Here is a 576,716-nt window from a genome sequence, read left to right on the forward strand (position 1 = left end):
AGGCAGAAAAGGCTTTTAAGGAATTGAAAGTGGCCTTCACTAAGGCCCCAGTATGAAGACACCCAAACACGGAGAATCCTTTTCAGGTGGAGACTGATGCCAGTAATATTGCCATAGGAGCCATATTATCACAGAAGGATGAGGCAGGGGTGTGGCATCCGGTGGCTTTCTTTTCAAGGAAATTAACTGGTTGTGAGCAAAATTATTCAATCACAGACAAAGAATTGTTAGCTAGCCGGGCAGCATTCTTAGAATGGAGACATTATTTACTGGGAGCGAGACATCAGGTGGTCGTGGTAACTGATCATAAAAACTTACAGTATTTCAAAACTGTGCACACCTTGAGTCAAAGACAGCTCCGATGGTCCCAGTACTTTAATGAATTTGATTTTGTGCTGACATTCAGACCAGGGAGTAAGAACGGAAAGGCAGATGCATTATCCCGGCAACAAAATATAGACAATCCCATAGGAGAAGTCAAGACCATTATTTCTCCGGAGAAAGTCATTGGGATGGTTACAAAACAACTAATTGACCAAATAAAGAAAGCTGTCCCCGCCCTGCAATTGCAACATTGGAAAGACAGACACCCGGCACGTACCATGCGAGAAGGGTTACCATACCACCAGGGTCATTTGTATTTGCGCACTACAAAATTGCAAGAAAAGGCTTTATTTTGGTGCCATAAATCCCCTTTGGCAGGACATGCAGGTCTGAGAAAGATGCAAAAGATGTTGGGGAAGTATTTTTGGTGGCCTACCTTGAGACAGGATGCGGAAAGATATCTGTTACAATGTGAAAATTGTGTACGTAACAAGGCAGATCATGTTAAGAAGAGAGGTTATTTACAGCCATTGCCTACACCAGAAAGAGTTTGGACTCATATTTCAATGGATTTCATTACTGATCTGCCTCCTGATAACCAGTTTGACACCATTTGGGTGGTGATGGATTTCTTGTCTAAACAGGCTCTTTTTGTTCCATGCATTGGTATTCCTGGGGCCGGCAAGCTGGCTGAGTTGTTCTTACAACATGTTGTTATGTTGCATGGGTTACCAAAGTGTAAGGCCTCGGATAGAGGCTCACAGTTTACATCCAGGTTTTGGCGTGCTTTCTGTCAGATGCTGGGAATCAAGTGTGCTCTGTCCACTAGCTATCATCCCCAAACTGATTGACAGACAGAGAGTTAATCAGACTTTGGAACAATATTTGAGAGGTTATCTGGGAGATGGCAGGGACTCCTGGGTACAGGCACTCTGGTTGGCGGAATTTACCTACAATAATACCTTCCACAGTTCATTGGGAATGGCACCTAATGAATGTTTGTATGGGCACGAACAAAACATGATCCCGGAGCAACTACCAGTGATTGAAACTATGCCGGTGCTACAAGACCGGAACAGTTGCTTCTTGCATTCAGGCAGAGAGCACGCACAAATCTGGAAAGAGCCAAGAAAGCCTATAAGAAACAAGCTGATAAGCATAGGCAAGAGAGTCAGTGTTACAAGATTGGGGATCGGGTTTGGCTTTCAACTCAGAACTTATCATTGGTAGGATCTAGGAAATGTATGCCTAGATTTATTGGTCCATGTGACATCGTTAAGTGTGTATCTGATACGGCAGTGAAAGTGAAATTGCCAAAGACTTTGCCGGTACATCCGGTATTTCATGTATCTCTGCTTAAACCTGCAGCTCCAGAAATAAAGACTAAACAACCTCCTCCTATGATGAGAGAAGGACATCTGGCGTATGAGGTGAAACGCATTTTGGATGCCAAGAAGAAAAAGCAAAAGTTATGGTACTTGATTCAGTGGGAGGGCTATGGACTGGAAGACTGTTCATGGGAGCTGGCGGAAGCAGTGCATGCGCCTCGATTAGTGAAACTCTTTCATCAGAGACATCCGCAAAAACCTGGGCCTAGGAAGAGGCCTGGGAGAGGAGGTAATGTGAGGAATAGGGGCTGAAAACACACTGGAGTAACAAGCGTCACATCTTAAAACTCCTACGGCACGTAGGGAGATAAAACTGGAATTCCCAGCAGGCCATGGGAGGTTGTAGTTCAGGACAAGGACACGAGCGTATGGTCACGTGTGCGTTGCCAGCGGCAGTGATGCAAGCAGCATAAAAGTACAACGGCGCGTGAACCAGGTGTGGCTTATTAACTTCTGGGTGCGTTTGGTGTGAGGAGCAGGACGGCGGGACGCGGAATGAATTACGGACGGCGGAGCTCTGGCCATCGGTACTCGGAAGTCACAGCGAAGCTCTGCCCGTCTCACAGCTGAAGCCGCGGACGTTTGCTTGCATCGCGCAGAGCGGGCGGACCGGCGGTTGATTACGGCAGATACCTTCACTCCGAGGAGTCCCGCGGGGCCCTCGTAGCTCAGATAAGTGCTGGTGACATTGCGGGGTGGGGCACCGATACATATGTACATTCACCTGCATTCTGAATCGTGGTCTGGCAATCTCTTATGGCCAGAGTTGGTTACTGCAGTTTATTTAGTTATTAACCTAAGAGAACTCACAAATTTATGTTGGCAGGATTTCTATGATGAGTGCTTGGTATTCACTCATGTTTACCAGGTTACAGGTTCTGTGATTTGTAGCATCCCTTTCGCTTGCCTGATTAGACTCTAGAGACATGAATCTACATGTTTATGTGTTGCTAAAAGCTTGCCCTATGGGCCATGTGTTTTGTACTTCATCCATGGGGAATTACCCCTTGTCTTGTGTTCATACCGCTTGCTACTACATGTGAATGCAATATCCTCTGTGTTTGTTACTGAGTTCTGTACACACGTATTAAGGTGTGTATTGGTAGGTGTTCCAGAGGTTAGGTATCAGGAAACAGGTATCAGGTAGCAAGGGTTTTATTCCCTGGTGCTTCTCCTTCCCTACCCAACTTAGGTGTTGGCACTAACCCTTTTTCCGGTTTCTCTAATTCCCCCACCCCATCCACAACCTCTCCCTAACTCCTCTTCCCCCCATTGGCTGCCACGTGGTGTCCTGTGTACTACTTCAGGCACCTGTGACAACCACGGTGGGAGGGTCGAATTCATTCGGCTTCTGTGGTTCGGGGGAGAGTGTCGATTCCTCTCCTCCATTATTGTAAGGTTTGACAGAGATGGAGAAACCCCACACTTGGGATCTGCTGGAGCTCACACACTGCAGACCCCACACTTGGGATCTGCTGGAGCTGACACACCCAGAATCTAGTGGTGCTACACCAATGTTGAGCACTGGATCCCACACCTATGAGATGTAGTGAACTCCGTACTTGGGAACTGGTGGATAACACACACAGGAGATCCAGTGGATTCTTCAATAGGGTTTTCCAGTGGACCCACGATAACGTTGCACATTGATCCCACACCCATTAGATGGACTGAAGCCATACGCGGATCTGGTGGAGAATACAGCAACGGGATCTGGTGGATCCACACAAACGTTGAACACTGGATCCCACACCCGTGAGCCCTCTCCTCTACTACCATGAGAAGGAATGAACTCCACACTCGGGATCTGGAGGAGAGCACACTCAGGGGATCTGTTGGATCCCTCCGCAAGATGTTCCAGCTGACTCAGGCCAATGCTGTACAGGGGACCCGGGACTCATGCAGTGAAGGGATCCAGTGGGCCACACCCTCGGGTGATGTCGCTGCCCTCCTCCGCTCAGTGCTGCTCACATGTGCCCGGCTGAGCAGGATCCGGGGGGCGCTGTGAGTGACGTGGTAAATGAGTAGCCCTCTCAGTCGCCACAAGGCAGAGACGATGGCGCGGAAGACGTCACTGCGGCCTCACACGGCCGCCTGCCTCCAGAGACCTTCCATAAATGCACACGCGCCGCCATATTAATAGCTCAGAGGGTGCAGGCCAAGGCCACGCTCAGCCCCGCATCCTCTGTGGGACCCGTCTCCTAGGCAACAGCATCACACGCAGCCAACTCATCCACAGCCCTGCTGGCGGGAGGGAATTAGCTCCATGGCATGAAGCCTTGTGAAGCCAAAATGCAGGTCACCTTCTCCACTGCCTTTCGGATCCCACCAGCGACCACCCACCGTGAGGGGGGCTTCGGTGTCAGGTCTGTCTGATAGTGAGCAGAGGTGCTCCTGCAGGGAGGCCATGACTGACAGAGAGGTGCCCCTGCACAGAGGCCATGACTGACAGCGAGAGGTGCTCCTGCAGAGACAATGAGGCCCACTGGGGGAGGCACCACTGCAGAGGCCATGAATGTCAGAGAGAGGTGCTCCTGCGGGGAGGCCATGACTGACAGAGAGGTGCCCCTGCAGGGAGGCCATGACTGAAAGAGAGGTGCTCCTGCAGAGAGGCCATGCCTGAAAGAGAGAGGTGCTCCTGCAGGGAGGCCATGACTGACAGAGGTGCTCCTGCAGAGAAGCCATGCCTGACAGAGAGGTGCCCCTGCAGAGACAATGAGGCCCACTGGGGGAGGCGCCACTGCAGAGAGGCCATGACTGGCAGAGAGGTGCCCCTGCAGAGAGGCCATGACTGACAGAGAGAGGTGCCCCTGCACAGAGGCCATGGCTGACAGAGAGAGGTGTCCCTGCACAGAGGCCATGGCTGACAGAGAGAGGTGCCCCTGCATAGAGGCCATGGCTGACAGAGAGAGGTGCCCCTGCATAGAGGCCATGGCTGACAGAGATGTGCTCCTGCAGAGAGGCCATGCCTGACAGAGAGGCGCCCCTGCAGAGACAATGAGGCCCACTGGGGGAGGTGCTCCTGCAGAGAGGCCATGACTGACAGAGAGGTGCTCCTGCAAGGAGGCCATGGCTGAAAGGGAGGTGCTCCTGCAGAGAGGCCATGCCTGACAGAGAGAGGTGCTCCTGCAGGGAGGCCATGACTGACAGAGAGGTGCTCCTGCAGAGAAGCCATGCCTGACAGAGAGGTGCCCCTGCAGAGACAATGAGGCCCACTGGGGGAGGCGCCACTGCAGAGAGGCCATGACTGGCAGAGAGGAGCCCCTGCACAGAGGCCATGACTGACAGAGAGAGGTGCCCCTGCACAGAGGCCATGGCTGACAGAGAGAGGTGCCCCTGCACAGAGGTCAAGGCTGACAGAGAGGTGCTCCTGCAGGGAGGCCATGACTGACAGAGAGGTGCCGCTGCAGAGAGGTCATGACTGACAGAGAGAGGTGCTACTGCAGAGACAATGAGGCCCACTGGGGGAGGCGCCACTGTAGGGAGGCCATGGCTGACAGAGAGGTGCTCCTGCAGAGAGGCCATGCCTGACAGAGAGGTGCCCCTGCAGAGACAATGAGGCCCACTGGGGGAGGTGCTCCTGCAGAGAGGCCATGACTGACAGAGAGGTGCTCCTGCACAGATGCCATGACTGACAGAGAGGTGCTCCTGCAAGGAGGCCATGGCTGAAAGGGAGGTGCTCCTGCAGAGAGGCCATGCCTGACAGAGAGAGGTGCTCCTGCAGAGAAGCCATGCCTGACAGAGAGGTGCCCCTGCAGAGACAATGAGGCCCACTGGGGGAGGCGCCACTGCAGAGAGGCCATGATGGACAGAGAGAGGTGCCCCTGCACAGAGGCCATGACTAACAGAGAGCGGTGCCCCTGTAGAGAGGCCATGACTGACAGAGAGAGGTGCTCCTGCAGAGACAATGAGGCCCACTGGGGGAGGCGCCACTGTAGAGAGGCCATGACTGACAGAGAGGTGCTCCTGCAGAGAGGCCATGCCTGACAGAGAGGTGCCCCTGCAGAGACAATGAGGCCCACTGGGGGAGGCGCCACTGCAGAGAGGCCATGACTGGCGGAGAGGTGCCCCTGCACAGAGGCCATGACTGACAGAGAGAGGTGCCCCTGCACAGAGGCCATGACTGACAGAGAGAGGTGCCCCTGCACAGAGGCCATGACTGACAGAGAGAGGTGCCCCTGCACAGAGGCCATGGCTGACAGAGAGAGGTGCCCCTGCACAGAGGCCATGACTAACAGAGAGGTGCCCCTGTAGAGAGGCCATGACTGACAGAGAGGTGCCGCTGCAGAGAGGCCATGACTGACAGAGAGAGGTGCTCCTGCAGAGACAATGAGGACAACTGGAGGAGGCGCCACTGTAGAGAGGCCATGACTGACAGAGAGGTGCTCCTGCAGAGAGGCCATGCCTGACAGAGAGGTGCCCTTACAGAGACAATGAGGCCCACTGGGGGAGGTGCTCCTGCAGAGAGGCCATGACTGACAGAGAGGTGCTCCTGCACAGATGCCATGACTGACAGAGAGGTGCTCCTGCAGGGAGGCCATGACTGAAAGAGAGGTGCTCCTGCAGAGAGGCCATGCCTGACAGAGAGAGGTGCTCCTGCAGGGAGGCCATGACTGACAGAGGTGCTCCTGCAGAGAAGCCATGCCTGACAGAGAGGTGCCCCTGCAGAGACAATGAGGCCCACTGGGGGAGGCGCCACTGCAGAGAGGCCATGACTGGCAGAGAGGTGCCCCTGCACAGAGGCCATGACTGACAGAGAGAGGTGCCCCTGCACAGAGGCCATGGCTGACAGAGAGAGGTGCCCCTGCACAGAGGACATGACTGACAGAGAGAAGTGCCCCTGCACAGAGGCCATGACTGACAGAGAGAGGTGCCCCTGCACAGAGGCCATGGCTGACAGAGAGAGGTACCCCTGCACAGAGGCCATGGCTGACAGAGAGAGGTGCCCCAGCACAGAGGCCATGGCTGACAGAGAGGTGCTCCTTTAGGGAGGCCATGATTGACAGAGAGAGGTGCCCCTGCACAGAGGCCATGGCTGACAGAGAGGTGCTCCTGCAGGGAGGCCATGACTGACAGAGAGAGGTGCTCCTGCAGAGACAATGAGGCCCACCGGGGGAGGCGCCACTGTAGGGAGGCCATGGCTGACAGAGAGGTGCTCCTGCAGAGAGGCCATGCCTGACAGAGAGGTGCCCCTGCAGAGACAATGAGGCCCACTGGGGGAGGTGCTCCTGCAGAGAGGCCATGACTGACAGAGAGGTGCTCCTGCAAGGAGGCCATGGCTGAAAGGGAGGTGCTCCTGCAGAGAGGCCATGTCTGACAGAGAGAGGTGCTCCTGCAGAGAAGCCATGCCTGACAGAGAGGTGCCCCTGCAGAGACAATGAGGCCCACTGGGGGAGGCGCCACTGCAGAGAGGCCATGACTGGCAGAGAGGTGCCCCTGCAGAGAGGCCATGACTGACAGAGAGAGGTGCCCCTGCACAGAGGACATGACTGACAGAGAGAGGTGCCCCTGCACAGAGGCCATGGCTGACAGAGAGAGGTGCCCTGCACAGAGGCCATGGCTGACAGAGAGAGGTGCCCCTGCAGAGAGGCCATGATGGACAGAGAGAGGTGCCCCTGCACAGAGGCCATGACTAACAGAGAGAGGTGCCCCTGTAGAGAGGCCATGACTGACAGAGAGGTGCCGCTGCAGAGAGGCCATGACTGACAGAGAGAGGTGCTCCTGCAGAGACAATGAGGCCCACTGGGGGAGGCGCCACTGTAGAGAGGCCATGACTGACAGAGAGGTGCTCCTGCAGAGAGGCCATGCCTGACAGAGAGGTGCCCCTGCAGAGACAATGAGGCCCACTGGGGGAGGTGCTCCTGCAGAGAGGCCATGACTGACAGAGAGGTGCTCCTGCACAGATGCCATGACTGACAGAGAGGTGCTCCTGCAGGGAGGCCATGACTGAAAGAGAGGTGCTCCTGCAGAGAGGCCATGCCTGACAGAGAGAGGTGCTCCTGCAGAGAAGCCATGCCTGACAGAGAGGTGCCCCTGCAGAGACAATGAGGCTCACTGGGGGAGGCACCACTGCAGAGAGGCCATGACTGGCAGAGAGGTGCTCCTGCAGGGAGGCCATGACTGAAAGAGAGGTGCTCCTGCACAGAGGCCATGACTGACAGAGAGAGGTGCCCCTGCACAGAGGCTATGACTGACAGAGAGAGGTGCCCCTGCACAGAGGCCATGGCTGCCAGAGAGAGGTGCCCCTGCACAGAGGCCATGGCTGACAGAGAGAGATGCCCCTGCACAGAGGCCATGGCCGACAGAGAGAGGTGCCCCTGCACAGAGGCCATGATGGACAGAGAGAGGTGCCGCTGCACAGAGGCCATGACTAACAGAGAGAGGTGCCCCTGTAGAGAGGGCATGACTGACAGAGAGGTGCTACCGCAGAGAGGCCATGACAGAGAGAGGTGCTCCTGCACAGAGGCCGTGATGGACAGAGAGAGGTGCCCCTGCACAGAGGCCATGGCTGACAGGGAGAGGTGCCCCTGCAGGGACAATGCAACCTACTGGGGAGGTGCTCCTGCCGAGAGGCCAAGAACTGACAGCGAGGTGATCCTGCAGAGAGGCCATGGCTGACAGAGAGGTGCTCCTGCAGAGAGGCCATGACTGACAGAGAGGTGCCCCTGCAGAGAGGCCATAACTGACAGAGAGAGGTGCCCCTGCACAGAGGCCATTACTGACAGAGAAAGGTGCTCCTGCAGAGAGAATGCAACCTACGGGGGAGGTGCTCCTGCAGAGGCAATGCAACCTTCTGGGGAGGTGCTCCTGCAGAGAGGCCATGACTGACAGAGAGGTGCTCCATGCAGAGAGGCCATGACTGACAGAGAGAGGTGCTCCTGCAGAGAGGCCATTACTGACAGAGAAAGGTGCTCCTGCAGAGAGAATGCAGCCCACTGGGAAAGTGCTCCTGCAGAGAGAATGCGGCCCAATGGGGCAGGTGCTCCTGCAGAGAGGCCATGTCTGACAGAGAGGTGCTCCTGCAGAGAAGCCATGCCTGAAAGAGAGGTGCCCCTGCAGAGACAATGAGGTCCACTGGGGGAGGCGCCACTGCAGAGAGGCCATGACTGGCAGAGAGGTGCCCCTGCACAGAGGCCATGACTGACAGAGAGAGGTGCCCCTGCACAGAGGCCATGACTGACAGAGAGAGGTGCTCTGCAGAGAGGCCATGACTGACAGAGAGAGGTGCCCCTGCACAGAGGCCATGACTGACAGATAGAGGTGCTCCTGCAGAGGCCATGGCTGACAAAGAGAGGTGCCCCTGCACAGAGGACATGACTGACAGAGAGAGGTGCCCCTACACAGAGGCCATGGCTGACAGAGAGAGGTGCCCCTGCACAGAGGCCATGGATGACAGAGAGAGGTGCACCTGCAGAGAAGCCATGCCTAAAAGAGAGGTGCCCCTGCAGAGACAATGAGGCCCACTGGGGGAGGCGCCACTGTAGAGAGGCCATGACTGGCAGAGAGGTGCCCCTGCACAGAGGCCATGACGGACAGAGAGAGATGCCCCTGCACAGAGGCCATGGCTGACAGAGAGAGGTGCCCCTGCACAGAGGCCATGGCTGACAGAGAGAGGTGCCCCTGCACAGAGCCCATGACTGACAGGGAGAGGTGCTCCTGCAGAGGCAATGCGACCTTCTGGGGAGGTGCTCCTGCAGAGAGAATGCGGCCCACTGGGAAGGTGCCACTGCAGAGAGACCATGACTGGCAGAGAGAGGTGCCCCTGCACAGAGGCCATGACTGACAGAGAGAGGTGCTTCTGCAGAGGCAATGCGACCTTCTGGGAGGTGCTCCTGCAGAGAGAAGGCGGCCCACTGGGGAGGTGCTCCTGCAGAGAGAATGCGGTTTACTGCGGGAGGTGCTCCTGCAGAGAGAATGCGGCCCAATGGGGGAGGTGTTCCTGCATAGAGGCCATTACTAACAGCGAGGTGCTCCTGCACAGAGAATGCGGCCCAATAGGGGAGACGCTTCTACATAGGGGATGGGATGGAGGGAGGTGCTCCTGCAGAGAGGCCATGGCTGACAGAGAGAGGTGCTCCTGCAGAGACAAAGTAGCCCACTGGGGGAGGTGCACCTACATAGAGGATATGACTGAGGGAGGCGCTCCTGCACGGAGGCCATTACTGAAAGAGAGAGGGGCTCCTGCGGAGAGGCCATGAATGTCAGCAAGAGGTGCTGCTGCAGAGAGGCCATTACTGACAGAGACGGGTGCTCCTGCAGAGACAATGCGGCCGACTGCCTACTGGGGAGGTGCTCCTGCAGAGAGGCCATTACTGACAGAGAGGGGTGCTCCTGCATAGAGAATGTGGCCTACTGGGGGAGGTGCTCCTGCAGAGAGGCAATTACTGACAGAGAGGTGCTCCTGCATAGACAATGCAGCCAACTGGGGGAGGTGGTCCCGCATAGAGGCCATGGCTGGCAGAGAGGTGCCTCTGCAGAGACAATGTGATCCACTGGGCAGGTGCTCCTGCAGAGAAGCCATGGCTGGCAGAGAGAAGTGCTCCTGCATGAACAATGTGGCCTACTGGGGGAGGCGCTCCTGCAGAGAGGATGGGACTGTGGGAGGGAGGCGCTGCGCCACAAAGGCCACTACTGACGAGAGAGGTGCTCCTGCAGAGAGAATGCGGCCTGTGGGAGAGAGGTACTACTGCAGACAGACAATGACTGACTGTGTGAGGTGCTCCTGAGGAGGGGGTGTGACTGACTGGGACAGAAGATAGAGCTGAGAGGCAGCGATTGACTGGAAGAGGTGCTGCTGCAGAGAGGATGGGACTAAGGGAGGGAGGTGCTCCTGCAGAGAGAATGCGTCCCACTGGGGAGGTGCTCCTGCAGAGAGAATGCGTCCCACTGGGGAGGTGCTCCTGCAGAGAGAATGCGGCCCACTGGGGAGGTGCTCCTGCAGAGAGAATGCGGCCTGCTGAGGGAGGTGCTACTTCAGAGAAACAATGACTGACTGGGTGAGGTGCTGCTGCAGAGGGGGTGGGACTGTAACTGACTGGGAGAGTTGCACAATGATACAGGACTATCCTACACCCATTATCACTCTGAACCAATGGACATCTTTTCATGATCCAGCAGTGTGCAATTAAATCTTTCATCACCAGGGACAATAGTGTGTATTGGAGGGATTCTTAACTGCTTCCCCTGTTAGAAACTATTACATTTCTCATGACAATGGTTCAAGACCATTGCTAGTTACCAGCACGGATGGGCCCGCTATTCCAAAGCACTGTGCCAGCTCTACAGCCTGGTCGTGGGCTCTCTCCAGAGGCGCCCCCCTCGAGCCTTTTGTTGTGCTCTTTAGACAATGAACTTCTCACGCTTCGGGCGTCCTCCATCCATCGCCAATCCGCACAAGCCTCGTCATTTCTCAGGTGCCCTCCAAGGCCCCGTGCGCGTCACAGATTGCAATGCCAGTGCCCACCTACCTTCCCCAGATCACCCTCTGCCGTGGGCTCCTAATGGCCATCGGTTGCATTCTGCCTGATTCCTGCACACGGAGGTCCAGTTGCCGCCCACTGCAGCTGTGCAATACACAGCTGGCTGCGAGCTGTGCTTCTGGAGTCCCAGAGCAGCAGTGAGTGGCTGCGGCCGGAAGTTAGGGGCCACCTGGCACACCTCTCACCCCTAACCACGGCAGGGCTTGGGCTGTGCAGTGGCCACGGCAGGCAGCTGGACTGTGAGGTGGTCGCGATATGATATGCTAAGCCTTGAGTTGTATTGCAGTAAGTGTAGGGTTGTTTGAATACATAACTTGCACAGGTCACGTGCATTTTGAAGTGACTTAAAGCCGTTGTTGGCTGCTGCACACTGTGTGGTGCATCTGAGTGCAATCAGAAAGCGACCCACATTCTGCTCTCTTGGTACACACGTGCAGAGCCATGTGTGTGCACTTGCACATCTCCTGGTGCAAAAGGTCAAAACAGCGTAGGTGGGTGTGTGTAGTTTGGCAGACATCCCAGTGTATGCGGCATTGTGAAGCGCTTCTCCAATGTACTTTTTTTTTTTTTAACTTTATTTAACCCGAAGTTTTTTAAATGTTTTGTGTTTCGTTGCCTATCATGTCCATTGAACCTTAGTCGGTTTTTTCTTTATCTGTGGTTGCCAGGATCAAATCCAGAATTTTCACTGTGGCAGTTACCCAGGTGGTTCGTCCACCCCCAATTAATCTTGAGCACCAGACGTCTTCGTCAAAAATGTGGGCTGTGGCCAAGACTGGCTTCAAGTATGGTTCCCTGATGGATTCGACTCCCGGACATGTCAAGAGGAGGGTCCTCACTGTTTCCATTGCGGCTGGGTCTTTACAGAATCCGCACTTGTTTGAAGGAGCCAAGCCGCGTATCTTCAGGATTTCATTTGTGTGTAACAGGTTGAAGCGTGCTCTTAAAAAAGTACTCCTCATCTTCCGGTTTGGATATTTTTCAACAAATGGTTGGAGAACGTGGAGTTTGTAGTGCATGTGCTGCAGATGAAGAGCCAACTTGTATGATGCAGCTTTATCACAGGTGGAAGCCCAATCCAGTTCATTTAGCTTTATGTGGATTTTCATCGGATTCTCCATTAGCTCTTTCTTGGAGCACATGATCAGTTCCAGTTTTAGTTCCTGTTCCTCATACCACTGATTTAGGGCAAGACATCGGCCTCCCTCAACCTCATTGTTTACCGCTTCAAGTAGCTTTGGGTGGTTCTCCACCAGGAGCTTCCTAAACAGCATCATTGAGTTTCTCTCCACTATGGCTAATAGTGATGAGAGTTGGCTCCGTTCTCGTCTTATTAGGACGATTGGCGTGGTACTGGCTAGATTCAGCACTTCTCTCCAGTAGTGACTTTCCAGCTTAAGCCAAGTTTTTTTTGGTATCCCTGGCATGGCTTCAGCACCATAAACCAGCGACGGAACGACTTTGGCTTTGTAGAAGTCCACGATGGGAGTTAGAGAAAAACGAGCGAACTTCCTGCCTATCGCTTTTGCCTGCGAGGTTAGGCTCTTTACTTTGATCAACAGCTGTTTTTGCATGGCGTCTTCATGTTCGCTTCTCCAATGGAAGCTTGGAAGTTGCTCCCGAGGCCTTCACACCTGATTCTGTGCAGCCCCCACCGGACTGGCCAGTCCCCCTTTCAGCAGAATAGGGCAGGGGGGACTTCAGGGTGCATTTTTAGCTTCATCGCAGACCTCGTCCTTCTTTGGGACCATGAAAGACAGTGATACCACTCTGGGTTCCTTTCCCCTTGCGGCGCCTTCTCCAGCAGTGAGAACCTCTCCTGCTAGAGTAGTGGGCCCAGAGCAAAGGGGGGCTTGAGGGAGGGGGCACACCATAGAAAAGGCAGGCAGTGCCCCTGGGGGCCCACCTGTCGAGCCCGTGCGTCTTTCTGAGGAAGGGTGACCGAGATGTCCCGCTGCCGCAGCCGGACAAGAGAAGCTATCCCAGCAGCCTTGACGCTGCTGCTGTCCTAGAGGTGACTAAAGCAGGGGTGCGCTGGGGGTGTGTCGCCTCCTCTTCCCCTGGACGGGCAGTACTAGATGTGACTAAAGCAGGGGTGAGCTGGGGGTGTTTCGCCTCCTCTTCCCCTGGACAGTCAGTCCTAGAGGTGACTAAAGCAGGGGTGTGCCAGGGGTGTGTCACCCCCTCCTCCCCACGGTCAGTCCCAGAGGTGACTAAAGCAGGGGTGCGCCAGGGGTGTGTCACCCCCTCCTCCCTTGGATGGTCAGTCCTAGAGGTGACTAAAGCAGGGGTGGGCTAGGGGTATTTTGCCTCCTCTTCCCCTGGACAGTCAGTCCTAGAGGTGACTAAAGCAGGGGTGTGCCGGGGTGTGTCACCCCCTCCTCCCCTGGACAGTCAGTCCTAGAGGTGACTAAAACAGGGGTGTGCTGGGGGTGTGTCGCCTCCTCTTCCCCTGGACGGTCAGTCCTAGAGGCGACTAAAGCAGGGGTGTGCTGGGGGTGTGTCACCCCTCCTCCCCTGGACGGTCAGTACTAGAGGTGACTAAAGCAGGGGTGCACTGGTGGTGTTTTGCCTCCTCTTCCCTTGGACGGTCAGTCCTAGAGGTGACTAAAGCAGGGGTGCGCTGGGGGTGTGTCGCCTCCTCTTCCCCTGGACGGTCAGTACTAGAGGTGACTAAAGCAGGGGTGCGCCAGGGGTGTTTCACCTCCTCTTCCCTGGACGGTCAGTACTAGAGGTGACTAAAGCAGGTGTGTGCCCAGGGTGTTTCGGCCTCCTCTTCCCCTGGACGGTCAGTACTAGAGGTGACTAAAGCAGGTGTGTGCCCGGGGTGTTTCTGCCTCCTCTTCCCCTGGACGGTCAGTACTAGAGGTGACTAAAGCAGGGGTGGGCTGGGGGTGTTTCGCCTCCTCTTCTGTAAGAACGAGAAAATATCGAGGCTGAATACCACAAAAGGAAATACACCAATCACGGGCTGAAAAGATTCACGGATCTTTTATTCTGCACAGTTACAAAGAAACACAGATAGCTATCTGGCTCTCAACACCCAGCAATGAGTACCAGCCCGTCAAAGAGAGGAGAGAGAGTGCTGGACATTAGAAACATTCGTGCTTTTATACAATTCTGAGTAATATTGTCCAGCCTCTCTACATGTTAATTCGTGGTCTAGAGTTCGTGCCTAGTTCACATACAGCTTATACAATAATATGCAAAGGATTACATAGGTTTGCATTTCCATGAAGACACAATGACGATGTATGTTCTCAAATCCTGCAGCAAGCACTGTTTGTTGTCTCCTCACAATTGCATTCAGCTTGTGTCCACGCTTAAGGTTTGCTTTACATTGTCCCAATGTTTATACAAGGATGAAGATTGTGTGCGCAGACAATACTTAGATGACAGTTCATATGGAGCACAAGGTCTCTTTACCCAGACTAAACAGTCGGCTCTTGGACAGCCTAAACATTAACAGAACTCAAAGGTTGCAAGCTGAAAACATAGTCCACCATTTTAGAACGAAGAACACACAAGTAGAAATCGAAATGGCGGCTGAATCTTAAAATGGCGGCGAAGTTAACCCAAAAATTGGAACTTTGCAACGCGGTTTTCCATGTAAAGCGATTGGATTTAGGCCAATATAAATACTAAGGAGGCGCTATATAATTACCATTTGACACTTCCCCTGGACGGTGTTACCACATCACTTACCTGGGGTAGGGGCGCTCCACTTCACTTACCTGGGGTAGGGGGCGCACCTATGGGTCCCGGCGCGCCCCATCCTGGCGCTTCTATCCCCGATACCGGCTGGGGGGACCACGGTCTTCTGCGGCACTCGCGCTTCTGGGTTTCCCGTGTCTCGGGATTCGCGCATGAGCGGAAGGCCGCGTTTTGTCCTTCGCGCATGCGCGGTCCATGAGACGCTTGGGAAGTCACAAGCTTGCTTCCCAAGCCTCGTTCTGGGCTCGGTAGCACCCGGGGACAGCACGGCTTGCGTTCCAAGCCTCCTGGGTGCTGCCGGCCCTATTTAAGGGACTGAGTCTTGAAACTCACCGCATCTCAATGCGGTTTGTTTCTGGATCGCGTTCCTCGCTCCCGCAGCTTCCCGCAGCTTACCGCTGCCTTTCCATCTTCCTTGTTTGGTTCCTTGTTCCTTCCAGTATTCCCTCCTGCTCCCTTGGGTCTTGGTCCTTCTCTCCCTTGGGTTTTCCCTTAGGCTGCCTTGGGTCCTGTCCTTCCCTCTCAGCCATTGCTTCTGGACCAGCCTTTTGCCTGCTGCCATCTACTGGAGCCCTTCTGCTCTCTGCTGTGGACAATCATCCTCAGGCTAGTCTTTGCCAGCTGCCTCTTCCTGGAGCCTTGAAGCTCTCAGCTGTGGACAATCATCCTCAGACTAGTCTTTGCCTGCTGCCTCTTCCTGGAGCCTTGCAGCTACTGCTGTGGACTATCATCCCTGCTCAACCATTGGCCCACAGCCATTTCTTGGAACATTGCAGTCCTCAATTGTGGACAATAGCCTTCAATCTCAGCCTACTTTTGGAGTTATCTCAGAAGTAGTTCATCTGCGGACAGTCTACAAGAACCGCCTTCCCTGACAGTGCTTGCACTGTCCCGGCGTCACGAAAATCAGGGAAGTGCGCATTCGTGGCATTGGGAGCTGGTTCACCCCTGGCCCTGTTGATACCAGGGAGAGGGTTGCACCAGTTTCTCGCGTTACACCTTCTGCATTCATCAGTCGGACAGCCTGGCGACCTCACCACGATCAACTACCGGAAGTTCAGGTATTCAGCGCCCACGAGATGCTTTCCTTAATAGACGGTCACTACTAGAGGTAACTAAAGCAGGGCAGGGCTGCGCTGGGGGTGTGTGCCTCCTCTTCCCCTGGACGGTCAGTCCTAGAGGCGACTAAAGCTGGGGTGCGCTGGGGGTGTTTCGCCTCCTCTTCCCCTGGACGGTCAGTCCTAGAGGTGACTAAAGCAGGGGTGTTTCCCATCCTCTTCCCCTGGATGTTTCTTGGCCCTGTCTGGCAGCCGGCTGTTTGCCTCTTTGGAGATCATCCTAACTGCATGTGATGAATCCAGGGAATCTGCCCCTTCTCCCCAAGTGTGAGCCACCCCCTTTGGTACTAGGGAGGCAAGCCAGCTACAGGGAAGCAGGATCCTACTAGGGGCGACTCCCCCTTCGAGCACAAGGAATCCCCAGAGAGGTATTTTATTCATCCTCCCTCACATGCAGAGCCCCATGTGTTTGTTGGCTGCATGGGGTTTGACCAGGACGATTGTGTTTAAGGCCCTTGAGAAATGGATGGTGTGGTTTCTGAACCTTTAATAATCCCATCATTACTTGAACCACAGAATCAATGAGGGCATACAGGCGACACCAGAGGAGGAGGAAATCCTGCAAAGCCAACCACAAGAGGAGACATCCTCCTGGAAGGCATGGACAGGAAGCAGTCTGACATGGATGGCGTGTTATGCAGAGTAGCAGAGAAGCGCGCGAAATCCCCTGAGACGGTCCAGAGCAAGCAAGACTCGACTGAACGAGAGAAGTTCCGACCAGCACCTGCAGTTCACTGCGCCGACAAACCACTGAGCAGTGGCAGGAAGTAGCAGAACTGCTGAACAGACGCAAAGAACTGAGAGGGATCTCAAATTGTGGGTCTGCACCAGCCGAGTAGACGGCCTCTCCTGAGGCACGCTGCTACAATGAACAAGGTAAGCGGCTGTTCTGTGGAACAGAGAGAATGACAGAGAGACCCGGTCAGACCCCAAGGTGGGGTGAGAGACCAGAGACTCCAAGGCAGGGTGCAAGACAAGAGACCCCAAGGTGGATTGTGAAATGAGATATGCCAAAGCAGAGTGAGAAACCAGAGACCCCAAGGTGGGGTGTGACACAAGATACCTCAAGGGGGTGTGAGAGACCAAAGCCCCCATGGCAGGATGCAAGACAAGAGACCCCAATGCAGGGTGTGAAGCAAGATGCCCCAAGCGGAGTCGAAAACCACAGATCCGCAAGGCAAGGCGATTAATATAATACCCCAAGGTGGGGCAGGAGTATTAGGCCCAAAGGCGGGTGGACGAAGCAGAACTCCAAGGCAAGGTGTGAGACGCACGATCCCAGGGCAGGAAGAAAGACACCCAACTCCAGTGCAGGATACGAGAAACCGTATTTCAGGGCTGAGTGGCCGCTGCCCGACTGCAATAATCAAAGACTATTACACTAAAAGAAAAGGAAGACGAAAGAGACATTTTTCAAACCTGAACACTGTACAACCAGGCAGGTGACCCTTGAGAAACACACAGAGGCATTTAGGTGGCGTCAGAAGCCAGCCACCACTTCATAGGTTGAGAAGGAATCCCTTTCCAGACCTTTTCTGGTTGAGTTTATGTTGAATCCATTGTTAGTGGTAGGGACAGAACTTAGGTTAGATCAAATTTGGACAGAGAAATGTGCTATTTTTGGGAGACATCCAAACAAAAACCAGTTTATTTTATTTAGGTGGAGAAAGAACTCAGAGGTACCGAGAGGATAGTCCGTATCCTCCTTGATTCAAGAAACCTCAAGTTTTAACATGCCCCCTTGTCTGTCTCCCGAGTCTGATTTACCATGTGTAGTAGTGCAAGGGCTTTCCTGTCCATTGGGGATGTAGGTCGGGTGCTGTCCATTGGGATGTGGGACTGGACCCGTCCATTGGGATGTGGGTCGGGTCCCGTCCATTGGGATGTGGGTCGGGTCCCGAACATTGGGATGTGGGTCAGGACGGTTGATGCACAGCCACTCCCAGTGATTTGGCTGTTGACTTGGGACTTGTAATTTCTCCAGCCCCTCATCTGCTTTGAGATAGGCAAACCTCTCTGAAATGGAGCGTGAAACCACTGCTCTGGCAAAGCTGTGTGCTGTGTCTGGATCGAATTGAAGTGCTTGGCATATGGCTTCTTTGCCAACGCTCACAGTAGTAAGGAACACGTCCCGCATCTCCCCCTCTAGTGCACGACCTGCCACCTCTGATATCACTGCCCATGAGGTGTGGGTGTATTTGCTCAGGGCACATGTTGCATTAATGGCTTGGAGAACCACACTGCCTGCAGCAAAGATTTTCTTAGAGCGCCGTACCTTTTGTCATCCCTGTCAAGAGGCAAAGCCGCAGCTTGAACCGACAGGATATGATGAGTGGGGTGTCTTGAAGAAAGTCTGGGTCAGAAGATACAGGTTTATATTTTTTTTACAGTGCCCTTGGGCACTGCTGGCACCGAGCAGGGTTCTTCCCATAGCTCTAAGGATCTTTGATGGCAACATAGAAAGGAAGCACAGGTGCCACCCGTGTCACCCCGGTCAAGGATGTCTGTAAGATCATACTCTGCTGTCTTCTTGGCAGGGGCCCCCAGCCCAAAGCATCCATGACGTTTGCCATCATTTGCCTGCAGGCCACATGCGGATGGGCATTAGGGTCAGGCTGCCAGAATTCCACCTCCGGATGCTGAATAAACCGGCTAGCTGCACTCTCCCCTACCGCAAGGTTTTTGGAAGGATTCCTGTCAGATAGACCGATCCACGATTGGGCGATCCAACTTATTGGAAAGACCAGTCCTTTTTTACATTGAGCCTAGAAATGGGGCTCTTCGGTTATTCAAAGGATTAAATCTTCATTTATATCTAAATATCAAGTTAACTTACGATACGGCTATGAATCATTATACCTATAAAGGAAATTGAGTGTGTCTGAACAGCTCAATGAACTGCTTTGCTATACACAAACATTTCCTCCCAATTCCTCCTGATGAGCCATCATTCTTTTTTGTTGGTGAAACACGTGTAGAGGATTCAGAAATCAAGAAATCAAGGATTTATACTTTACCTCTCTCCTTTTAAAAGAATAGTGCGCTCAAAAATATTATTGTCTCGAGGGTTCGGGCATGTGGTTTTAAGCAATAAGTGACCGATCGTAAAAACATTTCCTATGCACCGTACCTTAGTTTTCCTCCTTTTACACATGCGAAATCAGGCAGCAGGGTGCAGCCATCTTGAGCTATTCTTATCCGTTTCCGCATCGCCCTAAGGTGAACTGCCCTCGCGGCAATAAATCATATCCCCCGCCCTTGAAGCTGACATCAGTAGACGCGTACGGCCCATTTCACAATGCAAATGCACGTCTCATGTCAACATTCTCTGTGCGCCAGCTAATGTCGTGTCTCCATGGAAATGGCAGGACGCCTCTTTCCTCAATAAGTATAAACAGAGTGCTTCTCAGACAACATCAGAGTTGCTTTTTTAATCGTTTCACTGTCTTTTTTTGTGTATCCTGTGACTCGTTTCTGCTCTATTCAGCTCTCTTTGTTGCTCGTAGCTCGTGGGAACAGATACTAGTACTAGCATTACTACCGATTTTTATTTTTTCGTATAATGGCAACGATACAGCCCTACCAGTATGAGCCGGAGTATTCTGAGGCAGAATTAGTTGAAAGAGAAAGATGCGGAAACGATGGGGCACCGGACGACAGTTGGGAGGACGAATGACCGGATCATGAGCCTGAGCCTAGTCGCATGGAAGACGTTTCCACCTGGTGTACGTGAAATCGGTGCAAGGTCATGCCAACCGAGGAGGAGAACTGCTGCTGCAGAGAAAACTCTGGATGCTTGTCCTGCATATCGGTAGAAGAGACACCGCCAGTATGCATTACCGAGCTGAATGAGTTCAGGGCAGTCTGCCTCACAAGGTCCGTGTTGAGGATTATGACGGTTCTTATGCACAAACTTTGCGCAACACTTCACCCTCGCAATCCAAGTAACGAGTAAGTGTACTCTAGATGTCATGTCACTTAGGCCACTAACATTTCAAGTTTGTCTCCTATATTGTCGTAACTTTGATCTATCAGTGCCAAATGAATGTAGTCTGGCAATTCAATACATCTCTCGTGATTTGGGGAAATCATAGTTGTCATCTTATGTGTCTTTCACGTACAAACAAGAAACTATTTTTCTCTGTCCCCCACACGTTATGGATTGAATGGGTGTTCACTTGTGTAATGTGTGTACACTTCAAAGCCCAAGTTCATTGATCCACGAAGTAACTTTTGTACGGGCAACTATGCCATAGGATACAGGGTGCATTTTCAAGTAAGGTTTGTACACTTATCAGGTTCATTTAAATACAGTTTGTATGTTTCTCTTCCACAGGTGGTTTAGGCTGGTGGCCTACCGTGCGTTTACATGGTGGCTTCATGGGAGGCTTGGATACCGCATTAGACGAGTAATACCCACCTGTGTCGTTTGTGCCATTCAAGCCAAAATCAGTGACAGCGTCAGTACAGGGGATTTTCCCACACTGTGTGGCAACTCAAAGTATACAATTTGTAGTACATCAGCAACAAAATAAAATACAAATCAACTTTTATGAATAGAGTTTTTAAATTTTTCAGTGAATCAAGGACACGCTCACTTGTCCTGGCAGGACTGGCAGGGTGGGAACGGTCAAGGTGCCAAACACCATGTACACTTCAAAGATATCTGTCACACAGGGGCCATTGTTCACATGGCCTCCCCAGACCCGTTGTTTCCTGGTTCCCTTGATTCAGACCGCGCCCCTGCAATCCACATAAGTGTCTCCATTCAGCAGTGTTTTCTGCACCCTTTTCTGCATGCCTCCTGCCCATCCATCCCCCCACCAGTATCAATGGCAGTTTGCACCTGTGGGCGTGCCCTCCCAAGGGGGCTGGCAGGGTGGGAATGGCCAAGGTGCCAAACACCATGTACACTTCAAAGGTATCTTCCACACAGGGGCCATTGTTCACATGGCCGCCTCAGACCCAGTGTCTCCTGGCTCCCTTGATTCAGACCGCACCCCTGCAATCCACATAAGTGTGTCTCCATTCAGCAGTGTTTTCTGTGTCTTTTTCTGCATGCCTCTCGCCCCTCAATCCCCTGCTCCAGTATCAATGGCAGTTCACAGCAGTGGTCGTGCCCTCCCAAGGTGTTAAACGGGAAATCATATTGCGCCTCCTTCTGATATATATTGGCCTAAGACTAGTCACTCTGCGAAGAAAACCATGTTGCAAAGTTCCGATTTTAGATCGACTTCGCCGCCATTTTAGGATCATCCGCCATTTTGATTTCTGTTCATGTGTGATTCTGTGTTCTAAAATGGTGGACTGTGTTTCCAACTTGTAGCCGAGCCTTCCCGATCTTTGTGCCTAGTTAATGGTTAGACTGTCCGAGGGCCGAATGTTTAGACTAGGTAATGAGACCCTGTCCCGAACATGACTTGTGGTCTAAGGATTGTCTCCACTAACAAGCCTCATCCACGAATATACATCGAGGACAGTACTATATACATGTCAAGCGTGGACACTGGCAGAACTACATTGTAAAGGGATATGTGCTAAGGCTTACTGCTAAATTCCAGGAATACACTCTGCCATTGTAACTTGTTGGAAACACATACCTATGTAATCCATGTGCATATTATTGTCTGAGCTATATGTGAACTCGGCATGAACTCTAGACCACAGATTATTAACCTGTAGAGGGGCCGGACAATATTACTGAAATGTATAAAAAGCTGAATGTCTAGATGTCCAGCATCTCTCTCCTCACTCTGATGGGCTGGTACTCATTGTGATGTATTGCGAGCCAGATAGCTATCTGTATTTCTGTTTCTTTGTAACTGTACAGTAGATTAAAGATATGTGAATCTTTATAGCCCGTGTTTGGTGTATTTCCTTTTGTGGTACTCAGCCTCGATATTTCCTTGCTTTTACAGATGGCGCCCAATAGGGACCCTCAAGATTGATGCCATCTCGTTGAAGGGTTGATGCGGCTATCGGACCGGGATCGGACGGTGAAAAAGGGGGCCCCTTTCTTGGATGAGACGTGATACCTCAACAGTACTGCACAACCCGATCCTTGGATGGTGAGCCTGTGGTTCGAGACAGCATCTTGATGAGGGTCCATATATCGAGGCGGGCAGTTTTGCCGAAATCCCCAACCACAAGGGTCCTTAGTTGTCCTTAATTATCCGATCGGACCTCCTTTAGTTCTATGATCAGTATGATGTATTACAAAATTGGAAGAAAGAATCTTTGCAGCAACTTAAAAGTAGAGAGAAACATGCACACCGTCATATGTCCAACGCCGAAAAAGCGTTGTTGTATGATCAAATTAAAGAATCAGAGTCAGTTAGAAATATGGATAGAGCTTTTCAACTTGGTATTCAGAAAATATATCCGTCTAAAGATTTTCATGTGTCTGATGATTTAATTGACAAACTTCTAAATGAACGAAGGCCTGGTGCAACTGCGCCACCTCCGTATGTACCAATTCCTGTTGTTTTACCTCTTCCTGCTGTCAGTCCTCCTCCTGTAGTGATTCCTGCTCCTCCCATCGTTCCTCTTATTGCTCCTCTTCCTCCGGTTGTTGTTCCTTCTCCTATCGTTGCTCCTCCACCTGTACCTCCGCCTTTGCCTACTGTTACGGGTCTGGTAGATTTGTCTCCTGCACCAGTGATGGCACCTCTGTTACCGATTGTACAAGATTTGCCTACTTTTCCTCTTCCGAGTGATTCTGTCCCACTTGTAGTTGATAAGGGAACGGAATCAAAGATTGTAACTCGTAATACTGTGTCTAAAGAGAGAAAGCACGATTTGACTGCATGGGCTAGACAGTGCTTGGAGAAGAGTGAACAATCTGATGTTTTTGCCACACTCTCTAATCTAGAAAGTTTTCCTGAGAAAAATGTTTTTATCGAAAGGCTGGGGATTCATTTATCTGTAATGTGGAACAGACTGGATGATGTAGATCTCCCACAAGGGTTGAGGGATCTGAATGTTTTAGCATATTCAAGAGATACTGCGGAGAAAGTATATGAGCACGTCGAGAGGGTTTTTGAGTATAGAAGGGAGTTAGAAAGGTTACAGAATCAAGAAATTGATGGTGATAGTTTGAATGCTATTTTTGTGCAGAAACAGTTCCTTCCTCGTTGTAAGTTGATGAGTGAGGAAACACGAATTTGCACAAAAGATGCGATTAGATGGATTTCAGACATGTCGATATCTGCCGTACAAGTATATGACACGTATAGTCAGTATACGCCAGAAATGCAGAGGAAAGTGATACAGGTTATGGTAGAACACCTGCAGGATGAATGTATAAAGAGAAAGATTTGTTGCCCCGCAGAATTATTGAATATTTATAAGAGAGCCTTTTCATCTGACACTCCTTCAGCTGCTTTCACGCTCGATTTAGCTCTGTTGCTCAGTAAGCGTTCATAGTTTCCTATCTCTCAGTTCCCTATGAGAGAGGTTCTGCCGACATTTGTCCCAAAAGTTGAGGTTCCAGCTAATGCCGCAGCAGGTACAGCTGTTTATGACATTCCTGCACATTATGTATCACAGTTTGTTCACGTCCCGTTCTCAAGACAGGAAGTGAACACCATCAGACAATCCATCACAGATAGTAGGAAGAATCCGACAGGGTTCTACAAAGAGATAGAATCTGTCTTGCAGTTGTCAGTATTTACTCTGAGCGATATAGATTTGTTATTTCCCGTGCTCCTACCCATTGATTTGTGGAAACAAATTAGGACTGTAGACGATGCAGCAGGGTTAGGGGACACATCGGATAATATAGTTAGACAAGTTAGAGACAGAACAGCTGGCGAGAGACCACCACAGGTAATACTGACTTTGCCTGATAGAATAGGGACGAAACTAAAAGCCATAATTCCTGAGAGAAGGATTGTTTGGGACAAACTTACTGCTTGTGTCCAAGGGAAGTCTGAGGGTGCTACCAAATTCTTTAATCGGTTTGAACAAGTGTTTTCAGATTTCAGTGGACAAGACTTGAGCACAGAGTCTGGAAAACGATTATTTGTAGACAAATTTGTGCGTGGATTGTTACCTGACATTGAGTCGTAAATTATGTCTTCTGAGAGCGCTTGGCAGGCTAAGTTTCAGTCTGAAGTATTGTATTATGAAAACTGAGTCAATAATAAAAAAGAGAGAATTGAAAAGAGAAAGGGAGACCAGAAAACTAAAGTTCTATTGCAACAGATTGTTAGAGGCCCCAGACGGGGTAATACACGGTCTAGGGGGCAGTATGCTCCACAGGGTAATGTGCCGTTGGGTCCTGTCAACGCGACCAATGTGCTTATTGCAGACAAGAGGGTCATTGGCGAGCACAATGCCTATCCTCCAGCAGAGGTCGAATAACACATTTGGTACCATGGGTAGACGATCCAGAGGCCGCCCTGGGGCAGGGGATTCTGGTAGAAACCAGTTTTCTCAGAATTTGCAATCTTTTTCACTGGACAATCAGTCACCGAGTGTGGATAATAGGAACTTTTTTGATAATCCCTCTACTGCATATCTCTCTGAAGACCTTCCTTTTGATGACATTTTGTTTCGCTAGGATTGCCCGAAGCAGGGTTTGGAACCGACGCCTATTCCCGTTAATCAGAAATGTCCCTACGTTGAAATGATAGTGGGAAATAGGAAACATCTATTCTTGATAGATACAGGAGCACAGAAGTATTCCATTGACCATTCACGGGTTCCAAACATTCCACTGTCAGGGCAAACCAATGTTTCTGTAGGGTTTTCTGGTACGCCAGTAGTTTGTCTGGTTTCTTCACTTGTACTGATTACACTGGGTCCATTCATGGATCACTGTCCATTTCTTTTGACAACGAACTGTGGAGAGAATTTGTTGGGGTTGAATCTGTTGAAAGAATTAAATGAGGTAATTCATTGTTTTTTGGATGGAGTGCATTTGACGATTTCACGACAGTAACTTTCTGTCTCTCAGTTCTTGACTAGACCTTTGCCGCCGGAATTTAGTGATGTTCCGGAGTGTTTATAGCCGATTGATGACAATGATGTTGGTGTTCTACAAATTTAGCCTGTTAAAATTATTTTGAAACAAGGAGTAAAGTTGCCATGTATTCCTCAGTATAAGATTTTGGTTGATGGTGAGCAAGCTTTGAAATGTATAGTTTCTGATTTTGTACATCGTGGGGTAATTGAGGAAATTGCAGGTAGTTTGTGCAATAGTCCGATTTTGCCTGTGTACAAGAAAGGTGATAATGCAATTCCTTTTCGTTTCATCATTGAAAGCAGGATGCTCCTGAAAGCATTTGAACGAGCATCCTGTCTCGCACCCCGCTGGAGAGGCCCGCACCAGGTTCTCCTGGCCACACAGACTGCGATCACGGTGGAAGGGAAAAAGCACTGGATTCATGCATCGCATGTCAAGAGGATTCCCTTCCCTTTGCCAAACGATACAGAAGATACGGAAGATCTTACCTGCTCTGCTCCCAACGATCACTCAGCATTGAGCAGTACTGAGAGTGCTCCGGAGACACTCCATGAGCCCGTGGGGCCTGAGGAAACAGCTGCTTTATCTCCAAACTCTCCTACAGATCCTTTTGCACCACTGTAAGGTTCTGTTGCAAGTTCACCACTTCCATCACGAAGCAACAACACTTCGTTCGCAGATCACGCCGTACCAGGAGTCACAAGGTACAATCTGCGTCCACGGAGCTAGACTTACTGCACGGTTCGGCTGTGCCACCGGGAAAATCACCATAGGGCTTGTCTTTTGGCCCTGTTCCTTTGCATACAAAGATAATTGTTGGCTAGGGATAGAAGGACTAAGAAAACGCGCAATCAGGAGATCGTCAGCAAATGAACTCTGGAGTTTTTCGTTTTGAAGAAACAATGCCTGCTACCGCCTATACCTGTAGGGAACAAACAAGTGATAGTGTGGCCAGTATAGACAATGGACAGTCAAATACATGGTCTCTTAAAACATATTGTTTTCTTGTAAGCAAACCGGTTTCACAATAGTAATTGCTTTGGGGTTTTGGTACATGGAAGAAGTACGTCCTCTTGAAACTCTTTTGCCCACCGAAAATGTACCCACTGTATCTACACCTTTCGTGCATCTGCACACTCTATCTCCTAGAGACTCTCAGCACAGACAGAGTTGCCATAATAACACACTACTGCTTATAATGAATGCAACACATGCCATTTTGAACAGGTCTAATTGCTGGGTCTGCTCTCATTTACCGCAACATGGAGACAAGGGGTTGCACTGGCATATTCATCCTTTGCCTCTGACTACTGCCTGTTATGCTTCTTTTAGGGCACTATTCTTTGGGCGATGGAATGATAGCATCTCGGGGAACTTTGATGGAACAAATTTGAATGAGTTTGAAAGACGAGTTCTAACGCCCCTGGATGCTCACTTTTTGCAAATAGGAGCAAGCTTAATGTTGCTTCCATTAGGCCTTCTGATAGACTGTCTCGACCTTTTCAATCTCTGATCTCTTTAAAGATGGCTCCTATAGGCAATAGGGATGCCACGCCACCTTCCTACACTGTTAACCATAGTCCCGACTCAGTTTCTTTCTGCATACAGAGGAATGGTACTCAGTCAATGGGTGATTTCAAGGGTTGCACCAACATTGCAAACCTGACCAGTGAGGACAGACCTTTGTATGTAGGCAAACCTGTCTACTTCATTTGCGGTAATGAAACTTTCCCATGGTTAGCTAGGGATTGGCAGGGAACCTGTTATTTAGGAATTCTGTTACCAGGGGTATTCATAGCAAGTACTATAGAAATCTGTAAGGCTCGTCCAAGGCGGGATGAGAATGGTGATACTTCATCACAAGTTCTGGGTGACGTAGCGAAATCCTTTGTACCATTTTGGGGGCAAATACTAAACTCTGAGGATATCAGAAGACTAGCGAGAGTACTGGAGAAAACTATGAACCGGACCACTGACATACTCTATAACATGACTTTAGAACAGAAAGCGATAAGGTTAGTGGCACTACAGAACCGGATGGCATTAGACGTCATCCTGGCTGAGCGTGGTGGAGTATGTAAATTAGTGGGGTCCGCTTGTTGCGTTTTCGTTCCAGATTCCTCCCCAACCATCTTTAAGGCTATACAGAATCTGCACGTCCTTAGTCCAGAAGTGCACCTTCCCGAGGGAAATTGGGATCTTAGCGCTTGGTTATGGGACTTCTTACGATCTTGGGGATGGAAGCTACTTTCGGTCTTATTGATTATTCTGGGTATTCTGTTGTTCTGCTGTTGCTGTATATAATGTCTTCCTGTCATATGTTCAGTGTTAGGAGGATGCTGTGCACAGACTATGGGAACATTAGGACAAAAGGTACGTGCACCAGAAAGAATGACCAATGAATTTGTGTTGAAGGAAATTTCTGTCACAGACCTTATGGCGATCGATATCTCTAATGATTGTGATTCAGGTTGTATGGACATTGAGACGTGGAGTTACTCGTAAAGTGACTAAAAGTAGTTTAGCGCTTGGCTTAGGCCAAAAGGAGGGTTTGGTAAATGTGAAATCATATTGTGCCTCCTTCTGATATATATTGGCCTAAGCCTAGTCGCTCTGCGAAGAAAACCGCGTTGCAAAGTTCCGATTTTAGATCGACTTCACCGCCATTTTAGGATCATCCGCCATTTTGATTTCTGTTCATATGTGATTCTGTGTTCTAAAATGGTGGACTGTGTTTCCAACTTGTAACCGAGCCTTCCCGACCTTTGTGCCTAGTTAATGGTTAGACTGTCCGAGGGCTGAATGTTTAGACTTGGTAATGAACCTTGTCCCGAACATGACTTGTGGTCTAAGGATTGTCTGCACTAACAAGCCTCATCCACGAACACACATTGAGGACAATGTAATGTAAATGTCAAGCGTGGACACTGGCAGAACTGCATTGTGAAGGGATATGTGCTAAGGCTTACTGCTAAATGTTATGTTACGTTACTTTGCATTAATATATCGCCATATGTACCATTGGTATGGTCTCAAGGCGCTGTTAGGTTGAACGCCCTCGGGAACCGAAGTTCAAGTCAATAGAGAGAGTAGAGAGAGTCAAAGGTGCGTGGGCGCACCGGATATGTGTGCAGCTGGTGTGGCATTCGTGTGATAGCTGCTTCTTAGCGGTAGGTGTGGTGGTTGGGAGATCAAGAGTATGTGTTTGTTCTGGTAGGTATTATCCAGACCGATTCTGGCTGTGTTAGGCCTGCGGAGAACGCCTAGGCTGGAGGGTGTGTAACCAGCAGTGTTTAGGCAGGGTGATGGGGAGTATGAGGCAGATGATGGTATGAGAACAGCTATACCGAATGGTGTCATAGTATCGCTGTTTTCTAGTTGAGTGGTGGTGTAAAGAAGCGTGGAGATGTTATATGGTGGTTTACCTTAGGTGTTTGAGATCAGGCTCACTCCAATAGTTCCATGTACCCCATCCGTTCCATGTACTCTAAGATCAAGCTCAGCCGGCATTACCACCGTTTCAAGCACTCAAACCCGTTCTTTTCATGCTCTCTCAATCATTCTATGCACTCCAATCCATTACATGCACTCCATTCTGTTCCATTCATTCCAGTCCGTTCCATGCACTCCAATCCGTTCAATCCACTCCAATCCATTCCATGCACTTCAATCCATTCCATGCACTCCAATCCATTCCATGTACTCCAATCCTTCCACGCACTCGAAACTGTTCCATGTACTACTAGCCATTTTATGCACTCTAACCATTTTGTGGACATCCACTTCACTGGTTCCACCCATATCACACGTTCCATCCACTTCACCCGTTCCACCCACTTCACCGGTTCCACCCACTTCACCCGTTCACCCACCTACTTCATCCGTTTTACCATTTCACCCGTTCCACCACTTCACCCATTCTGCACCCGTTCATCCATTCCATCGACATACTTCACCTGTTCCTTCGACATATTTCACCCGTTCCTTCCACATATTTCATCCGTTCCTTCCACATATTTCACCCGTTCCTTCCACATACTTCACCCGTTCCATCCACATACTTCACCCATTCCATCCACGTACTTCACCCGTTCCATTCATGTACTTCACCAGTTCTGACACCCTACATTGGCTCAACACCCCACATCTGCTCAACACCATCACGCCCTACATCTGCTCAACACCCTAAATCTGCTCAACACTCTACATCCGCTCCACTCTATTACCCACTCAGACAACCTACATCTGTACCACAACCTACATCTGCGCCATGCTCTTATCTGCTCCACGCTCTCATCCGCTCTATGCCCCATTAATTTTGCGCTCTCATCTGCTCTACACACTCAACCGCTCTACGCACACACCCGCTCTACGCATACGTCCGCACTTCGCATTCATCTGCTCTGCGCACCCATCCGCTCTGCACACCCATCCACTCTGCGCACTCATCAGCTCTACGCACTCATCAGCTCTACGCACTCATCCGTTCTTACGCACTCATCCGCTCTGCGCACTCATCCACTCTACGCACTCATCCACTCTACGCACCATCCGCTCTACACACTCATCCGCTCTACACACTCATCTGCTCAACGCACCCATTTACTCAATGCACACATCTGCTCTATGCGCTTCATCCACTCAAACGACTTCATCCGCTCCACTCACTTCGTTCATTCATCCTGCATTATCGTTCAGCCCATGTCACTTGTCGTACGCACTCGATCCATTCTGTGCTCTCCATCTGTCCCATACACTACACCCGTCTCATGTACTAGAATCGTCTATTCTGTACTTTCCGTATGTACCATGCACTCATACATTCCATGCCATCTGACTGTGTACTCATCCGTCTCCTGTATTCATCTTTCCATCCTCTTCATTTCGTCCATTTTGTTCCTTTCGTCCATTGCAATCATTGCATCCATTTCATTGATTTCAACCGCTTTACTGCTTCCGTACAATTCATTCTTTTTATCCACTTCACTGCTTTGGTCTACTTTACTCATTCTATTCTGTTTGTCCTTTTAGTTTACATTAGAGGTTATTAGTTGTCGATTTCTCACTTGGATCTTGATGCTGTATTGTTACTTGTTTTATTGTTATTTAAGATTTAGTAGTTTGGGTTAGTTGAGTTGTTGTTATCCACTTTATTCCTCAGGTCCACATTGATCCTCTTGTCCATTACATTTATTTTGTCATTGAGATGCAGTTATCCAGTTTGAGTTGGTTTGTGGTCAACTGCAGTATCCAGTTTGAGTTGGTTTGTGGTCAACTGCAGTTATCTAGTTTGAGTTGGTTTGAGTTTTGGGTCGGTTTTAGGGGAAGAGCCAAGTTTTCAGTAATTTGCAGAAAGACATGAGGTCTTTAGTGAGTCGGATGTGGGGTGGGAGTGCGTTCCACAGCGTGGGGGCCAAGGCTGAGGATGATGATCCTCCTAACCTGACTGAGTTTGTTTTAGGTATGACTAGGAGGCCGGCTGAGCTTGATCTTAGAGAACATGGAGGGTGATATGGTTTTAGTTTGTCTTGAAGATATTGAGGTCCGGTTTTATGGAGTGCTCGGTGGGAAATGCATAAGGTTTTGAAGGTCAACCTTCGGGCAACCGGAAGCCAGTGCAGAGTTTTGAGGGCTGGGGAGATGTGGTCTCTCGGGCCGAGCGCTAGTAGCAGTTTGGCTGTGGCATTTTGTGCTCTTTGTAGTTTAGTCAATTGGTATGCGTGGACTCCGAGGTAGTGGGGGTTAGCGTAGTCCAGTCTTGATATAACAATTGATTGGACCGCGCAGAGTCTGTTGGGAATAGAGAGGTATGGAAAAATGTGCCTAAGAGTTTTAAGGTGGTAGTGGCAGGACTTTGAGACGTTGTTGACTTGGCGCGAGAGTGTTAGGTCAGAGTCTAGGGTGCATCCAAGGTTTTTTACTGAATTAGAGGGAGTCGGTGAGTTGCAGATGGCAGATGGCCAGGGTAGTGGATGTGGAAGAAGTTCGGAGTTGCTACATACCATGATTTCGGTTTTGGAGGGGTTTAGCAAGAGGTGGTTTGTGGTCATCCAGAGCTCTATGTCGAGGAGGCAGGAAGCGAGGTCAGATCGGCAGTTGGGTTTTGAGTTCAGGAGTTTTAGAATTAGTTGAGTGTCATCAGTGTAATTGTAAATCAGGATGTTGTGTGAACGAATTAGTCGTGGGAGGGTGGCCATGTAGAGATTGAACAGGAGGGTTGATAGGCATGCTCCTTGTGGAACTCCAGTGTCGACTGGTCAGGCTTGGGAGGAATAGGTGGAGAGTAGGGTTATTTGGTTCCTGTTTCTGAGGAAGGATGCTATCCATTTGAGAGCGGTTCCACGAATTCCTAGGGAGTGGAGGCGGTCAAGGAGGATTGAGTGATTGATTGTGTCGAAGGCGGCGGATAGGTCAAGAAGGATTTATGCAGCGCATCCCGCAGAGTCAGCCGTATTTTTACGGTCATCCCAGATTGAGGTTAGGGTGGTTTCAGTTCTGTGTCGGGCTCTGAAACCTGATTGTGCGGGGTCTAGGAGATTGTTGGCTTCGACAAAGGCATTTAGTTGGGAGTAGGCGGTTCGGTCGATGAGTTTGGCAAGGAACCTGGTGTTTGAGATGGGGCGGTAGTTTTTGAGCTCGAGAGGGTCGAGGGAAGGTTTTTTTATTAGAGGTTTGACATGAACCGTTTTGAATGCGTCTGGAAAAATTCCAGAGGAAAGGGAGTCATTTATGATGGATCTTGCATGTTCTCCTGTGCAGGTAGAAGCAAAAATGTCTTTGAGGGTTGTAGCTGAGCAAGGGTCTAGCGGAGAGCCGGATGGTTTGCGGGTAGATAGAGGTTTTAGAAATTGGTCAGTGATATTGGACTAAAGGAGTCGAACGTTGGTTGGGTAGTGGTCGCAGGCGGTGGGTTGGCCGGTATGGGGGGGTGCGTTGCTTGGTGGGTGTAAGAGAGCATTTGTTCTTTCGAGAGCTGTGGTGTAAAGGTGGAGAGAGAGTGAGTCGCACAGCGATTGTGAGCGGGTCGGGACGGTGGTGGTGCATGATGGTTTGGTGAATTCGGTGATGATTTTGTGAAGTTCTTTGCTGGGGTTTTTACAGTTTAGGATTCAGGAGTTGTAATGAGCTTTTTTTGCTTTCCGGATTTTGGCCTTGTACTGATAGAGGTGCCGGGCCAAGGTGGATCTGCTCAGGGGAGTTTTGTCTTTCCGCCATTTGCGTTCTAGGTATTTATTTAGTTGTTTACTGGTCTTCAATTCATGTGTGCACCATCTAGGGAAAAGGCCATGATGGGCTGATGGTTTGCAAGAGGGTGTGAGCCGCATTAGTGAGGTGTTGAGCCATGAGTCAAAAGTGTCAGGGGTTAGTTGATTATTGGGTAGGCAGATAGGCGGAGGAGACTGGAGGAGTGTGTTGGCTAGGTCAGGAAGGATTATTAGTTTCTTCCAGCATTTGCGTAGATTCGGAGGTTCAGGTTTTGGGTACGGGAAGCGGGTCGGGTGAGCGAACGGTGAAAGAAACAATGAAGTGCTCAGACCAGATAATAGGGGTGGGGGGGGGTTTAGATGTATCCGGTTGTGGGAGCTGAATATGGCATCAAGAGTGTGTCCTCTATAGTGAGTCGGGCCATTTATGTGGGTTTGGAGGTTAATCGCGTCTAGACCGTCAACCAGAGAGTGTCATAGGGTTGGTGGGAATGTCGAGCCATATGTTGAAATCTCCTAGAAGGGTGAGGTTAAGATGGTTTAGTTGAAGGGTGGCTATAGAGTCGCAGAGGTTTTTTGATAATTGTCTATCGTAGTCAGGGGGTCTGTAGATTATTAGGAAGCTGTGTGAGAACGAAGGGGAAAGGAATAGTTTAACGAGGAGTGATTTGCAGGAAGGAATGGAAGGTTGGTTGTCGATGATTGAGACGTGAAAGTGAGACTTGAAGGCAAATGCTATTCCTCCTCCTCTAGAGGAACGGTTTAGTGGGATGAGGGAGTAGTCGGGGGAAGGCTTCATTGGCGATAGGGGCGAAGTCGTCAGAGAACCAGGTTTCGGTGATGAAGACCAGGTCTGGTTTGTCAGAGGCGAGGAGGTCAAAGATGCTGTGTCTGTTTTTTGCTACAGATCGGGCATTAAATAGGATGCAATTCACTTCAGTAGATGAGGTTGGTGTCGGAGCTGCAGAGATGGGGGGTTGGGGGAGAGGGTGGAAACTGGAGAGCGAGAGGGGTGGTGTGGATGATGGTCGATGGGAAGAGTGGGCGAGCAGAAAAGTTGGTGGGTTTCGGGTGGGAGTGGATGGACGCGTGTGTTAGTGTGATTGGGTTTGGCATGGGGGATTTGAAGGTGGCGGCGTGTGGGTGGTTAGGAGTTTCAGTTGTGGTCAGTGAGAAATCGAGGTAGAGGGGTTTCAGGCTCGGTGAGGCGTGGGGGGAGGGTGGTGATTGGGGGGATGAGGTGGTGGATCGAGACAGGGGAGGCAATGAGTGCTGAGAGATTGAGGGGGTCCAGGTATGTTTCCCCTTTAGTGTCTTTGTTGCGATTGGTGTGTGCGAGAGGGTAGGGGGGTCAGAGGGGGAGAGGGATGAGGCTTTGATTCTTGCTAGGGCTAGGCGTGCAGTTTTTCGGGAGGAGAAGAGGTGTGGTCGCAGGGGATGATGGTGGGGGTTGATGGGAAAAACGGGGGGTGCATGATTGCTGGGCAGGAGGTGCCTGGGAGGCTAGTGAGGGGCGCGGGTATGATCACAGTAGGCTGATCGGTGGAGGGGTTCGGAGGAGCAGTGGTTTTAGGGTGGTTTGCTCGCCATCGTGCCCCTCTGGCTTGGTGTTTGGAAAGGGGATCTGGTGGAGGGTGGGATGATTTGGAGAGGGGGGACAGCAGGCAGGGCTGGCAGGAGGGCGGGGCGGTGCATGGTGGTCGTTTCCGGCAGACCTTGGTGGGTTGGGTGCACTCATGGTTAGTAACTGTGATATAGATGGGTTGGAAGATTTTGTTCACACCATCCCACTTTAGCTATAACACTGGATGTTAATTGTTCACTCTTTCTGTGATTAACAGTATCACGGCAGTACCTGCTATTAGGTACAGTTTCAGATGCAAATTACACTTTATATTTGGACTTTGTAAGTTCAGCTATACCACTGGGTGAGATTATTCACGGTTTCTGGCGTTCAACTAAGCAGGGTGATATTATTCGCTTATTCTAAGTTTTAATGTACTAATTGCAAACTAGGCTGCAGATATGCCTTTCGGCGGTTTTGAAGTGTGGCAGACCTCAGAATATGCTATTAGGCGGCCTATCCAGTTGCAACTACAGCCCAGTTACGCTGTTGGGTAGACTTTCTTTGAGCTAGCTGCGCTACAGATATGCTATTAGGGAGAGTTTTGAATGTAACAACGCCGCAGATATGCTTTTAGGTGGACTTTTAAGTGTAATTTAGGAGGACTTTCTAAATGCTGTTATGATACAGATACGCTATAGGGCAGACGTTGTAAATGCAATTATGCCACAGATATGCTATAGGGCAGACTTTCTAAATGCAATGACACAGATAAGCTATAGGGCAGCCTTTCTAGACTTTGGCACAGTGACACTATTAGGGACACTGTCTAAATTCTGCTATGCCAAAGTGATGTTATATACATTTCTAAATTCAACTTTTGCACAGAGAGGATATTAGGCACACTTCTAAATTCAACTTTGCACAGAGAGGCTATTTAGGCAACCAAATACAATTTTGCACGGAGAATATATTAGGCACACTTCCAAATTCAACTTTGCACAGAGAGACTATTAGGCTCACTTCTATGTTCAAGCAAGGTACGCTATTAGGCACACTACTAAATTCAACTTTGCACAGAGAGGATATTGGGCACACTTCTAAATGAAACTTTGCGCAGAGAGGGTATTAGGCACACTTCTAGATTCAAGCAACCTTCCAAATTCAACTTTGCACAGAGAGGATATAAGACACACTTCTATGTTCAAACAAGGATATTAGGCACACTTCTACGGATAACTAGGGCACGCTATTAGGCACACCTCTAAAATCAACTAGGGCGCGCTATTAGGCACACTTCTAAAATCAACTAGGGCATGCTATTACTTCCAAATTCTATTTTGCTTGCCGAGGATATTAGGCACACTTCTAAATTCAACTTAGCACAGATAGGATATTGGCAACACTTCTAAAATTAACTAGGGAACGCTATTAGGCACACTTCTAAAATCAACTAGGGCACGCTGTTAGGCACACTTCTAAAATCAAGTAGGGCACGCTATTAGTCACACCTCTAAAATCAACTAGGGCACGCTATTAGGCACACTTCTAAAATCAACTAGGGCACGCTATTAGGCACACCTCTAAAATCAACTAGGGCACACTATTAGGCACACTTCTAAAATCAACTAGGGCACGCTATTAGGCACACCTCTAAAATCAACTAGGGCACACTATTAGGCACACCTCTAAAATCATCTAGGACATGCTATTAGGCACTTCTAAATTCAATTTTGTTTAGAGAGGATATAAGGCACACTTCTAAATTCAACTTTGCACGGAGAGGATATTGGGCACACTTCTAAAATTAACTAGGGCACGCTATTAGGCACACTTCTAAAATCAATTTTGCCTAGAGAGGATATTAGGCACACTTCTAAATTCAACTTTGCACAGGGAGGATATTAGGCACACTTCTAAATTCAACTTTGCACAGAGAGGGTATTAGGCACACTTCTAAAATTAACTAGGGCAAGCTATTGGGCACACTTCTAAAATCAACTAGGGCACGCTATTAGGCACACCTCTAAAATCAACTAGGGCACACTATTAGGCACACTTCTAAAATCAACTAGAGCACGCTATTAGGCACTTCTAAATTAAATTTTGTTTAGAGAGGGTATTAGGCACACTTCTAAATTCAACTTTGCACAGAGATGATATTGGGCACACTTCTAAAATTAACTAGGGCCACGCTATTAGGCACACTTCTAAAATCAACTAGGGAACGCTATTAGGCACACTTCTAAAATCAATTTTGCTTAGAGAGGATATTAGGCACACTTCTAAATTCAACTTTGCACAGAGAGGATATTAGGCACACTTCTAAATTCAACTTTGCACAGAGAGGGTATTAGGCACACTCCTATGTTCAAGCAAGGGTATTAGGCACACTTCTAAAATCAACTAGGGCACGCTATTAGGCACTTCTAAATTAAATTTTGCACAGAGAGGATATTGGGCACACTTCTAAATTCAACTTTGCACAGAGAGGATATTGGGCACACTTCTAAAATCAACTAGAGCGCGCTATTAGGCACTTCTAAATTCAATTTTGCACAGAGAGGATATTGGGCACACTTCTAAATTCAGCTTTGAACAGAGAGGATATTAGGCACACTTCTAAATTCTACTTTGCACAGAGAGGATATTTAGGCAACCAAATACAATTTTGCACAGGGAGGATATTAGGCACACTTCTAAATTCAACTTTGCACAGAGAGGATATTTAGGCAACCAAATACAATTTTGCACAGAGAGGCTGTTAGGCTCACTTCTAAATTCAACTTTGCACAGAGAGGATATTAGGCACACTTCTAAATTCAACTTTGCATAGAGAGGATATTTAGGCAACCAAATACACTTTTGCACAGAGAGGGTATTAGGCACACTTCTATGTTCAAGCAAGGATATTAGGCACCCTTCTAAGATCAACTAGGGCATGCTATTAGGCACTTCTAAATTCCATTTTGAACAGGGGGGATATTGGGCACACTTCTAAAGTCAGGCGGATTTTCTAACCACAGATATGCTATTAGCGGGGACTTTCCAAATGCAATTATACCACAGAATGCTATTAGGAACACTTTCTAAGTATAGACTACACCACAGGTGGGAAAAGTAGTTTCTATGGGTGGAGTGGTAGGGTAGTATGGCATGAACTATTTGCTTCAGTCCCCGCCGTTGCCACACTTACTTATTGTTGGCTTCTTGCTTCTCCTGCGGATACCTGCAGATACGTTCTGGAGCCGTCACCATTGGAGTCGTCCTTTGCCTTGGGGTCCTTAGCCGAGGGGCTGCACGGGCAGAGGGCTGCCCTAGGAAGGTCGGTAATGGCCTGGGTAAAATGGTCCAGGGGACCAATCCGGGATGGTGGGTGGGTCGGGAGGCGGGAGGGAAGCGAACCAGGAAGCGGATGTGGGGAGAGAAGGGGAACTGGCTAAAGGGCCTGGGAGCCGCTACAGATGATATAATAGGCACAGATGGGGATCTCTACTCACTGTGCTTCCACAAGGATGTGTGTATTTGTGGACAGGCACCACACTCCATGTGTGTATCTGTGGCCCGGCACCACACTCTCACCATGTGTGTATTTGTGGACAGGCATCACACTCTTCATGCGTGCATTTGTGGACAGGCACCACACTGTCTACATGTGTGTATTTTTGGACAGGCACCACACTCTCGCCATGTGTGTATTTGTGGACAGGCACCACCCTCTCTCCATGTGTGTATTTGTGGACCGGCACCACACTGTCTCCATGTGTGTATTTGTGGCCAGGCACCACACTCACTCCATGTGTGTATTTGTGGACAGGCACCACAGTCTCGCCATGTGTGTATTTGTGGACAGCCACCACACTGTCTCCGTGTGTGTATTTGTGGACAGGCACCAAACTCTCCATGTGTGTATTTGTGAACTGGCACCACACTGTCTCCATGTGTGTATTTGTGGACAGGCACCAAACTCTCCATGTGTGTATTTGTGCACTGTCACCACACTGTCTCCATGTGTGTATTTGTGGACAGGCACCCCACTCTCTCCATGTGTGTATTTGTGGACAGGCACCCCACTCTCGCCATGTTTGTATTTGTGGACAGCCACCACACTGTCTCCATGTGTGTATTTCTGGCCAGGCACCACTCTCATTCCATGTGTGTATTTGTGGACAGGCACCACACTATCTCCATGTGTGTATTTGTGGACAGGCACCACCCTCTCTCCATGTGTGTATTTGTGGACAGGCACCACACTCTCGCCATGTGTGACTTTGTGGACAGGCACCACACTCTCGCCACTTGTGTATTTGTGGACAGGCACCACACTCTCTCCATGTGTGTATTTGTGGACTGGCACCAAACTCTTCATGTGTGTATTTGTGGACTGGCACCACACTGTCTCCATGTGTGTATTTGTAGACAGGCACCACACTCTCTCCATGTGTGTATTTGTGGACAGGCACCACACTCTCCATGTGTGTATTTGTGGACTGGCACCAAACTCTCCATGTGTGTATTTGTGGACAGGCACCACACTCTCTCCATGTGTGTATTTGTGGACAGGCACCACACTCTCCATGTGTGTATTTGTGGACTGGCACCACAGTCTCTCCATGTGTATTTGTGGACAGGCACTACACTCTCTCCATGTGTGTATTTGTGGACAGGCACTACACTCTCTCCATGTGTGTATTTGTGGACAGGCACCACCCTCTCTCCATGTGTGACTTTTTGGATAGGCACCACCCTCTCTCCATGTGTGTATTTGTGGATAGGCACCACACTCTCACCATGTGTGTATTTGTGGACAGGCACCACACTCTCGCCATGTGTGACTTTGTGGACAGGCACCACACTCTCGCCACTTGTGTATTTGTGGACAGGCACCACCCTCTCTCCATGTGTGTATTTGTGGACAGGCACCACACTCTCGCCATGTGTGTATTTGCGGATAGTAGTGCTGTTGAGTCAGAGAACGAGCCTTGTGCCTGCACTCCATCCTTCTCGTCTCTCAGGATTGAGTTTCTTGGCGCCACTTACTTTTATCTCGGTCGTGCCCACGTATTGATTATCTCCATTCAGGGGGATTTTGCTTGTGAAGAGGTTTTGCTTCTTTGCTGGAAAGTCATACACAGTAATTTCAACGTCAATGGGGCTGTTCTGGTTGAAGGCTTCCACGGCGACTGTCTCCGGGCTCTCCACTCGCAGGACGTTGGGCAGGATCACAACGCATTGTGTCTGGCCCTGCACCAGGGCAGCCAGGCAGAGCCAGGCAGAGCTGGAGCAGTAGCAGGAGAAGTGCTGGTCCCCCCATGCTGCCGTGTGGAGGGGATGCAGGCATCCAGGAATACACTCTGCCATTGTAACTTGTTGTAAATGCAAACCTATGTAATCCATGTGCATATTATTTTTTGAGCTATATGTGAACTCGGCACGAACTCTAGACCACAGATTATTAACCTGTAGAGGGACCGGACAATATTACTGAAATGATTAAAAAGCTGAATGTCTAGATGTCCAGCATCTCTCTCCTCACTCTGATGGGTTGGTACTCATTGTGATGTATTGAGAGCCAGATAGCTATCTGTATTTCTGTTTCTTTGTAACTGTACAGTAGATTAAAGATCTGTGAATCTTTATAGCCCGTGTTTGGTGTATTTCCTTTTGTGGTACTCAGCCTCGATATTTCCTTGCTTTTACAAAGGGAGCCGGCAGGGTGGGAACCGCGAAGGTGTCAAACACCATGTACACTTCAAAGGTATCTTCCGCACATGGGCCATAGTTCACACGGCCTAGTTAGACCCAGTGTCTCCAGGCAGGCTCCCCTGAAGCAGATCACGCCAGAAACATGTCACTCATTAACATACACACCCACTTTTCTAATTCTTTATAAACCCCTTGATATTAATCATGAGAACATCTGTGAGCACTGCAAGTCAACTCTTCATCGCGCTACCTGTTCTCCTGCTACTAACTACCCTGCTTGCTGAATCTAATTGTTTGTTAATCAAGGTAAGGGCAGGTCACCTAATCATCTCTCTGATCTCAAAATGTCTATCTATTTCGAACGAATGTACCCAGTAGTGTAATGTTCATTCATCTCATTGACTTTGAACTGGAGGCTTCCAGCCCTTTAAGATGAGTAGCGGTACCCTGGAGATAGATGGGGATGCAGATTTCATTCATACATCAATAATCAAGATGACACAAATAGTTAGGCAAAGTTTGTCTGTTTTAATGTCAAATATCTTAAAACAGGGAGTACAATGAACATCAGCAATCGCTCGATACTCTGACTCTAGCTACTTTATTAAAAAGTTGGACTCTTATACCCATAATTGGTCATAGCTGATGTGTTGACTTGCGTCATTACCAACGTCATCTTATGTGGCAAACTATTAAAAACCTATCGGGAAGCGGGATTGGGTCTAAGTGAGTAACTAAGCATAGGTTCTATTTCTGTATAGAGTAACATAAAGAGGAAATTGAATAGTCAACATCAGGTGGGGCGACTAAGCCCTCCCTTCAAAATGGCCACTATTAATGTCACTAAATGTACGACGTCCCATTGGCTACACATACTATAGGACCCCCAACTACGTGGTCCCCTACAATTGGTTGGCACTAACCCCCGTCAGTAATTTTCCTACCTACGTTGGCAGCACGCAGACTGACAACCAGGTGCGGATAAGCTCGTCTTGATACCAGCTTCCCACCAATTAAAATATCATCCATCTCCACCTCAATAGTCCAGTGTCAATTAGTACTTTGAAGTTGGCCTTGAGTTTGTACAGTGTTCTGAGAATTTTTAAGGAGTATGGGCACTATCTGGCTTCCGTGCGTAGGTGTGATCATCTCACTCGTCCAACTTCCCTCTATCACATGACTGGACACCATGAATTTGAGCCTTTTCGTATATTTTATTTTATTCTCAATAGTCCTCGGACGTCTTTTGTTTTTGCTTGACTTTCTTGAACAGGAGCGTCTGTTCTTTCACGTTAATTGTATCCAATGTCAGCCAATTCCAGTTTGATAAAACCTTGGCTTTCTTGGCTCAGTCAACTCCTTAGCTGAGCTTTTATTCTGTTTAATTCAATTGCTTTTCTTAACTGTGACACTGAATGAGGCCTTCCTCATTGTTCAGTACTGCTTTATACGTAGGGGAAACATCGATCCTTTACTTGTCCATATGCATCTATGAGATATATATGTATATGTTGGCTCTTGCCGCAGTCTAATCTATTTAAAAGCATGTTGCTAGCTTCATGATTACTTTGGTGCTTGCATTCCATTGCATCTGTATACGTTTAAAATAACTACGTTTCTTCATCAGGTCTGTGGCATAAGTTTCGTCATCTTTATCCCAAGATATCACGTATCCTTAGTACTTCTTTGTTCTTTATAAATCGTCTGCCTCTCTGGTCTGGTTATCTTTTATATGGGTGTCGATTCAGCTTTGTATGATGTCACAATTCATCCTGGTCATTTAGCTTCTTTGTTTCATCAGGAATCTCCTTCAAATGGCCACCATATTGTCTTGGATGCAAGTATGGTTTCCTCAATGGGTACTTTGCCTCCCATATTCTCTTAGGTATAGGTATTATTATGGGTACTGCACAGACCCACGCTCTTCTCTTTGCTGGTTTAACTGTTCAGTATATGTCAAATACTTTGGTTCATACGTTTCAAATTATTTAGGCGGGGGAGGTGGAGTGGGGGTACTTGGCTCCTCCTCTACAACTTTACCATTGTTGTTTAAAGTGTTCTGACCTCGATATATAGCAAATTTCATCAGTGTTAATTGTGATAGAATTGCATCTTTCTCGGACCATGTCTATAAGCATGTTTCCTTTTGATGCATGAAAGTACATTCAACGGACGAGTAACATGTTACAAATTCCATCGCATTAATCAATTCTGTAGGAAAGTTATCCCAGTGTATATTCGACTACGCTACACAGGTTTAGCTTTTTCGACCAAAACAAACATTGCATAGAAAACTTTCATATAATTCCATCAATCTCATGCATTCAGTAGAATTTTTTTGTAATTATGTGTACTTTTTTAATACAGATTTTTCAAGAATGCCTGCTTGTATGGTTTTTGGTTGCCGTTCTAAGAGCCAGGTCAAATGTAAGGGCACAATAATGCATACATTCCCAAGGAATATTGATTTAATAAGAGAATGGGTTCGATATTGTGGATTTCCGATGGACAAGCTTGAAAGTAGAGCCCAGGATGTGTTGGGGAACTTCACAGCCAATTGAATCAGCATCTGCAGCCTGCACTTTTCCCCGGATATGTACGACCAATCGCAGTACACAAAAAAGCATCGACTCAGAACGTCTTGTAAAATGCTTCCAAACGCAATTCCAACTCTATCCATGCACAAGCTGCCTCAGGTGAGTCCCTGATGATGTATTAGCTGTAGGTGGTGGGGTACTGAACAGGTAACTACATGAAAGGATTGGTGCTTCCAGTGTAAATGTGTCTTACTAAAGTGTGCATATTTACCAGGTTGTGTTACTTTTTAACTATAACACATTTGACTACACATCTGTCCCTGGTTTATGGAGCATCATAGAAAGTAATTAGAAAACAATGCCATAGAACCCTTCAAAAGAAACAATCTTTTCGTAATCGGTTGCTAGATATGTCCATTTTTTTTGTAGAGCATACTGACGGAAGCACAGACCCTCGCAAGTGATGACACCACCGACACGTCCACTATACCACTAGTGAGCCCTACTGACTTGCTGAAGTTCATATTATCAAGAGTTGGATCTTCCCACATATCTAATGCAAATCTAATATTCCCTTTTACCACTTTGTGACAATGCACTGAAAATGAAGGAGCAAGATTCTGCATCCATTTTTTTTTTGAGTCAACAACAACTTTGAGCGCCTATCAGGAAGTTTCATTTCACTTTTCAATTACAAGAATGTATTATGCTTGGAATTTAAAATAATATGAAATTGTTTATGTATCCTGTCAGTTGTTCACACTATGTGTTATTTATAAGTTTCTCTTATGTGCCATATCTGAAACTTGGCTACATGCCGCATCCGGCCCCTCACTGACCCTTGCCTTACCACCCGACTACGGTATCATGCGTTGCGACCGCACCACTACCCAGGCCAGAGGTGGTGGCGTGGCCATCATCCATAAAAACACTCTCGATCTAAGAGTGTCGACCAACTCCAAACTTGAGTCAGATGAATTACTCTCAGTCAAACTCTCACTAACGCCCAATCAGACAGCCACCCTCCACCTTATCTACAGGCCCCCAGGCCCTGCACCTACCTTTGTCGGCGACTTTAATCTGGGACTTGGCGACCCTAAAGATCATATTGCACTGGACCTGGAGAACGCTCTAACCAACTTTGGTTTCACCCTGCACACTCAAGAGCCTACTCATACAAAAGGCAGGACCCTTGACTGGTTAGCCGGCTCCAACTGCAATATCAATGTCCTTGCCAACACCCCCTGCCTATGGTCCGACCACCACATCATCACCTTTAATATTGAAGCCACCCCCCATGTCCTGACTTTGATAGCACCAGCCCTCCCCACTAGAAATAAAAGAGACATAACTAAGGAGAAACTTATCCCTCTGCTACTCCCATCTCTTAATGCTGCACTAACTCCTGTAAGGATCCCACCGCCCTAGCAGACATCTACAACTGTAGTTTGCTTACCGCTATAGACTCCATCGCCCCTATCAAACTCAGGAAGGCTAAACCACGTGCACACCTGAACTCCTGGTTCACACCACAGTTAAGAGTGCTCCGCAAAGCTAAACGCTGTTCTGAAAATCGCTGGAAAAGTCACCCTTCTGATAAGCACAAAGGCGGCTTCTTCCTTGCATCGCTCACATACAAAGAAGCCATTATCGGTGCCAAAAAAGACTCCCTCAATAACTGTATCCTGCAAGCTGACTCCAATATTAAGGAACTCGTTAAGATCCTAATGGCTTCAGGAAATGTGGAACATGCACCATTTGCAAACATGCACTTGAAAAAACTGATTGTTTCAAGAGCAGCAACAATAAGACTATAAAAATCGAGCAACCTATAAATTGTAGGACGAAATATGTGGTTTACGCGATTATATGTGTATGCAAATTAGTTTACATTGGGAGCACCATCAGGGAACTCAGGACTAGGGTACATGAACATCTTGCTAAAATTGGAAGCCAGGACTCTAGACTTCCTCTTGCTTGTCATTGGCAAGAGAAACATCAATTGGATAATAAAGCTGACATTAAGTTCATTGGCCTTCAAAAAGTAACCCTCGGAAGACGTGGAGGTGACAGAGAAAAGAGACTGAGACAAACTGAGGCGAAAATAATCTGCAAACTCAACTCCACAGTTCTTGGACTTAACACTGATAATGAAATGGTGTCCTTTTTATAGCAATAATTAAGTTGTAACTATAGTGTTTAGAAAGATGTTTACCATCTCATTCACACTATCATATACTAAGGCCTTTCAGACTATGATATATTAATACAGAAGCATCTCTCTTCAATTCTGCTTTTCTGACATTTTTAATACATTAACATTAAAAGTCCTTGATGTGCAGAATTTTGTTTCAATACTCACAACTTCACTTTATGTGACTCACCATATATCTTTATGGTATGTTCACTCCATTACAATATGGCCACCAGTGAACACGCGACTAAACATGGAGAAAGGACAGACTGTGATATCTGCTACCTTAGCAACAGATATAATAACAGAGAGGACGCATAATGGCGCCCCCTCGAGACTTGTAGCAACTTTGCGATCGCACGCGCTTATTCTGAACAGCAGCTAAGAGAGCGTCTGACTTTTCACGTATCCGAAGATTCATGCGATTTTCGCGCACGCGAAAGTACGTTTGTTACTTGCATAGACTCACTTTAATGCTTTAATATGTAATATCGCGCACGCGAATGTGCGCCTCCAGTATAGAATACGTGCCAATCCACCACTACGATTTCACAGGAAGATTCATGCTTTTTTCGCGCACGCGAATGTGCGTTTGTTACCTGCATAGACTCACTTTAACGCTTTAACATGCAATATCGCGCACGCGACTGTGCGCCTCCAGTATAGAATACGTGTTAATCCACCACTACGATTTCACACGTTTAAACATTCACGCGTTTAGCTAAGATGCGACCATCTATTGTCATCCACTAGTTTGTGCACACGTACGAGCGCTTATTACTTACCGGTTGCTTTAACGTATTAGGATCCCGTTATTGTAATGATTACATACTTTTCCCACGCGTATGTGCGTGTCTTTCACGGATCAGACCATCACTACATTTATGCGTGTATTTTTTCACGCGAAATTACATTGCGAGTATTCGTACGTGTAATACGCTTTTCCACGTATAATTTCATATGCGAAAGTGCACCTTGAGTTATTAGGAGTGCGAGCACTTTTTTACGTGTAGTTTTGTCAGGATTCGTAATTCAGGGAAGCATACTGGCAGTCTTTCCCTTCCTACTCGCTTACCTTCCTCACCTGGTTTTTTTCCGCTTTTGTCACAGAGACGCTGGTTCAGGACCGGAAGTTTGCTCACCCAGTTCGTTCTGTCTCATTTAAGCAGCGCTGGGCGTTACCATGGAAACGCAGTCACTCTGCGTACTTGAGGTCACGTGTCTTTGCACGTTGTTAGACACTCACGTGACTTTTTGGTTTTCGTTCTTATGCCCCGCCTCCCCGCTACTCGCTGCTTCTGAAATTGTTATTTCTCTTGCCGGTACGTACCTTGCTTTGCTTCTGTTGGATTAGTTTTGACCCGGATCGCCTACTGGACTCCTGCTGGTTTTCCCTTGTTTTGTGCCTCTTGTTGGTTTGCCATGACCCTTGGAACTGCCATTGGAATTGTTACGGATCACGGATGTCTGCTTGATTTTTGGTTTTCGATTCTTGGAACTTTTCACAGATTTTTTCTTGTCTTCAAATTTCGGCTTGTGCTGCCATTTACGTCCTCCACTTTGCTGCTACTGGAACTTTCTACAGACTTGTGGATACAGACTTCCTCATTGTCCCATGGAACTGGAGACTCTCTAGTCTACTAGGCGTCCGCGTGCCGTCGGTTTCAGGTGGACATTGTTGCTTACCGGATTCTTGGTTTAGGCGTCCTCGTGCCGGCGGTGGGTAGGTGGATTTACACTCCTGCTTTGCGTATCGCTCCTGCTCTTCATTTCACCTTCTGGATGTTGAACTTCCTTGGAAACTCTCAACTGGTAAGACTGCTCCTATATTTCTAATTCAAGTTTCGGTCCTTGTTTTGGTTCCGGTGAATTACTGTTTAATTTTTTGCCCTCTTAGAAATTCTGATGCCAATCTTCCTATTCTGAAATTGCCATTCAGTCAACTACAGTCAATTTTCAGGTACTAAGAGTTTGGGTTGTCTGTTCATTGCTATTCAGGTTGTCTTCTGTCACTAATGTATGGTTCCTTTGCAGGTTGACCGGTTCCTGTGACGTCCTCTCATCTTTAGGTCAATTGACCATTCAGAGAATTTCTTCTACCTCTCTGTTTGGTACATTGACAAAAAGAACTCGTCCTCTACACGACGAGTTCAAAATCTTGAAGTCAGGATTCTGGTTACCTTGTCCTGGAATATACCCTGACTTAACAAGTTTTCACTTAACTAACTTTGATATTTAAGAATACGTGCTATTTTGGCACACTTCATATGCAGGTTGCAGTTATTTTTGCAGTTGGAAACCGAATATTAAGTGCATTTTTCACTATTTAGTTTTCATATTAGGATAAGAAAAGAGTTTGTTCATGATATGATTTTTTACTTAGAGGGATTTACCCCTTTGACATATGGAAGCTCATTTTTCACATTATGTGACAGGGGCATCTTACATGACTACAAGGTAACACGCTTCTACATATATTCTGTGACATGAAAGAATATGAATTACCATAACAATGTTTTTATTTGTAAATGCATTATGTATCATAACTAACAAAGACTTTGCATCTATTTTTCTCCGAATCTCCCCCCTGCTTTCTCCAACCCGTATTCACCATCCATTTATTGTCTGGCTTTTTATTTCTAACATCCATGCACTTTTTTGTTTATGTATTTTATCCCCAAAAAATTATTTTTCTTTCAATGCATACTTAATCTTAATATCTATATCATCACTTTATTTTTGGATATATTCACATGTCTACCAATGTGACTATTTGCTTATGTTTTCATTTTTTGTCTTTTTTATGACTATATGATGTTAAGACTAATCAATAGCCCTGATTTGAAAAAGGTCCTTGTAGGACCGAAACACGTGTCATCAACTTTAAGGGCAATTTTCTGAAAAATAAAAAGAATTTGCAAAAATCAGGCGCAGTCTCTTTCCAGGTTACTTATACCGTACACAAGATTAAAGACAAACAAGTTAATCTGAAATTGGACAATCGCCCTCCCACCCCTGTAGGGGCCTTCTCTCCCGACTTCCCCAATTTTAAACCTTTTGCCTTTTCACCACTCACTACTGCTGAGGTGGAAAACATCATCCCGAGGATCAAACCGTCTAATTGCCAAGGTGATCCGTACCCCGCTCCCATCTATAAGGAATCTGCCCACAATTTGGCACCATTCATTACGGCCTTCATCAACTCCTCCTTTAAAACAGGTATTGTCCCTGACAACCTTAAGGATGCATGGGTGATCACATTGCTAAAAAAACCTTCCTTAGACCCAAGCATACATACTAACTTCAGACCCATAACTACCGTCCCGTTCCTGCTCAAAATCTTAGACCGTGCAGCATACCTGCAGATCCAAGAGCATTTGGAATCTAATAATCTTTTAGGTCTCAGACAATCTGGATTCCGTCCCAGACACGGGACAGAGACGGCTCTGATAGATCTCAAAACACAAATTGTAGTCTTGAAGGACAAGGGTAAACTATCCATGTTACTCCTCCTCGACCTCTCTGCGGCATTCAATCTGGTCAATCACCAAATCTTATGCAGGCACCTCCACTCTGTCGCCCACTTCTCTCCGTCACCCACAGCCTGGATTAAATCCTTTCTGAGTAATAGATCTATGCGGGTCTTTTCTCAGTCTGCAGCTGCAGATCCTTCCCCAATTCACTGTGGCGTCCCTCAGGGTTCTTGCGTGTCACCCACACTCTATAATGTTTTTACTAAACCTCTCTTTAATGGGTATCAGGTAATATTATCCCCATATATATATATATGGTCGCCGTAAATAATATTGCCGGGAAAAGGTTGTGGCGATATTATATGGGTGACCATATATATGGGGACTGGGGCCAAAAAAAAAAAAAAATAAATAAATAAATAAAATTGGGGGTTGCGGGGGTGTCCCGCTCATGTTCCATGCAATAATGTCGCCACAAAAAACTGCCATTTATCGGCGATGTTTTTGCATGGCGAGATTTTTGTGGCGACATTATTACATGGAACCTCTTTGATGTATTTGACTATCTGGGTGTCTCCTACACAAATTACGCCCACGACACTCAGATACTCATTCCCATCACTGGAGACTACTCAGCTGACACCAAGGCCCCGAATGACATCTACCTGGTCATCCAAGCCTGGATGGCAAAACACCAGCTTTGCCTCAATGACGACAAGACGGGGCTTCTCATCCTGGGCACTACGCAACGCCTCAGCAAACTTGAGCCGTCCTACCAGTCGTTCATCATTGATGGCAATACCATCTACGTTTCAAAAGACACAAAAACCTTAGGCTTTTACCTTGACGCCACTTTATCCTTATCTCGACAAACAAATGCAGTCAGATCTGCCTCGGCATACACCTGCAAACTCATCGCAGCTTGCAGGCCATTTCTGACCTCCCCGAATAATGTCACACGAGCCAGAACCCTCATTAGGTCCAAAATTGACTATGGCAGTGCCCTCTACTTAGAGACTAGCCAAGAGAACCTGAAAAATTACAAATCACCCAGAATAACGCTATCAGAGCTGCCTTAAACATCCCTCGCAACCACCACATCTCTGAATCTAGAACTAACCTACAGTGGCTACCCATCAAACAGAGAATCTCGCTGAAATCTCTAGCCCTCACGCACAAATGTTTGGCCAACAAGGCCCCCCCGTACCTCTGCAGTCGGCTATCCCGCCATGCGCCTACCCGGCCTCAAAGAACTGCCCAGACCTACTGTTTATCGATCCCTAGGTTCAAACTTCAAAAAGCGGGTGGCACAAGCTTCCCTGTCCTTGCCTCCAAGCTATGAAATGCCCTTCCCATCTCCATCAGATCTGAAGACACTTTCAACGTATTCAAGTCTAAAACGAAATCATGGCTTTTCAATCAGCATTGAAACATGCTCTGCACACCACTGAGCATCAGCCTACGTATCGCCTGCGGTACACTTTGTCTCTATGCCTCATGTAAAATATTTGATCTGTAAATTATGCATATTGATATACTCGTTGATTACTATGTTTGTACATTCGCCCTGTGTTTATAATGCTGGATATTATATGCTCTGTATGTAACTCCACACAAGTTGCGCCCTGATGCATCCGGGCCTGATGGTGCGCGTTACAAATAAAACAAATACAAAATACAAATCATCCTTTGGCGCTGGTCCAGGGTATGAGGTATGCGTACTGACAGTTCCCTTGAATGAAAGAAAGTAGATCCTACATAGGATACTATTAGACAGTGACGTTCATATAAACGTGCAGTGTTTCAAACTTTTATCATTTCAGTTCTAACGTTACAATTTCTATCCTAATGCAGAATACATTGCAAAATGTTTGAGGGCAACATTACAATCAGTATGTTTTGCACGGTGATCTCTGATCGAGTACACTTGCCATCAATCAGGTGAAATTCGAAATGTATATTTTGACTAAATGACGGACACTGTTTAAGAGGGTATGTATGTAAGCGAAGTATGTGATGAAAGATTTTAATTGCAAATACTTTTGACTTGTGTTTTTTCTATTCAAGGAATGTATAGAGGGTCGGGCCCTAGAAGAGGAGGTACATGGATCCGAGGTGGTGGACCAGCTTGCTGGTGCAGTCATTACAGAGAAGACCAAGGTTTCACAGAAAATTAAGAAAACAAGGGTAACTAACAAACAATTTAAGTTAATAAAAGTATTTTGGGCTGGTGTTTTCTTCATAACATGTTTTTTTAATCTAAAGTGCTATCTACTGTATGAGTGCTATACATTGAACATGTTTTTACAAGCCATCTGCTAGAGGCCCAGAAGGAAAAGAAGTATAAAGACACAGACAACAAATGAAACCAAAGATGCTGCTTGCCAAATAGATTTCACCATGGAGCAACTACTATTTGAGGCGCAGCATGGTCCAGTCAATAAGCAGACTTGAGATGCTTATGCCCAATGGCCAGAAAATGAATTGAATGTGACCGGCGAAGCAAGCAAAATGTTGTTGGACCATTGCTACAATGTGAGAACTCAACAAGAAGAAGATGAAACTGAATATAATGAAGATGCTTTTGAATTAATCGCTGACCACTTGACACAATCTACACCCGCAAAAAAAGGTCCACCCAATAAACAATCAACGTTGATGGTTTCTCCCAATTCGTGTGCAAATAACACAAGCTGAACTAACAGAGACTGAAGCCTCAAGACAATTGGCCGAGGAACTTGCCAAAGATCTCGACTACAGTTTGTCTAGTTTTTGCAATTTGTCCACTACAGTTGAGTCACAAACCACAATCATGCAGGATGATTGGCTAATCAAGGAGCCTGAATACATTGTATTCGACAGCTGCCTCGAAGAGATTATACTGATGCTGAAATGTGTCCATCCAGTGAGGGGGGGAAAATATGCGGGGAGCCATTGGTGAACGTGACTGGTGTATTACAAGGCACTAACCTGAAAATCTAAGCCACCTGTGCCCACCTCCATGCTACGTTTTCATGGTCCACTCAACCGAGGCTGGGCAAAGTGCCAGCGGGAAATCTACCGTGTTCCGCAGCTTTACTTTTCAGTGGCTCTACTTTTAGTAAGTTATCCAGCTTCTGTCAATTTGTGGGACTTGAATTCCTTGCTAAAACGCAGTACTACAAATATCAAAGAGAATTTTTATTCCCTGCTATTAATCAGGCTGGGAAAATAGAACAAATGTCAGTTGAAAGGACATTCTCTGGCAAACGGTTCAGGCTAGCCGGCGATAGACAGTGTGATAGCCCCGAATTTTCAGCAAGTACTGCACATACCACTTTCAGGACATGGAAACTAAAAAAATGGTGAGTTCGGAGGTCGTGCAGGTGTCCCAATGTACATCCTCAGTGGCCATGGAGAAACAAGGTTTCATAAAATCCCCCGAACATCTTCAATCAAGGGGAATTCAAATAGCCCTCATAGCCACTGACAGACATGTTTCAATAGCCAAGGCCATGCGAGAGCAGGTTCCAAACATGCCCCATCAATTTGATGTATGGTATGTAGCCAAATCAATCAATAATCGATCAATAAAAAAAAAAATCACAGCTGCAGGTAAAAAAAAAAAAAAAAAAAGAGTTCTGAAAATATTTTACAGTGGTTCCAGTCTTTCAGCAACCACCTTTGGTGGAGCTCCAAAACTTGTGATGGGTCTGTGGAAAATCTACTTGAAAAATGGCGCTCATTGATGCAACACTGTTTCAACGTCCACTCATGGACAGAAAACCAACATTTTCACCAATGTGCACATGGACCTTTATCGGAGGAACAGGAACGCAAGAAGAAGTGGTTGGTGCCATCTTCACCTCCACACAAAGCTCTTGAGAAGATCGGGTTTCATAAAACTCTTTCAAGGGACCTGAAGAGGCTCACAGAGTTCTGTCACACCAGATTTTTGGAGGTGTTCCACAATATGTGCCTAAAGTACAGGCCCAAGAGGTTGCATTTCGGCATAGACGGTACGCAATCTCGAACATTACTACCCGTATTAGCGCATAACGAGAATCTTGGCCGAGAACAATCGAAAACTGCAGGAAACTTTGGAATGCTTCATTACACAATGGCCTTTGTCAAAACGAAGCAAAAAATGGGTTGCCAAGCCGATATACCAGGAAATGGAATTCGATTTTGTGAACGATCTCACTTTGACTGTGTTGGCCATGCATACTCATGGAATCGATCCTGATTTTGTTCCTAGGACACATACATTGCCACAAAACACTGCAAACGAGCCGGTCCAGCAAAAGTGGAACTTGAACAGTTGACTTCCCTGTATGTTCCACAATGTTTGTACATTGTACATGACCAATGGAAATCTATTTAACTTTCATTTCAAAGCTATTAAAAGTATTAAGTGCCCAAATTGTCTTTTCAAATATATCCTCTTTGTCCAATTTATTTTTGCAAGAAGAGCCTGTTGGAGGATGCCATACATTGTAACTCGGTTTTACACCTTGCCGCTTTTGGACAGCTCTTGTGGGTCCTTCACTGATCAGGGCACGGTAGGTTCAGATGGATATCAGCATGAAAGCAACTGCGTGTTCTGCAGTTGCCTTAGCATGCACTTGTCCAAATAGACAGAATAAATACGTGTCCCACTAGGGAAAGAGACCGAAGGTAAATAACAAACTTGGCACACAAGAACTAATGACTGCAAGCAAAACACTGCATGAAAGGGGACTGTTGGTGTGAAATAGGTGCATTCTGAACTATATTTTTATGGGGGCATGTGTAAGTGGTCGTTCCTTTTAGATACCTCATCAGAAGGGAAGATCTTTGATTTGCTGCCTTTGGAGTTTTACGATTTCAAACACAGTGGGGATAGATGTTAGTGTTACCAAAATATATGACCACTCTATAATAGGTATATGGTAGGTGAATTGGAGGTGGTGCAGGGTAGGGTCCGGTGAACATATGCGTTCAAAGGGAATAGGGGCATGGGTTCAGGGGACCGTGGCCTGGCAGGGAGTGGGTGGAGATGCATGAGTCGGCCAGCAGAGATGGAGGGGGAACAAAGGTTGGAGCAGGCCTTGGTCTCACATTCTTGGATGAGCACATTTTGGCTGGGCTCCATACTCGCAAAAATTAATAGCTGCATTTCCTTGAGAACAGGGTATGCGCTGAGCTGACAGAGGACGGAGGTGGTGGGCGCTGGCTGTGTGCGGCGCTGGGAGAGATACAGTGAACATTTTGCGAGAATGGTCAAGGGGGCGGGATCCAACATTTGCTTGTGCATGGGAAGTTCAGTGGAGATGGAAGGGCACTTGGATTTATGAGTTGTCATTGTCTCACGTTATCCACAGAGCACATTTGTCCACGAGAACAGGGCACACGCAGATGTGACAATGGGGACGACTCTAACTGGAACTGTTGCCCTAAAATAACTAAATCACTATTAATATAGATGAGCAAAAAAGTATTCACAATAGCATGGTATTGGTGGATGCCAGCAAACAATTTGTTTATTTTTTAACATAGTTTGAATGACACGTTGGACTGCAGGGCTAATCGCTCCCATTGATTGAAGGTCACTCACTGCGTCTGATGTTGCATGTGGACTGTTCAGACCGAGGCATCCTGTACAGTATGTTTTTGATATGTGGCTTTCCTTCACCGGAAACTTAGCATACGTGCTCCTAAGAAGGCTCAATTGTTGTTCGTCCTTGGAAGAAAGGGAGGATTCGTTATGGATTGAAGGACAGGAGGCGTGTAATACCCGCAAAAAGGATAAGGTTCACCATTTTAAAACTGGACAAAGGAACATGTAATTTCATTTCATGAAAACTGTTGATCTGAGCAGACACTCTGTTTTACGCCAAGAGAACGAAAATACCAAATATAATGCAAGTTTTACTGAAGTTGGGGGACATTGGTTGGGGCATATTGTTACGACATGCAAACACAACATGTATGTATTTGTCTTTGTCCCAGGCACATGGGCAGTCCAGCACCGAAATGCATGGAGTCCACATATGGGTTCCCCCAGGTTCCACCAATGCCTAGTTCGTTGCTAATATTCCATTATAATGCCGTCTATGTGTTGTTCGAATTCTTCTGTCAGCTTCCGCATCCACATCCCAGGGCGAGCTAAACCTACTCCACAGCACTAACCTCTCAAGCACATCGTAGACTCCAACTTTCCGCAAGGTTTTCTCTGTGTTTCCATTGTTTCTGGTTTGTGTTTATTATTAGGTTTCACCCGGTGCAGAATTAAAGGGTAAATGGCTAAATTTGAATAAAGAACAGCTACTGAAATATATTTCTGTTATGTTTTCTACACAGCTACACCCTTCCTTTCTGCGAATGTCATTGATTCCAGATACCCAGTGATGGCTTCTTTGACAGGCAATGGCAGATGAACCTAAAAGGCTGGATCGCAATTACTCTTTTGTAGGACGATCCCCCGGGACCGATATGCCCTTTGGCGGTACCAGCAACTAGAAGCAACCTGACATAATTTATATGGTCTAGCAAGAAGCCGATGCCGAAGCCTTGCGATTCCAGGTGCGTCCAATGCGCTTCTTCTACCGAAAGGAACACTGTGTGCCTCATGATAAAGATTTAATGTTCAAACACAATGAAAAAAAAATTGGTTGAAAATGGAAATTGGCGGATGTTCTCAGAGTGTTTATTGTGTAATAAAAGCACATTATAAATTGCACAGTATTGGTGTTTCCTTTAAAAATAGTTTTTTTCTATTCTGATTTGGAACGTGCTGTGCTGTGAGAGGATGTGTGTGTTGATATTCTGAGTTCTGCATCAACTAACTTTAAGACTTAGGTGATGACTGGGCGCGTTTGGCTATGCTGCATACCAACGTCATGAAAATAGGTTGAGAATATCACTAGGAATAGAGATGTCAGCCTCAAGGGCAGAGGATATAATTTAGTGCCATGAGAGCAGTTCAACCGGGGGCGATGCAGCAACGGATAAGATTAGCACAAGATGGCCGCGCCCTGCTGCCTGATTTTGCATGTGTAAAAGTGAAGAAAACTAAGGTAAGGTGCATAGGAAATGTTTTTACGATCAATTACAGTTTGCTTAAAACCACATGGCCGAACGCTCGGGACAATCATATTTTTGAGCGCACTATTCCTTTAAGGATTCAGTGGGCCTCATTATCACCCTGGTGGTAGCCATGCCGGTCATGAATTTACTGGAACCCGGCAATGGGGACTTACCGGGGCATTACATCCCCGGCAGACCCGGTAAATCCTCATTGCCGGGTGCCGGTAATCATTACTCTCAATTCCCATTTGAGTCCATTGGACTCAATGGGAAAGGGGAGGACGGATGCACCGCCACCATTCATGAATGGTGCCGGTGCATCCTTCGAGTTCTGGGAGCGGGTGCCGGTCAACCCACCAGGTCAGACCTGGCGGGCTGAAAAGCACCCGCTTGCAGACTCATAGTTTGCCAGTCTGGAAACAACAGTACTGGCAAGCTTACCGGTACCATTTTTTCCGGACCGGCAAACTCGTAATGAGGCCCAATGTATGAAGAATACGATTAAACAAATAAATCATAAAAACAAGTGACTCAACTGTTATTATTCTTCACACGGCCAAATACCCAAACAAGGTTATAATTTACAGTTGGCACGAAAACTGTGCTCCTTTTCTCTGCATCACCTCTGGAGTGGTGTCTAGCCCACTAACATCCTTAAGATTCAGTGCTAATTCAGCTAGCCTGTCCTCTTCATGGTGGAGCTTCTCAGGGACTCGAATCAGTCCTAACAGCTCTAATCTAAATGGAACTGGGTCGTCGTCCTCGTCAATGATGCGTCCGAATAAGCCTATGAAATCCTTCCTGGATTTCGGAAAAAACACTGACATCGAGGATTGTGCCTCCATCGACGTGGAGGGCCTTTAGAAGTCCGCACTGGCACAACCTGCAAGAACACAGCAGCCGATGGGGTTCCCGACAGCGTCAAGGTTTTAAACATCCCTGGGCTTCTGGCCGCGCGGGAAGGGTGGGCCTCAAAGATTCCGTCAGCATTGTTAAGTGCTGGAGGCTTGGTGGTCCTCAGTTTTTTTTTACCTAAGGACGAAGCGAAGCGTCTCAATATTTGAAGTCGGAACTCTTCCCACTTTTCCACTGAGGCAGTTTGAGGGAAACGCGCTTGTCTGTCAGGCGAGGAGTCAGAAGACGAGTGCTTCCGTCTCCTCTTCTCAGACGAAGAAGATGACAGATCCCATTAGGCTGAGTAGTGTGGGTTCACTTTGCTGCTCTTACCAGATCCCTACCTAAATAATAAATTACAGACAACTTGTGTGTATGGAAAAATTGTAGGCCGTAGGCATTTTATTTTCTTACAGAAAATCCAACATAACAAATAATTACATAGACATATGCTTTTGGGCACATTGTGTCCAGTTCCGAAGCAGCTCAAGGCTCCTTCTGAGTCCTTGTTATCCCTGAGCCTTCGTTCCTGGGCACATGCCGCCACACCTGAGGGGGTGTCCCTTACGCCCGCTCAGGTCCCCCCAAAAGCCCCCTACCTACAGCCTCTTGCCTGAAGTGCCCTAAAAATGTTGTCGGAAAAAAATCCCATCCCAACCTTTGATAGGTGCACTCCATCTTGGTGAAACATGTCCGGCCTGTTCCGGTGTAAGCCATGTCTTATGAAATGCAGTCCTGTACTCTTGCAGTACTTCTCTACTGATTTATTTAGCTTCTTTCTCGCTATCTCAATCGCGTGTCTCTTTTGTGCCCTGTGCCAGATCCTTCTGGGTATTATTTCTGAAATAAAAATCTCTGTCTTCCACCAGCTGCGGGCTATGCTATGTAGTGACTCACAGATCTTTCTTTGCAATTTGTCCCTGTTTGTGCTCACCAGATCGTTCCCCCCTAAATGTATCACCAGGTACTCGGGGGGTTCCCTGAAACCTATTAGGTCCGATAGCCTGTCGTGGATGTCCACCCAGTGCATCCCCGGGAGGCCCCAACATGACGTAATTGTGTTCCTGAAATGTAATCCTTGGTTCACCTCTTCCAGCCACCTGCCTGCCCGGGTCACAAAAGAGTGCCCCACTATCCAGGCCAATTTGTAGGGTCCGACCTCTGTGGAAATGGGGGAGATAAATATCATATCAGTTCCTCCCTTATGTATCTCTTAAAACATTGCGACTTCCATCCCCCAATTTGTTTCACCCCCTTCGTTCCCAGGCCCCCCGCCCACGCAGAGGTTGCTGCCCCTATCCTGAAAGAGTGTGTCCCAAACTCGGCTGGATCCCATCCCGCCTTCGCCACCGCTTGCTTCAATACCGCCTGAAACTGGTACCTGCTGAGCGCGCTGCCGTCCCTACGTATCAATAACTGCCCGTCGATTTCTGGTCGCAGATCTAAAAATTCCCTGGTGATGCATCTGGGACAGTGGTCCTTCTCTTTGATGCAATTGAGATCTATCACTCTCCCTCTCCCCGTTTGGTCTGTCTTAGATTTCCTTAGCATTATCGACATCCCTTTGTTGCCCATACTGATGTCTTTCCTTGCCAGGCCGTCTCCTGCCACCGTATTCCTGGCCACCAGTTCCCCTATTCTGAAAGCCCCATAATACGCTAGCGCAAATGCTGCCATGAACAGCGCAATTTCGTATGTGCTGCTGCATGTATTTGGCAGCACTTCCAGTAAAATTATCAACTTCCCAAAATTGACCGGCCTTCTGCTATCTGGCTTCTTCCCCTCTAGCTTCGCATATCCCCTCATCGCATATTTTATCTTATCGCTGTCAGTCGGGTCCGGTATGCCCGCCACTTTTGTGGTGTACGCCACTGCCGCCAGGTGCGCTGCTGCCCAGCTTTTCTTTTTACCTTTGGCAAATGCCCCTTCCAGAAATTCACAGATTTTTTCCGTTGATATTTTTTCCACCACTTTTACACCTGTTTCCAACAACACATCTTTTACATTCTTTGCGTACTGCTTACCCGTCTTGTATGTCAGGGCATTCCTGGTCAGCTTGTCGATGACCCTTTCCTTTTTCCGCTCTTCTTCCACCACTTTTGAGTCGACCTTGAGGCCAACCGTGCTTTCCTTTCTAGTGCCTCCAATGGGACCCATGCCTTCCGCGGCGTGGGCGGTTTTTCCTTGTCGGCGTCCGGTCTCTGCTCCCTGAATCTCTCCCACTGAAAACGAGAGATTGCATCAGCCACCATATTTTCCTCCCCTGCAATACGCCTCGCCTTTATGCATGTATTTCATTTTAGGCTTTCCAGTGTGATTGCCCTCATTAATTCCAACACTATACTGCATGATGCACTTCCCTTGTTTAACACATGCACTACTGCCATGTTATCCGACCATACCGCCAACTCCTTGTTGCCTAGCTCCTTCCCCCATGCGCATAACGGGACCCATATCGGGAAGAGCTCCAGTAGCGTTATGTTCTTTGTCCATTCCGCCACTTGCCATGATTCAGGCCACTTATCTGCACACCATTTTCTCCCCAGTATTGCTCCAAAACCAAAGCCACCGGCTGCGTCAGTGAACAACACTCTTTTACCTTCCTCGTTCACTGGCGAGCGCCATATCACTGTTCCCCTGAGGTTTTCTAAAACATCTGCCCAGACTTCTAGGTCTCTCCTGATTCCCCCTCCTAGCCTGACCCTGTGGTGCCCTTTGATAGCACACCTTGTCTTCAGCTCGATCCTTCTCTGGAACACCTTTCCCTGCGGTATGACTCTTCCTGCGAAGTTCAGTTTCCCTGCCAGCGCTTGCAATTCCTTCACGGTTGCCTTGGTTCTTCCTCGTAGCTCCTGTATTGTCTTGAGTAGCTTCGTCACTTTGTCCTCTGGGATCCGACAAATAAAAAATCGTCCAGGTAATGTACCATCATCGACTCCCTCATCTACTGTGTTACTGCCCATTGTAGAAATGAACTCACCCTCTCGAAATATGCGCATGAGATGGCACACCCCATTGGGAGGCACTTGTCGATGAAGTATTCCCCCTCCCAATGCATACATAGCCATTTTTGTGATCCGCTGTTGACTGGCAACAGGAGAAATGCCGATTTAATGTCTGCTTTCGCCATCCATGCCCCTTCCCCTGCTTTTCTGACCAATTCCACTGCTTCTTCGAAATCTGAATATGTTACTGTTGCTTCGCTCTGAGCGATGCCGTCATTCACCGAGGCCCCCGGAGGGTAGGGCAGGTGGTGCATCAACCTGTATTCCCCCTCCTCTTTTTTCGGCACCAGCCCTAGCGGAGAGCACAAGAATTCTTCGAAGGGTAGGGCCATGAATGGGCCCTCCACCCTCCCCAGTTCTACCTCCTTCCTGATCTTATTGGTCACTATCTTCCTGTTTTCGGATGCTGATTTCAGATTCCTAGGAATGTCTTGCGCTCCTTGCCCGGTGAACGGGATGTTAAAACCCTCCTTAAAGCCTCGCCTAATCTGCTCTGCCGCTTCTTGATCGGGGTATTTTCGGAGCCACCTTTCCATTCTCTCGATCTTTACCGGCCCCTTTCCTGCCCCAGTTCTTATTTCTGTGTCTCGTCTCTTCTGCCGCTCGGAGCTGCGGCCCTTGTGCACTTGGAGCTGCTGTGGTCACCTTTGCATTTCTCGCACTTGTGGCTGAATTTGCACTTCCAACCCCAGCTGCATGGTACCCCTTTTTCAAAGCTCCTGCATTGCCCTGGTTCTGTTCGAGCTGTTCCCGGGCTCCCACTGCCCCCACCTAGTGTTGTCGGGCGCAGGCTGCTCTGCCATCCTCTCTGTGGCCCGTAATTTCTGCTCCGAAAGCTCTGTTCCCTATACCTGTCGTAACTGGAATCGTATCTTCTGCTACTAGCTCTATAATCTGTCTTGTAGTCGCTCTGCCAGTACTGCCTTCTCTGCTGTCCCCCTGTGTTCCGCTCCTTGGAATCCCATTTTTCTTTCAGCACATTAAAAATGTAGAGGTTAAAGTTTTCCTCGTCCCAGCCCATATCCGGAAAGCAGTCCATCTCCTTTCTGAACTCATAGTCGTACTCCAGCCATGCGTCCCCCCCAAAAGCTGCGTGGACCTTCAGCACCCTCTGTTGATAAGCAACTAACGCTACCCCGTCTTCCGGAAATTTCTGTAATATGATTGTCGACATTATGGTGGAGGCCGACATCCAATTATCGAAGTTCCTAACTACTGGCCCCTTTTTGAGTAAACTCTTTTCGTCCTCTTTCATGTCTTCGACTGCTACATTCATCCCCTTTTTTGGCAATATAATAATGTAAATATATCGATCAACTCCTTTCTCCAAATTTTCTCCTTTACTTTGTCATTTATGTACCAGACCATCGCTTTCATTGACCTGCCCTGTGCGTCTTTACCCATGGTTGGCCTGCCATATTTTGTCATGAGTGGTGCCTCATTTTCTACCGCTGCCACCGGTGGTGTGGCCCCTGCCCCTATGTTTGGACCTACAGTCGCGCTTTGCAGCGTCGCTACAATTGGCGCTCCTTGGGGCACCGGGACTACTGGTGTCCCTTGCGGCGTCGGGACCGGAACTTCCTTGGGCTCATCTGGTGCCCCCTGTGGGGTAGGGACCGGGGCCTCTCTGGGTTCTATCTCTGTCCCCTCTACCCCACTCCGCTTTTCCTTGCTCACCACTCCTCTCCACTTTACCCAAGCCTTTAGATGATCCCTTTCTTCATCCTCACTGCTGGATTCTTCTGAAGAATTTCCCAACCATTCTTCCCTGCTTTTTTTCCCCCGTCTGCTATTCATGTCGTTGGTTCTGGACGACTTACCCGAAACCGTGACGCAATTTTTTAACATCTTTACTATTTTATTCCCAACATTATTATTCACAGTACCTTTCTTTTTATCTTTCCTCTTTCTCTTGATCGTCGTCTCCGTCTCTTCCTCTGTTCTCCCTGATTCTGCTCTCCCCCTCTTCTGTCCTTGTGGCACTTCGTCCTCGTCTTCGCTGCTGCTGTGTTCGATGAACAGTAGGGGGGGATGTTGCCTTCGCTCTTTCTTCTTTCTGCATTACTTCCAGCACCCATTGGGCTCCATACTCCTTCTCTGCCTTTCTTGCCCATTCTGAGAATTCTCGGGCCCTCTTCGCTCTCCCATCCGCCATCCTTCTTGTCTGAATTCTGTCGGTCACGCTTCCGTTTGGCAACTGCAACAACTATCCCTCTCGCTCACTCCGGTGCCGTTTCGGTTGCCGCGGTAGTCTCAAGCGTCTAACGCTGTATAAAATGCGTGAACCCGCAAGAGGTCCGCTTATTGAAGGGTTGAAAGCGCGTGAGCCTGCAAGAGCAAACGTTTTTCCTTTCCCTTCTCCAGGTACCAAGAGCCTACCCGAGAGAGGTGAGCTCTTACCTGGTTTGTGCCGCCTCTCCTTTTCCCAGGCTTACTTATACCCCCCCGGCCTTTTGTTCCTTCCTGGGGGTGGCCGGGTTACCCCCTGACCTCTTGTTGTTATATTTCGCACCTTCCCAGGTGCCGTTTCCTGCCCTTCCTGGGCCTTTGTTTCTTGTGGCGCCATTCGGACGCGCCTCCCTACGCTTTCGCGCCGTTTTCCCCCCACCCCGCGCCTAAACTCCCAGACCCTCTATCGTCCCGCATTTCATGCGGCCCGGGGCCTGGGTCAGATTCGCTCTCTGAATGGGACCACTTTGCTTGGGGTTTTTTTGGTCCTCTTTTTAGATTTTTTCAATGACTTTTCAATGGCAGAGCTTTTTCCTTCATCGAATCTTTGTTTTGAAGGAGTTGTACTGGGTAACTTTGAAGGTGAGATCTGATTTCGATACCCTCCCCTTCAAAGCCCTAGGCCTCGTGTTCTGGCATGACCCACAATCGGCGACAGCTTGATCGCTACCTTGAGGGTTGGTTAGTGACATTTTTGTGACGCACTCTCAATTCTTTTTGAAACAAAGGGTTTTGGAGTCGACATAATCACTGATAAATGTAATCAATCTTAAACGCCTCCAAAACAATCTTTTGAGGTATTGACGAATAGTTCCCGAAAGACGTGCTGAGTAGGCAGAAAAAAGGAACTGAGTGCACCCCGATACCAAGGCTGGTACTAGCATCACAGTGCACCCCGATGCCAGGGCTGGTGCAAGCATCACAGTGCACCCCAATACCAGGGCTGATGGTGATATCCCAGTGCACCCCGATACCAGGGCTGGTGGTGGTATCCCAGTGCACCCCAACACCAGGGCTGCTGGTGATATCCCAGTGCACCCCGATGCCAGGGCTGGTGCTAGATACCAAGATACCCCGATACCAAGGCTGGTGCTAGCATCACAGTGCACCCCGATACCAGGGCTGATGGTGATATCCCAGTGCACCCCGATACCAGGACAGCTGCTGATATCCCAATGCACCCCAATACCAGGCTGCTGGTGGTATCCCAGTGCACCCCAACACCAGGGCTGCTGGTGATATCCCAGTGCAACCCTATACCAAGGCTGGGGCTCGCATGCCAGTGCACCCCGATACCAGGGCTGGTGCTAGCATCACATAGCACCCCGATACCAGTGCTGCTGGCGGTATGCCAGTGCACCCGATACCAAAACCAGTGCTAGCATCACAGTGCACCCCAATACCAGGCTGGTGGTGATATCCCAGTGCACCCCAATACCAGGGCTGGTGCTAGCGTCAGTGCACCCCAATACCAGGCTGCTGGTGGTATCGCAGTGAACCCCAACACCAGGGCAGCTGGTGATATTCCAGTGCACCCCGATACCAGGGCTGGTGCTAGCATCACAGTGCACCCCGATACCAGGGCTGGTGATATAATCCCAGTGCACCCAGATAAATGCAAAGTCTTGCAAACAATAGGTATTGAGAAGGAATTCACTTGTAAAAATGACTCTCCAGAATAGTCTATGCCTTGCATCTTTCGCCCCCTCTCCCCCTCATTACATAACAGCCCTCCCCCCCCCGGCCCTCCCCAGCATCTGCCTCCTCTCTCTTTCCCGCGCTTGGCACCGCTCCCGGGCTTCGGGGCGTTAATCCCTCCGGCTCTGCCTGGAAACTCAGCGGGGACCCCTGTCACTCGGATCATGGCCTGGGGTCTCTGGGGTCTCTGAGGCACAGATGCCACTGCAGCCTGGATACCCTCCCCCGTGGAGGCGCTCAGAGCCCCACTCGAGTGGATTTCAACTAGGAAAGGGGGTGATGCGGGATTTGAGGGGGGAGGGGTAGGGGGACCAGATTTAAAAAAAAAAAAGAATGCAAAACAGAACAGGCCATAGACATAGAAGGAGTAAAGTAAACACAAATAAAACTGTAGTCGTACTTCTATGTAGCTGGGGGGGGCAAGGGGGAGGAAATGTGGGCGTGAAAAGCATTAACGCCCCCATTCACGTGCAGTCTCGCCGGGCCTGATTTTGGGATTTCGAAATCTGGTCCTGGAAAAAACCGGGACCGTAGCCACCCACCTTCCAACCCAGAGGCGGTGTTTATGAAATTAAAATACTCCCGGGGGGCGAGGGCGACTTCCCGGGTCACCCTGGGGAGGGTTTGATGGCCTGCATCGTGATAGTGGGGCGGCGCTTTAAACACCCCTAGTAAAAAAAGAAATCCACTTTTTGGATTGCTTTGGGATTGCTTCTGGCTTGTTTTTAAACTGCAGATTTTTTTTGGATTGATTTTGGATTTTTTTTGGATTTTTCCAAGCAAGGATTTATTTGGCTTGGGTTGGAGGATTTATTTTGGATTTTTACTGACTTGTTTCTCAGTAAAAAACAATCCACTAACACTAATTGGCAGGCACGTATATTTACAGGATTTATTTTGGATTTTTACTGACTTGTTTTTCGGTAAAAACAATCCACTAACACTAATTGGCAGGCACCCATTTTTACAGGATTTTTTTTGGATTTTTACTGAATTGTTTCTCAGTAAAAACAATCCACTAACACTAATTGGCAGTCATACATTTTGACTGGATTTATTTTGGATTTTCTGACAAGCAAGGATTGTTTGGTCTTAAAGTGGAGGATTATTTTGGGATTTTTTTCAATTTGTTTCTCAATAAAACCAATCCAGCAACACTACACATTTTATTGCATTTATTTTGGATTCTTTTACAAGCAAGGGTACATTGTATCTCTGTAAAAACAATCCAGTAACATAGGCCCACATTTTTACTGCATTTAAATGTTGGAAAAATAATGTCAAACTAGTTTCAACGTTGGTTGCAGTTATTTAGCATTTTAATCTGGTTAAACATTTCGCAGAGTTTAGGTTTTATTTATTTTGCATTTTATTGGTGCAAATTACATGTCCAACTGCACTTAACACATTTTTACAGTAAATAATGCCTAGTCGCAAGCGTTCAGGGTATACCAATTTGCAGCAATGCGTAGAAGAAATGGCTAACACCTCGCCCATCCCATCTCCCATCGCTCCACCTGACTCGCTGGACGGTGGCCACCTGTCTCCTGCATGCCACCCAATACAGCTGTACCCCTCCTCTGTGCCACTCTGTATACCACCCCCGGCTGTATATCTGTCCTTTTCCTTGCCTCTTCCTGGAGCAGAAGACGGTGCCCACCTTCCATCAGGGCACAGAGCCTGAGCCAGCCAACATCCATATGGTTCAGAATGGCCTCAGACGTGTTGAAGATGGCCACCAGCTTCGTACCCTTGCCTGGCCTCTTGCAGGTCTCCACACCATGCAGCCTGCTGATTGTCTGCAATATTCATCAAATCTGCAGTCCAGAAGGAGCAGGGTGGCGAAGCCTGGCCTATTTGAAAGGGCTGTGTGCAAGGGCCCTGCCTTTCCCTGTCAACACTGGTTCGCCCTAAGGTAAGAGTAATGGCAGTTGTATACCCCTCTCCCGCCTCTGTGAGAAACACTTAAGTTCCTTCCTCACGTCACTCTGTCCCTCACCTACGTCCCCTTTACTTTGCTTCTGACCTGCACACCGCCAGCATCTTGCGGAACGAAGGCACCTAAGCTTTGCACTTGAGCTCTTTCATCCTTGCGCCTATCCGGACTTAACCTCCATCTTATTTGCGTAAGTCCCCCGTAACGTGAGGTGTGGCGCGTGGCTTGTAATGTATGTGTTGCTCCTGCCAGTTTTTTCCTCCATTTCTTAACTAGCCCAGTGTAACTCGAGGCATGGCTCTCTATTGTATGTTACCACCGTTTTGAACTTGCATCTATTAAGTTAAGCCCCCCGTAACATGAGGCGGGGCTTGTAATGTGTTGCTCCTACCTGAATGACTGTATTGTGCTGCTCCTACCAATTCTACCTGCATCTATTGCATTAAGCCCCCTGTAACATGAGGTGTGGCTTGTAATGTGTTGCTCCTACCTGATTGATTGTACCTAACTGTACTTTACGCTAAGCACTTTTGCAACCAAGTAAGCATTCTGTAACAGCGCCACGATGCCGCAGGGCTGTTTGTGATCTTACTCTACATAAAGCAACCCCCCGCCCCGACAAATGACCAAAAGGGGTCAACCGTTTGAATGGAAGATATGGAGGGGAACTGGAAGGCATCATTTAACATCTGTATCCTGTTCTGTCCGGCAACGTCTGTGTAGGTCAGCCATGTTGAGTCAACATAGTCCAAAATCTAGTGGGAGGGACGTGGGGGGGGGGGCTGAAGCCCGGTCAGTACAATGGTGTTGCACCACTGCGTGGGCTTGTCTTGTAAAAAGTATTTTGCCTGAATAGGCTTGCTAAGCACACGTGCAAAGCATAAACTTGTGGGACAGGTAAAGCAAGGTAGCAACTACATAACAGAATATCGAGAACAGGAGAAGATCAAAGACGGACCTTTCTTTATAAATGCCTAACAGTGAAAGCTATTCACTTTAGCGTTTGGAAGAATGCTGACCAGACGCGTTTCAACACGCTGCATGAAGGGTCTCTTTTTCTTATGTTGTGTCTCACTTGTTTCTCAATGCCGTGACTCTGCTCTAAATCGTGCCTTCACTATACCCTCATGATGCTGGCAGTCAGGTGGCCGGAATACAGGCAGACAAGAGCGTCTTTTTTTCCTTTTAAATTGAAGGTGTGGGCGAGTACCCGGTGGGGCTCATGGCTGGCCCCTGCTTCTGGCAGGCAATGGGCCACGATGGGGGGATAGGCCAGAGTCCTAGGCGAGGCTCGGGCTGGTCTGAGCTCTGCCGGGATCTCCCAGCTCTAGTATCCCCACTTAATAAAACACTCCTTTTGGCTTTACCTTCAAAAATGCCATACCACATTGAGAAAACATGTCCAAACTGGATGCACAATGTAGGGCAGTCTTATCAGGCCTGGCTGAAGAGGTATGGGGGCCTAATTAAACATGATGGTTGGGGTACCCTTTTCTTAAAGTGGAAAACAGTCTGAGGCACCTGTGGGGTGCATACATTATAATGGAGAGAAAGAAATACAGCCATGGGTTAATAGGCGCCGATTTTCCCATTGCACTTGCACGATTTGAATGCAACGTGCCTGAAGATCCTCCGTTTGTTCTCCCTTGTCTTCTCCTGTTCATTGCACTGGTAAAACGGCAGAATCGCTGTCAGGCCTATTTGCTGTGTCTGAACTGTTATATGTGGATTACGCACTTACTCTGCCTGTGCAGACTATTATCGTCTCAGAATTTCAAGGGCTCTGGTACCAGCAGTCAGTGCAGTGCACAGCCCCACCAATTATTTATAAAGAAATACTACATCAATAGCCCCCCCGCCCCAAATCATCTATAAGCCTGACCAGTCATTAATGAGTCCAAACGGCCTGCCATGAATCACGCCGCACCTGACCTTTCCAGAAAGACTCAGCACCAATGGGGGCTTAGAAATCACCCCCACCAATGCCCAGCGCAAGCCCCCCATAAAAACTCCACACATCACTAACATGCAGCAGCCCCCCTGGCGACCTTCATGAACCCCCCCCCCACTCCTCAGCCTTCATCAATGACCAATACTCCTGGCCTGCTACATGCATAGCCACTCCTGGCCCTTCATGAATTACCCCTACTCCACAGCCTTCATCAATCACCACCACTCCTGACCTGTTAAGTGCATAACCACTCCTGGCCCTTCATGAATTACCCCTGCTCCTCACCCTTCATCAATCACCACCACTCCTGACCTGTTAAGTGCATAGCCACTCCTGGCCCTTCATGAATTACCCTACTTCTGATCCTTCATCAGTCACCACCACTCCTTCTCATCCTTCATCAGTCACCACCACTCCTGACCTGTTAAGTGCATAGCCACTCCTGGCCCTTCATGAATTACCCCTGCTCCTCACCCTTCATCAGTCACCATCACTCTTGACCTGTTAAGTGCATAACCCCCTCCTGACGCTTCATTAACCAGGTACGGTCAATGTGAACACCAATTATACTGCGCTGAGCTCAATATTATTTTTTCAAACTTAATATTCAAGTCTCATTACAGTTTTCCAGTGCTCCCAAAATCATGGAGTATCATGACATAAGCCGACACGCGTTTCGACCATACAGTCTTTTTCAAGGCTAATCGGTATCTTGTTAAACCATCAGGTGTGCTTCAGCTGTCCTAAATTAACTCCATTTGGACATTAGTTGGTGGCACGATGTGTTTAGTGCTAAGTAAGTGTTTTGTAGAATACAATTTAAAGTAGTTTTCAGGAAGTATTCGTTTTTCAATGATTGGAGCAAGTTTTTAGTATCTTGTAATTGAAAAATCAGGGTGCCCTGTGTGGTTCATCCAGCTGCGATCAGCTGATCCTATGTAAATCACCCCCATTCTTCCCCTTCATGAATCATCCCACATCTGACCCTACATGAGTAACTACTACTCCGGACCCATTTTACATATAACCACCGTAATTGACACCTGTAGGAGTCACAGCCATTCCTGACCCTTCATATGCTACTACCATAATGGCACGCACATTACTCACCATTACTATGACTTTTCATAAATGACCCCACTTCTCACACTAAACGAATCACCCCATTCTTGAACTTTCATTATTCACCCCACTCCTGACCCTTCTTATAAGATCACCAGATTCGACAGCTGCATAACTCAGCCCCAGGATGCCCCACTAGAAATACCTCTATATCTGAGCCTAAATGAATCACCCCGCTGAGGACCGTAACAAGTCTGTGGATGTCGTCCCCTTTTCACTCGGGGGTGCCCCTTTTCATCAGAACTCAGTCCCTTTTAAAAGTACTGGGACGAGGAAGAATGGGAGTCTCCCAAGTGGAGATTGACGAGGAAGATCCCCAGTGACTTACATGGGAGTGAAAGGATCAGTACTGTGATGAGGGAGAAATGTGGAGGAATATAGATTACCTGCAAGAACCACATTCAGCAGTTTAGTGTTTTCCCAAGTCCTATTGGCCAGAGCCAGTATACAAGGGAAGACAGACTCAGGAAGTGTGAGAGAAGCCCTCCCTACAGGAGTAAGGAGCAGGAATGCTGTGCTGAAGGAAGTAGAAGCAGAAGAAGCTGTGGACCAGAGGCTCTGTGAGAAGGAGGGGGATCCTTTTGCGCGCTGGCGAAGTGCTGAAGACTCTGGAGCACCCAGGAGAAGCCCTTGCCAAAGGACCTGACAGGAAGCCTAACCCTCCCAGGGGGAACCGCATGCTGCTGAGATGTGCAGCACACCAGAGAAGTAGGGAAGACTGCAGAAGCCCAAAACCGAAGAAGAAAAACCCCAAGACCGACCCAGGACTACCAGGAGAGACCCCAAAGGCCAAGAGGTGATCGTGACTGTTGGCAGGGAAAGAAGGGAACAGTGGGATACCCGGACCCAGCTAAACAGGGGAAGAAGGGAAGACGGGGAAGCAAAGTAACCTTCCCGAGCCCCCAAGAAAGAAAGCAAGGAAGATGGCCCTGGGACCCACGCACAATGAAGATTACCATTGTAAACCATCTTCATAGTCGCAGTACTTGGCAGGGTAGTGAACCAGGTCTGCAACGCTATCACAAAATAACCTTTTGGTTTTGAGACCCGTGCCCCAGAGACTAGAAAACAAGGCAAAACAAGCTGAGAGAAGAAGAGACCTGGGGAAGGGAAACATCCTCCCTGATGCTGTGAAGAGGCGGCCATGGTAAGGGAAACATCCTCCCTGATGCTGGGAAGAAGAGGCCATGATAAGGGAAACATCCTCCCTGATGCTGTGAAGAAGAGGCCATGGTAAGGGAAACATCCTCCCTGATGCTGGGAAGAAAAGGCCATTGTAAGGGAAACATCCTCCCTGATGCTGTGAAGAAGAGACCAGGGGAAGGGAAACATCCTCCCTTGTGCTGTGAAGAGGCGGTCATGGTAAGGGAACATCCTCCCTGATGTTGGGAAGAAGAGGCCATGGTAAGGGAAACATCCTACCTGATGCTGGGAAGAAGAGGCCATGTTAAGGGAAACATCCTCCCTGATGCTGTGAAGAAGAGACCAGGGGAAGGGAAACATCCTCCCTTATGCTGTGAAGAGGCGGCCATGGTAAGGGAAACATCCTCCCTGTTGCTGTGAAGTAGAGACCAGGGGAAGGGAAACATCCTCCCTTATGCTGTGAAGAGGCGGCCATGGTAAGGGAAACATCCTCCATATGCTGTGAAGAAGAGACTAGGGGAAGGGAAACATCCTCCCTTATGCTGTGAAGAGGCAGCCATGGTAAGGGAAACATCCTCCCTGATGCTGGGAAGAAGAGGCCATGGTAAGGGAAACATCCTCCCTGATGCTGTGAAGAGACCAGGGGAAGGGAAACATCCTCCCTTATGCTGTGAAGAGGCGGCCATGGTAAGGGAAACATCCTCCCTGATGCTGGAAAGAAGAGGCCATGGTAAGGGAAACGTCCTCCCTGATGCTGTGAAGAAGAGGCCATGGTAAGGGAAACATCCTCCCTGATGCTGGGAAGAAGAGGCCATGGTAAAGGAAACATCCTCCCTGACGCTGTGAAGAAGAGACCAGGGGAAGGGAAACATCCTCCCTTATGCTGTGAAGAGGCGGCCATGGTAAGGGAAACATCCTCCCTGATGCTGGTAAGAAGAGGCCATGGTAAGGGAAACATCCTACCTGATGTTGGGAAGAAGAGACCAGGGGAAGGGAAACATCCTCCCTGATGGTGGGAAGAAGAGACCAGGGGAAGGGAAACATCCTCCCTGATGCTGTGAAGAGGCGGCCATGGTAAGGGAAACATCCTCCCTTATGCTGTGAAGAGGCGGCCATGGTAAGGGAAACATCCTCCCTGATGCTGGAAAGAAGAGGCCATGGTAAGGGAAACATCCTCCCTGATGCTGTGAAGAAGAGACCAGGGGAAGGAAGACATCCTCCCTTATGCTGTGAAGAGGAGGCCATGGTAAGGGAAACATCCTCCCTGATGCTGTGAAGAAGAGACCAGGGGAAGGGAAACATCCTCCCTTATGCTGTGAAGAGGCGGCCATGGTAAGGGAAACATCCTCCCTGATGCTGTGAAGAAGAGACCAGGAGAAGGGAACCATCCTCCCTTATGCTGTGAAGAGGCAGCCATGGTAAGGGAAACATTCTCCCTGATGCTGTGAAGAAGAGACCATGGTATGGGAAACATCCTCCCTGATGCTGTGAAGAGGCGGCCATGGTAAGGGAAACATCCTCCCTGATGCTGTGAAGAAGAGACCAGGGGAAGGGAAATATCCTCCCTTATGCTGTGAAGAGGCAGTCATGGTAAGGGAAACATCCTCCCTGATGCTGGGAAGAAGAGGCCATGGTAAGGGAAACATCCTCCCTGATGCTGTGAAGAAGAGACCAGGGGAAGGGAAACATCCTTCCTTATGCTGTGAAGAGGCGGCCAGTGTAAGGGAAACATCCTTCCTGATGCTGGGAAGAAGAGGCCATGGTAAGGGAAACCTCCTCCCTGATGCTGTGAAGAAGAGACCAGGGGAAGGGAAACATCCTCCCTTATGCTGTGAAGAGGCGGCCATGGTAAGGGAAACATTCTCCCTGATGCTGTGAAGAAGAGACCATGGTATGGGAAACATACTCCCTGATGCTGTGAAGAGGCGGCCATGGTAAGGGAAACATCCTCCCTGATGCTGTGAAGAGGCGGCCATGGTAAGGGAAACATCCTCCCTGATGCTGGGAAGAAGAGGCCATGGGAAGGGAAACATCCTCCCTTATGCTGTGAAGAAGGGACCAGGGGAAGGGAAACATCCTCCCTTATGCTGTGAAGAGGCGGCCATGGTAAGGGAAACATCCTCCCTGGTGCTGTGAAGAAGAGACCAGGAGAAGGGAAACATCCTCCCTTATGCTGTGAAGAGGCGGCCATGGTAAGGGAAACATCCTCCCTGATGCTGTGAAGAAGAGACCAGGAGAAGGGAAACATCCTCCCTTATGCTGTGAAGAGGCGGCCATGGTAAGGGAAACATCCTCCCTGATGCTGTGAAGAAGAGACCAGGAGAAGGGAAACATCCTCCCTTATGCTGTTAAGAGGCGGCCATGGTAAGGGAAACATCCTCCCTGATGCTGGGAAGAAGAGGCCATGGTAAGGGGAACATCCTCCCTGATGCTGTGAAGAAGAGACCAGGAGAAGGGAACCATCCTCCCTTATGCTGTGAAGAGGCGGCCATGGTAAGGGAAACATCCTCCCTGATGCTGTGAAGAAGACACCAGGAGAAGGGAACCATCCTCCCTTATGCTGTGAAGAGGCAGCCATGGTAAGAGAAACATCCTCCCTGATGCTGAGAAGAAGAGGCCATGGTAAGGGAAACGTCCTCCCTGATACTGTGAAGAAGAGACCAGGGGAAGGGAAACATCCTCCCTTATGCTGTGAAGAGGTGGCCATGGTAAGGGAAACATCCTCCCTTATGCTGTGAAGAAGAGACCAGGGGAAGGGAAACATCCTCCCTTATGCTGTCAAGAAGATACCTGGGGAAGGGAAACATCCTCCCTTATGCTGTGAAGAGGCGGCCATGGTAAGGAAAACATCCTCCCTGATGCTGGGAAGAACAGGCCATGGTAAGGGAAACATCCTCCCTGATGCTGTGAAGAAGAGACCAGGGGAAGGGAAACATCCTCCCTTATGCTGTGAAGAGGCAGCCATGGTAAGGGAAACATCCTCCCTGATGCTGTGAAGAAGAGATCAGGAGAAGGGAACCATCCTCCCTTATGCTGTGAATAGGCAGCCATGGTAAGGGAAACATCCTCCCTTATGCTGTGAAGAAGAGACCAGGGGAAGGGAAACATCCTCCCTTATGCTGTCAAGAAGATACCTGGGGAAGGGAAACCTCCTCCCTTATGCTGTGAAGAGGCGGCCATGGTAAGGAAAACATCCTCCGTGATGCTGGGAAAAAGAGGCCATGGTAAGAGAAACATCCTCCCTGATGCTGGGAAGAAGAGGCCATGGTAAGGGAAACGTCCTCCCCGATACTGTGAAGAAGAGACCAGGGGAAGGGAAACATCCTCCCTTATGCTGTCAAGAAGATACCTGGGGAAGGGAAACATCCTCCCTTATGCTGTGAAGAGGCAGCCATGGTAAGGAAAACATCCTCCCTGATGCTGGGAAGAAGAGGCCATGGTAAGGGAAACATCCTCCCTGATGCTGTGAAGAAGAGACCAGGGGAAGGGAAACATCCTCCCTTATGCTGTGAAGAGGCGGTCATGGTAAGGGAAACATCTTCCCTGATGCCCGGGAAGAAGAGGACATGGTAAGGGAAACATCCTCGCTGATGCTGTGAAGAAGAGACCAGGGGAAGGGAAATATCCTCCCTTATGCTGTGAAGAAGAGACCAGGGGAAGGGAACCATCCTCCCTTATGCTGTGAAGAAGAGGCCATGGTAAGGGAAACATCCTCCCTGATACTGGGAAGAGACCAGGGGAAGGGAAGTATCCCATAACTGCACTGCCCTGGCTGCACTTACTCAGAGCAATTGTTCCCCTGATTGCAGTCTTGTCCTCCCTCTGTCCTTCCCTAACTTGTCTTGACTCGTCTTGAAAGACTTGTGTATAGGCATGTTATAAATGACATCATATCCTCTCTGGTGTTGTGAGAACTGCATGGAAGAAAGCCAGGGAAAATGAGACGTTCCCCTGGTGTTTGTAACCACGGTGAGAAACGTGAGTGATACCAAGAGAAGGGAGCCATTCTCTTGGCGTGAACATTTTGAGTTAGAACTTCGCTTTCCCTTTGAGGCAGAGAATTTTGCTGCTGTGGAAATTTGTTTGTTTTGCATCGTTTGGGACTGTGTTTTGGTACACCCTGGAACTTTTTTTTCCCCAAGTTGGAACTCTAATTCTGCCGTCTGGATCAAGAAGATCCCCAGCCTTTCTAGTTTAGCTGATAAGAGAAGGCGCACAAATAGGTTTTGGACACAGGATGGTGGACTATGTACGTTTTTTGTACATCCTGACATAGTCTTTAGTGTTTGGTTTGAGGCAGGGAAACCCCTCTTAGTAATAGGGCCAGATAGGTTTTTCCATTATTTACTTTTGAATAAAAGTTTATGCCAAGTAACTTACCACTCCTGTGTCTGTCTCCTACCTCCGTACCCTCACAGGACCCTTCATAAATCCCTGCACCGAGGACCTTTCATGAATCACCCCACTGAGGAACCTTCATGAATCACCCCACCTAGGACCCTTTGAGAATAACCCCACCTAAGGACCCTTCACAAATCACTGCACTGATGACCCTTCATGAGTCACCCCACTGAGGACCCTTCATGAATCACCCACTGAGGACCCTTCATGAATCACCTCACTGAGGTCCCTTCATGAATCACCACATGGAGGACCCTTCACAAATCACCCCTTCTAGGACCCTTCACAAACCACTGCACCGAGGACCTTTCATGAATCACCCCACCTAGGACCCTTCGAGAATAACCCCACTGAGGACCCTTCACAAATCACTGCAATGAGGACCTTTCATAAATCACCCCATTGAGGTCCCTTCATGAGTCACCCCACTGAGGACCCTCATGAATCACCCACTGAGGACCCTTCATGAATCACCCCACTGAGGTCCCTTCATGAATCACCACATGGAGGACCCTTCACAAACCACTGCACCGAGGACCTTTCATGAATCACCCCACCTAGGACCCTTCGAGAATAACCCCACTGAGGACCCTTCACAAATCACTGCAATGAGGACCTTTCATAAATCACCCCATTGAGGTCCCTTCATGAGTCACCCCACTGAGGACCCTCATGAATCACCCACTGAGGACCCTTCATGAATCACCCCACTGAGGTCCCTTCATGAATCACCACATGGAGGACCCTTCACAAATCACCCCATCTAGGACCCTTCACAAATCACTGCACTGAGGACCTTTCATAAATCACCCCACTGAGGTCCCTTCACGAATCACTGCACTGAAAACCCTTCAGAAATCATCCACCAAGGACCCTTCAGGAATCACTCCACTGAGGAACATTCATAAATCACCCATTTCTGACCCTGTATGCACCATCATGCATCTGACATTTCATGAATCACCCCACTGAGGAACCTTCAGGAAACACTCCACTGAGGAGCCTTCAGGAATCACCCCAACGAGAACCCTTCAGGAATCACTCCACTGAGGTGCCTTCAGGAATCACCCCACTAAGGAGCCTTCAGAACCACCCCACCGATGCCCCTTCAAGAATCACTCCACTGAGGACCCTTCATGAATCACCCCACTGAGGACCCTTCAGGAATCACTCCACTGAGGAGCCTTCATAAAATCCCCCCACTGAGGAGCCTTCAGGAATCACTCCACTGAGGACCCTTCAGTAATTACCCCACTGAGGACCCTTCAGGAATCACTCCACTGAGGAGCCTTCATAAAATCCCCCCACTGAGGAGCCTTCAGGAATAAATCCACTGAGGTCCCTTGAGGAATCACCCCACTGAGGAGCCTTCAGGAATCACCCCAACGAGGAGACTTCAGGAATCACCCCACTAAGGAGCCTTCAGGAATCACCCCACCGAGGCCCCTTCAAGAATCACTCCACTGAGGACCCTTCATAAAATCCCCCCACTGAGGAGCCTTCAAGAATAAATCCACTGAGGACCCTTGAGGAATCCCCCCACTGAGGAGCCTTCATGTATATCAACCACTTCTGACCCTGTATGCACCATCATGCATCTGACATTTCATGAATCACCCCACTGAGGACCCTTGATGAATCACATCCACAAGACCGTTCAGGAATCACCCCCCCCCTGCTCCCCGAGAACCCTTCAGGAATCACCTCACTGCAGAACCTTCAGGAATCATTCCACTAAGGAGGCTTCAGGAATCACTCCACTGAGGAGCCTTCATGATTCACCCCATTGAGGACCCTTCGGGAATCACTCCACTGAGGAGCCTTCACTAAACCCCCAGTGAAACAGAGGATGAATATAGGCAGGACTGTTCCGTTAATTACTATATTGGCAGACAAGGGAGACAAGGAGAAATTACAGTATTGCCAGAAAGAGGTGTTGTACATAGGTCAGTTAATTTCAGATGAAGGAAAGAAAGTGACACCTGAGAGAACTGAAGCTATTATGAAAACACCAAAAACCAAACACAGTGAGCCAAATGCAGCAATTTCTGGCCGTATGCAATTATTGCAGGGCATTGGTGTTCGACTAACACACATATACAAAACCGCTTTTGCAAGCACATAAGAAAGCACAAGTTGGTAAGGAAAAGATTAAATGGACTGAAGAAATGAAGGAAGGATTTAAGGAATTAAAAAGAGCAATCTGTAAAGCTCTAGTTTTAGGAATTATCAATTATAATGAAGAATTGTATTAGTTTTCTCACACCAATGGTTTAGTAATGATAGCAGTACTCACACAAAGAACAAGGTTAGGGTATAAACCTTTGGCGTATTACAGTGGGATTTTAGATCCAGTCATTTTCCATGCAAACAATCTTTGGCTGCTGCCGCATTTGCGATTGTGAAGTTCACAAGTATTATCATGGGCTGTGCCATGACGCTACACATGGAGTACGCCTTAATTGCCTTTTTAGAGAAACCCAAAGGTACATTGATGTCACAAAGAGCATCTACGTACGAAGGAATGATTTCTAATCCAGCGATTAAAATTGTGAGGTGTAAAATAGTGAACCCACCCATGTTTGTAGCTGCACCTGTAGAAGAATGTGATCATGTGCACAATTGCTCTAATTATGTTGATCTTTATGATGATATACCCTGTGTGAAAGAAAATGCTTTAGCGGGAGGGGACATTCTCTTTATTGATGATTCTTCAAAAATCAACCAAATTTGTGGGGAAACGCATTCAGTATCATCAGTTATAAGACACAGATTAAATGGTGAATTTGAGGTAGTGGTGAGTGTAAGAATACAGTCCCATTTTTCAGCACAGGCAGCAGAATTGGTAGCACTTATTGTTGCGCTCAAGAATTAAAAGGTCAGGAAGTGACGGTGCACAGTGACTCCACCTATGTGACATCAACCGTACGCAATCCTGTCACACTGGAAAAAGAGGGGTTATTTCCGCGCAGACGGCACTCCAGTGCAAAATGCGATTCTGTTGGACAGGCTTATTAAGGCACTACAACTCTCAGTAGCCACAGTGGTCGTAAAATGCTCAGTGCATTCTAAACAGACCATCTCTTGCAGAAACAAAGCCGCAGACTTCGAAGCCAAAAGGGTTGCATATTTCTCAGAAATTTGAAGTTTCAAAACTGAAAATGTAAAAAAAAAAAGTATCGAATAGAAGCATGCTGGTACGAGAGGGGTTTAATATGCTGTCAATTGGGCAACTAATAGTGATACAAGGTAGAGCCCCACAGGAAGAGCAGGCGCTATGGAGATGTAGGGGGTGTTCATTATCCCCACGGAAGCACTATGGAGACAGGAAAGCACTGGAAAGCCAGTGATGACCGCAGCATTACTAAAAGTCGCACTTGAGCAGCTGCATTACCCCGCGCATATAACCTGGGAAAGTCTTGCTGACACCATTGCAGAAGACTTGTTTGTTCCCAATTGATTGGACCATGTTGCACAGGTCATTGTGAATTGCATCGTGTGTCAGAAGTTTACAGCTGGGCATACACTAAGAACAATCAGAGCAGTAATACCCCGTCCGAGCATTTGCATATTGATTAAGTCGATATGCTGCAGACATGTAATGGATATAGGTATCTATTAGTGGTGTTGTGTCCCTTTTCTTGATGGATAGAGGCAGGTCCTTGTACACATCCTGATGCCACCTGCGCAGCAAAGCTTCTAGTGCGCAAAGTATTTCCAAGATTGGTTGTGTGCGAAGCATTGAGGTTAGATAATGAGCCACACTTTAATGAGCCGTTTTAACTAATGGGGCTTTTATTGAGCATAAAGCATATGTTTTCTTCTGCTTATCATCCACAAGCAAACGCGCTATGTGAGAGGCTCAATGGGCTCCTTAAGGAAAGGATAGCAAAGGTCAGATTAACTTTGAAAAAGGGATGGCTATATTGCCTACCCCTAGCCTTGTATGCCATTCGAAGTCAGCCAAGTTCATATCATCATCTTACGCCCCATGAACTACTAACAAGGCGCTGCATGAGAATGCCCCTTACGCCCACATCTGGAGTCAGCAGTGATGTCCAGAGAATAGCACAGACTCTAGGTAATGCACAATCATTTGACATGTATGACTACCAGTGTTTCTATCATTTCAGATCAAGTCAAGCAGTAACCAATTCAAGCAAATTATTACCACCACCAAAGTTATATGTTGGTGATCAAGTACTTATTAAAAATGTTACCCGTAGGTGGCACGAGCCAAGGTTTGATGGACCTTTTCATGTAGAAGAAGTTTCACCTACTGCAGTTAGGGTGTCTGGAAGAAGAGCTTGGTTACATTTCGGCGACCTAAAGATCTACAAAGGGGAGACACTCGCTCTAGTACCTGCTGACCAGGAAGCAAGACAAGAATAAGAACTGCCGCATTTGCAGACTCAATCGATGACCAGGAAGGACGACGATAAAACAGTGTGCGATTGAAAAATATTCCTGTCCAAAAAGAAATATTTTCAATCACACAATTTTCATTGGACATGCCTCAAAAATTTAGCAGTAAGTGCATGGACTTGCAGAGAATTCCAGAGCTTAAACTTACTTTTTAGAGATTCTTTGAAAAAATAAAATCCTATCGACACTATGCCCAAGCGCCAATTCATTATTACAATTTGGAAGAGAGCTCTATACTGATTCATTTTTGGGAGCATTTCTATTTTAAGAATAACCCATGACACCAGCCGATCTGACACACATAGGCTTGTAGTTGCAGTTTTTGTGTTCATACTTCAATTGTACCCTACCCTCGTTAGGAGAGATGTTAATATTCTCCAGTTTCTTCATGATCCAAAGAATGGCCCAGTTATAAAAAGGCTTTTAATGGCAATAATTGAGCAGATTTTGCAACTATGAATGTGATTGGAGCACCTGTATTGGAAATGATTCCGGATGAAGAAAATGCAGTTGCTGGTAAACTAGCAATTCAAAGTGAAATGGCGTGGTGTGCAGTCATAATGTCGACATCAATAATGTCGACAGTCAAAATGTCGACAAATTAATGTCGAAAAACAATAATGTCGACAAACAAAAATGTCGACATTTTTCGATATTTTTTCGAAATTTAATTTAGTGTATGCATAAATAAATAAATATATATATGATGTGTTGAGTATGAGGGGTGGTTAGGGGGGTGTGGGGGGGGTGGCAGTGGGGTGTTGGGTGAGGGGGGGTTGGGGGGGGACCCCCCCATAGTAAATACAATTTTTATTTATTTAATTATTGAATAAATAAATAAATAATTGGTATGTGTTGAGTATGAGGGGTGAAAGGGTGGTTGGGGGGGTGGGGGGGTGTGGGGGGGTGGCAGGGGGGTGTTGGGTGAGGGGGGGTTGGGGGGGGGACCCCCCCATAGTAAATGATCCTTTTTTAGGTTATTTATTTATTGAATAAATAAATAAATAAATAATTGGTATGTGTTGAGTATGAGGGTTTAAAGGGTGGTTGGGGGGTGTGGGGGGGGGGGTGGCAGGGGGGTGTTGGGTGAGGTGTTGATAGTTTTAAGGGTTTATAGTCATAATGTCAAAAAAAAAAATGTCGACATTTTTTTTTCGAAAAAATGACTTTTTACATTATAAGTATAGGATGTCGACATTATTATTTTCGACATTTTTTTTCGACATTATGACTATAAACCAAATGGCGTAGCACACAAAACGTTTTCCTAGACTCATATGCATGATATACATATGCATGTGCTTTCTCTTTTTCTTTCTTTCTGTATCTTACATTTCAAAGTCTTTATCACGCTAATGGTTCAATTGAAAACATGACATGTGATTTTACCCAGTATAAGTACAAATTATGATAATTTCTTAGACCTATTTGGGCAGAAGAAGATAACCAGCGGATAAATACCTATCTTGATAATTCATCTCACCTGGGGAATAATGTGGTACCAGCATATGAAAAGGTGGGGAAGAACGCATCTGATGAGAGCTGCTATGTCTGCTCTGTCATCCCCTATGCCATGAGTACAGTAAGAACATTAATTTCAAGAGAGAAGCCGGCACATGATGCAAATTACCTCAGCCGCATGTACTACCAGAGGACAGTTCCAAGGGAGCTGGGCAACCCTGCGATGGAGATCAAGACAGTCATTTCCATACCAGGATGATTATATCAAGACAACACAAATGGAAAAGAGCATGCATGGACAGACAAGATGCTCATGTATCCTTCTGCAGGACAAGACAAAGTGATAATCGATGAAATGAAGAGGATGAATTGCTCAGACAAAACTGAAAAAACTGGGATGCACGGATGCTGGGAGTGTTGTAACTGTTAATCTAGGGACGAGTGATTACGAATAAAGAATGGGATGATGTCCTGTGCAGCTCATTTACTAAGGAAGGAACCAGTGCATGAGGGGCAGAAGGTGAATGAGTGCCTAAAGTCATGGGCCAAGAACTCTAAACCGCTGACATGGGTGGATAACAAATCAGGGTCAATGCTGTGGTCCCATTAATTAATGCAACAATGTGCTTTCAAAGCACAGATAAAGTTTGAGTTGGCGAGAATAAAGGGTGCCAGAACATAATTGATGTCCCAGGAATGAGGAAAGGGACTGTTGTCCAATAGATCAATATTGGCCTGTGGATCCAGAGCATATATGAAGTTGCCCAGGAACTGGGAAGGAGTCTGTTCCACTGTACTCATCCATGTTCCAGCCTTGGTGATTGGTCAGAGCGACCTGAAGATCGAGGGATTTCCACAAGTGGATGAGCACTGGAGAAAAAGAAGGTCACTTGCACTCCGGTGGATGAAATGAGAAAATTATTTCTCATCAAATTCAATAAAGGGTATGAAGACATTGCTGATGAGCGCAAGTTGTTCAGCAAGACTGCTATGATAATTACATCTATATTTATGCCTGGACTTCAAACAGTAGTGAATGCCAAATGGCTGCAGATTACCCGATGGGAGCTGTTACAGACAATCAATGACAATAAAAAAGGATTGGGAATAATTGAATCCCCAACAAAACTTGTGGGCTTGGCTTCCGAAAGCCCTGGCTCTTAAAAGAAAGTATCAATTCAAGCACGTCCAGAACTTAACCGAAGACCCGACAAGACCTACATCCGACTCTATTGTGAAGCTGGGCTTGTGGAACACTCGAGGATCCGCTCATTTGACTGTACCAAGCGATGTCGACCTGGCTCTCTATGACATTCTGTGTCTCCAGGAGACATGGCTAACTACCAAGCCCGTGTTGGATGGGAATGAAATTGTGCTTGCCCCGGCAAAAAAAGGTCCAAAAGGTAGACCAGCTTAGGGACTACTAATAGCAAACCGAATTGGAAAGGGGCTCAAACTGACAAAAATGTTAACAACATCCCTATTCATGCTAACAGTCGAGGTTAAACAGACTTACTGGAACGAGGCATTGGAGAAAACAGTGACAACCTCAGCTATTATCATCAACGTCTACTGGAATCCAGACGCCATTTCAGATCAAGACTTTCTGGACATGCTAGAGCAGGAAATCGACAAAGCTTACATTGTCCACTCTGAAACCTGCCTATACATTTGTGGTGACTTAAATGCAGTTTGCGCTATGAAGGCCTGCAACCCAGTAAAAACCAAGGCGGAATTGCGGGGCGAAAAATGGTCCGCCTTGATGAACTTGAAAGAGCTTGCCAATCTGGACACTATCTTTCCAAGCACAAACCGTATCCCAACTTGGGAAGGTCACACCTCATCGGCAACAATAGACTACATCTTTGTTTCATCGGTCCTGCTGATGACGATCACATCCTTTACAGTCATCAAAACCACTGCATAACCTTTTGTGCACAACATGGCCAGCCACCCTATCGAAAAGGCAATGTTCAAACCAAACGTAGAAGTAAATCTGAAAAGCAATCGCCTGTCCTTGACTTTAAAAAATGTCAATACTCTAACACGCAAATACGTTCAGCTTGAGAATCAAGGAGAGGATTGCAACCTACCCGACTATGGCGCCCTCCTCAGCATCTTCAAAAAACACAGCTGGAACTGTGCAACATCTATGGGAAAACAGGTCCATAACTACGATCTGGCTCTGGTTGCTAGAAGACGCACTCTCAGGAAACTTCAGAGAGAATTCAAAAGAGACAGCTCTGAGGAAAAACTAGCATGGCTCCTCGAGAAGACGAACTACAAGTCGTGGCTAAAAGATCATCGCCTCTCCCTGTATCAAAGAGACTCGGAGGAAATGTGGAGGATTGTGTGTGGTAAAAACTCCCGCAAATTTTGGGCACTGATCAATTCAACAGAAAGAACTACCACAGATTTACTAATTAACGGTATTGGAGAAAATACTTGGACAACCCACTTCAAAAAGCTCTTTTACGATCCAACCGTACCCCCTACCAGCATACAGGACCACACTGCCAGGCCCTGGATTGAGCTTCATGATCAGGAAGACATCGTGGACATCCTGAAAAAACTGAAAAAATCAAGGGCCCGGGTCCGGACAGCCTGACAAACATGCACCTAAAACAGCATCCTGAAGCACGGGTGAGATTTATTAGTGAAGTTTTTCGTGGATCAACAGTAGCAAAGGCTCTACCTACATCCTGGAACACCGCGGTAGTAGTGCCGATCTACAAGAGAGAAAAGAGAGACGACCCTATGAATTTTCGACCGATAGCTCTCTTAAATGTGATAGGCAAAGTCTACGGATCTCTCCTTCTCCGTCATTTACAAAGTTGGGCGAGTGGGGCACCCTGTAACGACCCGTTCCAATCAGGCTTTAAAAAAAACATGGGGATCAACATCTTAACACTGAGTGTCCTGAAAAGCAAGTCACAAGCAGGGGGGCCCAGAACATAAATGGCCTTTATCGACTTAAGTCAAGCCTTTGACCAAGTAGGCAAAGACTCTGGAATAAGCTGAGAAAGTGGAATTGCCCAGCGGCCTTATTACAGCCACTCATCGCCCTCCATATGAATACCAGAATACAAATGAGGCTTGACCATCAAGGAACCCTATCTGAAGAGATCACAACAAATCACGGGGTCAAGCAAGGATGCCCATTGGCCGTGGCGCTTTTTCTGAGCTTTATAGCAGACTACAAGGACAGCAAGCACCTGGTTAGAGCTTTTCCGCCTCATCTGGGAAATACTAAAATGTCTAGAATCCTGTATGCAGATAACGTAATCCTTGTTGATCAAACAGCAATAGGGCTGTTTGATCAACAAGCTTAACAACTTTGCTAAATTCATCTCAGAAAACTGCCTGGAAATCAACAAGGCCAAAACTAAAATCTTATTCTTTGGAACGGGGAGAGAAAAACGCGATAATTATGCCTGGAACTTTGGAGCTGAACATATTGAGAAGGTTGCCGAGTTCAAATACTTAGGCATAATGATCGACAATACTAAACATGAAGACGCCATGCAAAAACAGCTGTTGATCAAAGTAAAGAGCCTAACCTCGCAGGCAAAAGCGATAGACAGGAAGTTTGGTTGTTTTTCTCTAACTCCCATCGTGGACTTCTACAAAGCCAAAGTCGTTCTGTCGCTGGTTTATGGTGCTGAAGCCATGCTAGGGTTACCAAAAAAAAAACTTGGCTCAAGTTGGAAAGTCACTACTGGAGAGAAGTGCTGAATTTACCCAGTACCACGCCAATCGTCCTAATAAGACGAGAACTGAGCCAACTCTCACTATTAGCCATAGTGGAGAGAAACTCAATGATGCTGTTTAGGAAGCTCCTGTTAGAGACCCACCCAAAGCTACTTGAAGCGGTAAACAATGAGGTTGAGGGAGGCAGATGTCTTGCCCTAAATCAGTGGTATGAGGAACAGGAACTAAAACTGGAACTGATCATGTGCTCCAAGAAAGAGCTAATGGAGAATCCAATGAAAATCCACAGAAAGCTAAATGAACTGGATTGGGCTTCCACCTGTGATAAAGCTGTATCATACAAGTTGGCTGTTCATCTGCCGCCCATGCATTACAAACTCCACGTTCTCCAACCATTTGTTGAAAAATACCCAAACCGGAAGATGAGGAATACTTTAAGAGCTCGCCTCAACCTCCTACACACAAATGAAATCATGAAGATACGCTGCTTGGCACCTTCAAACAAATGCAGATTCTGTAAATATCCAGCCGCAATTGAAACAGTGAGGCAACTTCTCTTATGCCCGGGAGTAGACTCCATCAGAAAACCATATTTGAAGCCAGTCTTGGCCACAGCCCACATTTTCGACGAAGACGTCTGGTGGTCAAGATTAATTGGGGGTGGACGAACCACCTGGATAACTGCCACAGCAAAAATTCTGGATTTGATTCTGGCAACCACAGATAAAGAGAAAACAGCCTAGGATCATTGGACACAATAGACAATAAAACACAAAAACATTTAAAAACCTTCGGTTTAAACAACGTATAAAAAAAAACTGAAATAAAAAGGATTTAACGCCATAAAAGAAGAATTGAGGGCCATAAGGTTAATGACCCTACAGATGTCCTTGACTCGATTACAGAAATAGAAGGAGGTGTTTGCGCCAAGGTTGGGCCTTCTTGCTGTACTATAATACCATCTCATGACAGTGAGAATATGACTCTGACTGATGTTATAACCATGTTGACAGAATTGTACATGAAAATGGAGGAGGAGACAGAGGCCATTGGAGATGACGATTGGTTCTCATACCTCTTTTCATGCATTCCTGACTGAATGGCGCATATATTCAAGTTCCTTAGAGCAATATTGGTGATGATAATGTTTGGATTCTGTGTAATAAGGATAATAATTGGACAATGCCAGAAAACAGCAAAGAAAGCAGTAAGAATTAAGATCATGATTGATGTGAAGGATGAAACAGGAGACATCGGTCAGACTGAAAGTGCCATCAGAGACTGCGTAAAAGCAAGTATTCTGGCACCTGACGAAATGAAGTTCCTACATCCGAGAGATCCTAAGAATTACGTGGAACATTGTTCCTTCTGTGCCCCAAGTGGAGAATGCAATAACATGAGCTGGAGTGTGAACAAACCCATTAAAAATGCGGGCACCCTGAGGGGTGTGACGAAGATATGGATACCAAAGAAACCTTTCTTCAAGAGAACATTCAAAGAAGCAGGAAAACCTGTGGAGGTGAGCGAGAACTCGACCAGAGAGGGGAATGTAGAGGAGCAGACATACATATCCGCAGGATATCCTACCCCCTACCTCTCCTGTTTTGGAGCCATGAGACTGTGCCCCAATACCAGCTGTTGTACTAATACCGCAGTGAGTCTATGGAATTAGGTATCCATTAAGACAACATATTGATGTACCCTCGACTTCATGACACCCTACAGGAGGAACTCCCTGAAGGAATATAAGAAAGAGCTAAGAAAATGAACTGATGTCATAAAAAGTGTGCACAACGTCCTGAGATACTGAATGAAAATGATGTACGGATCCTAGAGGAGGAATAGCGAAGTAAAGACTCAAGTGAACGTTAAAGTGTAAAAGAAGAAGATTACACAGTAAAAAGTGCTGCAGAAAACCAAAGTATAAAGAATGTCTATACGCTGAAACGCAAGATATAGGCAAGTCATCGTATAGGCTAGCTACAAGTAGTGAATAGAATGCAGGCGAAGCTGCCATTGTACAGAAACTGGACATTGCTATCATGAAATAATAAGCCAAAGAATCAAGAAAGAATGAAAGGCTGTGTCGCAGTAGAATAGCAGGTTATTGGAGCTGCGTTGGGGGGGCTGTGTGGCCTAAAGTCAAGAACTGAGACGTCGAGGTCAGCCATCTTTGCTGAAGAGGAACATGCGTGCGGAGGATGAATCCTCTCACATTAAGGCGCAAGAAAGAACACAAAGGATGCCAAGTCTAGGCATTTAAAAGTTTGCAGAATTAACAGAATCATGGTCTATGGTCACGTGAGTAGAGGATGGAAATCGGGGTTGAACTTGGAGTTCCAGACGCAATAGAGAGTGCCCTCACTCCAGTTGCAGTCCCAGGACAAGAATACTCAGCAAGGCCAAGTACAAAGAGAATTTCATGGCAGAAAACATGCTGATGAGAGATTCTGGGCTAATTGGTTGGTAGGGCAGCCTCATATCCTATCTACTTGCACCTGGGTCTTGGCTTACGTGCTGCTAATTTAGACAAATGTTCCAAACATGGCACAAGCATGCCAAACCAACTGTATTAGTCCATATAACAAAGGACCTTATAGCTTGGGAAACCAATGAAACTCTGTAACTGATATGTCTTGAAATGACATGTTTGAAGAGGTAGTGATGAGTTGTCCACCTGATATCGTACAGCCAATAACAAACCTAGCTCCTATGATTGTATATCTAGATGAGTCCCGTAACCAATTCCAACCCTGAATAGGTTTTTCACTATTACCACGTAGCATAACGTCATTCTGACGCATAAAGAAGTATATCATTGTATTTTTTGTGGAAATCGCTGAGACAGTGAGTGTACGTTCGTTGTAACCTCCCCGTTTTAGAGAATTGTTAATAAAACAGCAACTTGCCATCTTCTTGAGTTTGTCTGGTTATTTGGACTCCGAATTATCCTGGTGTAATCTCATCCACCTCTCTTGTTGTCCGTCATCATCAGGACATTCTTTCCCCGTACAGAGGGAAAAAAAGGCTTTCAGCGCAAGTCTGATAGCCCTCGGCTCCAAAAGATTGATGTGTAGTTTTGAATTCGATGGAGACCAATGACCACTAACTGTCAGATCGTTGGCATGGGCTCTCCATCACGTGAGTGAGGCATCCGTCACTACTGTCAACTCCGGCCATGATTGCCAAAAGGGTTCTTCCTTCAAGCCCACCACTGAAGATCCTGTGCGACTCTGCTCGGAACCTGAAGAAGGTCCGACATCTTGCCTGAGAATTGGGACCATTGAGTCCTGAAAGCCAATTGGAGGGATCTCATTCTCAGGCGAGCCTCTTGCACCAGGAAAATGCAGGATGCCATGAGGCCGAGCAACCTCAAAAATTCAAAGGCCGGAAGATGCGGGGCACTCTGGAATTTGGTGACCACCTGCAGAATGTGTTGAGCCCTTGGGTAGCGAGGCTTTTCAAGAGGATGCATCCAGGACCGCTACAATGAATTGGAGCCTTTGATATGGCATCATGTAGGACTTCTTGTAATTGAGGGAGAAGCCCAGTCTGTGGAGAGAGTGGCAGGTTATGCTGAGATGTTCCAGGGTCTGTTCAGGAGAACAAGCCCTGATCAGCCAATCGTCCAGGTAGGGATATATGGAAATCCTCCCTCTCCTGAGATGAGCTGCAACCACTGCCATTGACTTGGTGAAGACCCTTGTGGTGGAGGTCAGCCCAAAAGGCAGAACTCAAACCTGATAATGAGAACCAACAACAGCAAACCTTAGGTTCTTGCTGTACTTGTGATGGATTGGCACATGAAAATAAGCATCTGACGGTCCAATGATACCATCCAGTCCCGATACTGAAGGGCCTGAAGGATCCGAGAAATGGTAACCATTTTGATGTATCATCTTTCGAAAAATTAGACAGGCAATAGCAATGGAAGCCTACTCCCGGGTCCTAAAGCCAACCTTCGAAAAATTAGACAGGCAATAGCAATGGAAGCCTACTCCCGGGTCCTAATGCCACTATGACATCACAGATCATACTCAGCATAAATAGACTTCTCCACGATGGCAGCGGCAGAATGACTGAGCGGAACACTGCCGTCTTCCAGAAGATACACACTGTATTCACATCTCTTTTTGGAGGTAAGACTTTGCCCCCTTGCTTTTCGTTCAATTCTCAATCTAAAATCACATTTTTGGGACATTGACCAGGTATTGGTTAGAGCCACGCAAGCCTATTGGCGTTGACATTGACCCCTGACATTTGTCTCCCATAGAAACCTGAAACACAGACCCACCTTAACCCAGGAGGCATACTGTTACCCACCTGTTGAACTAACAGGAGTACCTTGCTTACAGCTACACAGAGGACTCCCTAGGAGATACCATGAATGTATTGTGTTAGTTTATATAGGTAATTATGGTCACTTTTGGGCACTGATCACACAACGATTCACACTACTTCAATGTGATCATTCAAACTGGCCTCTTTATTTTCTCACAGGAATACGCTCAATCTTATCCCACACGGGGTAAGAGCGGCACTGCACTTAGCTCTAGCACTGGAATGCTTATTTACAGGATGAAACATTCAATCTAAGGTAAACCCTGTTCCGCATCCACCGGCACACGGTAGCTACAAATAAGTCACCTGAACCACCTAACACAGCAACTACCACAATCACAATTGCTCATACCATGAACCCTGCCACTCCAACTCCACCACCTCCCTCAGGCAGTCTGTGCCAACCATTACTTAATCCACACTATCCACCTGCGCACTCGCAATGGCAGCCCTCACTACTGTAGACACACAAACCTGTACCATAGACAACCTTCCCCTCTTCACTATGTATGCAGTGTAAATATGCATGTAAAGCACAACAGCCCGTCACACCGTGAAATAACTTTTACTACTAAGCATAGCGGTGTGTAATATCAATTACTTAAATCTAACCACACCCTCAAATGAAACCATGCTTTCTTCTCATGCTGGACAATTTTCCTTCCCTCTCTCATCCTTACAGACCAAAAGACTCTGAGTGTTCTATAATTAAAATTTCTAATCATTGAATATTTTTTTTTACTGTATGTTATAATGAAACTGCAAGCAACCAAAAGATACCACAACTGAATATCAGGAATTGACCTGGCTAGAGAGCCAGATATTGTGTAGCTAACCTAGAGGAAGCCACCGTTTGGCAAAACACGAGGCACATGCACCAAGAGGTTATTGTTGGCCGTTTCTTACTGCACTGTATGCAATGGGCGATTATGATTGCACAAATACACATCTGATAATTATGATGTAACCTTCTCATAGCAAGTTACTGGATTAAAGAAGCACTTCTAGTAAAACTAACAAGGAACAATCTTTTTTTGAAGGACTGATCACAGGCATTGGGCGCACAAGTGTGATGGGTCACCCTTTTATTTCTTGACTGGGGACCAGATTTACTTTCTCGTTGATGGAGAACCCCAGGCTGAAAAGAAAATGTCTTTTGGGTGTTCTCCAGACACGCCTGGTGTGAGTCTCCAGTTATGAGCCAGTAGTCGAGATAAGGGTACACTGAAATGGAATGCCTGCACAGGTGAGCTGCCGCCACTGCCAGTACCTTGGTAAACAACCTCAGGGTTGAGACAGTGCTGAAGGGGAGTACTTTGAACTGATAGTGAGTGTTCTCCAACTTGAACCGGAGGTACTTTCTGTGCACTGGCAATATTGAAATATGAAAGTATGCATCTTGCATATCCAAGGTGGCCATGTAATCCCCTTGCTTTAGCAACAGGATTACTTCCTGCAGCATTGTCATCCTGAACTTTTGAGGTTTCACTTTTCCCTACGAAAGCGAGGCGAGTGTAGCAACTTGAATTGGGCTTGTGAGCTTCTTTGCCTCCATATTTTGTGCCAATATTTTCGGGCTCCTTGTCTCCGTGATCCCCTGTGCCCTCCTCCCCCATTCCGGCTCCCGCTTCCTGAATCGAATCCCCTCCCTCCTCCTGACCCACCCAACCCTCCCGATTGGTCATATCACTGACCTCCCAGGGCAGCCCTCTGCCCGGCAGCCCCTTCGACTAAGGACCTTCAGGCAAAGGGCGGCTCCTAGAGAGGCGACCCCAGATCATATCTGCAGGTATCCGCAGGAGAAGCATGAAGCCAGTAGCCTGCCAACCAGCACCAACCAAAAAGTACTGCCAACCAGCACCAACCAAAAAGTAAGTGTGGCAAGGGTGGGCCCTGAAGCAATCACTTCACGCCAGAAAGCCCTACCACTCACCTAAAATTCCCTAAAAGTATTACTGTTTTACATTGTACAGCCACATATTAAGGACTAACGTACCCTAATAGCATAACTAAACTGAACCCTGCATGCAGACTGTGCTCCCAACATCGAGTGTCCCCCAATAGCGTCTCTGTTAGAGTGGAATTTAGAAAGTGTGCCTGATTAGCATCACTGTGCTAGGGTTGAATCTAGAAAGTGTGCCTAATTAGCGTCACTGTGCTAAAGTTTGAATCTAGAAAGTGTGCCTAGTAGCGTCACTGTGGTATAGTTGAATCTAGAAAGTGTGCCTAATATCATGTTATCTGTATCACATGTTTACCCTATCCATCCTGTCGCTTTATATACGTATGGCGCTATGTACGCACCCTGTCCTGCTCTTGTGCATGGCCGCAGGCGCTTTACTGATAACCACCATATCACACTACTACGCTAACTCTCTCCTATACACCATCATTCAACTAGAACACAGCTATGCTATGAAACATTCGGCCTAGCTGTTCTCATACTAACATGACCCCACAAACACCTCATCATCCTAATAAAACACAGCTAGCTGAGCACATAGCGGCTAACTTAGGCATCTTCTCCGGACTAACGCAGCCAGAACTCAGACTGGGTGTCCACCCTCCAGGCTGAACACATCCAACTGATTTCCTCAGCACCACACCTACTGCTAAAAAGCAGCTATCATGCAACAACCACACCAGCTGCGCACACATCCGGTGCGCCCACGCACCATACGACACTCTCTCTCTCTACTGACGAACTGCGGTTCCCGAGGGCGTTCAACCTACCAACGCTTTGAGGTCATACCAATGATACATTAGGCGCTATATAAATGCCAAGTAACATAACATACCTGTACACAGGATACCTCTAATACAGGGCGTATGGTTAGATCCTTTTTGGGCACAAGGAAGAATATCGAATAAATACCATTGTTTATCTGACGATCTGGGACTACCTCAATCACTTCCTTTTGCAGCTGGGTCTGTACTACTTACAGGAGGATGTGGAGATGTTCTGGAGATAGTCGTCTGCTTTTCGGCGGGTAGCATCGGGGTGGATGGAGAACCTCAATACAATAGCCCCTGCTTGCGTTGGTGAAGCATGTTAATCATCTTCCAACTGGGAAAGCATGGGAGATGACCTGAATCACTGAGTCATTTGCTGGCACGGGCAGTGGAGCCCCTGGCTGCTGCCTTTCTCCCCCTACCTTTGCCCTGCCTGGTCTGAAAGTGGCTCAGTGTTCCCTGGCTGGAATACCAGGGAGATCTTCCTGTCCCATAGGCTCCTTGAGCTGAGCGGGGAAAGGACTGCCCGCAAAAGGAACAGCAGTATTGAAGACCCCACTCTGTACATATGGCTTGGCCGAGATCTGGTTAAGAGACTTCAAAGTCTCGTATTCCTTTGCAGTTTCAAGGGCTTCGTCCACTGCTTTTCCCAAAAAGGGCAGAGTCCTCAACTGGTTTATTAATGAGTGAGGCCTGTGTTCTGAGCTTGAATCCAGAATTTTTTTTTTGACAACTTTAAAGATTTATCAAAAGAAATACATATCATTCCAAAACAACAATTATGATAACAAGAAAACGACAAATAAAACGAAAAAAGCATTATACAAGTTGATACAAATAGTACAGAATAAATAAGAAAAACCTATCAATTATCTCTACTAATCGCAACAAACCTAATTTGAAATGATAACTAGCCAAAAATCAGAGGAAAACAAGAGAAAAAAAAAAAAAAACACAAACACCCAACCACACAACACAAGACAAACACAATAAAAAGAACACAATAGTAAATTAACCGCTCTGAAACAAAAACCATCGCCCATCAGCACTTAATTCACACACAGAGTTCATTAAAAGCCTCCCACTGTTCCTTATAAAATTCTTCTTTATGTAAAGCATAATACTTAATCCTCTCAAATCTTGAGAGCAACTGCACCTGCGATAACCATTCATCAATACTTGGTTTCTTTCTCGTCTTCCAGAGGCGTAAAATTTGACGAGTCGCCACCAAAAACACCTCATTAGCCCAACACAGAGTCGCATAGCTAAAGTGACGAGTGCCCACTGGTGATTTCAAAAGAACTGATGATGGTGTCCTTGGAAAAGAGATGTTCCCGACCAAATCAACTCTATCCAAAACCTCACTCCAAAAACCTTTAACCCTCAAACAATTCCATAACATGTGAAGCAAAGTGCCTTCCTCCGTAGAACAACTCCAACACATGCTATCCTCCCTTAAGCCAAATCTGTGCATTTTAACTGGAGTCCAAAACAGACGCCCCGAAATCCTCTGTTGAATATATCGTAAATTTAGATCAATTTTCATCCTAACTGGAACCTTCCATAGAACCTCCCAATCCTGCATAGAAATATCTCCACCCAGTTCAGCACACCACATAAGTCGAAGAGCATTCCATGAAGATCTAAATTTCTCTTCTACCGGGAACAACCTCAAATAACTAGACACTGCACGAGGCGCAACTACAATAAAACTACCCCTTTCTGGTCTTTGTAACAAAGGGTCAGTAAGCATTAATACTCTCTCAGAAATCAAATCTCTCAACAATCTATATCTCCCCATTTCCCTATTATGTAGCATAAACTTCTGCTTCAGAGACTCAAAAGATATCATACCGTCATCATCCCATATGTCTCTAATAAGTAATATACCCTTGTTCATCCAACTCCTCCAGCATAGCATCTTATTATTGATCTGCAACCCCGGATTCTGCCAAATGGAGGCCTCCCCACAGAAATGAAGTCCCTGCCCTCCACTTACAATCAATGATGTGACTGCATCTTTGGAAGCATGGACAGCCTGCAATGTACTGACCGATTTAGGTAACTTTCCAAGAGAGTACAGTGATTCAATTCGGAAGGGTCTCATCTTAAACTCTTCTATCTGAGCCCAAACTGGAATGTCTGATTCATTCAATGAGAAATAGGATACACATTTTTTAATCAAAAAACTTTTGTAGTCATTTTCAATGTTAGGATAACCAAAACCCCCCTCATGTACACTCCTAACCATTAAATACCTGGGTATCCTTGGTTTCCTTGAAACTCCCCATAGAAACTCCTGAAAGACCCGATCCACACGGCCCAAAACTTTTTTCGTAAACCTTAAAGGTAGCGATTGAATAATGTACAGAACCTTAGGTAGGAGTACCATTTTAATAGCATTAACCTTTGCCCAGATGGATAAAGAGAGTCTACTCCACCTACGGAGCATAGTCCTCATGCTTTCCAGAACTTAATCTATATTGAACTCCGCCATACCTTTCACATCTCTAGACAAAAAGACACCTAAATACTTCACCCTACAGTTTTCCCATTTACAATTCCAATCTAATAAACGTCTACACACCCGAGCGTCTCGAGCTGGAAACACAACCGTCTTCTCCCAATTAACTTTATAACCTGAGAGCCCACCAAACTCAGAAATCATATTCTTCAAGATGCTACCCCCTTCATCAGGATTACTAAGAACAATAACTATATCATCAGCATACGCTAAAACCTTAACCTCAACTTCACCAACTATAAAACCGGATAGGCAACCCGACTGCCGAATATATGACAAAAATGGCTTAAGAGCCAAATTAAAAAGGTAAGGTGATAGTGGACATCCTTGACGTGTGCCTTTAAATAATCTAAAAGAAGATGAAAGTACCCCATTCACCCAGACCTTTGCACTAATACCCGACTGTAATGCCCCAACAGCATTTATAAATAGGGGACCAAAACCCATCTTAACCAAAGTAAAATTTAAAAAAGCCCAAGCCACATTATCAAATGCCTTCTCAGCGTCAAGAAATATGAAAATCAAATCATCAATTCCTGAGGATGACAAATTCAAAATATCCAAGAGAGTCCTAATATTATCGTATCCATGACGTTGCTTCATAAAACCCACTTGAGACCTACCAATTAACAAACCCATATATTTATCCAACCTGGAAGTCAACATTTTCGTAAATAATTTTGCATCCACATTCAAAAGTGAAATGGGGCGATAATTACAACAATTCAATGCATCTTTCCCCTCCTTGGGGATTACCGTAATCACTGCCTCCCTCATTGAAGGACATAAAACACCCTCCATAAGAAACCGATTATAGAGTTCACATAATTCTGGAGCTAGCTGCTCAGCAAAAGATTGGTAAAACTCAGTCGGCAGTCCATCTGGGCCAGGTGACTTACCAGATTTCATTTTAATAATGGCCTCTATCACCTCTTCCACTAAAATAGGAGCATCCAGAAAATCTCTGGCCTCATCAGACAGAAAGGAACTTCAATCTTATCAAAGAACTCCACCAGATCACTTTCTAACAGCACATGCTCTTCAGAGTATAACAATTCATAATAATTGCGAAAACTACCAGACTCATCTTTTATTTTCTGGACAAAAGACCTCTTGCACAAACACTTCAACCTATTCGCAAGCAATTTACCCCCAGAATCCTCTCTCTCCCAGAAGCGTTGTTTAGAATAAAAAGTCCCACGGTCTGCTTGAATCTCAGACTCCAGACGCAACTGCTCATACAACCTTTCCATCTTTAAACGATCCCTCACTGATCCAGTACGAGCATAAGCCGATTGTGATTTACCCAGATCCAGCTCAAGATCTCTCATTTTTGCCTCCCCTTCCTTCCTCACTCTAGATGTCCAAGTAATCAATTCACACCTAGCTGAGGCTTTAAACGCATCCCAAACCATTAAACTATCAGCCAAACCCTTATTTACAGCAAAATAGTCTGACACAAAACCAGAAAGCGATTGTAATGCTTTTTCCTCTTTCAGAACAAATGGTTTTAGCCTCCACCTAGCAGAATCCGGAGAGTGCGGAGCAAGACACAATCTAACCAAAACTAGAGAATGATCCGAAAGATGCCGCTCACACATTCTAGCTTCGATTATCGTCTCAGCCAATTTAACACTTTGCAGAGTCAAGGGAATTTTTAAATTGGTTTTGTGTCACTTGACGCTGTTTGTGCACCAGTGCCAGAAGCTGTGATCTAGTAGGCTCTGGTACATTCCTGCCTTTGTGCACTAGTCCCCGTTTGACATTATTATAGCTAGCAAGGAGTGTTGTGTTATTAGCTATGCGGGAACTGTAAGCAGCCGACGAAGTGATGCACTTGCCAAGGGCATAAAGCTTCTTGCACTCCTTGTCGGGGGGAGATTCAGACAAAGACAGTGGACCCCGAGGACATTTCCTGGTCGTGGTAACGACAAAGGAGTCAGGTATGGAATATCCTCTGCTGTATAGTGGATCAGAAGGCACGGGGCAAAACATCTTCTCGACCCGCGGACTGACGGCTCGACTAAGGGACGCCATGAGCAAGAAGGGTGCAATGCACTTTTTGACAGTACAGAAGCGGCATTGGCCTTGCTGGCAGGGACTCTCTCCTTGAGGATATCCTCAACAAAATCTGAATCAGGAAGTTTCCTGCGTCAAAATTTTAAAGTGGTCCTCTGCCTTCCTTAGGAGGGTACTGAACAGCATTTGATCATCTATTGGGGAAGCCTCCCGGGGTTGAGAATAGATCTGGTTCAGCCTCATGGAAGGGGTAGTGGGCCAATTGCCCCGGTCATCTGCAGTGGTCCAGGCATCTAGATGCTGAGAAGCTGGGTCCTGCGAGCCATCATCTGGATCCGGGTCATTATAAATCCTTGTCTTGGTCATACTGATCCTCCTGAAATATATTGTTATGGCAGGTGATGCCGTGGGTTAGGGGGAAATCAGGTAATCAATATCTAGAAGAGAAAGAAAGAGCCTTAGGAAAGTGAAGCCTAGAGGACTTCAATTGCCTTGGACATTCATCCATAGGACGCAGTCTTCTAACGAGGTTGTCAAATTTCCCAGAAAAGTCAATTGACATTTTGTTCATGCAGCCCTCAAATCTTTCTCTAATCCAGGCAGAGGAAGAGAAATCTTCTGGAAGAGGGAAAGCGTTGTCAGAAGAAAGAGGGTCCTTCTGTAGGACCTGTGACAGTGGAGGGGAGGCCGGGGAATACCCCCAAACGCAAAGAGGCTGTGTGGGGGCCTGATCCATGTGTAGGGGTCTGTGAAAGCTTGCCCTGTAGTTTTGGATGGGTCTTCACAAGGAAGCACATTTCGGCACATCTTTCGACGCCTCCGAAACATGTCCTGAAACATTAGGGACGGAACCCTGTGAGACCGAAGCCTTAGGACCCTGGGCCAGCCGCGATGACCTGAACCGGGAGGTTCAACAGGCCTCGCTGAAGGTTTCAGAAGGCATACGAGCACCAATGGCATTTTCGAGGAATCTGAAGGAGGCCGGGAGGTTGTGTATTTGGCCTTAGGAACAGACTGTGTACCTTTGACACCAGGGTGTGAATTTACCATTGTACTGCCGCCAATGGCATGCTTAGCGGAGCTGGGGACGGGCAGGCGGGAGTCGACAGACTCCATGGCAATATCTTCAGACTCCTAAACTGAGCCACAACTGCTTATGGACCCCTCGTCCGGGGCAACGGGAGGGGAATGATTCTCGGCCTGCATAGCGAAGGCCACCTATGTCAAGGGGCAACACTTAGGACTATGTGTTATGGACCTTGCTGGGGACCATGGCCTAGTAGCAACAAGTAAAAAACATGCAGGAAGCAAAAGGATCTGGATCCAGCCTTATAGGAGGCTTTTGTGCCCTTCTTGAAGGAAAGCATCCCTGTGGACTACACTACCCAGACATCCCTGGGCCAAGGACTACTTGAAAAAGCCCACGTGGGGCGGGACACGCACTCGCGTGTGCGCAAGAACATCCACAGCACAGGGCTTGTGCTTGGACGCTCGACTGGAGAAGACCTGTTCTGGAGAGCTCCATGCAAAGGAGGGGCCACGCCCCCGAAATCTTCCACCCAGACCCCTCGCCTAAGACAGATAAGTAGCGCCCGCATTGGGGGAATACAGACAGCACAGGGGAGAGCGTGCAACTCAACGAGAGAAGACCAACAAACTCACAGAAGGCAGCCAGGGGCACACGCAGGGGGCACCGCCCAGAGTCCTAATGTCCCCCCTGCTCCAAAGAAGCTAAGTCTATCCGCTAATCCCCCAGCACCAGAGCACCCGCCAGGGCGAACCGCATGCATAACCCGTTCAGCATGGCATGAACGCGAGAGCAGTGCATGTATTTTGCATACTAATTAGCCACGTGGAGAGGCTTACATGGCAGACGCAAACAGTACAGTGTGGCTTGGACAGCCGCAACCCGTCACATGCGACAAACCGCACAAATCATAGCCCAAGAGGAGCAAGACCGTCCAAGGGTCCCCGACCTCGCGAATAGAGCAGATACGGCGCAGAGCCACGAGCAGCCTTAAAGCCGCATGTGTTTGGCTCAAACTCAGACAATTGCATGCGCATTAACCTGGAGTGTACCACACTGCTTTAGGGCACGCAGAGGGGTGTGATTAACCATTTGCATGCTCAGCAGCTGTTAATTTCCATGTGTGTGAAGAAACACACAGATTAGTAACTCCTACTCTCTTTACAGCAGTAATACGCTTCAGATACCGGACCAGAGAGTGCGCAGCCAGGAGGCCAGCACTCACCCCAGAGATAAGGCTCTTTCTGGCTCTTAAACTTGTTGTGGAATGTACTACATGTGAGGTGTAATGAATATGTTCTATTGCGTTATCCTATGTCCCCTTGCCTATCCGCCTCCCCTCTCCTAACCCTCTTACCGGTTACCCTAATTAGCTGTACCCATCCAACCATCGAGTTCCTAACCCTCTTTCCCCGCTGGGGTCTCGGTGGCTTGTATAAGATTCATCTTGCAACCACCCAGACTGCAGAGGGCATGGTTGGTTTGTGCTACTCCTGAGCCTGTCCTTCAGCATCTTAGGCCTGAAGAGTTTACAGGCCTTGAAACGCTGTTCGTCGTGGTCACGAAGGAGACAAAGGGTACACTTCTTGTGAGTGTTCTTCTACAGAAATTAGCCATTACGTGAAGGGCAAAACTCAAAACGAGTTCTCTCCATAACAGCGTGATAAAAAGCCAGACGAGAAAAGGATGAGGAGCAGGGAAAGAAAACAATAGGTATTCTCAAAAGAGAAGTGTCTAGATAAAACAGGGCCCAACTCTCCCTATTGTAAGGCTGAAGCTTGAAGGCCAAGGTCAGGAACAGCCGTAGAGACACCAGAGGCAGCAAAGCAAAAGCCGTAGAGGTTCGTAGAGCAGTCAAAGAAGTCTGTTGACAAATGCGCCAATGACGCAGGTAATAGCAATAAGTTCTCGAAACACAACCAGAATGGGGAAAAAAAAAAAAACAAAACAAAACAATCTGGAGGGACTTCGACGCATGAAGGATCTTGGGTACACTAACCGTCAAGTTAGTTATAGTGTTACAGTCACGTCCATGTTGACGTCCCTTTTCGATCTTCGAAAAAAGATGCAATACTTCACGATTAACACTAGATATCAGACTATATATGCACAGTATGTGATACTAAGCAGATTCACATGCATCAGAACATTAATTATTTGCATCGTCATGCCTGTAGAAACCCCCTTAGCCCCTCTTCAGTAGCTAAGTAAGGAGAATATTTTCGGGTGTAGGATTGTTTAAGTTGACGGCCCACCCAGGGATGCCAAATGACGCGATTGTTACCTCACAGAGCCTTTCCTGCACTCTTAAGGGGAGTGCTCTAGAACCACTCTGTAGGAGCTATGGTAGGACTGCAGGTAGAGAAAAGAATATACCTGTCACTATGCATCAGAAGAGTGGGCAACAAACCCTTACAGTGGGTTAGTGTTAGGAAAGATTTCCATGTATGGGTTATTTTCACTCCAGTTGTGTACCCCATAACTTTTTGCTGTTGTCTGACCATCCTAGCTTGACTTTTGCCAGTGGAGCCCAGTCTTCTGCTGTACTCCGCGGGGCTTTTGCTCATTTTGTTATGGGGAAACCGACATGTCCTTAAGACAGTCAGTACTGGGAGACTTTGTTTCCCTTAGTCTTTCACTTTGTTGCTATCCTTTAGTAACATTTTATCAGTGCGCAAAGTACCTTACAGTACAGTGTTATGGGGTCCCTTTTTCATTTTTAAGGCCTTAGACACCCTTGAAGGAATTTTGGTAAAGTACAAGTGTGCCTTGGACAGAGCTGGTAGCAGCTGTTACTTTTTACACGGTTTCAACTCCTTTCAATGGTCCAAACTGTGTTTACCGTGTTTGGCCCAGGACAGTGGCCAGTGCCTAAAATGGCCATGCCACAAGGTGCTTTGTTGTGTCGTTTGGCCATCTTGTCCCTTTGCCTTCCCCAGGTCGAGCAGGGAAATTCCTTATTTGGTCATGCAGACCCCCGCGCAAACCGAAGCTTTCGCTGGCTTCTGCATGCCTTGTGTGTGTGCCTCTGTCTAGTTCCAATACACATCCTGGGTGCCAGGATGTCTGGTGTGCTGGGATGGCTGGGACCACTGTGGTTCGTGATTGGTCCATGTCTGGTATTGCTGTATGTGAGCAGATCTATTGGTTTCTCTTCATTTCGGAGAAAAGGAGATTTTGAATAAGAGAAGGCACCTTACACCCATTCCAGGTCGATCTTATGAGTTCACACCGAACTTAGTAAAGGAGCCAAGTATCCTGAATCAACAAAGCAGATCTGTGTAACTGCTGGTGACCGGCTGGATGGTTTGGCACCCTGAGCACGCTGTTGTGCTGTCAGAACCCGTTTCTGATCAAACCTAGAAGGCCTGCAAGGATGCTTCGACCCATTGGAATAGTGGGACCAACTATCCTCGGCACCTCCAACTTAACCTGTAAGCAAGCCTTTTCGGAAGTGTTCCTGGACCGGCTAGTGAACTGACCAGCTTGCATGGGACCTTTGCCCTGGAGCCGCTGCTGTCTCGAGTTGACACTTGAGACTTTGGAGACTGTAAGCTCTGGGTAAGACACTCTCCTGCGGAGTTTCGTACACCTGACATTCCTAGGTCTGAAATTAGGAGAGTACGCCTGAACCCAAGCATACACAGTCACTGTCACCCAGCTGTGGTGACAAACTTCGTGCCCCCTGTGCTGCAGATGAACTGGCATGATCCCTTCATCAGGAGAGGAGAAATCGCCACTGTCCCGCCACAGAATCATTCCTGGAACGCAGCCCCTGAAAGCTGCAGAGCTGCGCAACTGCAGGATTTGAACCTGCGACCGAAGTGGACTCGACTGCCGAAGTTTGGTCCGGAGTGCGCTGAGGGTCGGTGAGTACTTGCAACCCTTACTGGTGGCCCCTGGCGCATCCATCCATTTTTACGCCCTGCCCCTGAGTCACTCTTCTTTATTGAGGTAGCCTGTGCTACCAAGCTATTCCCAATTCTTGGATCCTGTTCTGCCCTCTTGGGAGACCCTCCTCGAATAATGGGAACTTGTTCTTCACTGCCTCAGCCACCTTCCTGAGACGCTACAGCTCCTGTAAGAGACCCCATTTTGACTTAACTGCACGATCGCGTGCACCAGTACCGAATGTACTTTTGAGCTCAAGGCTCCGCTCATCTTAAGAACTGGACTGCCTCTCAAGTTAGGGTTTGAATTGTGAAGAACTGCCACAGAGATATTCACACTGTATAACCCCTTTCTTTACAGGTTATGTAACTGTACTAAGTAATATCGCTGTTGGCCATTTGTTGATGTATATGTTTGCTGAATTAGTTTTTGTGTTGGTTTTGTTATTACTGCTGAATATTTACTTTGTGTTTTACTTAAAAGGCCTTTAATAAATGTATATATATATATATATTTAATATACACCTGACAGTGTCATTTGTGGTATTGTTTGCTGTGTGTGCTCATTGTGGGCTTTTCATCACCTCCACCCCTCCCGAGACCTAGTCTTGACCACCGCCAATGCTACCGTTATTGGTCTCGTTTGTCCAGAAGGGTACGCTGCTCCAAGAAACTAGGCTGGCCTTCGGAACCTTTGCCCACCAGGTCAGAGTTCAGAAATCCGTCTCAACATTCAGCCCCCCTTTACTCATCCAGACAGGACTGATTTACTAATGTCATGTATTTTATTGATGGTCCTCTGTTCAAACCTTCTACTAATTATCACAACACGCACAATATGCAGTACTTCAAATATTTGCACCACACTTCAAACATGTGCTCAAATGCTTCTCGATCCTCAATGAATGCTCAATAAATGCTCGCACACTCTCCTGTATAGATATTCATTTTTATTATCAGAAATAAGGAATAAAGAAACATTGCTACTATTATTGTAACTACACCCAACACACTCAATATGCAAAAAGTTATAACTGAATATGCAGCTATCACCTTCTTTGCCTCCATGTCTACTCAAGACCAGTCAACCATCTCAGAGACCCAATAGCTACTTTAAAAGTAACCGACAACCTCATTAATTCTCACTACCTCATGAAATTAACTGTCTTCTCAGTCCTTCTCCTCTTTCCCAATGTGATATTAAGATGGGCAAAACAGGCCTTCATACTCACTACTGTCTTTTGAGGTCAGGGAGAAGAGAGCTGAAGGCTGAATGCAGGATTGTGGCCTGCAAAATCCAATTGGAAAAACCACAAATCAAAATCACCATGCTCTCATAGCAGAAATCTGCAAACAAAAGCTACAAATGCCTCTAAAGACTGTCAATTGGAATGTACCATGATGCCAAACACGATCCAATTATGAATACACTATGTCCATGGGTGGTGAGCTGATTGCTATAGGTAGGGTTGCTCCTCTATGCAGCCCAGTAAAACAGTCCTAAAAAAAGAAACAAGAAAAGAAATTTCTGTCTCTGAAGACCAAAAAGGCTATTTCAGAGGCTTCAAAATCCAAGCAGAAAAAGGGAGGGACGATTCCCCCTCCTCCAGTCTCCATGGGATTTCATGGGGAGAGTGGTTCCAGCCTGCTCCCGGGTCCTGCAGCTTTGTCTGCCTCCAGCTTGGCCTTGTCCAGATTCATGAACAGCTCCGACTGCCCCCCTACCAGAAGCCAGCCTTTTATAGCTTCAGACCCGTTTACCCAAGCCGAATCCTCCCCAGCTGCACTATGCTAAAGGCATGAGGCCGAATTATCTATGTAGGTTGAAGCTGAATTATAACTAAACCCCATCGGTCAACAATCTCCTTCACAACCTGCTTAGCCCAGAAGACTTGTAGTCCATTGTAGTCAGTATTTGCTTATCCCAGACCACTGAAGTGTAGCCCAGAAATAATGTTATTGTAGAGTACCAGTGTGTTCCAAAACAACTGATTAGTCTGGTTCAAAGCACAGACATTCAAACTGAACAGGGACATCTGTTCATAGCTTAATATATGCTCACTGTCTGAATATAGTTCAATGCATTTTACTATGTATGTGCCATCATGTCTACGGACTACACAGCTTGAGCTATTGCTCTACCCTAAGCATGGCTAAAAAACAGAACACCATCAGCTACAAGAAGAGCTCATCCTATATGTAGAGATAAGTCACTGGACAGGCCCACCATTCTACGTGGATATTAGCTACAAGAAAAGCCCATTTTAGGTAGAGATGGGCCATGAGACAGGTTCACCATTCTATGTGAACAGCCATCAGAAAAGCTCATCTTATTCAAAGATGGGCCACCAGACAAGCCCACTGTTCTATGTGGGGATCAGCCACCAGAGAAGCTCATCCTATGCAGAGTTGGGCCACCGGACAGGCCCACCATTCTATGTGGAGATCAACCACCAGAAAAGCTCATCCTATGGAGCGATGGTCCGCTAGAAAGGCTCACCATTCTATGCAGGCATCAACCACCAGAAAAGCTCATCCTATTCAGAGATGGTCCACTAGACTATGTAGCGTTGAGCCACCAGAACATATTTATCTATGTGGAGATGGGCCATTTGACAGGTGCATCCCTATATGCAGAGATGAGTCAACAGACAGACCCATCATTTTTGGTGGCAGTCCCTTTTAACCTAGCAGATCTAATGCCTGGTTGGTGGCTGCTTCAGATTTTGATGTCAAACATTCGGCTATACCTAGGGATGTGGCTTAGACCGCCTATTAAAATCGAGCAAGTCCCAACACAGAGGCCCTTTTCCATAAGAAAATAGTTGTAGAATATTAAGCTCTCCACCTTGCTCTACAAATCTAGTCCTATGCCTATACGCATCTACCACTATTGGCGACGCAAACAGACTGCACAGATACTGTGTCAAGATAACTAGTGTCATGAGTAGGGAGGAACCACTGCAAAATATAAAGGGTTTGCATAGAAACTTGTATTTTGGAGTTTCAAGGACAAAAAGTAAAGTGAATATCAAGATGCCATAAGAGGACCTATTTGTTAATGGGCTTCCAGAGCCCCAAAGATATTTATTTTTTCATTTGTAAAGCGCCTCAGCCCAGGGGTATCAGGGCGTACTCTGAGTAATCAACAAACCCAAAAAGCTCTTCCATCACAGGCAGTCTCGTGTTCTTCCACAGGCCAGGAATCACATCGTGGGCAGGACAACGGCCGTTAGGATGGCATACAACTCATGACGAGACATGTATACAAAAGGAAAGCGTTCCAACAAGAAGTCTGTAAAAAGTGCCCCTTCTAAAGGAGCAGAGATTGATAGACCAGGGATACAGTCGTCACCTCAGGGCGGAGTGACCAACAGTCTCAGAGTTTAGTGTGCCTGCACACTTTTTCCTAAGTCTGGTATCATTGTCGGGCCATGGGGTTGGTCGTAGTCCAGGTTGGTGTCTTAGTCCTGGAAGGAAGAGGTAACAGCCTTTGATAACCTACCTGGGTAATGCCAATCACCACACCTCATACCCGTGGGGTCTCATGGTAATCAATATAGGTAGGTATTCTCCCCCCTAGCAAATCCAGGTGGCAGGGAGGAGGGGCGTTATGGCCTTTTTCCTATCTTGATCCCAGGCAAAAGCAAGATTTTCTTATTTGATGGTGGCCTTGTTACTCCCACCAAACATATAGGCTTTCAGAAAGGTTTCTTTAGATGGGCTGGTGGTCCCGCTAATCACACCATGCTCTGGATAACGGCTACTAACAAGTTCTTGGTCCCAACACTCCAAGGACCGCTCCATAATCAATCAAATCAGAAAAGCCATTGGATCATCCAAACCAAATCAGGCATACACCTTTGGGGGTCTTCATTCATTGCGCAGTGTGTTGCATGGAATGCATGAGTTTCATGCATACGTTTGCAGTGGCTGCTAAAGGATCTCTGCCAAGCTCCCGCCCGGAGACCATACTGTAGCTCGCACACCCGGTGTGCGCAGATTTTACACACCATCTCCATGTATGGACCAGCGGTCGTGGCTCGCTGACTGTACAAAAGGACTTGCTAATGGTCACAATGGAAAATCTGTGTTCTTGAGGCCAACGCTCTTAGGTTTTTATTGCCTGGAGGAAGTAGTAGATCTGTGGCGATATGACAGCAGCCTCATTCTGCCCCTGCATGAAGCATGTACCCCCTCTATCTGCCTGCGGACACTTCCCCACTTTAGACGCTACCTGTACCCCTGGGCCAATGGAGATATGGGGGAACCTTCACTTACCGCTTCTAGAGAGCACCATGGAGTAGGTGGATCCCCTCACCCGCTGAGTTCCTCAACCTCCTGTTAAAGGCAATGGATACATGACCACATCAGATTAGGCACACAAACACAAAACCTTTGCGTATGCAACCATCAAAGAACCAAAAGGTGGCCGGCTTAGAGAGCGAGATGTCTGCTCTCTGAGGCCTGTGGGCATGATGCGTGCTTGACAGTGATACAGTACCACACTTCCCTGTAACCAGAAGGTTCCCACTGCCGCCAACTGCCAAGGGACCATGGTTATAGTAATGGCCACTGTGCCTCTAATAGGCGAATGATTGAGGAAGGCAGAGCCGTGGAGCTGGGAGGAAGGGCAGAGCTGTGCTGCCAGAAGGAAAGGAAAAATAGAGTAAGGAGGAAGGGCAGAGCAACGCATTGCCCAGGGCAACAGAGCCGTGCTGGGCCCAGGAGAAAAAGCAGAGCGGGAAGGGGGGGTTAGGCAAGGCCGAGAGGAAGAACAGGGCAGGAGCTGGGTCAGAGCACTGTTGGGAAACAAGCAGGTCCAGTGCAAGGCAGCTGGCCGGTGCAGGGTAGAAGCGGGAGCTAGAGCGGGGCCACGGCTGGGAGCTAGAGCTGGGCAAGGACTGGGCATTAGAGCTGGGCCAGAGCTGCACGCTTGAGCTGGGCCAGGAGCACAAGCATAGGAGGCCAGGACCAGGAGCATAAAGCTGAGCTGAGAGGAGAGACAGCAGGTAGAGCATAGAATGGAGCACAGCCAGTAGGAAGCAGGGAGGGGGCAAGAGGAAGAGCAGAGCATGACTAGGAAGCAGCTCAGTGGGACAGGAAGACGAGAAGAGCTGGGTTGGTAAGAACCACAGAACAGAGGCAGCCGTAAAGAAGAGCAGAGCAAGGTGTGGCCACACTGGGTGAAAGAACAGTGCATTTGGGTGCAAGGAGGAGCAGTGCCAAACGGGCTGGACGGAAGGGCAGAGCATAGCAGGGAGAAAATGTTACGAAAATGGCAAAGCTGGAGGAAGACCAAAGTGGGCACAGAAGAAAGGGAAGAGTAGGGCAGTGTTGGGAGGAGGAGCAGAACTGCGCTAGACCAGGAAAAAGGGTAGAGCCGGATGTTAAGGAAGCAAAGAAAGAGCAGATCCGGATTGGGGGAGAGAAGAGGAACGAATTCCATTTAAGGAAGAAGCATAGTCAGAGTGAGTGAAGTCAGGAACAGCAGAGTGTCAGATAAGAGTAGAGCAGTGGGAATATACACGACTGGTAAGAGTGAGTTGAGAAGAATGCAGTGTGGCGAGAGCAAGGGGTTTGCTAAGTTAGGGAATGCGGATTGCAGCGTTACAGTGGGGTAGAGAAGAACAAGTTACTTCTTACCTTGTAATGTTCTTTCGACGGGATGTTCCTCCGACGTATTCCTTATCTTAGATATCTCCTTCCAGCTCTGCTGGCCTCAGAAAATTTTTCTCTAGAGGGCGCTGCGCGTCGACGTCCCCCGAGTCGATGTCCCTCGACAGCCGCCATATCGATGTCATCCTGCCTATAAAGGCCGCGCGCAGCGTCTGTTGCTCAGTTCCGTTTTGTAGCCCACAGAATTTCTGTCTGGACTAGACTAATCACCCTGAAGGAGCGTAAGCTGCAACAACAAGGGAAGTAGAACTGCGGGGATGGATGGGAGGGTCGATCAGGAATACGTCGGAGGAACATCCCGTCGAAAGAACGTTACATGGTAAGAAGTAACTTGTTCTTCGAAGGGATTGTGTCCTCCGACGTATTCCTCATCTTAGATAGGCTCCCATAGCAGTATTCTATTATTGGAGGAGGGAGTATTGACTTCACGCTGCCTTCTATTGATGAATAGAGTGCAGTACAGCCCTTCCAAACCTAGTCTCTTGACTGGAGGAGGAATCCAAGTTGTAAAATCGTGTAAAGGTATGGACAGACGACCATGTAGCGGCCGCACAGATGTTTTTAACCGGCACACCTCTTTTGAGGGCCGATGAAGCTGCAATACCTCTGGTCGAAAGAGCCCTAAGGTTTTGAGGGGGCTCTTTCCCTGCCAGTTTATAACATTCCAAAATGGCTAGAATGATCCATCTGGAAATGGTCTGCTTAGTTATTGGTAACCCCAGCTTGTGACCTGTGTAACCTACAAACAGCTGGTCTGCCTGTCTTATCCTGGCTAGTCTACTGATGTAAAAACTTAAAGCCCTTCTAGGGTCCAGCCTGTGTAACCTCTCTTCCTCTTTCCCCGGATGAGGAGGAGGATAGAAAGATGGTAGGGTAATCTTCTGAGTGATATGGAATTCAGAAACCACCTTTGGGAGGAAATTAGGCTTCACTTGCAGGACAACTTTGTCTTAGTGAAAGATTGTATGAGGGGGGTTACAAGAAAGAGCTTGTAATTCGCTCACCCTTCTAACAGATGTAAGTGCTATTAATAAAACAGTTTTAAGGGTAAGGAATCTTAACGAACAAGAATGGAGTGGTTCGAAAGGTGTGCCCATCAGGAAAGTTAGGACTAAGTTTAAATCCCATAGGGGAACTTGGAATGGTCTTGGGGGATAAACATTGGTTAACCCCTTTAGAAACTGTATTACCAAGGGTAACTTGAAATAGGATGGTTCTTCCGCAGTGCGCTTAAAGATGGATAGCGCTGCGAGATAGCCCTTAATGGTGCCAACTTGAAGGCCTGAATTCGCCAAATAGAGTAGGAAGGACAAAACCATTGGTGTACCACATGAAAAGGGGTCGATATTCTGTTCTCTACACCAGCTGCAAAATCTGTTCCAACGGCAGCGGTATAAAGACTTTGTTGCTGGCCTCCTTGCCGAAAGCAACACCTCCATAACATCATCAGGGAGGTCCCAATCCTTGTACCTCAGCCTTTCAGAAGCTAAGCGTGAAGGTTGAGGGTTTTGATGTCTGGATGGAGAACCTGACCTCCCTTCTGTGAGAGTAGGTTCTCTCCGAGTGGAAGTCGAATTGGAGGGCAGATGGACAAGTCTAGAAGGTCCGGGTACCACGTTCTCCTGGACCAATCCGGGGCAATTAGGATCATGGTTCTCCGGAATCTTCTCAACCTCCTGATCATTTGAGGAATGACAGGGACCGGTGGGAACGCGTACAGAAGCGGAAACTCCCAGTCCACTATGAATGCATCTCCCAGAGCTCCTCTCGGGGGAAATTCCCTTGAGCAGAACAGATCGCATTTCCTGTTGACGCTGGTGGCGAACAGATCCACCTGAGGGGTTCCCCAAAGGGCGAAGATCTCTTGAAGGACTTGCTGAGCTAGTTCCCACTCGTGGGAGACTGTACTCTGCCTGCTCAGAGCGTCCACTGTCAAGTTCTTCTCTCCGGCTAGGTGAACTGCCGATAGAGAGATTCCTTCTTGGATTGCCCAAAACCAGAGCTGCATCGCCTCTCTGCACAGGGGTAGTGATCCTACGCCTCCTCTTTTGTTGAGGTAATGCATGGCCACCGTGTTGTCCGTCATTATCAGGACATTTTTCCCTTGTACAGCTGGCAGGAACGCCTTCAGCGCAAGTCTGATGGCTCTCAGCTCTAACAGGTTGATATGTAGTCTGGACTCCGATGGAGACCAACGACCGCTGATGGTCAAGTCGTTGGCGTGGGCTCCCCACCCCGTGAGTGAGGCATCCGTGACTACTGTTATCTCCGGCCAGGGTTGCCAAAACTGTTCTCCTTTCAGAATGCTCTCCCGACAGGCCCAGCACTGAAGGTCTCGAGCCACCCTGTCAGGAACCTGAAGAAGATCTGTCATTCTCGCTGAGAATTGTGACCACTGAGTCCTCAGTGTCCACTGGAGGGATCTCATTCTCAGGCGAGCCTCTGGCACTAGGAAAATGCATGATGCCATGAGGCCTAGCAACCTCAAAAAGTCGAAGGCTGGGAGACGTTGGGCATCTTAGAACTTGGTAACCATCTGTAGAATATCTTGAGCCCTCAACTCTGGTGCCGAGGCTTTTCCCAGGGAAGTGTCCAGGATCGTTCCTATGAACTGGAGTCTCTGCGATGGTATCATTTGTGACTTCTTTAAATTGAGGGAGAAGCCCAGTCTGTGAAGGGAGTGGCAAACGTGATTTAGCTGGATCTGAGCTTGTTCCGAAGATACAGCCCTGATCAACCAATCGTCCAGGTAGGGGTAGACGTGAATCCCTTCCCTCCTTAGACTTGCCGCCACTACCGACATTAACTTGGTGAAGACCCTCGGGGCGGAGGTCAGCCCAAATGGCAGCACTCGAAATTGATAATGAGAGTTGCCAATTGCGAACCTCAGGCATTTCCTGTGTTTGAGATGGATAGGCACATGGAAATAAGCATCCTGAAGGTCCAGAGATACCAACCAGTCCTGGAACTGAAGGGCCTGAAGGATCTGAGAAAGAGTGACCATCTTGAATTTGTCTTTCCTGAGGAATTTGTTAAATTCTCGCAAGTCCAAGATGGGTCTCAGTCCTCTGTCTTTCTTTGGAATGAGAAAGTAAGGGGAGTACCAGCCCTTGTTCCTCTCCGCTACAGGTACCGGTTCTATGGCACCTTTCTCTAGCAGGTCCAAAATTTCCTGCAAGAGGAGGGGATCCGGAGCTTTCTGAGAGCTAATCCCCGGTGGATGACTCTGAGGTATGTGTAGGAAAGGCAGGCAGTAACCTTGGGCAACTGTTTCCAATGCCCTAGCATCTGATGTGATAGCCTGCCATTCCGCCAGATGTTGAGTCAACCTGCCTCCTACAGGTGTCCTGTGAGGGAAGTCCTCAGAGTGGTTTTGGGGCGGCTGATGCAGATGCAGATGGTAAAGAGGCACCTGCTGTTGCTGCGGCTTTTGAATATCTACCCCGTCCACCTCGGGTAGTTCTTCTTTGTCCCCTTTGAGCCGGTCGTCCTCTACCTCTTCCGAATGCGGAGTAGAAGCGAAAGGAGTTGCCGCTCGCAGAGGTTCCTGTCGGACGAAAAGGTGTCTGACGGATTGCAGCGCCTAGGGATTTTGCTGCTGCTTTTGAAGTTTGCAGTTTCTCTAAACTGTCATCCGCCTTTTTCCCGAACAAAGAAGAGCCATCGAATGGCATGTTCAAGAGCCTGGCTTGAACATCTGGAGCAAAACCAGACTTTCTCAACCAAGCGAATCTCCTGGTTGTTGTACTTGCCGCCATTGCTCTGCTGATACTGTCAGCCGAATCAATGCCCGTCTGGAGGGATTCGCACATAGCGTCTTTACCGTCCTGTATGATATTCAGGAACGCCTCCCTTTCTTCTCCCTCCAGGATGCAGTCAGCCGCTGTAGAAGCACACTCCCAAAGTGTATGGCTGAATCTAGCAAGGGTGCAAGTAGCATTAACAGATTTTAACGCCATGCTACATGCCGAAAAAACTTTCTTTGCCTTAGTATCATATTTTTTATCGTCCCTGTCCTGTGGGACGGTAGGGTAAGTAGTCTTGACATTAGTAGAAGATGCTGCCTGTACCACCAGACTTTCTGGGGATGGGTGTTTTGACAAAAACTCCGGGTCTGCAGAAGGTACCCTGTATTTTGTAGACAGTTTTTTATTTACAGCCGGGACCACATCTGGGGTTTCCCAGTTCGTCATAATCTTCCTCTGAAGAGCTTTATGAAAGGGCACTACAGGATCCTCCTGTGGGCCTTTGTCAAGAAAATCTGTGAGGTCATCTTGTTGGAAAGACTGGGAAGGTGCAGACCACCCCATAAACTCTGTGATCCTGGCCATTAAGGCTCTATAGGGGGTTTCAGCATGCTCCCCTGGGTCTGGCCTAGCAAACTCCACCTCAGGGGAAGTGTCTAACCCACTTGCCTCATGTAAGGAATCATGAAGATCCTTTAACCTGCGTTCTTCAGAGGATAACTCCTCTCTAACTGGGGTTGCAGGTCCCTGCAACTCAAATGTGTCTTCCTGTTCAGACAATTCACCCTCTTCCATAATTGAGGACATAGTTCTCAATTGTTCTGAACTCATAAAGGGTGTAAACCCCATCTCCAAGGCAGAGGGTGCCAAACTTGTCATAATCGGCCTCGAAAACGTCAATGTCGTCGACGCCGAAGGCTTCGGGCGTGGCGTCGAAAACAAAGGCGGAGGCCTCGATGACCTCGACAGAATTGGGATTCTGCTCAAGGAAGTCGACAATCTCGACGCCATCGTCATCGAGGACCTGGGGATAGCCACTTGGTGTGTCGTAACCGTGACTTTTCTTGGCGTCAACGTCGGTGTCGAAGATAGCGTCGAGTCGACAGACCCGTGTGTCGAAGGTCCCTTCGACAACAGCGTCGAAGACACCGACCTCGGCGTCGACGGAACCTTCGTCGACGGCGTCGACGGAACCTTCGAAGAAGGTTTCGAGGTCATAGCTTTACTCGAGGGTTCGTGACGCGCTCGAGAAGCTTCCTTCACCGGGTACTGCGACTCGCAGCGTTTTTGACCTTCGGGTCTTTCGACCAGAGCATCGCTCTCGGCAGTCTTCGAGGGGGTCGAGGCCGCTTTCTCGAAGACGCTCATCATATTTTTGCGGAATTCCTCCCATTCAGCCCGGGAACTATGTTTCGTGGGGCAAGGGATTCTCTTAGGAGAAACAGAGGAAGAGGAGGACGGAGAAGGGGATCTTCGACGTCTCCTCTTCGAGTGCTTCGATCTCGAGGAGTGATGGGACCCACTCCGAGACCTGGAGCGCGAATGGTGACGAGGAGACGAATGTCTCAACTTCGTCGAGGAAGAAGCTTTTGAAGTCTTACCTTTCTCCAGCTTCCCCCTACGCTCCTTCAGGGCCTTAGCTGTCATGGACATAAAGTCCTTGCACTCCGAAAAATGGTGTTCAGCTCCCAAACACCACAGACAAACTCTGAGGGTCAGTCAGCGACATCTTTTTCCCACAGTCTCGGCATTTTTTGAAGCCAGACCGAGGGGTCGTCGGTTCCGACGAGGAAGCCATCGAGTATGGATCGAATATCTCGAGGTAAATAGGATAAATTCTCTACGAAACTGAGCAACGATATTCCGAGGCACTGAGTAAGCGCGGAAAAACGGAACTGAGCAAGGGACACTGAGTGCGGCCTTTATAGGCAGGATGACGTCGATACGGCGGCTGTCGAGGGACATAGACTCAGAGGACGTTGACGCGCAGCGCCCACTAGAGAAACATTTTCCGAGGCCAGCAGAGCTGGAAGGAGATATCTAAGATAAGGAATACGTCGGAGTACACAATCCCTTCGAAGAGGAGGTTTGGAAGAGTACAGGGCTAGAACGAAAAACAGGACAGGGTGGGGTGGGCAAGAGAATGGAGTCAGATGCGAGAGAGTGGAAAGGGGGAATCAAACAGGGAAGTTTAATGCGCATGAAAGAGCACAAAGCTGGATGAGTACATGGAGGTAAAAAAAAAACAAATGACGAGGACAGGGCAGATAGGAAGGAGTAAAGTGAAGAGTAGGAGAGGATTAAGCCTGGAGAAATGAGTGCAGTTTGGACTAGCCCTGAACCTCAGGCTCCCCTTCTGCACTAGTGAGGTGGGGTGAGAAAGCCATGGCCACTTTCACTCGTCATTAGTGTTTATATACTCTGAAGATTCTCCTGTGACAGGTAGAGATAATGCCCAGTAGCCTGATTTTCATGCACTGTTGGTTAGACAGATCGGGAGATTTGTGCTCTCCCTTTAATGCAATCACTACTCACAGATACATTAAAAACCCAGAACTTTTAATAGACTCAAGGAATGCCGACGTTACATACAAGAATATACTAAAAGGGAGGGCAGCCCATCACGGTATTCAACTTTCTCTCCAGGTTAAGTGTTAGCTTCTGCAAAATGGATGAATGTTCCATATCCTGGTGTGGGTGACGGCTTAAGCCGACAGCACTTGGAAGCTTACTCCTCAACGTCATCGAAAGTGCAGTAAAATAAGTAAGCCTAGACTCGCCCAATCCATAGGCTGCTCTCTGTCCAACTGGCCTTGGCTCTGCTTCCCAATGCAGGGCTTCATGTAGGAAATCTGAGCTGCTACTGCAGCAGTTCCTCCCAGGAAATTGGCTTGGAGAACACCTCTCTCTCCAGCCACAAGTCATAGTTCATCTGGAAGTCCTCTGGGAGCTCCACCCGCTGACCCAACACACTCTGCAGACAGTTGTCCACTGGCAGGAAGTCCGGATTGCTTTGAGCACGGTCATATCTCCTGGAGTTGAATCGCTCAATGTTGGCTCGAAGTGCACATTCCTCAGCTTGGAAATCCCACGGACGAGCGTCCAGATCTAGATCAGGGGATGAAGGTGAAAGGATCAAAGACTGGGAAGGTCAACAAACAAAAAATACCCACCACCATATTTGAGCAATTCCTCCTCATCAACCAACACTCATTGGACAGCCTCAGAACCAGCCAACAAATACACTGTCCTTGACTTGAACCAAATACCCTTAACACAACTGTTTAATGCGACTCAAACCCAATCACCTCATAATCAGTCTCTCTGGCTGAAATACACCCAATCCATACAACCAGTTTCCTCCTACCATACATCCATGCAGTGCGCCTTCCTTTTTCCATTTAGCCCATCTTGGATTCCTCTTCCAGAGTATCTCGGATTAAATAACTAGTCCCTTTCGGCTTCTCATTCTCCTTGCTACCTTCAACATCGCAGGGGAACGTCTCTGGGGCCCATAAATGATCGGGACCTTCTTTCTGTCAGCTTGCTTTCTGCAGCATCAACTTCTTGTGACTCTCTCGCTATCTATGCGTCTTGATACCGCTATGGGTACGCAGACCGTTTGTGGATTCTTCCCTGGGGTGGTGTGGCGTCGTTGGATTGGCAAGCTGCCCACCTCGATTGCTTTGTGGACACGCCACCAATGAGTTTTGCACCCGGGCCATTTCGGTTTCTCGCTTCTGGCATACGCTGGGTTTCCAGCATCTCCTTCTCCTGTTCAGAGGAGTTCTGAACCTCGCAGGCTCCGTGGCTCGCTTCAGCCCTGCCTCCTTCAGGTATACTGCTTCCAAGCAGGCCTCCCCTGTCTGCCTTCATCTCTCTATCTCTCCATCCCGCTCTCTCTTCCCCGTTATCCTTCTCACACCCGTTTGGCATGTCCTCTCTTCAACCTACTCGTCGTTATGCAGGATTTTCATATCAATGATAAATCTTTCTGACCTGTGTCAACCCCAGAACATTTTGCATTGACTAGTTAACTATTTTACCTTGTCCCTAGACGAAGGGGAATCTTTCTCCTATCTCACCTAGTCTTTTACTCTTTTATGGGCAACTTTTTTATGTCTTTCCATAGTGTATGGTTGAAGTTATAGTTTCATACAACTTTTGGGATTAGGCTTGTTTGCCCCTATGGGCTTTCCTGTTAATTTATGTTTCATGTACTTGGGTGAGCTACAGTTCCCAAGTAGTAAAGAGAGATTTTTATATAGTGAGCCAGCACACCCCACCTCATGTGGAGTGCTGGGGGGACACAATGTATCCCCTTGCTTACTTACCTGTAACATTGTTACAATTGCGAGTTTTACATGAATGGCTTGTGGCAGTTTTACCTTTATGACTTTTAGCCTTTATTACTCGCAGGCTGTTAATTCAGCCTCAGTAAATGTTAGGCGATCCTCTGCACACCAGGCCACGACACATCAGAACACTGCCCACATTCCCCCAACATCTCCTCCCAAGCTTCGAGGCTCAAGTGATTCGGTGAACCCACAGAACCGAAAACTCCGTACCAGTGTACGGGCTCGATTGCAACCCTTTCTGCATTGGCAACTGCCTTGGAGAACGTATAGCAGAAAGGGCGGCCTTACGTCTTCACGCCAGTCACGTGATACACTACGGCGTTCCCCATGTGATCTTGGTGGACGTCACATGATCCAGAGAAGTCAAATGACCCAGGGGCGATCAGTATAAAGTTCTGAGAGACAGAACGCTCATTGCTTCTCAGCTGGCTTCGGACACTGTTTGGCGTTACAACTTGCTCCTTGTTACCTTGATCACGGAACCCTATCTCGGACTCCCTCGGACACCCCTTGGTACTTTTGCTTGGAACTGTTTACCTGTTGCCGGATATTTGGACTGCACCTCGACTTGTCTTTGGATCATCCCTTGGTACCTTGCTGATCTTCTACGCCTTTTCCCTACTGGGGATTCAAGTCAAGCCCCGACTCCCACAGGTGGCTACTCTTCATCCACGCTGAACCTGCGGTTCTACCATTCCAGGGATCGCCGCATCTAATGAGCCTCGAACCTCCCTACTAGGTTACCTGGGTCTCCATTACACCAGATAGGTAAGACACTTTAGTTACTTGTTTACCTCATTGTATTGTGCTTGCCTGGTACTTAACCTCATTCCCTCTTGACAGCAGCATCGGTGTTCCAAGAGGCTCCGTGGATCTGAGAAGACATCTCTCACCTGTGGCCTCAAGGGTCGTACAGCGGGTTTCTATTTAGTTCCCCTGTGCGTCACTTGGGGACGGAGGTCTCATCGGTCTACACGACACTCAAGTCAGAACAGACTGAGAAGCCGTACAGTCGTGTTAGACGATGCAGGGATCCACGGATGAACCCATAGCTGCTTTGGTTCAGGCAATTACAATATTAAGGGCAGATATGCCCGCCGCAAACACTGTGATCCATCAAAGGTTAGATTCCATACAAAGTGTTCAACATTCCCTTCCTGCAGACCCTGAGTTTGGCGATACCGGCTCCTCAACCACACCCTCTCCCGTTACTGCTCCTGTAGTCCCAACTCCGATGATACTCCCAACCCCTTCCCCCTTAGCTGCTCCTGAACGCTATCAAGGGGATCCCAAGAAGTTCAGAACCTTTATTAATCAGTGCAAGTTACATTTCCTATGCAGACCTTTGGCTTTTCCCACAACCACTGCTAAAGCTGCCTTCGCCCTTTCCCATTTGGCCGGAACAGCAGCTGCTTGGGCTAATCCCCTGTTAGAGAACAATAGCCCAGTTCTTTATGACTTTGATTTGTTGGTCCTGGAAATGGCCCGAGTATTCGATACCCGACACAAGGTACAGTCTAGGGATTTGGAGTTGTTGGAATTGACTCAGGGTAAAAGGTCTCTGATAGATTACATCACCCGATTCAATCAGCTAGTTGCGGAAACATCATGGCCAGAAAACAAGAGGGCGGTGGTTTTCTATAGGGGGTTGAGTAACACCATGAAAGATGCATTAGCAGTGATCCCTTCTATGCCTACTCAGTATCAGGAATTGGTTGATCTGGTCTTGCAGGTAGATGCACGACGATCGGAGCGTAGAGCTGAATTGGGGGCCTCTTCCTCTCCCACTCTTGTTGGCACTCCTGCTTCCAGTCCTGAAGAACCTATGCAAGTGGGAGGGTTACGTAGTCCTATTACAACATCTGAGAGAGAACGTAGAAGGGTGGATAATGCATGCTTTTATTGTGGTACCACTGGACATTTCGTGAAAGAGTGTCCTCGACGGCCCAGGAAGAGTCAGGTTTTTCGGACGGCTCGACCTTAGAACCGGAGAACAGGTCGAGTGTTCCGTCATCTTCTCCGGGTACCTCCCTTGCCTTTACTCGGGTTCAACCCATTTCTGTAAAGGCTACCCTATGTCCCTCTACAGGCCTTCTTCATGCAGTCAATATCATTATTGATTCAGGTGCCACTGGTAATTACATAGATATTGATTTGGCCCATTCCCTCAACCTACCTTTAGTGGTAAAAACACGACCGGAACATGTCCAAGCCGTAGACGGCTCTGCACTGGTATCTGGTCCTGTCAGACATCAAACTGCACCTCTCTTGTTAAACATACAAGAAGTACACACCGAAACCCTGAGTTTTGATTTGATCACCACACCCCAATTCGGCATCATATTAGGGATTCCATGGTTACATGAACATAATCCATTGATCAATTGGCAGTCAGGTACTGTAGTCTTTGAGTCTGATATCTGTCAGAATTATTGTCTTCCGGTCCATCAAGCCCCTGACACACCTTCTCGGGCCTTGGGGGCCTTAGCCCAACTCACACTGACTGTCGACGATCCAGAGCTTGTGCATACACATACTGTTGGGGGGTTGGTATCTGGGATTCCGCCAGAATACAGAGAATTCGAATCAGTGTTCGACCGGGGCTCGTCTGAGGTACTCCCTCCACACAGACCATATGACTGCCCAATCGAACTGCTTCCCGATTCCAATATTCCTTCGGGCAGGATCTATTCTTTGTCCCCTTCGGAGGAACTGGCGTTGAAAGACTATGTACAGAACGCCCTACGATTAGGACACATCCGCCCCTCCACTTCACCCGCGGCAAGTCCTATCTTCTTTGTACCCAAGAAGGAGGGGGATTTACGCCCTTGTGTAGATTATCGGCGTCTTAACGCTATCACTAAAAAGGATAGGTATCCCATCCTGTTAATCACTCCACTTCTAGACCATTTAACACATGCTTCCATTTTCACTAAGCTTGACCCACGCGGCGCATACAACTTAGTACGCGTCCGCGAGGGAGACGAGTGGAAGACCGCTTTCTGCACTCGGTATGGCTTGTACGAATATCTGGTCATGCCCTTTGGCCTATGTAACGCCCCGGCCACATTCCAACGATTCATGAACGACATATTCAGGGATATACTGGATGTTTATATGGTTGTGTACTTGGACGATATCCTAATCTTTTCTCGTGATCTTGATGAACACGTGAATCATGTCCGAGAAATATTGACCCGTTTGAGAGAACATTCCTTGTTTGCCAAACCTGAGAAATGTCAGTTCCATAAAACAACTGTTGAGTTTCTGGGTTTTCACATCACCCCTGGGGCGTTATCCATGAATGAATCTAAGGTCAAAGCAGTATTAGATTGGCCAGTACCTCAAACACTCAAATCCTTGCAGGCTTTTTTAGGGTTCGCCAACTTTTACAGACGTTTAATTTCTTCCTTTTCCACAATTGTAGCCCCGCTTACGGCCCTGACTAGTCCTCAGGTATCTTATCAATGGCAGAGAGAACAGCAGGAGGCTTTTGAGGCTTTGAAAACCGCCTTTACTACCGCACCGGTACTCCAACATCCAAATCCTGATCTTCCGTTCATAGTAGAGGTGGATGCCTCTTCCTTTGCCCTCGGTGCGGTATTATCACAAACATGTCCAAATACAGGCAAATTACATCCAGTTGCATATCATTCCCGTAAGTTTTCCAGTACTGAGTCTCATTATACCGTTACGGAGAAAGAACTCTTGGCTGTCATGGATGCTTTCCGTGTCTGGCGTCATCATCTTCTGGGGGCTAGACATCCCATCACGGTATACTCAGATCAGCGGAACCTACAGGATCTGGCTTCTTTGAAATGCATCAATAGCAGACAGGTCCGATGGCATCTTTTCTTTTCCGCTTTTGATTTCCATATCATGCACCGTCCTGGCACTTCACATGGGAAGGCGGATGCCTTGTCACGTTCCCCGGGAGGGGTCCAGTTGCCTACATTCCCCGACACTGTTCTCGGTAAGAGCCATGTGATTTGTCTCTGTACACCCTCATTGTCACTATTAGATTCGGTCCGGTCCTGGACTAGCAATCATTCTGACCAGTTACGAGAATGGGATCCAGTATATTCTGATGGTTTACCTTTCGTACATGAACGCCTGTTCCTTCCTACACCTGATACACGTAATCTAGCCCTTGAGTGGTCTCATGACGCTCCCTTTAATGCCCATCCCGGACAAGAGCGCACTTTAGATCTTCTCAAGCGTTGGTGTTGGTGGCCTTCTATGAAGCGCGATGTGGAGTGTTATGTCAGATCTTGTGCGGTATGTGCTCAGGCTAAACATCAAAGGGGTCGACCGGTTGGATTGTTGCTTCCGCTTCCGGTACCTCCCAGGCCCTGGCATACGTTGACAATGGATTTCGTTACCGATCTCCCCAAGTCAAAAGGCTTTGACACTGTCTGGGTAGTGGTGGACACGTTCACTAAAATGGCCCGTTTTGTTCCTTGTAGGGGTATCCCTTCGGCCCCTGTCTTGGCGGACTTGTTTTTTGAACATGTGTTTATGCTATTCGGCCTCCCTTCGGTCATTGTTTCCGATCGAGGTTCACAGTTCACCTCTCGGTTTTGGAGGTCCTTGACGAAACTATTGGGCATTGATACGAGGTATTCTTCGGCCTATCATCCGGAGACCGATGGTCAGACCGAAAGGACGAATCAATCGATGGAACAATACCTTCGTTGCCTCATATTGCAACATCAGTCCTCTTGGTTGGCCGTTTTGCGGCTTGCGGAGTTCGCGTATAACAACGCGGCTCATTCAGCTACTGGTTATTCTCCTTTTTACGCCCTCTATGGTCAACATCCCAAGGTTTTGCCGGTCCCTGATGCCTCTGGTTCTTTGAATCCTGCGGCCACGACATGTCTTAGGGATCTTTCTGCTATTCATGCGAGTACAGTGGTTCATCTCACTGAAGCAAAGGCCTCTATGAAGGCCCGTGTGGATGGCAAACGTCGTGCTGCTCCCCCTCTGGTGGTGGGTTCTAGGGTCTGGTTATCTTCCCGACATCTTCGCCTAGTGGGTTGCCGGAAGTTGCTGCCTCGCTTTATCGGGCCGTATGTGATCTCACAGGTTGTTAATCCGGTGGCTTTCCGTCTAGTACTCCCCAGCTCTTGGCGTATCCATCCTGTGTTTCATGTCTCCCTCCTCAAACCCTGTCCTGACTCAGTCCGTCTTCGTACCCCTGTTGCGCCGGTGTCCTTGACCTCTCCTGATGTTTTTGAGGTGTCGGCCATTTTGGGTTCTAGATGGTTTAGGGGTAGGCTCCAGTATCTGGTGGATTGGACGGGTTACGGCCCGGAGGAGCGTTCGTGGGTTTCCGCATCTGATTTGAACGCCCCGCGGTTGGTAGCCCGCTTCCATAGGGATCATCCGTCCTGCCCACGGGGTCGTGGGCCGTTGGGGGGGGGGGCTATGTTAGGCGATCCTCTGCACACCAGGCCACGACACATCAGAACACTGCCCACATTCCCCCAACATCTCCTCCCAAGCTTCGAGGCTCAAGTGATTCGGTGAACCCACAGAACCGAAAACTCCGTACCAGTGTACGGGCTCGATTGCAACCCTTTCTGCATTGGCAACTGCCTTGGAGAACGTATAGCAGAAAGGGCGGCCTTACGTCTTCACGCCAGTCACGTGATACACTACGGCGTTCCCCATGTGATCTTGGTGGACGTCACATGATCCAGAGAAGTCACATGACCCAGGGGCGATCAGTATAAAGTTCTGAGAGACAGAACGCTCATTGCTTCTCAGCTGGCTTCGGACACTGTTTGGCGTTACAACTTGCTCCTTGTTACCTTGATCACGGAACCCTATCTCGGACTCCCTCGGACACCCCTTGGTACTTTTGCTTGGAACTGTTTACCTGTTGCCGGATATTTGGACTGCACCTCGACTTGTCTTTGGATCATCCCTTGGTACCTTGCTGATCTTCTACGCCTTTTCCCTACTGGGGATTCAAGTCAAGCCCTGACTCCCACAGGTGGCTACTCTTCATCCACGCTGAACCTGCGGTTCTACCATTCCAGGGATCGCCGCATCTAATGAGCCTCGAACCTCCCTACTAGGTTACCTGGGTCTCCATTACACCAGATAGGTAAGACACTTTAGTTACTTGTTTACCTCATTGTATTGTGCTTGCCTGGTACTTAACCTCATTCCCTCTTGACAGCAGCATCGGTGTTCCAAGAGGCTCCGTGGATCTGAGAAGACATCTCTCACCTGTGGCCTCAAGGGTCGTACAGCGGGTTTCTATTTAGTTCCCCTGTGCGTCACTTGGGGACGGAGGTATCATCGGTCTACACGACACTCAAGTCAGAACAGTAAAGCACGGAAGAAGCATTTTTCTAAAATTATGGCCTTGTTTGTTCGCCATTTCTCGTGTTATTGCTGTCTGAGGTCTTCCTCTGCCGCCTCAGTGGAACGACCTCAGTGGCGGTTTTGTCTTTGGCGGGAATCCTGTCTATTCTCCGCCCAGGCTCCAGAGTGTCTGGAAAGGCAGGAAGCAAGGGAGGAGTCGTACTCACCAGCCCTTTGTCTTTCACCTTGCCTGAAAGGGAACAACTCCCAGCGAGGGGCCGGCTGTCCTGATTGGACAGCCCGACTGCCCCGATTGGACAGCCCGACTGCCCCATGCTGTAAAAAGCAAGGAGCGAATGCAGAGGTTGGGCTGTAGTTCCTGATAAAAACTCTGAACCTGGAAGCTGCTGACAAGTCGACCACTGGAACTGAAACAGAAGAGGAAGATTAAGAAACGAAGGCTGTAACGATTTCCAGAGACAGGAGAACCTGCTGTGTAACCAGAGCCTGCTGTAACCCTTCCTTCCAATGGACCTGGGGATCCCGAAACGGATGACCCTGATCTAGAGCCTGGTAGGACCCACTAGATTCAAGAGCGAGGGCCTGCATTTTGAGCCATCCCATGTCGGGCTGTGACCTTACGAGGCTGCAATACCCAAAAACTCTGGGACCTTGAGCTATTGTGTGGTGCACGGTCTTCCGAATCATAGCGGAAACTTTAGTGGCATCCTGCTGGAACTTGAGACACGCGATTTGAGTCCTAAAAGTCTCCTCACCAGAGTGCTGGACCTTGCAAACGACGGGTGATATTCAGTCTTCATCTGGCTCCTGAAAAGGGCGCCAAAACCACAGAGCCACATCCAGCCATGAGTAAACTCTTGCCTGGAGCCTTTACAGTTGATCCCTGCTGCAAATTCCCTTCCAAAGTCCTGTCTTCCATCTTCATGAGAAAGGAATCCATCGACCAGGGTTTTAGCTACAGATCCTGAAGTCTTCCTGCTGCAACTCTTCTTCTGTGCTGAGGTACTGTGTTGGCTGGGGTATTTACTTACCTTAAACCTGTGTGATTTCTGTGAAGCCTTTGGGGTGTTTTCATTGATTGGGAGTCCTCTCGTCCAGTTCACCAGCCCCTGCTGGAATCCTGCTAGGGTGTCTTCTCTGAAGTCTCTGGACCCTCAACTAACTTTGAAAGTGAACTACTTACTTGTTTGTACAGTCTTCCACAGGAACTCTGACTTTGCCTTGACTGGGTCCAAAATGCCTTCAACTATCCCTCCTTAGATACCTCCCCTCTCGAGCCCTTCTCTCCTTTACTTCTAACTCCCTCTGGGTTAGTCGTTTTGCAAAGAAACGAGTTGTGGGCAGATTTCTGTCTTCGGCTGGGGCCTCCCTTTGGAACAGCCTCCCGACCACCTTGAAACTTGGAGAACCATCTCCGGTTCAGGAAGCACCTCAAGACATTCCTGTTTGCCTCTGACTTTGCCCCCTTCGCCCCTGCTGATCTGTTCTCTCTTGGCATCGTGACCTGGCCACCCTCTTGTCATTCGGGCCCAGGTACCTGCTCATCCTGCCACCCTCTTGCACTGCCTCCGGGCAACTCTTTGCAATGGGGTTCTGTATCTGTACCCATACAGTCCTCCTCCCACTTCTCTTCTGCACTTATCAGATATACACTGAGTAATCTATCACCCGCCACTTGCACTACAACGGCTTAGCACCATTATTTATTATTTTTTGTATTTATTCTGCTGTACTCTGTTCCACAATTTCCACTACACTCACTCCCCCGCCCCCCTTTTACTTTCCCATGCACTTGCACTTTATTAATGTCACTGGGCCTAGTAGGATCGCCGTTTTTTTTTGTGTGTTTCTCCCGTTCCCCTCCCTTTGCCTGGTCACGCTCTGAAACACTTGTGTACGAGCACAATATAAATAAATATACATAAATAGGTATGACTTACCTAGAAATACGGTTCATTTTCTAAATAAGGTCTGTGCTTTGGTCTGTGTCCTTTAAAGCATAGTGTTGTGTTTTATAATGTTTTTATATGATGTGCGATAGCACTTATTTCCCCCAAGATTTATCTGGGCCTACTTGTATTTAAATAAACCATTTATTTTTACAATACATATTGTTTCAGTGTTTCTTTGGACCATATGTGTATTACAATTTCTTTGTACTGATTCTACAGCCCTCTCTCCCTCCAAAGATCAGCCTGGCTGCTCTGTCTACGCTACCATATACTTGGGTGGTACAGTCTTATACTAAGAGTGGAGTCTTGTACCGCCTCAGTTGAATGGTTTTACTAAGGCCTTAGTTGGACTTCAATAAAATTGTTCTAACAGTTGTTGCGGTAAATTGGACATTTTTATTTAAAAAGACAACTTCTCTTTCTTCCTGGTAATCGCAAGTTAATTTTCTCTTGAAACAGGAATTGGAACTTGCAAATATTTTGTGTATTAGATCGTCTCATATATGTCATGACATGGAGTGGGGTAGGGAGTTCCTTGCAGGAACGGGCATCTAGGGAGGCTGTTGTGGAGCGGGCACACCTCCCTAACCTCATAGGGGGGGGCTCACCCTTGGGGAAAAGCTACAAATTCCCTCGATTTGTCACTCTCTCCAAATGAACACCATGTTAAGCAAAGGTATAGACTGAATGTAACCCGGGGAAGGGGGCAAGGGGTTGCGGTGTACCGGTTTGATGTACCATCAGAACACCGGGGTCTGGGTGTGTACGTGCTGTGCTGTCCTGTTGATGTTTTTCTGACTGCCATTGAATACACTTACTAACCCTCCATCTATTGGGTCATTGCTGGACTGAGAATGGTCCCTGAGAACAAGCCCCTCGTCTGCCTGCACGTCCTGCTAGCATATGGCTTCTATTCAACCTGCCTGCCCCGACTCCCTCCTTGAATATCAAATTGTGGGTGGTCCCTCGACACTTATAAGTGCTGTTCTATAAGGTTCCTTTCCTCTGCATTCACACACAATATGTTCATTAGATTGTATGGGATACATTACTCCCTGTAATCATATTTCTGAAAATTGTGGATCTTCTAAGATTCACATGCTCTGAATAGTCTGACATCTAGTGGAAGTCGCAGAGTATTACAAGATTTGTTTTCGAACTCAAAAAAGTACGTCGACAGGGCGTGATTAGTAATACTATCCCTAGTGTGACGTGCACTGTACCCATGGTCCTTCACGCGTCGAGGTCCCTGAGATTGTTTTAGGCCCCTCAATACAATCTAATGGTTCCCATGTACTATTCCAGAAAGACCATGGCTCTCCCTGCATGCCCATTCCCAGCTTGTCTCTTCCCCGTAACCATGGCTCTGCCTTGTACAGTCCCCGCACGGCTGCCTCCTCACAGACACCCTCCACCACCAGCATGCCTGATCTTTGCATGCTCTGTGCCCACACGCTCGCCTGACTTTTACCGTTCCCATATGCCCAGTCGTCATTCAGCCGGTGCCGCACTTTCTGGTATATTGCGGACATGGTTTTCATGTTACTTTTCCTCCACTGGCGGCCGAGGTACTTGGTCTGGACCTTGAGCAGTTTCAGAACGTAGAGCTGCATCATGGCCTGCTTCACCTTCAATGCGCGCTTCAGGATAGGCGCCGACTTGAACACCACCAACATCTGTGAAAACACACAGGGCCTTGTGAGCCATGGGCACTAGGGAGGCACCCGTCGATGCACATCCACATGAGAAAGGTGAGTGGATGGCAGTGGAGTGTGAGTGGGACGGTGAGGCAATAGGAATATCTATATAGAACCAATTGATGGTGTTGGTGGAAAGCTCGCCAATGAAGCAAGTGCCTTAGATCTATTGGCTGACTTAGCCTCCATCCTTTCTCCTTCTGTAATCTATGAAACAAGAACCATTAAACAGGTCAATAACCCCAATTATACAGAGCTTAGAAGTGGGAGGACTCTGACATGAAGTGCTATATAAATATAAGAAAAATGATTACTGTTCTTAACAGACGTACAGGTCTAGCGGTTTGTCTAATGAGCAGAACTGAAGCAAGTGACGAGCAGGAAAATCCCAGACATACAAACCCACGCCTACAGTTGCAGCACTATTCTTGCTCACCATTGTGCGCGAATGCTTCCATTTTGTCAACTTGTTTAATATCCTCAGGAGATTGATGCAGGAAAAGAGGTTCCTCCAACAGAACTGGTTGTTATCGCCAGCTTCCTGTAAATTCACAAGTCCATAAAGATAAAGGTTAGGGGCATGGTCATGAAACGGCATCAGAGACACAGCAATTAAGAGAACGCAGGGGCAAGACCATCCTGAGCAGGAGGCCATGGGAGCAAGCGCACCAGCGTACAGGAGCTTCTCACCAGACTTTCCGCGGTCAGCTCCGGCAGTTCATGCACAACACAGTAGGGATAATCCAAGACAGAAATACTGTCAAGAGAAATGGAAACCATCTGTTAGAACAGCCATGCTTAGGGTACATCATGATCCTTATACCACCATGGACTCTGCTTTGCTGTTTCCATTCAATCCCTCTCCCACACAGAGCTAGGGTCATGTGTTCCCAGGACTGAAGCGCCGCATATTCCAAGAACTGGGAAGTCCACTTTACGAATGTTTCCTTTGAATCTGAGCATTCCCTGTGGTGAACGCAGTACACGAGCATATACGACCCATCTCCTCGTCTGAAGCACCTCTCCTGCAGCACCACTCCAAGCACTCCACTGTCTGGATGCAATAGATTACTTATTCTTTATAATGCCACACATCACTACAGCCACTAGCACATGCTCACATCTTCTTGACCATACAGCTATGGATTCTGCTTTTGGTAGTCTATCCAGCCACTAACACATGCGCATGTCTTCTTGACCATACAGCTATGGATTCTGCTTTTGGTAGTCTACCCAGACATTAACATATGCTCACGTCTTACTGACCATACAGCTATGGATTCTGCTTTTGGGAGTCTGCCCAGCCACTAACACATGCGCATGTCTTCTTGACCATACAGCTATGGATTCTGCTTTTGGTAGTCTACCCAGCCATTAACATATGCTCACGTCTTACTGACCATACAGCTATGGATTCTGCTTTTGGGAGTCTACCCAGCCACTAACACATGCTCACGTCTTACTGACCATACAGCTATGGATTCTGCTTTTGGTAGTCTACCCAGCCACTAACACGACTATACTTGCTACACCTTGCCACCTCCCGTCGTGTATCACCTGTTTTTGGCCGTGATGTAGGACATGATGTTTTGATTGAAGAATTTCAGTATTAAGGGGATGCAGTTCGCAAACACCAGATGCTGAGCTGTGTATTCAAACTAATGGGAGAAAGAAAAGAGACATACAATGTCAGTGTGCGCTAGGGAGGCTACATCCATCACAATGCCTGGGTACCGAGAACCTGTTGCTGCAACACAAGAGCCCAAACATTACGTACTGTTCAGGGACCCTCACAGCATTCACAGGACACTGATGAGTGGCCCGACAAGCTCCCTGGGGGAGCCTGCACACACCAAATAAAGCAAGCACCTTTCACTGTATACAGTAAAAACATCATCTATGGCAGAGGTAGCAAAGGGATTGCACCAGTTCCAGGGCCCACATGAGATTGCACATGTTGCAGCACCCCAAGACCTTGAAACAGTCACAGCAAAAGGGCAGACTACTCATAGCACAGTATTCAGAAATGTAGCAGCGCCTGAGAGACTGCACACATTAGAGCTATAGGGAGAGACTGCGCATTCTAAAGCAAGAGGGAGAGACTGAACTTGTGGCAGGAAAGCACACCAAGCAAGTCACGGATGGGGGAGGTGGGAAAGGCAGCAGATGAGGGGGCAATCCATGGTGGGAGGGCACACTCGCACCCCCAGAGTCTCTGCTTTACCTGATAGACATGGTTGAGCTTAAAGTGCTTGAGGAGCAAGAGGAGAACGGCTGAAATGGCTTTCACAATAATTTCTTTGTGTCGATTTACATCCACCCCGAGCTTCATGCTCTGTAGCACCGTAGTACTGAAAAATAAAGAAACCAAGTAACGAACATGGCATTCAAACAAAGTCATGAAAAAATAAAACGCTCAAAATATGTTCTTAAAAAAGAAAACAATAATTTGACACACTAGTCGAGTACTGTAAAAACACACGCTCAGCAACAGCCAGACATAACTAGGCTGCATTCCCAGGACTTACATAACCACCACCGTTTCAAACCTGAAAGTACCTAGGTAGCACTCCTTATTACCACCTATGCTCCCCCAGAGAGCAGCTCTGGGGCAAACAGGTTTGACTTTTTATCCCCCTTTAGGTCAGACATCCGGAGTCACTATAACTCACAAGACAAGGGTAGAAATATTCCACTCACTACCACCGTCCACCTAATCTAACCTCCCAGACAAGACCTTCCCTTACGGCATCTCCTCTGGAAGCACATCAGCCAGGATGTTAATGGAATCAGTCTTTGCTTTCGAGGTGGGGGCCGCAGCAAGAAGGATCTTCAACAAGGCGATCTGTAATGATAGAAAGGGTGAGAAAAGGGATAAGTGTTCCAAAGGGTACGGTAACATGAGCCAGGGAGGGGCCAGGCCAGGGGACCGGTTGCCCGAGGAGCCAGGGGCCTGTCTGTGCGAGGAGCTGTCAGGGTCCCACAGTGCATGGTCAGGTTCCCTCATTACTGTACACACCTTAAAGACTCATTTGGGCTTCCACACTTTGGCATTTTACTTAAACATTTTAACTGGAGGTGTAGGAGTTATGATTAGTAGTTATCCTGAGTCCGAGTTGGGAAATGGGTTTTAGTTTTGAATGATCTTAGGTTTGGCTGGTGAGATAATCCTCCTTAATGAGACTTTCAGGAAGCCTTTGTTTCCCCAGGGCAAGATGGAGGTCATGATCAGCAGCAGGGATTGGCTATGCTTGATTGTGGGGTAGTTTGGAATTCTGCAAGGAGTTCTAAACCGCCTTTCATTCTAGTGGCTCATGGAGCAGGTTGCAGTTTCAAAGCTCTGTAAATAAGTTTTATGAAATCCCCAGAGAATCTAACTTTTCAGAAGTAGAACTAAAGTGAAACCACTGAAAACCCATCTGAGGAGTGCAAGTTGTTCAAGGAACCAGAAACAGAGACCACAGATGAAGAAAGCTAAGTCTTTTATTGAAAACTAAAGTAACCTTGTAAATTGCTTTGAAGTAACAGTTTTGTTGTGTTCAACTGTATATAAAGAGTTACTCGTTTACTGTCAGCGCGACATAGAAAATGCAGAGAGACTGAAGTTTGAGCAGCAAACAGTCAGCTGGCGTATGTGCGCGTGTGTGCAAGTGTGAGAGATAAGGCGATGGACTTCACTTTGCTACGCCGGGTCTAATTAACTAACTAATTGCGCGATCCGCGGTTCTTGCGCATTTGCCAAATGTTTCCTTGTACTAATCTTTTGAGTTACTAATACCGTTTGTGAGTTCCTGTACAATTCAATCCTCTACGCTTATCCCGTCGGACAGCATAAAGGAAAGGACCTAACTGCATAACGTGCGTGCCACGCGTCACAAGTTTTTTCAACAGAACATTCTCAACTGAAAGCAGTCTTCTCAGTGAAGCGCCGACGCAGTCTGTTTTTAAAGTTTGATCAAGTGGATCACAGCACAGCGATTTGCACGCGGCAAGTGAAACACGTGACAATTGAAAGAAACCGGCAGAGAGATTGAGAAACAGTATCTGCAAGTAAGGTCACAATGTGAATAATTAATTGAAGATAATATAAATACTAAATGAAAGGAAAAGCTTCAGAACTCCGAATTCAAGCAACAGCATAGATAGTAAAGTAAAAGAAGAGACTTCTGAACACTATGTTCAAACAGCAACAGTTATTCTAGTAACTCTAGAAAAGAGTTGAAAGCAAACAGTACTTAGGAGGCAGTCAGAACTCAGGAAGCTTGCTGGAAGTTGAGAGAAGAGGCTTAGTAATTCCAGCAGAAGAAGAAAATAGGTTTAACGATTGATTAAGGCGATTAAAGACTTTAAAGTTTGCTAAAGCAGATTTACAAGAGCCTATCAGCCATTGTGCATAGGCAGCAGGTATAGAGGTAAGATATGTTAGATTACTGGGAAGTTAGTAGAGTTAAGCTGTGGGGGTGGTAACCAGCTGTTATTTTTTAGATTGTTCTCAGTCATCACGACTTCCAGTCCGGTCGTGAAGGCGTCAGAGGTGCCACAGAAGATGTGCATTTTTTATTTTCTCCATTTCCCTTTCCCCTTGAGTTTGCCGGCTAGGTAGCTATATCAATATTAAGGCTGTTTGGCAGGCAGACTTGGGGAGGGGGCAGGGGGGGTCTGGTGGGCCAGCATCACTCCTGCAGGAAGATGCAACTGGATCCGACAGGAGCCAGGGGACCCAGGGAGGAGCATGTGCGAGAAGCCAGGGAAGAGCCGGCACAAGGAGGAACCAGGTCCTGGGGAGGAGCCAGGAGGAGGATCCAGGGTGCAGCGAGGAGCTGGGAGGCGCAGGCCCGGCAATGAGCCTGTAGGACGAGCCAGGGAAGTGCCGGGATGAGGAGCCCGTGCGAGAAGCCAGCGCGAGGAGAAGCCAGCGCGAGGAGGAGCCAGGGCCATGGCGAGGAGCCAGCACAAGCAGCCAGTGGCCCGGTGAGGAGCTTGCAAAAGGAGGACCGGTGCACGGGGCCTGGTGTGGAGCTGGCATAAGACGCTGGGACGCGGCGAGGACCCAACGTGAGAAGCCAGGGGCCCAGCAAGGAGCAATCCACTGAGGTCGTAGAGGTACAAGTAAAAGGGACTGAGGGCCTGAGAGAACAAATAACAGTGCCCAAGACCTGAAAGGAACAACTAACAGTGAATGAGCCCCGGGAATAAGAAGTAAAAGGGATTAAGTCCTGGGAGGAATAGGAAGAGGCTGAGGTTAGAGAGGGAAAAGGACAAGGGGCGCATCAGGCACTGAGGTGTAAGAGGGAATACCTGTCGGGACTATAGCTTGAGAGGAACAAGTAACAGGAGCTTTGGCCTGAGGGTAAGAAGTGCTAGGGAAGTATCAGAGATTGTGGCCCGAGGTGAATACGTTGCACAAAGCGCCCTATAAAGAAAGAGGAAAATAGCAAGAGGGGCCTGCCCTTCAAAAGGGGTGGTTGCCTGCAGCCAGCAGGGTCGGGGAGCACGACACTGCCATGGTGGGCCATCAACCCGTGCTGCATTGGGCTCAAGCAGGCATTCTCTGTGGTTATGGAAAAGGCACAACAAAACCACTACTACCAAATTAAAAAAATGGACGGTTTAGCAAATAAGATAGAAAAACAGATCACAATGTAACCTCTTTTTTTCCGAATGCCAGCACCATGAATGAATTGGTGCAGCATGGTGCAGTGCCATCCCTTGGGAAGCCCTTTCTTTACCCGTAGCTGGGCCGCGAGGAATTAAACATGTCACAGTGTATAGAACCCTTGATGTCATAAGGCGTCATGTTGGCTCTTTGAAACGCCACTGGTTGCATTTTGAAAAAGCACCTTATGAACAGAGAAACATCTATGACGTTCCGTTATCCCAGCCTCGTCCAGTTCTGGTTTATAGTGGGTCTTGCTAATGTTCTGCTGGCTGCTCTCCAACATATTGGTATTATCGGATTGCATAGGGAGAAATGGCCCAAATAGTTGGAATTCGTTTTGGGGACATCCAATCAGGACACCTTTCACTCTAGAACTGACCACAGCCTCTGGGTATCAGGAATGGGGATATAAATAAAGGCAGTAAACTGCAATCTACCAGGGGCGCACTGACCACTCAATGTCAGACTGATCGGCTTTCAGTCCCAGGGGTGCAGTAGGAGAATATTATCAAATGAAACCATTACAATCTGGGAATTGCTTTTGATATCAAGTCCCTTTCAAGCGCTGCTTTTGATTCATGCAACATCTTAAGATCCTTATTGTTTCAAATAAAGCTTGATGGGTATATTATTATACTCAAAATTCTACCTAATTTTCTTTGGTGGAGAATATTGTAGTTTCCAATAAAACATCAAAACTACCGTTTTCTTTGGTTGTTTGTTAGGGCTTTTGTAGCCGAGTGAGTTATTGAACTTCATTCCAAGAGCTTGCATAGTCTCCATGTTATAGAACACATTTTAATGCATGCAAGTGTCTGAAACATAAGTGCAAAGAATGTGTTTCTACAAACGAAAAGATTTAGTTCTCCCATAAAATAGGTGGGCCCAAAAGCTAGGGTCTAGACACTCCTGCACCCAAACATTGCTGTCTTCCATGTTACCCACTCTGCACCTCTTTCTTCCCCCATCACAGTTTCTTGTTGCGAGTAATAACCAGCGAACCACGTGCACAATCAGCGGAGATGGGCCTCCAGACCGCACCATGCTGCACTAGACAGGCTGAATAATGCAGACCCATCTGCCCTCAGCAGAGCGGTCCTTTCAGGCCCTGATACTAGCATCATTTCTGAAAAAGGCAGTCTTTAGTGGGAGGGGTACAGCCTGGATAACAGGACAAAACATTTAAACAGGCTGTAGACATGGGTTCAAGAAAAGTGGAACTCTACTGGAGTAATGCCTGGGCAGCTAAAACATGAAAACCTTTCCCTTCCTGCGGGTGTATTTAATCACCAATCTTGTGTCCTAGTCTTGAAAGTAAGAGAGTGCAGGTGCGACAAGAATCAGATATCCATGACCGACAGCAGTCCATAATCTGGCAGAAGCCCCCCCGGAGGCCAAAAAACTACAGCCCATTACTCCTTGTGTGCACCTCTGCCTCGACATTAAAGGTCAAATTAAAGGTATGTGCAAAATCTACCATGTCAAATGGAGAAATTAATTCATCCCAAGTACCAACTTCTCATCATAAAGCAGCGTATTCTGCTCAAATGCTGAAAGGAGCCTAGCTCAACCACAATTAGGGCTGCAACGATGCAGAGGTTGCTTGTTAATATTTCAGACTTTTCTTTTTTCCTGTTCTTCACTGGAGATTATCCATTGTTATTTAATCTTAACCAGGATGTACTTTCTAGCCCTTTAGTTTTCATTTGTCCTACATTATGACATGCATTACTCACCGACATGGACGTGACCAACAATATCCCCAACGTGACGTGTAATGTACCCGAAACCTGTCATACGTTGAGCTCCCTCCGATTGTGTTTTTTCTGCCGTGAGGGAACCTTATGTCAAGCGCGAGTTGGATACAGAAAAGAGTAGGTGTAAGATGTCCATGTTCCTTCTACTCCATGAGGGGAGAAAGGGTGGGAGCATGTGAATCTAAGCAGATACAATCATCAGAAATGCTATTGCGGTGAGTAATGCATGTCTTCTGATGCTTGTTAATCTGTTTAGAATCACTTGCTGTGCATAGACTAGCGAGCAGTACCCACAGATGGTGGTGGGATGTGAGAAGGAACAGTAGCAAAGAGATGTCTTAGCACTGCTTATTCCACCTGAGAATCAGACCTAGAATGAGGGTCTAGGCAACAGTGTTGTGTAAAGGTGTGTACAGAACTCCAGGTTGCTGCTTTACAAATGGACTCAAGAGGAACATTTGCAATGAATGCTATGGCATCCCCTGGGCCCTGAGTAGAGTGTGCTCTAGGCATGAAGGGCAGATCTCTCTTGGCAAGAGTGCAGCACAGTGTGATGCAGTTTATGATCCACTTTGAAATCGCTGATTTAGAGACAAGGTCCCCTTCTCTACCAGCTGCCACAAACGGAAAACTGTTTTGTCTTTCTTAGTGGTCTTGTCTTTTCCAGATAATAGATCACTGTTATCCTTACACTTAGTGTGTGGAGGCTTCTTTCTGCCACGTTAGTGGGGTTGTGGAAAAAGGTGGGTAGTTCTATGAATTGATTCACATGTAACTGATATAAATGTAGGCGCAAACCGTGGCTGAGTGCGCAGGACCACCTTATCCTTGTGAATTGTGACGAATGGGTCTTGAACTGAAAGGGCCTGCAGTTCACCAACTCTCTTTATTGATGTGATCACCACCAGGAAGGCGGTCTTGTAGGCGAGTGCTTTAAGGCTAGCCTTGTGCATAGCTACAAAGGGAGGCCCCATTAGTCTGGTAAGAACAATATTCAGGTCCCACTTGGGTGCTGGGTTGGAAATCGGGGGATTAATTATTTTTACACCCTCCATAAATGGCTTTATTACTGGAATTTCCCACCACGTGTTGTATGCTGAAAGTGCAGCTAAGTGGACCTATAAGGACTTGAAAACCAGGCCGGAGTCTAGCATTTGATTTAGGTACAGGACAATGTGTGCAGAACAATCGGATTGATGCTTTGTTTCTAGGTTCTTTCATCGGCAGGCATTTCAAAGCCTGCATTCTAAAAACCTGTATAATATAACGAAGAAGTTCATTGAAATCTAACCCTAACACCCCCCCACATATTTTCAACTATACCCGACCCCCCAACCCCTTATCTGCCCCCAAACCTTTTTTAGATTAACTCTTTCGTTATATTACACACTTTTAAAATGCACGCTTTTAAATGCCTGCCAATAAAAGGACATTGTACTGATGCTTTTGCCATTACACCAGATGACAAAGCGTTTCCATTTGCTGGAGTAACAATGTCTAGTATTGGGTTTACATGCTTCCCTGAGTATGTCCATACATCTTTGAGGACGTTGGATGTGCCCAAACTCTATGACCTCATGAGCCAGGCTAGTAAGTTGAGAGTTTGAGGGCAAGGATGCGACAGCATGTTGTAAGGGCATGGTAGCTTCCGGGGGTGTTGGGAGGGAATGGGGGGGGGGGGGCAGGGAGACTGACATTGCCATGAGGTGAGAGAACAAAGGTTGGCAGGCCCACACCGGGGCCAGCTAAATTATCCTGGCTGGTTCCTGGTGCATCTTGTGCACTATCCTGTTGAGAATGGGAGTTGGGGAAGGGGGGTGGAGACCGTTCCCCTGGGCATTGTGCCTTCTCCAGAGTTGCGAATAAGTCAATCTCTGGGAAGGCCCAATCTGCGAAGACGTTGAGAACAATGTCTTTGTGTAATTGCCACTCGTACTCTATGGGTAATGGGAAGTCTCTGCCGAGTACGTCCGCCAGAAGGTTGAGTTCCCCTGGAACGTGTTGGGACAGGAGGAACTGTTAAAGAGAATTCTCAGAAATGTGCTAATTCCCTCCACCTTAGAGACCCCCAGCAACTTTGCTGGATTTTGAGGACTTGATTTTTTTAACCCGGAGAGTGTGACCCTTTTTCCCCACTCTCTCGTGTATTTTAATGTGATTTTTACCTCCGTTTCTATTTTGGTTGTGGAGTCTGACAAACTCCATAGGCATTTTTTTACATCGTGTCACACAGCACCTTCAGTGCAGTGGCGCAGGGAAGTCTCTCAGATTTCCCAAAGGTTTAAATACCTTCTCTGGGATTAACTACTATTTCCCAGGGCAGTAAAGTGAAATTGACTTTACTTACCATTGTAACTTTCTAGACCCAGCACTCCCTATAGAGTGCTGAAGGGGTTACCTAGTATCCCCTTTGTCTAGTTTCTCATGTAACATTTTCTATGTTAACCTTTTCTCATTGAATGGCTGGTGGCAGTGGTTTCGTTTTAACTACCATGTGCCTTTATCACGGGCTTCGTTCGCAGCTACAGTAAAGCATACATGGGAGCCATATTTGTCAAAATGGCGCCCGGCCTTCTTTTTTCCCCTATTTCTTTGTAGAAAGGTCCTTCTTGAGATTTGCTTTGCGTTACAAACCAGGTCTTTTGTTCATTTCGCCTTTGGTGGGGGTTACGAATGAAACACGCCTCTGGCTCCAGAGTGTCTGGGGTAGTGAGGGAGGTGCCCAAAACTCCCCGTGATTAGTCTCCTAGGAGTCCCAAATGCACTCTTTGGTGATTGGCTGCCTGACTGTCCGGCAAGGACAGCCACCCTGCTGGGTGATTGACAGCTAGGCTGGAATGAATGGGAGAGAACTGAATAAAAGGCGAGTCCTTTGGCTTGGAAGGCAGTCGACCACTGGACGAAGGAACCGAAGAAGAACTTGAAAAGGACGCCTGCTGCAACTCCTGGACTGTTGGTTTTCCCAGTGAAGCCCTGCTGCAGTGCCGAAACGCCAAGTTCGCATTGACAGAGAAGGCCCTGCAAGGACGACGTCTCCCCTTGAGTTGGTGGGACCAATCAACTCCAAAGTAAGCCACCTGGACATCCAATTCAGAGCTGGTTGAATTTCCACAGAGTTGCTCCTGGAAACCGTATAGCCAGGGAGAGGAACACCAGATTGTGTGTATTGCTTTTAAGCTGACCTAGAGCTTTGGGAAGATCCTCCGGACTCCCAAGAAGCAGTACTGACCAAGCCTGAGCCCCCTCAACAGAGTGGGGGACCCCAGAAGCAAGGAAAGTCCATCTCGACAGCCAGGAACCGCAGTGTTGCTATTTGCGGTAGACACAAAGGAGCTGAAACACTGAACAGCCACTGAAAGTGAAGTTTGCCGGTTGCATGCTTTGACCGTCCCAGTGCATTGCAGGAGTCTCCCGACGTCCTCCCTCTTGTCCCCACGATTGATGCCCAGGAACAGTGAGATCTGCAGAGCTGCACAGGAAAAGAAGTAATCAGCTGCATCTTTTCTTCATTTCTAAGGTAATGTAAAACACGTCCAAAAGAACTTACCTCTTACTGTAGAGTTGCTTGACACTTCTACAACTCACAAGTCTAATCAGCTTGTGGCCCTACATTTGATTCTTCTTTTCAACAAAGACTCCTAAGAACTTGTGCAAAGACTTTTCAATCTACTTACCAGAAGTGCTTCATCCTATACAAGACTTTTGCTCATTGACTTTGGCTTAGCCTATTGAATTGTAGGACTCTTCTTGGAGGATGTAAAGGTATTTGTCTGCTTAAGAATAATTGTGATCTCTTGTTGTTCTAATAACCTTTGCCTTTTACCAACTTTTAAGAGTATTCTGAATGCCAACAGCAAGATATTAATGTCCCCACCACCCCAGCTAATGAAGTCACCTGTGGGTGTAGGTTGTGTCTGTGGGCCATCCCAAAAGGGTCTTTACTGATTCAGAAACTAGTGTACAGTATTGAAGTGTATTTGTGTGTTACTATTCTATTGCTCCTTTATAAAGAAGGCTTTATAACTGACTGATAAATTAATAATTCTTTTATGGAAGAAACCTTGCGTGTAAGAGTTTATTTGAATACCTGTAACTGTGAACCTTTGTGTAACTCCACTACAGCTCACATTTCCCCTCTTGACAGAAGCCTGGCTGCGCATCACGCTACCAAAACTGTGTAGTATAAGCTTATAGCAAAGGTTAGGTTGCCTATACCTGTAGTCATAGTTGTGTGTAGTGGTCCCAGAGGGTACTGCATACAGACTTTGCCTAACAGGAGCATTTTGTGTTTGAGAGCCCATTTCTATATGTTCTGACACAGTTTGGATAGCACCGGAGAGTGAGTGCCCCCTTGTTTGTTTAGGTAATACATGGCCGTAGTACTGTCCGTGAGGACTAGGACGGTCTTCCCCTGGAGGTGTGTCTGGAAAGCCTTCAGGGCCTTGAACACTGCTATCAGTTCCAACAGGTTTATGTAGTTGGATACTACCGCTGGGGACCACACGCCATGCACCGTCTGATGAAGGAAGGAGGTAGGTTCCCCCCACCCCATCAGAGATGCGTCCGTGGTGAGTGGCTTCTACTGTGTGGGGTGTTTATTTATTTATTTATTGCATGTATATAGCGCGCAGACAGCCCGGGGGCATTGTGGCACTGTTACTTGTAAGGAAAACTTAGTTACAATGGGTACAGGTTGTGCCTTGGGTTAACAGTGAGGCAGTGACCTGTGATCAGATATAGGTGGTGTCATACCACGTAATGCATCATACATGAACATTCATGAAAGGCTAGGCATATGTTTGTTAGGTGAACAGGGTCGTTTTCAAGGCTTTCCGAAAGGCGGCCAGTGAGGGTTCAGAGCGCAAGGAGCTAGGCAGGGTGTTCCAGTGTACGGCAGCGAGGTACGGGAAGCTAGAGCCCCCTGCTCTGGCTCTTTTTACCCTGGGTACTGAGAGCATGCTGGCATAGGGTGACCTGGTGGGTCTTGCGGAGGAGACCGGGTGGATCCTCTGGGAAAGGTACATTGGGGTGGCAAGATGGACGCATTTGTGGGTGATGTAGACCTTTGAATAAGATCCTTTCCTTTATGGGGAGCCAGTGGGATGCTTTTCTGGCAGCGGTGATGTGCTCTCTCTTGGCAATGCCTTGTGCAGCACGCAGGGCATTGTTCTGTATTACTTGGAGCTTCTCAAGGTTTTTGTTGGAGGTCCCTAGGAAGAGAATATTGCAATAATCAAGCCGCGAGCCAGTTATGGCCCTGGCTATGTTAGTGCATGTTTCTTTTGACAGATAAAGTCTGATTGCGTTAAGGAGTTTTGCATGGTAAGCAGCAGAGGAGGCAATGGCGTTTACTCGTCTGGTCATGGACAGGTCGGAGTCTAAGTAGACGCCTAGTGTTTTTACTGTGTCTAGTACTGGGATCCTGATTGAATCAATAGTGAAGCGACTACACTGTGCGTCAAGTTTTTTGATGGTGTCAGGGGAGCCTACGAGTAGCAGCTCAGTTTTGTCGGAGTTAAGGCAGAGGCCGTTGATAGCCATCCACATTTGGATTGTGTTGTAGATGTTGGTGAGGGTGGGAGAGTCCGTGTCATAGTCTCCTGTCAGGGTGAGAAGGATCTGTGTATCGTCGGCATAGTTGGTGTAAGAGATGCCCATGGCGTCAAGGATGAGGAAGAGGGGGCGGGTGAAGATGTTATAGAGGGTGGGGGAGAGGCAGGAGCCTTGGGGCACCCCACATAGCATGATGGAGGGTGATGCCGTGGCTAGGTCAGAGAAGACCTGCATGGTCCTGCCTTGGAGGAAGGAGGTGATCCATGTGGTGGCTTCTTGAGAGAAGTTGGCTGTGGAGGAGAGGTGGTGGTAGAGGATGTCCTGGGATACAAGATCAAAGGCTGCCGACAGGTCCAGGAGAAGGAGCAAGACAAGTTTGCCTTGGTCCCTTGCGTCGTCCATTTGGTTTTTGAGGTCGAGTAGGGCAGTCTCTGTCCCGTGCCTGGGGCGAAAGCCGGATTGTCTCAGTCCAAGGAGGTTCTGTTCTTCAAGGAAGTGCTGGACCTGCAGGTAGGCTGCTTTGTCTAGAATCTTGAGGAGGAAAGGGACAGCGGTGATGGGGCGGTAGTTATTAGGGGAGGTGGGGTCAAGTGTGGGTTTCTTTATGAGGGGTCGGACCCATGCTTCCTTGAGGCATGCAGGGACTTTCCCTGTGGTGAAGGAGGCGTTGACGAAGGCTGTTAGGAAGGGCGCCAGGGTGTCTGCGCAGTCTTTGATGATGGGTCGCCTTTGCAATTGGAGGGTTTTATGTTTTTCATGATGTTGATCATGTCTTTTTCTTGGATGGTTTTAAAAGAGAAGGTGGGTGGGGCCTCTGTGGGTGAGGGGGGCGGTGGTGGCGGGGAGGGTGTAATGTGGGTGGAAAGTGATAGTTTGGTGTTTACGATTTTGGCTTGGAGGGTGCTGATCTTATTGCGCATGGCTGTTTGGATGTTGTCACACCATTCTTTATCCTTGGTGAAGTTTTGGGGGGTGGGTGTGGGGGTTTCAAGTTCCCTGAATATGGCGAACATTTCCTTGGTGTTCGATTTGGCCTCCGTGATTCTATCTTCAAAAGATTTAGCTTTGGCTTTAATGATGGCTTTCTTGTAATTATTTGCAAGGGATTTGAAGTTGAGTTTGTCTTTATCATCCCGGGAAGTTTGCCAAAGAGCTAATGCTGCTCGTTTGTCGATGCATAGTTTTAGAAGGTCTTGGGTGAACCACGCATTAGCGTGTCTAGTGGGTTTGGTTTTGCGTGGTTTAAGTGGGGTGATGGTATTGATTGCTGCCGTGATGGCAGTATCTTAGTTTTTGGCCAGGGTTTCTGGGTCGTTGGGGAATGGGGCTCTGAAGGCAGGTCCCTGTAAGAAGGGAAATAGTCTTTCTTTGGTCAGTTGACGGGCACTCCTTGTAAGGGCTGGAGGTAAGGGTAGAGGGGAGTGGGAAGTGGTTGTCGTGGTGGGGATGTTGAAGGTGATGGTGTGGTGGTCAGGTTTTGTGAAGGTTTGTGTTAAAGGTTTTCTCCTGCAGAAGGTTTTCCCTTGACCACCACTGCAGAGACTGAACGAGGGCTGCGGCGACAACCACTAGATCGTCCCATTGTCCGCTGGCCTGACACCATTGGCTCGAGAGACACTCTTGCATGGGACACATGTGCAGACGTGCGTGTGGGACTAAATAAATGCAGGAGGCCATTGTCCCTAACAGACGTATGGCTTTGCATACGGTCACCTCGCGACAGGCTGCATAGTGAGGGATCTGGAACAGCATGTTTTGAACCCTCTCGTTGGAGGGAAAGACAAGGCCGTCTCTGGTAAGAATTAGAGCCCCCAGAAACTGCTTAACTTGGCTGGGGTCTAGGCTGGACTTTTTCTCGTTGATAGAGAACCCTAGACTGAAGAGTAGATCTACTGTCTTCTGGGTATGTGATAGGCCTGTTCCGTACGAATCCCCTGTTATTAGCCGGTCGTCGAGGTAAGGATAGACTAGGATGGACTACCTGCGCAGGTGAGCAGCTACTACCACCAGTACCTTTGTGAACACCCGTGGAGCTTAGGCGATGCCGAAGGGAAGAACCTTGAACTGATAATGGGCGTCCTCTAGCATGAACCTTAGGTACTTTCTGTGTGCTCGCAACATTGAAATATGAAAGTATGCATCTTTCATATCCAATGTTGCCATGTAATCCTCCTGCACCAGTACTGGGATTAATTCCTGCACGGTTGTCATTCTGAACTTTTGCGGTTTAACAGTTGTTCACTGGGTGCAAGTCTAACACAGGGTGCATCGTGAGGTCCTTTTTGGGTACAAGGAAGTACACTGAATAAGTTTACCTTGTGAATGGGGACTGTTGGGCAAGATTGTATGCAGTACCCTGTGGAAGGCTGCACCAGCCTTGTGCTCTTGTCAATAGTTAACCCAACCTTTGGTATAAGTATTAGGCAAAGTTTGAATGCAGTACCCTCTGGGAACACTACCAACTATGACTACAGGTATAGGCAACCCAACCTTTGGTATAAGCTTGTATTACACTGTTTTGGTAGCCTGATGAGCAGCCAGGTGTTAGGCAGAGCTTGAATGCAGTACCCTTTGGGACCACTACACACAACTATGACTACAGGTGTAAGCAAACCAACCTTTGGTATAAGTCTGTACTACACAGTTTTGGTAGTGTGTTGAGCAGCCAGGCTTATCTCAAGAGGGGAAAGTGAGCAGTAATTATGTTACACAGAGGTCTACAATCACAAGTGTTCAAATAAACTCACACTCAAGGTTTTTTTGATAAATACTTATTAATGTATTTATATGTCAGTTATAAAACATTCATAAGAAGGAGGCAATTATATAACACACACATATACTTCAATACTATTTCAGAACACTTTTCAAGAGAAGTAAAAGGCAAAGATTATTAGAACATGAAAGGTTACAATTCTTCTTAGACAGTGCAAATACTTGGAGTTCACCAGAATAATCAATTCTATTCAATAGGCTAAGCCAAAGTCAATGGACTAAAGTCTTGGATAGGATAAAGCGGTTTGGGTAAGTAAACGGCAAAGTCTCTGCCAAAGTTCTCAGAAGTAGTTTGTAAAAAGGAGAATCATGTTTGGTCACAAGCTGATTAGGCCTGCAAGTTGCAAAAGCTTCTAGCACTTTCACTGCGAGAGGTAAGTACTCTCAGTCTCGTTTCACAGTACCTTACAAATGAAGAAAAAGATGCAGCTGATGATTTCTGTTCCTAGCAGTTTCCTGCAGATCCCGCTGTTCCAGTTCCTCAGTCGTGGGGACAAGAGGGAGGACGTCGGGGGACTCCTGCACTGGGACTGGTCAAAAAGCTAGCAAATGGCAAACTTCAATTCCGGTGGCTAAGTAACGCACACAAACTGGTGTCCCTCTGCCTGGTTATACGGTTTCCTGCAGCACTCTGAGGAAGATGCAACCAGCTCCGAGAATGGTATCCAGGTGGCTTATGGGTCGAGTTGATTGGTCCCACCAACTGAAAGGGAGAAGTCCTCCTTGCAGGGCTTCTCTGTCGAGGTGAACTTGGCGATCGGACCTGCAGCAGGGATTCACCGGGCAAACCAACGGTCCAGGAGTTGCAGCAGCCGTCCTCTTCAAGCTCATCTTCGGTTCTTTAGTTCCAGTGGTCGACTGCCTTCCAAGCCAAGAGACTGCCTTTTATTCAGTTCTGTCCCATTCATTCCAGCCTAGCTATCACTCACCCAGCAGGGTGGCTGACCTTGCGGGACAGTCAGCCAGCCAATCACCACATAGTGCATTTGGGGGTCTCCTAGGAGAGTAAGCACAGGGAGTTTCGGCCACCTCCTTCACTTCCTGCCCACCCCAGACACTCGGGCTCCAAAGGCAGTCTTCACTCCTGAAGCCCGCCAATGGCGAATGAACAAAGAGACCAAACCTGGTTCGGCGCACAGAGCAAAACTCTAGAAGAACCTTTCCACAAAGAAATGGTGAAAAAAGAAGACCGGGACCTGTTTTTACAGAGGGGGCTCACACGCCATCTTGAAAAACATGGCTCCCGCGATTTAACACTACCAGCGCTATGAATAGTTTGCGGTTGGGAAAAATCATGGTAGTTCGTTGTAAAACCACTGCCACAGCCATTCTGAGAGGAAAGGGTAGCATTTGACTGCTACATGAGTATCTAGACACAGTAACCCCTCCAACACTCTATTGTAAGATAGTGTGTGCTGGATCTAGGAATTTAAAAAGACTTTACTAGTCAATTTCACTTTACTTTCTCTGGGATACATTAGTTTATCCCAGAGAAGGTATTTAAACCTAGGGAAAGCCTGAAAGGCTTCCCTGTGCCACGGCACTGAGGGTGCTGTGTGACACAAATGAAAAGATGATGCCTATGGAGTTGTTTAGACTCAATAATTCAAAACGAAACAAACACAGAAAACACATTCATTTGAAAAGTATAAAGTTCCAAAGTTCCGCAAAAAAGAGCTCGAGGGCTCTAGGGTGGGAGGAATTAGCACATTTTTGAGAATTCTCCCGAACACCAGGCTTATCTCAAGAGGGGAAATGTGAGCTGTAGTGGTGACACACAAAGATTCAGTGACAGGTATTCAAATAAACTCTTACACTCAAGGTTTCTTGCATAAACAATTATAAATGTATTCATCAGTCAGTTAAAGCCTTCTTTATAAGGGAGCAATATACTAGTAACATACAAATACACCTCAATACTGTACACACTGAGTTTATTTAATCAGAAAAGACCCTTTTGGGATGGCCCACAGACAACCTACACCCACAGGTGACTTCAATGACAAGGGTGTTGGGGACATTAATATCTTACTGTTGGCATTCAGAACACTCTTAAAAAATTGGTAAAAGGCAAAGATTATTAGAACACAGGAAATTACAAATATTCATAATTAGGGCAAATACTTTCAGATAGCAATTACAAGAGTCATTCAATTCAATGCAGCACTTCAGGTAAGTAAATGGAAAAGTCTTTGCACAAGTTTTTTTTTTTTTGTGTTTTTTTTGCTATTTATATAGCGCTACGAACCCTCGGGCACCTGAGCGCTGCTTATTTCCCACATTGTGTGGTGCTCATTTATCGACCTCGGAAGGATGAAAGGCTGAGTTTCGAACCTGCATCAACAGGCTCTGCACTGATGTCAAAGCAGACGCTCTACTCGCTGTGCTATCAGACCGGCTGGGCGTTCTTAGGAGTCTTTGAAGAAGAGAAGAATCAAATGTAGGGCCATAAGTTGATAAGGCTTGTGAGTTGTGGAAGTTCCAAGCACTTCTACAGTAAGAGGTAAGTTCTCGTAGACTTATTTTACAGTCCCTTGGTAAACAAGAAAAGATGCAGCTGATGACCTCTGTTGCAGTGCAGCTCTGCAGATCTCACTGTTCCTGGGCCTCAGTCGTGGGGACAAGAGGGAGGAGGTCGAGGGACTCCTGCACTGCACTGGGACTGTCAAAACTGTCAACCGGCAAACTTCACTTTCAGTGGCTGTTTCGCGTTTCAGCTCCTTGTGGTACAGCAAATGGCAATAAGCGCAGTTCCTGGCTGTCAAGGTGGACTGTCCTTACTACTGGGGTCCCGCACTGATGAGGAGGCTCAGGATTGGTCAGTCCTGCTTCGTGGAGTCCGGAGGATCTTCAAAAAGCTTTAGGCTAGCTTAAAAGTAACGCACACAATCTGGTGTCCCTCTCCCTGGCTATACGGTTTCCTGCAACAACTCTGAGGAAGTTCAACCAGCTCCGAGATGGGTGTCCAGGTGGTTTACTTTGGAGTCGATTGGTCCCACCAACTCAAAGGGAGAAGTCGTCCTTGCAGGGGCTTCTCTGTCGATGCGAACTTGGCAAGTAGTCACTGCAGTAGCGCTTCACAGGGCAAACCAACAGTCCAGGAGGTGCAGCAGGCATCCTCTTCAAGCTCTTCTTGGGTTCCTTCGTCCAGTGGTCGACTCTGCCTTTCAAGCCAAAACACACGCCTTTTATTCAGTTCTCTCCCTTTTCATTCCAGCCTAGCTGTCACTCGCCCAGCAGGGGGGCTGCCCTTGCCAAACAGTCAGCCAGCCAATCACCACAGAGTGCATTTGGGTCTCCTAGGAGACTAAGCACGGAGTTTCGGGCACATCCCTCATTTCCTGCCAACCCCAGACACTCGGGCGCCAGAGGCGGGTTTCTCTCACGAAGAGACGAAACCTGGTTTGGCGCGCAGAAACTCTCTAGAAGGACCTTCCCACAAAGACCTGGCGAAAAAAGAAGACCTTGCACCATTTTAGCAAAGGTGGCTGTATGCCATTTTGAAAAAGATGGCTCCCGCGGTTACTTTACCGGAGCCACGAACGGTTGCGGTAAATGCAAACCAAGGTAGTTCAAAACGAAACCACTGCCGCCAGCCAGTCAATTGAGGAAAGGGCAACATATAGTATGCTACATAAGAAGCTAGACAAAGGGGATGCTAAGTAATTCCTGCAGCAATCTATTTTAAGATAGTGTGCGCTGGGTCTAGAAAGTTACAAATGTAATTAAAGTCAATTTCACTTCACTGCTCTGGGAAACCGTAACTGATCCCAGAGAAGGTATTTAAACCATGGGAAATGTGGAAGACTTCCCTGTGCCACTGCACTGAAGGTGCTTTGTGACACAATTGTAAAAGACGATGCCTATGGAGTTGGTTAGACTCCATAACTAAAAGAAATAAACACAGAAAACAAATAGAATTAAAAGTACAAAATCCCAAAGTTTTGCTAAAGTGCTGGGGGTCTCTATGGTAGAGAGGAATTGGCACATTTTTGAGAATTCTCCTAACACTAAGCATGTACAACACAGGTTGGTAGAGTGACTGAGCTGCCAGGCTCATCTCAAGAGGGGTCAGGGTGAGCGGCAGGGGTTACAGAGATCCACAGTGACAAGTTTCCAAATAACACTTACACTCAAGGTTTCTTGATTAAACAATTATTTATCAATTTAACAGACAGTTTGTATAAGCCTTCTTTAGAAGAGAGAAAATATCTACCATTTAAATATACTTCAAAGATACACACTATCAGTTTCAATAAATCAGTAGATACCCTTTGGGGATGGCACACAGACACTTCCTACACCCTGAGATGACTTAAATAACTAGGACACTGTGGACATTGATATATCACTGGTACATTTAGAGCAATACTGAGTTTGGAGTCAAAAGGAAAAGGTTAAGGGAGAAAACAATGGTTAACACGTTTCTCGAACAGGTAAGCACTTTCAAACCCGCCAATGCAATGTAGATTAACCCTTTCCCAGCTACACAAGTAAAGAATGTGTGACTTTTTGGAGGGACAGATCAAAACACAAAGTCGGAGGTTAGAAGATTATTCAGGGAGCCAGGACAGCCAATGTCAATTGAGCAAAGACTAGGAGAGCTGGAGTTCTTCTTGAAGGTAAGTAAAAGGTCTTAGACAATGTTAGAGAGTTTTTGCTGAAAAGTAAATCACTGTTGGGCAAAAACCTGGGAGGCTTGTGATGGGCAAATCTGCAAGCAACTCTGTAAAAAGGTAACAAAGGCAAGTCTTAACTGAGAGCAAGCAAGTTACACAGCAAGAGGTAAGAACCCCTCAGTTTACAGTACCTCCGGTCTGAAGAAATTGGTTCCAGCTGGCTTCTGTTCCTGTTGTAGTATGGCAGATCCTGTTGGTCCTGGGCCTCGGTCGTGAGGACAAGAGGGAGGACGTCTAGGGACTGCTGCACTATGATTCGAAGGTCAGCGGCAGCAATGGGCAAACTTCTGATCAGCGGCACTTTGCAGTTTCGGCTTCTCGCAAATAACACCACCGCGGTTTTCGGATACCTTGTGGGCTTTCCTTGCTTCTGGGGTCCAGCACTCTGTCGAGGTGGCTCAGGCTTGGTTAGTCCTGCTTCGAGCGAGTCCGGAGGAACTTCCTGGAGCTCAGGTCCGACTTAAAAACAATGCACTCAATTCTGGTGTTCATCTCCCTGGCACTCGGTTCCTGCAGCAGCAATGGAAGTACAGCCAGCTTTGCGAAGATTTCCAGATCAGTTCGTCTTGGGGTTGATTGGTTCCGCCAACCCAAGGAGAGAAGTCTTCCTTTGCAGGGCTTCTCTAGTCGAGGCTAATTCAGAGCTTCAGCACTGCAACATGGCTTTACCGGGCAACCCAACGGTCCAGGAGTTGCGTCTCTTCCAAGTTCTTCTTCGGATTCACTTCGTCCAGTGGTCGACTCTACCTTCCTTGCAAAAGACCTCGCCTTTTTATGAAGTCTCTCCCATTCATCTGCAGCCTAGCTGTCACTCACACAGCAGGGTGGCTGTCCTCCAAGAACAGCCAGCTGGCCAAACACCTTTGGGTGCATTCCTGCAACCAAGGTGACTAAGCACATGGAGTTTCGGGCACCTCCCTAGCTTCCTGCCATTCCAGACATGCTGGAGCCAGAGGCGGGCTTCAGCAGTGAACCCCGCCAAAGACAAAATGAACAAAGGGACCAAACCTGGTTTGGCACGCAGAGTAAATCTAAAGAATGACCTTTCCAACAAGAAATGGCGATAAAAGAAGACCGGGCCATTTTGACTTTAGCTGCAATTGCAGCCCGCGGTAGAAACACACAGTGCTACGAAAAAGTAATCCACTGCCACCATCCATTAATTGTAGAAAGGGTAACAAAAATGTTACACGAGAAAGTAGACAAAGGGGATACTAGGTAACCCCTCCAGCACCCTATGGTAAGATAGTGTGTGCTGGGTCTACAAAGTTACAAAAGGTAAGTAAGGAACAAGTTACTTACCTGTAACTGTTGTTCTCCAGCATGGGTCTGGCATGGATTCACATGCTCATGAATATTCCCCGTCGTCAGGCTGGGAATCCTCGGTAAAGAAAAATCAGTATCAGTTTTGTTTCTGATCTGTCTTTCGTAGTAGTAACCAATCACTGATCTCTGCGTCATACTGACCACAGCCAATGACTGCCCTCTACCTAAGCCCCGCCTCTGGCAGCCATCTTCAGATTTGGTAGCACGTGAAGTGGCAGTATGACCAAGTGAAGAGCCGCAGAGGGGTAGGCGGGAGGGTTCGCATGTGTATAAATGCCAGACCCATGCTGGAGAATAACAGTTACAGGTAAGTAACTTGTTCCTTCTCCAGCATGGTGTCTGGCATGGATTCACATGCTCATGAATATAAGAATACATAGCAGTACACATGCACAACCACGGGAGGTGGCAACAGGCTCAATATTAAGCAATACAACAACTCAACATTAAGCATCTCTTACCTTCTCACCAGGCTCACCTTAGGCGAACAGGTTGCGCAGCACTGCTTGGCCTACCATGGACTCCTCCCTGGAATCCCGGTCGACGCAGTAGAATTTCGTGAAGGTGTGCGTCGACCTCCACGTAGCAGCCCTGCAGATGTCCAGCAGGGGCACACCAGATAGGAACGCCGTGGTAGCTGCGATCGCTCTGGTGGAATGGGCTCTCGGACGGCCGGGCAGCGGTCGGTTTGCCAACCGATGACAGTACATGATACAGCCGGAGAGCCATCTGGAAATGGAAGCCTTGAAGAGAGCCTTCCCCTGATTGACAGGTCCAAAGTTCACAAAAAGTTGTGACGTCTTCCGAAAACTCTTCGTGCGGTCCACGTAGAACTTCAGCGCTCTAGCCACATTCAGCGAGTGCAAAGTCCTTTCAGCCGGCGACGAAGGCGACGGGAAGAAAACAGGCAACACCAAGGGTTCATTGAGGTGGAAGTCCGACGGCACCTTGGGCATGAAGGAGGGGTGCGTCCTGAGCACTACCCTTGTGTCGTGAAAAGTCAAGTACGGGGGCTTGCAGGAAAGGGCCTGTATCTCTCCCACCCATCGTGCGGAGGTGATGGCCACAAGAAACGCTGTTTTCCACGACAAGAACTTCAACGGAGCTGAGTGCAGAGGCTCGAACGGAGGTCCCATGAGCTTGGTCAGCACCACGTTGAGCTCCCACGCCGGGGCCGGAGCCTTCACCGGCGGGAACAATCTGAACAGTCCCTTCATGAATTCTTTCACCAGACGATGAGACCACAAAGACGTCCGTCCCGTGGTTCTGGTGTATCGTGAGATCGCAGCAAGATGAATCTTGATGGAAGCGTGCGCCAGTCCAGCCTTGGCCAGCGTCAGTAGGTACGGCAGTACTTGAGGAGCCGTAATCCGTAGAGGGTTAATCTTCTGTGCGTGGCACCAGACAGAGAACCTCTTCCATTTGTGTCCATAGCATTTAAGAGTTGAGGACGCCCTGGCCTTTACAAGAACCTCTCTGCAGTCGGCCGGTATGCCGTAACCTCCAAACTCTAACGCTGCAGGAGCCAGGCCTGCAAGTTCAGCGACTTCGGGTCGTGATGGAGGATGGTGCCTCCTTCCCTGGAGAGAAGATCCGCGCCCACTGGCAGCTTGAATGCCGGGGACGCTGACAAGTCCAGAAGGTCCGGGAACCATATCTGCCTCGGCCACGCAGGTACGACGAGGATCATCCTGCACCATGACCTCTTGAGCTGGTTGATGAGCCGGATCAGCAACGGCAATGGGGGGGAACGCGTATAGAAACAGGCCCTCCCAGGGGAACGAGAAAGCATCGCCCATGCTCCTCGGCTGGGGAAACCTGCTGGCGAACCTCCGGCACTTGGAGTTTGTCGCCGTCGCGAACAGATCGATCAGGGGTGTGCCCCACCGTCGGAAGAGGCGGTCCACTAGATCCTGTCGTAGTTCCCACTCGTGGCACGAGCGCAGCTCTCTGCTGAGCGAGTCGGCGATGGTGTTTTTTATTCCTGCCAGATGAAACGGCACCAGAAACATCCCTTGGGCGACGGCCCAATGCCACAGATCCTGCGCCTCCTTGGACAGGGCTGGGGACCTGGTGCCGCCCTGCTTCCAGATGTAGAACATGGTGGTGTGGTGTTGTCGGTGAAGATCCTCACCACCTTGCCCTTGAGGGACGGAAGAAAGGACCCGGGGGCCCAAAACACTGCACGGAGCTCCAGGACGTTTATATGGAGGGACTTCTCCGTCGGAAGCCAAATGCCTCTCGCATGCAGATTTTCGGTGTGCGCTCCCCACCCTTCCAGGGAGGCATCCGTGGTCACTGTCTTCTGGTGGCCCGGGGTCTGGAAGTCCATGCCTGCCGTCAGATGCGTGCGGGTGCCCCACCACCGGATCGCTCGTCGGAAGCTCTCGTCGAGTGTGATCCTGTCCTCGAAGCTGCCCGTCGTCTGGATCCAGCGAGCGTCCAGGAACTCCTGTAACGGGCGCATCCGAAGCCTGCACAGGCGGATGAGATAAATGCAAGACAACATCATTCCGAGGAGGGATTTGATGGACCTCACTCTGGCCGCGTCCGCAACCAGCATCCGCTGCACCTTGCCCAAGATGGCTCTCGTCCTTTCCTGCGACGGAGAGGCCAGAAGCGCCACTGTGTCGAGTTTAACTCCTAGAAACAGTGCGTCTTGCGCGGGCACCAGATGGGACTTGGCGTAGTTTATGGAGAATCCCAGGTCCGTGAGTAGTTGGATGGTCCTTGCTGTGTGCTCCGCGGCGAGCTCCCTTGTCTTTGCTTGGATGAGCCAGTCGTCCAGGTAGGGGTAGACATGGATCCCCTCCAGGCGCAGCCGCGCCGCCACCGGTGCGAGGCACTTGGTGAACACCCTGGGTGCCAACCTCAATCCGAAGGGAAGGGCTCTGAACTGGTAGTGACGCCCTTGGACCACGAACCTGAGAAACTTTCGGTGTCCCTTTAGGATGGGGATATGGAAGTAAGCATCCTCCAAATCCAACGACGACAGGAAATCGCCCTCCTCCAGCTGACCCAGGACGTGCTGAAGGGTGACCATCCGGAACTTCTGTGCCTTGATGAATTTGTTCAGTCGTCGTAGGTCCAGGATGGGACGCCATCCTCCTGTCTTCTTCACAAGGAAGTATCTTGAGTAAACTCCAGAGCTCCGAAGCCTCTTTGGGAAGAGCTCGATGGCGCCTTTCTTGAGCATCGCCTTTACCTCCAAGAGAAGCTAAGGGACGTGATGTTCCTTCCTGGCCACGGGGGGGGGGGGACGCGCGGGCACTTCTTTAGAAACTCGAGTGCGTGACCCTGGGCCAGGGCGTCCAGCACCCAACGGTCGGTGGAGATGGACTCCCACACGCTGACGAAGTTCGCCAGCCGGCCTCCCACCGGGATGCTTCGGTGGGGGCCCGATCCCACGGCCGGTTCAGTCCTGCTTCGACGAGGCTTTGCCGCCTTGTCCTCCCTGGCGACGACGGCGGGGTCCGCCCGACTTGCCTCGTCCCCTGTAGGCTTCCTGTGACGACAAACGGGCCGCTTGACGGTAGGTGGAATATCCGCCGCCGGAACTGTTGGAGGCACCCTGCTTGCCTCCGGCGCTCTGGAAGGGCGGCCGTCGCTGGAGAACACCAAGAGCCCGGGCCGTCTCCGTGTCCGTCTTGATGGCTTGTAGGGAATCGTCCATTGTTTTCCCAAACAGGTTGATCCCGTCGAACGGCATGTCCAAAACTCTGGTCTGCACGTCCTGCTGGAAGTCCGTTGCCTTGAGCCATTCACGCCGTCTGCCCAACTGGCGAAACCCAGTGTCAGCGATGTCCGTCGCTATCGTAATGGCGTGGTCCGACGCCACTTCTCCTTCCTGCAAGATCTCTAAGGCCTCTGCCCTCTTGTCTTCCGGTAGGAAGTCCAGCAGGGGGGTGATCTTGTACCACAACTCCGTCGTAGCGGGCTACGATAGCCAAGGCGTTGGCAACCTTAATCGTTGTCGCTGCCGATGAGATGACTCTGCGTCCCATAGTGTCCAATTTCTTTCCCTCGCCGTCCGGGGCGGGGGTGACGTAGAGGCCGAAGCCCCCCCTGCTTTCTTCCTGGCCGCCACAGAGACGACCGAGTCCGGGGGTGGCTGTGCCCGAAGGCACAAGGGGGCTGCGTCCGGGACCCGGTACTTCTTCTCGTACCGATCCCTTCTCGCAGGCGTTGTGGATGGGTTCTTGAGGAGGGCGAGACCCTCATCCCAGATATCGTCCAGTAGAGGTACAGCGAGGACGGTCTTCCTCTTGGTCTCGTGCCGTTGGTAAAGGAAACCTTCCTTCTTCTCTTCCGGGCAGAGCTGGAAAAGCTTGGATGCCCTGGCGATCATGGCATGAAACGATCCAATCTCGTCGGGCGGGGAAGCCCGGGGAGGAGGTGACAACGGAAGATCCTCGTCGTAAACCTCGTCGTCTGTACCCGTCACGGCCGTGTCCGTCCCTGTATCATCCCCACGGGTCGTGGACGGGGAGGAGGGCTGAGCAGGGTGCGATGGTTGAAAAGGAGGTGGAGGATGAATCCTTCTTCTCTTAGGAGGAGGGCTCCCAGAAGGGCCTGGCTCCGGGTCCCCCGTCCGGAGCGGTTCCTCCGTTGGTGGTAACGGCAATCTCGTCCTTATCTCCGAGCATAAGGACTGTATAGCCAACAAAATGGCCGCCGAGTTGTCTTGCGGCACTGCTTGAGGGGATTCTGACGGGCGGTCAGTAGCCTCGTCGGCACCCTCAACGTTCTCGTCGTCTCCTACGTCGGGGTCCCTCCCGACGGGCTGGTCTTCTTCCACGCCAATGCCGTGGCTTAAGACTTCGATCAGCTCCTCTTCAAAGGTTGAGGCCGAATCCACGACGACCTCCTGCCCCCCTTTTTCTTCTCCGTCGGAGGTTTCACGGGGGTCCTGTCGATGGGCCTGAAAGAGGACTCCCTCTGCGGTGGCAGGGAGACTCTGGGCCCCGAGGTCGCCTCCACAGGCTGAGCCAGGGCCGCCGCGACTGTCTCGATAGAGGCCTTGGCAGGGTGGATCAAGGCTTTCACCACCTTAGGTGCGCTCACTGCCTTCTCCTTGGGGGGAGGGTCACCGTCTCACTCCCCCTCCGATGGGGCCTTCAAGCTCGACCGGGGTCTCTCCAGAAGCTTCGCCAGATGCTCGGCCTTCCTCTTACCCGAGCCAGAGCGTTGGCTCGTGGCTGATGGCGCCAGGGAGGCTGCGCCCTGCCTGGCAACCGTAGAGCCCGACCGTTCGGCGCTCCCGGTGCCAGCGGACTCGCGGTGATTGGCCTTCTGTTGGGCCCCCGTCGCCAGGGCGACCTCAAAGGTCTTAGAAGACCGCCCGGACTACTACTACTTTTTCTCGCCTGACGGGCTCTTCCCTTCCAGCCGGTTGGCGAGACGCAGATGGCGGTCCTTCATGGTCCGCTCCGACATTGCCGCAAAACGCACAGTCCTTCTCCACGTGCGTCTTGTCCTCATGCAGGCAGTAGAGGCAAAGGGAGTGTTCGTCCTCCTTAAAGACATTCTGAAGCTGGCATCCAGGGCAGACCCTGAACAGCTTTCCGGGCGTCGAGCTTCCCTTCTCCTGGGCCATGTCCGAGATGGGCCTGAGAAACTTCTGGCGTCCTCCAAAAGCGTGGCTCAACGAAATTTTCACCCTTGAGGAGCGTAGAAGAATCCGACACGGGTCCCCGTTGATCGGATAAAGAAACGGTGGAGCTTGAGGCTCTTTTGACCGAAAAAAGAGAATTTTCCTATGAAAAAGCACCAAAACGCACTAAAGCTCGAGAGCAATAGCACGAGGATCCCAACACTTGAACGTGCGGTAAAAATCTGAAGATGGCTGCCAGAGGCGGGGCTTAGGGAGATGGCAGTCATTGGCTGTGGTCAGTATGACGCAGAGATCAGTGATTGGTTACTACTACAAAAGACAGATCAGAAACAAAACTGATACTGATTTTTCTTTACCGAGGATTCCCAGCCCGACGACGGGGAATATTCATGAGCATGTGAATCCATGCCAGACCCCATGCTGGAGAAAGTCAATTTCACTTTACTACTCTTCAAAACAGTAGTTTAACCAAGAGAAGGTATTTAAACCTTTGGGAAATCTGAAAGACTACCCTGTGCCACTGCACTGAAGGTGTTGTGTGTCACAATGTAAAAAGATGGAGTTTGTCAGACTCCAAACCCAAACACATAGGATTCAAAGTACAAAGTCCCAGGGTTCAGTAAAGAACTGGGGGTCTCTAAGGTGGGAGGAATTAAATACTAAAATTAAAATTCTCCCCAAAAGGGATTTGTATGGCGCCCTTGTCCAGAAGGATCTGCACCTCTTCGAGCAGGATTTGCAGGTGTGCTGGTGAAGACGCCTGCCCTTTGGTGAACGGTATTGAGGCGGCCGGTGGAACTCTATACAATAACTGTGGGTGACGGTCTTGAGCATCCACTGGTCTGATGTGATCACCTCCCATGCGTGAATGAATGATGACAACTGCCCCCCGACTGGGGGGGCATGGGAGGGGACTCGGACTGGCATGTCATTTTGATGTGGAGGCCGGGGAGTCTCTTGGGGTGGAGTTTCTGCCTGTACCCTTGCCTCTGCGCTGTCCCCTTTGCGGATATTGGCTGCTGCCAGCTGAATCTTGTCCAGAGGACCATGGTGTACCTCCTGCGCCATATTGCCCATGGGGAGATCGGAGACGGACTGACCTCGAAAGGAACAGCAAAGAGTTTGCACCTCACCGCTGTTGAAAAGGCTTGGCTGTGATCTGATTGAGGGATTTTAGAGTCTCATGCTCTTTCTTAGCCGTTTCCAAGGTGTCGTCCACAGCCTTACCAAACAAGTTAGACTGTTCTACTGGATTATTTAAGGCAGCCTGAGTCTCCGATTTGAAACCTGCATTTTTTAGCCAGGCGTATCTCTTGAGGAGAGTTCCCTGTGCCAGAGGGTGCACCGTCGTTTCAGCAGTGTCTAGTGTGTTCTTGAGAATGTTGTGGGTCACCAGTCTACCCTCTGAGAAGACCACCAGCAGTGGTGATTGCGTGGGTTCAGAGACCTCTTGGAGGCCTTCTTGGAGCAGGCCCTATTGCACGTCGCTGTAACTAGCGAGAAGGATGGTATTACTCACAATTCTGGTAGAATACGCTGCATACGTGGTAATGCGCTTGCCAAGGACAGAGTTTCTTGCAGTCCTTATCGGGGGGAGCCTCTGTCGTAGACAGTGGCACCCCAGCTATTTTTATAGTGGTTGGAACAACCAGACAGTTTGGTGTGGCATGACCTTGAATGTACATAGGGACAGATGGAGAAGGGGGAAACAGTTTCTCAACCGGCGGAGGGTTGACAGCCCTTGTAAGGGAAGGAGACAGTAAGGACAGCAAGGCGTTTCTTTATTGAGTTTAGCAGAGGAATAGCCCGACTTGTGGGAGGTTTTCTTTAAGATTGCCCTCAACAAAATCAGAGACCAGAACAGCCTCCTGTGGCGCGATCTGAAAGTGGCCTGCTGCCCTCTTTAGGATGGCATTAAATACTATTTGGTCATCTATTGGAGACGGCTGCCTCTGTTGAGGTGAGGAAGGCGGGTGCAGACAAATAATGCCTGGGTCTGGGGTAGGAGTGGGTGAGAGCCAACACCCTTCATCTGCTGGTGGATCTTGTCCCCAGTCTGGGCACTGGTCAGTTGTGTCCAGACCAAAAGGATTGTCCTCATGAGTAAAGGGATCCTCATATGTTTGTTCTGGCTCAGAATACTCAAATACTTCTTCCTGATGAGTTTGTGTCTGAATAGGAAGCTTCTGCATCTTTGGTAGAATAGGGCAGGGGTCCTCCTCTTGGGAGTAATGTATCTTTCAGACTATGAACTGGGATGTCTTAGCCATATAATTTTCAAACCTCTGCCTAGTCCACAAGGATCAAGCAGAGGGGTCAGGAAAAGGGAAAAGCTCTTCAGAGGGTGGTGAGGGGGGGGGGGGGGGGGTAGCATACCAGCTAAAGCCCTAGAGAGGGCCTGGGGGGCCTTCAGAGTACTCTTCTTGACAAGAGGGGGTGCTTCTGAGGCGTTCCGGTGCCGAAACAATACCCGCAAGACTCTTGCGTAATTTCGGCAGCTGTGTGATGGATTTCGACGTGCCTCTAGGTGTCGCCGCGTTTGTCGACTCCGCCGAAGCCTTAGGAGCTGACACGCTCTTGGACGGTGTGTCGGCACTCATGTGTTTTTTTGTGGGAACGCCCTTATGAGTAGCATCCCCATCACATGCCGAGAAGTCGATTGCGGGGAGGGCGCCGGACCGCAAGGTTCGGCAGGCACCAGCGAAGTCTTCAGCGGACCTGTTGGCGTTTGGTGCTTCTTCCACGTATCCGTCGAGGAGGCTCTGGGGGTTGTGTGCTTTTTCTTGGGTGATGCACGTGTGTCCGTGTGACCGGGTGCGAACTCCCCATAACAGTACGGGTGGTCTGTGTCGGGGACGGGCATTTGGGAACCGGAGGGTTCTGCCGAAAGGTCTATGGCCTCCAGGTCGGAGCCATGGCTGCTGCTAGAGTCCTTGTCATCCGAGGCGACGGCGCCATCCACCACTTTGTCTGCCTATCTTTTAACGTCTTAGGACGAAAGAGCTTGCAGGATTTACAGGAATGCTCATCGTGGTCAGCACCTACTGCATTTGCGATGGGTGTCTTTCCATGGGTATTTCCGTTGCACGACGGACAAAATTTAAATGGAGTCCTCTCCATAGTAGAGGTAAAAGGCAGCTAGACCAGAAAGGGGAAGAGAGGAGAAAAGGAAATGCATTCTCAGAAAGAATCAGCCCAGGGCCCCACTGTCCCTACTGTACGGCCTGGCAGGAGGGATGAGGCCACGCAGTAGACAGACATCAATCGATGCACCAGTCACCCAACAGCAGTGGAGGTCTTTGGCATAGGGGCCCACAAAGCAGTCAAAGAGAAATAGTCGAAGACTAGACAACCATCTGTCGTGGGACAACAAATTATTGAGCGATATGAACTCTTGCAAGCTCCGCATAAGACGACCAACTAGTTGGGCGGAAAAAAACAATCTGGGGGACCTCGACGCGCGAGGGATTTTGGGTACACTACACGTCACGTTAGGGATAGTGTTACAGTCACGCCCATGCCGACGTCCCCTTTCGCTCCTGGAAAGAAGGAACAAGTTACTTACCTGTAACTGTTGTTCTCCAGCATGGGTCTGGCATGGATTCACATGCTCATGAATATTCCCCGTCAGGCTTGGAATCCTCGGTAAAGAAAAAAAATCAGTTGCAGTTTCGTTTCTGAACTGTCTTTCTTAGTAGTTACCAATCACTGGTCTCTGGGTCATACTGCGCCCAGCCAATGACTGCCCTCTTCCTAAGCCCCTCCCCTGGCAGCCATCCTCAGATTTGGTAGAACGTAAAGTGGCAGTAGGACCAAGAGAAGAGTCGCAGAGGGGTAGGAGGGAGGGTTTGCATGTGAATCCATGCCAGACCCATGCCGGAGAACAACAGTTACAGGTAAGTAACTTGTTCCTTCTCCAGCATGGGATCTGGCATGGATTCACATGCTCATGAATACAAGAATAAATAGCAGTACACACATGCACAACCACGGGAGGTGGCAAGGCTCAACATTAAGCATTTCATCAAGTCAACATTAAGCATCTCTTACCTCTTCACCAGGCCCACCTTCAGGCGAACAGGTTGCGCAGCACTGCTTGGCCGACACTGTACTCCTCCCTGGAATTCCGGTCGACGCAGTAGAATCTCGTGAAGGTGTGCGTCGACCTCCACGTAGCAGCCCGCAGACGTCCAGCAGGGGCACACCAGATAGGAACGTTGTGGTAGAAGCGATCGCTCTGGTCGAATGGGTTCTCGGACGGCAGGGCAGAGGTCGGTTTGCCAACCGGTGACAGTGCATGATGCAGCCGGAGCGCGATCTGGAAATGGAAGCCTTCGAGAGGGCCTTACCTTGGTTCACAGGTCCAAAGTTCACAAACAGCTGTGATGTCTTCCGAAAAATCTTTGTGCGGTCCACGTAGAACTTCAACGCTCTCGCTACATCCAGCGAGTGCAAAGTCCTCTCGGCCGGCGACGAAGGCAATGGGAAGAAAACGGGTAACACCAAGCACTCGTTGAGATGGGAGTCCGATGGCACCTTGGGCATGAAGGAGGGGTGCATCCTCAGCACCACCCTCGTCTCATGCAAAGTCAGGTATGGAGGTTTACAAGAGCAGGCCTGGATCTCTCCCACTCGTCGTACGGAGGTGATGGCCACAAGAAACACAGTTTTCCACGACAGGAATATCAACAATGCAGAAGAACAAGTTACTTACCAACTGGTAACGTTCTTTCGATTGGATGTTCCTCCAATGTATTCCTCATCTTAGATGTATTCCACCCAGCGTTAATGCTCTTCGGAAATATTTTCGGCAGAGGGCGCCGTGTGTCGATGTCGTCGAGTCGATGGTCCCTCGAAGGCCTCCGTCGAGGGCGACGTCATCAGGTGTATAAGTAGCACGCGCAACGCCCGTTGGCCTCAGTTCTGTTTTTTCCCCCTTTTTTGCCTGTGATCTTGTACTGTGGAGATTGTGCCGGCAGACAGGTATCAGCCTTGCGAGATTTGAGATGGCAATAACCCGGAAAAATCTACAGAGGGGCAGGTTGGGAAGGCGATGAGGAATACGTTGGAGGAACATCCAATCGAAAGAACGTTACCAGTTGGTAAGTAACTTGTTCTTCGAGTGGATTGTGTCCTTCAACGTATTTCTCATCTTAGATAGACTCCCAAAGCAGTATTTTGTTACTTTCTCTGGAGGAGGAGTCAGATTATTATTATTTTTTTTTATCAATGCCTTTAGATGGCGGAATAAAGCACTGCTTTTCCAAAAGTCAGCTCCCTAGACTGGGAAGCATCCAGGCTATAGAATTTTGAGAAGGTGTGAAGTGAAGACCAAGTTGCTGCTTCGCAAATGGACCTTATTGGGACTCCTCTTTGAAGGGCCGTGGAAGAGGCGATGCCTCTGGTGGAATGAGCCCTCAACCCTTCTGGAGGGTCTTTTTGTGCTAGTCTGTAGCATTCTGAAATGCAATGTACAATCCAGCGTGAAATTGTCTGTTTTGTTACCGATTGACCCAGTTTCCTTCCTGTGTAGCCTATAAACAACTGGTTGTCCACTCTAAGCCTAGAAAGTCTAGAGATGTAAAAGCTTAAAGCTCTTTTTGGGTCCAGTCTGTGTAATCTTTCTTCCTCCTTAGAAGGATGAGGTGGAGGATAGAATGAGGGTAAAACAATTTTCTGACTTAAATGAACATCAGATATTACTTTTGGTAAAAATGATGGTTTAACCCTCAACACAACTCTGTCCTTATGTAACACAGTATAGGGTGGCCCAGAAGACAGTGCCTGCAATTCGCTCACTCTTCTTGATGATGTTAGAGCAACCAAGAAGGCTGTTTTCCACGTTAGTAATCTTAATGGACACGTGTGCATAGGCTCAAAAGGAGCACACATTAAGAATTTTAGGACAAAATTTAGATCCCATATCGGTACTTGAAATGGGTGAGGAGGAAACACATTATTGAGTCCTTTTAAGAATTGTATTATCAAAGGAATTTTGAAGTAGAAGCATTCTTCAGATGAGCGCTTGAAAATGGAAAGCGCCGCAAGGTAACCTTTTATTGTTCCAATATTCAGACCTCTGTGCGCTAGGGTCAGAAGGAAAGATAATGCTTCCGGAATAGAACAGAGAAAAGGATCGACATTCTTTTCTCTGCACCAGTTGCAAAAGTTTTTCCAACTGCAACGGTATAGAGACTTTGTTGCTGGCCTTCTTGCCGAAAGCAACACCTCCATAACATCATCTGGAAGGTTCCAATCCCTGTATCTCAGCCTTTTAGATACCAAGCATGAAGGTTGAGTGTTCCGACCTCTGGGTGGAGAACCTGACCGTCCATTTGAGAGAGAAGGTTCTCTCTCTGAGGAAGACGTACTGGAGGACGTACTGGAGGACAGATGGACATATCTAGAAGGTCCGGATACCACGTTCTCCTGGCCCAATCTGGGGCAATTAAGATCATGCGATTCCCAAAGTGTCTCAACCTCCTGATGACCTGAGGAATGACGGGAATCGGAGGGAACGCGTACAATAGTGGGAAATTCCAATCCACCACGAACGCGTCCCCCAGGGCTCCTCTCGGGGGAAATTCCCTTGCGCAATACCTTTTGCATTTTTGGTTGGTACTGGTTGCAAATAGGTCTACCTGAGGGGTTCCCCAAAGGGCGAAGATCTCTTGAATGACTTCCTGAGCCCGTTCCCATTCGTGGGACACCGTGCTCTGCCTGCTCAGAGTATCTGCCGTCATATTCTCTTCCCCGGCTAGACGAATTGCTGTTAAAGAGATTCCCTCCTGAATCGCCCAATAACAGAGCTGCATTGCCTCTCTGCACAGGGTAGTGACCCCACACCACCTCTTTTTTTTTAGGTAGTGCATGGCCACTGTGTCGTCCGTCATTATCAGGACATTCTTTCCCCTGACAGATGGCAGGAAGGCCTTCAGCGCTAGTCTGATTGCCCTCAGCTCTAAAAGGTTGATATGTAGTTTGGACTCCGATGGAGACCAACGACCGTTGATTGTCAAATCGTTGGCATGAGCTCCCCACCCCAGGAGTGAGGCGTCCGTCACTATTGCGATCTCCACCCATGGTTGCCAAAAAGATTCTCCTTTTAGGATGTTCACTGTACAGGTCCACCATAGAAGGTCTTGTCTGACCTTGTTTGGGATCTGAAGAAGATCCGTCATTTGACCCGAGAACTGGGACCACTGAGTCTTTAGGGCCCATTGAATGGATCTCATACTCAAGCGTGCCTCTAGCACCAGAAAGATGCAGGATGCCATGAGGCCGAGCAACCTTAAAAAGTCGTAAGCCTGGAGATTTTGGGCGTTTTGGAATTTGGAAACCATCTGAAGAATGTCTTGAGCCCTCGTCTTGGGAGGCGAGCCCTTTCCCAAGGATGTGTCTAGTACAGCTCCTATGTATTGAAGCTGTTGGGAAGGTGTCATTTGAGACTTCTTGAAATTGAGGGAGAAGCCCAGTTTGTGGAGGAAGTGGCAGGTGACTTTCAGATGATCCAGCGCTTGCTCGGCAGAGCGTGCTCTGATCAACCAATCGTCCAGGTAGGGGTAGACAAGAATCCCCCCTCTCCTGGGGTGCGCTGCCACCACTACCATTAACTTGGTGAAGACCCTCGGGTGTAGGTCAACCCGAATGGCAGGACTCGAAACTGATAGTGTGAGTCGCCAACTACAAACCTCAGGTATTTTCTGCGTTTGAGATGAATCGGCACATGAAAATAAGCATCCTTGAGGTCCAATGACACCAACCAGTCCTGGAGTTGAAGGGCCTGAAGGATCTGAGAAAGGGTAACCATCTTGAATTTGTCTTTCCTGAGGAACTTGTTCAAGTTTCTTAAGTCCAAGATGGGTCTCAGTCCTCCGTCCTTTTTGGGGATCAAAACATACGAGGAGTACCATCCCTTGTTCCACTCCGCTGCAGGTACTAGTTCTATAGCACCTTTCTCCAGCAGGGTTAGAACTTCCTGCTGTAGGAGCGGGTTTGAAACTTTCAACGGGTGTCTCCTTGGTGGATTGCTTTGAGGTTACTTTAGAAAAGGAAGGCAGTAGCCTTGGGCTATTATTTCTAGAGCCCAAACATCTGAAGTAATGGCTCGCCGTTCTTGCAGATGCTGCGACAGCCTGCCTCCTACAGGTGTTTTGTGGTGCAAGTCCTCAAAGTGGTTTTGTGGCAGATGTTGCAGCAGCTGATGGCAAAGAGGCTGCAGCTGGAGTTGGCTTAGCACTTTTTCCTCGTCCACCAGGAGTGGCCTTTCTTTGGCGCCTTTGACTGCCCATTCCTCTCGTCTTTCCATATGAGGTGTAATAACGATAGGATCGTCCCCTCCACGATTGCCCTTGCGCACAAAAAGGCTGAGGTTGCCTAATAGCAGCTCCTAAAAATTTGGCCGCTGCTTTTGAGGTCTGCAACCTCTCAAGGCTCTCGTCAGCCTTGTTGCCAAAAAGGTGAGGCCCGTCAAAAGGCATGTTCAGAAGGCGGTTCTGTACGTCCGGTGCAAAACCCGACTTCCGTAACCACGCAAACCTGCGCATTAACGTGCTAGTGCCCTTGGACCTGCTTACACTATCCACAGTGTCCAATCCAGGTTGAAGGGATTTCCTGCATGGCCTCCTTTCCATCTCTAACGATGGCTAGGAAACCTTCCCTTTCTTCCCCTTCTGGTATGTGCTCCGCCGCCATTGCGATGCACTCCCACAGAGTGCACGAAAATGTTGCCAAGGCACATGTGGAGTTGGCAGATTTTAATACCATGCTCCTGGCTGAAAATACCTTTCGTGCCAAACCATCCACACGCTTATCGTCCCTGTCTGGAGGGATAGATGGGTACGCAAGTTTGTTGGAAGCTGTGGCTGCCTGTATGACCAGACTCTCGGAAGTTGGATGTTTTGACAGATAGCTGGGGTCGCTACTGGCTGGGCGGCATTTTGATGCGAGGGAATTATTTACCGGAGGAATAGAATCCGGAGTTTCCCAATTCTTGGCCACCCTGTTTTGTAAGGCTACATGAAAAGGTAGTACTGGGTCTTCAGTGGGACCATGGTCCAATATGTCTGTTAAATTGTCTTGGACGACTTGGGCTGGTGGTCTAGCCCATCCCAAGTAATCTACCACCTTGGTCATTAACTGACGGTAAGATGGACTGGCATGCTCTCCTGGATCTGGTCTACCGAAGTCATTCTCAGGAGAAGTGTCAATGCCACTTGCATTATGTAAAGACTCCACCAAATCCTTCATTCTGCTTTCCTCTCAGATTAAGCATTCTGGGACATTTGGGGTGCCATATTCCAATCCAAAAGGTACATTTTCCTCCTCGGATCTCTCCTGTTCCTCAAAAATTGAGGTCAAGGATTTGAAAAACTCCTTCCTAGCGAGAGGCTTGAACCTTCTCTAGGAGAGGAGGAGGAAGAGGTGTAGTACCAGGCTCTGAAGAAATTACATGTTTTGTAACTTTCTCCTTCCTTTTTCTAGCTGCCCTGGCTTGGTTGGAGCCTTTGGCGCCGAGGGTTTCGGCGTCGATAAAGGCGTCGACGACGACATAGTGGTCATCGACAGGGTCTGCTTCGAGGGCGTCGAGGCAGTCTTCGACGATTTTCCCTTCGAGGTGTGACAGGTCTCGGATGGCGTTGGTGACCTCGAGCGGTGGACTCGACTCGAGAGTTTATCGCTCGGCGTCCTGGAAGGTTCCCTATCCTTCCTTTTACGATCACCCGGGCTCGAGGGCGCGCGAGTGTCGGAGCGATGACGCTCCCGGCCGGCTTCCAAAGAAGGCGCGGACCGAGGCTTCGCCTTCTCAAACACCTCCATCATTTTGACCCTGAATGCTTCCCACTCTTCGGAAGACTAATGTTTCATGGGGCATTTCATTTTTTTCGGAGACTCGACTGACGACAAGGTGGAGGGAGACCTGTGGCGTCGTTTATTCGATTTTTTTGACGAAGACAACGAGCGATGAGAATCGCTTCGGGATCTAGATCAATGCCTTTCTCGCCTAGGAGATTTCTCCTCATGGGGTATCGACTCGACGCTAGAGGCTTTTCGATCCTTCCGACCTACCTGTAGCTTTCCTCTCCTTTCTCGCAAGGCCTTCCCAGTCATCGCCTGACACTTCGAACAGGCCTCCATGTCGTGGCCTTCTCCGAGGCACCACAAACACTTGCGGTGTGGGTCCGTGATCGACATTTTTGAGCCGCACGACTTGCATTTCTTGAAACCCGATCTCGGGGTCGTGGTCGGTGTCGATGACGAGGACATATTTCTTCTTGTATATATATATATATATATATATATATATATATATATATATATATATATATATATATATATATATATATATATATATATATATATATATATATATATATATATATATATATATATATATATATATATATTCTTCACAGAACTCGAGGCGCGCCGAATGTCCGAAGCAACGTAACTGTGGAAAAACGGAACTGAGGGCAACGGGCGCCGTGCATGCCACTTATACACCTGTCACCCTCGACGGAGGCCTTCGAGGGACAATCGACTCGACGACATTGACGCATGGCGCCCTCTGCCGAAAAAATTTCCGAAGAGCAGCAAAGCTGGATGGAATACATCTAAGATGAGGAATACGTTGGAGGACACAATCCACTCGAATGCAGCGGCTCGAATGGCAGCCCCATGAGCCTAGTCAGCATCACGTTGAGCTCCCACGCCGGGGCCGGAGCCTTCACCTGCGGGAACAATCGGAACAGTCCCTTCATGAACTCCTTCACAAGGCGATGGGACCACAGAGATGAGCGCCCCGGAATTCAGGTGTACCGGAGATAGCCGCCAGATGGATTTTGATGGAGGCATGGGCCAGTCCTGCCTTGGCCAACGACAATAAGTACAGCAGCACTTGAGGGGCCGTAATCCGCAGAGGGTTAATCTTCTGTGCGCCGCACCAGACAGAGAGCCTCTTCCACTTATGTCCATAGGACTTAAGAGTTGAGGACGCCCAGGCCTTGGCAAGCACCTCCTCGCAGTCCGCCGGGATATCGTACCCTACAAACTCTAGTGCTGCAGGACCCAGGCCTGCAAGTTCAGCGACCCTGGGTCGTGATGGAGGATGGCACCTTCTTCTCTGACGAGGAGATCCGTGTCCGTCGACAGCTTGACTGGGTGGGACGCTGACAAGTCCAGAAGGTCCGGGAACCAGATCTGTCTCGGCCATGCCGGTGCGACGAGGATCATCCTGCACTGGGACCTCTTGAGTTGGTTGATGAGTCGCAGCAGCAACTGTGGGGACACGTACAGAAACAGGCCATCCCAGGGGAATGAGAAGGCATCACCCATGCTCCCCGGCTGGGGAAACCTGCTGGCGAACCTCCGGTACTTGGTGTTTGTCACTGTCGCGAATAGGTCGATCTGGGGATTGCCCCATCGTTGGAAGAGTAGATCCACTTGATCCTGACGCAGTTCCTACTCATGGCAAGAGCGCAGCTCCCTGCTGAGGGAGTCGACGATTGTGTTCTTTATTACTGCCAGGTGGAAGGGTACCAGAACATCCAACATCCCCTGGGCGACGGCCCAGTGCCACAGATCCTGGGCCTCCTTGAATAGGGCTGGGGATCTGGTGCCTCCCTGCTTCCGGATGTAGAACAATGTGGTGGAGTTGTCGGTGAAGATCCTCACCACCTTGCCCTTGAGGGACGGGAGGAATGATCTGAGAGCCCAGAACACAGCTCGGAGCTCCAGGATGTTGATATGCAGGGACCTCTCCTACGGGCACCAGAGGCCTCTTGATTGGAGATCTCCGGTATGCGCTCCCCACCCCTCCAGGGAGGCATCCGCCGTCACCGTCTCCTGATGCGCCGGGGTCTGGAAGTCTGCACCCGCCTCCTAATGCGCGTGGGCTCCCCACCACCGGATCGCTTGCATCCACCGGGCGTTGAGGAACTCTTGCAGTGGCCGCATCCGCAGTCTGCACAGGCGCACTAGGTAGATGCACGAGGACATCATGCCGACAAGGGACTTGATGGACCTCACCCTGGCCACATCCATGGCCAACATCCGCTGCACCTTGCCCATGATGGGCTTCGTCCTTTCCTCCGACGGGGAGGCCAGTCGCGCCACTGTGTCGAGCTTGGCTCCCAGAAACAGTGCGACTTGCGACGGAAACAGATGGGATTTGGTGAAATTGATGGACAAACCCAGATCCATGAGCAGTTGGACAGCTATCGTTGTGTGCCCAACAGAGAGTTCTCTGGTCTTTGCTCAGATGAACCAATCGTCCAGGTAGGGGTAGACGTGGATCCCCTGCAGGCGCAGCCGCGCTGCAACCGGTGCTAAGCACTTCGTGAATACCCTGGCCGCCGACTTCAATCCGAAGGGAAGGGCCTTGAATTGGTAGTGCCGTCCCTGGACTACAAATCTGAGAAACTTTCAATGTCCTTTTAGAATGGGGATGTGAAAGTATGCATCCTCCAAGTCCAGCGACGAAAGGAAGTCGCCCTCCTCCAGCTGCCCCAGCACGTGCTGGAGGGTAACCATCCGGAACTTCTGGGCCTTGATGTACTTGTTTAAACAACGAAAGTCCAGGATGGGTCGCCAACCGCCGGTCTTCTTTCTTACGTGGAAGTACCGCGAGTACACTCCGGAGCCCCAGAGCTTCTTTGGGACAAACTCGATGGCTGCTTTCTTCAGCATCGCCCTTACTTCCAGCAGCAGTTGGGTGACGTGGTTTTCCTTCCTGGCCACAGATGGAATGCAGGGGCACTTCAGAAACTCGAGAGTGTGCCCATGGGCCAGGGCATCCAGCACCCATCGGTCAGTGGAGATGGACTCCCACACGCTGACGAACTTCGCCAGCCAGCCTCCCACCGGGGTGCTCAGGTGGGGGCCCGATGCTACGGCCGGTTCAGTCCTGCTTGGCAGCGGCCTTGCCGCCTTGGCCTCCCTGGCGACGACGACAAGATCCTCCTGACTTGCCGCGTCCTCTGTAGGCCTCCTGCGACGAGGAGCGGGCCACCTGGTGGTACATCGAGGAGCCGCCGCTGAATCCTTTGGAGGCACCTTGCTTGCCTCGGGAGTTCCGAAAGGGCAGCCGTCGTTGCTGCAAAACCCCCAAGGCCCGGGCCGTCTCTGTGTCGGTCTTGATGGCCTGCAGCGATTCGTCCCCCGTCTTGCCAAAGAGGTTATTCCCATCGAAGGGCATGTCCAAAAGTCTGGTTTGCACATCCTGGCAGAAATTCGTTGCCTTGAGCCAACTACGCAGTCGAAGACAAACACTGTTGCCCAACTGCCAGAAGCCGGTGTCAGCAATGTCCGTGGCCACCGTTATGGCGTGGTCCGACTAGGGCCTCTGCCCTCTTGTCGTCCGGGAGGAAGTCCAGCATAGGAGCCATCTTAAACCAAAGCTCCCCGTCGTAACGGGCCACAATCGCTAAGGTGTTGGCCGCTTTAATAGTCGTTGCTGCAGACGAGAGGACCCGTCGCCCCATGGCGTCCAGTTTCTTCCCCCTCGCTGTCCGGGGGGGGGGGGTGAGACGAGGTTGGAAGACGAAGCCGTAGCCCCTGCTGCCTTCTTGGCCGCCGCCAAGACGACCGAATCCGGGGTCGGCTGAGCGCTAAGGCACAGCGGGGCGGAATCAGGGACCCAGTATTTCTTCTCATACAGGTCTCTCTTGGCAGGAGTCATGGACGGGTTCTTCAGGAGCGACAGCCCCTCGTCCCAGATGTCATCCAGCAACGGGACCGAGAGGACCGTCTTCCTTTTGGCCTCACGCCGTTGATAAAGGAAACCTTCCTTCTGTTCTTCGGGGCAGAGCAAGAAGAGCTCGGATGCCTGGCAATCATGGTGTGGAAGGAGCCAATTTCGTCGGGCGGGGAGGCCCGAGGAGGTGGTGGTGATGGGGGGGAGGCAGGGGGGGTTCATCCCGTCATCACCCGTCCCCGTCTTGGCCGTCTCTGTTCCTGTGAGGGCCGCGCAGGCTGGAAGGGTGGGGGGGAATTAACTCTTCTCCGCTTGTTTGGAGGGCTCCCCGACGGGCCAGGTTCCGCTGGATCTTCCGTTGGGGGTAAGGGCAACCTGGTCCTTATCTCCGTACATAAGGCCTGGATCGCCATCAAGATGGCTCCCGAGTTGTCCTGAGGCTCGGGTACAGGCTGCGACAGGCGCGAAGGTTGGGGAGTGGAATCCTCCGCCTCCACGCGAACCTCGTTGGCGCCACCGTCGCTCTCTATTCGTCTGCTTCGTCGGTATCCCTCCCGTGGGACCGGACCTGCTCGAACTTCTTTTTCAGGACCTTCACGACCCCAGCCAGCTCCTCCTCAAAGGCTGAATCCGTGTCCGTGATAGCCACCGGCCCCTCCCTCTTTTTCCACTGGGGGTCTCATCGATGGGCTGAAAAGAGGATTCCTTCTGCGGTAGCAGAGAAACTCTAGGCCCAGAGGTCGCCTCCACTGGGGTAGCCTCCACAGGCTTCGCCAGGGCCGTCGCGACTCCCTCGATAGAGGCCTGAGCTGGGTGAATCAGGCCTTCACGACTTTAGGCGCGCTTGAGGCCTTCCCCTTGGGGGGAGGGTCACCGCCTCGCTCCCCCTTGGCTGTTTCCGTCGGGATCGACCGGGGCTTATCCAGAAGCTTACCCGGGTTCTCCGACTTCCTCTTTCCCGAGCCAGAGTGTTGGCTCGTGGTTTATGGCGTCGGTGAAAGCGCGCCCTGCCTGGCAGCCGAGGATCTCAACCGTTCGGCGCTCCCAATGCCCACGGACTCGCGGTGCTTAGCCTTTTGTTGGGCCCCAGTCGCCCGAGCACCCTCAAAGGACTTAGAAGACCGCTCAGACCTCTTTCTTCTCACCTCCTTCCAGCCAGTTGGTGAGGCGGATATGCCGATCCCTCATGGTCCGTTCCGACAAGTTCTTGCAAAACGCAGTCCTTCTCCACATGCGTTTTGTCTTCGTGCAGGCAGTAGAGGCATCTAGAAGGTTTGCCCTCCTTAAATACATTCTGCAACCTACATCCAGAGCAGTTCCTGAACAGCTTAGATCTGGGCGTCGAGTTTCCTTTGTCCTGGGCCATGTCCATGAGGTAGGCCTCAAGGTCTTCTGGAATCCTCCAAAAGCGTAACTCGATGAGAACTTCGCCCTTGAGGGGTGTAGAAAATTCCAAAACGGGTCCCCGTTGAGCGGAAGTAGAAACAGTGGAGCTTGAGGTTCGATTGACCGAAAAAATGAGATTAAACTCTTTGAAAAAAAATCACAAAACGCAGTAAAAACTCGAGAGCTATAGCACGAGGACTCCAAACACTTGAACGTGCGGTAAAAATCTAAGGATGGCTGCCACGGGAGGGGCTTAGGGAGAAAGCAGTCATTGGCTGGGGGCAGTATGACCCAGAGTCCAGTGATTGGTTACTACTAAGAAAGACAGTTCAGAATGAAACTGCAACAGATTTTTTTCTTTACCGAGGATTCCCAGCCTGACGACGGGAAATATTCATGAGCATGTGAATCCATGACAGACCCCATGCTGGAGAAAGATGCAATACTTCGCGATTACAACTAGATCGTAGACTATATGCACAGCATGTGATTCCAAGCAGATTAACAGGCATCAAAAAGGTTAACATTAAAGATTTTAAGTTAAGGTTTTAAACCACTGACTTGTTTTGACAAAGCGCCTGGAGGGGGAAATGCCTTGCCAAGGCCAATAAACCCCTTTTTGCCACTGCATACAATGTGCAACTTACATTTCTCCTTGGCCGATTCCTTTACACCGTCCACCACTGGTGCATATACCATATTCAATTCCATTTGCAGGCACTGAAAATCCAACTACGCAGTGTGGCTCCTGTTGGCCCTTACTCGAGGTGACTGGCTTCGACAAGAATCAAGAGAAATACACATGCCCGTCAGGCAATATTCAGACGTCATCCACATATTTGAAACAGTGGAGAGGCTGTTATGCACTTTTTAGGCGATTGTTAGGGAGAATTCTCAGAAATGTGCTAATTCCTCTCTACCTTAGAGACTGCCAGTACTTTTGCTTGACTCTAGGGCTTTTAAAATGTTTTACCTGGTGAGAGTGAGACCTTTTTCTCACTCTGTCATGTATTTTTCTGTGGTTTTGACTCGGTTTCTTTTGGTTTTTGAGTCTGACAAACTCCACAGGCATCATCTTTTTACATTGCGACACATAGCACCTTCAGTGCAGAGGCACAGGGAAGTCATTCAGATTTCCCAAAGGTTTAAATACCTTCTCTTGGATAAACTACTGTTTCCAAGAGCAGTAAAGTGAAATTGACTTTACTTACCTGTAACTTTGTAGACCCAGCACACACTAGCTTCCATAGAGTGCTGGAGGGGACACTTTGTCTAGTTTCTCATGTAACAATTTTATGTTACTCTTTCTACAATTAATGGGTGGTGGCAGTGGTTTGCTTTTAACTACCATAGGGTGTTTTTACCATGGGCTGCGTTCGCAGCTGCAGTAAAGCACCCATGGGTGCCCATTTTGTCAAAATGACCCTGGTCTTCTTTTACCGCCATTTCTTGCTGGAAAGGTCCTTCTTGAGATTTACTCTGAGCGCCAAACCAGGTTTGGTCCCTTTGTTTGTTTTGTTTTTGGCAGGATTCTTGAGTGAAGCCCGCCTCTGGCTCCAGTATGTCTGGCAGGGGCAGGAAGTGAGGGAGGTGCCCGAAACTCCCTGTGCTTACTCCCCTTGGTTACAGGAATGCACCCAAAGGCGATTGGCCGGCTGGCCGTCAGGCAAGGACAGCCACCCTGCTGTGCGATTGACAGCTAGGCTGGAATGAATGGGAGAAAACGGCATAAAAGGCGAAGCTTTCTGGCTTGGAAGGCTGCGTCGACCACTGGACGAAGGAATCCAAAGAAGAACTTGGAAGAGACGCCGGATACAACTCCTGGACCGTTGGTTTGCCCGGTGAAGCCCTTCTGCTGTGCTGAAGCTCCGAATTCACCTCGACTAGAGAAGCCCTGCAAGGACGACTTCTCCCCTTGAGTTGATGGGACCAATCAACTCCAAAGTGAATTCTTTTGGACATCCCCTCGAAGTTGTCTGTACTGCTGCACTGGATGATTTCCATATTTCATTGAGTGTGCAGGGGCACTGTGTGTTTGGCATCAGTGTGTCGGTGTGGTTCACATGGAGACGTCAGTTGTGTGTGTGTGTGTGTGTGTGATGGTGTACATACGGGTATGGTTGTGGTGATATGTGGATGTCTTATGATGGTTTTTGTTGTCTCTCATTGGGGATGGATTGCCACATATTCATGTGTATTTCCAAGTGTTCCACATGTTTTCATTGTGTGTAGTATCTGGTGTCATCTGAATTGCCTCCGCTACTGGAGGTGGTAGAGGAACACCAAATGGAGTGGAACGCTTTTAAGTCGGAACCGAGTGCCAGGAAGATCCTCCGAACTTCCTTGAAGGAGGACTGACCAAGCCTGAGCCACATCAACAGAGTGCTGGACCCCAGAAGCAAGGAAAGTCTGAAGTGGTATCCGAGAACCGCAATGTTGCTTTTTGCTGTCAGACGCGAGCAGCTGAAACGCTGAAGTGCCACTGAATTGAAGTTTGCCCTTTACTGCCACCAACCGTCCAGTTGAGTTACACGAGTCCCCAGAAGTCCTCCCTCTTGTCCCCACGACTGAGGCACAAGAACAAAAGGATCTGCAGAGCCACACAGGAACAGAATCCAGCTGGAACCATTTCTTCTATCCAAAGGTACTGTACAGTCTAAGAGAAGTTACCTCTTGTTGTGTAGTCATACCCGTTCTCAGTTGAGACTTGTCTTGGCTGCTCCTGCAGAGTTGCTTGCATCTTCTACCACTCACAAGCCTCCAAGCGTGTGGCCCTACATTGATTCTACTTTTTCTATAAACTTACCTGCAAGAAGTGCTTCAGGTCACCTAGACTTTTTCCCAATTAACATTGGCTGGCCTGACTCCCTGAATGACTTTTCTCCCCTCTGATTGTGTGTTTATACCTTCCTTGCAGGAAAGGGTTAACTTAATTTGCATAGGGGCCAGGTTGTTCAAAAGTACTTACCTGCTTAAGAATATTTGTGTGGTCTCTTGCCTTATTTTAAAACCTCTTTACTTTGACACCAATCTCATTTATTTATTTATTACATTTGGTATACGCCCAGACCCTGAGGTATCACAGCGTAGTTGCAGACTGTTTGGTTATTACAATCTTTACAGTAAAAAACAGTAGGTATTAAGACAAGAAAGTACAGTACATGGTAATATCAAATACATCAAAGCATCTATGAAGGCATAGGTGGGTCAGGTTGGTGCAAACCTGGATTGCTCTAAAAGTACCAGTGATATATTAATGTCCACAGTGCCCTAGCTATTTAAGTCACCTGGGGGTGTAAGAACTGTGTGTGCAATCCCAAATGGGTACTTGCTGATTTAGAGAAACTAGGAGAGTGTATTTTGGAGTGCATTTGTGTGTTACTATTCTTCTGAAGAAGGCTTATTCAAACTGACTGTTAAATTAATAATTGTTTAATCAAGAAACCTTATGTGTAAGTGTTTATTTGGATACGTGTCACTGTGAATCTCTGTGTAACCACCCTACTGCTCACATTGACCCCTCTTGAGATAAGCCTGGCTGCTCAGCCACACTACCAACCTGTGCAGTACAGACTTATACCAAAGGTTGGGTATCGCTATTGTGAACCCTGATAAGCTAATCTGTGGTTCTGTCTCCTGCCTGCATTGGGACATACAGTGACTGGTGGTCTGCAGGATCGCTATTGTGAACTATTCGAAGACCACCAGTGTCCAGAACCGCCACACAGAGGTGGTGCAATGCTCTATAAATCTGGGCACGATGCTCTGCGAATAGCATTTTTTTAAAGGGGTTCACTATTATGTTTTTTTAAAAGAAAAGCCATCTGCTCTCCTTTCGCAACCAAGTGCCACCACCGCGTCTCTGAGCGCAGCAAGAAATCGGAGGGGTGAACTAGGACAATTTCCACAAATAGTCACTGCAACAGTCCATCTTAAAAGATGGCCACGTGCTGGGTCGGCCCTGGATGGAGGTTCCGCACATCAGCCATTCCGGACCCACATATGGATAGCGAACACCATCATCCCAGAAACTGCACCTATTCACAGGTCCGTCTCACTGCAATGGCAAAAAGGTGAGGAGGGGGATTCATGGGTTACAGAAGGGTCACCAAGTTCACCTCTACATTAGGTCCACTCCTCAGGGTTTAAATCAATGGTCTGAAAATAAATGCAGGTTGGTAGGGTCATGAAACTACTGAGAGGTCAGGCTCGATCCAAGTGCCACAGGATATGCACTAATAAACTGAAGAGGTAAAGGAAGAGAAAAGGCAGATATGCAAAGAAAACCACAGACCCCCCCCCCCCCCCACACACACACACACTCCTCGCGGACAGACCCTACTCTCACTCAAACACACACCTCATGAAAATGAGCGAGGGTAGCACAATCAGTAACAAACTGCAAACAAATTGGAGATGAGTGGTGATACAGGGAAGAAAAGTAAAGGACCAAGGTGGGACAACAACAAAGGACATGCATGGGTCTTTGCCATCCATACTGGATAGATTTGCATAGATCTTGTGTTGCCCACCAAGTAGCAGTGTTCCAATGCGGTAAGAATGAAGGTGATGTGATGCGAAAGTGCACAACTACTATTGGGCCCATAGCTATCCAACACAATGAACAGGATTCAAATGAAAACATGGTATTGAGGCTGGGAAAGGTAGCCATCTGCAAAGCACTGAAGTAACAGATTGGGAACACCTGGGGATATGGGTGTGAAAGGCGACCACTCACCATATACTGGGGCAGACTGGGTAGGAGTCCTTGGTACAGAACTTCTGAAGGAACCTGGTCCACATCCTCTTCTCCCTGGGACACATGGAAAAGAAACTGGTTACATCGACTCTGAACTGAAAGAGGCATATTAAGAGAGTAGAGTGCAAACATTTCAGAGTCAAAGTGGTATGCTACTAGAGTTCAGAACTAATACGGCCATATGGGGGATTTTAGGGAGAATTCTCATTTCTTTGCAATTCCCTTCAACCTTAGAGACACCCAGCTGTTTTGATGGACTTTAGGACTTTTCAATTTTCACCCTGGAGAGAGAGAGCCCTTTTTTTCACTCATGTATTTTGATCTGATTTGGATAATGTGTTTCCTTTGTTTTTGGAGTCTGAAACTCCATAGGCATCTACCTTTGTATGGAGACTCAGCACCTTCAGTGCATTGTCACAGAGAAATCCTTTCAATTGCTCATAAGGTTTAAATACATTTTCTTGTGAGAACTGCTCTTCCCAAGATAGTACAAGTGAAATTGACATAACTTACCTTTTCTCTTTTTTAGGTCCAGCACACACCATCTTATGTGGAGTGCTGGGGGGTTACTTAGTAGTCCCTCTTCCTACTTACTCATGTAACATTTGTTATGCTACCCTCACTAATTTAATTGGCTGGTGGCAGTGGTTTAATGTTCCGACCATTGTGCTTTTCAACCACAGGTTGAATCCTCAGCTGCAGTACAGCACCCATGGGTGACCATTGTGTCAAAATGGCCCCAGTCTTCTTTTTTTGCCATTTCTTGTTTGTGAGATCTTTCTTGGGTTTTACTCAGAGCGCCAAACCAGATCTAAGCCCTTTGTTCGTTTTGCCTTTGGTGGGCTTCAGTACTGCAACCCGCCTATGGCTCCAGTGCGTCTGGCAGGGCAGAAAGTGAGGGAGGTGCCTGCAACTCCCCTGTCCTTTGTCTCCTTGGCTACCTGAATGCACCCAGTCCCGATTGGCTGGCTGGCTGTGTGAGTGACAGCTAGGCTGTGCATGAATGGGAGAAACCTGCATAAAAGGCGAGGCTTCTTGTACTGAAGACAGTCAACCACTGGGAAGAAGAACCCGACGAGGGATCGTGAAGAGAAGCCTGCTGCATCCTCCTGGACCTTGGGACTGCCCGGTGAAGCCCTGCTGCTGTGCTGCAACACCTTTTTCTGCTCGACAAGAGAAGCTCCGGAAAGGACAACATCTTCCCTTGGCTCTCCCCGAGACGAACTTTGCTGGAAGACCTTTGCTGCTGCTGTAACTGAGTGCCAGGGGTCGAGAAATCCGTAGTCACGTGCAAGGTCTGTAAGCTGGCCAAAAGCTCCAGGAGTCTCGAGGACCCTCCCAAAGCAGGACAACCCAAGCTCGAGTCACCTCACCAGAGTGCTGGACGCACTCAAGGAAGCCCAACCAGTGTCCAAGATCCGCAGTGGTGCCGTTTACCGTGCTCTGAAACCGCGAAGTGCAGCTGAATTGAAAAGAACCTGTAGCTGCCGCCGACCTCTGAACTGCTGTCCAGGAGTACTCCATACTTCCTCCCTCCTGTCCCCAAACTGTGTCCCTGGAACACAGGATCTGCAACACTGCAACCAAGACAGAGGCCCGCTGGATCCTCTTCTTCTAACCTAAGTTACTGCTCTGACTAAGGGGTACTTACCTTTTTGTCTGTAACTTGCTTTTCTCAGTTGAGATTTGCAGTATCTGCGTTTCTAGAGTTGATCTCCTCTCTGACTTTCACAAGTGTAACAGCTTGTGACCCAACAGTGATTTTCTAGAACAAACTCTCTATCTCTGTGCAAGACTTTTTGCTATCTAAGAAGTGCCCCAGCTCCATAGACTTTGCTCCAATTGACTTTGGCTGTCCTAGCTCCTGCTGACTCTTCTAGTCCATTGACTGATTCTAACTGTCCCTCATAGGCGATGCATTGTTTTTGAACTAATATTGCTGGGAAAGGTTTTATCTAGACTTCATTGGGAGATTTAAAACTGCTCACATGCTCGGAGAACCCATTAACCCTTTTCCTTCCTCTAACCTTTACTTTCTACCAATCTCAGAATTCACCAAGTGCAAAAGTGATATATAAATGCCATTACTGTCCTAGTTAGTGAAGTCACCTCAGGGTGTAGGAAGTGTGTATGAAGCATCTCTAAAGATTATCTGCTTGCTTTGCCTGTATTCCAAGAAAGTATGTTGGAGTTCACTTTTATTGTTGCACATTGCCCTTTCTAAAGAAAGCTTATTTAAAACTGAGCGTTACATAAATAAATAATTATTTTACTAGGAAACCTTGAGTGTAAGTGTTATTTGGATACTTGTATTTCTGCATTTCATTGCTACAGCTCTACGGCTCACATTGACCCCTCTTGAGATAGGTCTGGCTGCTCAGTCACACTACCAACTTGTGTAGTACAGACCTATACCAATAGATGGGTTACCTAATACCAAGAGGACAAGGCAGGTGTAGTCTCCCACAGGGTTCCTACATTAATTCCTGCCTAACAGGTGAGGTAATCAGAGTTTACAACTTCAAAGTCTAGCAGGATAGTATAACAAGAGCACAGACTTCCAGAGAACGATTGACGGAATTACCAACGTTCACAGCTTCCCGAGGCAGTACCAGGGATGCAAGGTGTGTTTACAGCCTCAAGGAAGGGGCATCGTTGTACAGAACAAAGACTTCCAGAGACCGGTTTACAAATTCAGAGCCATGGTCACAGATTCAAAAGCCTGAGCTGAAGGACAGGGCTTTTGCTGTCAGAAAGGCCCCGAGCCTGAGGGAGGATTCTGGGAGTGCTCCGAGCTCACAGGAGTCCAAGGAACAGCATTATCGTTTTTCAGAGTTCCAATCCTCACGGTCTAAGGAAGAATGATGGCGTTTATAGTTCAACCAATAAGGCACACAAAAAATATAGCTCCTAAGCAAACCACACTGGAGACCAGGGACTTGTACAATAAACGATCACTAACACTTATCCTCAACAGTGAGTGGGGACAACAATAATACCCAACCAAGGCTAATCCCCAACAACGTGATCCAGAGACACAGATAGCAACGAACGACATCACACAATGAAGACTCACTACTTCAGCCAATACTTACCACCAGACATTGGAGGCCAGACACCAGGCAGCAATCACCACTGACCTCAGCCAATACTTGCCAGCAACCGCAGACCATAGATATCAGACAATAATTGCTCCCGACAGCAGTGAATAATGATGCCAGAAATTGCAGCCCATTAACACCAGCCAAAGGTGCCTAACATTGGGAACTACAAACAGGCAGCACCGATTGCCAGACACTCTAGCACCAAAGATAACAGCAAACATCTACACGAGACAGCGGTGCACACATCCTAGAAACTGGATACAACAGACTTCAGCTAACAGTTCCCACCAGCCACTGGAAACAGACCCCAGGCAGGACTTTATTTGCATTTGTTTTCAGTTGGCTAGTGAGGAGAGCTTGGACAAGAAACTCTGTACATGAGCACGCATGGCTGGCTGGACAATTCCATGGATGGTTGCCTTACATTGGTATTGCAGAGGGGGGGGGGAATATACAACAACCAGGTGTAGCAGAAACATTGGGGCAGTTGGAGGAAACTGAATCTACATACAGTTACAAACGTACACGTGTGTGGTATACACATGTGACAAGGTTATAATTTGCAGTATTTATAATTATGTACAGGTGAAAGGCGAAGATATGGCAGTCACAGGGAAGGGGAAATCAAGGAAGGAGTCAGGCACATAGAAAGGCGATAGGACCAGATACGCCCAGAGTGCTTGGGTGCTCCAACTATCCAGGGAAATTAGCTAGCTTTTCAGTGCAGTCCTAATGCCGGATAAAGTGGGCGAACTCCACGTCACGGAATAGGGAGTTCCAGAAGTGGGCAGAGCGAAGGAATGAGATGTGGGCAAAGAGCGGGTGGGGTTGAGAAGACAGTGTGCGAAAGGGAAGTTGCAAGAGATGGAGTTGCCCAAACACACGAAAGGGAGGACGACCGGGGTTAATCCATGTATCTATTTGTGGACAGAGGCAGCAAGTCTATTGACAGGCACTATACCCAGAGGCAGCGCGAAAGCTGGGTGAGGATTGGGGGAGGTTGAAGTGGGTGCAGCCAATAGCTCATACTTATTTAAGACCCAGCAGACTGCATACATCAGCAAACACTTACCCCTGACAGTGGTGACCGCACAAACTCATCTTCCAAATGTGTCTGAACTTCAGCGATTGATGTGTATTTGTGCTGAAGAGAGAGAATGCAATGTTAAGTGGAAAGGTTCGAATTATCCAGCATCAACATCAAACGACAAAATAATGACACCAGACCTTCTCTCAGACACAAGCCCTGCTCAATGTGAGGTCCATGGGGAAATAAATACAAAATCCAACTTTCTCTGCATGAGCTAGTTATTTTCTGACAGAATCACAGAAGAGTACCACCCATTGAGCATGAGGCCACTCCTAGTGGACACAAGAATGTCTTGAGCAGAATAGAAAGAGTAGGAGGCACAGCACTCATCTATAAGGAAGCAAACTCCATAGTCTCTGTCTCATATATTACTGTTCCCTTATGTTCATTCATGCCAGTTAAATGGCTGATTGCCCTTTCTTAACCAGTCTTATTCCTCCTAATAGAGCAGCCTACAGGCTACAAAGTTCAGAGAAAACTCAGCTGACCTCATAGCGAATGACCTGTACTCCAACCTGAACATCTGCATCCTTGGAGACCAACCTTTGGTTAAGACCATGTCCCGAACAGTGTCACTAGAAAACGTATTCCCATCCTGGAAAGCCAGGATCTCCACAGGCAGACAGAAGCCAGGCACACAGCTAGACATACCCTTGATGCCATTCCCCGCCCCCCACCCCAGACACCCACATCCCCAAATCTGGTTCCAACTCTGCCCGGGTGAATCTGCAGGGCTTGCAAAATCTACTAGCCCACTTGCATTGGTGAGGAGATTTTATGAAGAGTGAGTACCATTTGCATAGTACTCTGCCTTGTTGGTGAGCATGGGGATGTTTGAAACTTTTATTTGACATTTACCACAAACAAACTGTTTGCAGTAAAATAAAAAATAAAAATTCAAACTCCATGGCTGGCCTATACATGGCAGCATTGCACCAAATATTAAGTGAGCCTATGGTGACCTGCACCATTATAGAAAGCAAGAGTAAATATTTTGTCAACCGTCACCATGGGGGGGTCACTGGGGGGGAGTGCATTTCTCTTTGTACATGTGTGTAAACTAAGGAACTCGCCCTGCAGGTCTAGTGAGATTTTTAAGAATTTGCAAGGCCTGACCTGCTATGCCCATATCAGTCAGCTCTTTTTTCTATATTCCAGCACCACCCTCATTACATGTTTCTAGAAACAACGATATTTACAGAAACTGAAAATCTATTAACATTAAAGAGGACCGTATCTCTTTACTCATTTGTTCTATTCTTCAATCCACACTCTTACCATCCCGATCAGAGGAACTGTGGTCTTTGATGACTGGATCACAGAATCCTTAAACCTCATCTCCCGAACTAAGCATAGAAATCCAAACAGCTATCCTATGTTTAATGAAAAATGAAAGAAAGCAAAAAGGGCCTTTCCATGGCTCACAGGACCAAAGTTCACAATGAGCTGAGAAGTCTTCCGGAAACTCTTTGTGCGGGCCACATAAAACTTCAACGCTCTAGCCACATCCAGCGAGTGCAAAGTCCTTTCCGCCAGCAACGAAGGCGTCGCAAAAAACACAGGCAATACCAAGGGCTCGTTTAGATGAAAGTCCGACGGCACTTTGGGCATTAAGGAGGGGTGCGTCCACAGCACCACCCTCATCTCGTGGAAAGTCAGATAAGGTGGTTTAAAGGTGAAAGACTGGATCTCACCCACCCGTCGTGCAGAGGTGATGGCCACGAGAAAAGCTGTTTTCCACAACAGAAACTTGAGTGGAACAGAATGCATAGCCTCGAACGGGGGTCCCATGAGCCTAGTAAGTAGCACATTGAGCTCCCACGCCTGGGCTGGAGCCTTCACCGGCAGGAACGAGTGGAATAGTCCCTCAACGAATTCCTTGACCAAATCGGTGCAACCACAAGGAGGGTCGTCCTGGGGATCTGGTGTAGCGGGATAGCCGCCAGATGAACCTTGATGGAGGCGTGAGCCAGCCCCGATTTGGCCAACAGCAGCAAATACGGAAGCACCTGAGGGGTTTTGACCTTCAGCGGGTCGATCGGCAGGAACGATTTGAGGGCCCAAAACACCGCCCGTAGCTCCAGAACATTGATGTGCAACGTCTTCTCCTCCGGCAGCCACAGGCCTCTTGCGTAAAGACTTCCGGTGTGGGCTCCCAATCGTTCCAGGGAAGCGTCCATTGTGACTGTCTCCTTGTATGGTGGGGCCTGGAAATCCGCGCCTCCGGTCAGATGTGGGCGCATGCCCCACCACCTTATTGCCCCACGGCACCCCTCATCGAGCGCCATCTTGCCATCGAAGCTTACGGACACCTGAATCCAGCGGGCGTCGAGGAACTCCTGCAGAGGGCGCATCCGTAACCTGCAGAGTCGGAGTAGATAAATGCATGACGACATCATGCCGAGCAGAGACTTGATGACCCTCACTGTGGCGATCTTCAGAGCTAGTAGCCGTCGCACCTTGCCCAGGATGGCCGCTACTCTCTCCTCCGACGGTGACGCCAAGCATGAGACCGCGTTGAGCCGGGATCCAGGGAACAGCGCATCCTGTGATGGAATCAAGCAGGACTTTGCATAATTCACTGAGAACCCTAGATCTGTCAGTTGGCGGACTGTCCGGCCGTGTGATCTGTGGCGATGTCCCTTGAACTGGCCCAGATGAGCCAGTCATCCAAGTACGGGTAGACGTGAATCCCTTGCAGTCGTAGATGGGACGCTGCCAGTGCCAGGCACTTGGTGAAGACTCTGGGTCCCGACTTCAGCCCGAAGGGAAGGGCCTTAAATTGGTAATGCTTCCCCTGAACGACGTGCAGAAACTTGTGGTGTCGCTTGTGAATGGGGATGTGGAAATATGCATTCTCCAGATCCAGTGACGACAGAAAGTCTCTCTCTTGTAGCTGTCCGAGCACGTGTTAGAGTGACCATTCGGAACTTCTGGGACTTTATGTATTTGTTTAGTCATCGCAGGTCGAGAAAGGGCCTCCAGTCCCCGGTCTTCCTTCGCACGAGGAAGTACCTTGAATACACTCCGGAGCCCTAGAGTCGCTTTGGAACCAGCTCTATTGCCCCATTCTTTAGCATAGCCCGCACCTCCAGCAGCAGCAGCTGGGGGGTGGTTTTACTGTTGGGCCACCGGTGGTATTTGGAGACACTTCCGTTGGAACTGTGTGTCCGTGGGTGAAAGCGTCCAGCACCCAATGTTCAGTGGAGATGGTCTTCCACACGCTGACTAAGTTCGCCAGCCGGACTCCCACCGTGGTGCACGGGTGGGGGCCCGACGTCCTGGCCGGTTCATTCTTGCTTGAAGGTCCGACGCCACCTCGCCCTCTTGAAGAATCTCCAACGCCTCTGCCCTCTTATCGGGGAGTGTTAGGGAGAATTCTATGTTTGGGCTGAATTTCCTAACCTAGTGAGTCCCCCAGCAGCTTTGCTGGATTTCTGGAGTTTGTTTTTTTCTCCTGCCAAGAAGCAGTCTCTTTTCCTCACACTTTTGGACATGATTTGAGGGGTTCCTTTGACTGTTGATGTGTTTTATGGGCTATGGGGTCTTTTACTCCATAGGGCCTCATGTGTTTTTTACTATGTGTGTTACACAGCACCCTCAGTGCAGTGACACAGGGGCGTCATAGTGACACCCCACCATATACTCCATACCCTGGGACTGACTACTGTCTCCCAGGGCATATAAAGTCACCATTGGCTTTACTAGTCCCAAATTATGAACAGAAACCAGTACAAACCATCATATTGTGGACGTACTGGTTGGGGCAATTCGATTGCCCCGGGGTCTGTTATTCGAGGGGGCACGTCTCCGTCCACCCTGATTGAGTTTTGGCTGGTGGCAGTGGATACTACTTTTTATATTCGACCGCGAATATATCTCTATGGGATTTTCCCATTGTTCGAGGCTACCAACTTTAATTATTTAATTCTTATAGCCTCGAACATACCGCCGGGTTATTTATTTAATATTAATTCACTGGTTGGTATTTTTTGCCAGAACTCGATTCTAAAATGGCGTTTGTGTTCTCTTCTGTGACTCCAACCCAAGTCGAGCACTTTGTTCCACTTTTTGGCGGGCTTCTCCACAGAAGCCTCCAAAAGTGGTGCCACTCTGTCTGGGTACCACAGGGGGTGTGGGAGGGGGTTTAGGCACCCTGGACTGAGTTACCTTGGTAACCCAAGTCACACTCTTGTGTGATTGGCCCAAGTGGTGAGCCGGCCGGCTCACCACTTAGCATGTTTGATTGACAGCTAGGCTGAATGAACAGGGGTTTCTTGCATAAAAGCAGGGCTTTTGGGACTGGAACTTCAGAAGTCGCCGCAGGACCTGAGAATCCGAAGAGGGAGAAGCTGAGCCGACCTGCAACGACGACACCACCGGTGGAGCCCTGCTGAACCGTCTCACCACTTCCCGACGACAGAGGAGATCTTCTTGCCGGAGAGTCTCTTCCCCTTGAGCTGGTGGGGACAACCAGTTCGCTTTCCTTTTCGCCTACCAGGACGTCTAGTGATCGAATTGCCCGTGCCAAGCACCCCGGCAACCGGATAGCCACTTACCACTGAACCGCGAAAGAAAGGACCACTCCTTTGAATCGAGGAACTCCGCGGCTGGTTTCTTCCCTGGCAGTACAACGACCTCCTGCTTTCCTCCCCGACGAGATCTTCTCTTCTGCCGGACGAAGCACCAACTCGCAACCGCTGCCAGGAACAACTGCCCCCCGCTGGAGTGTTCTCACCATTTCAAGGTACTGTGTCCGCCTGGCCTCCCTTTCTATAGATTGCTACAAGGTGACAGTAAATCCTTAACCTTCTAGACTGGGCTGGCCTCTTGACCATCTAACAGGTCCCTTTCTTTTGGTCCAACTTCTTTCTGAACCTTTGAGACTTTTGTGCACTTTCAACTGTGTGACCTTGGACACATTTTGTTCTGATCCTCTTAAAGTGGATCCGGCTTTCTGAACTCTCACTTCACGGTTTGATTCTGCCTTCCTCTCTTGCTGTGTTCTCTTGAAAGTGTTGGGATCGGTTTCAATTTATGCTCTGCCTTTCTCTCCCTTTTAAACCGAATTATTAGAGTGCCATCTGCGTTAAGCAATCACCGCTGTCTGAAAATAAGTGGGGCTTTACTTAAGACTGGTCTAATATTCTTTTAAGGGAGTGTATATACTTTAGTGACTGTTTTTGAACTTGCTTGAGATTAGTGCCAGTGTGTTTTCTTAGATGTGTTTTTAAATAAATAATTCTATACTTTTTACACCAAAGCTCTGGTCAGTGTTTGCTTGTTCTACTGTGTTTACCTGCCCTATTGTGTATGCTCTCTATACTGCCTAACTCTTCTTGAGAGAAGTCCAACTGCTCAGCCACAGCTACCAGGTAAATCTGGGTGGTGCAGACGGCTACCAATTGGGTTTACTGCTAACTCCTGTAGTCCTAAACTTTTTGCAGTGGTCCCTAAGGGAACTGCACAGGTTTCTGTCTAACAGGGAGAAGTCCAGCAGAGGTGCGAGCTTGAAACACAGCTCCCAGTCGTGGCGCTCTACGATAGCAAGGGCGTTGGCGGCCTTGATGGTCGTCGCTGCAGAAGAGATGACCCGCCTCCCCATCGCATCCAATCTCTTCCCCTCGCTGTCCGGAGGGGTGGAATGTTGCCGAAGACGTAGAGCCCGACAACGACTTCTTGGCCACTGCAGAAATCACTGAATCCGGCGACAGTTGGGGCCGCAAGCACTTAGGCGCGCAGTCCGGCACCCTGTACTTCTCCAAGCGGTTCCTCTTCGCCAGGGTCATAGACAGGTTCTTCATAAGCGCCAGTCCATCATGCCAAATGTCATCCAAGAGGGGGACTGAAAGGATGGTCTTCCTCTTCGCCTCGCGGCACTGGTATAAGAAGCCCTTCTCCTCTGGAACAACCTGGAAGAGCTCCGATGCTCTGGACATCATCACATGGAACAAACCTATCTCATCCGGCGGAGAGGATCTGGGTGGAGGCGACAGGAGGTCCCCCATCCTGCCGCCATCGTCCGTGCCTGTTGTCACTGTGTCAGACCCTGTCTCACCCGTGGGGGGTAGCAAAGGAGGTGGCGATGGATAGCAATGGGGCAGATGGTGCCTCTTCCTCTTCTTGGATGGAGGTTCCCCCGCGCCCTCAAAGGACTTAGAAGCCTGCTCATCTTTCCCGGCACCAGGAAAGGCATGCTCCTGGGAACCACCTAGTGCAGAGGCTTTGGCCTGAAGCCACTCTCCCAGCCGCTTACGCTGATCCTTCAACGTGCGAGTCGAGAGTTCACGGCAAAACGCACAATCTTCCTCCTTGTGCGCCGGGTACAGGCAGTGCAGGCACTGGGAATGTTTGTCATCCATAAAAACATTCTGCAAACCCCAGTCGGTGCAAAGCTTGAAAAGAGAGGGGAATCCTTCTCGTCCGACATGATCCACGCGGTGTAGGCCTGAGGAATCTTCTGGAAGCCTCCACGAAGAAACTCAACGAAATCCGCCCTTGAGGGGCACTGAAGCATCTGAAAAACAGGTCCCCATTAATCGGAAGGTTGATCGATGGAGCACACAGGCTCGATTGACCGGAAAATAGAGTGAAACTGTTCCAAAAAGTGAAAATCGCAGTAAAAGCCAAGGAGCTAAGCACAAGGACTCCCAACACTTGAACGTGCGCTAGAAATCTGAAGATGGCTGCCAGAGGAGGGGCTTAGGTAGACGGCAGTCATTGGCTGGGGGCAGTATGACCCAGAGCTCAGTGATTGGATGTTAGGAGAAAGATAGTTCAGAAGTGAAACAGATTTTTTCTTTTACCGAGGATTCCCAGCCTGACGACGGAGAATATTCATGAGAATGCGAATCCAGGCCACCGCCCATGCTGGAGAAGAGCAGACCTTACAGCCATTGAGAAAGCCCAATCTATCTTCTACTCTAAAGAAAAGAATCCCCAGAGAGAGGCATCACCTGTGGCACACCTACTGCCAACTCTACAACCATGAACCTCTTATTAGCACTATGTAACTCATTAACCTAAAATCTCTAACTAAAACAATATACTGTCAGCACTCAAATTAGAAACAAACTGGCATATTCAGCTATCACTCTAGGAGTTATTTCTCCTCCAATATCCATTCTAAATGAGACTCCCGTTTCAAGGCACTTTCTACAGAGGAATTCAACAAACTACTAAATAATACTCCTATAGCGGGATCTCCAGCAGACGCTTTGACACCCTCTTATATCAAGGACTTACTCCAACGTCCCTCAGGAACCAAGGCAGGCAGAACTATGGTCACTGCCTCATTAAAAACCTGATTGTGCTTTGAAAATGTAAAGAAGCCTTTTGAAATCCCCTTATATGAAGAAGAAAAAAAAACACGACAGGGGTACATTCTGCCAATCTTGACTGCAGCACAATATCAAATTGAAGATTCTTAAGAAAATGTGCAGCCAAAACTGCATATCACTCCAAACAAGAGATACTAAAGCCAACTCCAGCAGGCTTTAGACCCAGACATAGCACAGAATCAAGTGCTCAGATCGCTGTTAGTTGCAGTCAATGAAGAATTAAAAAAATGGTTCCTTACAAACCGATATGAAAATGAAATCTAGCAAACGGAACGCTTGGTAGCAGAAATCCACAACACGAGTTTCATGGATAATCAAATTCACCCGGCAGTACAACCCAGAGTATCTCGCGAGCAAGCAGTGTGATCGGACGTTCTGGTATTAATACAACAATTTCACAACAGAATCAAATCAAGACTCCAGCCAAGATCCCCCCTCCCATAGTGGGGGTTGGGAGTCAGAGTGGGTGGTGAGGGAGGTGTTGGGTTAGAATTTCAAAGTAATGATACATCTACCTGACCTGTGGCAACCCCAGACCTTTTTGCTCTTACTGGTAGATTATTTTTCCTTATACCTCACTGAGTGTGAACCTTTTTCCACACTCAGAATCCTTTACACGTTTTATGGGTATCATTTTTAAGACTCTCCAATAGTGTCTTTCAAAAGTTATCCTCTTTGACAATTTTTTGGCAATAAGTGCCTGTGGTTGCTGGGTTGCTGTAGGGGCTCCCCTTTTAACTTTCTTTGGCTCACCTTGTGAGAACTACAGTTCCCAAGGGTACAAAGGATTTTTGGATCCCTTTTACTTTCTATTATGTGAGACCAACACCCTCCACCCCCTCCCACCTTATGTGGAGTGCTGGGGAGATACTGAGTATCCCCTTTCTCATTTAAATGTAACATTTATGTTAAAAGGAAAAACTTACATTTAATAGCTGGTGGCAGTGAACCTTTTTATTAATTTGGTGCACCTTTACCGCAGGCTGTTTTCACAGCCCCGGTAAAGTCACCCATGGGGGCCCATTTTAACAAAATGGCCCCTATATTCCGTTTTCACCATTTTCGCGTTTGTCCTTTCTTGTTCCTTCACCCGACCTCCAGGGCAGGACATCCGTTTGTGAGTTTTATTCCCCTGAGGGGGGGGGGGGAAATCACAGGCGGGAAGCCTGTGATTCCCCACCCAGGCTCATCTGTGAAGGCAGGAAACGAAGGAGGAGTCCAACACTCGGCAGCCCTTCGTCTTCCAGCCTGCCTGTGAGAATCCAGTTCAGACTGGGTGGCTGGCTGTCCTGAAAGGATTGCCAACCCCCTAAGTTTTAATCTTGCAAGGCTGTTTGATTGGCTGGGTTCCTGCATCAAAGTCCGATCCTGGAAGCTAAAGCGGTAGTCGACCACTGGAACCAAAACCGAAGAGGATGATGAAGAATATGCAGCTGAGACGATTTCCAGCGACGGAGAGTCTGCTGTGTAACCAGAGCCTGCTATCACCCTTCCTTCTAATCGACCTTGGGTCTCTGAAAACGACAACCCTGACCCAAAGCCTGGTGAGACCCACCAGACACAAGACCACTTGCATGTTGTGCCACCCCATGACGTGCTGCAACCCCCAATACCCTGTGACCTCTAGCCATTGTGCGGTGCACAGTCTTCCGAATTCTGAATCTCGATGAAACTTTGTGGGCATCCTGATGGGCCTCCAGAGATGTGAATAATCGAGTCTCAAAAGTCCCCTCACCAGAGTGCTGGACTTTGAAAATGACGAGAATCCGACCGGCGATATTCGGTCTTCTTCGGGGCTCCTGAAAAAGGTGCCAAATCCACAGAGCAGCATCCAGCCACGAGGAAAACCTTGCCTAGAGCCTTCCCCGCGATCTGTGCTGAAAATGTCCTTCCAGTGTCCTGTCTTTTGTCTTATTGATGAAGGAATTCAACAACCAGGTTTTTGGCTGCAGATCCTGACATCGTCCTGCTGCAAAATCTTTTTCTGTGTCGAGATACTGCGCGGGCTTGGGTATGTACCTTGAGTCTCTTGTGATTCTGGTGTGGTTCTGGGGTGTTTTCTGTGATTGGGAGGTCTCTCCAGTTCACCCAGGCACACGTTTTTATCTCTGTCCGTCTCTCCCTGCCAGATCGCTTTCTTGTTTTGTCTGGGTCTCTTTCTCTGCCTATTTCTCCCTCTGTCCTTCTCTGCCCATCCCTCTACCGGGCAGTCCCTCTTCCTGCCCGTCCCTCTTCCTGCACATTTCTCTGTCTGCTTGCTTTGCCTCTGCCAGTCACTTGCATTCGCTATATGCTCGTCTCTCTATTCCTTTGCGCCTCTCTCTCTCCCTCTCCCTCCCTCTCTCTCTGCCAGTGTGTGACGGAATGCCATCTACAAGGGTGTCCTGAGCTTTTTTGATTTGAGCTATTGTGTTTGGGTGGCCCGTCAGAAAGAACTACAGTGACTCTGAGAGCAAGTCCAAGGGTGTTTATTAAAAGTCTTTACAAATGAGATAGCCGTATCTCTTGGTGCAAAGATATCTGGGCCTAGCAGGACATGAGATATTTGGTGCTAGGATCGGCCCTTCCTCTATGGTCCACCCCAGCCTTGACCCATCCTCCCTAACACAGACGTCCCCATCACGGATGTTCGTAGCACTAGGATCGGTAATCCCCGTCGGTCTTCTGGGGGGCCACGTGTTTTCTCTAAGTAGTTTGGGGATCTTCTAACTTTCCATCTCCTATCCCTGCTTAGCAGTCTCAAGGAGTAATGCATAGTGCCGTCTTTTGCCCAGCGTCACGCTCAGTCCTTTCAGACCCTCTCATACCTGGCTTTTCATTCTCTTAAGGTGTTCTCCTCACACCACGTCACTGTCCCTCCAATCTCTCACTCCGCCTTTCCACCTCCACCCCTCAATCTTACTTCTCTTACTGCTGGTTTTACTATTGCTCGTACCGCCAACTTCCCCCTCTGCCTCGGTTACCTCCTTCCTCTCATTTTAATTCAATGCTTCTTATTGTTCCTCTAGTTGCAGCTTATCCAACACACTGAATCTGTTGGTTGTCTCCATGACCACCAGTCTGGCTTCAGAGCTGCCAGAGGCACGGAAACTGCACTCCTGAACACCCGTGAAGACTTGCTCTCTAATCTCGATTCCAACCCCCCTTCCGTTCTCATCCTTCTTGACCTTTCCTCTGCCTTTGATAGTCAATCATGGCACGCTTATAAATCGGCTCTGTGATACCCTTGGCATCGCAGACCTGGCTCTAGACTGGCTGACCTACTTCCTCTCTGAACGACCTTCCCAGGTTCAACTGGGCCCTTTTCTCTCCTGCATCTCTCTCTCCGCCTCAGGTGTCCCTCAGGGTTCTATTCTCTCACCTTAGCTTTTCAACATCTACCTTGACCCCCACCCCTCCCCAGCCCATTTGATCTCTCCTAACTTCCAGTGTTATGCGGACAGCGGGCAACTCGCCTTCAAGATTCCCTTTTCTGCCTCTTCCTCTCTCATTCCTGACGGTCTGCTATTTAGGCATGGTGCGCTGCTAACGAACTCGGCTTTAATGCCAGTAAGGCTGAGATCCTTCTCATTGGGACCTCAGCTCCCTCTTTCCCTCCTACATTCTGTCCGCCCTCCATGCCCCCCTCGCACCCCTCACCCTTACTGGAGGCAAAAAACATTAGTGCCATCTTCGACACCTCACATCACAGACCTTGCAGAGAAGGCAGTATTTCAGCTGCACCACCTCAGAGGGATTCTTCCTTTCCTCACCTTCCCTTAGAAACTCAACGTCTCCAGCGCTCTGGTCCTCTCCAGGCTGTACTACTGCAATAGTCTCTTCATTAACCTGCCTAACTCCTCCCTTTGCCCCTTTCAACTAATCCAGAATAGGACTGCAAGACATATCCTTGGTCTCAAGCCCAGGGACGGCATCTCTCCAGCCCTAAAATCTCTTTACTGGCTCGCAGTTGCTGAGATGATTAAGTTCAAAACCCTCTGCATTATCCACAAGGTGTTCTGGAACCTGGGACCCCGCTACACCAACCTCTCTCGCCCTAAAATACTCCCTGCTAGAGCCCTTGGATCTTCTAGCTCCAACTCTCTGCAGCTCAGACGCTTTTCCGAGCAGAAAGTGGGGGGTACAGCTCTCTCCTCTGCAGGTGCCTCAATCTGGAATGGCCTCCCTGCCCCTCTCAAACTTGATCCCGATCTCCTTAAGTTCCGGAAGCTTCTCAAGTTCCTCCTTCCATCTCCCCCGCTAATGTTCCCCCTCAGTCTATTGACTAGCTGCTTGGTTCCCTTCTGATTCTTACAGGGCACCTGATGCCCGCCCCTTGCACTTGGCCTCATCTGTCCCCTCCTAACCCTCTACCACCTGCACTTGCCCTTCTGGGTTCCCTCCCCTGGGCACCACCCTGGCTGGGCCTGCACCCCCTGAGCCCTTCCAGCCCTGTTACTCTGACCATCTGCCCCTGCACCTTCTTCTGCCCAAGCTGTCCACCTGGCCTCCCCTGCCACTCGCTTAACACTCTGGCACTCCTCCCCCGGTGCCCCCTCCTCCCCTGCACTTGCACGATCCGAATGTCACAAGACATAGGACCGTTTTGTCATCCCTGTCCCACCTGCACTTGTGTTGTTGCACCTGGAAACTAATTGTGTATAGGCGCATGATAAGAAAAACAATAAAAAAATCTCAGATTCACTCTATGCTAATAGCTACTCTTATTCTCCTACTCTCGCTCGTCCCACTCTGATAATTTGCATTCCAACTCTGTTGCTAATAGTATGCCTGCACTACTTTTACTGCCTACTATTATCAGACTCTTCTATTCACTAGTGCTCGCTATCACCCTCTACTACCAATTACCACTCTGCTGCTGGTTTCGCTCACTCGCTACCCCGCTATTCCGGCAACCTACTGTCTTTACTCCCCTCTAGTAATATTACTTCTTGAACCTCAGTGATACGCTGCCCAGCTCACTCCTTTTGCTATATCATGAACCAGGGATATGGTGCCCTGCTCATATATTGTGCCATCATGGAACCCGGGGATATGGTGCCCTGCTCACCCCTTCCGCTATCATAGAAGTCAGCAATATGGTGCACTGCTCACACCCATCTCTTTCAGGGAACCCAGGAATATGGTGCCCTGCTCACCCCTTTCAATCATCGAATCTAGGGATATGGTGCCTTGCTCACCCCTTTGCAATCACATAACCCTGCAATACGGTGCCCTGCTCACCGCTTTCTCTATCAGGGAACCCAGGGATATGTACCCTGCTTACCCCTTTATCATAGAACCCAGCGATATGGTGCCCTGCTCACCCCTTCTGCTATCATGCAATCCAGGGATTTGGTGCCCTGCTCACCCCTTCTGCCATCAAAGAACCCAGGGATATGGCGCCCTGTTCACCCCTTCCACTATCATGAGACCCAGGGATATGGTGCCCTGCTCACCCCTTCCGCTATCATGAAACCCAGGGATATGGTGCCCTGCTCACCCCTTCCGCTATCATGAAACCCAGGGATATGGTGCCCTGCTCACCCCTTCTGCCATCAAATAACCCAGGGATATGGCGCCCTGTTCACCCCTTCCACTATCATGAGACCCAGGGATATGGTGCCCTACCCACCCCTTCCGCTATCATGACACCCAGGGAAAGGGTGCCCTGCTCACCCCTTCTGCCATCATAGAACCCAGGGATATGGCACCCTGTTCACCCCTTCCGTTATCATGAGACCCAGGGATATGGTGCCTTGCTCACCCCTTCCGCTATCATGCAACAAAGGAATATGGTGCCCTGCTCACCCCTTTCGCTATCATGCAACACAGGGATATGTGCCCTGCTCACCCCTTCCGCTATCATGAGACACCCAGGGATATGGTGCCCTGCCCACCCCTTCCGCTATCATGCAACACAGGGATATGGTGCCCTGCTCACCCCTTCAGCTATCATGCAACACAGGGATATGGTGCCCTGCTCACCCCTTCCGCTATCATGCAACACAGGGATATGGTGCCCTGCTCACCCCTTCCGTTATCATGAGACCCAGGGATATGGTGCCTTGCTCACCCCTTCCGCTATCATGCAACACAGGAATATGGTGCCCTGCTCACCCCTTTCGCTATCATGCAACACAGGGATATGTGCCCTGCTCACCCCTTCCGCTATCATGAGACACCCAGGGATATGGTGCCCTGCCCACCCCTTCCGCTATCATGCAACACAGGGATATGGTGCCCTGCTCACCCCTTCAGCTATCATGCAACACAGGGATATGGTGCCCTGCTCACCCCTTCCGCTATCATGCAACACAGGGATATGGTGCCCTGCTCACCCCTTTCGCTATCATGAAACACAGGGATATGTGCCCTGCTCACCCCTTCCGCTATCATGAGACACCCAGGGATATGGTGCCCTGTTCACCCCTTCCGCTATCATGAAACCCAGGGATATGGTGCCCTGCTCACCCCTTCTGCTATCTCAGATCCCAGGGATATGATGCCCTGCTCACTGTTAGGGAGAATTTTCAGTTTTGTGTGCTAATCCCCTTTAACCCGAGAGACCCCCCAGAACTTTTGCTGGACACTGGGCTTTTTTTAATTTTAATATCCTAGAGTATAACTTTTTAACACTCGCATTCTTTTTCTCTGACTGCGATTTTAGATTCTTACTGTTTAATGGAGTTTGGTAAACTCCATAGGCATCTGCTTTTTGCTTAGCAACACAGCACCCTCTGTGCACTGTCACTGAGGAGTCCCTTGGACTTCTCGTAATATTTAAATACATTTTCATATGAGAACTACCGTTCCAAGAATAGTAAGATAACTTAATCTTACTTACCTTTTCTTTTGTGGGTCCAGCACACACCAATTTATGTGGGGTACTGGGGGGGTTACATAGTAACTCCTTATCCCACTCCTCAGATAACTTTTTGTTACGCGGACTATGGCTGGTGGCAGTGGTTACTTTTGACTACCTTCTGTGCAGGTTACTAGCAGGCCGATTCGTCTGCTGCAGTACAGCACCCATGGGTGACCATTTTCTCAAAAACGGCCACCGTCTTCTTTTTTTCACAATTTTCCGTTCGTCAGTTCCTTCTGGGCTTTTACCCTACCCTTTAGAATAGATTTGAGTCCTTTTTGAGTTTTGCCTTTGGCGGGCTTCAGCCCTGAAGCTGCCCAGGTTCCAGTGTGTCTGGAAAGGCAGGAAGTGAGGGAGGAGCCCGAAACGTCACTGTACTTTTTCTTTAGGTATGCCTGGCTGAAACCAGTTTTAACTGGGCAGCTGGCTGCCCTGGAGGATAATCATCTGTGGGGTTGGCGAACAGCTCCATGACTGTGAATTAATGGGAATTTTGGGACTACAGAGTCGACCACTGGAACAAGGAATACGAAGCAGAAGATGAGCAGAGACGCCAGAAGCACCTTCCAGGACCGCAAAAAGCATAGGTGAAGCCTTACAGCTATGCTAACCAAGTTTTCACATTGACAGGGAAAACACACCAAGGACGACTTCCTGCCTTAGGCTGGTGCGACCAACTAGCCGCAAGACCCTTATTTTGGGCCATCCCGCGACTTGCAGTGACCTTCCTGGGCTGCAAAATCCCAATACCCGGGGTAACTGGACCATCATCGAATGCATAGTCTTCCAGAGATCGAACCCGGCTGAAACTTTGCAGGCATACGTGTGGACCTCCAGAAGCAGGAATTCTTCACCAAAAGTCCCCTCACAAGAGTTCAAGACTAAGTAATCAAGGAGAATCCGACCAGCGATATTTGTTTCTTCTTGCTGCTAAGAAAAAGGTGCCAAAACCACAAAGAGCCGCTGAAGTGAGTGGATCCATTGCTGCCAACCCCTTCTCCCGAGTGCTGGCACGCAAGCCCGCCAGAGGGTTCCCCCCCCCTTTCGTCACCACGACCAAGGAGCAGGAATCAGGGTCTGCAACGTTTCATCTAGAATGAAGCCAGCTACAAATTCTTCTTCAATTTCAATGTACTGAGGGGCTTGGATTGTAATCACCTTGTGCCATTTGCGGTGCTTCCTGGCTTAGGGAGTGTGGTTTTCTTCAATTGGGAGTTGACCTCTGTGCAGGCCTTACTGCTTGCGTACTATCAGTCAGGTTCCACTTGAGCTCCGGTGTTCTTCACAAACCACTGACTGGTTAATTAACTTTTCCTCTGAAGATCTTCATCAGAACTGGAACAGTCCATTTAACTTTGGCTGTACTGGTTTCCCAAAGGTCCATCTTCATCATCCTATTGGCTTTAGCAATGCTGGTTCCTCCATAGGTTTTAATTGTGAACACTTATTGCTAGGAAACGGACTGCCTATATCCCTCAAGAAGAGTGTACTTGTTTTTAACAGTTGCTAGTTGTGTTCTGCCTAACTTTGAAACTTCCCCTCCCATCTCAATTTTGCAGAAGTGATATATACAAGTGTTGATACTGAGCTTAACTGACGTCCCTCTGTGCGCTGGATTTGTAAAGCATAGAAAAAGTCACTTGCCTGCATCATTGTTTCTTATAGGAATGGATTCCATTTCACATTGAATTTTGTTAGTAGTTGCTACATTTCAGATTTGCTTGTGCGCCTTGTGTATGTATAAATCAATATATTTTATTATAACTTTAAGTGAGTGTTTACCCGTGTGAATTGATTTCTTTGTACTGCTCTCCAACTCACATTCCTTCCGCTTGTGTAGTATAGGCCTATATTAAGAGTTGGGTCGCTAATACCAAGAGATAAGTCTTATGAAGTCACACAACCGTTGGACTTTTGAAAAACTTAACTAACACAGAGGGAACACATTTGTACCGGTTTAATGTCTATAACAGGCCCATAGGCCCAAAGAAAAAGGCAACGGTGGAGACCTTACAGGGGAAGCTGATTTTCGAGTCCTTGGGAGGTTGGGAAAAGACAGCGTTATTCTGGCTGTGGACCTCAACCTACAGACAGATCCGATAGGGCATTAGAAGGATTACGGACAGATCAGGACACAGCCTGGGATATTCCTGTGCCAGTCGTCCCCCCACCCCCGCACCCCAAGAAGGCCCACCCATTGCCAATAGATATGACCTGTGTTTTGTGTAATTTGAACCGGAGGGCATGCAATGGGCAGTTGAAAAGTGACCAACTAGGGACTAAAACATTTACACTCATTTGATCTCATTTGATTATATTCTAATCTCAGGAAATGATTGGCCAAGAACTGAAAGTGACCACTATCCCCTAGACATCAAAACGCGAGGAGGCCGATTAGGTCCAGGTAACTCTGGGTGGGTATTTCTAGGCTCCCCAATCAGCGTCACGGGCCATGCTCCAACCAATCAGCGTCACGGGCCATGCTCCAACCAATCAGCGTCACGGGCCATGCTCCAACCAATCAGCATCACGGCCCATGCTCCACCCAATCAGCATCACGGCCCATGCTCCACCCAATCAGCGTCACGGGCCATGCTCTTAAATCAATAGAATGGCCCTGGTTGATGGACCAGGAACTTGAGACTGCTATCTATGGTGCCATTATGGACAAGGTAGTGAGGAAAGTTCACACCTAGAGACGTTGAGTGAGTTCGAGAAACTCAAGGGAAATCTGATTCCTCATTTAACATTCTTCAGCGGTGGTAGTGAAGAGAAAGTCACTGTCGCAGAAAGGCTGGTTTGACCATACCTGTAAGGAAGCGAAGAAAACAATGATGAATTGTGTCAACGCAGCCCCAGGAGTAGACAGTCGCACCCGCTCTACAAGAGCAGAATATAAAAGTCTAATCAAAACAGAGTAAATCGCATTTGCACATGACCAATGCAGTGCCCTCCATAATGCACTGGAGAGTGGGGATGACACATTATCTTGGAAACTGGTTACAGATGGGGACCTGAAGGACGATTGTCTGCTTCACTGTAGTAGTAACGTAGATGACTGGCAACTTCACTTTCAAATTTGTACAAAACAGCTGTTGAAAGTCCATCATTGATTATGAGTGAAGAGCCTTCAGCTCTAAATTTGGGATTCCCATCTATATCTGTACGACAAGTGGAGGAAGCCCCGAGAGGAAAAAACACAGGGACCTGACCTCACCCCAACAGATCTGTACAAAGATGAAATGGGGACATGGGCATCAATCCTGTATAAAGGTTTCAACACAATTATTGCACTGTGCACGGTCCCTTTATCTTGGCAAAGATCAGCTAGAATCCCGCTATATAAAAAAGGCAGTAAGGAAATCCCTCTTAACTACCGCTAATATTACTGGACGGAACAATCTTCGCCAAGATAATCTTCAGCCAATTACAGGATTGGACAGGCTCGAACAACGTGATCTCAGATATCCAGGCAGGCTTTAGAAACAAATCGGGGGACGATTGACCATTGTTTCATGTTGTACCACGTAGCACAGCAAAATCGGAAATTATATGCCGCGTTGCTTGACCTCCGCATGGCTATCTGTCTGCCGAGAATCCCTATGGAAGATTGTTAAGAAAAGCATCCTCTTCTTTGGTCTCAATAGTCCTTCCACTTTACACAAACTGCTTGGCAACTGTGCGCTACGGCCTTGGGTGTTAGGAGACGCATTTGTTTAAGGGTAACAAAAGGTGTCAGACAGGGGCGGGGGGGGGGGGTGTACTGGCTCCTCTTCTTTTTAACATATACATACAAGAAATGATTGATGACCTGATGAGAGAAAGCCAGGACTGCCCTAAAATGGCAGATAAGAAATACCCTACGCTTTTTCATACAGATGTTGCGGTTATTCTCTCCACCACACCCGAGGCTTTAAACTAACCGTGAATGTTTTTTATTCAAAATGTAAAAGTTGTCCTTGGAGCTAAACCGAGAAATCCAAAATATTTTTTTTTTAAAGCAAGGTTTGTAAAAAGTAATGCCCTGACTATTGAGGTAAATGGTGTCCCTTTGCAGCAGGTTAGTCTTTTGATTATCTGGGAGTTCAGTTTGATGATGCATTGATATTTTATTTATAGCGCGCCTATACAGAAGTGTTTCAAGGCGCGACGAGGCAAGGGAGGGGAGGGGAGGGGAACAAGGGAGGACAAGACAGCGATCTTACTAGGGCAAGTGACATTGAGATCGCACAAGTGCAGGGGAGACAGAAGGAGGAAAAAGTGCAATGGGAATGGGAGGAGAAGTATGGGACATAGGATCAAGACATAGAAAAAGGAAGTGCGGCCAGCAGGTGTCAGTGCAGGGGTTAAGTGCGGACAACAAGTGCTAGACAAGTGCAGGTAAGGGGAACTGTAGGGTTGCAGATTGTTAGGCAAGATTGTATGCAGTACCCTTTGGGTGCACTACAACAACCCTGACCGCCTGACAATAGGAACCCAACCTTTGCTATAAGTCTGAACTACACAGGTTGGTAGTGTGGTCGAGTAGCCAGACTTATCTCAAGAGGGGTCAATGTGAGCTGTAGGGGAGTTACACAGAGATTCACAGTGACAAGTATTCAAATAAGGGGGCGTGGCTTACCAGCCATGGAGTAGGACGTGCGGGCTAGAGCTGCTCCGATGATCCGACACTGATCCTTGAGGAAACGCACGTAATACCGGCCAAAATTGTCATCAGAAGGGATGTGCGTGCGTGGGAACGTATGCGCTACCAGACCCAAGAAGATTTCAGCTGACTGGGCAATTATCGGCGAGACCGAGGAACCCGAGGAGCCTAGCTGCATGGATACATTGTATCCAAAATGGCGGCGAACAAAGGATGAGCGGCCGTAACTGCAGTGCGGATGAAAGCACACCGCACGTTGCTGCCCTGCCACAAAGAAGTCGGGCCGATCCCCTGCTAACGACCTGGAGGGAGAATTACACGCGAAGCCGAGGTTGCTTTCCTCGGCCACCAGCTGACTCGATGCGCGGCTCCTGCTGCCTGCAGAAAACGAAACAAAAAGCATCGGGGGCCTAAAATGGAAAATGGAAAGGCGCGAGTAATGATGAACGAGATAGATATAATGTAGCGGCAGAGGACGTGAGGAGCGTCACTCAGACCATTGGCTGGCGTGTTATGCGAGGAAGCCGAACGCATGGTGAGGCTCCGCTGCCCAGCTGAACAAATAGAACGGAGCTGGAAGTGGATGCGGCGAGCTCAGAGGAGGACTGGAGGCCCTGCAACCAGCATTGTGTATGCTGACATAACACGGGGAGACCAACGAATGGAAGCTTAAGCAGGAGGCCCATGAAGGACTGGCACACGACTGGAAGGGAAACACTTCCCTTTGTTCTGGACACGTGGGGCTCCCCGCAGGCCATAATTGGAACATTGTAAAGAACGAACGTGCGCCGCACTACAGCGAGGGGGACTCATGGACCCAGAGCTCTTGGCCCCTAACGGAGCGCTAAATGGGGCATAATTAACAGGTCTGCGCGGAAGGGTGAAAGCGCAGGGATATGCCACATGGACTTTGGGATAGTGGCTCACAGGGATCTGATATGAGGACCCCACCTATGACAAGACCGAGAAGGTGAGCCAGCGAGAATACATGCGAGAGGCTAAGGGGGCATGGTGCACAGAACTGTTATGCTGGTAGGTGCTGCCCGGTGGTACACTGAAGTGGGATGTGACAGTGCGTAAACGCAGCCGGCACCACGGTATATGGTGGTGCGCGGGGAAGACGGCTGAGGATATACCCAGCGGTGCACATTGCGCAAGAGCCCAAAAGTCAGGGGCAAGCGACATAAGGAGTTGCCCCCCGCGATCAACAAAAGGAGCCAATACGTGGGAGAGCACAACCCACTTCAGGAACAGCCCGGCGAATGTGAGCCGGTACGGAGGCTCTCCTGGTCAACTTTCTGGGCCCTGGGTGTGCGTCGGAACAGAAGTGCGGAGCAGACACGTCAGAGACTAAGCGCCCACAGGCAAGATGGCGGGAAGAGGGACCATAACCAAGAGCAAGAATAAACAGTCCACGATGGAAACATTTGCCAAGACGCAGTTGTCTCCAGCGACCACGGCACTCAAGGGAGCGTCAGGACCGATGGAGAGCGCCATAACGATCGAAAACCACCAGATTTTAGCGACTATCACGGAACTAAAAGATTCATGGGGGCTAGCGATGGCTGACTTGCGCATTTCCCTGGAGGCCAAGATAGATGCAGTGGGCATCGATATCACCTTGCTGAGGCAAGATGTCAGGGCGTTGGCGGAGAGAACGAGCTGCTTGGAAAGTGCGGTGAAAACCAACACGGACACCAGTAGCAGCAATGCAAAGGAGGTCCACGCGCTGAAACAGCAAGTAGCTAACCTGGAGAATCGGGCGGAGGAGGCGGAAGGTAGAGCGAGGAGAAACAACATTCGCGTCGTCGGACTCCCAGAGGGAGAGGAAGGCCGAGACCCCACAGACTACATCGAAAATTTACTCCTGCAAGAAATCGGGGCCGAAAAACTCTCGCAAGGTTTTACTGTAGAGCGGGCGCATAGGGCCCTCATGAGGAGGCCACAACCGGGGGCTCCCCCCCGGCCTATCATAGCGAAAATACTGAACTATAAGGATCGCGAGAAGATTTTGGAATACTTCCGCAAGGGTGGAACCATTGAGAGAGCGTCGTGCACCGTCACGGCGTATCCAGATTACACGATGCTGGTCCAAAGGCAGCGATACAGCTACGTGGCGATCAAAAGAAGGCTACGTGCGGTGGGGATCAAATATATGCTGCTGTATCCCGCGAAGCTAAAAGTGATACATAAGAGCAAGATGTTTCTTTTCCACACGCCCGAAGAAGCGACGACCTGGCTAGACCTTCAGGGGTGCCCGGAACAGGAGGCGGATCAGGCGCAGGAATAACACGATAAGTGGCTGGGACATTACATGTGGCGGGACATGATGTGCAGTGGGTATCCATTAGAATTATGAGTGATGACTATGGCTGAGGGGTATTAATGGGTACGGGTGGCACCTGAAGCAGATCCCATGGACTTGAGCGAACGCAAGGACTTGAATATAGCAAAGAGGATAGACATATGTGGTAATTGTACAGTTGTGTGTGTTGAATTCTTAGCAAATAGGAGCGGCAGAACACGAGCACCCTACCCCTCCCATACTAGTCTTAGTAGGCTAGCCAGTAGGGCGGCCTTACCCCGCGGAGCACTGAGTACAGGCGGAAGCCAGAAAAGTGTTAGATGCGGGCGAGCCTGAGATCCAGGGATGGAGCTGGGCAACAGTTGGGGAGGGGGGCGGGGGGATTGGGAGGGAATATGGGGGGCGGGAGGTGTGGGGAGTTGGGTGTGGTTGGGTGGGAGAAGGGGAAGGGAGGAGTGTCAGGGGTGTGTGTAGTTAAGGGGAGTTTGAACTGGGATACGAGCCTAAACAGACAAAAATGGGTACAAACAGTTGATTGCGTTGCAGAGGTGGGGGCGGAAAACATAACGGGCCATGGGGGACCTTAAAATGATTACGTGGAATGTTAGGGGTCTAAACAGTTATTTGAAGAGGAACAAGGTTATGCTATACTTGCGACGACAAAAAATAGACATTGCGTTATTACAAGAGACCCATCTGACAAGTGAGAGACTGGGAATGATCAAGAAAAAATGGAAAGGAGTGGTGGTGGGCTCAACATACTCGGCTTATGCTAGAGGGGTCCTTATCTGGGTGGCCCCACATGTCCCCTTTCATGTGTTACAGGAAACTGCAGGAGCGGACGGGAGAATGGTAATACTCAGGGGCCTGGTAGAGAACAGAGAGATAAGTGTAATCAATACATATGCTCCCAATCAGAATACAGCGAGGTATTTCAGAACCCTGAGTGCTACCCTGGGTATGTGTATGGGAAGTGCGGTACTATGGGGTGGGGATTTTAACTGCGTACTAGACCCAAGGGTGGACAGATCAGACCAGAAAATGGAAAAACCCGCCCCGGCGGCACGGGTGTTGCAAGCACTGCTCAGTGATTTTGACCTGACTGACGTATGGAGAGCGAAGCACCCCCGAGAAAGACAGTACTCTCATTACTCGGCCCCACACCAGTTGTCCACCAGATTAGACTATGTCTTTGCTACGTCAGGCCTAATAATGGAAGTGGTGCAGGCGGAATATAAAGCGAGAGTCCTGTCGGACCACTCGCCCTTGATTGTCACTTGGCAGTACTGCCCTCCAAGAGCGAGGATCCCGACGTGGAGGCTCCGAGCAGAAGCACTTAAGGAACCTGTGTTCAAGGAAGAGTTTAGGGACGAGATCATAACCTACTTTGAGGAGAACACGGGTAGTGTAGACTCAGCGTGCACATTGTGGGAGGCCTTTAAAGTAGTGCTGAGGGGCGTGGCCATAGCGAAGTCCCACAGTCTGCAAAGCGGTATCCTGGCTGATTTACGGGAGGCTGAGAGGGACTTAGAAAAAACACAAAGAGAAGAGGGCGATAATGGTCCGCATGCGGAGCGGATACTTCAACTTCAACAAACGTGTGGAGAGCACTGGGACAGGTTGTGTAAACTGAATTATAGGAAATACATAGAGAGGCAGCAAGCGGGTGGTGACAAAACAGGACGGCTTTTAGCGTGGTTATATAAGAGCGAAACCCCTAGACCCACCATCAGGGCGATAACAAGGGAGGACGGTAGTGTAGTGGACACCCAGGAGGGAGTTAATCAGGAATTTGCCAAATATTACAGAGAACTATATGGGGATGTTGAAGAGAATAATCAAGAGAGCATAAAAGAAACACTCGAAGATATAGGCCTACCAAGGATAAGTGCTGAAGAGAGAGAGGAGCTGGATGCACCAATCACTTTAGAAGAATTAGAGGCGGTGGTGAGACAATTGCCTACTAGTAAAACCCCAGGGGCGGACGGGTTTCCGAGCGAGTTTTATAAAGCATACATGGCAGAGGTGCTCCCTCCGATGCTGAACATGCTAAATGAGGCGTTTGAGGCGGGACAGCTGCCGGAGTCGCTAAGGGAAGCAATTATAATTCCGCTCCCTAAACCAAATAAGCTTGGGCACAGTTGCGGCTCCTACAGACCACTATCAATGCTGAATCAAGACAGCAAGATACTAACAGCTGTTTTGGCGAGCAGACTGCGGAGAGTCATAGATAAACTCATACACCCGGACCAGACGGGCTATGTTCCAAACAGAAACATAACTCATAATCACAGACGACTCCACCGAGTCCTTGAATGGGCGGGGCGGAATGAAGGTGATATGGCAGTAGTGTCCTTGGATGCGGTAAAGGCTTTCGATTCTGTTAGGTGGCCATGGTTGCTGTCGACGTTAGAGGAATATGGGATGGGGCCCGGATATGTCAGATGGGCAAAGATGTTATACAGTGCGCCGCTCGCTAGAGTTAAGACGGGTGCAGTTATTTCAGAGAGATGGCGGTTAAGCAGAGGTACTAGACAGGGATGCCCATGGTCCCCTATGTTATATATATTGGCATTGGAACCGTTGGCTATATACCTCAGACAGCAGTATGACACCATAGGCATTGAAGTGGGTGGAGAGCGACACTTAATCTCTTTATATGCAGATGATATGTTATTGTATCTGAAGCATCCCGAGGAGAACCTCCAGTATATTTTAGAGGTTATGGATCGGTACGCGGAGCTGTCTGGAATAGCTGTGAACCCTCAGAAGTCCGTAGTTTTCCCGTTGGGTAACTATAGAGGACTCCTTGCAGAGCAGTTGCCGGTATTGCAAGCCCCTTGGGCGGTTGACACCTTTCAATACCTTGGGATAGATGTGTATCATACGGTTGAACAAGAACACAAGCACAATACGGAGGTAGCGGTGGGAAAGATAGAGCACAGTATGCAATTTTGGGGAAAGCTGCCGCTAGCTATGATGGGGCGTAGTGCAATGCTTAAGATGGTGGTCCTGCCCAGACTCTTGCATTATTTTGGGAACATTCCATACCTCATACCTGGGAAGTTTTTTGCCAAACTGAATAGCATATGCAGGGACTTTTTATGGCAGGGAACTAGATGCAGGATGGCATTGTGGAAACTGCAAAACTCTTATGAAAAAGGGGGGATACGGCTCCCCAACTATGAGGCCTACTACGTGGCGAGCCAACTGCAGTATGTTGCTAAATGGCTCTCGGATGAATGCACCCCCGAATCCGGATTGTTTAGAGCAGACTGTGCCCCATTTTATTTAAAGGAAGTGATCTGGTTGTCCGAAATAGATATGCAAGGGCGCCCCAATATGTTGATGCTAGGGTGGAGGATTTGGCGCCGCGCGTGCAGGATGATGGAAACCTCAGCTCCGCGCTCTCTGCAGATACCGCTGGTGGCACTGGCTACTGGAGATGAGCAACTGCGAAAGAGGATTAGAAGCCGCTGGGAGCCAGTGGGTTTGGCAACGATTGGTGATGTTTGGCGGGAGGGATCCATCATAACTTTCGAGGAGTTGGGCGAGGAAACAGGTTTACACGCAGGCCAATATATTACATATCATAGACTGGCGCGCGAAATTAAAAAGACTTGGCCCGAAACTGTCCTCGAAGCAGAGCCGGACGATACAGTAGACACTATATATGACATAACAGAGGGAGGGCATGAGATCTCAAGGTTGTATGATATGCTGATGCTTAGGATAGGTAAAGAACCAATGCAACTCCGATTAGATTGGGAGACTGAGGTGGGAGCCCCAATGGAGGATGGGATGTGGGAGCGGGCTTTGTGGTATCATCAGAAGGTGTCGAGAAACGCTAGGTTGAAACAGATACAATTATATATTACGCACAGAGCGTACATGACACCCCTGAGGATATCGAGGTTTAAAAATGCAGGTAGACAGGCATGTCCCAAGTGTGACGAAGAACAGGCTGACATGACACACATGTTTTGGTCCTGCCCTGTGGTTGGGCGCTTCTGGGGCGAAATAGCGGCGAGACTGGCAGATAAAGGAGTGGCACTGGTTGTGGAGTCAGCTTGGGCCTGCTTATTGGGGGGGTTCCCTAGATCGCAGAAACTGAAGCATGTGAACAAATTGAAAGACTTGGCATATGTGCTGGCTAAGAGAAGGATTGCCATGGGGTGGAAGGCCTGTCAGAAACCACAGGTGGAGATATGGTGGAAGGAATTGCAAAAGTGGGCGGAAGCAGAGACAATGGTATGGCAGGAGTCCAGTATAAGGGAAGGGGAAGAAGAGGTGGGAACCCTGTTGGCTTGTAAATCACTGATAGCGGATTTGTTTGGAACGATGCCAGACCTGGCGGATTCCAATGGAGAACGGATCCCACCGTGCAGCGTAAACACAAAGTGAACAGACTTGACGGGCTCGTAGGGGGGGTGGGTTTTGGGGAACGGAGATCAAATTGTATAATGAACACATTCGAAACTGTATTATGCATCTTGTATTATATATTTGGTCTGTATTGTTTTGTTGGTTGAAATATAATAAAAAACGTTTCAAAAAAAAAAAAAAAAAAAAGTATTCAAATAAACTCTTACACACAAGGTTTCCCTCGGGTGACATCAATTGATAGGGTGCTGTGGACATTAATATATGATCTGATAGGTTATTTCTAACGTGCTTAATACCCAGTGGTTTCTAAGCACAGACCCGGGGATCGAACCTGTGTTGCACCGTGTCATCTTGCTTCCAAGGTGAGCACATTGCCGCTGAGCTATCCTCCCGAGACCAGAGTCCAGAATATATCACTGTTTGCATTCAGACTTTAAGAGAATGTCAAGGAAAAGAGGGATCAGAATAAAACAGTATTCACACAATGATTCTTAAGCAGGTAAGTACTTTCAATAACCCCCCAATGCAAAGTCAGTTAACCCTTTTCCTTTAGGAAGGCAAAAAAACACTTAAAGGAGAGAAGAGTCATTCAGGGAGCCAGACCAGTCAATGTTTAAGTTGGCAAAAGTCAAGGTGACCTAAAGCACTTCTTGCAGGTAAGTAGAAAGTCTCTCACAATGTTTTTAAAAGTCTTGGTAGAATAGAAGAAATCAAAGTAGGGCCACAAGCTGATTAGGCTTGTGAGGTAAAGAAGCTGATAGCAACTCTACAGATGCAACCACGGAAGTCTCTGAGGACAAGTGTAGTTACACAACAAGAGATAAGTTCTTAGACTTTACAGTACCTTTACGTTGAAGAAAAAGTGACTTCTGTTCCTGTGCTGCTCTGCAGATCTCGCTGTTCCTGGGCCTCAGTCATGGGGACAAGAGGGAGGACTTCTGGGGACTCCTGCGCTGCTATTGGACGGTCACCGCTTGCAACCAGCAATCTTCAAACAAGTGGCACTTCGGTGTTTCAGCTCCTCGTGTCTACCACAAATAGCAATACTGCGGTTCCTGGCTGTCAAGATGGGCTTTCCTTGCATCTGGGGTCCCGAACTCTGTTGACCGGGCTCAGACTCGGTCAGTCCTGCTTCCTGGGAGCCTTGAGGATCTTCCTGGAGCTCTTATCCAGCTTAAAAGCAATGCACACAAACTGGTGTTCCTCTCCCTGGCTATCCGGTTCCAGCTGCGAGTGCAGTGGAAACTCAACCAGATTGAGAGGATGTCCAGGTGGCTTACTTCAGAGTTGATTGGTCCCACCAACTGAAAAAGGGAGAAGTCGTCCTTGCAGGGGCTTCTCGGTCAATACGAATGTGGAGTTTTAGCAAGGCAGCAGGGCTTCACCGGGCAAACCAATAGTCCAGGAGTTGCAGCAGGCGTCCTCTTCAAGTTCTTCTTCGGATTCCTTCCTCCAGTGGTCCACTTTGCCTTCCAAGCCAAAAAAGCCTCGCCCTTTATGCAGCTTTCTCCCATTCATTCCAGCCAAGCTGTCAGTCACTGAGCAGGACAGCCAACCAGCCAATCACCTAAGAGTGCATTCCTGTCTCCTAGGAGACTAAGCACAGGGAGATTCGGGCACCTCATTTGCTTCCTGCCCCCGCCAGACACCCTGGAGCCAGAGACAGGCTTCACTCGTGAATCCTGCCAAAGACAAAATGAACAAAGAAATGGCGAAAAAAGACGACCTGGGCCATATTGACAAATATGGCACCCATGGGTGCTTTACAGTGGCTGCGAATGCGGCCGGCGGTAAAATCCCATAATGGTAGTAACAAGTAAACTACCTCCAACAGCCATGCAGTGAGGAAAATCACATTAAAAATACATGAGAGTGGGGGAAGGGGTCTCGCTCTCTCCAGGTGAAAAATGAAGTCCTCAAAATCCAGCAAAGTTGCTGGGGGTCTCTAAGGTAGAGGGAATTAGCACATTTCTTAGAAATCTCCCTAACACAGATACAGTACCAAGTGCAGGGTTGCCAGGGGCAGGTGCAGGTGTGCAACTGGGAGGGCAGGGATCTGGGTCATTGGTTCAGAGGGTAGCCAGGTAACCAATGAGGTAACAGACAGGAGATCAGTCGGGAAGTGAAAGATTGAGGCAGAAGCAAAGAAGAAGGCCTTTAGGTGCTTCCGGAACCAGAGATGGTCCTGCTCAAGTTTCAGAGAGGCAGAGAGGCTGTTCGAGAGGGAGGCCCCAGCTGAAGAGAGATCTGCCACCAACTCGTTGCTTGGAAAACCAACTGGCCTTCAGGGAGTTGGAGGAGCGAAGAGCTCGAGAAGGAAGATATTTTTGAAGAGAAAACTGGAGATATTTTGGTCCAAGGACCCAGAAGGCCTTGCGGACAATGCAACGGGTCTTGAATTTGTTCCTTGCAGCCACTGGGAGCAATGGAGAGATTTCAGTGCTGGAGAGATACGATCCCTGGGCTTGGGGCCAAGGACAAGTCTTGCAGTCCTGTTCTGATGAGTTGCAGAGGACGGAGAGTAGAGGCAGGAAGATTTAAAAAGAGGCTGTTACAGTAGTCCAGCCTAGAGAGAACCAGAGCTCTCAAGATAGTGAGCTTCTGGGGAAGAAGAGGAAAGGAAGAATACCTTTGAGGAGGTGCAGTTGGTAGTTAGATCTTCGAGATGTCAGAAATGTGAGGAGAAAAGGAGTGTGGAGTCGAAGAGAACCCCGAGGTTCTTAGGCTCAAAGGTGGGGGCAGGAAGAGGCCAAGGGTGGCCGGGCAGAAAGTGGCGGGAAAGAGGGGTGCAGGTGTGCCAATGAGAAGGATCTCTGTCTTACTGGCATTCAGGATGAGATCATTGGCGGCACACCACTCCTGGATTGCATATAGTCCGGGATGAGAGAAGGAGAAGGAGGCGGCAGAGGGGAGTCGGAAGGCGAGCTGGGCGTCATCTGCATAGCACTGGAGGTTGGAGCAGAGAGCAGCAATGCAGTGGGCAAGAGGTGCCAGGTATTGGTTGAACAACCAGGGAAAAAGGTTAGATCTCTGAGGAACACCACAGGTGGGGAGAGAGAGAGAGAGATGAGAGGAAGGAATCCAGTTGGACCTGGGAGAGTCGGTTAGAGAGGAAGGAAGTCAGCCAGGCAAGAGCCTGATCAGTGATACCCAGGTTATCACAGAGCCGGTTGTGCAGGATGGAATGGTTGACCGTATCAAAGGCAGAAGAGAGATCAATTAGGATGAGGACAAAGGGTAGATTAGAATCAAGGTTAGAGATCAGGTCTTCATGGATGTTCAGGAAAGCAGTTTTCGTGCTTCAGACTGCTCTAAAGCCACAATGGTCGTGGAGACAACCAACAGATTCAGTGTGAAGATTAAGCTGGGAGATGACAGCTTTTCCAGGAGTTTGCCCAGGAAAGGAGTAATAGCGATCAGGCGATAGTTAGCCGGAAGGGAGGGGTCAGCTGAGTTTTTTTTTTTTTTTTTTTAGAAGGGGGGTGCACAAGAGAGTACTTCAGGGAGGAGGGGAAGGTTCCAGAGGTGAAACGGTGGTTGCAGAAGTCAGCCAAGACTGGGGCGAGGGTGCCAATGTGGTCCTTGATGGTTTTGGAAGAACTTGGAAGGACCTGCTTAGATGAGGTTTTTTTATAGCTCAGACTTGTCTAGAAACCTCATCAGAGGAGAAGAAAGGAAAGGCAGAGAAGGAAAGGGGTGCAGGGGGTGGCTGCAACTGGGCCAAAGAAAGGGGAGAGAGTGGAGGGAGAAGCAGAAGAAGCCGGGAGGGTGGACAGGATGTCCTGGTTTGAAGTGAGAAGCCAGGGCAGTGAAGAGGGCCTTGGAGTGGAGAGGGGAGGTAGAGACTGCGGCAGGATTGGCCAGTTCCTGGCATATTTTAAAGAGTTCGGCAGAGTTGTTAGATGCCGCAGAGTTGGATGTGAGCTCTCTTCTTAGTGAGGACAGAGAGTCGGTATTGCCTTTGGAGCAGGTGACAGGCCAGTTTGTCAGAGGACGTACAAGATGCCAACCATTTCCTCTCAGCCACCCTACACTTGCGTTTAAGGGTGACTAGTTCCGAGTCATACCAGGAGTTGCACTTGATTTTAGGCTTCAAGCGGATCCTCACGACAGGGGCAAGTACATCATGTGTATCAGAGATAGCAGAAAGGAGCATGGAGAGGGCAATGTCAGGGGGTTTAGTCAGCCAGAGGTGCAGGAGGGGGAGAGAAAGATGTGGCGAAAGCCTCCACTGACACACGCTTCATGGGTCGAATGACTGAGAAGGTGAGTGGCAGTTTGTGGGTAGGATTGGCCTGTTGGGTAGTGAGAGAGCGGAGAGAGTGGTCATTCCATGAGAGAGTAGTGGTGAGAGGGTGAGGTCTGTGGAGATCAGAGCATCAAGAGTGTGCCCTGCAGAGTGAGTCAGCCAGAGGGAAGTAGCGAGAGAGTGTCGCAGAGGTCTCGAAAGAGTCCTGTGACGGGACAGGAGACATCCAGATGGATGTTGAAGTCTCCATGGAGGAGGAGTTGAGTTGTTGCGGCCAGGAGGGAGGAAGAAAGGTCCACCCACTCGGAGAGGAAGGATGTGATCAGCCGAGGTGGCCGGTAGATAGCCACTGTGGGAGTGGCTGGGATAGAGAGAAAGCCCACAGACCAGGCATTCAATGGAGGAGTAGGCCTGCATAGGAATGATAGAGGCAGGGATCCACGCTGGGAAGATCAAGGCTACACCCCCACCGGAACGGTTGGATCTGGGCGAAGAGAGGATCTTGTAGCTATCAGGAACGAGTGTGTCAAAGCTCGTGACAGAGCTGTCCATGAACCATGTCTCGGTTAGACTGAAGACATCAAAGGTCAAGTTCTTCAAAGAGACGGCAGATGTCAGACGAGTGTTGAGTTAAGAGTGGCGAGGTGGAGAAGGTTGCCATCCTTGAAAGACTTCAGGAGTGGCGGGGGTACAAATCAGTGGTACTCTCTGCAGCAGTAAAGAAGGAGCCCGAGGGATGGCAGAGGAGGTAGGAGGAGAGGGCAAGGTAGCCGAGGAGGAAGAAGGTGCCAGAGGGTTGAGGTAAGGAAGCCGAAGAACGGAGAGTAGGGACAGCAGGCGAGGAAAGGAAATTGGTAAGTCGTGGGAAGCGTTTGTCAAAGAGGAGGTCGCCCTTGGACCAAGACGGTGCCTTTAAGGTAAACATTAATGATGACCTTAGAGGAGTGGAAGGAAGCCAGAAGGGCCTCCCAACAGGTGCCTCCATTAATGGAGAGGAAGAGAAAGGAGAGCGCACAGAGGCAATATATGAAGAGTCCATTGGTCAGGCGAAGGAACGACAGAGAATGTCGGTGAGGGTCTGTCCGGAGGAAGCGCTGGTGTAGCTGTCAGCGATAGGGAGACCAGGATATCCCTTTTGAACTTCTTCCTACCAGACCAAGTGAGAAGGGAAGTGTAGTCAATGGTGTAACAGTTGGAGAAGATGGGAGAAACAGGGAGCATCATAGGTGATGTGGGGTAGAGGAGAGAGCAGGGGTGGGTAGGGAATGAGAGAAGAGTGGAAGAGGGTGGAAACACTGGGGGAGAAGACGAGGGGGGTTAAGCAGAGGAGACGGAACAAGGCAAGGGACAGTAGGACAGAGTAGCACAATGCAGTCACTCGATGCAGCCACTCGGGCACGGCTAAGTTCGAAATCAGCAGAACAGGTTGAAACACAGTAGAGCCACTCGGGCACAGTTAGTGGCAATGTGAATTGAAGTCCATGTGAGACAGAGTGAGAGAGTGACAGTCAGAGGGGTAGGAGTTTGTAAAATAGGGGTGACTAACCCATAGAAGTGTCACAATAGTTTCAGTCGCTCAGAAGAATGGAAGAACGCAAGCACAAAGCATTCATGTGGGGTGCAGGGAGCCCTCCCAGAACAGGCAGAGGACAGTGAGCAGGCAGGGCCTTGGGTGCGGGCCGCCTCCTGCCTCCCGTCTGCTGCTATTGGTTAAAGAAGACCAAGCCAACCAATAGTAGGGGGAGCCGGCACAGGTGCAAGGAAGCCTAGTTTGGGAAATGTGGAGCAGCCATCTTAGAGGGCCCCAAAATTTAGGGAAGAGTAACACTGCAACAAAACAAAAAAAAAAAGAAAAAAAGGAAATCCTGAGCGTAGTAGGTGCTTGCAAGATGTGCTTGCTTCGAAAGGTTGCAGACTTCAAATGGCGTATTCTTTTTAAAGGAAGAACAAGTTACTTACCTGTATGTTGTTCTCCAGCATGGGTCTGGCAAGGATTCACATGCTCATGAATATTCCTCGTTGTCAGCCCGGGAATCCTCAGTAAAAGAAATACCAGTTACAAACTGTATTTCTCCTATAAACCAATCACTTTACTCTGGGTCTTATTGCCCCCAACCAATGACCGTCCTCTCCCTAAGCCCCTCCTCTGGCAGCCATCTTCAGATTTGTTAGCACGTAAAGTGACAGTATGACCAAGAAGAGCCGCAGAGGGGCAGGAGGGAGGGTTCACATGTGAATCCATGCCAGACCCATGGTGGAGAACAACAATTACAGGTAAGTAACTTGTTCCTTCTCCAGCATTGGTTCACATGCTCATGAATAAAGAATACATAGCAGTACATACATACACAATCACGGGGGGTGGCAAGGCTCAACAGAAGCATTAATCTAACCTCCTCAATAGGCTCACCTTCAAGTGAACAGGTTGCGTAGCACTGCTTGGCCGACCCTGGACTCCTCTCTGGAATCCCTGTCTATGCAGTAGAATCTTGTGAAGGTGTACGTAGACCTCCAAGTAGCAGCACTGCAGATGTCCAGCAGGGGCACACCAGACAGGAACAACGTCATTGCAGCAATCTCTCAGTTGGAATGTGCTCTCGAACGGCCGGGCAGCGGTCAGTTAGCCAACCGGTGACAGTACGTGATACAGCCGGAGAGCCACCTGGAAATGGAAGCCTTGGACAAAGCTTTCCCATGGTTCACAGGACCAAAGTTCACAAAACGTTGTGACATCTTCCTGAAACTCTTTGTGCGCGACACACAGAACTTCAGAGCACGCACCACATCCAGCAAGTGCAACGTGCTTTCAGCCGGCGACGAAGGTGATATTGATATTTTATTTCTATTGCGCTCGTACACAAGTGTTTCAGAGCGCGACAAGGCAAGGGAGGGAAACAGGGGAGAACAAAACAGTGGTCTTACTAGGCCCACTGAAATTGAGAACGCGCAAGTGCATGGGATAGGGGGAGGGGAAGTGCCTGGAAGGGGGGAGAAGTGGAAAGTGCGAAGCAGAGGAGAAACAGATAAATAACAATAAATAAATAATAAAGGCAACAAACAGTGGTAGTGCAGTCAGCAATTTGCAAGTGCTAGGTTTAAGGCAGCAGACAGGGTAGGTCTGATAAGTGCAGGAAGAAAAAGGGGGGGCTCCTATGGGTACAGATACAGACCCCAGTGCAAGGGGTGGCCCGGAGGCAGTGTGAGCAGGTACCTGGGCCCGGAGGACAGAGGGTGGCCAGGTGCACAATGCCAAGAGAGAACAGATCAGAAGGGAAGAGGGGGAGCGAAGGCAGAAGAAAAGAGGAAGGTCTTGAGGTGCTTCTGGAACCGGAGATGGTTCTCAAATGTTGGAGTGGCAGGGAGGCTGTTCCAGAGAGACCCCAGCCAAAAACAGATCTACCCCCAGCTTGTTTCTTTGAAAAACGACAGACCCTGAGGGAGTTGGAGGTAGAGGGGCGAAGAGCTTGAGGGGGGAGGTATTTGCAGAGGGATAGCTGAAGGTATTTTGGACCCATGGACCCAGGCCCCAGAAAGCCTTGTGGACAATGCAGAGGGTTTTGAATGTAATCCTTGCATCCACTGGGAGCCAATGGAGAGATTTCAGAGCTGGAGAGATACGATCCCAGGGCTTGAGGCCAAGGACAAGTCTCGCAGTCCTGTTCTGAATTAGTTGCAGAGGGCGGAGAGTAGAGGCAGGTAGATTTAGAAAGAGGCTGTTACAACAGTCCAAGCTAGAGAGAACCAGAGCTTGGGATACCATGAGCTTCTGGGGAAAGGAGGGGCAAGGCAGAGTACCTCTGAGGACTTTTTAGAGACCTCAGATGTGGGCAGAGAAGGAAAGGGAGGAGTCAAAGATAACCCTGAGGTTCTTAGCCTCGCAGGTGGGGGTAGGAGGAGGGCCAAGGGAGGCCGGCCAGAGAGTGAGGGGAAAGGATGGTGAAGGTGTGCCGATGAGGAGGATCTCCATCTTGCTGGCATTCAGACAAAGATCATTGACAGCACACCAATCTTGAATGGCAGTTAGGCAATCAGAGATGAGAGAGGGAGAGGAGGTGGCAGAGGGCAGCCTGAAAATGAGTTGAGTGTCGTCAGCGTAGCACACGAAATTTGAGCAGGAAGTGGCAATGCATTGGGCAAGAGTTGCCAGATATTAGTTGAAAAGCCAGGGCGAGAGGTTAGACCCCGGGGGAACACCACAGGTAGAGAGGAAGATAGATGAAAGGAAGGACCCAAGTTGGTCTTGGGAGGGTCGATCTGAGAGGAGAGGAAAGAGGTCAGCCAGGCCAGAGCCTGATCAGTGATACCGAGGTTCTCACAGATACAGTTGAGCAGGATGGTATGGTTGACCATGTCGAAGGCAGAAGAGAGATCGAGGAGGATGAGGACAGAGGGAATGTTAGAGTCAAGGTTGAAGAGCAGATCTTCACAAATGTTCAGGAGAGCAGTTTCCGTGCTTCTTGCAGCTCTGAAGCCAGACCGGTGGTCATGGAGACAGCCAACAGAATTGGCTGGACAACAAGGATCAGCTGTGGGTTTCTTGAGAAGAGGATGCACAAAGGAGTGATTCAGAGGGGAGGAGAAGGATCCCGAGGCAAAAGAGTGGTTGCAAAAATCAGAAAGGGCCGGAGCGAGGGTCTCCATGTGGTCCTTGTTGGTTTTAGAGGACAGGGATGAACCCGTTTTGACGAAGTGTCAGAAAAAACACAGGCAACACACCAAAGGTTTGTTGAGATGGAATTCCGACGGGACATTTGGCATGAAGGAGGGGTCCGCAGCACCACCCTCATCTCGTGGAAAGTCAGATAAGTTTGCTTGCAGGACAGGGCCCAGATCTGACCCACCCTCCTGGCAGAGGTGATGGCCATGATAAAATCAGTCTTCCACAAAAGGAGCTTGAGAGGAGCTTGGTACATATGCCCGAAGGGGGCGCCCATGAGCCTTGTCAGCACCATGCGAGTTCCCACACCGGGGCAGGCGCCTTCACCGGCAGGAACATACGAAACAGTTCTTTGAGGAAGACCTGTGACCAAAGAGAAGACCGCCCCAGAGACCTGGTGTAGCGAGAGATAGCCACCAGATGCACTTTGATGGAGGCATGAGCCAGCTCCGCCTTAGCCAAGGATAATAAGTACGGGAGAATCTGAGGGGCTGTGGTCCTCAGAGGGTTGATCTTCTGCGACCGGCACCAAGTCATGAAACGCTTCCACTTGTGTCTGTAGCACTAGTCGACATTCCCTAGCCCTGGCAAGGACCTCCCTGCAGTCTGCCGGAAGCTCATACCCACCGAAGCTGCAGGGGCCAGGCCTTCAGGTTCAGCAATCCTGGGTCGTGGTGCAGGATCTTGCCTCCTCTGACAAGCAGATCCATGACCACTGGTAGACTGACTGGAGGTGACGGGCTGAGAAGGTCCGGGTACCAAATTTGCCTCGGCCACGCCGGGGTGACCAGGACCATCCTGCATTGGCACCGTTTGAGTTGACCGATTACTCTTAGTACTAGAGGCAACTGCAATAACACGTATAGGAACAGGCCTTTCCACAGGAAGGAGTAAGCGTCCCCCCCCCATGCTCCCCGACTGGTGGCACCTGCTGGCGAACCTCTAACACTTGGTGTTCGTCGCAGTCACAAACGAATCGATTTGGGGTCTACCCCACCTGAGGAAAAGATTGTTCACTTGATCCTGCCGAAGCTCCTACTCGTGGCAAGAGCGCAGCTCCCTGCTGAGAGAGTCAACAACTGTGTTCTTGACTCCCACCAGGTGAAACAGAATGAGAAACATCCACTGGGCGACGGCCCAGTGCCACAAGTCCTGCGCCGCATTTGAGAGCGCTGGGGATCTGGTGCCCCCTTGCTTCCTGATGTAGAACATTGTGGTGGTATTGTCCATAAAGTTCCTCACCACCATGTCCTTCAGGGACGGAAGGAAAGACTTGCGGGCCCAGAACACTGCCCACAGCTCCAGGATATTGATGTGGAGATCCTTCACCTATGGCAGTCACTGGCGTGCAGAAATCCGATGTGGGCTCTCCAGTGAAGCGTCCATGGTGACTGTCTCCTGGTATGAGGGATTTTGAAACCTTGTGCTATGGGCGATGTTGGAGTGTACGCCCCACCACCTTGAACTCCTTGTCAAGAGGGATCTTGTCAGCGAAGCTCCATAACACTTGTATCCAGCGGGCGTCCAGGAACTCCGGAAGAGGATGCATCCACAACCTGCAGAGTCAGATCAGGTAGATGCAAGACGACATCTTGCCAAACAGCGACGATGGTCCGCACTGTGGCGGTCTTCATTGACAACAGCCGCTGCACCTTCCCCAGCATGGCCGCTACCCTCTCGTCAAAGGGTGACGCTAGGCAGGCGACCGTGTTGAGCCTGGCTCCTAGAAACAGTGCGTTGTGCGATGGTGTCAAGCGGGACTTTTGATAATTGATGGAGAAGGAACAAGTTCCTTACCTGTAACTGTTGTTCTCCAGCATGGGTCTGGCATGGATTCACATGCTCATGAATATTCCCCGTCGTCAGGCTGGGAATCCTCGGTAAAGAAAAATCAGTATCAGTTTTGTTTCTGATCTGTCTTTCGTAGTAGTAACCAATCACTGATCTCTGCGTCATACTGACCACAGCCAATGACTGCCATCTCCCTAAGCCCCGCCTCTGGCAGCCATCTTCAGATTTGGTAGCACGTGAAGAGGCAGTATGACCAAGTGAAGAGCCGCAGAGGGGTAGGCGGGAAGGTTTGCATGTGAATCCACGCCAGACCCATGCTGGAGAACAACAGTTAAAGGTAAGTAACTTGTTCCTTCTCCAGCATGGTGTCTGGCATGGATTCACATGCTCATGAATATAAGAATACATAGCAGTACACACATGCACAACCACGGGAGGTGGCAACAGGCTCAATATTAAGCAATACAACAACTCAACATTAAGCAATTCTTACCTCCTCACCAGGCTCACATTAGGCGTACAGGTTGCGCAGCACTGCTTGGCCGACCCTGGCCTCCTCCCTGGAATCCCGATCGACGCAGTAGAATTTCGTGAAGGTGTGCGTCGACCTCCACGTAGCAGCCCTGCAGATGTCCAGCAAGGGCACACCAGATAGGAACGCCGCGGTAGCAGCGATCGCTCTGGTGGAATGGGCTCTCGGACGGCCAGGCAGCGGTCGGTTTGCCAACCGATGACAGTACATGATACAGCCGGAGAGCCATCTGGAAATGGAAGCCTTCGAGAGAGCCTTCCCCTGATAGACAGATCCAAAGTTCACAAAAAGTTGTGACGTCTTCCGAAAACTCTTCGTGCGGTCCACGTAGAACTTCAGCGCTCTAGCCACATCCAGTGAGTGCAAAGTCCTTTCAGCCGGCGACGAAGGCGACGGGAAGAAAACAGGCAACACCAAGGGTTCGTTGAGGTGGAAGTCCGACGGCACCTTGGGCATGAAGGAGGGGTGCGTCCTGAGCACTACCCTCGTGTCGTGAAAAGTCAAGTACGGGGGCTTGCAGGAAAGGGCCTGGATCTCTCCCACCCGTCGTGCGGAGGTGATGGCCACAAGAAACGCTGTTTTCCACGACAATAACTTCAACGGAGCCGAGTGCAGAGGCTCGAACGGAGGTCCCATGAGCTTGGTCAGCTCCACGTTGAGCTCCCACGCCGGGGCCGGGGCCTTCACCGGCGGGAACAATCTGAACAGTCCCTTCATGAATTCTTTCACCAGACGATGAGACCACAAAGACGTCCGTCCCGTGGTTCTGGTGTATCGGGAGATCGCAGCAAGATGAATCTTGATGGAAGCGTGCGCCAGTCCAGCCTTGGCCAGCATCAGCATGTACGGCAGTACTTGAGGAGCCGTAATCCGTAGAGGGTTAATCTTCTGTGCGTGGCACCAGACAGAGAACCTCTTCCATTTGTGTCCGTAGCATTTAAGAGTTGAAGACGCCCTGGCCTTTGCAAGAACCTCTCTGCAGTCGACCGGTATGTCGTGACCTCCAAACTCTAACGCTGCAAGAGCCAGACCTGCAAGTTCACCGACTTCGGGTCGTGATGGAGGATGGCGCCTCCTTCCCTGGAGAGAAGATCTGCGTCCACTGGCAGTTTGATTGACGGGGACGCTGACAAGTCCAGAAGGTCCGGGAACCATATCTGCCTCGGCCACGCAGGTGCGACGAGGATCATCCTGCACCAAGACCTCTTGAGCTGGCTGATGAGCCGGATCAGCAGCGGCAATGGAGGGAACGCATATAGGAACAGGCCCTCCCAGGGGAACGAGAAAGCATTGCCCATGCTCCTCGGCTGGGGAAACCTGCTGGCGAACCTCTGGCACTTGGAGTTCGTCGCTGTCGCGAACAGGTCGATCTGGGGTGTGCCCCACCGTCTGAAGAGGCGGTCCACTAGATCCTGTCGTAGTTCCCACTCGTGGCACGAGCGCAGCTCTCTGCTGAGCGAGTCGGCGATGGTGTTTTTTATTCCTGCCAGGTGAAACGGCACTAGAAACATCCCTTGGGTGACGGCCCAATGCCACAGATCCTGTGCCTCCTTGGACAGGGCTGGGGATCTGGTACCGCCCTGCTTCCTGATGTAGAACATGGTGGTGGTGTTGTCGGTGAAGATCCTCACCACCTTGCCCTTGAGGGATGGAAGAAAGGACCTGAGGTCCCAAAACACTGCACGGAGTTCCAGGACGTTGATATGGAGGGACCTCTCCGCCGGCAGCCAAAGACCCCTCGCGTGCAGGTTTTCGGTGTGCGCTCCCCACCCTTCCAGGGAGGCATCCGTGGTCACTGTCTTCTCGTGGCCCGGGGTCTGGAAGTCCATGCCCGCCGTCAAGATGCGCGCGGGTGCCCCACCACCGGATCGCTCGTCGGAAACTCTCGTCGAGTGTGATCCTGTCCTCGAAGCTGCCCGTCGTCTGGATCCAGCGCGCGTCCAGGAACTCCTGCAACGGGCGCATCCAAAGCCTGCACAGGCGGATGAGATAAATGCAAGAAGACATCATTCCGAGGAGGGACTTGATGGACCTCACCCTGGCCGTGTCCGCAACCAGCATTCGCTGCACCTTGCCCAAGATGGCCCGCGTCCTTTCCTCTGACGGAGAGGCCAGAAGCGACACTGTGTCGAGCTTCGCTCCCAGAAACAGTGCGTCTTGCGCGGGCACCAAGTGGGACTTGGCGTAGTTTATGGAGAATCCCAGGTCCGTGCGTAGTTGGACGGTCCTTGCCGTGTGCTCCGCGGCGAGCTCCTTCGTCTTTGCTCGGATGAGCCAGTCGTCCAGGTAGGGGTAGACATGGATCCCCTCTAGGCGCAGCCGCGCCGCCACCAGTGCGAGGCACTTGATGAACACCCTGTGTGCCGACCTCAATCCGAAGGGAAGGGCTCTGAACTGGTAGTGACGCCCTTGGACCACGAATCTGAGAAACTTTCGGTGTCCCTTTAGGATGGGGATATGGAAGTAGGCATCCTCCAAATCCAACGACGACAGGAAATCGCCCAGGACGTGTTGTTGGAGGGTGACCATCCGGAACTTCTGTGCCTTGATGAATTTGTTCAGTCGTCGTAGGTCCAGGATGGGACGCCATCCTCCCGTATTCTTCTTCACGAGGAAGTATCTTGAGTAAACTTAAGTAAGCTTGATGGCGCCCTTCTTGAGCATCGCCTTTACCTCCAAGGGAAGTTGAGGGACGTGATGTTCCTTCCTGGCCACAGGGGGGACGCGCGGGCACCTCTTTAGAAACTCGAGCGCGTGACCCTGAGCCAGGGCGTCCAGCACCCAACGGTCGGTGGAGATGGACTTCCACACGCTGACGAAGCTCGCCAGCCGGCCTCCCACCGGGGTGCTTCGGTGGGGGCCCAACCCCACGGCCGGTTCAGTCCTGCTTCGATGAGGCTTTGCCGCCTTGTCCTCCTTGGCGATGACGGCGGGGTCCGCCCGACTTGCCTCGTCCCCTGTAGGCTTCCTGTGACGACGAACGGGCCGCTTGACGATAGGTGGAAAATCCGCCGCTGGAACCTTTGGAGGCACCCTGTTTGCCTCTGCCGCTCCGAAAGGGCAGCCGTCGTTGCTGGAGAACACCAAGAGCCCGGGCCGTCTCTGTGTCCGCCTTGATGGCTTGTAGGGAATCGTCCACTGTTTTCCCAAACAGGTTGCTCCCGTCGAACGGCATGTCCAAGACTCTGGTCTGCACGTCCTGACGGAAGTCAGTAGCCCTGAGCCATCCACGCCGCCTAAGGCACACGCCGTTGCCCAACTGGCGAAATCCAGTGTCAGCGATGTCCGTCGCTATCGTAATGGCGTGGTCCGACGCCACTCCTTCCTTCAAGATCTCTAGGGCCTCCGCCCTCTTGTCGTCTGGTAGGAAGTCCAGCAGGGGGGCGAGTTTGTACCACAACTCCCTGTTGTAGCGGGCTACGATAGCCAAGGCGTTGGCAGCCTTAATCGTCGTCGCTGCCGATGAGATGACTCTGCGTCCTATCGTGTCCAATTTCTTTCCCTCGCCGTCCGGCGGGGAGGTTGACGTAGAGGCTGAGCCCCCCCCCGCCCGCTTTCTTCCTGGCCGCCGCAGAGACGACCGAGTCCGGGGTCGGCTGTGCCCGAAGGCACAAGGGGGCCGCGTCCGGGACCCGGTACTTCTTCTCGTACCAAACCCTTCTCGCTGGCGTTGTGGCTGGGTTCTTGAGTAGGGAGATACCCTCATCCCAGATATCGTCCAGTAGAGGTACAGCAAGGACCGTCTTCCGCTTGGTCTCGCGCCGTTGATAAAGGAAACCTTCCTTCGTCTTCTCTTCCGGGCAGAGCTGGAAAAGCTCGGATGCCCTGGCGATCATGGCATGAAACGATCCAATCTTGTCGGGCGGGGAAGCCCGGGGGGGAGGCGACGACGGGAGATCCTCGTCGTAAACCTCGTCGTCTGTACCCGTCGCGGCCGTGTCAGTCCCCGTATCATCCCCACGTGTTGTGGACGGGGAGGAGGGCTGAGCAGGGCGCGATGGTTGAAAAGGAGGTGGAGGATGAATCCTTCTTCTCTTAAGAGGAGGGCTCCCAGAAGGGCCTGGCTCCGGGTCCCCCATTGGGAGCGGTTCCTCCATTGGTGGTAACGGCAGTCTCGTCCTTATCTCCGAGCATAAGGACTGTATAGCCAACAAAATGGCCGCCAAGTTGTCTTGCGGCACTGGTTGAGGGGGTTCCGATGGGCGGTCAGGAGCCCCGTCAGCACCCTCGACATTCTCGTCGTCTCCTACATCGGGTCCCTCCCGACAGGATGGTCTTCTTCCACGCCAGCGCCGTGGACTAAGACTTCGATCAGCTCCTCCTCAGAGGTTGAGGCCGAATCCACGACGACCTCCTGCCCCCCCTTTTTCTTCTCCGTCGGAGGTTTCATGGGGGTCCTGTCGATGGGCATGAAAGAGGACTCCCTCCGCGGTGGCAGGGAGATTCTGGGCCCCGAGGTCGCCACCACTGGTGTAGCCTCCACAGGCTGAGCCAGGGCCGCCGCGACTGTCTCGATAGAGGCCTTGGCCGGATGGATCAAGGCTTTCACCACCTTAGGTGCGCTCACCACCTTCTCCTTGGGGGAAGGGTCACCACCTCGCTCCCCCTCCGATGGGGCCTTCGAACACGACCGGGGTCTCTCCAGGAGCTTCGCCGGGTGCTCGGCCTTCCTCTTACCCGAGCCAGAGAGTTGGCTCGTGGTTGATGGCGCCGGGGAGGATGCGCCCTGCCTGGCGCCCATAGAGCCCGACCGTTCGGTGCTCCCGGTGCCAGCGGACTCGCGGTGCTTGGCCTTCTGTTGGACCCCCGTCGCCGGGGCGCCCTCAAAGGTCTTAGAAGACCGCTCTGACTACTTCTTCTTCTCGCCTGATGGACTCTTCCCTTCCAGCCAGTTGGCGAGACGCAGATGGCGGTCCTTCATGGTCCGCTCCGACATATTGCCGCAAAACGCACAGTCCTTCTCCACGTGCGTCTTGTCTTCATGCAGGCAGTAGAGGCAAAGGGAGTGTTGGTCCTCAAAGACATTCTGAAGCTGGCATCCAGGGCAGACCCTGAACAGCTTTCCGGGCGTCGAGCTTCCCTTCTCCTGGGCCATGCTCGAGAAGGGCCTGAGAAACTTCTGGAGTCCTCCAAAAGCATGGCTCGACGAAATCTTCACCCTTGAGGAGCGTAGAAGAATCCGACACGGGTCCCCGTTGATCGGATAAAGAAACGGTGGAGCTTGAGGCTCTTTTGACCGAAAAAGAGAAAATTTTCCTAAGAAAAAGCGCGAAAAAAGCACTAACACTCGAGAGCAATAGCACGAGGATCCCAACACTTGAACGTGCAGTAAAAATCTGAAGATGGCTGCCAGAGGCGGGGTTTAGGGAGATGGCAGTCATTGGCTGTGGTCAGTATGACGCAGAGATCAGTGATTGGTTACTACTACGAAAGACAGATCAGAAACAAAACTGATACTGATTTTTCTTTACTGAGGATTCCCAGCCTGACGACGGGGAATATTCATGAGCATGTGAATCCATGCTAGACCCCATGCTGGAGAACCCCAGCTCTGCTAGTAGCTGGACGGTCTTCTCCGTGTGTTCGACGGCTACTTCTCTTGACCTGACACGGATGAGCCAATCGTCGAGGGTCGGGCACACGTGTATCCCTCGCAGACGTAGATGGGCTGCCACTGGTACCATGCACTTCGTGAACACCCTGGGCGCTGACTTTAGGCCGAAAGGAAGGGCCTTGAATTGGTAGCGTCTTCCCTACACTGCGAATCGTAGATATTTTCGATGTTTCCTATGAATGAGGACGTGGAAGCAGGCGTCCTCCAGATCCAGCGACATCAAGAAATCTCCTTCCTCCAGTTGGCCCAGCACGTGCTGCAACGTGACCATCCTGAATTTTTGGGACTTGAGGAAGTTGTTGAGACGCCGCAGGTCTAGGATGGGCCTCCAGCCCCCTGTCGTCTTTCTGACCAAGAAGAATCTGGAGTAGACCCAGGAGCAGTCTTGGAACTATCACCCCTTTTTTTTTAGCATGGCCCGTAACTCTTGCAGGAGCTGAGGGATGTGCGACTCCTGCCAGGTCACCGGAGGGGTATGGCCATGGGCGAGAGCATCCAGCGCCCATCTGTCAGTGGAGGTCTTTTCCCACTCGCTGACGAATCCCGCCAGCTGGCCTCCCAATGGGGTGCATAGGTGGGGGCCCAACGTCCTGGCCGGTTCAGTCCTGCTTCGGCACCTGCATTCTGCCTTGGAGGTGACGACGGCACGGACCACCTCCAATGAAAGCCTTGGAACAGCCTTTGTAGGCTTCCCGGGTCGTGGACCGGCAGGGTTGACGGTACGAGGAGCTTCCACCAAAACCTTCGGTCGATCTGCCCAACTTTTCTCCGGAGGCGCGAAAGGAAGAGTGATGCTGTTGGAGAGTGCCCAGAGCATGAGAAGTCTCTGTATCCGTCTTGATGGCCTGCAAGGATTTGTCGACTGCCTTCCCAAAGAGGTTATCCCCATCAGCCTCGTCTGGACCTCCTGGCGGAAGATGGTGGCCTTCAGCCAGCCTCGACAACTGAGGCAGACACTGTTCCACATCTGTCGGAAACCTGTCTCGCCGATGTCCAGAGCCACCGTAATGGCACGGCCAGAAGCCACTTCCACCTCCAAGAGGAGTGCGATCGCCTTTACCCACTTGTTGCCGGGCAGGAACTCCGGAATTGGGGTCAGTTTGTACCACAGTTCCCGGTCGTACCTGGCCAGGATCGCCAGTGAGTTGGCCGCCTTGATGGTCGATGCCGCACAGTACATGACCTTTCTTTTTTTTATCAGTTTATTACAAACTTTTAAAATATTAAAAACAAAGCAAAACTCCTTTCTTAACTGTTAGATAAACGGTTAGTAAAACAGGCAACTTTGTTCGCTCAGACTTCAGATTATTCAAGTTCTATTCTTTCCTCACTTTCTACCGTCGTTCATAAAGTCCACTTCGGTCCTTTCATCTTTGCGATCTTTTAATTCCAATTTTTTTGCTAGATCTCCAACGTATGTCGTTAATGCGAACGTTAGTTGCCTGTTTGAACCCTCATGGAGTAACGCCCATATGTCGTCCTTAGTTTGATGTGGACTCCCTATGTTTACCGTTTTTAAGTGAGTTTCTCTCTCCTGTTGAAAATGAGTACAATTCAGAACCAAATGTTTTAGAGATTCTTTTTGTAGTCCACAAAAACGACAAAGATCATCTTTCACTTCACTCCTTTTCCAGAGGTTTAATACTTGTTTCGTCTTGAATAAATTCAGGCGAAACATGATGAATCGTTTCCTTCTGATAGGACACATGAAACGTTCAAAGTATTTTGGTAGTTTATTGAGCATCCTTGCTTCTGAGGGGACATCTTCCATGCACCTGTAGGCGTCCTTAGCGCAATTGTTTCGCACCACTCACATTCCCATAGCTTTTTCTTTACTTTGTTGGGGTATTGTATTTAAGTTTCTGCATTTGTTCCAATGATCTCTAGCGTTTTTTCACAATTTGCTTTCCACTGCGTAAAAACGGTGTCTGTTGATGACTTGTTTGGGCAGTTTAATATTTTAAATTGGGGAAGTTCATCCACTCCCAGAATCTTTCTATACAAGGTTAGGGTGTTCCATTGCACCCTCGCGTTGATGATAGGAGACCTAGTTCGTAGCGCAGGCAGGCTCAGGCGCACCTTTTGGAAGTTGAAGAGCTCTTGACCAAAAGGTATTCCCACACCAAGTCCAGGTGTTAAAGGAGTAGCCCAGCATTGTTTCAGCACCAAAGATTAAAGTCGGAATAGCCTTTGCTCTGTAAAATTCTATTACAGATTTCAGGCTGAATTTTCCTTATTTTCTATTTATTGTAGCAGCTTGGGCTCCCAACATCCTGCACTTTCTCTGAATGTTTAGTACCATTGGTTCGTCTGTTAAATTTGAATTTATTGTGACGCCGAGATATTGTGCTTGGGTTACACAGGCGATTTGTGCATCGCCAATTGACCACAAATACTTTTTCCTTTTTTGGCTTGTGGCTCCTTTTAGATTAATATCTCGGTTTTGTTTGTGTTTATTACCAAACCATTTATATCTGTATATTTTTTCAAGGCTGTCGGCTTTCTTTGTAATCCAATTGGTGTTTGGGCCAATAGTACCATATCGTCAGCATTAACCATGTGACCCAGATTTTGACCATTTTATTTTTTTTTTTTTGTTTTATTGGTTAGACAAAGTTAAACCTTTAACATTCCTTTAGCAATCCCTCCTCAAAGAGGTGGAGGCCCCCCAAAATTAGGGTAGAGTTCAAAGGGTCTCTAAATGATCACCCCTAGGCCAGAGTCATCAGCTGTTTTAGGAGGCGTCCACCTCAGACTCTCTCTCCTCCCACTCCAGGTTCAAAGATTCAACAAATTTCAGTGCATCCAAGGTACGGCCACTTTCTCAGCTGTGATGAGCCTTTCCCAATACTCTTCTTCATTCTCCTCCGTGATCAGACTCGTATAATTTCCCATATACATCAGACAAATCAATTTCAGGTTCGGACAAGTTAGCATAACATGCCTTATAGTTTCCAGTTGGCCCTTCTTTCTGCAGAATCTACAGTATGCTAGTGATTTGTCAATTTGCCTTCTACGCCACCTTATTTCTCTCAACTGCCAGATGTTAAATCTACAGCGCATAAGCAGATCTCGATAGTGCTGAGAGGGAAATTTCATCAGATATGGCGGTAGCAGATTCAGGACTTTGCGTTCCCAGATGATGTTGTGACATAGATCACGTGCTAATTTCTTTTCCTGAGTTTCCTCCCAATCTTTTTCCCGATTTATTCTTTTAGCCTTTTCTGGATTATTTTTCAGAGTGTCATCGGAAATTGTCAGGTGTTTTAAAATTTCTTCACAGCTCTTTTTCCAGTCTTGAAGAATTGAGTCGCAACTGAAAACGCCTGGCTTTGCTAGGATTCTGAATGGCACAGGCGGATTGTCTAAAATGCACTTTCTATAGAGTGATAATGATTTCCACGTTGTAATTGAAGAAATAGATTGCAGTCTTAATTCCATTCTTATAAGGTCCAAAGGTAGCGAATTTGGTAGGCGTAGGATCTTTCGCCAAAAATAGGCCTCGCAATAGTTCCAGACCTCCCATCTTAGGGCTAGAAGGGCCTCGGCTCCATATGTGATGACAGCTATTACCTTTTGCTTATAGAAGGTTATAATCGGCAATAGAGAAAATTTTCCGTATCTGCGATGTACAAGTAGCCCTTGATTAACCAGACTTTTTAGTTTTTCTCTGATCAGGGCATAGTGATCCCGCTCATTATTGCTTCTATTAATTCTTATCCCGAGGTAAATCGTAGTATCGACCACTGCCAATTTATCTTTATCCAATGACCAAGACTGTATTTTCCCTGCCAATTTCTTTCCGTGAGTTGATTTCAAGGTCAAAATCATAGATTTTTTTGCATTTACTTTCATATCATTGCTTTCAGATATTCATTGAAGGCCTCGATCCTGCGCTGAAGACCTATCGGCGTCTGATCTAAGAGCACTGCGTCATCCGCGTATAGCATCCATGGTATTTCTATGCCATTTACCTTCGGAGGGAAGGCCCGGATCCGATCTTGTGAGGATTTCATGTCAGCCATATAAAGTATGAAGAGAAAAGGGGCGAGGGCACATCCCTGCTTAATACCTCGGGATGTCTTGATCCTCCTTGACAGGCCACCATCTGCATTAATCTGAACCTGGATTGAGGTACCGGTGTATAGTGCCTGGATTGCCTCCAATAGGTCCACAGGGCATCCCCAATTGCTCAGTTTGGCCCACAGCCGTTCTCTATTTATTCCATCAAACGCCTGTTCTAGATCTATAAAGGCCAGGTAGATAGGTGTTTTTCCTTTTAAGGCCTTCGCTTTTAATATATTGATCAGGAACAGGTTAAGGCAAGTGCCCACTCCACTCACGAAAGCAGTTTGTCTCTCGTCTAGAATTCCGGCTTGAACTGCCCAATTCTTTAAATCCCGTAGGAGAATGGATGCAAAAAGCTTGCCAATGGAGTCAAGTAGCGCAATCGGCCTGTAATTTCTAGGATTGCCGCGGTCACCTTTTTTAAAAATAGGCACGATGTAGGTCTCGTCCATGAACTTGGTATTTGTTTGGTTCTCGCTACTTGCTTGAAGAGTGCGTGAATTAGGTCAGACCAGCCTTCCATGCTTGCTTTCAGCATTTTATTGGAGATGCCGTCTGGGCCGGCAGCCCTGGAAGAGCTTAATTTTTTAATCAACATTTGAATGTCTTCTTTATCAAAGTACAATGACCACGTAGCGTTTCCTGGTCTTTTTTCAATAATCTTTGCCTCAGTTTTTCCTTTAAACAGGGCAGTGTAATGGTCGAACCAGTTTTTCTCAGAGACTTGGTTAATACCTATGGCCGACTGATTAGAATTTCTGTTGTTGATTAGATCCCAGGTACTTTTTGTGTTATTTGCTGCTAAGGCTGCCATCATGTGTTCTGCGTCACTTTGAGTTCTTTGATATCTGGTTGATTTTAGCCAATTCTTGTAAGTTTGACGGCATTTTCTTTCCAGATCGCGTTTGTCCAGGCTATGGGATTTTTTAATACGCCTAAGGTCGGCTCTGTATCTTTTTCGTCTGGCGACTACAAATTCGTTGAAGGCGTTTTTCTTTTTTATCTGCTTCAGCTTAGATGGATCATACTGAACCTCATAGGCTTTGAACAGCCATTTATAATCGACCACCTCCTCTCCCTTTTCTACAGCTTCCTGGAAGTTTTTCACCAGTGTAGGTATGATCTGATCTTTCAGTCGCAGTCTGTTTCTTCCCCATGATATCTCAGTTTCCATCACCTTTCCTCCCTTAGGGAGAGTTCTTGAATCCCATGCAAGCTCAGTTTCCAGAAGAGAGTGGTCACTATTTGCTTACTTGATGACTCGAAACGAGTTTATCCAGGCAAGCGTATCTCTTCCCACAAAACAATAGTCCAAGCAGGCTCTCAATTTTCCACTATGCCAAGTATCCGCCCCCAATAGGTCACCCTTTGTTTGGCTATTTAACATCATCATATCCCGTATGGCCATTTCCGTCGTCCATTGGCTTTCTTTTCCTGTGAGATTTCCAAACTCTTTAATTTTGCCCCTTTTGTCTAGGAGCTTGATGTTTAAATCACCATTCAGCAATATAAGCTGATCATCTTCCTCCGTCATGGACTTGTCAATGGCGTTCGTGATTGATTTTAAGTATGACCCTGGGTTTGGCATGTTTTCCCTCCAGTATGTATTGATCAATAGCAATTTAGTCGGCTCCTCCTGATTTTCTGTTGTAGAGATTATTTTCAATATTTGGACATAAGGATTTGGAATTTCGTGCTTGATTATTTATAGGTGGCTATCGATTTTTTTTAGTACCATTAGGCCAGCAAACGGTCGGCCTCTCAGCCCCTTCTTTGCCGGATTGAAGTAGACTTCAAATCCTTCGCATATTGGAGGATCACACAGCCATGATTCTTGGATACAAATGAGATCGTATTTGGTCAAGAAAGCGCTTTCCGTCGAGAAAAGGTGATGGAATCCTCTGGTATTCCATGAGGCACAGCGAACGGATCCATGCCCAGTTTCCTTATTCTATTGTTTCTTTTTTGAGTTACGATCATTTGACATAGGGGGCCAAAAATTTGATTTATTTTCAAATTTGTTTTCATTTATTTTATCCTTCCTTGGGTTTTGTGAATTATCAACCGTGAACCTCAAAGATTTTAAGTTATCGACATTTTCTTTGGTGCTGTGTAAATAGATTTCAGGGTTCTTGTTGCCTTCTTTTAAGTTTTCTTTTGGAATCTTCCTATTTTTTCCTTCTTTTTCTTGACCATTTTTTTCCCACCTTTTCCCCCTAGACTCTTCTTCGGTATGGGATGAGGGCTCATTTTTTTCTTTTCTTCTGTCCTTTGAGGATATATTGATATTATCATGCTTAATATCAACCTCCAATTCTGTCAGGCGGAATCCCTTTTTTTTAGGATGTCAGTTGCTTTCAGAAATTTCTGCTTGATATCATTTGAGTTGAGATGCAATATAACTTGGTCCATTCTTAGTTCTCTTGGGAATTCCACAACTTTGATGTCTTCGGTAGATATCGTGCGTAGAGCTGATGTTTGGTTACAAAGCGAGACGACGTAGCTCCTATTGAGCAAAGCCCTTCTTGGACCATTTAGTGTCGTCTCTAATTTCAAACAGCATTCTTTTGATGGAGCTGGCCTCAGGGGAGGGGCGGATACTTTCGTTCCTTTATTGCTCTTCTTGTTTCTTTAATTCTGTTTTTTCCATCCTGTTTTAGGTGAGAGTTTTCGAGTTGAAATTGTACCCTCCTTTCTTTAGTAGCCAGCTCTAGTCTTTTTTGCTCTAGGGTTTTGAAGTTAGCAAAATTGTCATCAGCCTCACTGAATTCTTCCATTTCAAATGGGTCGGGTCGGCTTTTTGTCTCCTTTAAGATTATCGGCAGGATATCTCGTTGGGGATTCTTACAATTAGAGGGATTAGAGCTCCTCTCCACCATCTCCCAGTTGTCCAGAGTTTCCCATTCTGATGGGCTGATGCATTGCCATTCTTCATCCTCCCTATATTCTTCCATCATGTCAATCAGATCACTTAGATCTGCTCGTTGGTCTAATTCATCTACATTAACCTTCGGGGCGGGAGTGGGGTGGATCCCCCCTCCCACATCCTTAGCATCAGTATCTACCAAAATGTTCGTGTCTCCCATTGCCAGTTCTCTCCTCGGCTTCTTTGCCTGTTGGGAGTTTTCTCGTCTTGGAGGCGTTCTTAGATTCCTTAAGAATGCCCTAGAGCCATTTGTCTTCCGTTTTAAGCCTTCATTTTTAGTTTTTTTACCGTTTTCTTTAGGTTTTTCCTTCAGTTCATTTTTCTTATCTGAGAGCAGATCCTTGGATGCCCCACCTCTAAAGATGGCAAAGTTTGTTTTTTTTGGTTGAAGTTTAGAGTCAAAAGTTCCCGTCCCCTTACAGCCAGGAGAGATCAATATTACCTCTTTGGTCATTTGCTCAGTTTGCATAGGTTGATGTGGCTTATTTTGACTCAGTTTCATGGGACCTTTGCCTTGACGCGGATTTTCAACCAAGCTCATCTCCTCTTTTCTCTGTTTACATAGGTTTCGCATCCACTTGCAGTCTTCCAGAACTGCCTCCATCAATAGGGACTTATCATTGGCATCTCTCCTTGCCAGATCCGTGAGGCGATTTTGCCATGTGAGCGATTTTTCAGCTTCTTTGTCCTTTCGTACATTCAAGTTCCTCAGGGACAATTCTGTTTGTATATTTGCCTCTTTAATTTGTATGTTAGTAGTAGTCATTTCTTTCACAGAATCATTTATCACCTCATACAATTTTAGGTATGGTGCCAGTGTGATGTTCAATGAGGTCATGATCACTTGCTGAAGGTGTTTCATATCCTTTTCTCTGTCCATTTGGTAAGTGTCTTTAATTAGCTGTATAGTTTGGTCTTTCATAAAAGTTTCACAACACTGCTCTTGGCCATCCAACACAGGCGTCTGAGTTGTCTTTGTTGTCACTTGGGGTTCTACAGAATGGCCTTGTGGTTTTGAGCTTAGCAGTCTATCTTCGAGACTTGGATTTCTCCTATCAGTTAGAGATCTTTGTGATAGGGTCAGTGACCTGGGGTCTCTTTGGGTTTTTGTTACGAGGAGCTCGGCCCCCACAACCTCCAACTCCAGGGAACTCCCTTTGGTTTGGTCCTTTTCAAGTTCAGCCATTTTCTCGCTTATTATCGAGAAACTCCTCCTTTTTTCTCTCTCAATTTTCCCCGTCAAAAGGGTGAGGCCTTGCATGATTTTGCTAGCTAAATTTGAGTTACTCAGATTAGCTAGTGGCAACATAGTCGTTCCTTCAGTGCCTGTAGTTTTTAGCGGAGTTTCGCTTCCAAAATTCCACAGGGTTTTCTTTTCTAGTCTGGCCTTTGGGGGGAGCGTCCCCTTAGGGTAGGGTGTCTCCGGCATATCTTTATGAAGGGTCCAAGGAGGAGATTGATGGGCCGTTGGGTCATTAAGTAGCAGGGCAGTAGTCCTCTGCTGGGTGTTATTTTGGGGGCTCTTGTCCTTGGGCCACTGACCTCTGTTCTCTTCCCTGTATGGCTGGAAGATGTCGCTTATCGTTGTGGATTCCTCCATGGCTCTTAGGTGTTGCTTTTTTTTCTCTGTTTCCTTGTTGGAGTCCAGCGAAGCTTTCTCCCATAATTCTAAATCATTTGTGGCCCATTGATCCTCCTTTTCCTCGGTAGACTCACACAGTAAAGATCTGTTTGTAATTTCCATTAAAGTCAAAGTAGGGGAGGCCAATGCCGCATCCAGACAAGTATTTTCGTCCAAAATGCTTTCACACATGTTCCGTATAGGTGCAATTCCACAATTGGCTACCTCAAAAATCGGCATATTTACAGAGTCAATTTCCTTTCTTGGGGAAATTACAGGTGGAATCGGACCACATGTGTCTCTCCAATTATTAGGGTTTCTAGGTTGGTCTAGTGTATCCGTCTTCTTTTCAAGGCTCAGATTAGCCGAGAGAACTGGACCTTTCTCGGATGCCATCCCTACCGTCTGATTAACTTCAATTAAACTTTTTCCTTTGTCTCCTGGGGACACAGTATTGATCATTTTGCTCAGATAGCCTTCACCGGGAATTAGATCTGAATTCTTAGCCTGATCGGCGTCCTCCTCATACAAGTTCGATGTTTCAAGGGGGGTGGGGAGTGGCTTATAGGTGCTTCGAGAGTGGAAGCTGTGCAAGCCTTAGGTAGAGCAGGTGTTTTTGGGACTAATCGCACAGGGTCTTCTGTAGCCATACTCAACCTTTTTTCACTACCTATATCGATCGTGGTGGCCCCCGTAGATGAGCTTTCCCGCTTCTTGGGGCAAAAGGGTAGACGAGATTGTTTCAATGTCGGCATGTTCTGTACACACTCCGGGCTACCATTTGCTTCTGGGAGTGATGTAAATTTTTGCCTTACCTGCAGGCGAGTTCGCACAGCTGTTCCTGATGAATCCATATGCACAGCCGTAGATTTCATCTTGTAGTGCAGCTCCTCGGTGTGAGCTTTTATTTCCTCAGCTCTGCCTGTCGTAGCAGTTGGCTTTTATAGTGTAATACTTGCTTAAGCAGCCCAGCAGCCAAACAGCACAACAGCAGGATACTCCGTATGATCGATGCCCTTTGCGCGCTCGGGCTTAGCGCCGCAAGGGTGCTTGGGAAGAACCTTTATGGCACTTCCTGGAGGCGGTGCCCGGGGGCGGGAAAGGGGCGGCGCTAGGACCGCACTTCCCTCTCCTTCAATGCGCCGCTCCTCGCTCTCCTCGTTCTCGTTCTCCTCACTCCTCCCAACAGCTGAATGTGGGTCGTAGATGCAGCCACAGCACAAAAGCAGGATACTCTGTATGATCGATGCCCTTTGCGCTGACCATTTATCTTAGGGGGGAAAGCTCTGACCAGATTTAGGTCTTGGCTGATGTCAGCTGTTAGCAGGTTGAATAGTGTTGCTCCCAAAGGGCAACCCTGTTTTACTCCTCTTTCAGTTTTTATTGATGTTGATAGGGAGCCTGTTGCGTTCAGCCTAATTTTAATCGACGTTTCTGAATACAGGTCTTGTATTGGTCTTAGTAAATGGGGAGGACAGTTCATTTGTGCCATCTTTGTCCATAGTAATTGGCGATCAACACTGTCAAATGCATATGCAAGGTCTACAAATGCTATGTATACCTTTGTATTGTTTTTTAAGGCTTCCATTTTTAGCAGGTTGATCATAAGTAAGTTCAAAGAACATCCTACTCCCTTTACAAATCCGGTTTGTCGGATGTCATATTGACCTTTGACGTTGATCCACGCTCCTTGTTGTTTCAGTATTTGAGTGGCGAAGACTTTCCCAATCATGTCAAGTAACGCAATGGGCCTGTAGTTTTTCGGCTCAGAGCAATCCCCTTTTTTAAACACTGGGACAATTATTGCGGTCATCCAGGACTTTGGGACTCTCTTTTCTTGTTGGATATTTTTGAAGAGAGTGTAGCAAAAGTTTGCCCAGGCCGCAGGATGTTTCTTAAGTTGTGCATTCGTCAGGGCATCGGGCCCAGGCGCCCTTGAGGCGCTCAACTTTTTTAAGTTTGTTAGTATATCTTCCTCAGTGATGTTAAGGGGCCACTCGGCTAGGTCATCCCCTGGGCCCGCTCCTCTTGTGTTTTGTTCCTTAAACAAATCAGTATAGCGCTCGATCCACTTTTGTTCAGTCACGGTACTTAAAAAAAGAGCTCCTTGTGGCGCGTCTAAGTTGTTAGTTACGGACCAGAAATGTCTCACCGCTCTTGAAGACATGAGCGCTAACATTGTTTCAGCATCTTGCTGCATGATCTTATATTTGTGCGTTGATAGCCATACTCTATACGTTTTCTTGAGCATTTTGATTTTAAATTGCTTCTCCTTTTCTTCAAGTTTCTTTAATGCTCGAATATTTTTTACGTAGCTCTCTTTTTTTCTGAACTATATCTATGTTATAAACATGTTGATGTTTGTAAATCGATTTTTGGTTTACTCTTTGATGCTCAGTATATTTTTCGAGCAAGCTACTATATTCAGTCCCATTATTGGTTTCATACCCTGGTGCCTCGGACAGGGTGTCTGTCAAGTTGTTAATTTTTTGTTCGTCTAGACGCACCTTGTGTCTGCCTGGTGCAACTATTATTGGATTTTTCCAAGTGTCTATCTCTCCTCCTCGTTCAGCTTTTACTAATACTGTGAGTAGGTTGTGATCGCTTTGGAGCACTGTTGTAACTTTTAATGTAATTACTTCACTAAATATGTTCTCTGACATGTAGAATTAGTCTAGTGTAGATTTACTTTCCTCTCTCTCCCAGGTGTGTTTTGCGGGAATGTCTCCTCTGACGTTTCCATTCAATAGCTGCATGTTCCGTGCATCCATCTCTTCTGACCAAGCTCCATTGATTTGGCATGGACTGTTCGCTATTCTGGCTGGTTTCATTTTTTTTTTTAAATTACTTTTAGGTAAGCAGTCCATGTTTAAGTCTCTGCATAAGATAATGCTAACATTCCTTTCCAATTCCTTAATTGTATCGATAATTTCGCAGATCAAGTCTAGGAAATCACAATCGTCCAAATCTTTATGTTGCCAGTACATGTTAATTATGTGAAGGTTCTTCTCATTCTTTTTTTGCTCAGATTCCATTACTACTTGCGTCACCTGGACGTACGGGGACAGATTTTCAGATGAAATTAGTTTTAAGTGTCGTCCCACTTTATCAGGGTCATCAGTCCTGCCTTGGGCCTTCCTTTAGTTTGTTTTATTGCAGGATTGAGTGCTATTTCGTAGTTTAAGGCCACTGACTTCGTTTGAACCCACGTCTCTTGTAAGCAGATAATATCTAGGTCTTCTAGTTTTTCGGTTTCGTATTATATAAATGGAAGAACCCCCGACTATTCCAGGAACCAAAGGATATGTTCTTACTTTTATGAGTCGTTTGGCATTAGCTTTTTCTTTCGCAAATTAGAGTTGCAGCTAGCCAGCTCCATCTGGCCTGCTCCACCTCTGTTTTCTTTGCGCTAATCGTCACCGGCCTCATCTCGTAGTTTCGTGGATTGAATGATTGTTATTTTTATTTCATCTTTGGGTGGGCATTCGTGAAGGATTCGCTCTCTGGTTGAATCAGCTTGGGTGCTAGAGTTTCCTTGTAGACCTATACTCGGTCTTTTTTTCATCTAACTCTTCTTCATTCCCACTGTTTATTTGTGGTTTACTTTTGGGCTGTTGCTTGGATTTCGATAGCAACTTTTCATTTGGACTTCTTGGTAAGTTTTCATCAAGAATCTCACGTCAAAACCTAGGGAGTTTAGATCAAATTTGTTATTCAAAATCAGCGACCAGATGACCTTTCTCCCCATGGCATCCAACTTCTTCCACTCGCTGTCCGGAGAGGCTGAAGACTGTGACGAGGGGTTAGAGTATCTACACCACCGAGTCCGGCGACAGTAGCGACCTTAGGCATTTGGGTGAGGACTCCGGCACCCAGTACTTTTTCTCCAGCCTATCCAGATTGGCCAGGGCAGGATTCTTCAATAGGGCCAGGCGTTACTCTCACATGGCGACCAGGAGGGGCACCACCATGATGGTGACCATGGCATGAAACTAACCCACCTCATCCGGTGGTGATGCCCTCTGCGATCCACCACTGTGACAATGTCGTTGTTGGTCATCATGGTCGTTCCCGTGTCCCTCGCGGGGAGGGCACCTGGCACAGGGGTGGTGGCTGATGCGGCGGCGTTTGATGGCGCTTCTTTTTCTCCAGTGTCACCGCAGCCAGGGACTGCAGCATCCTTTTCTGGATTTCCGACACCAACGTATGTAGAGCCGAAAGGATGTCCTGCGATACATCTCTCAGCGGAGTTGGAGCTGTAGGCCTACTAGGCCCTGCGCCATCATTTCCGCCGTCTGTGTCGTTCTGCATGTCCTTGTGGATCGTGCGCATGGACTCCTGATCCTCCTAGTCTGAACATCTGTGTCTTGGGGTACTGCTTGTGGGTGAGAGGCCTCCTCAACCGCCCTCTTTTTTGCATCCTAATTGGTCAGAGCCAGGCTCAGCGATAGCATCCTCTTTTCTGGTGTCTTTTCTACCGCCCCAGCCGGGCCTCCCACCTCGGGGTAGGGATACCCTGGGTGCAGACAGGCTACATTCACTGGGTCCGCCCCTTTGGCATTCGTGAGAGCGGCCACCATCATTTCAATCGTCAACAACAATAGTTCTCATGCCGGCTGGGCCTTCTTGGGCAGGCAGGCCGCCTTTTGTTTCACCCTAGGCTTCTCCGGCCTCTACCGCAGCTTAGCCGGGTTGGCCGACTTCCTTTTTGAGGAGCTGGATTGATGGTTGGAGATGGAGGCAGGTGGTGAGGTTCATTGTGCCCTGCCAATCGCGGGACCCGCTTGCACAGAGTCCCCAACGGAAATGGACTCTCAGTGCTTGGCCTGGTCTTGGGCCCCCACGGATGGAGCACCCTCAAAGGACTTAGAAGGAAGCTTCTCGGACTGGCCGGTCCTGGGTGAGGCATGACCCTGCTTGGGGCATGGGGAAGAAGCCTTGGCACTGAGCCACGCCCCCAGTCTACTGTAACGACCCTTCATCGTTTCCTTAGAGAACTTGAGGCAGATTTCGCAATCTCCTTTGTGGTCCGGGTGAAGACAGTAGAGGCACTGAAGGTGTTTGTCCTCTACAAAAATGTTCCAAAGTCTGCATCTGCAGCAGAGCTTGAAAAAGGGAGCTTCCTTCTCTTCTGACATGGTCTGGGGGGGGGGGGTTGGGAGTAGGCCTGATGGCCTTCTGGAAACTTTGCCGAAACTGGCCAATCCTTGCCCTTGAGGGACGCTGAGATTCACAGACAAACGGATCCCCGCTTGTCAGCCGATGGAGAGAAGAGCACACTGGCTCTGTTAGACAAAAATAGGACTTTTTCTCAAAAAAAGCCCAAAAACCATAGAACAGCTCAGGACTCCCAACACTTCAATGTGTGTATAGCCGCGTTATGAATGCCATATCATATCATATAACGTGCGCTAAAAATCTGAAGATGGCTGCCAGAGTATGGGCTTATGGAGAGGATAGTCACTAGTTGGGGCAGTATGACCCAGAGTACAGTGAATGGTTTTAATGAGAAATACAGTTTGTAAGTGTAAGTGAAACTTTTTTCTTTTACCGAGGATTCCCAGTCTGACGACGGGAATAATCACATGCATGTCAATCCATGCCAGACCCCATGCTGGAGAAGATTAATTTCACCTTACTATTCTTGGGAGCAGTAGTTCACACAAGAAAAGGTATTTAAACCTTAAGAGTGACACCGCACTGAAGGTGCTGTGTGTCACTATACAAAAAGCAGATGACTATGGAATTTTTCCAAAGTCCAGAAAAAGAACGGGGGTCTGTGTTGATGGGGAATTAGCACAGAAATTAGAATTCTCCCCAACAGACATAAAAACAGTCTGAGGTTTATGCCTGCCTTTAAGTTGCTGATAGATCCTTTAAAAAATGTATAGCTTTTACTTAACTTCAAGTAGATGTTTGCCATCCTAAAATAAGTTACAAGAGTTATTGCTCATCTCAATCTACGTTTTAATGATCTCAAAAGCACCGGTAATACAAAATTACATCCTTAGGTTTTACTCACCTAGTATAACTGTGGGTTATCACAAAAGAAGTTATAGGTTTTTACTGTACCTAGAATAAGTGTTCCACTATTCACAAAAAATATATTGTCCAGGTGGTTCACTAAGTGATTTCTTGCTGAGCGTCACAGTACAATTGCTGGGGTTTACTACCCTTATATTACTGACCGTTATCTAAAAAGTTAACCATTGGTTTAACTTCACTAGAACTCCTATTATTCCAAATAAGGTTCTATGCTTTGGTCTGTGTACCTTCAATCATAGTGTTGTTTTTTTCTATAATGTGTTTATATGATCTGTGATAGTACTTATTTTCCCCAAGATTTATCTGTCCCACCTTATTTTTAAATAAACCATTTATGTTTTTACAATACATAGTGCAACAGTGTTTCTTTAGACCATTTGTTTTTCAATTTCTTTGTACTGATTCTACATCCCTCTCTCCCTCCTAAAATGAGCCTGGCTGCTCTGTCTATGCTACCATGAACTCAGGTGGTACAGCCTTATATAAAGAGTGAAGTCTCGTACTGCCCAAGTTGAATGGTTTTAGTAAGGCCTTAGATGGACCTCAGAGAAACTGTCCTAACACGTTGCTTCAGGGAAATTGGAACGTTGTGAACGTAAGTTCTTGAAGAAACAGCTTTTACTCCCTTTAAGTGCTCCATCAGCGTTGCTACATCTAGAACTTGACATTAATCCGGTGTCATTCCAGCAGGCCCTCAAACCAGTCCTGTACTGTAATGTAATGGCAGAATGAGGGACTGGAGAGTTATGAGGAAGCGCTGGTGTATTCGATGTTCCTAGAGGGAGGCAAAAGACTGGGCTGGGTACTCCAAGTCAAGAACATTCAATAGACCCTTGAAGTGGGCAAATTCTGGGAAAATCCCCTTGCCTGCTCACAACGGTCTGTTAAGGAACTGAACAAATCTGTCAAAGACAGATCAAGGGCCCAACTGGTAATGAAAGCCCAGTCCCTGTGAGAGAATACATGGAATTGGGCTTAGAAAATGGATTTCGGCTGTACTTTAGATATCATTAATCCAGCATACGAAAGACCTCGGTACGTACGGATGAGGCTGGGAATATTCCCGGTAGCCTCCTTCACGAAATCATGGAAACCACAGAGGGGGGAATGTGTCCCATGTGTGGGGCAACCTGTGAAAGCATGACATTTTTTTATTGATCTGTCCCAGTATAATAGCTTTGAGGAAACTGTATGCGAGACCAATTCTGAGGGCCAAGAGATTTCGTTCTGCAGTGAAAACGGTGCGGTTTCTTAGACACCCAGTGACGTCCTGTGTTTTTGTAACAGCGCAATTTCTGCATAGGACTTGGCTGCAAAGAAAGAGGGCTTTTAGTCTCTGAAGCCGAGTGATCTAATTTCCTGCATTTAAGTACAGCGAAGAACCCGTCAAGGTGCGTTGCAAGTTTCTCAGCATTTGATCTGAGGCTGCGAGCAAAACATTCTACTTAGTTCTTTTATTGTTTTGATAATATGTGGATTTTATTACTGGTTGTGTTTTTAAGAATCAAATTGTGGAATTTGTTTTATTGAATTCTTCTGTGCGATGTATATCTGTAACTTGAGATTTTTATAAACAAAAGTTTTCAAGCAAAGCATCAAGACAGTTACGCCTACGCCTTCAAGCTACTGTGAAGGCATCAAAGACAGACACAGGCAGCAGACTTAAAAGTTCAAACAAAATATATTAACTTAAATGTCAGGATGGTGGAAGGTCTAACTTGCCCTATGCTAAGGTGGGATTTCCCTACCTGAACGAAACTAAGGAACGTCTGAGTCAAAGAGTTCTACTTAAAAGTCAGTCTGTATCTAAAACCTATCCTTGCCCTCAACTTCAGCTAAACAATGTGTAGGAATGTCAAAGTCAAAAGAAATAGTGTTCAACTCAAGGTTCTGAGCTCCATCCAGCTCAACTTTCTTTCAGATCCCTCTTCCCCCAAGCACAAGAAGGTTCCATGAAAAAGTCTCACATTTTTCCAGTTCAAGATGCCACAGTTCAAATACACTCCTTGGAGTTCCCTTCCTCAAATTTCAAGCAACACAGTTCAAAACAAAAGGGGTCCTGAGACTCTGTTCTCAAGACAAGTGTGGTGTTCATCTGGAGTGGTTTCATTGGGCTATTTCACGGTGTCCTTATTGCCACCATTCACGACTTATTGGACTAGGCGCAGTTGTTAGACTGCACGGTCCACCAATCGAAGGTCAGGCAACCAGTATCCTGGGTCTCCTTCAGCCCACACAGGCTCTCTGGCACTTGCTCCTGTGCAACAAGTCACCTTCACTTAGTTGCGTTTGTGAGCCTCTTGGCTTTAATGTGTAGTCTTGCACTCTGTTGGCTTCTCTTTGTAAGCCTATGGCTCTTCCACCACGTGTGTCACACCTCTTGCCAATTTGTGGCCTTGCCACACTGCAGTCACTCATAAAAGTTCATTGTGCGGCTCCCTTTAGCGGTTGATGCACTTAACTGCAGGGTTTAAGTTAAATTGTGGTGCAACATACATTTAATATGATTTACTTTCAGTACAGTGTTCAATGTGAACTTATGTTGCTTAATTGTAAGATTCCATTCAGTTCTGTATTTAATATGCACTTATTTGCTTAAAAGCTAAGTTTCCATTTAGTTCGGTATTCAATATGCATGTATTGGCTTGAATGCACAGACCATTATTCACTTGCGGTCCCACAGGAGCCCTTTGCTGCTTAAATGCCCTCCCGACACATTTGTACGTTTTCCCGGAGGTTCCTGCGACTTCTGAAGTCGGGAAACCCAATGGCGCGAGTCCTGCTCGCCTGCAGTGTGCTTCTCTCTGCATGCCGGTTTCAGGGCTTCTTCCTGGACGCAAATGGCGTCCTCTATGCTCTAGGCTTCTCTTCAGTAGCTGCTGCTGCTCACACTTGGAGATGGAGGCTCCCAGACCTGGGGGAAAAAACACAGCCCACTATTTTCGGGTCCCACAAGTCCTCCGGGATAATTTCCGGCGTCCTGGCTCTGTCTCTGGTCCCACCATGGGTGTCTCTTCATAAGGGTCTCCTGCTGCTCCTCCAGTCGCTCTCATCCCTGCTGGGCTGGCCTCCCTTTACACACCTGCAGCCCCCTTAAAAGGCTGCAGGTATGAATGTCCAATTAACCCTCCATGAGCATAATTAAAAGGGACATGCCCGACCCTCACAGCTCTCAGCAGGTATCTTCCTCGTCAGATCTGTGAAAGAGTGCAGTCTTCATTGCTCTCAGTTGCCTCTTCTTCATCCCAGTACTATAGTGGTGCTTGTTAGGGAGAATTTTCATTTTAGTGATTAATTACTTCCATTTTAGAGACCCCCAGATCTTTTGCTGGACTTTAGGACTTTTTAATTTTAACCCTGGAGTGAGTGAGCCCTTTACCTCTCACTATGTGTTTTGACCTGATTTGGATTATGCGTTTCCTTTGATTTTGGAATCTGACAAACTCCATAGGCATCTACTTGTTGTATGGCGACACCCAGCACCTTCAGTGCAGTGTCACTGAGAAATCCCTATAGATTTCTCATACGGTTTAAATAACTTTTCTACAGTTCCCAAGAATAGTACAAGTGAAATTGACTTTACTTACCTTTTCTCCTTTTAGGTCCAGCACACACCATTTTATGTGGAGTGCTGGGGGGTTACTTAGTAGCCCCTTATCCTACATACTCAGGTAACATGTTTTATGTTACACGCACTACTTTAAATGGTTGGTGGGTGTGGTTCAATTTTCCTACCATTGTGCTTTTCTACCGCAGGTTGAATCCTCAGCTTCCGCACAGCACCTTTGTGTGTCCATTTTGTCAAAATGGCCCCAGTTCTTTTTTCACCATTTTCTGTTTGTGAGGCCTTTCTTTGCTTTTACTCTGTGCGCTGAGAAAGATTTGAGCCCTTTCTGTGTTTTGCCTTTGGCAGACTTCAGCCCTGAACCCGCCCCTGGCTCCAGTGTTTCCAGAAGGGCAGGAAGTGAGGGAGGGTCCTGAAACTCCCCTGTCCTTTGTCTCTAGGAGTGCCTGAATGAATCCAGTCCTGATTGGCTGACGGTCCTAAAAGGACAGCCACCCTGCTGTGTGATTGACAGCCTAGGCGGTGTATGAATGGGAAACCCTGCTTAAAAGGAAAGGGTTTTGGGACTAGAGGCATAATCGACCACTGGAAGAACCATCCGACGAAGAAACCATGAACAGATGCCTGCTGCAGCCTCCTGACCCTTGAAGTGCCCAGTGAAGCCCTGCTGTTGTGCTGACCTTTTTCACCTTGACAGAGAAGCTCCGGACAAAACGACTTCTACCCTTGGGTTAGTGGGACTAACTAACCCCCGAGAAAAACTCCACTTTGGCAAAATCCACAAATTGCTGTGCCTCTCCGTTGCTGCAGAAGCCCAATGCGAAGGGTCGAGTGTCCATAACCAAGTGCAACATCTGCCACGGAACAAATCCGGTCAAAAGCTCCAAGAGCCTCCTACGGACACCGAAAAGCAGGAAATCCCGATCCAGAGCCCCCTCATCAGAGTCCAGAACCGAGGGAGCAAGGAAAGTCCAACCAGAGATTTGTTCTGCATCAGTGCTGTTTGCGAAGCGCTCAAACCGCAAAGTGCCATTAAATCGAAGAGAGGCTGTAGCTGCAGACAACCTTCCCGAATACTGCCGCAGGAGCCCTCCAGACGTCCTCCCTCTTGTCCCCACGACTGAGGCTCAGGAACCAGGGTCTGCTTGGCTGTAGCAAGACGGACTCCAGCTAGACCACTTCTAAGCAGAGGTACTGTTTGGGCTTGGCGCATACTTACCGTCTTGCCTCAAGATTTGCTGTCTTGCTTGAGATCTGCACCTGCTTAACTTTGAGTTGATTTCAACTGCCCTTTGCACAGTCCCAACAGCACGTGTGTCTTGAGTGATTTCCTTTTGAAGCATCGGACTTTGTTTAAGACTTATCCAAGCAGTGCATCAGAAATATAGACTTTGTCCAAATGTCTTGGCTGTCCTGGCTCCCTAAAGGCACTCTGCTAAATCCATCTGCGTTGGCATTGCTCGTCTCTCCATAGGTTGTAGCTTGTTGAATACTTTTACTGCACTGCTGGGAAAGGCTTCCCTAGGTTTCATTGGAGGATTCAGTTGTCCTCACCTTTTAAAGAAAATGTTCTAACCCTTTTATTTTCCTTAACACTTCCTTTCTGCAACTCAAGAGTCTACAAAGTATATTGGTGTGATATATAAATGCAAATACTATCCTTGTAATGGAAGTCACTTCAGGGTGTAGGAGAAGTGTATTGAGCATATCATAAGAGTATTCACCAGCTTTATTGATGCTGAAGATTTTCCAAAGTTTACTTGAACTGTTACAAACAATTGCCTTTTTAAAGAACGCTTATTTAAAACGGATGTTAACTAATTATTTATAAATGAAACCTTGAGTGCAAGTGTTACTTGGTTACTTGTATTGACAGCTTTCATCTGTACAACTCAACAGCTCACATTTACCCCTCTTGAGATAAGCCTGGCTGCTCAGCCACACTACCAACCTGTGTAGTACAGACTTATGCTAATAGATGAGTTATCCAATACCAAGAGGACAAGGCTGTTGTAGTCTCACACAGTGTGACTGCACTCATTCTTACCCAACACGGCAGAAGGTCAAAACGAACAAAATTGGCTCAACGAGGTCAGGGGACTTGAGCACCTCGGGGAGGTTAAACGGGAAACACAGCTCAGGTTGGTGAAAGGTTGGCTGCAGCTATTTAACCCATTTGCTGAGAGTGGAATTCAGTTGCAGGTCCTGTTCTTTCAGACTTAAAGCCAGCAGCAACACTGGTGGGTAACTAGACTGACTAGAGGAAAGTACATTGAGATTCTCTCAGGGATCAGAACTAACGAAGATAAGTATGAGCAGATTGAGGCGTTTGAACACTGCAGCTCTGACATGATGTATACAGTATACGCATGCAGAGGAAAGAGCTCACCACCAAGTACGTGCAGCCTTCGCCTTTATCCATCCAACCCGAACTAACGTGAATTACAAGACAATCACATCCCCTAAATAGAACATACCACATTGTTCAGCAATTTGGGGTTCACATTGATTTTTTGGAAGCCCAGGAAAGTGTGGGGCACTCACCAGCTTTAAGGTCCGGATGCTCTCGTGAATTGGTCTTGGCAACCCCACCACGGTGTTAGTGTCACTGTAGGAAAGAGAAAATGGCTTGTCAGCACAAGAAGTCAGATTCGGATTCACATCACACAATCATTACATGTTACCCAGAACCATAAGGGGGTAGTCATCTTAATATAGAGCAGACAGACAGATATGCAGCGTCACAAAAGAAAGTGTGCCCAGGATGTGTTACCAGGGAAACCCGGCAAAGCTACCAAACATCTGGAGTGGGCTGCAGAAGTCAGAAGAGTGCTTGGTAATGCACCGGGAAAAGGAAACAATTCACTGCCAGAAGACCTTCCAGGGCACTTCAAAAAGTGAAACGAAGTGTCCCTATGGCAATCCACTGAAGAGGGCCTCTGTAGCAAAACACAAAAACAGGAAAATATAAAACTCTCCCTGCACTGGCAGCCTTACGGATGACCACTGCCCCAAAACAAGAGTTGAGCAGGTGGCTGGGGTTGAACAAGTCTTGCTCGCCCCAAAAGCAGCCAGGATACCAAAAGACAGGTATGTTGGGAGTGCCACTGAACTCAATGAAGGGCCAGATGCAAAATGGAAAAACGTCCTTGAACACAAACGCTAATCCTGGCTTCCCTGGCACCACCATCCTCGTTCTGAATCCCCCAATGTGCCCATGGGGCTCCTTAGTTGCCAGTCCCTAAACCCCACTCAGTCCCATTGGCCATTCATCCCCAAGCTCCCCAAACCCCAATCTGTGGAATAAATTCAGTACAAATCTCCCAGAACACGTAGGATCTTTGCTCCAACACCATCATCCAGGTATTTTACCTGCTTCCCCATCGGAATAATACTGACATCGTCCCAATGTTACAAGTCAGAGGTGTCTTTGGTGCCCCCATTACCGTGTGGGAAGTGGTTTCTAAAACGTTCAGCATCTCGTGCCACGTACACGCTGTTCCTTATTTGCCAGCCTTCAGGTGAGTGTTTCTAGTTACTCCCCACTGACAGCATCTGGCATCCATTGCCTGGCTCTTGTGGGGTCTTTTTAGGGATTCCACAATGCTGGATGGCCGCTTCGACTGACGGCCTAGCCCTTGAGCATCGCCATACAGGTCTGGATACATTTCTGCCCCTATGTCCATTGCCAGTGGCCAAAGTCGTCCACATGGAACTAACATTTATCTTTTTTATTTGCGTCCACATGGAACTAACATTTATCTTTTTTATTTGCGTCCACATGGAACTAACATTTATCTTTTTTATTTGCGTCCACATGGAACTAACATTTATCTTTTTTATTTGCGTCCACATGGAACTAACATTTATCTTTTTTATTTGCGTCCACATGGAACTAACATTTATCTTTTTTATTTGCGTCCACATGGAACTAACATTTATCTTTTTTATTTGCGTCCACATGGAACTAACATTTATCTTTTTTATTTGCGTCCACATGGAACTAACATTTATCTTTTTTATTTGCGTCCACATGGAACTAACATTTATCTTTTTTATTTGCGTCCACATGGAACTAACATTTATCTTTTTTATTTGCGTCCACATGGAACTAACATTTATCTTTTTTATTTGCGTCCACATGGAACTAACATTTATCTTTTTTATTGGCCATGCTTCTCTCCAATGCTATAGGGCAGAGTGGCCAACTTTTTGAGATCCTTTGGCGGGACACTTGCCCACAAAAGGCGGTGATGGCGTCACAGCGTCATTCACGTTTGTCCCACCCCATTTGTAATTTAAACAATTTGTTAATGACTTAACACCTGGCTTTATTGCAATGCAAATGGTTTGTCCTTGAGAGGTGATGGTCACGTAGTTTAATTGGAAACACAACCATCACGACCCCAAGAACAAAGCTCTAGAATTGGAATGAAGACCGGTGCCAGAGCGTTAGCAGCAAGACAAAAGAAGCCGGGGCTGCATAGCCACCCAGAGAAAGAAAACTGCAAGCAGCAGGCGGCGGTGTGCAGATGGCCACTTCAGTTTGCAGAGTGGCTCTGCTGGACGCAGGCTGTCCGGACTTGCAGTCTCCCCCTTAAGTACCCATGGCCTCACTGGCTCCATATTAATTTATTAATTAACATTTATAAAGTGCGCAACAGCCCGAAGGCATTGTGGTGCTGTTACAAGAAAGCATACTTAGTTACATGATCAATACACATAGGTGGGATGAGGAAAAATGGCAGAGGAGCAATTACAATGAAAGGTGGGGAGGGTAAGTAAGTGGGGGTGAAGGTGTTAGTTGAAAAGTGTAGTTTTTAGCATTTTCCGGAAGGATAGAAGAGAGGCCTCTGCTCGGAGTGGGTTCGGTAGGGCATTCCATAGTTTGGGGGGCAATGTGGGGGAAACCGATGCCACCGGCTCTGGCCCGCTTGATTGGCGGGATAAGCAGTTGGCTGGCATGACAGGTTATTTGGGACGCAAGGAGGTGGCTCTGATTTTCTCTGCTAGGTAGGGCGGGGCTGTGAGTGCAAGGCACTCGTGCATTAAGGTGAGCGTCTTGAAGGTAATCAGTTCCTTGACTGGGAGCCAGTGAGCTGCACGCCTGGCCTGTGAGATGTGGTCTCTTTTAGAAATGTTTAATGCTGCTCTGACAGCGTTATTTAGTATGACTTGGAGTCTATTCAAATTTTTGGCTGAGGTGCCTGCTAGGCTCATTACAATAGTCTAACTCGGCCCCGATGGTAGCTCTAGCTATTGAGAGACAATTCTGTTAGGATAAGTAAGGTTTTACTGCATTTATTAGTTTGGTGGTGTGAGCAGAGGCGGTGGCAATCAAGCTTACCCGACGTGTCATGGACAGAGTGGAGTCCAAGTAGACCCTTAGTGTCTTTACTGAGGAGGAGACAGGGATGATGGTATTATCAATGGTATAATCACTATATGGTTTGCCAAGTTTGGTTAGGGTTTCTTTAGGGCCGACTAGGAGGATTCTCAGTTTTGTCTCCATTGAGACATAGGCTATTTGCTGCCATCCAAGCTTGAATGGTAGCATATATCTTGTGGAGAGCTTTGGCTTCTTGATCATAGGAGCCCAAAAGTGGTAGGAGGAGCAGTGTATCATCGGCATAGTTAGTATATGCTATGCCGAGGGAGTCCAGTTTGTCGAAGAGCAGTTTGGTGAACAAATTATAAAGAGTAGGGGCTGTACATGAGCCCTGAGGGACTCCACGGTGGATTGTTGTTGGCTCTGCACTCGCCTGGTTGGAGAAGACCTTCATGGCTCTCCCTTCGAGGAAGGAAGTTATCCAAGAAGAGGCTTCTCTGGACAACTGAGCGCCATGGGTGAGATGTCAGGATCAAATGTGGCCAACAGGTCAAGAAGTAGGAGAAGAGCTGGTGTGGCTTCATCCATAATTTCTGTTATTTGGTTTTGAGATGAAGGGGCAGATTCAGTGCCATGACCTTCGCAGAACCTCGATTGCCTCTTACCAAGGATGCAGTTGGATTCAAGGAAGTGTTAAATTTGATTGTGAGACGCTTTATCAAGGATTTTCAGGAGAAATGGTACCATGGTGATGGGTCGGTAGTTATAAGGGGACGTGGGATCTAGGGAGGTTTTATTTAGCAGAGAGCGCACCCATGCTTCTTTGAGGCTGGGCGGGACAGTACCTGAAGTGAATGAGGCATTAATGAAGGCTGTTAAGAGAGGTGCAAGGGAATCAGTGCATTCTTTAATGATGTTGGGTGGACAAATGGCTCCTTTGCAGATAGATGGTTTTAGATGTTGAAGGAGGCCGAGGACTTCCAATTCAGTGAGCTCTCGGAAGGAGAAGAGGCAGTTGGCATGGTGATTGGTGGAGTGGCTAGGCGAGGGCGGATGGTCAGGGTTGGGTAGAGCTTCGAATTGAACTTGGATTTTCTTTTGGAGAAGTTCTATTTTGCTGAGCAAGGCTGCTTGTATACTAGAGCATCAAGCTTCATCTTTAGGGACCTCGTTGGGGCTTGTGGTAGAGGCGATTAGGTCCCTGAATATGGCGAACATTTCCTTAGACTGGGACTCAGCGTTTGATACCCGCGTGTTGACCAAATTGGACTTGGCTTTTATAATAACTTCTTTATACTGTGCAGATAACTTTTTAAAGTCATCATTGGTAGAATTGCTTGGCTTGGGTTGCCATTTAGATAATGCGTTACGTTTACAGGTTCGTAGGGCCTGCAGTTCAGCTGTGAACCAAGAGTTAACGTGCATTGATTTTTTCTCTTTTTTGCATTCAAGTGGGACAATAGCATCAATTGCTTTTGTGAGGGTGTCTGTGTTGATATCTGCTAGTAAGACAGGGTCATTGGAGAAAGGTGGCTTGAGCACAGGAACTTCCAGGAAGGGAAGAAGGTTGTCCTAACCTGAGCTGGAGGAGCTAAGGTGAGTGATTTAGTAGTAGGAGCTCTAGGAATGGATAATTGTATGAAGTTCTGGTCAGTCCAAGGGTAAGAGGAGTTAGAGCTGACGGTGGTGGAGCAGTTCTGGTCGGCCACCCAGTCGAGGGTGCGACCTTTGCAGTGTGTGGGGATTGTGACTTTTTGTACGAAACCCATGTCTTTATGTTCCTTTGCTAAAGCGGAGGCTGCTTTATCTTTTGGGTCATTTAGGCCCAGATTAAGGTCGCCAAGCAGGATGGTAGTGGAAGACTTAAGGTCATCACCTAGTAAGTGGAGAAGATGCCCCTGAAAGTCTGGGGCCAGGCCTGGAGGCCAGTAGACCAGGTGCATCTTCATGGTGCACTTTGGGGACATGGTAAGTTTGGCGGAGAGGACGTCAGCGTTATCTTCCCTTGGGAGGTTGAGCATCCTAATAGAAAGGGCTTCTTTAGTTGTAAAAGCTGCTACTCCGCCTTTCATCAGCTGTCTGTCTTGTCGGAGGATGGAGTATCCAGGTGGGAGGGCTAGTGAAATGGCAGGCCGGACGCCTCATGGAGCAATGTCTCAGTGATGGCAAGTAGATCGAGATCATGGATAGGGAGGAGGTTGTGGATCTGCACAGCATGGGCGGGGAGAGAGCATGCATTCATAAGGGTGCATGGGGGGGCTACTATTTTTTGTTGGAGGGGTGGCAGGGGATGCTGTGGAAAGATAGTGGGAGATAGTAGGTGGGGAAGGCGAACCTACTGGATTCGTGGTGCGAACTTTGAGAGTATGGTAGGTGTTGTTGAGGAAGGAGGTATGCCTTTGGTGCGGTATTTTGGTTGACGTTTCCGGGGATGTGTCTGTGTGTTTGGCCCTAGTGCCATTAGGGGCACAGAGGCAATGTGAGCGTATGCCCAACCTGATGTTCCTCATGGCCGTAGGCCTAGGGCGACTGTGGCGTTGTATAGGTTTAGTGCAGGACCTAAGCCTGAATAGCCTAGATGCTAGGTGGACAGGGGAGCAGGATGAAGCAGTGGAGCACATGGGGGAGGCCAGATCAGCAGAGAGAGAGTTATGTGGGTAATGTATACTGGTGTCCAACTCCCATAGGGGAAAGTGGAAGGAGTAAGTCATACAGGAATCACGCATCAACCACTGATGCAGAGTTAGGATGGGAGGTTAGGCCATGCAGTAGGAACAGAGTCAGAGGCAAGGTTACTGTAATGAGGTGTGTGATCTGCACAGAGAGCAGGTAGGACTGTTGACTAATATTGGTATACATGGCTAATTTAGGGGAAACACAGTTGACCAGACTGATCATACAGTATCAGAAAACAAGAATAAACAAGCAACACTGAGTAGTTAGTGATGAACAGGCTAGCCCTATGGAATTAAAGTGCTATCATTTAGTACAAGGCGATTGGTACCGCAATCCAGGAAGCATGCTATTCTTGTTCGAGAGGGTTTTGATTAGAGGCAGAAAAGATACTGAACAGGTTTGCACGTTAGCATAATGGTGGCAATGCTTGGACGTGAGAGGGTAGCGAAAATATGTTAATCACGTTCCTCCCAATTCCGACCGGCTCGGGACAGGAGCCTTAGTTCCGGGGCAGGCTTTGCCTGCCAGGTTTCGTGATTGGTAGATGTGGAGATGGTAAACCAATCAGCATCCAGGCATGAGTCAGAAGGAGAGGGGGGGGGGTCCCAAAAATTATCTGGCAGTCATTTTAGAGATTTTTAACCCTCATGGTTAACTGTAGGGCTGAAGCCAAAGAAAACTTGTGCAATGATGAATATATTAACTTTGCACCTAGAAGGACGATGCAAGTGATCTCATAATAATAAAAAGGAACTGCACATTCCGAACGCAAAGCTAGAAGATGATCAGCCGTTTGTGCCAATCAAATTTTAGTGAAGGCCCACGGGCTTACCTTCACATTTGGAAGTGAAGAGGGCACTTCTCCTGCAGCGCGAGATGAGCTCCTGCTCATGGAGGAAAAGGTATGATATTGTGGAACACTGCTTACTTCATACCGACCTCCTCTATAGAGAGCAGGGCAAGTATGCGGCTCTCTACTATGCCCCGAAACGCCTAGTTGCCTCACGGTTCGCTCTCTGCATAGAAGAGGCCCAGCTCTTATTTACCAGCACTCTCAGCGCCAGCATGCTGGAGAGGCCATATTAGCTACAGGATCGGTAGGAGAATGATGGTGAAGCAGTCCTACACAAAACACTGACAAGGCCGTTGCTATGGAGGGCAGTGCATGTCCCACCGGTGATGCGTGTTCGGACACCTGTATGTCTATACAGAAGCCCAGCTCAAGCTGCAGACTGAGATGGGGAAACCGCAGCATTGTGAGCATATGGGATTCCAAGAAGAGCATCCTTTGTCTGCCAAGCCCATATGCATTTCTTAACATATTACAAAGCAGCACCTACCGTCTGAATGAGCATGAAGCCTTGTCGATTATTGAGAAGAACAAGTTACTTACCAACTGGTAACGTTCTTTCGATTGGATGTTCCTCCAACGTATTCCTCATCTTAGATGTATTCCATCCAGCGACGTCATCCGGTGTATGAGTAGCACGGGCAGCGCCCGTTGGCCTCAGTTCTGTTTTTCCCCCTTTTCTTGCCTGTGATCTTGTACTGTGTAGATTGTGCCGGCAAACAGGTATCAGCCTTGCGAGATTTGAGATGGCAATAACCCGGAAAAATCTACAGAGGGGTAGGTTGGGAGGGCGATGAGGAATTCGTTGGAGGAACATCCAATCAAAAGAATGTTACCAGTTGGTAAATTCTTCGAGTGGATTGTGTCCTCCAACGTATTCCTCATCTTAGATAGACTCCCAAAGCAGTATTTTGTTACTTTCTCTGGAGGAGGGGGTCAGATTTTTTTTTTTTTATCAATGCTTTTAGATGGCGGAATAAAGCACAGCTTTTCCAAAAGTCAGCTCTCTAGACTGGGAAGCATCCAGGCTATAGAATTTTGAGAAGGTGTGAAGTGAAGACCAAGTTGCTGCTTCGCAAATGGACCTTATTGGAACACCTCTTTGAAGGGCCGTGGAAGAGGTGATGCCTCTAGTGGAATGAGCCCTCAACCCTTCTGGTGGGTCTTTTTGTGCTAGTCTGTAGCATTCTGAAATGTAAAGTACGATCCAGCGTGAAATTGTCTGTTTTGTTACCGATTGACCCAGTTACCTTCCTGTGTAGCCTAAAAACAACTGGTTGTCCACTCTAAGCCTAGAAAGTCTAGAGATGTAAAAGCTTAAAGCTCTTTTCGGATCCAGTCTGTGTAATCTTTCTTCCTCCTTAGAAGGATTGAGGTGGTGGATAGAATGAGGGTAGAACAATTTTCTGACTTAAATGAAAATCATATATTACTTTTGGTAAAAATTATGGTTTAACCCTCAATACAACCCTGTCCTTATGGAACACAGTATAGGGTGGCCCAGAATACAGTGCCTGCAATTCGCTCACTCATTTTGCCGATGTTGGAGAAACTAAAAAGGCCATTTTCCAGGTTAGTAATCTTAATGGACACGTGTGCATAGGCTGAAAAGGGGCACACATTAAGAATTTTAGGACTAAATCTAGATCCCAAATCGGTACTTGAAATGGGTGAGGAGGAAACACAGTGAGTCCTTTTAAGAATTGTGTTATCAAAGGAATTTTGAAGTAGGAGCATTCTTCCGATGAGCGCTTGAAGATGGAAAGCGTCACAAGATAACCTTTTATTGTTCCAATATTTAGCCCTCTATGTGCTAGGGTCAGAAGGAAAGATAGTACTTCCAGAATAGAACATAGAAAAGGATCGACATTCTTTTCCCTGCACCAATTGCAAAACATTTTCCAAAGGCAACGGTATAGAGACTTTGTTGCTGGCCTTCTTGCCGAAAGCAACACCTCCATAACATCATCTTGAAGGTTCCAATCCCTGTATCTCAGCCTTTCAGATACGAAGCATGAAGGTTGAGTGTTCTGACCTCTGGGTGGAGAACCTGACCTTCCATTTGAGAGAGAAGGTTCTCTCTCTCTGAGGAAGACGTACTGGAGGACAGATGGACATATCTATAAGGTCCGGATACCACGTTCTCCTGGCCCAATCCGGGGCAATTAGAATCATGCGGTTCCCGAAGCGTCTCAGCCTCCTGATGACCTGAGGAATGACGGGAATCGGAGGGAACGCGTACAATAGTGGGAAATTCCAATCCACCACGAACGCGTCCCCCAGGGCTCCTCTCGGGGGTAATTCCCTTGAGCAATACCTTTCGCATTTTCGGATGGTACTGGTTGCGAATAGGTCTACCTGAGGGGTTCCCCAAAGGCGAAGATCTCTTGAATTACTTCCTAAGCCAGTTCCCATTCATGGGACACCGTGCTCTGCCTGCTCAGAGCATCTGCCGTCATATTCTCTTCCCCGGCTAGACGAATTGCTGTTAAAGAGATTCCCTCCTGAATCGCCCAATACCAGAGCTGCATTGCCTCTCTGCACAGGGTAGTGACCCCACACCTCCTCTGTGTCGTCCGTCATTATCAGGACATTCTTTCCCCTGACAGATGGCAGGAAGGCCTTCAGCGCTAGTCTGATTGCCCTCAGCTCTAAAAGGTTGATATGTAGTTTGGACTCCGATGGAGACCAACGACCATTGATTGTAAAATCGTTGGCATGAGCTCCCCACCCCAGGAGGGAGGCGTCCGTCACTACTGTGATCTCCGGCCATGGTTGCCAAAAAGGTTCTCCTTTTAGGATGTTCTCTGTACAGGTCCACCATAGAAGGTCTTGTCTGACGTTGTTCGGAATCTGAAGAAGATCCGCCATTTGACCCGAGAACTGGGACCACCGAGTCTTTAGGGCCCATTGAAGGGATCTCATCCTCAAGCGTGCCTCTAGCACCAGAAAGATGCAGGATGCCATGAGGCCGAGCAACCTTAAAAAGTCGTTAGCCTGGAGATTTTGGGCATTTTGGAATTTGGAAATCCTCTGAAGAATGTCTTGAGCCCTCATCTTGGGAGGTGTGCTCTTTCCCAAGGATGTGTCTAGTACAGCTCCTATGTACTGAAGCTGTTGGGAAGGTGTGATTTGAGACTTCTTGAAATTGAGGGAGAAGCCCAGTTTGTGGAGGAAGTGGCAGGTGACTTTCAGATGATCCAGTGCTTGCTCGGCAGAGCGCGCTCTGATCAACCAATCGTCCAGGTAGGGGTAGACAAGAATCCCCCCTCTCCTGAGGTGCGCTGCCACCACTACCATTAACTTTGTGAAGACCCTCGGGGCGGAGGTCAACCCGAATGGCAGGACTCGAAACTGATAGTGTGAGTCGCCAACTACGAACCTCAGGTATTTTCTGTGTTTGAGATGAAACGGCACATGAAAATAAGCATCCTGGAGGTCCAATGACACCAACCAGTCCTGGAGTTGAAGGGCCTGAAGGATCTGAGAAAGGGTAACCATCTTGAATTTGTCTTTCCTGAGGAACTTGTTTAAGTTTCTTAAGACCAAGATGGGTCTCAGTCCTCCGTCCTTTTTGGGGATCAAAAAATACGGGGAGTACCATCCCTCGTTCGTCTCTGCTGCAGGTACTAGTTCTATAGCACCTTTCTCCAGCAGGGTTACAACTTCCTGCTGTAGGAGCGGGTTTGAAACTTTCAACGGGTGTCTCCCTGGTGGATTGCTTTGAGGTTGCTTTAGAAAAGGAAGGCAGTAGCCTTGGGCTATTATTTCTAGAGCCCAAACATCTGAAGTAATGGCTCGCCATTCTTGCAGATGCTGCGACAGCCTGCCTCCTACAGGTGTTTTGTGGTGCAAGTCCTCAAAGTGGTTTTGTGGCGGATGTTGCAACCGCTGATGGCAAAGAGGCTGCAGCTGGAGCTGGCTTATTACGTTTTCCTCGTCCACCACGAGTGGCCTTTCTTTGCCCCCTTTGACTGCCCATTCCTCTCGCCTTTCCATATGAGGTGTAATAACGATAGGATTGTCCTCTCCACGATTGCCCTTGCGCACGAAAAGGCTGAGGTTGCCTAATAGCAGCTCCTAAAGATTTGGCCGCTGCTTTTGAGGTCTGCAACCTCTCAAGGCTCTAGTCAGCCTTGTTGCCAAAAAGGTGAGGCCCGTCAAAAGGCATGTTCAGAAGGCGGTTCTGTACGTCCGGTGCAAAACCCGACTTCCGTAACCACGCAAACCTGCGCATTAACGTGCTCGTGCCCTTGGACCTGCTTACACTATCCGCAGTGTCCAATCCAGATTGAAGGGATTCCTGCATTGCCTCCTTTCCATCTCTAACGATGGCTAGGAAACCTTCCCTTTCTTGCCCTTTTGGTATGTGCTCCGCCTCCATTGCGATGCACTCCCACAGAGTGTACGAAAATGTTGCCAAGGCACATGTGGAGTTGGCAGATTTTAATGCCATGCTCCCGGCTGAAAATACCTTCCGTGCCCAACCATCCACACGCTTATCGTCCAGGTCTGGAGGGATACAAGGGTACGCAAGTTTGTTGGAAGCTGTGGCTGCCTGTATGACCAGACTCTCGGGAGTTGGATGTTTTGACAGATAGCTGGGGTCGCTACTGGCTGGGCGGTATTTTGATGCGAGGGACTTATTTACCGGAGGAATAGAATCCGGAGTTTCCCAATTCTTGGCCCCCCTGTTTTGTAAGGCTACATGAAAAGTTAGTACTGGGTCTTCAGAGGGACCATGGTCCAATATGTCTGTTAAATCGTCTTGGATGAATTGGGCTGGTTGTCTAGCCCATCCCAAGTAATCTACCACCTTGGTCATTAACTGACAGTAAGATGGACTGGCATGCTCTCCTGGATCTGGTCTACCGAAGTCATTCTCAGGAGAAGTGTCAATGCCACTTGCATTATGTAAAGACTCCACCAAATCCCTCATTCTGCTTTCCTCTGAGATTAAGCATTCTGGGACATTTGGGGTGCCATATTCCAATCCAAAAGGTACATTTTCCTCCTCGGATCTCTCCTGTTCTTCAATAATTGAGGTCAAGGATTTGAAAAACTCCTTCCTAGCGAGAGGCTTAAAAACCTTCCCTGGGAGAGGAGGAGGAAGAGGTGTAGTACCAGGCTCTGAAGAAATTACATGTTTTGTAACTTTCTCCTTCCTTTTTCTAGCTGCCCTGGCTTGGTTGGAGCCTTTGGCACTGAGGGTTTCGGCGTCGACGTCAATAAAGGCGTCGATGACACAGTGGTCGTCGACAGAGTCTGCTTCGAGGGCGTCGAGGCAGTCTTCGACGATTTTCCCTTCGAGGTGTGACAGGTCTCGGACGGCGTCGGTGACCTCGAGCGGTCGACTCGACTCGAGCATTTATCGCTCGGCGTCCTGGAAGGTCCCCTATCCTTCCTTTTTCGATCACCCGGGCTCGTGGGCGTGCGAGTGTCGGAGCGATCACACTCCCGGGCCAGCTTCCGAAGAAGGCGCGGACCGAGGCTTCACCTTCTCAAACACCTCCATCATTTTGACCCTGAATGCTTCCCACTCTTCGGAAGACGAATGTTTCGTGGGGCAATTCATTTTTTTCAGACTCGTCTGACGACGAGGTGGAGGGAGACCTGTGGCGTTGTTTCTTCGATTTTTTTGACGAAGACGAACAACGAGAATCGCTTTGGGATCTAGATCGATCCCTTTTGCGTCTAGGAGATTTCTCCTCATGGGGTCTCGACTCGACGCTAGAGGCTAGAGGCTTTTCGATTCTTCCGACCTACCTGTAGCTTTCCTCTCCTTTCTCGCAAGGCCTTCCCCGTCATCGCCTGACACTTCGAACAGGCCTCCATGTCGTGCCCTTCTCCGAGGCACCGCAAACACTCACGGTGCGGGTCCGTGATCGACATTTTTGAGCCGCACGACTTGCATTTCTTGAAACGCAATCTCGGGGTTGTGGTCGGCGTCGATGATGAGGACATATTTTCTTCTTGTTTATATAAATATTCTTCACAGAACTTGAGGCGCGCCGAATGTCCGAAGCAACGTAACTGCGGAAAAACGGAACTGAGGCCTGTACCATGTTGTTGGTGTAGAAAACTACACAACATTATTGTACGGCTAGACAGAAGTTCTACTTCCAGGATGAAATGCTTAAAATATTTGCCTCCAAGGTTTTTCCAGGAGTTGGCTTGGACAACGTCCTATGTATATAAGGACACCTTTATAAACTACTACCAAAATCAATATCAGAGTAAATTTGAAACACTTGATGCCATTCTAATTAATTGGAGTGACAGCGTTAGTGTTGAGCAGGAATGCACAAATGTAGCTGCAAAGGAGCATGTGCCCATGCCAATGTTTTGTGTAGTGAGCAGCCAGGGAATATGAAAATCTGTGCCCGTGGCCAATGCTTTGTATAGTGAGCAGCCAGGGCATATGAAAATCTGTGCCCATGGCCAATGCTTTGTGTAGTGAGCAGCAAGGTAATATAAAAATCTGTGCCCGTGGTCAATGCTTTGTGTAGTGAGCAGCCAGGGAATATGAAAATATATGCCCATGGCCAATGCTGTGTGTGGGGAGCAGCCAGGGAATATGAAAATCTTTGCCCATGTCCAATGCTTTGTGTAGTGAGCAGCCAGGGAATATGAAAATCTGTGCCCGTGGCCAATGCTTTTTGTAGGGAGCAGCCACGGAATATGAAAATCTGTGCCCGTGGCCAATGCTTTGTATAGTGAGCAGCCAGGGAATATGAAAATCTGTGCCCGTGGCCAATGCTTTGTGTAGTGAGCAGCCAGGGAATATGAAAATCTGTGCCCATGGCCAATGCTTTGTGTATTGAGCAGCCAGGGAATATGAAAATCTGTGCCGGTGGCCAATGCTTTGTGTAGTGAGCAGCAAGGTAATATAAAAATCTGTGCCCGTGGCCAATGCTTTGTGTAGTGAGCAGCCAGGGAATATGAAAATCTGTGCCCGTGGCCAATGCTTTGTATAGTGAGCAGCCAGGGAATATAAAAATCTGTGCCCGTGGCCAATGCTTTGTGTAGTGAGCAGCCAGGGAATATGAAAATCTGTGCCCATGGCCAATGCTTTGTGTAGTGAAAGACAATCCTGAATGACATTTGCATATTTCACATTGACATCCCGTGAAGTCACTTCCCAATGCTTGCTAGAGTCTCACACCCTTTTCTTTAGGAAAAGAGCGCTGCTTAGAAGGGAGTACAAAAAGCTGGACACAAACTCCCCTGGAAGGCCCAATGAAAGTGAATACACAGCTCTATATAGATCACAAGGGGTTGCTTGATGGTTGACGAGTCGGGCATATAGTACTTACTTTCCCAACGTGTAGCCAATGAATTTGCTGCGACTGTTTTCAAGGAACATCTCAATATCCTTCTCCCTAGAAGAATCAAGAGAAAATGAAACCGGAAAATGTTCATATACTACAAGAGGAGTGGGCAAGAGGGGGGAGTCGGTAAAAGTAGGAGGGACGAAAAAGAGCAATGGAGAAACAGAGGACAAACAGAATGAAAAACCAATGGTCAAGTGACAAAAAGTGACAAAATGGTGCAACACAAATAATATGAAACATTGGAAAAGTAGACAAAACAAAAAGAGACAGAACTGTTAGGACAGTTTGTCTTAAGTAGAACTAAGGCCTTAATAAAACATCTGAGGCAGTACAAAACTCCACTCTTAGTATAAAGCTGTACCACCTGAGAAGATTTGGTAGCGTAGACAGAGCAGCCAGGTGTATTTTAGGAGAGAGGGCTGTAGCTTGGTACAAAGAAATCGCAGCGTACATATGGTCCAAAGAAACAGTGAAACACTATGTATTGCAAAAACAAATGTTTTTTTAAAATACATGTAGGCCAAGATAAATCTTGGGTACGTAAGTACTGTTAGGCAAGAATTGGTGTAGTAACCCTGTGGGAGTCTACACAACCCTTGTCCTCTTGGTATTAGGTAACCCACCTTTTGGTATAGGCCTGTACTATACAAGTTGGTAGTGTGACTGAGCAGCCAGGCTTATCTCAAGAGGGGTAAATGTGAGCTGTAGCAATGAAATCCACCAATACAAGTAGCCAAGTAACACTTGCACTTAAGGTTGTTATAATTATTTATTTAACAATAGTTTTTAAATAACTTTTTTTTTTTTAAAAGGCCAATATTGTGAATTTCAGGGAAACCACAAGCAAGTATTACAGTTTTAGAAGAGCAGCAGCTATTCAAAGCCAGTATAGCCTATTGGTACATAACGTGTATGCTATTACTAATCCAGGAACAGATAGGTTGCACCAATGATACTTTTCAGAAGTGTATTACAGAATTCTAAGATAAATAAGAAATCTAGCAGACTTAAGAAAGGCAATCAGCAGTTCAAGGTAAGTAAGAACCTATACACTTTTCAGAGGGGTTACAACAACTCCAAGAGAAGTATGAACTGCAAGACTGTTTTAGGAATGCACTCAGCAGATCAGCGAAAGCAAAACCCAATGGTGCCCTCATCACTTATTCCAGATAGCTAAACCTCTTGGTAAGGTTTTACAGCGATTCAGTTAAGAAGAATAAAACCAACACAATTACTTTTAAGAAAAGTGGAACCATGTTAAAAGTAAGTAAACCAACGTATACACTTTCTAAAGGGGCAACCAACAAGTAATAATTTTTTTTAACACTTTGCAATTTATTTCATTTCAGAGATGTTGCAAAACAAACTCATTTGCAAGTTAGTACTTTTACACTTGTTATATTCTCAAGACAGAAGCCTTATCTTGTATAGTCCTTCCCGAGTCTATAGCATGAGTTTTCTTAGAGACAAACGAGGGGCCCTAGGGGTCTAGAAGCCAGCTCTAGACAGGTCAGGATAGGGTGCAGTTGCAGGAAAGTCATTCCAGAGGAGATCATCGTCAACAAGTATACCTTGTCGTGGGTAAACTAGTATTCCCAAGAATAGTAAGGTGAAATTGACTTTACTTACCATTTCTCTTTGTAGGTCCACACACCCCATTTTATGGGGAGTGCTGGGAGGTTACTTAGTAGCCCCTTTTCCTACATTCTCATATAACTTTTTTATGTTACCTTCACTACTTTAAATGGGTGGTGGCAGTGGTTTAATTTTTCCTACCATTGTGCTTTTCTACCGCAGGCTGAACCCTCAGCCACAGTACAGCACCCATGGGTGTCCATTTAGTCAAAATGGCCCCAGACTTCGTTTTTAACCATTTTCAGTTTGTGAGGTCTTTCTTGGCTTTTACTTTGTGCGTCGAGACAGGTTTGAGCCTTATCCTTGTCTTGCCTTTGGCAGGCTTCAGCCCTGAAGCCTTCCCGTGGCTCCAGTGTGTCTGGAAGGGCAGGAAGTGAGGGAGGGTCCCAAAACTCCCCTGTCCTTTGTCTTTATGTGGGCCTAAACAAAAGCAGTCCTGGATTGGCCGGCTGGCTTTCCTGAAAGGAGAGCCACGCTGCTGTGTGATTGACAGCCTAGGCTGTGAATGAATGGGAAACTTGCTTAAAAGGCGAGGGCTTGGGTACTAGAGGCAGAGTCGACCACTGGAAGAAACATCCGAAGAAACTGCAAAGAGAAGCCCGGTGCTTCCTCCTGGACCTTGAAGTGCCCGGTGAAGCTCTGCTGCTGTGCGGACCTTTTTCATATCGACAGAAGCTCCGGATGGGACGACTTCTTCCCTTGGGTTAGTAGGACCAACTAACCCAGAGATGAACTCCACTTTGGCGCAATCCATGACTTGATGTGCCTCTCCAGTGCCGCAGAAGCCCAATGCCAGGGGTCTAGTGTCCATAACCAAGTGCAACGTCTTCCGCGAAACAAATCCGGCCAAAAGCTACAGGAGCCTCCTAAGGAGACTCCAGAAGCAGGAAAAGCCGATCCAGTCTCTCCTCACCAGAGTGCAGGACCGAGGGGCAAGGACCAGAGATATTCGTTTTTCATCAGTGCTGTTTGCGTGGCGCTGAAACACTGAAGAGCCACTGAATCGAAGGAAATCCGTAGCAACAAAGTTCTTTCTCGAGTACTGCTGCAGGAGCCCTCCAGGCGTCCTCCCTCTTGTCACCAAAAAACACAAAAAAGACTCTGGGGAAAATGTATATAGCCCCGAGATTCGTCCCCATAGCGCGGCTTACGACAGTTTCCAAACTAGAGAATCTCGTGGCTTCCATGTTGTCCCTCCCTTGGGATGATGCACAACACTCTTCAAACACTCTAAACAAAGCAAACAGTTATGCCTTCAAAGAGTACAAACATTTATAATACTTTATTGACATTTCATGAACATATGATAAAAACTTGGTGCATAGCACCCATCAACTAAAAACACACAATTTATTTCATTTTCTATTTCTCAAATTTAAAGTGCAATCGAATCAATACTCATAAATGTTCACCTTTTAAAAATACAAGAATAAAAATCCTATAGTGCAACCATCTGTGCTCAAAAACTGGCTGCCTCTACAATATTTAAGAGACCCCGTGTAATGATAAACACTCCTACTTTAAACAAAAGAAAGTCCCTATCTGGAGGAATCTCTCTTGCAACACCTTGTGTCCTTATTGAATGAATCCTCATGCCTCAGTCCTCCCTCTTGTCACCACGACTGAGGCTCAGGAACAAGGGTCTGCTTGGCTGAAGCAAGACTGAATCCAGCTGGACCACTTTCTTCAAACCAGAGGTACTTTAGGGGTTTGGGGTACTTACCTTATTGCCTCAAGTCATGCTCTCTCACTGGAGTTTTGCACTTACTTACCTTTTTGAGTTGATTTCAACTCCCCTTGCACAGGCTTAACAGCTTGTGCGTCTTGAGTGATTTCCTTTGAACTATCTGACTTTGTGAAATCCGAGAAGTGCATCAGAACTATAGACTTTGTCCAAATGACTTTGGCTGTCCTGGCTCCTTAAAGGCACAATTATGTATGTATTTATTTCATTTGTAAAGCACACATGCATCCCAGAGGCATTGAGGCGCTGTTGCATGTACAGGACAAGGAAGCAAACTCATACATTCAAGAGTAATAGTATCAAAGAACGGAATGAGTAGCGGTAGTATTCCAGAGACATTGAGAAAGGGATTCTAGAACATATTAGTCACACTGTGCATGCTGTAATGTGGATGGGGGGTAGCTCTGCAGGCCTAATCGGTAGGGTGGGTGGGTTAGTTGAAAAGCTGAGTCTTGAGGGCTTTGCGAAAGTTCCAGTAGGATTTCTCAGCCCTCGTGGAGGGGAGGTGAGTGGGGGGGGGTGTCATTCCAGAGTTTGCCAGCACGGTAGGGGAAGCTGAAGTCTCCAGCTTTACATCTCCTCACTTTAGGCACCAGATGTCTATCTGTGTATGGGGTCCTGGTGGGTCTTGAATCCGTTGACTTTGGCAATGCTTGTACCTCATAGGTTATATTTTGTTGGGAAAGGCTTAGCTAGATTTCATTGGAGGATTCAATTGTCCTCACATCATAAGGAAATGTTCTAACCTTTCTATTTTTCCATAACCCTTCCTTCCTGAAATTCAGTCTAAAAAGTATATTGGTGTTATATATAAACGCAATACTATCCTTGTTATTGAAGCCACTTCAGGGTGTAGGAGAAATGCAATTGCATCTCCAAAGAGTATTCACGAGCTTTATTGATTTTGAAAAGTAATTCCAAAGTTTGCTTGACCTTTACAAACAATTGCCTTTTTAAAGAATGCTTTACTAATAGATGATGTTAAATAAATAAATATGTATGTATAACTGAAACCCTGAATGTAAGTGTTACCTGGTTACTTGTATTGACTTATTTGATCTGTACAGATCTCCTGCTCACATATAGGCCTGGCTGCTCAGTCACACGACCAACTAGTACAGGCCTATACCAAAAGGTGGGTTAGCTATTTGCAATCAATATTGCGAAACTGGACGCCCGCAGCCAGCACTCTTCCTAATTTCAAGGTTGGATCATCCAAGTGTTTGCATGCACTTTGGATGTCCATTTGAGCCCCGTCGCCTGCAAACCAGATCTGCTCCATGAAAGATCTGTGCTAACCGCCATTAGCATCCACGAGGAGATTGCCACTCTAAAATGGCCGACCCGGACTTCGATGTGCCTGCCTGCACTCCCCGGATCTGAGGAGGAGGAACAACAGACCCCCTCGCCCTGCCCCATTGGCTCCCTGCCTTCTTCAAGCCGCCAATCGAGAGCCGGCAGCCTCGAGCCGGCTCCAAACAAAGGCACAGTGCCTGTTGAGAGCCTGTCTGGGGCCGTATGGGCTCTGGGCACCCAGTGCTGCCACCCAATACTGGTAAGTCACACTTGCCTTATCCTGCCTACTCTGCCCCTCGATCTGTGAAATCACGCCTGCTTTGCTGTAACATTACTGCCACCCTTTCCTGCACCTAACTGCACGGACCCATGGCATAACATTCTGCCTTTACCACCTAAAACTGTAGTCTGCCCAAAATACGCATCTGGTTCCCTGAGGCACCATCACGTTATCAAGGAATAGGCTGCATCCACCAGGACCACAACCGTCTAACTATTGTTGAAGTTACTGCCTATTTGAACTTTGTGCAATTGCTGCCACTTGCCCGTTTTTGCTGTTATCAGCTATTGTCCCCACAATGATGAAACTAACAGCCCTTACTATTGCTGTATGATTAACCCTCATAGAGGACCACAACACCTAGCTGAACCAACACTGCTTCACTAGCCACTTGCACTCGTAGCATCACTGTGTCCACCAGATTTAGAAGTACTCCCATTGTTTAAATAACTCCATTAATTTGAATCTATTACTGTTACCAGGTTATACTGACTAGCCTTTAAGTGCCCCGTGCCAAAATTGCACCTTGCCTATGTGTGTTTATGCATTGCCTAGCCTTTAAGTGCCCCGTGCCAAAATTGCACCTTGCCTATGTGTGTTTATGCATTGCCTAGCCTTTAAGTGCCCCGTGCCAAAATTGCACCTTGCCTATGTGTGTTTTTGCATTGCCTAGCCTTTAAATGCCCCGTGCCAAAATTGCACCTTGCCTATGTGTGTTTATGCATTGCCTAGCCTTTAAGTGCCCCGTGCCAAAATTGCACCTTGCCTATCTGTGTTTTTGCATTGCCTAGCCTTTAAATGCCCCGTGCCAAAATTGCACCTTGCCTATGTGTGTTTATGCATTGCCTAGCCTTTAAGTGCCCCGTGCCAAAATTGCACCTTGCCTATCTGTGTTTTTGCATTGCCTAGCCTTTAAATGCCCCGCGCCAAAATTGTACCTTGCCTATGCGTGTTTTTGCATTGCCTAGTATGATGAGCCCTGTGCCCAATGTAACTGTGCTGTACACTAGGGTCGCCAGAGACCACTGTGCAATTGTATTGTGCCCTATGGTCACTCACTGACCACTGTGCAATTGTGTTGTGCCCTATGGTCACTCACTGACCACTGTGCAATTGTGTTGTGCCCTATGGTCACTTACTGACCACTGTGCAATTGTATTGTGCCCTATGGTCACTCACTGACCACTGTGCAATTGTATTGTGCCCTATGGTCACGTACCGACCACTGTGCAATTGTGTTGTGCCCTATGGTCACTCACTGACCACTGCAATTGTGTTGTGCCCTATGGTCACTCACTGACCACCGTACACGTGCGTTGTGCCTAGCTGCTACCCTAACCAGCTCGTTGTCTGCTCCCCTCTTGCCAGTTTACACACAACTCCTACCTAACTACTGTACTCACGCCCTCCCATTGCCTTGAACTATGCCAGCCTGGCTCATCCTCATCATGTTCCCCTTCTGTGTCATGCCTATTCACACGCCCTGTAGTAGAAGTAGCTACATCCCATTTAGCAATGGTCTAGCCAAGCTTGGCTGCCCCAGACAACGCCCCATTCCCTGCCCCACACCCTTCCTGCCCACCCAGCCTCCTTTACCCCACAGTGCCCTTATAGACCATATCGCAAAAATCAGCGTCACTCCAGGTCACCCTCCACTTAACTGTGTCGACCTTGCCAAAGATGCTCACTGTGACACCAACCAAAACGTACCCAAATTAACAGAATATCGCCCTACAGCCTACCCTAACATCACCACCCGTAACAAACTACTAGGCTGCAGACTTTGCACCTTACCGAGTGAAACACTAACTACTCCCATGACTAAAGACACCAACAAAAATTCCCATGCAAACACCGGTTCACTAAAAGGAGCCTTACTTAACATCAGGTCCCTTGTTGCTCACCCTACTGAAATCGCCGACCTCATCCGTTCAGAAGACCGGGACTTCCTTGCCACCACAGAAACCTGGCTTCATGCAGCAGCAGGTCCCTACCTAACCCTTGCGGTTCCTGACAACTATTCCATCCTTAGGGCCAACAGATCCAATGCTCGTGGAGGAGTAGAAGCTCTCATTTTCAAATCCTCGCTTGATATTAGATCTGTCACCGTCCCCATACTAAACTCATGTGAACACCTGTCCATTAAAATACAAACTTCACCTAAGACCACTATCACCTTGGAACTAATATACAGGCCCCCTGGCCCAACAGGGACCTTTGAGGAAGATATAACCTCCCTCATAGCAGAGAATTCTAAACCTCTCTCACAGAATATTATCCTAGGTGACTTTAACCTGGGTCACAATGATCCTCATGATACCCCTGCATCTTCCCTTGCCAATGCCCTCTGTGAACACAACTACACTCAACTCATCACCTTACCTACGCATCAGAAGGGCAGAACCTTAGACTGGCTTGCTGCCTACAGCTGCAACATCACCTCTAAGGACCCCCAACCCCTCATATGGACTAACCTTCTCCTACTTTCATTTGATATTAGTACCAACAACCCAAACCACATACAATGCTCCCCGGCACCAGCTTGTCTGACTAGAAATAAGCGAAACATTACCGTAGAAACCCTCATACCATTGGTTCTACCTACCCTCAATATGATCCCTGACACATCGGGCCCTAACGTACTTGTAGACACCTACAATGACGCCATGTTCAAAGCTATTGACATCATTGCCCCCTTAAAATTACATAAAAGCAAACCTAGAGCCCATCTCAACTCCTGGTACACACTGGAACTTAAAATACTAAGAAATAAGAAAACGAAAATGGAAACCCTGTGGAAAATGAATCCATCTGAGGAACACAAAATTAATCTCACCATTGCATCCTCCCTCTATAAAAAAGAAATAATTTGCACCAAAAAGGAAGCCTATAATGTAAGAATAAACAATGCTAGCTCCAGTACTAAAGAATTATTTACTATCTTGAAGGAGCTAGAAAACTCCAATCCACCTACGGACACGTCCGTGAAGGATCAATTATGGTGCACTAGCATCCAAGATGCCCTTGCGAATAAAATCACCGGCCTGCAAACGAAAATTGAAAACAAAAGACTACAACTCTCCAAATGTAACCTACCCACCCCTAGTTCACCTACTACGTCCAATATCAACTGTGGCTTCACCTTCAAAAAGGTAACCGCACTAGAAGTGCAAAAAATTATAACTTCTCTCAAACCGTCAAACTGTAAAGGGGACAGCTGTCCCGCACAGATTATAAAAGATGCCGCAAGAGACCTCTCCCCATTTATTTCTAAACTTATAAACGTATCATTCTCTACTAACTCAGTACCTAACAATTTGAAACAGTCATGGGTCCTCCCTCTTCTAAAAAAACAGACCCGGGACCCAGCCATTCCTACTAATTATAGGCCTATCACCACCGTTGGCTTCCTGCTAAAAATCCTGGATAGAGTTGCCTACCTGCAAATCCAGAATTATCTAGAATCCAACCAATTATTAGGACTGCGTCAATCTGGCTTTCGACCTCAGCATGGAACAGAAACTGCCCTTGTTGATCTCAAAAGTCAGATCGACGACATTAAAGATAAGGGTAAGGCTGCTATCCTACTCCTCCTAGACCTCTCAGCAGCTTTCGACTTGGTCGAACATAAAATACTCTGTAACCACCTCTCCTCTGCTGCTCATTTCTCCCCTTCTGCTGTCACATGGATACAGTCCTTCCTGGCCAACAGAACCATGAGGGTCTTTTCCCCTGTGGCTGCGGCAGACCCATCCCCATTACGTGTGGTGTCCCACAAGGCTCATGCGTTTCCCCTACTCTATATAATATCTTTACAAAGCCTCTCTTTGATAAATTGGATCGTCTGGGTGTCACCTATACAAACTATGCGGATGACACCCAGATACTCCTCACCATATCTGGCAATTAGAATACTGATGTCACCAGGATCAATTAAATTTTCTCTGTCATTCAGGCATGGATGGCCACACATGGCCTCTGCTTGAACGACGAGAAGACCGAACTGCTCATTGTTGGTTCACCTAACAACCTACAAAAACTAAGCCCCAACTATTCTAAAATCATCATCGATGGCAACACCAAACCTGTCGCCAAAAACGTGAAAACTCTTGGTTTCTATCTTGATTCCAATATCAATCTCACCAAGCAAGTCAACTCTACCGCTTCTTCCACCGCCTACACAGGTAAACTAATTTGGGCCTGTAGACCTTTTCTCTCTACTAATAGCTGCCTTACTCTAGCGAGAGCCCTTATACAGCCCAAGTTAGATTACTGCAACAGCCTCTACCTAGGTGCAAACCAAGCTATAATTAGTAAACTCCAAGTCATTCAAAATAACGCGTTACGAGCAGCACTAAATATTCCTAGGCGAGAGCATATCTCCAACTCTAGAATCACATGCAAATGGCTCACCATCCAACAATAAATTAACCCCAAAACTCTCTGCCTCACATACAAAGCTCTCAACCACTTAGCCCCCCCCCCAATCTTACCAATAAATTCACCTGGAAGCAGTCCAACAGAATTACTAGATCTTCCAACACCCTAGGTCTCATGGTGCCCAGATTTAACTCTAAAAGAGCCGGAGGCTCTAGCTTCACTGTCCTCGCCTCCCAACGTTGGAACTCCCTGCCACTAAACATTAAGTCAGCCAGCTCCTTCCAGTCCTTCAGGAAACTTGCCATTGGGTGGCTATTAGCACAAAGTCAATTAGTATGCTAGACACAGTTACTATCTGTATATATTGTGCATATACCAGTTATGTCTTAATTGGCCATGGCCTGTACTCTCTGTATATAATTTTTTGCTAAAAATATCACTGTTAATTACCATGTATTGTGCTTTGTAACATGTACCAGTGCCCAAAACAAGCTAATACCAAGCTGATAAGTCTTGTGTAGTCTCAGTGTGACTGCACCAATTCTTACCCAACACAATATTAGGTCTTACTCGCCTAGTATAACTGAGGTTATCCTGAATGTAGTTCTAGGTTTATACTGTTCCATGAATTTGTGTTCCACTATTCAGAAAGGTATCCTGGTAACGGGGTTGGTTTACTAAGGGATTCCTTAACTAAGTGCCAATGCATGACTGACAGGGTCTACTACCCTTGAATTACTGTAAGTAATCTAAAAGTAACTAGTGGTTTTACTCCTCCTGAATAGGCGTGTTCTATTCCAAATGTGTATGATTAGATCTGACTTGCCTAGAAATACTGTTAGTGATTTTACACAAGATCTATGCTTTGGTCTGTGTACCTTAAGCATTGTGTTAAGTTTTTATATTGCGTGTATTACTCTATGACAAAGTACTTACACACCAAGATTTACCTTAGCCTATTTGTATCTATGATAAACCTTTATTTTGTACACTACTTCTGGGTGTTTGTTGAACCATTTGTATCCTACAGGTTCTTTGTACTTTCCCACTGCCTCCCTCCCTCCTAAGAAAAGCCTGGCTGCTCCAACTATGCTACCAAATACTCAGGCGGTACAGCCTTATACGAAGAGTGGAGATGTGTACTGTCTCAGTTGTATGGCATTACTAAGCCCTTAATTGGACTCCAGAACAACTGTCCTAACAAGGAGGCGATGAGAGTATTGCAGGAAGCAGAAGAGGATATAAGAGAGAGCATAAGAAGATCATGCCTCATCAAGGGGCACTACTATGAGCACAGATGAGAGGGCAGATTAAGGCCGGCATCTTACCTGACCTTCGGAGCCCAGGGAAGCCCCTTCGGGAATGTGAGCCTTTCACATGGGGGGTGCGAGATGGGTGGGGGCATCACCTCGTCCCGTTCTAGAGGGAAGGGCTCTCCCTCAAGGGTGGAGTCGTCATCGTTTTCCTCCTCTTCATCGTGGGGGTCTTCAGTTTTGTAGGGGTCCCTCTCATTGAAGGCATCCAGATTATCCTGTTTGATGAGAGCCTGAAACCCAGGAGAAGAGTCATGTTACGCATGTTAAATCCCAAGCAGCACGCTACCATTACGTGACAGAGCACCAAGCAAACCCAAACCCCAGGTAAGAAGACACTGACGCGGAGCATGCTTGAATGATTTGGCTTTAATTTGGAAATATCTAGAAATGGAATTCATTCCTGTGCAGCTCCTAGTACAAGGCACTAAAGTGCTCCTGTAAACTGCCCACCGTATTAGCTGGAGCCAAAGGCAAAATTAACAAAGGGCTCAAACATGGCCCAACGCAAGAATAAAACCCAAGACAGACCTCACAAACAGAAAATGGCAAAAAAAGAAGACGAAGCCATTTTGAAATGGTCACCCATGGGTGCTGTACTGCAGCTGAGGATTCAGCCTGTGGTAGAAGAGCACAATGGTTGGAAAATTAAACCACTGCCACCAGCCATTTCAAGTAGGGAGGGTAACATGATAAATGTTACATGGTTTGGTAGGATAAGGGTCTACCAAGCCCCCCCAGCACTCCACATTAGATGGTGTGTGCTGGACCCACAAAGAGAAAAGGTAGGTAAAGTAAATTTCACTTTACTATTCTTGGGAACAATAGTTCACACAAGAAAAGGTATTTAAGCCTTAGGAGAAATCTAAAGGAGTTCTCTGACACTGCACTGAAGGTGCTGTGTGTCACCATACAAAAAGTAGATGCCTATGGAGTTTATCAGACTCCAAAAACAAAGAAAACACAAAATACAAATCAGGTCAAAGCACATGAGAGAGTAAGAAAAAGGGCGCACTCACTCCAGGGTAAAAATGTAAAAGTCCTTAAGTCCAGCTAAAGAGCTGGGCGTCTCATTTCTGAGAATTCTCCCTAACACTCGTCCCCCTCAGACTAAGGGACAGGAGGATTGAATCCACTCTTGGATGCAGCTCCTAATCCAGTCAGTCATACTGTCTGGAAAGACCATAAGCATTTTGGTTATTACACCCTGACCTGTGTTCTATGGTGAAATCAAACCCTTGGAGGCTGATTGACAACCTTAACGATTTAGGATGTTCCCCTTTCATCTGCATTAACCATCTTGAGGGTTGGAGGTCTGTCTGAATCACAAAAGTAGATCCATACAAGTATGGCCTAAACTTCTTCCAGGACCACACAACGGCAAAACATTCACGTTCAATGGTTGCCCACCTTGTCTCACGGTCCTTCAGTTTCCTACTTGTTGGGGAGAATAGGCATCTTTTAATGTGTGTTACACAGCACCCTCAGTGCAGTGACACAGGGATGTCTTTTTAGACTTTCCAAAGGTTTAGATACCTTCTCTGGGATAAACTGTTTCCCAGAGAATGTAAAGTGAAATTGACTTTACTAGTCCTTCCAAATTCCTAGACCCAGCACACACCATCTTACAATGGAGTGCTGGAGGGGTTACATAGTATGCTCTGTGTCTACATACTCATGTAGTAGTCAAATGCTACCCTTTCCTATTGAAAAGGCTGGTGGCAATGGTTTTACAATGAACTACCATGATTTTTCCAGACCGCGAACACCGGTAGCTAAAAATCACGGGAGCCATGTCTTTAAAGATGGCGCCTTAAGCCCCTTTGTTTAAACAGTTCCCGGTCTTCTTTTCTCACTGTTCCTTTTTGGAAAGGTTCTTCTAGTTGTCTCTGCACGCCAAACCAGATTTGGTCCCTTTGTTTGTATGCCTTTGGCAGGATTCAGGACTGAAGACCCCCTCTGGCTGAGTGTCTGGGGTGGGCAGGAAGTGAGGGAGGTGCCCGAAACTCTGTGCTTAGTTTTTTTTATTTCTATTACATTTCTAATGCACCAGTAACTCGCAAGTCTCGGGGTGAAGGGACATGAACATGAAACAAACACACAATAACAAGGCCGCAGAAGTATGCATCTAGATGGCTAGAAAAAGGCATTTAGTTGAAAATGAGTCTCTTCACCTGCTTACGAAATCGTAAGTAATTTGTTTCTTTTCTTATATTTATGGGCAAGTTATTCCATAATCCTTCTGTAACAATCGGAAAGGATTTACCAAGACCTAACTTGCGTTTGTGCTTAGCTGCCGCAATCTTGTTTTGATCTGCTGATCTTAGAGTGCGGGTGGGTACGTAAGTGTATATTTTGGTTTTCAGGTACCCTGGTGCCTTGCCATTGATACAGCGTTGTGCCATGGTGAGAGCCTTAAACTGAATTCTATTTTCCACTTTAAGCCATTGCAGCTCTTTCCTAGCATTGCTAATGTGATCAAATTTGGGTATACGCTTAATGATACTGACTGCATTGTCCAGTATGATCTGGTAAACTTGGAGACATTTGTTATTAGCCCCTACCAACAGGGCGTTACCACAATCCAGACTGGACAAAATGGTTGCCCTACCCACGGTAGCGCAATTGTCCTCTGATAGATATGGTCTAAGATAATAGCTACACGTTTTCTTTATATATTGCGTCTGCGCTTCAGCTCCTAATGATGCTTCCATCATCATGCCCAATGTTTTCACTTTGTCGAGAACCTTGATCTGTATATTTTTGATCTGAAATGAGCTGTATTGTGCAGAAAGAGTTTCTAGCCTGCTGGGAGCCGAAGACCATTAGCTCAGTCTCCTTTCCATTTAGGCACATCCAGTTTGTGTCCATCCACTGTTCTATACTGGAATAGATATTAAGTAGGTTGTTGTCGTCCTTTTTGTGATCTCCGCTGCGTTCCATCACTAGCTGAGTGTCATCAGCGTAGTTGGTAAAAAAAGATGTTTATCTGATCCAGGACCTGGCAGAGAAATCGAAGATATAGGTTGAACAACAGGCGGGACATGCTGGCTCCCTGTGGGACCCCGCAAAGTATTTCTCTGTCTGTCGAGAATTTGTCTCCCCAGTGAACCTGTGATGTCTTATTTTTTAGAAAATGACATTATCCACCGTTTAGCTGCTGATGAGCAGTTGGGCGTTTTACCCAGAGCGGTTTCAAGGAGGTTATGGTCATATGGTCAAGTAGATCAAAAGCAGCGCTAAGATCCAATAGGATAGGAAGGCCTGGTTTCCCTTTGGCCATAATACTGAGCGTCGTTGTCTGCAGATCTATCATAGCCGACTCAGTACTATGTGCAGGTCTAAAACCCGACTGTTGAGGATGAAGGGATTCCGACACCTCGACATGTGCCTATAGTTGTGAGGTAGCTATCTTATCCATGATTTTTAATAGGAAATTACAATTGGTAATGGGCCTGTGGTTACTTATGTGTCTAGGGTCCAAGTCTGGTTTCTTGACTAAAGGAGCGACAGTGATCCTTTTTATGTCCTGGGGGACTAATTGATCCCTGAAAGAAGTATTAAGGATTCTGGACAATAAAGGAGCAAAGATATCGGAGTTTTCTAGAATCATTTTTGCTGGTAAGATATTTCCAGCACAAGAGGTTGGCTTCATAGAGGCAAGTGTTTTTTTCATATCCTCTGAAGTGATAGAAAAGTTAAACGTTTTGACATTATCAATAGCCTCTTCAGGGGGTAGATTTGATTTTTTGAATTGTTTAGTTGCGATTTCTTGATTAGGTCTCTTGCTTTTTCGAATTTCAAGTAAAAAGCTTTTTGTGTATTCTCACAATCCTGTTGAGACGGAGTAAAAGGAGGAGAGATTGTCCAGGGGGTAGATTTGATTTTTTTAATTGTTTAGTTGTGATTTCTTGATTAGGTCTCTTGCTTTTTCGATTTTCAAGTAAAACTTTTCACAATCCTGTTGAGACGGAGTAAAAGGGGAGTTGCCTTGGGTTTCTCGATGGACTTCAGGATGCTAAATAGTTTACTTGTGGCATTAACCGCTGATGTGATTTGATTATTGTAATACCGTTTTTTTGCCTCTGTTATCTCTTTCTTCTATCTTGACTCTATATTCTTCCTTTTTTCTTTGTTTTCTAGTGTTGGGTTTTTTTCCATACATTTTCTAATTTTCTCTTTGTCCCTTTTAGTAATGACAAATCTTTTGAAAACCATGTGTGAGGTTGAACATTGGATCTCTGTGTATTAAGTTGGAGGGGGGCATTCTGGTCTGCCAATTCTTTAAGATGATCTAGTAGGATTCTAACTGTTCCCTGTTGATGATGTTAAAATTCCTTCGAGCTAGTTTCACTGGGGGGGTGGGGGGGTTCAGAATTGTATCTCTAGGGAATGGAGTGGTCGGACCAAATGCAAGGTTCTGTCTTGTAGTCGTGTGTATTGAAGTTATTTGTCACTACCCAGTCCAATTGATGCCCATTTTCCATTGTGGGAGCGCTGTTGGTAACATGAACATCTATATTAGTCTGTAGGAGACCCAAATGCACTCTGGCGTGATTGGCTGGCTGACTGTCCAAAAAGGACAGCCACCCTGCTGGGTGAGTGGCAGCTAGGCTGGAATGAAAGGGAGAAAACTGTTTAAAAGGCGAGTCTCTTGGACTGGAAAGCAGAGTCGGCCACTGGAACAAAAGAACCGAGGACTAGCTGGAAGAGGACGGCTGCTACAACTCCTGGACCGTTGGTTTGCCCGACAAAGCCCTGCTGCAGGTCTGAATTCTGAATTGCCAAGTTCATCTCGACAGAGAAGCCCCTTCAAGGACAACTTCTTCCTTTGAGTTGGTGGGACCAATCAACTCGTAAGCCAACTGGATACCATTCTCAAGGCTGGTTAGGATTAACCAGGGAGAGGGATACCAGCTTGTGCGCTTGAATATACAGCTGCTGGAACTGAAGTGACTATCTTGTTTGCCTTTTCGACGAACCCGTGCAGCGCAGGAGTCCCCCGACGTCCTTCCTCTTGTCCCCATGACCGAGGCTCAGGAACAGTGAGATCTGCAGGACCTGCCAGGAACCAATGTCTTCAGCAGCATTTTGTTCTTCATAGTAAGGTACGATGCCAACCCGATTGAGAGAACGCCACTCTTGCGGTGAAAGTTTGTGAAACTTTCCCAAATGGCAGGCTTAATCAGCTTGTGACCCGACATATGATTCTTTTTTGCCTAAACTACTTCTGAGAACATTTGCAAAGACTACCATTTTATACCAGAACTGCTCTTTCCTACCCACAACACTAGCCAATTGACAGTGGCATGGCCTATTGATTTGAATTGAACTCTTCTGGTGAACTGAAACTATTTGCACTGTCTAAGTATATGTGATCTATTCTACTTACCTTGTCCCATTTTGCTCACTTCTCACTGTCATTTGGCTCCTATTTCAGGGGAACTCTCAAACTGTCTCAAAATCTTAAAGTTGTGTATGGAAGTGTATTGGTATATAATATTAAGTGGTCTCCTTATAGTGAAATGTTTTCTAAATGATTGTGTAATAAATTAATAAGTGTTTTACCAAGAAACCTTAAGTAGTGTCTACTTGAACGACTGTGATTGAAAGTCGTCTGTGTAATTACTTGTACTGCTCACATTCAATCTTGAGATAAGCCTGGCTGCTCAGCTCGCTACCAACAAACTGTGTGGTACAGACCTATACCAAAAGGTGGGTTTGGCTAACACCTGTAAGTCCTAATTGTGTGTAGTGGTCCCAGAGGACACTGCATGCAATTCTGCCCAACACTACTGATGAAGCAGATGGGGTGTTCCGAACCTTTCTCATCCAGCGGGCTCAAAACTGCACCTAGCCCTGTGTTAAAAGCATCTGTTTGTACAATAAAGGATTGGTTGTAGTCAGAACCTCTCAAGACTGGAGCTTGACAAAGGGCTTTCTTCGGTCCTTAAAAAGGCTTAGTGCACGCCTCATTCCACCGGACCTTCTTGGTGAATTTCGGTAAGGAGATCACATTGAAGGGAGACGCTATGATCCCATAATTCTCTATGAAGTTCCTAGGAAGACTCTCACTTGGGTTTGAGTAGTGGGGGGTCGCACAGTCTTGTACAGCTTGTACTTTGCTATGCAATGGCCTTATTTCACCTCCTCCTACCTCATGTCCAAGGTAGATCACTTTACTCTGACCAATTTGACATTAACTAGCCTTCATGGTCAGATGGGCCTGTTCCAGAGCCTGCAAAACAAATCCTAAGTGGTCAACATGTTCTTTCCAAGTAGGGCTGAGCACTGCAACGTCATCCAAGTACGCCATGCAAACATCCTCTAACCCATTCAGAACAGATTCACCATCCTCTTAAATGTAGCAGGTGAATTCTGTAGTCCAAAAGGCATTACCTTAAACTAGTAGAGGCCTCCTGGGGTGGAAAATGCAGTTCTCCTTGGCATGGTCTGTCAGAGATATTTGCCAATAGCCTGAAGTCAGGTCAAATGTACTGAGGAACTTGGCTGAACCAAGTTTGTCCACCAGCTCATCTGTCCTGGGTAAAGGATGGGCATCAGTCGTGGTGACTGCAGTAAGAGCTCTATAGTCCACACAGAATCTCAACTCTTTACTTTAAATAATCCTATATTGCGCGGTAAGGGACCCAGGGCATGATGGCGCGGACATAACAAAAACAAACATGACACATGTGTGCGAAATGTGGTTCCTGCTTTTGGTACTAGTACAACTGGACTAGCCCATGGGCTTGTAGATGGCTCAATAACCCCAAGATCAAGCATCTTCTTGACCTCTTCCTTTATGTGGGATAATCATGATCTGACATGCTGTAACCCCTGCTTTTGACAGGGAGACTGCAGTCCCCAAGGGGTCAAGCCTGGCGTCAGTGAGAACAGGGAGGAAAACTGATTCAACAGAGCCTTGCATGCCTACTGTTGTTGCAGAGTCAAATCTGAAGAGAGTTTTACTCTTTTGTCACATCTGAGATTTGACCCCCAGAGAAGATCAGGGAGAGGCACACTCTCCTCCTCCTCCTCCTCCTCCTCTTGATCAGAGGATAGAAGCAAAGCTCCTAGTTCTGGTCTGGAAACATAAATCTTCAGACAGTTAGTGTGATAGACCCCAGGGGCCTCCATGAGATTGCCCAAGTCCACTAAATAATTGACCTCTCCAAGTTTACCCACAACCTTGAAGGGTCCAATCTATTTGTCCTGTAAGGCCCTCTGCATTGAAAGTACCATAACCAAAACAAGCTGTTCTGGAGTAAAGTCCACCATGCTGGCCTTCTGGTCATGCCAATGTTTGACCAGCCTGACCTGCTTTCAGTTTATCTGAAGCTTCTGTCATCATGAATGCCATCCTCTTCCTGAGGCCTAGCGTATAGTTAGTGACTCACTGGTTGTAGGGAAGGAGCACTCTCCAACCCTTCCTTTATCAGGGCCAAAGGGACTCTGACTGGATGACCATAAAGAAGTTCAAAGGGGCTGTACCCAACCCCTGCTTGACTCTATAAGCAAAGATAAGGCATGGCAGTAGAAGGTCCCACTTTCTTCTAAGAGGTTCTTCTAAAGCACCCATCATGCTCTTCTTAGTTCTGTTAAACCTCTCCACCAACCCATTGGTTCGGGGATGGTAGGCTGTTGAGAACTTTTAAGTCTCTCCACAGTTCTTCCACATGGTCTGCATGTAGTGGGACATACATTTTGATACCCTGTCAGAGAGCACTTCCTTAGGAAAATCTACCCTGGTAAACATACCAAGGAGGGCCTTAGCCACTGCCCGAGCAGTAACAGTTCTCATATGTATGGCATCAATATACCTGGTAGCATGGTCTACCACAAACAATATGAATCAGTTGCCTGAAGAGGTTCTAGGGGACTCCCACCACAGGGAGGGGCACTAAAGCTGCCACATTCTTTGACACACTGACAAGTGTGGCAGCTCTTACAGAATATCTGTACATCAGCCCCCCATCTTGGGCCAGTAGAAGTACAGAGATCACCTCTCATTGGTTCTCTTGAAACTCAAGTTGCCAGCCAGAGGGATCTCACTTGCCAACTGAAAGAACTTCTGTCTCACCTCCTGGGGCACTACCAGTCTCCCGTAGTCCCCTTGGGTAGACTCAGTTGGTTCACTGTAGAGGAGGTCATCCTCCCAGTAAAGGCTATGCTTCCCTGGATCCTGGCCTTACAGCTGGGAAGCGGTCTGCTGGCGCAGACCTTCTAGTGAGGGATACTCTTTGTCCTCTGCTGAAGTCTGCTCTAGAGGGTCCACCTTCTGCAAGCAAAGTCTGCAGCTCACGATGGTCTCTAGGATCCAGATCCCCAACACAGGGATGGCTTTCTTCCAGCTGTGTCACCAGAAGCTGCCTCTATAGAGTATGGTTGGTCTACCCACTCAGCCTCAGCTGGGGAAGGGGTCACTGGGGTGACCTGGGACAGTTCTCTCAGGGATGTCCTTGTCCAGGTTTGAGACCTTTCTTTCTCCCAGAGACCTTGGATGTCTCCCTCTTGTTCTTGGAAATAGAAGGGTGGCCTTGAAGTATTGGCAATCTCTTCAACCTCAAACTGAGAGTCTCTCAAGTTTGCCTCTCTGGCCAATCTTGTTTGCTCCTACGTCTTTTGCTGGGAGGACTGGGGGTACTAGATACAACTCCAAGAGTTTTTTTTAATCATTTCCGAACATGACTCTCCGTGGCCCTTTATTCTGTTCTCTAACAGGAATTCTAACAGTCATATTATTGCACTGGATGAGAGGTGGCAGAATAGGAACCATTTTGGATGGGGCCTCCTGCAAGCTTAGTGGGACCTTTAGGTGCCTTAGCTACATCCTCAGGTTTGAAAAAACGTTAATCTACCACTGTAATGCTTGCCCCAGTGTCTCCGATGGCAGGGGTTTCCTGGCCATTTACAAGAACACTGTCCTAATATTCATTGGTGTTATCTGGTATGTAGTTGTACACATTCTGTTGTTCCCACAGACCCATACACAAATGAAACACTGGATTGAACTCTAATGGGGTCTTCAGTTAGTTGAAAGTGTGCACATGCCATTTGTACTTCTCCCTCAGGGATGAAGGCTAAGGAGGCAGTGTGGACCCCTGAAGGTTTGCCCTACATCTGGGATCCTTTTGCACATGATCGACAGACCCACATACAAAACATTTTCCAACTGTTCCTGAAGAGAAGCGTCTCCGGTTCCGGAAGCCCTCAAGACTTTCCTCTTCGCTTCTGCCTTCGTCCCTCCTCTCCCCCCTGCTGATCTTCTCTCGCTCTGCACCGTGCACCTGGCCTACCTGCTGACTTCCAGGCCAGGTACCTGCTCACCCTGCCACGCACCCGCACTCCCTCCGGGCAATCCCTTGCACTGGAGTCTGTATCTGTACCCATACAGCCACCCCTTTTTCCGGCACTATCAGGCATACCCTGTCTGCTGCCTTAAACCCAGCAGTCGCCACTTGCTGGCTGCACTACCACTGTTTGGTGCCTTTGATTATTTATTTATTTTAATTTGTATCTGTTTTTCTTTGCACTTCTCCCCCTCCCATGCACTTCTCCCCTTTGCCTCTCCCATGCACTTGCTCGTTCTCAATGTCACTGGGCCTAGAAAGAACGTTGTTTTTGTTCTACCTTGTTCCCTTCTCTTGCCTTGTCGTGCTCTGAAACACTTGTCTACAAGCACGATAGAAATAAAATATCAATAAAAATGGAATGGTGGTTTCTGTTGACCTCCCTTTGGTTTGGCACCAGAGGAGAGACCTACCCGGTTTCCCATGGAATTTTCCCTTCCTATGCTTGCGGCCCTCTTTTGGATGGTGGGAATTGGAATTCTCTTTTCCCTCTTTCTTGTGCTGCTTTCCCTCTTCCTTTTTGTGAGTTGCCCCATGGTCCTTGTGAGTAGCCCTGTTGGCTACCCACAAGTCAGCAGCCTGTGCTAGCTTTTTGGGATCAATTTCTGAATCAGCCAAGTGCTGCTCCGGCTCAGGAGAGCAGGCATCAAAAATAGATTCTAACAAAAAGATTCCTCATTCCTTCAAAAGGAGTTTATTCTGAACCCCTTAACACAACCATCTAAGATCTTCAAACATTCACATACCCAGGTAGTCCAAGGGGTAGCATTAAGTCTTTTTGAGGGTCCTAAACCTCTTAAGGTACTGGGAAGGATTTTCACAAATCAGGCCATTAATGCCAGCTTTACTGATTCATAATCCTTTCTCTCAATGGCACTCAATTCCATCACAGCCATTCAGGGGGAGCCTAGACATGAGCCATGGAATTAAATTATTACCCCCCGATTCCTTGAAGACCACGGGTGCATTAAACGTACCCAGCCAATCCAACACATCAAGTTTAGGTTCATACATACTGACGGCTTCTTTGGGCAGGCGAGGCCTCTGGGGACTAGCAGACCTAGAGGACCCTGAACGGGAAGCAGAATCAAGGGACATCTTTCTCACATGCATTTCATGCTGCATTCCTCTTTCTCTTAGTTTCAGCTCTTAGTGTTTGGCTTCAGCCTGGGCATTTTCTTTCTTGAACTCCAATTCTAATCTTAGACTTTCAAGAGAAACATTATGGGCTTAAATGTGGACCTTGTGGGGTCCCAATGGAAAATGGCTGAGGCGTAAGGGCAGGCTGCGGCAGAGAGGATCTCTCTTCCCAAGACCCCTCCAACTCCTCTTGCTGATTGGAGCTCGACTCTAAACTAGCACCCTCATCATCTTCCACACTGCGTGGGTGAGTAGGTGCTACAGGCCTAATACCCACGCTTTGGTGATTCAACAATCAATTCACATGTTTTCCTGTCAGAGTCAGACCCCTGGTTTGTGTTAGGCAAGAATTGATGTAGTAACCCTGTTTGAGACTACACAACACTTATCTGCTTGGTATTAGGTAACTCACCTTTTGGTATAGGCCTGTACTACAGTTGGTAGTGTGACCGAGCAGCCAGACTCATCTCAAGAGGGGTAAATATGAGCTGTAGCAACGAAATCCACAAATATAAGTAGCCAAGTGACACTTCTACTCAAGGTTTTAGTTATAAATATTTATTTATTTAACAGTAGTTTTTAAATAAGCATTCTTTAAAAGGGGCAATATGTATAACAATCAAATATACTTTAAAATATTTTTCCAGAATCAACACAAAGCTAGTAGATACTCTTTAGAGATGCTTCTTACACACTTCCTACATCCTGAGGGGACTTTACTAACTAGGACAGTAATGGCATTTATATATCACTACTAGTGCACTTTGTAGATTCTGAGGTTTGTAGAAAGGAAAAGTTAGAGGAAGGAAAAAGGTTAAACAGGTAGAGCATGTGAGCACTAAATCTTCCAATTAAGTTTACATAAAAACCTTTCCCTGCAATAATAGTTTAAAACCAATGCATCACCTATGAGGGTGAGTAAGTACCAAAGTCAAATGTACTAGAAGATTCTGCAGGGAGTCAGGGCAACCCAAGTCAATTAGAGCAAGGTCTATGGAGCTGTTAGATAATAAAAGTCTTGCACAAAGTTAGAGAGTTTGTTGATGAAAAATCACTGTAGGGCCACAAGCTGTTACACTTGTGAAGGGTAGAACTGAGATCAACTATAGCAAATTAACTACTGCAAGTCTCAACTGAGAAGAGCAAAGCTAAAGACACTGAGTTAAGTACCCCAAGTCAGAATAGTACCTTTGGTTAGAAGAAGAGTGGTCCAACTGGCTTCTGTCTGGTTGCAGCGATGCAGATCCTGGGTCTCAGTCGTGGGGACAAGAGGGAGGACGTCTGGGGACTCCTGTGGCAGCAATTCAAAGGTCGGTGGCAGCTACATGCTTTTTTCGGATCAGCAGCACTTCACGGTTTCAGCACTCTGGAAAACTGCACCACCGCAGTTCTTGGATAACGGTTGGGCTTCCTTCACTCCAACCAGCCAGCCAATCAGGACTGGTTTCGTTCAGGCATACTTGAGAAGAACAGCCACCCTTCTGGGTGATTGACAGCCTCCACAGGGCTGTGAAAGAATGAGAACGAGCTTAAAAAGGCGAGGTTCGTGGGACTACAGTCGACTGGAACATCCGAAGAAGAAATCGTGAAGAGAAGCCCGCTGCAACCTCCTGGACCTTGAAGTGCCTTGTGAAGCCCTGCTGCTGCGCGTACCTCCTTTTTCAAATTGACAGAGAAGCTCCGGACGGAACAACTTCTCCCCTTGGGCTGGCGGGACCAACTAGCCCCCAGACTAACTCCTGGGGCAACCCCGGACTTGCTGTGCCACTCCTGTGCTGCAGAAGCCCAATGCCAGGGGTCAAGTGTCCATTGCTGAGTGCAACGTCTTCCGCTGAACGAATCGGGCCAAAAGCTCCAGTAGCCTCCTAAGGACCCTCCAGAAGCAGGAAATCCCGATCCAGGGAGCAAAGAAAGTCCAACCGGGGATATTCGTTCTCCATCAGTACTGTTTGCAAGGCACTGAAACCATGAAGAACCTCTGAACCTAAGAAAATCCGTAGCTGACTAAGTCCTCTCCCGAGTACTGCTGCAGGAGCCCTCCAGACGTCCTCCCTCTTGCCCCCACGACTGAGGCCCAGGAACAGGGGTCTGCTTGGCTCATGCAAGGCGGAATCCAGCTGCAACACTTTCTTCAAACCAGAGGTACTGTGGGGGCTTGAGGTACTTACCTTATTACCATAAGTCGTGCTTTCTCGAGAAATGCACCGGCTTACTTTTTTGGAGTTGATCTCAACCCCCCTTGCACAGGCTTAACAACTTGCGTTTCTTAGTGATTTTCTTGAACTGACTTTATCCAAGAAGAACAAGTTACTTACCAACTGGTAACGTTCTTTCGATTGGATGTTCCTTCAACGTATTCCTCATCTTAGACGTATTCCATCCAGCTTTGCTGCTCTGAGGACATTTTTTCGGCAGAGGGCGGCGTGCGTCAATGTCGTCGAGTCGATGGTCCCTCAGAGGCCTCCGTCGAGGGTGACGTCATCGGGTGTATAAGTAGCACGTGCGGCGCCCGTTGGCCTCAGTTCTGTTTTTCCCCTTTTTATCTTTGATTTTGTACTGTGTAGATTATGCCGACAGACAGGTATCAGCCCGCGAGATTTGAGTTGGCAATAACCCGGAAAAATCTACAGAGGGGTAGGCTGGGAGGGCGATGAGGAATACATTGGAGGAACATCCAATCGAAAGAACGTTACCAGTTGGTAAGTAACTTGTTCTTCGAGTGGATTGTGTCCTCCAACGTATTCCTCATCTTAGATGGACTCCCAAAGCAGTATGTATAATTTCTCTGGAGGAGGGGTTGGATTTTTCAATGCCCTTAGATGGCGGAATAAAGCACTGCTTTTCCAAAACTCAGTTCCTTACACTGGGAAGCATCCAGGCTATAGAATTTTGAAAAGGTGTGTAGTGAAGACCAAGTTGCTGCTTCACAAATGGACCTTATTGGAACACCTCTTTGAAGGGCTGTCGAAGAGGCGATGCCTCTGGTGGAATGAGCCCTTAACCCTTCTGGTGGGTCTTTTTGTGCTAATCTGTAGCATTCTGAAACACAAAGCACAATCCAGTGTGAAATTGTCTGTTTTGTCACCGATTGACCCAGTTTCCTTCCTGTGTAGCCTATAAACAACTGGTTGTCCACTGTAAGCCTAGAAAGTCTAGAGATGTAAAAGCTTAAAGCTCTTTTTGGGTCCAGTCTGTGTAGTCTTTCTTCCTCCTTAGAAGGATGAGGTGGAGGATAGAATTTGGGTAAAACAATGTTCTGACTTAAATGAAAATCAGATACTACGTTCGGTAAAAATGATGGTTTAACCCTCAACACAACTCTGTTCATATGGAACACAATATAGGGTGGCCCAGAAGACGGTGCCTGCAATTCGCTCACTAACATCTGCAAGAAGAAAGCAACTAAGAAAGCAGTTTTCCATGTTAGTAATCTTAATGGACACATGTGCATAGGCTCAAAAGGTGCACACATTAAGAATTTTAGGACTAAATTGAGATCCCAAATCGGTACTTGAAATGGGTGAGGAGGAAACACATTAGTGAGTCCTTTTAAGAATTGTGTTATCAAAGGAATTTTGAAGTAGGAGCATTCTTCCGATGAGCGCTTGAAAATGGAAAGCGCTGCAAGGTAACCTTTTATTGTTCCAACATTCAGACCTCTATGTGCTAGGGTCAGAAGAAAAGATAGTACTTCCGGAATAGAACATAGAAAAGGATCGTCATTCTTTTCTCTGCACCAGTTGCAAAACTTTTTCTAACGCCAACGGTATAGAGACTTTGTTGCTGGCCTTCTTGCCGAAAGCAACACCTCCGTAACATCATCTGGAAGGTTCCGATCCCTGTATCACAGCCTTTCAGATACCAAGCATGAGGGTTGAGCGTTTTGAACTCTGGATGGTGAACCTGACCCTCCATTTGTGAGAGAAAGTTCTCTCTCTGAGGAAGACATACTGGAGGATAGATGGACATGTCTAGAAGGTCCGGGTACCACGTTCTCCTGGCCCAATCCAGGGCAATTAGGATCATGCGGCTCCCGAAGCGTCTCAGCCTCCTGATGACCTGAGGAATGACGGGAATCGGAGGGAACGCATACAATAGTGGGAAATTCCACTCCACCACAAACGCGTCCCACAGGGCTCCTCTCGGGCAAAATTCCCTTGAGCAATACCTTTCGCACTTTCGGTTGATACCGGTTGCAAATAGGTCTACTTGAGGAGTTCCCCAAAGGGCGAAGATCTCTTGAATGACTTCCTGAGCTAGTTCCCAATCGTGGGACGCCGTGCTCTGCCTGCTCAGAGCATCTGCCGTCATATTCTCCTCCCCGGCTAGATGAATTGCTGTTAAAGAGATTCCCTCCTGAATGGCCCAATACCAGAGCTGCATTGCCTCTCTGCACAGAGGTAGTGACCCCACACCTCTTTTGTTTAGGTAATGCATGGCCACTGTGTTGTCCGTCATTATCAGGACATTCTTTCCCCTGACAGATAGCAGGAAAGCCTTCAGCGCTAGTCTGATTGCCCTCAGCTGTAAAAGGTTAATGTGTAGTTTGGACTCCGATGGAGACCAACGACCATTGATTGTAAAATCGTTGGCATGAGCTCCCCATCCCATGAGTGAGGCGTCCGTCACTACTGTGATCTCTGGCCATGTTTGCCAAAAATGTTCTCCTTTTAGGATGTTCTCTGTACAAGTCCACCACAGAAGATCTTGTCGAACCTTGTTCGGAATCTGAAGAAGATCCGTCATTTGACCTGAGAACTGGGACCACTGAGTCTTTAGAGCCCATTGAAGGGATCTCATCCTCAAGCATGCCTCTGGCACCAGGAAGATGCAGGATGCCATGAGGTCGAGCAACCTTAAAAAGTCGTAAGCTTGGAGATTTTGGGCATTTTGGAATTTGGAAATCTGACGAATGTCTTGTGCCCTCGACTTGGGAAGCAAACTCTTTCCCAAGGATGTGTCTAACACAGCCCCTATGTACTGGAGCTGTTGTGAATGTGTCATTTGAGACTTCTTGAAATTGAGGGAGAAGCCCAGTTTGTGGAGGAAGTGGCAGGTGACTTTCAGATGATCCAGTGCTTGCTCGGCAGCGCGCGCTCTGATCAACCAATCGTCCAGGTAGGGGTAGACAAGAATCCCCCCTCTCCTGAGGTGCGCTGCCACCACTACCATTAACTTGGTGAAGACCCTCGGGGCGGAGGTCAACCCGAATGGCAGGACTCGAAACTGATAGTGTGAGTCGCCAACTACGAACCTCAGGTATTTTCTGTGTTGGAGATGAATCGGAACATGAAAATAAGCATCCTGGAGGTCCAATGACACCAACCAGTCCTGGAGTTGAAGGGCCTGAAGGATCTGAGAAAGGGTACCCATCTTGAACTTGTCCTTCCTGAGGAACTTGTTCAAGCTTCTTAAGTCCCAAGATGGGTCTCAGTCCTCCGTCCTTTTTGGGGATCAAAAAATATGGGGAATAACATCCCTTGTTCTTCTCCGCTGCAGGTACTGGTTCTATAGCACCTTTCTCCAGCTGGGTTAGAACTTCCTGCTGTAGGAGCGGGTTTGAAAACTTCAACGGGTGTCTCACTGGTGGATTGCTTTGAGGTTGCGTTAGAAAAGGAAGGCAGTAGCCTTGGGCTATTATTTCTAGAGCCCAAACATCCGAAGTAATGGCTCGCCATTCTTGCAGATGCTGTGACAGCCTGCCTCCTACAGGTGTTTTGTGATGCAAGTCCTCAAAGTGGTTTTGTGGCGGGTGTTGCAGCCGCTGATGGCAAAGAGGCTGCAGCTGGAGCTGGCTTTGCACGTTTTCCTCGTCCACCGCGAGTGGCCTTTCTCTGGCCCCTTTGACTGGCCATTCATCTCGCCTTTCCATATGAGGAGTAGTAACGATAGGATCGTCCCCTCCACGATTGTCCTTGAGCACGAAAAGGCTGAGGTTGCCTAATAGCAGCTCCTAAAGATTTGGCAGCTGCTTTCGAGGTCTGCAACCTCTCAAGGCTCTTGTCAGCCTTGTTGCCAAAAAGGTGAGACCCGTCAAAAGGCATGTTCAGAAGGCGGTTCTGTACGTCCGGTGCAAAACCCGACTTCCATAACCACGCAAATCTGCGCATTACCGTGCTAGTGCCCATGGACCTGCTTACACTATCCACAGTGTCCAATCCAGGTTGAAGGGATTCCTGCATGGCCTCCTTTCCATCTCTAGCGATGGCTAGGAACCCTTCCCTTTCTTCCCCTTCTGGTATGTGCTCCGCTGCCATTGCGATACACTCCCACAGAGTGTACGAAAATGTTGCCAAGGCACATGTGGAGTTGGCAGATTTTAAAGCCATACTCCCCGCAGAAAATACCTTCCGTGCCCAACCATCCACACGCTTATCGTCCCGGTCTGGAGGGATACAAGGGTACGCAAGGTTGTTAGAAGCTGTGGCTGCCTGTATGACCAGACTCTCGGGAGTTGAATGTTTGGACAGATAGCCGAGGTCGCTACTGGCCGGGCAGTATTTTGAGGTGAGGGATTTATTTACCAGAGGAATAGAATCCGGAGTTTCCCCAATTCTTGGCAACCCTATTTTGCAGGGCTACATTAAAGGGTAGTACTGGGTCTTCGGTGGGACCATGATCCAATATATCTGTTAAATCATCCTGGTTGAATTGGGCTGATGGTCTAGCCCATCCTAAGTAATCTACTACCTTCGTCATTAATTGGCGGTATGATGGACTGGCATGCTCTCCTGGTTCTGGTCTGCCAAAGTCATTTTCAGGAGATGTGTCAATGCCACTTGCATTGTGTAATTATTCCACCAAGTCCCTCATTCTGCTTTCTTCTGAAATCAAGCATTCTGGGAAATTTGGGGTTCCAAAAGGTACATTTTCCTCATCAGATCTCTCCTGTTCCTCATATATTTAGGTCAGGGACTTGAAAAACTCCTTCCTGGGGAGAGGCTTGAAAACCTTCTCTGGGAGAGGAGGAGGAAGAGATGTATTACAGGGCTCGGAGGATATTACAGGTCTTGTAACCTTATCTTTCCCTTTTTCTGGCTGCCCTGGCTACCCTGGCTTGGCTGGAGCCTTTGGCGCCGAGGGCTTCGGCGTCGACAAGGGCGTCGACGGTGTCGACCACATAGTGGTCGTCGACGGGGTTTGCTTCGAGGGCATTGAGGCGCTCTTCGAAGATTTTCCCTTCGAGGTGTGAAGGATCTCAGACGGCGTCAGTGACCTCGAACAGTCGACTCGAGCGTTTTTCGCTCGGCGTCCTAGAAGGTTCCCTATCCTTCCTTTTTCGATCACCTGGGCTCGAGGGCGTGCGAGTGTCGGAGCGATGATGCTCCCGGCCGGCTTCCGAAGAAGGCGCGGACCGAGGCTTCGCTTTCTCAAACACCTCCATCATTTTGACCCTGAATGCTTCCCACTCTTCGGGAGATGAATGTTTCGTGGGGCATTTCATCCCTTTTGGAGACTCGTCTGACGACGAGGTGGAGGGAGACCTGTGGCGTCGTTTCTTCTTTTTTTTTTTCCAAAGACGAGCGATGGGAATCGCTTCGGGACCTGGATCGATGCCTTTCACGTCGAGGAGATTTCTCCTCACGGGACCTCGACTCGACGCTAGAGGCTTTACGATCGGTTTTGCGACCTACCTGTAGTTTTCCTCTCCTTTCTCGAAAGGCCTTCCCCGTTATCGCCTGACACTTCGTACAGGCCTCCATGTCATAGCCTTCTCCGAGGCACCACAATCGGTGCAGGTCTGTGATCAATATTTTTGAAACGCACGACTTGCACTTCTTGAAACCCGATTTCGGGGTCGTGGTCGGCGTCTATGACGAGGACATATTTCGTTATATTTATTATTCTTCACAGAACTCGAGGCATGCCGAATCTCTGAAGCAACGTATACTGCGGAAAAACAGAACTGAGGCCAACGGGCGCCGCGCGTGCTACTTATATACCCGATGACGTCACCCTCGACGGAGGCCTTTGAGGGACCATCGACTCGACATCGATGCACGGCGCCCTCTGCGGAAAAAATTTCCGAAGAGCAGCAAGCTGGATGGAATACATCTAAAATGAGGAATACGTTGGAGGACACAACCCACTCGAAGAAGTGCATCAGAACTATTGACTGTGTCCAATTGACTTCGGCTGTCCTGGCTCCTTAAAGGCACCCTTCCTAATCCATTGACTTTGTCAATGCTTGTCCCAACATAGGTTGTAATTTGTCGAACACTTTTACTGCTGGGAAAGGCTTACCTAGATTTCACTAGAGGATATTCAAACTGTCTTCACGTTCTAAGACAGTATGTTCTAACCTTTGTATTTCCCTAACCCTTCCTTAATGAAACCAAGAGTCTAAAAAGTATATTGGTGTTTGAGATAAATGCAGTACTATCCTTGTTATTTAAGTCACTTCAGGGTGTAGGAGAAATGCATTAGCATGACCAAAAAGGTATTAAATATCTTCACAGCCAACAAGGCTTGACATATATTTAACATAACACAATCCAATTTCATCACATACTATCATATTCAAAACCTTAAAATTAAAATCAATTTCTATAAAAACAGAGTGCTGACAGACAATTCCCTTAACATCGATACAATTAAGTCATGAAACTTCATAATGTGAAAAATAAGGTTCAGGTTATTTCCATGTAGGAGACATGCCCATATTTCATTCATATTCTCAGTGCTGCTAGTGTTGTCATTTGCCTTCAGATATTTAGTTCTTAAAAAGTTAAGGCTCTCACATTGACAAATAATGTGTACTGCAGATTCTGTAGAGGATGCGCCTCACAATCTACATAGTCTTTGGTCCCTAGCAATGCCACATTTTGCACCCATAATTTTAAGTGTATCACACCTATTGAATTTAAAGAGCAAATATCGCCTAATGGTGTTACTTTCAGGGAATGCCGCTTGGTATTTAGGTTTTTTAGAAGCATTTGACCAAAACTCTAAAAATATACCACTATTGGCGTTGGTTGCAAGATTGATCAAGTCACGTTCTTTCACATATTCCAGTATCGACACTTTCAGCAGCTGTTTCACCTTTGTATGAGAATGTTCAAGCCATACATAGGAATTTTCCTTTGCCCATCTATTTTGTTAAAACATTTCATCAACTCAACAATAAAAAAGTGTTATTATCTAGTGTGCTCAATTTGAAAAATAGCATTGCAATTTTATATTCTAAAGCACATTAAATTATATTACAATAAAATATATTCACAGGGTAACTATTTCGGCATTCTGAATAAAATCCTTAACATTTTCGCTTCAAGCTTATTCATTTTATTTTTTAAATGTTTGCCCCAAATTTCCGCAGCATATAGTAAGCATGGTACAACTTCAGCAGAACACAGCAGTTGGCTCGAGCCGCCTTGTCTGCCAATAAAACGACTCGGTGCCATAGCAGTCTTTATGCATTTCATTTTGGTTTCGTTCCAGTGTTGTTTCCAAAACAGATTATGGTCTATTAACACCCCTAAGTATTTAATACATTCTACAACTTCTATCTGTTGGATATTAATAAACCACTTAAAATTGGTAGAGCAAGATTGTTTAATTTTACCTAAAATTTAATAACCTTAGTTTTCCCGATGTTGATTTGTAGACCATTTGCGACTGCAAACCTTTCTAGAGCATTCTAATTGGTCTGTAGACCTTTGGGGGTATAGTCTAACAACCAGAGGTCATCCCCATATCCCAACCAGCCTAACTTCAGGCTGCCCAATGTAATATCTGAGGGTGTTGCATACAGGTCAGCCAAAATGTCGGTTAGGGACAGGTTAAATAGCGTAGCTGCTGGAATGCAGCCTTGTTTGACTCCTCACAGTGTTGTTATAGATTCAGATAATTTCCCTTCTCCATCTAGTCGCACTCTCACAGATGTCTCTGTATGTAGAAGTTGGATCATGGATAGTAGCCCAGCCGGTATTCCCCCATGTTTTTAGCTTGGTCCACAGTTTTTCTCTCACTATGGCATCGAACGCTGCACTGAAATCTATAAATGCGCCAAAAACAGGCAGGTTGTGTCTATACCATGAATATTCAATAGCGGCCACTAAATTAGAACTATTGTGTGTGGTAGATGATTTCGCCCGAAATCCTGATTGGTAAGCCGGAAGAATGTGATTAGCTGCTATAACCGAGTCAGTTCTGCAAGAAGAATTTTTGCAAACGTTTTGGCAGTGACATCTACCATTTCCAGCAGCCTATAATTACCTGGGTCTTTCTAGTTGCATTTTGTATAGGTAAGATGACACTTTCTCGTTATGTTTTTGGTTTTCTAACATGCTTCCCTATCCACTGAAATAGAATATGTAACGCTTGTGCCCATTTTTCAGGGGACAGCCGGGCAAGCGCAGTGCAGGTGCCGTCAGGACCTGCAGCCCTAAAGCCATGTACATTCTCAATCAGTTTGGTGAGGCTCCCCCTCCAGATTGCCACAGTAAGTGGCAGAGCGTCCTCTTCTATTGCCTGTGCGCCCACAGGATCCATTCTTGTTCTGTTACGCTGTTTATAGGCAACGTTTTCTTTTTGGAACCATCAATTACACACTATGTACCCCCATTATTATTATTCTTAGCAAATGGAGCTACATTACGCCAAGTCTCATTTGCCTTAAATGCTTGATGCTGTTGTAGCGATAATTGGTGCTGTTTTTTGGCTACTCTTATTTTAGTTGTAGCATCTAGGCATTTAGATAAGTCTCTGATCATTACTCTTAGTGCAATGCATGAGGCCAAAAAACAACCATCAAAGGGATTCTTCTTAGCATGGCAGATATTCAATTTCTCACTATTGCTTATGTATTTGCGTTTTGAATAGTTAATGGTACCAACCATCTGTTCAAAAGTTTCAATCATTATATCATCGCAATTATCTATTAAGGAGACTGTATTTTCTATACATTTTATTAGCTCACATTCTGCTACTATTTTATGTTTTTCAAGTTTCGTAGGGTTCCAAGTAATACGATTGCCTGTATTGTCAATGCCTATTTGACCATTCAGTTGATAAAGGCCAGTCTCTTTAGTAGTAGTGGTAGGCAGCAGTGGACACCCTACTGCCATATCGATCAGCAGTGAATTAGCACTTCCATTAATGACTAGATCATCAATTGTTGACAGGCTGGATCGGCTTACCCGTTTAGGACTGCCATTACAGTCACTAGCAGAGTTCCCATTGAATCAATTGATGTTTGAGGAACAAATTGGTCCAGGGTATTCCTTGAGTGTTAGAGAAAGCGTGTTCAATGGGTCCAGCCCACGGTCTTTCTGTAACCTGTGCATTAGAATACACAATCTTAGCATTCAAGTCTCCAAGTATAATAATTGGTTTATGTTAGGGAGAATTCACAGAAATGTGCCAATTCCCTAATACTTTAGAGACCTCAGCAAATTTGCTGGATTTTAGGACTTCATTTTTCACCTGGAGAGAGCGAGACCCTTTTTTTCCCACTCATTTATTTTAATGTGATTTGAACTCTGCGTTTCTTTTGGTTGTGGAGTCTGATAAACTCCATAGGCATCATCTTTACATTGTGTCACACAGCACCTTCAGTGCAGTGACACAGGGAAGTCTTTTAGATTTCCCAAAGGTTTAAATAAATACCTTCTCTTGGATGAACTACTGTTTCCCAGAGCAGTGGAGTGAAATTGACTTTACTTGCATTGTAACTTTCTAGACCCAGCGCACACTATCTTACTATAGGGTGCTGGAGGAGTTAATTAGTATCCCCTTTGTCTAGTTTCTCATGTAACATTTTTGTGTTACTCTTTCTACAATGAATGGCTGGTGGCATTGGTTTGCTTTTAACTACCATTGTATGTTTTTTACCGCAGGCTGCAAGTGCAGCCTTAGTAAAGCACCAATGGGTGCCCATTTTGTCAAAATGGCCCTGGTCGTCTTTTTTCGCCATTTCTTGTTGGAAAGGCTCTTCGAGATTTACTCTGCATGCCAAACCAGGTTTGGTCCCTTTGTTCGTCTGGTCTTTGGTGGGATTCACGAGTGAAACCCGCCTCAGGTGCCAATATGTCTGGCAGGGACAGGAAGTGAGGGAGGTGCCTGAAACGCCCTATGCTTAATCCCCTTGGTTACAGGAATGCACCCAAAGGTGATTGGCCGGGTGGCTGTCCGGCAAGGACAGCCACCCTGCTGTGTGATTGACAGCGAGGCTGGAATGAATGGGAGAAACCTGCATAAAAGGCGAGGCTTTTTGGCTTGGAAGGCAGAGTCGACCAGTGGACGAAGGAATCCAAGGAAGAACTTGGAAGAAACTGTCAGGCTTCAGCTCTACCTCCCCCTTCTCCTCACCCGAGTCCTCTGAAGTTAGGTCCTTGAGAACAGTCTCAGCCCTTAGACGGTTCTTCTTCTTGTTGGAAGCCTTGTCCTTAGGTGTCCGGACCTTCCGCTCGTGTAAATAAGGTCTGGCCCCTCCGGAGGCCACCTTGACAGAGATGAGAATCCACCCTCGGGGAACCCCTGTGGGGCCAGCCTTGACTCCCGGGGAAAAAGCCAGAAGGCAGAAAAAATCCTGGAGATCTTGTAGGTAAGAGGTGCAGCAGATGAAACACTCCCGTCCAGCTCGGTAGCCAAAACCCCTACTACAGATGGATTGAAAGAGCTGAAGTAAGGTAGAATGGAGGAGGTAATTCCACAAGCAAGATGAACAGAAAGGGAATTACTGAAGAACCGGAATACAGAAGGAAGGACTGCAACAGGAGAGCGAAAGTACACGGAGTGCAGGTAGGTACAAACAGATGGAAGGATAGTACACAGAGTACCGATAGGTACAATCAAATGGAAGGATAAGCTGTACTGCTAAGAGGCAGAAGAATAGCGGAAGCACACAAAGGCAAGATAAAGTAAGAAGCGTTAGAGAGGAATGGCCAGACGCCACAGAAAAGTAAGTAGGAATAAGTAGGAGGAGCGAAGTAGAGCCGCAAGCATCCGATGCCGAGCGCAGGCGGCGGAGCAGGGAACGGCGAGAGAACGCTCAAGCAAGAGGTAAACAAACCGACACCAGAACCCGAAACACAGAAATGAAAGTAACGAAAGGCAATGAGCGCTCAGGCGTGTAAATAGACACAAGAGGAGCTAGCAAGTACAGAACACCGAACAAAAGGACTACGAGGAATCGAGAGAGAATACGTATACTACAGGAGTAAACTGAGCGTCATAGCGAAAGAACACAGATACAACGCACCAAACCAGGGGGCGGAGTCAAATTTTATAGGGGACTCCGCCATGTTAGGTGAGGACTAGAGCGTAACAAGTGGAAGCATGTTAGTGCCTCCAATAGTTCCAAATCTTCCACCCGCGGTTCCTGACAGAAACGGCTGCTGCAACTCCTGGACCATTGGTTTGCCCGGTGAAGCCCTGCTGCTGTGCTGAGGCTCCAAATTCATCTCAACTAGAGAAGCCCTGCAAGGACGACTTTTCCCCTTGATTTGGTGGGACCAATCAACTCCAAAGTGAACTTGTCTGGACATTGTCAGGATTCCAGGGTACATAATAAGGTTTTCACATAAGGGCATTCACTGTAAAGGTTGTCCTTTTAGGAGTATGTCCACAAGTACATGTCTGAAACAATCTAGCAGGCAGAGGTACAGGGGCGGTGGTTGTATGGTGGCTTGCTACTGAGAAACCAAGGAAACTTTCCCTTAGTGAAGTCTTCAGGAGTCATTTGTTGCGCCAAGGCAAGATGGAGCTTTTCAGCAGCAGCAGTAATTGGAGGAGACTGGCAGTGAGGTACTTTGGAATTTAACTGGGAATTCTATCTTTCATTCGAGCATTCAAGGAAGCAGTTCACAGTTTTTATATTTCAGCAGAGTTTGAGTACACGTTTGAAGAAGTCTTAGTCAAGAAATTATATTGCAGTGGAGAGATTCCAGAATCTAAAGCAGTTGAAGAAATCAGCTTGATAGGTGTGCTGAAGAAGGGCGGTCGTGAACAGATGAAGCAAGATAAGTGTCAGAGATTTACTTGTTTAACTAAAACAAGGATCATTTGAACAGTTCCATTTAAATTTCATAGAGCGTGTAGTTCAAGGACACGCAAGAGAAAGTCTCTTACAGTTAAAACAATTGAAGATATGCGAGTTAAGGTGTTTGTGGCAGCATAGAGATTCACGCTCGTTTCCGTAGTGTGTGCATGATTTTACAGTGCGCGTGTTTTTGTTGTGCTCGAGTAGACTAATGCTAACCCTTTTAATAAGGCGTGCGGTCAAGCGCAAAAGTAATGTATTAACCTTTCAACTCAGAATACACTAATATAAATAACTCACTTCTTGTAAATAAGTTTTACTCATGCAATGTGTGTCGCGTCTTTCATTTTGGGCGGATTAAAGGAAAGGACCTGTTGATGCATGCACTCCGTCCGGGTCCTGCACTTGATTCATCTATTCCATTTGTTCCGTCCATTCTATGCACTGTCATTCCATTCTATCCGTTCCATGCACTCAATCTATTCTGTGCACACCAGCCGTATCATGTACTTATCCTTTCAATCCTCTCGTCCACTTCGATCATCTCTTCTATTTAATTGATTTCATGGATTTCCTTAATTTCATCTACTTCACTGCTTTCATCCAGTTTATTCTTTTCATCGACTGGATGATTCTTTTCATCCAGTTCACTCGTTCTATTCAGTATTATCTGTTTTAATTTACATTGGCGGTTATTAGTTTTCGATTTCTCGCTCGGATCATGATGTTGGATTGTTATTTATGATAAAGCAGCTTTGGGCGGAGGTCATTGATTGCTGCTATCTAGTTTGAGTTAAGAGTCGATTTTAGGGGAAGAGCCATGTTTTCAGTAATTTGCAGAAGGACAGGAGGTCCTCGGTGATTCGGATGTGGGGTGGAAGTGCGTTCCACAGAGTGGGGGCCAGGGTTGAGAATGATGATCCACCTAACCTGACTGAGTTGGTTTTTGGTATGACTAGGAGGCCGACAGAGCTTGATAGAGTGCGTGGAGGATGGTAGGGTTTTATTTTGTCTTGAAGATATTGAGGTCCGGTTTTATGAATTGCTCCGTGCGAGATGCATAGGGTTTTGAAGGTCACCCTTCAGGCAACCGGAAGCCAGTGCAGAGTTTTGAGCGCTGGGGAGATGTGATCTCTTGGGCCAAGTGCTAGTAGCAAATTGGCTGCAATGTTTTGTGCTCTTTGCAGTTTAGTCAATTGGTACGCGTGGACTCCGAGGTAGAGGGGGTTAGCATAGACCAGTCTTGACATAATTGACTAATGGCTCAACACCTCACTAATCCCGCTGATCGGGGTGGGGGGGTTTAGATGTATCAGGTTGTGGGAGCTGAAGATGGCATCAAGTGTGTGTCCTTTATAGTGAGTCGGCCTGTTTATATGGGTTTGGAGGTAAATCGCATCTAGGCCGTCAACCAGAGAGTGGGTTATAGGGTTGCTGGGGATGTTAAGCCATATGTTGAAGTCTCCTAGATTCCCCTTGGGTTTGTCTGCTAGGTAGTTATATCTGCTAAGAGACTATAGGGTGGGCAGACTTGAGGGGGTCTGGCGGGCCAGCATCACTCCCGCTGGAAGCATCAACTGGACCTGACAGACAGCCTCTCTGAGCTGGCTGTACTTCCTTGCTGCTGCAGGAACCGAAGTGCCAGGGAGAGGAACACCAGATTGGAGTGCATCACTTTTAAGTCGGACCCAAGCTGCTGTAAGATCCTCCGGACTCCCAGGAAGCAGGACTAACCAAGCCTGAGCCACCTCAGAGTGCTGGACCCCAGATGCGAGGAAAGTCCGAAGTGGTATCCGAGAGTCTGCGTGGTGCTATTTACTGAGACGCAAGGAGCTGAAACTGTGAAGTGCCGCTGAATAGAAGTTTGTCCTTTTCTGATGCCAGCCGTCCCATTGGGTTGCAGGAGTTCCCATAAGACCACCCTCTTGTCCCCACGACTGAGGCAAAGGAACATCAGGATCTGCAGAGCCACACAGGAACAGAAGCCAGCTGGAACCATTTCTTCTAACCAAAAGTACAGTACAGTCTAAGAGAACTTACCTCATGTCTTGTAGCCTTACTTGTTCTCAGTTGAGACTTGTCTTGGTTGCTTCTGTAGAGTTGCTTGCATCTTTTACTTTTCACAAGCCTCCCAGCTTGTGGCCCTACATTGATTCTACTTTTTCTACAGAGACTTCTAAAACATTATACAAGACTTTTACTTACCTGCAAGAAGTGCTTCAGCTCACCTAGACTTTTGCCCAATTGACTTTGGCCTAGCCTTGCTCCCTGAATGACTCTTTTCCTCAGACATTGTGTTGCCTTTCCTTCCAGGAAGGGGTTAACTTACTTTGCATTGGGGGGTTTCAAAAGTGCTTACCTGCTTCAGAATATTTGTGTGATCTCTTGTTTTATTCTAATAACCCTTTTCTTTGACATGCTTCTAAGTATTGCTCTAAATGCAACAGTGATATTAATGTCCACAGTGTCCTAGCTATTTAAGTCACCTGAGGGTGTAGGAAGTGTCTGTGTGCCATCCCCAATGGGTACTTGCTGATTTAGAGAAACTAAGGGTGTGTATTTTGGAGTGTATTTGTATGTTACTATCATACTGCCCCTTCTGAAGAAGGCTTATTCAAACTGACTGTTAAATACATTAATAATTGTTTAATCAAGAAACCTTGCGTGTAAGAGTTTATTTGGATACTTGTCACTGTGAATCTCTGTATAACTCCCCTACTGCTCACATTGACCCCTCTTGAGATAGGCCTGGCTGCTCAACACGCTTCCAACCTGTGTAGTACAGACTTATACCAGAGGTTGGGTACCTATTGCCAGGAGGTCAAGGTTGTTGTAGTGCACCCAAAGGGTACTACTCCAAATCTTGCCTGTGTAGTAGGATAATTTATTTTTAAAATCCTACTGACAATATGTGCTTTATTATATGCACCGTTCGGAGGATTATATACGTTCCCTACTAACAATGAAGGGGTTGTAGGCTGGTTACAGCTTATTTTTTATATTTTTAATTATTTATTGTGCGGTAGCCAGAAATGGACTTTTAGCACATTTAGACAAGACAATACACAGAAATAAAACAGATAAAAATGCATCAATCACTGTACAAGCTAAATAACAAAATAAACAAAACCTACATTATTGAGGGTCAAACAATTCAGTCTGTTATTAACTCTAAATCCTTTAGTACTCCTCCCACCTCAACCGAAAGAGCCATCTCATTACCAGAAGACAATCTCGCCCAAAAATCGTCAGTACTAAGACTAGACTCATTGCGAACAAGTCTGTTAAAGTATCTAGTCCTAATACTCCAAGTCCCAAGGCAATTGGATAATAGATGTTAAGTCTGGACTTCGTTATTAAGGCACCCGTCACAGATTGAAAGAGTCCCCCCCCTTCCTTATCTCTAGTGGCTAGAATTTCTCGAGTAGGAAGTAGGTTTAAGCGAAATCTCAGAAAAGAATATCTAAACCAAGGGTTAGGAGACTTCTTTAGACAGGCCGGCACAAATGAAAGTGGTTTATCCAACATTGTCAGAGAGGATGATCTTTTAGCTTTTCGCATATTATCAATCGTGCCTATCCAGTCACTCAATTTCAGTTTTTCTTTCACCTTTAGTGGATTCTGAAGAAGCAATTAAACATCACAGACACAGCCAGAAAATATTTCCAAATATTTTTGCCCAAATCTATGCAGGAAACCATTATTCCCCAATTGCAATTCTATAGCTGTTTCCTCAAAGAGGGAGTTCTTTGGAGGATCTAAGATGAATCTGTAAAGAGCCAACCACTTCCATTCCAGCCATGATCTAAGTGATGAAAGACCAAGTTCATATCGCAGGCAAACAATAGGTGCGCAGTCTGGCAGAGCCAGGGTACGTTTCCATATCCTTGCTTCTATTATATCCCAGTCTATCTCCATAGCTACACAGTTGTAGTCCAAATCATATAGAATTATGGGAACTACCTTTCCTATGTATAATCTTAGGGGAGGAAGGTTAGAACATTTGCCAATTGGAATTGATTTTTTTCATCAGTGCACCTAATTTCACTAGCTTTAGATCAATAGATAACAGCAGGCTACTCTTTGTTGGAAAAGATCTTAATATGGCTCCCAGATAGGTTAATTCAGAGACAACCTCTACTGGAGACTGATCCAAATTCCAAGCAAAGTCCTTCACTATTTTATTTGGTCTCTTGAATAATAGGATCTTGGATTTTGTGGGATTAATGTTTAAATTATTGATTCTTGCATAAGATTCTAATGCGGACAACAGACGTTGCAGCCCCACTTGTGAGTAGTCCAGGACTGCTACGTCATCCGCATAGGCTAACCAATTTACTTTAGCATTGCCAATGGTTGGAGATATTAAGCCAATATCCTGCAGCCAATTAGCCAGATCTGCCATGAAAAGAATGAAGAGCAGAGGGGCTATTAAACAACCTTGTCGTAGCCCTCTATCTGTCCTGATTGGGTTTGAGAGCAAGCCCGATTTACCAAGTCTGACCCGCATATAATTATTGGAATGCAATTGTCTCCGAATGGAAAGTAAACCAAGGGGGATGCCCCAGGCATCAAGTTTTTCCCACAGTAAGTTCCTATCTACCATATCAAATGCCTGGGATAGGTCGATCCAGGCTCCAAACAGGACAGGGCCTCCCTTAGTAAATGACTTTGCAGCAAGACAGTTCAAAACAAGCCCATTCAATGAAGTAGATGGGCCCTTTCTAAAACCTGATTGCTGCTTTGGGATAATTCCCTTAGTTTTTACCCAGGACTCTAATTCTCCTAAAATGATGCCAGAAAAGATTTGGCATCGGCATCTAGCAGGGAAACTGGGTGATAGTTTGAAGACAGTAACCTATCACCCTTCTTGTAGCTTGGAATAACTATAGATTGTTTCCAGGAGTCTGGGATTCTCTTCTGGATAATGAGGTTATCAAATAGTAGTTTTAAGACCGTCGCCCAGCTGAAAGGATCCAATTTTAGAATTGAATTGCTCAAACCGTTAGGGCCAGACGCTCTTAATGCTGAAGATTTCTTGATTAACAATACAAGGTCTAAAACAGTAAATTCAAGAGACCAGCTGGACATTAATTCCACAACCGGGCAGAATGGAACCTCCGAGTCATAGACCTTGGCAAAGTGGTCGATCCAGACCCACTCCTGGATAACAGAATCCTGTTTCTGGTGATGAGTTACCTCATTCATTCCCACCAATGACCAGAAGTTTCGAGAATTCCTAAGAGATAGAGCATAGAGCATTATCTCAGCATCCTGCCGGAGCACAAAATGCCTCTGGGCACGAAGCCAATTCCTATAGATGTGGTTTTGTTTTTTTACTTCATCCCCATAGGCTTTGGCGCCTAAACCAGATCTCTTTAACTTAGATCTCTGACGCCTCAATTCATTCTTTTGGGCTATAATTTGAACGTTAAAAGAGTGTTCATGGATCTTGTGGGATTTCTGCAGGGAATGCTCAAACTGGGCCAAGTCAGACAAGAAGTTCAAGAAGACACCAGGCGTACAGGACTCAGACATTTGCTGGGCAGAACGATGACTCACCCTATTTCTCAGCTCCTTATTTAATAGTTTTCCCCCATTGGTAAACTTTCTGATCGCATTACCTGCAGTATTAGTAGAGAGCTCTCGACCATAGTGCGGGGCCACTAGATCACAATCATAGGACATAGCCACCTTCAACATAGCATGGTCATCAATGTTACCATCCTCCATAACCAAACTGCAGCAACTCTCAAAGATATTTCTTGAAGCAAAGAGGTAGTCAATCGTAGAGAAAGAGGTACCTCTGTGCCAGGAGGGGGCATTCGGGATGTCCCCCTGAATGTTCCCATTCAACATGTGGAGATTCCAATCCTGCATGAAATCTACCCACATTTTGCCATTGCTGGATGTCCGTTTGAGATTTCCTGACCTTGGGTCCAGTGTGGAAATACATTGAGAGTTAAAATCCCCGGCAATAAGAATATCATCTGCCGGAAATCGCAAGGAGCATTCAACAAAACCATCAGATGGTGCATGCAAGAAAAAAAAAAAAATCACACAATGGGAGAACACCTGGGTTCCAATACAAAGCATTCTGTAGCACTTCTTCTTGACAGTCTCACCATAAGGATGCCCTGAGTACCACTTGAAATAATAGAGGAGGTTTTAAAGAATTCATTACTAGAAGCCACCAAGAGACCCCCCCCTTGGTCTACCTACCCCTGAACCCAAGGCCAACTGCTGATGAATAGAATAACCATCCATACCCACCACACAAGTTAACCAGGTTTCCTGGAGAAGAATTAGATAAAATGTTTTAAACATTTCTGATCTTCTGGGTTCCTCAGAAAAGGCAGCATAACCTCTGGTATTCCACGATAATACATTGACCCGAATGTTCACTAGAGCTTTGGTTGAGACATACCCATTTTAAGAAATACTTGTGAGATTACTTCGGGGAGCATATCCCACACATTCAATTGGCCAACTGCGGGCCCAACCTTATTTGTTGCTCCACAAGCGGGCTCTTGATTAACTAACTGGCGAGAGTATACAGAAACTGGTACTGGGCAAGTCAGGGAAATCTTCAAATCCCTCTGGTCCCATGCCACAGCCTCTCCCATAATCAAATCTAGACCAAGTCTTGACTTCAATACTAATTCCGCCGTATTAGTGTCGAGACCAAGCGGGAAGCTCACTGCCTCAATATCTGCTGATGAAAAGTACTTCAGAGCTGGAATTTAATTCATTTCCTGTAGAATTGCAGAACGATTTAAAGGCGAATAATTTTGTGTGGCTGTAGATTGTCTTGATAAGAAAACTCTCAGATCTAAATTCTGCTTCTGCGGATTAGCTTTCCTCTGATGTCCCAATGGGATATTTCCATTACCAATCGGAGCTCCTACACCATTAGAAGCTCCAATTCCAGTTTCTGGAAGTAATCCTTTCTGTTGCTCTTGTGGGAGACCATGAGACCTAATCGCAGCAAATCTATCAGTCGGGCAATTGATTACTGCAACAGTCTTTACTAGTGGATTGTCAATACTAGGAATCGTGCCCTTACTCCGGGGATCTAAAGCCGATCTTTCTGATTTTTTAAAAAAAAATAGGAGCAATTTTTACCATAGGGTTGGGCGGTATCTTTTTCTGTTTTGCCAGTAAGAAAATAGGTGCAATTTTCTTTGGTTGCTCAATAGGTTCCGTTTGACTTCCCAGTGTTAATTTACCTCCCGGCACTTCAATTTCAGCCATTACTTGTCTTTTTGGATTTTCAGTTTTGGGATTTTCTTCCCCTTTTTAAAGTCTGAAGGCTTCAAAACCTTTTCCTTTGAGATTTTTCAAGGATCTTTAAACCATCCTTTAACTTTCGCAGATGTTGGTTGGTTTCTGAAGCAATCTGCTTTTTTTCCTTTTGCGCTGTTTGTTCGGAGAGGAGGGGATCTCAATTGCTACCACCACCCTTCTTTTTCTTTTCCTTTTAGACTTTCCATTAAGTTTATTTATCTGGGGAGCTGCCATGTCTGAATCTGATGATGAGATGTTAATTGGAAGCCCCAAATCCGGGTCCTTAGGTAAGAGCTCATTATCCGCCATCAAGGCTAATCGCAAAAACCCCTCATCACAGATGCTGAGAGAGGAGTATCATTTAGAGTAGCCACCGGTTGAGTATGAGCAGGAGATCCTACTGGTCCATCCTGAGACTGAAGTTTGTGACAATCTAATTTTTCTAGTAGAATCACAGACACCTTTTTTAGGTTCGCACATAATTCAGTCAAGTGATCCATTTTACAGGACTGCTCCTTGACTTGTTTATGAGGTTCACTCAGGAGCCCTCCCATTGAATCATTAATTACTGATTTTAACGCCACCATGGTTATTTCATTTAATTCCAAATCTTTTGTGATCTCCAATAGAAGGCCTGTATGCTGGTGGACCTCAGTTTTCAGATTTTCAATTCAGGGCCGTTATAGTTGGAGGCACACGTTCCTGGGGGGTGTACTGGGCTTGGTCAGAGGGCCTCTCTTGTTCAGACAATGAATTTTGTGGGTCATATAACTTCCCTTTGCCCCTCTCTTCGCCTGGTCTCAATGCAGTCCTGGAATTGGGTGCTGAGACCACCGCTTCCAGCTCCAACAAATCATTGTCTCTGTGCTCAGAATAAGCCAAAGGAGCCTCTGGTTGAGCTGAGCCGCCCCTCCCCCCCCCTGGAGCTGACAGCTGTAGTATCATTCACAGATAGCTCACTCGTGGCTACTAGATGGTTTGAAATCACATTCTTCATGGTAGTAGTCCTCAGGGTAAAATCGAGATTACCTTGAAAGAGGGCACGAATAGGATGATTTAAAGGCGTGGACTTGCCCCCGTTCTGCCTCATCTGGGGTGAAATATCTCGAAATCCCGACCCTGTTGGTGACTGATGATCTAATGGATAGACACTGGGGAGGGGGGGGGGACGATGCCCCCTCCTGATTTGTAGGGTTTGACCAACGATGCTCTATGCCTACCCTTCTCTTTACGTTGTGGCTTCTTGCCTACTTCCACAGGCACAATTGACATTGACCCACCGGCTTCTGAAGGTAGAACCGCACTGCAAAGGTCATACATTACTCACTTTTAAAAAAAAATGTTTATTAAACCACAGGTCACACCTCCTTTTGCTGAGGTCAAAGGCCCAAAGGCTGACAGTCCCCAAGTCAAACAAACACAGACAAAAAGGAGAAGGATAACCAGTGTGCTTTATACACTATCAGTTTCTTTCTGCGTGGCAATAGCTCGGGTCATAGGCTCTATAAGCCCACAGTCCCAGAGGCCGGCTCAAGGGCAGTAGCACAAAACCTTCAGTGCCAACACAGGAGCTAATGAGTTAAAGGACAGGTGAGCGCGGTACAGAGGACAGTACACAGGGCGTCCAATGGACCTCACCCCCGCAACAACTTGTCAACCAACTCCCACTGTGGTTGACTTTGCCGTCAGAGTCAAGAGTTCCACAGGGTCCCAAAATCAGGGAACAGGAAGCACCAAACCAGACCGTGGGTAGTAAATTGGAAGAAGCCTCTACCTCTGCTGTGTACAGTCCACCGCTCCTCTGCTCGCACACCCACTGTAGTGCGCGGCACGTCCCGGCACAGGCACCAAGGACCAAGCAAAGCACGGCACACTGCACCGGCACTGGCACACTGGCACTGGCTGACTCCGACTCTGGGGTGACAGCTATCCGCTCGGGTCGAAGCCTGTAGGAAGCAGGAAGCAAAAACAGAGGGAAGAACCTTGCACGCAACAGTGCGTAGACTGTCAAGGCGTCAAGATAGTCAAGCCGCGCTGATGAGCCGCCTAGTCAGCCGCTTCCGACAATCTGACAATCCGAATCCAATACAGATACAGATACACAACCTTCCTTTTTGGGTCGGCCTCTGAGCCCCTTAGTTGCTAAAGTTTGTATTGTGCAGCAGCCATCAATGTTGCATTGTTCAGAGGGCCACGTTTCCTGAAGGGCAACTATACAAAAATGATGAATATTTGCAAGCAGTCCATTTTCACTTAGGTAATGCGAGTTCCCCCTCGTATTCCACGAATTCATCACGTCAATGTCATCAGGATTGATTCTCAAAGTGGGTCTTAAAAGCCATGGGACGCCATTGCCAGTAGCCTTCAGGTATAGCTCCATGTTGGACGCGTTTTGCTAGGCCTTCACTATTGTTATTAATTGTGGCAATTGTTTTTTTTTTTTTTAATAGCACTTGTTTGTCTTTCAAACTTTTAATTGTGTCTGTTTGTTTCGGTCACATACAGAGCTCAGGGGACATACTGGATGTTTTACTTTGCAAATAGATATTTCCTTACAAGTGTAGCCTAAGTTCTCAAATAGGCTACTTTGGATTAAAGTATACTCTAGAGTTTAAATATCTTTGCAGCATCAATTAGTGGTCGCTATCGCAGGAGTCACTAGTTGATCCACTATTTTAAAATCTTTGGATGACACCATGGGAAGGGGCACTATAGATTGCCATAGTTCCAGAATATAACGTCTATTGTTTGGTTGAATCTATTGCCTGGAATTGTAGCGCACGTGTGTAATTCTGAGGATCTTTCACATATGTATTTTTAGTGGTCCTATCGCATTGCTCGAGGTTAACGTCAGCTACAGCAGATTCCATCGCAGGACTCACAGCGTTAACGTTTCAAGATTAACATTACTAGAGCACTCTTCAAATATATTTTGTCTATCAGTCAATACAGCATCAGATATCCCTGTATCTTTTTTTGCCTTTTTTCTTTTAGGCATAGTTTTGCGCGCTCCCTGCCAACAATCATTTGGTTGCAAGAGCGCCTTCTGTTTGGGATTTGCTAAATAAAAGATCTAACATCGTTAGTGCGTGCAACCTTTAGTGGTCCTTTCGGGGGGGCCTCTCAGGGCTAGCATGTATAGCCACAGTATGTGCCCCAACACAGTTTGGCTCTCTAGAGAGCAGAGTGGCTTCTTAGGCTGCTTCCTAGACATATTTTCTATTGGGTGCAATGCAATTATATCACTTTTAATATTGGATGCAGATCTATAATAATGCATCCATTATTGATACAGCGAGAGGTCCTATTACTATACTATTTATTCTTCTTCTTAGTAGACATTTTTTCTTGTTAAGTTTACCGTGAGACCAGTTTTTATTTTCAGATATTTAATGATCTCAAGTATGGCCAATAACGTTTTCAGTGATGGTATATCCATCATTTACTTGCACAGGTGTTACGGCAGAATCTGTGTTTGTCATGTTTACAATGCATTGTAATGAGATCTTTTTTGAGGACGACTTCTCTGTGTTTGTACTACTATCTTTAAGGGCTTTTCTGCCCCTATTAATACTTTTATGTAGCAACAGGGAGGGCATATCAAGTTTGCGTTCGGTCATCATACTTATCAATCAAGGTAGTTAAAAGGTTCTCTAATGCTTCAAACATTTCCCCAGAACGCATGCTAAGAGAACTCAAGTCAATAGGAGATTCAGAAATACTAACATGAGGCAGATTTCTCTCTGGATTATTCTCCATCGCCATGGAGAGAGATTCAGCGTGAGCAATGAATAATTATCTCACCAGTAGAAGGACCAACTTCAAATCTGCTGGTGGGATTAATTAGTGGCACAGTTTCTTCGGTCAGTGCAAGTACTATTTTCCTAGAATGAGTGTCAAAACAGGGAGATTGAGACAGCCCATTATTAGGACAAGGCACACTATCATTAGTATTTTGTGCACCGTCCACTACATGTTCCATAGGTTCACACTCTGCCCTATATCCAAACCTTGCGCTATTGCATTGGGTACTTCAGCAACAAGTAACATCCCGATCATACCTTTTTCAACAATTGCTCTCAAATATGGCACTTCCGCAGTAATACATGAGGTCCTAGGACAGCAAGATGAGCCTGCTTTCATCAATGGTGTGGCTACATTCGCAATTAAAGTCAGAGACGTCTCGCCTTGTGTACATTCATTCTCTTGTACAGGTTCACACACAAATTTTGGGTGCATCCATTATTCACAGAGACCGTGTCACTGGGTCTCTGCAATACTGGAGATAAAAACGTAGAGCCAATACATGGACTACTGGAGCTCAGGTCTATTTCAAGCAAGCTGTTTTCTTCTTCTATTGCACTAAATTGGCACTTCTCCTCGCTCACAGGGTCATCTTGGCCAGTCTCACATCCGTCAGCAATCCCGGTTGGGGAATGATTTTGGGGGCACAAGCCCTGCTAGAACAAGTAGGGCGATCTGCGAGTGTTAAGCCTGACAGTCTCTTCAAGAGAATATGACTAGAATCAATGTTATTTGAACATCACTAGCATTACCTCGGAGGGGGTATAATTGGAGCGACTGTTTAGTTGGGTGGCACACTTACCTTGTTTTTTGACCGTGCATACTTGAATCAGGTTTCTCTGGGCTTCACAGTCAGCTCCTTAAAAATAAATTTTTTAACGTTTTTCAGATGACTAGAATCTGCCATTCGTGTACGTTTATTGCCAATGACAGATCTAAGTTCCATCGAGTTACCACAGCAAACGTTACACCAGCCATGTGCAGAGAGCTGTGTGACTGTTCAGAGAGAGCCTCCTAAACAGACTCCGGCGCACCAGACACAAAGGCGTGACACGTTGCGTCTTCACGCATTCCTCACTCGCTACTCACCCAGTGTACTTGCTGCCTAAATAAGTTTTAACTAAATATAGGAAAACAATCAGGGATCTATAGTAGTTACATTACAGCACAAACCTCATTCGGCCGCCTGACAGCTGCTGCCAGTCCCGCTGTGGGCACACTACCCAGAGGCAGAACACAATGGCCACAGAGCCCTAGACTTGTGTCGCTGCTACCGTGGAACAGCAAACAGCCACTTACACAGGCACTTTCGCAGTGCGTGCGCGTGCACGCACGCCTGTTGAAATGGAGTGGCCACGTAGAGGAGAGGAGCCACAATCCCTGTCCACCTTGCAAAGCAGATAGAGTGTTAAACTCAAAGCATAACATAAATCCATATATATGATCCTCATTGGCCTCAGCCCCTACCATAAGATAAAGTCCAGACAAAATGAAAATATGCACAGGTTTTCCAAAGCACCGAGGCAGCGTCTACAGCCAGCAAAAAGCCACCTACACAGGGACTTCCGTTATTCACCAACTTGATTGACTTTGTAAAGGGATTCCAAAGTTTGCTGCACTGTTGCAAACAAATGCCTCCTTTTACGAATGCTTAATTAACACTAATGTGTAAATAAAAAAATATTTACAACTGAAACCTTGAGAGTGTAAGTGTTACTTGGTTACTTGTATTGACTGATTTCATCTGTACAGCTCACGTTTACCCCTCTTGAGATAGGCCTGGCTGCTCAGTCACACTACCAACTTGTGTACTACAAACCTATACCAAATGGTGGGTTACCTAACACCAAGCAGTTAAGTCTTGTGTAGTCTCACGGAGTGTGACTGCACCAATTCTTACCCAACACCTGGCCCTGCGGTCGCTCGAGCAACCCGCAGGGCCAGCTTGCACTCGAGCAACCTTACAGCCAGCAGGCCTCTGGCAATATTCCACCTAGAAAATGGTGAAAAAGCAATGGTATCCAACACAAACACACTAGGCAGCATAACCTACAGGCAATGGGTCCAGTCTCTGGAAACCTTGCACCCTATCCTAAAACAGGACAATGTCATGCTTCTCGGCAGACTCTAAAGGCATTCACCACAGTATGTGAACAGATTGGGCAGCAAATTGACACAGATCAACAGAGAACCGTTTCATCCATCTGCATGCACTCTGCCTAGTGAATTGGAAACGTTTGCGATAATCTAGTTCCACTTCACCTATAAATCAGATTGTCCAATCAACCCCAAGTCTCCGTTCTGCATTCCAACCTTGGACACTTAATGCAATCTCATTTTGGGGGATTTTGTAGGGCCCCTTTAACCTTTCTGCATCCACACCCTATTTGTGGTGATCAGAGGGACTGCTATTAAAGCCCCTCCGCCATTGCAACCCAGCCAGTTCACTCATTTAAAGTCTATGATCCTGGCTTGCACAGAAGGCTCCCAGCACCAGGGGTGCTTCCTAAGCTCAACATTTGTACTCCAGGGCAATTATACCCCCCTGCAATGGTTTTAGAAGTTATTCTGGTGGCAACTGTTATTTAGTTTTGGTTTCATCAGGGTTGCAAGCAAATTCACTGCATTGGTAGCACAATGTACATTTTTGGTAGTATTTCTTAAGACCTACTCTCTCCAAGAGTGTTTTAGGTGCTTTCTTTGATCAGGGCAACCAGGACATAGGCCTAAAATGGCCATCCTTTGAGAGTCATAGAGGCAGCCTCCATTATGGTTTTGACTTGTTTAGAGAAGTCTCCGTCCCTGGGCTAGCAAGATCACATTCTGTGCGGATGAGATGGTTTGAATGGCAGATTTACGGGTGTAATGACAGAATTCCATTCCTGGGATCTGCAGCTTCGATTTATGGACTCATGGTTGTGCTCATTAGCTACGTGTCAGGGGAGCCGAGGACTGCATTCATCAGACTACAGAAAGCCTGAATCCAAGGAAACAATCCTTCCACCCAATCGATAAGTTAATCAAAACCAACTAGTTGTAACAAGGCCAATTTGACGGTCTGTAGGTCTTACAATTAAAATTCCTGGTAGTCTAAAAAAAAATATATAATTTTTTGAATTATAGCGCTTCACAAAGTAAAGTTATTCCTGAAACATGTGTTAAAGTGAAAAATATGCCGTATGATTTGAAGCTGTGTGAATACAAAGAGATCCGTGTGTAATCAAATTATACATGGTGAGGAGCAATGGGGGAATACTGAGAACACAGATAAAGAAAGCAAAAGTGGGAGATTCTCTATAACACAAACTGGGAGATCGGTCTAACAGTGAGGACAGGCTTCACAGCACTGCTATGCAGGTTCTAGGCCCTTTTTGCGACTTGCCCACCTGAAATTGACCCCCACCCAGATTATTTTTTCAAAATGTGTTTTTTGGAAATGGGAGTTCTAACCCCATTTACCAGATACTGCCCTCTTTCTTCTCTTATTTTCCATAGCTATTCCCCTCACCCCATCTACGGCTTATTGAAAAGTCATAAAAAGCGTGCTAAAAGTGGGTTTGTTTTGTTAGAATGACTTTCACCCAATCTCATGTTGCCTTATAGTCACAGATAGGATTACTCCACTGTTCACACCAGATACCCTCCCAGTGTCCTGCTGGATCAGCCTACTCACCTTATGTTCCCGTCGGCCACGCTTCTGCTGCTGCTCGATGAGGTCAGATGCAGATGCTGGTGGCGACGCTGCTCTCATGCTGCGTATAACCTTGATGCTGTCCTCTGGCAATGGAGGCAAACCCAGCAGGGCACGCTTCTCTGCCTTCATCCCCAGGAGTTCTTCAAACCCACCAAGAGTGCACTAAGAGAAAAAAAAAATACAACAATAAAGCACTCAAAAAATCAGATAGTGAACCAAAGAAGGCCTTTGAGGAACCCGAGGGCATCCTCAGATCTACCCCCCTTAGGTCCTCTTCTCAGGTGGCCAGGGAAAGGCCACCGCTTTTGGATCCTGACCCTGGGGGTGGATATACGAGGGAGGATAACCTGGGTGGAGGGACCTTGAAGAGGATGTCTTGAGGTGAGACATGGGACCCCATTTCCCTTATGACAATGAGTCCGACTCTCCCCCTGCCTTCGTAGGATATTGTCAGTCTTTCCCACACACACCAATTGTTCCACAATCAGGTACCTTTAAGACTGGGACAAGGAAGAGGCAACTAGGAGTGATGCACAATTCTAGTCAATTTCACCACTTTGGTACTGAGATGAGGAAGAGCACTATGGAGGAAAGTCATTGTAAAGGTAGGGAGAATTCTCATTTCTGTGCTAATTCCCTTCAACCTTAGAGACCCCCAGCTCTTTGCTGGACTTTATCATTTTGAACCTTGTTATGCAGAATCCTGTGCAGTTCCCTTCGGGAGCACTACAGAAGATTAGGACTACAGGTATATGCAATAAATCCCCTTTGGTATCAGTCTGTATCACACAGATTTAGTTGGTAGCTGTGGCTGAGCAGACAGACTTATCTCAAGAGGGAGATGAGCAGTATTCAGGGTTTACACAATAGGGCTACAGTACTATGGAACAAGGAAACACCGACCAAAGCTTTGTATCAAAAAGAATATACATTTATTTTACACACTCTTAAAACACAAATCACTATAATTAAAGCAAGTTAAAACAGTCAAGAAAAGTATACACAACTCCCTATTTAAATTGTAGACAAGTCTGAGCAAGAGTGAAAACTGAGCAAAATGGCATAGTGTAAACCAAGCAGAAATGGCACTCTTCAGAGGAAGGGAAAGGTCAAGTTATACAGGGTTAGACTCCTAAACACACCAGTAACACTTCCCAATCGGATTGTGAACAAGTTAGGCAAGGTAGTACTTTAACATAAGCAATACAGGCGAAAACTGAGCAAAATGGCACTTCAACAATATATAAAGGGGAAGGAAAGGTGGTTTTAAGAGTTTTAGGTGCACCAACACATTTCTTGATAAGAAGCAATCTAGAGAAGGCAGTTGTAACAGATTTAGCCAGAGTCAATAGGCCTGTGCCAGAGTCAGTGGTACAAGGCAAAGTGCCCAGCATCAAACGGTTCTAGTAGCTGCAGTCAAGTCTTTGTTTAACGATTGAAAAGGAGGGTGCAGAAGATAAAAAAGACCTTGTTAGATGAAAGGGGCGGCTAGTCCAGAAGGTAAGTAAAGGACTTAAAACACCTTTAGCAGTGCCCAACGAAACGGAAGGCCTGGTGGAACAATGTACCTATAAAGTGGATGAGGCTCCTGACGGGCGGTAGTTCCTGGCAGTTCGGGAGATCCAGCAGAGAAAGAGAGGCTTTCGTCGTGGAGGAAGGTTCAAGTCACTGCACTGCCCAGGGCCGCGGTGATGCCAAAATGGAATAAAAGCTATGCACCTTTAAATAGCGGTCGTGGTGGATGGGTGCCTGGCTATCCGGTCTCCTACTGCTTGGCACAGGCGATTCGACCAAGGCAGGTCCGGGAAGGCGATTGGCGAACTGGTTGGCCCCACCACCTCAACACAAGAAGGCTCTTGCAGGCGAAGATCTTCTCTGGTCGTTGGAGAAAAGTGGTGAGGATCTACAGCAGGGCTTCACCGGTGGTTCAGTCGTTGCAGATGTCTTTGGCTTCTCTCCTATTCGGATTTCTTAAGTCCAGTGGCGACGTCCATCTTCCAGATTTAAAAGTGCTCACATGCTCTGAGAACCCGTTAACCTTTTTCTTTTCCTTAACCTTTCCTTTTTGCCAACCTCAGAATTTTATAAAGTACCAGCCCCCGAACCACAAGCTAAAACAATCGCCAAGCAGAATTTACCACAAGTCCACAATAAGAGACTCCACCAAAGTGGGAAGAACTACGAGTGGCAAGGCCAATCCAATGGTGCAGCGGCAACCTAGTCATAGTAGAATCACCAATGCGACAGAGTTTGGTCCAAAAATGGACCAACTGCCCAGATTCGAGCCTGGGGCTGACAAAAACAATTAAAAAAATCAACCAAACTAAGCTAATTAGAACTCGAAGCAAATCCAGTACCTCGTCGCTCACAGCACCCAGTGAGAAGCTGGAAAGGTCTGCAATCAAATCCAACAACGTGAAAGGAAGCAAATCGCTAACTGCACCCCTGGAACAACTGTGGGCGTGGCTCCCTAAACAGCTGTCAATCATAAGCCACAAATAGTTTGCTATCGACGGATTCGCGACACAACCGTCGGGTAAGCTAGGAAAATCAGTCCTATCGTCAACAGTCTTAACAATGGGATCTTGGAACACACGTGGGTTCCGGCACCTGATGCAAAGAGGGGATGTCAATCTAAACGATTATGATATCTTGGCTTTGCAAGAGACCTGGTTATCAGAAACTCCATACCTCAACGGATTCACCATAGTGGACTCGCCAGCCAAAAAAAACGTCCTGGGCCGTCCGTCAGCAGGAATTCTCCTTGCAGTTCAATCAGGGAGAGGAATCACACTTGAGCAGACGTATCAGTTTCCAGAACTCATCTTGCAGTTCTTACCAGTTGGATACTGCCGGATCCTACAAAAAAAAGGAACTATGAAACTCCAGATTGCAATTATTGCAGTCTACTGGAACCCTCAAATTATAGAGGACGACTCCTTTCTCAACTCCATTGAAGCGACTATCAACCAGCTGTACACAGAAAAAGAAGTGTACGCCTTTATAATCTGCGGAGACTTAAATGCGAGATGCCCCTCAACCTTGAGCGACATCAAATATGGCACTACCTCAGTGGAAAACCACGGTAAACAATGGGTGGAGTTGATGAAGTCGAGAGGATGTGCAAATCTCGCCCTAGCATTTCCCAATCCTAATTGATGTCCAACATGGGAAAATCACATTTCAAACGCCACCATCGATTATATCTTCACATGCAACCATATGCTCAACCTAGCAACCTCGTTTGAAGTCGTAAAAACGATCGCAAGCGATCACAACCTGCTTAAAGCTACCTGGACTGGGTCCCCCCCCGGAAGCTATGTGGACTGAATCCCAAACTGAGTGCAACCAACAGAGGTCCCGATTGAAATTAACAGAGCACAGAATAAAAGAACTAACAGTAAGATACAACAACAGTTTGGACAACAAAGCCACTCAAGGGCTTTCTGAACCGGACTATCAGCCCTCGTTGAGCCCTTACAAATTAAGGACAAACAAAAAATGTCCTACAAGCAACCAGTTCGTGCATCAATATGATAAACAACTAGTGGCGTGGACAACAAAGCCACTCAAGGGCTTTCTGAACCGGACTATCAGCCCTCGTTGAGCCCTTACAAATTAAGGACAAACAAAAAATGTCCTACAAGCAACCAGTTCGTGCATCAATATGATAAACAACTAGTGGCGAAAAGAGCTGCAATAAGACGCCTAAAGAGAAAGGCTAGAATCGCAATCTCAGAAACTGCCCTTCTGGAATGGCAAAAAGAGACAACACTATACAAAGCCTGGTTAAGAAATCAACGGCTGTCCCTCTACCAAAAAGACTCAGAAGCAATGCTTGCAAAAATGGGGGGAAAGAACGTAAGAGCCTTTTGGTCACTGATCAAATCCTCGGGGGCCCACGCTGAGCCGTCTCTGACCAACAGAGTGAGTGAAACCTGCTTGACGGCCCACTTCAACAAAGTTTTCGGAGGCCCCATTGTAATCTCTGAATGCGGGATTTCCGATACAAGCGAGGAATGGGTAGACATGGCAGACAGAGAGTCCATCTTAACTGCCATAAGCAAACTAAAAAATTCAAGGGCACCGGGCCCCGACGGGGTGACAAACGTAGACTTGAAAAACTTTCCAGAAGAATGGCCCATCTTTCTCTCTAAAGGCTTCGAAACCTGCGCAAAGAGCCGCCTGCTCCCGAGATCATGGACAACAGCTGTGGTAGCCCCGATTTTTAAAAAAAGGCGATAGGACAAACCCTCAAAACTATCGACCAATTGCACTTCTTGATGCAATAGGGAAAGTGTTCGCCTCTCTCCTGCTACGCGAATTTCAACTCTGGTTCAAGAAAAGAAGCCTTAACGATCCGTTTCAGGCGGGATTCCGGAAAAACTCAGGAACCATCGTTAACATCATGCTGCTCAATACTCTCAAAAGCAAATCACAAGATGGAGCCGTACAGCTGTTCCTCGCTTTCGTAGACCTCTCACAGGCCTTCGATATGGTGGACCGACCACTATTGTGGAACAAACTGGCAGCCGCAAATTGTCCTAAGGCGATACTGAATCCAATAAAGGCCCTTCATACGAGTACATCAATGCGAGTAAAGCTGAATACTAAAGGCCTATTGTCAGAAGAAATTCCAACGTCCAGGGGTGTAAAACAGTGCTGCCCCCTCACCCCGGCCTTATTTACTGCCTTCCTAGGAGACTTCAATGTCACTGCAGAAATGGCGAAAAGTTTTCCTCCGAAAATAGGAGAAGTGGCAATCGGAAAACTACTTTATGCGGATGATATCACCCTGGCCGACCAAACCCCCATCGGCCTGCAAAGACAACTAACCAATCTAGCAAACTACATCAAATCGAACAAACTGCAAATCAATGTCAAGAAAACAAAGATAATGATTTTGGGAAAAAAACCAAGAAACAAAACCAGCTCTAATTCAAAGTGCCCGTCATGGCAATTAGAAAGCAACCCTATTGAAGTTGCGAAGGAATTCAAATACCTGGGCGTCATGCTGGACAACTCACGTTCAGAAACCTGCATGCAGCGCTTCATATGGTCGAAAGTAAGATCTTCAGCAACCCAAGCACGAATGCTAGACAACAAATTTGGCAGGTTCTCCTTGATTCCGCTGCTAACCTACTACAAGTCAAAAGTGGTTTCCAGTTTATTGTACGGAGCAGAAGCCATGCCAGCTCTCCCAGAGAAGATTTGGGTAAAGATCGAAGGATTCTTCTGGAGATCAGTTCTGTCTCTACCGAACTCCACATCCATGTCGGCCATCAGAAGAGAGCTAGGCCTAATTTCCTTGGAGGCCCGGGCCGAAAACAACAGCATGTCTCTCTACAGAAATATCTTGCTCCCGGAAGCTTCACCTTTGTATATCCTGCTCCAAAAAGAACTCAAGTCAGGCAGATCAAAAAAGCTTACTGCCTGGGCTTCAAAGAGAAAATCCAAGCTGGAATCCGTTGCATGTTCAGAGACTGAACTGCTGCAGAACCCATTGAGAATCAAAAAAAAACTTGAAGAACTAGACAGGATCAAGACTCAAGAAAATGTGGCAGAGAATAAGCTACTAAGGCATCTGCCACTCTTTGCAAGGAAAATCAATGATCCAGCGGAAATTTACAAAAAATTCCCAAGCAAAAAACTTCGAAATCTTTTTATCAGAGCAAGACTGAACCTATTGCCAACTGTTAGGCAGAAAACTGTGCAGTTCCCTTTGGGAACACTGCAAAAGATTTAGGACTACAGGTGTTAGCAGTAAACCCACTTGGTAGCAGTCTGTACCACCCAGATTTACCTGGTAGCTGTGGCTGAGCAGTCACACTTCCCTCAAGAAGAGTTAGGCAGTATGCAAAGTATACACAATAGGCACTCAGACACAATAGCACAAGCAAACACTGACCAGAGCTTTGGTATCAAAGTATATAATTATTTATTTAAAAACACAATGTTTGAAACACTCCAGCACTCTTATTGTAAAACACTGTAAACACAGTTACTATTATGATATATACAACCCTTATTCCTTATCAGACAAGTCTTAGTTAACACCACTTATTTCCAGACAGAGGTGAGCGCTTAGCTATAGATGGCACTCCAATAAGTTCATGAAAAAGGGAGGGAAAAAGACAGAATATGTGAAGATACACCACTCTAAGATTTAGGAACACTTTTAGCAAGGCAGAAGAGCAAAAGTCACTGGTGAGCCAAAGTCCATAGGCTGGGCCCACTCTTAGAGAGAGCAGAGCACAAATGCGCCCAAGATCACACAGTTACACTAGGCTTTGAAAGTCTTGCAGAGAGTTTGAAAAGAGTTTAGAGAGGCTCAGAAAAGTTTAGCCAGGCTGTCCCAGGCTAACCCAGGTTCGAAAGCCGGGGGCTAAATCTACCCCATACAGTCGGTGGCAAGGGAAGCCAGGCGGAACACGGTACCTTAAGTGGGAAGGATCCTCCAGCGGTGGCAGTTGTTCCTGGCAGCAGGTGCAAGTCTCGGCGTCGTCCAGAGGAAGAGAAGATCTCGACTTGGAGGAAAGATGAAGGTCGTTGCACTGCCACGAAAGAAACCAGCTGCAGAGTTTTCCAGTTAAAGGTATTACCCTTTATTTCGAAATCGTGGTAAAATGTGGTATTCTGGTTGCCGGGGTGCTTGGCACAGGCAAGGCAGCCACGAGATGCGTCGGGAAGGCGAAAAGACGGTGAAGCTGGTTATCCCCACCAGTCAAAGGAAGAAGACTCTCCGGCGGGAGATCTCCTCTGTCGTTGGGAAAAGTGGTGAGACGGTTCTGCAGGGCTCCACCGGTGGTGTCGTCGTAGCAGGTTGGCTCAGCTTCTCCCTCGTCGGATTCTTAGGTCCTGTGGCGACTTCTGAAGTTCCAGTCCCCAAAGCCCTGCTTTTATGCAGAAAACCCCCATTCACTCAGCCTAGCTGTCACTCAAACATGCTAAGTGGTGAGCCGGCCGGCTCACCACTTGGGCCAATCAGGACGGAGTGCGACTTGAGTTGCCTAGGCAACTCAGTCCAGGGTGCCTAAATCCCCCTCCACCCCTCCTAAGTACCCCAGACAGAGTGGCACCACTTTGGAGGGCTTCTGTGGAGAAGCCCGCCAAAAAAGTGGAACAAAGGGCTCGACTTGGGTTGGAGTCACAGAAGAGAACACAAATGCCATTTTAGAACTGAGTTTTGGCAAAAAATACCAACCGGAGAATTAATAATAATTAAATAAACCGGCGGTATGTGCGAGGCTATTGTAATTAAATAAATAAAGATAGTAGCCTCGAACAATGGGAAAATCCCATAGAGAAATATTTGCGGTTGAATATAAAAAGTAGTATCCACTGCCACCAGCCAAAACTCGATCGGGGGGGGACGGAGAATTGCCCCGGCCAGTACGTCCACAATATGATGGGTTGTACTGGTTCTGTTCAGAATTCAAGACTAGTAAAGTCAATGGTGACTTTACATGCCCTGGGAGACAGTAGTCAGTCCCAGGGTATGGAGTCTATACTGGGGGGTCACTATGACACCCCTGTGTTACTGCGTAACACACATCACAAAAACACATGAAGCCCTATGGAGTAAAAGACCCCATAGCCCATTAAACACATATAGAGTCAAAGGAATACACCCAAATCATGTCCAAGAGTGAGGGTAAAAGAGTCTAACTCTTGGCAGGAGAAAAAAATAAACCCCAAAAATCCAGCAAAGCTGCTGGGGGACTCACTAGGTTAGGAAATTCAGCCTAAACAGAGAATTCTCCCTAACACCAACAAATGAAATCCGCTTCATCAGAGGATTGGCAATCACGAACACTTGCAAACTATGCAAGGAGGAGGTCGAATCAGAATCAATCCGCCATTTAGTAACTTCATGCACGGCACTTCAATCAATACAAGAAAGCTATCTAAAATCGGTCTGAGAGCCTTACGGGGTCCCTGAAGAATCGAGCTGGTGGCCGCGTATGATCAGTGGCCAAAGAACTACTTGGACCATTGCCACTACCAAAATCCTACAGTCAGTGTTGGAAAAAATGGACTCATAGACCAAGAGTGGGAATGATGGATAAATAAGCAACCAAGAATAGCAGGAGAAATGCAACAGTACAAATACACGAACCAGGAAAGGAAACGAAAAGGATCGAAAGGAGCTGCATCAGTTTTTGTAAAAACAATTTTGTTAACGCAAATAAAAAAAAATAAAGTACCAAACTGATATATAAATGCAAATAGTGTCCTAGTTAGTGAAGTCACCTTAGGGTATAGGAAGTGTGTATGAAGCATCTCTAAGGAGTATCTACTTGCTTTGCCTTGTATCTGTGAATGTATTTTGAAGTGTATTTTTACTGTTGCACATTGCCCTTTTTCGAGAATGCTTATTTAAAACTGACTGTTGAATAATTATTTTACTAGAAAACCTTGAGTGTAAATGTTATTTGGCTACTTGTATTGCTGCATTTCATTGCTACAGCTCTACGGCTCACATTGACCCCTCTTGAGATAAGTCTGGCTGCCCAGTCACACTACCTACTTGTGTAGTACAGACCTCCACCAATAGATGGGTTACCTAATACCAAGAGGACAAGACTGGCGCCGTCTCCCACAGGGTTACTGCATCAATTCTTGCCTAACAGGCACGTCCCATTAATAGGCGTAATTGTGGTCAGGCAAAGTACTTGCATCTGCAACCTATTGAGAGGCCACAGGTGCATAAATGGAGAGATTTGATCTTGGGGAGAGGAGAATCCTTCTGTGAAGGCCCTAGCTGTGAGGTGAGGAGCAGGCTGGAGAGGGGCCAGTGGAAAGGGCGCTGTGCACTGCAGAGGGTGAGAGGCACGGCGACCTGAGAGGGCCGTGAGAAGGTCGGAGCCCCTGCAGTCCCCTATGCTGCGTGTCCCCAGCTGGAGCTGGGGAACACTGAAGTCTCTGAATTGCTGTGGGCCGCTGCCGCGAGGTTAACAGGCAGCGAGCACTGCTCGCGGGAGTTCCCAACGCATCCCAGGGAGGCAAGTGGAAGCCAGAGACAAGGAGACACCCACAGAAGCAGACCTGCCCTGGTGAGTGTAAGAAAGGGAACACTTGGGCCTGGGCACTCCAGGGATGGTTGGAAATAGGATGTTTGCTGATACCGAACAAACTGAAGTTGTTAAGAATGGGGTTTGGAACCTGAACAAAGGAATATTGAATCATGAACAAATTGCCAAGTATTTTGTGAAATACAACAACAAATATTGAATACCGAACTAAAGAGAAGATATATAAATTATGTGAAATTACAGGACGAGTGAAAAGTGAATGATGTGCTGTAATGAAAAACCGCTAAGAAGGACTGATGAACAAAGTGAAATCCTGCAGTGAATACTTATGAAATAAGAGAAAGTAAGTGTGAAAGACAAGTTGCTGAATTTAATGGACAATGATAAAACAAAGTGGTGGAAGAGGGGGGGAAGGGGGGGAGTTAAGTTTTCAGCACGGCGGACCAAAAAATTGGAATGCCCTGCCCACCACACTAAGAAACGAAAGATCCTACTCCACCTTCCGCAAAACGCTAAAAACTCTACTGTTCTCCTAAATGTTACTAACCAACCTGCGGATACATGCTGCTTCCTTGTAACCCCGTAACAGCCCAATGTATGCTCTTTTTCTACATCTAGCTTTTACATCCGTTTTATTCTATGTCCTCACTACTGTTGTGTTACCTATGTAAGCTAAGCAATCTGTAACAGTGCCACGATGCTCCAGGGCCGCTTGTGCGCTTTATAAATGCAAATAAATAAATAAATGCACTACAACAACCCTGCCCTCCTGGCAATAGGAACCCAACCTTTGGTATAAGTCTGTACTACACAGGTTGGTAGTGTGGCTGAGCAGCCAGGCTTATCTCAAGAGGGGTCAATGTAAGCTGTAGGGGAGTTACACAGAGATTCACAGTGACAAGTATTCAAATAAACTCACAAGGTTTCCTGAATAAACAATTATTAATTTATCAGTCAGTTAGAATAAGCCTCCTTCAGAAGGGAGCAATATAACAGTAACACGCAAATACAATTCAAAACACACACTTTAAAGTTTGTCAAAGGGAAAAGGTTAATGTGACATAACAAGCGATCTCACAAATATTCTCAAAGCAGGCAAGTATTTTTGTAAATCCCCCAATGCAAAGTTAATTAACCCTTTTCCTGGAAGGAAGGCCAAACACATTCACAGAGGGAAGAAGAGACATTCAGGGAGCCAGGCTAAGCCAAAGTCAATTGAGCAAAAGTCTGGGTGAAACTGAAGCACTTCTCAGAGATAAGTGTCTTGAACAATGTTTTAAAAGTCTTTTTAGAAAAAAAGAATTCAAGATAGGGCCACAAGCTGTTTAGGCTTGTGAGGTAAAGAAGCCATCAGCAGCTCTACAGGGCAACCACAACAAGTCTCACCAACAGAGAACAAGTGTAGTTGCACAACAAGAGGGAAATTCTCTCAGACTTTACGGTACCTTTGTATTGAAGAAAAAGTGCAGCAGATGACTTGTGTTCCTGAGCAGCTCTGCAGATCTCACTGTTCCTGGGCCTCAGTCGTGGGGACAAGAGGGAGAACTTCTGGGGGACTCCTGCACTGCAATGGGACGGTCACTGTTCGCAACCGGCAATCTTTCCAACAAGTGGCACTTCAGTGTTTCAGCTCCTCGCGACTACCGCAAATAGCAACACCGCGGTTTCTGGCTGTAGAGATGGACTTTCCTTGCTTCTGGGGTCCAGCACTCTGTTGAGGTGGCTCAGGCTCGGTCAGTCCTGCTTCCTGGGAAGAGGATCTTCCTGGAGCTCTTGGACAACTTAAAAGCAACACACACAATCTGGTGTTCCCCTCCCTGGCGTTTCGGTTTCCAGCAGCAACTCTGTGGAAACGCACCCAGCTTCGAGAGAATGTCCAGGTGGCGTACTTTGGAGTTGATTGGTCCCACCAACTCAAGGGGAGAAGTCGTCCTTGCTGGGGCTTCTCTGTCGATCAAATTTGGAGTTTCAGCACAGCAGCAGTGCTTCACCGGGCAAACCAACGGTCCAGGAGTTGCAGCAGGCGTCGTCTTCAAGTTTTTCTTTGGTTCCCTCGTCTAGTGGTCGACTTTGCCTTCCAAGCCAAAAGCCTTGCCTTTTATTCAGTTCTCTCCCATTCATTCCAACCTAGCTGTCAGTCACCCAGTAGGGTGGCTGTCCTTGCCGGACAGTCAGCTGGCCAATCACTACATAGTGCATTTGGGTCTCCTAGGAGACCAAGCACAGGGAGTTGCACTTCCTGCCCACCTCAGACACCCTGGAGCCAGAGGCGGGCTTCACTTGAGAATCCCGCCAAAGGCCAAGCGAACAAAGGGCCCAAAACTGGTTTGGCGCGCAGAGTAAATCTCAAGAAAGACCTTTCCACAAATGGCGAAAAAAGAATACTGGGGCCATTTTGACAAAAATGGCACCCTTGGGTGCTTTACTGCAGCTGCGATCGCAGCCCGCGATAAATGCACACCACGGTAGGAAAATGTAAACCACTGCCACCAGCCATTCATCGAGGAAAAGGTAACATAAAAATGTTACATGAGAAGCTAGACAAAGTGGATACTAAGTAACCCCTCCAGCACCCTACGGGAAGATAGTGTGTTCTGGGTCTAGGAAGTTACAAGGGTAAGTAAAGTCAATTTCACTTCACTGCTCTGGGAAACAGTAGTTTATCCCGGAGAAGGTATTTAAACCTTTGGGAAATCTGGAAGACTTCCCTATGTCACTGCACTGAAGGTGCTGTGTGACACAATGTAAAAGACTATGCCTATGGAGTTTGTCAGACTCCACAACCAAAAGAAACAGAGTTCAAAAATCACATTAAAATACATGGGTGGGAAAAAGGGTCTCACCCTCTAAAGGATAAAAAATCAAGTCCTCAAAATCCAGCAAAGTTTCTGGGGGTCTCTAAGGTAGAGGAAATTAGCACATTTCTGAGAATTCTCCTTAACAGTGACATAGGCGCAAGGTGGAAAACCAGTGTTACTCAAGGAAAACCAAAAGCATCACACAGTGCCAAGGGTTATCGGTTGCGGACCCCGTGGTCTGACAACTGCGATTAGACAGAGTAGCCCCTACGTGGGAAGGCGCAGACAAAAGCCAAGAGACAAAGGCAGTGTGGTGTAAGTGCTAAAGTGAAAGAAAGCATCAAGACTATAAAGGATAAACTGGAAGGATCATTGAAAGTCAAGATCCTGGAACTGTGCCGACCTTGGGGAAGGGAACCTCGATATATCCTGGAACTGTGCTGACCTTGGGGAAGGGAACCCCGAGATATCCTGGAACTGTGTTGAACTTGGGGAAAGGAACCCCGAGATATCCTGGAACTGTGTTGAACTTGGGGAAAGGAACCCCGATATATCATGGAACTGTGTTGAACTTGGGGGAAGGGAACCCCGAGATATCCTGGAACTGTGTTGAACTTGGGGAAAGGAACCCTGATATATCATGGAACTGTGTTGAACTTGGGGAAGGGAACCCCGAGATATCCTGCAACTGTGTTGAACTTGGGGAAAGGAACCTTGATATATCATGGAACTGTGTTGAACTTGGGGAAGGGAACCCCGATATATCCTGCAACTGTGCTGAACTTGGGGAAAGGAACCCTGATATATCACGGAACTGTGTTGAACTTGGGGAAGGGAACCCCAAGACCTTTTTGAAACTATTTTGAACCCAGAGCTGGACGAAGCTCAGAATTGTACTTCAAACACTTTATTGCTGGCATCCCATCACACTGTATGTCTTTATTTGCGAGGGCAAGTGTAGGTTCTGGACACAGACAGCCCTTTAAGTTGAACTTGCTGACTCAGACTATCCTTGGTTTCTTTAGGTAGGAAAATCCCATCTTTGTAGAGGGCAAGTTAGGCCTTACTCCATCCTGATATTTAAGTAAAACTGGCCCCTCCTCATGAATAAAGCTTTGAACCAACATGAGGGCCTGTTGTGCTTCGTTTCTCAAGGTGCCGCCAGAGTGTGAACAAATCACTGGGTCACTAACATGAATGGACTACTTCTTGTAGCACAAGGTTACAATATTAAACAAATGTGGAGGGAAAAAAATATTATTTTCCTTAATGTATTCTACACAGGCAGTAAACCTCAAACATTTACTCACGACAGCAAAGAGTTATTTCCAAGTTTTTCGGGTAGTCCTGTAACAATCTTGGCACATAGAGCAAATCCTCCGAAATGTCTTGAACTACGAGTACAGGGAGTGCATCTCTGGGCAAACCAAGGCAGCCAAGTACTACTCAAAAACCAGATGGCTCTACAGTACAGACGAACATGTGGAGTCCAGAGTCCTGACTGCGGAGGACCGTTTAACGAGGCAGCAACTAAACCTATTACAAACGATCTCACAGGTTCCCTAGCACGGACCTGGGAACCAAGGGTTTGCGATATTCAAGGATATCACATGAAGCCATTGCTCACTTACAAGATCCGCCCGAACCCTGGGGGTCATGCCCCTCCTCTTCTCCATCGCACACTCCAATCACATCTTACCAGTACAGTCTTCCAGAGCAGCAGCAGCACCTTCTTCATAGGGAAGTGGGGGGCATGTCCGCTGCAGAACTTGGTCACCATCCCAAACAGCATGACAGAGAAAGGCTCGTTGTTATACACAGGGGTGCCTGGGGAGAGAAGAGGAGCTTGGTATATTATAGGGGTTCCTGTTGAGAGAGCACAAGGCTTGTTATGGTAGAGGCCATAGGTGCAAGGGGTGGCGCTAGCTTTATTAACAGGGTGGCATAATACTGGAAGGAGATGACTTGCGTAGACAGATGGGCCTTGGAATAAAGATGTTGCTGAATAAACCAAAGTGTGTCTGTGAAGAGAGGTGCACGCTTAAGGATCTGCAGGGAGGAAACGGAGGAACCCGTTATGTACAGGACGAGCTAAATACATGTGGGGGATTTGTTTGGATGTTGAGCCTACTGGTGACTAAGGTGTACTGCAGCATACTAACACCAGTCTGGTGAAAGATGCGCACATCTCTGGGGCAGCGAACATCTGGACACGAAAGAACACCAAGAGGGTCATGAGAAGACTATGCAGGGACAGCAGAGTGCAGGGAAGTGAGAGGCGTGATGAGGAAAAGGAATGAGCGTTCTTCAAGCACGATGGTGCAAGAGTCCTTCCCGAAACAATCCACAACCTCAGTCAAAGGCCAAGTAAAATCGCTGCCACAGGAGTCTACATTCAGTAAATAGTTCTCTAGTAAAATGCATATTTTAAAGGTTGAATTGGCACCAACTTAAGATCTGTGGACTACAAAGCTTATGGTCTGAAGGAGAATTATACAGAAGGTTAAGAAACGAGCCGATAGTTGCAATAGAGCGCGGGCAGGACTGTCTATGTAGCGTCTCTTCATTCTGTGCTGTCCGGTGACCAAGTAGGGGCTGCAAAGTAAGCAGAGCAGTGCAGGGGGAGGGTCCACCCAAGTATAAAGAAGCCTTTAAGGGGCCGCAGTGCTTGGCATCACACACATGCTGCTCCCTATGTTGCATACACAGCGGCTAGATCTCAAGAACAGGGCCAATTCCAGGATGAAGGCTTTTAAAACCAATGCCAGCCGGATGTAAAAGTACAGGTCAGGAGCATGTAGGGGCCCAGTCAGGAGCCAGCGCAGAAGGAAGTGCTATCAGCTAGACACGCCTGCCTTTCTTCTAATGCAAACATGATCTACATGTGGCCATCGGAGAAACCCCCATTCGTTTCTGCGATGTGGTTGAAGCCTTGCTGTGTCCTTGCAGGCAGCATATCTCACGCATGTGCTTATTCACCCTTGAACATATCTGGTCCAAATGCTGAGCACATGCTTTAAAGATGTTCCAATTCACATAGAAATATACATTAGCAACATGGTGTTACACATCTAGCAAAATGTGTTTCTTGCAACAAATGGCAGGCTGCTAATGGTATCAGCACATTAGTGAAGACAGACTGTAAGCGGGAGCCTGTGGGATGATGCTTGCAGAATAATAACGCGCATTACAGGCGACGTTAACAAGAGAGCACGCCTCAATCATAAAACGGAGCATTGCTACTAGCCCCTTAACACAACAATGTAAGGACTATACAATTGACAGTTTTTACAAGCAGATCTGAAGGAGCTCTCTCATGTGTGCAGAACTCCACACAATGCATAACGATGGACATGGTCACACATGCACAGAGAACCAATCGCAGAATGCAGCTGTGTCCCCAATGAACAAAACTCCTACAAATTAACAACCTGAGGACTGACTGATCGTGGTGTGCACAGACGTGCAGCATCGCCTGCCAACTTGTCCTTGCTGCATGAAAATCCAATACATTTGAAGCTACACGTAAGAAAGGTGTGGCGCTTCCATTTGAAAGACAGAGCCATGCAAGGCTTGCAGGTTAACCAGACGAATTTAGGTTTATCTCCCATGCAACTCAAATACCAAAAAATACATTTCTCAATGATCGTTGCTTAATAACACCATTTGCTTGGGATGTGCAGTGCTTTATACTATCATAAGGCAGTCTCAACGCCCTTGTGTTGGGAAAGAGGTAGGAAGGAGCAGGTGAATGTGGGGTTGGGGAAGAGGCAGGAAGGAGCAGGTGAATGTGGGGTTGGGGAAGAGGCAGTAAGGAGCAGGTGAATGTGGGGTTGGGGAAGAGGCAGGAAGGAGCAGGTGAATGTGGGGTTGGGGAAGAGGGAGGAAGGAGCAGGTGAATGTGGGGCTGGGGAAGAGGGAGGAAGGAGCAGGTGAATGTGGGGTTGGGAGAAGAGGCAGGAAGGAGCAGGTGAAAGAGCAGGTGAATGTGGGGTTGGGGAAGAGGCAGGACGGAGCAGGTGAATGTGTGGTTGGGTAAGAGGCAGGAAGGAGCAGGTGAATGTGTGTGGTTGGGGAAGAGGCAAGAAGGAGCAGGTTTGGGGAAGAGGCAGGAAGGAGCAGGTGAATGTGGGATTGGGGAAGAGGCAGGAGCAGGTGACTGTGGTTGGGGAAGAGGCAAGAAGGAGCCGGCTGTAGCCCTTGCTTCCAATCGACCTGGGGACTCCTAAAAAGACGACTCTGACCCAGAGCCTGGTGGGATCCACTAGACTCAAGAAGACCTGCATTTTGAGCCACCCCATACATTGATGTGACCTTTTGTTGCTGCAATACCCCAATACCCTGGGACCTCGAGCCACTGTGCGGTGCATGGTCTTCCGAATTCCGAATCTCGCTGAAACTTCGTGGGCATCCTGGTCTATCTCCAGAGACATGAATTGAGTCCGAGATCTCCCCTCAACAGAGGGCTGGACCTTTGTAACAAGAGAATTCAACCACGATTTTCTGTCTTATTCTGTGCTCCTTGAAAAAGCGCCAAATGCGCAGAACCGCATTCAGCCATGAGGAAAACCTTGACTAGAGCCTTATCCATCGATCCCTGCTGCAAAGTCCCTTCCAATGTCCTGTTTTCAGTCACCAAGACAAGGACTCCACTGTCTGGGTTTTTGGCTGCAGATCCTGAAGTTCTCCTGCTGCAAAATATTCTTCAATACTGAGGTACTGTGTTGGCTTGGGTATGTACTTACCTTAAGTCTCTTGGGATTTCTGTGTAGCTGTGGGGTGTTTTCTGTGATAAGGCCTCTCATCCAGTCCACCCAGTCACACTGCTAGAATCCTACTAGGGTGTCTTCTGCGAAGCCTCTGCACCCTCTTCTAACTCTATAAGTAAAGTTCTCACCTGTTTGCCAAGTCTTCCTAAGGAACTCTGACTTTTGCTACTTAAGAACCTGTTCTGACACTGTCTGTTGGTCGCTAGTCCCTAGTGACCCCCCTTCTGCCACTGAGAACACTCATGGCTCCAAGAATAAGGGAAAGACTTTCAAGGGATTGAGCCTTTTGTCTAGAAAAGAAAATAAGTGTTTCAAAGTTACTTACTTGTAAAGAGTTGGTTGGTAACTGTAACTCTAAGAGTGAACAGTTACAACAGTTCTTATTCCCCTCTGAAAGTTGAGGATGACAGCATCAGTTCCAGGGTGTGATAGGGAGACCTAGAGAATGCAGAGTGCTCCCGCTAAATCTCTGGGACCTAGTCTGTCAGATGTTGACTAGACTCCGGATGATTGTTGTCAAGCAGCTCGATGGCTGGAAAATCCAGGAGGCAGCCTGGAGTGAAAGCGTTGAGGGATGTCCAGGCACAAGGACTGGAAGAGCTCCGGCATGGTCAGCAGCTAGCACAGGGCTTTCAGTGCGGTCATGAATGTGGATTCATCATACGCCAAACACAAGGCGTGAGGCACGCTTATGGAGCACGCTTATGGAATGTTGAGGGTGATTGGGAGTTAACCTAACAGTAGAAGCATGTACAACTTCAGTATCGCTTGTTTTACCAACCATCTGAATAAAAGGGACAGGAATAACTTTATAAGTATTTTAGTAATGTTGCAGGCAGTAAATAGGATCACAAGCACGAATTTCGCTATGCTAGAAGCTAAAGATTATGTGGACGGACTGGACTATGTCTCTTGTACACCAGGACCAAGAAAAGGGCAACTGATGATGGGCAACTAAAGGGCCAGCTTCAAGTCCTGTGAACATGCAGCTATCCCGAGGCACTCCTGTGTCCCGGCCGCCACAAAGGTCATAATCCACCTTCAAAACACAACAAACCTCAAAGAGACATCTTACTATTAATACACTGTGTACAGCATGTGATTCAGGAGTGTAAATAAAACAGAGAGCACAAATAAATAACGGAACACACTTCAGGCCATGGGATGTCCCAAGATGCCATTTGTCTTCTCTGAATATATGTCCTGACCTCTGACCTGTACCTAGCTCGGCCCGGAAGGTTTGCCTGGCAGCAATCCACTCCATCTGGTCGTCATCGCACTCCTGTCGGACGGTATCAACGATCAGGTACATGATGTTCAGAAGCACCCTGCAGGAGGAGATAAAGAAGGGTGGATGAATGTGCACTGTTCAAGTTTGAAGGAACCATTCATCACAAACCCACAGATCTCTGGGCAAAAGTCAGCACAAATGCACACATATGTGGGGAAGAGTCAGCACAAAACACACAAACCTGGCAGGCGTTGAAATATGGGTTTGTAAAGCAGGAGCTAAAAGCAGATCTTGGGTACTCTCCATCAGCCTGTAAGCAAGAGATAACCCTTGGGAACGAGGTGCTAGTGAAGCAGCAAACGATAACCTTTTGTCCATTATATATAGCGCAATAAGCTGTGTCCTAATGATACCTTAGCAGATTTATGTTAAGGGTGCCTGGTAGGCCTCGATCTTCCAGGCTAGCAACAACGTTTATAAAACACAAAGATCACGGCTATTATGTCACACACTACTACTTCAATTTGTAAAGGCTAAACCACTTCTGATTATTTAACCAAAATATAAATTTTATTCAAATAACCAAAAAATTAAAAGCACTCTCATTAACACATTTTCCAGACCACATTTAGACGTCCAGACATGTTTATGTAACCAACATTACCATTTCATTATCAGACACACCAACCCATTGATTACAGTCTGGGACCCATCATCCGCATGGACGCAACACGTGTATGCAATCATCCGCATGGACGCAACACGTGTATGCAATCATCCGCATGGACGCAACACGTGTATGCAATCATCCGCATGGACGCAACACGTGTATGCAATCATCCGCATGGACGCAACACGTATATGCAATCATCCGCATGGACGCAACACGTGTATGCAATCATCCGCATGGACGCAACACGTATATGCAATCATCCGCATGGACGCAACACGTCTATCCAATGTGAGATTTATTGCAGAGCCATTTCAATCCCATGTTGTGCTTTACTCTAGATGTGTGACCTGCCCTTTATTTGCAGCCTCGTCGTCAGCACTTTGAGCAATAGCCATCGCAGGTACTGCCAAATATGAAGGATGCAGATGCACCATTTCAGTTTCTTTCCAATGTCTCGAGCATTCCACAGATGGAAAGACATGAAACGTGTATGTGGTTGAGGCGTTAGGCAAGAATTGGTGTAGTAACCCTGGGGGAAACTACACCAGCCTTGTCCTCTTGTTATTGGGTAACCCACCTCTTGGTGGAGGTCTGTACTGCACAGGTTGGTAGTGTGACTGAGCAGCCAGGCTCATCTCAAGAGGGGTCAATGTGAGCCGTAGAGCTGTAGCAATGAAATGCAGAAATACAAGTATCCAAATAACACTTACACTCAAGGTTTCCTAGTAAAATAATGATTTGTCAGTTTTAAATATGCATTCTTTAAAAAGGGCAATATATGCAGCAACAACAATACACTTCAAAATACTTTCTCAGAATCTAACACAAAGCAAGTAGACACTCTTCAGAGATGCTTCATACACACTTCCTACACCCGCAAGGGACTTCACTAACTAGGACAGGAATGGCATTTATAGGTCACCTTTGGTACTTTGTAAATTCTGAGGGTGGTAGGAAGGGAAGGTTAACTAAAGGTTCTCAGTGCATGTGAGCACTTTTAAATCTTCCAATAAAGTCAAGATAAAAACCTTTCCCAGCAATATTAAATTAAAACCAGTGCATCACCTATGAGGGGCAGTAAGTATCAAAGTCAATGGAATAGAAGAGTCTGCAGGGAGCCAGGACAGCCAACGTCAAGTGGACCAAAGTCTATGGAGCTGAGGCACTTAAGATAGTAAAAGTCTTGTACAAGGTTGTGAGTTTGTTGAAGAAAAATCACTATTAGGTCACAATCTGTAACACTTGTGAAAGTTAGAGTTGAGATCAACTCTAGAAAAGAATGAAGCTACTGCAAGTCTCAACGGAAGAGAGAAAGAGAAAAGCTACAGAAAAAGAAGTACCCCAAGTCAGAACAGTACTTTTGGTTAGAAGAGTGGTCTAGCTGGATTCTGTCTAGTTGCAGCGATGCAGATCCTGTGTTCCTGGGCCTCAGTCGTGGGGACAAGAGGGAGGACGTCTGGGGACTCGTGCAGCAGGAATTCGATGGTCGGCGACAGCTACGGCCTCTTTTCGGATCAGCTGCACTTCGCGGTTTCAGCGCTCGGTAAACACCACAACCGCAGATCTTGAACACCAGTTGGGCTTCCATCCCTCGAGTCCTGCACTCTGGTGAGGTGACTAGAGCTTGGTCATCCTGCTTCGGGAGGGTCCTCGGGAGACTCCTGGAGCCTTTGGCCGGCTTACAGGCGTTGCACTCGACTACAGATTTCTCGACCCCTGGCACTCGGTTCCAGCAGCAGCAAAGAAGTACAGCCAGTTGGGGAAGGTCTTCCAGCAAGTTTCGTCTCAGGGTTAGTTGGTCCCACTAACCCAAGGGAAGAAGTTGTCCTTTCCGGCACTTCTCTTGTCAAGTAGAAAAAGGAGTTTCAGCACAGCAGCAGGGCTTCACCGGGCAGTTCAAAGGTCCAGGAGGATGCAGCAAGCTTTGTTCACGGTTTCTTCATCGGGTTGTTCTTCCCAGTCGTCGACGTTCTTCAGTCCCAAAACCCTCGCCTTTTAAGCAGGTTTCTCCCATTCATGAACAGCCTAGCTGTCACTCACACGGCAGGGTGGCTGTCCTGCAAGGAGAGCCAGCCAATCAGGATTGGGTGCATTCAGGTTGCCCTGAAGACTAAGGACAGGGGAGTTTCGGGCACCTCCCTCACTTCCTGCCAGACACACTGGAGCCAGAGGCGGCTTCAGTACTGAAGCCCGCCAAAGGTAAAACGAACAAAGCAGTTAAACCTGGTTTGGCACGAGGGTAATATCCAAGAAAGACCTCACAAACAAGAAATGGCGAAAAAGGAAGACCGGGGCCATTTTGATACAATGGTCACCCATGGGTGCTGTACTGCAGCTGAGGATTCAGCCTACGGTAGAAAAGCACAATGGTGGGAACATTAAACCACTGCCACCAGCCATTTAAAGTAGTGAGGGTAAAATAAAAAATGTTACATGAGTAAGAAGGAAAAGGGGATACTAAGTAACCCCCAGCACTCCACATAAGATGGGGTGTGCTGGGCCTTCAAAGAGAAAAGGTAAGCAAAGTCACTTTCACTCTACTGTAGTTCACCCAAGAAAAGGTATTTCAACCTTAAGAAGGTGCCTATGGAGTTTGTCAGAATCCAAAAACAAAGGAAACATCAAATCCAAATCAGGTCAAAACACACAAGAGGGTGAGAAAGAGCTCTCACTCACTCCAGGATAAAAAATAAAAAGTCCTCAAGTCCAGCCAAAGAGCTGGGGGCCTCGAAGGTTGATGGGAATTAGCACAAAAATGAGAATTCCCCCTAACAGTGGAGGGTCACCCAGCCATTCCATTCCATTCCATGCACAGATCATCCCTTATTTTGTACCACCCTCGATGGCTCCTGGTTTCCACCAGAATACAGTTCAAAGTAGCCACTAAGTATGTCAAGGTAAGATACCATGTCACTTAGACAGACTGAACGCCTATAAACCCAACCCCATCACCCAAAGTCGATTACTTTGGTCTGCATCTTTGACTTGGTCCACAACCCAGATTTAGGCCGAATTGGACCAGAGGTAGGAGCTTCTCGTTGCTGTGAGAAACCAGAAAGCACTCTCACAGCTAGTCCCCAGGGATCTTTTGCTCAGGTTGCCAGGGAAGGTCCATCGCTTTTGGATCCCGACCCTGGCGGTGGACAAGTGAGGGAGGTTCACCTGGGCAGAGGGTCCTTGGGGAGAGTGCTGGATGGCGAGACATGGTATCCCCACTTTCCTCAACCTTCATGGGCTATGTCCACTCTTGCCCCATCTTTCCTTGTAAATAGCCACCAAGTACTGAGAAGAGGAGGCGGCGACGGGGAGCAATGTACACTTCCCATTACAAACACCACTCTAGTACTGAGACTAGGAAGAGGCAACTAGGAGCAATGTACACTTCCCATTGCAAACACCACTCTAGTACTGAGACTAGGAAGAGGCAACTAGGAGCAATGTACACTTCCCATTACAAACGCCACTCTAGTACTGAGACGAGGAATAGAGGTGTAGGACCATGCAGTACTAAAGGTCAGGCATTTCTAAAACATGGGTTGCTGTATAAAGAGGACACTACCACTGAAGGCATAACAAAAACACAACTGGTGGTCCGCAGGAGCCACAAACAAGTGGTTCTTGAAATAGCCCATTCACACCCAACAGGAAGACACCTAGGACAGACCAAAACAACCACACAAGCAATACATTCTACTGGCCAGGGATTCATACGGTCAGGAGGACCTTTGTCCAAGTCTGTGATATCTGTCAAAGAACTAACGCCCACATACCACCACCACCAGCTCCATTGAATCCCTTACCCATTATTGAGATTCCTTTTTCCAAGGATTGGGATGGATGCAATTGGTTCCCTCGCGCCTTCTACAATGGGTAACAAATATGTACTAGTGATAGTGGATTATGCTACCAGATACCCCGAGATCTTCCCCCTGAGAACTAACAGCACAGCACATCACATTTTAAAACATCTCCCTTTCTTCTCCCGCGGGGGTTTCCCAAGGGAAATATTAACGGACCAAGGCTTTAATTTTATGAGTAAACTTATGTGTAATAATTCAACTTCTCCCATGACTACTTTGCGCACATCTGTGTACCTTTCTCAAACAGATGGTCTCATAAGGCTCTTAAACCATTCGACGGAAACTGGTAAACCAGGTGTCAGGGTGCGAGGAAGACAGGGTTTGAGGTCTTGTGGGAGTACGCACAAACTTAATTGTGTACAGACATTTGCAGGGGGGTGGGAAGAAAAGGAAATACACACAACTCTCCTTAACCACCTTTTACAGAGATCTGTAGCTGGCAGCTCACAAAATGGAGGCTTGGGCTGTAACCAAGGGCAAGGTGGTGCTTTCTCTCAGTAACACTCTACTATGGAACGCTGAGGTCAGATTGGAGGTGAACAACTTATCAACTGCCTTTCATCAGAATGGTCCTGTGAGGAAGTCCGGTTTTGTTCCAGCTCTTTAGAGGCCTACAGCTGAGAAGAATTTTGGATCAGACTTTTGAAGATTTTGGAGCTGCAGCAACTATATAATTTACTGGGGGAGCGCAGCGATTTGAATACTGTTAATTTTGACTCTGTATTTAATTATTCTTAAGAGACATAGTATGCATCACTGACATTAGTTTGTTATTTGAAATATACTGTGTACTTTACGTGTTCAGGAATTTGTGGTGATAATTGTTTCAAAGCATGTGAACTTCATCATTTCTTAGGAATTTAAAAGAATAATCTGCTGCAATACGAGTTCTCGCCACTAGATGGCGTCTAGCAGTTGCATCTCACTCTGCCAATGCAATTGTAAATAAAACTACAAGTTACTGCTTGCTTCAAACATAAAGCCAGTGTATTTTAAGATAATATAGGAATTAAAATAATATTTTGTGACCGCGCACACCTCTTCTGAGGGCCTTTGAAAGTCTCCCCTTGCGCAATTTACTTCCGTGAAGGAAGCAGACATTTAAAAACACCATTAAAGTACTTATCTGTTTAAGGAAGCTTGGCAGGAACCCGCAGAGTTATAACTCCTCGTTTTTTTAGAGTTTTAGATGTTTTTGAGCACTTAGCTCTCAGAAAGATCCCGACAGCCATTTTATTTAGCATTAGGGGAGTTGTAGTTCAATCCTTCTTTGTGTAGTTTTCAAAGGATTATTTAAAAACATTTAGAGAAGAGGAATACAAATAAAAGGAACAAAACAACACACATTTTAGAAAACACAGAACATTATTTGAATGACTGATGAACAAGACTTAAAAGTGAGTGGCAAGGTGAGAAAAGAAAAAGGATTTAAAGCATTTTAAGCGCACCTTGAATTACAATATGAATACAATCCTCCAAGCCTTTGCATAGGATAAACAGATAAATGGGATGGGAAGGGAGGATTGGAGTTGGAATATGTTTTTGGGTATGCAATAACACGTTTCCTTGCTGTGCAGGGATCCCAGCCGTGAAGCAAGAAGAGCACCTGTGTCTTTGTTATTTTATCCATACCCCTTTCCCTCCGGGCTGACCCGAGTCTTGCTGGAATTTAATAGATCAGTATTTCCAAGCTGGTCTGCACGTAACTTCTTCCTAAAAACGCGTCTGAATCTACTGGAAACGAACAAAATATTCGCAATCAGAGGCTTAGCCTCTCTGCAAAACAGCAACGGAAACTATTCGCCATCTTCTCTTGACCTGTTCTGCGACTCAAGAGATACGTTGCATATACTTGAAAGATACCATCTCAAACTTCACTATCCAGGCCGAGGAGGATTGCTGGAATAAACTAATCGGAGGAGACAGTCTGGCATGGCTACTGGCAACAGTGAACATTATGAAACATATCACTAAAGTGATGCTTCCGGCTCGAAACCTGAACTTGCAAAACGCATAATTGAACCAACTCTAGATCTTAAGACTTTCTTGTTCGCTGTGTGATTTTCCCGTTCTTTTTCAAGAAATGAAATTTTAAGCGCAAGTTTGACTTCTTCCACCTTTTTGTTAAAAAATCCGATAGGATTAAATACAATAAAAACATTAAAAAATATATATATATATAAGTAGGACACAGAGCAGTCTGCGAGGGACTGTGGGGTTCAGCAGCTTCCATGGAAGAAATACAAAGGAGAGACATGACAGGATGAAAGGCCCAAGGTAATCTTTCCTGTCCTAGCTGCTATGGACGCCACAGGTTTCTCGTTGAGTGAGGTTCTGATAGAGTTGCGCCAGGAATGATATGATAGGTTATTTATAACATGCTTAATACCCAGAGGTTTCTAAGCGCGGACCGAACCGGTGTTGCTCTGTGTCTTGCTTCCAAGGAGAGCACGTTGCAGATGAGCTATCCTCCCGAGACAATGAATGAAGGGCGCTTAGAAGCAAATATTTAGCTTTAGGTAAGAAAGTGGAAGGTTTGGAAAAACAGATGAAAGAAGTGCAGGTTCAGACAATTCCGCTACCAATTGACAAGTTTGATGATTTAGACCCTCCGGATTTAACTCAGGAGGAGAGGCAGGAGGAATTAAAGACAATTAAGCAATTCAGAGGCAGAGAAGGTCATTAACCAATTCCCTTAGCTGTTCCTGAACGTTACGGGGGTGGGGGGGCCCAAAAAGGTTTTCAGTTTTTGTTACTCAGTGCGAATTACATTTTGTGTGTCATCCAGAGGTACTCCCTTCAGGAGCTTCTAAGGTAGCTTTCATCCTCTCATATCTTAGTGGTGATGCAGCCTCTTGGGTGGTGTTGTTGGTAAGCCAAGAGTCCACTTTCAAGTGATTTTAATGAATTTTTGAAAGAGTTTGGAAAGATGTTGGACAGGTGACAGATATTCCAGGAGATAGACAGAGAGTTGTTGGAATTAAAACAGGGAAGCAAGGAGTTCATTGGTTACATCATTTGTTTTGGAGACTAAATGGCCAGAGGAAAAAAGGGCAACATTATTTTATCGGGGTTTGAAGGATGAGTTAAAGGATGCTTTGTCCTCAGGGGTGGATAGACCAGGTTCGTGTGTGGATCCTATTGCTTTTGTAATGCAACTAGATTTTCGTTTTAGTGAACAAAAAGGAGAACGTAGGAGGAGTAGCAGCTCAGATGTTAGACAGAATTTCAGATTTGAGAGAACTAAGGGGGTAGTGGGAAGCCGAGAGTTTAGACGACCTGTCTCATCTAAACCCAGGGACCCTCTGTCTAAGGAAGAGCGGGAGAAGTGGGTGAGAGAAGGACTCTGTATGTATTGTGGAAGAGCAGGGCATTTGTTGAAAGACTGTCCGAGGTAAAACGTAGAATACCCATGTCCGTTACGAATTCCCAGGTGGTGGCAAATACACTTCAATCAGCAGTCCCTCATCTTACCTTGAACGTATCCTTCTACTTGGCAGGAAAATGTAAGGGATGCGGTCCAGTGATGTTAAATTCTGGGGCCCCAGGAAATTTTATGGATTGGGGTTTGGCTAAGTCTTTGGGAATTCCAGTGGTACAAAAGTCTAGTCCTGAGCAAGTTAGGGCAGTTGATGGCTCGCAACTCTCTTCCGGACCAATCACCCATGAAACAGTTCCCCTTTGGATGGAGAGAGAACATGAGGAAAAAGGAGTGTGCGAGTTAATCGATGCACCATAATTGTTAATGATTTCATGAATGCCATGGCTCACACTACACAACCCCTTAGTAGATTGGGAAAAGCGAGGAATACATTTTGAATCACATGTTTGTACTTTACACTGTCTTGAAGGGAAGCTCGGACATGACGTCTCCTTTGGAAAGCAGCGAAGGAAATGAAGCATTGTGGATAGCGCAGGATGGTTCCAGGGATATCACCATAGGAGCAGTTACGGGCAAGTTTCCAAATTGTTACAAGGAATTTGAGCGTTATTGATGAGAAGGAAGCAGGTGAGCTACCACCACATAGGCCTTACGACTGTAACATTGACCTTGAAGTCAGAGCTCCAATCCCTTGCAGCAGGATATATGCACTTACCGAAAAAGAAAATGAACATTTAAAGAGTTTCTTGGAGGAAAATGTAGCTAAGGGATTCATCCGAGCATCTCAGTCTCCTGCAGCCTCACCTCTGTTTTTGTCCCGAAGAAGGATAAAACCCTTAGAAATTGCATATATATTTCGCACACTCAACCGTATCGCCATCAAAAATCGCTGTCCTCTTCCCCTAATTTCAGTAATGCTCAATCAAATTCAGGGTTCAAAGATTTTTACCAAGTTGGATCTGCCTGGGGCATACCATTTGATTCGAGTGCGGGAGAGAGACGAATGGAAGACGGCATTCAAAACTAAATTTGGACTATTTGAATATTGGTGATGCCGTTCAGATTGTGTAATGCACCAGCAGCTTTCCAGTTTTTCATGAATTAAGTCTTGTCGAATATTTGGATGTATTTGTAATTGTCTACATTGATGGCCTTTTAATCTACTACATGGATGAGGTCCAACATCAGGAGCATGTAAAAAAAAAGTTTACACAGAAGTTGTTTGAAAACAATTTATTTGCTAAACTTGGAATAAATAAATAAATAAATAAATAGCTATTTCATACTGAGCTAATCTAGTTCCTGGGGTTTGTGATCTCACCACGAGGACTGGAAATGGACAATCTAAAGATTCAGGCAGTAGCTAATTGGCCTTCTCCTAATTGCATCAAAGAGGTTCAAAGTTGTTTAGGATTTGCCAATTTGTATCAGCAATTCACAAAGGATTTTTCTTTGAAGGTTTCACAGATTACTTGATTACTCAAGAAAGGAGTTAAGTTTCAATGGTCTGAAGAGGCTGACCAGGCATTTCAAGAACTTAAGAAGAGTTTTGTTTCAGAACCCATTTGGATTCATCCTGACCCAGGGCAACCTTTCTTGCTTGAAGCTAATGCGTCAAATTTGGCAGTCAGAGCAGTATTGTCTCAGCGACATAAGAAGACAGGCCAACTTCATCCAGTGGCGTCCTTCTCCAAGAAGTTGGCTCCTGCAGAGATTAATTACACTATTACATACCAGGAGTTGTTGGCCACAAAGGTGAATGGAGGCACGATCTTTTAGGGGCACGGCATACTGTAACTGTTCTAACAGATCATCATAATTTATTGTTTTTGAAGTCAGCAAAGACACTTACTCCAAGATAATTGCGGTGGTCTCCATTTTCTTTCAGAATTTGACTTTGTTATTACATTTAAACCAGGAAGACAAAAAACGGAAAGGCTGATACTTTATCACGTCAATTCCCTGGGAGTTTGAAGAATTATGAGGATAAGTCTGCACCATTGATTTCTGAAGAACATTTCTCATGTTCTACCTCAAGTGAAGGGTTAGTTTTTTGGAGCAGAAGTTAAACTATATATGACTCAGGACCAGATGCTAGACTGGGTAAGGGAAGATCCAGCCTGAAGCATTTTTGAAGGATTACCCAAGATGGATGATTGTCTTTATCTGCCGAGTGAGGAAGCTCTGAAGGAATGCCATGAAACCTGTTTGGCCGGGCATCCAGGTTATAGAAAGACATTGAAGTTGGCCCGAAGACATTTTTTGCGGCCTAAAATGAGAACGGACATGCTCAATTTTCTTAAGACCTGCGAAGTGTGTGCTCTAGCTAAAGGTCTACATGGAAAACTGGCTGGTTTTTACCTACCTTTACCGGTACCACCTCAACCCTGGCATACTGTATCATTGGATTTCATAGTTGATTTAGCACCTGATCAATAGTGTACCTCGATTTTAGTAGTCATGGATCATCTGTCTAAGGCTGGGCATTTTATACCAATTAAGGGAAAGGCTTATGTTTCAAGTTTAGCAAAATAATTTTTGCAGGAAATTGTGAAGTTACACGGATTACCAACTCGTATAATTTCGGATCGAGGGTCACAATTGGTATCAAAATTTTGGACTGCTTTTTATAAGAGCCAGATTAAAGGTCAGTTTATCCTCCGCTTATCATCCCCAGACCAATGGTCTCACTGAAAGGGTGAATCAAGAACTAGAAAGGTTTTTGCTGTGTTTCCTTCCATCGAATAACTGTTGGGTCGATCTCCTGTGGTTGGTAGAGTTTTGCTTCAATTAAAATGTCACCCTTCTTCTGCAATCAAGGTTTTCATCCTCGATTTTTACGCAGTGAGCCCATCTCTGAGGTCTTTTGTCCAAAAGTTGAACAACCATTGCATCTTATGAGGAACAAATTGGAAAAGGGCCAAGTCAGCTTTCAGAAGTAGCAAAGAAAGCATGAAAACTTTTGCAGACGGCAATCGGCGGAACAGTCCCGGTTATTTAATTGGGGACAATGTCTGGTTATCAACTAGAAATTTGAAACTCAAGGCTAGAAACAAGTTCAGTCCTAGGTTCAAAGGTCCATTTGAGATTGAGAAAGTGCTAAGCCCAGTTTCAGTAAAACTACCTGGAGGTCTTAAAATACATAACACTTTTCATGCAAATTTTTGTGGAAACAATCCCCTATACTGGGAGTGCGCACGCCTTATCAATATTGGATATGGAGTACAAAATAATTTAAAAGGGCTGCAGCCGTGTGGTAAGTGTAGGGGAGCAATGGCCACGAGGCCCTCCTCACCTACAGCTTCCTCCCCAGGCGGGGACCATGACTCGGTGGGCGCCCCCTCATGCCACCCGGGCCCAGGTGGAGGAGGATTCACCCGCCGACGACATTGCCCACACGCACCCTGTCTTTGCATTTACCAAAAATTAAGTTAGGCCTAGACGCCATCTTGCCTAGCAAACATGGTGTGAGTTCAGCACACTGTAACGAGGCCCCCACCTTTGGAGGGCCTTTCATGCATCTCTGTCGCCTCAGCAGCCCTGACAGATCCGCTGCGAGTGCGTTCCCATGAGAAAGTCGGAGATGAGCTAAACCCGAGATGCCAACACGGCAACATTATATTAGTAACAATGTGATATTGCACCCCGTATGACCCGGACCGCAAGGCCGGGGTAGCGAGGAAAAAAGCTGAAGCATCACTATCTGAAGAAGGTAGAAAACAATTCAAGTATTGGTATTAATGAACTACCTCTGTTTAAAATGTGAATAAGCCATAAAAATGTAACGTTATATGATATCCCTCCAGGTCTGGACTAATGCTGCTATAACCACGGAGAAAGATGTTGACCAAACGTGTAACCTCTATCTGTAAAAGTGTTTTTCAATAGTATGTAGAAACTTGAACTCATATGTTTTTTAATTCACCCAAAGCGGCGAGCATCAATCTCTGTAGGCCATAACCTAGATATCCCTCGTATAACGTCTAATGTACATACAATACGCACACAATGTAGTGAATATAATGTTAGGTAATGAAAAGGTACTGGAACCGACTGTATTAAAGAAATGTGTAACGAAATTGAAGTATATATATATATGTGTCTAAATAACGTCAAAATAAGGCAGAACAGTATAGAACTTCTGCATCCACTGATCAGCAACGCACGAGGAAAATACCTTTGTGGATATATGCAAGGCCATTCCCTCTCCCACCCCACCAAGCCTGCCAGATAAAAAAGCTAAGACTTGTGCCGCGCTCCCTCACCTCCCCCAACCAAGCTGGCGTTACTTCAGAGAGTCAGAGGCCCCGGCGCCGCAACCAAGGCCACAGCCCGCCACCTGTGTTATTTACAGCACGGTAATAAACCCACGGATGAACCCACTGATCTACCAGCACCCTCTCATAAATCCCACGAACCCCCCAAGAATCCTGACCCCGTGTAAGGACGACCCCCATCATTGGGACAAGACACAGAGACCCATCTATATAATAACTTCTAACGCAGCAGACAGACATGTATCATTCGGCCCAGGCCCCAGAGCCCCGTCCCGCGACCTAAAATACCGGTCAATAGGACACAGGTAAATCTCACCCCAACCGACAACCACCAGACCTCTCACGAGGTGCATTCCTCATGTGTTGTGTTTATTTTATAAGATAAGCTGCTGAAGCGATTTATTAATGAACTTAAATGTCATTTTCTGAATAACTGCAGTGTGCATGGCCTAGGGCAAATGAGACAGGAAAGGTATTCGTCATTGTCACAGGCTGCCCCAGCACATCAACACCGCACGGATGACCTCAAGCCGGCCTGCCAGGCCCAACCCAACCCACGAGGCTGACCAGTGACGTCGTCCCGCCAAGACCAACCCCGCTGCAGCAACACCTATAGTTAGTCGACGCCACCCAATCCCAATTGACTTGTGCCCCCTATAGTGTTTAGGTGTTGATGACGTTTTTTGTATTAGAAATACGCCTGTCTTTGCTATTGTCAGGCAGAGCGCTCTCGTAGGTTGCAGAGTTCTTTGCATGCCTTATTTTTGGATAAACTCCCACTTACGCTCACCCGCACTCTGTCTTGGCCTTATTCCCACTACGGGAGAGTCCCTTATTGTCTCTCATTGCGGGGAGGATCGTGCTGAATTGGGGGCGCTTCCCTTCAGTGGTGACCCCGACGTGATATCTCCAAACTATTTTTCCTAACTCCTTCTTAACGACCCCCTTGTGGCACGAGAATCTCCGGTCGAGAAGGGATACGCACGGTGAGCCGTCTCCGGGAGGCCGCCCGCCAACGGCGACCGGCACAATAAGAAGTGCGCACTCAATGAGAAAGGGTACGGGATCCCGATTGGAAAAAAATCCCCTTTGAGTGCCGCTCGCCGGAGCCAGGGGCTGACCGTTGAGTTACCGGTGACGCCGCCTGGACGGACCCAGTTTCGGAGAGTATCGGTTCAAGACGGGCACGTGAGTACCGAGTGCGAGTGATCGTCAAGGGGAAAAGAAGGGGAATTGGGAATAAAAGAACGGGGACAGGTAGAGGAGAAGAATATCGGGGGTCTACTACAGACGGGTCTTGAAACTTTCTTTATTCTTTCTTTTGCATATGGCCATTAGGAGTAAGAAATAAGTGACGTGGTAGAAGTGACGGAAACCTAGCTCCGAGAGGGGGTGGAAGGCGGCGCCGCATAGTGCTATCTAGACTAGTACTGGGAATATATGAAGAAGTGAGAAATAAGTTATTGGTGTCTAGCAAAAGGAGACACCGGGAATATTTTTTTTTAGTGATTGTGCTCTCTCTCTCTCTATTTCTTCTTTTTCCATTTCCACGGGGTAGGGGGCGAAAATGAGAAGGGTATAAAGAAGTTAGAACATCTTAAAAAGTGGGGACTCAGTAGTGGCACGTACAGACGTGAACACAGTAACCTTAGCAGGAAAACAGGGACAGCTGGCTAGGGAGGAAAGGGAGGAGAAAGACAAAAGTGTGAGTGGAAAGCATTGTGAAGGGTGCGCGCACCGTACGAGTGTTAGAGACGAACGGGTGGCCGCGAGGTGGTGTCAGAGAGTGTGGCCATAACCAGTACTTGATCAATTACAAGTGAGATCACATAAGAGTGCCTGGGAATGGGAAGGAGATGAGATATGGTGAGTGAGAAGAGATTTGTGCAGTGAATAACAGTGGGTGATAATTTTGAGAGGTCCGCTCTTGTCTGTGCCATAAAGGTATACATACGCATATTTACACCTAATAAAAAGTAACGAAAGCGAACGCGGTAGCGCTAGCGATTTAAAGGATGGGGGCTGAAACTCCCTTGTCACACATTTGCAAGAGCTTGCCGGGATATGCTGAACGCATAAATAAATATCATGATCAATGGTTAACAGAATTGAAAGGGGAGGGGTTGCCCCAGATTTGGCCAGAAGGAGGGTCTTTTGACAAAAGCGTTCTTGATATGGTATGTACATGTATTCGCCTCAAGTATAAGGGAAAACAATGGCAGAATAGGAAGGAGATATTAGATCTTTGGAGATTGTTTGAGGAAGTACCCCCACCCAAAGCTCCAGCTCCAAATATTGATTTACCTTCCACCACAGACAATCCACTAATGATCCCGCGAGAGGAAAAGGAACAGTTAAGTACAGAACAACCTGCGGAAGTGGTTATGTTGTACCCAATATTACCTAAACCAGCCCCTGCAGCAGGATACAGCGACCCGATTTATGTGCCTCCCCCTTCGACCAGCACGCCACAAAGACCAACTGCACCCCCACCATACGAAAACACCAGAGAGCGCGCCCAGGGAGGCACACAGAGGGTGGACATAGAGAAGTTAACGAGTGACTTAGAGTCGAGGCTTACAGTGGCAAGAGATGAACTCTCAAGAATAAAAGACATATGTGAACGCACAGCATGCGCCCCCACGCAATCTGGGCGCACGTCTAGAGCGTCGAGCGAAAGTAGACAAATTGAGGAAGGATGGAAAAAGGGGGAAATACTGTTCAGAATTGAGGAAGAACCGACCAGGATAATAGAAGTAGGGACAGCAGAAGGAAGCATTGGTGATGTCTCGCGAGAGAGAGGGATCAGAGAGGATTTGTTATGTGATGTCAGAGGAGGGGGGGATGAGAGTGATAGATTGAGCATGGCAGTAGGAGGAGACGGCGAGGAGCTAGATGGTGCATGTTCACTGGGGACTATAGAAGATGAATGGATGGGACGACTAAGAAATAGGGTGGGGAAGATGGCGTCATTAGAGTCAGCAGTGACTAAGGAAAAGGAAGCTGCAACGGCAAAAGGGAAATTACAACTCCCATTACTCCACAGGGGGGGCGGGAGGCCAAACTATATACCGTGGGCTCAGATGGACAAGGCTAATTTAATGAAATTACTACCACAGCTGTCAGGAGGGGCAAGCAAGTGGATATATGCATTTGAGAAACATACCGCTGGTATACCGCTGGCAGTAGGCGATGTGAAAAGCCTACTAGTGTCCGCAGTAGGGGATCAGGCAGACAGAGTATGGGCTAAAGCGGGTTTTCCAGCTGTAACTTTAGAGTGTGATCGCCATGATGGGGCTTCTTTTAACACCGTGCGAGCAAGGGTGTGGGACGCACTGCGGGAAACCTTCCCAGATACCCCTGATTTGCAGTCAGTAATGCAATGTACCATGAATGACGGGGAGGACGCTATGGATTACATTCTCCGGGTGCAGGAGATGTGGAGAGCGGAAACGGGTACGCCCTGGCACCAATCCACGTCTCTATTTTACTTCATCATTAAGAGAGGGCTCCCAAAGGAAGTGCAAAAGGCACTAGATAAAATAGCAGGTGTCGAGGCAAAAGGCTGGCCGGAGATCCAAAGCATAATAGTACACCATTGTAAACGGATCAAAGAAAGAGAGAGGGAAGTAGCACAGAAAAGGTTGGCGGATGAGGCGAAGTTGGTGCAATCAAAATTGGTGAAGGTCGCAGCAGCGGTAGCGGGACTCCCACTCATACGGGAGGGAGAGGAAGGAGAGGAGGGGCAAATAGCAATACAAGGAAGAATAGCAGCGAATTGGGCAGGACAAGGGCAACGACAGTGGACAGAGCAGGAGCAGAACGGAGGTCCAACGTGGCAAGAGTGGGCCCCAAGAGGAGGAAGAGGTGGGTACAGGGGTCGAAGAGGAGGACAAGGGTATGGAGGAATGGGAGGAAATGGGTGGCAGGGTCCCAGAGGTCCACAGGGGAGCTGTTGGAATTGTGGGAGATGGGGGCATTACTCAAGAGAATGTAGGAGCAGACAAAACAACGGTTTCCAAGAGATAGAACAGTACGGACACCCCCATCCAGGAAGCCCCTACGGCCTCCCCATGGGACAATACCAGCAACCAGACAATGTAGTACAAAGGAGTAACGCACAACTACACGGACATCAGTACCGAACACAAACCAGCCCACAGAATAATGACAATGTGCACTACACGCCTGGTAACACTTTCGCCACAGTAGCTAATGGGGCACCCGCCCCCGCACCTTACAGTGGAGTGTCAGTAGTTTCGGGGAACATTTTCGATCAAGGGGGGGCAATGAGACACCCCGCATAGGACAGCCCACAGAGAGCACTTGCGTGTCCAGTACTGTCTACGACCCACAATGCATCAGAGGAACCATTGATAGGAGCGCAGATAGGAGACAAGCAATTCATATTCATGGTGGATTCGGGAGCGGAGAAATCATGCATTAGAGAGGGCCGGTTCCCGTTATCTAATAGAACGTTAGAGACGCAGGGGTTCTCTGGGGCTGTAATTGAAGTTCCTTACACAGAGGTATTGGATGTGACAGTGGGGGGTAAAACAGTGAAAGCACCCTTACTGTACTATGAAAACTCTCCCATCAACTTACTGGGGAGAGATCTCTTGAGCAAACTAAACATGACAATATCATTCACAGGGAGCGGTATCGTATGTTCAACGCCAGGCATATGCCCCCTCCGTATATTAGCAGTAATACACGGCCACACAATCATGAAAGAGATCAGAGGGGTACCAAGAAATGAGGAGATGTTTGTTGAAGGTATGAGAACATTGGCTCTCATAGTACCAGAACTAAAAAGGGTGGAGTGGAGGATCCCAGCAGAATTCCTTTTTCGTCCCATAGCAAGCCCTGACACTGCTCTTGGGGCAGTACTATCGTTGGATTTGCATGCAATACATGTATCAGCAAACAGAATATGTGTGATTGGTATTGACATGGAAGGGTGTGAGTGGCGGACAGTATTGTGTACAAATGCAAATATCCCGCTGAGAGAGCTCTCGGACGAGGAGCTATTTTCTGACACTGAGGGAGATGGTGAAGTAGTGATGGAACTGGCAATGCCCTGCGACATTGTAGTTACAGCCAGACAAACTAAGGTTGAACTAATGGCGGTAGTAGGAGCACCGCACACATTTTTTGATGAAGACATGAGGTCAGTACCCACTAACTTATGGACTAATGGCCCCCACGATGTAGGGTTGCTGCATGAAGTTCAGCCTGTGGTGATAAAAGTAAAACAGGGAGCAATACTACCCCGGGTGAAACAATATCCACTGTCGCGAGAAGCAGAAGAAGGGATCAGAGAGACAATAGAAGCACTGCTAGCACAGGGTATAATCGTGCCCTCAAACTCCCCATGCAACACATGCATTTACCCAATCAAAAAAGCGAAGGGGGGTTCATGGAGGATGATACAAGATTTACGCCCACTGAACGATGTGGTAATGAAGGAGTTCCCTTTAGTCCCGAACCCGGCGACAATACTGTGCAACATTCCAAAAGTAGCATCACACTTCACAGTAATTGACTTAAAAAATGCATTTTTTTCGATTCCCTTAGCAGAAGAGAGCAGGTACTTGACAGCATTTACATTGGGAGGAAGGAGGTTCGAACACTGCAGACTACCACAAGGATATTGCGAGAGCCCAAGCATATTTAACAGGGTACTACATGAAGATCTGGGGAATTTGTCTGTAGAAAGCACAGTGATTCAGTACGTTGATGATTTATTGGTTTGTGCACAGGATGAGGAAGAGTGTAGACAGGACTCGATAACACTCTTGACATTATTGGCCAATAAGGGGTACAAGGTGGACAAGGGGAAATTACAATACTGTCTGACAGAGGTCCTATACTTGGGTCAGTTGATATCAAAGGATGGCAAGCGAATTATACCAGACAGGGCACAGGCGATTAGAACAATTGGGGAGCCCAAAACAGTAAAAGAGATGCAGAAATTTCTGGGTATGTGTAACTATTGCCGAGCATGGATATTGGACTATGCGGCGTACACAAGGCCCTTGCTACAGGCACTGAAAGAAGCACAACAAGAACACAAACACATAGAATGGACAGAGGTGATGAACACAGCATTTAACTCACTAAAAGAGCTGATATCAAGCGCTCCAGTACTAGCAAACCCAGATTATGGGCGCGAATTCTTCTTATTTTCACACTGCAAAGGAACATTGATGACAGCAGTACTGACACAGAAAACATCTTTAGGGCACAAACCACTCGCTTACTATAGCGGCACCCTAGACGCAGTAATGCAAGGTCATTTCGCGTGCGAGCAATCCCTAGCTGCAGCCGCGTTCGCAATTGAAAAAAGTGCCACGATAGTGATGGGCTGCCCGGTGACACTGTTTGTGGAACACTCACTTTTTGCAATATTAGAGCGAACAAAGAGCACATTGACAACACAACGCGCCACAGCATATGAGATAATACTGTCCAGCGCTAACATCCATATAGTAAGATGTAAAACAGTGAACCCAGCCACATTCATCACAGAGGCATGCACCGTAGAGGACATGGAAAACCACAACTGCGCCACGTACACAGGCGACGAAAGTAAGGATCCAGTGATTTTTGAAAATGCCCTGACCGAGGGTGAGGTGTATTTTGTGGACGGGTCAGCATCAATAGACATGGAGACAGGAGAAAAGCATGTGGGTATGGCAGTGGTACGATTAGAGGAAGATGAATATGAGATACTAGTACAACACCGCCTCCCATCACACTATTCAGCGCAAGCAGCAGAACTAATAGCGCTAATAGAAGCATTGCATGCCGCCAAGGGGTGCGCAGTGACCATATATACAGACTCAGCATACATGACAACAACAGTTCACGGTGGGTTGGCCCGGTGGGGGCGGAGAGGGTTCCGACGAGCAGACGGAACGCCAGTCCAGCATGCAGAATTATTGAAAGAACTGATTGAGGCCCTGCAAGACCCCACGGCAGTGGCCATCGTAAAATGTCAAGCTCATACCACCAATACAGATTTTGTATCTTTGGGGAACGCGGCAGCAGACGCCGCTGCCAAAGCAGCTTCATATCTACAAAAAGGTGAAATAGGAGAGTACATGTTGCACCACACAGCAAGCCAAGAGGTCCCCACAGGATACAACATGATGTCCACACAGGAGATAATAGAGCTGCAAGAGGGAGCTAGTGCAGAGGAAAAATTGCTGTGGACTAAGAGAGGATGCAGCAAATCACCGACTGATTTATTGTGGCGACAAGAGAGTTCAGGAAAAGTGGTAATGCTAATTACGCTGTTAGAAATAGCATTTCAACAACTACACTTTCCTGCACACAACACAAAGAAACACATAATGGCAGAGATACAAGAAGATTGGTTTGCACCTTGCCTCCAGGAACACGTCACAAGGTTAGCCCTAGAATGTACGACATGTCAAATTTACAACTCAGGTATGACATTGCGTACACTAAGGGGTACGATACCAAAACCAAGTGGCCCATTCAGAGAGCTCCACATTGATTATGTAGACATGGGAGAAAGGTGTAACGGGGCTCGATACATGATTGTGGTTGTATGTCCATTTTCGAGGTGGGTGGAGGCAGGCCCATGTGCCCGCCCTGACGCGAAGGGCGCCGCGAAGTTCCTAGTGCGGGAAGTGTTTCCGCGCTGGGGAATTTGCGACGTTATTCGCTCAGATAACGGGACGCATTTTGTTAATGAATTATTTAAAGAAGTGACTACATTATTGGGAATAAAGCACAAATTATGTTCGATTTATCATCCTCAAAGTAATGGCGTCGTGGAAAAGATAAATGGCCTGTTAAAAAGCAGATTATCAAAACTTTGTTTTTCCCTTAAAAAGACTTGGATGTACTGCCTGCCTTTGGCCTTGTTTGAACTACGAAACCAGCCAAGTAAGGACCACCATTTGTCCCCGCACGAGATCGTCACGGGAAGAAGAATGCACACAGCGCATTCGCCTCTCCGTGAGCGTTCTGATGCACACAGAAGCGCAGCTATATTGGGGGAGGAGTTCACAGAATACCTGCGAAAACTGACACGGGCAGCGCGCGTAATTGCAAAGCAACTAGCCCCCCCCTCGACAAGAGAGGAGGGGAACGCGACTGAACCAAACAGGTTGCCTGAAAAACCACTACAGCTAATGCCTGGTGACCTTATATATGTTAGAAGTTTTGTGCGGAGGTGGAACGCACCACGTTTCCATGGCCCCTATGAGGTAGTGTTTTGCACGCCTACAGCAGTAAAGGTGAAGGGCCTGCGATATTGGGTGCATTTGACAGACGTACGTAAAGCTTACAGCGCTGCGGAGAGTGAGGTGCAGGATGAGGCACAGGCAACAGCGGACGATGAAGTTGTGCGGAATGAATGATTGGAATTTTGTGTGCATTATGAGATGAACAGTGAACACAATTAGCGCGCAACAAATGTCCTGGACTAAAACATGTACATATGTATATGCAAATTTTCTTTTTATTACAATTTTTGAAAGTTTTGCGTGGGGTTCTTTTTTCCTCTCCTGTGCTCTTTAAGATGTTTTTTTTTTTTATTATTGTTGTTTTTAAACTGTCATGTTTTTTATTATTTATATATATATATAGTAAGGTACGAATAATGATGCTTGAAAGGCTACCTTGTCTGTCAACACACCCCCTCCCTCACCCAACCCTATATTTTATCACCGAAATGTTACAACGTGGAAATGTTTACATGTTTGTATTTAATGAACTGTTGTGTCTCAAACAGGATTTATCATGGCATCGAATGGGCAGCCTGCAACTAATAGATATGTTAGATTTAGAGAAATGTTAGTGGCTAGATTAACATATTCATTTGAATGTGGTTTATCAATGTGTGCTATCGTGTTCTTCATCTCAATGTTTTGTCTGGTATTACACTGGGTTATAGCGTTCATCTCTACCGAGATGAACGAGGGGGGAGGGGGGAACAACACCACCCTTGCCCCTGGAACGAAAACAATTCCGACTGTAGGTATCAAAGAAGGTGATTTCTTGATCTGGGATGGATCACACTTTGTGTGGGGATACTATACTACACCACCCACTGCTGTCCTCTCACAATCGAGAACCAAAAATGTAAATAATGACACAATGTCCCAACCTGGAACATACAACAACCGCACGATCCCTCCCGCCCCAATTTCAAACAACGATCTCTTGTTTATTAAGGAGGATGGAAAAGTGATTATGATGACAGAACACAAGTCCCTATATGAAGAATTAGAAAAGGGGGGTGGGAGGGAGGAAGGGGGGCCTGGTTCTTCACCTACTATAACGAGAAGGTACAGAAGAAGGGAGAAAAGTAGGCGGAGAAGAGAGACTGGTGGAAAAGGGTATGATGAGTATTATGGGCTAGGGTTAGACAAAATGGAAGACCCACGACACCCTCACCAAGCAAATAAATGGTATGCAGATATGAGCACAACAGCCAAACAGACAACCAATGAGAGCTGTTATGTCTGCTCACTTATCCCCCATGCATCAGGCACACCTAAAGTATTGTTGCCACGAGAATTGCCCATTGTGGATGCCCAATGTCTCCTTCATCTCACGCTGTGTAGAATAAAGAACACTTTCCAAGCACACGATGTCTCTTTCAGAATGCTACAGAACAACAAAACGTGCTATTCGCAAGCGTCTGGAGTGATCTGTCTTAAAGAACCTTTCTTTGCAATACAAGGGACACTGTTTTCCGAAAACAAATGGAAAGACGAAGAAGTGCTGTGCAAGGCAGAAGCACTGAAAGGTGTCCAACCGGACAAGTTGCGGTGGATGGAAAGAACGTGCTTGCCAATATGGAAAGAACACATCCCTAAACTAACATGGGTAACAGCGATGGAGAAACCCTTCAAGCTACAAAGTGAAATACAAAACGAACTATGTTTCAAGGGAGAAGGAAAAATGGCAATGGGAACGAACAAGAACTGTAACAAAACTCTCACCATCCCAGATATGAAAAAAGGAACAGCAGCACTAATGGACACCTACTGGGTATGCGGAAACAAGGCGTACCTGCACCTTCCCCAATCATGGAGTGGTAGCTGCTCAATGGCCACTTTGCATTCAACACTAATGGTGATTCCAGAAAGCCATATTGACAGAAGTAACATGATGAAAGGAGGCTTGAACCAGAATGCAGCTTCTCCAACTACACAAGCGCACCTTTATGTCCTGTCCTCCGGAGGGAAAGGAGAAGAGCTCTCAAGGAACAAGCGAGCCTCGAACTACATATCACAAGCATCATCTGATTTATTGGCACAGATCCCAGACAAGTATCGCCTGTTCAGCTCCGTGGAAACATTCTTTGCTTCGCTAGTATCAAGTGTCCAAGCAAGAGCAAATGCAAAATGGCTCCAGATCACACGGTGGGAACTGATCCAGTTGGCCAATGACACTGAAGAAGGGTTTAACATAATAAAGGTGGAACTACGAGCTCTGCGATTAATGACCATGCAGAACAGGTATGTTCTAGACCTGTTAACAGCAATCGATGGAGGTGTTTGCCGAAAAATAGGAAGTGCGTGCTGCACGTTCGTACCTTCCGAAGACGCAGAAAATGGGTCCCTGTCCCACGTTATTGAAGCAGTACATAACCTGGGCGAGAAGATGAAAATGGAAGGTGGAGCTGAGGATAGCTCGTGGTTCGACAATATCTTCTCTTGGGTTCCCTCATGGCTTGGAGTGACAATGAAGTTCCTGATACCAATAGTGGTGATCATCCTTGTGATGTTCTGCCTGTGCCAGGTGGGCCTCCGATGTTGTGCTAATGCAGTTCCTAACGGTGCAATGATGATGGTGACAATGGGCAACTCCGGTGGTACAATTAAAGCAACACAAGAAGTACATGTGCAGACAGGAGCAGACAACACCCCCAGGTACCAGTTAGTGCCTATGTGCCGTGATAAGTACATAGTAGATAAACTATGGCACACCACTATCAAAGAACCACGAGACGTAGAACTGGAATGGTATGAGGAGGTCTGGGTAGATCTGGAAGAAACTGGCGACTGTATATATTTAACATGTACACCAGACGAGTATGCTAGGAGAGGTGAGAGTTTAAGGGGGGTGTGCAGAGCATGGATGCCTATAAAAGGAACCCCTGCATGGGATGACGCAGTGTTAGAGGAACAAGAATGTAGAAGATTGGAAGAGCTAAAGAAATTCGTTACTTTAAGTAACGAAAGGGGGGAAATGTAGGGGAGCAATGGCCACGAGGCCCTCCTCACCTACAGCTTCCTCCCCAGGCGGGGACCATGACTCGGTGGGCGCCCCCTCATGCCACCCGGGCCCAGGTGGAGGAGGATTCACCCGCCGACGACATTGCCCACACGCACCCTGTCTTTGCATTTACCAAAAATTAAGTTAGGCCTAGACGCCATCTTGCCTAGCAAACATGGTGTGAGTTCAGCACACTGTAACGAGGCCCCCACCTTTGGAGGGCCTTTCATGCATCTCTGTCGCCTCAGCAGCCCTGACAGATCCGCTGCGAGTGCGTTCCCATGAGAAAGTCGGAGATGAGCTAAACCCGAGATGCCAACACGGCAACATTATATTAGTAACAATGTGATATTGCACCCCGTATGACCCGGACCGCAAGGCCGGGGTAGCGAGGAAAAAAGCTGAAGCATCACTATCTGAAGAAGGTAGAAAACAATTCAAGTATTGGTATTAATGAACTACCTCTGTTTAAAATGTGAATAAGCCATAAAAATGTAACGTTATATGATATCCCTCCAGGTCTGGACTAATGCTGCTATAACCACGGAGAAAGATGTTGACCAAACGTGTAACCTCTATCTGTAAAAGTGTTTTTCAATAGTATGTAGAAACTTGAACTCATATATGTTTTTTAATTCACCCAAAGCGGCGAGCATCAATCTCTGTAGGCCATAACCTAGATATCCCTCGTATAACGTCTAATGTACATACAATACGCACACAATGTAGTGAATATAATGTTAGGTAATGAAAAGGTACTGGAACCGACTGTATTAAAGAAATGTGTAACGAAATTGAAGTATATATATATATGTGTCTAAATAACGTCAAAATAAGGCAGAACAGTATAGAACTTCTGCATCCACTGATCAGCAACGCACGAGGAAAATACCTTTGTGGATATATGCAAGGCCATTCCCTCTCCCACCCCACCAAGCCTGCCAGATAAAAAAGCTAAGACTTGTGCCGCGCTCCCTCACCTCCCCCAACCAAGCTGGCGTTACTTCAGAGAGTCAGAGGCCCCGGCGCCGCAACCAAGGCCACAGCCCGCCACCTGTGTTATTTACAGCACGGTAATAAACCCACGGATGAACCCACTGATCTACCAGCACCCTCTCATAAATCCCACGAACCCCCCAAGAATCCTGACCCCGTGTAAGGACGACCCCCATCATTGGGACAAGACACAGAGACCCATCTATATAATAACTTCTAACGCAGCAGACAGACATGTATCATTCGGCCCAGGCCCCAGAGCCCCGTCCCGCGACCTAAAATACCGGTCAATAGGACACAGGTAAATCTCACCCCAACCGACAACCACCAGACCTCTCACGAGGTGCATTCCTCATGTGTTGTGTTTATTTTATAAGATAAGCTGCTGAAGCGATTTATTAATGAACTTAAATGTCATTTTCTGAATAACTGCAGTGTGCATGGCCTAGGGCAAATGAGACAGGAAAGGTATTCGTCATTGTCACAGGCTGCCCCAGCACATCAACACCGCACGGATGACCTCAAGCCGGCCTGCCAGGCCCAACCCAACCCACGAGGCTGACCAGTGACGTCGTCCCGCCAAGACCAACCCCGCTGCAGCAACACCTATAGTTAGTCGACGCCACCCAATCCCAATTGACTTGTGCCCCCTATAGTGTTTAGGTGTTGATGACGTTTTTTGTATTAGAAATACGCCTGTCTTTGCTATTGTCAGGCAGAGCGCTCTCGTAGGTTGCAGAGTTCTTTGCATGCCTTATTTTTGGATAAACTCCCACTTACGCTCACCCGCACTCTGTCTTGGCCTTATTCCCACTACGGGAGAGTCCCTTATTGTCTCTCATTGCGGGGAGGATCGTGCTGAATTGGGGGCGCTTCCCTTCATAAGTTAGGTGATCTTCCACTATCACCTATGATAAATGCATAGACTAGGAGGTACTGACCTCACAGACTGCGCTCAAACAAACTGCTGAGACATAATTCCACCGTGCTAGTAATTGATAGAGGTTTGTTTTATTCAGTGATTAGGATCAAAAAGAAAAAAGGTAATAAGAAAACACAAATAGGTTTGGTCCTTTTTGGAAATTAAACATATATATAGTTAGAAACACGTTAAGGTTTTGGTACCTCATATAATTCAAACAAAAATCAAGGGAGTAGTTCCCATCACACCTGTATTCAACAGTATTAAATCATACTTTGTATCATTTGTGAATAAGAGTCATTATTTCTAGCAACGACACACCATTATTTCTAGCAACGACACGCCAACATGTGTTTCAACCTTCCAAGGTCATCCTCAGGGCGTAAAAAAGCTTAATGAGACCTACAATTGCACTTAGAATTACAAGTTGTATATGTGTTACTTTTTGTCAGATTCTGTGTCGGAAGAAGAAAGGAACAAACAAAAGAAGGGAGAAAAAGCAAAAAACCCAAAGTCAAAATGGATAAGGTCATTAGAATCAATGTAATAAAGCTGTAGGTTCACATTATAGAAAAGTATACTCCTTTTCAAAATTTAAACGTCACAGTGATATACACCATAGAAACTAACTTGACTACTCTTGCTTCTTCTGAATCAAGTATTTGGGTTGTTCACATCTACTAAGGTTATTAGTGAGTTTTTCACTCCAAGCACATCATCATTTTGGTTTCTGCAATGGTAAAATAAACATAATTACCTCTATTTTTGTACTTAGAAAGTATGGTTTTTGCTTGTATTAGAGCGTGATATTGGTCTGAAAAGCATCCGCACCCACTGGATTTTTCCTTTTACTGGGTAGACTATGAACTGTCGCTTGTGAGCTGCAATGGGGTAAACAAAAAGTATTGGGAGAAAAGTGTGTGGGTGCTGCAGTGAGTTAAAATCTATCATGAATAGAAATGGTATATACATAGCCAAGAGTAATCTATTGCTGCTCTTTGTTAGGAAAGATTTCATATTTGAATGTAATTTTCCCTCCATTTGTCAACCCCCCAAACTTTTTGCTGACGTTTTACACCCTGAACTAAACTTTGCCAGAGAAGCACAGCCCTCAGCTGCACTCCTCTGGGCTTTCTCTCACTTTTTTTTATGGGAAACCGACGTGCCCTTAAGACAGACAGTACTGGGAGACTTTGTTTCCCTTAGTCCTTTCCTCATGTTGCAACTTGTGTGCAACATATAACAAGTGTGCAATGTATCTTACCATACAGCACACATCGGTCTCTAGTCATTTCAAAGGCCCTAGATACTCTCGCTGGACTTTTCATGAACTGTGCAGATGTGTCTCGGACAGGACTGGTGGCAGCTATCATTTTCTTATGTTTGTAACCCTTTCTTGCCACGTTTAACCACGCTTACCGCGTTTGGCACGAATAGGTGGCCTGGCGCCAAAATGGCCATGCCACGAGGTTCTTTGTCCTGTCCTTTAGCCCTTCACCTTCCCCAGGTCGAGCCGACCCAGGTTAGTCCTGATTTGGTCATGCACTTTCCCGCGAAACCCAATGCTTTCACGGGCTTCTGCATGCCTGGTGTGTATGCCTCCAGGATGTGGGCTGGAATGTCTGTTCCCAATACACATCCTGGGTGCCAGAGAGTCTAGAGTGTCCTAAATGCCTGGGACCACAGTGGTCCGTGATTGGTCCATGTATGGAGTGAGTGTTTGTGAGCAGATCTCCCATTGGGCCCTCTCCGTTTTGGCGCAAAGCAAACTTTGGATAAGAGGAGGCTGGAAACACCACTACTATGTCGATCTCCTGAGTTCATACGAACGAAGGATAAGGAGCCAAGTATACTGCAACAAGAAGCCGAGTCGAGGAACCGCTGGTGACCCGCTGGAAGATTTGGCACCCTGAGCCCGCTGTCGTCCTGTGGGACCCCTCTGCATCTGATCGTCCTAGGTCTGCGAAGACGCTTCAACCCCTTGGAATAGTGGAACCAACTATTCTCGGCACCTTCATTAAACCCTGCAAGTAAGCCCCTTCGGAAGTGTCCCTTGGCCAACCAGTGGGCTGACCAGCTTACACAGGATGTTTGCTCTGTCACCACCACCATTTCGAGGAGGCCCTCGAAACTTGGCATACTGCTAGCTCTGTGTCCACGGCACCCCCACACCGAATGTCCTACACTTGGTATTCCCAGGTCTGAAGTGAAACGAGTGTACCCGGACCGCAGTAAGCGCGGTTGCCTTGTTGCCCTGCTGTGGCAAGGACATGTACAAGTTCGCTGCATTTGTGACCCCCTTGCCCCTGAAGCCTGCTGCTGTGGAACTGGGCCGATTCCATCACCTAGAGTGGAGAAATCACAACTGTCCCGTTTGGGAATCCTCTCTGCATCTCGGGAACTACATGGTGTCGAGACGTCCTGATTGTCGCATTCGAACCTGCCAGCGAAGTGGACTATACTGGCGTAGTGTGGGTCTCCCTGCGTCAGGGACCGGTGAGTAGTCCTTACCCCAACCGGTGGCCCCCAGTGCAGGAGCTCATTTTTATGCACAAAGTGGCCCCCGAGGGCCCCCGCCCTTTCCACAGCTATTGCGAAATAGTGACTCCATCCCGCCCGAACTCTCCAACTGCCTCTGCCCCTAAGTGGAGGTCCTGTTTGAATAGTGGGAACCTGTTCTTCATCTCCTTATCCACCTTCCTGAGCAGCTAGAGACCCTTGAAGAGACCCTATTTTGTCCATTGGTACAAGCACGTGCAGGTACTATTGAGCATAAGGCTCCTCTCTTCGTAGGGCTTGGAATGCCTCTTAGTTAGGTGTATCCTCGATGTGGAACTGGGTCTAAAGATTACCTGCACTGCCCCTTTTCCTCCCCATCTAGGTGGTCTACATATTTCGTGCTTTTAACTCTTTAGACCCCATCGGTCTTGTATATATATTGTATTGATTGTGATGTGTTGGTTTACTTTAGTGTTACTGTGATTCTTTGCTATGGTCGATGTTACAAAGGCCTTGTAATAAATCTGTCTATATTTTTAATATAACACCTGTCTGGAGTAATTCATAAGTGTCCTTACTTTGTGTGCTCATTGAGGTCTTTCAGTCACCCTCAGCCCTCTTGCAACTTAAGTCTTGACCACCGCCATAGCTACCCTGATTGGTCTGGCTTGTCCAGAGGTTACCCTGTTCCAAGAAACTAGGCTGGCCTTCTGAACCTCTGCCCCTCCAGGTCAGAGTTCAGAAATCCTTCTTAACACTCTTGCAAGTTCATAATATCAAGTTACCTGTAACAGACTGACCGATCTATTCAAATTGGACCCAAAACCATTAATGTTCAACGAGTGGTGCGAGTTTCCTCATGTAAGTTTCGCCGAAATCTAGAATGCAGAAAGAAGGTGGGATTATTCCCAGTGCTGGTTGTATCCACATTATAATTTGCCTGCACTGTTTGTATACATTGTTTAAAGAGAGCTGAGATTGATTCTAAGCATGGAGCTTACCAGCAGGGTCCTTGTAGTTAAGCGCACAATGGCGAACACCGTCGGGCACCGCGAATGCATTGGCTGAGTGAGCCGGTTGCTATGTCAACCGTAGTTGACTTCTGGTCAGGTGATGCGTCATGTGTCACGGGTTGGTAAGCAACTTATAGCGTTACCGGAACCTGAACCATACCAGAAATGGTGAGCGGGTTGGATTTGTGCAGATTATTGGCTCCAAAAGGTTGAACAGGGTATATTCCTGAAGTTACATCAATGTATCTGAAGGTGTACGAATCAGTTTCCATCACTGCAGTTTTGGACGTGAGACCAGACAAGTCTACATAGCAACCGGCTCACTCAGCCGATGCATTCGCAGTGCCCGACGGCATTCGCCAGTGTGCGCTTAACTACAAGGACCTTGCCGGTAAGCTCCATACTTACACAGCATCGATCTCAGCTCTCTTTAAACAATGTATACAAAGAGTGCAGGCAAATTATAATGCGTATACGACTAGCACTGGGAATTATCCCACCTTCTTTCTGTATTCTAAATTTCGGCGAAACTTACATGAGGAAACTCGCACCACTCATTGAACATTAATGGCATTGGGTCCAATTTGAATAGATCGGTCAGTCTCTTACAGATAACTTGATAGTATGAAATTTCAAGAGCAGCAATAGATTACTCTTGGCTATGTATATACCATTTCTATTCAAGATAGATTTTAACTCACTGCAGCACCCACGCACTTTTCTCCCAATACTTTTTGTTTACCCCCATTGCAGCTCACAAGTGACAGTTCATAGTCTACCCAGTAAAAGGAAAAATCCAGTGGGTGTGGATGCTTTTCAGACCACTATCACGCTCTAATACAAGCAAAAACCATACTTTCTAACTACCAAAATAGAGGTAATTAGGTTTCTTTTACCATTGCAGAAACCAAAATGATGTTGTGGTTTGAGTGAAAAACTCACTAATAACCTTAGTAGATGTGACAACCCAATCCAAATACTTGATTCAGAAGAAGCAAGAGTAGTCAAGTTAGTTTTTATGGTGTATATCACTGTGAAGTTTAAATTTTGAAAAGGAGTATACTTTTCTATAATGTGAACCTACAGCTTGGTTACATTGATTCTAATGACCTTATCCATTTTGACTTTGTGTTTTTTGCTTTTTCTCCCATTTCTTTTGTTTGTTCCTTTCTTCTTCCGACACAGGATCTGACAAAAAGTAACACATATAACACTTGTAATTCTAAGTGCAATTGGAGGTCTCATTAAGCTTTTTTACGCCCCGAGGATGACATTTGAAGGTTGAAACACGTGTTTGGCGTGTCGTTGCTAGAAATAATGACTCTTATTCACAAATTATATGAAGTATGATTTAATACTGTTGTATACAGGTACTACTCCCTTGACCTTTGTTTGAATTATATGAGGTACCAAAACCTTAATGTGTTTCTAACTATATATATGTTTAATTTCCAAAAAGGACCAAACCTATTTGTGTTTTCTTATTACCTTTTTTCTTTTTGATCCTAAATCACTGAATAAATAAAACAAACCTCTATCAATTACTAGCACAGCGGAATAATGTCTCAGCAGTTGTTTGAGCGCAGTCAGTGAGGTCAGTGCCTCCTACCAGTCTACACTTTTCATGCAAGTCTAATTAAACCAGTTGTGAAAGATACTCGTTTCACTAAACAACCAGCCCCAGTGATAATTGATTTGGAGGGGTGAGGAATACAAGGTTCAAAACATTCTTGATTCTCGCATTAGTAGGGGTAAAGTTACAGTATTTGATTGAATGTACGGGATTTGGTCCCGAGGAGAGATCCAGGGAATCAGCTGTGGATGTACATGCCCCGCTTCTTGAGACTGGAGTTCTTAAGAGGTTTCCTTTGAGGCCAGGCCCTGGGACAGGTTCTTGCAAAAGGACTACTGTCAGTGTGCGAGGAAGACAGTGTTTGAGGTCTTGTGGGAGTATGTGCAGACTTAATTGTGTACAGACATCTGCAGGGGGTTGAGAAGAAAATAAAAAATACACACAACTTTCCATAACCACCTTTTTACAGAGTTCTGTAGCTGGCAGCTCACAGGATGGAGGATTGGGCTGAGAGACATGACACCAGGACTGAAAGAACTGGGACCAAATGATCCCTTGGGCTCTGTTTGCAATCAGAAAAACACCAAAGCACCCCACTGGGTTTTTCCATTAGAATTACGTTTTATTAGACATGCTGAGAGAAACCTGGGAGGAGAGGGTAGAGGCTTCAATGCCACTCTCAGCCCAACAAAGAACACATGCCGGCTTAAAATCCTTAGTATAGACTCATATGGTTAGAGCACAGGAGTAACAGAAAACTTCTGATAATCAAAAGCTGACCTTGAGATCTTTTCTATCGGCCGAAAGGTCTTAGTACTTCTGACTGCGACCGAAAATAAACTGGTTTCAAAGTGCCAAGGGACATGAGAGGTAGAAGAGGAGATCGGTTGAGTGTAATGCGGATGTCCCTCCGCTCTCCTTCAGGCTCCCCTCTGTCTGCTCTCACGCTCATTCCTCACTGTTTATAGGCGATTCAGGTTTGGTGCCCCCTCAAAGATCTCTGCCTCAATGCCAGTAAAACAGAGATCCTTCTCATTTGGACCCCTGCTCCCGCTTTATGTTTGTTTATGCACTTTTTATGCACACCAGACCCGTATGTAGCAGGGCGCAGTATAAGAAGATACAAGGCTTACATAGTTACATAGTTGCAGAATAACACAGTGTACATTATACAGTGGACAAATATAGATCACCTATATACAAGAAATACAATATACAAAGTGCAGTTTGCCAGATATTACGCTAAATAATTATAGTAGGTAGTGGGCGACTCGGGTCGACTAGGGGTCAGTAGATGTGAGATGTTAAATTGCATTTTTTCTGAAGTGTAGGTAGGGTTGGTCTGCTCTCAGGTCTTGTGGCAGTAGGTTCCAGATTTTAGCGGCCTTAACTGGGAAGCTATTTCCACCGATCGTGGTGAGCCTGTATCTCGGTATAGCCAGGCAGTTAGTGTTGCCAGCTCTGGTAGGTCTGAGGGAAATTATCCTGTGCAGTTTGTCTATCAGGTAATCTATCAGACGTTACCTCTTTCACTCTGGCCACCCTCCTTGGGCCCTCTCCCTGTGCCTTCATGTGGGGCAAAAAATCTTGGGGTCATCTTCAACTCCACTCCTTCATTCTTTCCTAACATCACGGACCTCTCTAAAACATCCCACTACCAGCTGAACCTCCTCAGAGGTATTCTTCCTTTCCCCACATTGCCCCAGAAGCTCACTGTCTCCAGAGCATTGGTTCTCTCTAGGCTGAACTACTGCAACAGCCTCTTTCTCAATCAGCCTTTCTCTACTCTCCGCCCTCTGCAACTAATGCTGAACAGGACTGCGAGACTTGTCCTTGGCCTTAAGCCTAGGGATCATATCGCTCCAGCCCTGAAATCTCTCCACTGGCTCACAGGGTCTGCAAGGATCAAGTTAAAGACCCCGTGCATTGTCGACAAGGCTTTCTGCGGCCGGGGCCGGTACTACATCCAGCTCTCTCTTCCTAAACACCTTTCTTCCCGAGTCCTTCGCTCAGATACCATCCAACTCGTTGATGGTCAGACACTTCGCAAGGCAGAGAATGTGAGGTAGATCTCTCTCCTCTGCAGGAGCCTCCCCTGGAATGGGCTCCCTGCCCTTCTCAAACTGGAGCAGGACCACCTCAGATTGCGGAATCAGCTCAAGACCTTCCTTTTCGCTTCGGCTTTCTCTCCCTTGCTGGCCCCCCTGTCAGCTGCGCTGACTGGTCACCTGGCTACCCGCAGAACCCAATGGACACCAGGCTCCTCCACGACCTGTAAGCACCTGCACTCACTCTGGGCCTACCAAGCACTTAGGGGTTGTAGCTGTAACCCTACAGTCATCTACCTCCTTGCACTTATCAAGAGCGGCTCACCCGGCTGCACTTAATTCGAGCAATGCTGCCCTGATGGCACTTTCCCCTCCCCTGGCACTTCACCTCTCCCTCCTGCACTTGCACAATCTGAATGACAAGTCCTAGTAAGAACGTTTGTTTCATCCTCCCTCTGTCTCCCTACCTTGATTTGTCGCACCTATAATCAATTGTGTACAGCTGCGTTATAATTATTATATGGGGCCATGCAATTTTAGTCTCCCAGCCCGACCGCCGCCTAAAACCATAGGTTTATCATATAAACCTACCCAAGGAGTGGAAGGAGAATCCCTCTGAAGCCAATTCTACCACATGGTCCCGGAAGTAGTAGAGAGTAACACCTGAATTCCTTTCGACATTACAAATAATCAGAAACAGGATCTTGTTGACCTAGTGACCCAATTTCCCTGATGTGTTTTGTGAGGAACCGGAGCGAGTGAAAAATATATACCACCACATTCGCCCCCAGGCAAGATAGTATATTTAAAACCCTATTGACTACCCAAATCTCAAAAGAATATCATTAAGGAAATAGAACAAATGCTCAAAGCCAATATAACAGAGCCTTCAAACAGTCCCTGGTCTTCACCCAACGTGTTAGTGGCAAAGCCTGATGGTAGTTCAAGATTCTGCATCGATTTTAGGAGAGTGAACTACGATCTCCACTTTTGATGCTTACCCAATGCCATGTTCTGACAACCCTATAGATAAATTGGGTAATGCGGACTACTTCTCCACCGTTGAGCTCATCAAAGGGTATTGGGATGTTCCATTATTTGACCCCGACAAGGAAAAGACTGCATTTTCTAGCCCCATAAGAGTATTCCATTTGCAAGTCCTACCCTTTGGATCACATGGCGCTCATGCAATATTCCAGAGACTAATGGACTGAATTTTGAAACCTTACTCTGACTTTTGCGGAGCATACATTGAGGACATTGTAATACACAGTAGGACCTGGGAAGCCCACTTATGCCATCTACAAACAGTCATGCGAGCTCTAAGGAACGCTGGCTTAACTGCCAACCCAAAAACATGTAAGCTAGACCAGTCTGGTGTCAAGTACTTTGTTTTTTTCCGTAGTGTACAACCCCAACAAGAAAAAGTAAGAGCTGTCCTAGGACTGATAGGGTATCCCAAGTTTTTCTAATAAGACCTCCAGACACAAGCTGAAAAGTGCAGAGCCCCAAAGGGTTAAATGGGATGAAGATGATGAAATCTGTTATAAAAATGTAAAACAAACCATGTGCCAGAGTCCCATGTTAAAAGTGGCTGACTTTTCCAAGAAGTTCATCCTACAAAACGATATTTCCCTAAAAGGACTGGGTGCCTCGTTATATCCCAAAATCATGATAGTCTAGAACATCAAATCCTGCACATCAGTTGGAATTTGTTCCACAGGGAGAAAAATGATTCGGTTACTAAACTAGAAGCGTTGGCCATAAAATAGGCAATATATCTTAAGTACTTGTCCTAGGGGAGTTTTCCTAAAGTCCTACTGGCAGTAAGACTTAAGTAAACTATCCCAGTGGTTTGTAGATACCCAACTCTTTCTAGAAGTCTGTACTACCTCAGGACCTTTGTAGTCTGGCAGAGCAGTCAGGCTTATCTTAAGAAGAAGATGTGAGCTGTAGGTAAGTACTCTGACTCTTAGCCAAACAGGCAGAACAAGGAAGAACTTATAGTTATATAAAAGTATGTATTATATTTACACCAGAATCACTTTAAATACTTCAGACATTTATGGTAGAACACTTGGGAATACTAGATAATACACTTCAAAGGGTACTTTGACTTTTGGGTTTGTTCACCGTTACATTTGTAGCAACGTTATAAAGAGAAAAGACAAGGTTATCGTATTATCGGTCATTGAGCACTCAGGCGTTTCCAACAGGTCAGACAGTAATGTCTTTACTCTGCAAACACATATAGGAAAGTCACTTAAAGGGAGGAGAATAAGTGGTTAGTGCAACATGAGCTTAGTTCAAGGTTCTAGAGACGGTTTTAAGTCCAAAAACGCAACCCTAGCTATAGGCAGTTTGGAGAGGGCTTGAAGTCTTGACAAACAGCGAATAATGAAGAGTTCCTGAAGATTTTTTCCAGTGTCTATGTTAGGCAGAATTGCAGGCAGTACCCTCTGGGAACACCACATACAATTAGGACTACAGGTATAGGCAACCCAACCCTTGGTATAAGTTTGTATCACACACTTTTTGGTAGCGAGCTGAGCAGCCAGGCTTATCCCAAGAGGGAATGTGAGCAGTAGTTGAAGTTACACAATCACAGTGGTTCAAGTAGACACTTACACTCAAGGTTTCTTGGTAAACAATATGTATACATTTATTTAAACAAATCACTTAGAAAACATTCACTAGTAGAAATCAACTTAACATTAAACACCAATACACTACAGTAACAAACTCCAAGTTGTAGGGACAGTTTGTGCTCCCCTGAAAAAGGAGCCAAATGACACATCAATTACTTTCAATGGGAATAGAAAGATATAACTTAGTACAATGGGTTAAAAAAACACTTCTGTTAGGCAATGCAAAGGTTCAGTGTACCAGGAGGGTCAGTTCAATTCAATAGGCCAGGCCAAAGTCAATAGTCTAGTGCTCTTGGATAGGAGAGATCAATTCTGGTAACAAACAGAGAAGTCTTTGTAAAAGTTCTCAGAAGTAGTTTAGACGAAAAAGAATGATATACTGGGTCACAAGCTGATTAGGCCTACAAGTTGGGAAAGTTTCACAAACTTTCACCGCGAGAGTTAGGATCTCTCAACCGGATGGCACAGTAACTTAATGTGAAGCAAAAAGATGCAGCTGAAGACGTTGGTTCCTGGCGGGTCCTGCAGATCTCGCTGTTCCTGAGCCTCAGTCGTGGGGACAAGAGGGAGTACATCGAGGCACTCCTGCACTGCACGGGATCGTCGTCGGAGCAAACAAAATGGGAGTCACTTTGGTTCAAGTAGCCGTTGCTTCAAGACAAACTGGTTTCCCTCTCCCTGGCTAAACCTTAAACAGCATTGAGAATGGTATGCAGGTGTCTTCTCAGCTGATTGGTCCCACCAACTCAAAAGGAAGAAGCCTTCCTTGAAGGCGCTTCTCTGTCAAATGGAGTTCTGGCAATTCGGATTTGCAGAAGGGCTTCATCGGGCAAACCAACGGTCCAGTGGTTGCAGCAGCCGTCCCCTTCCAGCTCGTCTTCAGTTCTTTCGTTCCAGTGGACGACTCTGCCTTCCAGTCCTGGAGACTCGCCTTTTAAACAGTTTTCTCCCATTCATTCCAGCCTAGCTGCCACTCACCCAGCAGGGTGGCTGTCCTTGCCAGACAGTCAGCCAGCCAATCACGCCAGAGTGCATTTGGGTCTCCTAGGAGACAGAGCACAGGGAGTCGGGCACCTCCCTCACTTCCTGCCCACCCCAGACACTCGGACGCCAAGGGCAGACTTCAGTCCTGAAGCCTGCCAAAGGTTCATGAACAAAGGAACCAAACCTGGTTTGGCACGCAGAGCCAGAAGGACAATTCCACAAAGAAACAGCGAAAAAAAGATGACCGGAGTCCGTTTTTACAGAGGGGTCTTGGGTGCCGTATTGAAAAACATGGCGGCCCCGATTTTTAGCTACCAGTGTTCGTGGTCGGGAAAAATCATGGTAGTTTGTTCTAAAACCACTGCCACAAGCCATTTCAATAGGAACGTGTATCTTGGGACTGTTACATGAGTGTTTAGACACAGGGGATGCTAAGCAACCCCTCCAGCACGCTATAGGAAGATAGTGTGTGCTGGGTCTATGAATTTAAAAAGACTAGTAAAGTAAATTTAACTTTACATTCTCTGGGGACAGTAGTTAATCCCAGAGAAGGTATTTAAACATTTTGGAAGTCTAAAAAGACATCCCTGTGTCACTGCACTTAGGGTGATGCCTATGGAGCCGTCTAAAACTCCATGAAAAGAAATAAACACAGAAAACAAATGGAATTAAAAAGTTCAAAGCCCCAAAGTTTAGCAAAGGAGCTGGAGGGCTCTAAGGTAGAGGGAATTAGCACATTAATGAGAATTCTCCCTAACAGTCTAAAGTTATTGAAGCAGCAAGTTCGTAACTAACAAAGGAGACCTAGAAACGGACTCGAAAAGGGGACAAAAGCAGCAGCTTGCGGCAGAGGGAATAGGGGGTTGCCCTGGACACCTCTATGTGCACTCCAATACTCTGGAGCTACTTCTTGGAATCAGGTAAGCAATACCTTCCCTCCCGCCCCCCCAACAGTACCTTTCTTTTGAAGAAAGTGTTTGTGTTGGCTCCTCCGCGATGTGGCAGCTCTGGACCCGACCTCCAGATTCCTTGGTCTGGTAGCCATCTCTCAGCAGAACCGCCAGACTGAATCTGTTGGTTATCTCCATGACCAGCAGTCTGGCTTCAGAGCTGCCAGAGACACGGAAACTGCTCTCCTGAACTCCTGTGAAGATCTGCTCTCCAACCTTGACTCCAGCTTTCACTTCGTCCTCATCCTCCTTGACCTCTCCTCTCCCTGTGTCAATCACGCGACCCCGATCAAAGTCTTAGTGTGACCCTTGGCATCATTGGTCAGGCTCTGGCGTGGCCGACCGCGTCCAACTTGTGTCCTTTCTCTCCACCACCTCTTTTCACATGTGGTGTTCCCCAGGGCTTTATCCTCTCACCCTGGCTTCAATGTCTATCTGGCCCCTTTGACGCTCCTGATCTCTACCTTCCCGTCGACACTCAACTCTTTCAGGTTACCCTCAGGCTCCTCTACCTCCTTGCTCATTCCCAACTGTCAATTTGCTATTCAGGGATGGTGCGCCTCCAACGACCTCTGCCTTAAGGCCAGTAAGACAGAGATTTGTCTTATTGGGATACCGGTGTACACTTTTCGTCTCTCCCTCTGTCCGCTCTCCTCGGGCCCCCTCACCCTCTGGCCAGGCAAAAAACATTGGTGTCATCTTCGATTCCACTCTCTCCTACTCTCCACATATCATGGACCTTGCAAAGAAGGCCCACTTCCAGTGGCACCTCCTCAGAGGTATCCTACCCTTTTTCACCTTCCCCCAGAAGCTCACTGTCTCCAGAGTTCTTGTTCTCTCCAGGCTGGACTACTACAAGAGCCTCTTTCTCAATCTTTCTAACTCTACTCTTCACCCTCTTCAACTAATCCATAACAGGACTGCAAGACGTATTCTTGGCCTCAAGCCCAGGGAGTGTATCTCTCCAGCTCTGAACTCACTCCACTGGCTCCCTGTAGCCGGGAGGATCAAGTTCAAGACCCTCTGCATCATCCACAGGGCTTTCTGGGGCTGTGGGCCTCTCTATATCCAACACCCTATTCCTAAATACCTTCTGTCACGACCCGTGACCCAGAACTCCACTGGCATGGTCAAATGGAATGGAACTTGAATGGACTACTTTTCATATGTAGGCCTGCAGTCAACATGGAGGCACCTACGCAGTCTAGTCCCTAAGAACCAGACTATGCGGTGCAGTGTTTTAGGGTGTGGTAGCCCCGACTACTTTACCTGGACTACTTTACAGGTTAGGCTATATAAACCACACCCAAGCTAAAGAAAGTGCTTCGTGTTATTCTGCAGCCAGCAGCGTAACGCTCACTGTGTTCAGAGACCAGCACCCGGCGTTCCTGGAATCGCGGACCTGCAGAGGAGACAAAAGAACATTATTAGCAGTTCCAGCTTACCTGCAGTCTTCCATCCTTTGATCCCAGCTGCTCGCGGTCTTCCATCCCGTTGGCAGCATCTTCAGGACATCGCGCCCGCACCGGAACAACGCACCTGGGGAGGAGAGAAACAGGGACAACGTTAAACAGGTTACTCACGGCAAACTCAGCAGTAACCAAAATCTCCTCACCTGGCTGGGCATATCTTGGGCATATTAGCGCGCTGCACTTCGCGCTGAACCTACCTTTCTTCATACACCCCGCGTCCATAAATCCCGGCAGGAGCCGAACCCAAGTAGCGCACCCAGCGAACCTCTGCATACCTAAGGGGGAAACAATCTGGGAAAGACATTAATAGCCCGCAAGAAAGATAAGGCCCTCAAAGACTACTATGCTCGAACTTACCCCTTTAAATACACTTGAATGGGTTGGCATCAGTGAAGTTAACTTGGTCGCTTCAACCCACAGAAACTACGCGCCCCTGTGCAGAAAGCAGGACGGAGAGCACGCCAGACATCATAACAAGGTGAGGAGGGGGGCTTTCAGGTCTAGTCCAAGGGGCTGGTGGGAGAAAACGAAATCTGAATCTAAGCCCAGTCCTCCTGTGTTTTCAGGCCCACCTGCCATAGAAGACATCATCCCGAATTGAGTACATCTGGGCGAAATCCGGCAACCAGGGCATACAGGCGCCCCAGTGGATATCAGGTGAGCGTAACACCTTCCTTCTAGAGCCCTGCGCTCAGCTACCTCAAACTCTCTGTGGATCAGATTCTTTTCCAAACAGAGTTGGGGGTAGATCTCTCTCCTCTGCAGGTGCCTCCATCTGGAACAGCCTCCCTGCCCCACTCAGACTTGAGCCTGATCACCTAAATTGCGGAAGCTGCTCAAGACCTTCCTCTTCTCTTCCTTCTCTCTCCCTCTCCCCTGCTAATCTACCTGTCAAAGGGGCTTACGGATAGAGAAGTGCCCACAAAGCTGAAGGGAGAAAAGTACACAAGAAGCAGGAGTGCAAGGAGTCCTGTAGACAAGAAAGGATAGGCAACAAAGGCAGTGAACAGAAAAGGGCAGGGAGTACAAGTTAAACAAACACGTTAGGTTCCCTCTTGGGGTGTACGTAGAATGGGAGAGAAGTTTCCCACAGAACCAGGGAAACTCCAGGCCCCACTCTGAATGCTCATGGAAAGGAGCAGCAGCAGTGGGTGTCTGTGTTTGAACCCTAAGTCTCAAACGAGAAAACCGTACTCACAAGACTGAAGCCTGTACGGGTCCAGCTGGAACTAAACAAGGACTGCCTCCTGAAACAGGAACCAGCACACCGTTAACAATGACACAAGGTACAATACTGAAATGCGACACAGGAAAGGGGCAGAGATTGCGTGCTGGAAACCCAGCAGCCAAACTCTGAACAAAGGGAATTACACTAGGCACACGTGAAGACAAAAACTGGAACAGAAATATCCAGGGGGAAAAAGGAAGTCAAAGTTAGAAAGGTTCAGGACAGAGAACTGGAAGAAAGAATATAAAGGAAACTAGAATCTGAGTACAGGGGTAAGGAGACTGGAAACTGCAGACTGATAACAAGGAATAGTAACTCTGGAGTGGCATATCAAGGGCATGAGCGAAGAATCAAGGCAGCTAAAACCAGGTAAGACAGGCAATGGGCACAGAACAAGGAACTGCAGGCAGGTAACAAAATCATTAGTGTTAAGAGAGCAAGGAGCTGTAGACAGGGAAAACAGAACTGCAAGCAGGGGGAGCAGGGCTGCAGTGTAGGAAGCACCGAGGTACAGGGCAAAAGGCAGGGGAGTTGAGGCAGAGTAGCAGGGCTGCAAGGCAGGGAGCACAGGGCTCTGGAACAGGAGCAGGTTCTGGAAAAAGGACAGCAGAAATCCAAGGATAAAAGCAAAAAAGGTCTGGAAGCGAGCTCAATGCAAAAGACTCGTGCTCCTGCAGGCAGCTGTTTAAATACTGACACACCCTGTGCTGACGCAGGCTAATTAGCAGCACCTGGATCAGCACACCTGAAGGTAATTGGCCTCCTCCCTCTCTGGTCCTGGGTAATTGAAAGCAGCACTGATCTCTAAGGTGTATGGGGTTTGTAGTTCTAAGACTGTTGCATAGGAATGGGAACTGCCACAAGGTGCATTATGGGACAAGTAGTTTGTGAAATTAAATAAGGATGTTCCAAAGTCTTGCAAACGGAAAGTAAAGTTAAAAATATGAATAGGTATGGTGTGGGAAGGTTTATGGTGAAGATTGAAGTCCTTATGTCTGGTTCAGCGTGGCTTCTATGGATGCGGTGCAGAATATCTACAGGCGAAATTCTGGCCCTATGTTCCTAGACGGGCCTTACGCTCGGCCGATAACGACTGTTGCTCGTTCCTGCGGTGAAGTGTTGTGGTATTGTGGCATTGGTGGCTGTGCCTTTTCCGTAGCAGTTGCCAGCCTCTGGAATGCTCTACCCCGTTCTCTCAGAGTGACCACCAACTATCTTGCTTTCCGTAAAACTATGAAAACTCGACTTTTTTAGTTGGCGTTTTGTCATCCTCTTGCTAGGTTAGCTATACAGATGACAGTCAAATCAAAGCATATAGTCCACAATGGGCGATTGATGCTCCAGTGGCACAGTTGTGACACTACCCGTCTGCTCTTCCTGACTGGTGACGTGGCTGCCCTTAAGAGTCACACAGGGTACCACGCCCCCCCCGACCCTCTCGACCAGTCACCATGCACTGACTGCTGACGTACCCAGCACTCCGCTCTGGGACTGCACCCGTGTAGTCCTCTGCCGTCTTTGCACTTATTCATAGCCCTGCTGCTCTGACTGCACTTCCCCCCCTAAAACCACTTCTCCCCTCAATCTCTCCCCTGCACTTCTCATTGTACTTGCACTATCTGAATGTCACATGGGCTAGTAAGATAGTCTGTCATCCTTCGGTCTCCCCTCCTTGTCTTGTGGCGCCTAGAAACACTTGTGTAAAGGCGTGTTATAAATACCTGTTAGGCAGCGTTTACATGCAGTACCCTCTGGGACCACTACACACAACTATGACAACAGGTGTAAGCAAAACCAACCTCTGTACCACACAGTTTTTGGTAGCGAGCTGAGCCGCCAGGCCTATCTCAAGAGGGAATGTGAGCTTGTGAGGGTGTTACACAAAGGTCTACAATGACAAGTATTCAGATAGACACTTAGACTCAAGGTTTCTTGGTAAAAACACTTCTTAATTTATGACACAATTATTTATAAAGGATTCACTAAATGAGGCAACCAATATCACACACAAGTCATACTACAAGACCAATTACTAAGCAGTTGAGCTGCCTTGAAATAGGAGCCAAACAGCATTTAAGTAGGAGCAAAAAGGCATAAGTTAATAAAACGAATATTAGTTACTTTAAAACAGTGCATATAGTTTGAGTTCACCAGAGGAGTTGAATCAATGCAATAGGTAGGCCAGAGTCAATGGGCTAGTGTCTTGTAGAAGTAAAAACGGTTGTTGTATTTAAAAACGGAAAAGTCTTTGCCACGGTTCTTAGAAGTAGTTCACGGAAGAAAGGTTTGTATGTCGGTTCACAAGTTGACTAGGCCTGCAAGTTGCCAAAGTTGTACGCACCTTCGCAGTGAGAGGTAAGTTCTCTCGGTCAGGTTTTCACAGTACCTTATATTGAAGAAAAAGACGCGGCTGAAGACTTCTGTTCCTGGCAGTTCCTGCAGATCTCGCTGTTCATGAGCCTCAGTCGTGGGGACAAGAGGGAGGACGTCGGAGGACTCCTGCACTGCACAGGGACTGGTCACAAAGCTTGCAAATTGCCAATTCTTCGATTCCAGTTGCTTTTCTTCAAGCACACAAGCTGGTGTCTTACTCCCTGGTTAATCCTAACTAGCTCCGAGAATGGTATTGAGGTGGCTTAGGAGTTGATTGGTCCCACCAACTCAAAGGAAGAAGTCGTCCTTGAAGGGGCTTCTCTGTCGAGGTGAACTTGGCGATGCAGCAGGGCTCCACCGGGCAAACCAACGGTCCAGTAGTTGCAACAGCCGTCCTCTTCCAGCTCATCTTCGGTTCTTTCGTTCCAGTGGTCGACTCTGCCTTTCAGTCCAAGAGACTCACCTTTTAAACAGTTTTCTCCCATTCATTCCACCCCAGCGGCCACTCACCCGGCAGGGTGGCTGTCCTTGCCGGACAGTCAGCCAGCCAATCACACCAGAGTGCATTTGGGTCTCCGCGGAGACTGGAGTTTCAGGCACCTCCCTCACTTCCTGCCCACCCCAGACACTAAGGCACCAGAGGTCTTCAGTCCTGAAGCCCGCCAAAGACATAGAAAAGGGACCAAACCTGGTTTGGCGCGCAGAGACAAACTCTAGAAGGACCTTTCCAAAACAAAATGGTGACCTGTTTAAACAAAGGGGCTTAAGGCGCCACCTTGAAAAACATGGCTCCCGTGATTTTTAGCTACCAGTGTTCGCTGTCGGGAAGAATCATGGTAGTTTGTTGTAAAACCACTGCCACCAGCCATTTCGATAGGAAAGGGTAGTATTTGACTGCTACATGCGTTTTAGACACAGGGCATACTAGGTAACCCCTCCAGCACTCTATAGGAAGATAGTGTGTGTCGGGTCTAGGAATTTAAAAATAACGAGTCAATTTAACCTTATATTCACTGGGAAACAGTAGTTTATCCCAGAGAAGGTATTTAAACCTTGGGACAGCCTGAAGAGCTTCCCTGTGTCACTGCACTGATGGTGCTGAACAAAGTTCCTGATCCTCGGTTCACATGCCAAATTGGCTAAACTTGATTCTGTGTACAACTCCTTCACTATTGATGGTAACAACATTAAAGTATCTAAAGTAACTAAAACTCTTGGTATCTATTTGGACTCAAAACTCTCTCTTACCAGACAAACCAACGCTGTGGTGTCTGCTTCGGCCTATACGTGTAAACAGATTACAGCGTGCAGACCGTTTCTGGCAACTGAAAATCGTATCATCCTTACCAGAACCTTAATCATGGCAAAAATGGATTACTGCAACGCCCTTTATCTAGGTACTAGCCAAAGAAACATTGACAAGTTACAAGTCACCCAGAATAATGCCATCAGGGCCGCCCTTAACTTTCCTAGGCGACTTCACATCTCTGAAACTAGACGTATCCTACATTGGCTCCCGGTTGCACACAGAATCTCCCTGAAAACATTAGCCTTAGCCTTCAAGGCTCAGAACAATCGGGCTCCAGAATACATGGCCAACCGCGTTTCTCGTCATTCTGCTAACCGAGGTCTGCCTATGTGCACATGCTGTCCATACCTAGTTTCCTATTGCAGACAGAGGGGGCAGGGGGGAGTAAGTTTCCCAGTCCTCGCTTCCAAACGTTGGAACACTATACCCACTGCGCTTAGAACAGAACCTGCCTTCTATGCCTTTAGAAATAATGTCAAACTCTGGCTTTTCGCACTCGATGCACGGCATTCCAGGTAACATTTCCACAACTTATCACTACCTTGTAACTTACCCACCTTTAGCCTTTCACTACATCCTGCGGATCGCCCATGTATACCGCCACCTGCATGGACTCGATTCACTATGTAATGATTCACCTCATCGCTTTTGTAACCTGCTTTTTTGCTGTATCATCATGTATGTAACCACCTTCTTGAAACTGTGCGGCCAGTAGCCCAAGGGTAAGGTGCGCAATATAAATAAATAAAATACAAATACTAACATGAAAAGATGATGCCTTTGGAGTTATCTAAAACTCCATAATAAAAGAACACTAGAGTAAAACGCACATCAAAATACATGAAAGAGTGGGGGAAAAAAGGCTCACACTCTTTCCAGGTCAAAAAAAATCAAGTCCTTAAAATCCAGCAAAGTTGCTGGGGGTCTCAAAGGTGAATGGAATTAGCACATTTATGAACATTCTCTCCAACAATACCACATCATATATCAATGTGATGAAGATTCACGAGCTTGTGGCAAGGCAAAAGACGGATGCAGAAAAGGGTTACACTAGCCAAAGGTAAGGCCAAGTGTGGAAAACCCAGAGCCCAAGGCAGAAGGGCTAACCAAAGCTAAGGGGGAGACTTGTGATTGCACGGCCTGTAATGGGTGGACCGCTCGGTCTGACAACTGCGCCTAGACCAAAGAGCTCTCCACTGTGAAGATCCCAGACATCCTGAATCAAGCCACGCAGAAGCCTAGGGTTCCTGGTTGCGTGGCCTGTGATGGGTTGACCTTATGGTCTGATAATGGCGCCTAGACCAGGGGAACCCTAAATTAGGACCAGCAAAGGGCATTGTGAGTAAGCCACTGAAACACGGTGCTGAAATCTTGGGGAACGGACACTGAGAATATAAGGAGCCAAACAATATAAGGAGGCAAGAAGTGTTGTCTTGGGGAAAGGAATCTCAGGATCTTTCTTTTATGTGAACTGTACCATATGGAACTTGAGGAAGGGAACCTCAAGGCCTGGTTAAACTTTGATAAGCTTAACAGCTTTTGGAAATGTATTGAACCAGAGATAGAAAGCCCAAGACCATCTTTAGCTGCGAGCAGCTGAGACTTTCCTTTCGAACACTGTTTTTTTTAAAGAAGAAACCCACACCCTCTTTATTTCTGGATGGGAGGTCAAGCATAGGTTTTGACACAGACTTGATTTGAACTTCCAGACACAGACTTCCCCTCGTTTTCATTAGACAGGTAAAATCACTACCTTAGTTATAGGGCAAGTTGGGCCTTACACCATCCTGACATTTTATTGACGGTTTTGGAAACTTGAATTCCGTTGTCTGCGTCGTCTCTCTTAATACCATGCCTGTCTCACAGTGCAAGATGCACACATCTGGAATAACACCATCACACTTAGACGGGAGTCTCCTTAGGAAGTCCTCAGAACACTCATTCCATACGCTTCTTTAGCTCGGATGCTAGCACTCTAATGGATACCAGGTATGAGTGATAGAAGAGCCTAGTAGCATAGCATGACTGGGATGTGCAGAGCAGAAATTGTGCACCTTAGGTTTCATTTGCGTTGCCACTGTCATTATGATAAATATCCTGTGACAGTTCTGCACTACTGTCCTGAGATAAGAGGTCCTGTTCCTTTTAGAAAGGTTTTCGGTTAAAAGATCAGATCAGCATATCTGTTTTTCTTTTCTTGGTATTTGATATTCAGTTTCCATGGCAACTCATTGGGGAAAAAGCCTCAAATGGAGATTTGCTGGTGCAACCTGCACTTATGACTATGTATGAAAAATGTACTATGTATGACAAACGTATCCTTGCATGCTTAGTTGTGTTCAGTCACTATTGTACCTAACTGTCGTGCCTCCATTTACCTGCCATCCTTCCCTCATGTCGATTTATTTTGTATTAATCTCTACTTGTATGTACTTATGTATTCTAAGATGTCTTGTTAAGCGCCCAGATACCTATCGGTGTGGCGCGCTGTATAAATAATAAACAAGCATGTTAAAGAGATCTGTGACTAAATGACAACAAAAGGGCAGAGGCAGAAACCAGAAGTAATAGCGTGGGAAAGTAGACCATAAAAATCCAAACATTGGATTTAATCAGAATAAAATTGTAGTGTTCCTGGCAGACAAATTAGTTTACATCCACGAACGGACCATACTTCAATCATGAACCAATATGCACGGTGCCTGCAAAACCTGGACCACAAATCAGAAACCTGTAGGTGCAAATCTATTTTGTACCACAATTAAATAATCTCCCCACATTATCCCTATTCTCTCATGAGTGCACGAGTAACAAAAGTTCAAAGCAACCCCAATAATGTTTCATACAAGACCAACGTGAACGGACCCTATTGCAATGATCCATTTACTAATATATAGCATGTTCCCTGGACTATCTACACTGTTTCATCAGAACAAGACAGCTGCTGAGTCAGTCCTTTTGTGCAAGAGATACCATGGGTGTTACACGATGGACTGTGGAGACTGGAAACTGGTACAAGCAATGAGAAAGTGCAGCCACGTGTAAGGTATGAAATGGCGATCCTGATGGCCTATCGGATGAGAGCATTCCAGAAGAAATCTAGACATGTGACCAACAAGGCAAAGACATGGGCGATGATGACAGACCTCCCCCAGTTCACAGCATGAATGGGGCAGGGAAGGGAGACCTCCTTCCTGGGAGAGGCTATGACGTTTAATTTCACACAGGATCTTCCGTGGTTTTGGTTAGGTCACAAGAGGTTGACCTTTACAGATGGCGGTCGGTGGGTTGGACAGGGTGTTGCATGATTGTTTTGGAAAACATGTACCTAGGGTGACTGTCTTGCAAGACGATAAGGCCATCTCGCTCTTTGCTACTTACTAAGAATGATTGCATGAGCTCCGTTTCTCCGACACACCCTAGGAATCCACTCCTCGTATCGAGCGGCCACGTCTCCCCTAGTTGGAACGACATTGTAAGCACTGGGTGTGCTGCTGCCTTTCCAAGGAGCGCTATCAGTACAGCGACTGTCCCAAAACACCACTATACAAGAGATTTAGAAACAGCAGAGAATATGTTGCAAATAAAAAGGCCATCTCTGATAACATGCCACAGCATGATGTACTGTGCACCCAGTGAACCACAGCATATTGAAGTAACAGGAAAACGTCCAATGCTTAAGTATACATGAAGGGCTGCCTGCATATCCCCTTCGCACAAAGCCAGGAACTACCTCACCATCTGCGAGCACATGGATGCATGGGCTAAGGAACCACTCATCCAGTTCCAGGAAGTACAGAACATGTAGATTAACCATGTCCAATGCAAGTAATACTGACCTGTCCTTTGGAAAATGCAAAGCAGAAAATATGAAAGAAAATCGCCTGGGATCAATCACTTCAGCAAACACTATCCCTGAAGACCAGAAGGCATCTGGGCTCACCCACCTGAGGTCTGTGCTGTCAGCCAGAGAGATGGCAGGCTTCCTCACGGCATTGCTGCATGCTGCGCTGTTCCTGAAATGAAAATTAGCCAGAATCAGAACACCTGCCCTGAAGCAAAACTCCAGCTTGCCCCACCCCCGCGAGTAATGTATCCATCCCTCTTCATATCCCCAAAGAGCAACGCCCACATTTAGTACTCACTCAATCTCCATGTTCAGGAGCTCCACGAGAGCATTGAACGTGCCAACTTCCAGCAGCAGGAAGATGTTGAACCGGACCCAGGCTTGGACCTCTGCCTCTGAGCTGCAATCCCCAAATGTGCCTAGAAGGAAAGAGCAAGGTTAGAGAGGGCCCACATGGTCACTGTTGCAGCAATCCAGGAGAAGGAGGCTATGCTCATTAGTTGGGTGCTCTCTGTGACAAATCTAGCAACATCGTCCCTGATTCTCTGGAGGAAAGCTTCCCTTACGTTGCCAGGGAAAGGAAAAAATCTGACTCCGACCCTGGCGGTTGGAGGGGTTAGCTGCGGGAGGGCCGCATAGGGCAAGACAAACTCCAGCGAGGCAGGACAATACTGAATCAAAATAAACCTTCAGATGTTATTCTTGATGACACCCGTATGCCTTTGCAACATGCCTGTATGGCTTATTGTGACGCAGATAAAGAATTCCCATGTTTTCTTGACCAACAACATTATTTACCTTCCCCCCTGTAAGTACTGAGACAAGGAAGAGGGATGGAACAATGAGGATGACCAGAAGCAGAAAGCAAACTCGGAGTTCTAGTCTTTGGAAAGTGTTAACTAGTGCCAGGAAGTTTAAACACACACAGCTGAACAGAATACTAGTAAGAGGCAGAGACTGCAGCAAAACGGAGCTTGTGCGGATGCCGGTTGTAACATCAGAGGCGAGAACACTGTGGAAGGAAGCACAGAGGCTGACGAGAAGGACTTGCAGAGAGACCAGGCTAAGAGAAGCTCACAGCTTTATTGCTGCAGGCAGATGGAGCCACCAGAAGCAAAGGAAGATGAGGTGGGAGCTGTGAAAGCCATCAAGAAGCAAGACACAGGCAACAGATTCAAAGTTCAAAATAAAATGATTTATTAACTCAGATGTCAGGATGGTTGAAGGCCTAACTTGCCCTGTGCTAAGGTGGGATTTACCTACGTGAACCAAAACTAAGGAACGTCTGAGTCAGAAAGTTCCCTACCCTTGCCCTCACAACTAAAGCTAAGCAATGTGTAGCGATGTGAACAATAAAGGAAATGGTGATCCAAGTTCTGAGCTTCCTGCAGCTCCAGGCTTCCTTTTCAGCTCACTTTCCCCCAAGTTCAAGAACGTTCCACAAAAGCCTTGAGATTACCTTTCTGAAGTTCAAAAACAGTTCCAACAATCCTTTGGGTTCCCTTCCCCAAGTTCAAGGTAACACAGTTCCACAAATCCTCAAGGCAACACAGTTCCTTCTGTCCTCAAGACTGTATTGCAGTTTGTTCATCAAGTCTTAGGGTTCCCTTCCCCAAACTACAACTTGCCAACTTATACTTGATCTCAGTCTTTAAATGTTCAACACAACGCCAGATCAACGGGACACTCCTCCTGAATTGAAGTAGTAGTTCACTTCGATTACTCCTTCTTGGTTTACTTCAATGTCTTTGTTTCTCCCAATTCAGGGCTCCCTGGTCTGGGCGCCGGTGTCAGAGGCCACTCCACCCACTAGAGGTCGCGCACCCAGGACCCCCAGGTTCTTCAGCCCACACAGGTTCTTCTGTATTGGCCTGTGTACAGACTCACACTCTCTTGGCTTCTCCTGGTTAGCCTCTTGTGAAGGCTCGCACTCTCTTGGCTTCTCCTGGTTAGCCTCTTGTGAAGGCTCACACTCTCTTGGCTTCTCCTTGACGGCCTCTTGTGAAGGCTCACACTCTCTTGGCTTCTCCTTGTCGGCCTCTTGTGAAGGCTCACACTCTCTTGGCTTCTCCTTGTCGGCCTCTTGTGAAGGCTCACACTCTCTTGGCTTCTCCTGGTCGGCCTCTTGTGAAGGCTCACACTCTCTTGGCTTCTCCTGGTCGGCCTCTTGTGAAGGCTCACACTCTCTTGGCTTCTCCTGGTCGGCCTCTTGTGAAGGCTCACACTCTCTTGGCTTCTCCTGGTCGGCCTCTTGTGAAGGCTCACACTCTCTTGGCTTCTCCTTGTCGGCCTCTTGTGAAGGCTCACACTCTCTTGGCTTCTCCTTGTCGGCCTCTTGTGAAGGCTCACACTCTCTTGGCTTCTCCTTGTCGGCCTCTTGTGAAGGCTCACACTCTCTTGGCTTCTCCTTGTCGGCCTCTTGTGAAGGCTCACACTCTCTTGGCTTCTCCTGGTCGGCCTCTTGTGAAGGCTCACACTCTTGGCTTCTCCTGGTCGGCCTCTTGTGAAGGCTCACACTCTCTTGGCTTCTCCTTGTCGGCCTCTTGTGAAGGCTCACACTCTCTTGGCTTCTCCTGGTCGGCCTCTTGTGAAGGCTCACACTCTCTTGGCTTCTCCTGGTCGGCCTCTTGTGAAGGCTCACACTCTCTTGGCTTCTCCTGGTCGGCCTCTTGTGAAGGCTCACACTCTCTTGGCTTCTCCTGGTCGGCCTCTTGTGAAGGCTCACACTCTCTTGGCTTCTCCTTGTCGGCCTCTTGTGAAGGCTCACACTCTCTTGGCTTCTCCTGGTCGGCCTCTTGTGAAGGCTCACACTCTCTTGGCTTCTCCTGGTCGGCCTCTTGTGAAGGCTCACACTCTCTTGGCTTCTCCTTGTCGGCCTCTTGTGAAGGCTCACACTCTCTTGGCTTCTCCTCTTCGGCCTCTTGTGAAGGCTCACACTCTCTTGGCTTCTCCTGGTCGGCCTCTTGTGAAGGCTCACACTCTCTTGGCTTCTCCTTGTCGGCCTCTTGTGAAGGCTCACACTCTCTTGGCTTCTCCTGGTCGGCCTCTTGCTTTGCCACACTGTGTCACTTATCCTTTGCCAGTCTTTGGCCTTGCGGTACTGTATTCATGCATAAAGTTCCTTTCGTGGTGGTTTCATTTCTCCCCCACCTTTTGGTCATACTCTTTTGCAAACTTCCACAATTCCTCTCTCATTTTGCAAGTTTTTCAAATGGGAACTTTCATATTTAACTTTCATCAGATCATAGTTTTGCTCATATAGTTTTCAATAAGTTCGGCTTTCAATATTAATAAATATTCACTTCCCTGCTTAGTTAATTCCATCCGTGGCTTCGGGTTTACTTCAATTTGTACATTTCATTTGCTATACCTGCATTAATCTCACTTCCATGCAGCCCCTAGGTGCGCCCAGGTCTTCAGCGTTACTCCTGGGCAGCTGCGAGGCTTCCCTTCTGCTCTGCGTGCTGCTTTGCTTGTAGACGCAAACCCTGCTCGCTATTCATACCCTTCTCTGCGCTCGCCAGCAGCTCTGCTTCCCTTCTGCGGGCTCTGGCAGCAACTTGGGTGTTTCTCTTCCTTAGCCTGCAGCTCCAGCTGCGGCTTTCCGACCTCGGAGGCTCCAACAGCCCAACTTGCCCAGGACTGCACAGGTCTTCTGGATCTTCTGCTGGCGTCCTGGCTTCCCTGCAGGACCCACCAGTGCTGCCTCCTCTCGAACAGGATCCCCTCACACGCAGGCCTCCACGCGGCTCCTTTCCTCTCCTTTTATACACCTGTAACAACTTGACAGGTTGCAGGTGTGAGGTCCCAATTGGATTTGCCTGACTAATTAGAGGAACATGCCTGACCTTCACAGCATCTTCCTAATGCAAGTACTAGAGTGGTGAAAGGAGTTACTAGTGTACACTACTCCTAGTCGCCTCCTCCTCGTCCCAGTACTGTCATAGGTGAAATGTGGGAAAATGAGGGGAGAGGTTTAACAATAGCCTATAAAGGCCAGGCGAGGGTTAGGTTGGTTTTCAATAGGGAAAGGGGGATACCATGTCTCGCTGGGTGGGGTCCCTCCTCCCAATCTCAAAGGATCCTCCACCCAGGTGATACCCCCTCTCGCAGGGTCAAGATCCAAAATCAATGGCCTTTCCTTGGCCACCTGAGAGGGGGACCCAAGGGTAATGGATGCGAGGAGAACCTCAGGTTTCTCACAGTCCAGACTGATCCTTCCAACACAGGGATAGAAGCAGTCTTGCATCAATCTGAAAGCAAAGGGCAGGTTTCTCATAGAGCCAAACGGCTAATGTACTCGCCACAGTCAACGAACCAAAGGAGAAGATGACGTAAGGGCGCAAGGAACGCCAGAGCTGCCCGGTAAGCCCCAAGAGAGCGAGTGGGTTACCGGAGCGCTTGAGAGCGAGCGTCTCACATCATTAACAGCGCGAGAAAGCCCCATTGAAGTAATTGGGGGAACTGATACAAATACAAACAGCTTTAAAAAAGGGTTGGTGACCCAAATCCTGGAAAGAGAGACGGATACAAATACAAACACTGAAGAAAATGTTGGTGACCCAATACTTGGAGAGAGAGGTTCAACCGAATACGACCAGTGTAAAGAAAGGGTTGGTGACCCAATACTGGAAAAGCATTATTTCTTGCATTATTTCTTGGATGAAAGAAAGAGTGAGCAGAGAAAGGAAAAGCCCCATCAAGATGGTGAATCTGGCACTGCGCGAGTCTAGGATCTGCACCCAAGAAACAGAATTGTGATATCCTGGCAGAAGAGTAAACCAGGCGTGAGAAGAGAATCAAGTTTGAACCCGTGGACCAGGATGAACTAATACAAAAAGGAAAAACCCAAACCCCTTTTAAAGTATCAGTGATAAAGTTGCAATACCTACACCAGCACTAAAAAGAGGAACGGTCAAAGGAAAAAGGAACAAACCAAACCCCTCTAAGGTTAATTGAGGCACAGTGTGGGATAAACTGAACATTTAAAAGAACGTTTCTTAAAAGAGACTCAAGGGAAAAATCTTCATCCTTGAACTGTGATAAAGTGACATTTAAACTACCAGAAGAAATCTAGGTGAAGGGAAGACCCCTTTCCTGGTGGGATTTTATTCCTTTGTTTTTGACACCTTAAAAGGTTGTCTTTTGAACTCTGAAAGAAAGCTACAAGTACCTACCCGATAGAAATCCCCTTGTGTGCACTTTATATTGAGTTTGGTGTGTAAGGGTCAGTTTAAGGTTTTCAACGGAGGATGCTTTTTTGTTTAACATCCTGACACAGACATTCCTTAGTGTTGTTGAGGCAGGGCAAACCATTTTAGGATTAGGGATAGACAGGATTTCTCCCAACCCCCTTATTATTTTGTGATAAATACCACTTTATAATCAACACTTAACATGCCACAGTGTCCGAGTCTTACTCTTGATCCCTTACATCTCATAATGGTCGAACATTGGGTACTGTGAGGAAATACTTCCTGGTCACAAGCACTCAAAAGAAAATGCCACTGGAGAGAGCAGTCAAACAATGCTTTCAAAGCGAAAAACTTTAAAGATCATTAACTCACAAACTGAGAAAATAGCCACAAAACAGTGTTATGTCTCAGAACAATTTCTACAGGGCACTGTTATAAAGCACTTGGGCAAAGCGTTACTGTGGCTGTGCCTGATGCGAGTCAGAAATGTGAGGCAGACAATTTGGTAAAGGTTTGTCACAAGATGCCTTTTTCCACTTCTAAACCATTAGCCTTCCCCGCATTCCTAGAAGGTAAATCTGTTTTCCAATCCCATACTGGACATTCTAAGAATGTTTCTTCTTATTCTCCCTGAAATTCTTGGGCACAAGAGGAATACAAAAGGTCTATTTGCATTGTAATATTTCAAAATTTGGGAAGTCTGTTCCAATAATTTCTTCAGGTAAACTGGGAATGACGGCAGCATTTATCCTAGTAGCTTTTCCTTGAATCCCAATAATGACAGGGGTTCTATGATAAACTTCTTCATCCCTGTGTAAACATGTCACTCTAATCGGATGGATCCCTATCATTTTTAAGAGTAATTAGGTTAGGGCGTATAGCAGTCTTACTAACAGAGTCAATTAAAGCCTTGACTGGGATTCCATTTACTAAAGCTGTATCATCAGTCTTAAAGCTCTAATTTCCAAGAAACAACATTATTTATGTTTTCTACTTCCCCCCCTATCTTCCTCTTCTTCTTACCAGTCATCTCCTAGCATATACCCAATCTCCATAAGTTTCCCTTTCTTGATGGAGGGACAATGTCGTGCTAAATGGCCTGCCTGACCACACATTAAAAACACAATACAGTGGTTGATTTTTTACCTCCGGATTCCTCCAGCTTTGAGTCACCTCTCTCTTTGGAGAAAATCTCTGCTGGTATTTTCTTTAGTTAATGATTTGGGGGAATTTCCATAATTCTTGGGCTTAGTTAACACATGAGGAAAATGATCGGTACTTTTTGACTATCTTTTTGCCTTTTTGTAGATTTCTCACATGACGGTTAGCCTCCATAAAATTCTATCCGGTTTCGATGACCAATGCTAAATTAGGCTGGTTTAGTTTTAATATAGCTCTTTGGAGATGAGGGGGTACCGAATGTACGAACTGTTCTACGATTAGATTTTTCAGAACTACTTCTAATGGTTCCCCCTGTGACCCCTCCCAACCATAAAGATAACGTATTTTGGATTCTCAAAGATTTTGGATTCTCGCAAATATTTCTATAAGGGTTTCCTTCAGGATTCAATTTAATACTCCCAAAGTTTTTGTTTACAGAAGTTTTCTGTTTGACCCATTTTATTTCCAAGTGTCTTCCTTGATTTCAGAAAAAAGGTGTAATTCCTTCAGGATTTAGAAGATGATATGAATTCTGAAGTTCTCCTTTTAGCAGAGTAGCCAAATAACGTTTTCAACCCTGCACTCCGGTTTAATTGATGGGCTAAATGTTCAAAATGTAGAAAAAGAAAATGTCCCAGGTTCTTCCCCTCCTTATAGGGCTGTAGTATTCCCTGTGGTATTATAGGTCTTTGGGAGGTGGCAGCTATTCTATCCAGCCCCCCTTGAAACCTTGCTCGGGCCTGTATTTGATTTTCTGTCAGCTTAGTCAAAAGATCATCTGAAGTAGCCATTTTAGCTTCTTCTGAAGAGGTTTTGGACCGTTCTGGGAGATCAATCTCTTGTTCGTCGGGAGGATTTTGAAATTCCTCACTTCCTCATGATTCAGATAGGGAATCTATTTCTATTGGTTCAACGGTTTCTGCCAACTCGGTGGAGGCCCGTTTACTTTCAAGGAGTTTGAGTTTAGGGTTTACAAAGCAGAATGAAATTACAGACCTAACTGCGAGTATCAGAGTAATTCTACGATACGATTTAAAATTATAATCCAATACCCTTTTTAGATTGGATACCAGTTTCTGGAGGAAAAATGGTTTTTGCTGATCTATGTGAAAAGCAGTTTTAGCTACTATTTGTTGCTCAATTCTAAAAATTGCATCCTGGGGTTTACATACAACAAATAATCCTATGCACAGCGGGTTGGATAATCAAAGTTTCATTTTCAGAGGGTTCTATCAACTAATTAGGAATCCCACACCTGACACCATAAGTGAGAGGTCAGAAACGTAAGGCAGATAACTTGGTAAAGGTTGTTCACTAGATACCACTTTATTAACTCAAAAGGGTTGAATAAACGCTTCACTATCCCCAACCCAACAAGGATTTCCTGCATATCAAAATAAATTTAAGGAAACACTCTACTAAAAGGAATCTCTCCCTCACACTTATGCATACATCCAACACATAAAGGAAATGTATGGCAATTCAAATAACAGAAATAACAGTTAAGTTCAACACAAACCTAGTAACTGTATATCCTTGTAACCCTAGTCAGATCCCTTTATCAGTTTCAGCGCAGGTTTTCCAATCAAAGGTTCAAAATAAAAGAGTTCTGCTTTGTAACTGTCATGATGCCTACCCCCGGAGCACCAGGCCAGGCCCAGAACCCCCGGAAGCAGGCATCATGCCCTCGGGTAAAAGCCCAGCGGCCCCTTATAGGGGCTCTTTGGACTCAGTCCTGGCGCCTTTGGCCCCAGGCTCATGTTGGACATCAGTCCTGGCGCCATAGGCGCCAGGCTCATAAAGGGAGGTGTTTTGTGCACTTACCTGATGCAGACCATGCTGCAAGCTTCAGGCCTCCCTGAGACCTGAAAGGGACTATTTTTTCATAGGGACTATTTTTTCACTCGGGCGTGGCCAGGGAAGGATGCATACCTAGTTGGGGAAGGATACATACCTGGGACTTATTTGGAGGTTATTTAAGCCACGCCCAGACAGCAGCTCATGCTTCGCGTTGTTCTGCTTCCTGCAGCTTAACGCTCACCGTGTCTGCTCCTGCTCCTGGACTCCAGCCACGCCCGCCTCGAACCTGGAAGACCTACAAGGAAGGAAGAGAAGAGAAAGGTGAAAACCAAGGACTATTTCAAACTTCTTACCTGCATCCGGAATCTTCTCGCCAGCATCCCTGAAGAAAGACTTCCATTTAAAAGCATCCCGTTGCTCGCTGCAGCGCCACGCTTCACTCACCTGTCCTCGAGACATCTCCCGGCTCCATCGCGGCTCCCAGCATCGGACGCCACATCTCTGCACCTAGGGGAGAGAGGAAGAAACAAAAGGTGTGCAGAAGGAATACAGAAGGAAAGCCTGATTAACAGCCATAATACTTACCGGCTTTTCTTCCACATTTTGGGTCGGCGTCGCCCCGTTGGCAGGTACCGTACCCCGGCCCCTATGGGGAAAGGACAAGAGACATTTCTGGGGAATGATAAGGACATTTAGAGGGATCGCCCTCATCACTACTCACCTCGGCAGTTTAACCCCTCGACGCATCGCCTTCATTCTGCACCTGAAATAAAGGACAGATCACAGGTTAGAAAGACAACATAAAGGGGGCCTCACTTGAACTTTGAACTTTCATACTTACGGCGCATCACTCAGGAAAGTCAAGTGGATTTTGCCAGCGCCATTCTGAAAACCAGTGAAGTAACTGGACGAACGCGCGCCCCTGCACCAGAAGCAGGATGGAGAGTTCATCCTTCCAAACCATAAGGTGAGCTTAAACCAGGGTTTGGAGGAAGTTAGAGAGGAACGAAGAGGGAAAGGGGGTAGCTAGCACACTATTCTGCAGACTGTTAATCCCCTTTCTCATCTGCAGAAGGATATTCCTACGGGCCAGGCAAGCACGATTTGGAGGTCCTGTCCAATCGGTGTTCCGGGTCCTGCGCATCACGCTAGAAGAGGCCACAGCAATCCAGACTAGACCAGCGCCCCCGTGGGAACCAGGTGAGCGTTACAGTAACCAAGTTCTTTTTATAAAGTTCATGTTTAAAATACTACCACTTGGCTTAACCAACAGTTTAACTAGACGACACATCTTTATCTCTCCCCGTGTAGCAACGAGTTTAACACAACTTCTCCTCCTCTGGAAATCAAAACACTTCCAGCATTCATCTGTATCAACCGGAATATTTCATCAGGATGATTCCACAACAGTTCACAAAATGCTTTTTAGTGCTCTTGCCACTTCTTCACAGCCTTTAACCACAACAGTGCACTTAAATGACTTCTTGCTGGTCCAATAATCTGCCAAAACTACCACTACAAGGTCCCTGACCTGGTATACTCGCCTGCCAGGACTAAAAAGCTTCTAACACTAATACGCACACTTCTGTGGTAAAGTGCAGTTCATGCCATTTGATAAAGTCCTCGACTTTCAACATCAAAAGTTACTACTTCTTTTGGGAAGACATGATACACATTGGTTCTATTTGTACCACCATTGTGATTGCCACATGCAATGCAGGTTATGCTCCTCTCCTCCCGAATTCTTACCATCAGGGGGGGCTTCACTCCTGCCACTATTGTTTTCCCACTTTCACATCAATGTTTGACAATGGCTCTCTAGCTGACCAGCTCTTATTGGCCTAGACAATGCTTGTTGGGTTCTTTTTCCAACTACTGCCTCTTCAATTACCTTGCCTTTTCTTGGGTTTTGCAATGCGGGTTGTTAACCTGTTTTAATATCTCCCCCTCTTGGCAATGACAACTGTGGTGATTGTTAGTTTGCCTTACTATTTTCCTTTCTTTGCTTTGACATTGATGGTTATTGTTAGTGCTCTTTCTTGGCGTTAGCAATAACCTTTGCTTTCAGGGTAACAATTATAACCTTTATTGTCCGGTTAAAAGTTCTTATCGCGCCACTTTAACTTCTTTACATCAGTTCGGTACTCAAAATAAGCACTAGTGGCCAGTGGGCGACTACAGCGCATACCGGGGTTACCTACTAAACATCCGCTCTACAGATAGCAGTGACTCTGGCTTCTCTGCGTCCCTCCTTATGCTGCCACTACAACGTGAAGTCACAGCAATCACTCTACCTTCTTCTGGTGGCCTGCAAGGGTCTTATATACTCAAAAAGTCCTGCTCAGGTGTGGGTCATTAAAATTACTGGACTGCACCTTGCAGTCTAGTGCCTCTGAGTCACTCTTCCTCATTCCAGTACTTCGGCCATTGTGGGATTCGAAATACCCAATGTTCAAATTACCTCTTGTTCTGAATCTTGTTTTTAGCTTTAATTCACTCTCATAATTAATGGCACTTTTAGAAAAGGACTAGGTTTGGTTTGAATTTAAGAGATTTAGCTTCATCAGAATGTAAGACGTTAGTGTTCTGATGTACACATCTTTCATTTTACTTTTGATTACAAGAGGGTTTTAGTACTATAAACGTTTTTGTGAAGCTCACCAATGGCAAAATGAACAAAGGGCTCAAACCTGGCTTGGCGCGCAGAGTAAAACCCATGAAAGACCACACAAACAGAAAATGGCGGAAAAAGAAGACCGGCCATTTTGACACAATGGTCACCCATGGGTGCTATAGTGCAGCTGAGGATTCAGTCTGCGGTAGAAAAGCACAATGGTAGAAAAATGTAATCACTGCCACCAGCCATTTAAAGTAGTGACAGTAACATGCATTTTTTTTACATGAGGAGGTTAGAAAAAGGGACTACTAAGTAACCCCCCAGCCCTTCACATAAAATGGTGTGTGCTGGACCTAAAAATAGAAAAGGTAAGTAAAGTAAATTTCACTTTACTATTCTTGGGAACGGTAGTCACACAAGAAAGGGTATTTAAAATTTATGAGAAATCTAAAGGAGTTCTCTGTGACACTGCACTGAAGGTGCTGTGTGTCACCATACAAAAAGTAGATGATGTTTTCAGACCCGAAAAACACAATCCAAATCAGGCCAAAACACATGAGAGAGTGAGAAAAAAGGGCTCACTCACTGCAGGGATAAAATTAAAAAGTCCTAAGTCCAGCAAAAGAGCTGGGGGCCCAAGGTTGAACCGAATTAGCTCAGAAATGAGAATTCTCCCAAACATGGATTATGACAGTTTTTAAAACCAACAAGATGGATAGCTTTGGGAAAGGAAACTTTACTCTGACAACGAGCCATTACATACTCGGCATTGGAGAAATCTATTTCTCTTAGGAAGACAAATACCACGTCTTTCCCAACCAAGTCCTCCTATTCCCTTGGGGCCCTTCTCCTCCCAGGTTATTCTCCAGACTAATGCCACACCCAGGGTTAGGATCAGGAAACGGCTGCCTTCCCCATGCCACCTGGGAGGAGACTTTAGGTACAGTCTATGTGAGGACACCGCAGGATTTATCACACACAGGCAGCATAGAAAAGTAGCACAGACATATAGTCAGTACATAAGGGGACATGGTCATAGAGTAAACAGACTCTCCAGATTATAGTGAGTTTGCGATCCTAAAGAAAAAAAAACTACGAAAACAGCCTTTACATGAAAAAAAAGTGCAAAAACTCAGTTTTTGCAAAAACAACCATTAAAAAAAAGACCCAAGATTCTCCAAACTTTTTGGGACACAAGAAATGTAATGCGCAAGCATATCTCGTCACTGCGCAAAAAAAAAAAGGAGCAGCGCAATCCACTGTGGCATCTGAATGGGGACACATAAGATCCACCCATTCAGATGGACATTTTCACCCCTTTGCACAGATCAGGGTCTGTATCTGCACATTTAAAAGCGCATCCCAAATTTACAATACAAACAAGATCCGCTTTTAAATATGCAGAAATTGTAGGGAATCGTATACGCCTGCTTTGAGTAGGCATGATGGGGTCTTCCTGACCGGGTCAGACTTTTTTTTGTGACAGCAGATTTATTAACCGCTGTTCTCACTTGCATTTCTGTTCCTCAAATGGGATAGAAATGTGTTTTTTGGGGTCACATTTTACAGGGGGCAGGCCCCTTAAAGGACTGTCACAGAAAAATACGCTGGGAGCCTGTAGGACATTGTCGGGAGAGCGCCTTCGACACAAACATATTCAAGGAGGCTGGCCAGCCGCCAGCATATCATTTGTGCCACAACTCAGCCCTGTGGAAACACGTGGTCACAGTTGAGAATAAGGTGTTGTGCTCCTTTCCAAAAAAATGGGTTATCTAAAAATAGCATATCCTCTGCTCTATTTTTAGATGCCTCATTTTTTGAGGATCTCTGCCTAAATCTCCGTTTTTAAAAATATTAAAATGGTCACAATATGAGAGTGACAGGAGAGTGAGTGGGGGTGATGGGTGAGATGTGCAGTGGTAGGCAAATAAGCAGAGGCAGAGCAGTGGATCAGAGGGAGAAGCAGTGGGCAAGAGAGCAGAGAGGAAGCAATGGGACAATGGGGCAGACATCAGAGAGGGAGCAGCGGGCCAAAAATTAGAGAGGGAGCAGAGGTACAGAAACTAGAGGTGAGCGTGGGCTCAGGGGGAGCAGTGGGCCAGAAAGCAGAGAGGGAGCGGTTGGCCGGAAAGAGGCAGTGAGCTGCAGATTGGGAAACAGGATGCGGGAAGAGTGCGATAGAATGGGAGTAAGGATTCAAGATGCAGAAGTAGCACGGAAGAATGACGCACTCTATACTGCAGGAGGAATTGGGGAGCGCAAGGTGCAAGTTGGGAGTATGATTTGGAGTGTGGCTGGGACGGGGCAGTGCAAATTGTGACTCGGTAGCGTGACAGAGCACATGAGTATGTGTATGACAGTGAGAGGTTTGAGAATGCAAGTTGTGTTGGGGAATTGGTGAGACGTGTGAGGTGTATTGGTGAGAGGTATGTTGGGGTTTGGAGAAAATAGAAGGGGAATATTTTCAGCATTACAAATGATAATATTAAATAGACGTGCACATTAAACCAAAAATATTGCCAAAACAAACACCGTTCTGCCAAGCCAGAGATATCCTTTTAAATTGATACAAAAGATAAAAAATAATAATGACACTGTAGCTCTTGTGGAACCTTGGACACTGTCTCTTTCCTGCAATGTGCCATCTTACACCCTCCAGTCAATAATAAATGTGCTGCAAAAATGCTACAATAAAGATTTGTGCTGCAAAATTTGCCATTTCATGCCGCAATAAACTGGAGGGTCTGAGTAAAGCACCTCAGTGATGCCACTGTATACACTGTGCCTGAAGAACACAGAGGCCAATGACAGACTTCTCCTATGAACACAGGCACCCCTGACCTTGGGCAATGTAGAGGATGGCCCGAGCGATCTTCAGCCGCTTCTCCCTGGCAGTGACTTCCAAACCATCCAGCAAGCGCATGGCGTGCGTCCGCTGTTCTGCGATCTCCAGCTCTGTCCATTTCTTGTTCGGCACTAGAAAAAGGTCCAAAGTTTACATGAACATAAATGGCAGAGCAAAACAGGAACATAAGCGAGGACACAGGTAAGAAGAGAGGACGAGTAATAAGGTGAGAATTAACAATAAGCAGAGGAGAAAGGTAAGAGGATGCCATAGGATAGAAATGGAATGCAGAGACTGGACTACAACTTCAGTAAGGAGACAAAGCGAAGGGATAAAAGCGTACAAAGGTCACAAAGCGAGAAGGAACGACTAGAGAAGAGAAGTGAAGTGACAACAGGATGCAAAGGCACCTCTGTACGGCTTGATAAGCTGCGCTAGCTTAACATCCTTTTTGTCCACTCAGTTGTTTATGGTAGATCATTGTAACTATTGTTACTTTAATTATGTTAAACAATGTATAGGTTGCTTACTTTGAAACTTCCAAAACAAAAAAAAAACATTCATTATTTATTAAAGAAGGCGGAGCAAACAATAGTGTGCACAGTGTGAAGGCATCATGAAGCAAGACACAGACAACAGACAAAGTGTAAACAAAAGAGATTAACTCAAATGTCAGGATGGTGGAAGGCCTAACTTGCCCTATGCTAAGGTGGAATTTCCCTACATGAACAAAACTAAGGAAAGTCTGAGTCAAAGAGTTCAACTTAATAGTTTGTGTCGAAAACCTATTCTTTCCCTCACAACTAGAACAAATAAATGAGCAGGGATGTCAAAGGAAGTAGTGTTTAACTTAAAGTTCTGAGCTTCTTCCAGCTCACAGCCTTCTCTCAGCTCCCCTTCCTCAAGCACAAGAAGGTTCCATGAAAAGGTGTCTTGAGGTTTACCTTTCTCCAGTTCAAGACAATATAGTTAGAACCAAGCCTGGGTTTTCCTTCCCCAAGTTTCAAATAACACAATCCCAAAGAATCCTGGGGTTCCCTTCCCCAAGGTTCAACCAATACAATTCAGACACGAGGGGGGGGGGTCTTGGGACTCCCATCTCAAGACATCACATGCAAATCTGCCAAGTTCCCTTCCCCAAGGCTTCAAGGTCTCACACAGGTTCCTTGGCACTTGCTCCTTTCTGTGCACCAAGTCACCTTTCTTTGGTTTCCTTAATTGGTTTTCTGATTTTAGGGTGTGCTCTTAGGCTCTTCCGATTTCTCTTTAGCCGCCTCATGTGTCTGTCATCATGGGTTACACACCCTTTTCCAAACGGTAGCCTTGCCACACTATATTAACTTTTTAAGGTTTGTCGTGGGGGTTCCTGCAGTCTTTAATATTCAGCTTCAAAATGTGGGTTTATTCCTTGTGCAACAATCATTTAGTATCATTCAATTGCAGTTCAGGATTTAATGCAATGTTTTGTGGCTTTAAATGTTGGGTTTATTTATTGTTCATTTGTAATGCGCCTATACACAAGTGTTTTGAGGCGCAACAAGGCAGGAGGGGGGGCAGGAAGGAGGAAAGTAGCGATCCCAATAGGCCTTGCAACATTCAGATTGTGCAAGTGCAGTAGCGATAAGTGCATGGAGGTGGGGAAGCGCAGGGGTTGGATGGAAGGGCCAATGGGAATGAAAGAGCCAGGGAGGCCAGGTGGACAGGGCCAAGTGCAAATTTAAGGTGCTGGAAGGCAACAGAGGTCAATGCCAACCAGCTAAGTGTAGGGCGGGGGGCATTAGGGCAAGTGCAGGATGAGCGTTGGGAGGGGAGGGAAAGGGGAGAAGTGCAGAGGTAGGCTGGGCAGGGGAGGGCCTGGTGCCCTATAAGAGTCTGGAGGAACCAGGCTACCAGTCGCAGGCAGAGGGCACATTAGCACAGGAGGGGGGGGCAAAATAAGAAAGGTCTTGAGGAGCTTCCGGAACGCAAGGAGATCCGGCTAAAGTCTGAGGGGGGCAGGGAGGTAATTCCAGAGGGAGGCACCTGTGGAAGAGAGATCTAACCCCCACTCTCTGTTTGGAAAAGCATCTTACAGGTAGATGAGTGAAGGGCTCTAGTGGGGGATGTATTTAGGGAGAGAGTGTTGGATATAGCGTGGTCCCATACTCCAGTAAGCCTTGTGGACGATACAGAGGGTCTGTGAAATTGACTCTCGCAGTAACCGTGAGCCAGTGGAGAGATTTAAGGGCTGGAGAGATGTAGTCCCAGGGCTTGAGGCAGAGAATAAATCTTGCAGTCCTATTCAAAATTAGTTGAAGGGGCGAAGGGAAGTGTTAGGCAGATTAAGGAAAAGGTTGTTGCAGTAGTCCAGCCGAGAGTGACCCAGAGCTCTGGAGACATCGAGTTTTGGGGCAAGTTGAGAAAAGGGAGAATGCCTTCTTGGCCATGCCCATGATGTGAGGAGAGAAGGAGAGGGAGCAGTCGAAGACAACGCCAAGGTGTTTTGCTTCACACAATGGTGTGTCAGAGCGACTCGCCTGCAGCCGCGAGTCTCGCTGCAGTGGTGCTGGCGGTGGCCATCCCATCATGGCGGCCGCATTGCTCCACTGACATCCCCAAGATGGCCACCGCTACGGAGCATCAGAGTGAACGTGACGCGGCCCACCAAAGGCATTCCGCCTACACTGCCTATAAGAATCATCGCCTCCGATAAGCTCTTGTGTTGCAACCGTTTCCTTGTTGCTATAACGCATGTTTTTCCCTCTGTCTTGTTATTCCTGCAAGCTGCTCTACACTGACCTTCCTGTTATTTCTGGTCTTCGTGTTTTCCTCCTTTGTTATTCATATATATATTTGTGCATCCATATATTTCCTCGGTGCTGCTTCCTTCTCTTCGTTTTGTCCTTGGTTCTGTGGAAGCCCAGTCCTGGCTTGTTGCCTCTTCATCTGCAACACCATCCTACCCTGCTGTTTTGGAAGTTTTGACGATGCTTCTACACTGCTGAGTTTTTCCCAGACCAGGATCTGTCCTTAGGTCCAGCCTCTCCCTCCCCCTGTTCTGTCAGTGCTCGGTATGACTGCGCGAAAGGACAGACCCTTTCTCTTCCCTGACCGGACCCAGAAAAGACTCCAGGTAAGGCGTGCATCCGACAGGGTGAAGGGAGGCCCACTCCCCCCCCCCCCCCAAGGAGGGTGGCCAGAGTGCGGGAGGGAATGGGGAGAAGGGGTCCCAATGAGAAGGATCTTGGTCTTACTGGCACTGGTTGTGTTCCTTAATTATTCAGATTCAAGATTTGGGTTCATGCATTCAACAGTCAAAGTTTACTGACTTGCTTCAATGTTACATTTCTCTTAAGTTCGGTATTCAATATGCATTGGCTTTATTTAAGCTTCCCTTTTAGCTCAGTATTCAAGATGTGTTGGCTTGCTCTTAATTCACTGCTCTCATTCAACAATAACAGCTCAGTTTACGAGCCTCACGGTTACAGTAACACCGGGTTTCTCGATCTCAAACTAACCGCCGCATTGCGCAGTCTGTTTCGATATCGCGCTGGCAACAAACTGGTCGACTTTCTCCAAGGGGGCCTTTCTCTACCCCTTAGCCACGCTCTCGCTCTTGCAGCACCATAGGAGAATGAGAAATGCATTTGATGGACTGAAGGACGATCCATCATCTGGTCCCCTTCCTTCGCCTTGCCTCTGCGCCATAGAGCTTTTGCTCCCACTTCACACTTGCCGGGACCCTCAGCTGCTTCAGTCCTCAGTGTGCTTCTCCAGCTCACAACGGCTCCCATCAGCGTCTCGCCTCTCACCCCTTACCTTCCTGTCCACACCACTTTTATACACCTGACTTGTGTAAAAGGGTTGCAGGTGAGAGTCCTTTCTCTTAATTGCCTGACCATAGTTAGGCTGATTAATAAGACATGCCTGATCTTGATAATGGTACTCCTCTGAAGCCCTCTTCCTCATCTCAGTACCAAGTGGTGTAGCTCCATTTTGGTGTACATCACTCCTAGTCGTCTCTTCCTCATCCAAGTATTGTCAAATGTCATAGGTGGAGAATTGAGGGGAGCTAGCTTATAGCAGCCCATAAAGGTTGGGGGAGGGTTAGGTTTGTCATCAGACTAAGGGGTGTACCATGTCTTGCCCAACCCATATTTATCCCTTTTTGCTCTTTTCCTGGTACATCTGAACTGACGGTGCCTTCTACTTTTTCCTTTATCAATGCCACATGGATAACAATATCCCATTACTGTCCTAGGAACCGAGGGTTCTTCTTGAAAGGAAGCTGGGTAATACTGTGTCACGTCCGAGTATATCGCATTCTCAATCACCAAAGATCCTCCGCCCAGGTGACCCTCCCTCGCTTTTCCATCCCCAGGGTCAGGATCCAAAAGCGATGGCCTTCACCAGCCACCTGCGCAGAAGATCCTAAGTGATTGGAACTGAGAATACACTCAGGTTTCTTACAACAGGGAAAGTCTAAGTGTGGAAACCTGTAAGGCGGGACGTTATTTTGCAATGCAGCTAAAGGAAGGGTTAAAGGTCTGCATACAAACGGTCTCATGTGAAGCTGCAGCAAAGGGAGGAGAGCTTTGTGTGGAAGGTCGTCACCTTTACCGGATTGTGAACATGGATAGAGAGTTTTACATGCAGCAAAAAAGAAGTGGTGGCGGTCTGTGCAGATGGATAGAACAGTCTCATGCAACTGTAAAGGGTGGCAGGTGAGGATGGGCTGTACCGCTGTACGCAAAGAACAACCTTATGTGACTGTACAGCTGCACGCTCCGGTTGCTAAGGAGTATCTATCACAACATTGCTTCCCATTTGCACAGATTCTTGGTAGTACTAGGTACGATGGAGGAGTTTTTTTTCTGCCAGTTACAGGGTGACTAGGGGGAAGAGAACGAGAAGGAGTATGCGAGAGTGTAAATGAATGACATGTTTGTGCAGGTGTAGGGAAAGGTTCTGTTTTTGTCCCATCAGCGTCTCGCCTCTCACCCCTTACCTTCCTGTCCACACCACTTTCATACACCTGACTTGTGTAAAAGGGTTGCAGGTGAGAGTCCTTTCTCTTAATTGCCTGACCATAGTTAGGCTGATTAATAAGACATGCCTGATCTTGATAATGGTACTCCTCTGAAGCCCTCTTCCTCATCTCAGTACCAAGTGGTGTAGCTCCATTTTGGTGTACATCACTCCTAGTCGTCTCTTCCTCATCCAAGTATTGTCAAATGTCATAGGTGGAGAATTGAGGGGAGCTAGCTTATAGCAGCCCATAAAGGTTGGGGGAGGGTTAGGTTTGTCATCAGACTAAGGGGTGTACCATGTCTTGCCCAACCCATATTTATCCCTTTTTGCTCTTTTCCTGGTACATCTGAACTGACGGTGCCTTCTACTTTTTCCTTTATCAATGCCACATGGATAACAATATCCCATTACTGTCCTAGGAACCGAGGGTTCTTCTTGAAAGGAAGCTGGGTAATACTGTGTCACGTCCGAGTATATCGCATTCTCAATCACCAAAGATCCTCCGCCCAGGTGACCCTCCCTCGCTTTTCCATCCCCAGGGTCAGGATCCAAAAGCGATGGCCTTCACCAGCCACCTGCGCAGAAGATCCTAAGTGATTGGAACTGAGAATACACTCAGGTTTCTTACAACAGGGAAAGTCTAAGTGTGGAAACCTGTAAGGCGGGACGTTATTTTGCAATGCAGCTAAAGGAAGGGTTAAAGGTCTGCATACAAACGGTCTCATGTGAAGCTGCAGCAAAGGGAGGAGAGCTTTGTGTGGAAGGTCGTCACCTTTACCGGATTGTGAACATGGATAGAGAGTTTTACATGCAGCAAAAAAGAAGTGGTGGCGGTCTGTGCAGATGGATAGAACAGTCTCATGCAACTGTAAAGGGTGGCAGGTGAGGATGGGCTGTACCGCTGTACGCAAAGAACAACCTTATGTGACTGTACAGCTGCACGCTCCGGTTGCTAAGGAGTATCTATCACAACATTGCTTCCCATTTGCACAGATTCTTGGTAGTACTAGGTACGATGGAGGAGTTTTTTTCTGCCAGTTACAGGGTGACTAGGGGGAAGAGAACGAGAAGGAGTATGCGAGAGTGTAAATGAATGACATGTTTGTGGAGGTGTAGGGAAAGGTTCTGTTTTTGTCAGCTGAGCACCCTAGGGGTTCTGTGGGTTGCCACTGTGGTAGAAATCCTGCAGGCCGGTATTATCGGAGACCTTCGAAAACACTTCGAGCTTTTAGTAGTCAGGACCCCATGGTAGTCTACAGAAGCTTTAGCCAGCTGTGTGTTTCTCTACATAGGGAGTCGAGTAAGAGGGAAGTTTCTACAACCTTCAGCAGCCATTGTAGTGTTGAGAAGACGACAAGCGGTCTAGGCACATAGATGGCACATGCAGTTGCAACTGCTGTAGGGATGTAAGACACTGCACTTACCGTGAACTTTAAAATCTTCTTCAAAGCATTTCCTGTTGAGAAGAAACTCTGGGCCTTCTGTGTAACTGTATAGCTCTGTCACAGAAAGTAAACAACATCAATCATTTATTTGGGTACTTGTAATGCAGGTGCATTTTGCATGGCATCTAGTAAGATCATCAGAAGTAGAGGGGGTTGTAAAAACTTGCATAAAGTGCCAGGTGTTAAAAGTATCAAAAACAGGATAACAAAGTTCTTTAAGGTGCCGGCAAAAGAATTATAGAGGTCAGCTCCTCGATGCAAATCTTCTGCTAATCCCCAGAGCACACCGAGATGCAACTAAAACACCATTGGCGTAGAAATAGCCACACAGAGAGGAAGAGCAGCACACAATTCAGAAACCAAGAACCTGCACATTGAAGGAGCCACAGCCAGCAGAGAATAACAGCAACCAGAGACCAGGAACCACAGCCAGCAGGAAACACAGCATCCAGAGGGCAAGAGCCACGACAAGCAAAGAGATCAACCCATCAAACAGGGAGCAGGAGCCACAGCCAGCAGAGAATAACAGCAACCAGAGACCAGGAACCACAGCCAGCAGGAAACAGAGCATCCAGAGGGCAAGAGCCACGACAAGCAAAGAGATCAACCCATCAAACAGGGAGCAGGAGCCACAGCTACCAGAGAAGAACAGCAGCCAGAGACCAGGAACTACATTCAAGAGGAAACACAGCATCCAAAGGCCAAGAGCCACAAGCAAAGAGACCAACCCAGCAGCGGAAGCCACAGCCAGCAGAGAATAACAGCAGCCAGACACCAGGAACCCCAGCCAGCAGGAAACAGCATCCAGAGGGCAAGAGCCATGACCAGCAAAGAGACCAACCCAGCAAGCAGGGAGCGGGAGCCACAGCCAGCAGAGAATAACAGCAACCAGAGACCAGGAACCACAGCCAGCAGGAAACAGAGCATCCAGAGGGCAAGAGCCACGACAAGCAAAGAGATCAACCCATCAAACAGGGAGCAGGAGCCACAGCTACCAGAGAAGAACAGCAGCCAGAGACCAGGAACTACATAAAAGAGGAAACAAGACATCCAGAGGCCAAGAGCCACGACAAGCAAAGAGACCAACCCAGCAAACAGGAAGCGGGAGCCACAGCCAACAGAAAACACAGCATCCAGAGACCAAGAGTCACGACAAGCAGAGAGATCAACCAAGCAAACCGGGAGCGGAAGCCACAGCCAGCAGAGAAGAACAGCAGCAAGAGGCCAGCGACCACAGCCAACAGAAAACATAGCATGCAGAGGCCAAGAGCCACAACAAGCAAAGAGATCAACCCAGCAAACAGGGGGCGGGAGCCAAAGCCAACAGGAAACACAGCATCCAAATGCCAAGAACCACATGCAAAGAGACCAACCCAACAACAGAAGCCACAGCTAGCAGAGAATAACAGCAGCCAGAGACCAGAAACTACATCCAAGAGGAAACGAGGCATCCAGAGGCCAAAAGCCACGAAAAGCAAAGAGACCAACCCAGCAAACAGGAAGCAGGAGCGACAGCCAACAGAAAACACAGCATACAGAGACCACGAGCCATGACAAGCAGAGATCAACCAAGCAAACCGGGAGCAGAAGCCAAAGCCAGCAGAGAACAGCAGCAGCCAGAGACCAGGAACCCCAGCCAGCAGGAAACAGCATCCAGAGGCCAAGAGCCACGACCAGCAAAGAGACCAATCCAGCAAACCTGGAGCAGGAGCCACAGCCAGCAGAGAATAGCAGCAGCCAGAGACCAGGAACCAAAGCCAACAGGAAACAGCATCCAGAGGCCAGAGCCACGACAAGCAAAGAGACCAACCCAGCACCCAGGGGAGCAGGAGCCACAGCCAGCAGAGAAAAACAGCACCAGAGCTCAAGAAACGCAGTCAACAGTAAACACTGCATCCACAGACTAAGTGCCACGACACTCAAAGAAACCAACCCAGCAAACAGGGAGCGTGAGCCACAGTCAGCAGAGAATAACAGCAGCCAGAGATCAAGAAACATAGCCAACAGGAAACACAGTATCCAGAGGCCAAGAGCCACAGCAAGCAAAGAGACCAACCCAGTAAACAGGGAGCAGGAGCCACAGCCAGCAGAGAATAACAGCGCCAGAGATCACAAACCACAGTCAACAGAAGTGATATAGGCTATCTAGATAAGAGGCACATATAATAAACTGTGCTGCTAAAAGAACATGTTGGTTAAAGCATATAGGAGTGGCTATAAAAAAAATCATTTTAACTCACAAAGGGTGATTTGCACCAGGTAGGGACACTTGAGTGCTTTGCTACACCCCCATCTCTACCCTGAAGATAATCCATACACAGGAAGAGGCAGAGTGCTTTTGTATGTCCCGAAGAACACAATTGGATGAAATTAGTGTTCGGTCTGTCAAAACTATATTGGAAGGATGGCTTTTGCTATGTAGGGATAAAGATACAAATGAATAGGTCTAAGGGATGGGGGGAGGAAATCGCCTTTGCACTGTATCGATTTGTTCCTTGAACTTAGGATGCATAGGAGAGCGCAAAGGTGATTTCCCCACCCCCCCCCCATACCTTAGAGCTATTCATTTGTATCTTTATCCCTACGTAGCCCTCCTGGACAGAATAGGTTCCTCACCAGGAGCCCTATTTATAAATCTGGCTTTTTCTATGTACATCTAGTAGGGAACATTTTAGAAAATAAGTTGGTTTTCCAGCATCCAGAGGCCAAGAGCCACGACAAGCAAAGAGACCAACCCAGCACACGGGGAGAAAGAGCCCCAGCCAGCATAGGATTACAGTGGGCAGAGATTTAGAACAACCATCAACAGAAAACACAGCGCCAACAGCCATGATAAGCAGAGACAAACTCAGCACTCATACCAGGAGGCAAAGCCAACAGAGAACAACACGGCATCTAGAGACCAATAGTTACGGCCATTATAACCCAACAATGTCCAGAGTCAAAGAGTCACGAGAAACAAAGCAAAAAGACCAACACAGCTTCTAGAGAGAAGAGCCACAGCCAGCAAAAAGACCAATACATCTTCCAGAGACCAGGGGACACAGTAAGAAGAGCGTGGCAAGGCTAACTACACACGTGACACAGTCCAATTTAGGGATTTCATTAATGATTTCTTCAAGAAAGGAGTTGGACCAAACACCTACAGGAAAACGTCTGTAAACAAGACGATCTTTCTAAAGCAAACTGTGTCGAGGATGGGACAACACATAGGGAGTGCCTCTCCAGATATCCCACACCTTTGTAATATAATGACCATATCATGAAGTTCTCTACCTCTTGGTACAAGTCCTTGTCCCTTTATGGGACGCCACAATATACAAAGCAATAGCCAACTTGATAGCCAACACAAAGTTCCAAATTAAAATCTGAACTAGTCCGTAGCCTGCTGGCTCCCCTACGCTGTAACAAAAATGTTGCTAAGGGTTGTAAACAAAAGAGTTCTAGTCATAAATGTTCCACCTTGACCCAATGTAACAGAAATGTTTGCCTGGGAAAGCTCTTCTGAGGCTTACTCAGTCTGTACCATTATTCTGTCTCCATGCTTTCGCCGTGCCTCTCAAGCCCTCTGCAAGGTTTTAAGCTTCTCAGGTTCCTCTGGCTGGGCATCCCCTCGGCTTCTGGTTTCCTAGATTTGTACTTTCCCACCAAGTTCCTTGTGGGCTGGTTGGGTTCCTCCCCAGCCTTCAATTCTTTCAGATGGGCCCCTTGCATTTATCATCACTCACTTCAGTGGGTCTCTACCAGACCTTGGGTTTCTCAGCATTCATTTCAGGTCTCCCCCAGACCATGGGTGCCTCAGCATTCACTTCAGGTCTCTCTCAGACCATGCGTGTCTCAGTATTCACTTCAGGTCTCCCCAAGACCATGGGTGCCTCAGCATTACCTTCAGGTCTCTCTCAGACCATGGGTGCCTCAGCATTCCCTTCAGGTCTCTCTCAGACCATGGGTGCCTCAGCATTCCCTTCAGGTCTCCCCCCAGACCATGCATGTCTCAGCATTGCCTTCAGGTCTCCCCCCAGACCATGCATGTCTCAGCATTGCCTTCAGGTCTCCTCCAGACCATGCGTGTCTCAGCATTGCCTTCAGGTCTCCCCAAGACCATGCGTGTCTCAGCATTGCCTTCAGGTCTCCCCAAGACCATGCGTGTCTCAGCATTGCCTTCAGGTCTCCCCAAGACCATGTGTGTCTCAGCATTCACTTCAGGTCTCTCCCGGACCATGGGTGTCTCAGCATTCACTTCAGGTCTCTCCCAGACCATGGGTGCCTCAGAATTCCCTTCAGGTCTCCCCCAAGACCATGCGTGCCTCAGCATTCACTTCAGGTATCTCCCCAGACCATGGGTGTCTCAGCATTCCCTTCAGGTCTCTCCCCAGACCATGGGTGTCTCCGCATTCCCTTCAGGTCTCCCCAGACCATGGGCGTCTCAGCATTCCCTGCAGGTCTCCCCCCCAGACTATGCGTGCCTCAGCGTTCACTTCAAGTCTCCCCCAAGACCATGGGTTTCTCAGCATTCACTTCAGTTCTCTCCTGGACCATGGGTTTCTCAGCATTCACTTCAGGTCTCCCCCAAGACCATGGGTGTCTCAGCATTCACTTCAGGTCTCTCCCAGACCTTGGATTTCTAAGCATTCAATTCACTTTCAACGTATTTCCCTACTCCTAATTCAGGGAACCAATATTACTTGATGAATGCGATTAAATTTAGTGAGAGGAAGCAAGCTTTGAAAGGCATCCTTGGCGTGAGGCATCTTCACGATATTGCCTCCAGCTCCGTCACTGACTCGGCAGGGGTATGCAATCTCTCCTTGCCGATACCTTGCATACTGAGGTAGGAGCGCATGCTTAGTAATCACTTCTCTGTCTGTTTTGCTTGGAGTAAGTCATCAGTGTCATTCTAACAAGTTTCGCAAACTACAAAGTATTGCACAGTCTTCAGCTGAGTGTTTGCCACTTTGTCCCTGGACGTTGTAATCTCTGGCAAAGCTTTGAGAATTCGGGTTACTCCAGGTCACTACTGCATCTTTGAGATGCAAGCCAGGGGCTCCCCACTCTCTGGCATGAGCATCAGGTCTTAGCCGAACCAACCCAGTGCCTAGTGGATTCCCCCACCTGTCAGAAATGGGAGCTCAGTCAACTCACAAGAGACCAAGAGCCACGGGGGTTATAAACTCTCAGTGCCCAGAGGCCAAAAGCTAGGACAAGCAAAGGAAAAGGACCAACACATTCCAGACACCAGGAACCCCAGCAAGCAAAATCAGCGACGCAGCACCTAGAGTCCAAGAGTAATTAAGAGCATAGAGCTCAACATCGTTATTTGAAAGGCCCTCAAACAGACTTCAGAAATTAAAATCAATAACTGTCTATGTATCCTACAGCCCCTCCTCCCGGCACTTACCTTGCACTTGCAACCAGCTGGCCCCATTATTTATCTTGTATTCTACTAACCCTGTAGTGCACTTTCCCTTCCCCTCCACCCTTGCACTTACGCGATCTGAATGACACCTGCCCTAGTAGGATCGTTGTCCGTCTCCCCTTGTTCCCCCCCTTGCCTCGTCGCGTCTTGAAACACTTGTGTATAGGCGCATTACAAATGACTTATCATATCATAACAGTAAGAATCTCTTCAATGAAAGAATCAAAAAATCTAGCTCCAACACCAGGGAACTATTCGCTATACTAAGGGAACTAGAATCCCCCATACCTCCTCCAGACAACATAATTAAGGACAAAGGATGGTGCACCAGCGTCCAAAACGCCCTAACGAATAAAATCAAAACTCTCCAAACTAAAATTGCACAAAAAAAAAAAAAAACTTCCACTAATGAAGTATCTCCCAGCTAGCATGCTAAAATAACCAACCCACCAGGCCCAAATCTCTTCAGGTTCATCAAAATATCGATCCCAGAAACAGAAAAAGTTATAGCCTCACTTAAACCATCCAACCGCAAAGGCGACAACTGCCCTCCCCAGATAATCAAGGATGCTGCCAGGGACCTAGCCCCCTTTATAACCAAACTGATCAACGCATCCTTCTCCTCCAACACCATACCAAGCCACCTCAAAGAATCCTAAGTCCTGCCTCTCCTCAAGAAGCAAACCCTTGACCCTGCTATTCCCACCAATTACAGGCCCATCACCACGGTGCCGTTCCTGTTAAAGATAATAGACAGAGTAGCATACCTGCAAATTCAGCAATATCTTGAAACTCACAAATTACTAGGTCCCCGCCAATCGGGTGTCAGACCACAGCACGGCACTGAGACAGCCCTAATTGATCTCAAGACCCAGATCAACGAGATTAACAACAAAGGGAACACCGCCATGCTACTCCTCCTCGACCTGTCGGCAGCGTTCGACCTGGTGAATCACGCAGTCCTGTGCGAACACCTGGCCTCAGCTGCCTACTTCTCAATAGAGGCCATAGCCTGGATCAAATCCTTTTTGGACAATCGAACAATGAGGGTCTGCTCCACTCTAGCCTCAGCAGACCCCATCAAAATAACCTGCGGGGTACCCCAGGGCTCCTGCGTCTCACCCACCCTCTACAACATCTTTACCAAGCCCTTATTTGACAAGGTGGATAGACTGGGTGTCTCTTATACTAATTACGCAGATGTCACCCAGATCCTCATACCCCTTTCAGGGACCTACGAGTCGGATAATGCCTTGGTAAACAAAATCTCTCTCATCATTCAGGCATGGATGGCCACACACGGCCTATGCCTGAATGATGAGAAAACCGAAAACCTTCTCCTCGGATCCAACACCAATCTAAAAAAAAAACTCAGCTTGAACTATAAGGCCTTCATCATTGATGGCAACACCATCACAGTAGCCAAAACAGTGAAAATGGTAGGCTTTCACCTAGATGCAACCATGTCACTAAAAAAACAAGTCAACTCACTAGCATCCTCCACCGCCTACACATGCAAGCTAATCAGGGCAAGCAGAGCCTTCCTCACCCAAGCTAGCTGCATCATCATCACCAATGCCCTAATACTCTCCAGACTTGACTATTATAACGTCATGTACCTAGGAGCCAACAAACTACAGACACTACAAAATAACGCACTCAGAACAGCCGTCAACCTACCATCCAAGGAACACATCTCCAACTGAAGCAGAGAACACAAATGGCTCAAAATCTCTGACCGCATCACTCTCAAAACGGCATCTCTCATTTTCAAATGCCTAAAGAATGCAGCTCCCCCATTTTGCAGCCAGAATAGCAATAAAACCTCCACCCGCCACCCCAGATCTATTAACTCTTACTGTCTGCAGGTACCAAAATTCAGACAAAAGAAAACCAGCGGCAATAGCTTCCCTGTCTTGGCAGCCCAACGCTGGAACGCCCTCCCACTTAACATTAGGACAGACCAATCCTACTACAGCTTCAGGCGAAACACCCTCACCTTGCTAAGGTCCAATGATCCCCATGACTAACCCTGCCCTCTCACATGCTCATGCCTTTGCTGAAACCTGATTTGACTATGTACAGCATTAAAATGTACATATGTAAATATGCAACCTCTACCGAACTGCTCTGCACAGCATCAAATATGTAAATATGTAAGCAAGTTATTAACTATGTGTATACATGTACCTTCCGCTTCTTACACATGTGTGCCTTTCCAGTAACTAAGTTTTTATGTAATCTTACTTTCCTGTTCTATGTTGCGCCCTGTTACCTCTGGGTTTTGCGCGCTATACTAAATAAATAAACAAATAAACAAACTTCAAAGCGAACTCCACAGTCCAAGAGCTGCTTTTATGGAAAACAAAACATATCACATACTCTCACAGAAGAAACATCACAATTACTGTAAAGCACAGAAACCAAGACGAAGCACAACTTCAGTGACAGAGGCGGCAAGAAAGAGCTCAGCAAGATTCAGAGGAATACACTCAAACTGTGCAAGATCAACACCACAAACAGAGGGAGTCAAAAACGAATGTACTCCAGTAGAAGACAGGATCAATAACTAAAGAAATAGGCAAAACAAGGGGGTTCTGGGAGTCTCTCTACCAGCACGAACACAGCCCATTGACCTGTTCTTTTGCATGTTAAGTGACTTTGGGCTTCACCCTAAGTTAGCAGAGGAATCCAGACGTGGACCCCTTGCTCCCTGTTCTCAGAGAGGCACAGCTCCACCTCAATGATGATGCCCAACACGGCTGAAACAGGTGTATGGGGTTGCTGTTGGTACTCTAGTTCAGAGGAGAATTGCCTAGCATTTCAGTGCTGGACTGCCCCCCTGGCCAGGACAAAGACGGATATGAAGGGATATTTCTCCTCTGTGAAAGGGACATTGAGCTAAAAACTTGGTTGAGACTCTCCCAGGGGCCATCCACCTAAGAACAGGTCAATGGGCTGTGTTTGTGCCGGTAGAGAGACTCCCAGAACACCCTTTGTTTTGCAACTAAAGAAATAGCTCTGCATGCAATAGGTCTTGAACCCCAGACACACATGTGTGAGCGATAATAACAGTGTGCAAGAGAAAGACAAAGCACACACCACAGCAAAATAGAACTAAACAGAAGAGAGCAATAGACAGATACATGAACCACCATGGACCATTTTCCAATAAGTAAAGACAACCAACATCCTCAAAGAAAGGAGGCTGCCGTCTCAGCATTTTACAAACGTTTAGAAACAGATTGTAGCGAGTACAGCAGCTCCACGTCCAACACTCTTAACACTGCGTGTTGTTAAGATATACCTCTTACTGCTGCGTTAATTGTGGCTTCAGAGGGCAGGCTCTGCCATACCATCCTGAGCCCTGGTAGGCACAAGTGAAGCGGGGGCATCAGTGAAGCATAGTTACATTGCAAGTGAGTCCTACACGGACAAAGTGTGATGAAAGTGGAGGTCAAAATCAAAAATGAAAGGGACTCACTGCGAGTCATAGTTTAGGATGTTTGCCTAAACTAAGTAACTAAACCCAGAACCACCTCCCAAGGGTTGGAAAAAGGCCCATGGAAAGAAACCAGTAGAGACAGATGGCGTTCAAAGAAGGAGGTTCAGACAGAACGTCAAAGAAGCAGATATCTGAGATCGAGGCTGGTATGAAAAAGGGGAATGTCCCAGAAAAAAAACACAAAAGGATGACAGCCTGACTTAACCCCTGATGAAAACAGGCCATGACAAGAGGTCCAAGGAGAGACAACCCACAAGCCTCCAACACAAGTTGGGTGCTCATTGGGGCTTAGTGCACGAACACTGGCCCAGTATCCGAAGAAAACATGAAGAGCGGGGTTCACTACAGTGCCCAAAAACATCAAGGAGAGTGCACCGGCTTCCCAGCTTGCATGCTCAGAGTCGCTCCCAAATGGCGCTGGACATAATTAAAAACCATCAATCATCACCTGGAGATCTTACAGAAAGGGACAGGCTAAAATGGACTTGAATTATTATCCTACCTGATAGCTCTGCGCCCCATTTATCAGTATCTGCATACTCAAACTCCAAGTCAGGGGACTCGGAGAAACCCTGCAGAAAAGAAAAAACATAGGAGATAAAGCAAGACAATTCAGGTAATCAATAAGTATGCTATCATTTGGGGAAATGCAGTCTCGAACAGCAGGTGAGAAAAAGCCTGCAAAGAAAAAAGGAAACTCCGACATTAGAAGCTGCCAAGTGCTTGTGCCTGTGACCCTGCAGAGGGAAACTAAAGTCCATCTGCTTGCCTGATGCAAACTCCCACCTGCCAGTCAATGGCACTGCCATCCTAGGACTCTGTCAGGTGTGCTGCTTTGGCACTCACCCGTCAGTAAGTTCCAATGTGTCCCCTCTTAACTGCACTATGTCCCTCGCATGACGACAGTGCATTGCTCACCTCTTACCAGTTAGTAGGTGGAAGTGCACCTCCTCTTACCCAATCAAAACCCTTTCCTCTCTCACCTGGCAGTAGCACACTGGCACTGATTCTGCTCCCACCTGTCCATACATCACTACTCTGCCTACAAGTGGCACTGATTCTGCTCTCACCTGTCCATACATCACTACTCTGCCTATAAGTGGCACTGATTCTGCTCTCACCTGTCCATACATCACTACTCTGCCTACAAGTGGCACTGATTCTGCTCTCACCTGTCCATACATCACTACTCTGCCTACAAGTGGCACTGATTCTGCTCTCACCTGTCCATACATCACTACTCTGCCTATAGGTGGCACTGATTCTGCTCTCACCTGTCCATACATCACTACTCTGCCTATAGGTGGCACTGATTCTGCTCTCACCTGTCCATACATCACTACTCTGCCTATAAGTGGCACTGATTCTGCTCTCACCTGTCCATACATCACTACTCTGCCTACAAGTGGCACTGATTCTGCTCTCACCTGTCCATACATCACTACTCTGCCTATAAATGGCACTGATTCTGCTCTCACCTGTCCATACATCACTACTCTCCCTATAAGTGGCACTGATTCTGCTCTCACCTGTCCATACATCACTACTCTCGCCTTATAAAGTTGCACCGATTCTGCTCTCACCTGTCCATACATCACTACTCTCCCTCTCACCCTATAAGTGGCACTGATTATGCTCTCTCCTGCCCATACATCGCTACTCTCCCTCTCACCAAGTGGCACTGATTATGCTCTCATCTGTCAGTGTTCCCCTGCTCTCCCTCTCAACCCGTCAGTAACTGTTCCCCTTCAAAGAGGCACTCCTCCCAGTCTCCCCCAATCACCCGGTCAGTGGCACAGATCCGCCATCAGTGTGTAAGTGCTCCCCCTCACTGTGTCGAAAAGTGGTGCTGCGCCCACACCCAGTCAGTAGGTAGTGGTGCTCCCCGTCAGTAAGCGGCACTGTTCTCCCGCTAAACCCGTCAATAAGCACAACTGCTTCCATCTCACCCTGAGACAAGCTTCGCCTCACAAGGTCAGTAATAGGTGATGTTCTCCTCTCAACCTGCCAATGGCACTACTTCTGCTCTGACCCGGTCAGTGGCAAAGCTCCCCATCTCTCGTCAGTCAATAGCACAGCTCTCCCCGCTAACCCAGTCGGTTGCATGCTTTTGCTCTTACAAGTGAGAATATGCGGTAATGATCTCCTCACTCTGTCAGTGAGCGACATTGCTCCTGATGTGCACTGCTCCCACCACCCCCCATCAGTAAGCAGCACTGCTTCTGCTCTCACCTGTCAGTATGAGGCACTGCTCTCTAACTCTCTTACCCAGTCAGTGACACTGCTCCATCCTCACCCTGTCACTAAATGGCACTGTTCTTTCTGATCGAGTCTATGGCACTGCTTCTGCTCTGACCAGTTCAGAGTCTGTCCTTCCCATTTCTCAGTCACTAGCACAGCTCTCCCGCTCACCCAGTCGGTGGCACTAAGTCTACTCTCACCTGTCAGTATGTGACACTGCTCTCCCCCTCCAGCTGTCAGCAGTACAGCTTCTGCTCTCACCTGTATTAGTATCTGGCATTGCTCTCTGCCTCACCCTGTCAGTGTGACTGCATCTGCTCTTCCTTGTGTCAGTATGTGGCACCACTCTACCTGTCAACGGCATTACTTGTGCTCTCACCTGCCAGCCTCCTCCTTCCCTGCCTCCTCTGTTAAATCCCACAGTTGCTGAGATTGGTGACAAGGGCCCTTATGTGTCTTCCTGGGCCCAGGCCTCCCACACCCAATCACCAACAGCCTCCACCCATCCCAGTGCTTTGCCTTGGCACCCACTGGCCTATGCCACCACAGGCCTGCACTTACCCATCTATTGGCAGCTGACCACTCCATCTAGGCATTTACAGCTGCCCACTCCCTAACACGTCCTTTGCTATACTAGCACTCACCCCCCACTCACTCATCCCTTCTCTCTGCACTTGCATGTTCTGAACGCTCACAAGGCCTAGTAGGTCCGCCTCGATCTTTCATCGTTGTATTTGCTCTTTTCCTTGTCCCCTCATGTGGCCATGTGGGCGCTTTGAAACAATTTACTTGATGTATAAGCACGTTACAAATGCACAATAAATCGAATAAATACATCCTCATCAAACGACTCTGACACCCTCGGCATCACTGACCAGGCACTGGATTGGCTAACCTCTTTCCTCACTAACTGCCCCCCTCCCAGCTGCAGTTGGGCCCTTTCTCATCCACCACCAGACTCTCTACCTGTGGCATCCCCAAGGCTCTATCCTATCGCCATGGCTCTTAAATATCTATCTCGCTCCTCTTGCTCACCCGATTTCCTCCTTATCTCCTCATTTTCAGTGTTATGCTGATGACTCACAGCTTTCCTTAAAACTTCCTTCTACTACCTCCTCTTCCTCCTCTCATCCCAATCTGTCCGTCCACCATTCAAGCATGGTGTGCATCCAACAATCTTTGTCTTAACGCCAGTAAGACTGAGATCCTTCTCATTGGGACACCTACCCCCTCTTTTTCTCTGACCCCCTGGCCGCCCTCTTTGGGCCTTCACCATCCTGTGAGGACAAAAACCGCGGGGTCCTCTTCGATTTCGCTCTCTCCTTCACCCCTCACATCAGGGAACTAACAAAGAAGTCCCACTTCCAGCTCCTGCTCACAGGCATTCTTCCTTTCCTCACCTTCCACAGAAGCTCAATGTCTCCAGAGCTCTGGTCCTCTCCAGGTTGGACTACAGCAACAGCCTCTTTCTCAATCGTCCTCTTTCCTCTCTAAGCCCCCTCCAACTACTCCAGAATAGGGCTGCAAGACTTATCCTTGGCCTCAAGCCCAGGGATCGTATCTCTCCAGGCCTAAAATCTCTCCATTGGCTCCAAGTGGGTGCAAGGATCAAATTCAAGACCCTCTGCATCACCCACAAGGCCTTCTGGGGCCTGGGACTATGCTATTGCCAACTTTACCTCCCTAAATACTTCCCTGCTAGAGCCCTACGCTCCTCTAATCCTAACTCTCTTGACAGTCAAAGGCTTCTCCAAACAGAGAGTGGGGGGGCAAGTCTCTCCTCAGCTGGTGTATCCCTTTGGAACAGCCTACCTGCCCCTCTCAGACTTGAGCCGGACCTCCTGAAGTTCTGAAAACTGCTCAAAATTCTGCCTTTCTCTACTGCTTTCCCTTCCCTGTTAATCACCCCACTGCTGCTGTGACCGGTGGCCTGATCCTCCTGAGTCTCACATGATTCCATGCTCTTCTTCCCAGTCAATATGAGAACCCCCCCCCCCCCCACTGCACTGCCCTGGCCTGGCGGCTCAGCACTGTTCGGACCAGGAGGATCCAGGGTCTGACCCACCTGCTATGACAGCAGGTAAGCATGCACCAACATGTGTTAACACCCTCTGTCCCCTCAGGCCATCCCACACTCTCTAGTCCCCCCTTGCTGTTCCCTTGTGCCCAGCAGTCCTTCCTGCACACAGGAGTCTGTCCTGATACATTCTGGTTTCACCATCACCGTGTTGTGGCTAATGCTGGATTTTACTTTTATGGACTTCGATTCACGATGAGTCACCCTTTCTCAACTCTCATGCTGGACTTCCTTTGCATCTTGTACTCATTGTGGCCCCGAATCATTCTGTTCCATCGTCATCTTGTATCCTGGCTTGCAACATTATGTGTTACTATTGACTTCTGCAATTGTATTCGCTCTCCTCTCTTGCTTCTCCGCTCTTTTTGACTGCTTGCTCTCTGTTCTCTCCTCCCCTCCCCTCTCCCTTTTCCCATCTCCTCCCCTTACTTTCTTCTATGCGCTTACTCTATCAGAATTGTCCCTCGACCTACTATGATAACCTTGTCTGTCTCCTCCCTTCTCCCCTTACTTGTTTATTCCCCCTAACCCTGCCAACACTATCTGAAATGTCATCAGGCCTAGTACGATAGTCGTTTGTTTTGTTCCTCCCCTCACTTTCTGCACCCCTCTCCCTCACCTTTTGTTTTCCTCCGGCTCTACCAGAAACGTTGTCAGGCCTAGTACGGTAGTCGCCTGTCTGTTTCCATTTCCTTCCCACTCTCCCCCTCCCTTATCTATGTCTTAGCACTTGCACTATCTGAAATGTCGTAAGGCCGAGAACGATGGTTAATTTCACATCTTTACTGTTCATGGCCTGTAAGAAGGTCGTTGTATTTTCCCTTGTTCCCTTCCTTGCCTTGGAGCGCTTTGAAACACATTGTGTATAGGCGCTATATAAAGAAACTATCCTATCAGCACTTAGCCTGAGATTTCCTTCCTGGCACCCCTCAGCACTTCCCTACCAGGCCCTCCACCAGCACTTGTGTACTCCTCTGCCCCCACCTCCATCACGTCTGAATGCCACAATGTTTAGTAGAACCACAACTGTATATTTACTGGTTTCTGCCATGGTTATTATTTCCCCTGCTCCCTTCCCATTTAGCCTTGTGGCGCTTTGAAACACAATTCTGTTGTATAGGCGCCTAATAAATGCTCAATAAAATAATACAAAATAGATATATATTGTCCTGCTGTCCGCGCATCCCGTCAGTGGCACTGCTTCTGCTTTTACCTGTCTGCATGTGGGACTGCTTTTCCCCTTACCCTGTATGCGTCACTGCTTCTCCTCTCACTTTTGTCAGCATGTTGCACTGCTCTTACCCTGCAAGTAGCACTACTGCTGCTCTCACCAGCCAGTATGTGGTACAGATCTCCCCCTTGTCATGTCAGTGTCACTGCTTCTGCTCTTTGCCGTCAGTGGCACTGCATTCCCCCACCCCGTGGCACTGCTTCTGCTCTCACCCGTCAGTGGCATCGCACTCCTCCTTACCCTGGCAGTGGCGCTGTTTCTGCTCTCACCTGTCAGTATGTGGCACTGCTCTCCCAGTCAGCGGCACAGCTTCTGTTCACACCTGTCAATATGTGACACCACTCTCCCAGTCAGCGGCACTGCTTCCGACAGAATGTAGCACTGCTTGTCAGTATGTGGCACTGCTTCTTTCAGCATGTGACACTGCTTCTGCACACACCTGTCAGCGTGTGGCACTGCTTCTGTCAGTATGTGGCACTGCTTCTGCTCACACCGTCAGTATGTGGCAATGCTCTCCCAGTTAGTAGCACTGCTTCTGTCAGTATGTGGCACTGCTTCTGCTCACACCGTCAGTATGTGGCAATGCTCTCCCAGTTAGTAGCACTGCTTCTGTCAGTATGTGGCACTGCTTCTGCACACACCGTCAGTATGTGGCAATGCTCTCCCAGTTAGTAGCACTGCTTCTGTCAGTATGTGGCAATTCTTCTGCACACCTGTCAGCATGTGGCACTGCATCTGCTCATATCGTCAGTTAAGTGGCAATGCCCTCCCAGTTAGTAGCACTGCTTCTGTCAGTATGTGGCACTGCTTCTACTCACACCTGTCAGTATGTGGCACTGCTTCTGTCAGTCAGTGGCACTGCTTCTGCTCACTCCCGTCAGTATGCGTCAATGCTCTCCCAGTCAGTAGCAATGCTTCTGATCACACCTGTCAATATGTGGCACTGCTTCTGATCACACTTGTCAGTATGTGGCACTGGTCTCCCAGTCAGTGGCACTGCTCATTAGTACGTGGCACTGCTCCTGATCACACCTGGCAGTCTGTGGCACTGCTTATACTCACTCCTGTCAGTGGCACTGCACGCCTTACCCTGGCAGCGCTGTTTCTGCTCTCACCTGTCAGTATGTGGCACTACTCTCCCAGTCAGTGGCACGGCTTCTGTTCACACCTGTCAAGTCAGTGGCAGAACTGCTTCTGCTCACACCTGTCAGTCGGTGGCACTGCTTCTACTCACACCTGTCAGTCGGTGGCACTGCTGTCCTAGTCAGTGGCACTGCTTATGATCACACCCGTCAGTATGTGCCACTGCTTCTGCTCACACAGTGGCACTGCTTCTGCTCACACCTGTCAGTCTGTGGCACTGCTCCTGTCAGTCTGTGGCACTGCTCCTGTCAGTCTGTGGCACTGCTTCTGCTCACACCTGTCAATCTGTGGCACTGCTTCTGTCAGTCAGTGGAACTGCTTCTGCTCACACCTGTCAGTCTGTGGCACTGCTTCTGCTCACACCTGTCAGTCTGTGGCACTGCTTCTGCTCACACCTGTCAGTCTGTGGCACTGCTCCTGTCAGTCAGTGGCACTGCTTCTGCTCACACCTGTCAGTCTGTGGCACTGCTTCCGCTCACACCTGTCAGTCTGTGGCACTGCTTCTGCTCACACTGGTCAGTCTGTGGCACTGCTTCTGCTCACACTGGTCAGTCTGTGGCACTGCTTCTGCTCACACTGGTCAGTCTGTGGCACTGCTTCTGCTCACACTGGTCAGTCTGTGGCACTGCTCCTGTCAGTCTGTGGCACTGCTTCTGCTCACACCTGTCAGTGGCACTGCTTCTGCTCACACTGGTCAGTCTGTGCCAATGCTTCTGCTCACACTGGACAGTCTGTGCCACTGCTTCTGCTCACACCTGTCCGTATGTGCCACTGCTTCTGCTCACACCTGTCCGTATGTGCCACTGCTTCTGCTCACACATGTCCGTATGTGCCACTGCTTCTGCTCACACATGTCCGTATGTGCCACTGCTTCTGCTCACACCTGTCCGTATGTGCCACTGCTTCTGCTCACACCTGTCCGTATGTGCCACTGCTTCTGCTCACACCTGTCCGTATGTGCCACTGCTTCTGCTCACACCTGTCCGTATGTGCCACTGCTTCTGCTCACACCTGTCCGTATGTGCCACTGCTTCTGCTCACACCTGTCCGTATGTGCCACTGCTTCTGCTCACACCTGTCCGTATGTGCCACTGCTTCTGCTCACACCTGTCCGTATGTGCCACTTCTGCTCACACCTGTCAATCTGTTGCACTGCTTATGTCAGCCTGTGGCACTGCTCCTGTGAGTGGCACTGCTTGTCGGTCAGTGGCACTGCTCCTGTCAGTGGCACTGCTTGTCAGTCAGTGGCACTGCTCCTGTCAGTCAGTGGCACTGCTTCTGATCGCACCCGTCAGTCTGTGGCACTGCTCCCGTCAGTCAGTGGCACTGCTTCTGCTCACACCTGTCAGTCAGTGGCACTGCTTGTCAGTCATTGGCCCTGCTTCTGCTCACACCTGTCAGTCTGTGGCACTGCTCCTGCACACTCCTGTCAGTCATTGGCACTGCTTCTGCTCACACCCGTCAGTCAGTGGCACTGCTCCTGTCAGTCAGTGGCACTGCTCCTGTCAGTCAGTGGCACTGCTCCTGTCAGTCAGTGGCACTGCTCTTGTCAGTCAGTGGCACTGCTCCTGTCAGTCAGTGGCACTGCTTCTGATCACACCTATCAGTCTGTGTCACTGCTCCTGTCAGTCAGTGGCACTGCTCCTGCACACTCCTGTCAGTCATTGGCACTGCTTCTGCTCACACCTGTCAGTCAGTGGCACTGCTTGTCAGTCATTGGCCCTGCTTCTGCTCACACCTGTCAGTCTGTGGCACTGCTTATGTCAGTCTGTGGCACTGCTCCTGTGAGTGGCACTGCTTGTCGGTCAGTGGCACTGCTCCTGTCAGTGGCACTGCTCCTGTCAGTGGCACTGCTCCTGTCAGTCTGTGGCACTGCTCCTGCACACTCCTGTCAGTCATTGGCACTGCTTCTGCTCACACCTGTCAGTCAGTGGCACTGCTTCTGTACACTCCTGTCAGTCATTGGCACTGCTTCTGCTCACACCTGTCAGTCAGTGGCACTGCTTCAGTCAGTGGCACTGCTTGTCAGTCATTGGCACTGCTTCTGCTCACACCTGTCAGTATGTGGCACTGCTCCTGTCAGTCAGTGGCACTGCTTCTGCTCACACGGTGGCACTGCTTCTGCTCACACCTGTCAGTCTGTGGCACTGCTCCTGTCAGTCAGTGGCACTGCTCCTGCACACTCCTGTCAGTCATTGGCACTGCTTCAGTCAGTGGCACTGCTTGTCAGTCATTGGCACTGCTTCTGCTCACACCTGTCAGTCTGTGGCACTGCTCCTCCACACTCCTGTCAGTGTCATTGGCACTGCTTCTGCTCACGCCTGTCAGTCAGTGGCACTGCTTGTCAGTCATTGGCACTGCTTCTGCTCACACCTGTCAGTCTGTGGCACTGCTCTTGTCAGTCAGTGGCACTGCTTCTGCTCACGCCTGTCAGTCTGTGGCACTGCTCCTGTCAGTCAGTGGCACTGCTCCTGTCAGTCAGTGGCACTGCTTCTGCTCACACCTGTCAGTCAGTGGCACTGCTCCTGTCAGTCAGTGGCACTGCTCCTGCACACTCCTGTCAGTCAGTGGCACTGCTCCTGTCAGTCAGTGGCACTGCTCCTGCACACGCCTGTCAGTATGTGGCACTGCTCCTGCACACTCCTGTCAGTCAGTGTCACTGCTCCTGTCAGTCAGTGGCACTGCTCCTGCACACTCCTGTCAGTCAGTGGCACTGCTCCTGTCAGTCAGTGGCACTGCTCCTGCACACGCCTGTCAGTCTGTGGCACTGCTTCTGCTCCTGTCAGTCTGTGGCATTGCTCCTGTCAGTCAGTGGCATTGCTCCTGTCAGTCAGTGGCACTGCTCGTGCACACGCCTGTCAGTCAGTGGCACTGCTCCTGCCTGTCAGTCAGTGGCACTGCTCGTGCTCGGCTCCTGCACACACCTGTCAGTCAGTGGCACTGCTAGTGCTCACGCCTGTCAGTCAGTGGCACTGCTCGTGCTCACGCCTGTGGCACTGCTCCTGCACACTCCTGTCAGTCAGTGGCACTGCTCGTGCTCACGCCTGTCAGTCAGTGGCACTGCTCCTGTCAGTCAGTGGCACTGCTCCTGTCAGTCAGTGGCACTGCTCCTGCCAGTCAGTGGCACTGCTCCTGCCAGTCAGTGGCACTGCTCCTGCACACTCCTGTCAGTCATTGGCACTGCTTCTGCTCACGTCTGTCAGTCTGTGGCACTGCTCCTGTCAGTCTGTGGCACTGCTCCTGTCAGTCTGTGGCACTGCTCCTGTCAGTCTGTGGCACTGCTCCTGCACACGCCTGTCAGTCAGTGGCACTGCTCGTGCTTGGCTCCTGCTCACGCCTGTCAGTCAGTGGCACTGCTCGTGCTCACGCCTGTCAGTCAGTGGCACTGCTCGTGCTCACACCTGTCAGTCAGTGGCACTGCTCCCGTCAATCACTGGCACTGCTCCCGTCAGTGGCACTGCTCCTGTCAGTCAGTGGCACTGCCCCTGTCAGTCAGTGGCACTGCTCCTGTCAGTCAGTGGCACTGCTCCTGTCCGTCAGTGGCACTGCTCCTGTCCGTCAGTGGCACTGCTCCTGCACACTCCTGACAGTCAATGGCACTGATCCTGTCAGTCAGTGGCACTGCTCCTGCACACTCCTGTCAGTCTGTGGCACTGCTCCTGCACACTCCTGTCAGTCAGTGGCACTGCTCCTGTCAGTCAGTGGCACTGCTCCTGCACACGCCTGTCAGTATGTGGCACTGCTCCTGTCAGTCAGTGGCACTGCTCCTGCACACTCCTGTCAGTCAGTGTCACTGCTCCTGTCAGTCAGTGGCACTGCTCCTGCACACTCCTGTCAGTCAGTGGCACTGCTCCTGTCAGTCAGTGGCACTGCTCCTGCACACGGCTGTCAGTCTGTGGCACTGCTTCTGCTCCTGTCAGTCTGTGGCACTGCTCCTGTCAGTCTATGGCACTGCTCCTGTCAGTCTATGGCACTGCTCCTGCATGCTCCTGTCAGTCAGTGGCATTGCTCCTGTCAGTCAGTGGCACTGCTCGTGCACACGCCTGTCAGTCAGTGGCACTGCTCCTGCCTGTCAGTCAGTGGCACTGCTCGTGCTCGGCTCCTGCACACACCTGTCAGTCATTGGCGCTGCTAGTGCTCACGCCTGTCAGTCAGTGGCACTGCTCGTGCTCACGCCTGTGGCACTGCTCCTGCACACTCCTGTCAGTCAGTGGCACTGCTCGTGCTCACGCCTGTCAGTCAGTGGCACTGCTCCTGTCAGTCAGTGGCACTGCTCCTGCCAGTCAGTGGCACTGCTCCTGCACACTCCTGTCAGTCATTGGCACTGCTTCTGCTCACGCCTGTCAGTCAGTGGCACTGTTCCTGTCAGTCAGTGGCACTGCTCCTGTCAGTCTGTGGCACTGCTCCTGTCAGTCAGTGGCACTGCTCGTGCTCACGCCTGTCAGTCAGTGGCACTGCTCGTGCTCACGCCTGTCAGTCAGTGGCACTGCTCGTGCTCACACCTGTCAGTCAGTGGCACTGCTCCTGTCAATCACTGGCACTGCTCCTGTCAGTCAGTGGCACTGCTCCTATCAGTCAGTGGCACTGCTCCTGCACACTCCTGTCAGTCTGTGGCACTGCTCCTATCAGTCTGTGGCACTGCTCCTGCCAGTCAGTGGCACTGCTCCTGCACACTCCTGTCAGTCTGTGGCACTGCTCCTATCAGTCTGTGGCACTGCTCCTGTCAGTCTGTGGCACTGCTCCTGTCAGTCTGTGGCACTGCTCCTGTCAGTCTGTGGCACTGCTCCTGCACTCCTGTCAGTCAGTGGCACTGCTCCTGTCCGTCAGTGGCACTGCTCCTGCACACTCCTGTCAGTCAGTGGCACTGCTCGTGCTCACGCCTGTCAGTCAGTGGCACTGCTCCTGTCAGTCAGTGGCACTGCTCCTGCCAGTCAGTGGCACTGCTCCTGCACACTCCTGTCAGTCTGTGGCACTGCTCCTGCACACTCCTGGCAGTCAATGGCACTGATCCTGTCAGTCAGTGGCACTGCTCCTGCACACTCCTGTCAGTCTGTGGCACTGCTCCTGCACACTCCTGTCAGTCAGTGGCACTGATCCTGTTAGTCAGTGGCACTGCTTCTGCTCACACCCGTCAGTCTGTGGCACTGCTCCTGTCAGTCTGTGGCACTGCTCCTGCACACTCCTGTCAGTCAGTGGCACTGCTCCTGTACACTCCTGTCAGTCAGTGGCACTGCTCCTGTCAGTCAGTGGCACTGCTCCTGCACACTCCTGTCAGTCAGTGGCACTGCTCCTGTCAGTCTGTGGCACTGCTCCTGTCAGTCAGTGGCACTGCTCCTGTCAGTCAGTGGCACTGCTCCTGCACACTCCTGTCAGTGGCACTGCTCCTGCACACTCCTGTCAGTGGCACTGCTCCTGTCAGTCAGTGGCACTGCTCCTGCACACTCCTGTCAGTCAGTGGCACTGCTCCTGTCAGTCAGTGGCACTGCTCCTGTCAGTCAGTGGCACTGCTCCTGCACACTCCTGTCAGTCAGTGGCACTGCTCCTGTCAGTCAGTGGCACTGTTCCTGTGAGTCTGTGGCACTGCTCCTGCACACTCCTGTCAGTCAGTGGCACTGCTCCTGTCAGTCAGTGGCACTGCTCCTGCACACTCCTGTCAGTCAGTGGCACTGCTCCTATCAGTCAGTGGCACTGCTCCTGCACACTCCTGTCAGTCAGTGGCACTGCTCCTATCAGTCAGTGGCACTGCTCCTGCACACTCCTGTCAGTCTGTGGCACTGCTCCTATCAGTCTGTGGCACTGCTCCTGTCAGTCAGTGGCACTGCTCGTGCTCACGCCTGTCAGTCAGTGGCACTGCTCCTGTCAGTCAGTGGCACTGCTCCTGTCAGTCAGTGGCACTGCTCCTGCACGCTCCTGTCAGTCTGTGGCACTGCTCCTGTCAGTCTGTGGCACTGCTCCTGCACTCTCCTGTCAGTCAGTGGCACTGCTCCCGTCAGTCAGTGGCACTGCTCCCGTCAGTCAGTGGCACTGCTCCCGTCAGTCAGTGGCACTGCTCCCGTCAGTCTGTGGCACTGCTCCTGCACACTCCTGTCAGTCTGTGGCACTGCTCCCGTCAGTCTGTGGCACTGCTCCCGTCAGTCAGTGGCACTGCTCCCATCAGTCAGTGGCACTGCTCCCATCAGTCAGTGGCACTGCTCCCATCAGTCAGTGGCACTGCTCCCGTCAGTCAGTGGCACTGCTCCCGTCAGTCAGTGGCACTGCTCCCGTCAGTCAGTGGCACTGCTCCTGCACACTCCCGTCAGTCAGTGGCACTGCTCCTGCACACTCCTGTCAGTCTGTGGCACTGCTCCTGTCAGTCAGTGGCACTGCTCCTGCACACGCCTGTCAGTCAGTGTCACTGCTCCTGTCAGTCAGTGGCACTGCTCCTGCACACTCCTGTCAGTCTGTGGCACTGCTCCTATCAGTCTGTGGCACTGCTCCTGTCAGTCTGTGGCACTGCTCGTGCTCACGCCTGTCAGTCAGTGGCACTGCTCCTGTCAGTCAGTGGCACTGCTCCTGTCAGTCAGTGGCACTGCTCCTGCACGCTCCTGTCAGTCAGTGGCACTGCTCCTGTCAGTCAGTGGCACTGTTCGTGCTCATGCCTGTCAGTCAGTGGCACTGCTCCCGTCAGTCAGTGGCACTGCTCCCGTCAGTCAGTGGCACTGCTCCCGTCAGTCAGTGGCACTGCTCCCGTCAGTCAGTGGCACTGCTCCCGTCAGTCAGTGGCACTGCTCCTGCACACTCCTGTCAGTCTGTGGCACTGCTCCCGTCAGTCAGTGGCACTGCTCCCGTCAGTCAGTGGCACTGCTCCTGCACACTCCTGTCAGTCAGTGGCACTGCTCTCAGTCAGTGGCACTGCTCCTGCACACGCCTGTCAGTATGTGGCACTGCTCCTGTCAGTCAGTGGCACTGCTCCTGCACACGCCTGTCAGTCAGTGGCACTGCTTCTGCTCCTGTCAGTCTGTGGCACTGCTCCTGTCAGTCTATGGCACTGCTCCTGTCAGTCTATGGCACTGCTCCTGCATGCTCCTGTCAGTCAGTGGCATTGCTCCTGTCAGTCAGTGGCATTGCTCCTGTCAGTCAGTGGCACTGCTCGTGCACACGCCTGTCAGTCAGTGGCACTGCTCCTGCCTGTCAGTCAGTGGCACTGCTCGTGCTCGGCTCCTGCACACACCTGTCAGTCAGTGGCACTGCTAGTGCTCACGCCTGTCAGTCAGTGGCACTGCTCGTGCTGACGCCTGTGGCACTGCTCCTGCATGCTCCTGTCAGTCAGTGGCATTGCTCCTGTCCGTCTGTGGCACTGCTCCTGTCCGTCTGTGGCACTGCTCCTGTCAGTCTGTGGCACTGCTCCTGCACACGCCTGTCAGTCAGTGGCACTGCTCCTGTCAGTCAGTGGCACTGCTCCTGCCAGTCAGTGGCACTGCTCCTGCACACTCCTGTCAGTCATTGGCACTGCTTCTGCTCACGTCTGTCAGTCTGTGGCACTGATCCTGTCAGTCTGTGGCACTGCTCCTGCACACGCCTGTCAGTCAGTGGCACTGCTCGTGCTCGGCTCCTGCACACGCCCGTCAGTCAGTGACACTGCTCGTGCTCACGCCTGTCAGTCAGTGGCACTGCTCGTGCTCACACCTGTCAGTCAGTGGCACTGCTCCTGTCAATCACTGGCACTGCTCCTGTCCGTCAGTGGCACTGCTCCGGCACACTCCTGTCAGTCTGTGGCACTGCTCCTGCACACTCCTGGCAGTCAATGGCACTGATCCTGTCAGTCAGTGGCACTGCTCCTGCACACTCCTGTCAGTCTGTGGCACTGCTCCTGCACACTCCTGTCAGTCAGTGGCACTGATCCTGTCAGTCAGTGGCACTGCTTCTGCTCACACCTGTCAGTCTGTGGCACTGCTCCTGTCAGTCTGTGGCACTGCTCCTGCACACTCCTGTCAGTCAGTGGCACTGCTCATGTCAGTCAGTGGCACTGCTCCTGTACACTCCTGTCAGTCAGTGGCACTGCTCCTGTCAGTCAGTGGCACTGCTCCTGCACACTCCTGTCAGTCAGTGGCACTGCTCCTGTCAGTCTGTGGCACTGCTCCTGTCAGTCAGTGGCACTGCTCCTGTCAGTCAGTGGCACTGCTCCTGTCAGTCAGTGGCACTGCTCCTGCACACTCCAGTCAGTGGCACTGCTCCTGCACACTCCAGTCAGTGGCACTGATCCTGTCAGTCAGTGGCACTGCTCCTGTCAGTCAGTGGCACTGCTCCTGCACACTCCTGTCAGTCAGTGGCACTGCTCCTGTCAGTCAGTGGCACTGTTCCTGTCAGTCTGTGGCACTGCTCCTGCACACTCCTGTCAGTCAGTGGCACTGCTCCTGTCAGTCAGTGGCACTGCTCCTGCACACTCCTGTCAGTCAGTGGCACTGCTCCTATCAGTCAGTGGCACTGCTCCTGCACACTCCTGTCAGTCAGTGGCACTGCTCCTATCAGTCAGTGGCACTGCTCCTGCACACTCCTGTCAGTCTGTGGCACTGCTCCTATCAGTCTGTGGCACTGCTCCTGTCAGTCAGTGGCACTGCTCGTGCTCACGCCTGTCAGTCAGTGGCACTGCTCCTGTCAGTCAGTGGTACTGCTCCTGTCAGTCAGTGGCACTGCTCCTGTCAGTCAGTGGCACTGCTCCTGCACGCTCCTGTCAGTCTGTGGCACTGCTCCTGTCAGTCTGTGGCACTGCTCCTGCACTCTCCTGTCAGTCAGTGGCACTGCTCCTGTCAGTCAGTGGCACTGTTCGTGCTCACGCCTGTCAGTCAGTGGCACTGCTCCCGTCAGTCAGTGGCACTGCTCCCGTCAGTCAGTGGCACTGCTCCTGCACACTCCTGTCAGTCTGTGGCACTGCTCCCGTCAGTCAGTGGCACTGCTCCCGTCAGTCAGTGGCACTGCTCCCGTCAGTCAGTGGCACTGCTCCCGTCAGTCAGTGGCACTGCTCCCGTCAGTCAGTGGCACTGCTCCTGCACACTCCCGTCAGTCAGTGGCACTGCTCCTGCACACTCCCGTCAGTCAGTGGCACTGCTCCTGCACACTCCCGTCAGTCAGTGGCACTGCTCCTGCACACTCCCGTCAGTCAGTGGCACTGCTCCTGCACACTCCTGTCAGTCTGTGGCACTGCTCCTGTCAGTCAGTGGCACTGCTCCTGCACACGCCTGTCAGTATGTGGCACTGCTCCTGTCAGTCAGTGGCACTGCTCCTGCACACTCCTGTCAGTCAGTGTCACTGCTCCTGTCAGTCAGTGGCACTGCTCCTGCACACTCCTGTCAGTCTGTGGCACTGCTCCTGTCAGTCAGTGGCACTGCTCGTGCTCACGCCTGTCAGTCAGTGGCACTGCTCCTGTCAGTCAGTGGCACTGCTCCTGCACGCTCCTGTCAGTCTGTGGCACTGCTCCTGTCAGTCTGTGACACTGCTCCTGTCAGTCAGTGGCACTGCTCCTGTCAGTCAGTGGCACTGTTCGTGCTCACGCCTGTCAGTCAGTGGCACTGCTCCCGTCAGTCAGTGGCACTGCTCCCGTCAGTCAGTGGCACTGCTCCCGTCAGTCAGTGGCACTGCTCCTGCACACTCCTGTCAGTCTGTGGCACTGCTCCCGTCAGTCAGTGGCACTGCTCCCGTCAGTCAGTGGCACTGCTCCCGTCAGTCAGTGGCACTGCTCCCGTCAGTCAGTGGCACTGCTCCTGCACACTCCTGTCAGTCAGTGGCACTGCTGTCAGTCAGTGGCACTGCTCCTGCACACGCCTGTCAGTATGTGGCACTGCTCCTGTCAGTCAGTGGCACTGCTCCTGCACACTCATGTCAGTCAGTGTCACTGCTCCTGTCAGTCAGTGGCACTGCTCCTGCACACTCCTGTCAGTCAGTGGCACTGCTCCTGTCAGTCAGTGGCACTGCTCCTGCACACGCCTGTCAGTCAGTGGCACTGCTTCTGCTCCTGTCAGTCTGTGGCACTGCTCCTGTCAGTCTATGGCACTGCTCCTGCATGCTCCTGTCAGTCAGTGGCATTGCTCCTGTCAGTCAGTGGCATTGCTCCTGTCAGTCAGTGGCACTGCTCGTGCACACGCCTGTCAGTCAGTGGCACTGCTCCTGCCTGTCAGTCAGTGGCACTGCTCGTGCTCGGCTCCTGCACACACCTGTCAGTCAGTGGCACTGCTAGTGCTCACGCCTGTCAGTCAGTGGCACTGCTCGTGCTCACGCCTGTGGCACTGCTCCTGCATGCTCCTGTCAGTCAGTGGCATTGCTCCTGTCAGTCTGTGGCACTGCTCCTGTCAGTCTGTGGCACTGCTCCTGCACACGCCTGTCAGTCAGTGGCACTGCTCCTGTCAGTCAGTGGCACTGCTCCTGCACACTCCTGTCAGTCAGTGGCACTGCTCCTGTCAGTCAGTGGCACTGCTCCTGCCAGTCAGTGGCACTGCTCCTGCACACTCCTGTCAGTCTGTGGCACTGCTCCTGCACACTCCTGGCAGTCAATGGCACTGATCCTGTCAGTCAGTGGCACTGTTCCTGTCAGTCTGTGGCACTGCTCCTGCACACTCCTGTCAGTCAGTGGCACTGCTCCTATCAGTCAGTGGCACTGCTCCTGCACACTCCTGTCAGTCTGTGGCACTGCTCCTATCAGTCTGTGGCACTGCTCCTGTCAGTCAGTGGCACTGCTCGTGCTCACGCCTGTCAGTCAGTGGCACTGCTCCTGTCAGTCAGTGGCACTGCTCCTGTCAGTCAGTGGCACTGCTCCTGCACGCTCCTGTCAGTCTGTGGCACTGCTCCTGTCAGTCTGTGGCACTGCTCCTGTCAGTCTGTGGCACTGCTCCTGCACTCTCCTGTCAGTCAGTGGCACTGCTCCTGTCAGTCAGTGGCACTGTTCGTGCTCACGCCTGTCAGTCAGTGGCACTGCTCCCGTCAGTCAGTGGCACTGCTCCCGTCAGTCAGTGGCACTGCTCCTGCACACTCCTGTCAGTCTGTGGCACTGCTCCCGTCAGTCAGTGGCACTGCTCCCGTCAGTCAGTGGCACTGCTCCCGTCAGTCAGTGGCACTGCTCCCGTCAGTCAGTGGCACTGCTCCTGCACACTCCCGTCAGTCAGTGGCACTGCTCCTGCACACTCCCGTCAGTCAGTGGCACTGCTCCTGCACACTCCCGTCAGTCAGTGGCACTGCTCCTGCACACTCCCGTCAGTCAGTGGCACTGCTCCTGCACACTCCCGTCAGTCAGTGGCACTGCTCCTGCACACTCCTGTCAGTCTGTGGCACTGCTCCTGTCAGTCAGTGGCACTGCTCCTGCACACGCCTGTCAGTATGTGGCACTGCTCCTGTCAGTCAGTGGCACTGCTCCTGCACACTCCTGTCAGTCAGTGTCACTGCTCCTGTCAGTCAGTGGCACTGCTCCTGCACACTCCTGTCAGTCTGTGGCACTGCTCCTATCAGTCTGTGGCACTGCTCCTGTCAGTCAGTGGCACTGCTCGTGCTCACACCTGTCAGTCAGTGGCACTGCTCCTGTCAGTCAGTGGCACTGCTCCTGCACGCTCCTGTCAGTCTGTGGCACTGCTCCTGTCAGTCTGTGGCACTGCTCCTGTCAGTCTGTGGCACTGCTCCTGCACTCTCCTGTCAGTCAGTGGCACTGCTCCTGTCAGTCAGTGGCACTGTTCGTGCTCACGCCTGTCAGTCAGTGGCACTGCTCCCATCAGTCAGTGGCACTGCTCCCGTCAGTCAGTGGCACTGCTCCCGTCAGTCAGTGGCACTGCTCCTGCACACTCCTGTCAGTCTGTGGCACTGCTCCCGTCAGTCAGTGGCACTGCTCCCGTCAGTCAGTGGCACTGCTCCCGTCAGTCAGTGGCACTGCTCCTGTCAGTCAGTGGCACTGCTCCTGCACACTCCTGTCAGTCAGTGGCACTGCTGTCAGTCAGTGGCACTGCTCCTGCACACGCCTGTCAGTATGTGGCACTGCTCCTGTCAGTCAGTGGCACTGCTCCTGCACACTCATGTCAGTCAGTGTCACTGCTCCTGTCAGTCAGTGGCACTGCTCCTGCACACTCCTGTCAGTCAGTGGCACTGCTCCTGTCAGTCAGTGGCACTGCTCCTGCACACGCCTGTCAGTCAGTGGCACTGCTTCTGCTCCTGTCAGTCTGTGGCACTGCTCCTGTCAGTCTATGGCACTGCTCCTGTCAGTCTATGGCACTGCTCCTGCATGCTCCTGTCAGTCAGTGGCATTGCTCCTGTCAGTCAGTGGCATTGCTCCTGCACACTCCTGTCAGTCAGTGGCACTGCTCCTGTCAGTCAGTGGCACTGCTCCTGCACACGCCTGTCAGTCAGTGGCACTGCTTCTGCTCCTGTCAGTCTGTGGCACTGCTCCTGTCAGTCTATGGCACTGCTCCTGTCAGTCTATGGCACTGCTCGTGCACACGCCTGTCAGTCAGTGGCACTGCTCCTGCCTGTCAGTCAGTGGCACTGCTCGTGCTCGGCTCCTGCACACACCTGTCAGTCAGTGGCACTGCTAGTGCTCACGCCTGTCAGTCAGTGGCACTGCTCGTGCTCACGCCTGTGGCACTGCTCCTGCATGCTCCTGTCAGTCAGTGGCATTGCTCCTGTCAGTCTGTGGCACTGCTCCTGTCAGTCTGTGGCACTGCTCCTGTCAGTCTGTGGCACTGCTCCTGCACACGCCTGTCAGTCAGTGGCACTGCTCCTGTCAGTCAGTGGCACTGCTCCTGCACACTCCTGTCAGTCAGTGGCACTGCTCCTGCCAGTCAGTGGCACTGCTCCTGCACACTCCTGTCAGTCATTGGCACTGCTTCTGCTCACGTCTGTCAGTCTGTGGCACTGATCCTGTCAGTCTGTGGCACTGCTCCTGCACACGCCTGTCAGTCAGTGGCACTGCTCGTGCTCGGCTCCTGCACACGCCTGTCAGTCAGTGGCACTGCTCGTGCTCACGCCTGTCAGTCAGTGGCACTGCTCGTGCTCACACCTGTCAGTCAGTGGCACTGCTCCTGTCAATCACTGGCACTGCTCCTGTCCGTCAGTGGCACTGCTCCTGCACACTCCTGTCAGTCTGTGGCACTGCTCCTGCACACTCCTGGCAGTCAATGGCACTGATCCTGTCAGTCAGTGGCACTGCTCCTGCACACTCCTGTCAGTCTGTGGCACTGCTCCTGCACACTCCTGTCAGTCAGTGGCACTGATCCTGTCAGTCAGTGGCACTGCTTCTGCACACTCCTGTCAGTCAGTGGCACTGCTCATGTCAGTCAGTGGCACTGCTCCTGTACACTCCTGTCAGTCAGTGGCACTGCTCCTGCACACTCCTGTCAGTCAGTGGCACTGCTCCTATCAGTCTGTGGCACTGCTCCTGTCAGTCAGTGGCACTGCTCCTGCACACTCCTGTCAGTGGCACTGCTCCTGTCAGTCAGTGGCACTGCTCCTGCACACTCCTGTCAGTCAGTGGCACTGCTCCTGTCAGTCTGTGGCACTGCTCCTGCACGTCAGTGGCACTGCTCCTGCACGTCAGTGGCACTGCTCCTGCACGTCAGTGGCACTGCTCCTGCACGTCAGTGGCACTGCTCCTGCACGTCAGTGGCACTGCTCCTGCACACTCCTGTCAGTCTGTGGCACTGCTCCGATCAGTCTGTGGCACTGCTCCGATCAGTCTGTGGCACTGCTCCTGTCAGTCAGTGGCACTGCTCGTGCTCACGCCTGTCAGTCAGTGGCACTGCTCCTGTCAGTCAGTGGCACTGCTCCTGTCAGTCAGTGGCACTGCTCCTGTCAGTCAGTGTCACTGCTCCTGCACGTTCCTGTCAGTCAGTGGCACTGCTCCTGTCAGTCAGTGGCACTGCTCCTGTCAGTCAGTGGCACTGCTCCTGTCAGTCAGTGACACTGTTCGTGCCGACGCCTGTCAGTCAGTGGCACTGCTCCCGTCAGTCAGTGGCACTGCTCCCGTCAGTCAGTGGCACTGCTCCCGTCAGTCAGTGGCACTGCTCCTGCACACTCCTGTCAGTCTGTGGCACTGCTCCCGTCAGTCTGTGGCACTGCTCCCGTCAGTCTGTGGCACTGCTCCCGTCAGTCAGTGGCACTGCTCCTGCACACTCCTGTCAGTCTGTGGCACTGCTCCTATCAGTCAGTGACACTGCTCCTGTCAGTCAGTGGCACTGCTCCTGTCCGTCAGTGGCACTGCTCCTGTCCGTCAGTGGCACTGCTCCTGTCCGTCAGTGGCACTGCTCCTGTCCGTCAGTGGCACTGCTCCTGTCCGTCAGTGGCACTGCTCGTGCTCGCTCCCGTCAGTCAGTGGCACTGGTCCCGTCAGTCAGTGGCACTGCTCCCGTCAGTCAGTGGCACTGCTCCCGTCAGTCAGTGGCACTGCTCCCGTCAGTCAGTGGCACTGCTCGGCACTGCTCCCGTCAGTCAGTGGCACTGCTCCCGTCAGTCAGTGGCACTGCTCCCGTCAGTCAGTGGCACTGCTCCTGTCTGCTACCCACCCCCGTCCTCCCTCACCTGCCATTCCTGTGCCATGACGTCATGCCCCGCTCCTAGTACCACCCCCACGCTCAGCAATGCCGTGACGTGATGCCCCGCTCCTAGTACCACCCCCACGCTCAGCAATGCCGTGACGTCATGCCCCACTCCTGGTACCACCCCCACGCTCAGCAATGCCGTGACGTCATGCCCCGCTCCTAGTACCACCCCACGCTCAGCAATGCCGTGACGTCATGCCCCACTCCTGGTACCACCCCCACGCTCAGCAATGCCGTGACGTGACGTCATGCCCCACTCCTGGTACCACCCCCACGCTCAGCAATGCCGTGACGTCATGCCCCACTCCTGGTACCACCCCCACGCTCAGCAATGCCGTGACGTCATGCCCCGCTCCTAGTACCACCCCCACGCTCAGCAATGCCGTGACGTCATGCCCCACTCCTGGTACCACCCCCACGCTCAGCAATGCCGTGACGTCATGCCCCGCTCCTAGTACCACCCCCACGCTCAGCAATGCCGTGACGTGACGTCATGCCCCGCTCCTGGTACCACCCCCACGCTCAGCAATGTCGTGACGTCATGCCCCGCTCCTAGTACCACCCCCACGCTCAGCAATGCCGTGACGTCATGCCCCACTCCTGGTACCACCCCCACGCTCAGCAATGCCGTGACGTCATGCCCCACTCCTAGTACCACCCCCACGCTCAGCAATGCCGTGACGTGACGTCATGCCCCGCTCCTGGTACCACCCCCACGCTCAGCAATGCCGTGACGTCATGCCCCGCTCCTGGCACCACCCCCACGCTCAGCAATGCCGTGACGTCATGCCCCACTCCTGGTACCACCCCCACGCTCAGCAATGCCGTGACGTCATGCCCCGCTCCTGGCACCACCCCCACGCTCAGCAATGCCGTGACGTCATGCCCCACTCCTGGTAAGCCCCCTCCTCCCCAGCTCCTCTGACTGGCTGCGGCTCCCCTCCCTCTCACCTCGGAGTCCTTGCGCTGGGTGCGGTTCAGCTCGCGGCCCTTGCCGGGCAGCAGTCCTCCTATGCCAGGCCCGGGCCCCAGGGTCCCCCGCAGCTTGTTGTTGACAATCAGCGGCCCTCCGCCGGGCTCCATCTTCCCCAGCGGCCGCCCTCCCTCTCTCGTGACATCAGCCCCAGACGCTTCCGGGCCGGTCTCTGCGTGTCAAGCCTCCTTGCGGGACTAGCGTGCGCGGCAAGCCTCGTTCTGGGGACGAGCGTGCGGTTCAAGCCTCCGCCTGAGTCCTCGTCACGTCACGCGCGCACATTTCATGAAGCTCCTGACTGGGTGGATTGCGCGCCAGGGCCGCCGACCGCGCCTGCGCACAGGGTGTCCCGCCACTGTGGCTCCACGTGGAAGCTGTGCCTGTAGGAGTGCAGAGCTGTGGAACTGAATCCACTCTGGCTCCACGTGGAAGCTGTGCCTGTAGGGGTGCAGAGCTGTGGAAATCCACTGTGGCTCCACGTGGAAGCTATGCCTGTAGGGGTGGCTGTAGAGCTGTGGAATTGTATCCACTCTGGCTCCACGTCGAAGCTGTGCCTGTAGGGGTGCAGAGCTGTGGAACTGTATCCACTGTGGCTCCACGTGGAAGCTGTGCTTGTAGGGGTGCAGAGCTGTGCAATTGTATCCACTCTGGCTCCACGTGGAAGCTGTGCTTGTAGGGGTGCAGAGCTGTGGAACTGAATCCACTGTGGCTCCGCGTGGAAGCTGTGCTTGTAGGGGTGCAGAGCTGTGGAACTGAATCCACTGTGGCTCCGCGTGGAAGCTGTGCTTGTAGGGGTGCAGAGCTGTGGAACTGAATCCACTGTGGCTCCGCGTGGAAGCTGTGCTTGTAGGGGTGCAGAGCTGTGGAACTGAATCCACTGTGGCTCCGCGTGGAAGCTGTGCTTGTAGGGGTGCAGAGCTGTGCAATTGTATCCACTCTGGCTCCACGTGGAAGCTGTGCTTGTAGGGGTGCAGAGCTGTGGATTGGCTCCACGTGGAAGCTGTGCTTGTAGGGGTGCAGAGCTGTGCAATTGTATCCACTCTGGCTCCACGTGGAAGCTGTGCTTGTAGGGGTGCAGAGCTGTGGATTGGCTCCACGTGGAAGCTGTGCTTGTAGGGGTGCAGAGCTGTGGAACTGTATCCACTCTGGCTCCACGTGGAAGCTGTGCTTGTAGGGGTGCAGAGCTGTGGAACTGTATCCACTCTGGCTCCACGTGGAAGCTGTGCTTTTAGGGGTGCAGAGCTGTGCAATTGTATCCACTCTGGCTCCACGTGGAAGCTGTGCTTGTAGGGGTGCAGAGCTGTGGAATTGTATCCACTGTGGCTCCATGTGGAAGCTGTGCTTGTAGGGGTGCAGAGCTGTGGATTGGCTCCACGTGGAAGCTGTGCTTGTAGGGGTGCAGAGCTGTGGAATTGTATCCACTCTGGCTCCACGTGGAAGCTGTGCTTGTAGGGGTGCAGAGCTGTGCAATTGTATCCACTCTGGCTCCACGTGGAAGCTGTGCTTTTAGGGGTGCAGAGCTGTGCAATTGTATCCACTCTGGCTCCACGTGGAAGCTGTGCTTGTAGGGGTGCAGAGCTGTGCAATTGTATCCACTCTGGCATGTGGAAGCTGTGCTTGTAGGGGTGCAGAGCTGTGGAATTGTATCCACTGTGGCTCCACGTGGAAGCTGTGCTTGTAGGGGTGCAGAGCTGTGGAATTGTATCCACTCTGGCTCCACGTGGAAGCTGTGCTTGTAGGGGTGCAGAGCTGTGGAATTGTATCCACTCTGGCTCCATGTGGAAGCTGTGCTTGTAGGGGTGCAGAGCTGTGGATTGGCTCCACGTGGAAGCTGTGCTTGTAGGGGTGCAGAGCTGTGGAACTGTATCCACTCTGGCTCCACGTGGAAGCTGTGCTTGTAGGGGTGCAGAGCTGTGGAACTGTATCCACTCTGGCTCCACGTGGAAGCTGTGCTTTTAGGGGTGCAGAGCTGTGCAATTGTATCCACTCTGGCTCCACGTGGAAGCTGTGCTTGTAGGGGTGCAGAGCTGTGGAATTGTATCCACTGTGGCTCCATGTGGAAGCTGTGCTTGTAGGGGTGCAGAGCTGTGGATTGGCTCCACGTGGAAGCTGTGCTTGTAGGGGTGCAGAGCTGTGGAATTGTATCCACTCTGGCTCCACGTGGAAGCTGTGCTTGTAGGGGTGCAGAGCTGTGCAATTGTATCCACTCTGGCTCCACGTGGAAGCTGTGCTTTTAGGGGTGCAGAGCTGTGCAATTGTATCCACTCTGGCTCCACGTGGAAGCTGTGCTTGTAGGGGTGCAGAGCTGTGCAATTGTATCCACTCTGGCATGTGGAAGCTGTGCTTGTAGGGGTGCAGAGCTGTGGAATTGTATCCACTGTGGCTCCACGTGGAAGCTGTGCTTGTAGGGGTGCAGAGCTGTGGAATTGTATCCACTCTGGCTCCACGTGGAAGCTGTGCTTGTAGGGGTGCAGAGCTGTGGAATTGTATCCACTGTGGCTCCACGTGGAAGCTGTGCTTGTAGGGGTGCAGAGCTGTGGATTGGCTCCACGTGGAAGCTGTGCTTGTAGGGGTGCAGAGCTGTGGAATTGTATCCACTCTGGCTCCACGTGGAAGCTGTGCTTGTAGGGGTGCAGAGCTGTGCAATTGTATCCACTCTGGCTCCACGTGGAAGCTGTGCTTTTAGGGGTGCAGAGCTGTGCAATTGTATCCACTCTGGCTCCACGTGGAAGCTGTGCTTGTAGGGGTGCAGAGCTGTGGATTGGCTCCACGTGGAAGCTGTGCTTGTAGGGGTGCAGAGCTGTGCAATTGTATCCACTCTGGCTCCACGTGGAAGCTGTGCTTGTAGGGGTGCAGAGCTGTGGATTGGCTCCACGTGGAAGCTGTGCTTGTAGGGGTGCAGAGCTGTGGAACTGTATCCACTCTGGCTCCACGTGGAAGCTGTGCTTGTAGGGGTGCAGAGCTGTGGAACTGTATCCACTCTGGCTCCACGTGGAAGCTGTGCTTTTAGGGGTGCAGAGCTGTGCAATTGTATCCACTCTGGCTCCATGTGGAAGCTGTGCTTGTAGGGGTGCAGAGCTGTGGATTGGCTCCACGTGGAAGCTGTGCTTGTAGGGGTGCAGAGCTGTGGATTGGCTCCACGTGGAAGCTGTGCTTGTAGGGGTGCAGAGCTGTGGAATTGTATCCACTGTGGCTCCATGTGGAAGCTGTGCTTGTAGGGGTGCAGAGCTGTGGATTGGCTCCACGTGGAAGCTGTGCTTGTAGGGGTGCAGAGCTGTGGAATTGTATCCACTCTGGCTCCACGTGGAAGCTGTGCTTGTAGGGGTGCAGAGCTGTGCAATTGTATCCACTCTGGCTCCACGTGGAAGCTGTGCTTTTAGGGGTGCAGAGCTGTGCAATTGTATCCACTCTGGCTCCACGTGGAAGCTGTGCTTGTAGGGGTGCAGAGCTGTGCAATTGTATCCACTCTGGCATGTGGAAGCTGTGCTTGTAGGGGTGCAGAGCTGTGGAATTGTATCCACTGTGGCTCCACGTGGAATCTGTGCTTGTAGGGGTGCAGAGCTGTGGAATTGTATCCACTCTGGCTCCACGTGGAAGCTGTGCTTGTAGGGGTGCAGAGCTGTGGAATTGTATCCACTGTGGCTCCACGTGGAAGCTGTGCTTGTAGGGGTGCAGAGCTGTGGATTGGCTCCACGTGGAAGCTGTGCTTGTAGGGGTGCAGAGCTGTGGAATTGTATCCACTCTGGCTCCACGTGGAAGCTGTGCTTGTAGGGGTGCAGAGCTGTGCAATTGTATCCACTCTGGCTCCACGTGGAAGCTGTGCTTTTAGGGGTGCAGAGCTGTGCAATTGTATCCACTCTGGCTCCACGTGGAAGCTGTGCTTGTAGGGGTGCAGAGCTGTGCAATTGTATCCACTCTGGCATGTGGAAGCTGTGCTTGTAGGGGTGCAGAGCTGTGGAATTGTATCCACTGTGGCTCCACGTGGAAGCTGTGCTTGTAGGGGTGCAGAGCTGTGGATTGGCTCCACGTGGAAGCTGTGCTTGTAGGGGTGCAGAGCTGTGGAATTGTATCCACTCTGGCTCCACGTGGAAGCTGTGCTTGTAGGGGTGCAGAGCTGTGCAATTGTATCCACTCTGGCTCCACGTGGAAGCTGTGCTTGTAGGGGTGCAGAGCTGTGGAATTGTATCCACTGTGGCTCCACGTGGAAGCTGTGCTTGTAGGGGTGCAGAGCTGTGGAATTGTATCCACTGTGGCTCCACGTGGAAGCTGTGCTTGTAGGGGTGCAGAGCTGTGGAACTTTATCCACTTTGGTCCACGCGGAAGCTGTGCTTGTAGGGGTGCAGAGCTGTGGAACTGTATCCACTCTGGCTCCACGCGGAAGCTGTGCTTGTAGGGGTGCAGAGCTGTGCAATTGTATCCACTTTGGCTCCACGCGGAAGCTGTGCTTTTAGGGGTGCAGAGCTGTGGAATTGTATCCACTGTGGCTCCACGCGGAAGCTGTGCTTGTAGGGGTGCAGAATTGTGGAATTGTATCCACTGTGGCTCCGCGTGGAAGCGGTGCCTGTAGGGGTGGCTGTGCTTGTAGTGGTGCAGAGCTGTGGAATTGTATCCACTCTGGCTCCACGTGGAAGCTGTGCTTTTAGGGGTGCAGAGCTGTGCAATTGTATCCACTCTGGCTCCACGTGGAAGCTGTGCTTGTAGGGGTGCAGAGCTGTGGAATTGTATCCACTGTGGCTCCACGTGGAAGCTGTGCTTGTAGGGGTGCAGAGCTGTGGATTGGCTCCACGTGGAAGCTGTGCTTGTAGGGGTGCAGAGCTGTGGAATTGTATCCACTCTGGCTCCACGTGGAAGCTGTGCTTGTAGGGGTGCAGAGCTGTGGAATTGTATCCACTGTGGCTCCACGTGGAAGCTGTGCTTGTAGGGGTGCAGAGCTGTGGAATTGTATCCACTGTGGCTCCACGTGGAAGCTGTGCTTGTAGGGGTGCAGAGCTGTGGAACTTTATCCACTTTGGTCCACGCGGAAGCTGTGCTTGTAGGGGTGCAGAGCTGTGGAACTGTATCCACTCTGGCTCCACGCGGAAGCTGTGCTTGTAGGGGTGCAGAGCTGTGCAATTGTATCCACTTTGGCTCCACGCGGAAGCTGTGCTTTTAGGGGTGCAGAGCTGTGGAATTGTATCCACTGTGGCTCCACGCGGAAGCTGTGCTTGTAGGGGTGCAGAATTGTGGAATTGTATCCACTGTGGCTCCGCGTGGAAGCGGTGCCTGTAGGGGTGGCTGTGCTTGTAGTGGTGCAGAGCTGTGGAATTGTATCCACTCTGGCTCCACGTGGAAGCTGTGCTTTTAGGGGTGCAGAGCTGTGCAATTGTATCCACTCTGGCTCCACGTGGAAGCTGTGCTTGTAGGGGTGCAGAGCTGTGGAATTGTATCCACTGTGGCTCCACGTGGAAGCTGTGCTTGTAGGGGTGCAGAGCTGTGGATTGGCTCCACGTGGAAGCTGTGCTTGTAGGGGTGCAGAGCTGTGGAATTGTATCCACTCTGGCTCCACGTGGAAGCTGTGCTTGTAGGGGTGCAGAGCTGTGCAATTGTATCCACTCTGGCTCCACGTGGAAGCTGTGCTTTTAGGGGTGCAGAGCTGTGCAATTGTATCCACTCTGGCTCCACGTGGAAGCTGTGCTTGTAGGGGTGCAGAGCTGTGCAATTGTATCCACTCTGGCATGTGGAAGCTGTGCTTGTAGGTGTGCAGAGCTGTGGAATTGTATCCACTGTGGCTCCACGTGGAAGCTGTGCTTGTAGGGGTGCAGAGCTGTGGATTGGCTCCACGTGGAAGCTGTGCTTGTAGGGGTGCAGAGCTGTGGAATTGTATCCACTCTGGCTCCACGTGGAAGCTGTGCTTGTAGGGGTGCAGAGCTGTGCAATTGTATCCACTCTGGCTCCACGTGGAAGCTGTGCTTGTAGGGGTGCAGAGCTGTGGAATTGTATCCACTGTGGCTCCACGTGGAAGCTGTGCTTGTAGGGGTGCAGAGCTGTGGAATTGTATCCACTGTGGCTCCACGTGGAAGCTGTGCTTGTAGGGGTGCAGAGCTGTGGAACTTTATCCACTTTGGTCCACGCGGAAGCTGTGCTTGTAGGGGTGCAGAGCTGTGGAACTGTATCCACTCTGGCTCCACGCGGAAGCTGTGCTTGTAGGGGTGCAGAGCTGTGCAATTGTATCCACTTTGGCTCCACGCGGAAGCTGTGCTTTTAGGGGTGCAGAGCTGTGGAATTGTATCCACTGTGGCTCCACGCGGAAGCTGTGCTTGTAGGGGTGCAGAATTGTGGAATTGTATCCACTGTGGCTCCGCGTGGAAGCGGTGCCTGTAGGGGTGGCTGTGCTTGTAGTGGTGCAGAGCTGTGGAATTGTATCCACTCTGGCTCCGCGTGGAAGCTGTGCTTGTAGTGGTGCAGAGCTGTGCAATTGTATCCACTGTGGCGCCGCGTGGAAGCTGTGCTTGTAGGGGTGCAGAGCTGTGCAATTGTATCCACTGTGGTTCCGCGTGGAAGCTGTGCTTGTAGGGGTGCAGAGCTGTGCAATTGTATCCACTGTGGCTCCGCGTGGAAGCTGTGCTTGTAGGGGTGCAGAGCTGTGCAATTGTATCCACTGTGGCTCCGCGTGGAAGCTGTGCTTGTAGGGGTGCAGAGCTGTGGAATTGTTTCCACTGTGGCTCCGCGTGGAAGCTGTGCTTGTAGGGGTGCAGAGCTGTGGAATTGTATCCACTGTGGCTCCGCGTGGAAGCTGTGCTTGTAGGGGTGCAGAGCTGTGGAATTGTATCCACTGTGGCTCCGCGTGGAAGCTGTGCTTGTAGGGGTGCAGAGCTGTGGAATTGTATCCACTCTGGCTCCACGTGGAAGCTGTGCTTGTAGGGGTGCAGAGCTGTGGAATTGTATCCACTCTGGCTCCGCGTGGAAGCTGTGCTTGTAGGGGTGCAGAGCTGTGGAATTGTATCCACTCTGGCTCCGCGTGGAAGCTGTGCTTGTAGTTCTGCAGAGCTGTGCAATTGAATTGTATCCACTGTGGCTCTGCGTGGAAGCTGTGCTTGTAGGGGTGCAGAGCTGTGCAATTGTATCCACTGTGGCTCCGCGTGGAAGCTGTGCTTGTAGGGGTGCAAAGCTGTGCAATTGTATCCACTGTGGCTCCGCGTGGAAGCTGTGCTTGTAGGGGTGCAGAGCTGTGCAATTGTATCCACTGTGGCTCTGCGTGGAAGCTGTGCCTGTAGGGGTGGCTGTGCTTGTAGGGGTGCAGAGCTGTGGAATTGTATCTACTCTGGCTCCACGTGGAAGCTGTGCTTATAGGGGTGCAGAGCTGTGCAATTGTATCCACTGTGGGTCCACGGGGAAGCTGTGCTTATAGGGGTTCAGAGCTGTGGAATTGTATCCACTGTGGCTCCACGTGGAAGCTGTGCCTGTAGGGGTGCAGAGCTTTGCAATTGTATCCACTGTGGGTCCGCGTGGAAGCTGTGCCTGTAGGGGTGGATGTGCTTGTAGTGGTGCAGAGCTGTGCAATTGTATCCACTGTGGCTCCGTGTGGAAGCTATGCCTGTAGGGGTGGCTGTGCTTGTAGTGGGGCAGAGATGTGGAATTATATCCACTGTGGCTCCACATGGAAGCTGTGCTTGTAGGGGCGCAGAGCTGTGCAATTGTATACTGTCTGGATGTTTTATTCTTATCGTGTCCAACAGTTTATATTGGTTTGAAAAGGGCAAGTACTACCAGAACATCTCCACAGGCGGCGTGTCCTGTCTCTTGTTCCCCTGGGCAGCCTCAGCGCTACAGGGACGTGTTCTTGTTTTCCTGTTTCTTTTCCCTCCTTGTAGCTTAGTGCTTCTAAATATACTTTTGATGAATTAGGGCACTTTCATGGTTGCACCTGTGGAATCCCCAGTGCAGACCATGCACTGGGTACTGTGGGACTCACCACCTGACAGGCCCTAATTAGTCCATACATACACGGACACAGCGGGTGGCTATGGAATGTCTTTATTCTTTTCTGTCAAACAGCCAACCGCCAAAACTACATAACCCCATAAGTTCTGCCCCCCTCACGAACTCAACGTCACTCCCCTCTTCCCCATCTCATTGATAAGGGTTATCTGAGAATGATCCATTGGTGCTGTCACATGACTCCCATCGAATAGGTATGAGCCCCGGGAGACTCTTGAAATGGGATGAGTTTCTCGTTATGGATTGTTGGTGATCTCCACTGGCGGTGATCATGGTTCCCTTCTTGCTGGTCACCACTAGACTCTCCGGGCCAAATGTTTGTTCTTCTTTCCTAGCCTTCGGCTGGTGTACCACTACAAGATCTCTAGGTTCTAATTCGCGCTCTTCTGCCCCTCGCAGTGCGTCAGTTCTCTCATTCTCTCCTTCGGTTCCTGATCACGGACCTTGACCTGTTGGTCTAGAGGAGTGATCTGCGGTGGAATTTGGGCTTCCGGTAGTCTTGTTCATATGACTCAGCGAAACATGTGGTTGGAGGGGCTGACGCCGGTGGTGCTGTGTGGAGTGTGACAGTACTCCCGTAGAAGCTGATATAGCACCTGCTCAAATGGTTTGTTGACTAAATTGGCTGTCTGTACAGTTCTCTTAAATATTTGCCATGAACCTTTCAATGATCCCATTGACCTGGGGCCATTGTGGTGTTATTTTTTGGTTTTGAAACCCAGTGTCTCGTGCAAAGTTCTCAAAGTTGTGGCTCGCAAATGGTGACTCACTGTCTGATTTTATGACCCTCGGTATCCTGTAGTTAGACAACATTCGATCGAGTGTTGGGATGACACAGGTCGCTGCTGTGGAGTCGATGAGTTGTGCATCCGGCAAACAAGAATGTTCATGGATGAGCAGCACCACATACATTCCATTTCACAATGGTCAAAAGAGATCCACTGCTAACTCTTCCCAGACGGCTTCTGGAAGTGGGGACATTGTAGCAGATTTGCGTGCGGCGGGGGAGCCACAATTGCGCATGTGTCGCACCTGCCAACGACCTCCTCCACCAAAGTGTTCAGCTTAGGGAACACACCTTCTGCCGTAGGAGACGTTTCGTGGAGACTACCCCCGGTGGCCTTCATGCGCAAGCATAACGACGCGTTCGCGCAGTGACGATGGTATGACAATCTTGCAGCCTTTCATGACGATGTAGTTGTCCACCACCATAAGCTTGTCTTTCACCAGATCCAGTGCTCTTATGTCGTCTTTCACCACCTCTTGTTCTTGCCTCGCCTGATGCTTGACATGTGCCATCTTGTCTGTTTGGATGCAGTGAGTCACTATCGCGACGGCTTTGTTGTTTTCTAATTCTTTCCGTATGGTGGCCCACTCTACAGATAATGGTTGCAGGTGATGTATGATGTAGTTGATGTAAGCATCAGCAATAGATGGACTTGCTTGGGACGGGCCTATGGGGTGTCTTGATAGGTAATCAGCTGGATTGTTTTCGTTCCCTGGGCAATGCACAATGTCAAACTTGTAATCCTGTAGCCGTAGTCCCCATCTGGCTATCTGAGGGGGCATCCTCGCCTTGGGGTTGCCGAATATTGTCAGAAGGGCCTGATGGTCGGTGACAACCGTGAAAGTCTTGCCATATAGGAAGAGGTGGAAGTATTCACAGGCCCACACCACTGCAAGGCTCTCCTTCTCTGCCTGAGAGTACGCCTGTTCAGTTGACGTGAGGCTCCTGCTTGCAGGCATGAGTCTACCGGTGGGATCAGCGGGCCGCGTTCTGTCAGTATGGTGCCCAGGCCGACCGGGCAGGCATCTACGATAACTTTGGTTTTCCTGACTATATTAAAGTATGCCATGTCCTCTGCCTTAGCGATGTTGTTGTGAATGGTCTCGGAATTGCTTTGACAGCCCGTCGACCAGTCGAAAGGTTGGTCTTTCCATGTGAGCAGGCGTAAAGGATTGCTGACTGTCGCATAGTCCTGCAGGTATCTGGAGCAGTAGCTTGCCAATCCAAGCAAGGAAAGTAGCTCTGATACATTTTCTGGCGGCTGGGCACTGTGTTGAGGGCAGATACTTTTTCGGGATCCGGTCTCATGCCTTTGTCGAAGAATATGTGGATGAAAAACCTGAGCGACCCTTTTCTGAATTCACACTTTGCTCTGTTAAGTGCTAGTCCCGCTGCCTCTAGCGCTGAGCAGGCTTTGTGTAGGGCCGCATCAAGTTCCTCCTTTGATTTGCCGTACACTAGCACATCGTCTGAGTAATTTAGACCGTTTGGGACATGTCGGATTACCTTGTGGATCTCCTCTTGAAAGATCTCTGCCGCAGACGAGATGCCGAAACTGAGCGTCTTGTATTGGAATAGGCCCATGTGGGTAACAAAAGTGGTAATATATCTGGACTCTGGCGCAATCTCGATCTGGTGATAACCCTTTGTGAGGTCCAGCTTCGAAAAGAACTTGGCACGCAGAGTCAGTTGCAGCCCTGCTCAAGGACCATGGCCTTGATCAAAAAGTCCTCTCCCCCACCCACATCAAAGGAAGGACCCTCGATTGGGTATCGGAACTGAACTGCAACATCAGTATCACCGATATTGTTCCACAAACATGGACGGATCACTATCTAATAACCTTCTCCGCCACTCTGGATCTCCTTAGCCCCAAAATCAACAATATGGTTCCCCCTCTCCCGACCAGAAGTAAGAAGGACATGACTGCCGAAAACATTATCCCTCTCCTCCTTCCAGCCATATCTGGATTGGAAAGTAACAACCCGGACACCCTGGTAAATACTTTCAATGATGCTATGACCAAAGCAGTAGACGCAGTTGCCCCAGCCAAACTACTTAAAGCTAAACAGGAAGCCCATTTAAACGCCTGGTTTATGCCCCACCTCAAATCGCTAACATTACAAAAAAGAAAGCTCCAATCCATCTGGCGCCACTCTCCCACTGAATACAACAAAAACAACCTAACCGAATTTGCCAAATCTTACAAAAAAGAAATCATCAAAACCAAGAAGAACACCTTTAATGACAGGATCGCAAAAGCCAACTCTAATACTAAAGAGCGCTTCACCATCCTCCGCGAGCTGGAATCCCCTATTCAACTCATAGACAACGCCCCTAAAAACAAAGCTTGGTGCACTAACATACAAAACGCCCTTGCTAACAAAATCTCCTTGCTTCAATGTAAAATTACAAAAAGAAAGGCCACACTTCGACCTCTCGACCAGCAAATACCCCACTCCCAAGAGAATAGGACCACTGCTCCATTTAGATTCAAATCTATCTCCATAATTGACACAGAAAAAATAATACTTTCCCTCAAACCCTCAAACTGTAAGAGTGACTCCTGCCCAGCACAATTAATAAAGGAAGCAGCTAGGGATCTAGCTCCCTTCATTTCCAAGCTCATAAACTCTTCCTTTAAATCCAACACGGTACCAACCAACCTCAAAGCATCATGGGTCCTCCCATTATTGAAAAAACACACTCTGGACCCCACTATCCCCACCAACTACAGACCAATTACCACAGTGCCTTTTCTACTAAAAATCCTAGACAGAGCTTCCTACATACAAATCCAGGATTACCTGGAGGCTAACCACCTGCTTGGCTCACGGCACTCCGAGTTCCGCCCACCCCATGGCACGGAAACAGCTCTCCTAGACCTCAAGACACAAATTGAGGAACTTAAGGATAACGGGAAAACAGCCTTGCTCCTCCTACTGGACCTGTCGGCTGTGTTCGACTTGGTGGACCATGCAGTCTTATGCAACCATCTCGAATCTGCTGCCAACTTCACTGCAGATGCTAGCCCGGGTCCAATCCTTCTTAACAAATCGCTCCATGCGAGTCTTCTCCACCACCAACTCAGCTGACTGCATCAAAATAACCTGCAGTGTCCCACAAGGTTCCTGCATCTCCCCCACCATGTACAATATCTTCACCAAGCCTTTGTTTGACAAGTTGGACAGATTGGGTGTCATCTACACGAACTACTCAGATGACACCCAGATCCTCATACCCCTTTCGGGCGACTACGAGACAGACTCAGCCTTGGTGAACAAGATATACACTCTCATTCAGGCATGGATTGCCGCACACGGCCTCTGCCTGAATGACGATAAAACAGAACTACTAATTCTAGGCTCTGAAGCCAACATCCAAAAACTATGCCCAAACTACACATCCTTCAGCATTGATAACAACCCTATCAAGGTGATGGCTGTGGTTAAAACCCTTGGATTCTATCTGGACGCCTTCCTTACTCTCAAGAAGGAGGTCAACTCCCTCGCCTCCTCCACTACCTATACCTGCAAACTCATCCATGCAGCTAGACCTTACCTCTCCAGTACCAGCTGCATCACATTAGCTAACGCCCTTATCATGTCTAGGTTAGATTACTGCAACGCCTTGTATTCTGGAACCAATAAATATATCACTGATAAACTTCAAAGACTACAGTACAATACCCTAAGAGCAGCACTAAACATCCCTACAGAGAGCAGATCACCAATTTCAGGAAAGAGGTTAACTGGTTAAAATAACAGACAGAATCCTACTTAAAACAGCATCCCTTACATCTAAATGCCTAAAGAACCTAGCCCCCCCGTATCTTATGGAAAAAATCAACAGGAAAATCTCGATGCGACCTACGAGATCTGCTAACACCTCCAAACTAGAGATTCCAAGGTTTAAACGTTCCACCGCGGGAGGAAATAGCTTTCCTGTCATAGCTGCTCACTGCTGGAACGAATTACCACTTGACCTCAGAACGGAACAACCGTACCCGAAATTCAGGCACAAGATAATCAATTGGCTGCGCGCCAATGACACATAACTTACACCCAGCTTCCTATCTAGCCTTGACCCACCCTTTGCCTGGACACCCCAAGATATGCCTTGCTTCTGGGTATATGTTTTGTATATATTCTTGTATATATTTGCTTCTTGCCGCTCTGCTCTATATGCTTATGCTTGTATATAGTCGCACATATATTTGCTCTTCTTTGCCATTGTGTTGTATATACTCATGCCAACTATTGTAACAAGCTTAAGTATTCATGTATACTGTTGTGCCCGGCTACCCTTGGGTTTGGCGCGCATTAACAAATAAATAAACAAACAAACAAACAAACCATGTAGTAGGTGTATCATATCAGTTATTCATGGTGTATGATGTCTTTCTCTTTCTATGGCCTCGTTTGCCCTTCTCATATCTACACATAGTCTGATGGAGCTGCCCGGAACTTCTTCGGGACAGGTACAATAGGGGACACGCACGGAGTGGGACCTGTTGCTGGTTCTATGACATTTTGCTTCATTAGTTTATTGATTTCCTCTTCCACCTGAGTTTGTATATTGATGGGTATGCCCTGGTAATGTTGGGCGACAGGTTTTATCTCTGGGTTGATGTGAAGGTGGACTTTGCGGTTTTTCAACTTCCCTAGTCCTTTGAATAAGTTTGGGAAAACCGCCTTGATGTATTCCGGCCAAGCACAGTACTTGTGAGCCATCAGCTAGTACATGATAGGGACTAGTCCCATTTATTTATTTATTAATATTTGTAAAGCACGCAGCAGCCCAGGGGCATCGTGGCACTTAATGTCCACACAGTTTTGAAACTGAGTATACAGCCACTGTTTGCTTCCGTCTTGAGGACTTGTAACTGTAGCTTGTGTGTGCACATGGCAGAGATTATCTCTTTGCATAGTAGTGTCGTGGTGGAGCCATACGGGTAGATGTCGACAGTGGCTTTTTGAGTTTGGGCGTCTTCGCGACTGTGTTATATGTTTCCTCGCTAATTATGTTAACTCTGACACCAGTGTCAATGAGAAAGTCCAGTGGCATGTCATTGACTTGTATGGTCAGAACCAACTGTGTTGGATTGCAGCGCTGTTGTTCATGGCCCACGCATACCCCATTTTCAGTTGATCCTCACCCGATGAAGGAGAATCGCTAGTGGGGGGTGACTTCATTTCGATGTAACGGATGTAGCTCCTGCACCCACTGCGCCTGGAGCCTTTGGACCGCTGGTATTCTTCTTGTGAATATGTTTTTCTGTGGTCACAATCATCTCTCCGCTGCTATCTAGGGTCTGTGTCTGGTCCCCCCTCACGTGGGCTTGTTGGTGCTGACTTCCGACGTTCTCTAAATCTTCTTCGGCTTGTAGGGTGGATGGGTGCGTTCTTGCACATGACCCTGAAGTGGTCTTCACCCCCGCATGTGGCGCATTTTTGTCCCAGAGCGGGGCAGTCTCCCATATGAGAGTATTCGTACTCACACCTGTAGGATGTGGCGTCTGGGCGGAAGATTCTGTGTGGTGAATAGTTTGTTGACGGCTTCTTGGGCGTTGGTCTTAGGCTGTAGTGTGACTTTACTCAGGTTGTCCAATTGAGATTCTACTGCTGCTTCTATGTGTGCCAGGGCGAGAATTTCTTCAAGTGACTGCTGTTTCTGGAGGAGCTTCTTTCAAAACGCCTGGGAGTTACACCCAGCTATCATCTGGGAACGTAGGGCCTCATCATTGGAGTATCAATAGAATTTGCAGTGTTTCAGTTTGATGCGCAGTCGCATTGCAAAATTGTCTAGGGACTCCCCTTTCTCCTGAAGTGTTGTGTGAAAGACATGCCTTTCATAATCGACATTGTATGTGGCGTGAAGTACTCTGATAATTTGGTATGCAAGTCTTGGTATGATGTGGTGTCAAGATTGGTCAATTCCCCTACAATGTCTCTAATGGCTGGTCCCACTGCCATGGATAGCGTATTTTTTTTGAGTCGGGTGTCTTTGAGTCCTATGGCACCTACGTAAAGGTTGAAATCTCTTAGCTAGGTCGCGCATCTGGTGCCTAAATTGCTAGTGTCTCGTATGTCAAAGGCATGAGATAAGTGCAGGACCTGGGAGCCTCTGTTCATGGGGGGGGGCTGATTTAAAGGGCCATCCCCGGACGTGGATGAGGCTTCTGGTTCAGACATGGTTTGTTGTTGGGTTCCTCTTGGGAGCGTTGGCGTTAGGTAGCGTGGGGGTGCGGAGCTCCTTGTCAGGTGCTATGAGCTGCTCTTGCTGGTGTGCACGTGTCCAGTCTGGACGTGGGGAATCAACTTTCTTCCTTTGCCCTCTTCCATGAACACTGGATTTTCCCTCTCTGGGAGCTGTTGTGGGCTTATTGCACCCCTTAAGCCGTGTAGCTCCCCTTGAAGTGCCTTACTGTTGGCTCTGGCAGGGCCTTGTGCGTCGAGGGTGCGGAGGGGCCTGGGTTAATACACTTAGATTGTGCAGGGCCGGGCTGCCTTGCCGGACCTCATTTAACAGCGCTCTGTATCCTCCCCCTCTTCTTAAGAGTGTAGTTGTGGGGATGTGAGCAGGCAGATGGTGCAGGGCTTCGGCTTATTTCCTTTCTTTCTGGCCATACCTGTGGGTTCCAGAGGGAAGACTTCAGTGCACCGTCAGTGCATGGAGGCGTGCCAACGCGCGTATGAAGTGCCTGACAGCATCCTCCCAGTCAGAGTCCTCACCGGAGCACAGCCAGTGCTCCAGGACCACTTGCATTCCCTTTTCTGGCAGGAGGCCTGGTGCAACGGTGCTGGGCGCAGTGCGGCGTGCGTTCGCGCACGAAACTGGTCGCCAGTTGTGGAATTCCCCAGTGCGGACCATGCAGTGGGTCCTGTTGGACTCGCCACCTGACAGGCCCTAATTAGGCCATACATACACAGACACAGTGGGTGGCTATGGATCGTCTTCATTCTTTTCTGTCAAACACCAAACCGCCGAAACTAAGTAACCCATCGTCTCTCCCCTGTATCTTGGCCCGAACTGGAGGCCGCCCACTCATTGATGTGGAGAGGCAGAGTTGGTCAGGTCACAGCGTGACAGCACCCCTAACTCAAATATGTGCCAAGGTGTCCTATTCCTTCTGCAAGTACCACATGCTAATCCAGGGCATTTTTTTGTCTTTCAGGCCTTGAAGTGCTAGACAGCTATATTGCTCTAGTATGAATCCAGGACTTAAGATACCAGAATGCAAAGGAAAAAGAAGGCTTCCACTGCAATTTTTCAAATATGGTAACTGTTGTAGGCCCCAGGGAGCCTCAAAGCACAAAGTAATACACACCGTCAGTGGTATAAGGGAGACCACCCTTCAAAGAGGCTTGTGCTTTTATTGGCTTTACCCCTGCCCGACATTACATCATGTCTGTTCGGGACATTACATGAAGTCTGTTCGGAAGCAATAATATTCGCTTACCAACCACATAACCCCAGCCTTCCTGCACTTAAACCACTTGGTCATCAGTACTAGGGCCTGCTAGGTGCCTTGTGAGGGCTTTCCTTTGATTCCAGTCAGATTGTGGCTAGAATATGTGTGCCTTTTGGAGGAATCTGTGAATATATTTCAATTTCTTTTGGGCTAGTTGCTGATTTCTAGAGGGATTTTATTTGTCAGTCAGCAAAGCTTTATTCAGCTCATTTGCCCCATAGCACACACAATCAGAGGACACCTTAGTCTCATACACAAAGATTGACAATTCATAATAAATAAACAAACATTCAATTGCCAGTAAAACCTAATAGTTTAAAACCCGGCCAGATGAATCAAATGGTTAAAAGTGATGTCCTACGAAGCCAGGCTCAGTAGATACATTTAGGCGCAAAATACACATTGTTCACTCTAGCCGTGGGTTCATAAAGATGAAAAGCTTCTAGGGCAGAATTCACACCTGCTTTTCTAAACAGTGGGATACAAAATATTTTTCACAGGTCCCTATAACACATACAGAGTAGCATGAAATGGGTAACACTCTCGATCTAAACCACATACAGGGCAGGTTTTCGGAATTGCCATCCCTCCAGCCACGCATAAAGTTTGCTACCTGTAGTGTGTCAATCCTGAATTCCAGGAATAAGGAACATGCGTGGGCTGGTGTTATTAGACCCCAACAACCCTCTCTGCCATATGATGTGTTCAGAGATAAATATCCCCGCCCCACTTTCAGTTTTAAGCATGGGACTATGGGGCGTTTTTGCGCATCACGCTAAACAAACAACTTGACATCACTTTTTAGACTAGACGGCATATTCTGCAGGTTCTGCCACAGTTCATCCAGACCGGCCGATTTAAATTGTTTAACGTGGACCAACCATTGGAGAGAACATCCACCAGGGTAGTTTCTCCAACTCAGGTGAGCCCCAAAGCTTAATCCAGTAAAAAACAGGTTTCCAGACGAACTTGTTCAAAATGGGGACAAGCCCACATTCCGTTAAGATTGGGGCACTTGGAAAGCTACACGGTAGTTTAATTCACTTTTGCAAGAATGTGTTCTCCGTTACTCCAAGGTTCGAGCAGTTAGTGTGGCTCCTAATCTCGGCTCCTTAGAGGGCCCCTGGGATAGCCTGGATGGTGTGAGTATCTAGGGCAGGGGGCACAGATTGCTCTCCGTGTGAGACGAAGAATTTCTTGAGTCCTCCACTTTTTCTTTCCTTGATGGTCTGTGACCTAGTGGAGTGAGCTGACCAAGAACCAGTGTCTGTAAACCTCACTCCCAAGTAATCATAGTGTGTAAGCTGTTCCAAGAGAGTGCCGTCAATTTCCAGCCGAAGGACCACAGGCTTAGATCTCTTTGGTCTGACAATAACGCCTTGGTCTTGCTCCTGTTTAGCATCAGACCCAACACTGAGCACTTAAGAATAAAGCGCTCCAGACCACGCCTGATCCCCATGGGCGATATGGCCAACAAAACTGAGTCGTCAGCAAAGAACAAAGCCGGATAAACATCCTTATCAATTTTAGGGGGATCTAACCCCCCCACACCCCAGTGCATTCTGCCACCAGGTCCAGGATGATTTCATTGATATAAAGAAAAAAGAGAAGCTGGGCAAGTACACCGCCTTGCTGCACGCCTTTAACAACTGGGAGCTCCCCAGTGGATTCTCCTCCTGGGCCCCACCTCACAACCGCCGTACTGTTTGAATAAAGCTCAGCTATTACAGATACCTACTGCACTGGCACCCCAGCGCTTCAAATGGACCTGCCAAATTGGGACCTGAGTACGCTGTGGAAGGCAGTCTGTAAATCAATAAACACAGCGTAGACCTGCATACCTTTTAATACACTGTATTTCTGAAGGATGGTCCACTTGCTGGCGCAAGCCTGTAAAGGGGAAACACGCCCATTACTGGTCACCCAGTCCTGCAGTTGTTGGAGAAGGACCTTTGCAAAGAGTTTCCCGAGGGAGTCAAGCAATGAAATAGGCCTGTAATTTGCCAAGAGTACTCCCCCCCCTTTTTTGTATATGGGAATGATCTCTGCGTGAGGCCATGATTGCGGGATATGCTCAAGGCTGGCCACTGCTTGACACAGCCTTGCTAGTAGTGGCACCCAAATATCCGGCTCATCCTGATAAAGGTCGATCGAAATGTTATCAGGGCCAGGGGCCTTTTGCCCCTTAGTGTTCGATTAGGAAGCTCTTACAGCCGCCATGGTAATAAAAATAGGTGGCCTAAAATGGTTGATAAATGTCTGATCTATCTCTGCTAATTCCCTTACAACAGGCCTTCAGTGCAGGCCTCTATTTGGTATAGGCTACAAAAATGGGAGAACCATTTGGATTCAGTGATCATGCAGTGCAGCCTGTTGTCAGAATCCTTCTGTTTAGCTATGTTAGAACAAAAGGCCTTGGTGTCCTTATTAAGCGAAGCTTCCCTGAGTGATTCCCATTGGGATTTCAGGAATTCAGTTTTCCTGGACTTCACTATCTTTTTATAATTGCTCCTCTTGATGCGCAACATATCCTTATTCACTTTTCCATCGGTTGCTTGAGTTTGCCGGTAGTCTTGGCAGTGTGAGCGGTGAAAGCAGTAGTGTTGGCAGTCTCTCTACTGCGTCTATTGTGAAGAGGAGGAGCCCAGCAGCAAAACTCCCTCGCCTAGCGGAGTTTGCTGAGTTTGCCAGCAGTCTTGGCAGTCTGTGGCAGAAGGCGACTAGAGCAGGTCCCCCCATTGTATATGGGAGACGAGCTCTATACACAGGATTTCGGAAGGGTCGACCCCCTCAGCTTACAATGGTTTCTAAAGACGTATGCCAGTTGAGGGCATTGGAGTGAGTGGGGAAGGAGATGGCGGAGATCCCACCAAAGCCTCAGCCTCTGATACTATTTGCACTGTTCAGACTTCTATTGACTGTGACATTCTTTGCCTCGAGTTAGCATTTCTTGACCCTCGCTCCTGCTCCTCAGATGTTGCTGTGATAATTTCAGCCAGCATGGCTTTTTTTTAGATGGTTTGGGAACTGATACCCCCAGGGGGCCAACAGGTGACCAAGAGGAAACTGGTGGTGAAATGGTTATGCCTCGGCCCCATACCAGCACAAACCCCGAACAAGTGGGGTGACAGATTGTGCGGCTCAGGCCAAGGGGGTGGAGTCGGCGGAACAGGTAGATATCCTGCAACATGTAACGGGTTCAACAGCAAACCTGGACACAAATCAATATTGGAGGGATCTGACCATCCCCTCTGCCTCTTTGGTTAGGGCAATCCCTCAAGATGCAGAGGATGTAGAGGGTGACAAACCCAGTCGACTATGCCCAAAGACTGTGAACTGCTCCCAGACACCAGCCCCCCAACACTGTTGGGGAAGGACCCAGGTGGCTGTCTGTGTGCTCCCGAAAAGGGCGGAGGCGTCTCCAAGGTTGGGGCACCGGCCAAATTTCAATTTAACCCCCTCTCCCCCGATAAGCCCGGGGATGTTTTCAAATGAGACGCCGATTGAGCAGGGCAATGATATTCAAACAAGAGGTAATAGCCCAGAAGGACAATTCCAGAAATACCTCGCACATTTTTAACAAAGCCAGCTCTACCCCGGGAAACACTACCATCAGTACTGGAGGGGCAAGCCCTGGGACGCTTGTGGCTTGCTCGGCCCCGTCACCTATTTTCAATTCAATCAAAGGACTTGACCACCCCCATCTAAAGGGCCGCTCCCAGAGATCAACCTGGAACCCGACAGGGTTAACCTTGGGAGCTCTACTGGGCAAGCAGGCTTTTCATTACAAGAAAAAGCCCCTAAATGGCGAGCCGAATGCGACAAATTCTATCTTCATAGCCTCAAACCAGTCAACCAACCAAACAATGCCTAGTGGAGAAATACCGGATGGCAAGCTTCTTGAAAATCTGGGGAAGCTGGAAGCGGGTGCTCTGGCCCAAACTGCGCGACAACCAAATGAGTATTCAGCGAGTTTATTATTGCAAAAATGAAAGGGGCTGATGACACACTCAAGTAGCATGCATGCTGCTTTTCCATTGTGCACCACTAAAGAAAACAGAAATCCAGTTTGAAGTCCAACATGCAGAACTCAAGTCAATTGCTGAGTGACTCATCCATACAAGAGCACTCAATTCAATTGCAACATGCTTATAGCAAGATTTCGTCTAAAAGACCTCACTTGTCTTCTACGTTTGACACTGATTCTCTGGACGTAATTTAAAGATACAAACCAGGGAGTCTAAATAAATTAAAATCGATGGAACAAGATGGATGGCCTCCTGAATGAGCTTGGCAATTATACCACGAGGGCAAGCAACCAAAGAATTGACAGCAACATGATAGCTACTTTATCCCTTACCTTAGCACCATTCATGAAACTTCATGAGACTCTGAATGACCAAATAAAGGACAACACCACAGTCCTGGCGATGTTGCATGCCAAAGTCCTATTTGTGCAGGGTTTTGTGACAGCATTGCAGAAGAACCTGGAGACAAGTGCAGTGCAAACCACAAAAATCCTCCATAGTATTCTAGATCCGATAAATGAGGAAAAGGACAAACGACGCATGGAAAGATCTACACTTCAGAGCAGTTCTTATCAGAACTCTGATAGACCCAGGAATAACGACCTTTCAAAAGACAGAGCTCTGACTTGGCCACGAGTACTGGTGGCTATAACACCCTGGAAAGAAACACTATGAAGGGTCCTGCAAAAAAACAGACCCCCCACCCACGAGAAACAACGAGGTTGGGGTGGTAGAAAAACAACTAGGGCATGAACCTGAACGAGAAATCATTCCTTTTGAAGATGAGAATAGATCAGGGAAAGGGAATCAGAAAATCTGAATACAATAGGTACAGTACAGGTGGTAGAAAACCCTGCTCCTCCTCCCCTGGCCAAGAAGAGAGGGCTTGACTTCCAATAAAGTCTACAACATATTTTCTAAGAAACCAGTACAAGGGTCAGAAGAAGGATACGTTATACCATCTAAGCCCGGAAACAACAGGGGCTACAGGGAAAGCTCTGAAGGGCAGGAAAGCAATTCGATTACGTACAACCCAAAAAAAATCCAAGAACATGAAACTACCGAATAAGGCACGATCCAATGAGTGCAAATAATTTGCAAAAAACCTAATTTTACCTTCCCCACAAGGAAAGGTAGAAACGACCAAAGTATCCTTAACCCAATCTACAAAGATGATGCAGGATACAGTAACATGCACTAGCCAGGAGAAGGCGGCAACCTGCCTTTCGTGCCCAGAACATAGCACAGAATCAACAGAGGACTTAATGAACCTGAAAACATACAGCTTGTCGGATGATATAACTGCAATTCAGAGAGAAAGAAATATACCTTCCGTGATTGAAGTGGAGGACGATAATTCCTTTGTCACTAATTCAGAACCAGAGGAAGATCGTCTAGAGGGTTCAAGTGACACTTGTCCGTCACCTGGTGAAAACACCCGAGGTCCTAGCATAGCGAAGGGCTCAAGGCTGGAGTTGGTAGTGAACAAGGGTTTGATGGAGCCAGACAATAATAGAAGTAGAAACCTCACAGGAATTCTAGCAGAAATCAAATGGGAGTTGAGGACCACCCACCTCCAATGAGGGCTTCAAAAAGAAAAACATGCCAAGCAAGTGGTTCAGACACCTATGGTGGGACTACGGGCAACCAGTAAATGGAGATCAAAGTGTGTGATATTGAAATACTGTCTGAAATGGAGAAACTAGATTTCATATTCCACTATGGCGAGAAATCACGTCCATACAAAAGACAGGAGTCACCAGCTAGAGTGAGTAGCAGAATTGTCATCACCCGCAAATCGCAAACAAAAAATGTTTCAGGAGATAAAGCAAGGGACAACTCTCAGGAATTCATGACTATGGGAAAAAGAATAACCCAACTGAATCAATTAAAACATCAGAGGAAATCTGAAATTTCTAGCAAAAGTCAGCCTCCTGGCTTGAAGATCCATAGTGGCAATTCAAATGAGGGTAGCCTAGAAGACCCTAAATTACTTCTTGAACGGATTTTACAAATTGAAGATGGCTTAATAATGAACCGAGCAAATGTGCTCAGACTATTACATCATTTATCATCATTGAAATCCTTACCAACTAATGACGTCAACATGATTGACTTCCCTGACGAAGGACGAATGATTATGGTCATATTGCACCTTCAATCAGACCTTGTCAAAAAGTTACTGTTGAACGAGGCCCCACAGATTCTGAGGATGGGCTTCGACCTTAGAGAACTAACTAGTTCGGAAGTACGAAGGAAAGAAGACAGAAGTCAGAAAAGATGAGATAAAAGAAGATCTAATGTTGGTGAAGGCGAGAGGCAGTATAAATTGCAAGGTCCAAAACTCTCAAAGAGTAATCATAGCATCGGAAAGGAAAAGCTATCAGTAACTGTTATGATGACACATGCAGCGAAATCCTCGGGGGCGGTCGAAGTGGGAACCGCTAGTGTACTACAAATGGATAAACAAAATTGGAGTTGGTTTGCGTAGGCACTAGTGTTAGATACTAAAAGATCATAACGGCCAGGAAAAATTGAAGAAAACAATCTCCTAATAGGCAGCTGGAATACACAGGGATTCTGTCATGATGCCTACCTCCAAGGAGCCAGGTCCGACCCAGCAACCCCAGAGGCAGGCATCATTTCCCCCAGGGAAGTGCCAGCGGGCCCAAACTGGGGCCCTTTGGACACAGTCCTGGCGCCTTAGGCGCCAGGCTCATGTTGGACCCCTGTCCTGGCGCCTTAGGCGCCAGGCTCATAAAGCTAAACATGTGTTAAAGTGTTTTAATGTGCACTTACCTGATGCAGACCATGCTGCTACATCCAGGCCCCATTGAGGCCTGAATGGAACTACTTTACCTGTGGGACTACTTTCCACCTGGGTGTGGTCGGGGAAGGATACATACCTGATCGTTGGAAGGATACATACCTGGAACTTCTTCCAAAGCTATTTAAACCACGCCCGATCAGCAACTCACGCTTCGCGTTGTTCTGCTCCTCGCAGCTGGACGCTCACCGTGTCAGCTCCTGCATCTGGACTTCAGCCACGCCTGTCAGCATCCTGGGTCACCTGCTGAGAGAGAATTGGAGAGAAAGAAGACCTTACCAGCTAAATCTGCACCACAGAGACATCACCGACGTTCCTGAAAGGGAAGACATCATTTTTAAAAGCATTTCGTTACCATCGCTGCAGCGCTGCATTTCACTCACCTTTCCTGGGCGCCTCCATCTTCAGCAGCGATCATCCGGATCCGCAGCCACTTCCCAGAGCCTAGAGAGAAAAGACAAGAAAACAAGGTGAGAGAAGGAAGGCAATAGGAAAAGCTCAGTTTCCTTCTAAGACTTACCTGTTGGGTCATTCCCATTTCATTTCGGGTCCTGCCGCTTCCTGGCATTCCGGACCCCGGCCCCTATGGGGAAAAAAGACAAAGACATTGAATGAGCGAATGCAAAGACATTACTCGAACGCTCATCCAGAACTTACCTGTCATTTACTGGAACTGCACGTTTCACTTCGGGTCCGCGCCATATCTCCGGCATTCCGAACCCCGGCCCCTAAGGGGAAAAAGACATAAGCGTTCGCGCTTGCTGCAAAAAGACAATGAACATTATTATTAAGCTTGAACTTCTGCCCGTAATTCCCCCAACAGAACTCTTACAGCGCCTTACCTGAATAGTCAAGCTTATTTGAACTCCCATCAAACCTCAATCCAGTGAAGTAACTGGGTTTCAACGCGCCCCTGCATCAGAAGCAGGATGGAGAACTCATCCTTCCAAACCCTAAGGTGAGACTTCACAGGGAATCGAGGAAGGGTATCGTGGAGGGTTGGAAGGGAGTGGGAGGCTTGAGCATTATTCCGTCAGTAGGTAATACTCCCTTTTCACGCACAGGGGAATATTCCTGCGAGCCAGTGAGTCCATCTTCAGAGTCCTGCGCTTCACCATAGAAGAAGCATCAGCACTCGAAGCCAGACCTGCGCCCCGTGGGAATCAGGTGAGCGTGACAGATTCATCCATCTGTTCTCTCAGAAATGTTTAGCCCGAGAACATTTTTATTTAATTTGTATGCAAGAAACTTGGCTCAGAAGTGCACTGCTTTTACCTGGCTATTCGGTTCACCTTAATCCAGCTATAAAGGGCCTAAAGGGACGGCCGATGTCAGGTCTATTAACAGCTCTTAAATTATCAGTGAATTGACACGTATTGCAAGTGGAGAATCCTAATCCATACATACAGATTCTCACAATTGAGATTGGTCATCAAGATGAGATCAAGCCCAAAAAGATGCTCTTGTGTAACCTTTATAGGCACACAGCCTCACTTGAGGCTGTCAGTTTGCCCGCGACAGGTTTAGACTTCATTGAGTAAGAGAAAGTTGGTCCGACCCCTATATAATAATCTGTGGGTACCTTAACATTCATTGCTTTACCTCTAACAAGGAACTTGTCCACTTTGATGACTTAGGGGCAACTGATTCGGAGACCAGAGGTCTGATATGGAGGCAAGACCTGCTCCTTAGAGACATTGACATCCTTAACAAGACCACATAAAGTGATTACACACCAAATATCACCTGTAGAAATGCCAATGGAGGAAAAAATGTAGATGACATCTTTGTCTCCAAAAATATGCAGAAGCACGTGAAAGATCTGGAGGTAATAGAATCCCTAAAAAGCGATCACAACATCTTAAAGCTATCATGTTCCCGCCTGAATGCAGGACTGAAGGAAATTCACTCAGCAAGACTAGGACTATTCTCCATTCTCTGCCATGATTCCCCTCCCCTTATCACTCCCCCCTCCCACCCTCTCTCTCATCCCCTTAATCACTTCCCTCCACACACCCTCCCACCCCTTCCTCAACCCCTTTGCTCCTCCCGTTACCCTTCTCCTCCTCCTACCCATCCCTCCCTATTCCTCCCTGAGCTACTCCACTACTCTCCCCTCCCCCTCTCTCTAATTGTTCTACATAATGTTTTGTTGGTCTGATTCAAAATTCAAAATTGTTATTTGCTTCTACTGTTACTGTTAATTTGTTATCGTTAAATGTACCCTGTTGTTAAAATGTGCAGCGCTTTGGCGAAAAGCGCTATATAAACCTAATAAATACAAATACAAATACTATGCCCTTGAAGAAATTGATTACGCCTCAACACAGGGAGAATCAAGAGCTTGACTGGAAGATTTAACAGACAACTCATGCAAACTGAGCCAGACTCGGTGGACAAGGGTCTAGACTATTACTCTCTCCTGCTTGACTTTGTGGACAAAGGAAACCGCATGAAAGGAGCTCTTTCTCCCCAAGACACACATATGATGAACTGCTGATTATCAAGAAAAATACTTTAAACACAAATCTTAGGCACTTAAAAAAGGAGAACTGTACAACTGCAGCCGCAAGTGGCAAGAAATTAAAACAAGAGTACCGTAACTGCACAAGTCTGAGATGTTGCATCATGACTCGGAAAAAATGTTAAGGAAAATTGCCCTGAAAAATACCAGTGAAATCTGGCAGGTAATAAACAGAAGTAATGCTCCCCAGGAAGCCAGTCTTATAAATGCTGTGTCATCAAGCACCTGGAGTGAATACTGCACTTCTCTGCTCCAAGCCCTGGAATATCCTCTCAAACATCTACAAATAGGAGCTCTGCTGGATGGACCTTCGATACCAGCAGAGAAGATATTTTAGGCCAGATTCGTAAGGCTAATAACTCGAGGGCACCAGGACCTGATGGGGTGTTGAATGCGACACTCAAAGAAAACTCCGAGCTGTGGGCCTCTTTTCTTTGGATTTTGTTCAACCACATCAAAAAGGTGAAGAAGGTACCCTTGTCATGGAAGAAAGCAATAATAGTCCCCATCTTTAAAAAAGGGGACCGAACACTGCCCGGCAATTAAAGGCCGATAGTGCTACTTGATGTAGCTGGAAAGATCTTTGCGGCCTTAATCTTGCAGTTGCTTACAAAGTGGAGTGCCGACGCTAAGATCGACGATATTAGACAGGCTGGATTTGTGAAAGGTGTGAGCACTACCCTAAATGTCTTCTTGGTAAACATTCTCAAGGGCCGGGTATATGAAAAAAACTAACATAAAAAGCTATCTAGCCTTCATAGACCTGGCCCAAGATTTTGACACAGTGGATAGAACAAAGCTATGGACAAAACTACAGCAATGGAAATGTCCAGGTGAGCTATTGGAGGCTGTTAAAGATCTCTACATGGGAACATCTTTGAGAGTCAGACTTGACATCAGTGGCACCCTGTCTGACCCAATTGAGGCTTCGAAGGGCTTAAAAAAAGGTTGTGCGTTAGCTACTGCATTGTTTAACCTGTTTCTATCAGACATGCACCAGGTCCTAGGTACTACAAGGTGCTTCCCTCCTAAACTCTCAGGGAAACCTCTGGGCAGATTGCTCTATGCGGACGAATTAGTCCTGGTGGACCGAACACCTATTGGGCTACAACACCAACTGGACACGCTAGCAATTTATGTGAAGGATAATGTCTTGAAGATAGATGCAAAAAAGTTGAGAGTATTGATAATTGAAGCAATTCTGAAAAAGGTTAAAGAAAAAAATTGTTGGCACCTGAATGCAGTGAAAGTCCTCAACGTTAATTCCATGATAAACCTAGGGATGTGCGTGAATGCAAGTACCATCGATGTCCCCAGGTTGGTCATCCTACGAAATAAAGGGGTGAATTGATCCACACAGGCAAGGATTCTGCTAAAAAGGTTCTGCAAATTTACATTATCTCCCATTCTGACTTTTTATCGTATGAAAGTGGTCCCTATCCTTACCTACGGAGGTGAATCGTTCTTTTCCCTCCCGGCGACGGTATGGCCCTTACTGGAGGGAAGAAAGTTCTCGGCCTTCTGAAAGGAACACCATTCCAGGCAATCCGAATGGAATTAGGTTTAACATCCCTTTATGCCACAGTGGTCTGGAAATCTTTGAGTCTGTACTGAAAATATGTTTATTTATTTATTTTTTTTAATTATTTTATTTGTATTTAATCAATTTTGATTTTACAAAGATTTTTTCTGGTTGTAAAATAGAGAGAAGAGTCATTTTCTGTACGTTAGTAGATTTCTCAAGTGGGTGCTTTGTCGAAGAAAGATCTCTTTTATGTCACTTGCATAGTCTTCTCCATAGCGATGGTTATAATTTTAGCAGCCTCTATTAGCCAACGCGTTTGGGCTCCTGTGATGAGGCGGTTCCACCAGATGTTTTCATCAATGATATAGGATGCTTTATACACAGGACCAAGGAAGGCCTCTCTTTCAAGGTCAATGGCCGGACAGACCATTAAAAGGTGTTTGATAGATTCTGTGGCTTGGAGGTCTCCACAGAGTCTACAGGTTTTTTCTTTGGATGCGGATCGAATTGCTAGGACTTCCTGCGTCAGTAAAAGGTTTAGACGGGCTTTCAGCAAAGTTCTCATGAGGGATTTACTTGGATATTTGGTGCAGTACTCCATCGGCTGTTTCAATTTGTTGAAGACTGGCGGCAGATGGGTTAGTAATTTGTTCAAGACTGCACTGTCATTGGTTTTTATCCAATCAAGCCATCCCATTTTGGTTTTTATTCTCATTGGATTCTGGAATAGTTCATCTTCTGAGCAAGCTATTTCTTGCAATATGCGCCTTTGTTTGTCTGCCCAGTTGTTAAGGAAACTGTTGCTCCCTTTAGATATTTCCTCGGAAATCATCCTGTATATTTCCAGGCTATCTTGGCTCTGAATTTTCCTGTAAAGTTGGATCGTACTCTGAGCGACAACTGCCTCCATAGAGAGCAGCCCAAGTTCACGCCTTATGGGTGCCACAGCTGTTGATTTTGGTAGGCCTAGTGTAGCTCTCCAGATGAAGCCTTCTAGTTTGGACCATAGGGTCAGTGGGATAGCAGGGTTAGCGTCCATGCCATATGTCAATGCTGGAATTACTTTTGACTTATAGAATTGGATTGCCGGGAGGAGACTGTATTTGCCGTATTTTCTGTCGACGGCGCGGAGTTGGGCCGTTAGGTTTTTTTGTTTTTGACCACAAAGTTTTCTGCATACTTAAAGATCTTTTCGAACTGTCGATGTCAACTCCAAGATATTTGAATGTGGAGACGATTTCGATTTTCGAGTGGTCTAAGAACCACTTCAATGACTCCTTTTTTTTCCGTCCCTGATTGTTCTCCTTGGTGTATAGGGCGAGGTTGTCTAGTTGGCGTTGAAGGCCCACTTGAGTATGGTCTAAAATGATGAGGTCGTCTGCATATAGAAGTCTGGTGACCATTGTACTTCCGATTTTCAGTGGGAAGCATCTGTGATTTAGGTGGCTCTTTTCTTCCCTCCACACTCTCCTCACCTGAGTCCTCAGAGGCACCGGTGTTCTGTAGATTTCGCCGGCTCAGGTAATCCCGTTCTTTTTTAGGTAGCACTTGCCTGTCTCGGTGAGAAGCCACAGTGACCGCTGACTGGACAGCCGTCCTGGGACCCCTTGACCGGGAACAGGCCGGACAAAAAGGGAAAAACCCACAAGTGGGAAAAAACCCTTAGGAAGTTCTGGTAAAGAGGTGTGGGACGATCGAACTGGAAGCTGAAGCGTGATCCACTGGTTAGAACTTAGGAGGGATTCCAATGCTCCAAAGAATGGTGGAAGGAACCAGGCCAAGGATAAGTTGGGAGCGGTGAGAGAAAGAGAAAAGGCAGAAGAGAAAACTGAAGGACAGAGAAAAAAGGAAAACTGGAGAGCCGCGAGAGAAAAAGAGCGGCAAAGCGAAAGGATAAAAATAGCACGCCCGCCGCCGGAGCGGCGAGTCTGGAAAGAGAAAAAACGAAGAAGAGCCGAAGGATTGGCGAGTACAAAATGCTGCAAAAAAGCCAAGGAGTCCCGCTGCAAGTCGAGGCTAGCAGAGGGCAACGCTGGAGAGCGCAAAAACCAAAGCCGCTGGAGTGAGAGCCAGCAACGGTTGAAACGCAGCGACTGTCGGGCTTGGATGACAGATAAACTGCCGGCAGTGCTGTGATTGGTGGTGGTAGGTACTAGATACAAAGAAAGGACTAAATAGCTCTACCTGCCGGAGAGCTTCCAACGTGGAAGGAGCCGCCACCCGCGGTAGCGGTTGCGGATGACAGTATGACTCCCTCCCCACCTAACCGCCCCAGGCTTCCCCGGATAGCGGCGTTGAAAAGTAGCCAATAACCTTGGTGCATGAACCTGAGAAGCCGGTTCCCATGAGTCCTCCGACTCCGGGTATCCCTTCCAGGACAGAAGGTACTCAAGACGTCCACGATAATACCTGGAATCACGGATCTTAGATACCTCATATTCCTCAGGCTCCGAGGACTGTGCTAGTATAGATCTGGGGATGGTTCTCTGGTGAAGATCGGGATGGTAAGGTTTGAGAAGAGAGGAATGAAAAACCGGGTGAATGCGGTGAAGAGAGGAAGGAAGCCGAAGGCGGAAAACTACAGGATTCACTTTAGAGAGAATAGTGAAAGGTCCCAGAAAACGAGGAGACAGTTTAGAAGGCCTTGTCCATCTAGGTAGAAACTTGGTGGATAACCACACCTGATCCCCTGGCTTCCAAACAGGACATTCTTTCCGATGTTGATCGGCACTGGATTTCGTCCGTCTTCTGCTAATCTCTAAACTCCGCATAGCAGAGGTTTGAGCCTCCTTGATATTTCCTAATACCTCTTCCACCGTAGGAGAGTTAGTATAACTGGGAACCTCCGGAAATACGGCACGAGGGTGAACCCCGTAAGTGCAGTAGAAAGGAGAGAGTTCTGTCGAGGAATGTCTAGTATTGTTGTATGAGAATTCCGCTGTGGGAAGCAGCGATACCCAGTTGTCCTGATGTTGAGAAATGTAACACCTTAAGTATTGTTCCAGCGTGGCATTAAGGCGTTCCGTCTGACCATTGGACTCTGGGTGATAACCTGAAGACAGAGCTCTTTCAATGCCCAAACGGTGGCAGAGGGCGGTCCAAAACTTTGAGATATACTGACTTCCCCGATCTGAGATTATCTTATCGGGAAGACCATGTAGCTTGAATATATCTCGAGAGAAAACCTCTGCCATCTTAGCAGCAGTGGGCAGACCCGGAAGGGGAGAAAAATGTGCCAACTTAGAAAAAGCGTCTACTGTGACCATGATGCAGGTACAGGATTCCGAAACCGGCAAATCAACTATGAAATCGGTCGATATAAGACCCCAAGGGCGCGTTGGGAGTTCGACCTGAGTGAGCAGTCCCAATGGTCTTCCTAGGCGGTACTTGGCTCTGGCACAAATCGGACAGGTGTTGACATACTCGTATGTCTCCTTTCTAGCATTTGGCCAAAGAAATGTTCTAGAGAGAAGTTCCAAAGTACTATCAGGTCCTCTATGGCCGGCCGAGCGAGAGTCGTGACTCCACTTTAGTATTCTTGAACGAAGAGGACCCGTGGGGATGTACAATTTCTGTTTGTAGAATAACCAGTCACCTCTTTGTTGAAAAGGAGAGGTGTTACGTAGGGGTAGTTGAAGTTTTTCCTGAGTGAGGGCAGTCTTCACTTCTTTGAGGAAAGAACCAACAAAGGCCAGAATTTGGTTGCGTTTGAACATGGATTCCCTCTTTACTTCCAGGTGTTCCTTGGTAGAGTCTTTGCGGGATAAGGCATCTGCCAGACTGTTCTGGGATCCCGGGATATACGAGACTTGGAATTCAAACTGTGCGAAGTGATGTGCCCACCTGGCCTGTCTGGAATTTGAACATTCTAATTCTTGTAATACCTGGAGGTTCTTATGATCGGTCCTAATCAGAAAAGGATGTCTGGCTCCTAGCAGGAGATGGCGCCACTCTTCGCAGGCTAGTTTCATGGCCAGAAGTTCTTTCTCCAGTACCGAATAGTTGAGCTGGCTGGGAGAAAGGGTCTTTGACATGTAGGCTACGGGGTGTTCCGCTCCTTGGATAAGCTGGAGAAGCACCGCTCCTACAGCTACCGCAGACGCGTCCGTTTCCAGAACAAAAGGTTTTGATTGATCCGGATGCTGGAGAATGGGAGCAGTACAGAACAATCTTTTGAGAGAATTGAAGCTTTTCTCTGCTTCCTCTGACCAAAAAAAAGGAATAGCCTCCTTCTTTAGTAAGCGCGTAATCGGGTATACTACCTCTGAAAAGTCTGAAATGAATCTGCGGTAATAGTTTGCTAATCCTAGGAATCTCTGGACTTCTCGGACTGAAGTAGGAGCTGGCCAATCCAGAATCGCATCCACCTTGGTTTGGTCCATGGCCACCCCTTCCTCTGAAAGAATAAATCCGAGATAGTGAACTGAGGATACTGCAAATTTACACTTCCCGCTCTTGACTAGCAACTGATTTTTTTGAAGGCGAGACAGTACTTGTGTGACATGTCGAACGTGTTCCTCCTGGGTAGGGGAGAAAACCAGAATGTCATCGAGGTAGATGATGACTGAGACTGACAGCAGATCAGAGAATAGCCTGTCCATGAACCTTTGGAATATAGCCGGTGCATTCACTAGGCCAAACGGCATAACTCTGTACTCAAACAAACCGAATGGAGTTCGAAATGCCGTCTTCCATTCGTCCCCTTCGGTGATGCAAAGCAAATGATACGCATTTCGGAGATCCAGTTTTGTAAAAATTCGAGCCCCTTGTACTGCCTCAATAATGTCGGTTATGAGTGGCATGGGATACCGGTCACGGATTGTAACCTTATTGAGGCCCCGGTAATCGATACAGGGTCGAAGATCAGTCGAGTCTTTTTTCTTAATGAAGAACAGGGAGGCGCCAGCAGGCGACTTCGAAGGTCTAATGAGACCGTTCTCCAAGTTGGTATCTAGATAGACTCTTAATGCCTTCTTCTCGGCCTGAGAGAGAGAGAACATGCGCCCAAATGGTACCAGTGCATTAGGTTCGAGATCGATTGCACAGTCTTCTGGTCTATGGGGAGGTAGCTGAGCGTGAAGGTTCTCTTGGAATACCCTGAAATATCTTGCACAGAAACTAGGAAGCGCGTGAATACCAATATGGTCCTTTGAGAGAACTCTGATGGACTGTTGATCCGCCCTGGTATCGGGAGGAAAACAGTGTACCGAACAATACGTAGAGCCAAAGCTTAGTCGATTTTCCGTCCAGTCGATATACGGATTATGCCTGCGCAGCCAGGGAATGCCTAAGATTATGGGGAAATGTGCGGCTCTAATGATGTCGAACTGCAGGGTTTCTGTGTGTTGGTTGATGACCATGGAGAGTTGCTCAGTGGTATGTGTGATTAACCCGGACGACAAAGGTGTACCGTCCACTCCTTCTACCTTCTGACCCACCTTCCGTACTATCCGTGTGAGCCCCATCTTGTCTGCCCACAGAGTGTCCACGAAGTTTCCGGCCGCTCCACAATCCAATAAGGCTAATGTTTCTACCAGTCTTCCATTCAAATTCAAGGCAACAGATAGTACCATCAGTCTGGAATCCTCTTGGGATTCTGACGCCGATACCGAAAGTGTGACATAGGGACGCTGAAAAAGATCTGAATACCCCCGGCTGCCCGTCCCTATTGGCGCCGAGGGTAATCGTTTCCCACCTTCTTCTCCGGTACTTCAGAGCAATCCTTCAGTACATGTTTATCGGAACCACAATAGGCGCACAACCCATTTTCTCTTCTTCGCCTTCTCTCCGCTGACGATAGAGGTGCTCTGGTAGCTCCGATCTGCATCGGTTCTTCGCTTTGAGTAGAGGTGAATCGTCCAGAAGGAGAGTGTGAAGGAGGGTTCATGAGATTTCCTGGTCCTCTTTGTTTCCTGCGTTCTGTCCTTCTCTCTTGGAGACGGTATTCAATATGGAGCGCGGCAGCAAGTAAGTCTGGAAATGTGGGAGAGCGTGGAGATCGGGCTAACTCATCTTTGATCTCCTCTCTCAACCCTCTTCGGAATACAGCGTATTGTGCTTGTTCGGACCATCCTGCTCCTGCCGCCCGTGTCTTAAAAGAGGAAATATATGACAGCACATCCAGTGCACCCTGTCGTGCATCCAGCAGGTCCTCCCCTGCAGTAAAAGATAGTTCAGGTCGCTCGAAGGTCTATTTCAGTAGGTTCTGGAAACCTGAGCAATCCTGTAGAATGGCATTGCTGCTCGTAACTAGCGGAGTAGCCCAGGCTAAAGCATTCCCTGTCATATTGGAGATCATGAAACCTACTCTGGCTTGATCTGTAGAGAAGGTGTGTGGTCTGAAAGTAAAATATACATTGCAGGCTTCCAGGAATTCCTTCACCCTTTTAGGTGAGCCGTCAAATCTTCCTGACGAAAGAGTCATAGGAGGCAATTCCGGAGGATGTGAGGGTTCCCGGGCCGCTACCATTTGCTTCAGAAGGGCATTCTCTGACTTTACCCCCTGTAATTCAGTGACATGGCCTGAAAAGCCTTCCATATTTCTTGGACTTGTTCTTCGGCAGACATCTTGGTCCTTATAGGCGTTTCAATCTGTGATTTAGGTGGCTCTTTTCTTCCCTCCACACTCTCCTCACCTGAGTCCTCAGAGGCACCGGTGTTCTGTAGATTTCGCCGGCTCAGGTAATCCCGTTCTTTTTTAGGTAGCACTTGCCTGTCTCGGTGAGAAGCCACAGTGACCGCTGACTGGACAGCCGTCCTGGGACCCCTTGACCGGGAACAGGCCGGACAAAAAGGGAAAAACCCACAAGTGGGAAAAAACCCTTAGGAAGTTCTGGTAAAGAGGTGTGGGACGATCGAACTGGAAGCTGAAGCGTGATCCACTGGTTAGAACTTAGGAGGGATTCCAATGCTCCAAAGAATGGTGGAAGGAACCAGGCCAAGGATAAGTTGGGAGCGGTGAGAGAAAGAGAAAAGGCAGTAGAGAAAACTGAAGGACAGAGAAAAAAGGAAAACTGGAGAGCCGCGAGAGAAAAAGAGCGGCAAAGCGAAAGGATAAAAATAGCACGCCCGCCGCCGGAGCGGCGAGTCTGGAAAGAGAAAAAACGAAGAAGAGCCGAAGGATTGGCGAGTACAAAATGCTGCAAAAAAGCCAAGGAGTCCCGCTGCAAGTCGAGGCTAGCAGAGGGCAACGCTGGAGAGCGCAAAAACCAAAGCCGCTGGAGTGAGAGCCAGCAACGGTTGAAACGCAGCGACTGTCGGGCTTGGATGACAGATAAACTGCCGGCAGTGCTGTGATTGGTGGTGGTAGGTACTAGATACAAAGAAAGGACTAAATAGCTCTACCTGCCGGAGAGCTTCCAACGTGGAAGGAGCCGCCACCCGCGGTAGCGGTTGCGGATGACAGCATCTGATCAGTTCTTGTGAGGTTTGAAAATCGCCAAGGAAGGAGATAAAGAGTGCTGGGGCCAGAGGACAGCCCTGTTTGACTCCTCGATTAGATGGTATGGATTCGGACAGTAGCCCTTGGTGGTTTAGCCTGACTGATACAGTAGTGCCGGTATGCAGGGCGATAATTGGATTGACGATCTGGCTTGGACAGTTCTTCAATTTGGCCCGCAGTTTCGGTCTGTCCACTTTATCAAAGGCCTGGGATAGATCCACGAAGGCAAGGAAGATTCGGGGAGCACCAAGCAGAACTTTTTCTTTTAGGATCTTTAAGAGCATTATATTGGCAGCAGTACTGGCGATTTTCTGGAAACACGTTTGAAGTGGGTCTCTGGCAGGAGAAGATCTTGCCCAATTCTGGAAGTGAGTCAGAAGAAAGGTAGCGAAGACTTTGCCGATGACATCTAATAAGGCAATAGGACGATAGTTGGAAATGTCTTCTCGAATGCCTTTTTTGAAGATCGGGACAACAATAGCTTGGTTCCAGGAACTAGGGATTATCTTTCATTCTTTGCAGTGTTTGAAAATCAAGCTCAAGACCGCTGACCAGGCCTCCGGATGTTCTTTTAAGTCGGAATTTGCTAGGCCATCTGGTCCAGGAGCACGTGATAGTTTCAATTTCGAGATGATTGCCCTTATATCGTCTGTGTCGGAGAGGTCGACCCAGTTTGATTTGGTAGAAGATAATGTCTTCTCCGTGGTAAAAGCGGGGCAATCGAACACTTTTGTAAAATGAGTGATCCATCGTTCTTCGGAGACCACATTTATCATCTGCGAATTTGGCTGAGCTTTAATGCTGTTGATTAATGTTTTCAGCATCTGCTTGATAGAGTGCTGATCTGGTGTTTCTTAGCCATTGTTTGTAGGATCTCAGCTCGAGAAGATAGAATTCCCATAGCGTTGAAGAGCTCGCGGTCGTTGCCTCTTTTTTTATTTTTCTTAGGTGACAACGCCTGATCACTAGGCTACGATTGTAAGTGTGGGTGTGGTTGCTAGTCCGGTTTTCGAGCCCTTTTTGGGTTTTTTTGTATGTCAGAAGCAGTGGAATATAGCTAGACTTAAATGTTGCATCGTTTGCTTCAATATCAGCGGTTAGAGTTTTATAATCATCTCCCAGAGTTTTGATATCTTTAGCGGTCATACGCAGACGAGAAAGCTGAGTATTGGTCTCGACCGCTACGTTGTAGAATTGCTGATCCCGATGCTTTATACTGCATGTGAGGTTTAGCAGGTTGTGGTCACTAGCCTCAGTTCTAATTACTTCAAGAGGATATACTCGCGTAGATTTTTTCTGAAACAAAAATGTAATCGAGATTGGCTGTTGATTGGTCTCGCTCCCATGTAGGAATGGTGGTTTGGTTAGTGGATTTTGCAGCGTTCCGAAGGTTTTTGGATTTCATTAGCGATACCCACTGTTTTCCTCTCTCTGCTGCCGGTGTGTGATCTGACGGGTTCAAGCAGTTGGAGTTGAGGTCACCACAAATAAGAATATTCGATGCTTTGTGTTTGATCATTATTTCATCGATGATGTTAGCTGCTTCGTCACAGAATTTGTCGGCAGAAGTTTTTTGTGGGTTCCAGTAGGCGTTGATAATAGCCCAGACTTCAGAAGACTTGTTGTCGCCCGTTGTTATGAGCACTGCCAAAAAAGCATAAGTGGCTACTATAGCCTTACTGATGACTATATTAGATCCCGTCCGAATTGCTATCAAGAGGCCGGAAGAGGGTCTACCGAACGGACTTTTTAAAGCTGGCGAGATTTCGATGGAATAGCCATCAAGGACCGGCTTCCTCAGTAACCACGTTTCTTGTAGGCATAGAATATCGTGAGCTCCTATGTTATAGCTCCCAATTTTGGTTAGGTGTGTGTGACCTCTGGTGTTCCATGATGCTATGGATATAATTGAGTTCTGGAGAGTTTCGTGGTTTGCTTCGGGTAGCAATGGTGACGGATAGGCTCCCCGCGTTTGCTGCTATCTCTTGAGGCCAGGGGTGAAGGCGTCTCGCAGCCAGGACCATGTATCTTTTGTTGGCTTAGGGTCTGGATGGGTAGTAGACTGGTTTGTGTTCAGTTATGACCGTACATACTGGTCTGGCGATGCAGTTCTTCGTTCCTTGTGGCGCTCTGATGATGTGTAGGTTGTCACACCTCGGCGCCGTTCCACACTACGACCCTGTGCTTCATACTTACCTCACGGCCGACAGCGGAAAAGGACATCTGGCAAAACTATTGCGCTTCGCCGTTCTGTTCGGCATTCTGCAGCGCCATTCTTGATGAAGTGGAGAATGCCATGGAGGCTAACAACTACTGGACCAGCCAGACGGTTTCGAACTATGATTCCCATGAAACCTAAGGGAATTCGTAGTCCATAACATCACGTGTGCCTCACCTCACTTGGCTCCACCTCCTCATTGATTTAAGCGGCTGCAGCCCGGAGGACGCTGCTTCTGTTTGAATGTTACAGCCGGCGCTTAAGTTCCGTCTTTATCGCCTTGTTCCTGAAACTCCTCTTTTCAGTTTCCGGTCTGTTCATCGGGATACTGTTTCCTTCTCCTTCATTCCGTGCTCCCGTGTACCAAACCCTCTTTTGAACCAAGGACTGCCTGTCTGCTGTTTGTTACCTTCTTGCTCGCCCGTGTACCGACTTGTGGATTGTTGTAAGGACTGCCTGCCTGCTGATTCTGTTACCTTCCTACTCGCCCGTGTACCGACTTGAGGATTGTGGTAAGGACTGTCTGTCTGCTGATTCTGTTACCTTCTCACCTGTGTACCGAATAGGAAAACTGCCCTACGGACTGGCTTAGCACTTTTTCCCAAAGTTCTAAGTATTTTGTTTTTGTGCGCCTCCCACGCACCCCAACCTCACCTGCACTCCTCCTCTCGCTTGCTCTGGAATCTTTCCATTTGGCTCCACTTTTAATGGACGTTTGCTGTTATGGATTCTACCTGGTTCCGCCCTATAAGTGCACTTTGAGGACGCCTTGCAGTTGTGCACCCACCCGGATCTAGTGTGTCCCTCGTTCGGCCCGGGACTAGTTACCCAACTAACATTCCCCGTTTATTATTTTGCACTGTCATTGTGTTCTGCATCCTGGAGTACAAGAGAACTTTGACTTCCTAGGGTAAGGCTTTCAGTGCCTTTTTCTCCTTGTTAATTACATCACTCAGGATAGTTCCTAATTCCTTGTTCATAACATTTCAGGGGATATCAGGGCATTGTAATTTCAGGATCCAGGGACTGGGTTGTTCAGGTACTATTCTGTCTTATCTCCATCTATTGATAGTTGCTGTTATTCCAAGTGATTAATCGTGTGTTGTTTCTTGCAGCTGGGTCCGTGGCGGCGTGTTTCTCCCCGCTCTTTCGGGTGATCGGTTCCTCTGTCTGGCACACCTATCCGCAGAGGGTCATATCATCAGAAAGGTAATTTTCCCTCATAGAGAGGAGGCTCGGGTGGAGGCTCCAACCCGAGCTGTTCAATCAACTCACAGCTTCGCTGATCAGGCCTCCTGTCTTGTCTACTCCCGTTCGGTGAGTAACAAAAACAGAAGCCATGGAAGAGACGGATCCTTTGGCTGCTCTGGTCCGTTTGGTATCGGTCGGATATGATGGCAGCACATGATGCCTTGCATCACCGAATTGATGGTTTGCAACGCTTTCCCCCTCCCCACACACTGGGGGTTGACACGTCTGGTGCCACTGCTTCAGGTTCCGGTGTCTCTTCGGCCTCCACGTCGGGATTTACGGCAGCCCCTGATCTCATGGCCACACAGTTTCCATTGGCCCCGCCGGAACGCTTCACTGGCGATCCAAAGCATTATCGGACATTTATCAATCAATGCAAACTGCACTTTCTTTGCCGCCCCACAGCCTTTCCCAATTCGACCACAAAGGCGGCTTTTGCCTCTCGCATCTAGGGGGGACGGCTGCAGCCTGGGCCAATCCGTTACTCGAAGCAAATAGCTTTGTCTTATATGACTGCGATGCTCTCATCACCGCCATGAACAGGGTTTTTGATACCCGTTATAAATCCCAAGCTACAGACCTAGAGTTCCTGAACTTACGTCAGGGTACATCTTCTCTGTTCACTTATCTTACCAGGTTCAATCAACTCGCTGCTGAGACAGACTGGCCCGAAGAAAAGAAGTCAGCAGTGTTCTATAAAGGGTTGTCAGAAGAGCTGAAGGACACCCTAGTCACGGTACCAGTGGTTCCTACCGTATTCGGTGAACTCCTGGACTTGGTATTACAGATTGATGCTAGAAGAGCGGAAAGGAAAGGAGAACGCAAGTCAACCACACCAATACCCCCTCCCTTGGATTCTGTCAGTCTTCCTTCCTCTGTTCCGGAACCTATGCAGGTGGGGGCCGTCCGAGGTCCTTTAACACCTGCACAACGGGAACACCGGCGATCACACAATTTATGTATGTATTGTGGATCGGCCGAACATGCGCTAAAAGACTGTCCAAAAAGACCCAACAAAAAGGTGGGAAACGCCAGAACCCAGCGATAGATGGAGTCCCTACGCCGGGGGTATACTCTTTGGACTCTCATGGGGTCGTTTACGTTCCAGTCAGCCTGCCGGTAGTCTTTACCGTGAACCCTGACACTTCATTTTCATCTCTTGCCATTATTGATTCTGGGGCCACCGGTAATTATATGGACTACGATTATGCTGTCCTGTCCAAAGCCCAACCCGAAACTGTACATGCAGTTGATGGTACATCCTTGATCTCCGGTCTGGTTACCCAAAACACGTCTCTGGTCCGGATGCAGACAGAGGAAGGGCATGTGGAGACCTTATCGTTTGATTTGATCAAAGCTCCTCAGTTTCGGGTCATATTGGGAATTCCTTGGCTACAACACCATAATCCCGCTATCGACTGGGCAAACAGGGTGGTTCAGTTTCCTTCCTCCGTGTGCAACGAAAAATGCTTTCAGAACACAAGTGTGTGTCCCGAATCATCCTCTCAGGCGTTGGTAGCGTCCATGGCAGTCATTGGGGCCGTTTCTACCACTACGCATATTCCTTCGGAATACCTCTCCTTTCGGGATGTGTTTCACAAAGGGGGCACGGATCATCTACCGCCTCACAGACCATATGACTGTCCTATTGATCTGGTGCCGGGATCTAAAATCCCGGTTGGGAGAGTGTATTCTCTCACCATACCCGAGGACAAGGTACTGAAGGAGTACATCGACAAATCTTTGGTCACTGGGTTTATTAGACCCTCTAAGTCTCCTGCAGCGTCTCCTCTCTTTTTTGTCCCGAAGAAAGAGGGAGACCTCCGTCCTTGTGTTGATTATAGAGCATTGAATGCTATTACGATAAAAAATCAGTACCCCCTTCCACTGATTTTGGTCCTTTTGGATCAACTTGGTTCTTCTGTTATTTTTACCAAATTGGATCTCCGGGGCGCCTACAATCTCGTCAGAATGCGTGAAGGGGACGAGTGGAAAACGGCATTCAAAACCCGGTATGGACTGTTCGAGTATCTAGTGATGCCCTTCGGACTCTGCAATGCTCCAGCCACTTTTCAGGCCTTTATGAATGACATCTTTCATGACTGTCTTGACCAGTTTGTTGTTGTTTACCTGGATGACATCCTGATATAATCACCCTCCAGCGAACAACACACTGAACACGTACGCTTTGTAGTACAACGACTTAGAGAAAACCATCTATTTGTCAAAGCAGAGAAGTGTGTTCAACACTACCAAGGTCGAATTCCTCAGTTATGACCTTACCAACCAGGGCATCAGAATGAGTCGTTCCAAGGTTAAGGCGGTACTTGAATGGCCTGTCCCTACCTCAACCAAAGCCTTGCAGTCCTTTCTAGGATTTGCGAATTTCTACAGGCGTTTTATCCACTCGTTTTCATCCATTTGAGCTCCCCTCACGGCTCTGACAAGCTCTAAAAAACCATATCGTTGGAATGAGGAGGCACAGAACGCCTTTGAGGCTTTAAAAGCTGCGTTCTCCACCGCTCCGGTGTTACAACATCCTAATCCTCGCTTACCCTTTCTAGTGGAGGCTGATGCTTCTGGTTCCGCCATTGGGGGGGTTCTGTCTCAGCGTTGTCCTGACTCAGGGGAGATTCATCCAGTTGCATATTATTCTAGAAAACTAACCCAATATGAGCGCAACTACCCCATCACTGAAAGAGAACTCTTGGCCATTAAGGACGCCTTCTCAGAATGGAGGCACCATTTACTGGGTGCACGTCATCTGGTCACAGTCTTCTCTGACCATCGGAGTCACCTGGCGTTTAAATCAATGAAATGCCTCACCGCTCGGCAGGCCCGCTGGCATCTCTTCTTTTCCCAGTTCAACTTCACCATCACCTTCCGACCGGCCCGGCTCAACACATGTGCCGACGCATTGTCGCGTCTGGATCACAACCCCGGCAGTTCTGCATCAGACCATTCTCTATTGTTGCCTTGCAGGGTGGTTTGTGGTTGCACACCTCAGCCTTCGCTTCGTTCCCTGGTCTCGGACTGGGTTTCCTCACATGCAGAGGAATGCATGGCCCTCAATCTCGATGTAGTACAGGGATTGCCATACATTTAGGGTCGTTTATACTTGCCGCCTGGGGAGGCGCGTCTCCGCGCCCTGGAATGGTCTCAAGACTCATTGATAGCGGCCCACCCGGGTCAACAAAAAACTCTGGACTCCTTGCGTCGCTGGGCATGGTGGCCCTCCATGTCTAGGGATATGGTTGACTATCTGGCCGCTTGTTCTGTGTGTGTCCAATGCAAAATATGACGTTCCAAACCAGTGGGTTTATTACAACCACTTCCGGTGCCACACAAGCCGTGGTATATGGTCTCCATGGACTTCATAGTGGATCTGCCACCGGTGGACGGTTTCGATACCATCTGGGTCGTCATTGACTATTTCACCAAAATGGCACTCTTTATTCCATGTATGGGTCTGCCTTCAGCACCAGTTTTGGCATCTTTGTTCCTCAAGAATATCTTCCGTTTCTTTGGCCTACCGTCCATCGTGGTGTCAGATCGCGGCCCGCAGTTTACCTCACGATTTTGGAGAGCCTTAACTGCATCTTTATGCATTGACGATCGGTACAGCACTGCCTATCATCCCCAGACAGATGGGCAGACTGAGAGAGTCAACGCTACTCTAGAGCAGTTCCTCCGTTGTCTGTGCCTACGCTTTCAGTCTTCCTGGTTGACGATGTTGTTGCCAGCTGAATTTGCCTATAATAACTCTTTGCACTCGGCTTCTGGTGTGTCACCTTTCTACGCCATTACGGGTAGCACCCACGATCGTTGCCCTTGGATCCTTCTGTTCCCTTGGACAATCCGGCAGCTCAGGCATGCGTTCGGGACATCAAATCCGTCCACATGGCAGTTCGTTTGCATCTCCTTACTGCCCAGAATAGGGCCAAGAAATATGCTGACCGACGTCGGATTCCTGCGCCGACATACAAGGTGGGCATGAAGGTCTGGTTGTCGACATGCAACCTGAAAATCCCTGGTAAACGCATGCTTCTGCCCAAATTTGTGGGTCCCTATTCTAACACTGATGTGGTTAGTCCTGTGGCGATGCGGCTTTCTCTACCCGCCTCCTGGAAATTGCATCCGGTTTTTCATGTATGCCACCTGAAGCCCTGTCCTCCTGCTACTCGCTTACCACTCCGCCCTTCTCCCGTCCGGGTGCAGGGCGATGTTGAATACGAAGTGGCGGATATCCTGGACTTCCGACTACGCAGGGGTCGCCCGTTCTACCTAGTTGACTGGAAGGGCTACGGTCCTGAAGATAGGTCTTGGGAATCGCTGCATAATATTCATTCTCCTAGGCTTCTGCGCCGCTTCCATGAGCGCAGGGGGTTGGTGCCGCCTTTGGGGGTGGATGCTGTCACACCTCGGCGCCGTTCCACACTACGACCCCGTGCTTCATACTTACCTCAGGGCTGACAGCGGAAAAGGACATCTGGCAAAACTATTGCGCTTCGCCGTTCTGTTCGGCATTCTGCAGCGCCATTCCTGATGAAGTGGAGAATGCCATGGAGGCTAACGACTACTGCACCAGCCAGACGGTTTCGAACTACGATTCCCATGAAACCTAAGGGAATTCGTAGTCCATAACATCACGTGTGCCTCCCCTCACTTGGCTCCACCTCCTCATTGATTTAAGCGGCTGCAGCCCGGAGGACGCTGCTTCTGTTTGAATGTTACAGCCGGCGCTTAAGTTCCGTCTTTATCGCCTTGTTCCTGAAGCTCCTCTTTTCAGTTTCCAGTCTGTTCATCGGGATACTGTTTCATTCTCCTTCATTCCGTGCTCCCGTGTACCGAACCCTCTTTTGAACCAAGGACTGCCTGTCTGCTGTTTGTTACCTTCTTGCTCGCCCGTGTACCGACTTGTGGATTGTTGTAAGGACTGCCTGCCTGCTGATTATGTTACCTTCCTGCTCGCCCGTGTACCGACTTGAGGATTGTGGTAAGGTCTGTCTGTCTGCTGATTCTGTTACCTTCTCACCTGTGTACCGAATAGGAAAACTGCCCTACGGTCTGCCTTAGCACTTTTTCCCAAAGTTCTAAGTATTTTGTTTTTGTGTGCCTCCCACGCACCCCAAACTCACCTGCACTCCTCCTCTCACTTGCTCTGGAATCTTCCCATTTGGCTCCACTTTTAATGGACGTTTGCTGTTGTGGATTCTACCTGGTTCCGCCCTAAAAGTGCACTTTGAGGACGCCTTGCAGTTGTGCACCCACCCGGATCTAGTGCGTCCCTTGTTCCGCCCGGGACTAGTTACCCAACTAACATTCCCCGTTTATTATTTTCCACTGTCGTTGTGTTCTGCATCCTGGAGTACAAGAGAACTTTGACTTCCTAGGGTAAGACTTTCAGTGCCTTTTTCTCCTTGTTAATTACATTACTCAGGATAGTTCCTAATTCCTTGTTTATAATATTTCAGGGGATATCAGGGCATTGTAATTTCAGGATCCAGGGACTGGGTTGTTCAGGTACTATTCTGTCTTATCTCCATCTATTGATAGTTGCTGTTATTCCAAGTGATTAATCGTGTGTTGTTTCTTGCAGATGGGTCCGTGGCGGCATGTTTCTCCCCGCTCTTTCGGGTGATCGGTTCCTCTGTCTGGCACACCTATCAGCAGAGGGTCATATCATCAGAAAGGTCATTTTCCCTCATAGAGAGGAGGCTCGGGTGGAGGCTCCAACCCGAGCTCTTCAATCAAAGCACAGCTTCGCTGATCAGGCCTCCTGTCTTGTCTACTCCAGTTCGGTGAGTAACATAGGTGGACGTGGATGGTTTTCTCAGCTCTTTGCTATTCCTTGAATCACTTTTTTCTTAAAATCTTGCATTTGTGTCCCGATAATGTTTCGAATCATTGGTTCGAGGTGGAAAGTTCCCCAAAGTTCTAGGTTCATGGTAGACTGGCTTCTCCCAATGGGGAGTGGTTCTACCCTGTCCTTGGGATCTATACAGATCCTCAGTTTGTGACTTGTATCTGTAGTTTTTTACTGGCGGATATTTGTAGTTTACTGTCTGGCTCTTGCTGCTGTTTGTATTCTGGATCTCCATCAGGTTGAAGCCCGCCTGATCCACTTTAGCGTAGACTTCTTGGGGGATCTCTCGGAGTGCCAAGTTTTTGATATGGAGATAGGCTTTTGCTTGCTTGTTTCTATGGTAAGGTATATCAATCTGTTTGAGGATCTTGAGGACAGTTCTTCTGTTCAGGATCATGTAGTATTCTTCCGACGGTTTTTGTTCAATTTTGAATAAACGCACTGAGTCTGTGATCTCATTTTTAGATCTAGAAGAGGATTCATGTTGATGTTCTTTTTTTGACTTTTTTTCTTTAGTAGGTGAATGTTTAATAGATGCATTCGATTTAGTAGAGTTAAGTTTTTCATAAAGTTGTTCGATACTCAAGTCTTCCGCTTGGTTTGATTTAGGTGTTTTTCTGCTCTCATTAGACAGTGGGATTTTGACCGTAACTTCTTTGGGTGAGTTCAATTGAATTTCAAGTTGATTTTCAGATGTGTCACCTGTTTCTGTGTCAAGCTCACTGATTTCTACTGAGTCCTCATGTTGTGTTAGATCAATCAATGAGCTTTGACAGATGAATTTGTCGGCAGACCGTGGAGATTGGATTGGATGAGTGGTTGAATTGATATTGTTTTCAAGTACAATCACTTGGTCCGTGGTCTGTATTCTAGCTTCTTTAGAATTTCCCTTTGCAGCCGGTGGTAGGTCTGCTGTAGATTCTTTGGGCCTTGACCTCGAATCTTGTTGAGGGCTTCTAGTTAGCTTCAATAGGGATTGCTTGGTCGTAAAAAATGTGTTTTATCAGTTCCTCTATTGGGCTTTAAAATGGTGCATGCAGCATTGAAAGAAGCTACACTAGTTGAATGGATGACAATATGCTTAGGCATGCTAAGGAGTCTGTAATCCTCCGAAGACTTTCTGCTAATTAACACCATGAAAGTGAAGAGGCAACTGTTTGAGCAAGACTGGATAAAGACACAGGAGGAAAGAACAACATTTAAAGGTTATGGGAAAAAATGGCCGGAACGTCATTCCCTCAACTTGCTCCCAAAGTATCTTCAAAAAATCTCAAATCCACACTATCAGAGGCAATTCCTGCGGTTCAGACTCAATTTATTCCCCACAAGAGAGATCATGGGAGTCAGGCCTACGGATCGATCAATGGGCTTCAATTGTAGACTTTGCATGCAACAGAATTGCAGGGAAACATTGAAACATCTTGTACTTTTCTGTTCAGCAATCGTCGAAAGCCGAACTAAGTGGCTGGGATCATTTGTCAACGAGCACCCGTCGATTGGGGCTAAACAGTGGTGGATTATTTTGTTGCAGGGAGAGCAAATCTCATTAACACTGGCCTTGATACACTTAATACAGGAAATATTTGCTTTGTTAGAGCGTCCGTATAATCAAGTCTCGCAAGGTTAGATTTGAAAAAGGTCAGATGCTTTTCCTATATCTTTTGATCAATTGCAGTGTATTAGATTTACATGTTTGGAACTCTTACTTATTTGTTTTTTATTTTGGAAATTGGTGAAAGGTTTTAATTGTAAACCATAAACAGTATAATAAGTTTAAAAAAAAAGAAAATCTGTTGCTTGATAGAGCACAAGGTCCTTCTTAGCCTGGCTGCAAAGATCATCGGATAATGGGGGATTCTGCTCACTACTCCACTTGGAACAAGTCGCTACACTAGAAAACCAAGGACCAAGCGTACAGATCAGATGATCATAATCAACCAATACCTCGGCATCCCCCCTGTCAGTATCACATAAGCGCTCAATTACTGGGAGGATTGGCAGGTAAATGGAATGCTTTGTCCCTGCTGACAAGATATTGACCCACTTGACAACCAGTCTGGTGTTGCCATATATGACTATCAGCACGGAAGCCACAGTGCCAATGTCCCCCTTGCCCTGCCACCTTAGTTTTACAGAAAGAGGTTTATGGTCAATGTCCCCACCATCAAGAATGAGAAACTGTTCCACTACTGCCCAGTCACCCGTCATAACCAAAATGTAATCAATCCTGGAGGAACAGTCAGAACAAGAAGGTGTCTTTCCCTGGCTATCGTCAGTGCATCTTCCATTGGCCATATACAATCCCCACTGTCTCCCGAGCATATTAATGTGTCGGAGACAAGAAGCTGACCTCTAGGGATGGGATCTCCCAGGCCCCTTCTACATCCTCCCAGAGCCCCTCCAATTCACGGAGGGATTCAAACTGGAGGTTAAAATCTCTGCCTATGATACTGTGTCCCCAACGGTTTATTGCCATAGGGCCTTTTGTACACATTAAAAATGAGGAGTGTCAGCCTCTTGGTGTTTGTAGCGATGACCATCTGCAAGTCTACTCATCTTTGTTTCCCACCCTGACCCCACTGCCACCAGTGTTTGCAACCCCCCTCGGCCTCTGGGACTTTTAACTGAAGGAATGTTAAGAGCCTTGAACCCCTTTGTCTCAACAGGTAATACAGCCCAAGTTTCCTTCATACATATGATCTTGTTTTACGGATACAAAGACTACCCAGTCAGGGTCCATCAGATGTCTAGCAATTAGTTGGAGTTGGGGTGTAGGTTCTTGACTTTATTGCCAGTAGTCCCCCTACCAGCTAAGAATCTGTCGGGTCCAGCTCTATATAATCACGATGCTCAACTGCCATACTCCCTCTGCCAGCCCGTAAAACGTCTACTCTAATGACAGAGGCACAGCCCCTCACATGGCGAATCCAGTGGATACTCTTGTTAATCAGAATAGCCTTATTTTCATAATCGCCGGATCTAAGTTTCAGAACATTGCACAGGAAGATTGAATTACCCATTGGTGCTCTCAGGCTTCCATTTGGATGTTAAGCAAGCATCTTCCCTGGCAGTTTGCAGAGAAGTGTTCCCACCTTGATATTTTGCCAGTGGCGGGTGACTCACCACATGCTTACTGATAATATCAGTTAAGGGTGTGACCCACTGGGGATTCCTCATAGAACTAGTTTTTGGAGGTGGCAAGAGGGCCACCCATTCATTGGAACATCCATCCACAGCCGGTCGCTGTCCCTTCGGAGCCCCTCTGACTCCATTCAAAAGGATAGGTATACTGTGGTCATTCTGCTGGTTGCCTGAGGCAGGTGGAGAACCAATCTGGGCTTGTTAAAGCAAACCCCCTGCTTTATAACAGTCTTAATTAGGCTGGCAACCGCCTCTTTAAGGTTACCCACCTCTGTTAGTAGTTCACCAAAAGCGCTTGAGCAGTCGCATTTACATTTACATTTACATGAGGGATAAAACACTGATGTCGGATTTGCACCTGCACCGGCACTCTTAAGCACGCTTGGAGGAGCCACACTATGCTTAATCTGCCCCTCCAATTGAATCAGGCTGTTTCTCTTCTCCAGAACATGGGGTGAGAGTCCCCCTTCCATTTTAGCGAATTCTCCATTCATGTTCTCAGACTCCTGCAAAGATAGAGCCACCAGGGCTGAGAATCTATTGTAGAGAATGACTCCTGGGGAAATAGGTGTCAGGCTAGGTGGGTCCACTTCTATCCAGCCCTTGTTTGGACTCGTATCAGATATATTCAATAACTCAGAACTGTGGGGGGGAATCATACCTGATTCTAAGTTCTGATCCGAGTTGTGTTCCAATTTATCGGAACTCTTAGGGGCTGCTACAAGAGAGTGCACTTAGATTATGCTACTCGTTTCACATCCTTCTCGAGCCAATGGGTTGGGGCAATGCACTAGGAGGTGATCACTTTTCCTGCCTCCCTTATCTATTCCATTGTTCACTATGAACTTTGCCAGCGGGTCCACTTTACCTTGTCTCCTTAGACCCCCAGGTTTATTTTTTCCCTTTAAACTGAAATTAGTCCGAGCCCGGAGGAGGGAGACTAACTGAACATTGTGTTAAAAGAGATCTGAGCCCGACTGAGGGGGATCCGATATCTGAGCCCGACTGAGGGGATCCGGGGTGAACCGTAAGTCAACCGAGAAAGAATATCCTACTAGAAATTGGATGCGTAAATAATTTACAAACATCGTGTTGAGAGGATCTGAGCCCGGCTGAGGGGGATCCGAGGTGAATAGCGAATCGCCTAAGAAATTGAGTACTTGTGAAAATCTGAAAGAGGAAAATAACTTATCGTTTGTTTGTCGCATCAGGCCCTCTGAAAGAAGAGACTTTGAAAGGCAAAGAGACTTGGGCTTGGAAGGGCCTTATGCTTATGAACTGTATCCTTGTGCTAGAGAAGCCAGAGACTGTGCTAAACTCGGGTGTACCCCCTTGTCCCGTGCTACAAATGCGGGGAAAGGAGGCCAACGGCCTGAACATCCTGACATATCCTTTTGTGAACACTTCTTTCTTTTTCATAACATTGTTTCCCACACTATTTGTGAGATAAGGATTGTCAATAGGTTTATTAGTATAGGCCCTTTTATTTTGACAAGACACCGCTAGGACTGCGTTATTATTATTTGATGATCGTAGCTTACTCCCATCTATAGATTTAGCATTCAATAGGCATTTTTCCAACCCTTTTGGAAGTTCAATAAACTACCCTTGAACTGTGGTCACTTGTGTCTGTCTTACTGTTGATTTACAAGAGTGGACTCCCAACATTAAAGTAACATATTCTAAAAGGAATAGGATATGTAAACGAAAGGAGAACATAAACACATGTATGTGAAAAACCTGTAACTACGGGGAGAGCGGAAACTAGCCTGGAGGTGGCTTATGCTGAGGAGATGAAGGACCTTCTGCACTCAGGTATGTATCAATATATATATACGGAATAAATGTATATATGTAATATATATACATTTATTCCGTGTTTTTAATATGTTATTACATAGCATAAAACAAAACATAACAACACAAGAATGACAAATGTAGTGTGGAACAAAAACGGAAGAATTCATGAACAAATCTGAAATACATTCTAATGAACACACTGTATATTAAATACTAGTGTGGTTTAAACAAATGTTGGGACTATGCAGGAAGTGGTTCTCTTGGCCACTGTCTGCCTAGCCCAACTGCAGATTAAATTGTATTGCAGGTCTTCCTTACATGGGGCATGGCCACACAAACAGCTAAGCTCCTGGTCCCGTTCAGAGAACACTGCTCACCCTTCCACACTCGGGCTTCACTAATGCGGATGCCTGGAGGGGATTAAGTTGGAGAGGGGGCATGGCCACACAAACAGCTGAGCTTCTGGTCCCGCTCAGAGAACACCACTCACCCTTCCACGCTCTGGATTTTATTTGTATTTTCCCTTTGACTCCATAACCGTTTTCTGTGCTGGTCTGCCTGTAGAGTGGCCTGGCTTGGTGCTGTAGTCCTTTGTTTGTTTGTTTCTTTTTTACGTTCCCCACTCAGCCCTTTAGCAATTGGCTGAGGCACTCAGGTGTCCCTTTGTGCACTAGCCCTGTCCCAGGTGGCACCCCGACCCGCTTTCTGTCCCCGTACCCGCCCGCCCCCTGATTGGCCTAAGTAACCCTTTGTGACAATGACCCCCGAGGGCAGCCTCTGCCCATACAGCCCTTCTGGCTAAGGGCCCCAAGGCAAAGGGCAGCTTCTGAAGCAGCAGCTACAGTCTGTGTTTGCCTGTGTTCACTTGGAAAGCCTTCCACCGTCAACCAGCAACAACTGAAAAAATAAGAGTGGTTTGAGTGGGGAACACAGCAATTACTGTATTCCGGTATGCCCTACAGCCTCTCTCAACTTCATAACATAGCTTACCAAGATTGCTAGCTAGTAAGTTTTAGTCCTACCACTGCTGCACTCCAACCGTTAAGAACCATTTCATTAACTCGTGTGTCCCCACCTTAGGCACCCTTCTCAGATCTAGGTGTTTCTACATTCACTGTTGTGTCTCCAATTGGACATATCTTCCTCCATCCAACAGGGCCATCTTAAAAATCCTATGTATTACGCACTGAGCGGTGCACAAAGCAGGCCCCAAATACATACAAGAAATAATAACGCCTTACCATCCAAACTGCACCCTAGGGTCAAGCACTGCCCTCCTCTTAGTGGTCCCCGCCTCCAATTTGACTGGAATCGGAGGGTCCGTCTACTCAACTTAGGTGCCAACTTGGTGGAATTCACTGCCCCCCGCATTAGACACAGCAAAGACTACATGGCTTTCGGAAAGTCACTCAAAACCTGCCTCTTCCACTAAAAATACATAAGGGAACGCCCTGACCACTTGACTTACCACCACAGCCAAGAATTGGCGTGGTAACCTGCCAATACAGGCCCTTAATAGAATGTCAGGCAATATCTACCCCATTATCTGGAGCCTTGCCCAGACCAGAAATCTGAATCGTAGCAGCACATATGTACATGACAGAATTGAATCATTGCCTTCTTCCACTAGAAATACTGTACACTCTGAAGCCTAGATATCCATCTACAAATATCTGGACTGATTGTGCTAGACTCGTAATCCAAGCACTAATAGTACTTATGAGCTTAATCACTGCCATGCAATTATGCACTATGCTGTCAGACCAAGAAATTCCCATGCTTGATAATCCTACTCTGCTGGAAATTAATGAGCAGAACTAGATACCGGAGGTCGTCTAGAACTTATTTTCGTTAATCCCACCTATCTGGGAATCTATCTAGCAGAACTACAAACCCAAGCACTAATGGCACTTATGAACTTGAACATTTCGCGGCAAAATGCACTATGATATCAGTCCAGGAATGCTCTTCTTCCTTATCCCTGACACGGAACTATATACCATGGACTTTCTAGCACGTATTCTTTGCTAGTCCCAAATATCTGGAAATGTATTTAGGAGAACATCTTATCGGGGGCGTCACTAGAACCAATACTAGAATCATCATAAGTTGGGACAGAGCTGCTTGTCACTGTCTGTCAGTCTTCAACAAAGCAATTGACCCAACAAGACACAGGGAGGACCTTATCCTAACAGCCCAAACCAAAGGGAGATACCATCCCCTTGGCAATTGTTGGAAGCTCAACAGGGAACATGGTCCCCCTGGAAAGCACACATACACTCAAACACACCAGTATGGTAACACTTTCCTCAGCACCAACAAACAATAGAATGCAGCTATATCCTTTGATTAATTTGGCCTAGCTGCACACATACTTACACATCCGAGCGATCACCTCAACTGTTTTTAGAACACAGCTATATCCCTAGGAATCGGCCTAGCTGCACACATAATCTCATTCACAAAGTCTGGCGCCGCCAGAATGCAGATACCCAAGTCCATTTGATCTTTCTGCTCACATTGTACTGTTCTCACACAACCACCTCGATAAGCACTAGCATGCAGCTACACACCACTTAATCCACACTGGCTGCATACATACGGTAAGGAAATCATTGTGGAAAAAGTAAAGACAGACACAAGTGATCACAGTTCAAGGGTGTTTCTTAAACTATATAATGGGTGAGAAGAACAAGTTACTTACAAACTGGTAACGTTCTTTCGACTGGATGCCCTCCCATGTATTCCTCATCTTTGATATTCATATCATCAGCTTTGCTGCTTCGGAAAAATAAATTCCACACCAGAGGGCGCTGTGCTCGAGGTTGTGGCGTCGATGTCCCTCGAGTGCTGCCGTAGAGAGACGTCATCTGCAGTACAAATAGCTTGAGCTGCACCCGTTGGCTTCAGTTCTGTTTTTTCGATATCCTCGACTGAGGAGTTGACCAGGCGTACCCTTAGTCCGTAAGCTCTCATCGAACACGGAGTGTAATTCACATAAATTGTATGGCGGTGTAGGCTGGGAGGGCCGATGAGGAATACGTGGGAGTTACATCCAGTCGAAAGAACGTTATCAATTGGTAAGTAACTTGTTCTTCGAATGGATTTTGTCCTCCCACGTATTCCTCATCTTTGATAGACTCCCAAAGCAGTGAAAATTTGGAGGAGGGTTGTACCAATTAACCCTAATCATGGACCGTATGAAGAACAGCCTTAGCAAAAATACCTCCTTGGGATGAGGTCAAATCTAAACAATGTTTCACAAATGTATGCCTAGACGACCAGGTGGGCGCTGCACAGACATCCTGCACTGGGACACCCCTTTGAAGAGCTGTTGAAGTTGCCATGCCCCTAGTGGAATGAGTTCTTAGCCCATCTGGAGGTTGTTTACCTTCCAGTTTGTAACATTCTCCGATTGCCAAAATTATCCATCTAGATTTGGTTTGTTTTGTTACTGCCAGGCCCAATTTGTGGCCAGTATATCCAATGAAAAGTTGGTCACTTTGTCCAAACTTTGCAAGTCTAGAAATATAAAAGCTGAGAGCCCTTTTAGGGCCAGCCTGTAAAGCCTTTCTTCCTCCTTACCTGCATGAGAGGGAGGATACAAAGATGGCAATGTAATTTTTTGAGACAAATGAAAGTCAGAGACTACCTTGGGTAGGAATGAAGGTTTGACTTTGAGTATTACTTTATCTTTATGGAAAATGGTGTGAGGAGGCTTACAAGAGAGAGCCTGCAACTCACTCACCCTGCGGGCTGACGTAATAGCCACTAGCAGGACTGTTTTCAATGTGAGAAGCCTTGGAGGACAAGAATGTAAAGACTCGAAAGGAATGCATGTATGGAATAATCTAGATCCCAAACAGGAACATGGAATGGGACGGGGGGGTACACGTTAGTGAGACCCTTCAAAAATTGTACCATCAATGGTATCTTGAAAAAAGACACTTCTTCAGAGGAGCGCTTAATGATAGAAAGTGCAGCTAGTTATCCTTTTATTGTACCAATCTGAAGCCCCACATAGGCTAAATCTAATAGGAAAGAAAGCACCCAGGTGTGCACCAGTTAATGAGCTTATTCCAATGACACCGGTACAAGGATTTTGTTGCTGGCCTTCTGGCCGAAAGCAAAATCTACATTACGTCATCCGGGAGGTCCCAATCCTTATATCTCTGCCTCACAGACACCATGCGTGAAGGCTGAGTGTCTTGACATCTGAATGGAGAACACAACCTTCCTCTTGAGAGAGAAGATCCTCTCTTTGTGGAAGACGTATTGGAAGGCAGATGGACATGCCCCGAAGGTCCGGGTGCCACGTCCTTCTGGCGCAATCTGGAGCAATTAGGATCATGGTTTTCCTGAACTTTCTCAACCTCCTGATCACGTGAGGAATAACGGGGTGCTGGAGAAAACACTTAAAGGAGTGGAAATTCCCAGTCCACTACGAACGCGTCCCCTAGAGCTCCTCTTGGAGGAAATTCCCTTGAGCAGGACTGATCGCATTTCCGATTGACCTTGGTCGCGAACAGTTAGAATTGAGTGGTTCCCCAAAGGGTGAAGATCTCTTGAAGGACTTCCTGAACTAGTTCCCATTCGTGGGAGACTGTGCTCTGGCTGCTCAAAGTGTCCGCCGCTGTGTTCTTCTTTCCGGCTAGGTGAACTGCCGATAGAGAGATTCCTTCTTGTATTGCCCAGAACCAGAGCTGCATTACCTCTCTGCACAGTGGTAGTGACCCTACGCCTCCTCTCTTGTTGAGGTAGTACATGGCCACTGTGTTGTCCGTCATTATCAGGTCATTCTTTCCCCGTACAGAGGGCAGAAAGGCCTTCAGCACTAATCTGATTGCCCTCGGCTCCAACAGGTTGATTTGTAGTTTGGACTCCAATGGAGACCAACGACTGCTGATTGTCAGATCACTGGTGTGGGCTCCCCACCCCGTGAGTGAGGCGTCCATCACTACCGTTATCTCTGTGCCAAAAAGATTCTCCCCTGAGAATATTGTCCTTGCAAGCCCACCATAGAAGATCTTGAGCCACTTTGCTCGGTACTTGCAGAAGATCTGACATATTCCCCAAAAATGGGGACCACTTAGTCCGGAGGGCCCATTGAAGGGATCTCATTCTCAATCTAGTCTCTGGAACCAGATAAATGCAGGATGCCATGAGGCTGAGCAACCTCAGAAAATCAAAGGCCGGCAGATGCTAGGCATATTGGAACTTTGTTACCATCTGCAGAATGTGCTGAGCTCTCACCTCGGGAGGCGAGGCTTTCACTGAGGAAGTATCCAGGACTGCTCTGATGAATTGGAGTCTTTGGAATGGTATCATATGAGACTTCTTGTAATTGAGGGAGAAGCCTAGTCTGTGTAGGAAGTGGCAGGTAATCCTCAGATGTGCCTGGGCCTGTTTGGGTGAACGAGCCCTGATTAACCAATCGTCCTGGTAGGGGTAGACATGAATCCCCCCTCTCCTGAGACTTGCTGTCACTACCGCCATCAGCTTGGTGAAAACTCTCGGGGTAGAGGTCAACCCGAATGGCAGAACTCGAAATTGATAGTGAGAGCTGCCAACCGTGAACCTCAGGTACTTTCTGTGCTTTGGATGGATTGGCACATGAAAGGAAGCATCCTGAAGGTCCAACAATACCAACCATTCTTGAAGTTGGGGAGCCTGAAGGATCTGAGAAAGGGTCACCATCTCGAACTTGTTCTTCCTGAGGAATTTGTTCAAATTTCTTAAGTCCAAGATGGGTCTCAATCCTCTGTCCTTCTTGGGAATGAGAAAATAAGGGGAGTACCAACCCTTGTTCCTCTCTACTACAGGTAAATGTTCCATGGCACCTTTCTCTAGCAGGGTTAACAATTCCTGCACAAGAAGCGGATCCGGGATTTTGACAAAGTTGTATCCCGGAGGATGATCCTGAGGCCTTTTTTGAAAAGGAAGGCTGCAAACCTGGGCTGCTGTTTCCAGTGCCCAAGCATCTGAAGTAACGCCCCACCATTCATTCAGATGCTGAGAGATTCTGCCTCCCACCGGGGTCTTGTGGGTCAAGATCTCAGAGTGGCTTGGATGCGGCTGCAGCAGCGGCTGAGGGGACAGTTGCCGCTGCTGGGGTTGATCTAGCACCCTTTCCTCATCCACCACGAGGGAATTTTTTTTTGTCCTCTTTGACTATCCTGTCCTCTTCCCCTTCCAAATGAGGAATAGAAACCAAAAGGACGACCCCTCCAGGAAGATGAGCCTGAGTAGGAGTGTTGTTGAGATTGATATATGGAGGCGCTAAGTGACTTAGCCGCCACCTTAGAGGTCTGCAGAGGCAATTGATGGAAGGCCTCTTTCTTCAGGACCCATTACCCTTCAGACTAAAGAGATCCTACTTTCTATTAATCACCATCAAGAGAGGATCAAATTTGACCTCATTAAATCAGCCCATTAGCCGATGGTTCTTGGGATGCCCTGGCTGCAGAGGCACAATCCTTACATCAACTGGGCAGTCAGCTCACTGTTTCGTGGATCTGAATATTGTATGGCTCACTGCCTATCCCTGGATACCTTACCAAAGCCTTCTAGATACTTTCAAGAGAACCAACAAAGTCCAGTCACCGTTTCTAACATCATCCAGATTCCCAGGGCCTACCAAGCCTTTTCTGGTGTTTTTTCAACCGCGATAGTTCAAGCTCCACCTCCTCACAGGCCAGAGAATTGTGCCATTGATACCGAACCCACAGTTGTGATTACTTTCGGCAGAATGTTTATATTATCTGAACCTGAAAAGAAGGCTCTCCGAGAATACCTACCCCTCATCACGGATATCCTGGAAGCAGTCAGAGGTGCAGTAATCTTCACTAAATTAGACCTAAGGGGTGCTTACCATCTCATTCGTATAAAGGAAGGTGACGAATGGAAAATAGCCTTTAGAACTCCCTTCGGCCATTTTGAATATCAAGTCATGCCCTTTGGACTTGCTAATGCCCCAGCAGTTTTTCAACGTTTCATGGATAGGGTGTTCTCGGACATGCTGTTCCTCTTCGTTATCGTCTACCTGGATGACATCTTGATCTACTCCAAGGACCTTCTAAGGCATGAAGCGCATGTTAAGGCAGTCCTACAACGATTACGTGAACACAAACTCCTAGCTAAACCCGAGAAATGCCTGTTTCACGTCACTTCTGTTCATTACCTAGGATTTGTCCTTAGTCCAGAAGGAATTGTAATGGATCCTTCAAAGGTAAAGGCCATACTATCTTGGCTGGCTCCCACATCCGTGAAACAGATTCAATCTTTTCTGGGACTTGCCAATTTTTACCGAAAGTTCATACCGTCCTTCTCTGAAATTGTTCAACCGATCATTGCTCTCTTGAAGAAAGATGCTCCATTTCTCTGGTCTACAGATCAAGACAAGGCATTCCAACGATTAAAGACAGAGTTTACTCAAGCCCCCATCCTGGCTCAACCCGATATTACCCGGCCATTCCTAGTGGAGACGGATGCATCCAATTACGCCATAGGAGCAGTACTAAAACAGGAATTTGAGGACAAATTGGAGCACCCCATTGCTTACCTTTCACGAACCCTGACGCCCAGTGAGACTCATTATTCCGTCTTGGAAAAGGAACTGCTAGCCATCCGCCAAGCCTTCACAGAATAGCGACATCTACTCCTGGGAGCTAGGCATCCAGTCCAGGTCCGTACGGACCATCGAAATCTTCAAGTTCTACAATCTTTGGAGTGTACTAACAGTCGTCAGGCCCGTTGGGCCTTCTTCTTTGCCCAGTACCAGTTCCATATCCATCATGTCCCTGGATCACAAAACATAATTGCCGATGCCCTTTCCAGACGTCCTGACTATGAGAACACTTTGAGGATCGGACCTTTCCAAAGATGTTTCCTCACACGATCTTTGTTGCCCAAGCACTCACTCTCCTGGAGAATATCCAAGGCCAAACTCGACTTTCGGACCTCTGGAAGGAGCACAAGAGAAATAACACATGGAATCTCACAGCTAAGTATGGGTATCTATTCAAAGATAATCGCTTAGTCATTCCCACTCCTGGACTGAGACAAAGGATCACAAGTCTATGTCATGATACCTTACATTTGGGACATCGTGGGATAACCAACACTCTCCATCTAGTACAAAGACAGTTTTGGTGGCCTAAGATGAAGGATGATATTAGGATCCATGTCCAAACATGCGCAGTTTGCAATCAGAACAAACACGATAATAAGAAGCCAGCCGGACTCCTACTCCAACCAGCAATACCAACAAGACCCTGGGAATTCATTGCCACTGATTTTATCATGGAATTACCACCCTCTGGAGGCTACACAACAATCATGGTCACTAATGATTTGTTTACTCATATGGCTCATTTTACACCCTTATCCAAACTACCTTCCTCATCAGACCTTGCCGGAATTTTCCTGGAACACATATTCCGACTTCATGGGTTGCCTTCCAAGATAATTTCAGACCGAGGACCTCAGTACATATCTCAGTTTTGGAAGCAAGTATGTCGTTTTCTGGGAATCCAACGTGCCTTATCCTCTGGCTACCATTCACAAACCAATGGAGCCACGGAGCGTGTGAACCAGACTCTCGAACAATATCTACGATGTTTCACCACCAAAGTTCAGGACTATTGGTCACTCCTAATACCTATGGCTGAATTTGCCTATAACAATTCAGATCATTCAGCTATCAAGACCAGTCCCCTCTACTGTAGTCAAGGATTCCATCCATCTGTCCTACCCTCCGTACTCCCACATCCTACTCCAGTACCTGCAGTAGACTCCTCGATCGAAAACCTCATCACAGTACATAAGGAGGTTAAGGAATACCTAGAACGGGCCTGAGAAGATGTCAAACGAACAGCTCCTAGATCTCCTAGATCTACCCCTGTTATTGTAAATGATCAACTGGAATACAAGATTTCCAGGATTTGTGACTCATGATATCGACGTGGTCAACTACAATATCTGGTTGAGTGGAAAGGGTACTCTTCCAGTGAGCGTACCTGGGAACCCGTGTCAAAAATGAATTCTCCCAGATTGGTTTGACGATTTCATCTGATCCATCCGGGCAAACCCAGAGGAGCTGGTTTCCAGAGGAGGCATACTGTCATGAACCGTCTACATCCTTTCTGGACCTCCTGGTCCCTGACTCGCAGGGGATTGCATGCAGTTATCCTTCCAACATGGCTGCCCGGAACGGAATGCTCTGGATCAGTTTATGCGTTCCACGCTGCTCATCCTACAAAAGAGACACGCCCCCGCGGCACTGCGCATATCAACGCTACCGCTACCTGTAGTTGGACGTGCTTAGCCAGAGTTCGATCAGGGCTCTCGCTGGATTCCTTGTTCCCAGTTCCTTGAATCCCCTCCTGTTCCCTTCCCTCTCCAATCTCCTGGAAAACCTTCCGTGCTCGATTCACGGTCCTCCGTGCCTCCGAGCGTACCTTAATTACTTCCTGGAATTACCCTGGACTTTTTAAACGCTCCTGGAAACTGAACCGCTACTCTCACGCTGGACGCCGAAGATCCACGTTCGGGTCTATACAAATCCCGGACCGTAAAGAAGAAGAAATCCAAGAAGGTTGCAAGTACACAACAGAAACAGGTGAGAAGGGGAGAGACATGTGACAATATCCCTGTATGCTGAATCAGCTGGATCAGGTTTGTCAAACTCCAGTTCAGGCAAAGTGTCTATGCCACTAGCTGACTGGAGGAAGACATAAAGATCAGACATCTTCGATTCTGGGTCAACCAGCTCCTCAGGAGCATTCTTTGTTCCATATTTCAACACAAATGGGGAAGAAGCCTCCTCAGAGGATTTCTCCTCCTCATAAATAGAAGTCATTGGGCCTCATTACAACCCTGCCAGTCCGGAAAGAACGGTGGCGGTAAAAGCGCTGCCACCGTTCTTTCCGGACCGGCTGATTCAGAGTCCTGCAGGTGCGAGGTGTCACTGCCGCCAGGCCTGACCTGGCGGGAGTAACACCACCCACCTGCAGGCACAAACGGGAACCCTGGCTCCGTCATAGACGGGTGCGGCGGTAGCCTGCTGGTTTTTCCAGCACGGTTACTGTCAGTCTCATAATGAGGCCCATAGACTTGAAAAAGTATTTCCTTGGCAAATGGGTATAAATCTTACCCGTGGGTTGAGGCCATGAAGTCATCGGCATTGGTTTCGCCAATGGCGTCGCTGACCCTACAGGAATCGACGCTGTCTTCGACAAAGGCGTTGATGGCTTTGATGTTGTCGACACTGGCTTTGATAAAGTCGTCGAAGGTGCCTTAGACAAAGGTGTCGTCGAGAATGGTGTCGACGAAACCTTTGACACTGGTGTCGATGAAGGTTTGGAACGTAACGCCATTTTGTCCGGCGTTGCCTTCGATTTATGCACCGATAGACTTGTGGACTTGCTCTTTTTCTGAGGTATCGGAGAAGGTTCTCTAGACTTTTCCCTCAATGATATCTTGCCAGATTTAGAGCATTTGACCTTCCTCTGTCATCCGAAAAATGAGCTGGGGCATAGTCTTCGCGTGACTTCTTCAAGGGGGTCGGGCCGCATTCTTAAAGATTTGCATCATTGTGGCTCTGAAAGCCTTCCATTTTCTTGGAGAATCATGTTTAGTTGGACAAGTGATAACCCTTGAGGAGTCAGAAGAAGAAGAGGGAGATCGGTGACGTCTCTTCTTCACCTTCTTCCCTGAAGAAGACAAAGATTTTCACGACCGACTCCTCGATCGAGACTTCTTCGACTTACACCGAGATGAGTCCCTAGACTCCCCAGAGTCTTTATTCCTCTTCGAAGAAACCTTCAAAGTTTCCCTCCCCACCTCCAATTTACCTCGGTGTTCCTTGAGAGCTTTTCCTGTCATGGCCTGACAGGACCCGCAGCCATCGGTCTGATGTTCGGAACCCAGGCACCACAGGCAGACGCGATGGGGATCAGTGACTGACATTTTCTTCCTGCAATCCTGGCATTTGTTAAGCCAGTTTTTGAGGTTGTGGGATTAGAAGATGAAGACATCTTGGAGGGGCGCTGTTGCGCTTGAACGAGTATGTCTGCCTGAGCGTGAGCTCTGCATTGGGGAATATCCTGTTTTCCGAATGACCCATTGTGGTGCCGTGAATTCCACTCATATTGGGTGCCTGCGGCCACTGGCTGACTCCCAGCCCCAGAGGTGCGATAGCTGCAGAGAAATTGCTGCCTGAAGATCACAGCTCGACCCTCCTGTGACCGCCTGTGCTACAGCTCCACGCAGCCCAGCCTGCAATCGAGTGACGGAGTGCCGCAGGCCTGTTGGGGGAGGGGCGTCACTGTCCCGACTGCGTGCCTCGCCCCCACTTTCCTGTCCTGTGAGGTGAACGGAACATCCAGAGCATGGAAACATCCTTCTACCTGCGATGTTCCCCTCGGACATTGCCGCGCTGCCCAGGACGGGGCCACGACATCAGAGGACACCGCCTCCATCCCGCCTCCAGTCCCGTCGGTGGGCAGCCTGTGTGGACACCTGGGGTTCTTTCCCGACTGGCGTCATGGTGAGAGACCCCTAGGCCGTTTTCTTTGACTGGTGGTCGTCGGACTGTGAACAGCTGAGGGCCCTGTGTGCTGGTGCCTGACCCGGCGACCTGGTGCCCCTGCGACTTCCCTCCCACCGCCTACCACCGCGAGAGGATCCGACTGCGGGCAAGGTAGGATCCGCAATTGCTGCGCTGCAGGTGGGTGTTGGATAGTCCCTGCAGCGCATGTCTGCACAATTGCCCATACAGAGCAGCCGAGCTGCTGCATCTCCCACGCTACGTGACTCTCCCTGCCCCCTTGCTGCACTGCTCCGCGCAACGAGGGCTACCCTCCTCAACTGCGCATACAACGGACTGTGGGGATGGAGATCACACACCACGCCGCACACCCTTGTGTGCCAACCTAACCTTGCCCTCCAGCCACAGAGCCCTCCCCCCGCTGTGCGCCTTTCCCCTTGCTCACTCACATGGTTGAGCTGGTGCTTCACATAGCTGCCGGGAACTCGAGGCCAGACAACAATAACAACAGGATACCGGCCTTGAGCTCCCCAACAGCTATCATTGATCCTGCCTCATATGCTGTTTTCACTGCTGGCAATTATACCGACCTTGGTGCGGGAAGGTTCTGTTGAGCGGCGCGCTTATGGGTCTGCTGCAGACATCAAGGGGCCGCCTATTGTATACAACTGTCTCCCTGACTCCCCCTCCCTTGTGTGCTGGGCTTGCATAAGTGAACTGTACTGTCAGCACCCGCACACATTTAATAAAGGCTCCAACCAACAGATACCAAGTTATAAAGAGGCAGACATACGATGCTGGTATAGCCTTTAATGGTGAGGATTCCTCTGTCGCACGCCCTAACCCCCAAGCCTATGTGGGGGGCCACAGCCCATCCGAAGGAAACTGGACAACTCACCTGACACCAGGCTATCCTCCTTGGCATTATGAAATCTGCTCGGTTCCAGATCAGTGTGTACCGAGAAGTGGCCCCTAACGCTACCACCGTAAGGACTCGTCCTGTGTAAAGGGGTCCCCTCGTTCCCGATTGCAGCACTGACCTTCCTTAACCTACCCTGTGGGTACAGACATATACGCAAAGCTAACCTATCCTGAAGAGCCTAAGGGTGGTGGCTCCCCCCACCTTTCAGTTGTGTCGCACCATGATCTGAACCCAACCAGCAACCGTCGAGGGGCGCACACACTGTCCCTGATAACTCATACCTGGGAAAGTGGCCCCCCCCATCGAAAACGGACAAGTGAAACCGCTCTGTCACACGCATACCTCTTGATACCATGACTAAGGGGGCTAATAAAAAGCAGTGCTCCATCAACATGTACACAAAGACAGCGCAGAAATCATGCGAACCACAGCCAGAACAAGAGCCATCCATGTCTACACCCCCTGACAGCCCAGAATCGTCGGAAATGTTTGAATATATGCGTGAGGGGTTCACTGCCCTCCACTGAAAGTTGTACCGTGCTAAACTTAGGATTGAACATTCAAACCAAGTCTTTTTCTTTACCATCCCTGAGGAGGTGCCCAAGTTCATCAAGGAACACTTCCCTGGGTGATCTGCCCCTGAGATAGCTCCCAGGAGCAGCCTCAAACTTGTTCATTGTTGTTTGTTAAGCTCTCCCTTCTGGTCTGGTACCGGATTGTTCCCTGAATGGTAGCCCTCTGCCTGTGGAGGTTGCTCTGATAACCGGCCCTAACCCGCAAATCCGACCCTTCTTGTCACGGTTGTTGTATTATCATTACACTATGCACCACACCGTGTCTAGCCAATACTCCAGTACGGTCGCGTTGCCGCTCAAGGGGCTCTAGGCCCCCCTGGCAATGCCGCCACTGGTTATGTATGGGGTTAAGTTATGTTCGGGTACCACCTCTGATTGGGAGAGCAGTGTGGGTGGGGGGAGTAGGGAAGGGAGTTATAGTTGGAAAAATGCTTGGCAAGCAGCTTGGAACTCGAATCTCCTTATTCAGCTCAACTAGATTAGTGGAACCACTGCCCTATGTTCATAGGCCGGAACACTACAATGTAATTCCTTGCCGAGACCACTTCTTATTAGTGTTGTACTGCCGATGCGATGATGGCCGACTGTATTAAATGCATGAGCTGGAACATCAGAGGACTGGGTAATTATGCTAAAATGCGAAAACTGCAACTCTATATTGAACGGCATCAGAGTAAGCTGCTTTTCCTACAGGAAACACATGCCCTTGTAGGCGTATGTGAGGAATTTGCAAAGTCTTGGGGCTCCCAATGGTATTAAACTGCCTACTCTACCCAAACCGTGGTGTCATGACTCTTATTCATAAAAGTCTCCAATTTCAACAGAAGATAGCGCACATAGACCCTGCAGGGCGCTACGTCTTGCTTTTTGGGACCCTACAGAGCAGGGAAATTATATTGCTGAATATATATGGCCCTAACATTGATGATCCTGACTTCTATACTTATCTCTCCTCACTGTTATCTGGATTTCCACTTATTCCAATACTTTGGGGGGTGATTTTAATACCATTCTGGACGTTCACTATGACAGATCAGGCTCCAAACCTTGTCAACTGTCCAAGGCAGCTAAAACTATCATAGATCTGCAAGCCCAATTCAAACTCGCTGATCCGTGGGGTCTGCTTCACCCTGACTCTCGGATGTTCTCCTTCTATTCTTCATTCTTCAGTGCATGATACCCACTCTCGCATTGACAAGTGGCTTCTTACAGATACCCTAGTCAGGACCGTCACCCATATGTCTATCCTCCCCAGGACATTTTCAGACCATTCCCCAGTGACAATCTCCCTAAAATGGACCCGGTCATGGAGTCTAAAACCACATTCCCTGTTAGATCTCGCCTTTGAAACCGAACTGGGTACTAACATAGATGGCTTCTTCACTCTAAACACTTGCACTGTTAAATCTCAGGCCACCCTATGGGAGGCGTTTAAGGTAAATATTAGGGGGATGGTGATCTCTAAGGAGGCAGGAATTCTCAGAACTATCAGAAGGGACATCACTAAGAGTGAAACGAGATTCGCCCTCCTTGAGACTCAATATGCCTCCACTCAATCAACTGACACGCTCGCTGATATAGGCACCAAATTGGATGTGTTTCGCATCCATGCTTAACGGGAGCGGAAATTCCTAGATTCCCCCCAGGCTGCACGTAGATACGGGGAGGGCGAGCACCCCGGTCAGGTTCTCGCGAGGTTGATCCGACTTGAGAGGGGTACATCACATATATTGGCGATAGAAAGAGCTGATGGCACTCTGGCTCTATCACAAGAAATTAATGCTGAATTCTGCTCTTTCTTTGAGAAACTCTATTCCAATACTGATACAGCCAGTGAAACTGACATAGGGACGTTCTTGGATAGCCTTCCGCTCTCGGTTCTCTCCTGGGAGACTAGAGATGCCCTCGATGCCCCGATTACATCTCAAGAAATATCCAATGCCATAGACCTGCTGGCTTCCGGAAAGGGTCTGGGATCCGATGGATTCCTGATCGAGTTTTATAAGAATTACAAATCCTGCCACTACTGGCCCCATAGAACGAGGCATGCCTTGCAGGTACCCTGCCCCCTCCCTCCGTGAAGCAATAATAATGGTATTACCTAAGCCGGGCAAACCCCCCACACAGTGCGGTTCCTACCGCCCTTTTTCGCTTATCAACTGTGACGTCAAGATTTACACTAAAGTGTTAGCCCTGCAGCTGGCCCCATATATGCATTACATTATACTCCTGGACCAATCGGGCTACATTCCAGGCCGTTCTACTTCCTTTCATTTACGTCGATTATTTAATATTCTAACTCGGATCGATCCTAGCACTCAAGCAATTGCAGCGACTCTAGATATGCAGAAGGCCTTTGATTCCGTCTCATGGGAATACCTATGGCAGGTACTTGAGAAATGGAACTTCGACCCCAACTTCAGAACTTGGGTTAAACCGCTATACTCCTTCCCCATTGCTAGAGTCTGCACCGACAACCTGTGCTCGACCCAATTCTCGATAGCAAGAGGCACAAGACAGGGGTGTCCCTTCTTGCCACTAGTCTTTGCTCTGGCCATTGAACCACTGGCCGACAGGACACGCCAACGGCATGCACACAGAGGCATAAGATTGTCGGGGCCACCTGAGATCATCTTGCTGTATGCGAACAATGCCCTTCTTTTCATCCACCAACCTGAGCTTAACCTCTCCCCAATACTGGAGGACGATATTCGCTTTGGTGAACTGTCGGGCCTCCAAGTAAACTGCACCAAATCCGTACTGTTCCCACTGACCGAGGCTACCACCCCCCCTCGAATCTCCAGGGACTTGCATTGGCACAGACTGAGATCACCTACTTCCCTCCGTCGGGTTCACATAGCCATTCTAACACAGATCATGATTTTCTAATATAGTTTATCATTTGTTCATCTCATCAGAAAGCGTGGTTGCCTTCCCCTAGCTTTCCCTTGGCATCCCTCCGTCGGGTTCGCACTTGCCTTTACTTTCCTGTCAAACCGGATATTAAATTATGCCTCCCATCATAACAATATGTATGTATATTGGCCTACGCCAAGTTTCTTAAAATTGTACGCAAATAACTCTCTACGGCAAGGTCTTGACCTTAGAAATTGATGTAAGCCGTCATCTTGAATTAAGCCTCCATTTTAGGTTAGAACCGCCATTTTGGGGTTTTTGTACAAAGTCACCCTGTAATCTAAAATGGCCGTCTTGTGTGCCCTTGTTCTTGCCTTAACCTCTCCAACCTCTGTAGGAGAGTTAATGTCCAACCTGCCTTCAGGCTACATGTTAGGGTCATGTAGACCTTGTCCTTTGTTAACCTCGGGAGCAGGGGATTGCTTGAATTAGCAATGTTAAACTACAAGTATACAAGAACAGTAATGCTATCCGAATATAATATGTGAAACATTTGTTTGGTCAGTATTAAAACAGTATGTAAAGAATGTAAATGTCATTAATGATGTGAGTCATCATAATACTTATAATTGAAACAACTGGCAGGTATCCCCCAGGGACTCACCGTTACTTCTGTTCCTCCTCCTCCTATGACTGGCACCTTCCTGCAGGGAAAGACTCCTCTTCTTTCAAGCGGAGAGAAGAAAGTGAAAAGTCTCCCAAGTACTTCTCCCCCCCCCTAGATAAAACCAGGCAGGAGAAGAAATCCTAGGGAAACCCTCTGGGGAAGAAAACCCTGTGCCGAAGGTAGCGGTATGATGTCTTCAGTTGCAGACGGAGGTTCCGGTGCAGTCCGAAGGTCGTTCGTCTTGAAAGAGAAAGAGACTGGTAAGTATCAGCAGGTAAGTGAATAGTGGATATGCAAGATTTAGAGTAACGTAAATTACCCTTAAACAGGAACGATGTGTGGGAAAAGGTGCCAGTCAGCCTCAGGATACTTCTATGATTATAAAAGAGGTTGGATGAGAAACCGTGGGAAAGCAGAAAAGAATAATGGGAAGCCACAGGGAAGTCTTTACCTGAGAGGCTAATAGGGCGGAGCTAGGAGTTGTTATGGTGTAGCAGAGTCTTGCGTGGGCGGTCGTAATGTCGGGGTGACTTGTACCTGTACCTATGCGAAGGAAGATAGCATAGTGAGCCGGGAAGGAAGGAAAGACGGGAAAAGATATTCCGAAGAATATCGAATTAAGCTTACCGCGGTCCGGAGCAAAACCAGAAGGCAGACTTGGGTTAAAGAGGGACGGAGTCCGTGGAATCGGGAGAAAGGGAGGCAAAGGGAGATGCACTAAAAGGGCGAGGCAGAACAGGAAAAGAATTAGAAAGCTGAAATGTAATGTATTTCAAATCGTATAAGGAAGCCTAGAAGCGAACTTACGTAGCGTTGTGATAGCGGAGTAGCAACGCAACTCTGTGCTGATCTCGGAAACAGATATACCAACTCCCGGGTAGGGAGGCAGCACTTCCTGGAAACCGGGTTGTGCAGAGGCTAGACCCGCAACTCCGGTTACGGCGGCCATCTTGTGAGTAAAAATGGCTGACACCCGCCGTCCTAAGGTCCATTTATGCCACAAGGACCACCGTCCTCGGAGGGGCGTGACAGTATGCCCCCTCAAATGCCCCAGGCCACCCGGTTTAGCCGGATGGGACCGGAAAAACCCACGGGCCAGAGCCGGAGCATGAACAGCCGATGCAGGTTCCCAAGAGCGATCAGCCGGAGAATACCCTTTCCAGTCAACCAAGAACTGCAGACGTCCCCGAAAAAGACGAGAATCACAAATACCAGCCACTTCATATTCGGTCCCATCGGGGTGATGACAGGAGGGGGTACACCCATCCGTGTTCGGGAAAAACGATCCACCACGTCTTTCTTCAATTGCGACACATGGAACACCGGATGAATCCTGGACCAAGACGGAGGGAGCTTGAGCTTGTAAGCAGACGACCCCATTCGTTGCAAAATGCGAAAGGGACCGAAGTATCTCGGGGACAATTTGGACGGCACCAGATGACGAGGTAAAAATCGAGAAGCCAACCAAACGACATCACCTGGCACCAAACTTGGAGCTGGAGTGCGATGTCTATCAGCAGAGCGTTTGACACAGGCCTGGGCCTCCAGAAGAGAGGTTCTGGCTGTCCGATGTCCCATCCGAATAGCATTGATGAGGAGATCCACATCGGGAAACCTAGATGCGGAGACCGGACTGCTGGGAAAACACTGAGGGTGATATCCGTAGGAGCAAAAGAAAGGGCTAAACCCCAAGGCCGAGTGTCGAGAGTTATTATACGCAAATTCCGCCAAAGGCAACAAGGAACACCAGTTATCTTGTGAGGAGGAGATGTAACAGCGCAAATAACCCTCAAGGGTTTGATTTAGACGTTCCGTCTGACCGTTTGTCTGTGGATGGAAACCTGAGCTCAATGCCCGGGAGATATGCAAACTCTTGCATACCTGCTGCCAATATCGAGACGTGTATTGTGAACCTCGATCAGAAACGATGGACTCTGGAAGTCCGTGAAGAGAAAAAATCTGTGAAAGAAAAATCTTTGCCATCTGGGCTGCAGTAGGAATCCGTGGAAGGGGAACAAAATGTGCCAATTTTGTGAAGTAATCGATTGTGACCATGACAACTGTACAACCGTCTGAGGGTGGCAAATCGACAATAAAATCTGTGGAAATCATTTGCCAAGGACGGTTAGGGACTGGCATTACTGAGAGAAGACCCGAAGGGGCAGATCGCGGGCATTTAGATTGCAAGCAGATGGCACAAGCGGATACGTAATCCATGATGTCTTGAGTCATTTCCGGCCACCAGAAATTACGCCGGACCAGCTCTTTAGTATTAGCCACACCTCTGTGACCGGCCAGGTAGGAGTCGTGACAAAGATTCAGAACCGTTCTTCGTAATTCACTCGAAGGGAGGAAGAGCATCTTGTTATTATACGCACAACCTTGGACCAAGGTGAGTTTCCAGGTCGCCAGAAACTGTGGATTTGACTGGATAAATCGCAAAGTTGAGTTAGCCACGTTTTGTAGAAATGTGGTAACCACCTGCACGAATGTAGCTCTGGGAAACAGAAGCTCTGTCCGGAAAGGCGTAGAGGAGTTATAATCCTTTCTAGACAAAGCGTCAGCCTTGAGATTGACTCTCCCGGGAATAAAGGTGAAAACAATCTCATACGGTGAAAAGAAGTGTGCCCAACGTGCCTGTCGGCTATTTCGGGTTTGAGCATATTGCAGGACGCGTAAATTACTGTGATCAGTCCGGACCTCCACTGGGTGTCTTGCCCCCAATAGTAGGTGTCTCCACTCTTCAAATGCCCTTTTTATAGCTAGGAGTTCTTTTTCAAGCACTGAATAATTTATTTCAGAGGGAGACAGTGTCTTTGAAAGATAGGCTATAGGACATTCTATTCCTTGGTCGTTTTCTTGGAGCAGAACGGCCCCAAGGGCCTGATGAGAAGCGTCAGATTCAACGATAAATCTCTTGGCTTGATCTGGGGAGATCAAAATGGGTCCTGTGAGGAAGCGTTCCTTTAGTCTCTCGAATGCTAATCGTGCCTCCACTGACCAAAGGAATCGGACATTCTTTTTAAGAAGAGCCGTCAGTGGGAGTATTTCTTGAGAATAATGTGGGATAAAACGTCTGTAAAAGTTAGTAAATCCCAGAAATCTCTGTAGATCTTTGACGCACACCGGCATAGGCCAATCGGTAACAGCTGAAACCTTCCTAGGGTCCATGGCTACTCCATTTGCTGAAATTATGTATCCTAGATAGGCAACCTGGTTTCTGTGAAACTCACATTTCTCTAATTTGCAATAGAGGTGATTGTTAAACAGTCTCCGTAGGACTTCTTTAACGTGCTGACGATGTTCTGATGGAGAGGTAGAAAAAACCAGGATATCATCTAAATAGACGATAACTGTGTGAAGAAGAATGTCTGAAAACAGGTGGTCCATAAAGCGTTGGAAGACCGCGGGGGCGTTGGACAGGCCGAAAGGCATTACCCTGTATTCATAATGTCCCAAAGGAGTACGGAAAGCCGTTTTCCACTCATTGCCAGCTCGTATACGGATGAGATGATAAGCCCCGCGGAGATCCAGTTTTGTAAAGATGGTGGCTCCTTTAACGGCTTCGAGTATATCTGGTATGAGAGGCATGGGATAGCGATCAGGGATCGTGATCTTATTCAAGCCCCGGTAATCGATACATGGTCTGAGTTCCGTAGATTCTTTCTTGGGGATGAAGAATAAGGAAGCTCCAGCTGGTGAGGTGGATTCTTGAATAAGACCATTACGAAGATTCTTTTGCAGATATTCCATAAGAACTTCACGTTCTCGCCCTGATAGGACATACATGCGGCCGAAAGGAATCGGTGCCTCAGGAACTAGTTCCAAGGCACAGTCATCCCTCCGATGTGGAGGTAGTTCTGCATATTCCGAATCAGAGAAGACCGTTTGAAATTGTCTGTATTCGAGGGGTAATTCCTGTATTTGGTTCAACATAGAGATGGAACCCGAATTTTCCAACATGGAGATAGTAGGGCGAAATCCGACCGCTCCCTCCAACAGACAGTGCGTCAAACAATGTTCAGAGCCCAAAAAAACAGTGCCCGCCTTCCAGTTGATGTAAGGATTGTGAGCACGAAGCCAGGGTAGCCCTAGAATTACTGGATAGTGAGCTGTACGGATTACATCAAAAACTATAGTTTCTTGATGGGAGGAGATGTTCATCCGCAAAGCTATGGTTTGTTCCTTTATGGGTCCTGAAGTTAACGGACTACCATCCACTGACTCGACTGGAATTGCCAAGGTCTTAACCGAACATGGTATATTATGAGTGGTCTTCCAGAGGGTATCAACAAAATTTCCCGCGGCCCCGCAATCTATTAAGGCTGTGACCGGAATGGGATCCAAATCACCCCATCTGATCTGGACCTGCAAGGCCAACATAGTAAGATCGGGGATCTCTGTTACTTGTGATGGTATCATAGAGAATGAGGAACCTGTTACTGATTCCCTAGCCGCGGTTCCCCTTGCGGTTGGGTAATGGCGTTTCCCTGTCGTTTGGTTGGGATGAGGGGACAGTCTTGAACTGCGTGTTCCTTGGACCCACAATACATACACAGACCCTTAACCCTACGTCTATTGCGCTCTTCGGGAGTGAGACGACCTCTGATAGACCCTATCTGCATGGGTTCTTCCGTATGAGATTTCCCTAAGCTAGGAGAGTAAGTAATGGGGTGTCTCACGGAACGGCAGCGACGTCGTTCTTTTAATCTTTCTTGCAGTCGGTAGTCCATCTGCATTACCATGGTTATTAATTCTGCCAAATTTGGAGGTCTGGGTACTCGGGAGATCTCATCCTTTAACTCTTCGTTTAATCCTCTACGGAAGATAGTGATCAGAGCATCGTCTGCCCAAGACGTGCCAGCAGCCAACTGCTTGAAATTGGTGATATAGGATAACAGATCTTGAGATCCCTGGTTGAAATCCAATAATTGTTCTTGGGCTGAAACCGTGATTTCTTGCCGGCTGAACATGGCTCTAAGACTGTTCAAAAAGGCAGGGTAGGAATCTAACAAGGCATTATTTGTAGTAACCAGAGGCGTGGCCCATGCTAAAGCGGGACCTGATAGATTGGCAATCATGTGGCCCACCTTATCACGATCGCTCTGAAAAAAGGCTGTCTTGAAAGAGAACTGAACGGTACAAGCCTCAATAAAGGCCTTAAGTTTATGAGGGTTACCATTGTATAAACCCCCTGGAATTGGCCCAGGAGGTATCTCAGAACAGCTAGGGACTCTGCCTACCTGTTGCCGAAGATAGGCATTCTCTTGTTTTAAAGCCTGCACTTCAGCCGTTAACGCCTGTACTGCAGTGACTAATTGTTGTTGTTGAGAGGCGTCCATATTTCCTTGTAACTCTGAACCCCTGGGTTAACCTGCTCAGAATCCAATTAGAGAATTAATAATAATCCTTTCTGTTATAGGAGGCGTTGCTAACTGTCATTAATTATGTGAGTCATCATAATACTTATAATTGAAACAACTGGCAGGTATCCCCCAGGGACTCACCGTTACTTCTGTTCCTTCTCCTCCTATGACTGGCACCTTCCTGCAGGGAAAGACTCCTCTTCTTTCAAGCGGAGAGAAGAAAGTGAAAAGTCTCCCAAGTACTTCTTCCCCCCCCTAGATAAAACCAGGCAGGAGAAGAAATCCTAGGGAAACCCTCTGGGGAAGAAAACCCTGTGCCGAAGGTAGCGGTATGATGTCTTCAGTTGCAGACGGAGGTTCCGGTGCAGTCCGAAGGTCGTTCGTCTTGAAAGAGAAAGAGACTGGTAAGTATCAGCAGGTAAGTGAATAGTGGATATGTAAGATTTAGAGTAACGTAAATTACCCTTAAACAGGAACGATGTGTGGGAAAAGGTGCCAGTCAGCCTCAGGATACTTCTATGATTATAAAAGAGGTTGGATGAGAAACCGTGGGAAAGCAGAAAAGAATAATGGGAAGCCACGGGGAAGTCTTTACCTGAGAGGCTAATAGGGCGGAGCTAGGAGTTGTTATGGTGTAGCAGAGTCTTGCGTGGGCGGTCGTAATGTCGGGGTGACTTGTACCTGTACCTATGTGAAGGAAGATAGCATAGTGAGCCGGGAAGGAAGGAAAGACGGGAAAAGATATTCCGAAGAATATCGAATTAAGCTTACCGCGGTCCGGAGCAAAACCGGAAGGCAGACTTGGGTTAAAGAGGGACGGAGTCCGTGGAATCGGGAGAAAGGGAGGCAAAGGGAGCTGCACTAAAAGGGCGAGGCAGAACAGGAAAAGAATTAGAAAGCTGAAATGTAATGTATTTCAAATCGTATAAGGAAGCCTAGAAGCAAACTTACGTAGCGTTGTGATAGCGGAGTAGCAACGCAACTCTGTGCTGATCTCGGAAACAGATATACCAACTCCCGGGTAGGGAGGCAGCACTTCCTGGAAACCGGGTTGTGCAGAGGCTAGACCCGCAACTCCGGTTACGGCGGCCATCTTGTGAGTAAAAATGGCTGACACCCGCCGTCCTAAGGTCCATTTATGCCACAAGGACCACCGTCCTCGGAGGGGCGTGACAGTAAATGTTAAATTAAAGAATAATGGAGTGTGTTAGTAAATGTATTCAAAAGTAAACCGCATGCACGAGATATGTAAATTAGGAAAGTGAACCTGGCGCGACCCTAGCCCAGTGTATGATTAACCTGTAAGAGGGCTGGACATCATTTTACAAATTGTATAAATGCGTCGATGTCCAGCTAGGAAATTCTGTTCACTGCTTACATTGAACCCTGCTGGTGGTCTCTGTGATGTATTGACGGCCAATTAGCTATTTGTGTACTTTGTTGAATACTGTTCAGTTTTGTAATAAAGATTCTGGGAATCTTTACAAGCCCGTCTCGGTGTATTTTCCTTTGCTCGGTGTAACAGCCGTAATATTGTATTTTTTCTGATTCCACATTCCTTCTTGTCAATGTGTCAGAGACTTTCGATTGTACAAGGAGTTTGACTTGATCCTTGTATGACCCCTGTGACTCCTCACGCAGGACTCTTCTAGGGCCTCCTGGTACTTGTAGTTTCAACAAAGGGGACCAGCCAGAGTCCTTCGAATGAGCGCCCAGGTGGCGCTTGACCACTCTGCAGCTGGTCCTTCACTGGACTTCCTTTCAAGCTTTAACACACACCAGTTCTTTGTTCACAAGTTCATACACTGTTGCCGTTCGCAACCCTGGGCTCAACACAGTCCGGTTTGCTATCAGCTCTCTCCGACTCACCGGCTGTGCTGAACTTGTTGTCTTGTCTTGATTCTGGAGCCAAGGACGGTACCACGGTTGCAAGCATGCCTCCCTGCCTGGGTTATCATTGCCGGAGGCCACCATGCACTGTTGACATCTGCTACTCCACACGCCAGCTGTAAAACCTTTTGTGGAGGCTTTGCGTGTCTGGGTTTAAAAGGGCAAGGGCACTTCCCTCCTTGTCACCCTTTTGGGTCTCGCTGCCTTTCTTCTCGGTTTGAACTGCTGGTCTGGAATAGCTGCTTCCTCGTGCAGTTGACCTTGCTCATAGTGTGCTCTCGTGCTCTGCCTTTTTATCCCTGTGAGGAAGGGAAAGGGCCGTCAGGTGTGCGTAGTTATTTTCAATTGACTGACTCTGCCTGATCCTTTCGTTTGGACATGTCAGGCAAACGGCTCTGGTTTTAGTCTGTTGTCTTTAACTGTGTAAGAAAGTGTTTGTGTTGGAAAAGGGGGCGGGGTAGAGCTTTCAATTATCCTACGAGGAAGGATGAGGAAAAGATGTCACAAGGAAAGAGATACTGCGTCTCAACCTTCGGTGTCCCACTTCCACTCCCAGAAGACCCCTCATCCAGGTGATCCTCCCCACTGGTCCACCCCCAGGAACTGGATCCAATAGCAATGGCTGTGTCCTGGCCACCTGGATGACAGATCTCTGTGGACTAGCGAGTGAGACACCTTTAGGTTTCTCACAATACCCAGTGCACCAAAGCACGTTTTTACTGCATTACTCTCTCCACTGACCTGGACTGCGATTCCTGAGGGCGTTCAACCCACAACGATTTGGAATCGTACCAATGGTAAAGGGCACTATACAAATGCCCAATAATATAACATAATATAACATAATGAACAATACAAAAACAACAATTTATGAACATCTTCCTTTTCCGGTGACATCACCCCAACTCTCTTTCCAACAATTGCTCCGTCTCTCATTCAGTTTCTACTAGAAAGTCATCTAATCTTGTGGGCAGCTTTCTATTTTCTCTTGTAGGGTATCTTCATGCCGGCCACCCAGACTCCATTTCATAGCACACCGATTTTCCTCATGTTGTATCTTCCACATCTGCAGCTTCCAGTGTATGTTTGTCCCTTCCACCGTTATCAGGGAAATGTGAAGCCGCTCCCTCATCATTGCTCCTGACGGAGTCCTGCCATTGTCAGGACACCACTTGTTTGAACCAACTGGAGTTGCAAGTGACTTTTTCACTGCTCCTCGAGGCCGTGACCATGGATCCTTTCTGTCTCATTATTGTCCACGTGGGCCCCCTGCGATGAATCAGTAATGATTACCCCCTAAACATTGACCTTCCTCATGTCACCTGGTGAAGGCAGACACTTCCTGGTCCGGAGCCTAGAGGTGGTGTTCTGTGGGAGGATCACATGGGGGAGGAAATAGGTCAGTAGGAGGGGGAACTCCCCTATTTAAATTTCCCCCAAACCCTTGTCTTTAAATGGCTTATTGCAAAGTAGAAAGAGTAAGAAAACCTAACGTTGTTGCCAGGCACTTCAAGTCCCATAATTCCCTCAGTACTGGGATGAGGGAAGAGGATGCACAGAAACACTGCTGTGGGAGCGGTCTCCTAATCAGTGTGAATGACCTACACCTAAAGGGGACTGGGAGGCTTAAAACGCTCCTCAGATGCAGGCAATGAAATGAGAAGCAGAACAGTGGAAGAAGAAGAAGCAGCACGGGCCTTGGTGGCAGCAGAGAGGGAAGCCTAAATACCGGGACCATTGAAACGCCTGAAGCCATGGCGGGTCATGAGAGTATTTGCCTTGAACTCTCCTTGTTGCAGAGGTCGTGCAGCGGGAAACGTAGGGAAGAGACGCTTGCTGGAAAACATTTTGCTTTACAGAGTTTGTGCAGCGGGAAGCAGCAGTGGTGAGGGAAGTATTCCCTCTTTGGAGGTTCCAGGTGGCTGCGTTGCTCCAGGCCCTCTCTGGAGCAGAAGAGGCTCCATTCATCGCATAAGCGGAGGAGGACCATAGGAGGCTGTCCACCCTACCACAAGGAGCTCCAGGTACCGAAGACCTGTGAACAGCGAGCAGAGCGTAATCAAGCAATTTACCCGGTGAGTTCACAGCTTGCAAGTGACTCCAGAACAATCCAACGCTGCCCGCATGTTCACGGCAGGCCGCTTCACCCATAGGTGAGTGAAAGCCACAGTAACATATTTTTCTTTAATACTGAACTATATGAAACCAACAAAAATGGTACATGTTGAAACAAAGTGAATGTGTAAATAACCGCATGAGATTGTGGAAAGCCCAGAAAACATTTGGGGAAGCTGTAGAATGTCCAAAAGCGTACATGCAATATCCAAGCCAAAAGTGTATTAACAAGCATCAATACCAATATAACAAACAGTGATCAAGGCAAGAGGGGAATACTGAAAGGCTTAATGGTTGTGAGACTGACTGCTTATGTGCTATGAAACTCAGATCATCAGGTGATAGAAATCAACATTGCCAAAGCCAAGATAGAAAAGTGAGACTGTCTTTTGATTATTATTTGGTTGTTGGTGCAGAGGGGAAAGAAAGGTGGAAAACAAGCTGCCCTTCTGGAGAAGGTTATCCAAAGGGAGAGGAGTATAGTTGCCAAGGAGTCTTAAGGACCACTAATGTGGTCCCTTGTTTTCCCTGCAACTTGTTTAAAGGTTGATGCTAAAGACGTCTAATGAAGTTGTTATTCTAAGTTGGAAGTTACCACTCAGGCACTTTTCTGTTCTTTTTGTTGAAGAAGTAGGCGGGCAGGCGAGTATACCCGTATGGCAAGACATTGTTGCCTAAAAGGGCCTGGCAAAGGAATAAACCAGGTAGTGGTTGATGCAAGTGCTGAACTGTGGTTCTAACAAAAACAGCTCACGTTGATTTGTGATATTCAAAGAATATGTGAAAGCTTGTTGAGGAAAAATTACAATTCCTTTTGCAGCCCAAACTGTGGTACACCATCCTGACAAAGACATTTGTTGTTACTCATCTAAACAAATACAAAGGTGAAACCTGTTCTTACTCCAGGAGGAGTTGAAATAGTTTATTTATTTCTAAAACCAACATTTTTGATAATTATCCTGACCAAGCCAATTGCTATTTACTTGGAGAAGACAAATGTGAGACAGGACGAGTCGGAACTTGCTATTATTAATCAGGCAATAGAACTGTATATGATCAAGTACAAATCTATATGAACTGTATTGGAACTTTGTGTCAAACTGGATTTCATTGTTTCTTTTCAACTGGAAAAACCCTTGTTCAGATCTTGGGAGGAGAACCTCACCCAGGTTATGAGAAGAGTGTAAGGAAGGCAAAAAAAACGCCTATCTAATCCTAAATCTAAAGATGGGAGCAAGCTACGAGCATCAAATAATATTAACGCAGTCCTAGTGGTGTCTTGTCAAAATAAAAGGGCCTATACTAATAAACCTATTGCCAATCCTTACCTCTAAATATAAATAGTGTGGGGGTAATGTTATGCAAAAGAAAAGTGTTAAAGAAATGATATGTCAGGATATTCAAGCTGTCGGCTTCCCTTCCCAGCGTTTTCAGCACGGGACAAGGCGGAACACTCAAGCTTAGCACAGTCTCTGGCTTCTCTAGCACAAGGGTGCAGTTAAAAAATTCAACATCGTGGCCGTCTCAGAGTCCCATGCTATTCACACTTTAGACATTCTACCTTCAGACATTCATTTTTTAGACACTCTACTAGGAGAGTAAGAATTCAGGCTGGGAACTAAGGGCAGTGATGGCTTGGGACAGTGTGTAAGAAATGTCCTTAATGGAATTCATAGGAAGCCTTTGTCCGCCCAGGGCAAGATGGAGGCTCAGAATGGAGGCACTGATTGGCTGTGGCAGGAGTGAGGTCGTTTGGAATTCTTCTTTGAGTTCTAAACTGCTTTTCATCCAAGTATCCACTAGAGCAGATCGCAGTTTTTGACGTTCGAGAAATCTTAAGCAAGTAACTAGAGTTTGTAAGAGGAATCCTGACACCAGAAAAAGAGAGACTCTTAGACTCTGTGCCATAGAAGCAAGAAAGGGTACAGGAGTCAAATTCTGAGAATAAGAAGAAAAGAGCAAATCCAGTTTATGACCACAGAGAAGAAGAAAGCTAAGTAGTTTCTAATTTTCAATAATTGTATTGAAGAAACATTCACTGAGTTTGCAAGCAGTTTTATTTTCAAGCAGCAAGTTGCAGTTGCCAGATTGCATTTCCATTTGTATTAGGAATAAGCTTCTAGGGAAGGACAGCTGTTTAAAACAGTTTGTAAATGTTAAGATTCACTTTTAGTGTGTGTGTCTTTTGAAGCAACGAAAATAAAAATACTAATTACTAATTTCATTAGTCGGCGTTCGCGTGCAACAGTAATCTATAGTGTTTCGTTGCTACGCATCTTCAAGTGGAGAGCTGTCAATTCTATAGAGGAAAGGACCCATAGTTTCTGCGTGCACGTATGTCAGACTGCACACAATAATGGAGGAGAGGAATCGACACTCTCCCCCGAACCACAGAAGCCGAATGAATTCGACCCTCCCACCGTGGTTGGCACAGAAGCCTGATAATATCCACAGGACACCACGTGGCAGCCAATGGGGGGAAGGGGAGTTAGGGAGAGGTTGTGGCTGGGGTAGGGGGAAGTTAGGAACACCAGAAAGAGGGTTAGGGAACTCCTATGGTGGATAGGAAAAGGGAAGCACAGGGAAAAACCTCCCTATCTAGTTCCTTACTCAAACAAACACCTAGTGTAATGCGCTATTAATCCTGCCTCCTAACCTACCTCCAAACTTGTCTAAACACACCTTAATACGTGTGAACATGTAGCAAGATGAACATATAGGAAGCATAGATGAACACAAACAATGGAATTAGATTCCATACATGAAATACATGACACATGGCCCGTTGAGCAAGCTGAAGCAACACTGAACACATATAGCCGTAATGTACATGTTCAGACAAGGAAACCAGATCACTGTTGTGCACTAACAACTCCTAACACTGAATGTCCTGTAAAGTATACTGCTTGTTTGCCATAAGCTAAGTGCTTGTTTTATCACACCATTTATGAGAGTCGTAGAAGCACTCTGCCGTGTGCCTTTAAACACACGAGTTTTCAGCATCAAAGTCCTTAACAAGAATTTGCTTGTAAAGACACTTTTCTGTCATCCCTTAATGTGCCCAATACTTATCTGAGCTCCGAGCGGCCCTGCGGGACCACTCGGAGTCTGAAGAAAATGCCGTAACAACTGCCAGCAAGCCCGCCCGCTTTGTCCTGCTTCAAAGTCCTCACGAGCTGTAATCAAAGCTCCGGACACGTCCAGCTCCGACTGCACCCATCCAGGAACACAAAATAAGCCACACCTGCGTGCGCGAGCGTGGTTGCTTTATGCTGCCTTCCATCAATTGCAGCTGGCAACGCGTGCTTGAAACTACAGTTCCTCCCCGGAATGCTGGGAAATGTAGTTCTATTTCCCACAGGCTTTAGTAAGCAAACCTAGTCACTCCCCGGCTGCACCAGCCCTTATTCCTGACATTACCTCCTCTCCCAGGCCTCTTCCCAGGACCGGGTTCAGCCGGATGTCTCAAATGAAATAGTTTCACCAACCTGGGGGAATGTACGGCCTCTGCTGGTTCCCATGAACAATCTTCTGGTCCGTAACCTACCCACTGAATCAAGTACCATAGATGCTTCTTCTTCCTTTTCACGTCCAAAATCCTTTTAACTTCATATTCCTCTTGTCCATCTTTTACAATAGGTGGAGGCCGTTTGGTCTTCATTCCGGGAGCTGCAGGTTTAAGTAAAGATACATGAAATACCAGATGTACCGGCACAGTTTTTGGCAAATGCAATTTCATAGCAGTATCTGATACACACTTACATATTTCATAAGGACCAATAAACCGAGGCATGAATTTACGCGATCCTACTAAGGATAGATTTCGTGTTGACAACTAAACCCAATCCCCCACGTGATACTGCGGACTCTTTTGCCAGTGTTTATCCGCCTGTCTCTTATATGCTTCTTTGGCTCTCTCCAAATTTGTGCATGCCCTCTGTCTGACCTGCAAAAGCAACTGTTTTCGCTCTTGTAACGCTGGCATATTTTCCATATTTGGTAGTTGTTCGGGTATCATGTTTTGTTCATGCCCATATAAACATTAATTAGGGGCCATTCCCAAAGAACTGTGAAAAGTGTTATTATATGTAAACTCAGCCAGCCACAGTGCCTTCACCCACAAGTCTCTGCCATCCCCCTAGATAACCTCTCAGGTATTGTTCCAACGTCTGGTTCACTCTTTCCGTCTGTCCATCGGTTTGGGGTGATAACTAGTGGACAGAGCACAGTTGATTCCCAACATCTGACAGAAAGCACGCCAAAACCTGGATGTAAACTGCAAGCCCCTATCTGACACAATGCTCTTTGGCAAGCCATGCAATCTGACCACATGTTGCAAAAATAACTCTGCCAACTTGCCTGCCCCCGGAATTCCAACACATGGAACAAAATGGGCTTGTTTGGACAGAAAATCCACCACCAACCAAATGGTATCAAACTGACTATCGGGCGGTAGGTCAGTAATAAAATCCATTGACAGATGAGTCCATGCTCTTTCAGGGGTGGGCAATGGTTGTAAGAACTCTCTCTTTTTGACATGCTCAGCCTTGTTACGCGCACAATTTTCACAATGTGATAAATATTTCTCCACATCCTTTCTTAATGTAGGCCACCAAAAGTACTTCTCTAACATGATTTGCATTTTCCTTTGCCCGGCATGTCCTGCTAAAGGAGAATTATGGCACCAATACAACGCCTTTTCCTGTAATTCCTTGGTGGGTAAGTACAAATGCCCATTATGGTAAAGCAACCCCTCCCGCACCATTCGTTTTGAATCCATATCCTTCCACTTCTGCATTTGACTTGCTGGCAACACCTTCTTTATTTGGTCAGTTAAGTGTTTAGTGACTGCACCAATAACCTTTTCTGGGGCAATAATTGTTTTGACTTCCCCTACTACATCTGTATTTTGTTGTCGGGATAAAGAATCCGCCTTTCCATTTTTACTTCCTGGTCTGAATGTCACCACCAAATCAATTTCATTAAAATACTGGGACCATCTCAGTTGTCTCTGACTCAGGGTTTGTGCAGTTTTAAAATATTGCAAGTTCTTGTGATCCGTTACCACCACCACCTGATGCCGTGCCCCTAGTAAATAATGTCTCCACTCTAGAAAGGCTGCCCGAATGGCCAACAATTCCTTATCAGTAATGGAGTAATTCTGCTCACAACCGGTCAATTTCCTAAAGAAAAATGCGACTGGATGCCATACTCCATCCTCCTCTTTCTGTGACAGTATAGCTCCTATGGCCACATTGCTAGCATCTGTCTCCACCTGAAAAGCTTTCTCAGTGTTTGGATGTCTTAACACTGGTGCTCTAGTAAAGGCTTTCTTTAATTCTTTAAAAGCTTTTTCTGCCTCAGGATTCCAAACAAATCTTACTGCCTTCCTAAGTAATTGTGTGATGGGAGAGACTATTTTGGAGAAATTACTAATGAAACGCCGATAAAACTTGGCGAACCCCATGTCAGGAAATGGAATTGGGGCAAACCTCAGCGACAGTACCATAGGAATTAGCTGTGAAAGCTGAGGAACCTACATTTCCCAGTAGGCTGTGGGGGCTGGAGTAGTTCTTCCCTCCTCGCGCCATTCGCCTGCTAGGGGTAATTGAGACAGCTATTAAACCGTTGGCCACCCATGCACTGGTGCTGATAATTGTTGATTATGCAGCACGGGCAGCCACGGCGTGTCGGAGCAGCAGGAGAAAATACGGCATGCTGATCTTCAAGTGTACTTATTGAATCAGGAGAAAGCCGCGATGCTGTTCGAACTCTCTGTTATGAGTAACGAGAACATTGCATTCTGTTTCTTGCCGTGGCGGTGAGAGTTTCCAGTTCACGGCGGCTGACTGCAGCATTTCAAGAGGTCCGGGTGCGCTTGTGAGCCGCCCGGACACACAGATAAGTGTTTTTCTTCTTATGGTTAAATTACACGGGAGTATCTGTGATTTATTTAGCGTCTGGCTGCATTGAAGCTGGTCTGTTATGTCCACGAGCAACGCTATTGATTTCCCTGGACATTTTTGTTAATATGTATTCTGCTATGTGTTCCGCAGTCCTTTCTTAGGAACTGAAATTCCTTGAAGTACAAGAGCACACTTTTCATTTACATCCATACAGTGTGCGCAGAGTATTGTCACAGTCTCTGTGATGTTCATGTTGCCTGCATACAGAGGGCAGAGTCTTGTCACAGTCTCTGTGATGTTCATGTGCCTGCTTAACTAAGGGCAGAGTTAGTTTCACGTTTGTCTGCTGCTTTGCTAGCCCAATGGGCCATGTGTTCACGTTTATTCATCATGGAAGCAGCTTTCTTGTTTGTGTTATTCCGCTTGCTATTACTGTGGGGTCATGTCATTGTTGTTATGTGTGGCCATCCTTCATATTTGGTGTAATATGCAAAATTAGGTTTCAGGAGGAGGTTTAGGAATACTATGCATAAGTCTGAAATAGGTGTAGGGAGTAGGTATTCAGAATTCATGGTATTAGTAGGTTGTTATGTGGAACAATTGTGAATTGTATGTTATGTCCCCTTCTTTCCTTTGTCTATCCACCCCTTTCCCTAATTCCTTCTTCGCCCCATTGGCTGCCACGTGGTTCTCTGTGATATTATATTCAGACACCCGTGCCAACCACAGTGGGAGGGTCGATTCATTCGGCTTCTGTGGTTCGGGAGAGTGGGTCGATCCCCTATTATCCCTTACGGTATTTGACACCCCAGGAAAGATTGGATATCTTTAATGCACTGAGGGGACGGCCAATCAGTCACTGCCTGCACTTTCTTGGGATCCATAACCACTCCTGCTGCAGTCAGGATAAATCCTAAAAATTCAACCTGTTTTACATGGAATGCACATTTCTCCAATTTTACACACAGTTGGTATTCTTGCAGACGCTTCAACACGGCCCGTACATGTCTCACATGTTGTTCTGGAGAGTCTGAATAAATCAAAATGTCGTAAATGTAGACAATAACAAAAATGTCAATGAAATCTTGCAATACTTCTTGCATAAAGAACTAAAAGGCAGCCGGAGCATTACATAAACCAAATGGCATTAAAAGGTACTCAAACAACCCAAACATAGTTCTGAAGGCCGTCTTACACTCATCCCCCTTTTTCACTCTTATCAAGTGATAAGCACCTCTCAAATCAAATTTAGTGTAAATCTGTGCAGACCGTACTTGATCCAACAAGACCGAAATCAAAGGTAAAGGAAACCTATTCTTAATTGTGACCTTATTTAGAGCACGATAATCAATGCATGCTCGTAATGTGCCTTCCTTCTTGGGAACAAAAAATAGGAGGGAAGAAACAGGGGAAGTTGAATGTCTGATAAACCCTTTAGCCAACATCTCATCAAGATATTCCCTTAGATGTTTGTTTTCAGTTTCAGTGAGAGCATATATCCGACTGCAAGGCAAATTGGACCCTTCCTCTAATTCGATAACACAATCATATGGTCGATGCAGAGGTAGTTGTTCTGCTCCTCCTTTGTGAAAGACCTTTGCAAATTCCATATACTGGGCAGGGATCTCTGTTTCCACCACTCCTACTACTGGGACAGCTAGTCTCCTTTCCAACAACAACGCTGCTGGCCCCAATTCTGATAACATATGCTCCTTACACTTCTGTTCCTCAAACCACAAGATCTGCTTTTCCCAATCAATTCTTGGATTATGTCTTTTCAACCAGGACATTCCCAAAATCACACCAAACTGGGGTGCTGCTATCAAATTGAATGTGATTTCTTCTCGATGACCTGCTGAACATACCATCTCTAATTTCTCTGTCTGCTTCCGAATTGGTCCGGATATCAACGGGGACCCATCCACTGACTGCACTCCTTCCACCCTCTCCTTATCTTGCACAGGTAATCCTAAATGTTCAGCCAAAGTAATGTCTACAAAATTTCCAGTAGCCCCTGAATCCACCATTGCCCATACCTCCTTTTTAGACAAAGCAAAACATAATGTCACCAATATATACAAATGAGAGGTTTTACTTCCAACCGTGTTTGCTACCCATTTGGGGAACCTTACTTCACTCGGGCCAGGCACCTGTGTTCCCCCTAAAGCCGGCCCTTCTCTTTTACCGTTTCCTTCTTGCTCTTGTCCCCACCGCCCCCTCTCTGAGGAGTATTAGGGCAAGTGCGGATAAAATACCCTGCCTGTCCACAATAGAGACACAAATTGTTACTTTTACGCTGCTCCTTTTCCGCTGTTGATAGAGGTCCTTTGATGCTACCAATCTGCATGGGTTCCACCTCACTCAACCTTCCTCCTCTACTTCTATCTAGTCTCACAAACGGGACTGCTTCCGGTCTTTTCTATCACCTTTTCTCTCGTTCATTCTGTGATCTAGTCTCAATCCTAAATCTATCATAGCTGTACATGTTCTAGGTTGCGGCTCCACTTGAGCAATGGCATCCTTTAGTTCTTCCTTCAATCCTTGATAAAATAACACCGTTTGTTTAGCCTCTGGCCATTCTGTTTCAATCACCAATCTATTAAATTGGGTCACATACGTTAATAGGTCTTAAGCACCCTGCTTCAACCCTAATAATTCTTTATCTTGTGCCAAAGACACCTCCCGCCGAACAAACAGCCTTCCAAATTCTGCCAAAAAACCATCCCAACTATAGAGCAAAGGATCATCCTTTTGAACCAAGGGCATTGCCCAGGCCGCTGCCTCCCCTGTTAAGTATGATATTACAAATGCCGTTCTGGCCTGAATGGTTTCAAACGCTGTGGGTTTATACAGAAAATGCAATCTACATTGTGTAAGAAACATCATATACTTCCGAGGATCACCAGAAAACCGTTCAGGTGCTGCTAGCGGTACATTACTAGGAGGTTGAACAATAACGGTAGCATTTTGACTGGTAGATGGTTCTCTAACATTAGACCCACTAGCCCCCTCCAAGGGAGTTCGCTGAGCCACCAAACCTTGTACTTGTGCTTTTAAATTATCTGACTCTTGGCGTGCATGAGCTAATTCTAACTGAATATCTTGAAGAGCCTTTAGCACATCAGCTAAAGGCGGAGGAGTCGCTTCCATTTGGCTTGGGTGATTGTAGTATCCCAATATGGGGGTGGCTTATTATGTCAGACTGCACACAATAATGGAGGAGAGGAATCGACACTCTACCCTGAACCACAGAAGCCGAATGAATTTGGCCCTCCCACCGTGGTTGGCACAGGCGCCTGATAATATCCACAGAACACCACGTGGCAGCCAATGGGGAGGAAGAGGAGTTAGGGAGAGGTTGTGGATGGGGTAGGGGGAAGTTAGGAACACCGGATAGAGGGTTAGGGAACTCCTATGGTGGATAGGAAAAGGGAAGCACAGGGAAAAACCTCCCTATCTAGTTTCTTACTCAAACAAACACCTAGTGTAATGCACTATTAATCCTGCCTCCAAACCTACCTCCAAACTTGTCTAAACACACCTTAATACATGTGAACATGCAGCAAGATGAACATATATCAAGCATAGATGAACACAAACAATGGAATTAGATTCCATACATGAAATACATGACACATGGCCCGTTGGGCAAGCTGAAGCAACACTGAACACATATAGCCATAATGTACATGCCCAGACAAGGAAACCAGATTACTGTTGTGCATTAACAACTCCTAACACTGAATGTCCTGTAAAGTATACTGCTTGTTTACCATAAGCTCAGTGCTTGTTTTATCACACCATTTATGAGAGTCGTAGAAGCACTCTGCCGTGTGCCTTTAAACACACGAGTTTTCAGCATCAAAGTCCTTAACAAGAATTTGCTTGTAAACACACTTTGCTGTCATCCCTTAATGTGCCCATTACTTATCTGAGCTACGAGCGGCCCAGCGGGACCACTCGGAGTCTGAATAAAATGCCGTAACAACTTCCAGCCAGCCCGCCTGCTTCGTCCTGCTCCAAAGTCCTCACGAGCTGTAATCAAAGCTCCGCACATGTCCAGCTCCGGCCGCACCCATCCAGGAACACAAAATAAGCCACACCTGCGTGCCCGAGCGTGGTTGCTTTATGCTGCCTTCCATCAATTGGAGCTGGCAACGTGCAGCAATGCGCGCTTGAAACTACAGTTCCTCCCCGGAATGCTGGGAAATGTAGTTCTATTCCCCACAGGCTTTAGTAAGCAAACCTAGTCACTCCCCGGCGGCACCAGCCCTTATTCTTGACAACGTGTGCGCAGAGCATCGTAGGCTGAGTTTGTTACTCAGGCAGCTCACGAGCCGAGGTGTGCGACGTGTGCGACAGAGTGAAAACAGTCGTGTTTACCTTCGGACTGCAAAAAGAAAAGGTAAACAGAACTATTGCTTAGTTAATTCCGCACGAGCAGCGTAATGACAGCACGACCAAAGAAATTTTGTAGCAGCAGTTCAGTCAACGGTAACACTGTGAGTGAGACCCACAAACTGAATAGTCCTGGAATTCATTTCAAGCATCGGTGTTCAGGGCAGCGCAATTGGTATTGAATAGACCCTTTTAGAGAGCAAGGACTCCATTTATGGTAATCAGGAAAACGTAGAAGAGAAGTGCCAGTAGAGGGTAGTTCTTAAACTGAGGGAACAATTTGTACATAGTTTTTAAGGAGAAGAAAACTGAAAACATTCTAAAGACCAGAGTTTCGCAGGAAGAGACTGGATGTTCCGTTAGAGGACAGGAGGTGTCTCAGCTCAAGCATCAAGCAAGACTCAAGGAAAGGATTTTCAAGTTGTCATTCCTTCAAACCTATCAGCTAATAGGCATAGGCAGCAGGTATGGTAGTAAGGTGTGGGAGAAAAGGGAAATTAGTGGGTCACAGAAGAAATAGGAAGAATAGTATTTAAGAAATAAATATGTACTTGTTTCCTAGGTATCATCTGAGTCATAGCTATCCAGTCAGAGGTGGCCGGGTGCAGAAGGTTGACCTAGAAGAAGCCTGTGTTTTTTATTTTCTCCACATCCCCTTTACCCTTGAGTTTGCCAGTTTGTCAGTTATAACTTAAAGACTGTCGGATTGGCAGGCTAGGGTGTCTGGTGGGCTATCGTCACTCCTGCAGGAATTCAGAGGCTGGACCTGACACCGTCTGTGCCAAAGTCTCTTTGCGATTCAAAGTCTCTTCTTTCAGAGGGCCTGATGCAACAAACAAATAATAAAGTTCCTTTCCTTTATATATTTCACATATACACAATTTTCTTAGGTGATTTACTATTCACCTCAAATCCCCCTACACCGGGCTCAGATCCACTTTCACACAAAATCTTCAATCAGTCTCTCTCTGCCAGGCTTGGACCAATGTATTTACTTTAACACAAACTTGCTTTAACACAAAGCTTTCAATTGATCTCCCTCTGCTGGGCTCGGACCAACTTTATCTACTTTGCCATCAACTTTCTTTACTGTATCAACATCGAAAACCTTTGATTGTGCACAGGATTTTGCCTGACCCGTTGAAGGACCACTTCGATTCACAATCCTTTGCCACTCTTTCACTTACTCTCAGCTGGATACCTTACAGAGACCTTCGATTGAGCACATTCATAGTTCTGGACCACTCTGTTAAAGGTATCATATCTTGGTTTCAAAGTTCAATCACTAATCTGCAGTTCTACTTTACTTGGGTTGGTTATCATACTCATTTCATACAATGTTCGCTCCAGTGCCCGCCATACAATGTTGCCGCTTGAAACCTTGGTTTCAACACAGATCGGTCTTGTATCGGTCTCCCCAACTCACCGGCTGTGTTGATTTCACTGACGCTACTTTGTTGTTGGAGCCAAGGACAGTACCACAGCAGCTGATGATTCTCCCCACCTTGAATATCGACGCAGTAGGAACCTGGGTACCTCTGACACACAATTCATGATTCCTCAGTCTGGTTTCCTGGTCTTACGCTTTCTATTCTCAAGGCTTTGTGAAAGTAACATTTCCTTGTCGAAAAGGTCAAGGGAACTAGAACCTGCACAGGGATTGGCAGGGGAGCTGCTTATTTTAACCAACGAGGGACCACCAGGCTTCAGCCGGCTCCCTCAGCAAGTCCCTTGATCTTCCATGGTTTTCTTTATTTACATCGCGTCGGAGTGCAAGGTCCTGCAACTTCTTCACCAGCCTGCCTGTTTCCCTTGAGACCGCATTGTGTGCAGCACTTGTTTCTGGACAGCCCGTTGAGGAAGAAGCAATTGTCAAATCCACTCCTGCTCCTCAACTGATTTTTGTGCACTTTCATTGAAAAAAATCTGCAAAAAAATAAATCTTTAATTTATTTGGTGTAATTAGGCAAAATACACTGCTTCATTACAGAGCTTCTAGGTACTTTTGATTTGTGTTCTTGCGTCCTGGCACGAAGTTAATCTGTGTTGGGTTCTATGCATATGTTTGTTTGTTTGTTTGTTTATTCATTTGTATTGCGCTCCAGACCCGAAGGTAACAGGGCGCATGGGTTACAAGGATATTCTCAGCTTAGTTACACAATAGCAGAATATACATTACAAATATATATATATGAGATAGACACAAGGAAAGCAGGAATCATTGAAATTAAACAATTACAGATATTTATATATAATGGACACATTAATGGGGCAAACTGAAGGATGCATGTGACAGCAATAGTGGCATCGTTTTAAATCATGGAGGCCCATAATAGAAGACTGAGAGCAAGGGGAGGCTGACGTTTAGAGCTTGGTAGATTTGAGCCAGTTAGTGCAGTTAGATCTGAAGCTCTGATATGATTGGTCTTCACGAATTGAGGGGGAGCTAGAGTTCAAAAGCTGGGCCGCTTCAATAGGAAAGCTGCTGCCTCCTACCTTGGATAGTTTGAATCTGGGCACATGGGGGCAGTTAGTGTGGGCTAGTCTTGACCATCTAGTAGTGGTCCTTCTATGGAATCTATCTGATAGATAGCCGGGGGCAGCGTTGTTCAGAGATTTGTGGGTAAGTGATGCAATTTTAAGCTTAATTTTTATCATTTGTGGAGAGGCAGTTATTTTGTCGCCTAATTTCAGTGATATGGTCTCTCCTAGCCACTCCAAGGGCCGCTCTGAGTGCATTGTTTTGGAGTATTTGGATTTTTCTGATGATTGCTTTGTTGGAACAGATATAGACGGTGTTACAATAGTCAAGCTTGGACAGAATGAGAGCTCTGGCCAGGATGATACAACTATTGTTAGATAGCAAGGGTTTGCCAGTTCTGATAAGTTTACAAGTGGAAGCCAGAGCATTGGCTTGTTTGGTGAAGAGAGGGTTGAGTCAAGGTAAAATCCAAGGGTTTTTACCTCGTTGGCCACTTTAATGAGGTTGCCATCAATTATAAAAGAAGCGTATTGGGGCCCTAATTTCTTGAGCTTGTTAAGGGTGCCCAGGATGATGATCTCTGTTTTGTCATCATTCAGGCACATGCATGAACTTGGCACCATGCAGTGCTTTCAACATGGCCGCCCAGGCCTCTGCAACATCAGAGGCAGTGTTTGATTACAGCCTTTCTACAATCTGCACAGGGATTGGCTGGGCAGCTTCTTATTTTAACCAATGAGGGACCGGCAGGCTTCAGCCGGCCCCCTCACCAAAGGCCCCTGTCTGCTCCCTGTCCGCTACCGGGACACGAATCTACTACCACAACCTGGCCTTCCCTGGGGCTGCCAGTTCACTCAGATATGAAACTGGACTACCAAGACTCTATTACTTCCCTCTCCATGGGTTAGTTCCCTCCTGTTTACCCTTTCTATTCCCTTCATGGTCCTTCACTCTCCCCTAGGCATGTTGAACCTGTTCTCCCTGTAATGCTCTCTAATTCTCTTGTTCGTTCCAGAACTCAACTCTTCTCATACCTATTTTCCTTTCATTATGGTGCTTTAGCATTTACCTTTGAAAATCAATTTTAAATTTTTGGGTATGTGTTACGCTCACCTGGTATCTACAGGGACGCCACCCAGCCGGGTTACTCGCTGGTATGCTTCTCAGCTTTTCCCTGATGTGGTCTGCGGGGAAGGTTCTTCCTGAAAATACAGGAGGACTGTGTTCAAGACTGACCGACTGGGGTAAGTATCCTCCCTCCACCCTGTATGATTTCAGTCCCTCTAGCGCCCTCTCCTCACCTTGTGGTAGAATTAGGCGTGCTCTCCGTCCTGCCTTCTTTGCAGGGGCGCGTTGTCTTTCATGGGCGAGTGCGGTCCAGTTACTTCACTGGCGCCGGCCCGTTTGATATTGTTCAGGTAGGTCTTATTGCTGTTCTTTAGTTTTGTTGCTATCCTGCGTGCCTTTCTTTGTTTAAAATGTCTCTTTTTTTCTCCCTTAGGTATGCAGAGCTTCAGCGCGGCAAACTGGCTTGGTTGAGCCCCGCTGGTAAATGATGGCGCATTAAGAGTGCTATGATGCGGTAAGTAAGCGCTATGCGCAGCGCTGCGAAGTCTTGTCTTTGCTAACCTGTGTTTTCCTTCCTTGTAGGTCGCAGTGTTCTTCAGCACGAGTGGAATGTCCAGAGTGGTGCCAGCCGAGAGGCGACCAGCCAGGTAAGCCTTTTGAGCAGTTCGTAATTTGTAAATGTCTCTACTGCTTTCTTTAATGTTGCCTCTATTTTCCTCTTTCAGGTCGTTCTGTCCGGGTGGCGTACAGATTTGAGGAAGCTGTTCTCAGTAGCTACGAGTGTTTAAAGATGAAGACTGCAGGTAAGATGCTGCTGCTAATGATGTTCCTTTTGTCTCCTTGCAGGTTCCCCTTCTCCGAGGTTCGAGGGAATAGCTGGACACGGTGAGCGTCACGTTGCAAACTGCAAAGGAACGCGAAGCGTGTTGTCTTGCTCGGGTGTGGTTTAAATAGCCCCAACAAAATAGTCCAGGTAAAGTAGTCCCTAGGCTACCACACCCAAAACATTAGACCGCATAGCTTGGTTCTTAAGAACTAAGCTATGTGGATGCCTCCATGTTGGCTGACAATACAATAAAGTAGTTCCCAAGCACATTGTTGTTCATGGTGTATGAGCTTGGCGCCATGACTGGCCCCATGAGGGCTTTTGAAGAGGATGCGAGGCTCTAGAGGCCAGAGTCCTGACTCCACCTGGCCAATACGTTTGCCAGGGGGGTTTTGGGCGAGGGTCGCGACAGTGTGTTTTTGAAAGTCAAATTTGGGTGTGTTTTTGGAAGTCAAATTTGGGTGTGTTATTGGGAAGTCAAATTTGGGTGTGTTTTTGGGAAGTCAAATTTGGGTGTGTTTTTTAATGTAACTTTGGTCCTAAATTGGAACCTGCTAGCCCCGTGACTGTTCCACACCACTGTATTTGCATATTTCTCCTACTGCCTCCTCCCTCTACCTGCCCATGGTTTTATCTGTTTCTCCAAACTACTCCTTCCCTTCTCACTAAATCTAGTAAAAAGAAATGTAATAAGGATATCTTGGCCTCCAACCCAGGTCTCCCCATAGCTGATACGTATTCCAGCGCCTTTGCCAGACAAATACTCACTGACATCCTCTTTGTTGTCCCTTCGTCAGATGTCTGTGCTCTGTCGTGTCCCCTCCTCTCCCATTGATGGTGGCACCCGCTGGGAAGTCCTCATGGATTCCTTTGACTCCTCCAGAGTCATCATTAATGTCTACCTACATGGCACGGTCATGGTGCAAGGCCCTCAGGCCAATCTCCTCCTCTTTGATAGGCGGTTGCCTTGCCTCATAAACTTTCTCTCATCTCCAGCTGTCCCCTACTCTCCTTCCTTGGCTGCCTTGCCCTCTTTTCCTTCCTCATATTCCTTCTTTAAGCTCTCTACACACCTAGGCAGGGCGTACCCCTGATTTGTACCCCGCCCTGGAAGGTCTTTAAGGCTGGCAACTCTCGCTCAGCTGTCAAACACTCCTCTGAGATCTGCCACCTCCTTGAGGAACTTGACCTTGATGTCCTTGGTCTTACCGAGACATGGTTCACGGCTAGCTCTGTCACAAGCTTTGACACTCTCCTCTCTGATGGCTACAAGATCCTCTCTGCCCCCAGATTCACCCTGCCCAGAGGGAGTGTAGCACTGATCTTCCCTGAGTGGATTCCTGCCTTATCATCCCCACTCAGACTTACTCATCTTTCGAATGCCTAGTATGCAGGCTCTCTCTCTCTCTCCTAGACACTCTCTTGCTGTTGCTTCTCTCTACCGGCCCCTTGGTCAAATCACCTCTTTTCTCTCTGAGTGGGCTGATCTCTCCTCCGCCCTTCTGGCCTCTACCTCTCAACTCCTCCTTCTTGGTGACCTCAACATCCATCTTGATTCTCCCTGTTCCTCATCTGCGCTCTTTCGCGACCTCTGCGATTCACATTCCCTCTCTGGTCACACACTTGATGTCTTGATCTCCTCTGGCCTCCCCCTCTCTATTCCCCTTACCACTCGTCTGTCCTGGAGTGATCACTGCCTCCTCCTCCCCTCAGCCAAGCCTACCCCAAGAAGCCACTCACCTTTTTGGACATCCGGCCCATGAAGCGTGTGTTAGTCAAGGCTTTTGCCGCCGCCACCTTCTCCCCCCCTCCACCTCAGGCCGACTCACACCCTGACACAGCCCTGTCCCTGCTCTACTCCTCTATTTTTGCTACTCTTGATGCTCTTGCCTCTGTCATGAGAATCCGCTTGAAGCCAGGGCCAAGTGCAACTCTTGGTATGACTGACCTAACTACACTTAAACGTAAGTGTAGGGCGGCTGAGAGGAAATGGAGGGCTTCTTGTTCATCCCCTGACAAACTGGCCTGCCGCCTGCTCCAAAGGCAACACCGACTCTCTGTCCACACCAAGAAGCCTTTGTCTCTGCGGCCTCTAACAACTCGGCTGAACTCTGTAAGGAGCTGGCCAACCCTGCTGCAGTCTCCACCCCTCCTCTAGCCCCCCAGGCTCTTTGCAATGCCCTTGCCTCTCACTTTATCTCTAAAAGCCAGGACCTCTTGTCCAGCCTCTCCTCCGCTCCCCCTCCTCTCCCCCCTCCTTCTCTGCTTGCTGATCCTCCTTCAGCTACCCCCCACCCTCTTTCTCCTCCTTTCCTCTTTTCTCCCCTGATGAGGTCGCTAGACAAGTCCGATCTGTGAAAGCCTCATCAAAACAGGTCCATCCCTGTCCCTCTAAAACCATTAAGGACCACATCGACACCCTTGCTCCGGCCCTTACTGGTTTCTGCAACCTCTCCTTTGCCTCTGGATCTTTTCCCTCTTCTTTGAAGCACTCCCTTGTGCATCCTCTATGTAAGAAACCCACAGCTGATCCTTTTTGTCCAGCTAACTATTGCCAAATTTCCATTACTCCCTTTTTGGGCAAACTACTGGAAAAGCTGGCCATCTCTCAGCTTAACCTTCACTCTGATTCTGTTGGTTCTCTCCATGATCACCAGTCTGGCTTCAGAGCTGCCAGAAGCACGGAAACTGCTCTCCCGAACATCCATGAAGATCTGCTCTCCAACCTTGACTCTAGCATTCCCTCTATCCTCATCTTACTGTATGGGAGGATCGGTCTATAAGACCCCCTCCTCGACACAGCCCTCCCATGAGAGGTTCGTGGCTCGTCAGGGGCCCCCTGTTACCAGGGCCCAGGTAGCGGGTGGCTGCTGATCGACACACAGGGCCAATCATGCTGTACTGTAACAGACAATAGACTCCATTTTGGAAGCATCAGGACTCCATTTTAGATAATAGCGACCTGAACCCGAATGAGACAGCCTGCCTGCGAATGCTGCAGCTTGGCCCCCACTCACTGTGCACAGGGAGCCATGCCCTCCCCCGGCGCCTCCACTCCATGGTAGATCCGCTGAAGGCCCGTTCTCACGAGCAACCAGACACGAACAAGTATCAGAACAAACACTGTATCATTTACCTTCCGCAGTACATCACTGTCCCCGAAGTGACCTGACTCGCGGTATAAGTCTGGAAAATAACAAAAAAACATCCTAATAGAACAGGCCTTGACCCCGCATCTAACCCCTAACATGTAAAATATATGGTGTCAATACCCTCCTCGTGTGAACCTTTGTGGATGTTCCACAAATGAAGTGTCAACCACACATCACACACCAAAGTCTAACGATTCATAGGGTTGCTATGTTAATTATAAACACCCGTGTTGGGGAAGGGCTAAAAGTTCCTAGTATTGGTAAATTAAGAATGACCTCAGCCCATGTAAGATACCATGTGCCTAGAAGACTCAATGAAAGGGCTTGATACAGCCCACCTAGTGCTAACTAACGAATGCTGCTAAATACAAAGGAAGGCGGAAAAAGCATTACCGAGAATATGTGTGTGTTGTGCAGTGGGGCACGTTTAGATGCATGACCAAGAATGTAAATGTACTACCACCTTTGAACGTATTGCTTTTATGCTCCTGAGAACACCACCAAACCTAATGCTACCTCATGTGTTTTCCAACTGCTACCGTGTGTGATTGCTAAAATGTAGTCCTCCAATATTCAGTGATGTATGTAACACTGCCAAACTTTCATAGTCGTACATGAAATAGTACATGAATGTATAGACATTAGAAATGTGTAACCACTAACTTTATTAACTGTCTCCTCATTCTGCATAGTGTACAGCCCAGGCACAGAGAATTGCTCACACACACACACAAGGCCATCTCCCTCTCCTCCCGCCAAGGTCCGCCAGGACTAGCTGGTGCGCGGGCAGCACAGCCTCACCTCCCCTCATTCCGTTGGACCCGCTTCAAGTATTCACCTCCCCCATATCTGAGGCCGCCATGGTCGGCCAAATGAAGTATTTACAACCTGGTCCTAAACCCCACCGTCTCAAGGGGCCAAAGGTGCACCTTCATTGATCCAGTAGTACTCCGGCTCACCCCAAGTTAATGGGCCTTGGAGGGCAGATATGCAACCCTGTACTAACACATCATAAAGTAATTCTTCACTACATCTAACAAGACCAGAATGACAGGGCAGTTCACCTCATGCCCTTAGACCAGACACCCAAGTTTATGACACCCGGTCAACAGGTCAGAAGTAACAGTGCCCTGATGTATTGGTAAAGCTTCACATTGCATGTGTTTCTCCAGTATCCTATTACCCCTTAGAGTAACATATTGCAGGATTTGCAAGACAACTGGAATCGTCTGAACGGATGAGTGTTTGTGTGTGTGGCCACAAGGGCAGAATGTTAGGGCAACCATTTATCAACGACACTGACCGCACCTGGCCTGGCAGCCCCACCCCGATTAGCCCAGCTGACCCATCCGCCCCACGTTGGCACCACGCTGATGTCCACCAATCCTGGAGCTGCTCATCACTGCTGCGCCTATAGTTAGTCAACGCCACCCAATCCCCAAAACTGATGACATGGTTTTGTAATAAATAAGACTGTCTTTGCTATTGTCAGACAGAGCGCTCTCGGAGCTTACAGAGTCCTTTGCATGCCCTATTTGACTAGATAAAAAACCTTTTACTTTCACCCGCACTTGGTGTAATGCATCGACCTTGAAAGGTTTGGAACCGATGGAAGTACACCTAACATGGATGCTGGAAACTTCGTGTAGCGGTCTATGCATTATCCAAAATGGCCGTCAGCACGTATTTACGCACAACGCACCAGTGCTCCGATGCGTTGTATCTTAGTACTTTCGTACCTTACCAGCGCTTGTTGCTGAATATTTCGCTACCTGTTATCGCTTCCTGCTGCTTTACCTCTCTCTTCATTCACTATTTTACACAGAGGTAAACGTACTATTTTTGGGTAGCTTTTTTCTCTTACGGTTTCATCCCTGTTAATCGCACTTTGAGGTTGTTCTTAACTCCTCAGCCCCTGTACTTTTCCTTCCTGCTATTACCTTGTTTAACTTTCTTCCTGACTACCGTTTCTTTTCTACTCACTCCATTTCTATTTTCCTGGAGATTCTTCTCTCTTGTTAAAGGCTTTCTAGTCTACTATTCATCAGTTTGTGGTATCGCTGCCTTGGCGTTCTTCTACCTTTCGACCAGTTTCCTGTGCTTCTATTGTGCCTCACTACCTTCGGCACCACCAGCTACTCGATCATCTACACCAAAGAAGGAACTGGACTCGCTTCTACTCTTCTATCCAACCTGAAGAAGACCAAAAACACAGGGTTTTTTCAGCCTACGGCTTTTTCCCTGGAACAGCGGGTTGGCTACTGGGAGGCTCCTGGGATTTGGTTCCTATCCGGTCACGGTGGCCTCCGGGGAGTCACGCCCGTACTTGCATCAAAGAAGGAGTAAAGAAATCAGAAAGACACGATAGAAAGAGAAGACGGAACTCCGAGAAGAATTCGACGGAGATTCAGGTGAGGAGGAGTTGGAAAAGGGAACCAGGGTTGCAAGTTTTGACAGTATACAACGCCAAAAGAGAAAGAAAATGGCTACTCCAGAACAGGTTCAAGAAATGTGTAACGCCATTCAAGCATTACGAGTCGATATGCAGAATTTAAAGGCTGAAAATCAAGCTCTTCGTCAGCAAGTAGCAACTAGAGATGAAGGAAGAGGTGAACTACCACCGATGCCTCTGTCCAGTAACAAATATGATGGTGACCCTAAGGGAATGAAGGAATTTCTCGACACTTGTACCGTGTATTTCTCTTTCAGAAGGAGGAATTTTGAGTCTGGTAGATCACGTGTTGGATTCCTGATAGCTAACCTAACGGGTAGCGCATTAAAATGGGCAACACCTCTAGTTACCTCTGAGGATCCTTCGGTAAATGATTACGACTTATTTGTTCGCAATTTCAAGACTAGGTTCGAAAGACCTGAGGTTCAGTATTCTGCATATGAGGCCCTTCTGGATGTAAAGCAAGGGAACTAAGACGTACAGAAATATATTTCTCACTTCCAAAGTTTGGCAAGCTTAGCAGGATGGCCAGACACTGCGCAACAGATCATATTTCGAAGAGGGGTGCACAAAGACATAAAGGATGAGTTGGCACGAGTCGAAAGGCCCGAGACATTCTCCGATCTGGTTTCCTTCAGGTTGCATGAGAGACGCCAAGAGAAACGGAAGGGTCGCGGACTCCAATGGTACACCCAAGCTGGTGCACAATTTAAGGATCGTGTTTCTACAGAGGAACCAATGCAGATTGGTGCAACCAGAGGAACCCTGTCTTCTAATGAGAGAAGACGAAGGAGAGAACACAATTTGTGCATGTATTGTGGGTCTTCAGACCATCAGTTGAAGGATTGTACAGTGATTCCATCTCAGCGTTCAGGAAACGCGCAACTCTGAGTCTACGCAAGGGAGAGTACGGGGACGGTGGCACAAACCCTTGCAACACCACTAACACAGGAGAAGACAACCGACTGATGATATTTCAAGTATCATTGAACTCTACTAATGGAATCTCGATTCCGGTATTAGCCATGTTAGACTGCGGTGCTGCAGGCAACTTTATAGACTCCGCATGGGCACAAGACAAGGGTATTCCGCTCAGGCAGAAGAGGAAGCCCATTCCTGTGGAAGGTGTTGATGGACGTCCCTTGTCATGAGGACCTGTTACTATGGAAACATTACCATTACAGATAACCATGAAGAATCATACCGAAGAGATAATCTTTGACACTATCAGGGCTGCTCATTTTCCAGTAATACTTGGCATTTCTTGGTTGAGACTTCACAACCCTTCTATTGACTGGAGTGCTAATCAACTGAGTTTTAACTCAGATTTCTGTGGAAGGAATTGCATCAAGGAGCAACGGGTTGAAGTCTCTGCATGCCCTATCAATCAGTCTACAGTTTCTATTTCTGCCATTCCCGTTCAATATCAAGAATACAAAGAGGTTTTTGAAGATGTTGTTCCCAAACTCCTCCCACCTCACCGACCTGAAGATTGCAGGATAGACTTAAAGGAAGAAGTCTCACTACCTTTCGGTAGGATTGTATCCGTTGTCACAGCAGGAAAGGACGGTCTTGAAAGAATATCTCGAATCCAATCTTCACAAGGGGCTGATTCGGATGTCAGGATCCTCCGGAGGTGCATCACTTTTCTTTGTAGCAAAGAAGGGAACGAAAGAATTACGTCCATGTATAGACTATCGAGAACTAAACAGAATTACTGTCCGGGATCGTTATCCCATGCCCTTGATAAGGGACATTATTGAAGCCGTTAAGGACTCCAAGATCTTCACTAAGATCGATCTACGCGGGGCCTACCAGCTACTCAGGATCCATGCAGGCGGTGAATGGAAGACCGCTTTCCGAACACCGTTGGGGTTGTTCGAGTATTGCGTGATGCCGTTTGGATTAGTCAACACCCCATCGGTGTTCCAGCGGTTCATGGACCACATTTTCGCTGATATGCTAGGGACTTCCGTAGTAGTGTACTTAGATGATATTTTGATCTACTCTTCCACTCTAACTGAACATCGGACCCTTGTTAAGGAAGTACTGCAGAGACTCAAGGACAATCGTCTGTACGCTAAGGTCGAGAAGTGTATATTTGAGGCTACCGAAGTACCTTACCTCAGCTTCATCTTATCCTCTAATGGAATACGGATGGATCTGGATAAGGTAAAGGCCATTCTCAAGTGGCCTGAACCATCTTTTCCTAAGGATATTCAAAGATTTCTTGGCCTGGCTAATTTCTACCGTCGTTTCATTCCTCACTTCTCAGAGATGGTACTTCCTCTGACATTGCTTCTCAAGAAGGGAAGTGTTTTCAAATGGAATCCTTCCGCACAATCAGCCTTTTCGGAGCTCAAGAGACTATTTACCACAGCTCCGGTACTTATTCAACCGGATCAGTCAAAACCCTTTATCGTGGAAGCCGATGCTTCAGGTGGAGCCCTCTGAGCTGTGTTGTTACAAGAAGATAATGAAGGAGTGGAACATCCCATCGCCTACTACTCACGAACTCTTACAGTCAGTGAACAAAATTATTCTGTACTTGAGCGAGAGCTTTTAGCGATGAGAAGAGCTTGTGAGGAGTGGAGACATTTATTACAAGGGGCCACACATCCATTTCTGATTCGCACTGATCACAGGAATCTGTGGGTTCTCCAGAAGATGGAATGCCGCAATTCCTGTCATGCCAGCTGAGCATACTATTTCTCCAACTTTGATTTCCAGATTACTTATATAGCAGGCTCACAAAATGGAGTAGCTGACGCCCTTTCTAGAAGCTGGACGGAAGATCAAGATATGGAGGTCAAACCTACTGAGAAGGAAAGGATGTTGCCTACCACAAAATTTATAGCAGTGATCAACTGCTTTCTTCAGAAGGTTAGGAAGGAATGCAGGACATGGACTAGACAGAAGCTAATATCTAAAGGTCTTCAAGAGAGAGATGGGTTATGGTTCCACAATTCGTCTCTCTTTCGCCCTTCTTCACAACTTCAAGCCAAGGTGCTACATTTTTGTCATGATCTCCCATTAGCTGGTCATAGAGGACAAAAGGCCACCTACAAACTATTGGACAGAAGTTTTTGGTGGCCTTCGATGAGAGCTGATGTTAACTCATACGTTAACTCCTGTTTGGTATGTGCTAGTGCAAAGGTTTATAGAGAGACCTTTAGGACTTCTCCAGCAAGCTGATTTACCCTCTCGACCCTGGGAGAATCTATCTATGGACTTTATCGTAGATCTACCTCCTTCCCCAGGGAAGACAGCTATTATGGTTACGGTTGATTCCTTTTCCAAACAGGCTCATTTTTCCTCTTTAACCGGAGTGCCTTCCGCTTCTGAGACAGCCTCTGTGTTCCTACGAGACATAATAAGATTGCACGGGTTTCCTCGAGTGATCATCTCGGACAGAGAAGTACAATTCACCTCTAAATTCTGGTCCATTCTGTGTAAGGAACTAGGTATCCAAAGAGCATTATCATCAGGATACCACCCTCAATCCAATGGACAAACGGAGAGACTAAATGCCACACTGGAAGAGTATCTGCAGTGTTTCTGTAACAAGGAACAAGACAATTGGGCATCATTGTTACCCATGGCAGAGTTCACGTATAACAACACGGTACATACAGCTATTGGATTGAGTCCTTTTCAGTGTACCTATGGTTATCATCCGCATTTTCTACCCCCCAATACAGCCGGAAGGACCAAGGCTCCGGCTGTAGACGAGGCAGTGTTCAAAATACAACAGACCCATCAATTGGCTTTACAGACTCTAGAGAAGAGCAGAAGGAACTACAAGAGATTAGCCGATGCTAAGAGAAGACCCAATCCTCAATGGGGTTCTGGTTCAATGGTATGGCTATCCACCAGGTACTTACCTCGCTGGACACGTATGGGCACATTTTCTCCAAGATATATCGGTCCATACGAGATTGAGGCTAAAATCAATCCTGTCGCCTACAAGTTGAAACTACCACCTCGATTCAAGAGAATACACCCGGTATTCCATACTTCCTTACTAAAGGCTTATGTGGAAGATCCTTATCAGAGGAGTACTAAGAAGACAAGTGTAGTAGATCCCAAAGAAACCAAGGAGTACAAAGTGGACAGATTGGTTGATTCACGTTATCGACAGGGTATCTTGCAGTACCTGGTACACTGGAAGGGGTATCCCAGATCAGAGAGAACCTGGGAGCCCAAACCCATATAAGGGTTCCAAGACTTGTTCAGAGGTTTCACAGGTTGTTCCCGAGTAAACCAGGTGGTGTCCGACATCGAATGGGGCATACTGTAATGCATCGACCTTGGAAGGTTTGGAACCGATGGAAGTACACCTAACATGGATGCTGGAAACTTTGTGTAGCGGTCTATGCATTATCCAAAATGGCCGTCAGCACATATTTACGCACAACGCACCAGTGCTCCGATGCGTTGTGTCTTAGTACTTTTGTACCTTACCAGCGCTTGTTGCTGAATATTTCGCTACCTGTTATCGCTTCCTGCTGCTTTACCTCTCTCTTCATTCACTATCTTGCACAGAGGTAAACGTTCTATTTTTGGGTAGCTTTTTTCTCTTACGGTTTGATCCCTGTTAATCGCACTTTGAGGTTGTTCTTAACTCCTCAGCCCCTGTACTTTTCCTTCTTGCTATTACCTTGTTTAACTTTCTTCCTGACTACCGTTTCTTTTCTACTCACTCCATTTCTATTTTCCTGGAGATTCTTCTCTCTTGTTAAAGGCTTTCTAGTCTACTATTCATCAGTTCGTGGTATCGCTGCCTTGGCGTTCTTCTACCTTCCGACCAGTTTCCTGTGCTTTTATTGTGCCTCAGTACCTTGGGCACCACCAGCTACTCGATCATCTACACCGAAGAAGGAACTGGACTCGCTTCTACTCTTCTATCCAACCTGAAGAAGACCAAACACACAGGGTTTTTTCAGCCTACGGCTTTTTCCCTGGAACAGCGGGTTGGCTCCTGGGAGGCTCCTGGGATTTGGTTCCTATCGGGTCACGGTGGCCTCCGGGGAGTCACGCCCGTACTTGCATCAAAGAAGGAGTAAAGAAATCAGAAAGACACGAAAGAAAGAGAAGACAGAACTCCGAGAAGAACTCGACGGAGATTCAGGTGAGGAGGAGTTGGAAAGGAGGAGTTGGAAAAGGGAACTAGGGTTGCAAGTTTTGACAGTATACAACGCCAAAAGACAAAGAAAATGGCTACTCCAGAACAGGTTCAAGAAATGTGTAACGCCATTCAAGGATTACGTTATGTTATGTTATGTTATGTTATGTTAAATCATTTGTAATGCGCACCTGGTACCCAAAGGCTGATGGGCGCAGACATACAAACATAAAAACAGGCCACAAAAACAGCTAACCTATTGTCTATCCATTGTCCCTCTGGGCGGGTTTAGGCAAAAAGCAATGTTTTCAATTTCTTTTAAAAAAGTTCTGTTGAGACCAACGTTCTTATTGAGGTTGGAAGGGTATTCCAAGCAATGGGTGCTGCAAATTCAAAAGACCCCTGCCTTGTTTTGTTGGCCTTTTGCCGGGGTACACTGAGTGTATTAGAATTACATTATTACGAGTCGATATGCCGAATTTACAGGCTGAAAATCAAGCTCTTCGTCAGCAAGTAGCAACTCGAGATGAAGGAAGAGGTGAACTACCACCGATGCCTCTGTACATTAACTAATATGACGGTAAACCTAAGGGAATGAAGGAATTTCTCGACGCTTGTACCGTGTATTTCTCTTTCAGAAGGAGGAATTTTGAGTCTGGTAGATCACGTGTTGGATTCCTGATAGCTAACCTAACGGGTAGCGTATTAAAATGGGCAACACCTCTAGTAACCTCTGATGATCCTTCGGTAAATGATTACGACTTATTTGTTCGCAATTTCAAGACTAGGTTCGAAAGACCTGAGGTTCAGTATTCTACATATGAGGCCCTTATGGATGTAAAGCAAGGGAACCAAGACGTACATACATATATTTCTCACTTCCAAAGTTTGGTAAGCTTAGCAGGATTGCCAGACACTGCGCAACAGACCATATTTCGAAGAGGGTTGCATGAAGATATAAAGGATGAGTTGGCACGAGTCGAAAGACCCGAGACATTCTCCGATCTGGTTTCCTTGGTACTCCTGATAGATTTCAGGTTGCATGAGAGACGCCAAGAGAAACGGAAGGGTTGAGGACTCCAATGGAACACCCAAGCTGGTGCACAACTTAAGGATCGTGTTTCTACAGAGGAACCAATACAGATTGGTGCAACCAGAGGACCCCTGTCTTCTAATGAGAGAAAACGAAGGAGAGAACACAATTTGTGCATGTATTGTGGGTCTTCAGACCATCAGTTGAAGGATTGTACAGTGATTCCATCTCAGCATCTGGGAAACGCGCAACCCCGAGTCTATGCAAGGGAGACTACAGGGAAGGTGGCACAAACCCTTGCAACACCACTAACACAGGAGAAGACAACCGACTGATGATATTTCAAGTATCATTGAACTCTACTAATGGAATCTCGATTCCCGTATTAGCCATGTTAGACTGTGGTGCTGCAGGCAACTTGATAGACTCCTCATGGGCACAAGACAAGGGTATTCCGCTCAGGCAGAAGAGGAAGCCCATTCCTGTGGAAGGTGTTGATGGACGTCCCTTGTCGTCAGGACCTGTTACTATGGAAACATTACCATTACAGATAACCATGAAGAATCATACCGAAGAGATAATCTTTGACACTATCAGGGCTGCTCATTTTCCAGTAATACTTGGCATTTCTTGGTTGAGACTTCACAACCCTTCTATTGACTGGAGTGCTAATCAACTGAGTTTTAACTCAGATTTCTGTGGAAGGAATTGCATCAAGGAGCAACGGGTTGAAGTCTCTGCATGCCCTATCAATCAGTCTACAGTTTCTATTTCTGCCATTCCCGTTCAATATCAAGAATACAAAGAGGTTTTTGAAGATGTTGTTCCCAAACTCCTCCCACCTCACCGACCTGAAGATTGCAGGATAGACTTAAAGGAAGAAGTCTCACTACCTTTCAGTAGGATGTATCCGTTGTCCCATCAGGAAAGGACGGTCTTGAAAGAATATCTCGAATCCAATCTTCAGAAAAGGCTGATTCGGATGTCAAGATCCTCCGGAGGTGCATAACTTTTCTTTGTAGCAAAGAAGGGAACGAAAGAATTACGTCCATGTATAGACTATCGAGAACTAAACAGAATTACTGTCTGGGATCGTTATCCCATGCCCTTGATAAGGGACATTATTGAAGCCGTTAAGGACTCCAAGATCTTCACTAAGATCGATCTACGCGGGGCCGACCACCTACTCAGGATCCATGCAGGCGATGAATGGAAGACCGCTTTCCGAACACCGTTGGGGTTGTTCGAGTAGTGCGTGATGCTGTTTGGATTAGTCAACACCCCATCGGTGTTCCAGAGGTTCATGGACCACATTTTCACTGATATGCTAGGAACTTCCGTAGTAGTGTACTTAGATGATATTTTGATCTACTCTTCCACTCTAACTGCACATCGGACCCTTGTTAAGGAAGTACTGCAGAGACTCAAGGACAATCGTCTGTACGCTAAGGTCGAGAAGTGTATATTTGAGGCTACCGAAGTACCTTACCTCGGCTTCATCTTATCCTCTAATGGAATACGGATGGATCCGGATAAGGTAAAGGCCATTCTCAGGTGGCCTGAACCATCTTTTCCTAAGGATATTCAAAGATTTCTTGGCCTGGCTAATTTCTACCGTCGTTTCATTCCTCACTTCTCAGAGATGGTACTTCCTCTGACATTGCTTCTCAAGAAGGGAAGTGTTTTCGAATGGAATCCTTCAGCACAATCAGCCTTTTCGGAGCTCAAGAGACTATTTACCACAGCTCCGGTACTTATTCAACCGGATCAGTCAAAACCCTTTATCGTGGAAGCCGATGCTTCAGGCGGAGCCCTCGGAGCTGTGTTGTTACAAGAAGATAATGAAGGAGTAGAACATCCCATCGCCTACTACTCACAAACTCTTACAGTCAGTGAACAAAATTATTCTGTACTTGAGCGAGAGCTTTTAGCAATGAGAAGAGCTTGTGAGGAGTGGAGACATTTATTACAAGGGGCCACACATCAATTTCTGATTCGCACTGATCACAGGAATCTGCGGGTTCTCCAGCAGATGGAATGCCGCAATTCCCGTCATGCCAGCTGAGCATACTATTTCTCCAACTTTGATTTCCAGATTACTTATATAGCAGGTTCACAAAATGGAGTAGCTGACGCCCTTTCTAGAAGCTGGACGGAAGATCAAGATATGGAGGTCAAACCTACTGAGAAGGAAAGGATGTTGCCTACCACAAGATTTATAGCAGTGATCAACTGCTTTCTTCAGAAGGTTAGGAAGGAATGCAGGACATGGACTAGACAGAAGCTAATGTCTAAAGGTCTTCAAGAGAGAGATGGATTATGGTTCCACAATTCGTCTCTCTTTCTCCCTTCTTCACAACTTCAAGCCAAGGCGCTACATTTTTGTCATGATCTCCCATTAGCTGGTCATAGAGGACAAAAGGCTACCTACGAACTATTGGACAGAGGTTTTTGGTGGCCTTCAATGAGAGCTGATGTTAACTCATACGTTAACTCCTTTTTGGTATGTGCTAGTGCAAAGGTTTATAGAGAGACCTTTAGGACTTCTCCAGCAAGCTGATTTACCCTCTCGACCCTGGGAGAATCTATTTATGGACTTTATCGTAGATCTACCTCCTTCCCAAGGGAAGACAGCTATTATGGTTACGTTTGATTCCTTTTCCAAACAGGCTCATTTTTCCTCTTTAACAGGAGTGCCTTCCGCTTCTGAGACAGCCTCTGTGTTCCTACGAGACATAATAAGATTGCACGGGTTTCCTCGAGTGATCATCTCGGACAGAGGAGTACAATTCACCTCTAAATTCTGGTCCATTCTGTGTAAGGAACTAGGTATCCAAAGAGCATTATCATCAGGATACCACCCTCAATCCAATGGACAAACGGAGAGACTAAATGCCACACTGGAAGAGTATCTGCAGTGTTTCTGTAACAAGGAACAAGACAATTGGGCATCATTGTTACCCATGGCAGAGTTCACGTATAACAACACGGTACATACAGCTATTGGAATGAGTCCTTTTCAGTGTACCTATGGTTATCATCCGCATTTTCTACCCCCCAATACAGCCGGAAGGACCAAGGCTCCGGCTGTAGACGAGGCAGTGTTCAAAATACAACAGACCCATCAATTGGCTTTACAGACTCTAGAGAAGAGCAGAAGGAACTACAAGAGATTAGCCGATGCTAAGAGAAGACCCAATCCTCAATGGGGTTCTGGTTCAATGGTATGGCTATCCACCAGGTACTTACTTCGCTGGACACGTATGGGCACATTTTCTCCAAGATATATCTGTCCATACAAGATTGAGGCTAAAATCAATCCTGTCGCCTACAAGTTGAAACTACCACCTCGATTCAAGAGAATACACCCGGTATTCCATACTTCCTTACTAAAGGCTTATGTGGAAGATCCTTATCAGAGGAGTATTAAGAAGCCGAGTGTAGTAGATGCCAAAGAAACCAAGGAGTACAAAGTGGACAGATTGGTTGATTCACGTTATCGACAGGGTATCTTGCAGTACCTGGTACACTGGAAGGGGTATCCCAGATCAGAGAGAACCTGGAGCCCAAAACCCATATAAGTGTTCCAAGACTTGTTCAGAAGTTTCACAGGTTGTTCCTGAGGAAACCAGGTGGTGTCTGACATCGAAGGGGGCATACTGTAATGCATCGACTTTGAAAGGTTTGGAACCGATGGAAGTACACCTAACATGGATGCTGGAAACTTCGTGTAGCGGTCTATGCATTATCCAAAATGGCCGTCAGCACATATTTATGCACAACGCACCAGTGCTCCGATGCGTTGTATCTTAGTACTTTCGTACCTTACCAGCGCTTGTTGCTGAATATTTCGCTACCTATTATCGCTTCCTGCTGCTTTACCTCTCTCTTCATTCACTATCTTGCACAGAGGTAAACGTTCTATTTTTGGGTAGCTTTTTTCTCTTACGGTTTGATCCCTGTTAATCGCACTTTGAGGTTGTTCTTAACTCCTCAGCCCCTGTACTTTTCCTTCCTGCTATTACCTTGTTTAACTTTCTTCCTGACTACCGTTTCTTTTCTACTCACTCCATTTCTATTTTCCTGGAGATTCTTCTCTCTTGTTAAAGACTTTCTAGTCTACTATTCATCAGTTCGTGGTATCGCTGCCTTCCGACCAGTTTCCTGTGCTTTTATTGTGCCTCAGTACCTTCGGCACCACCAGCTACTCGATCATCTACACCGAAGAAGGAACTGGACTCGCTTATACTCTTCTATCCAACCTGAAGAAGACCAAACACACAGGGTTTTTTCAGCCTACGGCTTTTTCCCTGGAACAGCGGGTTGGCTCCTGGGAGGCTCCTGGGATTTGGTTCCTATCGGGTCACGGTGGCCTCCGGGGAGTCACGCCCGTACTTGCATCAAAGAAGGAGTAAAGAAATCAGAAAGGCACGAAAGAAAGAGAAGACAGAACTCCGAGAAGAACTCGACGGTGATTCAGGTGAGGAGGAGTTGGAAAGGAGGAGTTGGAAAAGGGAACCAGGGTTGCAAGTTTTGACAGTATACAACGCCAAAAGACAAAGAAAATGGCTACTCCAGAACAGGTTCAAGAAATGTGTAATGCCATTCAAGCATTACGTTATGTTATGTTATGTTATGTTAAATCATTTGTAATGCGCACCTGGTACCCAAAGGCTGATGGGCGCAGACATACAAACATAAAAACAGGCCACAAAAACAGCTAAACTATTGTCTATCCATTGTCCCTCTGGGCGGGTTTAGGCAAAAAGCAATGTTTTCAATTTCTTTTTAAAAAGTTTTGTTGAGACCAACGTTCTTATTGAGGTTGGAAGGGCATTCCAAACAATGGGTGCTGCAACTTCAAAAGACCCCTGCCTTGTTTTGTTGGTCTTTTGCCGGGGAACACTGAGTGTATTAGAATTACATTATTACGAGTCGATATGCAGAATTTACAGGCTGAAAATCAAGCTCTTCGTCAGCAAGTAGTAACTCGAGATGAAGGAAGAGGTGAACTACCACCGATGCCTCTGTACATTAACAAATATGACAGTGAACCTAAGGGAATGAAGGAATTTCTCGACGCTTGTACCGTGTATTTCTCTTTCAGAAGGAGGAATTTTGAGTCTGGTAGATCACGTATTGGATTCCTGATAGCTAACCTAACGGGTAGCGCATTAAAATGGGCAACACCTCTAGTTACCTCTGATGATCCTTCGGTAAATGATTACGACTTATTTGTCCACAATTTCAAGACTCGGTTTGAAAGACCTGAGGTTCAGTATTCTACATATGAGGCCCTTATGGATGTAAAGCAAGGGAACCAAGACATACATACATATATTTCTCACTTACAAAGTTTGGCAAGCTTAGCAGGATTGCCAGACACTGCGCAACAGACCATATTTCGAAGAGGGTTGCATGAAGATATAAAGGATGAGTTGGCACGAGTCGAAAGACCCGAGACATTCTCCGATCTGGTTTCCTTGGTACTCCGGATAGATTTCAGGTTGCATGAGAGACGCCAAGAGAAACGGAAGGGTCGAGGACTCAAATGGAACACCCAAGCTGGTGCACAATTTAAGGATCGTGTTTCTACAGAGGAACCAATACAGATCGGTGCAACCAGAGGACCCCTGTCTTCTAATGAGAGAAGACGAAGGAGAGAACACAATTTGTGCATGTATTGTGGGTCTTCAGACCATCAGTTGAAGGATTGTACAGTGATTCCATCTCGGCGTTCAGGAAACGGGCAACCCCGAGTCTATGCAAGGGAGACTACAGGGAAGGTGGCACAAACCCTTGCAACACCACTAACACAGGAGAAGACAACCGACTGATGATATTTCAAGTATCATTGAACTCTACTAATGGAATCTCGATTCCCGTATTAGCCATGTTAGACTGCGGTGCTGCAGGCAACTTTATAGACACCTCATGGGCACAAGACAAGGGTATTCCGCTCAGTCAGAAGAGGAAGCCCATTCCTGTGGAAGGTGTTGATGGACGTCCCTTGTCGTCAGGACCTGTTACTATGGAAACATTACCATTACAGATAACCATGAAGAATCATACCGAAGAGATAATCTTTGACACTATCAGGGCTGCTCATTTTCCAGTAATACTTGGCATTTCTTGGTTGAGACTTCACAACCCTTCTATTGACTGGAGTGCTAATCAACTGAGTTTTAACTCAGATTTCTTTGGAAGGAATTGCATCAAGGAGCAAAGGGTTGAAGTCTCTGCATGCCCTATCAATCAGTCTACAGTTTCTATTTCTGCCATTCCCGTTCAATATCAAGAATACAAAGAGGTTTTTGAAGATGTTGTTCCCAAACTCCTCCCACCTCACCGACCTGAAGATTGCAGGATAGACTTAAAGGAAGAAGTCTCACTACCTTTCGGTAGGATGTATCCGTTGTCCCAGCAGGAAAGGACGGTCTTGAAAGAATATCTCAAATCCAATCTTCAGAACGGGCTGATTCGGATGTCAAGATCCTCCGGAGGTGCATCACTTTTCTTTGTAGCAAAGAAGGGAACGAAAGAATTACGTCCATGTATAGACTATCGAGAACTAAACAGAATTACTGTCCGGGATCGTTATCCCATGCCCTTGATAAGGGACATTATTGAAGCCGTTAAGGACTCCAAGATCTTCACTAAGATCGATCTACGCGGGGCCTACCACCTACTCAGGATCCATGCAGGCGATGAATGGAAGACCGCTTTCCGAACACCGTTGGGGTTGTTCGAGTATTGCGTGATGCCGTTTGGATTAGTCAACACCCCATCGGTGTTCCAGCGGTTCATGGACCACATTTTTGCTGATATGCTAGGAACTTCCGTAGTAGTGTACTTAGATGATATTTTGATCTACTCTTCCACTCTAACTGAACATCGGACCCTTGTTAAGGAAGTACTGCAGAGACTTAAGGACCATTGTCTGTACGCTAAGGTCGAGAAGTGTATATTTGAGGCTACCGAAGTACCTTACCTCGGCTTCATCTTATCCTCTAATGGAATACGGATGGATCCGGATAAGGTAAAGGCCATTCTCAGGTGGCCTGAACCATCTTTTCCTAAGGATATTCAAAGATTTCTTGGCCTGGCTAATTTCTACCGTCGTTTCATTCCTCACTTCTCAGAGATGGTACTTCCTCTGACATTGCTTCTCAAGAAGGGAAGTGTTTTCGAATGGAATCCTTCTGCACAATCAGCCTTTTCGGAGCTCAAGAGACTATTTACCACAGCTCCGGTACTTATTCAACCGGATCAGTCAAAACCATTTATCGTGGAAGCCGATGCTTCAGGCGGAGCCCTCGGAGCTGTGTTGTTACAAGAAGATAATAAAGGAGTGGAACATCCCATCGCCTACTACTCACGAACTCTTACAGTCAGTGAACAAAATTATTCTGTACTTGAGCGAGAGCTTTTAGCGATGAGAAGAGCTTGTGAGGAGTGGAGACATTTATTACAAGGGGCCACACATCCATTTCTGATTCGCACTGATCACAGGAATCTGCGGGTTCTCCAGCAGATGGAATGCCGCAATTCCCGTCATGCCAGCTGAGCATACTATTTCTCCAACTTTGATTTCCAGATTACTTATATAGCAGGCTCACAGAATGGAGTAGCTGACGCCCTTTCTAGAAGCTGGACGGAGATCAAGATATGGAGATCAAACCTACTGAGAAGGAAAGGATGTTGCCTACCACAAGATTTATAGCAGTGATCAACTGCTTTCTTCAGAAGGTTAGAAAGGAATGCAGGACATGAACTAGACAGAAGCTAATGTCTAAAGGTCTTCAAGAGAGAGATGGAGTATGGTTTCACAATTCGTCTCTCTTTCTCCCTTCTTCACAACTTCAAGCCAAGGCGCTACATTTTTGTCATGATCTCCCATTAGCTGGTCATAGAGGACAAAAGGCCACCTACGAACTATTGGACAGAAGTTTTTGGTGGCCTTCGATGAGAGCTGATGTTAACTCATACGTTAACTCCTGTTTGGTATGTGCTAGTGCAAAGGTTTATAGAGAGACCTTTAGGACTTCTCCAGCAAGCTGATTTACCCTCTCGACCCTGGGAGAATCTATCTATGGACTTTATCGTAGATCTACCTCCTTCCCAAGGGAAGACAGCTATTATGGTTACGGTTGATTCCTTTTCCAAACAGGCTCATTTTTCCTCTTTAACAGGAGCGCCTTCCGCTTCTGAGACAGCCTCTGTGTTCCTACGAGACATAATAAGATTGCACGGGTTTCCTCGAGTGATCATCTCGGACAGAGGAGTACAATTCACCTCTAAATTCTGGTCCATTCTGTGTAAGGAACTAGGTATCCAAAGAGCATTATCATCAGGATACCACCCTCAATCCAATGGACAAACGGAGAGACTAAATGCCACACTGGAAGAGTATCTGCAGTGTTTCTGTAACAAGGAACAAGACAATTGGGCATCATTGCTACCCATGGCAGAGTTCACGTATAACAACACGGTACATACAGCTATTGGAATGAGTCCTTTTCAGTGTACCTATGGTTATCATCCGCATTTTCTACCCCCCAATACAGCCGGAAAGACCAAGGCTCCGGCTGTAGGACGAGGCAGTGTTCAAAATACAACAGACCCATCAATTGGCTTTACAGACTCTAGAGAAGAGCAGAAGGAACTACAAGAGATTAGCCAATGCTAAGAGAAGACCCAATCCTCAATGGGGTTCTGGTTCAATGGTATGGCTATCCACCAGGTACTTACCTCGCTGGACACGTATGGGCACATTTTCTCCAAGATATATCGGTCCATACAAGATTGAGGCTAAAATCAATCCTGTCGCCTACAAGTTGAAACTACCACCTCGATTCAAGAGAATACACCCGGTATTCCATACTTCCTTACTAAAGGCTTATGTGGAAGATCCTTATCAGAGGAGTATTAAGAAGACGAGTGTAGTAGATCCCAAAGAAACCAAGGAGTACAAAGTGGACAGATTGGTTGATTCACATTATCGACAGGGTATCTTGCAGTACCTGGTACACTGGAAGGGGTATCCCAGATCAGAGAGAACCTGGGAGCCCAAAACCCATATAAGTGTTCCAAGACTTGTTCAGAAGTTTCACAGGTTGTTCCCGAGTAAACCAGGTGGTGTCCGACATCGAAGGGGGCATACTGTAATGCATCGACCTTGGAAGGTTTGGAACCGATGGAAGTACACCTAACATGGATGCTGGAAACTTCATGTAGAGGTCTATGCATTATCCAAAATGGCTGTCAGCACATATTTACGCACAACGCACCAGTGCTCCGATGCGTTGTATCTTAGTACTTTTGTACCTTACCAGCGCTTGTTGCTGAATATTTCGCTACCTGTTATCGCTTCCTGCTGCTTTACTTCTCTCTTCATTCACTATCTTGCACAGAGGTAAACGTTCTATTTTTGCGTAGCTTTTTTCTCTTAAGGTTTGATCCCTGTTAATCACACTTTGAGGTTGTTCTTAACTCCTCAGCCCCTGTACTTTTCCTTCCTGCTATACCTTGTTTAACTTTCTTCCTGACTACTGTTTCTTTTCTATTCACTCCATTTCTGTTTTCGTGGAGATTCTTCTCTCTTGTTAAAGGCTTTCTAGTCTACTATTCATCAGTTCCTGTACCGCTGCCTTGGCGTTCTTCTACCTTCCGACCAGTTTCCTGTGCTTTTATTGTGCCTCAGTACCTTCGGCACCACCAGCTACTCGATCATCTACACCGAAGAAGGAACTGGACTTGTTTCTACTCTTCTATCCAACCTGAAGAAGACCAAACACACAGGGTTTTTTCAGCCTACGGCTTTTTCCCTGGAACAGCGGGTTGGCTCCTGGGAGGCTCCTGGGATTTGGTTCCTATCGGGTCACGGTGGCCTCCGGGGAGTCACGCCCGTACTTGCATCAAAGAAGGAGTAAAGAAATCAGAAAGACACGAAAGAAAGAGAAGACAGAACTCCGAGAAGAACTCGATGAAGATTCAGGTGAGGAGGAGTTGGAAAAGGGAACCAGGGTTGCAAGTTGTGACAGTATACAATGCCAAAAGACAAAGAAAATGGCTACTCCAGAACAGGCTAAAGAAATGTGTAACGCCATTCAAGCATTACGTTATGTTATGTTATGTTATGTTAAATCATTTGTAATGCGCACCTGGTACCCAAAGGCTGATGGGCGCAGACATACAAACATAAAAACAGGCCACAAAAACAGCTAAACTATTGTCTATCCATTGTCCCTCTGGGCGGGTTTAGGCAAAAAGCAATGTTTTCAATTTCTTTTTAATAAGGTCTGTTGAGACCAACGTTCTTTTTGAAGTTGGAAGGGCATTCCAAGCAATGGGTGCTGCAACTTCAAAAGACCCCTGCCTTGTTTTGTTGGTCTTTTGCCGGGGTACACTGAGTGTATTAGAATTATATTATTACGAGTCGATATGCAGAATTTACAGGCTGAAAATCAAGCTCTTCGTCAGCAAGTAGCAACTCGAGATGAAGGAAGAGGTGAACTACCACCGATGCCTCTGTACATTAACAAATATGACGGTGAACCTAAGGGAATGAAGGAATTTCTCGACGCTTGTACCGTGTATTTCTCTTTCAGAAGGAGGAATTTTGAGTCTGGTAGATCACGTGTTGGATTCCTGATAGCTAACCTAACGGGTAGCGCATTAAAATGGGCAACACCTCTAGTTACCTCTGATGATCCTTCGGTAAATGATTACGACTTATTTGTTCGCAATTTCAAGACTAGGTTCGAAAGACCTGAGGTTCAGTATTCTACATATGAGGCCCTTATGGATGTAAAGCAAGGGAACCAAGACGTACATACATATATTTCTCACTTCCAAAGTTTGGCAAGCTTAGCAGGATTGCCAGACACTGCGCAACAGACCATATTTCGAAGAGGGTTGCATGAAGATATAAAGGATGAGTTGGCACGAGTCGAAAGACCCGAGACATTCTCTGATCTGGTTTCCTTGGTACTCCGGATAGATTTCAGGTTGCATGAGAGACGCCAAGAGAAACGGAAGGGTCGAGGACTCCAATGGAACACCCAAGCTGGTGCACAACTTAAGGATCGTGTTTCTACAGAGGAACCAATACAGATTGGTGCAACCAGAGGACCCCTGTCTTCTAATGAGAGAAGACGAAGGAGAGAACACAATTTGTGCATGTATTGTGGGTCTTCAGATCATCAGTTGAAGGATTGTACAGTGATTCCATCTCAGCGTTTGGGAAACGCGCAACCCCGAGTCTATGCAAGGGAGACTACAGTGAAGGTGGCACAAACCCTTGCAACACCACTAACACAGGAGAAGACAACCGACTGATGATATTTCAAGTATCATTGAACTCTACTAATGGAATCTCGATTCCCGTATTAGCCATGTTAGACTGCAGTGCTGCGGCAACTTTATAGACTCCTCATGGGCACAAGACAAGGGTATTCCGCTCAGGCAGAAGAGGAAGCCCATTCCTGTGAAAGGTGTTGATGGACGTCCCTTGTCGTCAGGACCTGTTACTATGGAAACATTACCATTACAGATAACCATGAAGAATCATACCGAAGAGATAATCTTTGACACTATCAGGGCTGCTCATTTTCCAGTAATACTTGGCATTTCTTGGTTGAGACTTCACAACCCTTCTATTGACTGGAGTGCTAATCAATTGACTTTTAACTCAGATTTCTGTGGAAGGAATTGCATCAAGGAGCAACGGGTTGAAGTCTCTGCATGCCCTATCAATCAGTCTACAGTTTCTATTTCTGCCATTGCCGTTCAATATCAAGAATACAAAGAGGTTTTTGAAGATGTTGTTCCCAAACTCCTCCCACCTCACCGACCTGAAGATTGCAGGATAGACTTAAAGGAAGAAGTCTCACTACCTTTCGGTAGGATGTATCCGTTGTCCCATCAGGAAAGGACGGTCTTGAAAGAATATCTCGAATCCAATCTTCAGAACGGGCTGATTCGGATGTCAAGATCCTCCGGAGGTGCATCACTTTTCTTTGTAGCAAAGAAGGGAACGAAAGAATTACGTCCATGCATAGACTATCGAGAACTAAACAGAATTACTATCCGGGATCGTTATCCCATGCCCTTGATAAGGGACATTATTGAAGCCGTTAATGAGTCCAAGATCTTCACTAAGATCGATCTACGCGGGGCCTACCACCTACTCAGGATCCATGCAGGCGATGAATGGAAGACCGCTTTCCGAACATCGTTGGGGTTGTTCGAGTATTGCGTGATGCCGTTTGGATTAGTCAACACCCCATCGGTGTTCCAGCGGTTCATGGACCACATTTTTGCTGATATGCTAGGAACTTCCGTAGTAGTGTACTTAGATGATATTTTGATCTACTCTTCCACTCTAACTGAACATCGGACCCTTGTTAAGGATGTACTGCAGAGACTCAAGGACAATCGTCTGTACGCTAAGGTCGAGAAGTGTATATTTGAGGCTACCGAAGTACCTTACCTCGGCTTCATCTTATCCTCTAATGGAATACGGATGGATCCGGATAAGGTAAAGGCCATTCTCAGGTGGCCTGAACCATCTTTTCCTAAGGATATTCAAAGATTTCTTGGCCTGGCTAATTTCTACCGTCGTTTCATTCCTCACTTCTCAGAGATGGTACTTCCTCTGACATTGCTTCTCAAGAAGGGAAGTGTTTTCGAATGGAATCCTTCCGCACAATCAGCCTTTTCGGAGCTCAAGAGACTATTTACCACAGCTCCGGTACTTATTCAACCGGATCAGTCAAAACCCTTTATTGTGGAAGCCGATGCTTCAGGCGGAGCCCTCGGAGCTGTGTTGTTGCAAGAAGATAATGAAGGAGTGGAACATCCCATCGCCTACTACTCACAAACTCTTACAGTCAGTGAACAAAATTATTCTGTACTTGAGCAAGAGCTTTTAGCGATGAGAAGAGCTTGTGAGGAGTGGAGACATTTATTACAAGGGGCCACACATCCATTTCTGATTCGCACTGATCACAGAAATCTGCGGGTTCTCCAGCAGATGGAATGCCGCAATTCCCGTCATGCCAGCTGAGCATACTATTCCTCCAACTTTGATTTCCAGATTACTTATATAGCAGGCTCACAAAATGGAGTAGCTGACGCCCTTTCTAGAAGCTGGACGGAAGATCAAGATATGGAGGTCAAACCTACTGAGAAGGAAAGGATGTTGCCTACCACAAGATTTATAGCAGTGATCAACTGCTTTCTTCAGAAGGTTAGGAAGGAATGCAGGACATGGACTAGACAGAAGCTAATGTCTAAAGGTCTTCAAGAGAGAGATGGATTATGGTTCCACAATTCGTCTCTTTTTCTCCCTTCTTCACAATTTCAAGCCAAGGCGCTACATTTTTGTCATGATCTCCCATTAGCTGGTCATAGAGGACAAAAGGCCACCTACGAACTATTGGACAGAAGTTTTTGGTGGCCTTCGATGAGAGCTGATGTTAACTCATACGTTAACTCCTGTTTGGTATGTGCTAGTGCAAAGGTTTATAGAGAGACCTTTAGGACTTCTCCAGCAAGCTGATTTACCCTCTCGACCCTGGGAGAATCTATCTATGGACTTTATCATAGATCTACCTCCTTCCCCAGGGAAGACAGCTATTATGGTTACGGTTGATTCCTTTTCCAAACAGGCTCATTTTTCCTCTTTAACAGGAGTGCCTTCCGCTTCTGAGGCAGCCTCTGTGTTCCTACGAGACATAATAAGATTGCACCGGTTTCCTCGAGTGATCATCTCGGACAGAGGAGTACAATTCAACTCTAAATTCTGGTCCATTCTGTGTAAGGAACTAGGTATCCAAAGAGCATTATCATCAGGATACCACCCTCAATCCAATGGACAAACGGAGAGACTAAATGCCACACTGGAAGAGTATCTGTAGTGTTTCTGTAACAAGGAACAAGACAATTGGGCATCATTGTTACCCATGGCAGAGTTCACGTATAACAACACGGTACATACAGCTATTGGAATGAGTCCTTTTCAGTGTACCTATGGTTATCATCCACATTTTCTACCCCCCAATACAGCCGGAAGGAACAAGGCTCCGGCTGTAGACGAGGCAGTGTTCAAAATACAACAGACCCATCAATTGGCTTTGCAGACTCTAGAGAAGAGCAGAAGGAACTACAAGAGATTAGCCGATGCTAAGAGAAGACCCAATCCTCAATGGGGTTCTGGTTCAATGGTATGGCTAACCACCAGGTAGTTACCTCGCTGGACACGTGTGGGCACATTTTCTCCAAGATATATCTGTCCATACAAGATCGAGGCTAAAATCAATCCTGTCGCCTACATGTTGAAACTACCACCTCGATTCAAGAGAACACACCCGGTATTCCATACTTCCTTACTAAAGGCTTATGTGGAAGATCCTTATCAGAGGAGTATTAAGAAGACGAGTGTAGTAGATCCCAAAGAAACCAAGGAGTACGAAGTGGACAGATTGGTTGATTCACGTTATCGACAGGGTATCTTGCAGTACCTGGTACACTGGAAGGTGTATCCCAGATCAGAGAGAACCTGGGAGCCCAAAACCCATATAAGTGCTCCAAGACTTGTTCAGAAGTTTCACAGGTTGTTCCCGAGTAAACCAAGTGGTGTAGGGGGGCATACTGTAATGCATCGACCTTGGAAGGTTTGGAACCAATGGAAGTACACCTAACATGGATGCTGGAAACTTCGTGTAGCGGTCTATGCATTATCCAAAATGGCGTATTTGCGCACAACGCACCAGTGCTCCGATGCGTTGTATCTTAGTACTTTCGTACCTTACCAGCGCTTGTTGCTGAATATTTCGCTACCTCTTATCGCTTCCTGCTGCTTTACCTCTCTCTTCATTCACTATCTTACACAGAGGTAAACGTACTATTTTTGGGTAGCTTTTTTCTCTTACAGTTTGATCCCTGCTAATCGCACTTTGAGGTTGTTCTTAACTCCTCAGCCCCTGTACTTTTCCTTCCTGCTATTACCTTGTTTAACTTTCTTCCTGACTACCGTTTCTTTTCTACTCACTCCATTTCTATTTTCCTGGAGATTCTTCTCTCTTGTTAAAGGCTTTTTAGTCTACTGTTCATCAGTTCGTGGTATCGCTGCCTTGGCCTTCTTCTACCTTCCGACCAGTTTCCTGTGCTTCTATTGTGCCTCAGTACCTTCGGCACCACCAGCTACTCGATCATCTACACCGAAGAAGGAACTGGACTCGCATCTACTCTTCTATCCAACCTGAAGAAGACCAAACACACAGGGTTTTTTCAGCCTACGGCTTTTTCCCCGGAACAGCGGGTTGGCTCCTGGGAAGCTCCTGGGATTTGGTTCCTATCCGGTCATGGTGGCCTCCGGGGAGTCACGCCCGTACTTGCATCAAAGAAGGAGTAAAGAAATCAGAAAGACATGAAAGAAAGAGAAGACAGAACTCCGAGAAGAATTCGACGGAGATTCAGGTGAGGAGGAGTTGGAAAAGGGAACCAGGGTTGCAAGTTTTGACACTTGGTCTTGGTCTCATTCCCTCCTGGGGTGTGCCCTTTACTGCCTCTCTTTGTGGGGAGGGTAATGCCTTTTGGGGATGCTTGCTTTCAGTGGTGACCCCGAAAGCGTGATTACATTTTTAATTTTTTCTCTTTTCATTGTCCCCTCTGGCACGAGAAATTCTGGCCGGCAGTGGAGATGCATGGTGTGCCCGCTCAAGAGAGCTGCCCGCTACGGCAACTGGTACTCTAAGACGTGCGCAAGGAATAGCACAAGGGTAAGGGGTCCCGCTCCAAAAAAAAACTTTTAGTACCGCTCGCCGGAGCCGGGGGGCGGCCATTGAGTGTGAGGCAGCACTGCCTGGATGGACCCAGTCCAGAGAATCTCGAATCAAGACGGGCACGTGAGTATTAAGTGCGAGTGATTATAAAAGGAGAAGGGGAAGGGAGCCAGATTACACAAGGTCATTTAAGGGGTACTTTCAACTATTAATGCTACTTGTATTTACTTTACTTTCTCTCCATATGGCCATTAGGACAAAAAAGGTGAAATAAGAGAAGATAAGGACGGGAACCTAGCTCTGCAAGGGGGTAGAAGGCGGCGCCGCATAGTGCTATCTCAACTAGTACTTGGAATAAGTGAACAGTGGAGAATAAAATAAAGTTGTCTGAGGATAGGGAGACACGGTGTATACATTAGAAACTGCTATTTTTCTTTCTTCTTCTACTTCAGTCGGGGTACCTCAGTGGTGAACAAAAGATAAAAACTTTTAAAAGGTTCGGGGGCAAGTGATGATCTAGGGTAAGGGGACCTTATCAGGGAAAGCAGTACAGGGCAAGGAAAAAGGGGAGGGGTAAATATTATGTGTTGTATGTTAAAAGTATGTTAAACGTCTGTCCCATGCTGCACCTGCTAAGTTAACAATGTTTCAGTGAGTTCTAAAAAGATAATGTTGAATTGATGACATTGCGTAGTTCTGTGGTATGGTCATTGTAAGTGTGACCCGGTAAAATCTGAAGGTAGTAATATTGTGAGCAAGTGCTTTTGTATATGTTCATGAATTGTTTCACACATATGCACCTATAGTCCACTGTGTTAGACACAAAATAGTACAGAAAGATAAACACTGAGAGTATAATATGGGGGCGGAGACACCCCTGGCCCACATTTGTAAAAATCTACCTGGTTATGCAGAACGTATAAAAATGTACCACGATCAGTGGGTAACAGAATTAAATGGAGAAGGATTACCCCAGATATGGCCAGAAGGCGGATCATTCGATAAAAGTGTCCTGGCTATGGTAGCCACATGTATATTCATGAAATATAAGGGAAAGTAGTTTCAAAATAGAACAGAAATATTAGATTTGTGGAGGCTATTCAAAGAAGTGCCCCCGCTAAAAAAGAAAGAATCAGTACCGAACCTGCCCTCCACCGTTGACACTCCCCTAACAGTACATGAAAATGAAAGGGAGGATACAGGAAAAGAGGGATCAATAGAGGTAACACAATTGTACCCCCTCCTAAACAAACCAGTGCCGGCAGAAGGTTATAGTGATCCCACATATGTGCCCACTGCGGCCCCCACAACCACCCCACGGCCAACTGCACCACCACAGTATGATTGCCCCAGACAGCGTGGACAGGTAAGCACCTCCGGAGTGGATATTGAGAAGTTAACAGAGGAACTAGATTCTAGGCTATCAATGGCAAGAAATTAGCTATCTAGAATAAGAAATATATGTGAGCAGAGTGGAACAAGTATTGCTAGAACTGAGCAAACATTTAGAGCACAGGCACTCGACAGGTCATCTGAAGAAGGATGGAAGAAAGGGGGAATACTGTTCCGGATTCAGGAAGAGCCAACTCGAATAATAGAACTCGGGCCACAGGAGATGGACGAAAACACAGGTGAGGAGGGCATGGCTACCAGGGGAATGGAAGAACTGTGGTGCGATATTGAGGATGAAGAACAGGAAAGTGGAAGGTTGGGTGTGGTGATGGGAGGGAGATCAGGTAGAGCAGAGGAAACACCTCGGGGATGGACAATGGAAGAGGAATGGACAGGAAGGTTAAGGAATAGATTGGGGAGAATGGCACCGTTGGGAAAGAAAGGATTGAAGGTGAGTACTGGCAGAACGACAAAGAGCAGATTGCAACTCCCTTTGATACATAGGGGAGGTGGGAGGCCAAATTACATACCCTGGGCTCAGATGGATAAAGCAAATTTGTTAAAGTCATTGCCCCCACTATCAGGGGGGCAAGTAAGTGGATATATGCATTTGAGAAACATACCCCGGGAGTGCCGTTGGCGGTAGGGGATGTTAAAAGCTTGCTAGTATCGGCAGTAGGTGATCAGGCAGATAGAGTGTGGGCAAAAGCTGGCTTCCCGGGAGTAACATTGGATTGTGATCGCCATGATGGGGTGTCCTTTAACACAGTGCGTGCAACGGTATCGGATGCACTAAGGGAAACCTTTCCACACACACCAGATTTACAGTCAGTGATGCAGTGCACAATGAATGAGGGGGAGGATGCAATGGATTACATTTTTCGTGTGCAGGAGATGTGGAGAGCCGAAACGGGCACGCCCTGGTATCAGTCAACATCCCTATTTTACTTTATAATAAAGAAAGGGCTCCCAAAAGAGGTACAGAAAGCACTCAACAAAATAGCAGGAATCGAAGCAAAAGGGTGGCCAGAAATACAAAGCATTATAGAGCACCACTGCAAAAGAATAAAAGAAAGGGAGAAAGAAATTGCCCAAAAAAGATTGGCGGATGAGGCTAAGTTAGTTCAAACGAAACTGGTGAAGGTCGCTGCAGCTGTAGCAGCACTCCCCCAAGACAGGGAGGGGGAAGAGGAGGAAGGGCTGGTAGAGATACAAGGGAGGATGGCAGCAAATTGGACAGGCAACGGGCAGCCACAGTGGAATGGACAGGAGCAATATGGAGGTCCGCAGTGGCAAGGGTAGCCCCCCCGCGGAGGAAGAGGTGGGTTCAGGGGCTGCAGAAGGGGTGGTCAAGGATATGGGGGAAATGGCAGGTATGGAGGACAAGGTCCAAGGGGGGGACAAGGGAACTGTTGTAATTGTGGGAGGTGGGGACATTTCTCACGAGAATGCAGAAGCAGACCAAATAATGTATATCAAGACGATCAACCATGTGGTCATCCTCACCCAGGGACCCCATATGGATTACCCATGGGAGGGGCACAAGGGTCGCCAGAACAGGGGTATGTAGAGCAGCAAAGAGAACCTCCTCACAATGCACAACAGCATCCACAAAGCCACGATCATATGCGATACACACAAGGTAACCCCTTCGCCACGACTGCCAGCGGTGCACCTGCCCCGTATGGCGGAATGGCGGTGGTATCAGGGAATGTCTTCAGTCAAGGGGGGAACATGAGACATCCAGCATAGGACAGCCCACAGGGAGCACTTGCGTGTCCTGTTCTATCTACGACCTACAATGCAGCAGAGGAACCATTGATAGGGGCGCAGATAGGGAATAAACAGTTCATATTTATGGTGGACTCGGGAGCTGAAAAATCATGTTTACATGGAGGCTGGTTTCCGCTATCTAATCGTAAATTGGAGACGCAGGGGTTCTCTGGGGCTATTGCGAAGTTCCTTACACAGAAAACATAGATGTCACCGTGGGGGGTAAGACAGTGAGGGCACCCCTACTGTATTACGAACAGTCCCCAATTAACTTGCTTTGAAGGGACCTTCTCAGTAAGCTTAATATGACTATCTCCTTCACAGAGAGAGGGATAGTTTGTTCGACCCCAGGGATTTGTCCTATGCGCGTAATGCTGGTGGTGCATGCGCGAGCAACAGCACCAGAAGTGCGCGGCATACCGGTAGATCCCAATGTGTTTATTCAAGGACTGAAAACATTGGCACGGGTAGTCCCTGAGTTGAAAAAGTTAGAATGGCGGGTACCCGCAGAGTTCACCTTCCGACCAATAGCACGCCCAGAGATTGTGCCAGGGACAGTGGTGTCCTTAGATTTGCATGCAGTTCAAATCTCAACTAAACGAATAGCCGTCATTGCAATGGATATACATGGCTGCGAGTGGCGCACAGTGTTGTGCATCAATGCCGACATTGCATTGCGGGACCTGTCAGATGAAGATCTTTTCTCAGATTCAGAAAGTGATAGTGAAATAATAATGGAGATAGCAATACCCTGTGACATCATGATACAAGAGAGGCAGGTGCCAGTACAGCTGATGGCAGTGGTGGGGGCACCGCCTTCCTTCTTTGATGGTGATATGAAATTAGTGCCCATTAATTTGTGGATCACAGGCCCCCATGACGTGAGATTATTACATGGAGTCACCCCAGTTAAAATAAAACTCAAACCTGGAGCTATTTTGCCAAGGGTAAAACAGTACCCCCTGTCCCGAGAAGCAGAGGAAGGTATAAAAGAGACAATAAGCGCATTGCTGACGCAAGGAATAATAGTACCTTCAAATTTGCAATGTAACACTTGCATTTACCCAATCAAAAAAGCAAAAGGAGGGGCATGGAGGATGATCCAAGCTCTACGCCCCCTTAATGGTGTCATTCAAAAAGAGTTTCCTTTGGTCCCTAATCCTCCATCCATACTGTGCAGCATCCCCAAGAATGCATCACACTTCACAGTAGTTGATTTGAAAAACGCCTTCTTCTCCATCCCATTGGCAGAAGAGTGCAGGTATTTAACAACATTTACACTGGGAGGAAAGAGATACGAACATTGCAGGTTACCCCAGGGGTACTTTGAGAGCCCCAGCATATTCAACCGCATACTCCATGAAGATCTAAGGAACATGACAGCAGAGAGCACAATTATTCAATACGTAGATGATTTACTCATCAGCGCAAAGAATGAGGAAGAATGGAGAAAAGACTCTATTGCTCGCTTGACATTGCTGGCCCACAAAGGCTACAAGGTAGACAGGGGAAAAGTAGAGTACTGCCAACAAGAAGTGTTGTACCTGGGACAGCTAATCTCACAAGATGTGTCACAGGTTTCCCCCTTTCTCACCTGAGTTTGCTGCTTGCTGGAATTCTTGGGAGGAGTCTTCTTCCGTACGGTTCGGGTTTTGTACAACCCCGTACGGCCGTCTTCGGGTTCCAGCGTTCGTTCAGCTTCTACGTCCAGGGTCAATAGGAAACTCCAGGAAGTCCAGGATTCGAAGGAGGTGTACTCGGAGGCAGGTACACAGAGTCCAGGAAGCAAGACAGGATAAGGAGGAAGGAGGATAGTAGGAGGAAGCGGGGCATCCAGGAACCAGGAAACAACAGAGTTCAGTGAAGGTGAACTACAGAGCACACATCTAGCCACAGCAATCAGTAGCGTTGAGACGCGCGGGGCCGTGGGGGCGTGGCTTCTTTATAGAACGTGCTACATCAGATTTGAAAGCTGGTAGGCAGCGCTCTGTGTTTAATGGCCATGTTGGAAGTACAGCAGAGTGTAAGCCCCGATGTGTCAAGGACCAGGAGGTCCAAAAGGGGTGTGTCCGACGGTTCATGACAAGATGGCAAGAAGATAATACCAGACAGGGTAGCTGCCATTACAGCAGTAAAATGGCTCAACACAGTGAAAGATATGCAAACATTCCTAGGAATGTGTAACTACTGCCGAGCATGGATATTAGATTACGCAGCATACACAAGACCGTTATTGCAGGCACTCAAAGAGGCCCAACGAGAGAACACAGAAATTCAATGGTCAGCAGAAATGGGTGACGCATTTACCTCCCTCAAGGAATTGATCTCAAGCGTGCCAGTGCTCGCAAACCCTGATTATGAACGCAAGTTTTACCTGTTCTCTCACTGCAAGGGGATCCTCATGACAGCAGTACTGACACAAAAATCATCCCTGTGGCACAAGCCACTTGCTTACTACAGTGGCACATTAGACGCAGTAACGCAAGGACATTTCACTTGCAAGCAATCTCTCGCAGCCGCAGCGTTCGCCATTGAGAAAAGTGCGACAATAGTGATGGGCTGCTCCGTGACACTGTGGAACACTCCCTATTCGCTATATTAGAAAGATCAAAAAGCACACTGACAACTCAAACAGCAACTGCTTATGAAATAATCTTGTCCAGTGCAAACATACACATCGTCCGATGTAAAACAGTTAATCCAGCAAGATTCATTACAGAACCATGCACATTAGAAGACATGCCGGAACACGATTGTACCACTTACAAGGGGGAGGAAGGGGATGGCCCAGTGGTAAGTGAAAATGACCTAAACGAAGGAGAAGTTTTCTTCATAGATGGGTCAGCATCAATAAACCCAGACACGGGGAAAAACATGTGGGGGTGGCAGTTGTGAGATTGGAAGCAGGTGAGTACGAAGTGATAGTACAACATCACCTGCCATCCCATTACTCAGCCCAAGCATCAGAGCTTATAGCACTCATTGAAGCATTACGTGCAGCGAAAGAGTGCGCAGTCACTATTTACACAGACTCAGCTTACATGACCACTACAGTACTGGCAAGGTGGGGACAGAGAGGGTTCAACAGAGCAGATGGGTCACCAGTACAACATGCAGAGCTCTTGAAAGAACTTATTGGGGCATTGAAAGAACCTACCATGGTAGCCATAGTGAAGTGCCAGGCCCATATGTCCAATACGGACGTTATCTCTTTGGGAAACGCAGCAGCGGACGCTGCAGCCAAGGAAGACTCCTTCTTAGTGAAAAAACTAACAGGTGAGTACCTAATGCAGCAAAATGTAGGGGAAGAGCCCCCAGATGGATACAACACCATGCCCGTGTCACAAATACTGGAGTTACAAGAAGGGGCAAGTGAGGAAGAAAAAGGACTGTGGGAAAAGAGAGGTTGCAGCCAATCAGCAACAGATCTTTTGTGGCGTCAAAACAACACTGGGACAGTGGTAATGCCACTCAAACTCTTAGAAATAGCGTTCCAGCAACTACACTTCCCAGCCCACAATGCTAAACAACACATAGCAGCAGAGATTCAAGAGGACTGGTTTGTGCCAGGCCTCCAGGAACATATATCAAAACTAGCAATGGAATGCACAACACGTGAAATATACAATTCAGGAATGACGCTAAGGACACTGCGAGGAACAATACCCAAACCAGTAGGGCCCTTCAGAGAACTACATATTGATTATGCAGATATGGGAGAAAGGTGTAATGGTGCACGTTACATGATAGTCGCCGTTTGTCCATTCTCCAGATGGGTGGAAGCAGGGCCATGTGCACGACCTGATGCCAAATCTGCTGCAAAATTCTTAGTGAGGGAAGTATTCCCGCGGTGGGGAATTTGCGACATGATTCGCTCGGATAATGGCACACATTTTGTTAATTAACTTTTTAAAGAAGTAACAGCTCTATTAGGAATCAAGCATAAGCTATGCTCGATTTATCATCCGCAAAGCAAAGGCATGGTTGAGAAGATCAACGCCCTTCTGAAGGGTAGGCTGTCAAAATTGTGTTTTTCCCTTAAAAAGAACTGGGTTCGTTGTTTGCCTCTAGCTTTGTTCGAGCTGAGAAATCAGCCCAGCAAGGACCACCATTTGTCACCGCACGAGATTGTGACGGGAAGATACATGCACACAACATACTCCCCGCTCCGCAGCCATTCAGATGCGCACAAAAGCGCCACGATACTAGGAGAAGAATTTAATGACTATCTGACAAAACTCACCAGAGCAGCCCTCATGATATCAAGGCAGCTTGCACCATCATTTACTCAAGAAGAAGGGAATGAGGCAGTAACATTTTTTGAGGAAAACCCACAAGGGCAGTTATTACCACGAGATATGATTTTTGTACGAAGTTTCGTACGAAGGTGGAATGCCCCAAGATTTCATGGCCCTTATGAGGTGATATTTTGCACCCGACTGCAGTAAAGGTAAAGGGCTTGAGATATTGGATAGATTTGACCGACGTACGCAAAACATATGACAGTGTCAGAGAGGAACGAGAAGGAGAAGCCCAGACAACATGTCAGAATGTACCAAAGTATTAACTGAAAAGGATACAATACTCAAAAGGATACAGGAGGTAGGGTCTTCCGGATCCCTGTTCACACGATTTGATAGTTGTGAAGTCAATTGAAGACCTTCCAAATGATACAACCCTCTGGCTGATAAAACAGGCAGAGCGATGGATCACTGGAAAGGGCGTGGGTAAGGTATAGAAAGCCAGCCTAGGACAAATTAAAGTATCATGAATAACTGCTCCAACCTGAGTATGATGAATTAGATAATGACAGGAATGTTCACACTGACCTTTAGTTTAGGGTAGAATAATCCAGAAGTCCCTTGATGGATTTGAATGAAGAACAAACGACAAGGAAGGGGAAATTAGTAAGGGAGACTTATCCCGAACGGAACGAGGCTCACGCTAGATACGGGTTGAATTCACCACAGGATAGCGTCCAAAAGTTCAGTTCAATGTCACCTTCCAATAATCCTTGAAAAGCTTCCTTCCCACTATAGGGGTCAATCCTTCTGTTAATTCCACAGATGCAGGAGTTAGAAATAGCGCACTTTTTAAGGAAAAACAAAGTACACGCGGTTATAAACAGCCGCGAAGAAAATAACGTTTGAAGACAACGTGCGCGTGTGGATTTTACACGCGGGCAGGATTCGCGCAGTCTGGGCCAGCCGCGTGTGAAGACAACGTGAGCGTGTGGATTATACACGCGGGCAGGATTTACGCAGTCTGGGCCAGCCACGTGTGAAGACAACGTGCGCGTGTGGATTTTACACGCGGGCAGGATTTACGCAGTCTTGGCCAGCCGCACTTGAAGACAGAGAGCGCGTGTGGATATTACATGCGGGCAGGATTCACGCAGTCTGGGCCAGCCGCGAGTGAAGACAACGTGCGCGTGTGGATTTTACACGCGGGCAGGACTTACGCAGCCATGGCCAGCCGCACTTGAAGACAGAGAGCGCGTGTGGATTTTACACGCGGGCAGGATTTACGCAGCCTTGGCCAGGCGCGCTTGAAGACAGAGAGCGCGTGTGGAATTACACGCGGGCGGTGTTCCCGCAGTCCGGAACAGCCGCGTTTAGAGACAACGTGCGCGTGTGGGATTACACGCGGGCAGGATTTACGCAGTCCGGGCCAGCCGCGTATGAAGACAGAGTGTACGTGTGGATGTACACGCGGGCAGGATTCCCGCAGTCCGGACCAGCCACGCTTGAAGACAGAGAACGCGTGTGAATTATCACGCGAAGGAATAGCTCCAGGAATCAGCGTGTGGCGGAACACACGCTATTGAAGGCCCAAAAGTAGCTGTAGAAATATGCCAGGATGCAGATCAGAGGTTCAGCTACACAACGCCAATAGATTCGATCAGAAGCAGCGAGTGAAGTTTCTACGCTGCTTAAATACGTAATACCGTAGTTCACGTGACGAAGCAAAAGTCACGTGAAGTTAGCGACGTGAAAAGTGTAAACGTCGTTTTCCCGGTAACGTATCGAATAACCTCCATTTGGAATAGAACGGTCTAGCTGTTCTACGAGCGTAGCGTCCAGCATGCATGACAGTGCCATCCCCCAAAGGGACAACCTCTCCCCTTCTTGTGTGAAAGCGCTTCAATAAAGCAGGAGCATGAATATTAGAAAGAGGTTCCCAGGACCTATCTTCGGGACCATAGCCCTTCCAATCCACCAGATAATATGGTCTACCAGAACGTAGTTTCATATCCAGTATGTCTTGTACCTCGTATTCATCTGAACCCCGCACAGAAATAGCAACAGGCCGTACAGGCAGTCTAGTAGCTTCAGAAAATGGCTTAATGAGTGACACGTGGAATACAGGATGCACTCGCCATCGTTGTGGCAAAGCCAGACGTACAGCAGCAGGATTAAGAACTTGGAGCACTACATGCGGACCGATGTATTTAGGCAACAATTTCTTTTTGCCTGGAATTCTTAAGTTCTTAGTGGACAGCCAGACTTTCATACCAGCCTTATAGACAGGTGCGGGTACTCTATGAGCATCAGCATAGAACTTGTCACGTCGTTTAGCCTGCTCCAATTGCTGCTTCACCTTTCTCTGTAATCTCTTCAGATCACGAAAAGTACGGCCTGCGGCAGGCGTGTCCAAGGATAGACCGGAATCCAGAGGTATTGATCGGGGGTGTTGTCCATAGAGAGCATAGAACGGTGAAGTGCCTATGGCACTATGATAAGAGTTGTTATAGGCGAATTCAGCCGCCGGCAGTACCGTGAGCCAATCCGATTGGTATTGCAAACACAGACACCGCAGATATTGTTCCATAGTACAATTGACCCTTTCAGTCTGTCCGTCAGTTTGAGGATGATAAGCACTGGACATTCTATCATCAATCAGTAATGCAGATGTTAAAGCTCTCCAAAAGCGTGACGCAAACTGTGAGCCCCTGTCTGTAATGATTACTGATGGTAGACCAAAGAAACGAAATACATGTTGGATGAATAGTTCAGCCAGAACAGCAGCAGTTGGTAAACCAATACAGGGAATAAAAAGAGCCAATTTAGTGAAATAATCCACTACGACCCATATGGTATCATATCCCTGATTTGGGGGGAGTTCTACCACAAAGTCCATAGATATCATGTCCCATGGTTTGTTAGGGACAGGTAGGGACTGGAGTAAGCCCACTGGTTTACCAGGAGTATTTTTACATTGGATACATACAGAACAAGAAGATACATAGTTTATAACATCTGTTGCCATGGATGGCCACCAGCACCACCTTTTGAGCAGCTCCAGTGTTTTCTTCCGTCCAGGATGGGCTGCAATCAAGGAATCATGATTCCATTTGAGGGCTTTATTCCGCATTGAAGGAGTTGGTAGATAAAGTACTCCTTGTGTGAATGGTAAACCGTTATGTACGTCCAGATTCATATCCTGGACTACTTGTGGATGAATTTTTACCCACTCTTGTACTTCGGTTTTTAGGGATGGTTGAACCGAACAACTACATATTACATGATCTGCCAACAGCTGAATCTGTACTTGTTTTTCTTCCTGCGCCTCTTCACTCATACGGGACAAAGCGTCCGACTTAACATGTTCTCGGGCAGGACGATAGGTGACCTGGAAATCGTATTGGGCAAAAAAGACATGCCATCTGGCCTGACGGGCCGTAAGGCATTTCATGGATTTGAATGCTTGGAGATTTCTATGGTCAGAGTACACCAACACCTGTTGTTTGGCCCCAAGAAGATGATGACGCCATTCTCGGAAAGCATCTTTGATAGCCAGTAGTTCCCGCTCAGTGACGGTGTAGTTCCGTTCATATGAGGTGAGTTTGCGAGAGAAGAAAGCCACTGGGTGTTCCTCCTTGGTTTCTGTGCAAACTTGTGAGAGTACTGCACCAATAGCGACACTGGATGCATCCGCTTCAACGACAAACTGGCGATCAGGATCCGGATGTTGAAGCACGGGTGCAGTGGTAAATGCTTCCTTCAGCTTTTCGAATGCTGCTTGGGCATGTTGGTTCCAACAGAAAGGAACTTTAGAACTAGTTAAAGCCGTCAAAGGAGCTACTGTTTTGGAAAAGGAATGGATAAATCTGCGATAGAAATTCGCAAAGCCTAAGAAAGACTGTAGTGACTTGACATTATGCGGAATCGGCCAATTCAAGACGGCCTTTACCTTGGAACGACTCATTCGAGCACCAAGATTGGTAATGTCGTAACCAAGGAATTCCACTTCCTGTGAATGAAAGACACATTTTTCGGCTTTCACATAAAGATGGTTCTCCCTGAGTCTTTGTAGGACTGTAGAAACATGTCTGACGTGTTCCGATAAAGATGATGAGTAGATCAGAATGTCATCCAGATAGATAACCACAAATTGGTCCATTATGTCTCTGAATATATCATTCATGAAGAAATGAAATGTGGCGGGAGCATTGCACAGACCAAAAGGCATCACCAAATATTCGTAAAGACCATACCGTGTCTTAAAAGCGGTCTTCCATTTGTCGCCTTCACGAATGCGAACCAAATTGTATGCACCTCGCAAGTCCAATTTGGTGAAATAACTGGAAGTGCCTAATTGATCCAACAGAACGTTTATTAGTGGTAAGGGGTATTGGTTTTTGATGGTGATATCATTAAGTGCCCTGTAATCAATGCAAGGTCTGAGATCTCCCTCTTTCTTAGGAACAAAGAATAGAGGAGATGCAGCAGGTGATTGTGAGGGCCGTATAAAGCCCGTTGCTAGCGCTTTATCAATGTATTCTTTTAACACAACATCTTCTTTAGGTGTTAGTGAATAAACACGGCCTGTAGGAATTTTGGCACCAGGAATCAATTCGATAGGACAGTCGTACTGTCGATGAGGAGGTAATTGTTCTGCCTGGCCTTTATCAAAGACATCAGCATAATCAGCGTATTCGCATGGTATGATATTGTCGCATTGATGTACAACGCTGATAGTTGAATCCTTCACCATAGAGGCCAATATGTGTTGTTTATTTGACACCTCCTGACTGGTAAAGCAATGTTCATTGCAATGAATCGAAGGATATTGGAGCGATCCCGAAACCCAGTCAACAGCAGGATTGTGAAGGGTTAACCATGCAAGACCAAGTATGATCTCGTACTGTGGAGCAGCAATAACATCGAAGATGATTTCTTCTGAATGATTATTCGATAAGGTCATCTGAACAGGTACCGTCTCCTGGGTTACCATACCAGAAGTCAAAACAGATCCGTCCACGGTGTTCACCGTTTCAGGTCTTTTTTTGTTTACAAGGGGTAAGGAACAGTTCTTGGCATAAGTGATGTCTATGTAATTGCTGGTGGCTCCAGAATCAACCATGGCCTTGGAAACCACTTCTCGCTCATCACAACGTAACGTCACCTGAACTATTACAGGTGCATGTTTAGGAATGGTACTGGAGTCCGATGAAACACTCGACATAGGGACTCCTGCTATTGTCGAGTTTTGGCGTTTCCCGCACGCTTGATGGGTTTTTTAGGACATGTTGCCAATAAATGCTCGGAAGAACCACAGTACATACATAAGTGGTTTTTTCTTCGGTTCTCCCGTTCTGCATTGGACAATCGGCCTCTCACGGCGCCAATCTGCATGGGTTCAGGGTCATTAGAGATGACTGCTGGTGTCTCTGACCTCCCCGAGACTGGCATGAAGGGCTTTTTCTCTCCCTTTCGAGCATTCCTTCGGGCGTCGATTTGTAGAACCAAATCGAGCAACTCTGGAAAACCCGTAGGAACCACAGGAACTGTAGATAAGGCATCTTTCAGTTCTTCAGAAAGACCCTTGTAGAAAACAGCCGTTTTCTTGCTGTCAGGCCATTGGGTTTCCGCCGTCAGTTGATTGAACCGGGCAACGTAAGACATAAGGGGTTGGCTGCCTTGTTGTAGGTTAAGCAACTCTAAATCTGTGGCTTGAGTAGAGTAACGCATGTCAAAGACTTTACTCATAGCAGTCAAGAGATCGTCACAATCGTACAACAAAGGGCTATTTGTTTCCAACAAAGGGTTAGCCCAAGCAGCAGCTGTGCCCCCTAAATGGGAAAGCACGAAGGCTGCTTTTGTGGTTAGATCAGGTAAAGATGTAGGACGGCAAAGAAAATGGAGTCGGCACTGATTTACAAAGGTTCTATAGGTTTTGGGATCACCCGTGAACCGTTCCGGAGGGGCCAAGGGAAACTGAGTGGGCATAACCACATTAATAGTTTCCTGTGGGGGTGCCGTAGTCCCAGATCCAGATGCAGTAGCCATCGGCACCTGTGCTCCCTGAGGACTACCATGTAGGGCGTCTTGCATAACGTCCATACGGTGCCGTAACATGTCCTGTGCTGTAACCATTTCATTTCTCAAATCGCTGATCAACTGTGTCAAAACAGCTAAAGGATCCGTACCCTCCATGGCTTCTGATTCTGTCAGAATGTACCAAAGTATTAACTGAAAAGGATACAATACTCAAAAGGATACAGGAGGTAGGGTCTTCCGGATCCCTGTTCACACGATTTGATAGTTGTGAAGTCAATTGAAGACCTTCCAAATGATACAACCCTCTGGCTGATAAAACAGGCAGAGCGATGGATCACTGGAAAGGGCGTGGGTAAGGTATAGAAAGCCAGCCTAGGACAAATTAAAGTATCATGAATAACTGCTCCAACCTGAGTATGATGAATTAGATAATGACAGGAATGTTCACACTGACCTTTAGTTTAGGGTAGAATAATCCAGAAGTCTCTTGATGGATTTGAATGAAGAACAAACGACAAGGAAGGGGAAATTAGTAAGGGAGACTTATCCCGAACGGAACGAGGCTCACGCTAGATACGGGTTGAATTCACCACAGGATAGCGTCCAAAAGTTCAGTTCAATGTCACCTTCCAATAATCCTTGAAAAGCTTCCTTCCCACTATAGGGGTCAATCCTTCTGTTAATTCCACAGATGCAGGAGTTAGAAATAGCGCACTTTTTAAGGAAAAACAAAGTACACGCGGTTATAAACAGCCGCGAAGAAAATAACGTTTGAAGACAACGTGCGCGTGTGGATTTTACACGCGGGCAGGATTCGCGCAGTCTGGGCCAGCCGCGTGTGAAGACAACGTGCGCGTGTGGATTATACACGCGGGCAGGATTTACGCAGTCTGGGCCAGCCGCGTGTGAAGACAACGTGCGCGTGTGGATTTTACACGCGGGCAGGATTTACGCAGTCTTGGCCAGCCGCACTTGAAGACAGAGAGCGCGTGTGGATATTACACGCGGGCAGGATTCACGCAGTCTGGGCCAGCCGCGAGTGAAGACAACGTGCGCGTGTGGATTTTACACGCGGGCAGGACTTACGCAGCCATGGCCAGCCGCACTTGAAGACAGAGAGCGCGTGTGGATTTTACACGCGGGCAGGATTTACGCAGCCTTGGCCAGGCGCGCTTGAAGACAGAGAGCGCGTGTGGAATTACACGCGGGCGGTGTTCCCGCAGTCCGGAACAGCCGCGTTTAGAGACAACGTGCGCGTGTGGGATTACACGCGGGCAGGATTTACGCAGTCCGGGCCAGCCGCGTATGAAGACAGAGTGTACGTGTGGATGTACACGCGGGCAGGATTCCCGCAGTCCGGACCAGCCACGCTTGAAGACAGAGAACGCGTGTGAATTATCACGCGAAGGAATAGCTCCAGGAATCAGCGTGTGGCGGAACACACGCTATTGAAGGCCCAAAAGTAGCTGTAGAAATATGCCAGGATGCAGATCAGAGGTTCAGCTACACAACGCCAATAGATTCGATCAGAAGCAGCGAGTGAAGTTTCTACGCTGCTTAAATACGTAATACCGTAGTTCACGTGACGAAGCAAAAGTCACGTGAAGTTAGCGACGTGAAAAGTGTAAACGTCGTTTTCCCGGTAACGTATCGAATAACCTCCATTTGGAATAGAACGGTCTAGCTGTTCTACGAGCGTAGCGTCCAGCATGCATGACACAACAGCAGAGATATCACAGTAAAATAGAAAGCAAAATGATTAACATTAAAACGGGTACAGAGTAAAAGAATGATACAAAGAAAATACACATTAAAGAAAATAGTTGATGTCAAATGAAAAGTAAAAATGGAAATGTAAATAAGGTTGAATTGCATTTATGAAATCTCTCTCTTTCTCTCTCTCCCTCTCTATCATATAATAAAATGAAGAATTCAACTGTTTGAGTATGCTTAATGCACTTTTATGTTTTAACATATAGCAGTAACCATGGCAAAGAACGGGCGGCCCGCAACAAATAACATTAGGGCAGTTAGAAATGTATTTGACTTACGTAGATATTTGTATGAATCTGGCCTGTTTGTGTGTGCTGTTTTATTCTTTGCAATGATGTTTGGACTCATTACTTATTGGTTCATTTCATTCATCTCTATCGCGATGAATGAGGGGGGAGAGAATGGAACCAACATGGTAAATGGAACCAAGGTGGCCAAAGAGGGTAATTATTTGATAAGGAACGGATTCCAGCTTGTATGGGGCAATGGTACAGTCCCGCCCAACGCACAGCCCTCAAATAACATCAATAGCAGCCCGAGTATAAATCCAACTCCACTCTCAAATGTCTCAGAATATAATGTTTACAGTCTAAACGATCGTAACCCTTCTGTCATATCATGGTTATACGATACTACTGCCACACTGCCCTCACCAGAAGTTACCCCAACAGCAGAAACTAGACCACCTATAGGCAGAAAGGAAGAGAATAAAGAAACGGCAGAGAGGTTTCTGTCTCTATATGATGAATGGGAAAAGGGGGGCGCAGGGAAAGGGAGGGCCAATATCACATATAGCCCGAGAAGCAAAGAGCTACCTTAGAAGCAGTAGGAGGAAGAGGGAGGTGGGGAGGAGAAAATATGATGAATATTCTGGCCTGGGTCTAAACACAATAGAAGACCCCAGACATCCACACCAGTCAAACAAATGGTATGCAGACATGAGTTCCACCGCAAAACAGACAACTAACAAGAGTGTTACGTCTGTTCCCTGATCCACCATGCCTCGGGTACACCTAAAGTTCTGTTGCCTAAAGAATTGCCTCTTGCAGATGCCCAATGTCTCCTTCATCTCACCTTGTGCAGAATTAAGAACACCTTTCAGGCACACAAAGTATCTTTTGAAATGCTGCGAAATGAGAAAACATGTTACTCAAGAGCCAAAGGAGTGATATGTTTGAAAGAACCTTTTTTCGTGATTAAAGGGACATTGTTTTTGGACCATAAATGGAAAGGCGAAGAAATATCATGCAAAGCTGAAGCACTGCGAGGACTGTCGGCTGAAAAACTACAGTGGATCGAGAAAACATGCACACCGGTTTGGAAGGAGCACATCATGAAACTGACCTGGGTAACCGCCATAGAAAAGCCGTTCAAATTGCAGAAGGAAATATCATATGATCTGTGCTTCCATGGCGAAGGGAAAAATCAATGGGTGTAAACAAGAACTGTAATCGGACACTCATTACCTCAGACATGAAGAAAGGAACAGCGACACTTATGGACACTTACTGGGTCTGCGGCAAACAGGCATATCTGCACCTCCCGCAATCCTGGAGGGGCACATGCTCCTTGGCAACGTTGCATTCAGCCTTGATGGTGATTCCGGAGAGCCATATCAATGGGGGAAAAAGAGTGCCAGATGCCCCCCATGAGCAAAACACCCAGCCAACAGAAGAGCCACAACTGTATGCCCTGTCCCCCGGAAATATGCAAGAGGTGTTATTAAGGTGGCAAAGATCATCCAACTTCATATCCAAAGCCTCCTCAGAATTATTAGCGCAGATTCCAGACAAGTATCGATTGTTCAATTCTGCAGAAACATTCTTTGGCTCACTCGTTCCAAGCATCCAGACGCGGGCAAAGGCAAAATGGCTCCAAATCACACATTGGGAGCTGATCCAGCTAGCTAACGACACTGAAGAAGGGTTTAACGTGATCAAGGTGGAGCTAAGAGCCCTGCGGTTAATGACCATGCAGAACAGGTATGTCCTAGACCTGTTAACGGCGATGGACGGCAGTGTTTGGCGAAAATTCGGGAGCGCATGTTGCACATTCGTACCTTCTGAAGATGCAGATAATGGTAAACTGTCACATGTTATTGCAGCAGTGCACAACCTGGGGGAACACATGAAAAACGAAGGTGGAGAAGACACCAGCACCTGGTTCGACAACCTCTTTTCTTGGGTACCATCATGGCTTGGACTGACGGTCAAAATGCTGATGCCTGCCGTGGTATTTTTACTTTTGATTTTTTGTGTGTACCAGCTGGGTCTTCGATGTTGCGCAAATGCAATGCCTAATGGTGCAATGATGATGGTGACAATGGGCAACACTAGAGGAATGGCACAGATCATGCAAGAAGCTCAAATACAAACAGGTGAGGACCTTGAGCCAAAGTACAGAATGGTGCCATTATACTATGATGGGGACATGGTAGATAGGTTATATCACACCACAATAAAAGAACACCAAGAACGTGAGTGGTATACAGAGGTATGGGTGGACTTGGAAGGAGATAGGGGATGTATATATATGATCTGCACGCCAGATGAATATGCGAGGAGGGGGGAGAGCCTTCGGGGAGTGTGTAGAGCCTGGATGCCAATAAAAGGTACACCGGCATGGGATGAGGCTGTTGCAAATGAAAAAGAGCGCGAGAGGTTGGGTGAGTTACAGTATTCGTTACTGAAGTAACGAAAGGGGGGAAATGTATGGGAGGATAGGTCTATAAGACCCCCTCCCCGACATAGCCCTCCCATGTGAGGTTTGTGGCTCATCAGGGGCACCCTGTTACCAGGGCCCAGGTACCGGGGTGGCTGCTGATCGACACACAGGGCCTATCATGTTGTACTGTAACAGACAATAGACACCATTTTGGAAGCATCAGGACTCCATTTTAGATAATAGCGACCTGAACCCGAATGAGACAGCCTGCCTGCGAATGCTGCAGCTTGGCCCCCACTCACTGTGCACAGGGAGCCATGCCCTCCCCCGGCGCCTCCACTCCATGGTAGATCCGCTGAAGGCCCGTTCTCACGAGCAACCAGACACGAACAAGTATCAGAACAAACACTGTATCATTTACCTTCCGCAGTACATCACTGTCCCCGAAGTGACCTGACTCGCGGTATAAGTCTGGAAAATAACAAAAAAACATCCTAATAGAACAGGCCTCGACCCCACATCTAACCCCTAACATGTAAAATATATGGTGTCAATACCCTCCTCGTGTGAACCTTTGTGGATGTTCCACAAATGAAGTGTCAACCACACATCACACACCAAAGTCTAACGATTCATAGGGTTGCTATGTTAATTATAAACACCCGTGTTGGGGAAGGGCTAAAAGTTCCTAGTATTGGTAAAGTAAGAATGACCTCAGCCCATGTAAGATACCATGTGCCTAGAAGACTCAATGAAAGGGCTTGATACAGCCCACCTAGTGCTAACTAACGAATGCTGCTAAATACAAAGGAAGGCGGAAAAAGCATTACCGAGAATATGTGTGTGTTGTGCAGTGGGGCACGTTTAGATGCATGACCAAGAATGTAAATGTACTACCACCTTTGAACGTATTGCTTTTATGCTCCTGAGAACACCACCAAACCTAATGCTACCTCATGTGTTTTCCAACTGCTACCGTGTGTGATTGCTAAAATGTAGTCCTCCAATATTCAGTGATGTATGTAACACTGCCAAACTTTCATAGTCGTACATGAAATAGTACATGAATGTCTAGACATTAGAAATGTGTAACCACTAACTTTATTAACCGTCTCCTCATTCTGCATAGTGTACAGCCCAGGCACAGAGAATTGCTCACACACACACACACACACAAGGCCATCTCCCCCTCCTCCCGCCAAGGTCTGCCAGGACTAGCTGGTGCGCGGGCAGCACAGCCTCACTTCCCCTCATTCCGTTGGACCCGCTTCAAGTATTCACCTCCCCCATATCTGAGGCCGCCATGGTCGGCCAAATGAAGTATTTACAACCTGGTCCTAAACCCCACCGCCTCAAGGGGCCAAAGGTGCACCTTCATTGATCCAGTAGTACTCCGGCTCACCCCGAGTTAATGGGCCTTGGAGGGTAGATATGCAACCCTGTACTAACACATCATAAAGTAATTCTTCACTACATCTAACAAGACCAGAATGACAGGGCAGTTCACCTCATGCCCTTAGATCAGACACCCAAGTTTATGACACCCGGTCAGCAGGTCAGAAGTAACAGTGCCCTGATGTATTGGTAAAGCTTCACATTGCATGTGTTTCTCCAGTATCCTATTACCCCTTAGAGTAACATATTGCAGGATTTGCAAGACAACTGGAATCGTCTAAACGGATGAGTGTTTGTGTGTGTGGCCACAAGGGCAGAATGTTAGGGCAACCATCTATCAACGACACTGACCGCACCTGGCCTGGCAGCCCCACCCCGATGAGCCCAGCTGACCCATCCGCCCCATGTTGGCACCACGCTGATGTCCACCAATCCTGGAGCTGATCATCACTGCTGCGCCTATAGTTAGTCGACGCCACCCAATCCCCAAGACTATGTGCCCCCTATAGTGTGTAGGACTAATGACATGGTTTTGTAATAAATAAGACTGTCTTTGCTATTGTCAGACAGAACACTCTCGGAGCTTACAGAGTCCTTTGCATGCCCTATTTGACTAGATAAAAATCCTTTTAGTTTCACCCCCACTTGGTCTTGGTCTCATTCCCTCCTGGGGTGTGTCCTTTACTGCCTCTCTTTGTGGGGAGGGTAATGCCTTTTGGGGATGCTTGCTTTCACTACTTAATCTCACCTCTGCTTTTGTTATGGACTTGATGGTCGTGCAGAGTATGAATACCTCCATCCCTAAGTACCACACGGACAACACCAGAAACACTGCCTGTGCGGTCTTTGAGGCCACAGGTGTGGTAGTCCGTCAGGCCTGGATTCAGGAACAGCCAGAAGAACCCCTTGAACGCTGTAAGGCAATGGATTATGAGGTTATACACAGAGCAGGAAGAATAAATACAAGAACACAGGTAACTTGACACTGCTTACCTATGTGTACTGAAAGGTTGCCCAGAGACGTGAGGAAGGACTGGACCCCAGGGCAGGAGATGTATGAGGTCAGAGTATAGACAGGTAAACACCTACCGTGGGGCCTGAGGCCAGGTTCCAAAATAATGAGACGTGATCCGTAGAGTATCCAGGGACGATACCGTGGTCAGGCAACAAGAGGACCAAAGTTCGAACAGTAGAAGGGTGAGTCAGAGCAATCCGTGGAGCAAAGCGTAGTCAGGCAACAGGAGGTCCAAAGTTCGAACAGTAGAAGGGTGAGGCAAAGCAGTCCGTGGAGCAAAGCGTAGTCAGGCAACAGGAGATCCAAAGTTCGAACAGTAGAAGGGTGAGGCAAAGCAATCCGTGGAACAAAGCGTGGTCGAGGAAACAATCCGTAAGTCAAAACCGAAGAACTAAGCGTCACGTGATCCAGGAGGAAAACAGCTGTGAAGCAACGCTCCGTGTTTCCGGAAGCCTTTAACCAATGTCAGAAGTCACATGATACGTGACACGGAAGCGTTGCTGCGTGATGGAAAATCACGTGATCCGTGACGCGCGGGTCTCCGTGGGCAGCGCGAGGCGCTATGACGAGGCGGAAACCTCCAGTTCAGCTGCCAAGAACGGGAGGGGCGATAGACGCCCGGTCTGCCATGCTGTAATCTACCATGATGGGCGAAGGGATGCAAGGGAGTACGTGAGCCAGGGTGCGTGTGTGGGGTAGTGGGAGGGACGGAGGCCGAGGGCGGGGAAAGAGCACCTGTAGGGGATGCACTCGGTGCGGGAGACGTGGCAGAGTCCCCCCTCAAAGGCCCACGACCTCGTGGGCAGGCAGGGCAGTCCCTATGAAAACGAGCAACAAGAAGCGGGGCATGGACATCACAGGAGGAAACCCAAGAGCGGTCCTCAGGACCATAACCCACCCAGTGACGTGACAGCTTTTGACACGGTCAACCATACCACTCTGCTCAACCGTCACCGTGACAACCTGGGTATCACCGATCAGGGTCTGGCCTGGCTGACCTCTTTCCTCTCTGATTGACCCTCCCAGGTACAACTTGGGTCCTTCCTATCAGCTATCTCCCTCTCTACCTGTGGTGTTCCCCAGGGGTCTAACCTTTTGCCCTGGCTTTTCAACCAATACCTGGCAACTCTCGCCTAGTGCATTTCCATTTTCTGCTCTAATTTCCAGTGTTATGCGGATGACACCCAACTCATTTTCAGGCCACCTCCTCTCCTTCTCTCTTCTCTGATTGCCTAATCGCCATTAAAAATGGGTGTGCCGCCAACAATCTTTGTCTAAATGCCAAATAGACTGAGATCCTACTCATTGGAACACCTTCACCATCCTTTACCCTCACTCTCTGGCCCGCCTCCCTTTGCCCTCCTCCGACCCCTATCTTCGAGGCCGCCAAGAACCCTGGGGTCATCTTTGACTCCACAATTTCCTTCTCCGCACACATCTCTGACATCTCTAAAAAGTTAAATTTCTTACTTGTTAGGCGATCCTCCCCTGCACATCAGTCCACTCCACATCAGAACACTGCGCACATTCCCCCAACATCTCCTCCCACGGTTCGAGGCTCAAGTGATTCGGTAAACCCAAAGGACCGAAAACACAGTACCAGCTTTAGTGTACGGGCTCGATTGCAACCCTTTCTGCATTGGCAATTGCCTTGGAGAGCATATAGCAGAAGGGGCGGCGTTACGTCTTCACGTCGGTCATGTGATCCATTGTGGCGTTCCTCACGTGACCTTTGTGGACGTCACATGACCCAGAGACGTCACATGACCCAGAGACACACAGTATAAAGGTCTGAGAGACAGAATGCTAATTGCTTCTCAGCTGTCTTCAGACCCTGTTTGGCGTTCCGAATTGCTCCTTGTTACTTTGATCACGGAACTCTATCTCGGACTCCTTCGGACACCCCTTTGTACCTTTGCTTGGAACTGTTTACCTGTTGCTGGATTTTGGACTTCACCTCGACTTGTCTTTGGATCATCCCTTGATACCTTGCGGAACTCCTACGTCTTTCCCTTCTTGGGATTCAAGTCAAGCCCTCTCTCCTACAGGTGGCTAACCCTACATCCACGCTCACCTGCGGTTCTAATACTCCAGGGACCGCCGCATCATCTGAGTCTCGAACCTCTCCACTAGGTTACCTGGGTTTCCCCAACACCAGATAGGTAAGACTCTTTAGATCCTATTGTTTACCTGATTGTATTGTAATTGCCTGGTACTTAACCTCGTTCCCTTTTGACAGCAGCATCGGTGTTCCAGAGGTTCAGTGGATCTGGGAAGACATCTCTCACCTGTGGCCTCAAAGGTCGCACAGCGGGTTTCTATTAGTTCCCCTGTGCGTCTCTTGGGGACGGAGGTCTCATCGGTCTACACGACTCTCAAGTCAGAACAGACTGAGAAGCCGTTTAGTCGTGTTTGACGATGCAGGGATCCACGGAAGAACCCATAGCTGCCTTAGTCCAGGCTATTACAGTATTAAGGGCAGATATGGCCGCCGCGAATACGGTGATCCACCAAAGGTTAGATTCCATACAGAGTGTTCAGCATTCCCTCCCAGCAGACCCCGTGTTTGGAGATGCTAGCTCCTCAACTACTCCTCCTCCCTTGGCTGCTACTACAGTCCCAACCCCGGTGGTCCTCCCAACTCCTTCCCCCCTGGCTGCTCCTGAACGCTATCAAGGTGACCCCAAGAAATTCAGAACCTTTGTTAATCAGTGCAAGTTGCATTTCTTATGCAGACCTTTGGCCTTTCCTACTTCCACAGCTAAAGCCGCTTTCGCCCTTGCCCATTTAGCCGGGACAGCTGCCGCTTGGGCTAATCCCCTGCTGGAGAACAATAGCTCAGTTCTTTATGACTTTGATCTGTTGGTTCTAGAAATGTCTCGAGTATTCGACACTCGACACAAGGCACAGTCTAGGGATTTGGAGTTGTTAGAATTAACTCAGGGTAGAAGGACTTTGATAGACTACATCACCCGATTTAATCAACTAGTTGCTGAAACATCATGGCCAGAAAACAAGCGGGCGGTGGTCTTTTATAGGGGGTTGAATAACATCATGAAAGATGCTTTAGCAGTGATCCCTTCTGTGCCCACTCAGTATCAGGAATTGGTTGATCTCGCCCTGCAGATAGATGCACGGCGATCGGAGCGTAGAGCCGAATTGGGGGTCTCTTCCCATCCTACTCTTGCTAGTACTCCTGCTCCCAGTACAGAAGAACCTATGCAAGTGGGAGGTTTACGTAGTCCTATTACCACATCTGAGAGGGAACGTAGGAGGGTGGATAATGCATGCTTTTATTGTGGCACCACTGGACATTTTGTGAAAGAGTGTCCTCGACGTCCCAAGAAGAGCCAGGTTTTTCAGACAGCTCGACCTTAGATCCGGAGAACAGGTCGAGTGTTCTGTCATCATCTCCGGGTACCCCTCTTGCCTTTGCTCGGGTTCGACCCATCTCTGTAAGGGCTACTCTATGTCCCTCTACAGGTCTTCTTCATGCAGTCAATATCATCATAGATTCAGGGGCTACTGGTAATTACATAGACATTGATTTGGCCCATTCCCTCAACCTGCCTCTAGTGGTAAAAACACGACCTGAACATGTCCAAGCCGTAGACGGCTCTGCGTTAGTTTCTGGTCCTGTTAGACACCAAACTGCACCTCTCTTGTTGAACATCCAAGAAATACACACAGAGACCTTAAGTTTTGATTTGATTACCACACCTCAATTCGGTATCATATTAGGGATTCCATGGTTACGTGAACACAATCCGCTGATCAATTGGCAGTCAGGCACTGTGCTCTTCGAGTCCGAGGTCTGTCAGAATTATTGCCTCCTGGTCCATCAAACCACTGACACACCTTCTCGGGCCTTGGGAGCCTTAGCTCAACTCACGCTGACTGTTGACGATCCAGAGATTGTGCATTCTCATACTGTTGGGGGCTTGGTGTCTGGGATTCCACCTGAGTACAAAGCATTCGAATCTGTTTTCGATCGTGGCTCTTCCGAGGTGCCTCCTCCACATAGACCATATGACTGCCCAATCGAAATACTCCCTGATTCCGCTATTCCTTCGGGCAGGATCTATTCCTTGTCCCCTTCGGAGGAACAAGAATTGAAAGAGTATGTGCAGAACGCCCTTCGTTTAGGGCATATCCGCCCCTCCACTTCACCAGCGGCAAGCCCTATATTCTTTGTACCCAAGAAGGAGGGGGATTTACGTCCTTGTGTGGATTATCGGCGTCTTAACGCTATCACAAAAAAAGATAGATATCCAATCCCGTTAATCACACCACTTCTAGATCACTTATCACATGCTTCTATTTTCACCAAACTTGACCTACGCGGCGCATACAATTTAGTGCGCGTTCACGAGGGAGACGAGTGGAAAACTGCTTTCTGTACCCGTTACGGCTTGTATGAATATCTAGTCATGCCCTTCGGCCTATGTAATGCCCCGGCCACATTCCAACGATTCATGAATGACATATTCAGGGATATTCTGGATGTATACATGGTTGTGTACTTGGACGACATCTTAATCTTTTCTCGTAGTCTGGATGACCATGTAAAGCATGTCCGAGAAGTACTATCCCGTCTGAGAGAACATTCCTTATTCGCCAAACCTGAGAAATGTCAGTTCCATAAAACGTCTGTTGAGTTTCTGGGTTTCCACATTACCCCTGGGGCGTTATCCATGAACGAATCTAAGGTCAAAGCAGTATTAGATTGGCCAGTACCTCAAACACTCAAGTCCTTGCAGGCCTTTTTGGGATTCGCCAACTTTTATAGACGTTTCATTTCTTCCTTTTCCACAATTGTTGCCCCGCTCACGGCTCTGACCAGTCCTCAGGTACCCTATCATTGGCAGAGAGAACATCAGGAGGCTTTTGAGGCTTTGAAAACCGCCTTTACTACCGCACCGATGCTCCAGCACCCCAATCCTGATCTTCCGTTCATAGTTGAGGCGGATGCTTCTTCTTTTGCTCTCGGTGCGGTACTGTCTCAAACATGTCCTACAACAGGCAAGTTACACCCAGTGGCATACCATTCCCGTAAGTTTTCCAGTACTGAGACTCATTACACCGTTACGGAGAAGGAACTCTTGGCTGTCATGGATGCCTTTCGTGTTTGGCGCCATCATCTTCTGGGGGCTAAACATCCCATCACTGTTTACTCAAATCATCGGAATTTACAGGATCTGGCTGCATTGAAGTGCATTAATAGCAGACAGGTCCGATGGCATCTTTTCTTTTCCTCCTTTGATTTTCATATTATGCATCGTCCTGGTACTTCACATGGAAAAGCAGATGCCTTGTCACGTTCCCCGGGGGGGGTCGAGTTGCCAACCTTCCCGGACACTGTTCTCGGAAAGAGTCATGTGATTTGTCTTTGTACACCTTCGTTGTCATTATTAGACTCGGTCCGATCCTGGACTAGCAATCATTCCGATCAGTTGCGAGAATGGGACCAGTGTATCCTGATGGATTACCTTTTGTACATGAACGTCTGTTCCTTCCCACACCTGACACTCGGAATCTGGCCTTTGAGTGGTCTCATGATGCTCCCTTTAATGCCCATCCCGGTCAAGAGCGCACTTTAGATCTTCTCAAACGTTGGTGTTGGTGGCCCTCTATGAAGCGCGATGTAGAGTGTTATGTCAATTCGTGCGCAGTATGTGCTCAGGCTAAACATCGAAGGGGTCGACCGGTTGGGTTGTTACTTCCGCTTCCGGTACCTCCCAGGCCCTGGCATACGTTAACTATGGATTTCGTTACCGATCTCCCCAGGTCGAAAGGCTTTGATTCCATCTGGGTAGTGGTGGACACGTTCACAAAAATGGCTCGTTTTGTTCCTTGTAAAGGCATTCCTTCGGCCCCGGTCTTGGCGGACTTGTTTTTTGAACATGTGTTCATGTTATTCGGCCTTCCTTCGGTCATTATATCCGATCGAGGTTCACAGTTCACCTCTCGGTTCTGGAGGTCGTTGACGAAATTACTGGGCATTGATACCAGGTATTCTTCGGCCTATCATCCTGAGACCGATGGGCAGACCGAAAGGACGAATCAATCTATGGAGCAGTACCTTCGTTGCCTTATAATGCAACACCAGACGTCCTGGTTGGCCGTTTTACGGCTTGCTGAGTTCGCGTACAATAATGCGGCTCATTCAGCTACTGGTTATTCTCCCTTTTACGCCCTCTACGGCCAACATCCCAAGGTCTTGCCGGTCCCTGATGCTTCTATTTCTTCGAATCCTGCGGCCACGAAATGTCTTAGGGATTTGTCTGCTGTACATGCCAGTACTGTGGTCCATCTCACTGAAGCAAAGGCTTCTATGAAGGCCCGTGTAGATGGCAAATGTCGCACTGCTCCCCCTCTGGTGGTGGGTTCTAGGGTCTGGTTGTCTTCACGTCATCTTCGCCTAGTGGGTTGCCGGAAATTGCTACCCCGTTTTGTCGGTCCGTATGTGATCTCTCAGGTTGTGAATCCGGTGGCTTTTCGTCTAGTGCTTCCTAGTTCCTGGCGTATCCATCCTGTATTCCATGTCTCCCTCCTTAAGCCTTGTCCCGATTCTGTCCGTTTCCGAGCCCCTGTTGCGCCGGTGTCCCTGGCCTCTCCTGATGTCTTTGAGGTGTCGGCCATTTTAGGGTCCACATGGTTTAGGGGTAGGCTCCAATATCTGGTGGATTGGAAGGGCTACGGCCCGGAGGAGCGTTCATGGGTTTCCGCCTTGGATCTGAACGCCCCTCGCTTGGTGGCCCGCTTCCATAAGGATCATCCGTCCTGCCCACGGGGTCGTGGGCCGTTGGGGGGGGGCTATGTTAGGCGATCCTCCCCTGCACATCAGTCCACTCCACATCAGAACACTGCGCACATTCCCCCAACATCTCCTCCCACGGTTCGAGGCTCAAGTGATTCGGTAAACCCAAAGGACCGAAAACACCGTACCAGCTTTAGTGTACGGGCTCGATTGCAACCCTTTCTGCATTGGCAATTGCCTTGGAGAGCATATAGCAGAAGGGGCGGCGTTACGTCTTCACGTCGGTCACGTGATCCATTGTGGCGTTCCTCACGTGACCTTGGTGGACGTCACATGACCCAGAGACGTCACATGACCCAGAGACACACAGTATAAAGGTCTGAGAGACAGAATGCTCATTGCTTCTCAGCTGTCTTCAGACCCTGTTTGGCGTTACAAATTGCTCCTTGTTACTTTGATCACGGAACTCTATCTCGGACTCCTTCGGACACCCCTTTGTACCTTTGCTTGGAACTGTTTACCTGTTGCCGGATTTTGGACTTCACCTCGACTTGTCTTTGGATCATCCCTTGATACCTTGCGGAACTCCTACGTCTTTCCCTTCTTGGGATTCAAGTCAAGCCCTCTCTCCTACAGGTGGCTAACCCTACATCCACGCTCACCTGCGGTTCTAATATTCCAGGGACCGCCGCATCATCTGAGTCTCGAACCTCTCCACTAGGTTACCTGGGTTTCCCCAACACCAGATAGGTAAGACTCTTTAGATCCTACTGTTTACCTGATTGTATTGTAATTGCCTGGTACTTAACCTCGTTCCCTTTTGACAGCAGCATCGGTGTTCCAGAGGTTCCGTGGATCTGGGAAGACATCTCTCACCTGTGGCCTCAAAGGTCGCACAGCGGGTTTCTATTAGTTCCCCTGTGCGTCACTTGGGGACGGAGGTCTCATCGGTCTACACGACTCTCAAGTCAGAACATTACTGCACCTCCTCAGAGGTACTCTACTCCTCTCCTTCCCTCAGAAGCTCACTGTCTCCCAAGCTTTGGTTCTTTCTAGGTTGGACTACCGTAACAGCTTTTTTCTAAATCTACCTGCCTCCACTCTCCACCCTTTACAACTAATCCAGAACAGGACTGCAAGACTTGTCCTTGGCCGCAAGCCCTGGGATCGTATCTCTCCAGCTCTGAAATCCCTTCACTGACTCCCAGTGGATGCAAGGATTACATATAAAACCCTCTACATTGTCCACAAGGCTTTCTGGGACCTGGGTCCAAAATACCTTCAACTATCCCTCTGTTTTCTCTCTCGGCACCGTGCACCTGACCACCCTCTGTCCTTCTACCCCAGATACCTGCTCACACTGGCACCCCCCTACGCTGCCTCCGGGCCACCCCTTGCACTGGGGTCTATATCTGCACCCATTCGGTCCCCCACCCACTTCTCTTCTGCACTTATTAGATATACCCTATCTGCTTAACCTAGCATTTGCCACTTGATGGATGCACTACCACTGTTTTATCGCCTTTATTTATTCTACTTATTTATTTATTCTGTTCTCTCCCCTGTTAGGCACTTTTCACCTCTCCCCCTTCCATGCACTTTCCCCCTTTTCCCTCTACCATGCACTTGCAAGTTCTCAATGTCCCTGGGATAGTAAGATTGTTGTTTTTTTGTTTTCCCCTGTTCCCCTCCCTTTGCTTGGTCGTGCTCTGAAACACTTGTGTCTGAGCGCCATATAAATAATATATATATATATATATATATATATATATATATATATATATATATATATATATATATATATATATCAATGAAAAAACTTTGTTAAAGGGACGTTATGGTTAAGTTGCGCTGCTAAAAACCTATGAAATTCAGTGAAAAAACTTTGTCAAAGGGACGTTATGGTTCCAAGTAAAACCGAAAAACCCTTGAAATTTGCCAGTTATGGTAAGCTAAGCAACCATAACTCGCGCCACCACTGTGCACTGCTAAGACTAACACCCAGGACATCAAAGATGACATCACAAATGTCATTGATGACATCACATGTGTATGTACTTTTCATGAAATATGTGTGCAAGGGATTCTTATTATAATGTTGCGAAACAAGTGTCAAGGATCATTGCAATAAATATCATACCCTAATTAGTGCATTGAACGATGCATTGATATAAATAGCATTATATTATGGGGTTCTATCTAGTATACTAAGCCACTCATGCAGAAACATAACATTGTGTGCAGTGTACAAGATGAAGGTATAATATTCGTAATGTTAATATGATAATTGTTTTCTTAATAGATGTTTGTGTACTGTGAAATATGTAATAAGTAGCTAATAAAACACATGCATTATATAATTGCATTACTATAGACAAAACACAAAGACACAAGAACACATACCAATATGGGTATATACAGGGAAAGTGAAGTTAGCAAAAAAGCACAAGTAGTAGCAGAAACAATTCATATTTTAACTGATTATTTTCATGCAAATAAATGATTGCTCTGTTTCAAAGCTGCTATTTACCCTATGTATATGTATCACTTGATGTGATTGGACCCTAAGGAAAGTAGTGTGAGTACAATGTATACAAATATGACCATATACAGGGAAAGTACATCCATAAAAAAAAACAACATAACTATCAGAAAGTGCTCATAAGTCTATTGATTATCTTTATGCATAAAAAGGATTGCTCTCTTTCAAGCTTGTGTCTTCCCGTATGTATATGTTTCATATGATGTGACTGGACTCTAAGGGAATTACTGTAAGAATCTACTTGAAGGATACGTCTACAAATGAAATACAATTTTTAGTTTCTGACTGTTACTGAAGAAAACCATGTGGCCTAGATATGTCAGCAAAAGAAAAAAGAGTGAGCCAGACATGTGATGTCATCAGTGATGTCATCAAAGACATTTGTGATGTCATCTTTGATGTCCTGGGTGTTAGTCTAAGCAGTGCATGGTGGTGGCGCGAGTTATGGTTGCTTAGCTTACCATAACTGGCGAATTTCAAGGGTTTTTCGGTTTTACTTGGAACCATAACGTCCCTTTGACAAAGTTTTTTCACTGAATTTCATAGGTTTTTAGCAGCGCAACTTAACCATAACGTCCCTTTAACAAAGTTTTTTCATGGAATTTGAAAGGTTTTTAGCAGTGCAACTTAACCATAACGTCCCTTTAACAAAGTTTTTTCACTGAATTTCATAGGTTTTTAGTAGCACAACTTAACCATAATATCCCTGACTTCATATACATGTAACATAGAACATACTGAACCCCCGCGTAGTGATTTTGATGTCCGCGGACTACCGCAATGTCCGCGGACATATCGAGAATCTGAGCGTGGTGAATGTAAATTTAAATAGTGTGCCCCATTTCCCCTTTGAAGTTGGCTCTGAAAAGAGCCGTTTTTTTTGTTTTTTTTACAGATGCTTGACAGACACCTGTTATTTTGTATTTTTTTCTTGTTTTTTTTCTTACTTTACTCCTAAAATCTTCACATAACCTTCTCCAAAGCAACCCTTACATTCCAAAATAGAAAGGCATTTCCCGTAAAAGATAAAGAGATGCCATCTTCTTTAAAATTAACAGTATTACTGGGATCAATATTCTCATTATTACAGAAGAACATACCAGCTCTAAGCATGAAGGCACACATGCCCCGGTTGATGACACACCTAGCAATGTTTTGCTGAGGACAAAAAACGGAACTATTGTCCCATATTGCCCTAGGTAGTAATCCAGAAGAAATTACTTTCGCATTTGGAAGGATCTTCATTACTGCTTGAACCGAGCATTCCAAATCAGCCAACAAAGTAGGGGCACTGACGTTGCCCAAATGGAAAGCACCATAGTGCAAAACTACCACATGTGGACTGTTCATCGTGGCCATTTCCTCACAAACTTGTACAATTCCCCGTACATTGCAATCAGGCACAGTGCTCCACACCACCTCCACTCCTTTCACATCAAAGTTCTTTTCAACATGCCTGCATCGAGCGAACTGTTGTAAACCATGCACAAACATATCTCCAAGCACCAACACCCTGACTTTCTCTACTTCTGCCATCTTCACCACACACAGTCTCTTTTAACACAAATCCACAACCTCGACATCTGATTGGCTAATCCGTACAGTCTTTTTTCCATGTTGGATTTGCTGGAAAACCCCGGATGTAGCACGCCCTGTCCACGGACAGCCGCGGTGTCCATGGACCGCGTAACTCTTCGACACCACTTCTACCATTTCCACTTTACTCTCTGTGCCATTCCCTCATTGCATACAGCTAAGCAGTCACACAATACGAAGAACGTCCTCAGAACACCCCCATTTTGTTTATTTTCGAACATTTCAGGACAATTATCATTTCATTATTCAACATATTAACATTACAAATATTATACTTTCATCTTGTACGCTGCACACAATGCTATGTTTCTCCATTAGTAGCTCAGTATACTAGATAGAACCCCATAATCCAATGCTATTTATATCAATGCATCGTTCAAAGCACTAATTACGGTATGATATTTATTGCATTGATCCTTGACACTTTTTTCGCAACATTATAATAAAAATCCCTAGTACACAAATTTCATGAAAAGTAAATGCACATGTGATGTCATCAGTGATGTCATCAATGACATTTGCGATGTCATCTTTGATGTCCTGGGTGTTAGTCTTAGCAGTGCACGGTGGTGGTGCGAATTATGGTTGCTTAGCTTACCATAACTGGCGAATTTCAGGGGTTTTTCGGCTTTACTTGGAACCATAAGGTCCCTTAAACAAACTTTTTTTATTAACACGCAAACAATATACAAAGATGTAGTGTAAACAGCAAGTTCTCACAGATGGCTTTACACAGAATGTTGCAAAGTAAGCATTTATGCTCGTTCACAGTGAAGGTCAGCTGCTTCCATTTTTTCTCGCGGCCCGGAGAGGCCCACGACTCCCAGTATAAGGTTCTATTTTTTTTTACCTTGACAGATAGAGATTGTGCTGAAAGACTTCTTTTGAAGAAGTGTAGCAAAAACGTAAGACACGATAAAGATGAAATTTCTGAAACGAAACCACATTTGTATATTATATCACTTTGAGAAAGATCGTTGGCACACGCGGAGTCGTATTTTGGGACTGCACTACACTTGGACAATGGAAAATGCAATTATAATGTAAGTAACCCTTTAGATTATTTTATACCAGAATATAATAACAATAGCGTGGCATTAAAGCCCGGTCAAGTGTACTTGTTCGTTCAATGTGGCATATTGTTTTCTATCGCGCACTATCACCGCCAAATTGATCCCCTGTCCTTTAGAGGGCTCTGAAAAAGGCAGACGACACAGGGTGGGTTAATAGAAATAATTTAACCGGTCTGTAGCCGGTCAAGCGCTCTACTCGCAGTGCCACTTGACGGTAGCCGGTCAAGTGGCACAGCGAGTAGAGCGCTCGCTTTGACATCCGTGCACAGCTTGCTAACGCAGGTTCGAATCCCGGCACGGCCAAACTCAGCCTTTCATCCTTCCGTGGTCGATAAATGAGCACCACACACCGTGGGTAATAATAAGCAGCGCTGAGATACCTGACGGTTCTTAGCACTATATAAATGCGAAAATATTATTATTTTATTATTAACATACTCCGCTGCACTATCTTCGCTAGCAAATAGTTTCACGCCCTAATAAATAAAATGAATATTTTTAATAAAGATCGGCTGGTGAGACTAATTTATGTTTTTTAAAACAGGTATGTTGCCCCATTTTGCCAATGTCACGATTTTCAGACTCCAGCGGATGGATTTTTCAACTGCCAGGTGCAGCTCCATGTAAGCAACTTCATGACCCTCACCATTTTATGGGACAATCGCCAAGGACCAATATGCCCTTACGCAGTACTAGCGGCTAGAAGCAACATACCAACCATTATGGTTGTCTAATGCCTCGTTGATGGAGCAACCTTCCGATTATCAGTGCGACCTGAACACCCCACCATTTAGTTTATTTACAAAATGTCAGAACAGCCGTGTTCTCCGCGGACAAATCGAACACAACAAAAGCATATAGCACATAAAAAAACAAAACATTGAACCTATCTCATACTCCCCCCATCCTCCCCAAACACTCTTGCACACCAACACATTCCACTAAATACAATTTTTAATCCAAGTTTCACTGCGCTGTACGCGGTCGACGGCGAATACAAGATGGCGGGCGCCACAGAAAATCTGACGCGCTCCACGCCCCATGCCTTCCAATCAGCGAACACATCGCATGTCCATGGAGATGACGCAAGCCCATGGGCCAATTGGGGTGCTGTCCGCGGAGCGAACAGGGAAGTCCGTCCGCGAAGCGAACGCAAGATATCACTAATTTTTTTGCCTTACATTTTGGTCATTTTTTTAAAAACTACTGGACGGATTTACACCAAATTTGCAAAAGTACGCTTTCGGGACCAAGCCACCGCTCCTGCCGCACATTTGGTGTAAATCCATCCAGCGGTTCGGGCTGTAGCCGTGCGCAAAGGTTTTTCCCATTATGTCTATAGGAAAAAACAAAAGTTTTGGGACCCCCCTATAACTTTGCCCCCCCTGGACCAAACCTCTCCAAACTTTGCATTCAGAGTGGGCCATATACTTTTTTTGCAAAGTTTGGTGAGGATTCGTCCAGAGGGAGCGAAGTTATAAGCCACCCAAAAAGTGCTCTTCCTATGGAAACACCAACTTAACCATAACTACATGGACGCTACCGCGTCCATGCAATATATATCATAACTTTCCCTTCTGTTTCGCCGTCTTTCTCCTTGTGTTAAACTGCCTTCTTGGAACTGCTGTTTCCTTGTGTGCTTTGCCTCGCTCAGAGTGTGCTCTCGTGTGCCGCCTTTTATCCATGTGGAGAAGTGTAGTAGAAGTCAGGTGTGTGTGATGGTCAGTAATTGCCTGACCTTGCATGACCATTGTATTGGGACATGCCATGTATACGGCTCGGGTTTTAGTCAGTTTTCTATCATCGCGGGATGTCTGTGAGAAAGTGTTTGTGTTGTAAAAAGGAGGGGGGGGTTGAGTTCCTAAATATCCTACCTGGTAGGATATGATATGATATGGCATTTATAACGCACCTATACACAAGTGTTTCAAGGCGTGACGAGGCAAGGGGGGGGAACAAGGGGCGACAGACAAACGATCCTACTAGGCCAGGTGTCATTCAGATCGCGCAAATGCATGGCGTAAAGGTGTTACAGGGAAGCAGATACTGCTCACCATCCGGTGCCCCACTCCCCGAAGACCCCTCTCCCAGGTGATCCTCCCGCACTGGTCCACCCCCAGGAACTGGATCCAAAAGCAATGGTTGTGTCCTGGCTACCTGGCTATCTGGATCCATCACAAACTTGTGACAAAACTGCTCCTAACCCTGCAAGAGAGGCATCTGTTTGCAGTACAAACTATTGAGAAAAATCTACCAGCTTTAGAATCGGGTTCTGGCACAGGGTTTGTTTTAAGCTGTTGTAACACACCTCATCCTCCTCAGTCCAATTAATCTTCTGGGGTTCGGCGTTCTTTAAGTTATCTGTCAACCTAGCTGTTCAGAAATTAGGGATAAACCAATGGTAATAACCGATTAACCCTAAGAATGCTCAGAGGTCTCTCTGGTTTTAGGCGTGGGGGTATCTAGGACAGCTTTCACTTTGTCTCGTTGAGGCTGGACACTGCCATTCCCTACAAAGAAGCCAAAGTATTTCATGGCTGATTGGGCCAGCTTACATTTGGATAGATTGGCAGTAAGCCAGCTTCTCTGAGGGCTCTCGTAATAGTAAGGAGGTGGAAAAGATAGTCTTCCCTTGTCTTATTATAAATGACTGTGGGGGTCATTACGAGTTAGGAGGTAGCCATGCCGCATTTAGCGGCATCGCTACCCCCTTACCGGGTACTGGGTCCATTGAATGAGGAATTACCGTGCCATTCCGACCTTGGAGGGCCCGGTAATTCCTCATTCAACGGACTCATCCCCATTCCCATTCAAGCCCCCATAGTGGGCCCGTTGTTAGCACCCTGGTCTGCTCGCGGGACCCGCTAAGGGCGCCTGGTAAAACCAGGCGCCCTTAGCGGGTTCCCGCAAGCAGACTCGTAATGAGGCGGTAAGGAGTTGACGGCTCCGGCACCTTTACCGGCGCCATTAACCGCTTACCTCCTCACTCGTAATGACCCCCTAAGCCCCACAGAAATCAGAGTAGGGCTGTAATATCCTGTCCATAAGCCATTTGGAAAGTGGCAGGGGCCCTGTGTATGGCAAAAGGGAAGACTTTGAACTGGAATAGTCCCAGGGGCGTCCGGAAAGCTGTCTTTTTCTTATCAGGTCCATGTACTGGGACCTGCCAGTACCCCTTGGCTAAGTCTAGGGTTGATAGGAAGGTGGCATTTACAAGTTAATCAATTCGTCGATGCGTGCATTGGGATTGGCATCGAAGTCAGAGATGGCGTTGACCTTTTGGAAGTCTATGCAACACCTTCAGGAATGATCAGGTTTTGTGACCAATACTATAGTGGAGGACCATGGACTTGAAGATGTTTGGATAATATTTGCCCTAAGCATTTTGTTCACTTCCTCAACCACTATCTGTCTACGGGCTTCCGGGAGTCTATATGGTTTCATATGGACCACTTTTCCCTTTGGAGTTCTGATACAAAGATAAGTGCCTTGCACTCTCCCTGATTTCTCACAGAATACATTGGGGAATGTTGTGACTAAGGGCCTCATTACGAGGTATGCCAGTAAGTCAAACACGATGCCGGTATGGTAATACCGGCATCGTGTACCGTCCCGTCGCATTCCGACACGCAAACCCGGTATTAGCGGCACACTAAACAACGGTGCCGCTAATAGCGGCATAGGCGCGTACACGCGCCCCTTCAGGGAGCAAATACCGGCATGCCGGTAATAGGGGGTAATTCCAACCCACGCATACATGCAAATACCAGCATCACGAAGCCGGTAATCACAGGCTGCACGATGCCGGCCATACAGGCATCGCGGACCACCCGCAAACAGCAAGCAGGATACAAGGAAGCTGCCACAGGTGCACACAATCCCCACAGGTGGAGACAATGGAGGCTGTGCCAGTATAAACTGAGCAAACCCAAACACCACAACCCCCTGTCCCCCACAGGTGTAGGCAATGTTGAGTGGCCCAGTACAAAAGGAGCACATCTACACACCACCCCCCTTCCTACACCAAAATGCTACCACTAGCAGTTGCAATCATGGTGCTGGAGGACATGCCTATACTGCTACAACTACAGCAACAACAGCAACAACAACAACACTACAGCAGCAACAACAGGCAGCACAGATGAGACGCAGCAGGAGAAGGAGGGTGAGACAGGCCCAGCAATTACCTCCAGCACAGCCACCAGTGCCTCGTAGGCAGCCAACAATCCCTTGCACCAGACCCAGCCCATTCAGCCTAACCCCTGAGCAGATCCACACCCTGTACCGGTTGGGCCGTGACACCATCACCACCATAGTGGACATGATACAGAACGACATTGCCAGCCACATAGAAATACGCACTGCCATCCCCCCACTACTAAAGGTGGTGTCTGTGCTACACTTCCTGGCCACAGGCACCTACCAACACACAGTGGGCGAGCTGCATGGCATTTCACAACCACTATACTCACGCATGCTGGACCACGTGCCTGGCTGCTCGGTGAGTTGCCCAACAGGCCCATGGCCATGCTGTGGGGTACTGATGTGTGCGGATGCAGAAGGGGGGGGGCTACTGTACCCGGGTGGGAAAGGGGGGGGGAATAGTACAACTAGGTGGCAATAACCAGTGATTGGAGAATGCATGCAGATCCAAACACACCTCACCTGAACCAGCCAAACGGAACATGACACATTACTGGGCCACATATCACAAATAATGCATATGGATGACAACAAGTAAGTGGCACAACCAGGGCACCATGGTCATGGCAAGAAATGCATGACTGAATAGGATGGCAACTGTTGCAATGCAGCTAGTGTGACCATGCATGGGAAAGAACATACAGCATGAATTGGAGGCTAAACATTGTTGCACTACCACAGCACATCTGCCAGAGCATGCATGATTACACCCTGCATCATCTATTGAACCCCATCCAGTGTACCACACCTCATTACAGTATACATTGCATCTAGGTGACTATTTTGTACACGTACTGGGACATGTGCATGCCCACACCAAATAGCTGCTGCCATGACTGTGCTCCCTGAAGGTGGCAGTTCAGAGGACACACACCTATTTGTATCTGCTTGCAGGTGATGGAGGATATCCCTTGAGGCCGTGGCTACTTACCCCTGTGTGGAACCCGCAGAACAGCCATGAAGAGGAGTACAATCGTGTGCACACTCATACCTGTGTTGTGAATGAGCAGACCTTTGACCTGTTGAAGGCGCGATTCTGCTGCCTATGCAGGTCTGGTGGGGCACTCCTATATAGGGCTGAGAAGGTGGCGAAGATCACCATAGTCTGTGTCATGCTGCACAACATGTGCGTCCAAAGGAATGTACCACTGCCACCTGACATTGACATGCATGGGCCGGGTGAGGATGAAGGGGATGGAGACGGAGGCGAAGGAGCCCCCCTGCTAGTACGTGATGCAAGGGATGGCCATGCTGTTCGCCAAGCACTAATTGAAGAATACTTTTGAAACGCAGGGACCATGAAAGTAATGTGCCTGTGACACACTGGCTGCATGTGGACATGCACACTTGTTTTGTCAGAAGTGTCCCACTGTACACCATCACACATCAAATGTACATACACAAAAAGAAGTATGTCCAGCCAATGATTTTCTTGAACACAACGGGTGTATTTTCCAGACACGTGATAATGTGAACATAATCCCCTCACAACTCCCAGTGAACTCCCTCACCCACCCTACAAACCCCAAAAATATCCAAGTAAACTCCCTCACCCACCCTACAAACCCCAAAAATACTCAAGTAAACTCCCTCACCCACCCTACAAACCCCAGAAATACTCAAGTAAACTCCCTCACCCACCCTACAAACCCCAAATGTCCCCATATGTACAACAAACACTGGTCCCTTGACCAACGTACATTTTCCAAATTTCATTGTCTGCCCACTCTATTTCTTTGCTATTTTGGGATCCCGGGGTGCCATGGTCAAGCGCTGTGCACTCCTCCGCGTCAACCGAACGGGGCTCGATTGGGCCGAGGTAGAAGGGGTTGTGGCAGTGGAGGTGTCGATGGCCAGTCCCATGCCTGCCCCAAGGTGTGGGCGCTGCATATGAGGCAGGGTTGCAAGCAGGGCCTGCGTAAGTGCCCCCAGACACTCCCTCATGGCATTTGTGGATGCCTCAACAGCAGCAGTGTTGGCTGCGATGGCTGTGGCAATGGCCCTCATGGAGTCATTTCCATCTGATATTTGTTGCCGCATCAGTTCAAGCATCGACTCCTGTCGTGCCTCAACTCTTGACAGGTGAGCCTCGAAGGAGTCGTTGGCTGTAGGAGTGCTGGTGACCGGGGTGGTGGTAGGCAGGGTGGTGGTAGGCAGGGTGGTGGTCGGCAGGCTGGTGGTCGGCAGGCTGGTGGATGGCACTTGTGTGGTGCCCACGTCCAGGGCAAACTCCTCCTCAAAGAGGCATATGTCTGACTCATCAAGGTCCGAGTCGTGGAGGCAGGGATCGTAGATGCTCTCTGCCTCTGTAGGGGTAGGGATGCTGGTAATGGGGTTTGGGGTGGGTGTGCCGTACATGATGGCACCCTCATTCTCCACCTCTGCATCCACAACATCCGCGGTGGTTGGCGGAGCAGGAATAGAAACGCCTCCCACTGTTGTGGGTGGCTGCTGCTGGACAGTGGGTGAAGGTGTCTCCTGCAGGGTTACTGCCTGGTGTGGCACACTGCCTGTTGCTCTGGGCAGTTTCTTGGGCCTGGGGGTGGCGGTGGCTCTGGTCCCTTGCCGTGCAGTGGATGAACTTTCACCCCTGTCCTCCATGCCATCTTCCTCATGGGTGCCTGGGGGATAGAAGAGATGCAGGTCATCAGTGATGGTGTCACATGGCAGCGATAATACATTGCGCTGTGATATGTTCATACATTCATGCATCTAATTATTGTAGGGGTGTGGCAGTTGGTGTTATGAGGGGGCATGTGGGCAATCAATGCATGGCTGGTGGCATTGCATTGGTATGGTGGATGTGTGGTGAGTTCCATGGGATACGGTTGGGTCATGTTGCACTTGTGTTGGGATTGGGATTGGCACTCAGCATGCGTGTGTAGCAGGGTGTGGCACACATTCTTGACTGGATATGTTGATGTGGGCCTGGGACATGCATTGCCTTAGCTAGTCTCACTTCCACATCACTTGTGCCACATCATGGTTTAGCCTACACGGATGTGATGGGTCACTCACCTTCTTCTGTGGATTTTGCGGCACCCACCTCCTGGTCTCCTATTCCCTCTATAGATTCAGGATCTATAAAGGTACTGTGTCCTCCCATGTCATCAACTTCACAGGGGAGTGTGGGCCCCCGCCTGTCACCATTGACAGGCGCTAGAGCTAGAGCACTAGTGCTTTCCAAAATAGACTACTGTAACGCCCTTTACTTGGGCAATAGTCACAAAAACATCAATAAACTACAAGTAGTCCAAAACAATACCATCAGAGCTGCCCTCAACATTCCCAAAAAGGCACACATATCCGAGACCAGACGTAATCTACGCTGGCTCCCTGTCAAGCATAGAATATCACTCAAAACGCTGGCCCTTACACACAAAGCCAGAGCTAACCTTGCTCCAGCATACCTTACCAACCAACTCACACCTCACACCTCCTCTAGACCACTCAGAGTAGCACAAACTAACACCATGACCATTCCGAGATTCAAACTTCACAATTCGGGTGGAGCTAGCTTCCCTGTACAAGCTTCCAAACTATGGAACACCATCCCTGCGCCTTTACGAGCAGAACCCTCATTTAACCGGTTCAAACATAACACGAAATGTTGGCTCCATAACTTGGACTACATGTCAGACTAACCTCTTGACCCCAGCATGATGGACTGCTGCCAGCTCACTTTGTAATTCATTGTATCTTTGTATGCACCTTCTATATTATGTTTGTTCCTAACTGTAACTGCATTGGAACTTTTTGCTGACTGAATTGCTTGTACCTTCCTGTAACTGTAACGCAACTCTTTAACGAACTTACGCGCCCTTATGCCTCCGGGCCTGGTTGCGCTTTATAAATAAATAAATAAATACAAATTGCGGCCCTCCTGTTGTCCGCCAGGATCTTTCCCACCTCTTTCGACAGTCGCGCACACTCCTTGGGGAGGTTCCCACCGCCGACACCCTCTGTGCGACCTCCTGCCAGACTTCTTTTTTTTTGGTTTGGGCCGCATGCTTCATGTCGGTGCTCCTGATCGTGTCCGCATGCTGGGCCAGGGTGTCAGCGAGCATACTTAGCTGAGCGTCTGAAAAACACTGTTTTCACTTCCTGGGGGTCGCCTTCCTGGTAGCCTTGGACATCCTGCTTCTATTCTGCCACAGAACAACACAAAAGAACTGGTGGTTGTGGAGGATGGCAATGGATTGTGTTTTTAAAGATGGCCGCCGGCCCATTTCCCGTTCCTGCACGATGACGTAATTTCCAGGTCCGTTTTTTGCGAACACCGGTATTTTGGGGTTGGTATGAGGCGGTAACGCTATGGACGGGCCCCGCAATGCCAGTATAGGGGGGTTGGTGGCCCTTTACCGACATGGCGTATTGCCACTACCGGCATGGGGGAACGCGTGTGCTCGTGCACTCGTAATCACCCGCTGTTAGCGGGTTCATACGAGCACGGACCCGCTCATTCCGGCATGCCGGTAATGAACCCGGTTTTACCAGGCAACTCGTAATGAGGGCCTAAATCTTTTAAGTCTTCTTGTTGTTGACTAGATAGTTTTTGGTGAATTAATTCTAAGTTATCCATTTCTTCTGGTACCAAACAAGATAGTATCGTGGCAGTCCAATTTTTGTAGGTGATTTACTATTCACCTCGGATCCCCCTGCGCTGGACTCAGATCCACTTTAACACAATGGGCCTCATTAGAGGTTTGCTGGTACAGTAACAACGGTACCGTTAAGCTTGCCGGTACAGTTGTTACCGTACCGGCAAACTACGAGCTCTGCTCGCGGGTGCCTTTTCGCCCGCTAGGTCTGAACTGGCAGGCGGACCTGCACCCACGAGCAGACCATGCTGGATGCACCGGCACCATTCTGAATGGTGCTGGTGCATCCGGTCTCCCCATTCCCATTGAGCCCTATGGGGCTTGAATGGGAATGATGAGCCTTTTTTACCGGCGCTCGGAATGGGCAAAAACCGGGTCTGACAGGGCCGTAATGATGCAGTAATTGCCCATTCCCAGGCGCCGGTAAAAAACGACTTTGGCCGCAGCCGTGCCAGGCTTACCAGCACAGCCACCGCCTAAGTCGTAATGAGGCCCAATGTCCTTAGGACTTTCACGTATCCAATTTCTCGGTGATTCACGGTTCCCTCCGGATCCCCCTCCGTCAGGCTCGGATCTACTTTGACACAAAATCTTCCATCAGTCTCCCTCCGCCGGGCTTGGACCAATTTATCTACTTTAACACAAACTTGCTTTAACACAAAGCTTTCAATTGATCTCCCTCTGCTAGGCTCATACCAACTTTATCTATTTTGCCATCAACTTTTTTTATTGTATCAACATCTATTTTTTTTTAATTTTTTTTATTAAGTGTATATGGTTTATTACAAACCTTTCACAATCTACAATTTAATTTTAAAAGATCATAAGCAGCAGACAGGGGTGTGATACTGGAAATGCATCGAAGGGACAAGGCCTCTGTATCCTTGTCCTTTACTGCTTTTTATTGTGTGTTCTGTCGTGTTTTCCGCGCCGGAGTTCATGTGGGACTCCTGGCGGTGCAGTTCTCTCTCCTTTGGTTTGGTGAACGGACCCGTGGGATACCCTTATGGCACACATGGGCGGGGGTACAACCCTGTGCCCCTAGTGTATGTTTTTGGGCACCTGTGGGTGGCCCGCAGAGCAGGGTTTGGGCTAGTGGCAGCTCCATGCTGAATTTGACAGGTGCGCGGAGTATCCTCCATTTTGGAATACCCCGGCCCTGCCATTGGGATCAGTTGATTCT

General features: G+C 47.7%; 1 protein-coding gene across 2 annotated transcripts; it reads right to left on the bottom strand.

Annotated features, from left to right (window-relative positions):
- Window positions 1–111,191: 111,191 nt before the first annotated feature.
- Window positions 111,192–417,682, bottom strand: STRIP1 (striatin interacting protein 1). Of its 2 annotated transcripts, none has more exons than XM_069632974.1 (21): window positions 417,414–417,682; window positions 395,730–395,799; window positions 386,286–386,360; window positions 379,848–379,982; window positions 366,532–366,652; window positions 366,334–366,402; window positions 318,905–319,011; window positions 314,614–314,741; window positions 301,061–301,243; window positions 261,835–262,052; window positions 251,154–251,219; window positions 237,527–237,590; window positions 174,374–174,445; window positions 170,177–170,251; window positions 125,744–125,841; window positions 125,221–125,347; window positions 124,554–124,654; window positions 123,687–123,753; window positions 123,433–123,537; window positions 122,771–122,975; window positions 111,192–111,761 (listed from the first exon to the last, which is right to left on the bottom strand). In XM_069632974.1, exons 1-21 carry the CDS (start codon window positions 417,543–417,545, stop codon window positions 111,514–111,516), a joined length of 2,466 nt encoding a protein of 821 aa, XP_069489075.1. In that variant the 5' UTR covers window positions 417,546–417,682; the 3' UTR covers window positions 111,192–111,513. The 2 variants fall into 2 exon arrangements, with proteins under 2 accessions (XP_069489075.1, XP_069489074.1); XM_069632973.1 differs by having other exon boundaries at window positions 318,899–319,011; window positions 417,414–417,593.
- Between the last annotated feature and the right edge of the window lie 159,034 nt (window positions 417,683–576,716).

The sequence above is a fragment of the Ambystoma mexicanum genome, chromosome 13 (assembly GCF_040938575.1).
Source record: "Ambystoma mexicanum isolate Mex_15411 chromosome 13, UKY_AmexF1_1, whole genome shotgun sequence".
NCBI classification, from domain to species: domain Eukaryota; kingdom Metazoa; phylum Chordata; class Amphibia; order Caudata; family Ambystomatidae; genus Ambystoma; species Ambystoma mexicanum.

Coding starts and splice junctions, on each gene's coding strand:
- STRIP1 (XM_069632973.1), bottom strand. CDS start 417,545: ATGGAGCCCGGCGGAGGGCCGCTGATTGTCAACAACAAGCTGCGGGGG. Junction 301,244..314,613: donor TGCTCTGGAAGACTGTACTG/GTAAGATGTGAT, acceptor TTTTTCTCTTAG/TGCACTCTTGGTGGGTTTGA. Junction 174,446..237,526: donor GCATCCGGACCTTAAAGCTG/GTGAGTGCCCCA, acceptor CTCTCTCTTCAG/CACAAATACACATCAATCGC.